We start from the raw sequence: 576,716 nt of genomic DNA on the forward strand, positions 1-576,716 counted from the left end.
CGGAGGAGCCCGGAGCAGTTATGTTTATCATCTACACCATTCAAAGCTAAGTTGTTGTTAAATTTATTATTTTATTTTATTTAAGTTTGATTTGCTGTTATTTAGTCTTTGTTTGGTGGAGGAGACTGTGAACAACTATGATGGTCTCCTTAACAGCTGCTCCGTGATTTTTTTCACCGGACCTCAGCTGCGGGTCTGAGTGTTCACTTAACCACATCAGCTTTGTGTTGAAATTAGTGCTTGAAGTAAAGAAAGGTGATTAGTAAAAGAATATTGTACTTTGCCAGCTATATTTTGCCACCCCCATACCCAAAAATTTAATGCTGGAGCTTGGACATTGTCTGGCATTGAATTTCTGTGGATAATACCCACAGGATAAGACCTAAAATTACTGAAAACACAGATACACATGGTCTAATGATATACAGTAGAATCAACATGGATTTAACCAAGGAACTCTTGTCTCACCCATGTGCTATATTTTTTGATTGCGTGAATAAACATATGCTTAATGGGAAGACAGCTGATGCAGTGTTATCTAGATTTACAGAAAGCTTTCGACAAAGTCCCTTATGAGAGACTCCCAAGGAAATTTTAAAAGACATTGGATAGAAGATAATGTTTTGTTGTGAATAGGGCAGTAGTTAAAAGTTAGAAAACAGAAAGTAGGATTAAATGGACAATTCTCTCATGAAGGAGGGTGAACAATGGAATGCAACAGAGTCCTATACTGAGACCAATGCTTTTCAACATATTTATAAATGATTTGGAAATGGGAACAATGAATGAAGTGATCAAATTTGCAGATGATACAAATTTATTCAAAACTGTTAAATCACACACAGACTGAGAAATTGCAGGATGACCTTACAAAACTGGGCATTCAAATGGCAGAAGAAAATTTAATGTATACAAGTGAAAAATCCAGCACATTGGAAATAATAAATCATATTATAGCTACATGATGCTTGGTTTCACATTAGAAATTCACCACCCAAGGAAAAGATCTCAGTGTAATTGTGGACAATAAGTTGAAATATTCTGCTTAGTGTGTCATGGCAGCCCAAAAAACCAAACAGAATGTTAGGTTTTATTAGAAAAGAAATAGAGACAAAAACTCCCAAAGAATATTATGCCTCTGTAGTGTAGCCATACTTTGAGTTCTGTGCACAATTCTGATCATCCCATCTCAAAAATGGTACAGCAGAATTAAGAAAGGTATAGAGAGGGACAACCAGAATGTTCAATAGGATGGAATGATTCTCATATGAGGAAAGGCTAAGGTGATTAAGGCTCTTCCTCTCAATGAAAACACAGCTAAGTGGAGTGGAGTGGGTATGATGGAGATCTACAAAATCCTGAGTGGAGTGGAATGAGTAAACGCAGACTTGAGTGTTTAATCTTTCAAAAAGTATAAAGATTAGGTGACACTCCATGAAGTTATATAGTCATACTTTTAAAACAAATAGAAGAAAACATTTTTTACTCAATGGATATTAAAGCTTTGGAGCTCATTGCCAGAGGATATGGTAAAAGCTAGAGCACCTGGGTTTAAACAAAGGTTGAACGAATTCCTGGAGGTAAAATCCGTAAGTCCATTACCCTAGGGCAGGGGTAGGCAATTCCGGTCCTCGAGAGCCAGATCAGGTTTTCAGTATACCCACAATGAATATGTATGAGATGGATTTGCATGCACTGCCTCCTTGAGATGCAAATCTATCTCATGCATATTTATTGTGGATATCCTGAAAACCTGACCTGGCTCCGGTTCTCGAGGACCGGAATTGCCTACCCCTGCCCTAGGGGTAAGTAGCATGTAATCTTGCTACTATTTGGGAGACTGCCAGGTATTTGTGATCTGGATTGGCTACTATTGCAAGCAGGATATGCGCTAGATCAGGGGTGTCAAAGTCCCTCCTCGAGGGCCGGAATCCAGTCGGGTTTTCAGGATTTCCCCAATGAATATGCATTGAAAGCAGTGCATGCAAATAGATCTCATGCAGATTCATTGGGGAAATCCTGAAAACCCGACTGGATTCTGGCCCTCGAGGACCGACTTTGACACCTGTGCGCTAGATGAACCAAGTATGGCAGTTCTTTTTTCTTGTGTCTGTGGTTCAGCTTCTAAGAACTGTCAAGAATAAATGCAGTAGTTTGAAAATTTTTTATACTATTTCCTCTGGGATACAATGATTTTTCTATAAACTTTATCATGAGGTTTACTTTCTTGGCTTTCGTACAAGCACTGAGGACAAATATGATTTCACACCACTAAAATTGTGCAAAGTTGATATAAAACAATATAAAATATTTTGGAATGCTAATAAATAAATCAAAGAATTCCAGTTTTAAATACAAAAACCTTCCAATACCAAACTAAGATTGCTTTCATTTTAACTCACATTTTCATCATGTTTCAAAATAAATAAATTAGTATATCTTTGGAAGGTGGGCCCTAAACAGACATTACTCAAAGCCACCTTACTGTGGACCAGGAGGTCTATTTCAGGGCATCTTATCCCCTCTTTTACAAAGGCGTGTTAGCCGTTTTAGCGTGCGCTAAATGCTAACGTTCCAGAGACTTATAATGGGCGCGTTTATCGTTTAGCGCAAGTGCGCTAAAACGCATAATGCACCTTAGTAAAAGGAGCCCTTAGTGTCTTTGAGCAGGTCGCTTTTTTAGGATGTCCACAATAAATATTATTCAGACTTTCCCAGGAATCCAGTTGACCTATTTTGGTTTTTCCTAAAGCCAATACTTGTGTAGCTCTTGAGGACTGAATTGGCCAATCCATGCTCTGTGATTCTGAATTTCCACAGAGCATTTTGGGATTTTTGGTGTTAATAGGAAGAAAATGACTGCAAGTCCTTAAAAGCTTTTGGAAGGGACATAAAATACAGATGTTAATCTTCATGTGAATCCATAAATATATATGCTAACTTAAAGAATGATTCTTAATTTTTTTTTCTGTTCTGTACCTTGATTGCAAAAGAAATAAAGTGGGTTCCTCAATGTCTTTTTTTCCCTGTTCTATACCAGAAACCAAAGTACATTCACACCAGTAGGATGTCACAGAGGAATACAACATAGAGAACCACAACTGACAAATCAAATAAGATCTATTCTCGCCGTGTACCGAAAACATCAAGACAGAGGTGCTGGAACTTTAAAAATGCTTTTAAAAGACATTTGTGAAAAGTTCTCTCTTTCTGGTCCCATCATTTTACAACACTTAGAGTTACCCTCATTAAATATGGGTATGAGTGTCACCCTAAGAGACCTGTTTCCTCCCCTTGGCTGCTGAAGTCACTACAGTTTGTTTCCATAAATTAAAGGAATAACATAGACAGAAATGTCGTCTCCAGAGCCTAATCTGTCGTTGGATATTCTCCACCCCCGGTCTTTCAGCACTCCTCTAGCCCGCATCACCAGATCCTGAGCTGATAATGTGTACCTATAGGAAAAAAAGAAGTCAATATGTAAACAGGCCATATATCAAACACCTTATATACTTTGACACAACATCCTTTAGATTACTGGTGCAGACGCTAATCCTATCTATCCTAGACTACTGCAACATCGTCTACCTGGGTATCCCACAAAAAACAGTACAAAAACTAAGACTGGTGCAAAACACTGCAGTTCGCTTGATCTTCAGACTGAGAAAAAAAGACCACATTAGCCCCTACTACAAAAAATTGCACTGGCTTCCAGTGGAGGCGCGAATACTTTTCAAATTTGCATGTCTCTGTTTCAAACAAGTCTGGGGCCTAGCACCTTCCTACCTGCAAACACACTTCACTCTACACAACCCCACACGAACAACCAGAAACAAAAACATCTTTGCATACCCAAAGATCACAGGCTACAAATACAAATCCTTCCTAGACAGAACCTTCATGTTCCAAGCAAACAGACAGCAATCCTGGCTGGGAAACTACTTAAATAAAGCCGGACAGCGCATTCCGAAAATCAATTAAAACCTCTCTATTTGACAAATTCTTTGCCTAAGCAATTGACCTTCTCCCACTTTATTACTGCTCCGCTGCGATCCCTGATGTGTTTCTCAGGTAACCCCAATCTCTCATGTATTCTCTCCCCATATATCTCCAATCTCTCCCTCATGTATCTTCAATCTCTGTCCTTCTTCTCCCCATGTACCTACAATCTATTATGTATTCTCTCCAATCTATTATGTATTCTCTCCCCATGTATCTCCAATCTATTATGTAATTTTCTCTTCAAGCACTGTGTAATTCGCTGATTGTCCAGCCTTCTTTCAATGTGAACCGCCTAGAAGTCTTTTGACTATGACGGTATAGAAAAATAAAGTTATTATTATTATATCTTACCCTTAACCTAATACTGAATACTGCTGGCAAATTTTGCCATATAGCAAACTTAGAATTTAAAACTGTTTGCAAGTTGGATAAAAAAGTAAATGGGGCTGGTTATCCAAGTACACCCAAGTTTGGGAAAATTAGCTATAATGCTTTAATGCAATGTGAATGTTTCTGCAACTATTTTTGGAAAAGAAACAGTGTTTTCTAGGCTGGGGCAGTTTGCACTGCACAGCACTGGCAGTGGTCTTTTGGTATGTTTTTTTTTCTTTTTGACTGGATTGTAGGTCCTATGGGGAGGTACCACAACCAATGGTCGCTGTGGGAGAAGGTCCCTTCTGCCCTGAGCTCTGCTTTCAGAAGAGCTCAGAGGCAAGATCCAGTCTGACGCTGCCAGTAACAATTCTGAATAGAAACTGTGTGAAAGCATTTTTGGGAACCAGTTGAATATAGTACTGGGAGTTGTAAGCAGTCCCTGGTGTCAGAAGTTTGAGTGGATCAGGAGGGACACGGGCCAAGGGAGGCCATTTTGGAATCTATTTTTGAAAGCCCTGTTTTCCTTTTGAACCATGAATGTTATTTTGGTTTTTTCTGAAAATTGAAGTTCCTGAAGGAATAAAGTACTTTAAGTTGGAATCAATCCAGGTGTTTTTATTACTTGATCCACCACTCTGATTGGGAACTGATTAGCTACTCGGTAAACGCCGTGTGCTCTCTCAGCCATACCCGCTTGGGCCTGGCTCGGCCTGGTGATGTACGATGATAATATCTATATATCAATCTAAATAAATAGTTTAGCAAATATTGCAGTTTAGTTTGTATTTATCTGCATATAAAAGCCAAATTTCAATCTATCCATGGTTTAAAATTATTTAACAGTGGCATTAAAATCACAAACCTGTTGGGGTCATCGGGATCGCAATTAGCTAGAAAATTAGTAACAGCTTCTGCAACTTCTTCATTTGATAAAACATCCCAGAGTCCATCAGTGGCTAAAATCAGCACATCATCTGCTCCATGCTCATACTGTAAGAGATTGTAGACTTTCACCTGAAACAGCAACAAAATATTGAATTCCATAAGAATCTACTACATGGTAAGTTTTGCTCTGCATTCCCATATGTAGCTTTCATATAAGATCTAGAATGATGTGAACAGAATTGTGATACAATTTAGTGAAATGTTTCGCCATCGAGCTAGTGGTGTTGTGGATGGCCATCATGTTTTTCAGCATGTTTCTAACAATCCATGTGGTGGTAACTGTAGGCTTCAACTCTAGCAGACAAAACAGTTTGGATTTATACGTTTGAAACTGTCACCCCTAAGAGCCTTAATGTGGCCATTGACTGGTTCTATTATTATCAAACACTGGCCCTTTAAATTTTTGAACTAGATTGCCTGTGATGTCATCATGTGGAAGTTACTCCCCACGGTAATGAAAATGCCAAAACACCATATTTGTTTGCTCACATTGCACTAAAGATAAGTAGAGGTGATATAATAGGTATGTGTTTTTGCTCAATGCTCTTACTTTTAGAAAAAAGCTCTGTGCCATTGATATTATTTTTGATTTTCTGATAGAAAATCCATTTGCCCTGATGCAGTGATATTTATCGTTTGTTCAGCCAATTTTTACTACTATTACCAATGATAGGAGGCTTTTTTTGCCAATGATTGGAATTATATAAGCTGTAAGAATTTTATAAGCAGGGAATCCTCTGAGGTTTTTTTCTCCCTAAAATATGGCATTTGGATCATTTCATTATTAGTGTATATTGATATAATCATTGCTGTTCAATGAGCATCTTATATAGGAGAGTACATTACTTATAAAAATACAAACATAAATGTCAATTCTAACTGGCACATAATTGCATAAAGCTACTTCTTTAGAGCAGGTTCAACTTTGTGCAAGAGCTTTTGAGGAGGTAATTTTAAGAACAGCAGACCAAACAGACATATGAAGCAAAACGGTTGAATTTCAATAAAGCATGTGCCTGATGTGGCCACATTTCGCCTGAAGTTTGTGTCAGAGGCAAGAACTAGAGAGGCCGAAAAACACAAAACAGATGGGGACATTTGTGGAGAATTGCTGCAGGACTGCAGCTACTGATCTATTCTAGAGAGAAGTGTGTTTTGTGTTTGGCCTCTCTTGAAATGCTGTTCTTGCATCGCAAATCATTTGCCTCCTTTAAGTCCCTGGTAATTTTATAAAGGCACATATGAGGTCCACAATGTCTCTTTTATAAAAACATTTTATTGTGTTATGTAGCAGTTTGAAAGGAGCTGAAAAAAGTCTGGAGGAAATCTGTAAGGAATTATGATAAATTAAAATTATAAAAGAGAACTTGTATAAACTGAATTATTTTGAACTCTGATTATACCTGTACAAAAGGAAATAGTCACAAAGCAAATCTAAGTGACATGTCTACTCTCTTTACAATGTCAAATAACTCTATGAATGTTGGGGAAAGTAAATTTTGTAGAGAATTTTATTTGATCTAATATAACCTTTATTAAAAAAGATACAACAAATGAACATGTTTATTCGCTCATGGTCTAATCACCCTGTTATAAAATTAGCTCAAATTGTTGAGGGTTTTTGTTGCAATTGTGATTTTTGCTGTATCATTACACATGAGACTCTTTCCTTTCCAATAATTCATCATTTAAGGATAATAATCTCTCTTTTTTTCAGATTGAAAACATAGGAAGTGGATGTAGCTATAATATATATATATATTAGCAAAAATGTACTTGCTGTGTTAGTCCTCTTGAAATTGAAAACAGAATTAACTATTATATTTAATGTACAGTGCTGTGTATGTCTAGCAACACTATAGAAAAAAATTATTTTCTAGTTTTATTCCAAAATAATTAAGATAGAAGTATATGCATCGTAAATGCTAAAGAAGGGAATGGGACTTGTATACTGTTTTTTTGTGGTTACACAGTCAAAGTGGTTTACATATATACAGGTACTTATTTTGTACCTGGAGCAAAGGAGGATTAAGTGATTTGTCCAGGTTCACAAAGAGCATAGAAACATGAAGGCAGATTAAGGCCAAATGGACCATCTAGTCTACCCATCCGCAGTAACTATTATCTCTTTTTCTCTCTGAGAGATCCCACGTGCCTATCCCACGCCTTCTTGAATTCAGACAGTCTCTGTCTCCACCACTTCTTTCGGGAGACTACCACCCTCTCTGTAAAAAAAAGTATTTCTTTTGATTACTCTGGAGCCTATCATCTCTTAACTTCATCCTATGCCACTTTTCCTGTTTGTAAGCACTAAGTCCAGCATGACCCAATCCCACATGGGTTCATTATCAACTGCTAGAACAGTTCTTCTTGTGGAGAATCCAGGATCTCCCTACTTCTAGACAACCCTACAATAGGGATAGCCCAATCAACATCTGGTATGTTAAAATCATCTATTAGTTCCCACAGAATTAGGTATAGAGTTCCCACAGAATTAGGTATACAGTTCCCACAGAATTAGGTATAGATCAGTTGGAACAAATTGATTTTGACTTAACTGGTTTTTTAGAAGACTCACAGGATATAATTCAAACTAGATCTACACTTCTTATAACTTGTTCTAGAGAGATAGATAAATCCTTGATAATGAAAGCTTATTTTCAAAATAAGCAGACAAAATTTTGCGGAGATAATGTATTGATTTTTCCAGATGTGGCCCAAGCAACACAATTGAGAAGAAAATCATTTTTGGCTTTGAAATCTAGGGTGTTGGCTTTAGGAGCCACATTTTATTTAAAATTTCCTTGTAAATGCTTAATTAAATTCAAGGAAAATGATTATGTTTATTGGGACTCAACTCAATTAGAACAATTTTTGCAACATCAAGAATCCATTACTATTTCTTCTGTTACCACATAATTAATTATTTGGAGTTTGAATTTCTAAACACTAATCTGTTTGGTCTATATGATCATGTTTATTTGACTTTTGTTATCAATATATAGTACTTGCCCTCCCATAGTTATGAGGACTAGAGGAATTTCTGTGATAGCCCTTTGGTTGTAATAATGTATTAATTTTATTTATGTTCCTTACCTTATTATTATGTAAATGTAATAATGTTATAAAACTCGAATAAATAAAAAAAAAAAAAAAAATCATCTATTAGTAAAACTTCCCCTTTTTTAGATATATTCTGAATGTCTACTATTAAATTTAGATATATTCTGAATGTCCATTTCTTCCGTCTGTGAAGGAGGATTGTAAATCACACCAATCTATAATAATAAAACGCGAAGCGCGCATACGCACTCTTAACGCCGTGTTGCCTGATCTGTAGTTCCGTGGCCGGCAGAGTGCGCCTGCGCGCATACCATGCATCTCTCTGTCTCGCAGCGGGCTTGCCGGCTCCGGCCAGACAAAGTTCATTTTTTTGTTCAAAGCCCCCGCCGCGGCTCCTCTATCGAACCTCACCAGAGTCGGAGAAGACTTCCGACTCTGGCGGGGATCAAGAGAGAAGACGCAGCGTCGGCTTTGAACTAAAAAATGAACTTTGTCTGGCCAGAGCCGGCAAGCCCGCTGCGAGACAGAGAGATGGCATCTGAATATTAATAGCGACTCGGCAACGGGGGAGGGGGAAGAAACCTAAAGTAAGCCATGCTAGGGGTGGCTGCACATTTTTGTTTTTTGGCAGAACGGATGATTTTCAATAGACAAAGCCGCGGTGGAGGCTCTCTCTCGAGCCGCACCTGCGTCGGAGAAGGCTTCCGATGCAGGTGGGGATCTAGAGAGGAGCCGTGAAGGCGGCTTTTAAAACAAAAATAATCTTCTCAAAGGGAGCCGTTAGCCTAAGGGTAGTCTAAAAACAAAGTTGCCAAAATTCAGTTGTAGGAGTCAAGCTTACGTCTGACCGGCTCCCTTACTGACCCCCCCTTCCCTTCCCGCGGTTCCGACTACAAACTGCCGATTCCAGCAGCGTGTGCAGCACTCTACACACGCATTGACCTATGATACTATGATACTATAATATTTGGCATGTCAATGAGGGCAAAGAGTCAGATATCTTCGAACAATAATAAGCTTTTGCTTATAATGACAGGGGTTGCCATACAACAAATTACTTATAACTGGAATAGACTGAATTATAATTTTTGGTGGAACTCATTGTGTCATATATATAAAATGGAAAGAGTAATAGCTACACAGCAGGGGTATTTAAGGAAATTTCAAGATGTGTGGGAGCCGTTAACAAAATATTGTAAGGAATAGATGACATTTTTCCCTTAAATTTATAAGTTCAATATTCAAGGGGGGAGGGGAATTTTAGTATATCATCTTCTATATAGGATATTAAATATTTGTTATGAAAGGGTGGGAAGGGAGGGAGATAAGGTTATATGATTTGTATTATTGCTGAATATTAAGTGATATATTTAATGTTAAAATGTTTTAACTTGTTGTCACACTTATTGTAAGTTTGAAAATGAATAAAGATTTTATTTAAAAAAATGGTCTTACACCTAGTGGTACAGCTGCTGACTCAACACCCTGAGGTCATGGGATCAAATCCCAATGCTGCTCTTTGTGACCCTTGGCAAGTCACTTAATCCTTCATTGCCCCAGGTACATAATAAGTACCTATATATGTAAACTGCTTTGAATGTGTAACTACAGAAATGCAGGATACAAGTCCTATTCCCTTTCTGATGGTCATGCAAGGATACACAGAGCTTATTTTTGAGCTCAGCTTTGTGGAACCCCCCCCCCCCCTCTTATTTATGTCTGATAGCAAAATGTGAATAATAAATATTACCAAATTATGAAGGGGCAGGAATGAAGATTCCAGAAATAAACAAAAAAAGAAAAAGGGAATGTAATACAAAATAATTTTTGGTCATTTATCTATGTGGCCGTGGTTTGTCTTAAATCAATGTGTTCATCTGTTTGTGACATTTTCTACATAATTAACAGCAATTGGCATTGATATCACTGGCCCTGTGAGACACAATGCAATTGTTATATTTTGGATGAACAGTATCAATCCCTGCAGAGAGATCTTTCCTGTACCTCACAGAGAGACACTGAATTTGATTTAATCAAATTCACCACAGAAGCACTGTTCGGAAGCATCTCAAATACATTTTTTGATGTTGGGCTGCATATTTCTGAGATTAAGCTGTTTTGCTTCATACTTAAAGGGTTTTATTTTATATAAGGCGTCTTTATAAGGTTTCACTTTTTCACTTAGAAGATACATGATTATGGCCCCCATTTATAAACCCTATTTGTATTTGATATGTGCATAACCTGGCTCTTAAATTGTTATCCTACATAAATATCTAAGAGTGACGTTATCAATGAGGGCTGTTAAGATAGGTTATTTTACCACAAATCATTCTATTTTAGTACAAGGTCCCATGTTATACAATGAGACTCTGTGCTAACATAGCATGTCTTGTAGTAAAATAATCCATCTTAACGGTAGCTCATATGATAATTTCCTTTCTAAGTCCCCGTTTTACAAAGCCAGGATATATACATATCAAACCTAAGTATGTGGAAATATTCAGGGGGCGTAGTCTGCGTGTGTTTTGTGTGGGAGAAAAGCATGGCAAGTTCATAGATGTTTAATTCCCAATTTCAGAAGGGAACTAAGGGCCTGATTCTGTAGAGGACGCCCGGCCTCAGCAATTACCTAAGCAGCTTTTGAGAATCGCACACGGGGGTCCTGTATAGAATCACATAGGAGTGGCTTTAGGCACCTGGGCCACCAAAGTCTTAGGCCTCTTTCCCAGTGCATTCTCGGATGCACTGGGAATGGCCTGAGACTATGGTCAGATATTATGGGAGTGGCCTTAGGAATCTGGCCAACTTGATGCACTAGGAAGGAGGTCTAAGACTCCGGTTGGCCCAGGTGCCTAAAGCCTCTCCTATGGGAGGGGCCTTAGGTGCCTGTGCCATTCAGGGCCTTAGGCCCCTCCCTGGTACATCCCAGGATGCACCGGGAAGGGGAAGGCCCGTCATTCTGAAGAGGCAGGCCTGCTCGCCAGAGGGAGTAGGCATCCCTCTGGCCTGCCTTAATTTTAAAGGTACGGGGAGGGGTGGGTAAACCTGGGGGTTTGGGGGAGTCATGCGTTGAAGGGGGTGCCGGCATGAGAGAATGGGCATCCCTCCTACTGCGAATGTTGTGGGGGGATGGGTGTGCCAGCAGGAGGGAGTGGGCATCCCTCCTGCCGGGGATTGTTTCGCAGTTTGCAGCAGGAGGAAATGGGCATTCTTCCTGCCAGGGATTGTTTCACGGTATGCGGCAGGAGGGAGTGGGCATTTCTCCTGACGTAGACAATGTGGGGAGATTTGTGGGTGTCAGCAGGAGGGAGTAGGCATTCCTCCTACCAGCCAACTTGTGGTGGAGTTTGGAGGTACCCTGCCGCGGCTGCGAATTTGCTCTCTAAGGCATGTTAAATATTTTATAACGTTACTCATGCCCCTTTCTTCAGTATGTCATGTGTCACTCTCTAATTTGACTCCATTCCTAATTTTGGCATTTTATTAATTTGGTTTTAATTCTGTTTTTAAGCATTTTTATTGTTAATGTTTCATGTATACATCTTTATTTATATTTATGTTTTAGTGTCCCCTGATGAAGGCATCTTTTGATGCCAAAACCTGGATCCTTGTTGGGACTATTTTACAATAAAGATTATTCATTGGTTGATTAGGATATCTCTCTTATCTTTATCCCATTCGCTTTTATGCTTTGAAGACAAGTTCCCTCTCGCTTTGCTGGTTTTCTCTAGCAATTTTACTGGCCAGGAGCTGTTTCTATTCAGTTAAATCATTTTGAATATCAACCCTATCTGCATTGCAATCCTATCCCACAAATAGCTTACCATACTAAGGGACTCATTTTCAAAAGACAAACATTCAAAAAACCCCAGCATAAAGCGTTACTTAGATGTTTTAAATCGCTAAAAAAAAAAAAATCAAAATTTCTAAACAGTTTTCTTTGGTATTTGTCAGTAGTTTGTCTAAATTTCAAAAGGGCATTGTATTTTGGGTAGGACTCAGGCAGGCTTTTGATAGGGACGTTTTGCAGCGATAAACATTTTACAAAACATCCAGGACACAATTTGGACATTTGGGGCTAGAGCTGTTTTAATAACGAGGAAGAGTCAAAGAGGTGCCCAAAGGTGATCACCGCAGTAGGGATGAAGGCATTGACCACTCCTCCAGTGGTCAAGGACCCCATACCACCCCCAAAGATGTGAATGAAACAGTACATATCTGTCTATATGACAGCAGCATAAGTTATGGCCAGTCCTAGTAGAGCAGCAAGGAGGTGTCTGGAGTAGCCTTGTGGTCAGTGCAGTGGACTCCAGAAAAGGGTCCCCAGGCCGATATCCCACTCTATTACACTTGTGGTGGAGTATGTGGACCCACCAAAACCCTACTGTATGGACGTGGATTTCCCTAAGTCTGCCTTAATAACAATTTATGGACTTTTCCTCCAGGATCTTGTCCAAATATTTTTTATGTCCAGCTATGCTAACTGCAACTAATGTATCCTCTAGCCACAAATTCTAGTGCTTAATTATGAACTGAGTGAAAACAATATTTCCTCAATTTGTTTTAAATGTTGTGACAAATCTAGCTCTCTTTCTATCTTTGGCACAGGGTTAGATAGGAAGAGCAGGAGAGCTGACCAGGTTGGCCCTGCCAATTATGAAAGCGCTGACTTTCCTTGTACCGACATTGAGCCAGATACTGACAGCCAGGGAGAGTTCAGTCCAGTTGCAGGTTACTCTCCCAAGCCTCCTTAGATCTCAAAGGAACTCAGGAGCTGGAAACTACAGCTCCCAGAAGGCCAGAGTCATAGTAGGAAGCTGTCACAGCTGCAGAGGGAGCTTTCTCCCTTCCCCCTCTTCAGAGCAGGGAGGGGCGAATTGAAGCCTGTTAAAACAAGGCAGCTGAGACCCAGAGAGGGGGAGGAGCAGAGGAATTGGAAGCGTGTTCCAGAGAGGCAGCAGGATTTCTCTCCCAGGCTGAATGCTGAGGAGTTGGGAGAAGAATGTGAAATAGTGGATCTTTCAGAAGAGTCTGAACCCACCATTAGGAACCAGTTGGAAGTTTGTGAACTGATGGTTTGAGCAGTGAACCTTGTGAGAGGTTAGAGATTATGGACACAAACTGAGAGGTGGGAAGAATTTTGCTACTGTTTCTTACCTGTTTATTTTTGCTTGGTGAAATCCTGAGACTAAGCTTTATGTATGTACAGCAGAACTTTCTGATTTTGAAAACAAACCTCTGAAGCATTTTTGTTATATTGTTTTTTTGCTCCAAACTGCTTGAACCATTTAAATACAGAGCCCTGCTCCTTAAGCTCCACACAGCTGGAACATAATTAACCACTCTGCAGGGAACGTCAGCTACGGAGGAGCTCCGTTTGCATAATTCCCTAGCTGCAGTCAGCCTGCACCAGAGGGTCAGTTTGGTTAATATACTTTGTGGGTTTGGAAAGTCTTTTTGTAATGAACTTTGTATTTTGTTCTTTAATGCTGCACCATTGAAATGAACATTACTAAACTTACCACTATCCTTGAATGCTGGTGAAGAGGACTATGTTACTGAGACTGAAGTCCAGCAATAATTCTGATTTTGTGATTTCTTTATTTTTTTTTTCCTGATTTTTGATAGCTCATTCATTCTAGGGCTGGTAAAGCCAGTATGGCCAGATTGGCCCTGTTTTGCATACTTTTGAGTTCTGAACGAATGTACTGTAGAATGTTACAATCTACTGATAAATACCAGAACCTTCTGACCCAGGGTCAGAAATAAAAGTACATCTTTATTTTTGAACCTGCTGAGTGTGTGTGGTTTCCTTGCCTGTCTTCACTATGAACATTTGACCTATAGTTTTTACCCTAGACGGTTGCCTAGATAGCCTGAAGGATTCCCTAGTTGGAGGGAACGCGCTAGGAGCGGTAACGGTCGCTGTGAACCGGCTCGCTGCGGTGATCAGGAGCCCGCAGGTTGCGACAATATACAACTAATGTGTATTAGGTGCTATTCTATTAAGGTAGCACCTAAATGCAATAGTGCCTATCTGCAAGACGGGACGCACACATGGGTAGAGTATAGGCAGTTGTGTACTTAGTTTATAGAACATTTAAATTATGTATATAATTTGATGCACTTACGCATGCTAATTTATACCTGCCATTGACATGGCATAAGATGACATGCTTAAACATTGCAGACATAAGCTACTATAAATGGTATCTTGGTGCCAAGATGCCATTACAGAATTGGCGCTATGCATACGGTATTGGGGCACCCATGTTTAGGTGTGTCCTCTAATGCCATGTCAATTTATGCCTAAGTGCACCAAGCTATGCGCATAATTTAACGGAAGTGCCAATTTATAGAATCACCCTCTTAGTAACTTCACAGCATGTCCCCAAATCTTTGTACTTTTTGAATGAGTAAACAATTGATTCACATTTATCCATTTCATTTTACTTATGAGTTTACAGACTTCTAGGCTATCTTCCCTTGGCCATCGTTTTTCCAAGTTAAACAGCTCTAACCTCTGCAGCCTTTCCTCATATAGAAGTCATTTCCTCCCCTTTATCATTTTGGTCACTCTCTGTACCTAATTTAACTGAAGTGCCAATTTATAGAATCACCCTCTTAAGTAACTTCACAGCATGTCCCCAAATCATTGTACTTTTTGAATGAGTAAACAATTGATTCACAAGAAAGAGACCTGGGGGTGATGGTGGACTTGACAATGAAGCCGTCGGCACAGTGTGCAGCGGCTGCTAAGAAGGCAAATAGAATGCTAGGCATCATCAAAAAGGGTATTACAACCAGAACGAAAGAAGTTATCTTGCCATTGTATTGAGCAATGGTGCGTCCGCATCTGGAGTACTGCATCCAATATTGGTCGCCGTACCTTAAGAAGGATATGGCGATACTCGAGAGGGTTCAGAGGAGAGCGACACGTCTGATAAAAGGGATGGAAAACCTTTCATACGCTGAGAGATTGGAAAAACTGGGACTTTTTTCCCTGGAGAAGAGAAGACTTAGAGGAGATATGATAGAGACTTACAAGATCATGAAGGGCATAGAGAGAGTACAGAGGGACAGATTCTTCACACTTTCAGAAAATAAAAGAACAAGAGGGCATTCAGAAAAGTTGAAAGGGGACAGATTCAGAACGAATGCTAGGAAGTTCTTCTTTACCCAGCGTGTGGTGGACACCTGGAATGCGCTTCCAGAGGGCGTGATAGGGCAGAGTACGGTACTGGGGTTCAAGAGGGAATTGGACAACTTTCTGCTGGAAAAGGGAATAGAGGGGTATAGATAGAGGATTACTGCACAGGTCCTGGACCTGTTGGGCCGCCGCGTGAGCGGACTGCTGGGCACGATGGACCTCAGGTCTGACCCAGTAGAGGCATTTCTTATGTTCTTATCCATTTCATTTTACTTATGAGTTTACAGACTTCTAGGCTATCTTCCCTTGGCCATCGTTTTTCCAAGTTAAACCGCTCTAACCTCTACAGCCTTTCCTCATATAGAAGTCATTTCCTCCCCTTTATCATTTTGGTCACTCTCTGTACCTAATTTAACTGAAGTGCCAATTTATAGAATCACCCTCTTAGTAACTTCACAGCATGTCCCCAAATCATTGTACTTTTTGAATGAGTAAACAATTGATTCACATTTATCCATTTCATTTTACTTATGAGTTTACAGACTTCTAGGCTATCTTCCCTTGGCCATCGTTTTTCCAAGTTAAACCGCTCTAACCTCTACAGCCTTTCCTCATATAGAAGTCATTCCCTCCCCTTTATCATTTTGGTCACTCTCTGTACCTTTTCTATCTCTGTTATATAGCTGAGAAGTGGTGATCAGAATTGCTCATAATTGTCAAGGTATGAACACATCATGAAATAATACAGAAGTTTATGATTCTCTGTTTTATTCAACACTATGCAAGGGAATTCAAACTATTAAAGGTGATATCTTATATCAACACTATCATTGGTCACCTTATAGTTCCAAACACATTAACTTAAATTCATAAACTGCTACAGTCAGCTGGAGCACCTAGTGAACACTCAAACCCACAACTTTATCCCAGTGAAATCACGGGGTAGCTGTGTAGAGAGACCATCATAGTGGTTCACAGTCTCACCCACCTTAACAACAAAACTTGTGCTGCATTACTGTAAATACAGGAACAAAACAAGGAATGATATTGATTATTACCCACCATTACAAGATAAGTTATTCCTTGTTTTGTTCCTGTGTTTACAGTGATGCAGCACAAATTTTGTTCTTAAGGTGGGCGAGACTGTGAACCACTATGATGGTCTCTCTACACAGCTACCCCGTGATTTCACTGGGATAAAGTTGTGGGTCTGAGTGTTCACTAGGTGCTCCAGCTGACTGTAGCAGTTTATGAATTTAAGTTAATATGTTTGGAAATATAAGGTGATCTCTGTTTTATTCTCCAGTCCTTTTCTAATAATTCCTAACTTCCTGTTTTGTGTTTTGGTCATTGTCATACATTGGGCGGTAACTCTTAATATGCAACTCAGCATCCAATTGCTATTGTTTTGGTTATTCTTCTCTGTATAATGATGTCTGAGGAAAGGACTTCAGTAGTTCAGAAATTTTATAACTTCAAATTGGCTAACTTATCACTTTCTTTATACTTTTTTAAATCAGGGAACAGATAGGCAAGTATGAAATATACCTCTGGAATAGCAGACAGGAAAGGTTTGATATATATGCTAGAGTCATGGACCTTCAAATCGTGATCTCCAAGCCCCCGGGTTACTCCAATGGTTGCCATCACACGAGCCTGGGAAGAACATGCAAGACTTTATGACATTTCATCAGATGCTCCACCACAGATACATATAGAAAACATTTAGTGCCACATTGATGTTGCACAGTTTGCAAACTAGATTTCATTTCAAAGTCTCTCCTTTTATACTTCTGAAATCTACATGTGGGTGATGACCCACCTATCTTTATTTCTTCTGCTTCTGATTGTTCATCCATTTGCAACTCTCTCTACAGGGTCTTAAGGTAACTCATATTTAAATACCTCAAGAAATAACCAACTCTCATGGGCACAAGCTGGGAAATTTGACATCTTACCACAGCTGGTTTGTAGCCCTGTACATTAAGGTGGCTGCTTTAGAAGTTCTATTCGTAATTATACATGCAAATACTGCCACTTAAACGTGCCTCTCTCCTAATTCTGAGATTTACACCTGTGAATTGCAATTATGTGCATGTGGCAAGTGTGTGTAGTCTGGGCGTGTTTTGGATTGACTAGGGTGGAACCAAAAATTCCCCTTTTCAGAAGGGAAGTACTCATACAAACCTTTGGTCTCTGACATCAATGGCAGGATTTGCATTTGCTCCCTGGAATGATTATGGGCTCCTTTTACAAAGCCGCGCTAGGCCTTAATGTGTGGAATAGCGCATGCTAAATTGCTGCACGTGCTAGCCGCTACCGCCTCCTTTTGAGCAGGCGGTAGATTTCCAGCTAGCGAGCACTAATCCGTTGCTTGCGTTAAAACTGCTAGCGCGGCTTTGTAAAAGGAGCCCTATGTTTTATAAAAAGGTATTCATTTTGGGAATGCTGTACCCAGGGCCGGTATTAGACATGATGGGGCACCTCCCCCTATTTCCTGACTCACCACTATTACCACACATAAAACATTTAAAATTACTTCTTCACATACAAAACACAGACAGATCTTCACCAAATACAGAAGAAGGTATCATATCAAGAAGTTAAACTTAGAAAGTACTACAATCAGTAGCATAACCACAAAAAGGGGACTCACCAGCTGATGACTACTTTCTTTTTTACTTTATTTAGTTTTTAATGCCAACAAAAAGTGCAATACAATTTACATACTGATGACTACTTTCTCTCCCACCTCAGCTAGCAACAGTATTTCAGAGCTGCAGCAGCTCCCACCCTATGCCTGCTCGGCTTTCACACATGCGTGAAAATTGAACATGCATGGTGGAAGAGGAGCGGCAATGGCAACTCGGGGATGCTGCCACCAGCTGCAGAGCTTGGAGATTTCTGGCTGCTAGTCTGGAAGAGGTGGTCTTCAGGTGGCGGGGCTTGATGATCCCTGCTAGCTCCAGTATTTATATATTATTTTGCATTCGGTAGTGGCAAAAACTTGGTGACCACCTATTTTGGATTTAAGCCTTCATTCCCACCAAATCAGACATCTGGCTATGCCACTAAATGCAATACAAAACCAAAAACCATCTGTAATGCACATATTCCAAAGCTTCAAACATTGGAGAACTGCTTACAGATTCAAAACAGTAACCTCTATGTTTCTCACTGAAACTCTCCACACATCAATTTTATGGTTCTCAGCTTTACGTGTCAGCTCCTCATCAAACCCAGTTTCAAAACTATTTTATTTCTTATTTTATATTATACTTTAAAAAGTACTTAGCTTTGTGGTCAGGATGTAGGGATATTAAGCCAACATTTTGACCATAGCCATCATCCAAAGCTAACATATTCCAGTTAATAAATTGAAAATAAAACACCTTTTTCTACCTTTGTTGTCTGGCCATTTTGCTTTTCCATCATCTTGGTCCCAGTTTTTTCTGCTTTTTTGATTGTTTTCTGCTAATTTTCTTTCCAGTGTCTGCTGTCTGTTTTCCTTTTCTCTTGTTCCAGTCCCTCACAACAACTAAGATAATGATTTTTCCCTTTCAGTTATTTCCTCCCTATCTTCTTTTCTGCCTCTGCCCATCCAAATTTCACCCTGTCTCAAAATCTCCTCATTTTTACTTTTGAGTTACCTATCAATTTTCTATCTCCTCTCAGTCCCAAGCTCTCATTTCCTATCCCAATCCTTCCATAGCCTCTTATTTCCTTCTATCTAATCCCCATGACCACATTTCTATATCTGTACTCATTATTCTCCTCTTAATGCTACTACCTTTTGACCTCTCCCACATGGTTTTACTATTTTCAGGATTTCCTCTCCCTCTCTCCTTTCTTGTAACCTACCCCAATTTCATTGCCCGACATCATCCTGTCCCTCTACCCCCTAGCACAGTGCATCTCAAACTGTGTGCCTCTTGAGATTCCAAGTTTACCGCGGCACACTGAGGAGGATGAGAGGTGCCTGCCAGCTGACTTCCCTACACGGTACAGTGCCAGCGCTGCCCAATTTGCCGAAGGCCCACATGTTTACCCCTTCTCTCTAGCGTCCTCTGGCTTCCCCCATGGCCTCCCAGTCTCACTTTAAAGCTAATTACAGCAGCCTGCAGAGGATTTTATTTTCAATATAGTGACTGAAATGTGTCAGTTTTGAGAATTTATATCTGCTGTGTATATTCTGTGTGCATATGGAAAAAATTGCATTACAATTAGTAAAGGGGATAGGATCTGGGGCAGAGCTTGGTTGGGCCTAGGGAGGTCTATAGAGTACTCAGTTGATATTTGTTAGACTTAGAGGGTACTTAGCTTACTGCTGTAGGCAATCAGTTGGCGCAAGCGCCTCTCCTTCTCTCCGGCCCTCTTCCCTGCTAGCACCCCCTACTGGCATCTCAGGGCCTATCTAGAGGGCCTCTGCACATGTGTGGACATCGACATGATGATTTCACGCATATGCCTCAGGCCATGGCCACTACCTTTAGTATGCCCTGGCTCGAGAAAGTTTGAGAGATACTGGCCTAGCATCTTCCTACCTCACCTCTCTTCCTTCCTGCTCCTCCTTCTTCCCTCTCTCCTTGATGCAGCATCTGTTTTCTCCCTCCAAACCACTTTTCAGCATCTATCCCTCCCTTCCACTCCCAGATCCAACATTTCTTCCTCTCTTCCTCCTTCTCTCTCATCCCCAGGTACATACTTTCTTCCAGACTTCCCTCTCATCCAGGTTCTCTCCTTCCCCCCTCACCACCCCCAGAACTACAATCTCTCCTTTTCTCTTCTCAACTACCCTCTCATCCAGCATCTCTCCTTCCCTCCTCACCACCCCAGGGTCCATCATCTCTTCCTTTCTCTTCCCAACTGCATGAGGAAGTCTTCCTCATTGCTTTCACACCAGCCTGCCGAGTCAGTGAACTCCAGGTACTGGTAGCGGATCCAACTTATACTACATTTTATCCTGACAAGGTGGTTCTTTAAACTCATCTGAAATTCCTCCCAAAAGTTGCTTTGGAGTTTCATCTCAACCATTCCATCAACCTTCCAGTATTTTAACCAGAGCTGCATGCTCATCCTGATGAGGAAGTGTTTCACACTTTGGACTACAAATGTGCTCTAGCTTGCTACTTGGATAGAATCTAATCTAATTCTTAATCATATATACCAAATAGGAGCTCGATTTGGTTTACATAATTAGATCACAAAGAAAGATCCATTAACGTTCATTGGAGCTATAGCCTAAAAAACGATGAAACATAATAGTTTTTAAGGTTTTGCGAAAGATCAAGAAATAAACATGATCTAATTTGAGGAGGTAGTCCATTCCATATCGCAGTTAGTAAGTATGGAAAGGAGTGTGAAATTTTACTAATGGACTTGATGCTTCTTAATGATGGAAAAGAGAACTTATACATATAAGTTGTTCTCATGCCCAAAGATCTCATGGTGTTTAGAGATAAAGACATCAAAGGAACAAATAATCCATGTGAAATTTTAAAGATTATACAGGCACATTTAAATTGAGTTCTCAATTGAAACAGAAGCCAATGTAATTTCCTCAACAGAGGTGACATGTGATCAAATTTTTTCTTTCCAAAAATAAGTCTGGCTGCAGCATTTTGAATCAATTGCAGCCGTTTCTCGTTTCCTTTGCTTAATCCCACATAAATGGAATTACAGTAATCCATCTGTGCTAAAATAATGTTTTGAACCAATATTGCAACAGAATCAAGCTTCACAGAGCTTCTATTCAGCTGACCTTCTTAATGGACCCAAACAAACTGGGAACTCTTGTAACCAAGAGAACTATCTCTATATGGATGGCAGACTGTATCTCATTCTGCTATACCCAAACTGGTCTGACACTAGGGGGCTGTGTTATTGCACATAAAGTGCGAGCCATGATGACTTCAGTAGACCATCTATGCTCTATTCCTATTAAGGACATCTGTAAAGCAGCTACCTGGTCCTCAGTTTATACATTCATGACCCACTACTATTTGGAAAATCTTACCACGCAGGATAATCAGTTTGGCCACAAAGTTCTCCAAAGTTTAATCTCTAATTAGAAGCCAATTTCCCTCCAACCCTATGTGTTAGCTAGGGAGTCCCCACATATGAGAATATACTACTTGCTTGTCCTGGGATAAAGCATAGGTGTCATCCAGAGACAGAAGCAGATATTCTCACAAGCCGCCCACCTCCCTCTTCTTGGCTTCTTAGCTTTATTACAGAACTGATTGTTCTGTAAGCTGACTGCAGATGAGAAGGCACCCAAGTATGCAGGGTTCGGACAGTCTTTTGATTTCTTAAAGTGACAGTTCACTTTGGACGGCCTGTACCGGGTTCTGTGGAAGGCACCATCCACAAGTGAGAATATCTGCCTGCTGTCCCTAGATCACACCTGTTTCAGGTAAGTAACTGCTATACCTGAGGCTGTCATAGGGCTTGATTTTCCTTTCACTTTCAGGGGAGAAGGAAGGAGATAGTAATCACTGAGAATTACAGAGGAGTCATGCCGTAATCCCTGCAATGGTCAGCTGCTCAAACAAAGCACCTTTTTTGTCTTGACATGACGGAAACAGGTCTAGCTTAGGACTCCTAAATCTAAGATTTGGATGTTTCTTTCTGTTTGATTATCGCTGTTGGATGTCCTGTTTTGGATCCTTCCTAGTCCTGCCAAATACATATCTCCAATACGCCCCCTTGCTATTTGGACAAATGTAGCATTGGACTTTTTTTTCTGCTTTTCCAAAATTGCTATTTGGATGTTTTGGGGAGATAGAGCTTTTGGGGGGCATTTTGAGACATTTATGTGCTCTGAAAATGAGCACTTAAGACTCTTATGCTTGGCTGAAAACAAGGGACAAATTTAGGTACCTAACTTTTACCAAGGTACACTAATGGCTTTAGCGAGCACTAAAAGCCAAGAAGACTGTTTTATTCCTACAGGCATTTTAGCATTTAGCAATATGTGCTGCCGTTAGCACATCTTTGTAAAAGGACCCCTTAGGATCTTAATTTATGAATAGAGGTTCTTCCTAATAGCAGGCCTTGCAATTCAGCTTCAATGCCAAAAAATGCAAAGTCATGCACCTGGGCAGCCAAAATCCATGCAAGACTTACACCCTTAATGGCGAGATCCTAACAAGAACTGAAGCAGAACGAGACTTAGGGGTGATCGTCAGTGAGAACATGAAGACTGCCAATCAAGTGGAGCAAGCTTCATCCAAGGCAAGGCAAATCATAGGTTGCATACGCAGGAGTTTCGTCAGCCGTAAGCCTGAAGTCATTATGCCATTGTATAGATCCATGGTGAGGCCCCACCTGGAATACTGTGTGCAATTCTGGAGGCCGCATTACCGTAAGGATGTGCTGAGACTGGAGTCGGTCCAGAGAATGGCCACCCGGATGGTCTCGGGACTCAAGGATCTCCCGTACGAGGAACGACTGGATAAGTTGCAGCTGTACTCACTCGAGGAATGCAGAGACAGGGGTGACATAATCGAGACATTCAAGTATCTCACGGGCCGCATCGAGGTGGAAGAAGATATCTTCTTTTTCAAGGGTCCCGCGGCCACAAGGGGGCATCCGTGGAAAATCAGGGGCGGGAAACTGCATGGGGACACCAGGAAATTCTTTTTCACTGAAAGGGTGGTTGATCGCTGGAATAGTATTCCACTTCAGGTTATTGAGGCCAGCAGCGTGCCTGATTTTAAGGCCAAATGGGATAGACACGTGGGACCTATTCACAGAGAAAGGTAAGGGAGGGTCATTGGGGTGGGCAGACCAGATGGGCCGTGGCCCTTATCAGCCGTCTATTTCTATGTTTCTATGTTTACTATAATATGTAAGAAGGGAAATGATTATCCCTCTATTCCAGGAATAAAATGAAAAGAATATCTCATTATTGTACTTTGAAAATAAACAGGACCATGGAGTCTTTTCCTATGCCACCAGTAGACAGATTTATATTGCTACTTTGGGCTCCTTTTACTAAGCTGCGTTATGGCATTAACGCGCGGAATAGCGCGCGTTAGACGCTAATGGCAGCATTGAGCTGGCATTAGTTCTAGCCACATAGTGTGGGGTTAGTGCGCGCTAATCTGTTGCGTGCGCTAAAAACGCTAGCGCATCTTAGTAAAAGGAGCCCTTTGTGTTTTATGTGACTATATTATTCACAAAAGTGAGATACCAATTCAGAAATGAGTATTTGCTTACATAGAAATATTAGGAGGTCAATATTTGACCATAGTAGCCAATGTTTTTGGGGTTTTTTTTTTTTTTTTTTTTACTAATCACCCTTTTTTTAAACAATGGCCACAGCATTTAAATAAACATACCGGTATATTCGGCACCACTATGAGTTAAATCAGTGGTGCTAAATAATTGTAGAGACTGCTATTGGTAGTGGTTATACTTTTAATGTTGATATTTAGCTTTTTCTCTGTTCTAAATTAAATTCCTTAGCTGTATGGATACAGGCTAAATATTGCTTATACATAAAGCTAGGCTAAACGCCTTCAGTCAAACCTGGCACACTCCCCTAGATTTTATATAGTGTTCTGAGATGCACACTCAAATTTGGACATGCACCCAATTTGCATGTGAAACTTAATTGAATAACAAGCCAATCAGTGCTGATAATTGGGCAATAACAATTATTGGCGCTAATAAGCAATAAAGAAAAATTAGGTTCTTATCTCGATAATCTTCTTTCTTGTCCTGAACCATAGGGTTTTACATCTGAAACTGCAAATTGCATGCAGAAAACTGTCAATCATCTTTTCAACTCCACCTCCTTCCCAGGGTGCTGCTCCTGTCCCCTCAGTTCATACAAAAGCAATCAAGTAGCACTGAAATGAGGCTTAACCAAAAGGAGGGAAATGGGGGAAGAATCCCCAACAGTACAATTCTGTTCTGCTCTGTAACAAACATTACCAATAAACATTGTAACATTCAAACAGCGGCTATAAAACAGATAGAAAAACTTGTGCTCATAGCTACTCGCATACCCTGCTTTCAAGCAAAGACTTGAAGCAGGCTATAAATTCTCAAAGGTGTTCCTCTTTTTTTTTCCAGCTCACCTGAAGACAGAGATCTGTTCAGCTCCAAACTGATTCCAAGGCAGAAGGCAAGTGAAGCCCTCGTACAGAGCAGGGCTTCAGGACCCATCTACAAGAAACAAGATTATCGAGATAAGAACCTAATATTTCTTTCTAATGCAATGTGTCTAGTGGTCCTGAACTGTAGTGATGTACCAAAGCAGTCCTTAGAGTCTAGGGTGGGCCTGCTGAACTTGCCTTCAGAATGGAAGATCCAAAATCTGTGTCTTTCCTGTCTGCCACATCCACTCTATAGAACCTGGTAAAGTTATGGACCACGTAACCATGCTACAGATCTTCTCGGGCGAGACAGCTCTAGTCTCTGCCCTTGAGGTAGCAACTCCTCTGGTGGAGTGAGCTTTCATTGCAATTGACAGCTGCTTACCACAGCCCACATATACAAAGGAAATGACCATCTTAATCCATCTGGAAATCAAGGCTGTAGGCGCTGACATCACTTTCTTGGTATGACTGGTCAGAACAAACAAGGTTATCTGATACATGAAACTCATTGGTAACTTCAAAGTACTGGAGGAGAGTCCGTTTGACATCTAGCATATACAACACCCTGTATTTTTTCTTAGACCCTATAGGATGGAAGCAGGCAAGAGAATTTCCTGATTAACGTGGAAGTCTGAGGCAATTTTCAGTAAGAAGGATGGAACCATGCGTGAGGACAGCCCTGCTTCTGTAATTTTAAGGAATGGCTCCCTGTAGGAAAGAGCTTGCAACTTGGAGACTCATCTTGCTGACGTAATCACCACCAGGACCACCGTCTTGACCATAAGATCCAGATGGGAAGTCTCCCTTAAGGGCTCATAAGGAGGTCCACTGACAACTTGCAATAAGATATTAAGATTCCCTATAGGCTATAATGGCCTTACTCACTGGGCCAAGTGGTACCTGCCTGCTTCAGCACAGGAATTCAGCTGGAATAAATGGAGAAGAACACTGCCTCACAGATTTGCTGGATGAAATTAGTCTTCAGGCTGCCAGTCAGACTGAACCTCAACCCCCAGAAAACCTCATCATGAAGGGGGGTGGGGGGACCACGCAGCTGGCCCACTATTAATCCCGGCTGAGCCGAGAAGAAGCCAAACAGCTTGCACTCAATCTCCTATATAAATCAAGGATGTGAGCAGTTACACAGGAGATGGACCCAGAGCTTCAAAAATGCAACAGCAGGCTAGCTAACTACAGAATAGGTGTCCTCGAGGATTGATCCTGCTAGCAGTAGACTTCTACAACGCAAGTCTTCTCCCAGGCAGAGGTCCCAAGTAGGAATCTCTGGGCACTGAGCCTCTAATTGAACACTTAGAAATATACACCAAAATAATAAAAATGCAGAACAGAGCAGAAACACTTCTGAGCAACTTGCTTGAAGAAAACAAACTGAAGGGGCAGGAGCAGCTCCGTGGGAAGGAGGTGGAGTTGAAAAGATGATTGATGAGATTTCTGTAAGCAATTTGTGGGTTCATATGCAAAACCCTATGGTTCAGGACCACTAGACACATTGCACTAGAATTAGAATTTATGCACCCATCTTTTTAAGTGTATTCTAAAAAGAGGTACATGTAAATTCTAGTGTGTGGATCTGAAGTGGCATGGCCATGGGAAGGGCATGGACAGGTCGTGGGTGTTCCAATGATTTGTGTGCATTGTTTCAGAATACACCTGATCTGTGCCAAATTTAGGCATGGGGAATTACACTAGGTTTCAGTTGGTGTAAATCCCCATACCTAAAATTTTGCCGTAGTTTCCATTATTAAGCGTATTCTATAAACAGCAGTCAACTTGGAATCCTGTTTATAGAATAGCACTTAGCACACATTTTTTAGGCCAATTTTTCAGCTCCATATATAGAATTTACCCCTATCTGGATAGTGCTGGAGTGTACAGAGGCAATTTATGGAAGTACTATCTATATAGGGCCAGTGAAAATTCACAGATAATGCATTTGTATGTAACATAGTAGATAACGGCAGATAAAAACCCGAATGATCCATCCAGTCTGCCCAACCTGATTCAATTTAAATTTTTTCTTCTTAGCTATTTCTGGGCAAAAATCCAAAGCTCTACCCTGTACTGTGCTTGGGTTCCAACAGCCAAAATCTCCGTCAAAACCTACTCCATAATTCTATAAACTTGCGTGTCCAAATTTATCCTTAGCACACAAATTTGTGCACACAATTTTTAAACAAAAGGTCAGTTGCACATGTACCTTAACTCCAATTAACAGCCGGTTATTAATGGTCTTAACAGGAGCTAATTGATACCAACTCGCAACTGTATGCCCAACTGTCCTTAGTTGCTATTCTAAAAACTGTGCATAAACTTCTATCATATGCAACTTCTCAGGGGCGTGGGAAGATCAGGGACATGCGTAGGAGTTAAGTGCACATGTTATAGAATACTAGCTGCTACATGCCTAACTACTAACAGATACAGAGCACTTATACCATCCTTTGACATAGCATAAGTACTTACCCTTAAAGTTAGAAGCAAAACTGCAGCAAATGACCAATTCCATGGTGTTGCTATGACTGCAGAATTGTGGAAAATAATGAACTTTATATAGAGTATTGAAGAATATCTAAAAACAGTACAACAGCACTTGAACTTTACAAGGATGATTTTCCAAGCAATTGAACTTGGTAAGCTAGCTCGGCTAAAAACTGCCCTTTTCTACCTGACTAAATCTAAGTGCTAGCTTCCACAGCACACATGCTCATCAAGGGAAATATTTCTGGGGGCCAGCGAGAAGGTAGAGTGAGGAAAGCAGCATGCATAGATTTGATATTAAATTTACCCTGTGGTGTTAAAGTTATAAATTTTCCTGCCTGCAGACTCAGTTTTATGTGCTTATAAAAGCTTTCAGTAAATTATCCCATGACAAGACTGCACATATTTATACATTATCCATGTGGATTCATGTTCTGTGGCAGTTTGGGTGGCATCCAGGCAGATTTGCAAAGTATGTATGTACTTTATAAAAAAAACAATACACTGTAGGTAATGTAGATTCACTCAATGAAAATATTTCTCTGTATCACAAAAGTGGAGGAAAAGACTGCATTCTGCGATGACCCCCTCTCTCCCCAATTCTGTACAACCTATTCATGAGTTCCCTGGGCCATATTGGCTTCAACAACAATGAATGTCTACTATCTTATGCAGATGACATACTTCTCATCCTTATCAAATGCTGCTCCAGTGATACTCCCAGAGAATATCCAATGGTATTGACAAGATACACACGTGGGACACACTCAATAAACTCAACACAGCAAAACCCAAAATATTATGGTTTCATAACTCCTTGCAAACAGTCCCCTACTACCATCACCTTGCCCTCAGGAGCAATGCTGGATATTAATAAAACCTCCAAAATTCTGGGAGTCATACTGGACTCCACCCTCTCCTAGGAACCCCAAGTCTCCAACTAATGAAAAAAAACAACAACCTACCAGAACATGAGACTACTAAGACTAATCATGACTTTCTTCCATGACTGGCACTTCGCCGTTCTGGTACTAATACTTTCTCAATTACATTATTGCAACTCTCTCTATGCAGGCTTAAATGCTATACTCATCTGGAAACTGTAGATAATACAAAATATGACGAAAAGACTAATTTTCAAACTAAATAAATTTGAGCCCATCTCTCCTACATTGGCTACCCATCAATGCACATGTCACCTTTAAACAATCATGCATAATGTTTCATATCTTATATGCTAATTTTGCTGAGCCCCCCATAAATCTTTTCTCCAACTTCTGGTCAATCTCAATTAGAAATCTCAAGAAACTTTTACTGATCCTTCTTTCACCCAATGAAGTTAAATATAAGCACATATTTAACATGCTACTTACTTATCTTAAACTAAACCTTAAGCTTATATACCACATCCTTTCTATAGAGATAGAGTTCAGCACGGTTTACAAGAGTTTTAGAGAAAGGAAAATATAATAAGAATTAGTGATTATATAGAGAGCAGCGGAATTAATTTTTGAGAATAGCCATGTTTTCAGATGTTTTCGAAATAATTGGAAGGAGCCCAGGTTACGCAGCTGGACAGGAAAATTATTCCAAAGCTCAGTGATTTTAAAGAAAAGAGATTTCCCTAATTTTCCAGTATAGATAACGCCTTTTAATGAGGGGAGAGATAATTTAAGCTTTTGGATAGATCTGGTAATAGGTCTCGCAGAATTCCAAGATAGAGGAATTAAAGGAGGAAGAGTGCCATGCAAGATCTTAAAGTAAACCCTAGAGATTACTGGTAGCCAGTGAAGTTTTAACAAAAGCGGGGAAACATGATTAAATTTGCTTTTTGCAAAGATCAACCTAGCCGCAGTATTCTGGATTTGTTGAAGTCTTTGAAGACTTTTCTTGGTTAGACTTAAATAGACCGAATTACAATAATCCAACCTCAAAAGAATGATAGATTGTACCAGGACAGCAAAATGTTGTTGGTGGAAACAGGATCTCACTTTCCTCAGCATATGGAGACTAAAGAAACTTTTTTTTTTTTAACCAGAGAATTAAGATGGCCATTAAATGAAAGTGTTAAGTCTATAATGACACCCTGAAAAAAGCTTAATACCACGAGTACCTTTTCTTCTTCCCATCTTCTCCCTAACTCACCAATACTACCTGATCTACTCTTTACCTTCACAAGAAATGACCTGTGATCTTACTTTGTAACCCTCCTATATAACTCTTTTGCAATCCGCCTTGAACTGCAAGGTAATGGCGGAATAGAAATCTCTAATGTAATGTAATTCAATCTGCAGTGAAGATCCAGAAGGCAATGAAATGGATGAAGGTAGTTGATCTAGTTTTGGGGCAAGCCAAAGTAGTTTTGTTTTGGACTCATTTAGCTTCATTTGCACAGTAAGGGCCCAAGATTGAAGTTTCATTATACATGCTATTATATTCTCAGCAAGGTTTGTGAGATTCGAATCTATCTCAAGAAGGACATCTGCATATGTATATAATGTTTCAAAGGGAGATAGGTGGAAAAGTTTTAAAGTAAACATATAGATGTTGAAAAGAATAGGGGACAGAGATGATCCCTGCGGGACTCTGCATAACAGCTTCCAAGAAGATGACATGGTGCCATTCATATTAACAGTATATGAGCGAGATCGTAAGAATTTTGAGAACTAGTCTAAGACTGTAGAATCAATGCCTATTTCAGAAAGTTGGTAGATCAAGATATATTGGTGAACGGTGTCAAAAGCCACAGATAGATTGAATTGTAATAGGATTGCAAACTATGAAGATTCGGTACTGAAGTTGGGTCTGAAACCATATTAGCAATGTAGAAGAATGGAAAATCTCTCTAAGTATGATGAAAGCTGAGCAGATATGATAGACTCTAACATTTTGGTCAGGAGAGGAATATTCGCTATAGGTCGATAATTGGATGGTGAAAATTGGTCTAGATCAGCTTTTTTCAATAGTGGGGTCAGAGCAATGTGACCCATCTCTGCAGAAAATAGACCTGATAGTAAGCCATAATTTATAAGTCTGATAAAAGATTAGATAGCCTGGATGGGAATTTTCTCATATAGGTATGAAGGAAACGGATCCAAGGCACATTTACAGGATCTGAGTTTGTGACACAATTTTGAAACCTGAGCCTCAGATACATACTCAAAGACTGTCCAGGTTCTGTCTCCTGGGATAAGATTAGTGTCGCTGGTCACCAGAGAATTGTAAGAGTTTCTTATAACAGCAACCTTTTCATTAAAATATTTTGCTAGATCATCCACTGCTGGAGAGGAAGGATGTATATAGTTTCATAGTTTATTTAAAATTTGATTACACGCCTATCAAAATTCTAGGCGAAAGTACAATATTAATTAAAAAAAAAAAAAAAAGGGGGTACAACTGTTTAAAACACAAATATCTTCAAACTAAGGACAAACCATACAGATTATACATGGAAAGAGGGGAGGAACTACAATAGAGTTATGAAAGGAAACATATAAGGAACAAACACAAGGAATGGGAAAACACGTGTAATGCTGCTGAATTTCTGTTAAAAGAAAGAAAAGAGACAGGACGAGATGAGTAGCTAATACGTCAAGAGTACCTGGCGTCCCTAGATATCTTTAGACAGAAAGACGTATCTAGAGTTCAAAGGCATCTTTGAATAAATAACATTTTAAGGCGCCTTTGAATTTTTCTAAATTGGTTTCGGATCTAATGTGTAAAGGTAAAGAATTCTAGATTGTGGGAGCTGTTACAGAAAATATTGTTGTACGGCAAGTGCTGATTATTTTTAACGAGGGTACAAAAAGATGTTGGTTTGAGGATCTAAGTGTCCTAGATAGTTCAAGAGGGATAATCAATTTATCTATAAATGCTGGTTCGTTCGTTTTATGTGTTTTAAATATTATCAGGATGAGTTTATATGTGATTCTATGGGGGATGGGGAGCCAGTGTGCCTTTATCAACAATGGAGTAATGTGGTCATATTTTTTAGATCCTGTAATAACCTTAATAGCGACATTTTGAATAAGTTGAAGACGTCAAATCTCTTTCTGTAATATACCCTTATATGATGACTCATTAGAAATTAAAGTGCGCCAGAGGTTAAACAGAGTACTGCTTTGATTATTGGATCTGATGATTATATCACCGTAAAAATTTTTTCTAGCTTTTTTTAATGTTGTATTATAGAACCTAATACTGTCCATCCAAAGGAGATTTAGATTTTTTCCATTTACACTCCAAAACTCGGCATTTCTGCTTCAGTTCTCTATGATAAGGAAGATACCAGGGGTTCTTACGGGAGTAGGAAACAGTCTTAGTAGATAGAGGAGCAATATTTAGTCTCTGAAAAGTTTACCCAATTATGCTAGTTGACTTCTGAGGCATCAGGCTTAGGACAGAAAGTGAGCTGATTAAGAAATTGGGTCCAGAACTGTTCACTCACAATTTTCTTGCGGAAGGTAATAGATTTTGAGGCACGGGATTGAACCCCAAGGTGAGACATGAAGACAGGAAGACAGAAGGCACCTAAAAAGTAATCGGACCAAGGGACTTGTTCCCAGCGAACATCTTCGACTAGAGTATTATAATCGGAAAGGTCAAGAAAACTAATGATATCGAGAGAGTGCCCCTTTTCATGGGTTGGAGAGGTCTTAAGAGAGGGAAAACCCAGAGAGGTGAAAGAACTGCTGAATTCAGTCATGTCCTTGCTAGTGTTATCATCTAGATGGAGATTGATATCACCAATAATCAGTAATCATTGAAATTTTAGGAATGTACTTGTTATGATCTCAAAAACAAGTTCAGAGGATTTGTTCGAGGGAATTGGCACATCAAGACTGAACCCAACCAGCTCACATTTCGGAAAAAGCTAAAAACTCTACTCTGAGACAACAAACACCATCGACACATAAGAATGATGCTTGAAAACAAAGAACTTCATACCATCTCATAGCAAAATACAGTATGACTCAATCATTAGACAAACATTTTTCTCAATTCTCCATTTTCTTATTGAATATTCTGAAAACAAACCAATTATTATAAAGTGTGCCAATTGTTTCTGTTATAATCCCCTCTATAGCAGTCTTAATTCCACCTTTGTCTGTAAACCATGTTGACTTTTGCCTCACGATCTTGTATATCTCCTAAACACTTTGTGACCCTCCTGAATTGTAAGTCGCCTTGAACCTTGTTAGACATAGTGCGAACCAGAAATACCAGATTAGATAAAATATCATGAGTGACCCCCATGCTTTATTAAGATTAAAACACAATTGTAAGCACATTAAAGATTTTCTCTCCCCAACCACTTGATCTTCGCCTCCCATGGCTCCTAAAGTAACGAAAACCTTCTCTCAACCAACCTTCCCAATCCCCTGAGAAGCCTAGGACTTACCAGAGGCCATCCCTAGTGGTATAGTTGGATAGAGCTGTCTGGCTTTGAGCACAAAATGTCACCCCCTGACCTCTGGTGGTAATCTTGTTGTACTATCACTAGGGGTCAGTCTCGAATATAAGAGAACATAAATAGAGATTGATATTCAGAGCGATTTAACCAGGAAGGAGATACTCCTGCCTTGTTAAATTGCTCTGCCCTGTCCAAATGCTAAAATTCAGCAACCAAAAAGTTGCATTTGAATTTTTTTTTTAGTTTAAGCCTAGTTTGTTTTGCTTTCAGCCTGTTTTATTATTCCATCCTATCAGAATGCTGGCAATCTTTTCCATTATTTTAATTTCGTATGTGGACTGCCTTGTGCATTTATACTTTTAGACCATATATTTACCAAAATTTAAACAAAAAACAGACAATATTTAGCTCTCAATGCTGTGGCTCTGCGCAATAAATGATGGGTTGGTCCATAAAAACTTGAATATTTAGTGCCAGTAGCTGACCGCCTTAGGCTGATTATTGCCCCCCCCAAATTCAAATAAGGCCGTGAATTTTAAAATGTGATCAGGTAGTGACCAGAGGCATAGCTAGAAGTCCATTTTGGGGGATTCCTAAAGGTGGACTGAGGGGGATACGTTTCCTCTCCTCCCTCCACTGCTGTCATTGCCATATTACAATATACCTATGCTACTGGGGTTGCCACATCCTACCAACCAAAGACATCTCCTGCAGAAGTCTTGCTTGTGCTGCCAGAACAGTGCTCAAGTTGGTGACTCACTACAGCCATCGGTATTGGCACTCCCATGTATGCTCAGTTACAAAACTGAGCATGTGTGATAGAGCCAGCACAGGCAGCATACATCTTTGGCCGGTGGAGCTTGGAATCCCTGCCGGTCATTAAAGGAGAGGGAGCTCAAGCCAAAGGTGAGGAGGTCCAGGCCCCAAGCCCCCCCAAGCCAAAGGCGAGGAGGTCCAGGCCCCAAGCCCCCCCTACCCTGTGACTATGCAACTGGCAGTGACAAAACTGATTTATTTCCAATTTGATCTTCATGAAGGTGTTAAAATAAGCAATATAAGTAAATATTCTATGGAAAATATTTTGCTTTTCACAATGTAACACAAATTGTAATTAATTGTAGCACCAAATCCCATCCCTGGTTCCGACCGAGTTGGAACACAGAAGGGCAAGAGACTATTGCTAGGTGAAAAAGAACACAAATCAAACCAAAAATTTTTTAAATTAGATTTAGATCATACTTTTTCAGATGGGCTTGGTATTGCTTTCTTTGTGTTGCTTAGACACTTGCTTCAACATTTCATTTCTGGACAGCACAAATACCCACCTTTTTACCTTCTCCATATATTAGGGGAAACTTCAAGTCATCATCCTCGATGGTCTTGTATGCCCTGAGAGGCAGAAACAACATTATTAAAGCTTGCACCTAATCATTAATCCCTGAAGGTCTAATTTTTTATTTTATTTTATTGAAGACTTCACTAAAGGTTAGAAAAATGTATTCGTTCATTCAGTTGTAATGATTTTTCGTCTGACAGGCTCTGTTTGTACAGATGTACAAATGCAAGAAAATAAACAACACAGATAAACAAAATATATTATGCATCTAAAGATGAGCCTGTCTCTGCTCCCAAGATGCAGCAACTGACTAGTTATCAACAACACTGGTGATATATTACCATCTAAGATAACGTGAGCTCTATATTACAGTAGTATTATTGCATCATAGGTAGCGAGTGAATTTGTGTAACTGCTAGAACTTCAAATGAATACTGCAATGCTCATGAAGACAGATTCAGAATCTCTCTGTTATATATATATATATATATATATATATATATATATATATATATTTAATTTAATTCTTATATACCGCTAATAACCGTGAGGTTTCTAAGCGGTTTACAAAAATGATGCATTAAAAGATACAATAAATAAGATAGGTACTTGGAAATTCCCTAACTGTCCCAAAGGCTCACAATCTAACTAAAGTACCTGAAGAAACAATTTATGAAAAGTAAAGATAAAAATATAAAGACAGAGGTAGAGATAGAGATAAAAATGAATATTCCAACAAGATGGCGGCCAGTTAGGTCATCTTCTGTGCTGTCTCCCTTGTCCTGCTTTTATTTTTGTTTTATTTTGCCTTTGATTTTTCTTTTAAATTTCTTTTTTGTTGGTTTTTTGTTCTGTCTCTGCTGTTTTCATTTGGGACTTCCAGTCTCGTTGGTGTTTGCTTATTTTGAGCTCACCTACCTATATAAACTGAATAAGGTATATACACGCAAACACACATATACAAATATCTCTTCAACACATATTTATTACCATAGCATATTGTTTTTATGCTTGATCTCTGTTAGAGAATGACACGGGGAGCGATCCCCGCAGGGAGCTGCGGCGTGGCTGCGGTTTGGCTGCGGGTTATGGAGACTCCAAAGCCAAATCGCCGCAGACACGGGGACAAAAGTTTTCACCGCCCGCAAAAACGGTGAAAAGATTTGTCCCCGCAGGCCAATGTACCCCCTTCTAGGAACCGCTATTTACCTGTGTTTCACCGTGTTCGTGACCGGGTGTTTGATGTCTCCGCCATGTTGTCTGTCTCCTCCAACTCTCGATCCAACTTGCACGTTGCCGCATTGACTCCGCCCCCCAATATACTGGCTCCTCATTTGTCAGATCAACCCTTCCTGCCAATAGAACCCGCCCCCCCCCCCGACGATCGCCGGCAGGAAGGTGCTCAGCCCTTCATGCCGACAGAACCAGCCCTCCCCAACGATCGCGGCAGGAGGGTACCCATCCCCTCCTGCCTACCCCAACAGCCCCCCCGATGATCGCAGCAGGAGGATATCCAACCCCTCCTGCCAGCTCCCCAACAGCCCCCCTATGATCACTGGTAGGAGGGTGCCCAACCCCTCCTGCCGGCCTCCCCAACGGCCCCCTATATCGCCAATAGGAGTGTGCCCAACCCCTCCTGCCGGACCCTCCCCCAACAAACCCCGCCATCCCGAAACACCACCCTTAGTCTTACTTTCCAAGTTGGACCGGACAGCTCCTCGCTCGTCTGGCCAGCAGGCCTGCCTCCGTCCAAATGAGGCGTGCCCGCCCCTCCCCTCCCCTGCCTAACCCACAGGATCCTAGGGCCTGATTGGCCCAAGCACCTAAGGCCCCTCCTATAGCGGGAGTGGCTTTAGGTGCCTAGACCAATCAGGCCCTAGGATCCTGTGGGTTGGGCAGGGTAGGGGCGGGCCCGCCTCATTTGGACGGAGGCAAGCCTGCTGGCCATACGTGTGAGGAGCCGTCCGGTCCAACTTGGAAAGTAAGACTAAGGGGGTTCCGGGATGGGAGGGTTCGTTGGGGGGGGGTCCAGCAGGAGGGGTTGGGTACCCTCCTGCCGGCGATCTTAGGGGAGGCCATTGGGAGGACCGGCAGGAGGGGTTGGGTACCCTTCTGCTGCGATTGTCGGGAGGGCCGTTGGGGGGGGTCTACAGGAGGGGTTGGGTGCCCTCCTGCCGTGATCGCTGGGGGGAGGGGAGACTTGCAGCCGTAGCCGCGGTCACTATGCTAATCACGGCAGGGAGATCTTTGCCGTGATCAGGTACAGTGGCCGCGTCTACTTACCATGTAGGCTAACATTGTAAGCATTAAAAGTACATGTCGTGTTTGTTTTTGTATAGTTATTAACTAATATTTAACTAAGTTTTAAAGTTTTAAAGAATGTTTCCTTTATACGTAAATAAAGAAAAGTATTTAAAATCGTACCCGTTTGAGGCTTTTATGTATGCAGCGGTGGCGGTGACGGGGCGGTGAATGGGGTTGCAGTGGCGGTGACGGGGCGGTGAATGGGGTGGCAGTGGCGGTGACGGGGCGGTGAAGGGAATGGCGGTGACGGGGCGGTGCAGAGGATGGTGAGATGGGGACGGGGCGGTGACGGGGACCAATTTTTTCACCGTGTCATTCTCTAATCTCTGTTTCAAGTGATGTATTCACATAGTAGGTGACTTTGACTTGACAATGATTGCATATTTAATTTATAATATTTAAGCTAATCCAAAATATTTAAGCACTTACAGAAGGTAATTTTATAAACCTTTATCATATGTATAACTTCCCTGGTAGTCAGAGCAGGATTAACCCTCTTTAGTGGGCCTAAGCAAATAAGCACTTTGGGCTCTCATTTCAATAGACATATACTTTAAAACTTGCATAAAAATGGCATTGTTTGATTCTGACAGAGGAAAAAAGAAGTTAAGATACACTGCTCACTATCTCCTTCTGCCAATTTGAAAGTAATGCACTGGGAGTCGGGAGAATAGACACATATTTGCAGGGCAATGGCAGCTTTAGTCTCCCTCAACTCCATTCTTCTTTCTGCCAATTCCTCATAGTTGATTTAAAGCAAAAATCTGCCCTGAGAGCCTTCTAATTAGTACTGCTGAGAGGGACCTGCTAAATATCTGGTTCCCAGGCGTGTGCCAAGTTTACTTATATCTTAATCTGCAATACAAACGTGTTTTCCACTCCATACTCACCTTTCTAGGTGTAAAAACTTGGAATGACCTTACTGAAATGACCAGGACGGAACCTAACTACACCATATTCCGGAAGAAACTGAAAACTCATCTATTTGACCCTTAATCACCTGTATCCTGTATCCTCTCCCTACCCCCTCCTACCTTCTCCCACCCCTCCTCCTCCTTCTCCTTCCTCGCCCCTTCTTTAAGTCGCCTTGAGCCTACCAAGGTGACGCAGAAATAGAAGATTAGATTAGATTAATCCTGCCCTGTAGATAGGTGAGAATGAACAATCATATCAGGAGTGTCCTGAGCTGAAATCACATTTTGTGCCTCCTGCCCACAGAAAAGCAGGAGATACAATTGATAGGGAGTGATTTTTGTGTCCTGTCTCCCACACTCTGTACAGCGGCACTGCTCACACAGCCCTTAGTATGGTCTTAAATTGTAGCACCAAATCCCATCCCTGGTTCCGACAGAGTTGGAACACAGAAGGGCAAGAGACTATTGCTAGGTGAAAAATAACACAAATCAAACCAAAAATTTTTTAAATTTGATTTAGATCATACTTTTTCAGATGGGCTTGGTATTGCTTTCTTTGTGTTGCTTAGACATTTGCTTTAGAAATCTCTTAGGACTCAGCAGTATACAGGAGGGATCTGTGCAAAATCAAGAAATCCAGAGCCAGTGGCAAGTCTAACAAAGAAATATTTGGGGTGCCATCAGGAAGTCAAAGGGCGGGGGTGGGGTGGGGGGGTGGAGCCAAAGTGACATTTCCATACATCAGAATTATCTCTTACACCTTTAAGTAAGCTATAAAATACAAAATAAAAGCAATTCTATAAACTGGGACCTAAAGACAGATGTCAGTTCTGTCCTTTACATATAGAATAATAGCACAAAGGCGCTTGACTGGTACCACTATTTGGCAATTATGCACATAACTGCTAGTTGCTATTCTATAACATGCATGTCAAAATCACTTACGCCACAATATTCAAAGCTATTTAACTGGCTAGACCAGTGTCTCTCAAACTTTCTCGAGCCGGGGCACCCGGAAGTGTGCAGATGTTGCCTTAATGATATCACATGCATGCGTGACATCATTACGTCAACATCCACTCATGTGCAGAGACCTTCCAGATGGGCCCTGAGACCCCATTAGGAGGTGCCATCAGGGAAGAGGGTGGGAAAGAAGAGGTGCTAGCGCCAGCTGCTTGCCTACAGCAGTGTTTCTCAACTAGCTAAGTACCCCCAACTATAGACCTCCCAAGCTCTGCCCCAGCTCTGACCCACGCACTGCCCCAGATCCTGCCCCCTTTACTAATTGTAATGCAATTTTTTTCCTTTCATTTTTCATAAACACAACAGATATAAATTCTCAAAACTGACACATTTCAATCACTATATTGAAAAAAAAATAATTTTTCCTACCTTTGTTGTCTGGTGACTTTATTTTTCTTTGCTTTTAACTATGTTTCCAGGGCCTTCTTGTCCTTTGACTGTTTTCCTCTCCTTCTTCACTTTCTGCCCTGCATCCATCTTTGGCATTAACTTAACATTCAATTTTTCCATTTTTCTGCTTTCTTCTCAAAATCTACTTTTCCATGTCTTACCTTCCCTTCCTATCTCTCGCTCCTTCCCTCCCCATTTCCATGGTCTGACAGCTCTCTCCTTCCTTTACCCCCTTCCCAGTATGGTATCTCTCTCCTGTCCTTCCCATAATCTGGCATCCCTCTCTACTACTACTATTATTATTTCTATAGCGCTACCAGACTTCTCTTCTTCCCTTCCATTCCATTTCTTGGTCTGGTATCTCACCCTTCCTTTAGTCATCTCTCCTTCCCCCTAGTGTAATATTTCTCTCTCCTTTCTTTTCTGCCCCCTGCAGTCCATCTCCCTTCCCTTCTTCCTTTCTGGCCCCCCTCCCAGACCAGCATTTCTCCCTCCTTTCCACCAGTCCAACATTTCTTTCTCTCTTCCTCCTCTGCTTCACCTCTGGTCCTCCTTCCCTCCCCTAACCAACATCTCTCTCTCTCTCTTTCACTCTCTGCCCTCTCCCCCTTCCCTCGAGTGTGCCATTTCTACTTCCCTCCTTTCTGTACTCCCTATCCATCTCGTCCTCTCCATGAGTCCAACATTTCTGCCTCCTGCATGCTTTCTCTTTCTGTCCTTGCCTCTTCCCTCGAATGGCATCCCTCCTTCTCATCCCCCAACCCAACATGCTCTCTCCCCATGCACCATCTCAACCTCCCCTCCAGTGTGTAGCACTTTTCCTTTCCCTCCCTTTCTGGCACATCCAGCAGCACCTCTTCTCCCTTCCTTTTCCCTTGTCCAGCAGTACCCCTTCTCCCTTCCCTCCCCCTTGTCCAGCAGTACCCCTTCTCCCTTCCCTGCTCCCCCTGTCCACAGTAACTATCCTCCCCTCCTTTTCCTCCTCCCCTGTCCAGCAGTACCCCTTCACCCTTCCCTCCTCCCCTCTCCAGCAATACCTCTCCTCTCTCTAGCCTAACAAGAAATTTAATTATGAAATAGGACCACATCAATAGCTGTCCTATCCTTAACTGCTAAAAAGTTAACTGGCTAGTACTGAATATCAGCAGAACCAGTTTAATGGTTAAAAAAAACCCTTAGATATTAATGCTGGTTGCCTGCTGCCAGCTGAATTTCAATCAGTCCCTTAGTATATAAGTGGGCAGAATATGGTCAAATCATAGGTGTGTGAGGATAATGAAAGATTTGGTTCTTACCTGGATAATCTACTTTCTGTTAATATACACGGAAGTCTGTACGTTAGGTGATCAATCTGTTCTTGCTAACTGCTTGCAGAAGGACGTAAATCACATCTTTCAGCTCCTCCTCCTGTACATTTGGAGTATAGCGCCCTCTTCAGTTTGTTTCAAAACAATCAATCTACATTATAACAGAAGAAAAGAGAAGGAGGGGCAGGGGAACTTCCCCGGAAATAATATACATTTCTGTTCTGCTCTGTAACTCGTGAAAAAGAACAATGATTAGCATAAATTTGCAACATAGATGTATCAAATGTGTCCAACTAGCTCTAACACGTAAGGAGCTTCAATGCTCAACAAACTCAGTACTTTATTAGTAATTATTCATAGGTGTTCATCCAACTGACAGGAGAAGAACTCCAGTTCTGGAGTATAGAACTGTAAGAGACCAAAAGCAGGCGAATTATAAAACAGACTGTGGGATGTATAGATTCCTGTGTGTATTAACAGAAAAATCCATGTAAGAATCTAATTTTTCACTCTGCTACATAAATGCAGGAGTCTATATATTAGGTGACATATCAAAGCAGCGTCAGACATCTGGGGTGGGACAGATGAGCCTGCCCATAAAACCGAGGACTCAAAAGCGGCATCCTCTCGAGCCTCCAGGTCTGCTCTATAGAACCTTGTAAAGGTATGGAGAATAGACCAAGTGGCTGCTTTACAGAACTCTTTGGGTGGAATTGCCTGGGACTCCACCTATGAGGATACCATACTTCTGGTTGAATGAGCTTTGAGAGAAATAGGCGGTTGTTTGCCACAGCCATGCAAATCCATTTGGCGATAGAAGCCTTGAAGACTGGTCTGCTTCCTTGTGACTGACTGGTTAGAACAAAAGATGATCAGAAAGCCAAGAATCATTGGTCCTTTCCAGGTAGTGGAGTAAAATTCTTCATACATCCAACCTCTGCAATATCTTATCTTGCTTAGTTACTCACGTAGGATGAAAAGCGGGCAAACAAACTTCTTGGTTGATGTGAAAAGCAGACATTACCTTCGGTAGAAAGGAGAAAAGGCATTACTAGGTAGCAGTGAGTCCCAGCTAGATAACTCTGCCTTATGTCTCTTGAGATTTGTGGTCTCCACGCTCTTGCGCTTAGGTATGTTGCTGTTCTGTGGCTCTGGAAGGGATTTTCTTCTAGCAGATATGCCCTCCAATGGTTCCTCAGCCCTAGAGACCAAAGGGGAGACTAAGCCAGATGCTCCCACCTTCCTTTCATGTGCTGCATGGCACATGACGCAAGGGTGCTCTTCAAGTGACCACCTATGCAATTCTAGCATGAATTAGGGGTAAAAGGGCTTAAGGACTCTATCCTTGCCAGTTTTGAGGCAAAACAAGGTGATTTGAAGGCTTTGGAGAATTTTGAAAAAAAAAAAAATAAATGTTTTAAAAATTAGGAAATCAAAGATGGCCACCACAGCAGCATTTTAGTGCCAATAAATGGTGATTTATCCAAAAGTAAACCCCCCTGAAAACAAGATTTTAGAGGTAGGGACACTATAGGAAGTGGCAGAAACCCTTAAAAACAGGATTTTCAGGAACCCCCCTCCCCCCCCCCCCCCCGATATTGCCCATAGGTTGTAATATCTTTGCTCACTGACATGTGTACTGAAGGTGCTGCAGCCTACATCAGCTCTAAGAAGTATCTGGGTAAGGGAAAAGAAACTCTGCCTCAATCAGCAATTCCTCCAACACTGAGATCTTCAGGTTTACAGTCGGACCAAGGTTGGACTGATCCTCAACCCCTGTGGAATCATGCATGTGAAGGGGAAGGGGAAGTGATATCAAACTTGACACCCTGAAGAGCCACGCTTGAGCTCCCTGCGGATGCCTAGCAGCCTGAGCTCAAGCCCCTGCGATTCAGTAGGTGAGCTAAATTGCTACGGATATGGATCCCAAACTCCACAAAGTTTTCTGCAGGCTGGCCAAACAGGTCTCCAAGGGATTAACCTGCTAGCTGCAGACCCAAGTCTGATTCTCTATGCAGGTAGAGTTCTCCCCCGAACTGGGGAGCTCTGGTGTACCAATAGCTGCAAAAAACGTGAAAAATACTGAAAATAATAAAGAAATATGCAGAGCAGATCAGAAAGACACCTTCCGACTCATAAGCAGAAGGAAAAACTGAAGGGGCAGCAAAGCCCTCGGGAAGAGGAGGAGTTGAAAACATGGAGTGGATTCCTTCTGCACAGTTTGTGAGCATATGGAGAATACCCTACTGTCCAGAATGACATACCTATTGCACTAGAATAGGTGCTATAGGAGGTTTTTATGACTGATGATAGTGTACTCTTAAAATAGATAAACCTGAGGTTGTCTATGAGCTCTTGAAGTTTTTTCCTCCTAATCAGAACTGAAATAAGTCTGGAAGTCTAAAAGTATAATTTTATGTTGGACGCTAATATTTAGTCTTGGACCATTATTTGTTTGATTAAATTATACACATGCAATTTATCCTGTTATATTAGCAAGACTACATAGGCCTTTCACATGCTTTTATGAGCTAGTCAACTAGATCAGCTAATTTCTCCAACTGATGCAGCACTGGCATCCCTGTTAAAGGTATTTTGCTCGATATTCAGACTTCAGGAGATAGCACCTTATTTTGCGACTGGCATTGAATTTACATTTGTTTGAGCTGGCGGAGACATAGCCAGCTAAGTTAGTAATAATAACAATTTATTTATATACCACAAAGCCGTGAAGGTTTATGTGGTTTACATCATTTAAAAATACATCATTTAAAATACAATAAAAGTTGAAGAAAATTAGAAAATTAAAACATTAAAACCAATGGCTAAAAACCCTAAAAGATCTGATTGTTGCATAATAGAAATTTTTTTTTACAAATTAACTACCTAAATCAGGGGTGCCCAATACGTCGATTGCGATCGACCAGTAGCTCAGGAAGGCAATGCGAGTCGATCGCGGAGCCCATCCCGGACTCCGTGATAGACTCGTGTTGCCCTCCTGATCTACGGGCCGATCAGCTTTCCTCTCCAGTGTTCTCCCTAGGGCCTTTTAGCTGGGCGGTCCGCCCAGCTGTCATCTGCCGCTGCTGGACATTAAAAAAACCTAAAAAAAACTGGCTTGGAGATTTCAGCCCGTAGCGAACTTATGGTCCGGGCTCTAATGTGTGCGTGCCGGCTTCTCTTCTCTTCCCTCCGAAACCGGAAGTTATGTCCGGTGGGGGGGGGGGGGGGGGAAGGGAAGCCAGCACGCACATGTTGAGAGCCCTGAAGCAAGCGATCGCTACGGGCTAATGCGGGAGACAAGTTAGTGAAGCATTTGTTCTTCTTCCTGCCGGGTCCTGCCTACTTTCTGTTTCCGCGAAGGCAGGACCCGGCAGCATTTCCCCCAATAGGTTGATCACGATCTTGGGCTGATCAGCCTTCCTCTTCCCGACGGCAGAATTGACATCGGGGAGAGGAATGCTGGTTGGCCGAAGCAGGGAGAGCTTGGGGCCTGTTATTGGTGACGTTTGGGTCCTGGTCCCCGATGGCAATGGCAGTGGCAGTGGCTTGGGGGAGGGCAGGGAGAAAGAAAGAAAAAGGGCAGGCAGGAATACAGAAGGAAAGAAGAGAAACAGAAAAAAAAGAAAGGAAGGCAGAGAGAAAAAAGGGCAGGGAAGAGGAAGGAAAAGTTGGGGGAAGGAATGAGGTCTGGAGGAGAGGAAGCATACAGGCTAAAAGAAGGGAAGAAAGATTGTATGCACAGTCAGAAGAAGAAAGTGCAGAGACTCATGAAATCACCAGACAAGGTAGGAAAAATTATTTTATTTTAAATTTAGTGATCAAAATGTGTCTGAATTTATATCTGTTGTCTATATTTTACACTAAGGTCCCCTTTTACTAAACCGCAATAGAGGTTTTTAGCGCAGGGAGCCTATGAGTGTCGAGAGCAGCGCTGGGCATTCAGCGCAGCTCCCTGCGCTAAAAACTGCTATCGTGGTTTAGTAAAAAGGGAGGGGGCTATATTTGTCTATTTTTGTATGGTTGTTGCTGAGGTGATAGTGCATAGAGTCATCTGCTTTGACCTCTTTGAAAAACCCTGGAATAGGAATGATAATTAACATTTTCTATGCGTACAGTGTGCTTTGTGTTTTTTTTAATTTTATTGTTGGTAGATCATTTTGACTTGGTCATTTAAAAAGTAGCTCGCAAGCCCAAAAAGTGTGGGCACCCCTGACCTAAATACTTCAGAAACAGATGTGTTTTTAGGTGTTTTCTAAATTCCCCATAAATTTCGGTATGAAGAAGTAGTTGATCTAAATATTTGCCCCTTGCTGCTGCCTGATATGAAAGAAGATGGTGGTGATGTTTTTTAAGTTTGCATCCTTTGACAGGCGGAAAAACAAAATTCAAATGTGAGCTTCTCTTATGTCTATTAGTTGTAAAAGAAAAAAGTTTATTTATATATTTAGGAGTCAAACCAAATAGAACCTTAAAACAAAAGCCAGCTAGCTGGCTAAGTCATAGTGGCCAAAGATAGAACTGCTTTTTAGAGAGTGGTTGACACCTGGAATGCCCTCCCAGAGGAGATTATGACGGAATCGACCGTCCTAGGCTTCAAGAGCAAACTAGATGCATATCTCCTTAAGAGAGGCATATAAGGATATGGTGGACTATAAATTAAGCCAGGTGTACACCTGGCAGGGCCTCCGCGTGTGCGGATCGCCGGACTTGATGGACCGAAGGTCTGATCCGGAGAAGGCAGTTCTTATGTTCTTATGTTCTTAGGTCTATTTGGCTGCTAAACTTAGCTGGCCAGCCACTGAATATTGGCAGTGACTGGCTATATTGCACGACATAGCCAGTCACCAGAAATCTCCTGCTGATTAATCTCATGTGCTATTTAGCTAGCCAGGAGTCATTCTCGGTTGGCTACATAATGCTGAATTTCGGACACATTATTTTTAACACAATACTGAGGGGGGGGAAGAATATTCATGGCATCCTCCAGTCCATCTCTGGTCTTCAACAAAATGGACTTCTGGCTATATCCCTACTCTACACATGTTTCAAACAAATGAATCCTGTCATTGTATTTGGGTTTATCATATTGTAAGCCCTCTCAGGACAGAAAAATACCTACAAGTTGCCTTTAACTACTGAAAAAGGTATGAACCAAAATCCCCTGTTATTTTTGATCCCAAAGACCTGCTTCTGTTCTTGAGTTATATGCAGAGAAAGGAAAAGAATAATCCATTGTTAAGAGCTATGCTGCAAATAATAAGTCAGGTTTCATCCTCATTATTACTTTAGTCAGAGCAGCAGATCTTTGCAGTATGCACATTCTGCATCTTTCAAGCACCTATTTATCATTACGGAACCATGCATTTAACACTCAGCTAAAACTGAAGGAGCTGACCTTAGTCTTTGCTCACACATGAAACAAAGGCTTTAATTCCTCTTCCACTGCTACTCCTCAGGTTCTTTTAACCTTGAAAAAACCTTCTTATTGCTTTCTCAAACTAATGCCATCATAATAATTATTATTAATATTGTTTATGGTTTATAGGGTGGCAGGGTATACATTATGGCCCGGATTCTATAAACGGCATCCCAACTATAGGCAGCAGTAGGCGTCCCACTGCTGTCTAACCAGCCAATCGGGACACATGTTTAAAAAAAAAAAAAAAAATCTCCCGAGGCAGGCCCCCTACATTAGAGGCTCCTCCGTGAGCATAGGAAGGTGCACAAGCCCGCCTAAGGCTAAGCGTGGGCGTGGTTTGCCCAGTAACTAGTCTTAGGCGAACCTAGGCAGCCGTACGTGTCTCCCTAGTCCAGTGAGAGACGCGTACAATGTAAGCCAGCAAAATGCTGGCCTACATTATAAGTAGACACAGCCTCTATGCTTATCACAGCAAGGGATCTCCAGTAACCCCCCCCAAAAAAAATGCAGCAGGAGGGATGCCCAATTCCTCCTGCCCAGAACACCTGTCCCAAACAAATGCAGCAGGAGGGATGCCCAATCCCTCATGCCCAGAACACCCCCCTGCCCGCCCCGAATTAACATGGCAGGAGGGATGCCCAATCTCTCCTGCCCGGAACACCCCCATCCCCCCTTAAAGATCGCCGGCAGGAGTGTGCCCAATCCCTCCTACCAGAACACCCCCACCTCCCCTTGAAGATCGCTGGAAGGGTGCCCAATCCCTCCTGCTGGAAATCCCTCACCGTAGATAACCCGACAACCCCCCAATGTAGATAATACATCAACCACACTTCAAGCCCTTCCCGCTAACCTTTAATGATGACCAGCTGGCTGGGTCTTCCCACCGTCCAGCCAGCATGCCCGCCTCCATCGAAATGATTATGTGCGATGCACCGGGGAGGGGCTTTGTGTGATGCACCGGGGAGGGGCCTAAGGCCTGATTGGCCCATGTGCCTATGGCCCCGCCCATCATTAAAGGTTAGCAGGGGGTCCGGGGAGGGTGGGGGTCTAAGCATGGGAGTGATCATTGGTGGTGAGGTGGGGGGGGGGGGGGGTCCGCATGTGTGTGTGGGTCGTCGGGTTATCTACGGTGAGGGGTGGGTTGTTTCTGGCAGGAGGGATTGAGCACCCTCCTGCCGTCAATCTTTAGGGGAGGGGTGGGGGGTGTTCCAGGAGTAAGAATTGTGCACCCTCCTGCCAGTGATCTTCAAGGGTGAGGGGTGTTCTGGGCAAGAGGGATTGGGCATTCCTCTTGCTGCATTTGTTTGGGGCAGGTGTGGGGTGTTCTGGGCAGGAGGGACTGTGTATCCCTCCTGCCGCATTCGTTCGGGGGGGAGGGGGGGAACTGGCGGCCGCAGCTGGTAAACTTATCATGGCAGGGAGATCCCTTGCCGCGATAAGCTTAGCGGCTGTGTCTACAATAACCCAATTCTCTAACCAGCGTCTGTAACATGGACATTGGTTAGAGAATAGGGTTTACCTTAGGCGGCAGCTACTTCTTCATATTTACGCGTAAGACAGACTCTTGCCCACCATGCAGGAAAAGAAAGAACTGTACTATTTTTCCATTCTGATAAAACTTGCTGAATTGATAGACCCATAAGAACATGAAATAATTTAGCCTTATATTTTTTAACTAAATGCGATAAGATACAGGAACGCAAAATGACAATTTCATAAGTCAGCTCTATACAGAATCCAAATATTTCCTGCACTCATTGCCAGACTTCATCCCCAAACATTTTAACAGTATGGCATCCAAACAACATCTGATAAAATGTGCCTACATCAGTTTTACAACTCCAGCATAAATTAGATCTATGTGCTGACAGTCTGGAGACTCTATAAGGTGTCCAATATGCTCTGTGAGCAACATAGAATAAAGATTGTGTTAATGATGTTGACAGAGTAGGTTGACATACCTTTCTCCAGAAAACTGTCCCTATAACATCATCGATTTCCATTCGGAAATCATGTTCCTACAATTGCTGCAGAGTAAAACATGCATTTAATCTCTTAAATTTAACTTTTCGATAAACTGAAGAGGCTCTTTTTGATTGCCTAATGAGACCTACACACAAATTCTGTAAGTCCATATCCCTCGTATTTATCAGATCTTTGTAACATGACTTTGCCAAACAATGTTTTAAGTGCAATCATTTTAAAAAATTGTGTAGCAGGTAAATGACCATACTGATTAACAACTATATCTAAATAACTACTTAGTTCTTTGGGATCTTCAAATGTTTTCGTAATAGTAAACAGGGTAATCCTTATACATGATGGATAGAGAAGCCCAAATTGCACCCCCAGAGTTGACAGTCTTTCTCGCATTGCTAAAAACTGATTTTTTCTTTGCACATTTTCCTTAGTTAGATAAGGAAAGATCATTACCTTCTGTCCTTCAAATTGCAGGGGTGCCTTAAGCTTCGCACGTCACAACACCTCCATTACTGGGGAAGGCGGAGCACTTTTACCACTATTGGTCTACTCTAAGGTATTTAGAAGCAAATGATCTAGAAGCAGGAACTCGGCGAGCAAACTCCAAATCAAAGGGTCTGCCTGTTTACATCTCCACTAGCTGGGGCACAAGGTTTCCACAAACTGCATTAAATCAGGGCCCTCTGCCCCCTCTTGGATACCCAGAACATGTAGATTATTCTTACAGGCCTGATTTGACTGACTCTAGCTCCTTTTGAAGTGACTCTATCAGCCGTTATTTCCTTTGCAGCTTAGCCATAGTATCAGCGTTAGCAGAGCATCGCTGCTTTATTTCCTCTTGTGCCTTCCCCATCTACGCTTGCACACTACACATTTTGGATCGCAAATCAGCCAGTGTCGCAGAGTAGTCCCAGAGGATAGCCTTAATATTTAAAAGCTCCTCCATAATGTGCTGCAGTGTTACTGCATCATTTGAGGCAGGATCAGACCTAGATCTTTTGTTAGCAGACATAGAACCGGCGTCAGACTTGTGCACTTTCGAGGAAGACATAGGAAGTCAGCAATGTCTACAATAAAGTAGATTTTTTACAAAGGCTGTGATTTAAATGTAAGTAGGGATCAAGTATTTAGAAATTAAGCCGGAGCCTCTCGCATAGGCAGCCATCCATGCCAACGTTCTCTAATTCTAGACATCTAGAACTTTTGCCAGGTAAATGTATGTTTATGAGAGAGAGAGACTTTAAATACCATTTTGCGATCTATGTAAAGCTAACGATGAGCATAATTTAAAACTGTTTTATTAAATGACTATCTCCAGAATAGAGTCTAAGGCTTGTTAATGGGGCTTTTTTGTGTATGATTCAATAAACTGGCTTGTAATAAATGTGGGTACAGGCTCTGGCGTTGTTTTCTGTAATATTTCTCCTACTGTCCGCTCCCCTCCTCCCTGCTCAAGTTGTCTGATTGTGCTGTCAAAGGTCTTTGAAAAGAGCAGCATAATATTTGGTAGAAATGAATTTACTTTGCCAGAAATTAAAATGTACTTGATGACCATTATTTTTTTCTCCATTATCTGAAGAGATTACTAAGAGCCTTTTTTTTTTGTGAGTGAGAGTCATATTCACTGTCCAAAGCTGGCTGCACATCAAAATGACATAGATTTAAAGTGCTGTTGCTTTCAATCACATCTTCAGAGACTAAAAGATCTCTGTAAGAAAAGGAAAAACTGAGCTCTTAAGTTAAATAGGTTGTCAGCATTCCTGAAGGTAGACAATGCTCCAGTCTTTGAAAAGTACCCTTTGCCTAGCACTAGCCCCAGGGTACTCATTTCCATTTTCCTGATTTGGATTAAAAACATTCTCTTACTTACAGAAATGTAGCAGCCACTGGCTATTAGCCTAAAAAGAAATCTTTCTAGACAGATGATTTTATTAATAGTTGCTATTGGGAATCCAGAATATTGGGTCAGCATTTTGTGATCCTGTTTTAAAAGTAACGAGTGCAGTTAACCATGCTTTATCACAACCAGCTCCAAAAGTGTGTAAATGCCAACAAACACATTTATAATGCCCTTAATTTGGTGTAAATATAAGTATGCATTCTATACGTACATGTGTTTGTTTTATAAAATACCAGAATGTGGCTAGTTGTTAGCTCAAACTTCCCTAGCTGTACTTTTCACTCTGAATCTCCTAACAGGGACAAAAAATAATTCAAGTGCTCACAGGTGCTGGATGTTAGAGCAATCTTGTCCAGACACCCGAAAGTGAGCAGACTATGGACTTTTTCTCCAGGGACTTATCCAAACCTTTTCTAAAACCAGCTACATTAACCACTCTTACCAAATCCTCTGGCAATGCGTTCCAGAGCTTAACTATTCTCTGACTGAAAAAAATGTTTCTTCCTATTGGTTTTTTTAAGTATTTCCTTATAACTTCATTGAGTGCACCCTAGTCTTTGTCATTTTTGATGGCGTGGAAGGTCGATCCACTTGTTCCCATTCTACACTATTCAGGATTTTGTAGACTTCAATTATATCTCCCCTCAGCCCTCTCTTTTCCAAAATGAAGAGCTCTACACTCTTTAGTCTTTCCTCATACGAGAGGAGTGCCACCCCCTTTATCATCTTGGTTGCTCTTCTTTGAACCTTTTCTAGTTCCATTATATCTTTTCTTGAGATAAAGTGACCAGAATTGAATTCAATATTCAAGATGAGTTGCACCATGGAGTGATACAAGAGGAGTGGCCTAGTGATAAGGGCTACAGCCTCAGCACCCTGAGGTTGCAGGTTCAAGCCCAGTGCTACTCCTTGTGACTCTGGACAAGTTACTTAACACTCCATTGTCCCAGGTATGTATGTTAGTCACATTGTGAGCCCGCTGGGACAGACAGAGAGAAATAATTGAGTACCAACTTGGAACCGCTTAGGTTATAAGTGGTATATGAATAATAAATTAATAGATTTAAATAAATAAACTACTTCTGTTTATAGAATATTTGCCTATACATATGTGCATTGATAAGAAATTTTGCTATCTGGTGTAGTTAGTGCAGATGTACCTTACACCTCTTATTTAAAGTGACAGTAAGTACATCTGTGCTGTCTGTACGTGGTGGTAATAACCAGGCACCTAGGCTAAAGCATCAAAAATTGCATCTATTTCAAACTGATTTATACTTTTCAATGTAAAACACTAACTTAAGTGGGCAAAAATCTGCCTTCATTTAAGGTGTGATGATTTACACGAGTCCTAGAGCTAGTGTAGATGACCATACCTACAAGAAGCAAGAAAGTGCATAAATTATATTAAGCTATCAAACGCTCATAATATCCATGCTCCACCAAAACTCCACCCATGTGCCTGCTCACAGTGAAATTATGTACCATGCAAATGATATATGTACTTTCACACTGAAGAGGCCATTTACATGCATAAGTTGCCACTTATGCACATAAATGACTAAAATATGGACATTAAAGGTGCATTGTGTGTATCTAAAATTAGGCACAATCTCAAGCATGGTGTAAAGTACTTTCTCTGTGTTAATTGGTTAGAAACATACTGGGAACAGTCTTTACACTTACCACATACTAATTTATGCATGTAATGTGTTTTAGTGCAAAATTTACTGCATTTTAGAAAAAGGGCCCCTATGGATAGTGATAAATGCAGATCAATCTGAGGAAAGGGAAGTTACCAGTGGTGTACCCAGGGCCGGATTAATCAATAGGCACGTGCCTAGGGCCTGAAACTATGAAGGGGGCCCGCTGAAGGAGGACGACTCACCTTGCCGGCAATGGGCCCCCCTCCCAGCATCAACCGCAACAGGCCCCCCCTCCCGGCAGCAACCGCAACGGGACCCCCTCCCGGCAGCAACCGCAATACAGCCTTACAGCAATACAATGTTACTGGAAGGTCCCGCGATGACTGTTTCTGACGGTCCATCCCCCTCCGACGTCACTTACTTGCTCCGGAAGAAGTCGGAGTGACCCGTCAGCTGTTATAATGCTATTTTCAGGCAAAGGAGCTCAGAGGGCATAGCCAGCAACAATGTTTGGAGGGGGAGAAAGGAGCATGGAAGGGTGGTGGAGGAAGAGAAAGGGGGCAGGATGGTGGGGCAGCGTGGTATGGAAGGGTGGTAAAGGGAGAGAAAGGGGGCAGGGTGGTATGGAAGGGTTGTGAGAAGGATGGTATGGAAGGGTGGTGGAGGAAGAGAAAGGGGGCAGGGTGGTATGGAACGGTGGTGGGAAGGATGGTGGGGCAGCGTGGTATGGAAGGGTGGTGGAGGGAGAGAAAGGGGGCAGATGCTGATGGAATTGTGTGCAGGGAAAGGGAAGGATACTGGATGGAATTGGGTTGGAGGGAAAGAAAGGGGGCTGATGGTGATGGAAGTGGGGGGAAGGGAGAGGAGAGAGTGAAATGCTAGACCTTGGGGGTGTGGGAGAGGGAAGGGAAGAAGAGAGGAGAGAGATGCCAGACCATTGGAGGAGGGAATGGAAGAAGATGGATGCCAGACCAATGAGGGTGAAGGGAAAGATGGAAGGGGGAGGCATACAGTTCTGGAAGTGGCACAGAAGGACAAAAGTTGAAAGGAAGATATTGACAAGAAGATGAGGAGAGCAGAAACCAGACAAGACAAAGGTAGAAAAAAAATTTCTATTTATTTATTTTTTTTGCTTTAGGGGACATGCATCGCTGTTTCTGTGGTGTTGCATTGTATGCACAGTCCAGCTTCTTGGTGGTTTTATTTAACCTTTGTCTATTTTATCCCCCCTTTTACAAAACTGTAGAGCATTTTTTTAGCATGGCTAAAAACCATACTACAGTTTTGTAAAAGGGGGGAGAGGTTAGTTTGTAATTACATATTCCATACTAGGTGAAGGTGTTTTCTGTGACCTGTTTGTATGAAAGACATGGTATTTTGTTAGCGTTGACTAGCCTTGTTTGGCGAAATGCATCAGGCATGGTTCTTGGGAGCACCTTGAATTAACCTGATTTGAATCTCCTTATTTTCTGCCAATCTTCTTTTGTTTCATGTTGGATTCTTTGGTAGACTGCTTGCCTTGTTGTTTCGTTGCAAGTTAACATAAATGGAGTAGAACATACTAGAGGAGTTACAGATTTGGTTGTTTTTGCATACATATGGGTTACAGTTGGTTGATGTAGAATGAGGCAGTTGAGAGGCGTTGTAAACTTGGTTATTAATATAGACTTATATTTTGGATAGTATTACTGCTTTACAAATATTTGAACACTCTTATATATGCATGGAAAGGGTTCAGAGTTAAAGTCCTGGGTAAGTAGGTGGGAGGGGAAGGAAGGGGGATTTGTTCAGAGATGTTTGGGGGTTACATAGAAGAAAAACTGTGCACTGGTATGCTAATCTTTGTTTGTTTTGAATTTAAAAATAAAAGAAATACAAGTGGAAATAAAGAAGTAAATAAGAAAACAGATAAATTGGGTGGGACATGTGTGGGTTAGGGGCGGGGCAGGGCCAGGGGGGCCCAGTGTACTTGTGTGCCTATGGGCCCAGGAAGATTTAATCCTGCTTTGGGTGTACCTCAAGGTTCTGTTCTTGGGCCTTTTTCTTTTTAACATTTTTATAAACGATATTGCTGAAGGGCTGTCGGGTAAGATTTGCCTCTTTGTGGATGATACCAAAATCTGCAATAGAGTAGACACCCCGGATGGTGTGAATAACATGAAGAAAGACCTAGCGAAGCTTGAAGAATGGTTTGAAATTTGGCAGCTAAAATTTAATGCTAAGAAATGCAAGGTCGTGCATTTGGGTTGCAAAAACCCGAGGGAACGGTACAGTTTAGGGGGTGAAGAACTTATGTGCACGACAGAAGAGCGGGACTTGGGTATGATTGTATGGGTATGATTGTATGTGATGATCTTAAGGTGGCCAAATAGGTTGAAAAGGTGACGGCAAAAGCTAGAAGGATGCTAGAGTGCATAAGAAGAGGTATTAGGAAAAATGATGGTATTGATGCCCTTGTATAAGACTTTGGTGAGACCTCATTTAGAATATTGTGTACAATTCTGGAGGCAGAACCTTCAAAAAGATATAAAAAGGATAGAGTTAGTCCAGAGGAAGGCTACTAAAATGGTGCGTGGTCTTTGTCATAAGGTTTATGGGGACAGTCTTAAAGATCTCAATCTGTATACTTTGGAGGAAAGGCGGGAGTTGGGAGATATAATAGAGACTAAATACCTACATGATGCAAATGAGCATGTCGAGTCTCTTTCATTTGAAAGGAAACTGTGGAATGAGGGGGCATAGATTGAAGTTAAGCAGTAATAGGCTCAGGAGTAATGTAAGGAAATATTTTTTTTACAGAAAGGGTGGTAGAGGCGTGGAACAGTCTCCCGGAAGAGATGATGGAGACAGAGACTAGGTCTGAATTTAAGAAAGCCCGGGATAGGCACATGGGATCTTTTAGAGAGAAAGGAAAAGATAATGGTTACTGCGGATGGGCAAACTGGATTGGTCATTTGCCCTTTATCTGCCATCATGCTTCTATGTAAAGTAAGAAATGGGGGTAGAAACTAATGGGCAAGGTTGAGAGTGGAATTTGAGCATGTACTGTTTTTTAATCATTTCCAAAACAAATTATTGAGATTTGAAGTTCTGGACATTGGAGAAATTTTAACAAGTCATGAATGTGACTTAGATGAACTGCTTAAACAATGAGAAGAAAAGCAGACTGTTCAAACAGCAATGGGTTTCAGGAAATGGATTTGTTGATATTTTATGAGGATTATTACAAGGCTTATTATGGTTGGTAATCCTAAGAGTTACAAAAATACAATTAAACTGCTTGACTATTTAAATATTTTAAGTTGGGCATAATGTAATTATCAAAGATTTTTGAGTACTACTAAGGCCAGGGTTGGATTAAAACTATCTTGGGCCCTAGGCAAACCTACATTTGTGGGTCCCCCCCACCACGATTTCCCCTTCCCCCTCCCAATTTACTTCATTTTTCACCCTTGCCTTACGTGGGAAAGATGCGCTAAGCTACTTTTTGCCACAGTTTAGTAAAAGAACTCCTAAACTTCCTTCGGATCACTGAACATTGGACCTTATTTTGGGTGCCTAAATGTAGCCATGGGTGGGGATGAGGCAACACAAATCCCAAGCTTCCCATGCTTTCTTGAATTCCAATACAACTTTTGTCCCTTCCATCAATTAGGGGTATTCAGTTCAAATATGTTTGTGTTTCGCAACTTTGGAGATGTCTTTGATTCTGACCTCCCATTTTCTACACACATCCAATATACTGCTATGGCCTGACACTTCTCCAAACTTTGCCCTTTACTCTCTGAGTACACTACCCGGATCCTTGTCCACACTCATGTAACTTCACACTTAGATTACTGCGATCTACTTCTAACCCGTCTCTCACAGTGCCGCCTCTCCCCCCTGCAATCCGTGAAAAACTCTGCTGCACGACTCTTCTACCAACCTCTCTATCTATACTCATGTCACCCCCCTCTCTTTAAATCACTTCACTGGCTCCCTATCTGCCTTTGCATACAATTCAAGCTCCTATTACTGACCTACAAGTGTGTTCATTCTGCTGCCCCTCAATATCTCTCCTCTCTTCTCTCTCCTTAAACACTTGCCAGAGAACTCCGTTCCTTAGATCAGCTGTTCTTAGCTGTACCCATCTCCTACACTACCAATTCCAGACTTCGTTCCTTTCATCTAGCAGCCCCCTGTGTCTGGAATAAACCACCTGAGTTTGTCCACCATGCCCCTTCCCTTGTTTAAAAGCAGACCGAAAACTTATCTTTTTAATATAGACTTCAATCCATAACCCCATTCCCCACTGCCCACAAATCTAGCCAGCGATTAACTATTCCCCTTAACTGTATCCATGGCATCCTATTTGTTTGTTTAGATTGTAAGCTCCTTCGAGCGGGGACTGTCTTCTTCGTGACTCTCTACAATGCTGTAGAAATAATTAGTAGTTTAAAGGAATATTTGTTTTGTTCTGGTTTTTTTAAATTATGGAAGCAATGTTGGTACACTCTTTCAAATGAATGAACATTTTAGAATGCACATTATTTACAGAGAGGGTGCACTATTTGTCAAGAAGGCATTCTATTTCAGAGTGCACACTCTTTCCCAATGGTGCATACATGTACACTTCTCTTCCACTAGAGTAGACACTCTGCAAATAATGCATTTTATTTCCTATTATTTTTGTTTGAAACCGACATGCAACGACATGGAAAATATCAATATTTCCCTCGTCTTTCAAACAAATGCACATCCTTACCATCTGTACTGTATGTAAAGAAAAACTTTCTTAAGTCACTCATATCTAACTGTCCCCAGCACCATGTGATAACTCTATTTCTGTGATGAAAGATGCATTACACAAGAACAATTAGTTTCTCATATATGAGAATATGCACTACAATACCCTTTTGTTTCAAATTCAGAGTTCTAGTATTGAAAAGGGCACAGTATATGCTTACCAGCCTGTCATGTTGAAGTCCCTGAAGAGCATCCTTTTTCCAATTTCCTTGCGTTGTATCCTCCTCGGAAACTCTAAATGCGTGAATTCATTTCCTAATAAGTGCGGCTGCATGAATGCCTAAAGGCGAGACAAAACACACCATCACAATGTCACCACAGCCAGTGTTAGGGGTGGGTGGGCAAACAGGGCAGTTGACCTAGGCTCCATGTTTTTAGAGGGACCCCTTAGCCTGGCATGTCTTTCCCTTGTCTCTATCCCTGTCCGGTGTTCCCCTCGTCTTCCTGATTTAACTTTAAAATGCACTTATGCTTCATAGAGGATCACTGGCACTTCAGAAATTCTAACAGGCTGCCCGCAGCCTCCACTGCACTTTACCTCTGCCATGGTCCACCCCAGGCAGATACAAGAAGTTGCATGAGAGGAGGGGTAGACTGCGGCAGAGGGAAAGTGTAGTGGAGTCCGTGGGCAGCCTGTCAGAATTGCTGGAGTGCTGGAAATCCTCTGTGAAGGATAAGTACATTTTAAAGTTAGACCAGGAAGGTGAGGGGATGTCTGATGGGGGTGGAGAAAAGGGGAAAACTTGGACCTCCTGGAGAACCTGTTTTTGAAGTAGATGGAGGGAAGGGGCAACTTCAAAGAGAGGAGGAAATGCCGGACTGAGGGTAGGGGAGGAGAAGAAATAATGGGCGTGGAAACAGAGAACAGGGAGAGAGATAGTGGACAATGGGATGGAAGGACAGAAAAGAAAGGTAGAGAAGTTGAACCCAAGGGGTGGTGTGAAGGGAGGGGGGATAGAGATACTTGATGTGATGTCAGCTGGAAAGAGAAAGGGACATAGTGGAACCAGGAGTGGTGAGGGGGAGGAGGGAGGGAGGGAAGGAAAAATATGGGTTGGGAAGGCAGTTGGAAAGAGAAAGGGAGAGATGGAGGACCCTAGTATGATGGGAAGGGATGGAGAGATGCTGGATGAGAGGGTAATTAAGATAAAAGGAGAGGTGATGAGTTTGGGGGTGGTGGGGAAGGAAGAAGAGATACAGGATGAAAGGGTAGTCTGCAAGAAAGAGAACAAAGTATGGACCTAGAGATAAGAGGGAGGAGGGAATATACATGTTGGATCTGGGGGTGGAAGGGACATGTTGGATCTGGAGGTGGAAGGGAAGGAGAGATGCTGAATAATGGGATAGAGGGAAGAAATAGATGATGTATCAATGGAGAGGGAAGAAGAACAGAAAAGAGGAAGTAATGTTGACCAAGTGGGAGAAGGATGGAAGAGAGATAGGACAGAAAGATATAGGGGGTAGAGGGAAAAGGATTGGGAGATGCTGGACAATGAGACTGGGATAGGCTACAAGAGAGGAAATTCTGGAAATAATGGAACCATGAGGGAGAGGTCAAAAGGGGGTAGCAAGAAGACAAGTGAGATGAGAATAGTGAGTACAGAGGTAGAAAGGTGCTCATGAGGATTAGATGGAAGGAAATGGAAGGCTGTGAAAGAAGTGAGATGGGAAATGGAAGAGCTAGGGATTAAAAGGAGATGGAAATTGATAGCTGAAAATTAAAATGGAGAAGGGTATGATAGAGGGTGAAATTTGGATGGAGAGAGGCAGAAAATAAAATAAGGAGGAAATAACTGAAAGTGAAAAATCAATATCTTAGACAGTTGTGTGAGCAAATGGAACAAAAGAGAAGAGAGGAGAAAAGCAAAATGGACAGCAGATACTGAAAAGAAAATTAGTAGAAGAAAGACAAGAAAGCAGACAAGAGAAACTGTGACCAAGATGATTGAAAATTAAAATGCCCAGACAACAAAGGTAGAAAAAGGTATTTTATTTTGAATTTATTAACTGGAATATGTTAGCTTTGGAAGATGGTTTTTTATTGTATTTAGTGGCATAGCGAGGTGTCTGATTTGGGGAAGGGGGCTTGAGCCCAAAATAGGTGGGCACCAAATTGTCTCCCCACCTGAATTCAATGTACTATATAATAGAGTTGGAAAGGATCCCCAAGTCCCGCCAACTGAAGATCACCTTCTCCAGTCCAGCAGCCTGAAATTTCCAAGCTCTACAGATGGTAGCAGTGTCTCCAAGTTGTCACTACAACCCCTCCCCCACCATGCATGTTCAGTTTTCATGCATGTATGAAAGCTGAGAAGGCACGGGGTAGGGGTGAGGGCTGGTGATAGCGATCAGCACATGCACAAAATAGTCCACAGAAAGAGGAGTAAATGTGCGCATGTGCCGGGAAAAGCTACGCCTTAGGAACGCATATCATGAGCGTGCCTTATTGGAGCGCATAAGACACATCTTTAATGCACACATCCCACGACGCGTGCTTTTGAGATTTTTCCCCCAAAACTACTACTATATTTTATGTGACTTGTCTATTTTTTAAAATTGTTATCATGAGCCACAGCCAGAAAAACACATGCCTGAGACGTGCTTTTCACAGTACTGGTAGCCCCAGACCAGCTGGTAATTTTTGGTCATAAAAGCTGGCGCCGTGCTTGGAGAATCACCCAGTGATGATAGAGAATCACCCAGAATGCTCGTTTAAATATTAAAGAGCCTATTTTACTACCATTTTAATAGTAATGACCTCATTGTAATGCCACGCTAAACCAGCCCTGATTGTGTTCGGAACAAAATGAAGTGCATTTCTGGTTTTATTTCTCCAGTGTTGTAGTACTTTCCCAGTTTAACTTCTTGAAGTTCCCAGTTTAACTTTGGTGTTCATATTTCTAATTTGTGATACCTGGTTCTGTATCTGGTGAATATCTGTTTGTGTTTTGTGTGTGAAAAGTCATTTAAAATTGTTTTATGTGGGGTAGCAGTGGTGAGTCAGAAAATAAGGGGAGGGGGCTAAGAGGAGAGGGGATTAGGGGCCCCTCCTTAATTTTTGCCCTGGGTCTCAGCAGGTCTAACACTGACCCTGAGTGTCACAGAAAATAAGCATACTGATCCTTTGATTTTATGAATTAGCCTACAAATCGAAGACAAGAAAAAGGAAATCCAACAAGTCTGCATAAAAACGCAAAGAACCAAAGACAAAGGAAAGTACTGCAGTCAAGGTTTATTTTGAACAAACAGATTGTTGCGTACAACTAGACCACTTTATACAAAATATGAGACCCAACACGGTCCGTGTTTCGATCAAAACGTCTTTTTCAGGGGCCCATAAAATGGTGGATTCAAAGGACACGCAACAATAATGTCTGATCTGTACGCTGTTTATTTAAGCGATGAAAATGTACTGCTGAAGGGACTAGAGCAGAAATCTTTCATGGAGGTACTTTATCAAATGCCATTTGAAAATTAAAATGCAGACTATCAATCAGCTCACCTTTATCCACATGTTAATTTGCCCCTTCTTTGATGACAATTTATTTGATGCAATTTTGATGCCTTTATATTACTGCTTTACTTAGTCACCCATCCACAATCTACAAATCTCTTTATATATAAAATGACCACACAGTATAATATGTGCTTAATAGTGAATGCTCAGACCCACAACTATATCCCAGTGAAATATCACGGAAAAACGGGGATCAGTGAACATGCATTTTGTGCAGTTCTGGTGATGAAGGATGTACCCGGAGTAGCTGTTAAGACCACAGTACCACCTTACTAAGATAAGTAGTCTTTGTTCCTACTTTAAGAGCTGTGGATGTTGTTAAGAACTAATGTTATTTAGTAATGGTGGGAGAGACTGTGAACTAGCAATGATGGTCTCTTTACACAGCTTCTCCGTGATATTTCACTGGGATATAGTTGTAGGTCTGAGCATTCACTATTAAGCACATATTATACTGTGTGGTCATTTTATATATAAAGAGATTTGTAGATTGTGGATGGGTGACTAAGTAAAGCAGTGTTATCATTATCACCCCTTTTGCTAGTATAATTCCCTTTTATAATAAGCCTTTATATTACTGTAAACTTTCTGAGGCTGATATAATCAAAGTTACTTATAAACGCAGAAACATGATGGCAGATAAAGGCCAAATGACCCATCCAGTCTGCCCATCTGAGATAACCATTATCTCTTCCTCTTTCTAAGAGATCCCATGTGCCTATCCCATGCTTTCTTGAATTCAGCACAGTCTCTGTCTCCACCACACTTTCCGGGAGACTGTTCCACTCATCTACCACCCTTTCTGTAAAAAAGTATTTCCTTAGATTACTCCTGAGCCTATTACCGATTAACTTCATCCTATAATTTCTCATTCCAGAGCTTCCTTTCAAGTGAAAGATATTCGACTCATGCGCATTTACGCCACATAGGTATTTACTCTCTATCATATCTCCCCTCTCCCTCCTTTCTTCCAAAGTATACATATTGAGATCTTCAAGTCTGTCCCCATATACCTCATGATAAAGACCACGCACTATTTTAGTAACTTTCCTTTGGACTGACTCCATCCTTTTTATATCTTTTTGAAAGCACGGCCTCCAGAATTGTACACAATATTCTAAATGAGGTCTCACCAAAGTCTTATACAGGGGCATCAATACCTCCTTTTTCCTACTGGCCATACCTCTCCCTATGCACCCTAGCATCCTTATAGTTTTCACTGTCACCTTTTCAACCTGTTTGGCCACATTAAGATCATCACATACAATCACACCCAAGTCCCGCTCTTCTGTCCCTAAACTGTACCATTTCCTTGGGTTTTTGCAGCCCAAATGCATGACCTTACATTTCTTAGCATTAAATTTTAGCTGCCAAATTTCAAACCATTCTTCAAGCTTCGCTAGGTCTTTCTTCATGTTATTCACACCATCCGGGGTGTCTACTCTATTGCAGATTTTGGTATCATCTGCATAGAGGCAAATCTTACCTGACAGCCTTTCAGCAATATCGCTTATAAAAATGTTAAAAAGAACAGGCCCAAAAACAGAATTTTGAGGCACACTACTGGTAACATCCCTTTCTTCAGAGTGATGTCCATTGATCACTACCCTCTGTCATCTTCAGTCAACCAGTTCCTGACCCAGCCTGTCACTTTGGGGCCCATCCCGAGGGCACTCAGTTTATTTATTAGACATCTGTGTGGAACACTATCAAAGTCTTTGCTAAAATCTAAACACACCACATCTAGCACACTCCTCAATCCAATTCTTTGGTCACCCAGTCAAAGAAATTTGATTTGTCTAAGACCTACCTCTACTGAGCTCTTAAATTTAGGAATCTATGTCTCCAGTTTTTAGCTGAAGTTAAGCGTCTACTGAAAATTCAGTTAAATTTAGGATCACCTGACTTATGCCTCTAAATTTATATTCACCATTCATTTACCTAGATTTAAAGCTTAATTTAGCAGCCAAGTGGTAGTTATTCCAAGCTTCAAACTTTATCTCTGATCTTACCTTTAGGAGTCTAGTTTAACTGGGAGCATAAATATCAAGCACCCAGCCCTAGCACATTTTTAGACAGACTAATTTAGGAACCTAACTCTTAAGGTTAGAAGTAGAGGCTCTTTGATTACTGACCCCTAAATTTATAGTATATGAGTATGTACGCTCTTATGTGTACATTAATGCACATAAACGGCAATAGTGTGACCAACTGTTATTCTATAATTATGCACTAAAATGACTTAGCAGAGGCACTCATTACTTTTCGATCAGCCCTCGTAATTGAAAGGGGCAGGGCAGAGGTGGAACTAACATTTATGCGCTTAAGTTACAGAATACTGTAAATGCTGCATTTCGCTAACATGTAAGCCAGCCATAGAACTGAAATAAATGCCGATATCTAAATGTAGATGTGTTGATGTTAACTTATGCCTGTTTTCTATTATGGTAATTATGTAAATACATTACATTACATTAGTGATTTCTATTCTGCCAATGCCTTGCGGTTCAAGGCGGATTACAAAGTTATCAAGAATTACATTAAAAGTTTGCAGGAATAGCATAAGCGATGTCATAATATTTACTTAAGAAGTACTAAAAAAAAATAAATAAAAAAAAAGAAGTACCAAAGAGTTGTCGAGATCTTAAGGTGATAAATGTTGGGTAAAAAGAATTACCAAAGAGAAGTCGAGATCTTAAAGTGATGTAAATTAGAAGCATTTTAGACTTTGTTGGGTAGTTAGAAGCACATGAGCTTTAACATAGAGAAATGCAAGGTTATGCATTTAGGGAAAAAGAACCCGATGTTCAGCTACAAAATGGGGGATCACTGCTAGGGGTAAGTAACCTTGAAAGAGACCTGGGGGTGATGGTAGACACAACATTGAAGGCGTCGGCACAATGCGCGACGGCCTCAAGGAAAGCAAACCAAATGTTAGGTATCATTAAGAAGGGTATCATGGCCAGGACGAAGGAAGTCATCTTGCCACTGTATCGTGCAATGGTGCACCCGCATCTGGAGTACTGTGTCCAGTACTGGTCATCGTACCTCAAGAAGGACATGGCAGTACTTGAGGGAGTCCAGAGAAGAGCGACTAAACTGATAAGGGGTATGGAAAACTTCTCATATGCTGACAGGTTGAAAAAGCTGGGGGTATTCTCCCTGGAAAAGCGGAGACTTAGAGGAGACATGATAGAAACCTTCAAAATCCTGAAGGGCATAGAAAAGATAGACAGGGACAGATTCTTCACACTGTAGGGAACCACAAGTACAAGGGGGCACTCGGAGAAATTAAAAGGGGGCAGGTTTAGAACAAATGCTAGGAAGTTCTTTTTTACCCAGAGGGTGGTAGACACATGGAATGCGCTTCCGGAGGCCGTGATAGGCCAGAGCACATTACAGGGCTTCAAAGCAGGTTTGGATAGGTTCCTAGAGGATAAGGGGATTGAGGGGTACAGATAGGAGTTGAGGTAGGTTATAGGAATAGTCAGGGACCATTGCACAGGTGATGGGCCTGGAGGGCCGCCGCGGGAGTGTATTAAGGGTATAGAGAGGGTTGGAGGGGATTGGGTAGGGACTGGTCGTGCTAGATGGGTTTTATGTATTTTTTGAAGAATATGGTTTTAATATCTTTCTTGAAGGTTTTGTAGTCTGTGGTCGATGATAACAGAATGGTGATTTGTGCCATTATACTCGTAGAATAGCTCACAGCTCGCATAAAGTGTGTACCTAAATTATGCAGTCCAGTTATAGAATTGCTCCAGAAGAGGGTCATTTGAATGTGTACATGGCATAAAAGTCTGTGCCATGACATAATTGCACATAGTGATGGTAGGTATGTACAGGTGCAACTGTCTGCATGATAATCTCAATTCTGTCACTTATACTAGATTTTATAAAGATACACATGGGCCTACTTGCCCTCTTAAGCCAAGTATCCTGTTAAATAGTAAACTTTATGAAGCTAAATTCTTTGAATATCAGTCTCTGGATGGGCAGACTAGATGGGCCTTTGGCCTTTATCTGCCATCATGTTTCTATGTTTATTCCCATTAGGGAAGAGGAAAGAAAAGATTTTGGATGTAACTCACCTTTCCCAGTTGTAGCTTAAGGTCCCCAAAGGGCTTACAATCTAAGTTTGAACCTGAGGTAATGGAGAGATAAATGATTTCCTAAAATCACAAGAAGCCACTGTGGGATTTGAATCAGATTTCCTTAGTTTACTGCCTTTTACAGAATTTATACTACTATTATTACTGCTATTTAACCTTTCAAATAGTATACTAAGATAAGGCAAACTAATAGGTAGCACACCTAAATAGAAGAAAGCATTTTGTTCCTCAGTGTACAATTAAGCTGTGGAATTTTGCAAGAAGAGTTGCTTTAAAAATGATTTAGAGAAGCTCCTGGAGGAGAGGTCCTTTACCCATTTGCACCTAAGGAGTCTTTAGGAACCATCACTTATCTCTGGATCTACTCATTGTGACTTCACTGAGTCCTTGAAATCTGGCTTGGCCACTGTTGGAGACAGGATGTTGGATTTCATGGATCTTTGTTTTGAACCAGAATGCAGAGAAAGTCCTATCTCTGTGGTGCTTAGAATTTATCTGAGAATTTCACTGATTAAAAAAGATATTAGACTTAACAAGGCTATGATCAAGAGAAACAGGGCTTAAGCTTTGAAAGGAGTCTCAAAAAGGTGATCATTTAGATTGGATTTGAATAAAGCCAGGAAGAAGGATGATACACTATCTATCTAAGAAGTTCATGGAGGAGGAGACCAGCATATATTAGGATAACTTGCCTTATATATAGAGTTGATGAGGTGGGCAATGAGAAATTTAAGGGGGCAGGTAATAATGACCTGTAGAATAAATCCACTGGTAGGTAAGAGAAACTTAAATTGTACAGTAAAACCTTGGTTTGCGAGCATAATTTGTTCCAGAAACATGCTTGTAATCCAAAACATTTGTATATCAAAGCAAATTTCCTCATAAGAAATAATGGAAACTCAGACGATTCGTTCCATATCCCAAAACCTTTAATACAAAAGAACCATCAGCTTAGTTGTGATGACATGACGTGACTGTACATACTTGTTTTGCAAGATATCGCTCATTTAGAACAGACACTACACTTCCGCAGCATCAGAGAGAGAACCATTGGCTCAGTTGTGATGATGTGACACGCATATACTGTATATACTTGTATTGCAAGACTTTGCTCGTTTATCAAGTTAAAATGTAATAAAACGTTTTGCTCGTCTTGCAAAACACTCGCACACCAAGTTACTCGCAATCCAAGGTTTTACTGTATATGGAAGCAGATAGTGAGTCAAGTAGTGTCTTGAAAAGAGATGTTACATGGGTATAGTAACACTGATGTAAGATATATCATGCAACTGAAGTTTGAATAGATGGTAATGAAGAGAGATGGTTCAATAGTATAAGTTCAGGGTGATAGAAGAATAAATTAGCTTCATATCATAAAAAATGTTCTGAAAGAAAGTTGGATTTTGGTGATGTTCAGGAAAGAAGGATATAAACTACTGTTGGTGTGGAGGGGCATAATCAAAAGGAACTTCTAAGTCAATTTTCATCTAAGTCGCAAGTCGTCCAAAGTAAAAAAACAGCCTAGGACACATTTTCAAAAAATACGTCCAAAATTATTTTTGCTTTGAAAATCTATGCGTCCTGCCGATCTGATCGTCCAAGTCGCTAAATCGTTCATCTTTATACCACATTTTCATCCAAGTCAAAAATGCCTAGAACAAGCCCTGCTGGATGTGGGAGAGGTATGCAAAGTGATGGACTGAACACCCAGACATGGCACCTAAATAATGGGGTACCTTACAGGGCACTGCTGTGAACTTCACAAAAAGGGTGCCATATCTACACTATCACTACAGCTCCCTTATAAGTCATGGTGAGCCCCCCAAACCACCTCCAGAATTCCCTAGACCCACTTATCTACCACCCCAATAGCCCTCATTGCTGCAGGAGCCACTTATATGCCAGTACAAAAGGGTTTTGGGGTGTATAGGGGAGTGCACATGTTTAAATATCAATGCAGTGATTACAGGGGCTTATGGGCATGGGTCCTCCTCTCCATGGGTCCCTAACCCACCCCCAAGACGGCTTAAGCCGTGTCTATGCTGGGCAACTGGCTTTCCTATGCCAGGCTGCCAGGTGATGATGGTCTGGAGGCTGAATTTTAAAGGTGTGATTATAATTTTTATGGGGGGGGGGGGGTCGGTGATTACTGAGGTAGTGTATTATGTGTTTGCAGTGCTTATCTGGTGACTTTAGGTGGGTTTTTGTGACTTAGACCATGTTTTAAATGGTCTAAGTCACATCATCCAAGTTTCGTCTATCCTGGGCTGTATAACTTTCAGTTATACATGCTGTACGACCAAGTCTAAGCTGGCCCAAGTCACACCCAATTCTCGCCCTCGACACTCCTCCTGAAACGCCCCGTTTAGCTTTGGTCGTTCAGCGGCACTATGAAGGCCTAAGTCGTTTAGAAATACGTCCAAAACCCGTTTTCATTATCAGCATTTGGACATATTTTGACAATATTCGAACAAGTGCCAACTTAGGCCGGATTTTGGACATTTTTCTCTTTTGATTATGAGCCCCATAGAGGATGTAAGACTACTGTTTTATGTTTTCTACGTGACTGAATCATTATTAAATATAATTTTTAATATATCTTATGTTTCATTGGAATCTGTAAATGACTGTAAGAAGACTAATGGAATATAAGACATAAAAAAATAAATTACCCTTTGATACACTGAAGTATATACACTATTTTCTGCTTAGTGATGTTTTCTCATTTTTAAGTCGGAGCCACTCTGAAAGCAAATAAGCTGAAGGAGAGCCACCAAATATCTTCCCGTGTAAGGCCACAACTCTGCTGACCAGTGTGTTTGTCAATAACATTCATTCTGCTACCTTCAAACTATTTATTGGGTGCATCCTCAAGGAGGTAGGTATTTCCAAATGGATTCTCTACATCTATTGAGAAATGACCTGTCCTTCAAGTATGCAGCTTGTCCCCCTTTCTGGACAAACTTGAATACAGAGATGCAGAGTATCAGAGAAAAAAGCCAGAATGATGATGAGGGCCACCCTAGAAGTCTCCAGGGGCTATCATTGCACTGAAGAATACTGGCTTAGACACAGCTTGAGGCTTTGATGAGATTTTGCTTGTTGTTTTGTGTTTGTTTTTAATTTAGCTTTTTCCCCCTCCTGATGAAGCACAGTGAAACCCGGGTCACAAGGGTTTGTTACAAAGTAGCAGCAATTTGAGAGACTGCCGAATGTTACAAAGTTTCAGCTTTTGCCACACTAATCCCCTCTTCTACAAAGCCGCGCGGCAACAGCCCCGAAGCCCTTTATATCTCTATGGGCTTTGGGGCCATTACCGCGCGGCTTTGTAGAAGAGGGGGTAAGCTAAGTATAAAACATTTTCTTTGATATTTTTTGGTGGTACAGGACTTACAAAATGCTACCTTTGCTCGAACTTATTGAGCACATGGGTAAGGTCTAAGTAATTTATGCACAAAATTTTTTTATTATGTAGTTCAAGTATTATTGTTTATAGGTTCTGTGATTTAGAGTGCAAGTATAATAAAATATGCCAGGCTTTTGCTTCAATTGAGTTCCTTCAGGAACTCTGCACAACTCCTCTTAGCATGGTTATCTATCTTTGTGTATCATATATACATAAGAAATTGTTTTACATTTCAAAGTAGCTATGAATGAACAGAATAGTGAAAACTTCATGTTAACAATGACAGAAGAATATCTTTAGGTTTGAAAATCTAAACCCAATCAGCCACTGTTTCTCTACTTTACAGAATTCAGTCTGATTATAGCCATCTGAATTAGTTTTTTTAAGAACCAATAGAGAGCTGGTATTTTCTAACTCAGGTTTCATATCATTTGTTCTGAAAATGTGTTTAACATTTTTAATGCAATACAACTAACTCCTAGATTGGCCAAGGGAACTTTTTTTGTAATTTATTTCATTTAATTTTTGTGACTAGATATTCAAATCTTGTTATTCTTCATTCATGGGTTCTTAAGGGAGCAAGGTTCATGTAGATGTCTGGTTGCATGATTTCACACAAAAATGCAATGTTTTCTAATGTGTTGCAGTTCAATGGAGGGCTGCGGAATGCAAATGACTACAGATGAAAGTTGTTATTCATCTGTGAAATAAGAATTTTGTTTAGTTTCTTAAAAAAATGTGCTTAGCTGTAAGATTCACAGCAGACACAGGAGTGGATCATACAGTGAACTAATTCTTTTGAACAGACAATATTTGTACAGTATAGTAATCTACCTCAGGTTAGGTGTCCTTAAGCTATATAAAATGAGGATATCAGGAATATAAGACTATAATACCCTCAGAAAGATATGAGAGCATAAAGATAAATGGATAAGTTATTCATAAATCTTTATGTGCATTTTTAAAGAAATATCTGAATATTTTGCTGCTGCTTAAAATACAAACTAAAGATAAATAAACACAGTTAGCTAGGATAAAGAAAATTGTAGGTGTTATTTTATATATAAAAGTTCACCATATGCAGCACCTGAGTATGAAAGGACAATTATGTGCCAATGTGTGGGGAGCGTGTGGCACAGTGGTTAGAGCTTCAGCCTTGGCCCTGAGGTGGTGGGTTCAAATCCAGTGGTGTTCCTTGTGACCCCTGGGCAAGTCACTTAATCCCCCAATTGTCCCAGATACGATAGATAGAGTATGAGCATGCCAAGACAGATAGGGAAAACTGCTTGAGTACTTGAATGTAGACCACTTATGCTATATGTGGTATATAAATGCTAAAATAAATAAATGTGTCTTTCTAGAACTACCCCAGACAAAGTAAGTATATATATTTATATCTGCTCTGAGGCCACTTCAGGTGTTACAGAGGCGCAATTCTGATGCCAATTTCTGGGGTGCTAGTAGGCGCCGTGAAAATCGATGAAAAACATCACTTAAATGGTGTTTTTTTTACTGAGCTTGGGCATCTACGATGCCTAAAAACCCGATACCATTTAGAAAATCTGGGTTAAGTAAATAAGAGGAAATTCTATAAGGAGCTGCCTAAATTTAGACTGCAAATGCTAGTATTTAGTCAGATAAGCAGGTATGTATGCATATGTGTGTGTGAATGATTAGCATTCCATCTAAGCACAGTTCTGTAACATGAGTGCATGTGCCATTAATATGTAGTTTTAAGGTGGGCAGCAACCAAAGAAAACCCAACAGGTTCCACAGTAAGTATGGTAAAACCCAGAAACAAAAAAATACTGTGGAACGTGCTCCTCTTCAAATGTCTTAGCACTGGGTGAAGCCCGCTCCCGGCCACACCATCGGGGGAGGCTCGATGTCACCGCAATCGCCCATTTTAATGGGTAGTGTCGGGGGAGGCTCAATGTCGCCACGATCGCCCAACAAACGGGGTAGCTGTTGGCTAAAGATGGAGCCTCAGCACTTGGCTGCCATCTTCAGCGGTGACGTCACTCCTTCCCGACATCCGGGTTTTACTTCCATTGCTTTCAACAGAAGTAAAGCCTAGGTGTTTTCTATCTGTCCTCCTTACTTCCATTGCTTTCAGTAAAAGGAAAACCCAGATATCTCAATCCGTCCTTCTTTTTCTCGAGCCAAATGGTAACCCTTCTCCAGACAGAAAATAAAGCCCTTTAAATCTGATTTAAAACAACCTCAGTTCCCTAACTGTTATTTGCAGTCCGGCCAAAGGCGGAGCCAGAGAGAGACTTGGCCAGTTCCTATACCACATAGGCTGGGGTGGGGCTTTCCCCAATATAAACCAGAGACTCAGTCAGATTGGGGAAGTGGAAGGAGGCACAAAGGTATTCTGTGTCATAGGTCAGACTCTAGTGGGCTCTGGGAGAGTGACAAGATACACGTTGTGACAAATCTAGCTCTCCTCCTAGCTTTGTCTCAGGTCTAACTAAGAAGAGCAGGAAGCCCCTATGCAGGAGAACTGACCAGGTTGGCTCTGTTGAGTATGAGTGCACTGACCTCCCTTGCACCGAGATTGGTGAGTCAGACAGTGACTGCCAGGGAGAGTACAGACCAGTTGCAGGTTACTCTTCCAAGCCGGCTGTTAGAGCTCAGGGAACAGGAAAATACATCTCCCAGAAAGGCAGAGACCTAGTATGAAGCTGTCATGTGACCAGTCACAGCTGCAGAGGGAGGGAGCTTTCTCCCTTCCCCCTCTTTAGAGCAGGGAGGTGTGATTTGGAGCCTATTAAAATGAGGCAGCTGAGACCCAGAGAGGGGGAGGAGCAGAGGAACTGGGAACGTGATCCAGAGAGGCAGCATGATTTCTCTGCCTGGCTGAATGCTGATGAGCTGGGGGAAGAGTGGGAGATGGTGGACCTTTCTGAAGAGTCTGAAGGAACCCACCGTTGAGAAGCAGTTTGAAAGCTATGAACCTATGGATATTGGTTTGTCCAGTGAGCCCAGTGAGAGGCTAGAAGTCATGGACACAAGCTGAAAAGGTGGGAAGTGTTTGATACTTTTTCTTACCTGTTTCTTTTGGTGAAATCCTGAGACTGAGTTATTTTTGGTGTACAGCAGAATTGTCTCACTTTTCAGAGCTAGGTTGTGAAAAATGCTGTTACATTGTTTATAACTTTAAACTGCTTGAACAATTCACTACAGAGCTTTTTGCTTACCTCCTCTCCACACAGCTGGAGACTAATTGCTGCTGATAAGCTACTGCAGGGAACGTCATCCATTTGAATAAGTTCCTTGACTGCAGTCAGCCAGTGTCAGAGCCCTCCAGCTTTAACAGTTTACTTTTGGCTTATGAAAAGTTTATTGTCATGCAACAAGAACTGTGTGTATGTTTCCTTATTGCTGAACTTACCTTTACCTATTTAGGCTGTTGAAGACAACTGAGCTGTAGAAATTGAAGCCCAGCCATAGTTTTGGTTTTTGTGTTTCTTTTTCCCTTTTTGATTTTGGAAATAAGGATCATTCTGACGGTGGTGAAACCAGCGTGGCCAGGTTGGCCTAGCATTGTATGTTTTGGCTTTTTGCACCAATGTATTGGAAAATACTATAGCCTGCTAAGAATCTCAGAGCAACCTGGTAAGGAATAAAAGTCTAACTTTATTTCTGAACCTCTTTGAGTGTGTGTGGATTCCTTGCTTGCTTGCACTGTGGACATTTTACTTGCTGTTTTACCCTAGGCTGTTGCCTAGGGGGCCTGAAGGATTCCCTAGTTGGAGGGAACACGCTGGGAGCAGTAACGGTCGTGGTGAACCCGGCTCGCTGCGGTGATCAGGAGCCCGGGGGTTGCGACAACGTCTACATATTAAAGAAGACATGTATAAAGGGATGATTACCACACAAGATCTTAAACATTAAGGGCTCCTTTTACAAAGCTGTGTTAGGCTTTTTAAAATCTCTAGCTGTGGTGGTATTAGCTCTGACGCTCATAGAATTCCTATAAGCATCAGAGCTAATACCGCCGTGGCTGGTGATAAAAAAAGCCTTACATGGCTTTGTGAAAGTGTGTGTGTGTGTGGGAGGGGGGTAGGTAAACTACTAAGCTTGAAAATAATACAGGCCTCAATTGTGAGCCAGTATAGCAATATACATTAAGGTGTAATATGATCAGAAATTCCCAATGCAAAAATCAGATGAATAAACTTTAGACTGGCACTGTCGTGATGCCTAAAAGTAGGCAACCCTTTACATAATTGTTTTTATAGGGTAATTCTATAACAGAGTGCCACAATGATGCTTACTTGCAGCCTATTCTGTACAACATATGCTACAGGTCAGCCTTCCATATATAAGCTATCTGCCACTGCATGTAACGTGGTTCCTGTGCAGTAAAATCAGGGCAGATGCTGGATACATCCCTTGCATTTACCACACAGGCTTTGCACTACTTATTACTCCTAAAGGTTGATAAGTGCAACAACTTACTACACTTTAGTAAAAATGCCCCTTAGACTTTTTCAAGAATCATTTACTATGGCTTTTCCATCATAAATGGAGAATGGACAGACACTAGGCCTCTGAAAATGTTCCCCTTAATATTTTACAAAACTTGCTTAAAAATCATTTGAAAATGTCAGAATGATTTATTTCCCTGCTCTAACTGTGCTCGGTCCTTCTCCTTTGAAAAAGACAACCATGACATTGTGTATTTAAAAAGGTACATGCAAAAAATGAAACAAGCAATAGTAAGAAATATTCTGGAGGAAATCAGATCAAGCACTATTCTAATCCATTGTTGTTCTCAAATACACTGTATATACTCGAATATAAGTCGAGCCACCCCTTTCTCCCCAAAAAGGAGGAAAAAATAAAAATAAATGGTTGACTCGAATATAAGTCGGGCGGCTTAATATTCAAGTGTCCTGCCCCGTCAGGCTCTGCACCCAGCCCCCCTTCCTTCCTCCCCTCCCCTGTCAGGCTCTGCGCCCAGCACCCTTCCATCCTCCCCTCCCCTGTCAGGCTCTGTTCCAGCCCCCTTCCTTCCCCTTCCCCTGTCAGGCATTGCACCAGCCCCCTTCCTTCCTTCCTCCCCTGTCACTCTGCACCCAGCACCCTTTCTTCCTTTTCCCATCAGACTCTGCACCCTCCCTCCCAGGTTCTGCCCCCACCTTCCTCCCTTCCCTAGCCTCATACAGTACCTCATCTTGGCGATCCATGGTGGAGGTGCAGCGGAAAGGAGCGAACTTTCCAAGTTCCTGCCCTGCTGCTAACTGGCTGCCGTGAGTTCCTTCGGCTGCTAAGCGACACAAGCAGGAGCGCGATTTGGCTCTGCTGCTCGGTACTGAGAGGCAGCCTTACTGGCTCCTGTGAATCATTCTCACGAGAATTTGCGGGAGCCAGTAAGGATGCCTCTCAGTACCGAGCAGCAGGGCCAAATCGCGCTCCTGTTCATGTTGCTCAGCAGCCAAAGGAACTCGCAGCAGCCGATTAGCAGCAGGGCAGGAACTTGGAAAGTTCACTCCTGCCCGCTACATCTCCACCGTGGATCGCCAAGATGAGGTACCGTATGAGGCTAGGGCAGGGAAGGAGGTGGGGGCAGAGCCTGGCAGTGGCGGCCTTAAAAAAATTCTGGGAGGTGGCATTGACCCGAATATAAACCGGGACCCCCATTTTTGGCCCAAAAATCCCGGTTTATATTTGAGTATATACGGTAAACTAGAAACAAAACATTAAATATAAGCCTTCCAGGTAGCACTGAAAATAAATACATCAAGTAATATGGAAAAAAATAACGTCATTGCCTTGTGCCTAATGCAGCATAAAATGGCATACCATGGGACATGCTCAGTTTTCCTGTATTAACTCCAAATTAGCATACACTAATCCATGCACTAAAAATATTTTTGGGAGGAAGAGGACATTTCTGGTAGAAGACTGTGGTTGTTCCACTTCTAAAGAATTAGTGCAACCACTTTGGTGCATGCTAGCTGGTTAGCATAGGAATACCAGGTGAGTCCTTTGACCCTGCTGTTAGGTCCTTAGATTGGAACAACTAGCTGCTATGGTGACCCGTCAAATGCCCGCACGACAAATGCACACACTGAATGGAAGGTGACCCGTCAAATGTGCACATGATAAATAAAGAGTCACATAATTGGTATTCTTTTGAAGGGGATACAATTTTAATTGGTGCTCTTTACAGAAGAATTAACATGTACATTGGATTTCATAATGGTAAATTGAAGCCCACTCCCTCACAAAAATTGTATAGACAAATCAATTACTAAGATACAGCTGCGATCACAATTCACAGCAGCTAATTAGTTAGTAAAGAGAGTCATGCAGTTTAGTGGATACTATTTTGTCTTTTTGAGGGTTACAAAGTAACCCTCTTTTTAGAGGGGGGACCCCCCCCCACTACACTTAAAAGATTCACTTGGAATCCAGTGTTAGGGTAAGGTTTAGTTGATGATTATGGGCACTTTTTACATAAGTGGATAGCTGGAAGGCCCTGATTGGCTCAGACCCCTCAGGCCCATTCCCTTGGGAGGGGTCTGAGGCGCCTGAGCCAATCAGGGCCTTAGACCCTTCCCTGTGCATCTCTTCTTTCAAACGTTCCCTCTTTGGTGTGCACATTTGACGGGGCGCAATTGTCATGCATGCACTTGTCGGTGCGCGCAATTGACAGGGTGCAATTGTCGTGCACGTGCTTGTCAGTGCACTAGCTGTTATAGGTACCTAACAAATTTTTTAAAATGGTTCAATCAGTGCTGTTAATTGAACAGCACCATTAAAAACAAATTAAAAACAATTTTTAAAAATTTAATTTTCGGGTATGCACCTATTTTGATAGGCGCCTACCTAAAAAGTAGGCATGTTTAGGGGCAGAGTTTGGGCGTAGAAAGAGTTAGGTGCTGGTATTTTAGGCCAAGGAAATTCTGGCCTAATATACTGGCACCTAAGTTAGAGATGCCTAGTGGCACCTAACTTGATGACACGGTGACAAAATTCATCACTGTTCCTGTCCCCGCGGATAACCGCGGGAAATAATCCCTTGTCATTTTCTAGTGTCTATTTCAACCTCAGTCTTTCTACACCAGCATTCTTCAAAGCAAAGCTTGAGGGTCAGTGGTTGTGGTCATTCATACTCTGATTCTTCCTTCTCTCCTTAAAGAATGACATGAAGATAACTAAAGGGGAGGTCACATACAACAGTATTAAATTACAGTCTCACTGATACCATAAACCAAAGGAAAGCCACAAACCTGTCAAGAGATCCTCAATGAACATACATACAAACAATGCAAACAAATGTATCTCATACATAGTTATTAAGGATATCCTAAAAAATCTGACTGGTTTATAGCTCAGCATTTAGCTAATAAAAGTGTGTGTGTGTGTGTGTATTGAATCTGCAATGTCATGTTCTAATTCTTATACACTTCAGAATTTGCAACACCAACTTACAGCCAATAGAACCAACCAGTGGCTCCAATGTCTTTCGCCTCTATGGGACCCTTTAACTAAAACTTAGCACATGCTAATGGACATTAGCATGCGTGAAGTACCGTGGGGTATAAAAATAGGATGTGCTGCATTTCACACATGCTAAGCTTTAGGCATATTAGAATCAACATTTCTTTGTTAAGGTTACATGTCTTACCAGATATTGCAGCCGCTGACGCTCAGTTTCAGGAGTGAACTCTGAAGACATTGGAATAATTTCCCCATTTCTAATTATTATGGCCCTGAAATTGTTAGAAAATACAGTGAGCAAAAATTCAAAAATTGCATAGATTTCTAGAAGGAATTTACATTTATTTGCATCCTTTTTCTAGGATCTAATTCTAGTTGATTAGGTAGACATAAGCCCACTGACAAAGGAAGCATAAATTTTAGTGCATTCTCTGATTTCATGGCTTAAAAAACAACAAAGCATATACATAAATTTAGGCAGGAATTTCTCCAAGTGGGGAGTGCGGTGGGGTGGGGGGTGGAGGAGGGCTATTGCACTGACTGATTCCTAAGGCCACAGGAGCAGACCTAACCAAGACAGAACTTTAAGGCCAATGGCTGGAATACCATGGCCTGAAAAATGCTGGAGTTTTATATCAGCTTCCAACTACCTGACTTCTTATACAAGGTAGATGGATTCCATAAGTTGCAACATGGTTTCAGATCCATGTATAAGTACAGAAACATTAATGCTAGAACTGACATCAAAGGCCAAATCTTACCTAAGCAGGGGTACACAATCTGTATTTCTACAGTTCGACATCTCGGCTGCATTGAGCAAAAAGTAAACAACAACAAAAATCACGGCTGGGCTAGGGATTCTCCCAGCCCCCTGAAGGCCTTGATGACACTACTCTGAATCTGATTGGTTGAGCAGCTAGCAGGCAGCTCTGCCTGCTCACAAATCAAACTGCATGAAAAGTGGCATATCCTCAGAGTATTCAAGGGCGTGTCTGAACTTCCTGAAAGCCTTGTCGGAGAGGGACTTGGTGTAGGACAGCAAATCCCCAGATTCTTCAGTTTATAAATTCTGTTTTGATGGGGAAAAGAAAAGGAGGTGTTAGAGGTAAAATTGGATCTAATGATCTTAAGGGTCCAATGGACAAACATCTGACTCCAGTAGGTGTTGTTCTTCCGGTAAGCCCCCTCAACCTCCTAGAAACATTCTTATCATTAGGGAAGCGTACCTCTCCCCCCAACCCTTGAATGATAGGAGTGGACTTTCAAGTTTAAGTTTAAATTTGGATGTTTCTTCTGAAATTGGTAAAGTCCAATTAGTTGGAGATTTAGCCCAGTCGTCTCAGGCCATAGAATCTCAAGTTTCTGTAATCCCTCCCCCAATTGCAGTTTCGACTTTTTCAATTCAGGATTCATTTACTGAAACCAGGTGATACCTTTGAAAGATATAATGTTAGCCATTAAAAAAATGGATAAAACATTGCATGAAAATTTACAAAATTTCAGCAAGTTTACTGAAAAAAACTTAAGTCAAGCTTGCTGAACAAGATATAAGATTAATGGCTTTGGAAAATTCAATAGGTAAGATGGAAAAGCAGATTCAGATCTGCCAGTCAACACAGGCTTTGGCCATTAAATACAATCTAAACTGGAGACCCTTGAAACTATTTCTAAATCAGCTAACTTAAGACTATTAAATTTTCCACAGATACATTTTCTTTCTCCTAGGGCATTCTTTAAATTATATCTAAAAGATGTCTTGCAAATTAATATGGAAGATAGAGATCCTCAATGTGTATTACGTACCCCAGGCAATTAAAGAAACAAAGGAGAGTTAGATGTTTTGAGTTCCCCTTATAGTTTGGATCTTACAAATTTTTCAGAAAATATGCAAAAATTATATAAAAAAGATCCACTTTATTAGTGGCAATGTCATCTATGGATGAAAAGAGGAAAATTATGAAGGCATACTTTCCCAAAAAAGCTGGTCATACTGTGTCGGTTTTCCCAGATGTGTCAAGACAAACACAATATCATCGAAAGGCCTTTCTCCAGTTGAGACCTAAGGTCTTAGCCGGAGGTGGCACATTTTTCTTGAAATATCCCTGCAAATGTCTTGTCATCTGGGAAACCAAATCATATGTATTTTTGGAATCTATTCAAGATATCTAGTGGTAAATGTACCATCAGTTGGACTCACAGTGACAACGACTTTGCATTGTCTACTGACACTCCTACTTGAGTATTACCTGAAGAAGAAACAGCTGATGAGGCAAAGTTTATTTTATTTTGTTGTATGTTCTCTGGAGGTCATGTCTGCTACTCTCTGCTTTTTTAATTTTATTTTTTATTAAGTTTCAATTTAGATATTCAAGAAAAATTTAGAAACAGAAAAAGAAATGGTATTTATGAAATTACAAAAAAAAAAAAAGGCCATTAAATTACATAAAGCATTGACAATTTTACAATTTTTAACTAAATCTACAAGATTTTGGTGGTGGGGAGGAGGAGGGGGTGGGGACAAGAGAGCCAACCATCCTAAAGGAACAAAAAAAGACAAAAGTCTTCCATAAAACAAAGCAAGAAAAACCCCCTAGAATACAGAAATATTCTCCATCAGAGAAGAGTTTATCAATCCTGAGCCCTCTGTTCCACAGACATTTTGTTCTCTGTCTCATGACCCTAATCCACCATTTTATTACTCAGAAACATCACCAATTGAGAGAGATCATAGAAAATAAAATTTTCATTCTTATATTTAAATAGGGGGTGGCTTAAGGGATCTGGCCAATTGGAGTCTTAGAGTACTCCTAGCGCATCCCATAATGCACTGGGAGAAAGGTTAAGATTCTGGTTGGCCCAGGTGCCTAAGGCCCCTCCTATGGGAGAGGCCTTAAGCGCCTGGGCCAATCAGGGCCTAGGACCCCCCCCAAGTGTATCCCACAATGCACTGGGAAGGGGCAGGCCTGCCATTCAGTGGAAGCGGGCCTGCTGGCCAGAGGGAAGAAGCTTCCCTCCAGCCAGCCAACTTAAAAAAGGTACTGTGAGATCCAGGTGGGCTTGGGGAGCATGCCCTTCAGTGTGTGTGTGTGTGTGTGTGTGGGGGGGGGGTTCAGCAGGACGCAGTGTTCCCTCTAAGGTGAGCGCATGAGCGATCGCTCACTATTTTCAGTGGCGTCGCTCATACGCTTTCCCCTGTCGCTCACTCGAGGGCAGAGGTGAGAAGAAGAGGCGGCGGCCTGTAGTTTAAAGTTAAAAGATGCAGCGGCGGCTCCTCTCAAGATCCCCGACTGCATCGGACGTCCCGACGGGTGGGGATTCGTGAGAGGAGCCGCTGCCACGTCTTCAGTGTCCTCCAAGGGCGGAGGGGCGGTCCGCCCCGGCTGTGCACCGCCCTAAGGCTGCAGTCGGAGAGGAAGTTCGGGCCAGCCAATCGCTGCCTGGCTGGGCAGAACTTCCTCTCCGACGGCAGAATTGACGTCGGGGGAAGCTGGTCGGCCCGGTGTGAAGCAGAGAGAGCTTCGGACAGCCGCGGCGGTGGCTTTGGGGCCTGTTTCCCCCGATGGTGGAAGCAGTGGCTTTGTGGAGGATAGGAAGAAAGAAAGGGGGCAGGGAGAGAGAAAAAAGAAAGAAAGGGCAGGGAGAGAGGAAGAAAAAGGGGAGGGAATGAGGTCTGGAGGAGAGGAAGCATACAGGCTGAAAGAAGGGAAGAAAGATTGGATGCACAGTCAGAAGATGAAAGTGCAACCAGAGACTCATGAAATCACCAGACAAGGTAGGAAAAATGATTTTATTTTAAATTTAGTGATCAAAATGTGTCTGAATTTATATATGCTGTCTATATTTTGCACTATGGCTCCCTTTTACTAAACCACAATAGTGTTTTTTAGCGAAGGGAGCCTCTGAGCGTCGAGAGCAGCGCTGGGTATTTAGCGCAGTTCCCTGTGCTAAAAACTGCTATTGTGGTTTAATAAAAAGGAAGGGGGTATATTTGTCTATTTTTGTATGGTTGTTACTGAGGTGACAATGCATAGAGTCATCTGCCTTGACCTCTTTGAAAAAAAACCAGAATAGGAATGATAATTAACATTTTCTCAGCGTATAGTGTGCTTTGTGTTTTTTTATTTTATTGTTGGTAGATCATTTTGACTTGGTCATTTTAAAGTAGCTCGCAAGCCCAAAAAGTTTGGGCACCCTGAGCTAGAGGGTTGAAGCTCTGTATTTCTATTTTATCCCCCCTTTTACAAAACTGTGGAGCGTTTTTTAGCGCCAGCCGTGGTGGTAGCAGCTCTGATGCTCAGAATTCTATAAGGGTCAGAGCTGTTACCACCGTGGCTAAAATCCACACTACAGTTTTGTAAAAGGGGGAAGGGTTAGTTTGTGATGACATATTCCATACCAGGCGAAGGTGTTTTCTGTGTTCTGTGTGTTCGAAAAACATGGTTTTCTGTTAGGGTTGACGGTGTAGGATTGATCTGTACTAGTCTGGCTTGTTTAGTTTTACAATGGGTGTATTGATGTACTGCTCACTGCAATATGGTAAGATGCTGCCTTTTCCTAGGTACTCATGTGTGACGTGTGGCTTGTTACTAAAAATCATGTTTTTCGTACAGATGGGGGGGGTGCCAAAAAATGATGGGCCCTGGGTGTTACATATGCTAGGTATGGCACTGTATGTAAAGATACCAGAAAGCTGGCGAAGCAAAAACTTTAAGTAAATTGTTATTCTTCTAAGTTTTGAGTATTTAACTCTCCCACAATCTCATGGGCACTCGTTTCAAGTTTATTGAGATTTTAATTTAAATGCAATATCAAATATTTTCAATGCGTATAACAAAAATAAATTTGGGGAAATAAATAAAACCATTTGAACAATAAACATACAAACATATCCATGGATGATTAAAAATACATAAGGAGTACAAGGATAAACTACATTTGTTTAAAAATGCATCCTCCGCGCCTGCTCATAAATTTGTGGAGTATGCAATTTGTCGCTCATGCATATTTTTTTTTTGCACACACCTCATCAATCCTTAGAGGGAACATTGGGAGGGACTGGGCATCCTTCCTGCCAATGATCTAGGGGAGGTTCCAGCAGGAGAGACTGGGTATCCCTCCAGCTGTGGATGTCTTGGCAAGGTGGTGGCAGGAGGAATTGTGCACTCCTCCTGCTGCAGAAATTCAGGGGTGGGGGTGAGTCGGCTTTGGGGGTACTGGCAGGAGGGGCTGGGCATTCCTCTTGCCGGAGGATGTCTTGAAGGGAACTGGGCATCCCTCCTGCTGGTAGTCTTCATGGGGAGAATGGATTCCCTGCCATGGCCGCTAAACTGATCACAGCAGGGAGATTCCTTTGCTGCGATCAGCTCTGTGGCAACCCGATTCTCTAACCGGTGCTTATGACATAGACCAGTGTTTCTCAAGTCAGTCCTGGATTATCCCCTTGCCAGTCAGGTTTTCAGGATAACCACAATGAATATGCATGAAAGAAATTTGCATATAATGGAGGCAGTGCATGCAAATCAGGTTTATGCATATTCATTGTGGATATCCTGAAAACCTGACTGGCAAGGGGGTACTCCAGGACCGACGTGAGAAACACTGACATAGATGCTGGTTAGAGAATCGTGGTGTTAGGTGATTCTATATAGGACGCCCATGTGTGAATCTCAAAAGCTGCTTAGGCAGCTTCTGAGACTGGGTGTCTTATACAGAATCTGGCCATCAGACCTGGTTTTACATTGTCTAAGTCAAACATATAAGTTCTGCCCAGGCAGCCTCATAAAACTTTCGATTATCCCTGCAGTATGACTAAGTGTAGGTCGCTCTAGCTCTCAGATGCCTGTGATGGATATGCATAAGGTAAAGCAGGGAAAGGATATCTTTCATCGAGCTGAGAATATTTAAGAGTTTTTTTTTAATCTATAAAGTGTACTGTGTTTAAATTAAATCCAAAAATACTTGAAAAACTCTAAACAGCACTTATCTTTTTAGTTATTCGGCTGTAATCTTTGAGTGGCCGATGTAGCTGGTACAGCTGATAGTTGGCATCCCTCCTGCCGTTTGGTTTTTGGTTGATTGGTGAGTGGGTGGGAAGTCGGGAGGCATTGGCGCAGGAAGGATTGAGTACCCTTCCTGCTCCGTTAAAGGTATGGGGGGCAAGAGGGCAGGGCATCCCTTGGGTGGCAGGAGGGAGTTGGCGGCGACGGCAGCAGGCATCGGCACGCGGTGGAGGGGGGCATCGTCACGTGGGAGCATCGTCGCGGGTTAAAGGTTTTTTCAGAATATGTAAAAAAGGAAGAATTCCTTTTTTATGTATTCTTCAAAAGCGCATTTCCAGCCCGTGGTTTTAAAGGGTAGGTTAAAACACGGGCTTGCACTGCGGGGAAGAGCAGGAGATGGGGCAGAGAGCAGGCGATCAGAGCTGAGAGCAGGGTGTTTGCACAAGCGACTGGTCCACACCAATCGCTTGTTTTTTGATCGGCCAGCCAGTCGGTATGTGTTGTGAATCGCGTCCTTCCTGCTTTGCATGCTATTTCCCCTCATTTGCATGCACAGATCAGAATCGGATTGCAGGAGAGGTTACTGAATTGGATCAGAGGAAAATCAGGTCGCAAAGGAGTCCAAACCGATCAGTACATGATTGGTTTGCTTAGTGAATCTAGCTCTTAGTTTTATTTACCATCCCTTTTTTTGCTGTAGCTGCATACAGGGCAGAGGATTTCAATACAGTATCTACAATGACATCCAGATCTTTATCTTGGGTGCTGACTCCTAAGGTAGACCCTAGCATAAGGTAATTATGATTCCCAATGTGCATCACTTTGCATTTGTCTATATTTAATTTCATCTGTCATTTGGATGCCCAGTTTTCCAATTTCCTAAGGACTGCCTGCAATTTTTCAGTCCTCATGTGTTTAGACAACTTTGAATAGGTTTTTGTTATCTGCAAATTTAATTACCTCACTTGCCATCCCAATTTCCAGATCTTTTACTGCATAAATATGTTAAATATTACTGGTCCCAGCATAGATCCCTGCAGCACTCCACTGTTTACCCTCTTTCGTTGAAGAAAATGGCCATTTAACCCTACCCTCTGTTTCTGTCCAATAACCAATTCCTAATCCACAGAACATTGCCTCCTATCAATGACTCTTTAATTTTCTCAGGAATCTCTCATGAAGAACTTTGTGAAAAGCTTTCTGAAAATCTAGATACACCACATCAACCGGCTCACCTTTATCAGAGATCCTACCAGTACCAAGGGCAGATGTGAAAAGGCAGGAAGAACTACAATCAATAAATGCATGGATGAGGAGATGGTGTGAGGAAGAAGGGTTCCACTTCGTGAGGAACTGGACAACGTTCTGGGGCAAGAGCAAGCTCTACAGGAGAGATGGACTGCACCTGAGCGTGGCGGGAACAAGACTTCTAGCAAACAACGTCAAGAGAGGAATAGAACAGGCTTTAAACTAAGAGAAAGGGGAAAGCCGACAGTCGACCTAGCGTCGATGATTCGGAAGAAGGTATCCCATGAAGATACTAAGGGGAAAAAAGGCAGGGAAGAAACAAGAGACAAATTACAGGAGTCAACTAACCCAGAAGAGGAGGTTAGAAAGATTGTAGCAAAAGAGAAGACACCAAAGACTGAAGCACAGGGAAAAGAAATGAAGACGACAAAATGCCAGGATCTAAACTGCATATATACTAATGCAAGGAGTTTAAGAAACAAAATGGGGGAGCTAGAAGCCATGGCCAATGCAGAGGACATAGACATCATTGGAATCTCTGAAACGTGGTAGAATGAGGAAAACAAATGGGATACAGCACTGCCGGGGTACAAGCTCTATCGCCGGGATAGGTCAGGTCAGAAAGGAGGAGGAATAGCCCTATACGTAAAAGAAAGCATACAATCGACAAGAATGGACACAGCGGAGATGATCAACAAACTGGAATCGCTATGGGTTAAAATACCGGGTAGGAAAGGGCATGAAATAAAGATGGGCCTATACTATCGTCCACCCGGGCAAACCGGAGATAGCGATAAAGAAATGGATGTCGAGATGAAGCGAGAATGCAAAAGTGGTTACACAGTTGTTATGGGAGACTTCAACTATCCTGGGATAGACTGGAGTCTTGGAAGCTCAAGATGCGCTAGGGAGACAGAATTCCTGGAGGCTATACAAGATTGCTTCATGGAGCAGCTTGTTAGAGAACCGACGAGAGGAAATGCCACTCTGGATTTAATCCTAAATGGACTAAGGGGACCTGCAAAGGAAGTGGAAGTAGTGGGACCGTTGGGAAACAGTGATCATAATATGATCAAGTTCAAGGTTGAAGTAGGCATACCGAACGGAAAGAGAACCATAGCGACATCTTTCAACTTCAGGAAAGGAAACTATGAAGCAATGAGGGAAATGGTAAGGAAGAAACTTAGGAACACTTCCAAAAAATGGCAAACAGTAGAACATGCCTGGTCTTTTTTCAAAGACACAGTGAGCGAGGCACAAAATCTGCCTTTTTTCAAAGACACAGTGAGCGAGGCACAAAATCTGCACATCCCCAGATTCAGAAAGGGGTGCAAAAAGGGTCGAACAAAAGACCCAGTATGGATGACTAAAATAGTGAAGGAAGCGATAGGCAATAAGAAAAATTCATTCAGGGAATGGAAAAAGGACAAAACTGAAGGGAACCAGAAGGAGCACAGGAAGTATCAAAAAGAATGTCACCGTGTGGTAGGGAGGCACGAAATTTCAAACCGTTCTTCAGATATGTTAAAGGGAAACAGCCAGCTAGGGAGGAGGTAGGACCGCTGGACGAAGGAGACAGGAAGGGAGCGGTGAAGGAGGAGAAAGAAGTCGCAGAAAGACTCAACATGTTCTTCTCGTCTGTATTTACAAACGAAGACACAACCAACATACCGGAACCTGAACAAATATTCAATGGAAATCAAGCAGAAAAATTAACATCCATGGAAGTGAGCCTTGATGATGTACACAGGCAGATAGAAAAACTTAAAACTGACAAATCCCCGGGTCCGGACGGAATCCATCCCAGGGTTCTGAAGGAATTAAAGGAGGAGATAGCGGAACTACTGCAGCAAATTTGCAACCTATCCTTGAAAACAGGCATGATCCCGGAGGATTGGAAGATAGCCAATGTCACGCCCATCTTTAAAAAGGGATCAAGAGGTGACCCGGGAAACTACAGACCAGTGAGTTTGACCTCGGTTCCGGGGAAACTGACGGAAGCACTGATTAAAGAACACATCGATGAACATCTGGAAAGAAACGAACTTTTGAAAACAACCCAACATGGTTTCTGCAGGGGGAGATCGTGCCTAACGAACTTATTGCACTTCTTCGAAGGAATTAACAAACGGATGGACAGAGGAGACCCCATAGACATCATATACCTTGATTTCCAAAAAGCCTTTGACAAGGTGCCTCACGAACGTCTACTCCGGAAACTGAAGAACCATGGAGTGGACGGAGACGTACATAGATGGATCAGAAACTGGTTGGCGGGTAGGAAACAGAGGGTAGGGGTGAAGGGCCACTACTCGGACTGGATGGGGGTCACGAGTGGTGTTCCGCAGGGCTCAGTGCTCGGGCCGCTGCTATTTAATATATTCATAAATGATCTAGAAACAGGCACGAGGTGTGAGATAATAAAATTTGCGGACGATACAAAACTATTTAGTGGAGCTGGGACTAAAGAGGAATGCGAAGAATTGCAAAGGGACTTGAACAAATTGGGGGAATGGGCGGCGAGATGGCAGATGAAGTTCAACGTTGAGAAATGTAAAGTATTGCATGTTGGAAACAGAAACCCGAGGTACAACTATACGATGGGAGGGATATTATTGAATGAGAGCAACCAAGAAAGGGACTTGGGGGTAATGGTGGACATGACAATGAAGCCGACGGCACAGTGCGCAACAGCCGCTAAGAAAGCAAATAGAATGCTAGGCATAATCAAGAAGGGTATTACAACAAGGACAAAAGAAGTTATCCTGCCATTGTATCGGGCGATGGTGCGCCCGCATCTGGAATACTGCGTCCAATATTGGTCTCCGTACCTTAGGAAGGATATGGCGTTACTCGAGAGGGTTCAGAGGAGAGCGACACGCTTGATAAAAGGGATGGAAAACCTCTCAAACGCTGAGAGATTGGAGAAACTGGGTCTCTTTTCCCTGGAGAAGAGGAGACTTAGAGGGGATATGATAGAGACTTATAAGATCATGAAGGGCATAGAGAGAGTAGAGAAGGACAGATTCTTCAAACTTTCGAAAAATAAAAGAACAAGAGGACACTTGGAAAAGTTGAAAGGGGACAGATTTAAAACGAATGCTAGGAAGTTCTTCTTTACCCAACGAGTGGTGGACACCTGGAATGCGCTTCCAGAGGGAGTAATAGGGCAGAGTACAGTACAGGGGTTTAAGAAAGGATTGGACAATTTCCTGCTGGAAAAGGGGATAGAGGGGTATAAATAGAGGATTAATGCACAGGTCCTGGACCTGTTGGGCCGCCGCGTGAGCGGACTGCTGGGCATGATGGACCTCAGGTCTGACCCAGCAGAGGCATTGCTTATGTTCTTATGTTCTTATTTATTCACACTTTCAAAGAAATGAAGCAGATTGGTGAGGCAAGACCTCACTTGGTTGAACCCATGCTGGCTCTGCCTCATTAAAACATGTTTGTATACTTGTTCTATAATTATATTTTTTAAATAATAGTTTCCACTATTTTGACTGGCACTGAAGTAAGGCTCACTGATCTGTAATTTTCCAGATCACCGCTGGAAGCCTTTTTAAAAATCAGCATTAACACTGGCCACCTTCCAATCTTCAGAACAATTTTAACAGCATTTGACAGATCACTAACAGCAGATTAGCAATTTCATGTTTGAGATTTTTCAGTATCCTGGGATGTATACCATCCTTTCCAGGTGATTTATCACTGTTTAACTTGTCGATTTGACTCAGTACGTCTTCCAGGTTCACTGAGATTTCTTTCAGTTCTTCCACATCGTCACCATTGAAAACCATTTCTGGTTCAGGTAGATCTCTTACATCTACTTCTGTAAAGTCTGAAGCAAATAATTCATTCAGTCTTTCTATTATGGCCTTATCCTCCCTAAGTGCCCCTATTACTCCTTGATGATCGAATGGTCCCACAGATTCCCTCACAGGATTTCTGCTTTTGATGTACCCGAAAAATCTGTTGTTATGATTTTTGCCTCTTTGGCAAGTACTGATGGTTGTAAAGGAAACCAAATTTTTTTGTGATGCACATCCCATCTCTTGGGGACACACTTGTTAAGAACCACTGGACTTTGCAATTCCCAGGACAGATTTTGGACATCTCCGAACATTTTACCATCAGAGGCTGCAAAGTTCATTCTTACCATCACTTGTCTTGTGCTTTTGGTGTTGAGAATAACAAGATATCTGCCACTGTCTTTCATTCCATTACACACTTTCTTCAGCTGGAAATAATTCGCAATGGAACATTAAACTCATATTTATAGAATGAAGGGTAAAATGTAAGGGGAGCAAATGATGAGAAGTCATACGGAAAAGCTTTTCTGACAGTGAATAACAATTTAAAGCTGCAGGGAGAATAGATCCATGTTGTCAAAAAAAAGAAAAAAATGACTGAGTGTTATGAATGCACTGCAGATAAAAGAGAATTGACCACAGAAATATTGAAAATATGCTAATGCTGAAAAAAGGAAGGATCAGGCTGACGTGTAGTATATGGCAAAGCTTTTATTCCATTGAAAAAGAAGGGCAACAATACTTTCTAATTAGACTGAACAAGACCAAATATATGTATGTATGTATGTATATATGATGAAAGAAAAAGAGAGGTAACCTAATTCTTACAGCTTTGGACTTTTTTTTTTCTTTATGCAAAATCATAACAACAGTCATGACATTTGTACACAAAAGTAAAAAGATATCATGCATATCATGATAATTGAGATAAAGAAATATAAACCAAATATGCTAAAGCTCATAATTTGGGTCCCAAGATTGAACAATGAGAGAGGCAAGGAAATTAAATCCAAAAAGAAGCTAGAATCATTGATGGCAAAATGACAGCTTCACTTTCAATTTACAATTGCACAAAAGAATCTAAATGATCATTCTGTCGGAGTAGCCAGTACCTAAGTTAGAGCTTGTTTAGAGGAAATAAAGGCCTCCTTTTATCAAGCTACGAGAAATGCTCAGACGTTCATTCAATTCCTATGAGCACAGGAGCATTTACTGCACTGGCCCATTTAAAAGGTGTGATAAAAGGGAGCCAAAATTAGAAGGATGAGAAGGCTCAAAAAAAGACACACTTGATCGAATTCAACTTTAAACATTTACATAGCAACTTAACTTAAAAAAATATGCTCCCAACTGCAATACTCTAGGGTTCTTTGAGTACTCTGGGCCATTTCCTTTGATGGTCATGAAGATCAGACATAGAGGAGCATAATCATAAAACAAGTCTAAGTCGGTTTTGGGCCTAAGTCGCTAGTCGTCCAAAGTTGGCAGTGTCCAAAGTCCATTCCCGAAAAATAGGTCCAAAATATATATATATATTTTTTTTTTTTCGAAAATAGTCTAATTATACGTCCAGCCGATTGATCATCCAGACAGAAAGGGTGGTGGATCACTGGAATAAACTACCGGTGCAGGTGATCAAGGCCACTAGCGTGCTCGACTTTAAGAATAAATGGGACATCCACGTGGGATCTCTACGTGGGTCGAGCAGCACTCTGACTTAATGGGGTGGGACAGTAGAGTGGGCAGACTTGATGGGCTATAACCCTTTTCTGCCGTCATCTTTCTATGTTTCTATGACTGCTAAGTCGTCTATCATTATACCCCATTCTCATCCAAAAATTAATCCAAGTCAAAAACGCCTAGAACAAGACCTTTTGGACATGGGAGGAGCCAGCAAAGTGATGGATTGGACACCTAGACATGGCAACACAGTAGTGAGGCACCTTACAGGGCACTGCTGTGAACTTCACAAAAAGGGTGCCTTCCTATCTTTCCCTTCTCCTCTATAGCCAACTCCAGACTCCATCCCTACTACCTTGCTGCAATGTATGTATGGAACCAATTGCCTGACTTGCTATGTCAACCTCCATTTCTAGTAGGATTCAAATCTAAACTCACGGCCCACTTCTTTGAAGATGATTTCAATTCTAAACTCCAAACCACCTTCTAAGCACCATCCCACCATCCCTCTAAGCACCTTCTATCTTATCATTCCCTCTGTAATTCCCCCACCTGAGCACAGTGCATTGGTACACCTTTTTGCCCAGTTTGTCTGTCTTGACTAGATTGTAAGTTCTTTTGAATAGGGGTATTCTCTTCTGTGTTTTGATGTACAATGTTGCGTATGTCTAGTAGCACTGTAGAAATGATTAGTAATAGTAGTAAAGTATTCCCCCAAAATTCGCGGGGGTTACGTTCCAGGAGCACCCACAAATAAAAAAACCTGTGATAATTGGATGCGGTTTAGGAGCGGGGATCAGAGGCAAGAGAGGGCTGCACGGGCGGCTGCTGTGAGTGCTGATGCGGGCGGTGGCGCTTGCGGCTTTGACCCGGGCCGGGATCGCTGCTCTGAAAAAGTGGATCGGGGCCAGAGGATGTGCATGGCGGTGTCCCGGGTCACAGAAGAGGCGGGCGGAGGATATTTTTACGGAGGGAAAAAAACCGTGAATGATTAGGAGCACGAACACTGAACCGTGACTTGACGGGGGAGTACTATACTTCAAATGGACTTGTTTTGGATGTTTAGCATTTGGATGTTTTGATTTTCGAAAATGGCCAAAAAAGGTATGTCCTAAGGGCCAGAATGTCTAAACAGATCACTTTTGGAAAAAAAAAAAAAAAAAGATGTTTTGCAGTTTTGAAAATGGTCATTTTCCAGACCTGACTTTTAGATGTCCTTGCGGAAACATCCAAAGTCAGAATTAGACATCCTATCAATAATCCCCCTGTATGCATTTTTACCTTATGAGCACTTTTACAGAGCAGTGCTTAAGCATTCTGCTAGCAGTTTTGTAAGTAGTAATATTCTGTGAACATGGGCACTCGGTTATATACTTGCCCTTCATGTGTCTTTATAAAACAGATCCAAAATAAGCAACTGGCTATAAAATTATCTTCCATGTGGAAGCAGAATTTCAAATTGAATGTATGGCTTGGAAAAATTATGTTAGAAGTCTCTTCCTATCTTGATTTTAGAAAATTGTTAAAGACTCAACACTTTGATAGGCTGGTATCTTAATGCATTCTGCTTCATTTTTTCAATCAAGTTCCTTATATTCAACTTGATGTATTTTATCTGTTCTTTCCCTGCCATGCCGGTATTTTCTGCATTATATTGTAAATGCTTTCTGTCTTTATCTGTTTTTAAACCCATTATTCTAATTTGTATTTTATCTGTATCCCGTGTATTAGCTCACCTTGTTGTGAACCACCTAGAACTTTTTCGGTATGGCGGTATATAAGAATAAAAAAATTTATTAGGAATAAATTATTAAATTGAAGGACTTATTGGGTAAAAAACAGAGGTTATGCACATTAGTCCCTTAGAATATCACTCACATTTTTTTTATTTTCTATGATCTAAAAGTTACCTCAAAAATATTGAAAATATAGTCTCAAGTCTCTTACCTGCTGTCTCCAGCATTTGCTACATATAGTTTCCCCAACAGATAAACAATAATAAGAGCTGTGCAGCCACCCGATATATTGTACATGCTTCTTTCCTGTTCAATTTGTAAATCCTGAGAAAGAAGGAGCAAAACAATAAATAGGCCTTGGTATCAAATTATAGTATGCTTAGCTTAGACTTTTCCAAATCATTCAGGAACGTGCACAGGTTTGGAAAGGGCAAAAAGAATTTAGCAGTATGACTCTATTGTCCTCTTAATCCTAACAATTTAGAGTAGCACACCCCTGCAGCGAAAGAACTCTGGATAAAAGAAGTTGACCACAAATGACAGAAAAGTGGAGCTTTTAATTCCAGACAGACTGCTGGAAGAAGAAGAGCAAGAGGGTTAATTGTGGGAGAAGAACTCAAGGGCAGATGCAGAAAGACACATGGTAGAGCTGGCTCAGTGCACCAGTTCTACCGCACAATTAACGAAGAAAAATCCTGTTCGTATGCTATAAGCAATGAGCATTACTGCTGCATTAAAAACATGACAGTAATCTGCAGCTCTTTGCAGAATGTACCCTTCTTGACATTAAAAAAACAAAAGTATCAGAATTCTGCATTGGTCCCAATTTCCTCCCTCATGCCCAACCTGACCTGGCCTAACACACCTCCATCTAAATTTTTAAAAACAAAACAAAAACAAGGTAGACTAGCGACTCTCCCTAAACCAACATACCTCTGCTTCTAAATTTAAAAAAACAACAAACAAACCTCTTATTACTTTAGTGATCCCCTTGAAAAATGGCAGTGCCCATGGTGCATCCTGGAAAGAACCAAGTATGCAATATGATGGAAAAATTCCTTATTCAAGATGCTGGTGCCAGAGGCAGGAGTGAGTGGGCATTGCCCTTGCCTCTTTTGAGCTACATGTCTTGAGGTGCCTCTTTTAAGCTACATGTCTTGAGGGGGGTGGGGGTGGCTGAGAAGAGGTTCAGGGGGTTGCTAGTAGATACCAGGAGGGTCAGGTCAAGGGGCTACTACACTACCAGGGATATTTAGGTTGGGAGGGGGGGGAAGTTGTCAGGGAGCTTTGTATGGCAGATTGACCCTGCCATTTTTCAAAATGGTGGCCACAGAGGCAGAAGCAAAACTGGCATCACTCTTGCTTCTTTCACGTATTCATGGAGGGATCTGAGGTGGGGGTTGCCACCAGACATCAGGGATTTCATTTTTAAAATCAGGGCTAGGGGTTGGGGAGAAGGACAGAAGACACTAGATTATCAAGGTTCTTTGGTTATGTTGTGGTCAGATCAGTTTGGGGGTAGAAGGAGAGGGTTGCTAGTCTACCAAGAAACAAAACAGAAAGCTACCGGGTACAGGGATTTCAGGTGGGGGCTTCCCCCTAACTCTTTTATGTCGCCTTAAATCTGGCAGTAGATTTCTTGTGCTGAAGCGTTATAGAATAAACTTGTAAGCCTATATTAACATGGAAAGCATGCATACACTGGGAGGACTCGTGGCTAAAAGATAACCTAGGGAAGCACTGAATGTCCCACCAGTCTCTCTTTCTTCCCAACCCCAATTCATCCCCATCATTTTACACCATCTCATTTTTCTTTTCCTCCTCTCCCCTTCCATGCACAGCTCATCTATATCACAGTCATAACCCTTCCAGTCCAGCCTAGCCTATCCATACCATCCACAATCAGGTAGGATGATTTTCCTTTTTCACAAAAATAAAACATAAGAACATAAGAAATTCCGCTGCTGGGTCAGACCAGTGGTTCATTGTGCCCACCAGTCTGCTCACTAAACTAAACTAAACTAAACCTTAAATTTATATATCGCATCATCTCCACGGAAGTGGAGCTCGACACGGTTTACAAAGCTTAAAAATATAAGAAGAGAGAGGAGAAAGATTTACAAGGGCATATATAAAGAGGGGACAGCCCTTAGGTCAAAGACCAGTGCCCCAACTGAGACTAGCCTTATCTGCATACGTTCTGGTTCAGCAGGAACTTATCTAACTTTGTCTTGAATCTCTGGAGGGTGTTTCCCCTATAACAGCCTCCAGAAGAGCGTTCCAGTTTTCTACCACTCTCTGGGTGAAGAAGAACTTCCTTACATTTGTACGGAATCTATCCCCTTTTAACTTTAGAGAGTGCCCTCTCGTTCTCTTCACCTTGGAGAGGGTGAACAACCTGTCTTTATCTACTAAGTCTATTCCCTTCATTATCTTGAATGTTTCGATAATGTCCCCTCTTTTCAAAGGAGAAGAGGCCCAGTTTCTCCAATCTCTCACTGTACGGCAACTCCTCCAGCCCCTTAATCATTTTAGTCGCTCTTCTCTGGACCCATTTGAGTAGTACTGTGTCCTTCTTCATATATGGTGACCAGTGCTGGATGCAGTATTCTAGGTGAGGGCGTACCATGGCCTGGTACAGTGGCATGATAACCTTCACGATCTGTTCGTGATCCCCTTCTTAATCATTCCTAGCATTCTGTTTGCTCTTTGCACGGACGGCTTCATTGACTTGTCGACCAGTGCTCCCAAGTCTCTTTCCTGGGGGGTCAATCATGTTCTTCTCCATTTCTCTTTCGATTTGAAACTTGACTATAGATCTTTTCCATTATAGAACTTTTTCAGAATTTTGGTATCACATACTGCCAAAACTCCCTCTATTTCCCCGTGACCCTTCAATAAAATAACTGAAGGGCTGGAAAATGACAAAATCCCACCTACTCCATTCTTAACCCAGTCCAGCTATCACAGACATTTTTACTAAACTTAAACATTCAAACCTTTCAAGTCTCTAGTTTGTCTTAAACTGTATCTACTGTCTCTGCTTATTCTTGATCTTCTCTTGTGCTTTCTTTCTGCCTTCATGTTCTTCACCTTTTAATTCTTTTCCAGTCTTCTTTAATTTCTCTTTCCTCCATGTTTCCTACTTAATAGCTTCTCTCTCTCTACATTCTCGTATCTCCCTTCTATTGTTACCCCCTCATGCTACTTCTCTCACCTTCATGTATCTTCCCTACACTATGACTTCTCCTCTCACCTTTTTCAGCCCTATTCCTAGTCCCACACAGCTACATTCCATCTCTTACAAGCTCCTCTTTCTTCTACAGTTTGTATCACCTTTGTCTGCTCTTTTTCCTTGTTCCTAAATTGTCTCATTCTCCTAGCTCCCTTCCCTCATCACATCCCATTATCCCTCTGAGTTCTCTTAACCTCACAGCCTGTTTCTTTTCCATTCACATACCAATTGCTGTCTTCATCATTCAACCTTGCTTCCCTTTAGAGCAGCAGTGGTCTCAAACTCGTGGCCCAGGGGCCACATGGAAAACTTGTGCCTTAAGTGTCCAGCGGTCATGTTCTGGGACGTTGTCCACCTCACTGCTGTAACCTCACGCAAGTGTTTTCCTGCATCGGTACACGATTGTCCTCTCCACTGCACCTCACAATCACATACTGACGCAGGAAAGCGCTTGTGTGAAGTTACAGCAGTGAGGAGGGCAACATTCCAGAACATATGGTAACTATTGGAAGCAGTGCAGATTGTGCGTGAGTCCTGTGCTGGAGGAGGTGAGAGCTGTATGCTGGAGGTGAGCGTTGAAGGCAGTTGCGGATGCGACCACCGGACACTTAAGGCACAAGTTTTCCATAAAGAATCATTCTTTATAATACTGAGGGCCTCAAAATAGTTGGTCTAAAATAGCTGGTCCAAAATCTTGTCTCTTGCAGTTGATACTTTGATAGTTTTTCACTTTCTGCATTTTCACTGCTTTCAGTTTCAAGTTTCAAGTTTATTAAATGATTTTTTATACCACCTATTCAAATTTCTAAGCGGTTTACAATATAAAATTACATAAAAGCAAATTATAAAATTACATAAGGACACGTAAAAATGGGGGATTTGTAGGTACTTACCTCATACAAAGTTGTCATTTCTTTAATAAGACATTAACTATTTTTTCTGAGACCCTCCAAGTACCTACAAATCCAAAATGTGGCCCTGCAAAGGGATTGAGTATGAAATCACTGCTTTAGAGCTTTCAGATACTTTCAGCTCTTCATAGCAACATTCTCTCTCCCATCTAATAATGGCTTTCAATTTCCTTCATCCCTTTATAGCCCTCTCCATTGTTTCCCACAACTCCACTCCCAGCCTCTATCCTCATTACCCTGCCCCTCTTCCCCTTACAATTACTTTCTGCCTCTTTCAGTCCTTCACAGCGGAATTTCGTCTCCCTGCCAAGAAACCCTTTTAGTTCCCCTGACTCCTTCTTAGACCTTTCTATTCATCTCCCATTGGTCCACTCCTTATCTCTACCACCCAGCTCCTCTCCCCCTTACACTTCCTTTGTTTTTCCCCAGCCTTTCAGAGCAAAATTCTTTCCTAGCAGTAACTCATTTCAGTTCACTTACCCCTTCCTATTCTTCTCCCTGCAGCTCCACTCTCAGCTTGCCCCATCATCCAGCCTCTCTTCCCCTTATAGCTTCAAAGCAGAATCCCCCCCAAAAAACTAGTAACCCTGTTCCATTCCCTTCATCTCTTCTTAGCCCCTCTATTCCTCTACCCACAACTCTACTTCAAATGTATGTCCCCATCACCCAGCATCCCTCCCCTTACATGTGCTTTCTGCTAATTCCAGCTCTTCATAGTTGCAGGCTGTCTCCCATTCAGTAGTTACTTTCAACCTCTTTCACACCTTCTTAGCCCCTCTTTTCCTTTCCCAGTATTTCTCTGCCTTTTTTTACCTGAATTGCTAGACATATTGCACATACTGTGGTGTGTGTTAGGTGCCATTGACTCCTGTTCAAGTCCTAGTGACTTGATGAACAACATCAAGTTTTTGTGGCAGAATACAGAAGTAGATTGCGAGCCTTTCTTCTGCACAGTATAAATTTGATGTTGTCGCCATTGTTGCATCAAATGCAATCCTCTGCCTCCAATACGGTGCCCATCTACTGCTGCCCAGATGAGTGGAACATCATTAGTTTGACATCTCGTTAGACTGACATCTCTGATAAAACCTGTCCGCCTTGGGAGGCCCTGCTGGTAGTGAAACTACCGACATAACATAACATAAAAATTTGTTTCTATACCGCAATACCATTAAGTTCTATGCAGTTTACAAAATATAATTAAAAACAAAAACCCTGCACATATACAGTTGAATGTAATACATTAATTTCCTAAGAATCTTATAAACAAATACGTTTTCAATTGTCTCCTAAAATGCTGATATGAGCAAGAGGTTGCTATTAGAGAATTCAGATCTTTATCTCATATTGCAGCTTGAAACGACAGAAGACGTTGATGATATTTTCTATAGTGACAACCTTTGACAGAAGGAAAAGTAAATACAGCATGCGTACATCAAGAGTGCTTTGAATTAACAAATGTGAACAAATCCAGAAGATAATTAAGTGCAAGGCTGAACAATACCTTATAACAAATGCAACCAAATTTAAATTTCATACGAGTCTCAACTGGCAACAAATGCAATTCATGAAAAAAAAGGGGCGACATGATCAAACTTTTTCAGATTAAAGATCAGTCGAATGGGAGCATTCTGAATAATACACAATCTACATAGATATTTTTGGTAACCAGCAAAGTAGACCATATTACAATAATCCAACTGGCTTAGAACCAATGACTAAACTAATAATCTAAAAGATGAGACGTCAAAATATGCTTTAATGGTGCGTAATTTCCACAATGTGTGGAAATCCTTCTGTACCAAAGTGTCCACCTGATCTTTCATGGTTAAATTCTGATCCAGAATCACTCCCAATATTTTAATGGTAGAGTAAATAGGATAAATTATTGCATTCAAAGTCAAAGAAGTTTCAGTGCAATTTTGATGTGCAGTTGCAAAAAAAAAAAAAAAAAAAAAAAAGAACCTAGTTTTCTCAGAGTTAAGTTTTAATTTAAATTCAATCATCCATTGTACAATTATTAGAAATACCTCAGCAATTATAAGCCTTGAATGGGAAATTGAAACTGTAATAGGAATCAGGATAGTTATATCATTAGCATAGCTGAATATCTTAATTCCTAACTTAGATAATTTTAAACATAACGAAGATAGGTAAACATTATAAAGCAGAGGAGAGCGTGGAGAACCCTAAGGCACACCACACGGATTACTCCAACTATCAGAGTAGTCATTATTGAAACGAACCTTATGAGATGAAAGAAAGCCTTGGAACCAATCATAAACTTTATCTTGGATACCTATGGCATCCAATCAGTCTAATAGATTTTTATGATCTACTAAATCAAAAGCATTACTCATATCAAACTGCATTAACAAGGCACTAATACCGTTACTGAACAGATTATTCAGACAATCCAGAATAGAAGCTAGAACTGTCTCTGTGATATATAAAAGACGAAAGCCTGACTGACACATGCAAAAGAGAGTAATGCTTTCAGCTTCTCAGATGCACGCAAGACCCAGTAGCACGACAAGCCCATGTATGTTTCAAGTTTCAAGTTTTATTTCACATTTGATGAATCGCCTATTTCGAAATTCTAGGCGATGTACATAATAATATAATATAGAAACTTTAACCTAATTACAATAAAATCAATTAAGACTCACATGAAAGATAGGGAAGGAGGGTAAAGTTACAATGTGGGAGAAGAAAAAAACAAAAAACCAGGAAAGAACGAAAGGTAGGGTAAAATTTTCAAAGTTTTTCTTGCATAAAAATTGATTAAAGGCGTCCTTTAGTTAAATTATAAATCAAAGGCGTCCTTAAATAAATAAGATTTTAAAAGCTTTTTAAATGTTAGGATATCACTTTCAATTCTGATGTAATGGGGAAGGGAGTTCCACCATTGTGGCCCTGCAACAGTAAACATTTCAGCTCTTCTTGTTCCGATGACTTTTAATGATGGCACAGTTAATAAGTTTTGATTAGATGAGCGCAAAGATCTTTGGGGTTTGTATGGGATAAGTGATTTTAAAATAAATTGTGGTTCGCTGAATGTGAGGGTCTTAAAAATTAGGAACATCAGCTTGTAGAGGATCCTATGGTTAACTGGTAACCAATGTGCGTCAATTAATAATGGGGAGACGTGATCGAATTTTTTTGCATTGTAGATTAACTTTATGGCCGTGTTCTGAATGATTTGCAGTCTTCTTTTTTCTTTTTGGCTGATATTTAGAAAAAGGGCGTTACAGTAGTCGATTTTAGTTATGATGAATGAATGGATTAAAATCTTTAAAGATGAAGGATAGAGAAATTTGGAGATTGATCTTATCTGTCGAAGTTTGTAGAAACAATGTTTAACAATGGAAGAGATATGTTCATGATAGGATAAGTTATTATCGAATATCACTCCAAGAATTTTAACCGTAGGTTCCGTGCTGATAGGTATATTATTAATAAGAAAAGGTTTTATGAGTGAAATATCTTTTTTCCATTTAAATAGAATGGATTTTGTTTTGTTAATATTCAGAGCTAGTTTGTTTGAGTTCAACCAGTTATGTATTAACTCTAATTTTTGATTAATAGAGAAGATGTCAGTGTCGCTTTCGGGATCTACAGGGTGAATCAATTGGATATCATCCGCGTATGAAAAAGGGATGAAACCTGTTGCCTGACAAATTTCTAGGAGTGGTGATAAAAAAATGTTAAATAGTAGGGGAGACAGAATGGATCCTTGAGGGATTCCAAAAGTTGAGGTAAAAATAGAAGATTCCTCATTGTTAAATCTAACGGATGAAGTTCGGTTGTTGAAATAGGATTTGAACCAATTTAAGACATTCCCGGTTATTCCTTTTTCTTCAAGTCGATGTAGAAGTAGTTCGTGGTCAATTGTATCAAAGGCGGCCGAGATATCTAAGGAGAATAAGACGACAGATCTGTGGTGGTCTAAATAGTATTGAATATTGGATGTTAAACCTATCAGGGAGTATTCTGTGTTATGAAACTTTCTAAATCCAGTTTGATGTGGATGTAACGCGTTTGTTTTTTTCAAAAAAATCCGAAAGCTGGTTGAATACTAGTTTTTCTGTAATTTTGGCAAGAAATGGTATGTTGGATATCGGACGGTAGTTAGATAACTCATTGATACTGATTTTGTAATTTTTAACAATAGGAGTAATAGATGTATACTTCCATTGAGATGGGACTGTAGACGTAATTAAACTGTTTTGGATGATAGATAGTATAAAAGGACCGAAATGTGAGAAGAATTTTTTCAAAAAAAATGGTGGAATTAATTCTAATCGAGAACTTTTTAGATTCATTTGAGGAAACAGAGATTCAATCTCTTGTAATACTGGAATTTTAAAGTTTGAACATTTTGCTGTTGGAATGTGGTTTGGTTGATCAGAATTAATGATATTTGTGGATGTGTTTTGAATGAAAGCATTGCGTATATTGTTTATCTTGTTAGTGAAAGCGTGGAGACATACTGTGGCAACATATGTAAAATTGCCCTGTCAATAAAGTTATATAACTCAGCCTTATTTCTTTTTCTTACAGAATGATCTTGAGACACTAGAGACGGACACTAAAAGAGAGCTTAAATTTAACAGGAAGAAGCGTAGTGATGCATACAGGCAAAAATAATACCAATTGTATGTGTAGGTACAAAATGCTGGATTCTGAGCTAGGAGTAATCATTTAAGAAAAAAAAATCTTGAAGTCACTGTGGATAATATGTTGACATTTTTGACCCAGTATATCTACAAACATAAGAATAGCCTTACTGGGTCAGACCAATGGTCCATCAAGCCCAGTAGCCCGTTCTCATGGTGGCCAATCCAGGTCACTAGAACCTGGCCAAAACCCAAGGAGTAGCAAGCAGTGGCTTTTCCCATGTCTTTCTCAATAACAGACTATGGACTTTTCCTCCAGGAAATTGTCCAAACCTTTCTTAAAACGAGCTATGCTATCTGCTCTTACCACAACCTCTGGCAGTGCATTCTAGAACTTAACTATTCTCTGAGTGAAAAAAAATTTTCCTCCTATTGGTTTTAAAAGTATTTCCTTGTAACTTCATCGAGTGTCCCCTAGTCTTTGTAATTTTTGATGGAGTGAAAAATCGATCCATTTCCACCTGTTCTACTCCACTCAGGATTTTGTAGACGTCAATCATATCTCCCTTCAGCCGTCACTTTTCCAAGCTGAAGAGCCCTAACTGTTTTAGTCTTTCCTCATACGAGAGGGTTTCCATTCCCTTTATCATCTTGGTCGCTCTTCTTTGAATCTTTTCTAGCACCACTATATCTTTCTTGAGATAAGGAGACCAGAATTGAACGCAATACTCCAGAGGAGGTCACACCATGGAGCGATACAGGGGCATTATTACATTCTTAGTCTTGGTAATCATCCCTTTTTAAATAATTCCTAGCATACTGTTTGCTTTTTTGGCCGCCACCGCACATTGGGTGGAAGGTTTTATTGTACTGTCTACGATGATACCCAGGATCCTTTTCTTGGGTGCTAATCCCCAAGGTGGACCCTAGATAATGGTAAGGATTATTCAACAGGAATAAAGAATAAAACTGGCAATTATCATTATGTTGCTGTAAAGGTCCATGGTTGATTATTATGTACAGTACTGGCCACACCATCAGACAAAGAATAAGGTTATGAGAAGGGCAACAAAAATGATAATGGGGAAGGAATGGCTCCCTTATGAAGAAAGGTTACACAGGTTTGGATTCGTTACATCTTTAAAGAAACACGTGAGGGGGATATGATGATGTTTATAAAAACAAGAGTGGGGTAGATGCTTGTTTAACCTTTAAACTTAAAATAAAGAGGACACTCCATAAAACTAACAATCCTGCCGAACCAGGAAAGTGGGGGTTTAAATCTTATTGACACTCCTTGTGACCTTCGGCAAATCACTTAACTATCCATTTCCTCAGGTACAAACTTATATTTTAAGCCCTCCAAGGAATAGGGAAATACTTTGTGTACCTGAATATACCACACTTTAGCTACTATTGAAAAGCAATGAATTACAATAAGATTGCACAAAAAAATCCAATACAACAGTACTTAACTTTAAAAAAGGAGACTATGATAACATGAGGGGAATGGTAAAAAAGAAACTTAGAGGTGCAGCTGCAAAGATCAAAAATATACCTCAGGTATGGATGTTATTAAAAAAATACCACCCAGGAAACCCAGGCTATATATATTCCATGTATTAAAAAAGGAGGCAGGAAGCCCAAATGGCAGCCAAATGGGATCTAGCTAAGTACTTGAACCCTGAGTTGGTCACTGTTAGAAACAGGATACTGGGCTTGATGGATCTTCAGTCTGTCCCAGTATGGCAATTCTTATGTTCTCACAGTAAATTCAACCAAATAAATAAACTAGTATACTTGAAAACAAACTGTAGAATTTTTTTCACACTGCGTATAACTAAATAGTAGAATCAGCATGGATGTACTTTTGAAGGTGTGAAGATATGATAAAAACAATTAAAATACCTCCAAGGTTATAAATTCAGATAAGGTGGACCTCTTAGTTGAAAGGAAGCTCTGGAATGAGGGGAGGGGGGTCACAGGAAGAGATTGGAAAGAGATAGACTCAGGAGTAGTGTAATCAAGTATGCATGGAATAGGCTCACAGTGGAGCTGGCAAAGACAAAAAAGTAAGGGACATGCACAGATGCAGAAGGGGATTGTAGAGCCTAGTAGTTGGTGTGGATGGGCAAACTAGATAGGCTACAGCTGTTATTTTGTATGTTTAAGAAATTAAGTAAGTAGTGCTTTTTCTGAACGTAGCTTCATAGATTAAGATACACAGAAAACAAAGAACATGTGAATTCTTATGCTAATATTTTTCGTCATGAGTAAGATTCTGTTTAATTCACTAGGCCAAGGATTTACATTCCATCTGTAATCTAACCAGTACTGTATAACTGAAATTGTTCTAACCAATGGGGCCATCTATTGGCCATTAGCTGCAACTGTAACATTATCTCACTTTTAATCCTTATATATAGGCTCCACACAGGTTAATGTTACAAAAGAAAATTATTTTTTTCAGTTCTGATATAGCATCCTAGCCAAGGCACAATATTTCACATACATTAAAGGAAAAATTCTTACTGAGTGCAAATGTTGATATTTTAAGCCATTTATAAGCACAAATGAAAACGTACACATGTAAATGATCACTTAAAACATTGTTTGCATGGCATGAACTTTCAATATAGGCATGCACATGAGTAGAGTTTGGACGGATCATGGACAGTATGAGCAAGTAGGCACATGGATTATACAATACTGCAATTTAGATGCATTCATGAGGTCTTTTGCACCAGCAATAGAGCTGGTGTAAGTGTTTTTGTCTCAATGGCCACGAATTTGGTCTCGGAGAATGAAATGTACGGTGTCAGCATCTAAGGGACAAACTTGGTTTTTTCTGTTGCATAGAGCGTTGTGGACTCCTGTTAGGTTACAAAAATTAGATAGTTCTTTGTCTAATAGATGTTGGCATTGTCATTTGGAAGCAGGAACTTTAGATCATTTACTATTTCATTGCCCATTTATTATGAATTTTTGGAAATCAATTTGGGACCAAATTAATAATTTGTTAGATAATCCGGTGGCATTATCCTATGATACTGTGATATTTGGCATGGAAATGAGAGCAAAAAGTCAGATTTCTGCGAATAATAATAAGTTATTACTTATAATGACTGGTGTTGCCATTCAGCAAATCACATAATTGGAAGGATTGGAGAAGATTAAATTACAACTTTTGGTGGAACTCTCTATGCCATATATATAAAATAGAAAGATTTATTGCATTACAAAAGGGTTATTTCAAGAAATTTCAGGATGTATGGAAACCATTAACAAAATATTGCACGGAGTAGTTAGATTTGTTTCCCTTAATTTTATTAGTATTAATTGGGTAGGGAAGGGATATTTTATTAATACATATTATATTATACTGGATTATATGGTAGGGAAGGGGGAGTGATAAGATTTTAAGTAATGTGCAAATGATAGTCTGTAAGTGATATATGTATTGTTAATGTGATTGAATCTTTGTAACACTTAATGTAATTTTAAAAATGAATAAAGAACATTAAAAAAAAAAATGAAGGTTTGTTTTCAGCCACTCAGACTAGTATCTTATATATCCCCTTTTATTAAACTGCGCTAGCAGTTTTTAATGCGGGCAGCTGCACTGAATGCCCCTTGCTGTTCCTGATGCTCATAGAGCTCCTATGAGCGTCGGGAGCAGCACAAGGCATTCAGCGAAAATCCCAGCATTAAAACTGCTTGGGCAGTTTAATAAAAGGAGGCCATAGAGAGAAGTTGGCATCTACTATTCTTTAAACAATATACCAAACCAAAAAGTAGCACCTTGCAAACTATGAATGCATGAACAGGTCTGAGGAGTTTAAAATAGCAATAAAATTGTAAGATGTAAAATTTTAAGATTACCTGGATTTCTCCTTCAGATTTGCACATCAGCTGGGATGGCAGCAGTGAATAAGGAGACTTTTTCATTCTAGCGCCATTGTTTTAATTACTTTTGAATACATAGGTCTGTTGAGGGGCCACAACAGTAGCCCTAATTTATAATCAATTTTTGTCAGACCTACAATGTACTCAGCTCTTGGAATGTACAATCATCTCAGTAAACAAAGATTCTTAGGTTTTTATAGATTTTCTAGTGGAAAAGAAGACATTTTAAATTCATGCAACCTATTAGTTGTGGTTTTTCAGGAGCAGGTCTTTGATTTCAAAGCAGCAGGAAGTACAGGAATTACAAATTAATCAATGCCTTTGCCTCATACCTTATTTTATGCTGTTAAAGCACTTTTTCTTAATCAGGCTCGGTTTCTTATATTTTGCTGACCATTTGTTTCAATGACTTGCAATGGATTATCTTACTTTAATCTACTCATAGATATTTATATTGTGGTACATCTAATTGCACTATAACCTAGAAAGCTAAATATCAATTAGACCAATGGTCTCAAATTTGCGGCCCGCCAGGTACTATTTTGAGGCCCTCAGTATGTTTATCATAATCACAAAAGTAAAAAAATAACCAGTTTCTTGATCATATGTCTCTTTAGCTATAAATGACAAAATTATTATTAAGACTTAGCCAAAAGGAAAGATTTATAAACTATAAAGAGTTTTACCTCACACAAAATTGTCATTTCTTTAATAAGACATTAACTATTTTTTTCTGAGGCACTCCAAGTACCTACAAATCCAAAATGTGGCCCTGCAAAGGGTTTGAGTTTGAGACCACTGAATTAAACTCAGAAAAACCAAAATTTTTCTTAGTAACTCCATAGTAACATAGTAGATGACAGCAGATAAAGACCCGAATGGCCCATCCAGTCTGCCCAACCTGATTCAATTTAAATTTTTTAATTTTTTTCTTAGCTATTTCTGGGCAAGAATCCAAAGCTCTACCCGGTACTATGCTTGGGTTCCAACTGCCAAAATCTCTGTTAAAACCTACTCCAGCCCATCTACCCCCTCCCAGCCACTGAAACCCTCCCCAGCCCATCCCCCACCAAACGGCCATACAGAGACACAGACCATGCAAGTCTGCCCAGTATTGGCCTTAGTTCAATATTTAATATTATTTTCTGATTCTAGATCCTCTGTGTTCATCCCACACTTCTTTGAACTCAGTCACCGTTTTACTCTCCACCACTCCCAATGATAAAATCAAAGATACAATGATACATGTGAATGGGTTGGATTATAATATCGAAGAGTCCTTAAAAATATTGGGAGTAACGGAGGAAGCAAGATGGCCGCAGTGTAGTTAGGACGCTGACAACTCGTCTCCCTGCCAGGAAAATTTTCCTCTTTATCTGAGTCTATCCGAGATCATATTGATGCCTAAAAGGAGGGGGAGAGCGGCTGCTACAGCCCGGCAACCCGAACTCACCCCATGACGGCAAGGGATGATGGACGGCATCCTCACTTAAGAGGGTAGGTAAATAGTGTGGGCAGACTTGATGGGCTATAGCCCTTATCTGCCGTCATCTTTCTATGTTTATATGTTTCTCACATCTTCGCCTCGGGGCGAACCGGCATTGCCGAACCAAAGGGAGGTTTCGGCTTTCGGGAGCGAGGTATCACTTAGCCCAGCAGGACCACTCCCTCCCCAGCAGCCACAAGAAAGGGAAACTACGGTGGCTCAGAAGGGACAGGAAGCCACTTCCCTTACTGAGCTGGAGGGATCCCTGCATCCCTGAGCTGGAGGGATCTCCGGCATCCCAGGATTCTCAAGAGGCAACAGAAGTGAACGGGAAGAGGGCAGAATTGACCATACCAGAAGGAGGACAGATTCCAGTGGTCCCAATACTGGAAAGGCCAGCAGAGTTCATGCTGGAATCTATCTGGAAGGCATTAGACTCCTTGTACCAGTTATGTGCAGGAACGCTACCTCTAGTCAAAGAACAGGAGAAAAAAATTGAGTCTTTACAGGAAGGAATGACGAATCAGGAGATAAGAATGGATTCCTTGGACCAACAGGTTCAAGGGTTACAAAAATCTCAAGTTACCTTAATGCAAGATAGACAATTGCTAGTAAGGAAAGTTGAAAATATGGAAAATTATACTAAAATGCTAAATTTAAGAATACTCAACTTTCCTAAAGTACTGACAATGTCTCCTAGAGATTTATTTAATAAATTTCTTAAGGAAGTATTTAAATATCCTGATTCATGACTTCCACCTCTACATAAAATATATTTCCTTCCAGTATCAAAGAAGGTTTCACAACCTGATGGGTTACCTGACCCAGCGAGCTTAATGGACAACAAGAATATTGGAAACTTCAGTGGATGAAGCCATCTCGTACTCTACACTTCTGGTGACTTTTGTCTTTCAACAAGACAAAGAGGCACTTCTTAGGTTGTTTTTTAGGCTTAAAGAGGTGACCTTTATGGATTCTAAGATCTCCATGTTCCCAGATGTTTCAAAACTAACTCAGACTAGAAGGAAAGGGTTCCTGCAATTGAGACAATCCGTACTGTCTTTGGGTACTAAATTTCAGCTTAGGTACCCTTGTAAATATTTGATCCTTTTGGACCAACATTCATGTATCTTTTTTGACCCTGTTCAGTTACGGTTTTTCCTAGAGGAGAAAGGAGTTGTTCCTCCCAGTACCCCCACGTGGACTTAGTCCTTACATAATCTAGAAGATGTAACACCGCTTTGTTGTAGTAGTATTGTATATTTCCTTTTTTTAAAAAAATTATTTATTGGTTTTTAATCAAAAACAGTGTCATACAAATGAAATAACAAAAGATATTCCACATATTCCACTATTATCTATACAGGCAACATAAATATCATTCGATAATTTCATTTTCCTGCATATAATAATATCATAATATATTTCCTTGATATTCATCAATTCCCATGATGTAATGTGAATTGCTTTTCCTATATTGTGGACTTTATTTGAGAGATTGTTTAATTTATAAGGAATCTTACTTACTTATTATTTTTTTTTTTTAGATTTTGTTTCCTGTTTAATTATGTGTTAATCTCTCTTTTCTAGGGCATAATCATACCCTTCTTTCTCAATGGTTCTCGATGAAAGGGAGATGATGGTTGGAAACAACAACAGGTTAAACAATCTCTGGTTATACAACTGCACATCCTGTCACATATGGGGCCTGTAGGCCACTTGCTTCAGTGTTTTATAGGTAACATCTTTCCCTCTATATCCCAACAGGGTTAATCATGAGCGTGTTGTAACATGATACCTCAATAGGCACAAAGTACAACCCATGCTTACTCATCCGAGTATGAAGGTCCTGATGGATTGAGAATTTATCTCTGGAGGTGTAGAGCATCCTCAGTTCTTCTTTCTAACTACGATCTTCTTCAGACAAAGAATGCTCCTGAGGATTCTGGATGAATTTGTTAAACCTCCTAATAATTGGATCTTCTTTCTGAGCAGTCACAAGATCAAATGGTGAAACTTCACTGCCCCAGTGCAACACAAGAGTCTCGACAACCTGTTTTGCCTGTTGTCAGGTAACAGCATCCACAGGCAAGGGTGTAACCTCAGAGCATTGCCATAATTCTCCTGTCAAAGCACCTTCTTTGGCAAGTTGATCTACGAGATCATTCTCTACTTTGTCAGGATATTCGACCGTGGTGTGACTCTTTACCTTCTTCCATCAGATGGGCATGTCATTATCCTTTACAAGTTGATCTCTGGCTAAAATCAAATCTCTGTGATGGACTGGTTTACCTTTGGAATTTAACATAATGTTGTTCTTCCAGATTGGTAGGTGAGAAACAAAATTCTGTCTCACATAATCTGAATCTGTACAAATGGTCAGTTCCTGAATCCCTTTCTGGACCGCCGACTAAACAACAACCAAACCTGCAACAATCTCAGCACATTAATTGGTCTTGGAACCTAATTGATACTTCAAGGTCTCTGCAGGCATAGTTGGATTCCAGACCACACCCATTCCTGCAACCAAATCATGGCTTGATGCTTGATGGAAGGAGCAGCCATCCACGTAGACATTGGGAATATTGGCACAGATCTTCTCATCATATAAATGGTGACAATGAGGTTCCACCTCCACAGGTGGATAATCAGGTTCTGGGATACCTGCAAGAGAATCATGTTGGCACAGTTGTGTAGATCCATCATTCCTTGGGCCACAGCATTACAATGTTTCTGAGCATACTTTACCTCTAAAGGCCATCCTTGGTGAACCAAAGTCCAGGAGACTATCCAACCTGTAGAGACTCACCCAGTCTTAATCCAGTCACTACCCAGGAAACGGATGGGTTGATGACATGGCTCCTCAATCAGCTTCTCACCTTGGATGTAACTCCTGAAATGTTGGGCAATAATGCTTTTTTGCTGTCTGAATACTTCTTCTCGATGTTCGTGAAGCCGTTGCTAGCATAGACCATGACCTGCTTATCAGAATCATACTTCTGGTTTAAAACAGCACTCATAAATTGACTGAAAAATCCCAGGTCAATGAAAAATTCATGACCTCCTCCAGGGTACGTGAGACAAGGAACGTGGCTAAGCTGATTCTTCAGTTTCTGCATAGCAGTTTCCACATCTGTTCAGTACTCCACGTCCAAGGCATATCTTTGTACCAAGGGTCTGGTAATCTCCACATACTGATCTATGAACTGTCTAGAATAGTTACATATCCCCAAGAATGAATGGAGTTCAGGAAAATTGGTAGTTCTCTTCAGCTGTTGTGGTCACAACACTATGTAGAAATTTCATGCCCTAAATAATATAGGGATTTTCTCTAAAGTCACTGTGCATTTAATGATGGCGCTAAACCATCGTTAAATGTATGGATTTTACTGCCTGATTATTAAAACGACTCACCGTGGTTTTTTCCATGCTTTCTAGCAGCTTCTGATTGGTCTATGCAAATGTAGTACAATCAGGGCAGGATTAATTCTTCGAGGGCCCCTAGGCACACAAGTACACTGGACCTCCTAGCTCTGCCCCGCCCACATCCCACCCCCATTTATTTACCTGTTTTATTATTTACTTCTTTATTTCCACTCGTATTTCTTTTTTTTCTTTTATTATAAAATTCAAAACAAACAACAAAGATTACCATACCAGTGCCAGTGTACAGTTTTAGTTCTATGCAAGCCCCAAACATCTCTGAACAAATCCTCCCTTCCTTCCTTTCCCACCTACTTGCTCAGGACTTTAACTCTGAACCCTTTCCATCTAATATAATAAAACCCTAAGCGCGCCTGCGCACTTTTACCTGCGTGCTTCCGTGATCTCTGATCCATGATCAGTAGTTCCATGGCAGCAGGAGTGCGTATGCGCGCTTACCAGTGCCAGCGGCCGGAAGAGAAATTGCAAAGCGCCGGCCTCCCTGCTCTATAGGTCCTCCATCCAGTCCACCAAAGCGGTCCGAGCAAAATGGCCTGGCAGGACTGGAGCCGGCGCAGGATTTGAATTTCGTTTTGTCAGCCCATGTCGGCGCCTTCCCCCTCTGATTGCGGTTCCTGTTTCCAGTTTGGGGGAAGTGGGCGTGCGGCCGGTGGCCACGTGCCCTGAATGAAGAATTGTCGCCCTGGAGACTAGGTAGCTCACAAAAAAAAATTAAGAAAAAGCGCTGGTAATTCTGTACTTTTACAGAATCTATCCCCCCCTAATATACTCCAGCAGACCCTGCAAGCATTCAAGGCTGCCTATCTGTACAGCAGGAGCAGGAGAGAGAGAGATGGCCTTGGGGAAGGACGGAGGGGACAGGAAAGGGAAAGATGGCAAAAGAGGTGCAACGGGCTAAAACACTAGTATGTATATAAAAGTGTTCAAATGCATGTAAAGCAGTAATACTATCCAAAACATAAGTTTATATTAATAACCAAGTTTGCAACTTGTCTCAACTGTCATTCAACTTTAACCCATATGTATAAACAACCAAATCTGTAACTACTCTGGTACGTTCCACTCCATGTATGCTAATTTGTAACAAAACAACAAGGCAAGCGGTCCACCAAAGAATCCAACGTGGAACAAAAGAAGACTTATAAAATCATGAAAGGCATAGAGAAGGTGGAGAAGGACAGATTCTTCAGACTAACAGGGCCAACATAAACAAGAGGGCATTCAGAAAAATTGAAGAGAGACAGATTCAAAACGAATGCTAGGAAGTTCTTCTTCACTCAGAGGGTGGTGGACACCTGGAATGCGCTCCCAGTGGAGGTGATAGGGCAGAGTACAATATTGGGCTTCAAAAAGGGATTTGAAGACTTCCTGAAGGAGAAGGGGATTGAAGGGTACAGATAGAGGGTACAGATAGAGGCTATCTATACAGGTACTAATGAATAGGGAATAAAGAATTTAGGTAAGGATTTACAGGTCACGAACCTGGGGGCCACCGCGGGAGCGGACTGCTGAGCACGATGGACCCCTGGTCTGACCCGGCAGAGGCAATGCTTATGTTCTTATGCAGCAGACAATAAGAAGATTCAAATCACTTTACAAATTAACAAATAAAAAAAAAGGAAAATAAGATATAATTTTATTGGACTAATACATTTTTAAATTAGGTTTCAGAGGTCAAACCCTCTTTCCTTAGGTAAGTAAAGTATACTGCTGTTACAATATCCTGTCCTGACCTGAGGAAGGAGAATTTGGCCTCTAAAAGTTAGTCAAAAATATATTAAAATTAATCCAATAAAATGATCACTGTATTTCCATTTTCTGTTTATAAACATTTATCAACACAGCTACAATACTACTTTATCCTATAACAAAAAATAAAAAAAAATAGAAATTTTTTTTTCTACCTTTGTCATCTTGATTTTTATATAGGCTCTCTATCTGCTGAATTTGGGTATTCCTATTTGCACTAGAGTTCTCTATAGTTTATTGTAATCCACATAGCCAATAGTTTTGCTGTAGTCGATGAAGCAAAGGTATAGAGGGTTTTGGTGTTCTTTGCTATTCTCCAATATTCATCTAATAATGGACTAGGACTCGAGCACAAATTGATGGGACCTAAGCTTCTGCTTTCCTCATCTTGTCATTTTCTTCCTTCATCCACTGTCTGCCCACCTCCTTCCATCTTTCCATTTCTCCTCCTGCCCTCTCCCCTGCTCCCTTGGTCTGGCATCCATCTTCTTCCCTCTGTTCCCTCTCATGGTCTGGCATTTCTCTCTTTCCATTTCCCTCTCTCTTCTCATTTCTTCCACTCAGATCTGATATTTCTGTCTCCTTCCCCCTTTCCCCCCATGCTCTGGCATCTCTCTCTTCTCTATTTTCTTCTTCCGTCTACATTAAATTCTCTCTTACTATTCAGTCCTCAGTTTCCCTCTTTTCACTGTGCCTACCCACAGATTGCCACTCCTTTCCTTTACCCCTCCACTATCTCACTAACTCTATTCTTCCCCCCCCCATCCAGCATATGCCTTTTTCTTTCTCCTCTCCTTCCATCCAGTATGTGTTCTCTTTCTCCACTTCCATTCAGCATCTGCTCTCCCCTTTCAACTGACATCCGTCTGCCCTCTTCTCTCTCTCCCTTCTCCCCACTTCCATCATCTGCCCAACTGCCCCTTTCTCTCTCTCTCCCACTCTCCACCCCAGGCCCATCTCCCTCTCTTCCCCTCACCTTCGTGCTGGTCACCACTTACATTATTCATTATTCTTTGGAGGGTTTGCGGCCTGTAACCCTCCCCACCATCACCTTCTGTTCCTCCGAGGGTTTCCGATCTCTGCTCCTCCACTTCTCCCCCTCACCTCCTCGGGGTGCTTGCAGCCCACACTCCTCTCCACCTCCTCCTTCTTCCCCACTGCATCCAGGCCCTGCACCCCCTCTACGGACTTTTCAGAGGAGCTGCAATTTGAAGTACACTTCACACCACCAGCTACTCCTCTTCCTCCTTCCCCACTGCGCTCAACACCTGCAGCAAACACCCCCCCCCCCCACGGCGCTCATCTGCTGCAGAGGCTCCTGCTTCCATCCCATAGACGAAGAACGCTCGTACAGCTAGCAGGTAGCAAGATCAGCCACAGCACCTGCAAGCAGTGCTCAGCCCAACGCTTCCCACTGAAGCGAACTGCCCAGGCGGAAACATGAAGCTGCTTCAGAGGGGAACTTTAGGCTGAGCACTGCTTGCAGGTGCTGGGGCTGGTCTTGCTGTTGATGCCCTGGTGGGGCCTGATCTTGCTGTCATGGGGGGGGCCCCAATCTTGCTGTCACTGGGGGGGGGGGGCAATCTTGCTGTCATCGGAGTAGGGGTGAGGAGGCCCAATCTTGCTATCATCAGGGGGGAGGCCCGATCTTGCTGTCATCGGAGGGGGGCCTGATCTTGCTGTTATGGCCTTAAAAAAAAAAATTGGAAAAGTGATGGTGAGTGGGCCCCCCTCACAATTTCGGGCCCTAGGCACGTGCCCCCTGGGCCTATCCGTTAATCCGGCCCTGAGTACAATGAGAAACATAGAGTATGACGGCAGAAAAGGGCCGTTGGCCCAACAAGTCTGCCCACTCGAATAACCCACCCCCCTAAGCACTTCCTCGAAGTGAATCCACATGTTTATCCCATTTATTCTTAAAATCGAGCATGTTGTTGGCCTCTACAACCTGAAGTGGAAGATCATTCCAACGATCAACCACCCTTTCGGTGAAGAAATACTTCCTAATGTCACCATGAAATCTCCCAGAATGTCTCTATCATGTCTCCCCTCTCTCTGCGTTCCTCGAGAGAGTATAGTTGCAACTTACCTAGACGTTCTTCATATGGGAGATTCTTGAGTCCTGAGACCATCCTCGTGGCCAATCTCTGAACTAACTCTATTCTCAGCACATCCTTTTGATAATGTTGCCTCCAAAATTGGACACAGTATTCCAGATGTGGTCTCACCATGGACCTGTAAAGCGGCATTACCACTTCAGGCTTTCGGCTGACAAAACTTCTCCGGATGTGTAAATAGCAGCTTTCTAAAATAATTATGTACATGCATTGGTCACTTACATGTATAAATGCTGCTATTTATACATATAGCTGCATGAGTTTTCTTAAATGATCTCCTATATATCCCAAACTGTTTTGCTTTAGTAGTGTATGAAAAAAGTATAAACCAAGTGGAAAGCTAAAGTCTGAACGAGAGTGGTATTTGCCATTCAATCTTTAAAAAAAAAAAAAAAAGATATATTTTGCTGAAACACAAGCCACCACCTTTTCTTTTCGTGGCCCTGAAATATGGAATGAACTGTCTACTACCTATAGACAATGACTAAAACATCAAATTGTAAAAAAAACCCAACAAACATATATATTTAAAAACATATATTTTAAACAGGCCCTGGATGAAGATCTTTAAGAAGGCAGTGTGAGGCTGTCTAGAGCAGGTATACGGATTATGAACTGTTTAGAGAAAGTATTGGGACAAGCAAAATTACCAGCACACTTTATGGCTAATTATTTATGTGATGATTTTTTTGTCTATTTAATGGGATGTTCTATTTGATTATTTTACTTTTATCTTTGATATTTATCTGTGTTTTGGTTGTAATCTGCCTGAGTTAGGTAGAATAAATAATATAGTAGTTTAAAGAACAAAGTTCAAAATATTTGCACCTTCACAAAATCTTTTAAGTACATTTTACTTATGAACCTGGTACATGAATACATATTTTCATTTGCTGTAGGTATAGAGAACTCCAAACAAATGCATTTATTTGTTTTAATTCTTTCCCAGCTGGATTTTACCTGCACTGTCTGAACAGTGTGCAATTGTGCTCTTTCCTTATAGCTGAGCCAAGGCTGCAGTCAGTCATGGCAGAATGCCTTGGAGGACGTTCCACCTTCTGTTGCCACCAACTTCAGCAGCTGAATCGCTGGATCTAGCTGAGCCAAAGGAGCAGAGAGCCTTGTCAGAATGTCTTGGAGGAAGCTGTGCCCTCTATTACTGCCTATGTCTCTGTCTGCATCTCTGTGATATCAGTCATTTGGTTTCTTCTTTAAAAACTGTTGAATTATATCACACATCAGTTACTGAATTGTATGTTAATTGTGCTCTTTTCTTGGAACTGAGGGTGCAGAGAGCTTTGCTGAAGCACCATGGAGGAAGATCTGCCCTCCATTACTGTCTTTGTTTCTGCCTGCATCCGTGCTGTTTGGTGACTGCAATAGTTCTGCACTCCCTTAAAAAAATACTCAAGCATAACATGCATATCAGGTACATGTATTAGGAGCATAATATACTCCTTTGGGTGCCTCTAGAATGGGAGGTTTTTTTTGGTCATTTTTGGTATATTTCTTGTCACCAATAGTAACATAGTAACACAGTAGATGACGGCAGATAAAGACCCGAATGGTCCATCCAGTCTGCCCAACCTAATTCAATTTAAATATTTGTAATTTTTTCTTTTTTTTTCTTATTTCTGGGCAAGAATCCAAAGCTATACCCGGTACTGTGCTTGGGTTCCAACTGCCAAAATCTCCATCAAAACCTACTCCAGCACATCTACACCCTCACAGCCATTGAAGTCCTCTCCAGCCCATCCTCCCCCAAACGGCCATATACAGACACAGACCACGCAAGTCTGCCCAGTACTGGCCTTAATTCAATATTTAATTTTATTCCATCTGCTTATATCTCTGGAATCCTCCAGGCCACTTTTTTGATCCTGAATCATTGGGTTGTAGGTCCACAAACCCAAACCTGGGATGTTAAATGAATGCTGGTTGCATGATAGAAACATGATAGCAGATAAAGGTCCAATGGCCCATCCAGTCTGCCCATCCTCAGTAACCATTATTTCTTCCTCTAAGAGACCCCACATGCCTATCCCACGCTTTCTTGAATTCAGACACAGTCTCTGTCTTCACCACCTCTTCCGGAAGACTGTTCCACGCATCTACCACCCTTTCTGTAAAAAAAAGTATTTCCTTAGATTACTCCTGAGCCTATCACCTCTTAATTTCATCCTATGCCATCTCATTCTAAAGCTTCCTTTCAAATGAAAGCGACTCGACTCATGCACATTTACGCCATGTAGGTATTTAAACATTTCTATCATATCTCCCTTCTCCCGCCTTTCCTCCAAAGTATACATATTGAGATCTTTAAGTCTGTGCACCATTTTAGTAGCCTTCCTCTGGACTGACTCCATCCTTTTTATATCTTTTTAAAGGTGAGGTCTCCAGAATTGCACACAGTATTCTAAATGAGGTCTCACCAGAGTCTTATACAGGGGCATCAATACCTCCTTTTCCTATGCACCCTAGCATCCTTCTAGCTTTCACCATCATCTTTTCAACCTGTTGGACCATCTTAAATTCATCATATCTAATCACACCCAAGTCCCGCTCTTCTGTCGTGCAGATAAGTTCTTCACGCCCTAAACTGAACCGTTCATGACCTTGCATTTCTTACCATTAAATTTTAGCTGCCAAATTTCAGACCATTCTTCAAGCATCGTTAGGCCTTTCTTCATGTTATTCACACCATCCGAGGTGTCTACTCTATTGCAGATTTTGGTATCATCCGCAAAGAGGCAAATCTTACCTGACAGCCTTTCAGCAATATCGCTTATAAAAATGTTAAAAAGAACAGAGCTTTGAGGCACACCACTGGTAACATCCCTTTACTCAGAGGGATCTCCATTAACCACTACCCTCTTTCGTCTTCCACTCAAACCAGTTCTTGACCCAGCCCATCACTTTGGGGCCCATCCCGAGGGCACTCAGTTTATTTATTAAATATCTCTGTGGAACATTGTCAAAGGCTTTGCTAAAATCTAAATATACCACATCTGGTGTACTCCCTCTACCCAATTATCTGGTCACCCAGTCAAAAAAATTGATTAGATTTGTCTGACAAGAGCTACCTCTATTGAATCCATGTTGCGTCTGGTCCTGTAATCCACCAGATTCCAGAAACTTCACTATTCTCTGTTTTAAAAGTGTTTCCATTAATTTGCTTACCACAGAAGTCAGACTTACTAGCCTGTAATTCCTTACTTCTTCCATTTTTGTGCCCTTCTCCAGTCCCCTGGAACCACTCCCGACTCTAGAGAAGCACTGAAAAGGTCAGTTAGCGGAGCCACCAGAACTTCCCTAAGTTTCTTCTGCACCCCGTTTGTAAGCACAAAGTACAGTATGACATCATCTATATTGTATACCACTCTGTGCGTCAGTGTGGGCGGTATAAAAATTTCAAATAAACCACAAAGCATTTTTTAGGCTGTAAGGAAGTCTCTCTCAAATTTTTTGGGCACTAAATGGAGCAAATGTTTTTCGCGGCACATTGTAATTGAAATTATAAAACTACAAAACCACCAAAAATTAAATCTGAGCGTTATTTATTTAAAGTTCTTTAAGCTATGTATGGGTAATTGGAACTCAACTCTCAATAAGCAACTGGGACTGAGGGTTCCTCCCACCATTATAAATTAAATTTGAATTCAAGTTCTTAAACTTAGGGCTTTCAATCAGTTTATGGGAACTTCTTATAAATCAATAAAGAGTTCACCAGGGTGTATTCGCGCATAGTTGCACTCTAGAGTGTACCGCAGGAATAGCCCACAAACATTGTTCTGTTCAGCCCCAAGAATGTTTTTAAATCAAATGAAATCAAAACGGAACTTATAATTTATTTACACAAGTCTCTAGCACCGTTTTGATTTGTTCCAGTTACAAGTACGAAAGAATAAACGCTGAATTTTTGGGATATAGTAATGCATTTAAAATGGTGTGGAGCCCACTGACATCATTTATTGCGTCACATTAGCTGTCATGTACCTTTTCTTGATTTCCTTACGCATCCAGGGTGGGAGGGAGGGAGGGGGGGAAAGCATTATTATTTATTGAAATTATATGTGTTTCTACTTTTATTGGTGAAAGGAAGGGGGGGGGAGAAAATGCCTGTTTTCAAAATGTTTGTATATTTAAAGTGCTTTTCCTGATTTGTTTATGCTTAAACTCTTTGTAATGCCCTGTTAATATTTGAAAAATAATAAAGATTTTTAAAATGAGAGTTGAGAGCCAGTCTATTTCGATAGTATATTACATTTTGACCCCTCTCTTTGGAGTAGGCTAGATTTTTGTGGGTAATTGAAACAACAGTGAAACTAAAGTAGATAGAATAGAAATGCTGATCAATGTGATGGATGTGCTTGTTTTTGAGTACAAATTAACTCAAAAGGCAGCTTGATAATCGACAAGCAAACATGCATTTCATCATCCACCATTTGCAGTCATTCTCTTTTCTCGATTTAATTTCTGTCACAGCTTAAAATCCAAGTTCAGAAAGATAAGAAGATCCAAACAGTAACAAATCCTTGATTGCTTTGTTGTACAAGTTAGGACAACTATTGCATTAAAACTAAAACTAAAATTATTTGCCATTAGTTTTCAATGACCAATCACATCAAAGAATGATGCTTGTCTGGGTGTTTGTATCCTTACAAATACAGATGCTCATAACATTGCCAGACTCTTGCCTACGTGATGTACATGTCATCTATTTTAGTGTATACCTATGAAGGAAATTTTTAAAAATAAAGTAAAATTCTGGAATCTCTCTTGGCACACCTGGAATCTCTTCGGGGCACACCACTGTGCCTTGGCACACAGTTTGAGAGACACTGTTGTAAGGGCTCCTGTGCTAGTTAGCTAACAAGCATTAATGTAGATACACTAACTTCCAACAATATAATATTAAAAATTCAGAGCACACGCTATCTGAATGCATTCCACGGTAGGCCATTTTAAGCTGTGGTAGCGTTTACCATTGCTTAGTAAAAGGTCCTTTAAATAAATCATAAGCCCACTCCAGTAATGCTGTTGGAACTGCCACTTTTGTGCCAAGGTAAATTTATTCGTTATGAATCTAGGTGGGAAAATTTAACAAGACAAGAGGGGAACGTTTTGAGAAGCAGCAATTTGACCAGCTGACTCCTGGCATTTTCTTCTTAAACTTTTTGAAAATGAACCCCAAAAGGGGCATTAGTGATGTAAGAAGAGAAAATCATAGATCAAGACCTACCACAGTACAGAAATTCTAACGGGAAAAAAAAAAAGATTCTCAAGCTTAAATGTTGCAAAAATGTTATCTCCGTGTCAAAAAAAACAAATTAGTAAGAAAACCGAAACTGATTTTTGCAAGCATGGTAAATCTGAGAGCCAAAGCATAACTCTGTAAATCTACCTACCATTTCTCTGAAGGCATTTTCAATGGCTCCAATAACGAGGCACTCATGTGGAATCTTCTTCTCTGTAAAGAAGCGTGTTTGTGGAGTACTAGGTGAGCCTGGAGCCCCTGCTGCCCCTCGCAGGGAAGCAGCTCTGGTTAGAGTTCTGTTGTTATTGGCTGTTTCGGGTTCCTCTCCAAGGCAGGTGGGGGGAAGCACTGCTGAATTCTTCAGGATCTCCACAATACCCTGCAGTTGGTCTACAATATGATGCTGAAGTAATTTGGAAGCAACCACAGCAGCCCCAGCTCCAGCATGTCCATCAAACAGGGCCCAGTAAGAAAGCGTAATGCCATCTGCTTCCTAATAATAAAACGAGAAAGGAAATTGCAGTTTAACTTTATTCATTTGTCCTACTTTTATCATTTTATTATTCACAATGTAACTATACACTGCACTCATAGGTGTTGATTGGTGATGAGAAGGAGAGAGGAGGTGTGTCCCCATTCTAGATGCTGGTGCAGAACTGGCTCTCTTCCCACCACCCAAATGACCTCCCTCCTCTTTGCACCCCTAAACTAAGCAAATTGTACTTATGACTGCAGTTAAATTTAGTTTATTTACAGGATGATATCCAATTTTAGAAGGGATTTATAATCAGACATCAGATTGTGTCAGGCTTGAACCCAAGACACACATTTATAGCTCTAATTTTTTAAAATTCTTCTAGTGACAAGAAAAATAGAGGCAAAATAAAATGCAACAAATAAAAAAGCAGATATAAAGGCAATATTTTATTAGTAACAAGTTTATAGTTTATTATTTCTATTCCCCTTTATACAAGAACAACATTACATACATAATTTTAAAATACAATAATACACAAGACACTTAAATATATATACCACAAAACTGTCACTGTAACATACATCAACCAAGAAATTCATAACAATCGATTTTCCAAAAAAAAGATGAGCCAATTACCAGTCAAACCCACAAATGTCCGCAACATTAAGAGGCATATTTCATCTGGCAAAAAAAGATGTCGCTTCAACAGTTTCTTAAAATGGCACAACTCTTTCTTCTGTCGGAGATATACTGGAAGATTCTTCCACTACATCAGTTCATATAACCCCAGTCTCCATTATCCATCTGTTTTGGCATGCAAGTTTTGGGACCATATAACTAGAATTGCAGGTTACTCGATGTTCAGCACCTGTTCCCACTTTTAGATCTGCTGCACTTTAGCAACTCCACACTTACTGCATCACGTTTTCAAATGGATAAACACAAGGTTTATGCAACACCTTGCAGAACTACTCTGCCACTGGCTGGTGAAAGCCTTTCAGCAGAATCCACGTCGAGTACTTCTACCAGCAAATAAAATGGCCCAGGTAGCATTTCTCTGCTATCCACTTCGGATTCCAGTTTCACTTGCTGATATTATTACAATTCACATTTGTGCCTCATAATAGTGTGTCCACATAGTTCGAGTCCCATTAGGAAGGCAGTTTTAGCCGAAACATAGCCCATGTTGGGTCCGTACCATTGATTTCCTATGTGGATTTATGTGGATTGTTATGTATTTTCCATGTGTTGGACTGAATACATTCCTGCATCAAGAACATCTCTTCCACAGTACTTTCTTGGTAATTTTCCATTCAACATTTTTTAATATCCATCTACAAAGTTTTTATTGAATGTTTCAAAAACTGATCCAGAACTTGGAGACTTGGTGGATGGCTGGATAACTGTTAAGCTCCCTCCTCTGAGCATCATTTATTGGACTCCAGAGATATAATTTTTCTTCTATCTTACAGAAAACTCCCGCAAAATCTACAGGAAAGACAAAAATATTAAAAGAAGATCCACAGACTCTTAGTGGGATTCCTTTGCCATTGGTTGCTTTGGATGTGATAGAGGTAATGGAGGAACTCAGAAATATCAATTTAATGTTAATTGAGATGAGAAAAGAGATGAATATCATGAATAGCAAATTGAATTTGGTAAACAACAGAATGGATAAGATTGAAAATAGAATAGAAAAAAATTGAACATGTGCAAAATGGCCATAAAGAAGATCATAAGATCCTAAAAGAAATGGTTAAAAAAATGATGGATCTTGAGAACAGATCAAGAAGACAGAATTTAAGGATCCTTGGATTAAAGAAAGAGGCAGAAGGAAGAAATATGATTTCCTTTTTAGAAGAAATATTACTGAAATAAACTTCCTATCAAATTGAAAGTGCCAATTGAAATAGAGAGAGCACAGAGGATCCCAGGGAGAAAATGTCAAAATCAAGAAAATCCCAGGCCAGTAATAGTAAGATTACTGAGATTTCAACATGTTTTAGAGATTTTAAGTTGCAAAAGAAACAAAAAATTTGGCTTATAAAGATTCCAAGTTACTGTTTGTCCCAGATTTTGCCAAAGAGACTGTTCAGCTGAAAAAGCAATTTCTACAATTAAGACAACCATTAAAGGAAATTGGAGCTAAATATGGGTTATTTTATCCAGCATTGATGGGAGTTACATCTAAAGAAAAATTTCATCAATTTGAGGATCCAGAAAAACTTAAAGAGTTTCTGTCATCTCAAGAAACACCTATGAACTAAAGATTATTATATTGATGGAATATATGTATTTGTTATTTTTTACTTTTTATTTACCTTGATCTGAAAAAGTTTTGAGAAATACAGAAATAACTTAATATTTTTGTTACTGACTTTATTTGATATTAAAAATGGTTGCTGCAACTGATTTTAACTGTAGTGGAACTATTGGAATAATTATCATTTAAAACAGAAGTAGATTCTACACTTGAGTAGGAAAATCAGCTGATACATTAATATATTCATATAGTCACCTGACGTCAGAGGAAACGGATGATGAGTGGGGGGGGGAGGAAGGGGAGGAGAAACAGAAGAGGCTTTGAAGAATCTTCGTTCTGGTATGGAGCCGGGAGATCCGATGCTTTGGTAGAGAACAGCGGAGGTGCAGGAAGTGCTGTGAAGAATCTACATTAAAGGCTGCGATGGTGTAGTGGGGAGGAGAGCAACATTATATTCCCGCCAACACGCAGCTCCAGTCCATCCCAGCTCAGAGTCCTCCCAGAAGTGCCACCCTCGCCACCTAGATGAACTGCACTCAATCTTCCGGTTCCAGGTTAGACAAACACACCACCCAGTTTCAGCCAGTATCTGGGAAAATCGGCGATCTCCCATCACTAACTCTAACTGGAGTCGGTGGTGAGGAAGGAGATGTCCATGCTTCAGGACCGGCTGTTTATATCACTGGCTCCATCCCATAAAGAAAACCTGGACAAGAACCAGCGAGAAAGTGGACAGACCCTGGGGCCGGCAGCAGCTACCTCTCGAGAAGTCCATGTAATCGGCCATGCTGAACTCTCAGCTGCCCCAGATAGGGCATGAGTCTCAATACAGGTTTATTGCCAGAAAGAGGTCGCAGGCGAGGCCAAGAACAGAGTGACCCGGCGGCTGGTTTACATTGTGCAGTGTCCAGAGACAGGACATTATAAAGGAAGACATGACTGTTACAAAGTCTTTTACCAGAATAGAAAATGCTTATAAGCTGTTTTATTGTCAAAATTGAATGGCACGAATGAGATAAAGTTAAGTTTGCCTTATCAGTCATTTTGTTCATTTATAGGTATATGAATAAAAAAAAACAAACCTTCTTGTTGCATTTTACCATTTCTTTAAAAATGAATACACATTCCTAGTTTTACAGTAGTATAATCTCATAGACAGCACCTTAATAGAAACCTCTGCCCCCAAGATCAGAATTATGAGCTTCTCTGTCACAGGTTCCAATCCCAGCCCTACCAACACCAGCACCTATCTTATACGCTAGCATATCTGTGATAGGATAATAAGCGCAACAAGATATTTTGCTCTTGGAAGCTGCTTGATGTTGGAAATATGTTGTACAAGTATGCACCCAGGACATGGATATGTTTGTCATTGAAATTGAATTGCAAATCACTCTGAATGTTAAGTGCTGTGTACAACTATGATGGTTATATAAACAAACTATGGAGTATAAATCTATTTATTAGTGTCTCTGTCTGATCGAGGGTGCGTGGAGCACTTGATGCCTTATCTTCCATCATTCCATTAGTGTGAGAGGCTCTATCAATTGAATGAATTTATCTATATAATTTAATTATTTATTTTAGGAGGTTAACATACTTCAATATATATTTATTCTTCATGAAAAGGGAGTAATTGGTTTTTAGGTATAATTATTTTATACATGAATTAAGGTAAATTCTTATTTCAATTGGTTTTTAATGGATAGGAATATTGAAATGCGATGGAGGAAACGAGATCCAAGATGGTAAACAACCGGGACTTAAATTGCCTATACACAAATGCTAGGAGCCTAAGAGCCAAAATGGAGGAGATAGAAGTCATAGTCAGTAAAAAGGACATAGACATAATTGGAGTCACTGAAACATGGTGGTCCAAGGACAACAAATGGGATGTGGTCTTACCAGGGTACAAACTCTACAGGAGAGACAGGACATACAAGAAGGGTGGAGGAATAGCGCTATACATAAAGGACTCCATTCCTTCAACCAGGATGGAAACAGCAATAAGGGCGGACAACTTGGAATCACTATGGGTTAAGCTACCAGGAGGAAATGGAGCTGACATAAAATTGGGACTGTACTATCGCCCACCAGGACAACCGGAAGCAAACGACCAGGACCTGGAGGCTGAATTAAGGCAGGTATGCAAAAGCGGAAGTGTGGTGGTGATGGGGGACTTCAACTACCCTAGCATAGACTGGAGTATTGGACACTCAAACTCCACAAGGGAAACAAAATTCCTGGAAGCTATAAGGGACTGCTTCATGGAACAGCTGGTCATGGAACCAATAAGAGGAGAAGCCACTCTTGACCTAATCCTCAACGGGCTAGGGGGACCCATAAAGGAGGTGGTAGTACTAGCGCCACTAGGAAACAGCGATCACAACATGATCCATTGCAAGCTAGAAATAGGAACACCAAAAGTGAAGAAAACCACAACGACAGCACTAAATTACAGAAAAGGGAACTACGAGGCCATGAGGAAAATGGTAGGAAAGAAACTCAGCAACAGCTCAGGGAAGATGGAGACCGTAGAAAAAGCCTGGTCCCTGCTCAAGGGCACGGTACACGAAGCGCAGAACCTGTACGTCCCCAGGTTTAGGAAAGGATGCAAGAAGAATCGAACAAAAAACCCGGTGTAGATAACAAATGCAGTAAGAAAGGCGATAAGTGACAAGAAAGCATCGTTCAGAAAATGGAAAAAGGACCAAACCAAGGACAAACAAGATGAACACAAAAGGCACCAAAAGGAATGTCACCGAGTGGTACGGAAAGCAAAAAGAGAATATGAGGAGAGACTAGCAGAGAAAGCAGGAAACTTCAAACCATTCTTCAAGTATGTGAAGGGGAGACAACCGGCCAGGGAGGAAGTGGGACCATTGGATGATGGAGACAGGAAGGGAGTGGTAAAGGAAGAAACAGAGATAGCTGAAAGGTTAAACAAGTTCTTCTCGTCAGTCTTCACGAGAGAGGACACATCCAATATTCCAGAACCCGAGGAGATCTTACATGGAGACCAGGATGGGAAACTGGTCAAACTAGAAGTAAGCCGGGAGGAAGTCCTCCGTCAGATAGACAGACTAAAGAGCGACAAATCACCAGGTCCGGACGGCATCCACACAAGGGTACTAAAAGAGCTGAGAAACGAAATAGCAGAAACTTTTCGCAAAATATGTAACCTTTCCTTAGAAACTGGGGAGATCCCAGAGGACTGGAAAAGAGCAAATGTCACGCCCATCTTCAAGAAAGGATCAAGGGGAGACCCGGGAAACTACAGGCCGGTGAGTTTGACCTCGGTTCCGGGAAAGATGATGGAAGCACTGATTAAGGACACCATCTGTGGCCACATAGAAAACAATGGGCAGCTGAAGGCAAGCCAGCACGGCTTCTGCAAGGGAAGGTCATGCCTCATGAACTTGCTGTACTTCTTTGAGGGAATAAACAGACAGATGGATAAAGGGGAATCCATTGACATCATTTACCTTGACTTCCAAAAAGCCTTCGACAAGGTACCCCACGAACGGCTGCTTAAGAAGCTGTGGAACCACGGGGTGCAAGGGGATATCCACCGATGGATCAAACACTGGCTGGCAGGCAGGAAACAAAGGGTTGGAGTAAAGGGCCATTACTCAGAATGGCAATGGGTCACGAGTGGAGTCCCACAGGGGTTGGTGCTGGACCGCTCCTGTTCAATATATTTATTAACGACTTGGAGACAGGGACGAACTGTGAGGTCATTAAATTTGCGGACGACACCAAACTCTACAGCAGGGTTAGAACCAAGGAAGACTGTGAAAACCTGCAAAGGGACTTAACGAGATTGGAAGACTGGGCAAGAAAATGGCAAATGAGTTTTAACACTGAGAAATGCAAAGTCATGCATGTAGGGAAAAAGAACCCGATGTTCAATTATAAAATGGGGGGATCGTTGCTGGGGGTGAGCAAACTTGAAAGAGACCTGGGGGTGATGGTGGACACAACATTGAAAGCATCAGTAGAGTGTGCGACAGCCTCAAAGAAAGCGAACAGAATGCTGGGTATCATCAAAAAGGGTATCACGACCAGGACGAAGGAAATCATTTTGCAGCTGTATCGAGCGATGGTGCGCCCACATCTGGAGTACTGTGTCCAGTACTGGTCACCGTACCTCAAAAAGGACATGGCTGTACTTGAGGGAGTCCAGAGAAGAGCGACAAAGCTGATAAAAGGTATGGAAAACTTCTGGGGCTATTCTCCCTGGAAAAGCGGAGACTTAGAGGAGACATGATAGAAACCTTCAAAATCATGAAGGGCATAGAGAAGGTAAATAGGGACAAATTCTTCAGGCTGTGGGAAGCCACAAGGGGGCACTCGGAGAAATTGATAAAGTACAGGTTTAGAACAAATGCTAGGAAGTTCTTTTTCACTCAGAGGGTGGTGGACACATGGAACGCGCTCCCGGAGGCTGTGATAGGCCAGAGCACGCTACAGGGGTTCAAGGAGGGTCTAGATAGGTTCCTAAAAGAAAAGGGGATTGAGGGGTACAGATAGAAGTAGAGGTAGGTTATAGGATTAGACAGAAACCACTTCACAGGTCATGGACCTGATGGGTCGCCGCGGGAGCGGACCGCTGGACGCGATGGACCTCTGGTCTGACCCAGTGGAGGCAACTTCTTATGTTCTTATGGCCGCAGACCCATCTAACTGAGCAGTATGCCATCGAGTTTTTCCCCTTACAACTTTTGAATCGCTGTCTGAGATACCTGCCTTCTCTAATGCTTAGCAGAGAGGACGCAGTGCCGCTGGAGCCTCACGGCAGTCTGGAATAGTGGTCTTCGGCAACATCGGGAAACTTCAGCGTATCCAGGAAACACCCCCGGCGTCGGGAGACCCGCTGGAGATGCACCGGAGGAGCGGAATGGATGCAATCTCCTTGGGCTTGGAGACAACGCTAAGCCCCGACGCCAGAGCACCTCCCCCTCCTCCTCAGATTACCAGCTTCCCACGAGAGAAGGTGCTCCTGGAGCATGGGCAGTACTCTCCCTCAGAGGCCATAGAGAGCAGAGAGGGGAGAATGGAGACAAACTCCCATTTACAGGAGTTTGGAAGAGACTGAGAGACCAACAACTGCAGGGGTACATTTGAACCTGAGTAAAGCTGTTCAAGAGGGGACATCAACTGGTGAGACTTTTCACTTTACAAATGCTTCTTTTATTGGAAAACCCAGAGAGGTAACGCTGGATTCCCTTTGGGATCTGGTGGCAGACTTGGCAAAATCAGTTAAACCCCAACTAAATCAGTTGGAAGAAAGACTTAAAGTTCAAGAGACTGTGGTGGGAAATTTGAAAGTTGAAATTGATGATACAAAAAGCTCTCTAGAAAATATCCATCAAGAACTGAAAGTTTCTAAACAGATTTGAGAAGTATTAATTAAGGATAACATCAATTTGAGAAGGAAGCTGGAATCCTTAGAAAATTTCTCCAGAAATAATAAGCTTAGATTAATAAATTTTCCCAGGGTTGCAACAATATTTCTAAGAGATATGGTGAAACGTTATATGATGGAAATTTTGGAAATTTCCGAAGATATGTTGCCATCACTTACTCAAATCTACTATTTACCTAATAAAAGAGATGAAGAAAAACAACAATTACAAGAAAGGAACCAGCAACCATTTGACGTTACAGTAATACTGGAACTTTCCGATATAGAAATGACCACCCCAGCGACACTTTTGATTACTGTTGCGTTAGCACCAGATAAAAACTGGTTGCTCAGTCTTTTCTTTAAAAATAGACCAAAAAAATTTATGGGACTTAAAATATTGATTTTCTCAGATCTGGCTCGAGATACTCAAAAAAGGAGATGTGAATTTCTTCTTTAAAAACCAGGGGCTATAGCTTTGGGGGCGATCTTTTTCCTTTGACATCCATGTAAATGTGTGATACAATATCATATGAAAAAATATGTTTTCTTTGAGCCAAGCCAGCTGACAATATTCTTGTCTACAGCGCCTCAGGCTTAAGGGGGATTTATGAGGGCAATTGATTATTAGTTTCCTGTCTCAGCTTAAAGGGTCTGTTCTTCTTTAAATAGCAATTTAGTTTGTTAATGTTTCTTCAATTTTCCACTATATATACCTTGAATCTCCATAAGTGGACTTGAGTTGAAGTCAAGCCATAATGATTTTCTTATTATTCATGTTTGAGATATTAGAATGAATACTTTATTACCTTATTGGCTTTTCTTTATCTTTCTGTACAAGTGATACTTGGTTTGTAAACTTGAAAATGATAAATAAAAAAAAAAGGAATATTGAAATGCATATATAACTCAAAATTTAACTTAATAATCTCAAGGGGAAATTATAAAGGGAATTCTTATGTATTTTGTGAAAATACTGTAACATTTAATTATTCATGTTTTTTGAACACAATTTATGTAGATATTTATGTAATGTGTTCGGATTATAGGTTTGATTGACAATTTTTCATATTAAAGGGGATATTAAAAGGGTTTTACTTCTTTAATAGGATTATATATCTATTTTCTATTTATAAATCTTTTTATTTAACATGGGTTGATTAATTATAATAGGATAGAGGAAGTATTAAAGTAAGGTGCTTGGGGGAGGGTTATGGTTACCAGTCTGAATTTACGTTCTGGGCTCTTTTGGGAGGACGGGCTAAAAAATCGAATAAATAAATAAATAATCGTAAAATAAGGAGGGTAGGGATGTAGGAGGGAATAGGGAGGGGTTTTTGGGATCTTAGCAGTATATTTAATGAATCAAGGATGGGAAAAAGATTTGAGAAGGGGTGGACTGGGAGGGTCAGATATTATATTCCAAATATTAAATTGGGGGAAAGGAGGTATATACAGAAAAATCATAATAATTTAAAGTATTTGATGGAGATCATGTGTCTTGAAAGAAAATTTCATAATGGAGTTTAAATTATTTTCACTAAATGTTAATGGCCTCAACCATCCAATTAAAAGGAAGAAAACACTTTTATTTTTAAAACAATAAAATGTAGATATATGTTATATCCAGGAGACACATCTGTCAGCTTTAGATTCCAAGAAACTAGAAGGGGGTTGGGTAAAACATTGTTTTTTTGCCCCTGCTGTGGGAAAGAAGGCTGGTGTAGCAATTTTGGTGAATAAAAATGCACTGCTATGTTTAAGTTGATTGCTGATGATCCTTTAGGGAGATGGTTACATGTGGATATGAACATGGGACATACTAAGCTGGTGCTTTTTAATGTATATGCACCTAATTCGAATCAAATTGAATTTTTAAAATCTCTACAATTGATACTACCACTGGCTGCTTCTAAATTAGTTGTGGCAGGGGATTTTAATGCTATTATGGATCCTTTAATGGATAATAGACCTAGTAGAATTATGAAGTCATTAGGATTAGATAATTTGGTACAGAATTGTGTCTTGAAAGATGTATAGCGAATACTTCATTTTAATGATCGAGAATTTTCTTTTTGTTCCCATGTTCACAAATCATTTTCAAGAATAGATTATATATTTGTTTCAAATCAATTAGTTCAACAGGTAACACAAGCCTCCATAGATCCAATTATGTAAATTAATTTTTATTGGAACAGACAAAAAGAACAAGTTCCAAGATTCAGCCATACAAGCAGTGCTCTAAAGAAAGTTTTATACCAACCAATCAATCCCCCCTCCTCCTCCTATCCCCTCAACCCCCCCATAGACCAGAGTCCCCGAAATGTAACGCTGAAAACAACTACACAGGTAAAATAGCAGTAGACACAGTCAACAGTTCAAAACTCGACTGCGCGCCACAGAAGTCATGGTAATCCAAAAACGTTCCCAAGAAGCCATAAATCGCTCCCCCCATATAGTGGAAAGGTCAGGCACATTGTGGTGCTCTCAAGTCAGCAACAAAATCAATAGATCCAATAATTTTGTCTGATCATAGTGGGGTATGGGTTAATATTAAAGTAATTGATCAAGATAATAGTAGATCTATATGGAGATTTGATAATGCACTGCTTACGGAACCAAATTTCATTGAGGAAATTCAGTTAAAAATGAATGATTATTTTCAAATTAATAATACGGAAGATAGCTCCATGGAAACTTTATAGGATGCTTTCAAGGCAACCATGAGAGGTCAAATTATTTCATTTTCGGCATATATTAAGAAACAAGTTAAAAGACAATCTTCCAGTTTGGAACAAGACATTTAAGTTATTGGAATCAAAATTGGTTGATAAATGGAAATACTCTACACTACAGGCTCTCTTAAAAGTTAAAGGTAAATTTAATGAGATTTCTTCTAAATTGATAAGGAAAGACTTATTTTCTCAACAAGCTTTGTATTATGGAAATTCAAATAAGGTGGGAAGATTATTGGCAAATTATCTAAAAGCAAAAGAACAAAAAACAAAAATAATAGCAGTAAATGATGAGAAAGGCAATACCTGTTCTCAAATTGGACCGATTTTAAATCAATTTTTAAATTTTTATAAAGTCCTGTATTCTTCTGAGCCTTATTTAGATAAAGAAAAGGATGGTTTAGAATTTTTAAACTTAATTAAGGGACCAAAAATTCCTGAGCATATAAAAGAAAATTTAGAAAAGCCAATATCACTAGAAGAATTGCAAACAGCGTTGAAGTCCCTTAGAGTTGGATCCGCTCTAGGTGGAGATGGTTTCACAGTAGAGTTTTATAAATCATTTCAAATTACCCTATTACCATATTTGTTAAATTTTTATCAGGTTCAACTAACTAAAGATTGCATTACAGGTACTATGGCAGAATCATTAACTATAGTTTTACCAAAGCCAAATAAAGATCTCACATTGGTTTCAAATTACAGGCCCATTTCCTTAATCAATGTAGATGGAAAGCTTTTAGCTAAGATATTGGCTATACGCTTGGCTAAGGCTCTCCCCTTTATTATTAGAATGCACCAAAAAGGATTTGTTGCTCAGAGACATTCTTCTAATAACACCAGGTTGGCTTTACATATGTTAAATTTGTCAAAAGCCATAAATGATCTAGTCTTTTCTGTATCCTTGGATGCAGAGAAGGCCTTTGATCGAGTTGAGTGGCCCTTTATGTATCAAGCATTGGAATGGTTTGGTATAGGTTCAGGATTTATACAAATGATTCAAACATTGTATAGCTCCCCTGTTGCTAGATTGTATATTAATAATTTCTCAGAGCATTTTAGTCTGCAGAGGGGGGTTAGACAAGGTTGTCCCTTATCTCCTTTGCTTTTTGATATTGTATTAGAACCCTTGTTATTAGCTATTCAGCAAGCAAAGGAGATAAAGGGTATTCCTTATTCAGTTCAGGAATATAAGGTTTCTGCTTATGCAGACGATATACTGCTTCATTTGAGAAATCCGGAAACAACCATTCCAAGCTTACTAGAATTGATAGAGAAATTTGGATAATTTTCAGGGTACAAGATAAATTGGAGTAAATCAGAAGTTCTTCCACCCAATGTACATTGTCCAAAAGTTCTGTTTGATTCATTCCCCTTTCTATGGCAAGATGATGGAATAAAATATTTAGGTATTTGGATAAAAAATACGCTGGAAGACACAATGAAAGTGAATGAAAAATTTTTATTACAGAAGATTACAGAAATGTGTGAGCAATGGAATCCTTTACATCTTTCTTGGTGGGGGAGAGTCCAAACTATTAAAATGATGATTTTGCCTGTGGTTTGTTATCAAATGGGTATGTTGCCGTTTTTTTTTCAAGGGTCATTTTTTAAAAAATTAAATAGTGTTCTTACAAAATTTATTTGGCTGGGTAAAACTCCTAGAATTGCTTTAGTATCTCTGCAAAAGCCGATTCCAGAGGAAGGGGTAAATTTTCCCAATTTTTATAGGTATCATCAATCCTATATTATGCGCTAGGGTATGTATTGGGTCCTCCCAGAGCTCATTGAAAATATCCCAGATTGGTTATGGTTGGAATGGCGCCTTATGTTTTCTCTGCGATTATGCCATGTTCTCAGTATCAAAATGCCTAGATTATATAAAGAAAATAGAATATTAGTAGATACATGGAAAACATTAAGATATATGAGTAATTTAACACCTATTCCAATTCACAAATCAATAAATCAAACTATATGGCTGAACTCCAAGATTCAAATTGACGGATTTAAGGTCATCTGGAAGTATTGGATGATAGCAGGCATACGTGTATTAGATGATGTTATTTCTAATGGTAAGCTGCTTGATTTTTCACAGTTGCAACAAAAATATGGCCTCAATAAATCACAAAGTTTCCCTAAATGGAAAAATCTTAATAATCAATATAGCTTGGAGTTCTTATGCTTTCAGGTAGACTTCCTGGGGCACCAGGCCGCCCAGTGGTATAAATTGTTAACTGGATTTATTAAAAAGAAACCAAAGAATGGTCTGAGAGACATTTGGAGCATTAAGATTAAGCATCAAATTTCTGCATTTCAATGGCCACGAATTTGGACTTGGAGGATGAGATGTACAGTGTCTGCATCTATGAGACAAACTTGATTTTTTTCAGTTACATAGAGCATAATGGACCCCTGTTCAGTTATAAAAGTTGGATAGCTCTAAGTCTAATAGATGTTGGCATTGTCATCTTGAAGCAGGGACTTTAGACTATTTATTGTTCTATTGTCCATTTATTAGGGCTTTTTGGAATTCAATTTGGGGCCAAATTCATTGTTTATTAGAAAACCAGGTGGCATTGACCTATGATACTATATTATTTGGCATGTCAATGAGGGCAAAGAGCCAGATATCTTCAAATAATAATAAGCTTTTGCTTATAATTACAGAGGTTGCAATACAACAAATTACTTGTAATTGGAAGAACTGGAATAGAGTGAATTATAATCTTTGGTGGAACTCATTGTGCCACATGTATAAAATAGAAAGAGTAATTGCTACACAGCAGGGGTATTTAAGGAAATTTCAAGATGTGTGGGAGTTGTTAACAAAATTTTGTAATGAACAGATACCTTTTTTCCCTTAAATTTATAAGTTCAATATTCAGAGAGGGGGTGGGGTAATTTTTAGTATATCATCTAACTATATAGGAATGATATGTAAAAAAAAGTTTTATCATATGGTATTTTTATTTTATATTTAATATGAAAGGGGGAAGGAAGGGAGATAATATTATATGATTTGATTTATTGCTGAATATTAAGTGATATATTTATTGTTAAAATGTTTTAACTTACTGTCACACTTACTGTAAGTTTTAAAATGAATAAAGATTTTATAAAAATAAAAGAATGTTTCAAAAACTTTGTAAATGAACATTAAAAAATGTTGAATGGAAAAATTACCAAAATACCCTCAGTATGATAATGTGTACTATGGGGCAAAACCCATAGTAGTAATAGAGTTTGGGGGAATACAGCTAATCTCTCTTATTCACCTGCCCTTTTTAGTACAGTGAATTTTTAGAGGTATAGAGAAGACTGTGATAGAAAATAATATCGTAATATCTTAGCTATTTGTTTTTTGGTTTTAGGACAGTTTACTTGCTTTTCTTTTTTTTTAGTTTGGAAATGGCATAATCATATCCTATTAAATCTCAGTGATTATTTCAGGCTTCTGAACAGGAGAGATAATCAGCTTCTGGCTTTCCCACTGCTGCTGGATTCAGCCAGGAAGCAATGCCAGTTCCCAATCTGTGCTGCACTAATATTGGCCTTCCGAAGTCTTGGAAGGATGACAGAGAATAAAGCACATAATCAGAAAAATATAGGATTATATAAATCTGTATACTGAGAACGTAACGCAGTGATAAAAACATACAATGCCCCATATAGTTTAATGTTAGAGATGATGCAATTAATTCCAGGCCAATAACGAAAATGGTTGCCTAATCTAGTCTTACTCATAAAATAAATAAACCAATCCTATTATAATATAGGATTGTGAAAATGGCCAGTTGCCCATGTTTCCCATTAGACAGAAAAATTGATTACTCCCTTAGGTGCCCCGTATAAAAGGCCTAAGGATGCTGTTTCCCCAGCCCCAACTACAACCTTTTCTGCCTGCCGAACCCACTGCCACTCCCCTCTCATCTAGTCTAACCCTTTCTCTCTTCCTCCCCACCCATCCCCTACAACCCTTTTTCTGTCTTTTTCTTCCCAAAAAGAAAATAGGGTAAGTCAATGGAAAACCTACATAGACCCAAAAGGGAGATCCAAAGCAAGAGGTTTATTGATAAAGCACCACAAATGAACAGACCCAACACGGAGCCATGTTTCAGTGAAGGTTGTCTGCCTCAGGAGTCACAGAATCTTATAGAGTGTTGCATGCTAAGAAGAGAGAGACACAAGACAGGCAAAGCTAGATGATAGAGGAGGGTGTGTGAGGAGAATAGAGACAGAGGAGATGATAGATGGGAGAAAGAGAGAGGAGATGCTGGATGGTGGGGGGTGAGGAGGGGTGGGAGACAGGGACAATACTACATGGGAAGAGAAAGACAGATAGGGCAATTCTGGATGTAGGGAAGACAGAGAAAGAGACAAGGAAAATGATGAATTGTACAGGGGAGGAAAGAGAGACAGGGCAGTACTGCATGCAGGGACAGAGAGACAGACAGAGGCAATGTTGGATGATAGGCAGGGAACAGAGAGTCTGAGAACGGAATGGAATGATTCACCATGGCCATTTCATTGCGTGATGTTTCAACACAGCTGCAATAAATCATCCTCTCCCCGATAAACTGTGATGTGACCCGGTGCCTCTCAATTGCTCTTTTCTTCTCTGGTCCCCCATCCCCCACTGGTACCTCTTCTCCTCTCCGCCCCCCCCCAAGTGCCTTTCATCCTCCCCTCCCGCTGATACCTCTTCTCCTCTCCGCCTCCTCCTGCCGGCATACCACTTCAAAAGTTCACCGGTGCATCTTCCACTCCCTGCTCAGCTGGCCTTGATTCCCTTCTCATGTCACTTCCTAATCCATAAAAACATGAATAATCCCCCGGGCCGCCCTATTGTTTCAAGCAAAGGTTCCATTTTGGAATCCCTGTCATCTTTTGTCGATGTTTTTCTCCGTCCCATAGTAGCTAAAGGGTTCTCTTATCTACAGGACTCTTCTCAATTTCTTATAAAACTTTCGGAAATTACAAATTCAAACCTCATAACTTTTTTTGTCACGTTTGATGTAAAATCATTATACACCATTATCCCTCAAGATGAAGCCATTGCTATTGTGGAAGAATTTCTCCAAAACAACATGAGCAATCATAGAATTCCTATCCATTTCATAATACAACTTTTGTCTTTAGCCATGAAAAGAAATTATTTCAGATTTGAAGATAAATTTTTCCAACAGATCTCGGGGGTAGCCATGGGGGCGACCATGGCACCCTCAATAGCTAACCTTTTCATGCAGAAATTTGAGAACAAGTGGATCATGAACAACCCTTTTTCTGAGAAAATCCTTACGTGGCTACACTTCATCGATGACGTTTTTGTCATTTGGATAGGCTCTAAAGAAGAACTTGACCATTTTTACATTTGGCTTAATTCGAGGCATCAGAATGTAGAATTCAGCATGGCATGTCATCCTGACCATATTTCTTTTCTGGATGTCAGTGTCTTTAGAGAAAATGATTCCATCAGAACGACAGTTCACAGGAAAAGCACCGATAGGAACACTTTTCTCAGCTTTTCCAGTAACCATCCAACTGCCTTGAAACGTAGCCTACCTACATCTCAGTTTTTTCGGTACCGACGTTTGTGCTCAGACACTGCAGACTACAAATTAAAGAGCAAACAATTATATACTCGTCTGAAACACAGAGGGTATCATAAGAACATAAGAAGTTGCCACCACTGGGTCAGACCATTGGTCCATCGCGCCCAGTGGTCCGCTCTCACGGCGGCCCATCAGGTCTAAGGCCTGTAATGTGGTTCCTGTCCGTTTCTGTAACCTACCTCTTCTTTTTTATCTGTAACCCTCAATCCCCTTTTCGTTTAGGAACTTGTCTAAACCTTCCTTGAAACCCTGCAATGTGTTCTGGGCTATCACAACCTCCGGAAGCGCGTTCCATGTGTTCACCACCCTCTGGGTAAAAAAGAACCTCCTAGCATTTGTTCTAAACCTGTCCCCTCTCAATTTTTCCGAGTGACCCCTTGTGTTAGTGGTTCCCCACAGTCTGAAAAATCTGTCCCTGTCCACTTTCTCTATGCCCCTCAGGATTTTGAAGGTTTCTATCATGTCTCCTCTAAGTCTCCGCTTTTCCAGGGAGAAGAGCCCCAGCATCTTCAACCTGTCAGCATACGAATAGTTTTCCATACCTTTTATCAATTTAGTTGCTCTCCTCTGGACCCCCTCGAGTACTGCCATGTCCTTCTTGAGGTACGGCGACCAGTATTGGACACAGTACTCCAGATGTGGGCGCACCATTGCACGATACAGCGGCATGATGACTTCCTTTGTCCTGGTCGAGATATCCTTCAACAGTACTGAAAAAAGCTTACAAAAGGGCTAAGTTCCTAAATAGAGATCTTCTATTTCTGCCCAGAGAAAAAAAAAGACAATGAAAACAGTGGATAACATTGTCACGTGTGTACTTGAATATTCCCCTAACATTAAGAGTATCACAAGGATTCTAAGACGCCATTGGGAAATAATGGAATTGCATCCAACCTTCAGTAACACTCATTTAAGGATGGCTTACTCTCGTCAAAAAAATTTCAAAGAACTATTAAGTCCATCCGATATTATGGATTCATACCCAATCACTGCCCAACCAGCAGGCCACTTTAAATGTGGAAGTTGTTCTATTTGTATTGTCACACGGGAACTTACTGACTTTTTTATTCACCCAAATACAGGTCAAATGTTCAAGTTAAAACATGCCACTACATGCACTTCCACTTTTGTGGTCTACATTTTCATTTGCCCTTGCCCCATGATCTACGTGAGTCAAACAACCCGCCCTTTCAAAACACGGGCTATCGAGCATAAAAGCTGTATCCGCAACAATAGACTTCAGGCCCCTATGGTCACTCATTGTCTAGAGCACAATCATTTATTTACGGACCTACAGTGTTGTGCCATTGACCACATAGATGCAAGCTATACGGACCGACAGCAGTGACTGTTAAGGGCAGAACAAATATGGATCCACAAATTGAACAGTGAAGAACCCAACGGGTTGAATTCGAGACTTGAATGGAGTATATTTTTGTAACTCCAGTCGTTTACATATTTCTCTTCTCCTCTCCTTTTCGTCATTCTGGGATTGTTAGTCCAGTTGCCACATTCTGCGTTGCCTGTGAGCACTAATTAGAATGTGTGATTCATTTTGACATACACACTTAGACAATTTGGAATAGTTCTTTAACGGTTTTATTAACATAATTGAAAAACACAAGAAACATCACAAAAATTAAGAGAAAGACAAAAAAAATAAATACTAAATAAATAAATAAAAAGAAAAAGAAAAAGAAAAATTTTCAAAGAAAAATTTTTCAAAGAAAAAATTTTTCAAGTAAACTATTAGGATCAGATATAGATTCTCAACTGAATGTATATTTCTAAGTCAATGTAATGTCATTTTTGGAAGACAACACAGTCTTTGACAGCCTTTGTAGTCCCTCGAGAACCACGGCTGCATTTAGTTTTCCTCCCTTTGATAATCACAGTGATCAGCAACGTAGTAACACCGATCCCCTGCGAGTCAGTAGCTTGATCAGCATTTTTACTTAACAACCACTTCTGGGTTTTGACGTCATCTCCCGGGAGCTTTTAACCCCGTACAGTCGTGATGTGGCCATCTTTTTGATCAGAGGAGACGTTCTTCACGTCCCGGTTAAAAGGTACGTCAAAGTGGCTTCTTTAAACTTGTTTGAAGTTATGCATAAGTCCAGTTTTGATTTAATTTTCTTTTCTGGCCCTAGCTTGATCGGATTCTGTTACACCCTGAGGCAGCAAGTTGGTGAAACGCTGGCCATCGTCGGTGTACCGATCATAGATAAGTTGAAAGTTTTTTTCATCTATCAATTGCATAGACAGCCCTGCTTATAGTTTATTTAACAGGGAGTGCAATGGAGGTTTTCTGCCAATGAGGTTACCACCCAACCACCTTTATCCACCATTGTGGTGGTGAGAGGGCATTTGTCTGAGGCTTTTTCCTCCGTTTTTTGAAACATACATTCCCTTAAACTAAAGCAGCACTGCCTACACTTATTTGTGACATCAATATATATCTTGTGAAAGTGTGGCACATTATACTTCCTAGTTGCAGGACCAGGATTTGACATCAGAGGGGAGACGAGGCTGGCACGAGCAGGGGGTTGAAGATGCTGCTCGCACCAGCAAACTTTTGAAGAGGGAGGGAGGGTGCAGGGAATAAGTGCAGGGAGGGTGCTCCTACTTTGGGGAGGTGTGGGGGACGTTCCTTCTTTGGGGGAATGGAGAGGGCCTGGCCCTCTACAAGAGATCAGGTATGGGGGCTGTGGGGGGCATTGTGGGGGGGGGGTCATTCTACTTTGGGGGGGCTCAGCCCTTCCACAAGAAGTCACAATGATTCTTCATGGTCAATTCAGCGATGAAACGGCCGCTCTGAATTGGTCACAATGAATCATCTGTGATGAATCATCCTAGACCCAACTGAGAGGAGATACTGGATGGCAGAGCAAGGAGAGAGAAAAAGACAAGAGAGGGGATGCTAGCTGGTAGGGAGGGGTAAGAGAGAGAGATAAGAGAAGAGATGCTGAATGGCGGGGGTGAGAGAGGAAAAGATAATAGAAGATATGCTGAATGGAAGGGGGGAGAGAGAGAGAAAAGGAGAGGAGATGCTGAATTGTAGTGAGGGAGGGAGGGAGAGACAGACAGAAGATGCTAGATAGCAGGTGTCAGAGAAATCCAAGAAAACAACACAGCAAATGATGTGCTAGATCCTACATGGGTATCAAGAAAAAAAGCGGATATGTGAAATTTGCAGGTTTGCAGCTCCCAGGTTTATAAATACATGCCAAACATGGCCATTTTTCACCAAAGGAGCTGCTTCAGGGGTGAATGGATACTATGAACATACTGTACGTGTATAAAGTGTTAGTACTGAAAAGAAATAACTCAATTCAAATTATATTGAAATCATATTAACCAAAGGTTTACCATCTATATTTTAAAACATTTATAAAGAAGCCTTTAATATATATAAAACATTTACAAAAGGTAATGAATAACTCATACTGAAACCATATTTAAATCATATCAAATATTAAAAGTTTAAAAAGATCTGTATTAAAACACTCAAAATGAAATCATCTAAAATAATAAAACGCAAGCCGCGCATGCGCACTTAGACCTTCGTGATCTGTAATCCCTGTTCCGTGAGATGTAGGTCCGTGGCTTTGCAGGACTGCGCATGCGCAGGTCCCCAGCCACTCCCCTCCTCCCACCCTCACTCACCATGGAAGCCAGGCAAGCTCTCTCCCTGCCCGCGTCCTCAGCAGGGAAAATACCTCCCGCCCTAACTCGCCGCTGCTGCCGCCACTGCTGCTGCTGATCCTCCTGTAAAGAGCAGCCTGCGATGGTGTCTGGCTTTTGCGAACCTCGCAGGCCGCTCTCCAACCTCGGTAGCACGTTCCCTCTGACGCACGGGATCGCGTCAGAGGGAACGTGCTACCGAGTTGGAGAGCGGCCTGCGAGGTTCGCTAAAGCCGGACACCATCGCAGGCTGCTCTTTACAGGAGGATCAGCCACCACGGGAAAAGCCGCCGAAAAAAAAAACTTCAGTCGCAGCAGGCCAGCCCGCGGGAAGGGAAGGAGGAGGGGCCGAACGGAGCAGGGCAGCTCACGGTAAGAGAAGGGAATGGGGGATGGGGGAAAATGCTGCTACTGCTTCAGAAGGGACCTGGAGGGGAAGGGAAATACCGCTGCTGCTTCTGCAAAGGAAAGTGGATGGGGGGGGGGAGAGAAGGGAATGGGGGGTGGGTGGGGGAAAATGCTGCTACTACTTCACAGGGATCTGGAGGGGAAGGGAAATATCACTGCTGCTTCTGCAAAGGAAAGTGGTGGGGGAATGCTGCTACTACTTCACAGGGACCTGGAGGGGAAGGGAAATATCACTGCTGCTTCTGCAAAGGAAAGTGGGGGGGGGGGGGGGGGGGAGAGAAGGGAATGGGGGGGGGGGGGGGGGAAAATGCTGCTACTACTCTCGGCTGCGGAAATCCATGCAGAACTTACTCCTTGAATGGAGAAACACTAGCTAGGACTTCAGAAGAACGGGACTTGAGAGTAATCGTCAGTGCAGACATGAAGGCTGCCAAACAAGTGAAGCAGGTCTCATCCAAGGCAAGGCAAATGTTGAGATGTATCAATAGAGGCTTCATCAGACGCAAACCTGAAGTCATAATGCCGCTTTACAGAACCATGGTGAGACCTCACCTGGAATACTGTGTGCAATTTTGGAGACCACACTACCAAAAAGATGTGCTTCGAGCTGAATAGGTCCAGCGAAAGGCCACTAGAATGGTCTCCGGACTCAAGAGTCTCTCATACGAAGAAAGACTAGGCAAACTACAGCTCTACACTCTTGAGAAAGGGGAGACATGATTGAGACATTTACCGTATTTTCTCGCATATAACGCGTGCGTTATACGTAGTTTTTACGTACCGCGCATATCCTTGCACGTTATACGAGTGAGCGCGTTGTACAAAATTTTTTTTACATAGTTCCCCCCGACGTCCGATTCACCCCCCCCCCGCAGGACCGCTCGCACCCCCACCCCGAAGGACCGCTCGTATGCACCCGCACCCCCAGCCCGAAGGACCGCTTGCACGCACTCCCACCCGCACCCCCACCCTGAAGGACCGCTCACACCCCCACAGCTTCCCGACCCCCCCCCCATCATGTAGAAGCTCCTACCGGTGTCCTGCTGCTTCCTCTTGGCGGTCCCGACACCCGACACAATCGGGGCAAGAGGGAGCTCAAGCCCTCTTGCCCCAGCCAACTGCGGCACCCCCGACACGATCGGGGCAAGAGGGAGCTCAAGCCCTCTTGCCCCCCCGACTCCCCGACACGATCGGGGCAAAAGGGAGCCCAAGCCAAGCCCTCTTGCCCCCCCGACTTCCCGACACGATCGGGGCAAAAGGGAGCCCAAACCCTCTTGCCCCGCTGACTCCCCGACAATATCGGACCAGGAGGGAGCCCAAGTCCTCCTGGCCCTGGCGACCCCCCCCCCCCGCCCCCAGGAGGGACCTAAGGCTCCCGGGCCTATTCTGATTGGCCCAGGCGCTTTAGGCCCCACCAGTAGGTGGAGCTTTGGGACGGATGGGCCAATCCGGCCTCATTCCGTCGTTGGCTGCCTGCCGGACAGGCGGGTTTGGCTCCCGTCTGTCCGGCCAACTACACAAAGGTACGGGGAAGGGGGGTGGGGGTGTCGTGGGGGTCGGCCAGGGGGGTCGCGGGTCAGCTGGGGGGGCAGTCGGAGGTTCTTGGGGGGGGCGGTCGTTGGGGGGAGGGGGGTTTGCGTCGAGGGCAGGAGGGCCTGGGATCCCTCTTGCCCGTAATGTAGTGCGGGGTGGGGGTAGGGGGTCGCCGTGGCCAGGAGGGTTTGGGCTCCCTCCTGGCCCGAACAACTAGCGAGGAGGGGGGGGGGTCGCCAGGGCCAGGAGGACTTGGGCTCCCTCCTGGCCCGATATTGTCGGGGAGTTGGGGAGTCAGCGGGGCAAGAGGGCTTGGGCTCCCTTTTGCCCCGATCGTGTCGGGGAGTCGGGGGAGCAAGAGGGCTTGAGCTCCCTCTTGCCCTGATCGTGTCGGGGGTGCCGTGGTTGGCTAGGGCAAGAGGGCTTGAGCTACCTCTTGCCCCGATCGTGTCGGGGGTGCCGCGGTTGGCTGGGGCAAGAGGGCTTGAGCTCCCTCTTGCCCCGATCGTGTCGAGGAGTCGGAACCGCCAAGAGGAAGCAGCAGGACACCGGTAGGAGCTTCTACATGAGGGGGGGGTCGGGAGGCTGTGGGGGTGCGAGCGGTCCTTCAGGGTGGGGGTGCGGGTGGGAGTGCGTGCGAGCAGTCCTTCGGGGTGGGGGTGCGAGCGGTCCTGCGGGGGAAGGGAGGGTGAATCGGACGTCGGGGGGGCATCAGGCTTTCAGGGTGGGGACAGGACTTAAAGGGGGAGAGGAGAGTCGGGGCGGGCGAAAGGAGAGTCGGGGTGGCCAGAGGAGAGTTGGGGCGGGCGAAAGGAGAGTCGGGCAGCATGCGCGGTATACGGGTGTGCGTGGTATATAAAAATTTCTGTACATAAATTTGTGTTTTTCGCGTGCTATACTCGTGAGCGCGTTTTACATGAGTGCGCGTTATCTACATGAAAATACGGTAAGTACATCACAGGTCAAGTCGAGGCGGAAAGCGATATATTCTTCCCCAGGGGACCCTCGGTCACAAGGGGGCACCCGCTCAAACTCAGAGGAGGGAAATTTAATGGTGACACCAGGAAGTATTTCTGCACAGAAAGGGTAGTAGATCACTGGAACAAACTTCCGGTGCAGGTGGTCAAGGCCACCAGCGTGCTCGACTTTAAGAATAAATGGGACATCCACAGTGGGATCCCTATGGGGGTCAAGCTAAGGAACTGGGTCATTAGCACTCAAACTTGATGGGGTGGGTCAGAAGAGTGGGCAGACTTGATGGGCTGTAGCCCTTTTCTGCCGTCATCTTTCTATGTTTCTATGTTACTTCACAGGGATCTGGAGGGGAAGGGAAATATCACTGCTGCTTCTGCAAAGGAAAGTGGGAGGGGGAGAGAAGGGAATGGGGGGTGGGGGGAAATGCTGCTACTACTTCACAGGGACCTGGAGGGGAAGGGAAATATCACTGCTGCTTCTGCAAAGGAAAGTGGGGTGCGGGGAGACAGACAGAAAGAAAGACAGACAGACAAAGGGTGCCAGGGAGAGAGAGAGAAAAATAGCAGGAGGGAGAGAGACAGAAAGAAAGGAAGAAAGAGACAGGAGCAGGGAGAGAGACATAAATAAAGAAAGACAGACAGGTATATATTCTAGCACCCGTTAATGTAACGGGCTTAAACACTAGTTACTTAATAATAAGAACACACAAAACTATGCAGGAACTAATGAACTATCGTTAGACACAAGTGAGCTTTCTTAAATAAAAGTGGCTCTCAAGGCTCACTTATTTAAAGCTGCATTTGAAGATGTATGTTAAGTTTCTGGCACTGGGCATCTGCAGACTATGTTCCGTTTTAGATGATTCTTGGCAATGTGTGCTTTAATTTAATGTAGTTTTCTTGATATGAGTGATACTGTTTTATTTCTCCATCCCGTTTATTACTGGAGTTCTTTTCCTCTGAATTAAAATCTTTAATTCATAAAACACCATGCTGTATTTTTTTTATGAATGGCTGTATATGAAACAAACTTAAACCATACACCATAGATATAATAGTCCAGACTTCACCAAAATGGTAAAAAATGATTAAAAAATTACATGCACACAGGTTGGCAACATTGGGGAGTGGATGATGCAATTGCAGTAAACCTTGTTTCACTTTCACTTCAGAGTTTGAAGCAGCAGGATGTGTGCTTAGGAGCACTGAAGTGCAGATAAGCTATATTTACTAAGCAAACCGATCGTGTACCAATCGTTTGCGACCCCTTAATGAGCAAATTTCCCTCCGGCCTGATTCACTTACCTCTCCTGCGATTCGCTTTGAATCCGTGCATGCAAATGAGGAGAAAAGCATGCAAATTGGACAGCAACCCGATTCACTCTATGTGGCAAAAACCCAACAGAAATCCACAATGCGTTATGTGAAGTTTGTGGTGAATTAACAGTAGACCGTAGTACAGTTTCTTGGTGGGCAACTCGTTTTCGCAGTGGTTGTGTGAGCATAGATGATGATGCGAGACCAGGAAGGCCGAAATCAACAACTGATGAACGATGTGTGAAACTCGTGCTTATGATCTTGAAGGCATCATCATCATCACAGACAAAGTTCCATGTGAAAATGTGCAGAAAAATGCACAAAACCCGACCTCAGTTGCTCTTGGCTGTGCCACTCATTCTTCACGACAACGCTCGCCTACACATAGGGAATGTCGTCATTGAAAAACTATGTGAACATGGCTAGGAGGTATTATCTCATGCTCCCTACAGTCCAGACATGAGGCCACCAGACTTCGACCTTGTTCCAATGTTGAAACAACCTATGCTTGGACATCATTTTGCATCTCTGGAAGAGCTTTCTTCTGCTGTTACCCGGGCCATTCGGCAACTGAACCAAAACGGTGTCTTGGATAGAATAATGAAGATTCCCGGACGTTGGGACTCGGTCATTGCAAAGCAGGGAGACTATATTGAAGGCTTGTAAAGAAATACTTGGAAAAAAAAATAAACATGTAAATAAAAAAAAAAATAGTGTGCATTATTTATGAAATGACCCTCATACAACACAATATGATAAAGATTTTAAAAAGGTGATAGTTGTCTGCACTCACCTGTCCCCATCCCCAAGCTCTGCTTCTCTTGCATTGCATTTGACTTTAAAAAGGCAATTTTAAAATGAATTTCCATGCGTAAAACAACATTTTATGTTCAGAATTGGCTTTCACTATAATATATATACATTTAGGCCCGGATTCTATAAATGGCGCCAATATTGGCAGCTGACTAATATGTGAATCACTCATTGGCGCTGTTTACAGAATCATGCATGTGGGAAAGATAGGCACTGGAAATGTAGTATTTTCTAGGCCCATATTTCCAGCACCTATCTTTGCGTGAAACATGCCTATGTATGTGATTTAGGCCACCTAACGCCACTTCCAGCATTGACCATACCTACAGTGGCATTTGGTGACCTAAAGCACCTACCGTATTTTTCGTTCCATAAGACGCACTTTTTTTTCCATCCAAAAGTGGGTGGAAATGTTGCTGTGTCTTATGCAGCGAAGATACCTTTTTTAAAACGCCCCTCTACCCTCACCCCATCGTACCTTTTAAAATGTCCCTTATAGCTGGTGGTCCAGTGGAGTATCGGCTGGCAGGAGCAAACTTTCCTGCCTGGGCCCACTCTGCTTTCTAAATGGCTGTTGTCAGTTCTTGCGGGACTCACGAGAACTGACATTAGCCAGTCAGAAAGCAATGCGGGTCTAGGCAGGAACGAGCTTCCAATCTCTGCCGCCGCTGCTCGACTCCCGCTGTCACCCACCCGCCGCTACTTTCAACTTCATGCTGCATGTCCTGCTGCCCTGCCTTTGCTAGGGGGACGCAAAGCGTGCTGGCAGAAAACATAGTGCGGAGTGAGTGAGGCTGTGAGGTTCTGCAGAGATGTGGGGGTCTGTGATGCGATCCAGGGGGCTTTTATCTGGAGAAGGGAAAGGTTACAGCTGCTGGGGGTGGGAAGAGAAGGGTCTTTTAATGCCGCTACAAGAAACGCATTGTTTCTTGTACTGGCATCCTCCTTGCTTTAAAACATCTTGGTATTGCAAGCCTCGCTGCTCTAGCCACCACCCCTTATTATTTGGGTTAATATGGTAAGGCTGGAAGGGATAAAAACACCACAGCCCCTACACTCCCCAAGAAAGATTTGGATTCAGGTATTTGCCTTGGTTTTCTCTAAACCTTGGAAGGGAATGGAGGGTGGTGGTCCAGGTCCCTGATGGGGCTAATAGAGTTTTTGCATATTTGGGGTATATGGGGGTTTGGGAGGGTGGGGGGGATAGCCTGGCAGGGAGGGGGGACAGGGTGCAGAGCCTGGAAAGGAGTGTGGGGTTGGGTGCAGAGCCTGGCAGGGAGGGGAGACAGAGTGCAGAGCCTGGCAAGGAGTGTGGGGTTAGGTGCAGATTCTGGCAAGGAGTGTGGAGTTGGGTTCAGAGCATGGTAGGGAGTGAGGGGGACTGGGTGCAGAGCCTGGCATATATTAGTACACAATTTGGTTCAGAATGTTTTTTTTCTTGATTTCCTTCTCTAAATCTAGGGTGCTTTTTATGGCCAGGTGCGTCTTATGGAGCAAAAAATACGATATGTAGGCGTGATTCTGGCATGATAGGTGCCTTGAAACTCAGTTAAAAACGTCATTTGAACGGTGTTTTTAACTAAGATTGGGCACCTAAAAATCAGCTCCAGTTCAAGAATCCAGACCTTAGGGCCTGATTCTGTAAATGTCACCATAAATTAGGCAGTAGTAGGTGCTCTACCCCACTTATCTTAATTGTTTTAATTGGCTTTAATTGGCACAGTAATTGACTGTGCCATTAAAAAACTAATTTAAAAAAGTAGGCATCGTAATCACGTCTTCACAAAGCCACCTAACGGTGACTAAGGTCAAATTAGGCATGGTTAGGGGCTGAAATGACCTTAAGCTCTGTAGATAAGATTCTTCAAATAACTTAGGCGTCTATAATGTAAGACAGTAAAACCCTGGCCTACATTCCAGACACCTACATTTTGTGGTAGGCACCATTAGCTGTGATCCTTTAAACAGTGCTGTGAGAACGTCTATAGCATGCTGCCACTTCCCCTGCAAGATCCTTCCTCACAAGGTCAGATGCACACTATGGAAAAGGGTGCATTTTCCCTGCTAGACACTTCTTCCCCAGAGCACAGGACAACCCAGAAATATAATGCTACTCTAGGAAGCAAGGAGGGGAAAAGAGGAGACCAGGAAGCAGCTGTAAGGAACATAAAGGGTAGGGCTAGGGAGAGAGAGAGAAAGCCCCAAGGAGGAGAGGAGAATGAAAGTTTGCTAAAGTGACTCCCCCTGTTTCTTCCAGAGCTGAATTGAAAAGCTGGACTGAAGGTAAACTACGCTAATACTATAGTGTAGAAAGTGAGGCCAGTTTTCACATATTTGTGAAATCAATAAAAGAATTTCCAGCCAAGAATAGGATGCTAATAAAAATATACTAACCAATACATCAAAAATCAAAGACGAAAGGAAAATACGCAAAAGATGCTAATATAGATCATGCCAAAGAGAACACTGTATTATAGCACAAACAGCAAAAATCAAATTATAATTTAACTTTTGAAACAATAAACTATTCTCTATAAAGTAAAATTCTAATACATACCCCCTGTTTTACTAAGGTGCGCTATGTATTTTAGCACATGCTAAATAAACACATGCTAACGCATCCATAGATTAACATGCACACGTTAGCGTTTAGAGTGTGGTTAGTGCACGCTAATATTTAGCGTGTGTTAAAATGCTTAGCGCACCTTTGTAAAAGGAGCCCTTAGTAACATGGTAAATGATAGCAGATGAAGACCTGAATGCTCCATCCAGTCTGCCCAACAGTCACACTCAAACCCAATAGCTTAAAAAAAGCCTAAAACAGTGAATAAATCAACTTCCAATTTTGTATTTTTCTTTTTAAAAACATATATAAAAGACTTACCTTGCAAGGAAATAAACATCACAAAACTAAAAACTGCCGATGGAATGAGGCTGTACATTCCTTCCACTAAACATAATGCAGAAGAGCCACTGCTTTTCTAAAACACCTTAATTCTTATTTTTATACACATGCAGGACGGGGTGGGGGGGATTTTTTTTTTTCTGGTTTATTTTTTGATTAAATTGGTGGAAGGGAGGGGAGGAATATTTTTCTTCTGTATTGTTATTGATGGAATTTAAGTGCTTACTTGATTATTAATGTTTATATAATTCATGGCACTTTGTGTTAGTTTTGAAAATTAATAAAGATTATTTTTTTAAAAAACCAAAAAACACCTTAATTCTGAGATGATATGAACCTCCCTTGGAAGCAAATTTCAACAGACCAGTTCAAGAAATGTAATATAACATTTTGGCTATATTTTATTTCCTTTAAGATCTAAGGGCTGAGGCCAATATATATTTTATTAAGTTCCTTTTCAAATAATCAGGACTCAGATCATACGAGTGGCTGCTTCGCTAAAGCATGGTAATCTGTGCTACCTTTACCAAAGGTTACCACTTGAGTTAACTGCTGCCAGTCCCATTATTTTCAATGGAGCTAATTCACTAAAAGGTATTTGGTGACCCATAGCAATGGCAGCATGGATTGCAATACTGTATCAAATCAGCTTATAAGTGCCTTAAATGTCAACAGAGCTATATTAAATTGATACCTAGATAGCTAATGTAATTCCTTTAGTATAGGGGTAATATAATCTCTCCTTTTGTCCCCCATTAATCATCCAAGCTGCCATATTTTGAATTAGTTAAAGCTTTTGAAGGTATCTAATCAGCAGATCTTTATACAGTGCATTACAATATTCCAGTTGTGCAATTATATAGGAATGGACAACTGAACTCAGATCCTGAATAAAAATCATCAGAACTGTCATGTAGGGTAGAGATGGAGAAGGTAAGATATAGTGAAAGCCATAGTTTGGTTGCCCTTTTGACAGTAAAGGATCACTGATCGCTCCTGAACTTCTAACCTACATACTAATGACCTGATTCATCCATCTGAAGCTAACAGCAAAAGCAAAGGAGCGGGAAAACGTTCCTTTTAGCTAATAATCTCCGTTTACACTAGACTGTGCTTTTAATTTATTTGCCTTTTCCATTGTGAGGTTCTCTCCAGGCAGCAATTCAAATTGTGCACACCTTGGAGGTAATCTATAATTATACACCTAAAATAGGCACCCAGAAGGCATCTGGTAGGAGCCTATTCTATAATTTTCCTTTATAGAATCCTACAGTAAAAGCAAAGATGTGTACTTATAAGTTACAGGTATAACAACGGTGTTAGATGCCATAAGTGAGGGATGGGCATGCTGTGCAGGACTCCAGGGAACATGCTTATTTCTAGCAATTGAAAACACAATATTAAAGCACAACCCCCTCACTAGCAGCAATGCAGTTGGAGCTATTTTTTTCCCAAGTGAGTATATTTTGAGGGCGCCTTACTGCAGAACTTCTGAAGAGGGCAGAGACTGCCAAAACACAGATCACGTTGAGTCCCTCTTTGTTTACCCTCCACTTCATTTAGGACTGCTGAAGTGTTTTCTGAATAAATTTGTTTTTAACCACATCTTTAGTCACACATTTGTTGTTTGTGTCAAATGGGAGTCCTGCCCATGCTCCATTTAGACTTCACCTATGTGTATGCCTCACTGTTCCCTCTAAGCCAGTGGTCTCAAACTCAAACCCTTTGCAGGGCCACATTTTGGATTTGTAGGTTTGCAGAAAAAATAGTTAATATCTTATTAAAGAAATGACAACTTTGCATGAGGTAAAACTCATTATACAGTCAAACCTCGGTTTGCGAGTGTTTTGCAAGAAGAGCAAAACATTCTCGCAAAATTTGTCTCGCAAACCGAGTGTTGACTCGATTTGCGAGCACCCACCCCGAGAACTGACATCGCTCCCCCCCGCTCGCAAAGCCCCCCCTCGCTTGAACCGGCACCCACCCCACGCGAATCGGCACCCCCCGCCCGAACAACTTGAACTTACCCTCCCATCTGGCACCAGCACGCAGCCCACAGGATGTGCCGGTGCCGCTTGAAGATCTTCTTGCCTCTGCCAGGCCTTGAGCATGCATCTGCGCATGCTCAAGGCCTTCTAATTCTCCCTCTCGCCGAGAATCTCAGTGAGAGGGAGAATTAGAAGGCCTTGAGCATGCGCAGATGCATGCTCAAGGCCCGACAGAGGCAGGAAGATCTTCAAGCGGCACCGGCACGTCCTGTGGGCTGCGTGCCGGTGCCAGACCGGGGGGGGGGGAGGAGGGTAAGTTCAAGCTGGTGGGGGGGGGGGTGCCGATTCGCGCGGGGAGGGCCTTTGCGAGCAGGGGGGGAGCAGCGTCCCTGGCCTCGGTGGGGGGGGAAAGTATCAAAGCGAGTTTCCATTATTTCCTATGAGGAAACTCGCTTTGATATACAGTGGTACCTTGGATTATGAGCATAATCCGTTCCAGGAGCATGCTTGTAATCCAAAATGCTCGTTTATCAAAGCGAGTTTCCCCATAGGAAATAATGGAAACTCGCTTTGATGCGTTTCCCCCCCCCCCCCCCCGAGAACCGGCATTGCTCCCCTCGAAGGCCCCCCCTGCGATCCGGCACCCCCTATGCCTCGAACCGGCACCTCCCGCCACGATCCGACCCCCCCTGACACGATTGGGCACCCCCCCCCCCGACATGATCCTACATCCCCCCCGACACAATTGGACACCCCCCCGCCGCTTCTTACCCTCATCTGGGCACTCTAGAAGATCGGACTCCTCGTCTGCTGGGCCTTGAGCATCTGAGCATGCTCAAGGCCTGCGAGTTCACGTTCACGTTCACAACGTGAACTCGCAGGCCTTGAGCATGCTCAGATGCTCAAGGCACAGCAGACAAGGGCCGATCATCAAGAGTGCCCAGATGAGGGTAAGAAGCGGCAGGGAGGGTGCCCAATTGTGCCCGGGGGGGGGGGGTCGGATCGTGTCGGGGGGTGCCCAATCGTGTCGGGAGGGGTCGGATCGTGGCAGGGGGGTGCCCAATCGTGGCGGGGGGGGGGGTGCCGGATTGCGAGGGGATGCTCGTAAATCGAGCCATGCTCGGTTTCTGAGGCACCGATTTTGCAAATGTTTTGCTCGTCTTGCAAAACACTCGCAAACCGGTGCACTCGTAAACCGAGGTACCACTGTACAAATATTTTGGTCTATGAGCATGCTTCTGGAACGAATTATGCTCGTAAACCAAGATTCTACCGTAATTTATAAATCTTTCCTTAATTGCTTCTGATAATTTCAGCTATACACAGCTGAAAGCAGTGCAACATGCAGAAAGTGAAGTTTAGATAGTTTTTCACTTTCTGCATGTTGCACTGCTTTCAGCTGTGTATAGCAATTAAGGAAAGTTTTTTAAACTATAAAGCAATTAAGGAAAGATTTATAAACTATAAAAAGTTTTATCTCATGCAAAATTGTGATTTAGATTCTAAAGTATCAACTACAAGAGACAAGATTTTGGTGTAGTCCTCTAGGCTTTTTTGTAGAGGGGAAAATCAATATGTGATTTGTGCCTGGAAAACTTGTGCCTTAAGTGTCCGGTGGTTGCGTCCACAACGGCTTTTAGCTCTCACCTCCTCCAGCACCAGACACAACTGCCATCTTACATCAAGCACTCACTGCGAGGAGAGGTGCTAAATTTTGCGAGAGTTCACGAGATTACATACACATGCACAAGCTGCACTGCCTCCAATGTTTACCTTACGTTCTGGAACGTTACCCGCCTCACTGCTGTAACCTCATGCAACACTTTCCTGCATCTTGTCACCAGCGGGGTCAGGGCAATGGGTCCCGAGCCGCTGGGACACAGAAGTTTTGGCTCCTGTGAGCTGCGGCTAGCAACACAGGGATAAATAAGTCAGGGATTCGCCAAACAGAAAAGAAAAAAAACCACACTGCAAAGTTGGTAAATCAGAAAATAAAAAAAAACTGGACTGGATTTAATTGTGCAATTTCCACAAACAAAAATGGTTGCTTTACATATCAACTCGCCACCAGTCTTCAACATAAAGTAATCAAAGAAACTAAACTTGTCAGGTAATAGCCACCAATAGGTAAGTCCTTGAATATCAGGATTAAATAAACTTAACAGTTCTAGTGCAGTGTAATATTCCTCAAAAAGAAAAGAGGTTTCAAAACTCCAAAACTAGAAACCTTAAATCTCAGCAAAAAGGATTCTTTTTCTTTGTAGCAAGACTTCCAAACAAGAAAGGTTCTCTGTACATTCAAAATATAGTCTCAGCCTAAGTCCATAGTCTTTACCAAAAAGACTTCTGTTTCAACCAGTGCCACGGCACTGATTCTTCCAGCCGCAGTAGTGCTGGGGAAGGTGGTGTGCTCCATGTGCTGGAATATTGCCAAGATACGGCCCTCTATCCCTCCACATTTAACGTGGGCAAACCCCACCATCTTCAAACAAACACAGGCAGACTTGCTCAAAAATAGGCTTTAAAACAAAAACTTGTACATTTGTAATCCATAGTTATAGTATTAGTCACTTGCCTTTGGCTAGCAGACTTCCATGGGCTGTGTGCTGGCAGGTACCTCAGTGAAAGACTCTGGTTCAAAATCCAGTTCCATATCTTGGAACTCTTCGCAAGAATTTTCAGGTGCCTCTGCCCCAGCCTCTACCAGCTCCATCTGCTCAGGAACAGCATAGTTTTGCAGAGCTCTCAGCCCTGAGCTTTGCGACTGCTTGCTTTCGCTGCCTGCTTGCTTCCTCCTTCCAGCCATGCAGACCTGAGGTTTAGGAGCTGGGGACCACGCCCCAAACGCTCAGGTGTGCCGGATATCCTGACTTCCTTTCCCTTCCTAGCTGGGGGAAGGTAAATCTGCCTTCTGGCACTTGCACTCCCTCTGCTGGACACAGGAGTAATAGTAGGCAAAAGGATATCTTGTAGATTACATAGAGCAGCTTGAGCACCATCCGCTCTAACAGTGGGATTTCTATTAGGAACAGCCCTAGCAGGCATACCTTGCATATCACATACCCCCCCTTAAATGGCTGCTAGGGGTGGACCTATGCTTATGTGAATGTTTCCCTTTTTTTTTTTTTTTTTTTTTTAAACTTCATGGTCAACAATCAATCCTGAAGATTAATAATTTTTACTACGGTTGTCCTTCCTTCCTACAGAAGGACCAGGGTCTGGGGTACAGAACTCTCTCTGCTGTAGCTCATGTGCTTGAGCTATTGCCTCCGGGTCAGTTAGAAGGATGAACCCTTGTTCTAATGATTTCACTCGAGCTCCAAAACCTGAGAGAAGTTCCCTCATTTTTTTGAGTTCCCCCTCTCCCATCTGTGTTACTTGCAATTGAACCTTCCCTACCTCTTCCCGTATCAGTCCTACCGCACATGCAATGTCTTTAACAGCCGGGGTTGGATCCGGTTGCTCTCCCACCCGGCATTCAATATGCCCCATCTGCTCTTTTAAACCCTGACTCTTTTCCAACAGAGTCTGTAGATCCTCCTGACACTGTTGGAAATTTTCCTCCAGGGTTGTTCTTAACAGTTGGTCCTGGAGTAAAAGAGCCTTCCGTACTTTATCCCCTAGACTGTCTTCTACCTCCTGGATAGCATGTTGCCATTGCTGCTTCTGACCCTCCTGACCGTGGGCTAACTTCTGCTGTAGCTCGCTGAATTGCTGTTTGACAGCCCTTTTTATGACTGCCAACGAGTCAGGGTCAGATGGTGGGACTACCGGGCCGGGAGATATGATATCCCCTTCTACAGGAGCCTCAGAGGAACCAAACCCCTTGGACCCTCTACGTGTTGGTAACAGTTGCTTCCATTGCTCGAGTTTAGGGCGCCAAATTCGCTCGCAAATCACTTGAGCAATGCAATCCCCTTTCTTGACGTAAAACTCCTCCTCTGCATTATTTATGAGGAGAACATTTATATTCCCCCGATAGTCGGGGTCAATTACTCCCGCCCCTACATCGATAGCCTGACGGGAGGCTAGTCCTGAACTTGGGGCTACTCTCAAGTAGGCCCCTGATGGGGGTGACATCTGAATGTCAGTTGGTATCAACAACCTACTTCTAGCCTCTATCACTGCACCCTGCGCTGCATACACGTCACACCCCGCAGCTTTGTCGTAGGCATACTTAGGGGTTTGTGCATGTTCTGACAAGGGTGCCCACCTAATTGTGGGACACCAGTGAGAACGGGCCCTATCTCTCTGCGGAGGATACCCTTTACGGGACCTCTTTCTCCAAGGTCTTTCCTTAGGACCTTCCCTAGTCATAAGGGTACACATGGGTCTCTCCTTCTCCTTCTGGGTATCAGAGATGTTCCCCTGCTCCAAGTTTTTTTCCAGACCTGCCCAATCACGGCCTAGAATCAAAGCAGCAGGAGCTTTAGGAATAACGGCTACCCCCAATGTTTGCACCTTCCCCTGATATCGTACTGGGATCAGATATTTGGGGTAGGCCTTTTTCACCCCGTGAGCACAAACCACTGTCACCTTGTTTGGCACTTTGCTAAAGGGACCTCTTTTCCTTCCCAGATCCCAGCAAGTCCTAGACATTACATTACATTACATTCGGGATTTCTATTCCGCCATTACCTTGCGGTTCAAGGCGGATTACAAAAGGTTAGTTTAAAAAGACAGAGTTACAATGATTAGCTAGAGAGGTAAGTTGTAGGTCTTGTAAACATTTAGCAGGTTGTTGAGGGTGAGGTGGTTTGTCAAAGAGTTAATAGGTGGTCATAGTGGAAGTTCTTTTGTTATTGTTAGTGCAGTAGTGGGTAGATCAAATGTCAGTTTTAGAGTTACTAAACGGTCGTGATGTTATTGCTGCTTCAGGAATTTCTTGAAAAGTTTGGTTTTTATTTCTTTTCTGAACGTCCTATAGTCTGGGGTGGTCATCAAGAGGTTGGAGATCTGGTTGTCCAGTCTTGCGGCTTGGGTGGCTAGGAGGCCGTCGTGTAGTTTTGTTCTTTTTACTTCCTTGATTGGGGGGGGTATGAATGGGGCGTGCGTTTTTCTTTGTCTTGTAGTGGGTGCTTGGATGAGGCGATTGTTCAAGTATGATGGACTGTCTCCGTGTAGGGTTTTGAATAATATGCAGTAGAATTTGAATTGGATTCTTTCTTGGATTGGAAGCCAATGTGAGTTGATGAAGGCTTCAGTGATGTGGTCATGTTTTTTTAATGAGTAGATGAGTCTTAAAGCTGTATTTTGGATTGTTTGGAGTTGTCTAATCGTAGTTGCAGAGCAAGGAAGGAATAGGATGTTGCAGTAGTCCAGTATCCCTAGTATTAGGGATTGTACTATAAGTTGGAATTGTGTTCTTTCAAAGAATTTTCGGACTTGTCTCAGATTTCTCATGATTGCGAATGATTTCTGAATTGTTTTATTTATTTGCGGTTGCATAGTGCAGCATCTGTCTATGGTCATGCCAAGTAGTTTTATGGTGGTTTGGATGGGATATTTGATTGCGTTTATGTCTAAGTTGGTTGTGGTTTGGATCTTGTCATTTTCGAGAAGGATGAATTTGGTTTTGTCTTGGTTGAGTTTAAGTTTGTGATTTTTCATCCAGGTTGAGACTGTTTCAAGTGTTTGGTGAAGTTTGTCTGTCATGTTAGGTTTAGAATGATCGTATGGGATGAGGATGGTGATGTCATCTGCATAACTATAGGTGGTTATGCCCATATTGTCCAGATGCGTTCCTAGAGAAGCAGTGTAGAGATTGAAGAGGGTGGGGGATAGTGGAGATCCTTGTGGTACGCCGCAGGGGTTTGACCAGGATTCTGACTTTTCTTTGTTTGATTTTACACTGTAGGTTCTGAGTTTTAGGAATCCTTCAAACCAAGAGTATACTTTATCTGAGATGCCTATTGCGTCTAAGATCTGTAGAAGGATGTTGTGATCCACTAAGTCGAATGCCGCAGTTAAGTCCAGTTGTATGAGAAGCATTTTTTTTCCCTGTGCTAAGGTGTTGTCTGACGGTATCCATAAGGGAGCCTAGTAGTGTCTCTGTACTGAAGTTTGTTCTGAAGCCTGATTGCATGGGGTGGAGTAGGTTGTGGTCATCTATGTAATTGGTGAGGAGTTTGGCTACTAGGCCTTCTATAATTTTGACATATAGCGGAATTGAGGCTATAGGTCTAAAGTTAGATGGGTGGTTTTGTGGTGCTTTTGGATCTTTTTGGATTGGGGTGATGACGATTTCGCTGAGGTCAGCAGGGAATGTGCCTTCTGTGAGCGTGAATTGAATCCATTGAAGAATTGTGGTGCGGAATTTTACACTAGAGGTGGTAAGGAGATATGAGGGGCAATGGTTGAGGTCACAGGAGGCATGGCTGTATTTTTTGTAGAATTTGTTGAATTCTGACCATTGTATGTTGGGGAATTGAGTCCAAATTCTGTCTGCTGCCGTTGCCTCTTTTCCTGGAGGGTGGATTGTGATTGGGCTTTGATGGGATGGGTTAAGGATGAGAGTGGTTCTGGTGTTGGTAATTTTGTTCTTGAAGTGTTCTGCTAGGAGGGTGGGTGATGGTGGAGGAGTATTCGTGGTGGTTGTGTATGGTTTGGTGTCTGTTAATTCTTTCAGGATTTGGAATATTTTTTTGGAGTCTTGGGTTTCCGTGCCTATGAGGTTAGTATAGTAGCTTTTCCTCTTATCCCTTAGTTGATTTTTGTATTGTTTGTTGATTTTTTTCCATTCGGTTTTTGTTTGATCTTGGTTCTTTTTTCTCCATTTTCTTTCTAATCTTCTACACTGTCTTTTGAGTTGGAGTAATTCGTTATCAAACCATTGGTCTGATTTCCTGCTGGTTCTGGTTTTGGTTTGTAGGGGGGCCAGATCATCAAGGATGTTGGTGGACACATTTTTCCAGTGGGAGATGAAGTTTTTTGGGTCGTAGTCTTGTATAGTTTCGTCTACCTTTGACCAAAAGATGGTTGGGTCGATATGTTTGCGTGTGGTATATGTGGGTTTTTTTGATTGGGGTGTGTGTTTGGTCATGGTCCAGTTGATGTTGAAGTTGTATGTGTAGTGGTCTGACCATAGGGATGGGGACCATGTTCCGTTAGGAGTTTGGATTGCTGGATTGGATGGTTGGTGAGTCATGAATGCAGCAATGTCCAGTTGATGACCTTTTTCATGGGTGGTTTGTGGGTTTAGGATCTGGAAGGATAAGGCTTTGAGGAAGGATAGACAGTTATTTGCTGGTGTGGAGGTTGTGTCTTCTAGGTGTAGGTTTAGGTCTCCTAGGATGAGGTTATATTCTGCTGTTAATGAGTTTTGGTAGATGAAGTTTTCAAATTCATGTCTCACTGTGGTCCAGTTTCCTGGTGTTATGTAGCAGAGCAAGCAGTTTAGTGAGTTTTTTAGTGTTGGGTTTGTGAGATGACACGCTAGGAGATCCATTTGCGGGGTGGATGTTTTTTCAAGTATGTTTAGAGTTAGGGAATTCTTGATTATTATTGCTAGTCCTCCTCCTCTTTTTTTTTCTCTGCAGGTTACTGTTATTTTGTATCCTGGCGGGCATACTTCTTTTATTCTTGGGTCTGTGTCTGTTCAGCCCCTGTGTCTAGTAGAGCTTTAACCTTCAGCCCATTTATGTGGACCTGTATTTCATAGGGGTTAGAATAATTTTCTGCCTTATTACCAGCAGTTACGAGTGTTAATTTTACCCTACATTGCTTTTGCATGTGCCCGGGTTTACCACACCTAAAACAAGTAAAGGATTTTTTCTCCGGTGTAACAGGATCGGGAACCTTCTTTAAGGTTTGGGGAATACTTTCCTGGGGCCTACCATAGGGTCTCGCCGGAGTTTCTCGGCCCCTATTGGGCCACCCATTCCCCTGTCTGTCTCCTGTGGGTATGTTCGTGGTCTGGGAGTCTAAATAGGCTTCTGCCAGGTCTATTACTTGGGCTAACGAGCGACTACCCTGTCTTTGGATCCAGGACTTCAGATTTCTGGGCACAGCTTCCAAAAACTGCTCATGTAACACCTCCATGAGCAAAGCCTGGGCATCCCCAAGACAGGGTTGTAGCCATCTTTCGGCCAACTTCCTGAGCCGATGCAAGAGTGCTTTAGGTCTTTCCTTGTCCCCCATGTGGGCACCCCTAAACTCTTGCCTATAATGTTCTCTCGTAAAGCCTAGGTAGTCCAGAATGTGTTTTTTTATCGCCCTATAGTTGTTGGCAAGCTCAGGGCTGAGAGTCTGATACGCCGTGAGTGCTGTTCCTGCGAGGCACGGGATCAGTCTCGTCGCCCATTGTTGCTCTGGCCAACCGGCTGCTACCGCCATTATCTTAAAGGCCACAAGAAAGTCATCTGGAGCATCATTGGGACCCATCTTACACACTTGCATGTTACTGATTAAAGATGGTCCTACCAGAGCTCCCATGGGTGATGTTGACCCGGCGCCGGCTCCACTAGTCCCCTGGAATAGTTGGGCTAATGTCCGCGTCTGGTCTCCCATAGCTTGGACCAACTCCGCATGCCTGCGTCCAGTTTCTGCCTGACTGGCACGCCAAAGATCCTGGTTGCTTTGCAGCACCGCCTTAAGGTCCTCAGTTTGCTTCTGCCTTTCAGAGGCCAGAAGAGTAAACAGCTGCTGTACATCCATCCTGAAGCCTGGAAAAAAAAAACAAGAGAAAGGAAACCCAAGTGCAGCCTTTTTTTTTTTTTCTGGCCCACTCCCGCAAGTTACCCAACCACCGCTATCCCAAAGCCTTTTATCAAACCCAAATCCTCTATCAGCCGTCCCCAGGGTACTCTTACTCGACTGATGAGTCTCAGCCTTTGGGTTTGTATATCTCGACTTTGCGTCCAGGAATACTGCTGGGCTCACTCCGGTCTGGTTCCTCAGTCACTCTCCCACGACTTCACAGGTCTGGTCACACTCCCACAGCTGCTTCTCTTCCTCCGCTGCCGTCCCGGTCACGGTCCACTCCAACGGATGAAGTCTCCTCCAACAAACTTTGGCTTTTCAAAAAAACAAAACTTTAATTCTGTCCTAATTTTTTTTTTTTTTAAATCAGTCTCCCATGTGGCAATGTATATTCAATCCCATGAATGATACCACGTTATGTCACCAGCGGGGTCAGGGCAATGGGTCCTGAGCCGCTGGGACACAGAAGTTTTGGCTCCTGTGAGCTGCGGCTAGCAACACAGGGATAAATAAGTCAGGGATTCGCCAAACAGAAAAGAAAAAAAACCACACTGCAAAGTTGGTAAATCAGAAAATAAAAAAAAAACTGGACTGGATTTAATTGTGCAATTTCCACAAACAAAAATGGTTGCTTTACATATCAACTCGCCACCAGTCTTCAACATAAAGTAATCAAAGAAACTAAACTTGTCAGGTAATAGCCACCAATAGGTAAGTCCTTGAATATCAGGATTAAATAAACTTAACAGTTCTAGTGCAGTGTAATATTCCTCAAAAAGAAAAGAGGTTTCAAAACTCCAAAACTAGAAACCTTAAATCTCAGCAAAAAGGATTCTTTTTCTTTGTAGCAAGACTTCCAAACAAGAAAGGTTCTCTGTACATTCAAAATATAGTCTCAGCCTAAGTCTTTACCAAAAAGACTTCTGTTTCAACCAGTGCCCGCACGAATGCCTCCTCTTCCCCCTCATCTGCTTCAAAGACCCCTCTACCTGCCTGTTCCCTAGATCTACCTTTATACCTGGTGGTCCAGTGGGGATCTTTTGGGCAGGGGCATGACTCCTTCAAGGCGATCTTTTAAAATGGGTATTACAAGGGGGAAGGGAGGCGGCATAAGTGGGGGGTGTAGTAGGAGGAGGATATTCAGCCTGGGCTTGCATAAGATGAGCATATGGATTTTTTACAACTTTTGAACTGTCCTAAATTCACACGCTAATCTTATGCGGGCCCTGGCTAAATATCGCTGGGGGCCTACATAAGTGCAGGCTCATCCCCAGCACTGCCCCTCTGGCCCGCACCTGACCGGTCCCTTTTTTGGGGGGACCAGTCAAAGCTGATATTCAGCGACACTGCCAGGCTTAATGCCACTGAATATCAGTGTATGGGCAGAGATAGGCATCTCTTGCTCACTTAAATTGCTCTGAATATTGTCCCTAAGATGTTTTTTCAAAGGGATTTTACAGCTGCTTCTGGCAGTTGTAGTCCAATTCAGTCACCTTTTTCAATTCCTTCTACAGTTATCATCTTTCAAGAATATCTAGTCTCCGAAAGAAGTCCCTCTATACCCTGAGACAACAAAGGCTAATCAGACCGTACTTTCACCAACACCACTTTGCCTTAATCATACAGCAGATGATCCTACCACAACTGGACTACTGCAACTCCATCTACATGGGAATCAACACTACTCTAATTCACAAAATGCAACTCATCAAAAATACTGCCATAAGACTCATCTTCAACCTGAGAAAATATGACTCAGTCACAACCTTCATCAAACAACTGCACTGGCTACCCATCCCATCACAAATAACATTCAAAATATCTTGCATCATTCACCGCATACTTTATGGAAACTCTGCGGCCCACTCATCCAGCTCTTCTCAATAGCATGTTCTACTTCTTGCAGAACCCTAAACCAGATGCTATTGAATCTCCCATCCACAAAAGATCTTCACTACAAACAAGTTTTCCACTCCATGCTTACCTTTCTAGGAGTAAAAACTTGGAATGGCCTTACAGAAAGGACCAGAACTGAACCTTGCCACAACATCTTCTGAAGAAAACTGAAAACCCATCTGTTTGACACTTAATCTCCTTTACCCTTTCCTCTCTCCTACCTACCTACCCATCTCCCCTCTCTCCCTCCTCTCCTCCTTTCCCATCTTGCCTCTCTTTACAGTCACCTTGAGTGACACACAAATAGATTAGATTAGATTAGTACTGTTTGATTCCTGATGCAGACATACATGCTGAAACACAGCCCGAGTCTGGTCTTGCAATAAAGATTTATTTGCTGTCCCAATCCTAAAGGCTTTTGGTGCTTTCTTCTTTGCCTCCTACAGATATACCTTTCTTATCTATGAGGAAAATTGTGTAAGTGTGCACTGGTGATTAGAAAGGGAGCATGTGAAAAATTATGGTAAATTAATGGGGAGTTTGTGTTCATACATTCAATTTTTTTCTGTTTTTTTATGTCATTGAAGATATATAAATTTTCTTTGAGCAATGGATTAATGAATTGGCAAACATGAAACTCTTTTTTCATAAAAGACTTGGCACAGGGTTAGAGAGAGGGGGAGGGAGTGTGTATGTGTTCTTTGTGTCTATACATACAGATGGACAAACAAGACAGACAGATGGAGACTCCAAAGTACGCACTTGTGCGAAACATACCTAAAAAATTGCTTCAGCTGAGATCTTAAACAATTACCCTCAAAAAGTATCAGCTGTATCTTAAGTATTCCAGCTGACATTAAGTTAAGTTAAGTATTCCAGCTGACATTAATCTGTATCTCAAAGAATCACCGTGCCTTCGTGCTGTACCTAAGGAAAGCATGGTTAATTGGATTCAGGCCAGAAGCAGATCACTTTAGCTATACTAATGAACGCTACTTATCACTAGTACCCCATAAAGGAAAAAAGACCAATCAAAATACTCTTTCCCAAAGATTTATGTAGTTTCACTAATACAATCTCCTATAGTGGCTTACTACTTTCTCCACAGAGAGATGTATACATCATCTCTCTGTAGAGCAGTACATTTCTTTCAAATTTCACACAGTGAGATGATGGATGATCGGAGCCCTTTTGATGTTACTATGGACAAAGGCTGGACCTCAGATGAAAAAACAGGAGGCCAGTACAGTTTTAGAAGGATGAAACGAGTAAATGGCAGGTGGAGTGGGTACTTGAGTATAGCAGCCTTGCATGCAGTTTATGGAAGAATCCTGAACATATGAGGATAGAAGAAAGAGGAGGCAAGATTCTATCTATTAGTCTTTCCAAGATTCAGATTCATTTTGTCTCTTCTTCAGCCTTCAAAGGAGAAGTGTTAATACAAGAAATAATTCCCAAAGGAAAGATTAGGTTCTTATTTCAGTAATCTTCTTTCTAGTAGACAGACACATTATTCCTAAACCTAAGGGTAGTCAACCCATTCTTATGAGAATTTTTGTACAGAGCCTCATTAGCATTCTTTGGCTCTGCCTCCCATCCCTCTGGGCTGTCCTCCAATTCCTCAGTTCATACCAAAGCAGAAGGGCAGCCCTGGAGAGGAAATAGAATAGGGAGGGGTATGGGTATTATCACCGAGAAACACGTCTGTTCTGCTCATATCACTAACATATAACAGATGAAACAAAACTTAACCATTTGCAATACATAACAAGGTGAAAACAAACAAGTCACCAACCTGAGCACAATCTGTATTAAGAGTGTGAGAGATTCTACAGATACCCTCTAGATTCTTCAACATGGCAGTCACATTCTCTATTCTTGTTATGGCTGGATAAGGGAAAGAAAGCAAGATGTCCAGATTCCCCAGCACCTTCGAGGAGTCCATTTTGGCCACCACTTCCACTGTGTAAAACTTCATGAACAAATGGAGAGAGATTCTGCCCATAAGTAAACCATACTTTTAGTTGAGTGCGCCTTTACAGATATAGGCAAATGCTTTCTACTTCCACTCCCATATGGATCCATCTTGAAATGGTCAGTTTTGAGGCTGGTCGGCCTTTATGGGCAGCACCTGCCAGAACGAAAAGATGATCTGACAGTTAAAATTTGTTCATAACCTCCAGATACTGAAGAAATACTCTGCACACATCTACCTTATCACTCCTCTTCAATCCCGAGGTTATGAAGGCAGGCAATCACATTTCTTGATTAATATGAAAGCTGGAAAGCACTTTTAGTAAAAAAGATTGGACTGTGCACAAGACCATATTTGTACCAGAAATTCTGAAGAAGGGATCTCTGCATGACAATGCCTGCAGTTCTGACACTCAGTTGGCCAAGGTAATTGCCACAAAAAAACACAGTTTTGATTGTAAGATCCACCAGAGAAGCTTGCTCTAGAGGTTTGTGGGGCACTCTAGCTAGTGCCCATAGTAACAGATTAAGATTCAATGACGGAAAAGGCTGTTGCATCGGAAGATGAAAGTGCAAAGTACTCTTCAAAAACAAGGCCACATCTGGATATGTAGCTACAGTGATCTTGTTAACCTTTGGCCGACAACATGAGAGCCCCGCAATCTGAACTTTTAGGGAGTCAACTGCTAGGTAGGCCTTTTTCCAGTCCTTTCTGCAGGAAGGCACTACAGAGATCAGTGCTGAGATCAGATTCTCACTCCTCTGAGAACACCAAGCTTGGAAACACTTCTAGGCTTATGCATATGCAGCTCGAGCCATTTTTTTCCTACATTTTAGAAGGGTGGACGCCACTTCATCTGAATAGCCTTTGTGTGCTAGTGCTGTGTGCTCAAGAGCCCTGCTGCAAGACCAAAGCATTCTGGATCCTGCAGGGCAACTGGGACCTGCATAAGCAATCAAGAATGACATGGAAGTCTGAGACCTTGTTCCCTTTACAGAAGTACCAGGTCTGCATACCACTGTTGCCTCGGCCAGTCTGGTGCTACTAAAATCACCAGCCCTTGGTGCGTCATGATCCTGTGCAGAAGGCTGTTTATCATGGGCCACAGAGGGAAGACATAAAGAAGTCCTGCCTTTGGCCAAGGTTGCACCAGGGTATTCAGGCCTTCACTTTCTGACTCATATTTTTGAATGACGAACCATGCCATCTTCTTGTCGGCCACCGATGCCATCAGATCAAATGTCTGTCACCCTCGACTCACAGTGCAGGTGAAGGCTTCCTGAGACAGTGATCACTTCCTGGGATCTAGGGTCTTCCAGTTGAGGAAATCTATTTGCACACTGTCCACTCCTGACACATGTGTCGCCAAGAGTTGGGCTTCCATCCATCAAAATAGCATCTAGGCTTCCAAGCGTAAATGAGCACTCTTGATGCCTCCTGGCGACTGACATAGGCTGCTGCCATTGTGTTGTCTGAGAAAACTCATACTGCTTTGCTCTGCAGCATGCTCCCGAACGCCTGAAGCACCAGGTGGATGGCTCAAAGTTCCAAGCAGTTGATTGATCATTTCCTCCAAGAAGGTGACCAGTGTCCCTCCACCACTTGCCCTTCTCAATGTACACCTCAGCCGTAGAGGCTGGCATCCATGGTCAGGATCACCCAGGCAGAAATGTGAAGGGGAACTCCTCTGGTTAGAACTCCAACCACCAGGCTAGACTGCGCAGTGCTTCTGCTGTCCAAGGCAGCTGCTGCTAGAGCACATCCATCTGTGGGCACCAGCAATCTGGAGTGGATGCAAATGCGACCTTGCCCAAAGAACCTTGTCCATGGTTGAAACCATTGATCCCAGCAATTATCAACCTCATTATCTCCATCCAGAAATGGGATTTCCTGAGGGTCGCATTTACTACATTGAGGTCTAGAATCGACCTCCAGTCTTCTGAGCCTCTCTTAGGCATTATGAAGTATATCAAGTATCTGCCAGAGCCCGAGTCTTCCACTAGTATGGGCTCTATGGCTTCCAGATCCAGCAGCCTTAGCACTGTTGCATGGACTTTGATTCCTTTGTCCGGCTTTCCAACAGGCGAGTCCAGAAAAAGGTCCAGGAGGGGACAAAAGAACTCGAGCTTGTACCCCCTTTTGTATAATATCCACCATGCAGCGGTCTGTAGTGACCTCTGTCCACACTTTCCAATAGGCCGATAACCTCCCTTCGATGTGTGAAGGCTCGGCTAACATCATAACTGCTTCTTGGGAACAGTTGCTGAAGGAATTCCCCACCAACTGATGGATCTATAGCAGGGATCTCAAAGTCCCTCCTTGAGGGCCGCAATCCAGTCAGATTTTCAGGATTTCCCCAATGAATATGCATTGAAAGCAGGCATGCACATAGATCTCATGCATATTCATTGGGGAAATCCTGAAAACCCGACTGAATTGCGGCCCTCAAGGAGGGACTTTCGAGACCCTTGATCTATAGCAACCTGCGGATGGAAATGGAATAAGCAACCATTTTGCTCACAACTCTGAAAGTATCATACAGAGCATCAGTTACATATTCAACTGCCAACATTAAAAATTGGCGATCCCTCAGCTATTGCCTCTGGATCACGATGCAACTTGGAGTGGCATGACCGAGTGACAAAAGATGCCACTGAAGCTGCTTTTAAACCTGAGGCCACAGCTTCGAAGAGTTTCTTATGAACAAAATCCAGCCTGCGGTCCTGGAATCCTTTAATACCACACTGCCTTCACTGGGACGAGAGGTATGCTTGGTAACATGCGCCACCAGGGAATCCATATTCGGTTGAACAAAGAACTGATTAAATACAGCATCCATTTAATAGAGCTTTGCCCTGGCTTTGGCCACCCAAAGGGGTCCCTCTGGGACCTCCCACTGGTCCGTGAGCATTTTTGTAATGTCTTGATGAGAGGGGAAACAGGTTGTCTGTGCTTTAGTGCTGCTCATAAGCGAGCACTGTGAGGCCGAGGACTGTGGAGTCTCTATCTTTAATTCCTGGAAGGAGTCTGTGAACACCTCCAAAAGTACTGAGGGCTCAAACAGCTTGTGCACAGTTGGGTCCTCTCCAAGATCAAGGACCACCACCAGATCTGCATCTGGTCCCCCTAGAGATGAAGCAGCATCTCCTTCTACAGAGGATCATGACTGGGACAGCAATGGCATTGATATAGAACCCTCTTCATCCCAGTCCTCCTCAGACTGTACCTCCCCATCTTGCTCATGACATTGTTTCTAGGGAATTGTGCTCTTAGGGAGGGACCCCCGGTGTCAGCATGGCCACAATCCTCAGTGATTCCTTGCGGCCCTTGTTAATCATGTAAGCTTTAAACATCACATTGATGAATACAGGGGGAAATATCTGTTCAGGATGTCCAGGCAGCCCCTGAGGACACTCATGAGCTCCTTTCTGGGATTTTGTGGCAACAGCATGGCTGTTCTTTACCAAGGATGCTCTTGAATTGCTCCCCAACTTGAACCTGGACTTTTTCTGGCTCTCGCTCCATCTCGGCACTAACACCCCTGAGGGACTTGAAGAGCCTAAGCCAGCAGCTCCCCCCCCCAATGCGCCCCACTGCACGTGGGACACAGATGATTCTCAGATGGCCATCTAGCACAAATCTGGCATGAATCCAAAGTATCTTGGCCTGAGGAGTCCATCACATCTGTTTTTGAAAAAACTGAGATGTTTTCAGGCCGATAGAAGCTTTTAATTTCAAATTGGGAAAATCAAGATGCCACCACAGCAGCGATTTCAGCGTCCAAAACAGCCTGGAAGAACTACATTGGGGTCCAAGCAATTTTGAGATTTTAGAGAAGGGGTCCTTGGTTCCAACCACAGAATCCAAAAAACACTGTTTTTAAAGACCTCAATTTGGTTTTTAAGGCTATCAGCCTGTTACTCACTGTGCAATGCTATGTGCTGGGAGCTGCTTGTGTTGAAGACGCAGACAGCTTACAAGGAGAACTTCTGCCTCAACAAGCCTGGAATCTGAACTGCTTGGCTCTTCAGACTGCCTTTCTGCCCCAACGAACCAGCTGGAGACCTCAACCCTCACTAGAACTTAATGCATGCAGACAGGGGAGGAAAGCAAATCCTATTAAAAAAAAAATCCCCACCACAGAGCCACTTAGCCTGGACTCAAGCCCACTGCGGACAGAACCTGAGGTGAGCCTTGCTCTCAAGGGATCAGTTCCTGAGTCCCTGAACTGTAAGTATAGTCTGTCCTCTGGAGGCAGACCCTCAACCTTAGAGTCTGTGCTCTTCTGCAGTCAGAGATGCCCCAAGACTAGGATCTTCTGCAGCACCAAAAAAACCTCACAAATGGTAAGCAAAACTAGAATTTAACTGAAAAATAAATACGAGCAGAAAAGACCGGCTCCTACCATCTCGCTTGTAGAGAAACAACTGAGGAATTGGAGAACAGCCCAGAGGGATGGGAGGCAGAGCAAAAGAATGCTAATGAGAATCTCTATAAGAACTCTCGCGAGAATGGGTTGACAACCTGAAGATTCAGGAAAAATGTGTCCGTCGCACTATAATTTCTAAAATGTCAGAGGACAGGATTAAAGTGCTGCTTACTGGGCTTTCCTTCACTTGCATTCCTTCTCCATTTGGCAGGGATGACCTCCTTTTTGTTGAGTTTTTGCTTGGTGTGGCATGGATACCAGGCTTTTTCTTCACAAATATCACTTCACAGCTTGCTTGGTCTTCATTATGTGTGCTCTTCCCTGCATTAATGACTCTGGAAAAGAAGAGCAAGGGGAATGATATAAGTATAAACCAGTGTAAGAACTCGCAACAAGATGCCAATTAAATACAGGCAGTCCCCAGGGTAAGAACGGGTTCCATTTTTTAAAATTATTCTTAAGTTGAATTTTTATGTAACTCAGATCCTAGTATTCTTCCACCTTCTCCACCTCCTTGAGGCCCCTCTTGCATCCCTTTCCATCCATCCCACTGTTCCCTCTCCACTACCACATCCAACATTACTCCCTCTCATCTCTCTCTTCGCCATTCATCTCTACTTCACTCCTCTCTCACCACCATGTCCAATAATTCTCTCTTACTCCCTATGCCCAATTCTCCTCTTTCTTCATCTCCCCCATGTACACCACCTCTTTTCCCCTCTCTCTGACACCCAATTCACCCTTCCTATTCTCTCCCCCACCTCAGCATCTCTTTCCTTCACTCCCTCCATTCTTCTATCCTATGGCTCATGCTCGCCTCCATCCCTCCATTCTGTGTCCCAAGTTCATGCCCCCTCCCTCCTTCCTTCCACCCTTTGTCTTAAGTTTGTGCTCCCTTCCTCCTGTGTCCCAACACACTCCTCTTTCTCCCTCCCTCCATTCTGTGCCCCCAAGTGCTACCCTTTGGCGGATGTTTATCTTTTGGCCGGCTCCCTCCCAGCCACGGTCGTTTCTCTGCACAAAGCCACTGGCAGCTGGTAGCATGCTGGAAGCCACAGCCCAACCTGCGGCTGAACCGGAAGTCTTCCCTCTGACGTCGGAGAAAGCTCCTCCCACATCAGAGGGAAGGCTTCCGGCTCAGCCACAGGACATGCATATGAGCTGCTGCCTGTGACTTTGTGCAGAGAAATGACTGTGGCTGGAAGGAGGAGGGAGCCAGCCAGAAGGTAAACACCCACTGGAGGCAGGCACGTATTTGGGTCACAGAATGGAGGGAGGGAGGGAGGGAAGAGAGAGGAGTGTGTTGAAACTAGGGAGGCAGAGGGGCGTGCTGGGACTCGGGAGGGAGGGGCACACTGGGACTTGGGAGGGAGGGAGAAGGGCACGCTGGGACACCAAAGGTAGTGCAGGGCCTCTATTTGTAAGTACGATGTAAGTCAGATGTTCATAAAACTGGGACTGGCAGTAATCAACATTTAAAAGAGCAAGGATTTATTTTAGAGTTGGCTCATACCATCTCAGAAAACAATTGAAGACACATCTGTTTGACAAGTTTCAATCTTAAATCATGTCTATGGCCATAACTTATTTTAATTTCTATGGCCTTAACTTACTATGATTTTATCAGTGGCCCTTCTTTAATTACCACTGTTTCATTTAAACTATGTTATTATCTTAACTTTTGATTTTAAAAGATGTATTTTTGTAGACTTTATTACACTTAAGATTGTAAACTTCTCTTCAGTTTGTATTTTAAATTGACTGTATGTACTTTTGTTGTAAACCGCTTCGAACCTCTGGTATAGCGGTATATAAGAAATAAATTATTATTATCTCAGTAGCAGTTCAAGGTGAGTTACATTCAAGTATAGTAAAGTCTCAATAGTACCTTAGGCAAGTGAAGACTAAAGGGGAGTTCTGCATGCAGTAGAAGTGTATTCTGTAAGGGAACCAAGGCACCTAGGTTCCTTTATAGAAAACCAGCATAACCTGGTATTGGCACCTAACATGCAGACAACTTGTAATAATGCCACCTAAAGTATAGTTGGCTAAATGTGGCAAGGATGCACTTAACTTACAGTCCGCCCTCCAGCATTGAATATATGGGTTAGTGCAGCAACAAAGAAATAACAGGGCACCAGCTGATATTTGGAATGGTGCCCTGTTAAAGCAGTGGATAAAATTAGAACAGCAAATTTTCTGTCTTAACTACATTTGCTTACTTAGCTGATTATTGCCACTAACTGGTTAAGTAATGGCTATTCCCAAACTCATTCCTCACCTAGTTAGGGAAGGGCTGATTAATGCCAATATTTATTGGCATTACCTGGTTGGCAGTCAGCCAGCTCAGTGAGGATTAACCAGACAGGAGTCTAAGGGGAAGATTCTTAAATGTAGGCAGTAAAATCCGACGGGCCAATGTCGCAGAGTTCACGGAGAGTCGCGGAGGGTCACTGAATTTGCATGTGCAGAATAAACACACACACAAAAAAAACCTGAAGCTCGGCAGGAGGGATGCCCACGCCCTCCCGCCATCGTCAAGCAACCCCCACCACCGGCAGGTATGCCCACTCCCTCCTGCAGCCAACGTCAAGCAACCCCCACCCCCGGCAGTGGAGGGATGCCCATTCCTTCCCACTGCCAAGCAATAGCCCCCCAACACCCCCACCAGCAGCAGGAGGGATGCCCATTCTAACCACCAAGCAACAGTCCCTGATACTCTCCCGGGCCTCTGATGACCCTCGCCCCCCCCCCTTACCTTCTTTACGAAGGCCAGCCAGAAGGATGCCTACTCCCTCCAGCCAGTAGGTCTGCCTCTTCAAAATGGTGGGATGCACCAGGGGAGGAGCCTAAGGCTCTGACTGGCCCAGGTTACTTAGCAACAGGAAGGAGTGAGCATCCCTCCCACTGCAAGGGAGGTGTTGGCGGTTGTTGCTTGGCAGCGGGAGGAAGTGAGTATTCCTCCCGTTGCTGGGATGTAATAAGATACTATTAAGGAGATTACAACTGTTATAAAACACAGCAGCAAGACAGGAGGTTTGACCTAGTGGTTAGAACTGCTGCCTCAGCACCTTGATGTTGTGATTTTGATGCAAGCCTGTTCCTTGTGACTCTGGGCAAGTCACTTAATCTCTCCATTGCCCCAGGTACCACAGTTAGATATGAGCCTGCTGGGAAAGATAGGGAAAATACTTAAGAGTACCTAATTACTATTCAGTGTATTGTAAACCGCTTTGGGTGAATCTCTTCATGAAAAAGGTGGTTCATAAATCCCAATAAATAAATATCTAGATTCAAAAGTATAACATCTTTTTTTTTTTTTTTTTTTAAATAAAACTGCACAGGTTGCCAACAGAGAGTAAGTTTTAAAATGTGTTTAATGGTCTTTTTGATTATCTACTGTCAAGCAACTAGGTGCATGATGGATCTACAGTAATTAACATTCTGGATAAGAATCTTGTGCCTTTTAAAAAACATTTTCTAACCCTTAACTACCTGTTTATTGAACGTTAAATATACGATATTCATTCAACTCCTTTTCCTTATCAGGCTGCTAGAATTTAGAATATGTTACCTACATCAGTTAGAAGTACAGTATTCCTCAAAATGGTCAGTTTCAAAAATCTTTAAAACATTTTGGGTTACAAGTTTACATACATAATAAAATATAACAGAGTACATAATAAAACGTAACAGGGTATAGTAATGTATAGCATGACAGTACATTTTAGATCATGACATGATAGGATAATACATAGGGGAGCATGAGAGTACTCAAAAAGCATGGCAATTCTTAATAGGATATGACAGGACAAGTCCTCATACAGCATGGGGTGGTGATGTTATATGACACTGCGGTAACTAATAGAGCTTGATGGTACATTAAAGTGCATTACAGTATGAAGTATGGTGAGGCAGTACATAACAAACTATGGCAATGCATTACGATGCATGGCAGTACATGGTATGGAAGACAGTACATACAAGAGCATGAAAGGAACATGACAGTGCATGGCATGGCAGGACAATACATAACTATGAATGAAAATATATGCTAGGTATGGTATAGTATGGAATGCCTGGCAAAGTCTGGAAGTATTAGCAATGACAGTGCATGACAGTAAATAGCATGATAATATGTGGTAGGTATGATATAGTATAGAATGTATGGCAGGGTAGTATCAGTGGTAGGTAATATGTGGTAGGTATGATATGGTATGGAAAGTATGGCAGGTAGTATCAGTGATGGTTGATCTTGTTACGTAGACAGTGGTATTTATGCTAGAGTTACTTCATACAAGGTTAAAGGAAGAGATGGGTTTTTACTGCCTTCCTGAAGTTCAGCAGTCTTAGTAATCTGATGTGAGGTGGCAACTGGTTCCAGAGGCATGGCTGGTAGTATGAGTAGGATCTTTTCCAGGCATTCTCAAGGCGGAGGGAGTGTTCCAAAGTTGTGCGTAGTCTTTTTTCTTCTTAAGAACATAAGAATAGCCTTACTGGGTCAGACCAATGGTCCATCAAGCCCAATAGCCCGTTCTCAAGTTGGCCAATCCAGGTCACTAGTACCTGGCCAAAACCCAAGGTGTAGCAATATTCCATACTACCGATACAGGGCAAGCAGTGACTTCCCCCGTGTCTTTCTCAATAACAGACTATGGACTTTTCCTCCAGAAACTTCTCCAAACCTTTCTTAAAACCAGCTACACTATCCGTTCTTACCACATCCTCTGGCAACGCATTCCAGAGCTTAACTATTCTCTGAGTGAAAAAAAATGTCCTCCCATTGGTTTTAAGAGTATTTCCCTGTAACTTCGAGTGTCCTCTAGTCTTTGTAATTTTTGACGGAGTGAAAAATTGATCCACTTGTACCCGTTCTACTCCACTCAGGATTTTGTAGACTTCAATCATATCTCCCCTCAGCTGTCTCTTTTCCAAGCTGAAGAGCCCTAACCGTTTTAGTCTTTCCTCATACGAGAGGAGTTCCATCCCCTTTACCATCTTGGTCGCTCTTCTTTAAACCTCTCCAGCACTATATCTTTCTTGAGATAAGGAGACCAGAATTGAAAGCAATACTCCAGATGAAGTCGCACCATGGAGTGATACAGGGGCATTATAACATTCTTAGTCTTGTTAACCATCCCTTTTCTAATAATTCCTAGCATCCTATTTGCTTTTTTGGCCGCCGCACAAATCACAGCCCCAAATGAGAAAGGACGCTCAAACGGAGCTCCTTTAGAACCCTTGAAAAAGCCTTTATGTGGTGAAACGGGTCCCGTTGGGGCAGGCTAGTGATTCTGCATATTAAAAGATAAGTGAAAACACTTTCTGTTGTTATGTTTCATTTTAAATGGTCTATATAATCATGAAACAACAGTAAGCAATACACTAAGGAGGTGATGACAAGGGTCAAGAATTGTCACCATTACCCATTAAGTTGTGGCAGCACATAATTAGTGTTTAATCAAGTGGGTTTGGAGACCCTTTAGTCTTCCTCCTTAAACTGGACCCTCTGAAGTGGGGTGTTTTGCCATTGTGGATATTTCCAATTTACCTTACTTCATCATCTTCTATATCCTGTTAATTATCTTTCATATCCAAAGGAACTCAGTTTTTGTGGTATTTAATTGGAGCTTGTTTTGAGTCATCCAGCTCTTTATTTCCATAAGGCAGTTGTGTAGTTTGGATATTTGGGTGTATTGGTTTGAACCTAGTGGCAGGTATAGTTATATGTCATCCGCAAAATGAGTGAATCTTTATCTGCTATTTTAAGGCAATATCTATTACAGGTCTGATATAGAGGTTGAAGAGTTAAGAGGGTAGAAGGGCACCCTGTGGTACTCCATATTTTATTGGTTTCAGTTATAATAAAACAGATCTTAGCAGAACGCTTTGGTTTATTTGGCTTAGGAATGATGAGACCCAATAGAGTGCAATTTCACAGATTCCAATATCTGCGAGTCTGGAAAGGAGGTGGGGACAATCGATGATATCAAATGTGGTGCTGAGGTCTAGAAGAACCAATAGTACACTGTTTCCTTTGTCTAGCGTGCTCCAGCAGTCGTTGATTATGTCTTCCAGGACAGTTTCTGTGCTATGGAATTTCCTGAAGCCAGACTGTTAGGAGGAGAGGACGTCTTGTTTGTCAATGAAGGTATGGAGTTGCGATAGTAAAGTCTTTTCTAGGATCTTGGAGAATAATGGAAGGTTGGAGACTTGTCCATAGTTACTGAGATCATTTGGGCCCAAGGTGGGTACTTCTTGTGATTCATTGATCTCTGCTTGTTGTAAACTACCTTAATCTGTTCTCTGCTTAGAAGGCCCTCTATTCCCTGGAGGCTACAGAAGATGCATTAAAGGTTTAGAAATATCCTCCCCCTGTTCAATATCTATCACTGTTTAATATCCTGTACATATCACTCCAGTAGTACCCTCAATTGAGCTGCTTGATAATGTTTTGATGTTAGGAACTACCAAACACAATATATGAGTATTTTACAACTCTAGGGAAGCGTTGGGGAGGGGAGGGTCTTTGGGGTGGGCAGACTAGATGGACCGTGGCCCTTATCTGCCGTCTATTTCTATGTTGAGCCCAAATAAACCTAAAGATGAGCTGTTGGAGATGTGCAACCACAAAGGAGAAAGTCGCCTCAGCACACTAAGTGGCAAAATCCAAACAAAAGAGCAGAGCATGCCTGGTCTTCAAACCCCTCTTTATTAATAGTAAATAAATTATATGTGCAAATAAACTAAAACAGTCACATAAACATAAGACAAATGATAGATTCAAGTCATGGACTCAACACGGTCCATGTTTTGGCTATGGTGCCTGCATCAGGAGTCCCAAATGATAAAAACAAACCATTAATGAAATCTGAGTGCAGGATGACAGCTGCTATCTCACACTGGAGTTGACTTCTGGGACTCCTGATGCAGGCACCATAGCCAAAACATGGGCCTTGTTGAATCCATGACTTGAATCTATCATTTGCAAAAACACTCTAAAAATGCAAATTATGCGCAATCCTGGAAAGAATCCACATGAATAGAGCCCAAGGACTCCATTCCAACAAGTTTCTAGGCAAATTTTGCAGTTTTGGAGAAGCAGGGAGCTTTAGAAAAAAAGATCACTAAAAATCCAAGATGGCCACCGTCATGAAATTCACACCAAAATCATGATATTTTTCACATTTCTCAAAAGCAAAAAATGGCGATTTTAGGATTTTTCAGGAGGTGCAACACAGGGAAACATGCAGAAACACTTAAAATACCAGCCTGTACTCATTGTGATCTCTCTGAAGATCTGTGCTGTAGCTTGCCTCAGCTCTTTCAGTAGCTGGATGAGAAATTCACTGCCTCAATGTTGGGAAAGCTTTTGCAAAGCTGATCTTCAGACTGCCAGTCAGACCACATGCCTGACTGCACCTCCACCTCAGTGGATCAACGGATGCACACCAAGACAGGTGGAAGTGAAAGGTTGCAGCTGACACCCTGCGAGTCTCCTAAGGGCGCTCAACATACTTCTTTACTTACACCCTATGATGTCTATTAAAATGTTTTATTGCACATTGTGTTGACATTGTAATGCAACATACGAGTACAATGCCATACTTTGTATCGTAATCTTAATATTTTTTTTACTACTGTCATTTTTGTGAATGATGTTGCTGAAGGGCTATTGGGTAAGATTTGCCTCTTTGCGGATGATACCAAAATCTGCAATAGAGTGGACACCCTGGATGGTGTGAATAACATGAAGAAAACTGGTGAAGCTTGAAGAATGGTCTGAAATTTGGTAGCTAAGATTTAATGCTAAGAAATGCAAGGTCATGCATTTGGGCTACAAAAACCCAAAGGAACGGGACAGTTTAGGGGGTGAAAAACTTATCTGCATAACAGAAAAGCATGGCTTGTGTGTGATTCTTTGTGATGAAACAGGATGGCGATAGCTAGAAGGATGCTAGGGTGCATAGAAAGAGGTATGGCCAGTAGGAAAAAGGAGGCATGGATGCCCCTGTATAAGACTCTGGTGAGAGCTCTTTAGATTATTGAGTGCAATTCTGGAAACTGCACCTTTAAAAAGATATAAAAAGGATGGAGTCGAGAAGGGGACGCTGTTGAGCCCGACTAAGATGGTCGCCTGATTGTTCTGCTCCAGCAACCCTTTACATTATTTTCATCTTCCGACCTACTCACTGCAACTGAAATCTACTTCACTTTGCTTCATCATCTCTCTAATCAATGACTTCGAATTAAACCAGTAAAAGACACAAGCCTGAGCCTCAATCTCCTGCCAAATCTTCCACGGAGAAACCTGAGAAGCCTGAGACTCCCTCCATGATGGATTTATGGGAAGCAATAAAATCTCTACAAGACATCATGACTGACAGAAAAGAAACCATGACGGAAATCAGAGATGAATTGATTACACTACATGCTGATTTAACAACTTTCAAAGCGAAAGTGTCAGATTTGGAGATTAAGACAGCAATGGCAGAAGCCAACATCAAAGCATGTGAAACGTACCTAAGCCATCGAACGAGAACTGGAAGATGCCAGTAACAGGTCCCATAGAAGTAACATCCGTTTACTTGGTGTACCGGAAGTCAGGGAAGGAAATAATATGATTGCCTTCCTAGAAACTTTATCCTGACTTTACTGAACCTGCAGCTCACCAAGGACTTTAAAATCGAACAAGCGCATAGGACTCCATCTTCCTGCCAACCATGTGACAAGAGGACTCGACCCATCATACTTAAAGTCCTCCGATATCCACAGGTTCTTGCACCCCTTACTTATGAAGGCAGCTCGATTTTGATTCTTCCAGATCTTCATAAAAATACAGTGCGCTCCTGACAACAACTTTTGGCTTTTTGACCTCAGCTGAAGAAATTGGGTGCATGCTTTGGAATCTTCTATCCAGCCAGGATGCGAGTAACATACCTGAATCAAACCAAAGATTTCACCGATCCAGAGTTCCTTGCCTCTTACATTGAAGAAAAGCTGCCGACACCAATTGACTCTGGTTACTCCTTTACATGTGATTTCTTTTTGTCTGCCTAATCGCTTAATTGTTTATCTTTGCTCTTCTATTTAGAAAGGCTACACCCAGTATTGTTCTACTGATCAATCTCACCTTTTTCCTTATAGCGCTTCATGCTATTGTTTGTAATCCTTTTATCCTGCTTGTATTGCTTGTTTGTATTCATTACTTGTTTACCTTATTGATTTAATTGTTTCAGCTCCTTCACACATGAATGTTATCTGCCTAATTGTTTAAGTGATTGACTTGACCTTTTATTTAGAAGGGCTACACCCAGTATTGATTTACAGATAGCTCAGCTGTTTTTGTTTTTTTCTTCCTTCCCTTACAACTTTCACACTGCTGCTTGCTGTCTTTTTATCCTACTTGCATGGCTTGTTTATATTCCTTACTTGTTTACCTTAACATCTCAGAAGTTACAACATCTTCACACTTGAAGGAAAGGGGTAAAACGCGGACCTGACAGACCTCGCGGATCTAAACCTGCATGGCCTTAAAAATCTGAGATCCATGTCCGTACCACTTGTAGTTTCTGTCTCTGACAGACCTCGATGAGATTTTAGCGCTGACGGATCCTAATACTTTTCCCTCCTTAAGCTGAGACGGATCCGTCAGCGCTAAAATCTCATCGAGGTTTTGAGGCCCGCGTTTTACTCCTTCTCCAAGAAAGGCAGAGCAGAGGGGTACATCGAGCAATTCAGAGGAAGGAAAGCAGCCGAGGCTCTGCCTCATGCCTACGATCCTCAGACTGAACCCCGGCAGCACCCAGCAACGTTTGGAGACTTCTTTTCCATAACGCATGTCCAAAACCTATGTCCCTGCTCTCTTGGCTTCTGCTCTGCCGCTCCAGCATTAGTCTCTGTCAGACCTCGATGAGATTTTAGCGCTGATGAATCCTAATACTTTTCCCTCCCTATGCTGAGACGGATCCGTCAGCGCTAAAATCTCATCGAGGTCTGTCAGAGATAGAAACTACAAATGGCACAGACACGGACCTCAGATTTTTAATGCCATGCGGGTTTAGATCCGCAAGGTCCGTCAGGTCCGTGAGGTCCGCGTTTTACCCCTTCCCACACTTGAATGCTGTATGCCTACTTGTTTAATTACTTGGCTCTGATCTCCTATCTAACATGACTGCATCCAGTATTGAATTACAGATTACTTCGCTGTATTTACTCACAACGCTTCACACTACTGTTTTTTGTATTTTATCCTGCTTGTATTGCTTGATTATATTCTTTACTTGTTTACTCTCACAATTCAGTTGCTTCATTACTGCATATTATGCTTATCAGATGGAAGTTACTTGTTTTTTTTCACTCCTCATTGGATTGTTGGTATGCTCACTTTCTACCAACTGCCTGGTCGTTGTCTCTCCAGACACCCAATGTTACTTGTGTGCTGCTATTTTGCAGTGCGCCACTTTCACTTGCCTCATAGTATATTTTATTGCTTATTGCTATCATTAATGTCATTGATGCACCTTACTACCTCTTTGATTTTTTTTTGTGCTGTTCTTCTTTACGCACCTAACTGCCAGTATCATACCCTCTATATTAATCAATAATGATATGCTACCACTACTACAGAATCAAATTAATGCACACTCATGTCTCTCTCATTAATCTCTTTAACGTCAAAGGCCTAAACAATGCTATTACGAAAAAGAAAATTTTATCTTACTTAGATGACCTTAACTCTGATATCATTCTCCTCCAGGAAACACACCTTAATTTTGCTAACTCTTCCAAATTTGTTAAAAAAGGATTTTTAGCTCCCTTATTTTCACCTGCCATAAATGGTAAAAATGGTGTTCTTATACTCATTAAACAAAATACTTCACTTTCAGTGCTACATAGCTCCCATGATACATATGGTCACTCGATTAGCATTAAACTTACCATTTCTGACCAAGCCCTCAGAATTATAAACATTTATGCTCCTAATATGGACCAGATTTCTTTCATGGTCTGGCTAATCATATTCTTCAGGATCCAGACACACCTTATATCCTAGGATAGGGGTAGGGAACTCCGGTCCTCGAGAGCCGTATTCCAGTCGGGTTTTCAGGATTTCCCCAATGAATATGCATGAGATCTATTTGCATGCACTGCTTTCAATGCATATTCATTGGGGAAATCCTGAAAACCCAACTGGAATACGGCTCTCGAGGTCCGGAGTTCCCTACCCTTGTCCTAGGAGGAGATTTTAATCTCATCCTTGACCCCCTGCTCGATAGGAAATCACATGTTCCATATAAAAAGACAAAATCTTGGTATACACTACGTGACATCATAACTCAATTAAATCTCACAGACATCCAAATGTGGATCAATACACATTTTTCTCAACCCCAGATTCTACTTACACTAGGATTGACTATTTTCTCATTAGCGCTTCATTACTGGACCATATATATACTACTGATATTAAAGATATAACAATATCAGAGCATGCCACCATTATTCTAAAGTGCAAAAATTTCACTCTGGAACCCCATATGAAACATTGGAGATTCAATGCCTCTCTTCTCAGTGAAGATAATTTTAGAGACACAATAAATACTGCTATAGCAGAATTCTTCGAATACAATCTCCCCAATCACACTAACTGGATTAATATCTGGGATACCTTTAAGGCATTCATTAGAGGGGTTATCATTCAATTCGCGAGCCACCTACGTTCTTCCAAAAAAACACTTCAAACTGATTTAGAAAAACTTGTACATGAACTGGAATTGATACACCTATCTAACTTAAATGATATGCCAACCCTCACTAAATTACGTAATCTTCGCCTCCAATACAATTCTCTCCTCAGCGCTTCTGCTGCTCGATCCACCTTTATCCAAGCTTCCAATTATTATGCTGGCAATAATAAATCTGGACTTCTTCTAGCAAACTATTTAAAGAAATCAACGGAAAAAAATTTAATAACTGCATTAAAGATCACTTTGGAAATTTAATTACTAATACATCTGACATATCTTCAAACTTTCTCTCATTCTATCGACTCGCAGGCCTTGAGCATGCGCAGATGCTCAAGGCCCAGCAGATGAGGAGGCCGATCTTCGGGGTGCCCAGATGAGGGTAAGAAGCAGCGGGGGGTGCCCGATCGTGGCGGGGGGGGAGTGCCCAATCACGTCAGGGGGGGGGGTGCCGGATCTTGGCAGGCGGGGTGCCAGATCGCGTAAGGGAGGGTGCCGGATAGAAGGGGGGGCCTTCGAGGGGAGCAATGCTGGTTCTCGGAGGGGGGGGGGAACGCATCAAAGCGAGTTTCCATTATTTCCTATGGGGAAACTTGCTTTGATAAACGAGCATTTTGGATTACGAGCATGCTCCTGGAACGGATTATGCTCGTAATCCAAGGTACTCTGTACTGTACTCTGTAGCCTCTGGTTATAAATTAAACATCACAAAATCAGAAATCATGCCCTTAAACTGCATTGATTCACAAATTGCAACCAACCCACATGACTTTATTTGGTCCCCTCATAAAATTAAATACCTTGGAATTTATTTTGGATCTTCCATTGACTCTACATTACAATTTAATACTGAATTCCTACTCTCCATTGTTCAAACCTGTATGAGAAGATGGTGCCCTCTCAACCTTTCCTGGTGGGGCAGAATTTCAACCATCTGAATGATGATTACTCCAAAAATCAATTACGTTCTCAGCATGCTTCCCATATTATTTCCGCATTCTGTATACACTCACTTAGAAAAACTCCTTGTGGAATTTCTTTGGCAGGGGAAACAACCCAGAATTGCGCTCAAAAAATTGAAATGTCTTTGAGATCAAGGGGAAGTCAACTTTCCCAGCTTCTGAGAGTATCACCTTGCCTTCCTGATGAAACAAGGCACTCTATGGTTGGTTAATAATCCTTCTATTATAACTCCCAAATGGTTACACCTAGAACGTACCTTACTTAACCCGCTGATTTTGAAATATGCTCCAGCTACAACTCTTTCCACAACCGTTAAGACAAATCCAATCTTACTTAGCACATGGCAGGCCATTTCCTTTCTTGAATCCCTATCTGAAAAAAAATGGGCTCCGGTCTGGTACAATTCCAGAGTGAAAATTAATAATGAAATAGTTGCTTGGAAGGCATGGCAACAAAGAGGTATATGGACTATAGGTCACCTAATTATGGAAGATAAATGGATATCCTTTTCAGATATTATGGCCAAATTGCAAATACCTCCATCACAATACTTCAATTGGATACAGCTACAGATACTATACGATCTAGCCCCTAAATACATAACTGACCTTTTCTCCTTCTCAGCCAACAGACATAAGAGAAGCTCACAATTGAACTTCATTTCCCCCCCAGTTAGAGGATGTAAACTCAAAAGACACCATTAACACCTTTTCTCACATCAGGTAGCATTATGGGGGTAAAGATCTAGAACAATTGCTTACGCCTATTACTTATGAGGAATTCAGGAAACGCCTAAAAACATATCTGTTCCTGAAGTATCTAGACAGCTGACCCATACAACTCTTTCTCTTCAATAACTGTTCCCTTGAGCTGTTAACCACTATCTTTCACCTCTGTTAAGTTCAATCAATTTATACCATCTTTTAATCTTTGTAAACCGCATAGAACTTCACGGTCCGGCGGTATATAAACTGTTATTATTATTATTATTACATCATTGCCTTAAATCTAATTTCCTAGATTCCTCCTCCTTACATAAATCTCCTGATCTACTTTCTCTGTTATTGTTATATAGTTTCACTAAAGGACAAACGTCCAAATGGTATAAATTCATACAATCCAAATGCTTTCCTACCCTACCAGACTCCATTGACAAATGGAACACAGTTTTACAAATCTCTTTTACTGAAGACACTTGGCTTGCTATTTGGCCTCGTATCTTAAAATCTTTAAGATCGGCCTCCCATATGCAAGCTGCCTTTTTTCTTTATCATAGGGCTATTTGGACACCTAGAAAATCAGCAAAACTTTCCAGATCTAATTATGGCTGTTGTTGGACATGTAAATCACTGGATGGTTTCCTGTACCATATGCTTTTTTCCTGCCCTCTTATACAAACTTTTTGGTCAGCAATTTGGTCTATGATATCTAAGATTTTTCATATATCTGAACCTTTTACTTTTGACATTTTAATCACAGGCTCTATTGCTATGACCAATCCTTTATCTGTACATCATGACCGCCTTTTGATAACATTGCTGTTTATAGCTGTCAAGATAATTCTTCAGAACTGGAAAGACTCCTCGAAACTTCAATTTAATCATTGGTGGAACTCTGTTTGCTTACATGTTAAATTTAAAAGACATATAGCTGAAAGACATAATTTGATAATTACTTACACTAAAACCTGGGCCTTAATTCTGGAACATTGTAATTCTGACATTTGATGCTTTGTCTTAAAATATCTCATCCTTTTCCTTTTTCTTATTTCACTAGCTATCTCATTTACCTGGCATATCTGTTATTTCTTATAACACTATTATACTGATTACATGTGCATATGATGTTGTATTGCAGTATTGGTATTACCCCTAATGTATTATTGTCATGCAATCATCCTACTGCACTTTAATATACTTGGCATGTGTTCGTTTTTTCTTCATTTATGCTTCACTTTTTGAAGCATTGACAACATTTGTAATGTTTTCTTTATACATATAAAAATCAATAAAATTGTTGAACTGAAAAAAAAAAGAGGATGGAGTCGTTCTAGAGGAAGGCTACTAAAATGGTGCATGGTCTTCGTCATAAAGGATAAGGGGACAGACTTATAAAATATCAATATGTATATGTTGGAGGAAAGGGGGGTGGGAAAGATATGATAGAGATGTTTAAATATCCATGTGGTGTAAATGTGTATGAGTCTTTCATTTGAAAGAATGACAAAGCATAGGATCAAGTTAAGAGGTGATAGGCCCAGGAGTAATCTAAGTAAATACTTTTTCATAGAAAGGGTGGTAGATGCGTGAGATAGTTTCCCGGAAGAGGTGGTGGAGACAGAGACTGTGTCTGAATTCAAGAAAGCCTAGAGAGAAGAAGAGATAATGGTTACTGTGGATGGGCAGACTGGATGGGCCATTTGGACTTTATCTGCAATCATGTATCTATCTATCTGTCTAATACTTCGATAAGCTCTCCTTTCACTCACTTATCCTAGCTTTACTGATAAAAGGATTAGACTGCTGTAATACAGTATTTTTGGGTACAAATAAGTCCATTATTAAGAAAGTATAGACGTTACAAAATACTTCCTCTTAACTTAGTCACAATCCTAAGAATGTTACAGCTTTACTGAAACAGCACCGTTGGCTCCTAGGTAAGTTGGGGGAGGATACCCACTTACGTACTGGCGTGAGTAACCAACCTGGCGAGGTAAGTTACCAATCTATTTCTGAGTCTGAGGTAAGTGCACACTACATTTCTGAGTCTGAGGTAAGTACACACATTGCAAACAGTACTATAGGAGTTGAATTAACTCAAGCGGGAAAATCTCCACAGAGACATAGCAAACATAAGGTATGGAGGGCTATGTACGTTAATGCCCACAGTTTGGGCAATAAAATTCTGGAATTGGAGACGGAAATGAGGAATGCCGACCTAGATGTGGTGGCGAAATCCAAGACTTGGTTCACGGACTCCCATGGGTAGGATATGGCTATACCAGGATACAACTTACTCCATCGAGGCAGAGAGAGCAAAATGGGAGGAGGGGTAGCACTATACACTAAAGAGGACATCAAAGTTACCAAAATCGCAGATGTCAAGTACACCGGGGAATCCCTCTGGGTAAATTTGGCTAGGAGGAGAGACAAATGCCTATATCTTGGCGTAGTATACAGACCTCCAAGACAACAGGATGACATGGATATAGAATTAATCGAAGACATATCACGTGGAGACACAGTATTGTTAGGCGACTTCAATATGCCTGATATGGATTGGAACAGACTTTCCACTACGACCAGCGGCAGCAGGAAGCTATTAACCTCTATAAAGGGAGCAAGACTCAGACAAATGGTATTAGAGCCCACTAGAGATCAGGCGATACTGGACCTGATACTAACCAACGGAGAAAGTGTCACAGAGGTCTCGGTAGGCGATACGTTGGCCTCCAGTGACCACAACATGGTATGGTTCAACCTCAGGAGAGGTTTCACTAAATCAAACACATCAACCAAGGTCCTCAACTTTAAGGGCACCAACTTCAAAAGCATGGGAGATTTCATCCATCGGGCACTGCAAAACCAAGCCAAAACAGACAATGTAGAGGTAATGTGGTCAACTCTGAAATCAATCATACATGAAGCAACCGACTGCTACATAAAATCAGTAAGTAAACGGCAAAGAAACAACAAACCCCAGTGGTTCTCAATTGAGATCTCAGGCCTCATAAAAAAGAAGAAAAGAGCATTCATCTCCTGCAAACAATCAGGAAAGCAGGAATCTAAGGAGCACTATCTGGCCAAGTTAAAGGCAGTAAAAACAGCAGTCAGAGAGGCCAAACTCCGTATGGAGGAGAATCTAGCGAAAAATATCAAGAAGGGCGATAAATCCTTCTTCAGGTATATTAGTGACATAAAAAGAAACACAGATGGAATAGTACTCCTTGGGAAACCCGACGGGAACTATGTAGAATAGGATTCTGATAAAGCCAAACTTTTAAATGAATACTTCTCAGTCTTCATTTGCGAGGCGTCAGGATCTGGCACTCAGCTGCAAATAAGGAAAAGCTCGGAAGACCCATTTCAAAATTTCGAGTTTACGTCCAGCAGTGTCTACTATGAGCTATGAAGACTCAAGGTGAACAAAGCCATGGGACCAGACAAACTACACCCCAGGGTGCTCAGGGAGTTGAGGGACATCCTGGCAGAACCGTTATCCGTGCTCTTCAATCTTTCCCTAAGTACAGGAAGAGTCCTGTTGGAATGGAAAACAGCTAACTTCATTCCACTCCACAAAAAGGGATGCAGGACGGAGGCTGCGAATTACAGACCGGTGAGTCTCACATCGATAGTGAGTAAACTTATGGAAACACTAATCAAACGCCAATTAGATACGATCTTGAACAAGGAGAATCTACGAGGTCCCCATCAACAAGGATTTACAAAGGGAAGGTCCTGCCAATCAAATCTGTTCAGCTTCTTTGACTGGGTAACAAGAAAGCTTGATATAGGGGAGTCCCTGGACGTCGTGTACTTGGACTTCAGCAAGGCATTTGACAGCATCCCACACCGCAGGTTATTGAGCAAGATGAGTTTGATGGGATTAGGTGAAACATTAACTGCATGGGTTAAGGACTGGCTTAGAGGTAGACTTCAGAGGGTAGTGGTAAACGACGGAGGTGATCAGCGGAGTGCCACAGGGCTCGGTCTTGAGCCCGATCCTATTTAACATCTTCGTAAGAGACGTGGCAGAGGGGCTTCGAGGTAAAATTACATTATTCACCGATGACGCCAAACTATGCAACATAGTAGGCAAAAGCACAGTGCCCGACAGTATGTCGAAGGACCTACTCCTACTGGAGAATTGGTCAAAGACTTGGCAACTAAGTTTCAATGCCAAGAAATGTAAGGTCATGCACCTTGGCAGCAAAAATCCATGCAGGATCTACACCCTAAATGGTGAGACCCTAGCAAGGATTGCAGCAGAACAAGACTTGGGAGTGATCATTAGTGAAGACATGAAGCCTGCCAACCAAGTGGAGAAAGCTTCATCCAAGGCTAGACAAATCATGGGTTGTATCCGTAGAAGCTTCGTCAGCCCGAGGTCATAATGCCATTGTACAGATCCATGGTGAGACCCCATTTGGAATACTGTGTACAATTCTGGAGGCCACATTACCAGAAAGATGTGCTGAGAGTTAAGTCGGTTCAGTGAATGGCCACCAGGATGGTCTTGGGATTTAAGGATCTCTCATATGAGGAATGGCTGGGTAAGTTGCAGCTATACTCACTCGAGGAACGCAGAGAGAGGGGAGACACGATTGAGACGTTCAAATATGTCACGGGCCATATCGAGGTGGAAGAAGATATCTTTTTTCTTAAAGGGCCCACGGCAACAAGAGGGCATCCATTGAAAATCAGGGGGGGGGGGGAAATATTTCTTCACCGAAAGGGTGGTTGATCGCTGGAATAATCTTCCACTACAGGTAATTGAGGCTAGCAGCATGCCAGATTTTAAGAAAAAATGGGATAGGCATGTGGGATCACTTCATGGAGGAAGTTAGGGGGTGGGTCATCAGAGTGGGCAGACTAGATAGGCCGTGGCCCTTTTCTGCCGTCATTTTCTATGTTTCTAGTAGCTTATCAGGTTCAATATAAAGTCCTAATTTTGGCATTTAAAGCCTTTAAATAAAACACCCCAGATTACTTGTCATCTCTGACCATCCTTTATTCTTTGGCCTGTATTCTTAAATCTTTAAACAACCACCAACTCGTAAAACTTGAAATTACCCTATCAGTGCCTTCTGCAGCCCCCCTCCCCCTTCCCTCTGGGATAACCTGCCACTTACTATTCAAACGGAAGGATCATTCAAAAGCTTTAAGGTCCTTTTGAAAACCCGGCTCTTTGAACAAGCCTACTCTTCCTAAGTATATCTTGGGCTGTTGCATGATGCTCACCTGTTCTCCAATGGGGGTGACAATTTTCTAACTTGGCATAAATGTGATTTCTGTCCTATACACATGGACTGTCCTCCAATTCTTTTCCCTACTTGATTCTCATGAGATTCTCGGAGAAGACTGGAGCCAGAAAGCCTTGAGCATGCGCAGATGCTCAAGGCCCTGCAGTAACCCAGTGTAGAACACTGGTGGCAGGCTCTTTCAGCAGTGGCACATGTATGGTAAGCACAGTACCATTCAGTGGGGGGAGGATGTAGACAGCGCTGCCGATTAACTTGAGTGTGAAAGGAGGATAGTAGCACCAGTGGCCTTGGGGAGGGGGCAGGGGGGAACTTGGCATGGGAGGACAGCAGTGACAGTGGTCTTCAGGGGGAGGGGGCTTGAATATATGGTACTTAGGCCTATTTTTAAATAACTTTCAAGCAACTGGAAATTAAATTTATCCAGCATATACCAATCCCCATGGGTGCTGGTTAACTGAGAGTCTACTTGTATATTGTTTCATTATGTTTATGTTTTATTAACATTTGATATACCATTTAAGCATATTACAGGTCTAAGTGGTTTACAATAAAATAGAGACCTGTACTTAAGACTTCTCTATCTGTCCCGAAGGCTCACAATCTAGCTAAAGTACCTGAGTAAACAATTATTAAAATAGAAAATATATAACAAGGGAAAGGTACAATTCAAATAATAAAAAAATAAAAAGATAAAAGAAATAAAAAGAATAAGTTTAAGAGATTGGAGATTATGAGCTGCTTAGGAATGTAATGATGCACAGAATAGAAATATCTTTTAAACAAATAAAATAAATCTCTGGAACTAACCCCCTCTTCTACAAAGCCGTGCTAGCGGCTGCTGCACGGCAACAGCCCCGAAGCCCTTTAAATCCCTATGGGCTTCAGGGCTGTTACTGCGCGGCAGCCGCTAGCACAGCTTTGTAGAAGAAGGGGTATGTTTTCAGCAGCAATTAAAAAAAAAAAAAAAAAAAAAGTTAAAAGTAGAAACAGGAATCAATGCACTTGAAAAAATATAAGAAGAAATGCAGTCAAATAAGTCTCCCATTATCTGCAATGCAGTTACAGTAATGCCTGGAATTTGAACTCTGAGCAAATGGCACTAATATTATTCTATAACGGGCACTCAAAAATGGGTACCCAGATTACAGAATTGCTTTATAGGTTTGGTACCTAGTAAGACGAGTGCTATAATCCAAATTTTTTTCTTTACCATAACTTCTGAATCAGTAGCTACCCAATTTTAAGACAACTGAATTTATTTATTCATTTGGATTTTGTTCACACCTTTTTCAGTAAGTAGCTCAAGGTGCATTATGTTCAGGTACACTAGGGGCTCCTTTTACGAAGCCGCGTTAGCGGCTTTATCGCATGCACATTTTTAGCGCGCGCTAACCCCCGCGCTAGCCAAAAAACTACCGCCTGCTCAAGAGGAGGCGGTAGTGGCTAGCGTGGCCAGCAAGTTAGCACGCACTATTACGCGCGTTAAACTGCTAACGTGGCTTCGTAAAAGGAGCCCTAGGTATTTAGTCATTTAACCTAATCAATTTTCAAAGAGGATGAATTAGGAGCCTAAAACCCATAATTAAGTATCTAGACACTTCAAAAACCGACCTTTATGTGCCTAATTTATTTTCATGTTTGAAGAAAAATGCACTTTGAAATGCCTTTTATCTATGAATGAGTCTGTAAATATTTGTGTCAGCCGTAATAGCTTCTATAATTTATTTACATGCCTACAGACATCTTTTTGGGAACTATAGTGAATAATGCTTGTATTAGGTTTGCCCATGAAGGCTTTCTTTGTCTAGGCTTTCTAAGCAGTTCAGACAGGATATGAACATTAATCTGACCGGAAAGCACCAGTGCATGGAAATACAGAATCTAAGATGCTTGTGTAAAATGCCAAGTAAAGCCCGAGGCTGGTCTAACCTTTAAAAGGATTTATGCTCTTACATAACTGCACTTGCTGCCACCCACTTTACCAGTCACTAGAGTCACCTGAGGAACATTGCTAGCAATGAAAGCTGAAAGCAAAAGAAGTGGACATTAAAAGAAAACTAATACAAAAGACTTTTGTGGGGATATCAAATCATATCAACTCAAATTGAATTTTCAGTTACGTCTCTCCTGAGCTGGTATTTTTGAAGAAGTGATGTTTGTTAATTACAGCAAACATAGGGTCCCTTTCAAAGCTGTGCTAAAAAGTGGCATATGGTATCAGTTGCATAGGGCTTTCCCACATACTGACTGAGGCCACTTTTAGCATGGCTGTAAAATGGCCGCATTTCTTATTTCTCCCATTAATGGCCATACGTTAATTTCCCAATTAGCACACGGCCATTAGAGTGACAGCCCTTACTGACTCTTATTTACTAGGCTGTATGGCTTGAATTCTCTGTCACCATTGTCAGCAGCCGCCAATCATGTAATGGCACCATTTAGAGAATCGCACCTCCGGCAAAGATAGGCGCCTATCTTTGTCGTGGATCACACCTCCAGAGGTGTCTACTGATGCCTAATACTACTTCCGGCTTTAGCCATGCCTGTAGTGATGTTAGGCATCAGTAGGCACCTCTGGAGGCACAATTCTGGCATCGGTAGGCGCTTTGAATTTTTACTTAAGGACCATTTAAAACAGTATTTAGGCACTGGTAGGGCACCTACCGGCATCTGTTAAAGCACTGTTTAGAGAATTTTCCCCTAAGGGTTACCACACGTTAATCAGTTAGCACATGGATTAATCCTGGGCCCACCTACTCTCCATTCCCAAACATGCCCCCAATATTAAGAAATATTTTCTATTTTTTAGCGCATGGGTAGTACGTGCCAAATACAAAAGAACTGCGGGATGCCTGAGTATACCCTGTACTACTTGCCGCAGCTTTGTAAAAGGGCCCCTTAATGTTTATCTGGGTAATCAAGAACAATCCCTCTCTACCACTGAGAGAAAAACTTAACTATATTTCTTTTTATAATTTTTAAATTTTTACTGCTTTAGCTTCTGTTCCTACTTTAACATTTCTTTTAGTACTGCTGAAAACACATTTACAGAGATTCTTTTCATTTACTGCAGCAAGCATTCCTTTATTACGTCCAGTCAATTTTAATAACGTCTGCAATAGGAGGCATGGCTTTTGTTATTTCAAACTGGTGTTTTGGCACTATTAAATCAAACATTAGTGCTGTTACCAACAAGTAGGCAGCTCGGTTCTTTAGTTGAAGATATGAGCCTGGAAGGGAGGGCCTAGATGCCCTGGTGCAACTTTGGCCAAAGGAAGGTCTTCTTTACCCCTTCCCTCTGTAGCGCATGATAGGCAAATCTCTGTGCAGAAGTATGACGTACCAGGGCTGGTGATTCTAGTAGCACCAGACTGGTCAAGTCAACCTTGGTATGTAGACCTAGTCCGTCTAGAAAGGGATCAGGGTCTCAACCTTCAATGTCATCCCTGGCTACTTACGTAGGGCCCAACTGCCCTGCAGGATCCAGAATGTTTTTAGTCTTACAGAATGCTTTTTGAGTGTGCAGCGCTAATGCATAAAGGCTATTCAGATTGATAGGTCTCCACCCTTTTAAGATGTAGGAAGAAGGCAACTGTAGTAGCATATGTGAAAGTCTGGAGGTGCTTCCAAGCTTGGTGCATTCAGAGGAGTGAGGACCTGAGCTTGGCACTAATCTCTGTGATGCTCGCTTCCCTGCTGGAAGGTGTGGAAAAAGGTCTAGTGGTTGGCTACTTGAAAGTTAAGATTGCAGGGCTCCTTAGCCGCACATCTAGATGTGACCAGGTTTTGAAGGGTGTGTAGCACCTCCGTCCTCCGATGCATCAGCCTTTTCTGGCAGGGAACACTAGCTAGCGTCCTTTGAACCTATGGAACAAGCTTCTCTGATGGGCCTCATCAAGAGGATGGTGTTTTTGATGGTGATTACTTCCACCCGATGAATGTTGTAACTTCACATGCAGAGATCCATTCCTCTGAATTTCAGATTCATTTATGGTCTTGCGGAGGCTCTTATTGAGGTATCTAGAGTTTACTAACGAATTTAAGTTATCAGATCATCTATTCATATTGGCGGGGGCTGCCTGTACAAGTTGACTAGCCTTAAAAGCAACCAGTTCCAGATGGTTTTGAATAGTCATTTTCTCAACTTATATTGGAAGTAGAAAACATCTGCCTATATCCGTGGAGATGTACTCCACTAGAAGCATAGCCTTCTCATGGGCGGAATCTTTGGCATTGTCCCTGGAAGAAATCTGCAGAGCTGCCACTTGGTCTCTCCATATGTTCACAAAATTTTACATGTTCACAAAGTTTTACAGGGTGGCCAAACAATTTCCGCATTTGGATCTTCAGTTCTGACAACAGGCTCATCTGTCCCACCCTAAGCTCGGGGGACTGCATTGATAAGTCCCACACGTTCAGGAATGGAGTTGTCTGTTTCACTAGAAGGAAAAATTAGGTTCTTACCTCAATAATCTTCTTTTTAGTAGACAGACACTCCATTCCTGAAGACTGCCCTGTCAGATGTTCATTCGCCTGCTTACTACCTCAAAGGTGCTTTGGGGTCTGGACATCTTGTTTCTTTCCTTTGTCCAGCCTTGGCAAGGATAGAAGACACAACTTCTGCATAGAAGAAGCTAGGGGTATCTATAAAATTTCTCACACTCAGTTCAGATTGTGCTCCAGTTGGTGACTTGTTTTTTACCTTGTTATATATTGCAAATGGTCAAGTTTTGTTTAACTGTTATATGATTAATGATATGAGCAGAAAGACATGCTTTTTGGGGAGTATCCCTGTACCTCTCTGTATTCTATTTCCTCTCCAGGGCTGACCATCTGCTTTGGTACAGACTTAGGAATTGGAGGACAGCCCAGAAGGATGGGAGACAGAGCAACAGAATGATAATGAAGCTCCCTTCAAGAATTCTCGTAAGAAGGAATCAACTACCTAAATGTTAAGGAATGGAATGTCTATGTACTAGAAAGAAGATTATGGAGGTAAGAATCTAAATCATTCTATATTTACTGTGAATATTGCAATTGTGATTTTATGGGACAAGGACAAACTCCTCCACCTTTAAGTTAACTAATGCAGACTCTTATGGCATAGATATTGGGAAGGATGGCAACAAAAAAGATCACAGTAATCAGGCAGGGTAAAAGTAACAACCATGTGCTCCCTCTCTGTGTCTACCATTCTGTCCTTAGAAATCAAATCAGGACCCCAAATATCTGAATATCTGCTACATAGGTGCAATCGGGCTCCCATGTCATACTCCAAAAGGTGCTGTATTTCTGAACTAATAACTTTAATGTCAGTTGCTATATTTCAGTGCACAGGACACAAAGAAGTTTTTATAGAAGTCTAGAGAAATGAAAAAGGATTACTGCATCTAGATTGCCCTGTATGAAAACTGTTCTCAGTCTGCCTAAATGTATGCAAAGACCTCTACAGTGCATGTACTTTCATGCTGTACGGGACTCCCCTACCTATGTTCCTGGGTTAGGGGCTACAGTAGTGCTTCAATATTGTGTTTTCAATAACAAGACACAGGCAAGTTCTACCTGTACCTCCTGACTGAAACCTCAGAATTGAAGCACTAACTCCTAGCACAGGGGTGTCCAACCTGCGCCCGGCCCGAGGGCAGTATGTGGCCCCTTGAAGTATTTTGTGTGGTCCCGGTCGAGGGCAATACAGTGTTTTCCTCTGCTGCCCCCGGGTGTTTACCGTGTTGCCGGCTCCCTCCTCTGTCTTACTGCAGCGTTTGCACGTTTGTGTGGCCCCAGAAACATTTTTTTCGGCCAATTTGGTCCAGGAAAGCCACAAGGTTGGACATCCCTGCTCTAGCAGGAATACTAGCAGAGGACTTCCACATAGCTCGGTGAGATAGGCATTCCTAAGGGCATAATTATAGTAGGTCCAGAAGGAAAACAGCATTCAGATATAACATTTTTAAAATCATAATACTAATTTCCCCTTCTCAGCCACCTATCCAAAACAGTATATGAAAAGTAAGCAGGTGCTTTTAAGGAGCATATTTCATGCTAATTATAAAATCAATCAGCATAAAATAGTGTCATTCAAAGTGCCCTTGTGCTTAACAATTACATAGACTATTTGAAAATTGGCCCCCTCCCCCTTGCTTGCCAATCTAAGTAACTGAATATGTTTTAATAGTACAATTTATCATAGCTGTTAGAATGTGCTTTAATGCATAGTCTGTCTCTGGTTTAATACACAAGTCTCACTGTCTGAAAATTAGTTGCATACATGTCAAAAAATATTCCACTATATTAACAGCTAGTAAGTAAACAGATATGGTTAAATACTCTAATTACAATAGGTAAATCTACTTGATTTGCTGTCAGCTGCTAATAAAACAATTGCTGTATGTGATTTTAGTTGCTATTATATTACTCTCAGCAGAAGCACCAGCAAGGAGTAGTCAAAATAAAATATGTATCAATGAAGGCTCTTTTTTATTATTATTTATATTAAACCCTGAATGGTAGCTGGAAAGCAATGATAAATGTTCAAAATCTAAGCAACAAAGTTGATGACCTGCAGGCCCTGATGTTAGAGGCAGACTTAGATATTGTTGCTATCACCGAGACATGGTTGACTGATTCCCATGTTAACATATTGGGCTATAATCTTTTTAGGAAGGACAGGGATGGCCGAAAAGGTGGAGGAGTAGCTCTCTAAGTGAAGAACAATAACCAAGAGACTGAAATGCATGGGACCCAGGGAAAGGAGGAATCAATATGGATTTCTTTGAAAAGAGAAGATGGAACTTCTATCTATGTGGAAGTTGGCTACAGACCTTAGACACAATCTGAGCAACTTGATAAAGATGTGGTTGCAGATATTCAGAAGTTAGGAAAGAAAGGGGAGGTGATACTGCTGGGTGATTTCAACCTGTCGGATGTGAATTGGAAAGTTCCATTAGTGGAATCAGAAAGAAGTAGAGAGATCGTCGATGCCTTTCAAAATGCTCTTCTGAGGTAAATGGTGACGGAACCCACGAGGGAAGAAGCGATGCTGGATCTAGTGCTCACAAATGGGGAAAGTGTATCTAGTGTCCAAGTTGGTGCCCACTTGGGTGGTAGTGATCATCATACAGTTTGATTTGATATAACAGCTAAAGTGGGAGGTAGCCATACAAAACTCAATGTCTCAACAGAGCCCTGAAGGGGAAGTAAAGAACCACATCGTGGACATGGACTTGCGACCAGTGAGGAAGCTAAAGAAAGGGAGATCTGCAATCATAGTAGGAGACTCAATCCTGAGAGAAGTGGACAGTCACGTAGCAGGAGGGAGAGAAGACTGACTAGTGACTTGTCTCCCAGGAGCAAGAACAAAAGACATCACTGATAGAATTGAGAAGATCCTGGAAGGAGCGGAGTCGGAAGAGACGGCAGTGATAATCCACGTTGGGACAAATGATGTCAACAGAGGCAACTACAGCAGGACTGCGCTAACTGAACAATTCAAGACCCTGGGAAGGAAATTGAAGCTGAGGACACAGAAGATAGTGTTCTCAGAGATCCTGCCAGTACCAAGGGCAGACGTGAAGAGGCAGATGGAACTACAAGCAATAAACGCATGGCTGCGAAGATGGTGCGAAGAAGAGGGATTCCACTTCGTGAGAAATTGGACAACTTTTTTGGAGAAGAACAAGCTCTTCAGGAGGGATGGACTTCTAGCAAGCAACGTAAAGAGAGGAATAGAACAGGCTTTAAACTGAAAGGAAGGGGAAAGCCGACAGTCGACCGGACGTCGATGGTTCGGGTGAGAGTATCCAAAGAAGATACTGGGCAGGAAAAATGCTGGATAGAAACCAAAGGCAAACAACAGGAGTTCAGGGAACAAGAGAAGTTGGTGAACAAAGGCAAGGGAAATCAGCAAGGGCTGGAGGAACAGGCGGAATTGAGGAAACGAGTTGGGGAAGAAAAAGATGTGACAAAAAAGGAGGAAGAAATGAACAGAACTCAGGGTCTGGCAACTCAAAAAGGGGACAACAGGAAGAACATAACACAGGGAAAAATAACAGAGAAAGGAAGTAACTGGGACCTAAATTGCTTGTAGGCAAATGCAAGGAGCCTAAAGAACAAAATGGGAAAACTAGAAATCACGGCCACAAAAGAGGCCCTGGATGTCATCGGAATCACGGAAACTTGGTGGAACGAGGAAAACAAGTGGTACATAGTATTGCCAGGGTACAAACTCTATCGAAGAGACAGGACACAAAAGAAGGGTGGAGGAATAGCACTGTATATAAAGGACACCATTCACTCGACCAAAGTGGATACGGCAACAGAGACAGATGGATTAAAATCATTATGGGTTAAGTTACCAGGATGAAATGGACCTGACATAAAATTGGGACTGTACTATCGTCCACCTGGACAAACAGAGGCAAAAGACAAAGAACTGGAAGCAGATCTAAGGCGAGAATGCAAGAACGGAATTGTTACGGTAATGGGGGACTTTAACTACCCCGGGATAGACTGGAGTATTGGAAGCTCAAAGAATGCAAGGGAAATGGAATTCCTAGACTGTGTGGGACTGCTTCATGGACCAGCTCGTCAAGGAACCAACGAAAGGGAATGCAACTCTCGACCTACTACTCAATGGGCTGGGGGGACCTGCAAAGGAAGTGGAAGTAATAGGACCACTAGGAAACAGTGATCACAACATGATCCAGTACAAACTACAAGTGGGAGCATCAAAAGGGAAGAGAACCACAGCGACAATGCTCAACTTCAAGAAGGGGAAATATGACGCTATGAGAGCAATGGTGAGAAGGAAACTCAGGAAAGGCTTGGGAAAAAACAAAGACCGTGGAGCAAGCTTGTCCTTATTCAGGGACAGGTTGAAAATCGACAAATCCCCAGGCCTGGAAGGGATCCACCCAAGGGTACTAAAGGAACTGAAAACCGAAATAGCAGAGACACTCCAAAAAGTTTGCAACCTGTCCTTGAAAACAGGGGTGATTCTGGAGGATTGGAAAATAGCAAATGTCACACCTATCTTCAAAAAGGGCTCGAGAGGTGATTCAGGAAACTACAGACCGGTGAGTTTGACTTCAGTGCCAGGCAAGATGGTAGAAGCACTGATAAAAGACAGTATCTGTGAGCATATAGAAAGAAATAGACTAATCAAAATGAGCCAGCATGGCTTCTGAAAAGGAAGATCATGCCAAATGAACTAGAAACGGATCTTGTTCGTTAACAGAACTTACTACACTTCTTTGAAGGGATAAACAGCCAGATGGACAAAGAGGACCCCATAGACATCATATATCTCGACTTTCAAAAAGCCTTTGACAAGGTACCTCATGAGCGGCTACTTAGGAAACTGTGGAACCACGGGGTGGAAGGGGACGTACATAAATGGGTTAAACACTGGTTGGCAGACAGAAAGCAAAGGGTTGCAGTGAAGAGCCACTACTCGGGCTGGAGAAGGGTAACAAGCGGTGTCCCACAGGGGTCTGTGCTCGGGCCGCTGCTGTTCAATATATTTATAAATGACCTGGAAGCGGGGACAAAGTGTGAAGTTATAAAATTCGCAGATGACACTAAACTCTGTAGCAGGGTTAAAACTATAGGGGAATGTGATGACCTACAAAGAGACCTGACAACATTGGAGGAGTGGGCGAACAAATGGCAGATGAGCTTCAATATAGAGAAATGCAAGGTCATGCATATAGGCAAAAAGAACCCGATGTTCAGCTACAAAATGGGGGGGCTGGTACTGGGGGAAAGTAACCTTGAAAAGGACTTGGGAGTGTTGGTGGCTACAACAATGAAACCAACGGCGCAATGCGCAGCAGCCTCGAAGAAAGCAAACAGAATGTTGGGTATTATCAAGAAGGGTATTGCAACAAGAACAAAGGAAGTCATCCTACCGCTGAATCGGGCGATGGTGCGCCCGCACCTGGAGTACTGTGTCCAATATTGGTCGCCAAATCTTAAGAAGGATATGGCGATACTTGAGAGGGTCCAGAGGAGAGCGAAGCGAATGATTAAGGATATGGAGAACCTTTCATACGTTGAGAGGTTAGAGAGGCTGGGGCTCTTCACCCTGGAGAAGCGGAGACTCAGAGGTGACATGATAGCGACTTACAAGATTATGAAAGGTATAAAGAGGGTGGAGAGGGACAGGTTCTTCAGCATACTAGGAACTACAAAAACAAGAGGGCACTCAGAGAAATTGAAAGGGGACAGATTTAGAACCAATGCCAGAAAATTCTTCTTCACTCAGAGGGTGGTGGATACCTGGAATGCACTCCCGGAAGATGTAATAGGACAGATTACATTAAGGGGTTTCAAAGAGAGACTAGATAAATTCCTGAAAGATAAGGGGATTGAGGGCTACAGATAAAGGAGGATATAGGAGCAAAAAGGGCAAAGATAAGAGGGAAGAAGAGGGTTTTCAGGATATAAGGAAGTAGGAATCCAAGGGTTAGACAAAAGATCACTTACAGGTCATGGACCTGATGGGCCGCCGCGGGAGCGGACCGCTGGGCTCGATGGACCCTTGGTCTGACCCAGCGGAGGCAAATTCTTATGTTCTTGGATGTCAAACATGTGGACTTTAGTAAAATGAGGGAGTACCTGAAGAAAGAGCTGGTGGAATGGGAGAATATAAGAGAAGTGGAAAAACAATGGTCCAAGCTGAAAGGAGCAATAAAATTGGCTACCGACCTTTATGTGAGGAAAATAAACAAAGAGAAAAAGGAAACTGATATGATTTTCTAAAGAAGCAATGGAGAAAAAAAAGGACTGTCTATTGTATGTTAAAATGTACAGCACTGCATATACCTTTCAGCGCTATAGAAATAATAAATAGTAGTAGTAGTAGTAGTAGTAGTAGTAGTAAAATAAAGGCCAAAAACCCTCAAGAAAAGAAGCACAGAACAGAACACCAGATGAAATTGAAAGAAGCCAAGAGAGAGATATGTCTGGTGAAAGTGCAAGCGGAAGAACAAATGACTAGAAACAAAAAAGGGTGCCAAAATTTTTTTCAGGTGAATTAGTAAAAGGAAAAAGGCAAAAAAAATGGAAATGTGAGACTGGTAGAAGCTTCAAACTGCTATGTGGAGACTGATAAGGAAAAAGCTAACTTGCTAAACAAATACTTCTGCTCCTCTGTGTTCACAGAAGAAAATCCTGGAAAAGGACCACGATTGGCTGGCAAAATGAGAATGGAGTGGACACCACAATTCATGCAAGAAAGTGTTTATGAACAACTTGAAAAATTGAAGGTTGACAAAGCCATGGGACTGAGTGACATCCATCCCAGGATATTGAGGGAGCACAGAGAGGTTCTGGTGGGTCCTCTAATAGATTTGTTCAATAACTCATTAAGAGTCAGGAGAGGTTCTGCAGGATTGAAAAAGAGCGAATGTGGTCCCTCTTCACAAAAGTGGTTGCAAAGTTGAAGAAGGAAATTACAGGCCAGTAAGCCTCACTTTGGTTGTTGGAAAAATAAAGGAAGTAAGAACATAAGAATTGCCGCTGCTGGGTCAGGCCCGGGTCCATCGTGCCCAGCAGTCCACACATGTGGCGGCCCTCTGGTCAAAGACCAGCACCCTAGCTGAGACTAGCCCTACCTGCGTACGTTCTGGTTCAGCAGAAACTTGTTTAACTTTGTCTTGAATCCCTGGAGGGTGTTTTCCCCTATGACAGACTCCGGTAGAGTGTTCCAGTTTTCTACCACTTCTCTGGGTGAAGAAGAAATTCATTATGTTCGTACGGAATCTATCCCCTTTCAATTTTAGAGGATGCCCTCTCATTCTCCCTACCTTGGAGAGGGTGAACAACCTGCCCTTATCTACTAAGTCTATTCCCTTCAGTATCTTGAATGTTTCGATCATTTCCCCTCTGTTCGAGGGAGAAGAGGCCCAGTTTCTCTAATCTTTTGCTGTATGGCAACTCCTCCAGCCCCTTAACCATCTTAGTCGCTCTTCTCTGGACCCTTTCGAGTAGTACCGTGTCCTTCTTCATGTACAGCGACCAGTGCTGAACGCAGTACTCCAGGTGAGAGCGCACCATGGCCCGGTACAGCGGCATGATAACCCTCTCCGATTTGTTTGTGATCCCCTCCTTTATCATTCCTAGCATTCTGTTCGTCCTTTTCACCGCCACTGCACATTGCGCAGACAGCTTCATCGACTTGTCGATCAGAACTCCCAAGTCTCTTTCCTGGGAGGTCTCTCCAAGTACCATCTCAGACATCCTGTATTCGTGCATGAGATTTTTGTTACCTACATGCATCACTTTACACTTATCCACGTTGAACCTCATCTGCCATGTTGATGCAAATTCCTTGAGCATGATTATGTCACATTGCAGATCTTCGCAATCCCCCTGCGTCTTCACTACTCTGAATAACTTTGTATCGTCTGCAAATTTAATCACCTCATTCGTCGTACCAATGTCCAGATCGTTTATAAAGATGTTGAAGAGCACGGGTCCAAGCACCGAGCCCTGCGGCACCCCACAGGTGATGCTCTTCCAGTCCGAGTATTGTCCATTTACCCCCACTCGCTGTTTCCTATGCACCAACCAGTTTTTAATCCAAGTAAGTATTTCACCCTCGATTCCATGGCTCACAATTTTCTGAAGTGTTTCTGAAGGAAAGGATAGTGAATTTCCTGGAATCCAATGGGTTATGAAAAAAGGCATCTTCCTCAATTACGAAAGGTAAATTGTGTCATACAAACCTGATTGAATTCTTTGACTGGGCGACCAGAGAATTGGATTAAGGGTGTGCACTAGATGTAATTTACTTAGATTTCAGCAAAGCCTTTGACACGGTTCTTCATAGCAGGCTCTTGAACAAACTTGAAGGTCTGAAGTCAGGACCCAAAGTGGTGAACTGGATTAGAAACTGGTTGACGGACAGAAGCCAGATGTGGTGGTTAATGGAATTTGCTCAGGATCTGTGTTGGGTCCAATTCTGTTCAATATATTTGTGAACGACTTTGCTGAAGGGTTAAAGGGTTACCTTTTTGCGAATGATACAAGATTTGTAACAGAGTAGATACCCCGGAGAGAGTGGAAAACATGAAAAAGGATCTGAAAATAATAGAAGAGTGGTCTAATGTTTGGCAACTAAAATTCAATGCGACGAAGTGTACTTGGGGAATAGAAATCCAAGGGAACCATATGTGCTGAGAGGTGAGAGGCTAGTATGCACATATGGAGAGAGGGACTTGGGGTAATAGTGTCTGAGGATCTGAAGGCTACAAAACAGTGCGACAAAGCGGTGGCTGTAGCCAGAAGGATGCTGGGCTGTAAACAAAGAGCCATAGCCAGCAGAAGAAAGGATTTGATGCCCCTGTACAGGTCATTGGTGAGACTCTACTTGGAATACTGTGTTCAGATTTGGAGGCCATATCTGGTTAAGGATGTAAAACGACTTGAAGCGGTCCAGAGAAAAGCGAAAAAATAGCATGGGATTTGTGCCAAAAGACATACAAGACATTGGAAGACCTGATTATGTATACTCAAGAGGAGGAACAGGGGACATATGATACAGACATTCAAATAAAAGCACAAACAACATCAAAACAAGTGTCATAAGGTGGTAAGAGGGGCCAAAAGAGACTATGAGGAAAAATAGCCAAGGAGGCAAAACATTTTAAGCCGTTCTTTCGATACATTAAGGGGAAATGACCCACGAAGGAAGCAGTGGGGCCGTTAGATGACCATGGAGTAAAGGGAGTACTAAAGGACAAAGCAATGGCTGACAAACTGAACACATTTTTTGTGTCTGTATTTACCGAAGAGGATATATCCAGTATACCAGAAGCCGAAAGGCTATACATAGGAAATGAAGACGGGAAACTGACGGGGTCGACAGTCAGTCTAGAAGAGGTATGCAGGCAGATTGCAAGGCTTAAAAATGATAAATTTCCGGGACCGGACGGCATCCAGCAACTGAAAGGGGTTATAGCTGAACTGCTTCAACTAATAGCCAATCTGTCAATCAAATCAGGAAGGATTCCGGAAGACTGGAAAGTTGCGAATGTTACGCCAATCTTCAAGAATGGTTTGAGGGGAGATCCGGGAAACTACAGACCAGCGAGTCTGACGTCAGCACCGGGAAAGATGGTAGAGGTGCTGATAAAGGATCGCATCATTTATCACCTTGACGGACACAATTTGATGAGGACAAGCCAGCAAGGCTTCAGCAAAGGAAGATCTTGCTTGACCAACTTACTGCACTTCTTCAAGGGAGTAAACAGGCAGATAGACAAGGGTGACTCGGTCGATATTGTATATCTAGATTTTCAGAAGGCATTCGACAAGGTTCCACATGAATGACTTCTTTGGAAAATTGAGAGTCATGGAATAGAGGGTGAAATACTCACGTGAATTAAAAACTGGCTAGCAGATAGGAAACAGAGAGTTGGGGTAAATGGACAACACTTGGACTTTTGGCAGGAGGGGTTGGACATCCTCCTGTCTCTTTTGTTTAGGGGATGGGAGGGAGGGAAGACTGGTGGCCATAGCAGCGGCTGCTATACTAATCGCGGCAGGGAGATCCCTTGCCGCGATTACGTATACCAGCCGCATCTACTTACAATGTGTAGGGCTGCCTAGGTTTGCCTAAGGCTACCGCTTAGCCTTAGGCGAACTTAGGTGAGCCTCCCTAGGCCCCTTCAATATAGGCCGCCTGCCTGGAGAGCATTTTTTTAAGAAAACATGCCTCCCGATTGGCTGATTAGACAGCTGTAGGATGCCTACAGCTGCCTACAATCGGTTCGCAGTTTACAAAATCTGGGCTTATATGTCTTCTTCTTGAAAACTGAGGCCTACATTCTCAAAAAAAGCATTAAAAAATGATGGGCTGCTATCGCAGTCATTCTAGTATTGAATTTAAAAAAGAGTCATTCTCCCAAAAAATGCTTATGTAAATGAGGTTGGCAGAGTGTAGCGAAGACTCACTAAATTTGCATGTGCTCATCGCTGATGATAGCGATGGGCACATGCGCAGTACAAATGCAAAAAAAAAAAAAAAATCAAAACACAACAGCAGCAGGAGAGATGTTCAGTCTCTCCCACTGCCAACCAACACTCCCCCTCCCCAGCAGCGGGAGAGTTACCCACTCTCTCTCGTTGCCAAGCGAACCACCCCCCAGAAGCAGGAGAGATGCGAACACCCCCTACAGCAGTGGGAGAGATGTCCATTCTCTCCCGCTGCCACACAACACACCTCTCTACCACCGACCCCTCTCCCCTGTACCTTGAATTAGATGGCTTACCGGAGGGATGCCTACTACCTCCGGCCAGCTGGTCCACCACTTCAAAATAGGCCTTCCCCTCCCTGATGCATCCTGGGATGCACCGGGGAAGGGCCTGAGGCTCTGATTGGCCCAGGTTGTTTAAGGTCCCTCTCATAGGGCCCAGGTTGCTTAAGGCCCCCTTCCCCTCCTATGGGAAGGGCCTTAAACAACTGGGCCAATCAGAGCCTCAGGCCCTTCTCCAGATGAACTGGGAAGGGGCCTAAGGCTCTGACTGGCCCGGATGCCTGGCCAGAGGGAGTGGGCATCGTTATGGTCAGCCATCTTATTCAAGGTATGGGGGAGAGGGGTCGGAGTTAGTAGTGGTGGTGGGGGTGGGTGGGGGGGTTGTGTGGCAGTGGGAGAGAATGCTTATCTTTAAAACAGTGCTGCCAGGGTTTTAAACAGTGTTGTCACTGTACTGGCACCCCTGGACCAGTTGCTGATTTTTGTCACCAAAAGCCGATGCCACTCTTAGAAAATAGCTCAGCGATTTTCAATAATCCACCGAAGAGCCCATGTGAATGGCAGTGTTGGAGACTGCTAGAAAACTTGCTAAAGATAGACATAAGCCATTTTGATAACCCGCCGCTAAAATGCGTATAGGCTAAATTGAAGGAAACCAGTTTAGCGACCACGTTAAAGTTTTGAGAATCATTAGTCAGCCACCTGCCTTCTCTCTCACACACATCCTGCCCTCTTCTCTTTCTCAGACACACACACACCTCACCTACCCTTGTTTGCCTTCTCTGTCTCTCTCACACACATATACACACAAAACCCACTTGCCCTCAGCCAGTTTTGCCTCTACTCTCACACACACGCATACCCTGCCTTGCCCTCAGCCAATCTGCCTTCTCTTACTCTCTGTTTCACACATACCCCCACCCTCAGCCAGTCTGTCTCCTTCTCTCACTCATACTCCACCTGCCCTCAGCCAGTCTGCCTCCTCTCGAAAGAGAGCTAGTTGATTTTGCTGTCTTATGTGATTGGGAACTGTAAGATCAACAAGACCTTTCTGCGCCTCAATACATATCAGTTACTGTAGAGCAGTGTATTGTCCACTGTCCACTGTCCACTCTCATCTCTCTTGCCCCAACTTATCAATCCTTCAGGAAATCTCTAAAAACACACCTCTTCGATAAATTCCTCTAACCCCCGCCCCCCCGACCAAACTAATAATCCCTTGCCTCCCTCCCTACCCTTCCCCTCCCCCCATGCAACAATTATTAGATCATTTTGTAATAGTCACTGGTTTATACCATATAATTGTTAACTAATTCTCTCCACCTACATTGTATAAATCGCTCTGAACTGTTTTTCGATTTGCTGTAACCTCGATGTAACTTCGCTAGAACTAAGCTGTAACTTCGCTGTAAATGTACAGTCTCTTATCCTGTAAACCGCTCTGAACTGTTTTGTGGTATTGCGGTATAGAAAAATAAAGTTATTATTATTATTATTATTATTATTATTGCAAACTGTGTGCCTCCTGAGATTCCAAGTGTGCCGCAGCTCACAGAGGAGGAAGAGAAGCGCTGGCCAGCAGACTTGCCTCTTGTCGCTTATCTCCCTGGACTCCTGCCTTCCACATCTTCTCTTCACCCCCTGAACAGCAGCGGCAGCTCAGTGTGCTTTTAATTTGGCCACAGAGCTGCTGCTAGGATTAATTTAGATGCGGTTTCATCAACAGTCCCGGGGCCTTTGCCAGGCCGGCCCATTTCAATGATGTGACTTCCTCTTTCGAAAAAGGAAGTTGCATCATTGTAATGGGCCGGCCTAGCAATGGCCCTAAGGCTGCTGATGAAAACCGCATCTAAATTAATCCTCGCGGCAGCTCTGTGGCCAAGTTAAAAGCACACTGAGCTGCCGCTAGCAGAAGTACTGCTTGGCAGGGGAGGAGGGAAAGGGAAGGGAGAAAGGGTACTGCTGGACAGGAGGCGAGGGAAAGGGAAGGGAGAAGGGGTACTGCTGAACTGGCTGAAGGGGAGGGTAAGATGGTGGATGGGGAGAGAGCATATTAGCTGTGAGTGGGGTTGGGGGGAGGGAAGGAAGGAAGGAAAATTGTTACAAGAGGAGTGACAGTGAGAGAGAGCGGGATAAATGGACATAGGGTGGAGAAGAGGGAGAAATGGTGAATGGGGAGAGAAAATGGGTTGGGGAGTGGGAAGGAAGGATGTCACTCAAGGGAAGTGTGAAGGAAAGAGAGAGAAAGTGTGGAGAAGGCAGAAAGGGTTGGACTCATGGAGAGGGCGAGATGGATGGGGAGGATAGAAAGGAGGGAAGGAGAAATGTCACACTCGGGGGGGAAGAAGGAGAGGGCAGAGAGTGAAAAGTTGGACTCATGGAGGGAGAGAGAGATGTTGATTAGGGGAGGGAATGAGGACCAGAGAGAAAAAAATAATGTTAGACTGGTGGAAAGGAGGGGGGAAATGTTGGATTGGGAGGGGGGGTGGGAGCAGGAGGAAGAGATATCAGACCAGGGAATGGAAGGGAAGGAGGAGAGTCTGGTAGTGCTATAGAAATAGTAGTAGTAGTAGTAGTAGTAGTAGAGAAAGATGCTAGATTATGGGAAGGAGAGGAGAGAGATGCCAGACTGAGAAGGGGGGAAAGGAAGGAGAGAGATGTCGAACTAAGAACATAACATAAGAACATAAGAATTGCTGCTGCTGGGTCAGACCAGTGGTCCATCGTGCCCAGCAGTCCACTCACACGGTGGCCCTTAGGTCACAGACCAGTGCTCTAATTGAGTCCAGCCTCACCTGCGTATGTTCCAGTTTAGCAGGAACTTGTCCAACTTTGTCTTGAATTCCATAAGAACATACTAGGGGGGAGGGGGGAAGGAGAGAGATGTCAGACCATGGAAATAGGGAGGGAAGGATAGAGAGATAGGAAGGGAAGGGAAGACATGGAAGAGTAGTTTTTGAGAAGAAAGCAGACAAATTGAAAAATTGAATGTTAACTTAATGCCAAAGATGGATGCAAGGCAGAAAGTGAAGACGAAGAGAAAAACAGTCAATGGATAAGAAGGCACTGGAAGCATTGGGCTCCTTTCATCAAGCCGCGCTAGCGGTTTAATGTGCATTAAACCGCTGGCCGTGTTAGCGTAGTTTTTGGCCAGCGCGGGGGTTAGCGCGTGATGAAACATCACATGTGTTAACCCCGCTACCGTAGCTTAATAAAAGGAGCTCATAGTTAAAAGCACAGAAAAATGAAGTCACCAGACAACAAAGGTAGGGAAAATGATTTTATTTTCAATTGAAATGTATCAGTTTTGAGAATTTATATCTGCTGTGTATATTGTGTGTATATGAAAAATGAATGGAAAAAATTGCATTACAATTAGTAACGAGGGCGGGATCTGGAGAAGAGCTTAGGTGGGTCTAGGGTGGAGTTGGGAGGTCTGTGGTTGGGGGTACTCAGTTGATATTTATTACACTTCCCTGCTGGCACACCCTACTGGCATTTCAGGGCCTGTCTGGAGGGCCTCTGCGCATGAGTGGATGTCAACGTGATGATGTCATGCATGCATTTCTGGGTACCATGAGCCGTGGCCACTACCTTTAGTGTGCCCCAGCTTAAGAAAGTCTGAGAAACACTGCTGTAGAGTGTCTGATGTTAAGACAAGCTAACATTATATTAAAGTTTTGATATCACCTCAGTAAGGTCAACATTCCTTCACTGCAAAATACTATGCACAAACTTGTGCAAAAATAGTAGTAATTCTCAGAATTCAAACAGCAACAACCTTATATGTGAAAAAATAGCACTGTAATTATTATACCAGGCCCTATAATACTAATACACCACTAGTGGGAAAACAGGGTACATGGGACTGCTACAAGATCTTTACATAGAAAGTACATGCTAGCAGAATACCACATCCTGGTAACACAAGCAAGACAGAATTAGACCCTCAATAAATAACAAACAAGGGACCAAAGATCAGTAATAACGATAGGAAGGTAAAAAACTGAGATGGAAACCTCAAGTCGTCACTTAGGCCCCGATTCACTATAATCAGCGATCGTTGCTAAACCTAAAATAAACTAAAACTAGGCACAGTTGTTGTTGATGATTAGGGTCCAATGATGTTGATAATGAGTCAGACAACCCTTGATGGGATGAGGAGGAGGGTGGAATGGCAGAACTGTGGCTAGACTCTGGATATGGGAGTAATAGAAGAATTGGTAGTTCAGTGGTCAATTGGATTGCTGAAGGTGACGACGTCTTTGTCAACCAGACTTTCAAGTAGGGGAACAGATTAACTGTAAGAGTGGAGTGGTATAGGCATGACAACTAAATACTGTGCAACAGTTTTGATTCTGATTCCAGGCCAAAAAGTAGTTCACTATATAGAAGGTGAGATGACCTATTTAAAAATCACAGGTACTGCTTGTGGCTTCCATGAGACCTCGAGAACACTGCCACTGGTTCAGCTCCTAGAGGGGTACTTTTTTTTTTTTTAATTGAATAAGTATATGTTAAGAGCACAGAGATTGAGAATTAGCAGATGACCTCCCATCTGGTTTGATATGAGAATGGAACCCCTCAATAGTGTTGATGTCATAAATTGATAGAGAACTCTCTTTGCTGAATGTCTGAATGGAGTTCTGGCAAAGGAAACGGATGCCATGACTTTTACATGTGTAGGGGTTAAGTTGTGGAATAGTCTGGTTGGTCAAATCTGAAAATGTAGAGATAAGAGCTCATTTAGGAAAATGCTGAAAACACAATTATTTGTAGATGCATTTCATTGAGAAATTGATTTTATGTAAGGATTGAATCTGTTTGTTTTGTTCTAACCTTGTTCTGAATTTTATAATATTTTATGTATGTAACTATTTGTAAACCGTTTTGGAATAAAATGGTATATAAATTTTAAAAATAAATATTCTTATTTTACCCCAGTTGAGCTGATCAGCATTAGTGGATGTGGATGGAAGTTATAGGGCACTGACTAGGCGTTTCAAAGTGTGCCAAGAGGGTTGGACAAGGATGATGCTCTGGAAGTTACATCAAAAGCATCAAAGACTGATCTTCAGTAAAGGAAGATCTTGCTTGACAAACTTACTGCACTTCTTCAAGGGAGTAAACAGGAAGATAGACAAGGGAGACCCGGTCGACATCGTATATCTAGATTTTAAGAAGGCATTCAACAAGGTCCCGCATTAACGTCTACTTCAAAAAATTGCAAGCCATGGAATAGAGGGTGATATACTCACATGGATTAAAAATTGGTTGGTGGACAGGAAACAGAGAATGGAGGTAAATGGACAATACTCAGACTGGAAAAGCATCACAAGTGGAGTGCCGCATGGTTTGGTGCTTGGGCCCGTGCTCTTCAACATATTTATAAATGACATGGAAATTGGTATGACGAGTGAGGTGATTAAATTTGCGGACGATATAAAGTTATTCAGAGTAGTGAGGACAGAGAAGGATTGCGAAGACCTACAACGAGACATAAGTGCACTCAAGGAATGGGACGCAAAATGGCAAATGAGGTTCAACGTGGATAAGTGCAAGATGATGCATATTGGTAACAGAAATCATATGCACGAATACAGGATGTCCGGTGCTGTACTCGGAGAGAGCCCCAAGGAAAGAGACTTGGGAGTACTTGTAGACAAGTCAATGAAGCTGTCTGCGCAATGCACAGCGGTGGTGAAAAGAATGCTAGGAATGATTAAGAAGGGGATCACAAACAGATCAGAGAAGATTATCATGCCGCTGTACTGGGCCATGGTGCACCCCCACCTGGAATACTGCATCCAACACTGGTCGCCGTACATGAAAAAGGACAAAGTACTTCTTGAAAGGGTCCAGAGAAGAGCGACAAAAATGGTTAAGGGACTGTAGGAATTGCCGTACAATGAGAGGCTAGAGAAACTGGGCCTCTTCTCCCTTAAAAAGAGGAGACTGAGAGGGGGCTTGATCGAAACATTCAAGATATTGAAGGGAATAGACTTAGTAGAGAAAGAAAGATTGCTCACCCTCTCCAAGGTGGAGAGAACGAGAGGGCACTCTTTAAAGCTAAAAGGGGATAGATTCTGTACAAACGTAAGGAAGTTCTTCTTCACCCAGAGAATAGTAGAAATCTGGAACGCTCTTCAAGAGGCTGTTATAGGGGAAAGCACCCTCCAGGGATTCAAGAAAAGGTTTGGCTTAGGTCTGACTATAGAAGCAAATGATTTTTCATGGTCAGATAATTTCTTGGTAGCTGCCTCGATGGATTCATCAAAGAGGTAGTTGCCCTCACAAGGAATGTTAGCCAAGCGGTCTTGAAGGTTAAAGTTCATGTCAATGATACGAAGCCAGGCAAGACGACGCATAGCTACAGAGCAAGCAGCCGCTCGGGCAGATAACTCGAAGGCATCATAAGATGATTGGAGGAGATGCAGACGTAATTGAGATAAAAAAGCAATGACTTCCTGAAACTCAAAATGCATTTGGGTATCCAAATAATTCAAAAACTTTGGTAGAAGAGAAATAAGGAATTCAAAGTAAGTGATGAATTGAAAATTATAATTGAGGACTTTAGTGGACATCATAGCATTCTGGTAGATGCGACGTTCAAATTTGTCCATAGTTTTCCCTTCCATTCCAGGAGGGACGGTGGCGTAAACCTTGGAAGGATGGGACCTTTTCAAGGAGGACTCGATGAGAAGGGATTGATGAGATAACTGAGAGTTGTCAAACCCTTTGTGATGCACAGTCTTATATCTAGAGTCCAATTTTCCTGGAACAGCCGGTATGGAAAAAGGTGTTTCCATGCAACGACCAAAAGTCTGATTCAAAAGCTTATGAAGTGGCAGCATAAGAGACTCTGCCGGAGGTTGAGGAAGATGCATGACTTCGAGATACTCCTTAGAATATTTGGAGCCAGTATCTAATTGAATATCCAAGTTTACAGCCATCTGTCGCAGGAAAGACGAGAAAGATAGCTGATCTGCCAATGCTTTGCCTCGAGAAGGACTCGAGGACTTCAAGGCAGCCTGTGTCGAAGATGAAGCTTCGGCAGGGAAAAGGCATCAAAGGAACCTGGTGACTTGGACGAGGCAATCGAGACCGGAACATCCTCGAGGTCCGGCATCGGAGACCTCGAGCGAGAAGTCGGTGGTCTGGTCGAGGTTGGAGTAGATTGAGGCTTCGAGGAAGATGGTCTGTCGTGAGAAGAAGAACTATGCCTGGAAGGATGCCTCGATGAAGGCCTCGAATGTCAGTTAGAAATGTCTCTGGAACCAGATCTCGAGGATCGAGGAGACTTCGCCTCGGAGACGTGGGCAGCTGATGCCGATGTATGAATAGGACTAGAGGCTGTAGATCGAAGCTCCAGAGGCTTGGTGGAGGAACCTCGATGCACTCTCAAAGACTCTTCTCCTTGTATAGAGTATGAGGATTCTCATCGAGGCACTCGCAAAGAATCTGTTCCTTGCTTTACGTGCTTGGATGCCAGACCAGACACGACACTCGCAGAGACTCTGCTCCCTGCAAAGAGTGTGTAAGTTCAGACTGGGGCAAAGGAAGCGGCTTGACCTCGCGGGAGTCTGCTGAATGCCCAGGCTGGATAAGAGGAAGCAGTTTGGGTCCCATGTTAGTAAGGAACTAAATAAACTGCTTCTCTAACATGGTCTGGAAAGAAGCCGGCAAGGATGGATCCGCGTCTAAAACCGGACCACCTGCTTTAGCTGGAGGTTCCTTCGAGGTAGTGTGAGTATGCTTCGACCTGGGAGTCTTAGACACTTTAATCACCACCGGTGGAACCGACTGCTGAGCTATCTGACCTGAGGAAACAGGGGAAGATACAGCAGATGACGTCGAAGCAAGAGCCGCTGCAAACGACGAAGGTCTGATGAGGCTCGAGGTGGAAGCAGTAGGCGCAGAAGGAGCCTCGGTGGGAGTCGAGGCCGAAGACGCCTTCGAAGTCGAGGGATCCGTAGAAGACTCCATCTTGAAGAGCTTGTCCACCAAACTGCAACGAAGCTTAAAAGCACGAGGTTGAAGTGTTTGGCAAGGCAGGCACGACCTAGGATGATGTTTCGGCCCAAGGCACTTGAAGCAGCGTCCGTGAGGGTCCGTAAGAGAGATCGCATGCTGACACTTTCTACACCTCTTGAAGCCCGTGGCAGGAAAAATAGCCACTGCAAAATCGAAGCCTTCGGGCTGTGGCCGAGCGGCCTGTCCCGGAAAACAAACGGAAGAAGAAAAAATTTTTTAAAAAAAAATTAAAATAAAAGAAATAAACTAAAAACAGCGATTCGTGAGGAAAAAAACACAAACCACGGTTGAGAGAAGGCACAAAGGAACAAAGTTAAATGCAGAGAGTCAAAGACGGACTTCTTGGCTCCGCGGAAAATTGAGAACTGAGGAGACGCGCCCTGCGCTGGGCGGGAAGCCACTCATGCATGCGCGGTGCGGGCGTCTCGAAACTTCGAGTTTCTTCAAGCAAGTCTGCTTGTGAGGCGTCCGCATCCGGGCTCCGTCGATGACGTCACCCATAAGTGAGAATACCTTCCTGCTTGTCCTGGGATAATTCTTCCTTACTTCCGCTTTTGTGGAGAGGGACCACATCCGCCCTTCGTCAGTCCTCTTGTACCACTCCTGACTCTGGAAACTCATTGAAAAGGTCAGTCAGCAGAGCTATCAGAACTTCCCTAAGTTCCTTCAGCACTCTAGGATGTACACCATCTGGCCCCATCGCTTTGTCTACCTTTATTTTAGCTAGCTTCTCACGAACACAACCCTCTGAAAATCGATCAGGGTCCTCCATCCCTATTTACATTTGTCTTCTACAGTCACACTCCTGGCGCTTCAGCCGTGACACAGAACAGAAATAGCTATTAAGCAATTCGGCCTTTTCTTTATCAGCTTCTACATATTCCTCCCCTTCACCTTTGAGTCTCAAAATGCCACTTTTGCACTTCTTCCTATCACTAATATATCTAAAAAATGTCTTGTCTCCCCGTTTTACCGTGTAGCTATTTTTTCTTCCATTTGCAACTTTGCTTTCCTGACTACAAGACCAGCCTCTCTTAACTTTTCTAGATTTTTTTGCCTGTCTTCCTCTTTCTGCAATCTTTTGTAGTTTATGAAAGCTAACCTCTTATTCCTTACCTTCTCAGCTACTACTTTTGAGAACCAAAATGGCCTTCTTTTCCTCTTACTTTTACTTACTTGTCTCACAAAAAGGTTTTTCACCCTTACAATCGCTCCTTTCAGTTTTGCCCACCGCATTTCCAATCCTTCCAGACGCCCCCATCCAGACAATAATTCCTTGACGTAAACCCCCATCCGAACAAAGTTAGTTTTTTTAAAGTCTAGAACCTTTGCTAATGAATGAGCCCTCTCTATACCCATCTTAGTATTAAACTGTACCATGATCACTGGATGCCAGATGATCACCCACTGTAACATCAGAAACACTTTCCCCGTTTGTAAGCACTAAGGCCCTGATTCTGCAAAGTGCGTCCCAATTTTAGGCAGCTGTAGGCGTCTTACAGCTGTCTAATCAGCCAATCGGGATGCACGTTTAAAAAAAAAAAAATGCTCCCTAGGCAGGCCGCTTATATTGAAGGCGCCTCTGGGAGCCTAGGGAGGCCCGCAAGACCGCCTAAGCTCGCCTTAGGGCCTTAGGCGAACCTAGGCGGCCCTATGCGTCTCCCTAGTAGAGGAAGAGACGTTTACAATGTAGGCCAGCAAAATGCAGGCCTACATTGTAAGTAGACGTGGCCGCTATACTTATCGCGGCAAGGGATCTCCCTGACGCAATAAGTTTAGTGGCCGCGGCCGCCTGTCCGATTGCCAGCAGGAGGGTGCCCAAACAGGCCTTAGGCTTAGTGGGGATGGGTGGACCCACTATGCCTAAGGCCTGATTGGTCCAGACTTCTAGAGCCTGGGCCAATCAGGCCTTAGGCTTTGCAGGATGGTCTGGGAAGGGGCAGGCCCACCTCATTTCGATGAGGTGGGGTCTGCCGGCTGGACGGTAGCAAGACCCGGCCGGCCGGCCGGCCAACAATTAGAGGTTAGTTTGGGGGGGGGGGAGATTAGTTGGGAGGAAGGTTAGAGGTGGTCATCGGTGGGTGTTAGCTTGGGGGAGGGGTGTTAACGTGGGGGGTCCAGAGAGGGGGATGTCCTCCGGCAGGAGGAATTGGGCACCCTCCTGCCGGCGATCGGTTGTGTCGGAAGGGGGGTGGCATTCCAGCAGGAGGGGTTGGGCACCCTCCTGCCGGCAATCAGTAGTGTTGGGGGGGCATCTTCCAGCAGGAGTGGTTGGGCACCCTCCTGCTGGCAATCAGACAGGCGGCCGCTATACTTATCGCAGCAGGAAGATCCCTTGCCATGATAAATGTAGCAACCGCATCTACTCTAACCCAATTTTGTAACCGGCGTCTGTAACACGGATGCCGGTTACAGAATCAGGGTTAGTGTAGGTTCGATTCTGTATAGGATGCCACTCCTGGGCGTCCTATACAGAATCCGGGCCTTAGTCCAGTATGATCCCATGTGGAGTGGGTTCCATTACCAATTGCTGGAACAGTTCTCCTTGTAGAGAATCCAAAATCTCTCCACTTCTAGAAGACTTCTAAAAGTTTAACCAGCTCCATTGGTACATGGGAATTCCCTGCACCATCTGAGGCTTTTTCCTTCTTATATCCCTAGATATATATTGTATTAGTGGAGTGTTTCATTTTGGTGTAATAAAGCTAATTTTTAGGTCTACTCATTTTAATGACTTTACCAGTGAATTTCACAAAGCAAATTATGCAGTAGAGAGTGTCCCTAAGTTCAACTAAACCCTGCAGATGGTTAATGTTTCAATATGAAGTGCTTATTAATAATGACATATTTACTGTATCACTCCACAAGTTAAAATAGAATGGATATGAGGGAGAAATATTCACTTTCTAATGGAAAAAGTCAGTGCAAAGCTTCTCATTCAAAGCTTGTTTACCTTATCTACTTAAACTATTACATTGGCAACATGTATCAAATGCCAGTACAATTATCTGAATTATTTATCAAAATTAAACAGCTACATAACAATGAACGCTTTATTCTGAATTATGAAAGCTGATTTAAAATTACCAGTTCAATGTGATTGCAAATTAAATTGTATATAAGTGAACTGGTCTGGAGCATACACAAACTATTTGACTTAAGGGTGGAAAGATGGAGGATGACTGGAATGTATCTAACAAATTTGAATTCAACTCCGATTACCGTATTTTCATGAATATACCGTGCACCCGTGTAAAACGTGCACACGGGTATAGTGCGCGGGAAACCGAAATTTATGTAAAGAAATTAATATATAGCGCGCACACGCGTATACCGCGCATGCTGCTCCATGAATTAAAACCTCCTTCTGCCGTCCCGACTCTCCTCTCGCCGCCCTGCCCTCTGCCCCGACTCTCCTCTCGTCCCGACTCTCCTCTCGCCGCCCTGCCCTCTGCCCAGACTCTCCTCTCGTCCCGACTCTCCTTTCCCCGCCCTGCCCTCTGCCCCGACTCTCCTCTCCTCTCGTCCCGACTCTCTTTTCGCTGCCCTGCCCTGCTCCCAGCTCTGTAAGCATGCGCAGACCATCTACAGACAAAGAAGATGGTCTGAGCATGCTTGCCCCCCACCCTGAAGGACCGCTCGCACCCCCACCCCGAAGGACCGCTCGCACCCCCACCCTGAAGGACCGCTTGCACACCCCCCCCGACGTCCGATTCAACCCCCAGCCCCCCCCCCCCCGCACGGAGAAGCAGCCTACCGTTGGTTCCCAATGCCAGTGAGCCCTGCTGCTTCCTCTGCCAGCGGTCCCGCCCCTTCTCTGAGCCCTGCGTTGCTTCCTCTGCCGGCGGTCCCGCCCTTTCTCTGACATCAGAAGGGGCGGGACCGCGGCAGAGGAAGCAGCGCAGGGCTCAGAGAAGGGGCGGGACCGCTGGCAGAGGAAGCAGCAGGGCTCACTGGCATCGAGAACCAACGGTAGGCTGCTTCTCTGTGCGGGGGAGGGGGGCTGGGGGATGAATTGGACGTCGGGGGGGGGTGCAAGCGGTCCTTCAGGGTGGGGGTGCGAGCGGTCCTTCAGGGTGGGGGTGCGAGCGGTCCTTCGGGGTGGGGCATCAGGCTTTCAGGGCTGGGGGATGAATCGGACGTCGGGGGGAACTATGTAAAAAACAAATTGTACAACGCGCTCACGCATATAACACGCATGGTTATGCTCGGTTTGTAAAATCGTGTATAACGCGCGCATTATATGCGTGAAAATACGGTACATGAGCAGCATATCTTATAAAAGTCATAGTGATACCTGCATCTGAAAAACTAGTGGTGCTAAAATGATTAAGCAGGGGGGGGGGGGGGCAGAACAAGATGCTATTAGAAGGATCGGGTAATGTATACCCTGAAAGGCTTGTTTTTGAACTGAAAGACAAATTTTAATATAATGGTTAAATGGAAGAAAATAGTGTTAATTACAATTAGAACATAAGAATAGCCTTACTGGGTCAAACCAATGGTTCATCAAGCCCAGTAGCCCATTCTCATGGTGGCCAATCCAGGTCACTAGTACCTGGCCAAAACCCAAGGTGTAGAAATATTCCATGCTACCGATTCAGCTTAGGCAAAAGAATTAGGCCCAATTTTACATATGTCACCTTAAAAATTAATACTGACTAGTGCAGCACTAAGGGTGATTCTATAAAAGTTATGCACACTGAACATTTATTTTAAAAAATTTATATACCGTTTAAGACTAAACAGCTTACATAATTTACACACACAATATTAAAATGAAGACAAAATAAAAGCAAATACATGATAAAATACACATATAATAAAATGAATATACATACAATCCTCAGGAAAATACCATAATGTGGATGATAGAGGTCATAGATAATTCATTAATTTTAGCTGAAGTAACTAAAAAAAATAGCATCTACGAATAGCTGCGTATTTAGGCATTTTCTGAACCTATCCTTTTCACATCAATTTTGTATCTGAGCCTAAAAGGAGTTCCATAACTTAACTCCTGCACAACAGAAAGTCCTTTTACCAGTCTCAACGAGTCTTGGATTCACTTAGCACCACCCATGTACTGCTATGCATAGCTAGGCATTCTAACATTTAGGCGCACTCTATTTAGGAAAGTAAAACAGAAGCAAGACCTTTATTATTACAGAAGTAGTCTTTATTATTATATAGAATGTCCCAGGGATTAAAAACTGATGCCCAGCATGACCATGTTTCAATATACACAAGCTGCGTCAGGGGCAATGAAACCAGCTGATGTAAAACACAAGCTTCACCAAACTGGCAATAAAAGATCCTTCTCCTGGGTCAGTCTGTGAAGATGCTCAGACCTATTTAAGCCAGGGCTTTTTGGGCCTACATACTTGTGCCTAATTTGCGTGCACAACTGCGCCTAAGTTAAAACACACGTCTAACTCAAAAACACGTCTTTGATCCGCCCCAACCACACCCACTTTTAGGTACACACTTTGGACATGATGCACACTTTTTATAGACTCATGCTTTCCATATTGTGTGCACAACTTTTAATTAGTCCAAATTAGTGCTAATTACAATGGTTTAATTGTCAATTATCAGCACCGATTAGGCCAATTAATCAATTAAATTGTGCATGTACATCAGCTACGCATACTGATGTACACACATAACTTTAGGTGCATTATACAGAATCTGGGGCTCAGTGGGTCATATTTCAGCTTTCCAACTGCTCAAAGAATCATTTAGCAGTCATAATAGGGAGTGAAGAGGGAATGCTCACACTGATGATGGCATGGTCCTCGATAGAGAATGACACGGGGAAAAAATCTGTCCCCGTCACCGCCCCGTCACCGGCCCACCATCCTCTGCACCGCCCCGTCACCGCCGTTCCCTTCACCGCCCCGTCACCGTCACCGCCATCCCTTTCACCGCCCCGTCACCGCCACTGCCATCCCATTCACCGCCCCGTCACCGTCCCCGCTGCATCCATATAAGCCTTAGTACTGTAATATTTAGCTTATTCCTTTCTTATAAATCAAAGTTCCTGCTGCTGAACTAGAGAAAGAGATGTTCAGCTGGCAGGGCTTTGTTTATAAATTTTTATCAACACAACTAATATACTATTTTATCCTAAAGCAAAAAATAAATAAATAAATATAATTTTTTTTCTACCTTTGTTGTCTGGTTTCTGCTTTCCACATCTTCTCATTGAATTCCTTCCATCCACTGTGTGTCTTCTCTCTGCGTCTTCCATTTGCTGTTACTGTGCCTCTCCCTTAACCCCCCCCCCACACCCCAATTGGTCTAGCACCCATCTTCTTCCCTCCGCTCCCGCATAGTCTGGCATCTGTCTTCTTCCCACTCTGTCTTCCACATTTCCCTTGGGGGTCTGTTCCTCTCCACCCTCCTTCAATGTCTGTTCTATTCCTTTCCACCACCACCCTTCCCTCCCTCCTTTACCATCTGTTCCTTTCTACTACCCTTCAGCTCCTCTCGCGTGGCCTATCTACCTTCCTTCCTCTTATTTTCATGGCACGTTACAATGTAATTTGTGCAAGCCACTGGAGCCTGCAAGCTCGGTCCCTGTCCCATCCCCACAAACCATCTCGCTTCTGTGCTCCTATTTTCTCCATTTCTAATATCTCCCCTATGTATCTGTCATTGCCCCCCCTGTGTCCATATACCATCCCCATGGCATGTCCCCTTTATGTCTCTGTCCCTATGCCCCATGCACATAATTTCCCCTCTTTCTGTTACCTTCCTGTGTCCAGATTTCCCCTATCTTCCTCTTCCATACCAGTGTGTCTCTTCTTTTCAACCCCATCTAGCTTTTTTCCCCCCCCCCTGCTTCTAGCATCTGGCTCACCTGCCAGTCCTTCCCTTTCTTTCCTGCTGTGGGTTTTTCTTTCCGACTTCATCCCCTTGGCCCAGAATCCTTTTCCCTTTCACTCCCTCCTTCCAATTTGAGCCGGGAACACTAGCGATCGCACGGTCCCCGCAGCCACTACCTGCCTGCCCAATCGATCCTAGTGTTTAGCCAGCTCTCTCCCTTCTCCTCACCTTAGTTTATAGGTTTTCTTTTTCGGCGACCTGCACGCTTTCCCAAAGAGCCGCGCACGCGCGGCTGCTCAGTGTTCAATCTTCTGCTCTGCTGCAACTTCCTGTTTCCGGTTGCGTCAGAGCAGAAGATCGAAACTGAGCAGCAGCGGGTGCGCGGCTCTCTGATAGCCGAAAAAGAAAATCTACAAACTAAGGTGAGGAGAAGGGAGAGAGCTGGCTAAACACTAGAATCGATTGGGCAGGCGGGTGTGAGCTGCGGGGACCGCGCAATCCTTCATGCCTCACTGCGGGGACAAGACCATTCACCGCCCCGCGGGCGGTGAATGGCCTTGTCCCCGTCGCTGCAGCGACTGCTAGTTTTCTTCCCCGTTTTCGGCGGGTGACCCGCGGCTAAAATGCGGTGGCCGCGGGTAAACCGCCACCGTGTCATTCTCTAGTCCTCGACACCTACTGGCCCAAAAAGAGGCTTGTGTAGTAAAAGAACCCAGTACCCAAAGTATTCCCAAGCTCCGCCAGTACAAGAAGCAGCAGTGTAATGGCAAGGTGAGAATAAAGGGAAGGAAAAAGACGAGTAGAGATGGAACTGAGAGGGAAGGAAGTGGAAGAGACAGAAAGAATCTGAGAGTGGATGGGAGGGGAAAAATAGGAGGTGATTGATGCAATGCATTTCCACTCAAAAATACCACATCAAGTTACCCACTCACTACCTGTTATGGCATTGTTTCTACTACATTACATAATGAAGTTACATTACAGATTTCTGCTAGCTAAAGATATTGGGCCAGATATTCAAAGCGATTTAGCTGGCTGCTGACCAGATAAATCGTTTGGTCAGGGCTAGCCTCTAATGTTTAGCAGCACTTAACTAGTTAAGTCCTACTGAATACTGCCGTTAGCGCCAAACTCAAAGACAGCTATGCTGGGGCCATTCTAAGGGCAGAATCAGCTTTTACCAATTAAGAGCTGATATTCAGCTTTTAAGTTACCAGGTTTACTGTATAAATGGGACCGCATAAAAGTCTGTTCTATTTTTGTGCTTAAGAGATGAATATCCAGATATAATCTAAAGTAATAAATAGCCTACTCTATAAAATAGGGGTCATAAATAATGCCATTGGCAGTGAGTAAAACTCTCACCATTCAACGGCTGAATACTGACCCCATGGTTTCCATCTACTATATGGAGGTGTGAACAAAATATACGGTGAATGCTGCTTCCGAGCGCCATCCAACGAAAAGGCAGGGATCTTCAATATGGGAAGCAGTGCGTCAAACCTTACTAACAGTGTGTGACAAGTTTCAACTTGTTCGGTGCAATCAGTCAGTTGTAAGCTACAGTTGTGAGGTGTTTTTAAAGTGTGCTGTAAATCATGGATCACGAACAACATGAAATTTTGTTTCAAACTGCAAAAAAGTGCTAAAGAAAAACATGAAATGTTAAAATTAGTTTATAGTGATGCTGCAGTGACCATGAAGAAGATTTACAAGTGTTTCGAGCAATTTCATAATGGTTATAAATTGGTTGAAAACAGGAAAGATCAGGACATCCTTCAACATCAAAAACCCAAGAGAATGTTGAAAGAATAAGCAAAATGATTTGATCAAACAGATGACTGACCATTAGGGAAATTTCTGAGGATCTGAACATCTTTTATGTGTTTCCATTCAAAACATTTTAATAACAGATCTGAATATGAGGTGAGTGAGGGCGACCTGAGAAACAGGCAAACGGGCCAGTCCTTAGAGGAAGTATTGATGGGAACCCATCACACTTCAGGTGTTTCCAACATTGCTGATACAGAATGAAGGCTCTCTTCTACATCCCAATCTGCGCTCATTAGAACTCAAAACACGGTATCCCTCTTCCAGCAGCTAGATGCTTTTGTACTATCTGCACCAGTGTCAGGTATCATTGAAGCTTCTAGAAAACCTTCCACACAGTGATGCTATTGTTTCAAGTGACACTTTATTATATGGTGTAATTTCCACTCACTAAATCCAATCACTTGTTCCCTTCCACCAGTTCTGGATTAGCATCTTCACCTTTCCAATTCTGGACTCAAAAGCTTTTATACGAGTTCATTTAAGTACTATGAGTGCCTTTCATTTATCATTGAACAAGAAGCCACTATCTGTACATCCCAAGGTTTCTAGATTCATGAAAGGCTTGTACCATACAGAACCTCCTTCTGTTGCCTGGGACCTCAATATTGTGCTTTCCATTCTGATGAAGTCTCCCTTTGAGTCACTCTTGATTTCTTCCCTCAAGCATCTCACTTGGAAAGTTGTCATCCTCATAGCTCTTATGTCTGCACACCGGGTCAGTGAACTTCAAGCATTCGTATCAGACCCACTCTATACAACATTCTATTATGACAAGGTGGTTCCTCGCACACAACCCAAGTTCCCCCCAAAAGTTGTCTCTGAATTTCATCTGAACCAGTCCATAGTTCAACCTGTCTTCTTCCTATAACCACTTTCTCACCTTGGTGAAGCAGCTCCATATATCTTAGATTATAAATGTGCTCTAGTTTACTACTTGGATCTAACCAAGCCTCACAGAACTATCACTCAACTTTTCCTGTTGTTCGATCCTAACAGAAAACGGTTAGGGGGCCCAGCAGGAGACTCCATCAGCGGCTCTTAACCGTATAATGATGGCAGAGTAGGAATATCCTGATGGTTCACTTAGAGGGACCAGGGTACTGGATCACCTTTATACCTTGCACTCACCCTTTCTTCCCTGCTCCCCTCCTTTCAGTCAACTTTCCATCTTTGAAATTCTCTCTATTCCCAGTCCTTTATTCTACCACCAAATGTTTCTTTCACCAGCAACACTCAACAAACATGTGGCTTTTTCTGTATTCCTCTGTTGCCAGGGGGTGGATCCTAACATGCCGTCCACAACCATATTTACTACCATTAAAAATATCTCTTTCTCTACTACTAAGGGTTGGGTCCTTTCTTCCTCTGTTCTTTTGTTGCTGTGCCGCCATACTTTTCCACCTTTTTGAGCTGTAAGGATAGGGTTTCTTATAATACCCACTTTTACATGCTGGACAGCACCTCTTTTGGTGGCAAGGCTTGAATTCTCCATCACCCAATCGCCTTCTATCTTTGGTTCCAAGCACAGACAGTTGAACCCTTCCCAAGAGGCTGATCTTAATACCCCTAAAAAGCATTGATAATAAACAAGATTTTGTGAGACAACGATAACATACTAATATTTGTACTCTTAAGAAAAAAAGCTTTTAGTATTTTTATGTCACAAGCCATTAATGTACCCCTAATTTCAGATTTCAAAAACAAAATTTTCCCTAAAGGCAGAAAATGGGAGAAATCCTTTGATAATTCAAGTCTAATGCTGCAAGCACCTGATCCATGTACCGGATGGAATGATATAATTAGCAAAACAAGCTTCTCACTGCTTTATAGAAAAGAGCAACAAAGTTGAATCATGCCTAAAATAGCTCTTTTGCATATGTAGAAGGAAGACGTGTTATTATCAGACTGAGAATGCATCACTGATTAGCATTTACTAAAGAAATTTCTCTTTTTGGAGCAGTAATATATTTCTAATATGTTTATATTTTTCTTGTGGTGTTATTTATTCAGTCAACCACTGCCAAAATATCTTTATAATCAGATTTTTTGGTAGTTCACTCTGGATTTTTTTTAGGCCTGCAGCATTTGGACTACTACCATAATCAGAACTGAAGTTGGAAGACAGCTCCATGAATATTCATTCACAACTTCTCAATGATAATAAATCTGGGAAAAATTCCCCTCCCAACTCATCTACCCTAGACATTACAACAATGAACCTCAACTAAGGGAACATGAACCACGATTTCTTCCAGCACCTAAGTCCAGCCATTAGTTTGCTAACACAAACATTGCTAGTTACAAAAAATATGAATATATGCTTAGCTTATATTAAAATATAAAAAAACTATACTCTAGCCCCTGGATTCTATATGGCATCCAGATTTTCATATTTTGTAATGGTTATGCTAAGTCAGAAAAAGACAGACCATAAGATTGCCTGCAAACTTTTTTACTCATAAAGCATTCTATAAAATTTAAAACACAAACATGTTCAAAACAATGCTTAACGCTCGCCATCACAGATCAGCCAACCATATGCAGATGGCACTGGAGCAATACCTGCAAATATAAATGAAGTTTAACATGCATCATCTTTAGTCTGCAGTTGGCTATCTGATGATTGTAGTACAGAAACAGTGTCCGCTAGTTCTGCAGTACAATGAAAGGCAACTTTTTAAAAGACTTCTTTAAAGTCATCTGTCTAATTACAGTGGTTCCCAACCCTGTTCTGGTTCCCAACCATGTTCTGTACCAGCCAGTTGTGTTTTTGGGATAGCCCTAATCAATATGCATGAGAGAGATCTGCATATTCATTAGGGCTATCCTGAAAACCTGACTGGCTGGTGGTCAAAGGTTTCTGTTTAAGCAGTCTCTCTTTGATCAAGTAGACTGTTATAATCTCATGCTCACTGATAAATGCAGATTGTTCCATGCCAGCAATTAAATGGTCACTCATTTTCTCCATATCTTCTATAGCAGGTCTGCCTCAGTCTGGTCCTCGACATCTACTGGCAGGCCAGGTTTTCTGGATATCCACAATGAATATGCATGAGAGAGATTTGCCTGCACTGCCTTCTTGGTATGCAAATCTCTCTCATGCATGTTCATTGTGGATATCCAGAAAACCTGGCCTGCCAGTAGATCTCGAGGACCGGACTTGGGCAGCCCTGATCTATAGGGATTTTTTTTCTCTAGTGTTCACAATGTCGTCATCATCACTACTATCCTCAAGCTTTTCTTTATTTTACACCTTTTCAGCAATCTCAACATCACTAAAGGAATGCACAACAGGTATAATATACATGTCAATATTCAGTACTTCATTAATATCAGCGGCCTCTAAGTTTTTAACACTTTCAGATGATAGACTTCTGGCGTAAACAATGAGATTTGATATCATCAATTTCTAATGAGTAATTCTATAAAGTATGCACTGAATATGTGCATAAATCATTAGAATAATAGCATATAGTGTACAGTGCATGCATATGTATAAACATGTACACAAATATGACACAATTCTGTCTAAACCAGTGTCCTGCAAACTTTCTCGAGCCGCGGCACACTAAAACATAGTGACTGTGGCTCGAGGCATCTGGAAGTGTGCAGATGTCGCCGTGATGAACATCATGCCGATGTCCCTGCATGCGTGAAGGCCCCCCAGACGGGCCCTGAGATGCCAGAAGGGGGTGCCAGCAGGGAAGAGGGCCAGAAAGGAGAGGCGCTGGTGCCGGCCGACTGTCTACAGGATGTGCCTTTCGCCACCAGAAGCATGTCCTATAGGCAGTTAGCTGGCACCGGTGCCTCTCCTCCTCCTCCCCAGTGTGCTGTGGCACGCCTGAAATCTCAGGAGGCGCACTAGTGTGCCATGGCACACAGTTTGCAATACACTGGTCTAAACTCTATTCTATAAAGACGTGCATATCTAACATAGCATACAGTTTACAAGTAGAAATATATATAAGGGGAGAGTGGGCCGACCATGGGCAGGACTCACACATTCATAACCTGTTATTAGTTAGAATACTATAAGGTACACACATATCTCTGACATTTAGGTACATATTTATTCCAGTATGCCTGGCATAAATACTCTCATCTAAATGACAAGCGCATAGTTTTGCTGTCACTTCCTAGCCCCACAACTAAGAAATGATTTCAGAGAGGAGCCAGGTTGGTGCTCATGCTGGCAAAGATTTAAAGGACGAGGGTAAAGGAGAGCGCGAGTGTGGCAAGGTGGGGGGAGGGGGGCACAGAGGTGCCGATGCCTCTACCAAGACGGTGCCTGGGACAGTCTGACCCCTCACTCCCCCCCTTACTACACCACTGGTCTAATGGATGCCTATTCATAGGTACACAGCTAAAAAATTGCCTCTTAAAACTATGTCTTCAACTTTTTTTTCCCATTTAGTATTGGTTTCTAAGCAAGTAGAAAAACAAAAAAACCTATGGATAAGATGTTCGATAAATGATTTATTACTTTTCACAATAAAATCAACAAAGTCCAAATACAAATGTAATAGTCCAATCGGACCCCTACACGGTCCATGTTTCGGCGAACACGCCTTCCTCAGCGGTCCAATTGATGTAAAAACACAAAAATAAAAATGATAATAATAATAAAAAGTCTCTGCTTGTCTCCAGTTAATCTCGGCTTATTGCTCAAGACAAGTCTTTTGCCTTAAGTCCTTTTTATTATTATTATCATTTTTATTTTTGTGCTTTTACAACAATTGGACCCGAGGAAGGCGTGTTCGCCGAAACACGGACCATGTAGTGTCCAGTTTGACTATTATATTTGTATTATTTGGACTTTGTTGATTTTATTGTGCAAAGTAATAAATCATTTACAGAACATCTTATCCACAGTTGTTGGGGGGGGTTTTTCTAAGCAAGTAGGCCTCATATTCTGCTAAAGCTATCACTTAAGGGTTTGAGCTATTGTGCCAAGAAAGGGGCAAAAACAATGCCTTCCTGCTGTGTAAACATGGTGTAGATATTTATCTAAATGACTCATGGCTGTTACTGCTTCCACCAAGCACCAAGTCTCTCAGCACATCTGATAGATGTGATACCCTTTTGAATCTATCTCTACCATCCATTATAATCAGTGTATCGCAAACTGTGTGCTGCAGTGAGATTCTGGGTGTGCCGCGAGACGCCATCAAAGAGAAAAGGCACTGACGCTGACTGACTGCTTACAGGATGTGCCTCTTGTGGCGAGAGGCACGTCATGTAGGCAGTCAGCCGGCGCCAGCACCTCTCCTCCTCCAGCCCCCCTCCCCCCTCCCCTGGCATAGTAATAGCAGGCTCTGTAGAAGCATGGACAATGATGTGATGACATCCCATCAATGACATCAATGTGCGCGCACTTCTAGATGCTCTCCAGCAGCGGCACCCAGTTCAGTGTGCCGCGGCTTTAGAAAGTCTGCGGGACACTGTATCATTAGTGAGGAAAACAAGGAGAGAATAACAGACCGGTAGAAAGGCGAAGAGAATGATAAAGAAACTTTTCAAATACTGACTGCCTCTGCCATATTTGTTCTCTGCTGTTGTGCTGTCGTCCCAGTTAATTGTCCAATTGACTTTCAAGTAAACTAGTTAGTTCAGAAAACCAAATTTGAAAAGGAGAATGCAGTGTATGTGTAGAATTACTGTTTATAGCCTCCCAGTTTCTGCTGGTCTCTGCCCTGGTGCCAAACCATTAAATTCTTCATGTCAGTGGATCCCAATATACTCTCCAGGCATATATCAAGAACCTGCCTTACATCAACCATAAAAATTCAAAGATAATGTGCTCTATTTCTAACCACATTTTCTTTCTAGTCGCAACTCAAGTTAATATTACAAATCATGTGCTAACATTTTAGTGGCATCCAAGAATGATGAATGTTTGGTTTATCTCACAAGTGAATCACTGTGGGGGTGTAAAAAGCATTTGAAATAGATGGGTATATGGTTGGAAATGAGTCATATTTAAATTATAGTCCCAATACAAAATGATATGCAGTATTTGGAAATGCATAGTACATTTAATTTCTTTTAATTTTCTTTTTTCCCCATTGTTGAAGAGCAAACATGAAGGAAATATGTAAGCAAAGACTGAAACCAGTTATTTATACATTTTTTTGTAAAGGGTGGTATAGGTCTTTCAGCAAGCACATAATAAGACTACAGAGCATGAGAGGGCAAGTCTGATCAAGTGGGTAACTGAATGCAGACGTGTTTGAGCAGGAAAGAAACTTAATCTACTTCAAGTAATGGAGGAGTAGCCTAGTGGTTATAACAATCTCGTAGGCCACAGTTCAGATCCCACTAATAATCCATGGGACTTTGCTCAAGTCACTTCATCCTTTGTTACCGAAGGTAGAAACTTAGGAGTCAGTTTACTAAGGTGTGTTAAAATAGTGTATTTGTAAATATTGCATGTTCCTGGATATAATATTGTTGTCTAACAGATCCTATATATCCCAGCTTGGAGCCACTAGCCTATAAAAGAACCAGCTTGGTCAAATAGAAACCTGCCTCCACAAAAGCCTATTTACTTAGTGGCCTGGTTGTGAGGCATGTCTCACCTCCCCCCCCCACCTTACCCAGTCCTCTAGTCACTCCTACCCCAATGATACCACTATCCCCTACTAAGAATCTCATGTTGGGAAGGAAAGAGGAGGTTCTGCTGTTGAGAGATTTCAACCTGCCAAATGAGGACTGGAATGTTCCGTCAGCGGAATCAGAAAGAAGTAGGGAGATTATGGATGCCTTTCAAGAGGCTCTGCTCAGACAAATGGTGACGTAACCCACAAGGGAAAAAGCGATATTGGATCTGGTCCTCACAAATGGAGAGAGAACATAAGAACATAAGAACATAAGAAGTTGCCTCCACCGGGATCAGACCAGAGGTCCATCGCACCCAGCGGTCCGCACCCGCGGCGGCCCATCAGGTCCATGACCTGTCAAGTGTTCCCTGCCCTAAAAAAACCTATCCTTACTTCTATCTGTATCCCTCAATCCCCTTTTCCTTCAAGAATTTATCCAAACCTTCTTTGAATCCCTGTAGTGTCTTCTGCCCCACCACTACCTCCGGGAGTGCGTTCCATGTGTCCACCACTCTCTGGGTGAAGAAGAACTTCCTGGCATTGGTTCTAAACCTATCCCCTTTCAGTTTCTCCGAGTGCCCCCTTGTACTTGTTGTTCCCCACAGTCTGAAGAATCTGTCCCTGTCTACCTTATCTATGCCTTTCAGGATCTTGAAAGTTTGTATCATGTCTCCTCTAAGTCTCCTCTTTTCCAGGGAGAACAGCCCCAGCTGTTCTAGCCTGTCGGCATATGAAAGGTTTTCCATACCTCTTACCATTTTCGTCGCTCACCTAGGAAGTAGCGATCATCAAATGGTTTGATTTGATATAATGGCTAAAGTGGAGAGCGGCCGCATGTTACTTAAAATCCTAGATTTCAAACGTATGGACTTTAATGCAATAGTAGAGTACCTGAAGAAAGAGCTGTTAGGATGGGAGGACATAAGAGAAGTGGAAAGACAGTGGTCTATGCTGAAAGGAGCGATAAAAATGGCTATGGACCTTGTTCCGCCACTTATTTCTGCCAAGTGGGATGATCAGTGACACTCAGAAAAGCACACAGACAATATAAAGCATAAATAATAACACTTTATTATACAAATATAAGAATTAAATATAAAATAGCATCACCTTGACCCCATATAATGACCATCTTCACCATTGGGAATCCCTGCAATAGATAGATGGGTGGACCAAAGGACTGTCCCTTGAGACGTGGATTCTCCCTCCAAACGTCATGGATTCTCAGGTTAGAGGCAAGTAAATAACTTCACCGTAATTCCAGGCATCGACCTCCTTCACAATTGGGAACCCCTGCAGCAATTGATAGGTGGGAAGAAATACGGGAGACTGTCCCTTTTAGACGTCGTGGCTTCTCTCTTCAAACGTCATGTCTTCTGATTTCAGGAGCAGAATTCCATCCTTATAAGCTGCTGAGTTCAAAAGCATAAACAGCTGGTCCTGCAGTAAACAGCGTCCTTTGATTCAGGCACACCCTGGTCGGTCCCTTTGAAGTTGTTTGGACAACATTCAGGTCAAAGAGGTCAAGATAGAAGATACTTGTTTGGTTTCTCAGTCCTTTTGATGTTACTGGCCTCTTAGTAAGACAGCTGGTGGTCTTTTGTTATCTGTTTTGACGACACCCAGGTCAAAAGAGGTCAAGATAGCAGATACTTATTCTGTTTCCCTTTCCTTTTGATGTAACCCAGGAGTCCCATCTGTCTTTACTGATGTCATTTGAGCAACACGTAGACAAAGGAAGTCAGGATAGGTGTTGCACTGTCTCTTTGATGCTATCAAGAAGGTGTTACAGAGGCCATCTGTCTTTACTATCCCTTTTGGTGTGGTCAAGATAACACTCAGGACAAAGAGGTCAGATAAGCAGACTTGAGGAGACATGTCACGTATTATACTGAGTCCATTTACCCCCTGGGCATAACAGACCTTTATGTGAAGAAAATCAATAAAAACAAGAGAAAAAGGAAGCCGATATGGTTTTCCAAACTAGTGGCGGAGAAAATAAAGGCAAAAGAGTTGGCATTCGTGAAATATAAAAAAAAAACAAGAAGAGGAGTGCAGAAAGGACTACAGGGTGAAACTGAAAGAAGCCAAGAGAGGGATATGTCTGGCGAAAGCACAGGCGGAAGAACAAATGGCTAAAAATGTAAAAAAGGGAGACAAAATTTTTTTCAGATATATTAGTGAAAGGAGGAAGATGAAAAATGGAATTGCTAAACTAAAAGATGCTGGGAACCGATATGTGGAGAGTGATGAGGAAAAAGCAAATGTGCTAAACAAATACTTCTGTTCTGTGTTCACAGAAGAAAATCCTGGAGAAGAACCGAGATTTTCTGGCAAAGTTACACGAGAAAATGGAGTAGATTCTGTGCCGTTCACAGAGGAGAGTGTTTATGAGCAACTTGAAAAACTGATGGTGGACAAAGCGATGGGACCAGACGGGATCCATCCCAGGATACTAAGGGAGCTCAGAAAGGTTCTGGTGAGTCCTATTAAAGACTTGTTCAACAAATCTCTGGAGACGGGAGTGATTCCTGGGGATTGGAGGAGAGCGGATGTGGTCCCTATTCATAAAAGTGGTCACAGGGATGAAGCAGGAAACTACAGGTAGGTGAGCTTCACTTCAGTTGTTGGAAAAATAATGGAAGTGTTGCTGAAAGAAAGGATAGTGTACTTCCTTGAATCTAATGGGTTACAGGATCCGAGGCAACATGGCTTTACAAAAGGTAAATCGTGCCAAACCAATCTGATTGAATTTTTTGATTGGGTGACCAGAGAGCTGGATCGAGGACATATGCTAGATGTAATTTACTTAGATTTCAGCAAAGCCTTTGATACAGTTCCTCATAGGAGGCTCTTGAACAAACTTGAAGGGCTGAAGTTAGGACCCAAAGTGGTGAACTGGGTTAGAAACTGGCTGTCGGACAGACGCCAGAGGATGGTGGTTAATGGAAGTCACTTGGAGGAAGGAAAGGTGAGTATTGGAATCTCTCAGGGTTCGGTGCTGGGGCCAATCCTGTTCAATATGTTTGTGAGTGATATTGCTGAAGGGTTAGAAGGAAAAGTGTGCCTTTTTGCAAATAATACCAAGATTTGTGATAGAGTAGACACCAAAGAGGGAGTGGAAAATATGAAAAAGGATCTGCAAAAATTAGAGGAATGGTCTAATGCCTGGCAACTAAAATTCAATGCAAAGAAATGCAGAGTAATGCATTTGGGGATTAATAATCGGAAGGAACCGTATATGCTAGGAGGAGAGAAGCTGATATGCACGGACGGGGAGAGGGACCTTGGGGTGATAGTGTCCGAAGATCTAAAGGCAAAAAAAACAGTGTGACAAGGCAGTGGCTGCTGCCAGAAGGATGCTGGGCTGTATAAAGAGAGGCGTAGCCAGTAGAAGGAAGAAGGTGTTGATGCCCCTGTACAGGTCATTGGTGAGGACCCACTTGGAGTATTGTGTTCAGTTTTGGAGACCTTATCTGGTGAAGGACATAAAAAGACTTGAAGCAGTCCAGAGGAGGGCGACAAAAATGATAGGAGGCTTGCGCTAGAAGACATATGAGGAGAGACTGGAAGCCCTGAATATGTATACCCTAGAGGAAAGGAGAGACAGGGGAGATATGATTCAGACGTTCAAATACTTGAAGGATATTAACGTAGAACATAATCTTTTCCATAGAAAGGAAAATGGTAAAACCAGAGGACATAATTTGAGGTTGAGGGGTGGTAGATTCAAAGGCAATGTTAGGAAATTCTACTTTACGGAGAGGGTGGTGGATGCCTGGAATGAGCTCCTGAGAGAGGTGGTGGAGAGTAAAACTGTGACTGAGTTCAAAGAAGCGTGGGATGAACACAGAGGATCTAGAATCAGAAAATAATATTAAAAATTGAACTAAGGCCAGTACTGGGCAGACTTGCACGGTCTGTGTCTGTATATGGCCATTTGGTGGAGGATGGGCTGGGGAGGGTTTCAATGGTTGGGATGGTGTAGATGGGCTGGAGTAAGTTTTAACGGAGATTTCGGCAGTTGGAACCCAAGCACAGTACCGGGTAGAACTTTGGATTCTTGCCCAGAAATAGCTAAGAAGAAAAAATTAAAAAAATTTAAATTGAATCAGGTTGGGCAGACTGGATGGACCATTCAGGTCTTTATCTGCCGTCATCTACTATGTTCATAGTACTACCACTAGGGATCAATTTTACTTCACAGGTAGAATCAAAGTATTGCGAGTCACCTTGGATACCCACTTGACTATGCAACTAAAAGTGAATTTATTGATTCAAAAAGCATTTTTCACTAACCAGAATCTTAGGTATATTTGTAGTTTTTTCAAGGAGGATCAATTGGTTCTAAGTTTATTGGATTATTGTAATATGATTTATCTGGGCTGTGCACATCTCGTGAGCCAGCTGCAAGCAGTCTAGAATACAGCATTATGCTTGATCTTCTATTTGAGGAACATAAGAACTGCCGCTGCTGGATCAGACCAGTGGTCCATCGTGCCCAGCAGTCCGCTCACGCAGCGGCCCTTAGGTCAAAGACCAGTGCTCTAACTGAGTCTAGTCTTACCTGTGTATGTTCTGGTTCAGCAGGAATTCATCTAACTTTGTCTTGAATCCCTGGAGAGTGTTTTCCCCTATAACAGCCTCTGGAAGAGCGTTCCAGTTTTCTACCACTCTCTGGGTGAAGAACTTCCTTACGTTTGTACGGAATCTATCCCCTTTTAACTTTAGAGAGTACCCTCTCGTTCTCTCTACCTTGGAGAGGGTGAGCAACCTGTCTTTATCTACTAAGTCTATTCCCTTCATTATCTTGAACATTTCGATCATGTTCCCTTTCAATCTCCTCTTTTCAAGGGAGAAGAGGCCTAGTTTCTCTAATCTCTCACTGTACGGCAACTCCTCTAGCCCCTTAACTATTTTAGTCGCTCTTCTCTGGACCCTTTCGAGTAGTACTGTGTCCTTCTTCGTGTACGGCGACCAGTGCTACATGCAGTATTCCAGGTGGGGAGTGTACCATGGCCCGGTACAGCGGCTCCTGAAGATAAAATAGGTACGAGGAGAGTTGACCTTGGCACAATAATATTTTACCATGGGAGCAAGGCTTTTTGCCACTCCTGCAGAGCGGTAAAGGCCTTGCTTTCATTCCCATGGTAAACCGGCTGCAATTTTTTCCCATTCATGTGGATTTGCCATGGATTACCATAGGAATTTGTCCCTGTGTCATTCTCTATTTGAAAGGAAGCTCCAGAATGAGGGGGCATAGGATGAAGTTAGGAGGTGATAGGTTCAGGAGTAATCCAAGGAAATACTTTTTTATAGAAAGGGTTGTAAATGCGTGGAATAGTCTCCCAGTAGAGGTGGAGGAGACAAAGACCGTGTCTGAATTCAAGAAAGAATGGGATAAGCACATAGGATCTTTTAGGGAGAGAAGGTTGTGGATGCTACGGATGAGAAGACTGGATAGCCATTTGGCTTTTATCTGCCATTATGTTTTTATGTTTCTAGAAATCCATAAGCTATTATTAAGATGTATTTAAGAAAATCCACTCCTTATTCCTAAAATAAGCAGCATAAAATCTGTTTTACTCCTTGGGATCTTGCTAGGTATTTGGGACCTGGGTTGGTCTCTGTTGGAAACAGGATACCGGGCTTGATGGACCTTCTGTCTGTCCCTGTATGGAAACTCTTAAGTTCTTATGTCAGCATATCCTTCTACCAAGAAAACCTTAAGATATGAATTCCATTTCCCTGAGGAACTAGAAGGCACAGTCAAATGACCCACTTGAAAAACATGTGGTGGCTGCTCTATGATCCAAATAGCTACCAGACTCAAACCAAGCCAGTTTTCCTGAAACAGGCTCCATTACACCAAATATCAGCTCAACTCTGACTTGAAGGCTATGAATTGAAAGGAGGAAGAAGCAAGGATCTAGCCCTTCTTCCTGGGGATCTACCCCAATCAAAACAGAAATGGCTTATCCATTAATCCTCCCAGACTTCTAATCACCAGACTGCGGATCATAGAGAAGAGGGATGTAAGGAGTTGGACTCTACTCCATGCTGCAGGAAAGGGCTTCCTCTTGTCTAAAAGACATGTGGAAGACCCATCTATAAAATGGCTGCTTCTTCAATCAGCAGGTAATCACAGTGGCAATGAAACTCAAGGAACCCCATCCCTACATCCAACCCATCCCATGCCTGCTTAACTAGTTCCCCTCTAAGTCCCATCACTGATCTGCAGCCACAGGGGAAGCAGAACTTCAGGCTCATCACAATTAAACAGCCAGAGGTTTTTCCTGCCTCTCTTTCTTACTGCTGTAGCTGTTAGCTTTTGCTACTTTCACTGTCAGAGAGGCTCCCCCAACAGTGGCCTTTGATGAGCCTGCAGGCTGGAGGGTTATACTCCAAGCACAGGCCTCCATGGCCTCACCGTTCCTTTTTTCTCAACTTCAATATTCAGCCACTGGAACAAGCCTCTGAGAGAGGGGAAGAGGAGAGAGAATAAAGAGAGAGCTAATTAATCAGCAGACCTCCTAAGGGCTTTTACTCATCATTCTCACTGCAGGGTCCATGGGATCATCCTGCTCCAGGTGACACAGACCCTTTAGGACAGGGAACCTGTAAGCTGGAGTCCTGGTACTAGGCATTCTCCTAGCTTCATTAGGGCAAAGGCTTGTATGATAATCCCTATGAGCACCAACAGGGCACTGGGACTCAAGCTCAGGGCTACCAACTGCACTCCATGCCCCACGGAAACAGTCCACCCAAAAGAGATTCTACTGCACCAGTCCAAATTGCAACCATCTGCTGGAGGCATAACATACTGGCAACTTCCATGATTGCACTTCTCCTTATATTGGTGATGATGTCACTGAAAGTTCAGTGTACTCTGCCTCCATCTCCTATTTGGGGAATATTAAGGAAACTATCTTTTCATAGTGTTTTCTCTGCCAGGAACTTTGAGCCCATTAGGTAACTGTGACCTGGACAGGTCACTGTTGGAGACAAGATGCTGAACTTAATGGGTTTTTGATCTAATCAAGTATGGCATTTCTTATGCTCTTAATCTTTATTTTTTCTGTATGATGAAAATGTTTTTCTCTGATTGAAAACGAAAGGACTGCATTAGCTAGCATATGTAAGCTGATGCCAAAATACTGCTATATAAGGAATAATTAAACAAGAACAATCATACTGGAAATCAGACATGTTTATTTCCTTCTGGACAAACTGCAAGCTCATCCAATTTGAAGGAAAAATGAGCTTGATGATAACCTTGTGTAATTAACAGATGTATTTCAACTAAAGACTATTTTATTTTCAACTCCATCAAATAAAATATTATAGGTTCAATATTGCATGATCTGTTAAGCTGGGAAAACTCATGAGCCAATGCTTCTTTTGAAAACACTACCATTAAATACTTTTCTGGGGGACATGGTCATGATGATGGCATTAATTCTGGTGGTGGCTTTTCCTGTCCAGTGTTTTTGCTGATGTTTCTACCTCGTTTCCTTCATTGCAAAATGCCACACACATAGTTTGCAAGACTGTACCCCCCCCCCCCCCACCAGCCAAGATTTCTTCCTCCGTGCAGTAAAGATGGACTAGTATGTTTCCAGAGCCCCACTGTTGAAATCTGGAGATACAATATGAATAAGTTACACTTCTTCATGATTAAACATCATAAACAGGACAGTTGGCAATGTACTACTCGCCATCATGTAGGCGGCAGTTATATGATGCAATCTTGGAACACAATAAATACAAAACCATTGCTTTCAACCCTAAGATTGTCGTTTGCTCTCCCACTGCTGACTAGCATCATTTCTTCTCTATTATCTACTTTATAATTCTACCCTTCCCCCCTATAGAGATATGTAGCACCTTCAAATATAACATATGCTCTGAATGTAACATATGAATACTTAAATTTTTAACTCTCCCCACCAATTTTGGGGTGCAGACCATAGAAGTCAGCCCAATACCGGCAATACTTCTTAACTACTGGAGTTGCTGTCAAAGCCCACTACAGCCTTGATCCCCATCCATCTTCGCCATTTATGGAACCCAAACCGTAGAAGTCTGCCTGGCATTGGTCTTACTTCCCAAACTTGAGAGTTACTGTCAAAGCTCACTCCAGCTGTGAGGTCATTTAAATTTTCTTTTAATTTGGTTCCATCCTTTTTCTATATAGGGATCTTCTGTTTCATTCTTGAATTCTGTCACAGTTTTAGTTTTCACAACCTCGCACAGAAGGACATCAATCTCCCTTTTCTGTGAAAAGTATTTTTTGATGTTGCTCCTAAGTCTACCACCCTGCAATCTCATCTCATGACCTCTAGTTCTAATGCTTTCCCATCCTGGAAAAAGTTTAGTCTGCCTATTTTTTAAGGATTGAAATGTCTATATCATATCCTACCTCTCTCTCCTTTCCTCTAGGGTACAAGCTTTCAAATGTCTCTTCTCATATGTATTTTGGCTTAAATCACCATCAAAGATATCAGGGGACTCAGAAAGACAATAAACAAGAGAGAAGAGAATGCTGAGCCCTAAAGGACACCACAAATCACTGGAGTTTCCTCTGAAACATCTTCACCTTGATGTACTGTAACAGGGTGGAGTACCTGTCACTGGCCAGCAGAGGGAGCCCAAGCAGTGGAGCTCATTGAGCCCGAGAGGAAAGCTGATTTGCATAAGAGCTGCAAGTGTTGCTGGAAGCTGTCCACTCACCTTGAGTGGATTTTGTGCTGAAAAGAACAGCTCCCAGCACAGAGAGCTCAGAAGGCAAGGAGCTCCTTTGGGAGATGGGTGACCCTCGGGAGGAAGAATGCCCGATAAGCCCTGAAGGCCATGGCAGACTGGCACTGACAGGGGGCCCAGTGCAGCAGAGCAGAGTGGCCTGGCTGACCAGTCCTGACAGGGGGGACTAGTGCAGAAGTAGAAACTCAGTGGTGGGAAGGTCCACAGAGACCTATACACCGACAGAGAGAGATCTGGCCCTGATGTGGAAGCCTAGTGGTGGGAGGGTCCACGGGGGATTTATTCACCAACAGAAAAGAGCTAATAGCCAGAGGGCTCGGTAGAGCCTGGAGTCAAGAAGTGGCTCAGGCTTGATGATCGGCAGTGGGACCAGTGAAGAAGGATTCAGATGGTGGGGACCCAAGAGGCCAGGGAGTGAGGAACCTGTAGTGGCTGCACAAGAGGCAGCTGGAAGAGCTGGTAGAGTCCAAGGCTAAAGGGGTCAGGCCGGTGGTGACCAGAAGAGAGACTGGTGATGGCACTGAGAGCCGTTAGAGAAGACCCCAGGTGAAGCAGGTTGAGAGATCGTAGGAACATTGGCCAAGATCTAAGGAGCATTTGGTGGAGGGACCGGCTGGGATGGTGACAACTGGTGGATTGACCAGTGAATGGCGACCTGATGGGCCAATACAGAGTCGGAAGAAGGACTTGGGAGAGGCCTGGAGAAGACAGAGTCCAGGGAGTACCCAGGAGAGCAAGTCCAGGGAGGACCTCAGGATGACCAGGTATCGGGAAAGTCCTGGTTACATGTTTATGAGTGTGTTGGAATAACTGTTTACCCTGTTGTGTTATGTTTAACAGAAACCTGGAGACTGGGAGAACAGAGTACCTGGGATTGTGGCTATGTGACGGGTTACCGCTCGGCCCAGTCAAGATCACATGTACCCTGAAAGTCCTGCCAGTCAAGAATGATCTGAACCACGCTAACGCAGTTCCAATAACTCCTATAGAATGAAGTCTGGTTAATAAGTCATGACCCACAAGATCAAATGCTGCCAATAGATCTAGTGAGACCGCTAGCATTAACTGACCCCTATCAAGAGTTTCCCAGTCACTGAGAACCAAAGTCAAAATAGTCTCAGTGCTGTGTCCTTTCCTAAAACCAGACTGTCTGGGATAAACTATATTAGACTTCCCTATGAAATCAGACTACTACTTATCATTTCTATAGCACTGCCAGACACAACAGCGCTGAATATTAAATGTGTAAGAGACAATCCCTGCTCAATAGAGCTTACAATCTAATCAAAAGAGACAAATAGGGGTTGGGAACTTCTCAGAGGGAATGATAAAACATATTGGAAAGGAGTTAGGAGTTAAAAGCAGTCTGCGCAGATGGTATATATTTCAGAATACTGATATAATTGAAACATAAACTTGCAGAGCTATTGTTAGAAATTTATAATTTATCTTTAAAATCTAGCATGATACCAGAAGACTAGATGATGGCTAATGTAATGGCAATTTTTTTTAAAAAAGGTTCCAGAGGTGATCCGGGAAATCACAGAATGAAGAATCTGACAACAGTGCCAAGCATAATAGTGAGTATTATAATGATCAAAATTATAGAGAATGTCTATAAGCATGGATTAATGAGACAAAGATAACATGGATTTACTTACAGGAAATCTTGCCTCACCAATCTACTACATTTCTTTGAGGGGGTGAATAAACATGTGGATAAAGGTGAGTATGTTGATATTGTATATCTGAATTTTCAAAAGGCATTTGACAAACTACCTCCTGAAATACTCCTGAGGAAATCAGAAAGTCATGGGACTGGAGGTAATGTCCTACTATGGATTACGAACTTATTAAAAGACAGAAAATAGAGATAGGGTTAAATGGTCAATATTTTTATACATGTGGGAAAAAGAAACTTGAACTATAGTTACACGATGTAAGGTTTCACATTAGGAGTCACCACCCAGGAAAAGGATCTAGGTATCATTACTGATATGTTGAAACCTTCTACTCAGTGTTTAGTGGCAAAAGCAAGTAAAATGTTATCAGGAAAGGAATGGAAAACAAAAATTAGAATGTTATAATGCCTTTGCATTGCTCAATGGGGAAGCCACACCTTGATTACTGTCTGCAATTCTAGCCACACTGCATCTCAAGAGAGATATAGCATAATTAGAAAAGGTACAGAGAAGGGCAACAAAAATTATCAACAGGATGGGATAACCTCTCTATGAGGAAAGGCTAAAGCGACTAGAACTCTTCAGCTTGGAGAACAGATGGCTTGGGGGAGATATGATAGAGGTCTATAAAATAATGAGTCGAGTAGAAAGGGTAGAAGTGAATCGCCTCTTAACTCTTTCCAAAAATACTAGGACTAGGGGGGCAAGCGATAAAGCAGTAGTAGATTTAAAACAAACCAGAGAAAATATTTCTTCAAACAACATGTACGGTAATTAAACTCTGGAATTTGTTGCTGGAGAATGTGGTGAAATCAGTTAGATTAGCAGGGTTTAAAAGAGATTTGGATAATTTCCTAAAAGAGAAGTCTATAGGCTATTATTGAGATGGCTTGGGGTAATCCACTGATTATTCCTAGGATAAGCAGTATAAAATCTGTTTTACTACTTGGAATATAGCTAGTTACTTGTGATCTGAGTTATCAACTGTTGGAAACTGGGCTTGATGGACCTTCGGTCTTTCCCAGAATGGCAATTTTTATGTCCTTATGTGGGAAGCTACTGTTTGCCCTGAATCATTAGCATGGAATGTTGCTACCATTTGGGGTTTTGCCAGGTACTAGTGACCTGGATTGGTCACTATTAAGACAAGCCACTGGGCTAGATGGGACATTGGTCTGACCCAGTAAGGCTATTCTTATGTTCTTAAGACTAGTCAATGAACACCTTTAAGTTTCTGAAAAAATTTTTTGCAAAATATCTAGGGCAAGTGAAACTGAAAATCTGTTTCACTAGTAAAATCCTGATTCATCTCTAGTTTCTTGGTGTTGGTTTTATTCATGTGTGGAGTCTTAGGATGTGCAATGAATAAACCACAAGATGTGCTTTTTCTAAAGCCTTCTTGTATTCATAACAAATGTTTGAAGATATTTGATCAGGCTTGAAGCCAGAATTTTCATCTTTCTTAGCCATGGCTATTTATAACCATAAGAAAGAGCAGGTTTTGTTTAACAATTTCCTTTAGAGAGCTGCCTTTATAGCTCATTACAGTTGTAACTTGCAGTCTTAGTGCGATAACCTCCATTATATGCAAAGCTACAAGTGAGACCTTGGCTTGGTGGTTCATTCCTCCAAATTAAAATTGAAACCTCTATTAGAACACAACCTCTTTGATTTTCTTATGAAAGTAAATTCACATCCAATGATTTATTACTTTTTAAATGCTTCCCTTACTTGCATTTACTTCTAATATTAATTTTCTGTTTTATTTCAAACCAGGAATAAATATATATAGACTGTGTTCCCTAAAAATAAGACAGTGTCTTATTTTAATTTTGGGCCCAAAAAATGCACTAGGTCTTATTTTTTCCATGTACATGATCATCTCTCCCTTCCTCTCCTTCATCCCAATTCTCCCTCGTCCTTTCTCTCCCCCACATGTGCAGCATCTTTCCTACACTCACCCATCCCCTTGTGCCTTCCCTCTGCAGCATCTTTCTATCCCTCCCTCCCATCCCCCTGTGCAGCAGAACCCCTGCACTGTGCACAGCATCTTTCTAGCCCTCTCTCCTTCCCATCCCTCGTGCAGAGCCCTTGCACAACTTCTATCCTTTCCTCCCTTCCATCCCTCGTGCAGCAGAACCCTTGCACAGCTTCTATCCCTCCTTTCCGTGCAGCTGAACCCTTGAGTAGACCCCTGCCCCCGCTGCGCAGCCAAACCCCTGCTGACTCTCCCATCCTTTCATCTCTCCCTTCCATCTGAACCCCGCTGGCTGCGAGACTTACATACCTCCCTCCAAAGAGCAATGTCGGCAGCACTCTAAACAGGTTGCTTCACGGCCTTCTCCCACTGGGGCCATCCATGCGCCACGTTACTGATGACATCTTCAGTGATGCAGCAGAGGGAATGCCCTGGTGGGAATAGGCCGCGAACCAGCCTGTTTAGAGTGCTGCTGATGCTGCTCTTTGTAGGGCTTGTGGTCAGAGGGTTGGCGGAGTTCATACAGGAGGGAGAAATGGGTCAATGAGGTTTGGCTGTGTGGCGGGATGAAGCGCTGCTGCCAGTGAATCCAGGGACATTTGGGTTAGGATTCTAGGGACTAGGGCTTATTTTGGGGGTAGGGCTTATTTTCGGGGAAACACAGTGTGTGTGTGTGTGTATAGATAAATAGATAGATAGATAGAGATATACTAGTGTTTAAGCCCGTTACATTAACGGGTGCTAGAATATATGCCTGTTTGTCTTTCTTTCTTTATGTCTTTCTCCCTGCTCCTGTCTCTTTCTTCCTTTCTTTCTGTCTCTCTCTCTCCTGCTATTTTTCTGTCTCTCTCCCTGGCACCCTTTGTCTATCTGTCTTTCTTTCTGTCTGTCTCTCTGGTCCCCTGTCTGTCTCTCTCCCTGGCCTCCTTTGTCTGTCTGTATTTCTTTCTGTCTCTCTCCCCCCCCCCCCCCCCCACTTTCCTTTGCAGAAGCAGCAGTGGTATTTCCCTTCCCCTCCAGGTCCCTGCTGAAGCAGTAGCAGCATTTTCCCCCACCCCCCATTTCCTTCTCTCCCCCCCCCACTTTCCTTTGCAGAAGCAGCAGTGATATTTCCCTTCCCTTCCAGATCCCTGTGAAGTAGCAGCAGCATTTCCCCCCCATTCCCTTCTCTCTCCCCCACACTTTCCTTTGCAGAAGCAGCAATGGTATTTCCCTTCCCCTCCAGGTCCCTGCTGAAGCAGTAGCAGCATTTTCCCCCAGCCCCCATTTCCTTCTCTCCCCCCCACTTTCTTTTGCAGAAGCAGCAGTGATATTTCCCTTCCCCTCCAGATCCCTGTGAAATAGTAGCAGCATTTTCCCCTACCCCCCATTCCCTTCTCTCCCCCCCACTTTCTTTTGCAGAAGCAGCAGTGGTATTTCCCTTCCCCTCCAGGTCCCTGCTGAAACAGTAGTAGCATTTTCCCCCACCCCCCATTCCCTTCTATCCCCCCCCGCACTTTCCTTTGCAGAAGCAGCAATGATATTTCCCTTCCCCTCCAGATCCCTGTGAAGTAGTAGCAGCATTTTCCCATATCCCCCATTCCCTTCTCTTACCGTGAGCTGTCCTGCTCCGTTCAGCCCCTCCCCCTTCCCTTCCCGCAGGCTGGCCTGCAAGTTTCAAAGTACCGGCGGCTCTTCTCACGATCCCCTTTGGTGGCTGATCCTCCTGTAAAGAGCAGCCTGCGATGGTGTCCGGCTTTAGCGAACCTCGCAGGCCGCTCTCCAACTCGGTAGCACGTTCCCTCTGACGCGATCCCGTGCGTCAGAGGGAACGTGCTACCGAGGGTGGAGAGCGGCCTGCGAGGTTCGCTAAAGCCAGCCACCATCGCAGGCTGCTCTTTAGAGGAGGATCAGCAGCAGCAGCAGTGGTGGCGGTGGCAGCGGCGAGTTAGGGCGGGAAGTGTGTTCCCTGCTGAGAACGCGGCAGGGAGAGAGCTTGCCTGGCTTCCATGGTGAGTGAGGGCGGGAGGAGGGGACTGGCCAAAATGTTCCCTGCCGCCGGATTGGCTGCCACGGATCAAAAATCACAGCGGCAGGGATCACGAAATTTCAAGAGCGCATACACGCTCTAGGGTTTTATTATATAGGATATATATATATATGTTACTAAATCCTATTAAGTATTTCAAAGACTCTTTGTAGAGAAAAAAAAGATAGTGTCAGCATTAATTAATAAACAGAAAAAATAAAGAAAAAGTTCTTCTAGTATCCAAAAATAAACACAGTTGCTGAGGATCAAAAAAGTAACATAGCTCTTATATTTATAACACATTTACATGGAAAACAAAGCTGAAATCTGGCTCTCACAGCAATTATCACTTGGCGCACAGCCAGGCATTTTATTCCTTCTTTCATGGGTGTAACAAGACATCTGGAAAGATTTGTATTTTCTCTCCCAAAAAAGTTAACATACGTCAATCGAAAATATAATTGAAGCAACTCTTCTTTACCTTGCAAGAAAACAAAGGAGATAGAAAAATATTGTCTATCATAATATTTTTCAGCTCATCTTTCCAGAGCTGCGGAAATATCCAAGCTATCACAAGATACTTTATAACCCCTTATTTCCTGTACACTTCTTGATACTTGAGGTATATAGTACAGTTTCTGGAGTCGTGGAGGGGCATAATCAAAAGATACGTCTAAGTCCGTTTTGGCCTAAATCGCTAGTCGCCCAAAGTAAGCAGTGTCTAAAGTCCATTCCCAAAAAATACATCCAAAATATTTCTATTTTTCGGAAAATCGGCTAATTATACATCCAGCCATTTGACCAGCCAACCACTAAGTCATCTCTTTATACCCCATTCTAGTCCAAAAATTTGTCCAAGTCAAAAACGCCTAGAACAAGACCTTTTGGACATAGGAGGGGCCAGCAAAGTGATGGACTGGACACCCAAACATGGCAACACAGTAGTGGGGCACCTTACAGAGCCCTGCTGCGAACTTCACAAAAAGGGTGTCATATAAACATCTCACCAGAACTTCCTTATAGGTCATGGTGAGCTCCCCAAAATACCCCCAAAACCTACTAGACCCACCTTTCTACAATCCCAATAGCCCCAGACTACTTAAGCCACCTCTGTGCTGCTTTCCTATCCCAGATGCTGATGTTCTGGAGGCAGCTATGTACATAAGAACATAAGAATTGCTGCTGCTGGGTCAGACCAGTGGTCCATCGTGCCCAGCAGTCCGCTCCTGCGGCAACCCTTAGATCAAAGTCCAGTGACCTAACTGAGTCTAGTCTTACCTGAGTACGTTCTGGTTCAGCAGAAAGTTGTCTAACTTTGTCTTGAATCCCTGGAGGGTGTTTCCCCCTATAACAGCCTCCGTAAGAGCATTCCAGTTTTCCACCACTCTCTGGGTTAAAAAGAACTTCCTTACGTTTGTACGGAATCTATCCCCTTTTAACTTAGAGAGGGTGAACAACCTGTCTTTATCTACTAAGTCTATTCCCTTCATTATTTTGAATGTTTTGATCATGTCCCCTCTCAGTCTCCTCTTTTCAAGGGAGAAGAGGCCCAGTTTCTCTAATCCCTCACTGTACGACAACTCCTCCAGCCCCTTAACCATTTTAGTCGCTCTTCTCTGGACCCTTTTGAGTAGTACTGTGTCCTTCAAGTACGGCGACCAGTGCTGGATGCAGTATTCCAAGTACCATGGCCGGTGATGGGACAAAAGCGTGCTGGACAAAGACGTGCCGACATTTCGGCTCAGATAATTGTGCGCAAGACTCCAGCGAGTCGCTGTAAAAGTTAATTTTAAAGAGCTCCGACAGGGGGTGTGTGTGGGGTAACCCCCCCACTTTACTTAATACTGTTCGCACTGCTGTTGGGGGGGTGCAACCCCCCACATTATACAGAAAACTTTTCTTAATAAATCGGGAAAAAGTTAAGTTTCCTCTATAATGGGAGGTTCCAACCTCCCAACCCTTCCCCAAAGGCAGCGCAAACACTATTAAGTAAAAGGAGGGGGGTTCCCCAATCACACCCTCCGTCGTAACTCTTTAAAATTAACTTTTCCGACGGCGCCCTGAAGTCTTGCGCCCAATTGTCTGGGCTCAAATGTTGGCACGGTTTTGTTCTGCACGCGAATGACTGTGAAGCTCAATGGCCCGATACAGCAGCATGATAACCTTCCCCGATCTGTTTGTGATCCCCTTCTTAATCATTCCAAGCATTCTGTTCGCCTTTTTCGCCACCGCCACACATTGCGCGGATGGCATAATCGACTTGTCAACCAGTACTCCCAAGTCTCTTTCTTGGGGTCTCTCTCCGAGTACCTCACCAGACATTCTGTATTCGTGTTGTGACCAGTCAGACACAAGGCCTGCCAAGGTCCCAGTTAAGCCAGGGGAAAAAGTAAAAGTAAAAACACGGAAGGGAAATTCCAAGATCTCCCAGGGTTATGATTCTGGAAATAATGCCAGTGACCACCAGAGGGAGGAAGTAGGTGAGCTTTACCCGAGTCACCACCGGGGGAGCCCAAGAGGTCCCTGGAACACTGCTGACTCACTCAGAATAGGGCACGCCCCTAGAGTATGTAAGCCAACAGTGGCATTCAAACAAGCAGGCTGGTTAGAGAGGAAGTTCAGGCCTTGCCTCCCTGAAGATCCATCTGGGCCAAACAGGAGCAACAGACCTATGCCTATGGAGCTGACTGAGGCTGGACAAGCGGAAGACTTGCCATTCCTGAATGGAGAGCCCATGGACTGTCAAGAAGCTTGTGCAGGCTGTGAATCTAATTATCCTGAACCTATGCAGGTGGACTTGGCCTCAAGCTGCAAACAGTGAGTGTGGATTATTTGGAACTGTTTGTTTGCTGTGTTTTGTTTTTTCTTGGATGTTGGTTTTTTTGAGAAAGCTAGGAGTGTGTGGGGAGAGGTTTTGTTGTCACCCTGGGTGGGATTTTGAAGGCCATATCTGTGGCTGTATTTTTGACAAAACCTGTGACACTCTCCTTTCCTGGCAGTCATATAATATTGCCAGAGGCTTTCCTCATTTTCTTTAATGACTGAGAATTGTGGAAACAAGTATCCTGAACTTTATTTTTGATTTGTTGAACTACCTGCTTAGGAGAGGCAGTGCTAGCTCTGTGGAGAGCTGAAGTCTCAGGAGCAATTGGGACTTAAGTAGGATTGAAAGAAAGTTTGGACTTTATTGTGGACTGTTTTATTTTCTTGCCTTTTTTGGCAGTTTTGCTTTGCTATTTGGAATCCTGACCAATGTTGTGAATGTTTGATGAATTACTTACCTGCTTGAAGAAAATAGTAAACTGAACTATTTCTCTAAACAACCTCAATTGTTGGGACTTTATTTTGTTTTGTTTTAATTTTGATTACTGCTGAGAGTCCAGTCCTGCAGGGTGACTCCATGTCGGGTCACACGCTGGTGTGCTGTTTATTGTAACCACCGGGATTGCTATAGAGCCCTGTCCTGGGCTACAGTGGTGGTCACAGTGTATAAGATTTTTGTTACCGACATGCATCACCTTACACTTATCCACGTTAAACCTCATTTGCCATGTCGTGGCCCATTTCTCAAGTGTGTTTATGTCACGTCGCAGGTCTTCACAATCCTTCTGTGTCTTCACTACTCTGAATAACTTCGTATTGTCTGCAAATTTTATCATGTTGCTCGTCCTACCAATTTTCAGGTCGTTTATAAATATGTTGAAGAGCATGGGTCCAAACATCAAACCCTGTGGCACTCCACTGGTGACGCTTTTCTAGTCCGAGTATTGCCCATTTACTCCCAATCTGTTTCCTATTCGCCAACCAGATTTTAATCCACGTGAGTATGTCACTCTCAATTCCATGGCTCGCAATTTTTCAAAGTAGTCGTTCATGGGGGACCTTGTTGAACGCCTTCTGAAAATTCAGATATATAACGTCGATCGGGTCACCCTTGTCTATCTGCCTGTTAACTCCCTTGAAGAAGTGCAGCTAGTTCGTCAAGCAAGATCTTCCTTTGCTGAAGCCGTGCTTGCTGGTCCTCAACAGATTGTGTCCTTCAAGGTGGTCAATGATGCGGTCCTTTATCAGCAACTCTACCATCTTTCTCCGTACCTAGGTCAGACTCACAGGTCTGTAGTTTCCCGGATCTCCCCTCAAACCTTTCTTGAAGATCGGCATAACATTTGCCACTTTCCAGTTTTCCGGAATACTTCCCGATTTGATCAACAGATTGGTTATTAGTTGAAGCAGTTCAGCTATAACCCCTTTCAGTTCCTTGATTACCCTCTTATGGATGCCATCCGGTCCAGGAGATTTATCGTTTTTAAGCCTATCAGTCTGCCTGCAAATCTCTTCTAGACTGACCATCAACCCAGTCAGTTTCCCGTCATAATTTCCTGTTTACAGCCTGTCGGCTTTTGGTATGTTGTGTATAATCTCTTTGGTAAATACAGATGCAAAAACTGTGTTCAGTTTGTCGATGATGGCTTTGTCCCTCTTTTAGCACTCCCTTTATTCCATGGTCATCCAACGGCCCTACCGCTTCCTTTGTGGGCCATTTCCCCTTAATATATTGAAAGAACGGCTTGCAGTTTTTCATCTCCTTGGCTATTTTTTCCCTCCCACCGCCTTATGGCACCTTCTTTGATGTTGTTTGTGCTTTTTCCAGTTTTTGTCCATTTTTGACCTTTTCCATTCCTTAAAAAAAGTCTTCTTATCTCTGATCACTTCTTTCACTGCTACAGTGAGCCACACCAGCTCCTTGTTCTTTTTCCTCTTGGATCCCTTGTTGATATGCGGTATATGCCAGATGAGATTAAATGCAACTGCAAAGGAGGCAATGCAGTTATCCTGAGCGACTTCAATTATCCGGGGATAGACTGGAGCCTAGGCACCTCCGGCTGCGGTAGGGAGACAAAGTTCCTGGATGCTGTAAGCGATTGCTTCCTAGAACAACTTGTGAAGGAAAATACGAGAGGAAATGTAATTCTGTACTTAATTCTAAATGGACTACAAGGACTGGCGCAAGGTGTAGAAGTAGAAGGGACGCTGGGAAGCAGTGATCACAATATGATCCGCTTCAACCTGGACACGGAGGCAAAACATAGATCTAGAATGATGGCCACGGCACTGAATTTCTGAAAAGGGAATTATGAAGGGATTAAACTCATGGTGGGGAAGAAAATAAAGAAGATGATAAGCACTGTTAAAACGCTAGAGCAGGCATGGTCCCTTTTTAGGCACACAGTCACCAAGGCGCAGAAGCTATATTTCTCCATCAATTTCTTCGGACTGCCCTGGGGGGCGGTAGTAGATATTGATCTTCGTTTCCGTTCCATTTGTTCACGGAATTTTGGCCCATAGAGACTCTACCTTATTTTTTGTTTCCAGTGTTTTGTCTCTGGTAGACTCAATTCCCTTTTTGATGTATAGGGCAATAACCCCACCTTTTTGACCCACTGTCTCTGCGGTATAGCTTGTATCCTGGTAGCACAGTGTCCCAGACGTTTTCCTCATTCCACCATGTTTCCATGATGCCGATGATGTCAAGGTTATGTTTTCATGCCGTAGCTTCTAATTCCCCCATCTTATTCCTTAGGCTCCTTGCGTTCGGGTACATGCACTTGAGTTTGTGGCCTGTTACTTTCTTGCATTTCCTCCCCTCTTGTGTTCCTTTCGATCAGTCAGGATTTCTGCCTTGCCTATGATCTGGTGAGCCTTCCCCGCAATCTTCCTGCACGGTATCCTCTTGGTATACCGGTTCCCGAACCATCAATTCTTGGTTGACTGTTGGCTTTCTGATTTTTATGGTGTTGTGTGTGTGTATGGGGGGGGGGGGTGTCAGTGATCACTGGGGGAGTGTGTGGTGGTTTGTACTTTGTGTCTGCAGTGGTTATCTGGTCACTTTGGATAACTTCTGGGCACTTAGACCTGCTTTTACATCACCTAAGTCACAATGTACAAGTTCTGTCTAGGCAGCCTCATTACACTTTCGGTTATACTTGCAGTACAACTAAGTCTAGGTCAGCCCACATCCCGCCTAGATCCCACCCTGACCACTCCTCCTAAAATGCCCCTTTCAGCTCTGGGCGTACAGCAGCACTGAAGAGGCCTAAGCTGTTTTTATATACATCTAAAACCCATTTTGGTTATCGGCAATTGGACAACTTGTCTTATTAATTTTCTTGTGGAAGGAATTATAAGATTTTGTTGGAGGGAGTGAAGTGTACGAGAAGGTTAATAGGTATTAAACATTTGTCAAGATATGGTGGAGACCAATTAGAATGTATCTTGAAAAACCCGAAGTAGAATCTTATATATTAAACGATGTTTCATCGGTAACCAATGTGCTGATTTCAATAATGGAGTGACATGATCAAATTTCTTTTTTCCTGTAATCAATTTTATTGAAGTATTTTGAACTAATTGAAGATGACGTAAGTCCTTTTGTCTGATACCATAATATAATGAATTGCAATAATTCAGTGTACTTATTTCTAAAGAATGGATGAGAATATTAATGGCAGGAGGAAGTAAAAGATGAGAAATTGAATGAATATGGCGCAGTTTATTATAACTACTTTGTAGTACAGTAGAAATTTGTGTTTGGAAAGTTAACATTGAACCAAAAGTAACACCTAGAATTTTCAATGTTGTTGAAAGTTGAATTGGAGTATTGCAAAGTATCAATGTGGAAGAAAGTAATTGATTGTCCCTTGTAGTGAAAAGTAAAGCTTTAGATTTTTGAGGGTTCAACGAAAGGTGATTTCTATATAACCATGAAGAAATCAGATCAAGTTTTTGATTAATTTCCTGTACTTCTTCAGTTTCAGGCTTGGCAGGAGGGTGAACACAGTTAAGCTTTCCTTTCTATTTAGGCATACTCCAGTAAGCAAGTAATGATTTCTTAAAAGAAAAAGAGACAAGCAATATGGAGCTCTCTCTTGTACTTCCTATCATGTCTCCATCTTGGTCCTGAAATATTTTTTTAAATGCTTGTTTGCACATTGTTGTTCAGAAGATTTGTGTTAAGATCTTTTTTACTTTTCTTTCAGACAAAAGCACTTACGTATAGCACCCTCTTGTGAGCATAGCTGGGTCCAGAACCAACTTGGCATAAGTGAAACCATGGGTAGGTTCCATCATTTTCTGAATGATTGGTGCCTTCACCTCAGAAAGAGCAGCCTGTTCCCAAAGAAGTCATTGTCATATAGACAAAAAATCCTGATAGAATAAGGTTTTAGCATACTAAATGAAGACTATAAAATCATCTCCTGGAAAATTAGTGGTCACGATCTGATACAATACATAAAATGTTATTATTTAGAAAACATTTATTTCATTGGATCATCATGAAATATTGATTTACTGGATCAACTTTCAGTTTCATCTCTAAGAGCCCTGTAGCTTTGTCTTCTTGTCTGGAACAAATTCCTGACTGCCTTAAACTGTATCAGATCAATGGGATGACCTTAATAATAAAGACATGAAAGAGATATACATAAACAAAAGTCAGTGGATTTCCAGTAAATTACATTTTTAAATCTAAGATGTGCACAACAGCCTGTGCTATGAAACCTCGCTAGAGTAAAAGAAATCAATCACATGGGTTCTATAAATCTTATCTGTTTAAGTTATATACAGTATCACACCCTATCAAACCAAAAATACAAAAACACAAAACAGAGAGAGATAGCATCTGTGCTATCAAAACACAGTATGAGAGGGTGCTGAAATGTTCTCAATCCAACCAAGAAGGGAATGCTGTGGAGCCAAGAAACTTACAAGTTATTCCACATATTTACCTCTAAGTTCAACACATTTGGCACATCGTGTCTAAAGTTGCCAACCCTTAACCCTTCCAAAAATACTCTGATGTCTGGTCACTAAAATACTGCTTCACTGCTGCAATCACTTCTGAATTATTCAAAAATTGTCGCCCTTTCAAGCTCTTTTTAAGGCTTGGAAATAGAAAATAGTCAGATGGAGTAGGGTGGATGGTCTATGCACTGAAGCCTCAACTATGTCAAAACATCAATCATTTTGACAGCCTTGTGAGCAGGTGAATTGTCTTGCAAAAAATTCTGCAGCTTCTCTCTCCTTTTTTCTTTCAATGCCTCCTTTAATCAGCACAGCAAGTTACAGTAGTCTGATTTAACTGTTTGGGCCCTTGGAAGATATTAAGTCATTACAACACCTTCCTGATCCCAAAACACTGTGGCCATGACCTTTCTTGCTGACATTTGGGTCTTTAATTTCCTTGGCTTTGGAGAACCTGAGTGCTGCTATTGCATGGGCTGTTACATTGTCTCAGGATCATAAAGGTGCTTCATCAACAGTAACTAAATGTTCCAAAAAGTTGGCACCAGCTCGCTGAAAATGCCGCAATATCAACCTGGAAGTTTTTTTATCAGCATTCACACATTTGGGCACCCACTTGGCTGACAGTTTCTGCATATCCAGCTGCTCAATTATACAACCAACATGGTCCCTGGATATCTGTAGTGTCTAAACAATTATTTTAGCCAATATTTGCCCATCTGCCAAAATCAGGTCATAGACATGGTCAACAATTTCGGGAGTTGACAACATTTGAGGCCTTCCAATCTTTCCTGCATCTTTGGTCTTGAAACCTCCATGTTGAAAGTTTGAACACCACTTCTTCACTGTGAAGTATGATGGGCATTTGTCACTCAATACTTGTAGCATACATTCATGGAGTTCCTAGAGTTTTCTTCAGCAGGAATAGGAAAGGCGGGGGACAAGGTGCAGAGCCTGGCATGGCAGGGCACTTGAATATAACCCCCCCCCCACCCCGGGTTTATATTTTAGCCAAACGCTTTTTCCTCTTTTGGGGGAAAAAGGTTACCTCGGTTTATATTTGAGTATATAAGTATCATAATTCAATTTATGTTTGAATTATTAATTATGAACTGAAGAAATTTCTAACTTTGCAAAACATGACTGTCCATGTTCTGTGCCATGGTAAATAGTGCAATCATGCCATGCCATTGCTTCTCCAGTTACATTGGTTAACTGTTGAGTTCGGAATTAAGTTCAATATACTAACACTCACAGAGTATTGCATACTGGTATCACCACCACCATCTTCTCTTACCATTCCATATGTTCCTACATGTTTTCTTTGTTACATAAATGTCTATAGGTTGGTTTTTCCTTGCTCAATTTTGGAATGGGACTGGGACAGCGACAAAACCCATGGGGATGGGATGGGGAAATTGGAGTCTTACGGGGAAAAAATTTGTCCCTGTGTCATTCTCTATTGAATACCTTGTATTCATGGTTGTAACTAAACAATTCTTCTTGATTTATAAATCACCTTTAACCTTGTTAGGCATAGTGAGACTGAGATTGCAAAATTATCTCTTACCTGGTTATTTCCTTTCTCTTAATCACAGCAGACGAATCCATATGCATAGGTTAAGACCATCCATCAGCAGGCAGAGACAGAGAACACCAAAGCTGTGAGACATTACCTCAGATGGCATGCTTCTTACATCTCCAGTATCATTCTATCAAAGCAGCCAAGGAGCGTTCAGGTCAAGACTCCCTCCTCACTTGCAAACCTGCACTATGCCTCCTGCAATATATAGGCTGTCCTACAAAAACAATAAGAAAATAGAAGGAGACAGAGATTGGCATCACCTCACCACACAAAGGACAGGGCTCTAGATTCATCTGCTGTGACTAAGGGAAAAAAAATTACCAAGTAAGACATAATTTTACCTTCCCTGTCATCATCAGCAAATGAATCCAGAGTGACACATGGGTTGTAGAAAAACTGTCCTTAACAAGGGTGGGCAGATGCAGCATTAAGGACAGATGACCCAAAGGAAGAATCCGCCCTCACCGCAACATCCACTCTAATGCCGTACAAAAGAATGAACTGACAACCAAGTGGCCTTGCGGCAAATGTCACCCAAGGAGTAGGACCACAACTCAGCCCAGGATGTCGCTAACGCATTGGTAGAATGTGCCCTCAAAGACAATGGTGACAGCTTGCCTGCCAACAAGTAGGCCACCGAGACCACTTCCCTATTTCCCTAATCCATCGAGCCACCATGGCTTTCGAAGCCATGGCATCTTTTGTGAGATCCATCGAACAGTACAACAAACAAATGATCAGAACGACAAAACTCATTTGTGAATTATAAGTAGTGTAGCAACATCCTTTTCACATCCAGGAGACATAGCTGACGAAAAAGAGTCTGGGTAGTCCACTTTCCGAAAAGATGGAAGGAATGAAGACTGGTTCATATAAAATGCAGTTACTACTTTGGGCAAAAAGGATGGAACCGTAAGAACTGAGACACCTCTCTCCGTGAAACACAGAAATAGGTCCTGATAGGAAAGGGCTTGCAGCTTGGAGACTCTTCATGCTGAAGAAATGGTGACCACAAAGACATTTTTCTGCGTAATGTCCTTAAGAGTAGCTTGCCAAAGAGGCTCAAAGGGAGCCTTCTGCAGGACCCCTAGGACAAGGTTCAGCCTCCACAAAGGAAAACGGAGGTAACTGGCCCCTCTAAGGAATCAGATAATATTGGGATGAGCTACTAGTGAAGAATGTTGCACTTGCCCTCGAAAGCACACCAACACTGCGACTTGAACCTGCAAGGAACTGGCCAAAAATCCCTTCTGACATCCTTCTTGAAAGGAGGACAAGATCTGCAGCAACATGGCTCTAAATGGGGAAATAGCAGACTGGGAACACCAGGTCTCGCACAAGTGCCATACCCTGGCGTAAGCAGTAAACGTGAATCACTTACAAGCCTGGAGCAAAGTGGAAATTTATTTATGTATCTATTTATTTATTTATTCAAATTTATATCCCATCTTCCCCAAAAATCCCTTTTTCTCTACCTCACCTGCTCAAAAGCCAGACCAAAGTGGGATGGATTTTCCATGTGAACCGGCTCTGATGAAGCAGGTCCAGAGTCACTGGGAACCATTAAGAGCTCATCCACCAATAAGCGAATCAGGTCTGCGAACCATGGTCCTTAGCCAATCCAGTGCCACCACAACTGTGTGACTCCCGATGCTTCTCAATCCAAGAAAGTGCTCTGATAATCAACAGCCAAGGTGGGAACATGTAAAGAAGAATCACTGAGGGCCAGGGGGAAGAGAGAGAGAAAGCGCATCTATCCCCTATGACCCCCATTCCTGCTTCCTGCTGAAGAATCGAGGAACACTGGAGCTACAGTAAGATGCCATCAGGTCCAACTGCGGAAGACCCCATTTCTGGAATATGAGCCAAACATCGCTCCCAGATACTCTGTCACAGGTCTCAAACTCAAGACCTGCGGGCCAAATTCAGCTCACCTGGCCATTTTATGTGGTCCGCGGTGCAATGCGTGTTTTCATTGCCACCCCCAGTGTTATCTTCTGGCCGGCTCCCTCCTCCTCACTGCCGCAGTGCATAAAACCGCAGCTGGCGGCTCTTACGTGCGTCCTGCACCTGAACCGGAAGCCTTCTCTCTGATGTCGCAACGTAAGAGGGAAGGCTTCTGGATGAGGCGCGGGACACGCCATGGGAGCTGTTTCCCATGGCTTTGTGCACACTGCAGCAGTGAGGAAGAGGGAGCCGGCCAGAAGATAACACTGCAGGCCGCATAAAATGGCCAGGCGGGAACCAGCCAGAAGACCTAGTTGAGGAATAGCATGGAGGGAGGGAGACAACAAAGGTAGGGGGAATGATTTTATTTTCAATTTAGTGACTGAATTGTGTCAATTTTGAGAATTTTCATCTGCTATCTATATTTTGCACTGTTCAGGAAGAACTGCATTTATTTCTTTTTCTCTGGGGTTGTACTGCTTGCAGAGTCTTGAATCTTAGGGTTTTGTTTGTATATATTAGTACTTTTAGTTTTTGGTCCCGCATTTGCATAGGGGTTATCTGTGTTCTGGTAGGAATGAATGTTGAGAAGCATACAGTGTGCTTTGTGTAGTTTAATTTTGTGGTTAACCATTATGTGTTAATAAGATTATATTGTGTATATATGAAAAATGAATGGAAAAAATGGTGTTAATTAGTACTATTATGGGGGCGGGGTTTGGGGCGGAGACGGGCAGGGTCTGGCCCACGACTTAGCCTGTGTTTTGGATTTCGGCCCCTTAATGTGATTGAGTTTGACACCCCTGCTCTAAATGCTGGGTCGACTCCAGGTGGAAATTGGCTGGGTTGACCACCAAGCCAAGAGACTGCAAGACTACAACTACACAGTCAGAAGCTTTCCTCACCTCCAGAGCCGAATTGACCTAAAACAGCCATTGTCTAGAAACAGATGTACTCTGTAGAGAGTCTTTCCTGGTGGAGGAATGCTGCCGCCACCACCATTATCTTGGAAAATGTCCTGGATGAGGTGGACAACCCAAAAGGCAAGGCCATGAACTGTACATGCTGCACCATGACTGCAAACCGAAAAAAAGCAGAAATGAGGAGGCCAGATGGGAATGTGCAAGTAGGCCTCCATGAGATCCAGGGAGGTGAGGAATTCCCCCAGTTGCACCGCTGCAATCACGGACCTCAGGGTTTCCATCCAGAAATGCTGTACCTTGTAAAAATTAGTTGACTTGTTTGAAGTCGAGTACAGGCCAGAAGAAGCCTCCCTTCTTTGGCACAGTACCTGCCTGTTCCATGTTCTGACTGTAACACTGGGGACACTGCTCCAATGTCCCTTAACACTTTGAGAGTGACAGAAACTGCTTTCCGCTTGGCAGCTATCTGGCAAGGGACTCCACAGAGGAATCTAGGACTAGGGAAGCAAACTCAAGCTTGTAACTGTTGCGTATGATATCGAGTGCCAACCAATCTGTCGTCACCTTGTAAAAGGAGGGACAAACATCCTCCGATATGTATAATTGGCAGGGAGCAGGTTAACAGCCTGTCATTGGGCTGGACGGGTCCTTGAGAATTAGCCCCCAGGCTTCCAGTTGGACCGAAAGGGCTGTCGAGGCTGGAACCTGGACTTGTGGAAGGATTGAGATTGGCATGGATGGTATCTCCAAGTGTCCCAAAGCTTAGCTCTCGTCTGTCCCTGGTGTGACTGGTTCCATGAGCAGTTTTCAAGCAAATGCTAAGGCTTGATTTTGCTGAGATCCCCCTACCCGCCGAGGAAGAATTGTGGTCCAACGCGCCTCAGGAGAGTGGTAGCAGGGAAATAAAGCCGCCAGCAAAGACTAACAAGCTCTCTCTCCTGTTAGCAGGGAACACCCAGTACTCACTGTCCAAGCACTACAATCAACAGAAGAGGCTCAGCTCATTTCTGCCATCGCTTGTGAGAAAGATGCCATCAGGGATTCGCCTTCCTTCTTTCTGTTTTTTTTTCTTTTTTTTTTTTAAAGGTTAATGTTCACTGATGTTTTGCTTTTTTGGGGGGAGGAAGCCACGAGACAGAAAAGGCAGGGGGAGAAGGAGAGTGGGGGTATATTGACCGGGATCCCCTAGGTATATCACCTAGGCACCCAGAAAGCCTAAACTCCTCAAGCTACAACCAGAGCAGAAAACTACAATGGAAGTCTATTTTCAGCAGAAAATCCAGGCGAAGGGATAAAGGCATTCATCCGCCTGATGGAGACAGAGTATACTAGAGATGTAAGGAGCATGCCATCTGAGGTGATGGTTCACAGCTTTGGTGTTCTCTATATCCGCCTGCTAGTGAATGGACTTAGTCCATGTGTCTGGATTTGTCTGCTGCAGATGGCAAGAAATGTACATTAGATTAATGCAATCCATAGTAAATACTCAAAAATGAATGAAAAGCCCAAAATTAGAAAAGAAGTACCACTTCTTTTCTTCCCAAAAATAAGCAATAAACAAGTACAATCTTAGAAATCATAAGAACAGTACAATGGAAGTATAGTTGGTTATTTTATACTGTATATAAATTCATGTATCAAAGGTTTCTTTATTTTTTATACACACCACCACTTCTAAATGGAACTGCTGTGTTACATAAAGAACTCCTTGTAGTCCAGGCCTCTTGCTTCCTGTAGCAGCTCTAAGTTAGATTTTTTGGGCAGTGTTTGAGATTCAATGATGATTCTGTGGAAAACTTGAATATATCTGTACTTTATTTAACATGCATAAAGCTATTTATTTTCTGAATATCTTCCTAATATGAAATAATTTACTTTTTAAAATAGTCATCATTTTTTGCCTAGGCACAAACTTACAGATCTATTTATTCAGTTGCATTAAGACTATAATGTACTTGATCATAAAGCATATTAATAAGCTAAGAAGTAAACAAATACATGAAAAGCAGCTCATTGTTATGCAAAATGATTAAAACTATGCTAAATCTCTCAAACTGCATTGTTCATTGAAAGATCACACCAGCTCAAGAGCATCACCAAAATCTCTCACACTTCATTATTCTTTGAAAGATCATACCAGCTCAAGAACATCAGACACTACTCCCAGTGCTCCCAGTGAACAACTTAAAAGGGCTAGTGCTTATTTACAAATAACCCCCAACCCTACAATCCCTCAGCCCTGATTCCCTTTCAAAATACTCCACCCCAAGCTTTCCAAGTCTCCATCTCCCACAACCTGGTACCTACCAGGGGTCTCCCTGCTGGGTACTGGGTGACTGGAGCAATTCCTGAGCATTCCTGCCATAGCAAGTCCCGGAACCAAATGTGTGTTCCCTTATTGGGCAGCCTACTGTATATACTCAAATATAAAAAATTTATATATAAACCAGTCTGAATATAAACTGAGGTAACTGTTTTCCCTCCCAAAAGGCGGGTGGGGGGAATGGTGATAATAGTATGGCCTCAATGTCCTGACAGCTATAGACAAACCTGCCCTACTTTTGACTCCTGCATAGTAACATAGTAGATAACGGCAGATAAAGACCTGAATGGTCCATCCAGTCTGCCCAACCTGATTCAATTTAAATTTTTTTTTTTTTTTTCTTCTTAGCTATTTCTGGGCAAGAATCCAAAGTTCTACTCGGTACTGTGCTTGGGTTCCAACTGCCGAAATCTCCGTCAAAACCTACTCCAGCCCATCTACACCCTCCAGCCATTGAAGCCCTCTCTAGTCCATCCTCCCCCAAATGGCCATATACAGACACAGACCGTGCAAGTCTGCCCAGTACTGGCCTTAGTTCAATATTTAATATTATTTTCTGATTCTATATCCTTTTGATCACCTTAACATTACCCAAGTCCTACTCTTCTGTCGTGCACATAAGTTCTTCACCTCCTAAACTGTACCATTCCTTCAGGTTTTCAGAGCCCAAATGCATGACCTTGCATTTCTGAGCATTAAATTTTAGCTTCCAAATTTTAGACCATTCTTCAAGCTTCGCTAGGTCTTTCTTCATGTTATTCACACCATCCAGGGTGTCTACTCTATTGCAGATTTTGGTATCATCTGCAAAGAGGCAAATCTTACCTGACAGACCTCGAGCAATATCATTTATAAAAATATTAAAAAGAAAAGGCCCAAGAACAGAACCTTGAGGCACATCACTGGTAACATCCCTTTCCTCAGAGTGATCTCCACTGACTACTACCCTCTGTCACCTTCCACTTAACCAGTTCCTGACCCAGCCCATCACTTTCGAGCCCATCCCAAGGGCACTCAGTTTATTTATAAGATGCCTGTTTGAAAGATTGTCATAGGCTTTGCTAAAATCTAAATACACAACTAGCACACTCCCTCTATTCAATTCTCTGGTCATGCAGTCAAAGAAATTGATCAATTTGTCTGACAAAACCTACCTCTAGTAAATCCATGTTGCCTCCAGTTCTGGATTCAAGTCCTAGATTCCAAAAACTTGACCATTCTCTGTTTTAAAAAGCATTTCCATTAATTTTCTTACCACAGAAGTCAGACTTAATGGCCTGTAATTCCCTACTTCCACTTTTGTGGAGAGGAACCAAATCCACCCTTCTCCGGTCCTCCGGTACCACTCCTGACTCTAGAGAAGCATTGAAAAGGTCAGGGGAGCCACCAGAACTTCCTTAAGTTCCTTCAGCACCCTCGGATGTATACCATCTGGCCCCATTGCTTTGCCTACCTTTAATTTAGCTCCTCACAAACACAATCTTCTGAAAATCGATCAGGGTCTACTACTCCTCCATTCCTATTTGCGTTTGTCTTTTGTAGTCCCACTCAGCGCTACAGCCATGAACACAGAACTTTATATATAAATTTTGCCAGAAAGGGACAAAATAAAAAGAGAATCAAACTATAACCATAGTCCATAATATTAAGAGGACAAGGTCTAAGTCAGGGATAGGCAATTCCGGTCCTCGAGAGCCGGAGCCAGGTCAGGTTTTCAGGATATCTACAATAAATATGCATGAGATAGATTTGCCCCCTCAGGAAATCAACAAGTGAAAATCATGGCAACAAAATGAAGCATATTACAAAAACCCTTTAGTTGAATGTCCAACACAATTGACATTTTGAAGTACCAGAAAATCCCCAGACAAACATACGCACACCCCAAACACTCAGCCACTTGGCTCCCTTGAACAATTGCACAGGTGTGTGTGTTTGGTTGGTTGGGGGGTATGATTGTGGGGTGCTTGATGTATGCTTGTTGTGATTTGTAACTAGATTATTATATATGGCTGACTGACTGTAGGCTAACTCAACCTGACTACAGTGGTGCCTCGCATAACGGACGCCTCGCACAGCGAACGCTGCGCACAACGAACTTTATGTCTTGATCCGTACAACGAACTTCGTTTCACACAACGAAGTCGCCCGAGCTGCATCCTTCCGCGCAGGCACTGCGCTTAACTGCCCTCTCTCCGCCTGGTTCCCTCTTGCCCCCCCGACTCCCCGACACGATCGGGGCAAGAGGGAGCTCAAGCCCTCTTGCCCCCCCGCCTCCCCGACACGATCGGGGCAAGAGGGAGCTCAAGCCCTCTTGCCCCGCCGATTCCCCGACACGATCGGGGCAAAAGGGAGCCCAAGCCCTCTTGCCCCCGCCGATTCCCCAACTCCCCGACAATATCGGGCCAGGAGGGAGCCCAAGTCCTCCTGGCCACGGCGACCCCCTAACCCCACCCTGCACTACATTACGGGCAGGAGGGATCCCAGGCCCTCCTGCCCTCGACGCAAACCCCCCCTCCCCCCAACGACCGCCCCCCCCCCAAGAACCTCCGACCGACCCCCAGCCGACCCGCGACCCCCCTGGCCGACCCCCACGACACCCCCAACCCCCTTCCCCGTACCTTTCTGTAGTTGGCCGGACAGACGGGAGCCAAACCCGCCTGTCCGGCAGGCAGCCATCGACGGAATGAGGCCGGATTGGCCCATCCGTCCCAAAGCTCCGCCTACTGGTGGGGCCTAAGGCGCCTGGGCCAATCAGAATAGGCCCGGGAGCCTTAGGTCCCTCCTGGGGGCGGGGCCTGAGGCACATGGGCCCAACCCGACCATGTGCCTCAGGCCCTGCCCCCAGGAGGGACCTAAGGCTCCCGGGCCTATTCTGATTGGCCCAGGCGCCTTAGGCCCCACCAGTAGGCGGAGCTTTGGGACGGATGGGCCAATCCGGCCTCATTCCGTCGATGGCTGCCTGCCGGACAGGCGGGTTTGGCTCCCGTCTGTCCGGCCAACTACAGAAAGGTACGGGGAAGGGGGTTGGGGGTGTCGTGGGGGTCGGCCAGGGGGGTCGCGGGTCGGCTGGGGGTCGGTCGGAGGTTCTTGGGGGGGGCGGTCGTTGGGGGGAGGGGGGGTTTGCGTCGAGGGCAGGAGGGCCTGGGATCCCTCCTGCCCGTAATGTAGTGCAGGGTGGGGTTAGGGGGTCGCCGTGGCCAGGAGGACTTGGGCTCCCTCCTGGCCCGATATTGTCGGGGAGTTGGGGAATCGGCGGGGCAAGAGGGCTTGGGCTCCCTTTTGCCCCGATCGTGTCGGGGAATCGGCGGGGCAAGAGGGCTTGGGCTCCCTTTTGCCCCGATCGTGTCGGGGAGTCGGGGGGGCAAGAGGGCTTGAGCTCCCTCTTGCCCCGATCGTGTCGGGGAGTCGGGGGGGCAAGAGGGCTTGAGCTCCCTCTTGCCCCGATCGTGTCGGGGAGTCGGGGGGGCAAGAGGGCTTGAGCTCCCTCTTGCCCCGATCGTGTCGGGGAGTCGGGGGGGGGCAAGAGGGCTTGAGCTCCCTCTTGCCCCGATCGTGTCGGGGAGTCGGGGGGGCAAGAGGGCTTGAGCTCCCTCTTGCCCCGATCGTGTCGGGGGTGCCAGGGACTACACGGAGTCACCCACCGTACCACCCGATTCGGGTAAGCGCAGGTATCGGTGGGTGGCTTATTTGCGGGGGGGTGCCTTATTTTACATTTTTTTCTAAAAAGGGGGGGCTGTCTTATTTGATGGCCCTGCCTTATCATCGGGGAAACACGGTAGAAAAAAAAAAAAAATGAACAGTTAAGTCCCAGTTTTTGCCGCTGAGACTCTGCCCTCTCACTGTAAAATTAGACTCTACTTAGTCTGTCTTTAAATTTAAAAAATGTGTGTTGTTTTAAAAAACAATTATGTTTTTAGATGTATCTAAATAAAAATAATAACCAAAAATTTATCTTTTTTATGTCATCTTAGCATATTTTATGCTGCAGAACGAATTATTTTTTTTTACATGTATTCCTATGGGAAAACGCGTTTCACATAACGAACGTTTCACATAACAAACTTGCTCCTGGAACCAATTAAGTTCGTTGTGTGAGGCACCACTGTATATATTAATTTAAGCTATACACACTACAACAAAGATGAAGACTCAAACGCTTCCAAATAAATAATGCTAATTTAAGCTATACATACCACATACTACAACAAAAACACAGAACTCAGATAAGAAGGATTCACTACGACAATGCTTCCAAACAAATAATGTGTTTTGGGAAGAGCTCAGTAAGACCAACGCCAAAAGGGAGAAACACACAAAAAAGAAAAACTGGACAACCAATACACACCAACCAGCAAACCCAAAACCAAAATACACCATGGAGAGGAGGCCTACTAAACATGAGATACATGAACAAGAAGGGAATTCAGATCGCAGAACTAATAGAAGAGTACACACCAGACTTCCTAGTGATAACAGAATCCTGGCTCACAGGCAACAGTGGGGTCGTCATAACCTAAGCATACCCACCAGACTATCACATCATGCTCCAAAATAGAATAGGTGAGAGGAGGAGGTGTAACAATAAAGTACAGCTACTTACCTTAACAGTTGTTATCCAGGGACAGCAGGCAGATATTCTCAACATGTGGGTGACATCATCCACGGAGCCCCATAGTGGAGAGCCTCGCAAGCAACTTGCTTGTAGAACTTCAAAGTTTACGAGTGCCTCACCGCGCATGCGCGAGTGCCTTCCTGCCTGAGTCAGGGCGCGCGTCTTCTCAGCGTCTCCTCAGTTCAGATAGCTAGCTAAGAAGCCAACCAGGGGAGGTGGGTGGGTTGTGAAAATATCTGCCTGCTGTCCCTGGATAACAACTGTTATGGTAAGTAACTGTACTTTATCCCAAGACAAGCAGGCAGCATATTCTCAACATGTGGGTGACCTCCAAGTTAACCAGAATGGGATGGTGGGAAAGTTGACAATTTAGGAAAATAAATGTTGTAAAACTGCCTGACCAAAAAGGCCCTCCCGTCTGGAAAAAAATCCAGACAAGAATGAGAGGTGAATGTATGAACCGAGGACCAAATGGCAGGCTTGCATATTTTCCGAATAGAAGTTGATCTGAGGAAAGTCACAGACGCTGCCAGAGCTCTAACTGTAAGGCCCATGACTCTATCCTGCAGAGGGAGAGCAGTCTGAGCAGCGCAAAAAGAGATGCAAGCAGACATCGAGCTGGAGATGGTGAGCTTGGAAACAGGATGCTCCAACGTATATGGATCGAAGGAGAAAAAACGTGGAGGAGCAGATCTGTGAGGTGGAGTGCATTGCAAGTAGAAAGCCAAAGCACGCTTACAGTCCATAGTATGAAGAGCTGATTCTCCAGGATGAGAATGAGGCTTTGGAAAAAAAAAACACACTGGAAGAACAAGGAAATGATGGAGATAAAATTCTGAAACCACTTTAGGTAAGAATTTTGGATGATTACAGAGGACCACCTCGTTCATGATGGGAAATGTGAAAGGTGGATCAGCTACTAGAGCTTGCAGTTCACTGACTAGTGTAACAGAGGTGAGCGCAATGAGAAACATCAATTTCCAAATGAGGCATTTCAGATGAGCCGTATGCATTGATTCAAAAGGAGGCTTCATCAAGTGAGCTAGGACTGCATTGAGATCTCAAACCACTGGAGGCAATTTGAGCGATGGTTTGATATTGCAAAGCCCTTTCATAAATCTGAAAACCACAAGATGAGCCAAAAGAGGTTTTCCTTTAATAGGCTGATGAAAGGCAGCAATAGCACTTAGGTGGACTCCAATAGATGTGGATTTGAGGCCAGTGTGAGATAAGTGCAGCAGACAATGCAGAACGGAAGACAAAGAGGCAGACAGCAGCCCCTTGGGATGAGCAGTACACCAAGCAGAAAATCTAGCCCATTTCTGGGTGTAACACTGCCAAGTGGACGGCTTTCTGGAAGCCTCTAGGATGTTCTGTACAGATTGAGAAAACAGTAGAGTGACAGTTAGATTGAAAGGACCCAAGCTGTCAAGTGTAGAGACTGCAGGTTGAGATGAAGTAGAGACCTCTGACTCTGTGTAAACAGAGAGGGAAATACTGGTAGAAGTAGAGGCCCCTGGTGCTGAGTTGAAATAGAAGGGAGTAGTAGCATGGTTATCAAGTTTGATAAGAGTCTTGAGAATCAGAGGGAATGGAGGGAACCCATAGAGAAACTGATGCATCCATTCCAGAAGGAAAGCATCTGCCGAGAGGCAATGAGGAGAGATATCCTGGAGCAGAACAGGGGCGGGGGGGGGGGAGGGGGCGCAAAGAGATCTATCTGTGGAGTTCCCTACTGAGCAAACACTTGATGTAGAGGCAAGGAATTGAGTATCCATTCGTGAAGTTGCAGAAGACGACTCAAATTGTCCTCTAGACATTTTGCTGACCTTGAATGTAGACAGCTCTGAGGAAGATATTGTGAAGGACTGCCCAATTCCAAAGCTTCAGAACTTCTTGACATAGAGGGAAAGAGCCCGTGCCTCCCTGCTTGTTTAGATAGTACATGGCGACTTGGTTGTTCGTTTGAATGAGGACCACCTGGTCGTGAAGAAGACGTTAAAAAGCTTTGAGAGAATGGAAAATCACTCTGAGCTCCAACAGAGTGATGTGACTTAGACGATCCGTGCTGGACCAATGTCCTTGAGTACGGAGACCACCGAGATGAGCCCCGCAAGCATAAGTTGAAGAATCTGTTGTGAGCATCTTCTGATGGGGGGGCATGTGGATTAGCAAACCTCTGGAAAGATTGGAAGAGAGCATCCACCAGTGGATAGACGGTCTCAACGAAGGAATCACTGTAATGTGGAGACAGCAGATCGCAAACTTTCTGCCACTGAGATGCCAGGGTCCAATGAGAAATCCGGAGGTGAAGTCTGGCAAAAGAGTCACATGAACTGTAGAAGCCATGTGACCGAGCAGAACTATCATTTGTCTTGCCGAGACTGACATGAGAGAAGACACTTGGTGGCAAAGGTGAATGAAAGCATATTGACATGGTTGAGGCAGGAATGCTCTGAGATGCACAGTGTTCAGCAGGGCTCCGATAACTGTAGAGCTTAGGAGGGATGCAACTGGGACTTTGGAAAATTGACTTCGAACCCCAGACTTTGGAGGAATGCAATAGTCTGTTGGGTTGCTACAATAACCTACTAATGAAAGGAGGCTTTGATGAGCCAGTCGTCCAGTCATGGAAAAACTTGAAGACCCTGCTCGTCTTGCAAAACACTTGCAAACCACGTTACTTGCAAATCGAGGTTTGACTGTACAGGAAAAAAAAAAATATATATATATATAATATATATTTCATACTAAATCCTCTATTTTTTAGTACGAAGACTGCTTGCAAAAGCAGGTCTACTATTGAGCATGAGTTGGGCACAAGATAGGCTTCAATTAGGTGATGCGACTTAGGCATCACTTAGGCGTGCTTGAGGCGTCCACATATAGTTGAACAGGGCTTCTATTTTTTATGTTTAATAATGCATTACTTAAGCAAAACACATGAAAAAAAATATATAAATTGCATACTAAAGCTTCTATTTTGGGGGCTAAAGATGACTCCAGTTTGATATTAAGGTCAAAATATGTTTAATAATGCATTACTCAAGCAAAACACATGAAAAAAATGTGTATATTGGGTTCATAGACTAAACCGTGCGAGACAATCGCACGCAGAACATCAGCGCGCTGGATTAAAACAGTATTTTAAAGCGCTCCAAGGGTGTGTTGGCGCTCTCGTTGTAGAGGGTGTTTTAGGGAAAAATTAGTTTCCTCTGTAATGGGGGAGGGGGGCAACCCACCTCGGAGTGCTTTAAAATACTGTTTTAATCCAGCACGCTGACATCCTACACGCGATTATCTGCCCGGCATTGTCCATGCACAATTGTCTCGCGCATTTTTGACTCATCACCATATATTGCATACTAAACCTCATTTCCAAAAGGTTAAGAAATGAACAAGAGATACACTACTCACAATGGCTGTGCTTCAGAGCAAGTGGATGTGTCTGATGCACAATCTTGACATCAGTGTGACATCATCAATATGCACCTAGATGGCAGAATGCTACTAAAAAATAGGAATATGTGCTGGGGTATCTGACCATACTTGGGATTTGAACACATGACCTTTGAAAGATGGCAGCAGTGCCTTTAACCACTGAGCCACAGGCACTTTCTTTGAGGCAGGAGTTCCTACCAAGTGAAATGATACCTTAGAACATCATAACCATCCCAGGGTAAAAATAAGTTTCCCTCTGGACCTTGGAAAGGACAGAGTGCTAATGTAAATGGCAAAGTCCACAATCCATACTTTCTTTATGAGACCAAAATAAATTATTAAAGTACTTGGGAGGGGAAGGGGGGAGATTTGAGTCCATGATCTGTGGAAGATGGAAGAAGTGCCTTTAACCAATGAATCACAGGAGCTTTTGTTTAGGCAGGGGTTCCTATTATTTTTTTAGTGGAATTCTGTCATCTAGGTGCACATTGATGATGTCATAATGATGTCCCAATTGTGCATCAGACAAGTCCACTTGCTCTGAAGCACAGCCATCGTGAATAGTGTATCTCGTTTTCTTTTCTTAAACTTTTGGAAATGAAGTTTAGCATGTAACATACATTTTTTTTTTCATGTGCTTTGCTTGAGTAATGCATTATTAAACATCTGTTTCTATTATCAAATAGGAGTCCTCTTCAGCCCAAAAATAGCAGTTTAGTATGCAATATATAGTGGAGCCTTGGTTTTCGAGCATAATCCGTTCTAGAAGCATGCTCGTAAACCAAAGTGCTTGTATATCAAAGCGAGTTTCCCCATAGAAAGTAAGGAAAACTCGCTTGATTCGTTCCATATCCCCAAAAGACCCCCCCCCCCCGAGACCACTGGCACGCTTCCACCCCAACCCCGCGAACCAGCATCGCTCCCCCGTGAATCAACATTGCCCCCCCACTCAAACCCTTACCACGATGGGGCACTGGCACTCAGCACCAACCCACAGGACGTGCCGGTGCCCAAAGCGCTTGCCACTGCTTCTGCTGGGCCTTGAGCATTTGTGCATGCTCAAGGCCTTCTGGCTACAGCTCTCCCTGAGATTCTAATGAGGCCCAGCAGAAGCAGCGACAGGCTCTTTGAGCACCAGCACGTCCCGTGGGTTGGTGCTGCGTGCCGATGCCCCATCGCGGTAAGGGTTTGGGCAGGGGGAGGAGGGATACCGGTTCTCGGGGGTTGGGGCTCACAAATTGAGTCAATGCTCGGTTTGCGAGGCAAGATTTGCTAGAGTGTTTTGCTCATCTTGCAAAACACTCGCAAACCGCATTACTCGCAAACCAAGGTTTCACTGTATATATTTTTTTCATGTGCTTTGCTTAATTAATGCATTATTAAACATATTTTTACTTTAATATCAACCTAGAGTCCTCTATACTCCAAAAATAAAAGCCCCGTTCACCTATAAGCAGATGCCTACAGCACACCTAAGTGGCATCTACCTAACTTGTGCCTACCTAGCGCCCATCTCACACTCATAAGTAGACCTGGTTTTGCAACGACTTCATTTTAGGCATTAGGTAGCTGGGTTTGGGTGCTGAGTGGCATGCAATTCTGTAAATAGACGTCCAAATCAAAGCCACTCCCACACCTATTTTTTAGGCACAGCTTTTTCCGAAGGACATCTATTTGTAGAATCAAGTCCAGTGTTTGGACATCTAAGTTCCAAGTAATGCTCGTTAAAAGTCATTAATTTGACTTATTATCCACTTTATTTGGACGCCTAAGTCGATGGACATCCAGATTGTGAACACCTAAAGTTAGACATCCTTTACAGAATCTGGGCCAAACTGTCAAGAGAATAAGCCAGTTCTTGATAAACTGCTCAAAACAATCCACTACAGAGTTCCATTTAACATCTGATGGGAGAGTTAGCTTGGTTCCACACATTCTTTTCAAATGATTGTTAAGGAAGTATTTAGCAGTTTCAATGACATTCATCTTTTTTCTGGGACACTGAAGTCTTTGGCTAGGAGATGCAGCAAATGAGCACTGCAACCAAATCTCATTATCGTGATACTCTCTTCATGCTCTTTTCTAAATTTCTTCTCAACTTGGATACATTTACAGCATTGTCTGCGACTAAAAACTGCATACTAGCCATTTGAATTTTTGTTCACATTTTATTATAGCTTTTGCTGATACTTCCTCATGCTACATAATTAAAAACAAATCTGAAATTGATAAATAAACCTGGGCAACTCAAAACAAATCTGAAATTGATAAATAAACCTGGGCAACTCAAAAGCTTAAGCTCTGTTAAGGAGACACTGTGCAAACTGAAGATTGCAATCTGTTTGTATCGTGTTTACGTATACACTGTGGACATTTGATTCACTGTCACCACCCCCTTCTCCCCACTCCTTCCTAACCCCCCCCCCCCCACGCCATGCGCACCCCCCTTCCCTTCTCCCTGCAATTCTTCGAGGGAGTAAACAAACAGATAGACAAGGGCGAGCCGGTCGACATTGCATATCTGGATTTTCAAAGGGTGTTCAACAAGGTCCTGTATGAACGACTTACTTTAAAAAATTGCGAGCCATGGAATCGAGGGTGAAATACTCACGTGGATTAAAAACTGGTTGGCAGATAGGAAACAGAGTGGAATACTCTGACTGGAAAAGAGTCATGAGTGGAGTGTCGCAGGGTTCGGTGCTTGAACCCGTGCATGTCAACATATTTATAAATGACCTGGAAATTGGTACGTCGAGCGAGGTAATTAAATTTGCGGACGATACAAAGCTATTCAGAGTAGTGAAGAAGGATTGCGAAGACCTGCAACGTGACATAAACACACTCGAGAAATGGGCCATGACATGGCAAATGAGGTTTAACGTGGATAAGTGTAAGGTGATGCATGTTGGTAACAAAAATTTTATACACGAATACAGGATGTCTGGTGCGGAACTCAGAGAGACCCGCCAGGAAAGAGACTTGAGAGTACTGGTCGACAAGTCGATGAAGCCATCCGCGCAATGGATGGCAGCTACGAAAAGGGCAAATAGAATGCTAGGAATGATTAAGAAGGGGATCACGAACAGATCGGAGAAGGTTATCATGCCATTATACCGGGCCATGGTACGCCCCCACCTAGAATACTGCAACCAGCATTGGTCACCGTACATGAAGGAGGACACGGTACTACTCGAAAGGGTCCAGAGATGAGCAACTAAAATGGTTAAGGGGCTGGAGGAGTTGCTGTACAGTGAGAGATTAGAGAAACTGGGCCTCTTCTCCCTTGAAAAGAGGAGGCTGAGAGGGGACATGATCGAAACATTCAAGATACTGAAGGGAATAGACTTAGTAGATAAAGACAGATTGCTCATCCTCTCCAAGGTAGAGAGAACGAGAGGGCACTCTCTAAAGTTAAAAGGGGATAGATTCCATATAAACGTAAGGAAGTTCATGTTCACCCAGAAAGTGGTGGAAAACTGGAACGCTTTTTCGGAGTCTGTTATAGGGGAAAACGCCCTCCAGGGATTCAAGACGAAGTTAGACAAGTTCCTGCTGAACCAGAACGTACGCAGGTAGGGCTAGTCTCAGTTAGGACACTGGTCTTTGACCTAAGGGCCACCACGTGAGCGGACTGCTGGGCATGATGGACCACTGGTTTGATCCAGCAGCGACAATTCTTATGTACTGATGTTTTTAATTTTCCAGTCATGAGCAATACCACAAACTTGCTGCTCGCATCGTGTCAGCTATCCCCCTGACGTCACTTCCTAGACACAGGACCCAGAAGTGACATCAGAGAGAGGCGACACCGACGTGGGCAGCAAGTTTGTAATGCTGCTTGCACAGGGAACATTAAAGAGATCCAAGGGAAGGGGTGTACATGTATGGTAGGGGGGGGGTTTGGGAAAGAGAGGATGGATGCTTGCCCCCCCCTTACAATGACTGTGCCCGGAGCAGACCGCTCCCCCGCACCCCCCTTACTATGCCACTGACTGTCATAAAGTTCCTTCAGACTCCCAATGAAGGCAACTAAGTCGAAACACAGGCCCGTGTCAAGTCAATAAGAAGCTACAATAATAAATAATTGTTTTATGTGATCTTTTTTTTGTCATCTCCACTGTTGTTTTTTCTGTTGCTGTTTATTGTGGCGTTTTAATCTTCCTGTGCCTGCAATCTTCCTGTTTTTGGACCTGGTATGCAGACAGTGGCAGCAGGTATTTCCCTGTCTCTAAAGGGCTCACCATTCAAAATTACAGAGCTGCCATGGAAAATGAACTTGGGTGCCTTGGATAAAAGTATATTACACTCACCACTAGGCTGCCCCTCTGCTCTGCAGGGATGTCTGTGAGTAGGGTTACCATATGGCTCCAGAAAAAGGAGGACGGATTGAGACATCCGGGTGTCACTTCCATTGCTTTCAATGGAAGTGAGGAAGACAGATTGAGACATCTGGGTTTTACTTCCATTGAAAGCAATGGAAGTGAAGCCCGGATGTCTCAATCCGTCCGCCTTTTTCTGTAGGCATATGGTAACCCTATCTGTGCAGCCATTTTTGTACAAATGCTGCTAGATGCCCTTGTCCCTTTTTTGATATTCATAATTTGGATGTTTTATTTTAGAAAATGGCTGTTTCGTGTCTTTTCTAACAGGAAAACCCTGATGTTTTTCCTGTTTGAAAATGGCTGAGATGAATAGGGGGGTTTTGACATTATGAGTGGGATGTCCCAATTCTGAACTGGATGTTCTTTCGAAAATACCCCTCTAACCTGCATGTTGCACAGAAAAAAATGTTATCATCCAATTGCAGGCAGAGGAAGATGAAATTGTTCCCTGAGTCATACAAAGCCAATACTACAGGAAGGCAACACTGGAACCATGAGTACAACACCTTGTCTCAATGGTTTTCAGACCCCCCCCCCCAATTAGTTCAATTGAGTCTAGCTAACTTATTCCATTTAAAATCTCTCCTCTCCCAAGCCAACAGGGATACTACCTCTCTAGTTTTTATTTATGCTCAAATACTTTCAGTCTTTAAACAGAAAGGAGGAAAATCACCGCAGTTATGTTTTTAACCCCAGAAAACTCAATGTTGTACTCACAAAAGCAATTGTGTTAAAAGAATCAATCCCAGATAGTGCAAAAGACATTAATTACTGTGCAGAATAGTAATCAGAATCCATCAGCGTTCAATCCCGAAGCATCATAGAACTCAGATGATGACAATTTTAAAAGATGATGTAGCAATGTAGCAATGAACAATAGTAGATAAGTATGATACACTGTAAATTTACATTTTAGCTTCAAGGTAAAAGCTTAGCACCTGTCCTGTGTCCTTCCGTTCATCTACATAGACATACTTCATAGTAATCACACACACATATATTAGCTAGATAGTTTCAGGTTGCACAAAACTTGTATTTTAAAAAGAAAGTCAGTGCAACACATGCAAATTCCATATAGTACCCATTGGGGTACTACATTGTTCAGAGCGACACACCTGTATAAGCATGTGCCTAAAGGCCAAACATGCAGCCTTGCAACTGCCATAAACAAATAAAGCGCAGGTTGTTGTTTTTTCTAATCTTCCTGCTCTCCCTGGGAAGCAAAACCAGAGGAAGATTAATATGCATTCAAGTTTTCCCATAGAAACAGAGGGATTACACCGCTTAGTCTGAGCACCTGGCAGCTCTTCCCCCCTCAGATCTCACAGAGTAAGGGAGCTAAGTATTCAAATGTATTAATATTTGAATAAGCCTTGCGGGAAAAAAAAGGTTATAATGGCATAGGCCACCTGCCAAGCACTTCTGCTTCAGTGAAAACCATGGGATCGTGTTCTACAAATCCCAACCACCCACTAAATCAGAAACGTGACGTTGTTGTGGAAATGTAAACACAATCCCAGGCAGGACTAGGAAGAAAGACGTGTGCGGCGCGTCGTTTTCCAACTCCTTCAGCTCGGCTCAGGGTCTGGCGATCGCGCCAGGTACTCACTCTGCGTAGCCGGTGCTCCACGGCAACCTCTTCGTCTCCTTCAGGATCAAAATGGGTCTGGCGATATGATCGGCGGAGCACTCGATCTCGTCCTGAGACAGTCCCAGGAACTCCGGTCTCCCGTACGGGAACCTGACGGGCAGCTCGGAGCTGTTGGCAGGATCGGAGCCCGAGCTGCCAGCCATGATGCCGCCCATGAAATTGGCCACCGCAGATCTCACGCGCGTGAGCATATTACTAGCCGCGCCGCAGTGCGAGAAACATGAAGCACACAATCGCAAGCCTGCGCGAGGAGGCGATGCTGGGGCAGCACGCTGGAATCCTGCGATAGCTCTGCCTCTCGCGGCTGCACTTCCGGAAAAGCTGCATGGGAAGAAAAGACGGGCTCGGCGACGAGGGCAGAGTGCTGGGCGACGTGTACCACCGCGGAGCCAGGCGGCTGCCTGAGTCACGTGATGAGAGCTGGTCGGGACGTGGACTATTCTCTATGGTGTATATGCAGTCATCGCATATGAGAATAAATCGGTGGGCGAATCTGTTAGATAATTTAGGAGGTTGCACAGTGTTCTTTTAGATTTAGCTCACACTTTTCGCGTTCATAATTCAAAATGAGTTACATGTCTGGTACTCTAACTATTTCCTTTATAATCCAATAGTCCCATTTGCAAACCTGTGTCAAAATACATACAAGCCGCGTTAGTCTTGTTTGGGCCTATTTACTAACCAACAGTTAAACCGGTTTAGTAGCATTACCACATGGCTCCAGAAAAAAGTCGGATTGAAACATCCGGGTTTTACTTCCAATGGATGTCTCAATCTGGCCTTACTTGCATTGCTTTCACTGGAAGTAAAACTCGGATGTCCTTTTTCTGGAGCCATATGGTAACCCTAAAGCAGGGGTGTCCAATGTCGGTCCTCGAGGGCCGCAATCCAGTCGGGTTTTCAGGATTTCCCCAATGAATATGCATTGAAAGCAGTGCATGCAAATAGATCTCATGCATATTCATTGGGGAAATCCTGAAAACCCGACTGGACTGCGGCCCTCGAGGACCGACATTGGACACCCCTGCCCTAAAGGAAATCCTATGGTTACCAGAAGTCCTGGGAAAACGCAGATATGTCCTCTTTTTAGAGGACTGTCTGAGTGTCTGAATGGACTTTCCAAAACTTGATATTTGTCAGGGTTTTGGAAAACCCTGACCTTCGGCCACGTCTAGAGGGCCTCTGAGCATGCACAGATGATATCACACACATCTGCACATGCTTAGAGGCCCCCCAGACGTGGCCGGAGGTTGGAGAAGAAAGACAAGGCTTTGTAGGGGTGCGGCCAGCAGTGTAATGGGGCAGGGCTGGAGGCAGAACAAAGTTTGTACCTGAGGCAATGGAGGAAGATGTGGTTTGCCTAAGGTCACAAGGGCCCCAATGCTCAATGTTTGGAAATGATCTCGTAGATTTCTTTCCAACTAGAAAGACTGCCAGTGATGACAGTTAAACAATACAGTAACCAAGTCTTCCCAAGAAATATCTACACTTGTGAGTATAGTGAATAACCTGGGGAGGAAAGTAGAAGACACAAAGGAAGAATTACCTCTGAACTGAAAACTGTTAAAGAGAATATTGTCTTTGCAGGAGTTAACATCTGGGATTATTAAAGATAAGAATTTGCGGAATTGAAAGATTGAACAAATTTGAAAATTATAATCACAGACTGAATTTGCATTTGTTAAATTTTCTAAGTTCTCAGGGCATGGATCCCAATGGAAATCTTTTAAAAAATATCTTATTGGGGGTGCTAGTGAGCCGCGCAGCTAATGGCAGTGTAATCTTTCAGCTCCCAGAGCACACTCTTTACAATATCGAATAATATTGTATTTTCAGATATTTTTATTAGTTTTTTGCTCCCGACAAGTGCTATATATCATGGCTACCAGCAAAGCTGGTAAGAGAAGGAGCCTGGAGCCTATTTCACCTCAGAAACCGACCACTGAAAAAAATGATGATGATCGCCTACAGCAACTCATAGATGATGTTCGTGGCATGCGCGACCTGCTTGAAGAAACAAAACAAGATATTGAAGACATTAAAGCAGAAATTACTACTTTTAAAGAAGAACTAGCCTCCTTAACAACTAGAGTTGTCACTACTGAAAAGAAAATTGCTGTGGCTGAAACTAACATCACCAATCTTCTCCAACTAACTAAGAGAATCTCAACACTGGAAGCCGACCTTGAGGATTCTAGCAATCGCGCTCGCAGAAACAACTTCAGGCTTCTCGGTGTAGCTGAAGGCCGTGACATGATGGGGTTCCTATCTACTATGATTCCCAAAGTCTTAAATATTACTTTCAAACAGGACTTTGAAATCGATCGAGCTCACTGAGTGCCCACAAGAGATCCTGCGCCAGGAAACAAATACCCCAGACCAATTGTGGTCCGCTTACTGCGCTATAATCAAGTACAGGAAATTATGCAACAAGCTCGATCCTTAGCAGCACTGATATATGAAGGCTCCACCATCCTGTTTGTGCCTGATCTGTCTAAACAAATAGCCAAGGCACGTAAGATGTTATTGAAATACCGACTCAGGCTGAAGCAAATCGGGGCTAAATATGGGATGCTTTATCCAGCTAAACTCCGCATCACCTACAATAATGTGACCAAGGATTTTACCAACCCAGCAACTTTAGCTGAATATCTGGAAGAAATCTCTCCATCCACCATTAACAACGTGTGAACACTGTTCTTCATAACTTCAGAGGATTCCCGCCTCCACACCTCGTGGCACTCCATTGACACAGCTATACTCCATTTTCTTCCCTGTTCTGCTCTGGTTTGCTGAGGTCTATCTTTGCACTTGTTGACCTGAGACAAGTTGAGCTACCTACATCTCATTCCCGGAATACTTCTGTCTTTGATCTGCAAGTATACCACTACCTATTTGCCTGAGACATTAACTCGGAGTTTCTCTGCTTTTCAGATTGTGGTGTCTTTTCCATCTCCTTTCCACAGTATATTTCCTTTAAAGCCAAGCTACATAAAATTATACCATATTCTTAGTTTCCTTCTCTTTGCATGCGATATAATAAGGTTATGCTTATATGTGTGTGTTTCTACATTGGAAATTTTCATATGAATCTGGCTATGAGATACAATACTGTATATTCTTTAGTCTTTAGATGAAGATAACTGATTTTTTTTTCTATGGACAATTTGTCTCCATTGATTTCTACAAAAATATTGCTTACTGCAGTGCAATCCATGCTGATTATAATTACCTTTATTAATACACGACTCTGCATATGACGCCAGAATTGAGTCTAATCCCTATGACCTCAGATGTATTTATTGTAAGCTGCACACCTGTACTTAATAGTGTTTCAACTTTGCTTCTGAAATCTATTCCAGAGATAATGGATCCTCTCATAACCTTACACTACGATCACTTCCATCTTTAGTGTTGTTTTCAAAGACTCTGTTGGTTTCTTAACCAGACAGGGCTTCTTAATAACTATATTTATACATGTCTTAATTATTGCTGTTAAAGTTTTGCTTTCTGTGACATCATCTGTTATGCACTTGGAACTCCCTGTTATGCTCTATATACTGCGTTCTTACTTATTTGTAGTTATATTTAAGACCTAACTGCAGCTTCCTCTGAAATGTTATTTTGCATAATCTGCAGAATCCTATTGGTAGCCTTCCTTGTCTATTCTTTCTTGCTCTATAGGCAATGTTATATGCAGTTTTGCACACATGGTTTATCTAAGAGTGGCTCCGGGATCGGCTATACTGATCATTCCTGCGGACCCACTGACTCATGTTACTCTGTTGTGTTGTTGTGTTTCTACACTGTTTATTCATAGATATGACTTTCAAGCCTCATTATTACTTTCTCTTCAAGCAATATTGATTGCATGCTACTATTGGTATATATGGTACATAGATAAGATATCTCCTGTAATTATTTTATCTATTCCATGTCATTGAAATGTATATCCTTAAATGTTAAAGGATTTAACAACTCAATCAAACGAAAGAAAATTCTTGCATATGTTTCTAAATTACACCCTGATATTGTCTTATTCCAAGACGCATCTCTCAGCCACCGAAGCTTGCAAAATTACAACTCCATGGGCCCTACCACCTTTATTTTCTCCAGCTCTAGGTAAATGTAATGGTGTGATAACTTTGATCAGAAAGAGAGCTGATATTCAATTACTATCACATTCAATAGACTCCCAAGGTAGGTGGCTTAAGATACAATTAGAGATTAATGGCTTCCATATTGCAATAACCAACATTTATGGGCCAAATATAGATGAACCAGCCTTTTTTGAGGAATTAGCGGAATCCTTAAACTCTGATACGGGGAAGCAGAGTATAATTGGGGGGGGATTTCAACCTAATATTAGATCCTCTCCTAGAAAGGAAATCAACCACTCCATTTAAGGAAACTAAATCTTGGCTGAAACTCCAAGAATTAATCACTCATTTCAAATTAGTAGATCCATGGAGATTAATTCACCTGCAAGATAAAGATTATACTTTTTTCTCCCCTCCACACTCCTCATATTCAAGACTCGATTTCTTCCTCGTTAAGTAATACACTGGCTCCCCATATTACTTCTATCTAGAATATACTTTCACAAGAAAAATGTACAATGTCAGGTGGAAAATAAAGAGCACAGCTTAGGCTTAATTATAGTATGCAGTTAAAAAGATGGAGGAAAAAGCCTCAGACTGGGACACTCCCACCTCCACAAAGGTGGTTGACAGGTGGTTAGGCGTTGCACTTCAGGATATAAAAACCTTAAGCAGAGCTGTTAGTGCTGAACGATAGAAGAAATAACTTTCAACTTATCTTCTGTTGATCGGTACATCAACGGTGGCCAGCGTTTCACAAGTCTGCTGCCTCAGGGTGTAACGTATCCGATCAAACTAGAGCCAAAACAAAACAAACCTTTGTCATTAAACTGGACTCATGCACTTCTTCAAAAGGTTGAGTAAAACCAACATGACATACCTTCAATCAGGACGCCAAAACGCATCTCCTGCATCAAAAGATGGCTACAACGTGTCCGCACTGGGTTTAAGAACTCCTGGTATGATGTCGTCATAACTGGAAGTGACAGCGCAACATGATGAAGACGCTGCTGTGTACACATGATTCGATTTGCTGACTAGCTATAACTGACTAACATATCGTATAGATGGTATATCGATAGACCTAAATGTTATAAAACTATCCATGGGGTGCAATATTTAAAACTCACTTTTAAATATGTCTTATTTAATCATGTGAAAAATCGTTATTGCTATTATTTCACCACACATATACCTAAACCTTCTATTAACTTCTATTGTCTTTCATATCTTGTGTTTTTATTTTAATTCTGTATTTTATATTTTTTATATATATGTATTTATTTTATTTTTTGTTTTTGATTTTACATCATTGTTAAAAGTTTCTCATGTCCAGGTTATCACATATTCCCATCCTCTCACATCAGATCAATATCCTTCAATAAAATGCACTCCACTGTAGTTTCGAATTCAACCCCTCTGGTTCTTCACTGTTTAATTTATGAATCCATAATTGTTCAGCCCGTAGGAGCCGCTGCAGTCTATTCATGCAGTCCTCCCCAATATGATCAATCATGCAGCACCGTAAATCTGTAAATGTATGATCAAACTCTAAACAATGGGTAACTAGAGGGGCTTGCAGTCTATTATTACGTATGCAACTTTTGTGTTCAGTGACCCGTGTTTTAAAGAGGCGTGTGGTTTGGCCCACATAAATCTTAGGACATGGACATATAAAAACATAGATCATAATTTTAGACTAAAAATCTGGCCCGTGCCTGGGTGTGTGAAATAGTTCATTAATTCCAAGGTTACCGCACATATTGAGCACTTCCCACATTTATAGTGGCCTGTGGATCGAATTTCGGATTTACATGTGTCCCTAATGTCGGAGGGACTTAAAAGTTCTTTGAAATTCTTCTGTCTTGAAAAAGCTATCCTAAAGTGAATATCATAAATGTAGGGTGTAATTCCATAATTTCTCAGTGATGCCTCAATATTCTTGTAATGCTGTTAATACTAGGTGAATACTCGAGGATACAGGTGAGTGTATCGCCGCAGCCTCCTTCTCTCTCGGAATGAACAGATGAACTTTGCCCTTTTATAAGCTTTTTTCAATGTAGAAGTGGGATACCCTCTTTTTTTCAATCGAGTGTATAGTTGTTTACTCTTGGATTTATAGTCCATGGTATCTGAACACAAACGACGATAACGAAAAAATTGAGAGGTAGGTAAACTGTGTTTCAGAGGGTTAGGATGGTTACTTGAGAAACATATTCCTATCTGTGGCTTTCCTGAATACTGTAGTTCTGATGAATCCGTTCTCTTTGATGATTAGAACATCTAAAAAAGATATTTGATCTGGATGACAAGTCATGCTGAATTCTACATTTGGATGTCTTGAATTCAGCCACATGTGGAAAGAATCTAATTCATTTCTGGAGCCCTTCCAGATAACAAAAACGTCATCAATAAAACGTAGCCACGTAAGAATCTTATCAGAAAAAGGGTTGTTAACAATCCATGTGTTTTCAGATTTTTGCAAGAATAAATTGGCTATCAAATCTGAAATAGTTCCTTTTCATGGCAAGGGGCATCGGTTCTATTACAAGCTAAATAGGGATTCTACTGCTATTCATATTATTCTGGAGAAATTCTTCAGCAATAATGATGGCTTCATCCTCAGGAATAATCGTGTATAGCGATTTAACATCAAACATGACAAAAAAAGTTATTTCGTTTGAATTAGCGAATTCCAAAAGCTTCATTAAAAACTGAGAAGAATCCCATAAATACGAAAAACCTTTTGATACTATGGGACGGAGGAATACATTAACAAAAGAGGACAAAGGTTAAGAACATAAGAGTTGCCTCCGCTGAGGCAGACCATAGGTCCATCTTGCTCAGCGGTCCGCACCCGCGGCGGCCCATCAGGCCTATTGCCTGAAACAGTGGTCCCTGACTAATTTTATAACTTACCTCTACCTCCATTCTTATCTGTACCCTTCTATCCCTTTGTCCTCCAAGTACCTGTACCTATCCAAAGCTTCTTTGAAGCTCTGTAGCGTGCTCCTGCATACTACATCCTCTGGCAGCGCATTCCATGTATCCACCACCCTCTGTGTGAAGAAGAACTTCCTGGCGTTTGATTTAAACCTCTCCCCTTTCAATTTCTCTGAGTGTCCCCTTGTACGTGTGGTTCCCCTTAATTTGAAAAGTCTGTCCCTGTCTATTTTTTCTATACCCTTCATGATCTTGAAGGTTTCTATCATGTCTCCTCTAAGTCTCCGCTTTTCCAGGGAGAAAAGCCCCAACTTTTTCAGTCTGTCAGTATATGAGAGGTCCTCCATGCCCTTTATTAGTTTAGTTGCTCTTCTCTGGACTTTCTCAAGTACTGCCATGTCCTTCTTGAGGTGCGGCGACCAGTACTGAACACAGTACTCCAGGTGCGGTCGCACCATTGCACGATACAGTGGCAGGATAACTTCCTTCGTCCTGGTCGTGATACCCTTTTTAATGATACCCAACATTTTGTTTGCTTTCCTTGAGGCTGAGGCGCACTGCGCCGACGCCTTTAATGTTGTGTCCACCATCACTCCCAGGTCTCTTTCAAGGTTGCTTACCCCTAGCGGCGAACCCCCCATTTTGTAAGTGAACATCGGGTTCTTTTTCCCTATATGCATGACCTTGCATTTCCCTATGTTGAAGCTCATTTGCCACTTTTCGGCCCATTTTTCCAGTGTTGTCAGATCTTTTTGGAGATCTTCGCAGTCCTCCATGTTATTGACCTTGCTATATAGCTTGGTGTCATCCGCAAATTTAATAACCTCACATTTTGTTCCTGTCTCCAGGTCGTTAATAAATATATTGAACAGGAGCGGTCCCAGTACCGACCCCTGCGGAACTCCGCTCATGACCCATTGCCAGTCTGAGTAATGGCCCTTTACTCCAACCCTCTGCTTCCTGTCCGCCAGCCAGTTTTTGATCCATCGGTGGACCTCCCCTTGTATCCCGTGGTTCTAAAATGGATCCCTTGCTTGACACGATGGGTCATCCAGGAGGATTTACCAGGTCTTTATGAATCTTTGGTAGAGCATAAAATACAGGAACTCTCGGGTTTGGAGTGTTCAAATATTCACACTCCTTGTTAGTCAAAAAAACACATTCTAGTGCAGAGGAGGTTAAATGCTTTATTTCCAATACTAGTTGGGAAGTAGGGTCCTCATCTAGTTCTCTGTATTCTGTTGGTGCATTTAATAACCTAAACACTTCTGCCCTACACCGACAGAGAAAAATGTAGTAGGATGGTGTAGCAGGACACTATGTCCGAGTGGATAAGAATGTAAAGTTTTATTGAACCTGGTTGACACTCCTCCTGAAGAAGCCATTTGGGCGAAACTCAGGACTGAGGTGGGGAGATGGATGCCAAGAGATTTGCAAATATGATTGACATGAAGTGGAGGATTCCTGTGGAGCCATGCTATATAACTCACCACTGCTGGAAATTATAAGTTAAGTGCAATGGAGGGATGGACGGTCGACAACAAGATCGGGCCCCCCCCAGCATAGATAGCAAGATCGGGACTCCCCGGCATAGACAGAAAGGTCGGGCCCCCTGCTAACATAGACAGCAAGATCGGCAATGGCAACTGCAAGCGGTGCTCAGCTCAAAGCTTCCCCTCTGAAGCAGCTTTCTGTTAATGCCTGGGCGGTTCGTATCAGAGGGAAGCTTTGGGCTGAGCACCACTTGCAGTTGTCATTACCAATCTTGCGGCCATACTGGTGGGGGGCCCAATCTTGCTGTCTATGCCGGGGGAGGGGGCGATCTTGCTGTCTGTGCCGGGGGGCCCGATTTATGCTGTCTATGCTGGAGAGTCCCGATCTTGCTGTCTAGGCCAGGGGGGCTGATCTTGCTGTTGATGCTGAGGCCCATCATCGCCGTTTGAAAAAAATAAATCTGAAAGAATAAGGTAAGTGGTGACCCACGCAAAGGTGAGGGAAAGGTAGGGAGATGGGCCTGGGATGGAGGCTCAGAGTGGGAAAGAGGGAGAAAAGGAAGCAGTCGGGCAGATGATGGAAGTGGGGAGAAGGGAGAGAGAGAAGGGGCAGGGCAGGTGATGGAAGTGGGGAGAGAGAGAAGGCAGATGATGGAAGGGAGAAGGGGGCAGATGATGGAAATGGGGAGAAGGAAGAGAGAGAGAGAAGGCGGAAGAGCAGATGATGGAAGTGGGAGAACTTGTGCTGTCAATGTCAGGAGCATGTGTGATAGCAGCAGCAGCAGTGGGGAGGTGAGGGGGCAGGATAATGCGATGGAATAGGGGTGAAGGAAGAGAAGGAGAAAAAGGGCAGATGAAGGAAGTGGGGATAAGGGAGAGAGAAAAGAAGGCAGACATGTCAGTTGAGAGGGGAGAGCAGATACTGAATAGAAGTGGAGAAAGCGAACACATACTGGATGGAAGGAGGGGATAAAGAAAAAGGGCATATGCTGGATGGGGGGAAGAAGAGAGTTAGTGAGATAGTGGAGGGTTGAAGGAAAGAGGTGACAATCTGTGGGTAGACACAGTGAAAGGGAAACTGAGGCATAATGGTAAGAGAGAATTTAATTTAGACAAGCAGAAAATGGAGAAGAGATGTCAGAGCATGGGGGAAGGAGACAAAAATATCAGATCTGAGTGGAGGAAATGAGAAGAGAGAGGGGGAAAGAAGGAGAGATGGAAGGAGAGAGATGCCAGACCATGAGGGGAACAGAGAGAAAAAGATGGATGCTAAACCAAGGGGGCGGGGGAGGGTGGGAGGAGATATGGAAAGATGAAATGAGGTTGGCAGACGGTTTCTGGAAGGGGCAGACAGTGGATGGAAGGAAGAAAATGACAAGATGAGGAAAGCAGAAGCTGGGAGACAAAGGTTGTTAGGTCCCATCAACTCGTGCTTGAGTCCTAGTCCATTATTAGATGAATATTGGAGAATAGCAAAGAACACCAAAACCCTCTATACCTTTGCTTCATCGACTACAGCAAAGCTTTTGACTGTGTGGATTACAATAAACTATGGAGAACTCTAGTGCAAATGGGAATTCCTGCTGGTAGTCTTCACGGGGGGGGGGGGGGGGGGACAGGTTGCCACTAAAGTTATTGCGGCAGGGAGGTCCCTTGCTGTGATAAACTCAGCGGCAATCCGATTCTCTAACTGGCATCTGTAACATGGATGTTGGTTAGAGCAGTATTTCCTAACCCTTTCCTGTAGGATCACCAACCAGTCAGATGTTTGGGATAACTCTAATGAATATGCATGAGAGAAATTTGCATATAATGGAGGTGAAAGGCATGCATATCTGCTCCATGCATATTCATTGCGGCTATCCTGAAACTTGACTGGTTGGTGGTCCTCCAGGACAGGATTGGGAATCACTGGGTTAGATAATCAGGTTCTCAGGCGGGCTTAGGTGTGATTCTCTATGTGTGATTCTCAAAAGCCACTTAGGCAGCTTCTGAGACTTTGCATTCTATAGAGAATCTGGGCCTAAATCTCCAACTTGCCTGTAGGCCAGGTGGCAGATTGAATTTGACTTCGTTCTGCAATTGTTTTTTAGGTAATGGAAGTGAAAATTTATGGCTTGATGTTTCTTCAGCAAACAATAGTTTTAGGAAAAGCCAAGTAAATTTACATTCCATCTGAGTAAGAAAAGTCAGCTTCTTGACCGTGCATTCAGGCCCTGATTCTGAAAAGTGCCGTCCCAATTTTAGGCAGCTGTAGGTGTCCTACAGCTGTCTAATCCACCAATCGGGATGCACGTTTTAAAAAAAAAAAATGCTCCCCGGGCAGGCCGCCTATATTGAAGGCGCCTCTGGGAGCCTAGGGAGGCCCGCAAGATGCCTAAGCTCGCCTAAGGGTCTTAGGCGAACCTAGGCGGCCCTATGCGTCTCCCTAGTAGAGGAAGAGATGCTTAAAATGTAGGCCAGCAAAATGTATTGTATGTAGACGCGGCCGCTATACTTATTGGGGCTAGGGATCTCTCTTCCGCGATAAGTATAACGGCTGCCTGTCCGATTGCTAGCAGGAGGGTGCCCAACCCCTCCTGCCGGAAGATGCCCACCCCCCCTCAACACTACCGATTGCCAGCAGGAGGGTGCCCAACCCCTCCTGACGGAACGCCGCCCTCCCCCCGACACTACCGATCACCGGCAGGAGTGTGCCCAATCCCTCCTGCCGGAAGATGCCCCTCCCCCGACACTACCAATCACCAGCAGGAGGGTGCCCAATCTCTCCTGCCAGAAGACGCCCCCCTCCGAACCCCCCCCGCACTATCAGCCACCAATGACCACCCCTAACTTCCCCCCCAATTAACCTCCCCCAAACTAACCTTTAATTGTTGGCCGGCCGGCCAGGTCTTGGTACCATCCATCCGGCAAGCCCGCCTTATCGAAATGAGGCGGGCCCGCCCCTTCCCGGCTGGATGGTACCAAGACCCGTCCAGCTAGCCAACAATTAAAGGTTAGTTTGGGGGGGAGATTAGTTGGGGAGGAAGTTAAGGGTGGTCATTGGTGGCTGTTAGCGTGTGGGGGGGGGCGTCTTCCAGCAGGAGGGATTGGGCACCCTCCTGCCGGTGATCAGACAGGCGGCCACTATACTTATCGCGTCAGGGAGATCTCTTGCCGCGATAAGTGTAGTGGCTGTGTCTATTCTAACCCGATTCTGTAACCGGCGTCTGTAACATGGATGCCGGTTACAGAATCGGGGTTAGTGTAGGCCCCTCCTGGGCTGTCCTATACAGAATCTGGGCCTATGTGTGTAACGATCATCGCTAAACTAGTTTTAACAGGTTAACAATGAAGTAATGCATCTATCAATAAACAAAATGGAAAATCACAGTCTTTTCTGTAGCAGCTTCCGATAATCGTATGTAAATATATCATGAGCTCATCAATATTAACAAACAACATTCCACCATGCAATCTCAGATAATGCAGAATTATTTTCCACTCTGATAAGATATGTTGTTTTGCAAGACCCATTAATATATTAACAGCTTAGCTACAAGTTTGTCCAAAATTTTATGCAATCGTCGCTAAACCAGTCAATAACATCAAATGTAACTTAAATTCAGTGTTTAGGTCTACAAAGGATTTAAACTTGCCCTCATTCATAAGCTGATTAACATACCATATACCTTTGTCTTGCCAGTCGATTCAATTTACTGTATTCCCCTGAATTTTTATATCATTTACAGTAGATGTGAAATTTGCATCTGACCATGAAAAAGTATCAGCCAGAAATTTTAATACCCACGGCACTGCCTGTATGATCTGAGAAGATATCAGTCCCGAGATCTGCATATTACACACGCTTTTTAAGGGGAATGGGGATACTAAAACCTTTTCTAGCTGTAGCCATCTGGGTCCTTGTACAATCTCTTCCTTTAACTATGGTCTGACGAAGACACCAGCTTTGTCCTTTGCCTCACCAGATTAGAGAAGATGTCTTGAAGATGCTTGAAGGCTACTGTCTCCTTATCTAAAACTGACAAATTGTTTCATTAGACCCAATTTGAAGTGCAGTGGTGGCAGCACTTTCCAGAGGATCCACCAATGGTTCCTATTTGACGTTGTTTCTCCCACACAGAGGACTCAGTCCGCTGTAGCCAGTCCCACCTTTGATAGTGTGCCTTTATGTCCTTGCTGTCTCAAAGGCAGAGATAGCAGGGAAACTTGGTAAAACTGCCTTGGAGACCCATTAGGAATGCCAACATTTTGAAGTCTCTGATGACTTCCCAGCCGTACTCACCATACTTCAAAGCGTCTAGTAAGGTCTTGATGCTGTTGTAATCCTCTTTGAGGTGCACTGAGTCAGCCAGTGCATAAGAGGGGCACTTGTTCCCATTATGGAGTATCATTATTTTGATGCTCCTGGATAAGCTGTCAATGAAGATACGCCACTCTTTTGGGTTACAGGCGATTCCAATTGCCTCAAACAATCTGGTCACATTGTGGCAGAAGCAGAACCCATCTTGATGGGTGAGGAAGGTGGAAAAAGCTTGATGATGCTTCCTCTAATCTGTAGCTTACACACTTTCATCCAACAAGTTCCACTGCATTAGCTTAGGCATCAAAAGCTCAGCATTGATGAGATGGAGTGGAAAGGGTAGATATGAATCGCTTGTTCACTCTTTCCAAAACTACTAGGACTAGGGGACATGCGATGAAGCTAGTAGATTTAAAACAAACCGGAAAAAAATATTTCTTCACACAACGTGTAATTAAACTATGGAATTCGTTGTCAGAGAATGTGGTGAAAACAGTTAGCTTAGCGGGGTTTTAAAAAGGTTTGGATAATTTCCTAAAACAGAGGTCTGTAGGCCATTATTGAAATGGCTTGGGGAAATCCACTGCTTATTCCTAGGATAAGCATCATAGAATCTGTTTTGCTACTTGGGATCTAGCTAGGTGCATTGGACCTGGGTTGGCCACTGTTGGAAACAGGATACTGGGCTTGATGGACCTTCGGTCTGCCCCAATATGGCAGTTCTTATGTGCTTATGAATATCAAGAGAAGAAAAGAGTCAAGCAAGGAGAAGAACTGAAGAAATTCAAGCAAGTGGTAAAACTTCAGGGATAAAAGGTTTTTGAGACTGGTGTACTGAAAGACCTCAAAGGCAAATTTATATTAGATTGAAATGCTAAACAGCACTGACTAAAACATTAAAAAAAAAATAAATAGGCGTATCACTGCTTTGTTTCTTTTTACTAGACGAAACAATTTTTTTTAACTTTAGTTGTTACCATTTCTGGGAATAGCAACATTGTTCAAAATTCTGTACTTAGTTTGTTTGAGCTGACCAACAGGGATTTTAAGTTCCAAAATTGTTTGCTGACAAACATTTAAGTGTGTTAAGATGTGTTCATTTATAATCTGTTTTTAATTTATTTCTAAAGTGCAATAACACTTCCAGGAACACCCGCGAATTTCAAAAAAGCGCAAATACGGTTTTTCAGCTGATCGAAGGCAGGAGAGGGCAGCTGGGATGCCGGCAAGTTCTTAAATTGTACTTACAAAGCTGGGCACATTTTCCAACCTCCTCTTCCTGGTACTAAAGTCACGGTTACACCAATCAGGAGCGTGTCAAAGCAGCTCCTGATTGGTGTAACCATGACTTTAGTACTAGGAAGAGGTAGTTGGAAAATACCGCAAATTATTGGGTCCGCGATTTGCAAACCACAAATTCGCAGTGGTTTACTGTATTTGGGTGAAGTCTATTTTTGTTGACCTGTTCTCCTCTTACTGGGCAGTCTTCTCCGTTTTTCTATCACCTTATCTCTTTGGCAATCATAAGCTCATTTATGATCATTTCAGATCCCGGTCTTCTTTTGTGCACAGAAGACCTTCACCCCTATTTTGTATCGTTCCTTTGGTGATTTACAGTCCTCACATATGACCCCACATTTTCTAGAATCAAATCATAGCTGCCAAACTAGATCTCCTCAATGTTTACACACCTTCTTGGTGTCTGTCTTTTGGCAGTAGGAAAGAGGAGGAGTGGGAGATGCAGGCCAAAGAAACAACTCAGCATTTGGACTGTTTAGACTTCAGAGGCAGAAACAGAAACAAGTCATGGTACCCTAGCTGCAGGGAAAAGGTTACCAATTCCAAAAACTCAGCAGCAGGTTAGGGAAAGAGTGCCGAGAGTGGGGCTGAAGAGTTTCCTTGGCAGTTCAAACAATTTGTTAGAATTTAATAGGTTGGCAAGGAAGGAGAGTTGGCCCTTCCCTGAGGTACCTATTTTAAAGAATCCTGATGAGTTAGAGAAACTTCAGCTAAAGGAGGTTTTCCCCAAGGGGAAAAAGGAGAGGAAGGGATTAAGGCCCGGATTCTATAAATGGCGCCGTTGTCAGCAGCTGCCTTAATTAAAAGCAGTTGCCGATTGCGTGTCAATCATGCAATGATGCTGTTTATAGAATCGTGCCTTTGGGAAAGGTAAGTGCTGGAAATGTAGGCCAGGATTTTCAAGGCCTACATTTCTGGCACCTACCTTTGATGTGAATTGTGCCTATGTTGCAACGCCTAATATCACTTCCGGCGTTAGGCATCGTAAAGTGCCTCTGTAGGTGCGATTCCAGTGCCATTTTGTTAGGAGCTGGTAGGCACCTTGAAATTTGTTTTAGAAGTTCTTTTAAATGGTGTTTTGTACTTAACTTAGGCGCTGGTAGGGCACCTACCAGTGCCTAAGTTAAGGCACTGTTTATAGAATATGGGCCTAAGTTTATAGAATGTTGTATGATCGTGGCACCGAGGTACCCCCCCTCCCCGCTCTTCAAACCTAGCATGCACCCAAAAAAAGAGAGAAAAAGCCTCAGACTAATGTAGCAGTAAAGAACCAAAAGGGACAAATCAAAACTGCTTTTGATACTTTCACTGCCAAAAAACTCCCTCACAGAACAGCTCAGGTTTAAAAAAGGGCCAAGTCACCCGGAGGCACGTTCAAGGACTTGACTGACAAAAGACAATCACACAACATTTTGAATCATTATATGAACATATTATATGTTGTGCGTCCTCGTATAATTTGTTGACACCGAAGTTTATAGAGCAAAGTAAGGAGGTCACCTGTAATACCTACATAAAGGGAGGCCTATTAGTTGATAGTACCTTTTGCAGAGAGTGGAGAGGCCTCCATACCTCGTCTTTCCCAAGTGAGCAGAGGAAAAGAGAAAGACAAAGGGAAATCCCAGCTTTTGCTGATAAGGGATTTACATCAGGATCCTGAGGATATGAGAGTTGGGAAAGGCTTTTTTTGTTTGTTTTCTTTCTCCTTATAGGGGAGGGCCATGGCCCCGTGCTGGACACTTTATAAACACTGAACTTTCATTCCTTTCCATTCTAGGATCTAAAAGTCTGAAATGACATTCTCATCCCAAATTAGGCAAATTTAGGGCCCCTTTTATCAAGCTGCGCTAGAGGTGTTGTAGTGCAAGCCAGAGCGGTAAATGCTCTAATGCTCATAGAATTCCTATGAGCATTGGAGCACTTATCTCAGCGGCCCACACTAAAAACCTCTAGCACAGCTTGATAAAATGGGAGGGGGGTTATCTTATAACTGTTTTCTGATTTGACTATTAACTGATTGTTTTTATATCATTCTTGTTTAATATTATATCTCTACTGTTTAAAAGAAGGCTTATTGACTGTGCTCTGTCTTGAATTTATTAAGGAATTAGGCAGATTATAAGTCATAGAATAGATTGTAAGAGATGCATGAAAATGCTGACTTACTAAGAGTGGTCTGACCCAGAAACTGATTCTGGAACAAGCAACAGTGAAAGGAACTCGTTGCTCTTGAATGCAATTTAGTTCCATATTTATAATAGGAAATAAACATTGATAATGCATGGGACCAGCAGAGTACATGTTTATTTTTTTGCCTCTGAAGGAGAAGAAACTAGTGCCTTGCAGAGACTGCATTTCCAGGAACCGATATAACTCCTTTCTGCTGATTGAACTGGTGGGAGAGCACTTTCTACTGGTGACATGGCAGAAATGTAAACCTTTCTGAAACTGCAGTTCAGCAGTACTACTTGCAAAAATATTGTAAATTATTTTGTGCAGTGCTGCTGTTCCACAGTACACCAAGACTTCATAACCTATTTGTAACAGTCTTCAGATTCATGATGTGGGAACACATTGTTATACCAAAAAGGTTTCTGTAATTTAAATCTGATAATGAGACTAGACTAGAATAGGGTTTGTAGAAAGATTTATGGATGACTAATAAGTTACATAAACAAATACGTGCCTGATAGTTTTCTAGGGGAAACCATAATCTCATTACCCAAAGTTCATTATTTTGCCAGTTTATACTAAGAATAGAGACCAAGGCTAAGGGAAGAATTTTATTATGAAAATAGAAAAATATAAATCACAAGCCAGCAGCAATAACTAATTATTGTTCACATAATATCCAAATACATATATGAAACTCAGTACATAATTATCACACCACATTTGTTAGATAAATAAGTAAAACTAATTCTTACACTCTAAATAATTCCTTATAATAATAATTCCTGATTAGCAGCAATCTATTACAGTTTATCCTATACAACAAATGGAATACTTTTATCTAACCCCAGCTGATAAGATAGATAAGTTCCTTATTCTTACCATCCAATTAGGCCTTAGCCCGGGAGACGAAATTATTCTTCTCAGCACAAAAGATATGAATTCCCTTGGTACAGGAAAAAGAGTTCGTCAGCCACTGGTCCAACTGTAAATTAGGTTGGCAGCAAAGGTCGCATCGAGGTGGAAGATGATATCTTCTTTCTTAAAGGACCTTCAACCACAAGAGGTCATCCGCTGAAAATCAAAGGTGGGCAATTTCATGGCGACACCAGGAAGTATTCACTGAAAGGGTAGTCGATCATTGGAATGAACTTCCATTGCAGGTGATTAATGCCAGCAGCGTACTCGATTTCAAAAAGAAATGGGATATGTATGTGGGATTTCTAGCCGGGTGAAGTCTGGGGGTGGGTCATTAGCGTGGGCAGACTTGATGGGCTACAGCCCTTTTCTGCCGTCATATTCTATGTTTCTATGTTTCATATTCTATGTTTAAGGTTTCCTTTATGTGATGGAATCCAGATCTGTTTAAAGTCCGGTTCTCTCTCTCTCAGGCAGAGAGTCACAAGAGGTAACTTTTCAGGTCTTAATTATTATAGAAGATACACAGAGAAACCTATGATAAGATGCAAGTTCACTCACATTCCAGCATAGACTAAATTAATAATCAGCACGTTTCACTTGGATCTCGTCAAATGACCTCTCCAGACCAATCCAGAAACATAACTTAGTTGAATAGCCTTTCTGTATAGAGTCTCGCTCAGGCCGTGAAACAGAGGCGCCTTCGTTAGAAAAGACCAGCACATGAGCCATAACTCCCCCAAGATTCCCACAGGCTGAGCATGTAGGTATAGCTGGATGTCCTTGACTAGAATACAGTTCTGGTACATACCCAGAATGCATCAGGCAGAAACATCAAAGATGTATTCTTCTTTCTCTTCATACTAGGTTTAGGCTGGAATGATTTCTTGCAAACAATGGTTCAGGCTTGATGATATCAGAGAGGCCTAACCTTCAGGTGCAAATAAGGAAACACCCCTACAGGTTTTGGTCATTAGGCACATCAAAATGATTTACCATGCCTTTGATACTAACAGATTAATCAGAAATATTTATAAAATGCACACTCATCTCACCTGGGAAATTAAAGAGACACTGAAGGAAAAACAGCATGTTGCTATTTTTCATAACTGCTGACAAGTTTACAGTATTTTGAAACATTATTTACTACAGTGGTCTTTGAATATATAATGAGTCTTGTTCATTCCTAGTGAAAGCAGTAAGAGTGAATCTGGATAGTAGAGTTTTTACATGGAAACCAATAACTCATTATGGCCTATGGAGCTCATAATAAAAAAAAAACAAACGTCTAAAAAGTGGCTTAAATGGGTACTTGGACGATCAAAAAGCCTGATCGTCCAAGTACCCATAAACAAAGCTGGTTTTAGACATATCTAAATGCATAGAGCGAAAAGAGGTGTTTTTAGAGGAGGGGAAAGGGAGGGAGGTGGGCAGACCTAAACCTAGGCGTGCAGCAGGTATAACCAAAACTTTAGGCAGATTGCCTAGTCGGCACTTATACGTTTTAACTTAGATCAAGTCAAAACAGGTATAAGTGCCGAAAAGGGGCCACTGAGCTGATTGCGGCTGCCACAATCAGCTCAGCGGCCCGCCAACCTACACACTCCCCATCACAACCATCGCAGCAGGAGAGATGGCTCATCTCCCCTGCTGCGATAGCGATATCATCAAGTGTCGCCAAACGCGGCACTTGGCTATCGCTATTGCGGCAGGAGAGATGAGCCATCTCTCCTGCAATGATCCACCCCTCCCCCGTCCGACAATGATCAGGGCAGGAGGGAGCCCAAGCCCTCCTGGCCTGATGACTGCCCAACCCCCGACTAAGATTGGGGCAAGAGGGAGCCCAAGCCCTCTAGCCCCAGCAATTCCCTGAACCCCCGACTCGATCGGGGCAAAAGGAAGCCCAAGCCCTCTTGCCCCGGTGACCCCCTGAACACCTGACTAAGATCGGGGCAAGAGGGAGCCCAAGCCCAAGCCCAACTCGGCCCATGTGCCTCAGACCCTGCCCACAGGAGGGGCCTAAGGCTATTGGGCCTATTCCAGTTGGCCCAGGCTCCTCAGGCCCCACCTGTGGGTGGAGTTTGAGCCACCTGGGCCAATCAGACCCTAAGGCCAGCCATTCCTGGAATGGCTGGCCTGTCGGCCGGCCGGGCTTGGCATCCGTCCATCCGTCCAACGATTTGAAGGTACGGGGATGGGGATTGGGGGTGGGAGAGGGTCGTGGCGTCAGTGGGGGGTGTGTCGTGGGTCAGCGGGGGGCGATCGGGGGTTTGGGGAGTCGCTGGGGCAGGGGGATTTGGGCTCCCTCTTGCCCTGATCGAGTTGGGGGTTCGGGGTGCCGTGGGGCAAGAGGGCTTGGACTCCCTCTTGCCCTGAACTTAGTCGGGGGTTCAGGGTACTGTGGGGCAGGAGGGCTTGGGCTCTCTCCTGCCTAGATCGTTGTGTGTGTGTGGGGGGGTTATATTCTGTAACTGGTGTTCTTTTTGACAGACACCGGTTACAGAATCCAGCTTTTAGGCGAAGGACTGGCTCCTACTACCAGCAATTGCATTGGCTACCGATGGAAGCATGCGTAAAGTTTAAGTTCGCCTGCTTCTGTTTTAAAGTACTTGCCCCTAAATACATAACTGACCTTTTTTCCTTCTCAGCCAACAGACACAAGAGAAGCTCACATTCCAACTTCGTTTCCCCCACAGTTAGAGGTTGCAAACTGAAAAAAACACCATGAACACCTTTTCTCACATCAAGCAGCATTATGGGGTAAAGATCTAGAACAATTGCTTTTGCCTGCTACTTATGAGGAATTCAGGAAGCGTCTTAAAACATACTTGTTCCTAAAGTATCTAGACAACTGACCCTTTCAACTCTTTCTCCTCAATAATGATTTTCTTGTCCTATTAATCACTTTCTCCTCAATAATGGTTATCTTGTCCTATTAATTACTCTCTTCCACCTCTCTTTTGTTCAATCAACTTGTTCCTTTGTTTAATATTTTGTAAACTGCATAGAACTTCACGGTATTGCGGTATATAAACTGTTATTATTATTATGTTATTATTATTATTATACAAGTACACTGGGCCCCTGCCCCTCCATGGCCCTGTCCTCTCTCTCCATCTCCCTGCCCCGGCCCAGCCAGACATAACCCTTGTCCAGCTTCTCTTTCCTCCCATTCCTTGCACAGCAGAACCCTTGAGCCAGCACCTGCCCCCGCAGCCGAACTCCCATCATTCCCTCCCTCCCATCCGAACCCCGCCAACCATGAGCGAGCCCTACATACCTCTCTAAGCAGCTGCACTTTAAACAGGCTGCTTTGGCCTTGTCTGCTTGTGCCACTCTGCTGTGTTACTGAGTAATTTATTCCAGGCATGGAGGCAGCTAGATGAAAGCAATGAAGTCTGGAATTGGCAGTGGAGGAGAAGGGTTCTTTTGTGGCTTCCACAAAGTCTTGTATGTTTCCCTCCCCCCCGGCCGATGATAGCCAGAGTGTTGCATCACATTGTTCGCTACCCAGGGAGAGTACTCTTGGTGGCTCCGGATTGGGCACGCCAGCCGTGGTATGCGGATATCATGAGCATAACAATGGATAATCCATTACAGTTGTCGGTAGCACCAGGGCTACTCTTCCAGGGTACTGTGCAGATGGAGGACCCCTCCCGCTTTTGTCTTATGGCCTGGCTATTGAAAAATCGCAGCTGAGGCGGAAGGAGTATTCTGAGGAAGTCATTGCTACTCTTCTGCAAGCCAAGAAGAGATCTATATCCAAGGCTTATGCCCGGGTATGGAGGGTCTTCGATTCTTGGTGCAACCAACAGGGCATATCGCCATTTTGGACCTCTCTAGCTCAAATTCTTGCCTAAGTGTTAATCTATACATGGCATCTAAAGTTAGGCTTCTTCAAAAAAGAGAATTTAGAATATCAATTCAAATAAAACATTAAATATATATAACTGTGCTCAGTGAAAGCCAAACCAAGCTTTTGGTATACGAGCTCAGGACTCTACCAGCTCAGGCTTAAATACATCATAGCACCCCTCCTTAGCAGAACACCTTAGCTGTATAAGAAATAAGAAGGAAGAAACTCCTCTTGTAGAGCACTGGCTTGAAAAACGTCATCAAGAAATCGATCTGAAATTTGTAGTGCTAAAGCAGTTTCATGTAAAACGTGGTGGCAATATATCATGGCAGTTGATAAATTGTGAACAGAGATTCATCTTTACTTGGGACACTGTATCCCCTTGAGGGTTAAACAAAGCGATGGAATGGCCATTGGGCTGTTGATAAGGGTTTGCCCAATCTGTTTGAAGTACATCATGCTCTGAGACGTCATTTAACTAAAGCAGTATGGGACTGTGTTATGCTGAGTTGTAGATGTTTTTTAAGCGGTTATGCCGCCATGGAGTCCTGAGTGTGACGCTCATTCAATTTGAAGCTTTTCTTTGTTGAAAAGATGTGAGTGTTTAATGAATTTTTAAAGAACTTTTTTGATATGATGATTGTGAATTATTGTTTGAAGATGCCTGATACAATACTACTTTTCTTATAGTGCTGATTAACCTTCCTCTTGAAGAAGCCATCGGGGAAGCATGTACTGTGTTAAGAAGCCATCAGGGAAACACGTGTCGAGAAAGTTTGTGACTTTTGAATTGTGCGCATTGCTGATTCTTATATGGATTATGGTTTTGTATTTTTACTTTTTTGTTTTGTGGAATTTTAGTTTTTCGATTTCAATGGGGTGTACTGAGCACTTTGGACTTGGACGTAACGACTTCTCCAGCTTAATATAAGTACCCTTCATTTTTTGACATCTCGTTTTTTGTTTTTTTATAATTATATTTATTGATTTTCAAATCAAACAACCAAGAAAATCATGGGGTTATGATCCAAGATGGCGTCAGGCTAGATGCGCTGAGAAACCGCTCTGGGGACTTTTTCAATTTATTCAATTTCTGTTCTGAACTACTTATTCTTACCCGATGCCGAAACGGAGGAGCCGGAGCGCCGCTAGTGCCTCGTGGCACACCAGTATCCCCATAGCCGGCAACATCAAAGAGCTCCTCAGACAGATGCAAGGAGCACTTTCAGCGTTGGAGAGAAGCCCACAGAGGACCCATGGAATCAGCGAGACCGTGGTTGTTCCTCAGGGACTGGAAACAACATTGAACCCCGATGTTAGGGTACCGCCCCCGCAGCCTCACACTAGCAGTTCTCCAAGGGGCATGGAATCCCCGGAAGTCGGGGCTTTACCTTCCCCAGAGGCAAGTAGTCCATCGGAGAGCCTGCTGATAGGAGCTCACTTCAATATGAGCCCTATTGAAGAATCTGAGAGAAATACAACGTTGAAGGGACGAGTAAGCCTAATGGGACAGCGACAAGAAATTCAACAGACACAGAGCACTAAAACATAACTACACCTTTAATTTCCTTGGAAAAACCTTCAGAGGTAACTCTGGATTCACTGTGGGACCTTATGGCTAGCCTAGTGAAGACCATGAGCCCAAAACTTCAGCAAATTGATGGGAAATTGCTTCAACATACTACTGAATTGAAAGAATTGAAGACCGAAATGACTGCTTCTAATTCTTCTGTTCAGAAGCTTGAACAGGAAATTAAGATATTTAGACAACTGCAGGAAACTCTAATGAAAGATAACATCAGTCTTAGTAGAAAGATGGAAAACTTGGAAAATAACTCCAGATACAATAATTTAAGGTTAATTAATTTCCCTAAGTTAACGTTGGTAACACCTAGGGAAATGTTTAAGAGATATCTTCTTGAAGTTATGGGGTTTTTGGATGATTCGTTACCCCCTCTATCATGAGTTTATTACCTACCTAATAAAAATCAACCTCCAAAAAGATCTTCGGACCAAGGATTATTGAACGTATCGGAGTTATTGGAGAAATCTGATAAAGAGGCAGCAGAACCAAGTACTTTGATTATATCAGTAGCTCTTTCTATTGACAAAGTTTTTTTGTTAAAATTATTTTTTTAAAATAGGCAGAAAGAATTCATGAGATTTAAAATACAGATGTTCCCTGATCTATCACGGGAAACCCAAAAGCGTTGCCGTGAATTTCATTTGTTGAAACCAGGTGTTCTATCTTTAGGTGCTTCTTTTTATTTGCGACATCCTTGTAAATGTATAGTGCACCACTGTACAGTTAAATATGTTTTCTTTGAGCCTAATCAATTGACTTCTTTCATAGCGTTATCCCGTTTGGAGGCAGAAAAATCTTAAGCCCTAGGATTATTATAGAATAACTCCTGCATTCAGCCTTATAGTCATTTCTATGTATAAGGATGTACATTATGTTCAATTCTTTTTCTTTTGTTCTCACTAAAAGAATATCTTGGATCTTATAATTTGAGGATTTGAGCATATTAGCTATAAATTATCTTTGTGTTTGGTATGATTTTCTTGATGTACAAAATGCTAATTTTGCTTTCTGTACAAGGTTTTTTCTTGGTTGTTTGATTTGAAAATCAATAAATATAATTATAAAAAAAAAAGACATCTCGTTTTTTATCTTGTTCAGAAAATGTGAATATCTAGATTATTGGTCGATAAGGAGGGGTGTTATGATGTATTTAAGCCTGAGCTGCTAGAGGCCTGAGCTCGTATACCAAAGGCTTGGTTTGGTTTTCATTGAGCACAATTATATATATTTAATGTTATATTTGAATTGATATTCTAAATTCTCTTTTTTGAAGAAGTCTATAGAAATTTTTGAGAATTAGTGTGTTTAGTATTTTACTCCCAACTTCATTGAGTGTTTTGATCTAAAGTTAGGCACCATTTATTGATTGGCACTTACACCCAGGAGCCACATCTAACTTTAGGCATGACCATTTGTACCAACAAAAATGTGGTGCAAAGCCTTGTGCCTATAGTTAGGCATGAATGCCCTTTATTCTATAATTACAGTATATGTGTAACTATGAGGAATGCATCCAATCTACCCATGACTTTCCAATTACTGCGTCCCCTTTTTGATATTGTATGTAAATTTTAAGTGTGGCCTTTGTGCCTAAATTTACACACATAAACTGAATGAAATGGTATGGTGGTTGTGTTAGTTCACTTTTCAAGGTAATATTTAGAAATAAAACAAACACAAAGGAAATAAGGTAATACTTTTTTTTATTGGATGAACTCATCCCCCTCTTAAAAAGCCTGAGCTGGTAGAGGCCTGAGCTCGTATACCAAAGGCTTGGTTTGGTTTTCACTGAGCACAATTATATATATTCTCTGAGTGAAAAAAATATTTCCTTCTATTGCTTTTAAAAGTATTTCCCTGTAACTTCATCGAATGTCCCCTAATTCTTGACAAGAGTAAAAAAATTGATCCACTTGTACTCGTTCTACACCACTCAGGATTTTGTAGACTAATTGCTTGTTAAGAAGCTAATTATCAATACTAATTAGCTTGTTATTCAATTAAGTTGGGCACGCGACCAAATTTACACACTCAACTCAAAGTGCCATTTATAGAATTCATGGGCTATTGTGTGTGTTACAGTTGCCAACAGAGACTGAAAAATAAATGAACAGTTTCTATAGTAAGTACAAATGGATAGGAAATATTAATTCAAATACTTTAAATATGTTACTTTTCTTGTGGTAAGTGTAAGGAAGGAGAGAACCTAGAAAATAAAGTTTGTATTCTCACAGAGATATAAATATAAATATAATAAAACAAAAGAAATAAAAGTAATGCCATTTTTATTGGACAGTGTATTTATATGATGAGCTTTTGAAGGTAAGCTTCAGATCAGAAATAAGCAAATTTTGACAAATATCAGTATATATAAGTGAAACATAAAAGCATTCCAATGATAGTCTCACAGGAGGAGAGAGGGGTGGGCAAGATGAAAGACAAAGAGGGCTGGGTGGGTGAGACACAGAGAGATATAGATAGGTGATAAGGTGACAAAGCATTAATATTTCATGGTTTGTAATGCGATAAAAAACCGAGGTCTTTGTTGAGTCTTGTCTGGTGGATGTAAAAACTGTTTATCATTTTGATTTCAAAGGTCCTATGTTCCTGGATTGTCTTACAATTTTCTTTTATGGTACTATTCTGATGCAGTGTTCTCACACAGAGGTGATATTCTGGTTGGCATTGCAATTTTTAATATGATATCTTTGTAAATTACAGGTAATCCTAGTTTTTAGCATCTGGCTTCTTTGGTTTTTTTTATTTTTGTTTTTTGATTTCAATGGGGAACACTGAGCATTTTTCTTTACACTTTTTGCACTGAATGATATATACCACATTAGAAGATAAGCATGGGAAGGACTCCCTTATGCTGAATGTTTTTCACATGTGAGTGACTGTGGGGTCCTGTAAATCGTGTTTGCAGCTTGGTATATTACAGGGATGTGTGTGCCTTTCTCTGCCTTGTGAGTTTGTGTAGGGAGTGTGTTTTTCACCAGTTTTTATTTTTGGTGGCTTTTGGAAGGCTAGCATGAGTAGAGCTGGGATTATTTCTTTCAGTAATTCATCCTCCTGGAATAGTGGCTGTAGTAGATCTTTTATAATTTTTTCAGTTTTTCCAGCTCTGGGTTGTATGTCACCACCAGGGGGATTCTCTCTGTGGTTTTCTTATTTTTATACAGCAATATGTTTTCTCTGGGTATTTCAAGGGAGGAGGCAATATTCTTGGAGGTAATTCTGGAATTCTATCTTTTTCGTTTAAAAGATTCAGTCAGGGTTTTGAGGTATTTATCTCTGTCTCTTGGGTCAGAGCAGATGTGGTGGTATCATGTGGCATGACTGTATACAATGTTTTTTATTTTTTTATATGTGAGGGGTGGAAGCTGGAGTTGTGGCGATAGTTGCATCTTGCTGTAGGTTTCATGTATATCGTTTGTGTACAGTTATTATTGACTAGTCTTTAAGCCCGTTACATTAACGGGTGCTAGAATAGATGTGTCTTTCTCTCTCTCTCCTTGGCTGCTTTCTGCCTGCCTTTCTTTCTTTCTTTCTGTCTCTTTTTCCTCCGCTGTCCACCACCACCCCTTGCCAGCTCCCCCTGTCTAGCAGTAGCCCTTCTTCCTTCCTTTTATGTCCCCCGTGTCCAGCAGCACCTCTTCTGTGCTCCCCCTGTCCCTCTTCCCTGCTCCCCAGTCCATCAGCACCTCTTCCGTGCTCCCCCGTCCCTCTTCCCTGCTTCCCAGTCCATCAGCACCTCTTCCATGCTCCCCCTGTCCCTCTTCCCTGCTCCCCGGCCCATCAGCACATCTTTCGTGCTCCCCCTGTCACTCTTTCCTGTTCCCCCATCCATCAGCACCTCTTCCGTGCTCCCCCTTTTCCTCTTCCCTGCTCCCCGGCCCATCAGCACCCCTTACCTGCTCTCCCTGTCCAGCATGTTCGTTTGCAGCCTGGTGAGGATAGCGGCCAGCTATGCACCTCAGTAGCAAGTTCCTTCTGACGTGATTGCGTCAGAGGAAACGTGCTACTGAGGTGCTGAGTGGCCTGCGAAGTTTGTTACAGGCGGCCGCTATTCTCACCAGGCTCCTTTGAAGAGGGCGTCGGCAGTGGTACTGGGCAGCGATGATGCGACTCTGACACCGCTGGGAGAGAGCTTGCCTGCAGCTTCCTCCAGCAGCAGCGGTTGGTGAGGGAGGGAGGGAGGAGGGGAGTGGCCAGAGTGTTCCCTGCTGCCGGGTTCTAAAATGGAACACGCCACGGATCACACACCACGGCGGCAGGGAACACGAAACCCTTAGGGTTTTATTATATAGGATAGAAACTGTGGTGTTAAGAAAGTAGGCTTTTCCTGAGGAGTAATCAATTTTGAATTTGATTGTAAGATGATGTGTATTGAAAGAATTGTAAAATTGTTTGAGAGTCTCTTTTCCCTCAGTGCAAATCATCAAAATGTCATCAATGTGTATCGGTAGTATTCTAAGGGTTTTGTCTGATGTTTTCAGAAATATCTCTTCCAGTTTTGCCATGAAGAGGTTTGCTTATTGTGGTGCCATCCTAGTGCCCATAGCAATGCCTATGATTTGTAGATAGATATAATTGTTAAAGTGGCACTAATTGTGAGTTAGAATTAATTTATTTAATGTTTTAATAGCTTCTGGTGAGTATTGGTGATCTAGGGTGGATGTTTTTAGGAATTTTTCACTTGCAGGAAGAAATTGTTTGAGAGTCTCTTCTCCTTGCATGGGCACCAGGATGGCACCATAGTATACAAACCATGACAGAACTGAAAGATATATATCAGACAAAAACCCTAAAATATGACTAAATTGTTTCAATACACGCCATCCTACAAACAAATTCAAAACTGACTACTCAGAAAAAGCCAACTTAATTTACATAGATATCATATTAAAAATTTTATGGTGAGAATACTAATGCCATAAAGTATTACACCCCCCCCCAAAAAAAAAACAACAAACAAACACTGATCCATTTTGAGTGTTCACACTAACATCAGGGAAATTCCCAAATTTGCATTTAAACATTCTCAAAATCTGGGGGAGAAGTTAAAATACACTGGCACCCGGGAAGAAGGGGCTGTCAGGAGTCATCAATCTTGTGGCCAATGTGTGTACTGTGAACATGTTATTAGAGTAAATTACATTAATATTCTTAATTGCAGAAATTGAAGGTATTACCTCTGGACTAACACTGACTGCATTTCAAAGCAGTCATATACTGTATTATCTGCCCTTGTTCATTGTACTACATTGGCCACACAAAATGAATGGTGAAGGTGAGGATCACGGAGCATTTATATAACATCTGTACAGGATGTGTCCAGGCCCCCATAGTGTCTCATTGGCAGGAGAAAGGACCCAGGGCAAGTGATCTGAAATACACTATTTTGGTTCAAATTAGTCTCCCATTGGGGGGGGTTGGGGTTCCCAGGTATTACTTAACTAGGGAGCAGAAATTTATTTACTTCCGGCAGACTATCCAACCCCCGAGGTCTAAATACTGAAATAGAATGGTTTCATGCATAACAGATTAGAATTTTGGGGTTTCCCGATTGGCTGAGTGAAGCAGTGGGTCATGGGATGGAGAGCCAGGTCTCGCTGTCAAATTGAGGCTTGAAAGTGAAAGGTTTACGGTAAATAGCTGGGCGGAAGTTTGGGTGTGTTTCATGTTGGCATCTTTTGATCGTTGGGATAAGCAGCCCTGTAACTGGTGAGGCTTGGACTAATATTGATTACAGTATGTTAACAGTTTGAAGAGTATGAGAGGTTGAATAAGAGATTTATTATGTTATTTGTATTGACTTGAGTGTTTGGGCTTTGGCGCGGTAGTGATTGTGTTTATTTTTTGTTGCAGTTATATTCCTCTTGAAGAAGCGTTACTTGAGTGAAACTGGAGTCGAGGGCTCACAGTTCCACTGTTTTCTGGGATTTTATGGATATTATCACACAGAGGTGCATGAGAAGAGTAGCCAACTCCAAACAGCAGCTAAGTGAAAATTAATGTTACGAATACAGTTGTGTCAGATCATACAATGGGAATGGAATGGGACCGATTAAGTGCTTTGATGGTCCCGGGAGCAACCTCTACTTAAGTACATTATTAAAACACAAAGGTTGAGGGTCTGAGCACTTATCACATTATATTATTTATTGTTTTGGGTGTGTTTTAGTGATACAAAGTTGATTAAGTGAATCCTGTGTTGACTAGTGGGTTCAATTTGTTCACAGGAGAGTTCAATATTTGTACTCCAAGTTTTTAGTGTTTTGAGAATACTAAAAGGAAATTTTAAGGCAATCCTGTTATACAATAGGAAAGAAAACAATGATATAATATAATGTGAAAAGAGAGAAAACAACAAAATCCTTACTTTGCTTTAGTGGAAGCAAAAGAAATGAGACTTCTCTGTTCTTGCTGATGGCAGTATGTGTACAGCCAAAATATTCTGAATCAAAAGGTACAAAAAGTGAATAAAAATAGTTAATCTGCACAATACTCCAGAGATGAAAAGAAAAAGTATGAAACAAAAGAGACAAAACTGAAAATCTAAACAGCAGAGACAGTGCGAATGGACACAAGTGCTAGCAACACCACTTTATGCCATTTTTTAAAAATGTTTTGTATATGAACCCCTAAGTCTTCAAGCCATCCAGAACATCATGAGCAGTCTTCTCTACTGTTTCAACATCACTGGCTTTTAGTGCAGTTCAGAATTCAATTAAAAACTCTGATGCTAGTTTGCAAAGTTCTTTACTCTGATAAACTTGTATTCGAAAATGGTCACCTCTTAACCTTTCTTGGTTAGGTAGATTTTCCACTATCCGTATGATGATCACCCCTAAAATCACATATGTTCTTTGTATGCTACCCATCTTCCTTCCTCACTCAGTCTATACTCATTTAGAAAAACTTCTTGTTGATTTCTTATGGCAAGAAAAACAACCCAGAATTGCACTTAAACAATTGAAATGTCCTCGGGATCAAGGAGGTATTAATTTCCCTAGTTTTAGAGATTACCACTTTGCTTTTCTAATGACGCAAGGATCTATTTGGATGGATCTTAATCCTCCTTCAATGCCTCCCACTTGGTTACATCTTGAACACACCATTGTTGACTCGTTCTTTCTCAAATATGCTCCTTCTACTACTACTCCGCAATCTGTGAGATTGAATCCAATCATAATGAGCACCTGGAAGGCTGTCTGTCATTTAGACTCCATTTCCGATAAAAAATGGGCATCATCTGTCTCTGCTCCTATTTGGAACAATCCGAAAATCAAAATCAATAAAGAAGTAGTTTTATGGAAACGTTGGCAACAACAGGGCCTCTGGACTTTGGAACACTTACTTGTAAATGATAAACTGAAGAGCAACAGATTGGGATGAATGTTGCCAGGTCCTGGCAGAGCTCGAACATGTCCCTAACCTATCGTTAGCATATTTTGTAAAGATCTGGTGATGTGTTTTGTTTTTGACCATTAGTCTTGTATTTTGGCTATACATTATAATTTAAAAAAGTACAGTGATTTGCTACATTTAGGGCTCCTTTTACGAAGCCGTGTTAGCGGTTTAACACGTGCAATAGCGTGCGCTAATTTGTCAGCTGCGCTAGCCACTACTGCCTCCTCTTGAGTAGGCGGTAGTTTTTCGGCTAGTGCGCTAAAAAGTTGCGTGCGATAAAGTCACTAATGTGGCTTTGCAAAAGGAGCCCTTGGTTACTATACAACAATGATAATTACTAATGCATGCATAAAACTTTGGCTCTTCTGAGCCAAAATGTTTTGCAATGAATTTTTTCATAGTTGCCAACTGAGTTTCATAGTTGCCAACAGAGTCAAAATATCATCTCTGTGATTTAACATGATTTCTTCAGCCTCTTCACATGCCAGAAACATTTTCACCCCAGGGAAAACGATCTCATGTGGTCTAATAAATGTGTGGTACAGGAAGACATTCTGCTCTGAGCCAATTTCTTTGCATCAGCTTATATGAAGTGAATGACTTGCATGCCATTAGATAACATCCTTCAAAATTTTAGACAGTGTTTTAGAGGCAAGAACATGTCTAATCTAATCTAATCTAAACTTTAAGGTTATATACTGCATCATCTCCATGAATATGGAGCTCAACACGGTTTACAAGAACTTAAATAATAGGTAGAGAAGGGTAAAGGTTTACATGGAACTTATGTGTAGAAGGGAGAAGGAAAAGGGGGGAGGATAGAGTTACAATTTGGTAAAAAGCCAAGTTTTCAGTTGTTTGCGGAATAATTGGAGGGAGCCCAGGTTCCGCACTTTAGGATGCAATGAATGATAGCGAGGTGAAGAATTTCTTTCATCATGCTCTCATATGCAGACTTATTCCAAAGCATTGGTGGTAACCCATCAGTACAAATTGATTACAACTGAGGGGCAAAGGAGGAAAAGATTGGTGATGTACAGTATATGTAAATGCAAAATTCAAGGGGGTTAAGCAGAAAAAACAAGACTCACTTTCACTGCAGAAATAGAAAGCTCTGATGGCCTACTACAGAACCCAGATTTAGGCAGCATGTGCAAGCCTACATGCTGGTATTAAATTCATGTACTGGCATAAATGACAATCTGTCTACATGCTATTCTGTAAGAATGTACTATTTTTTATGGTGCATACTTTGCAGGTGGGTGTTCATAAAGGTGGAGTTTGGGGAGAATATGGCTAAGATACACACATAAAGTAAATTATAGAATATTATTATTTATATGCATACTTTCCCTAATGAGCCGCATATTAGACTTAACTGGCTATGTTTCACCAACAAAGAAAAATGGGGAGACCCAATGATCCACAGTGAAAACAATCCACCGATGAAAACAAAAACTGTGGATACAGATGTTCTGGAGATAATTTATTAAACAGTGACATATAAAACCATGAAAATTCAATTAAAAAAGGTGGGCCTTAGGCACCTGGGCCAATCAGACCTTATGCCTCTCTCCAGTGCATCCCACAATGAACCAGGAAGGGGCAGGCCCACCTCATTTCGACAGAGGTGGGCCTGCTGAACGGACGATGGAAAGACCCATCCGTCTATCATTAAAGGTTAGCAGGGAGGGGGGATAGCAGGGGTGGCGGGGTGGCGTCATGATTTCTATGGTGAGGGGGTGGGGTTTTCTAGCAGGAGGGATTGGGCACCCTCCTACCGCTTTCGTTCAAGGTGGGGGGGGGGAGTTTGGGGGTGTTCCAGTAGGAGAGATTGAGCATCCTCCTGGCAGCAATCTTCGGGGGTGGGGGGTGGGGGAATGTTTCGGCAGGAAGGATTGGGCACCCTCCTGCCAGCGATCTTCAGGGGGTAGTGTTCCTGAAGGAGGGTTTGGGCACCCTTCTTCCGATGATTTTCAGGGAGGAAGGGTTTCCAGCAAGAGGGATTGGGCACTCTCCTGCCTGTGATCTTCAAGGGGAGGTGTTCCGGCAGGAGGAATTGGGCACCCTCCTGCCGGCGGTCTTCGGGGGGGGGGGGGGAGTTAGGGGGTGTTCCAGGCAGTAGGGATTGGGCATCCCTCTGCTGCGTTCGTTCTTGGCGGGTAGGGGTTGTTCCAGCAGGAAGGATTGGGCATCCCTCCTTCTTCGTTCATTTTGGGGGGGACTGGCAGCCGCAACTGTGGCTGCTAAACATATCGCAGCAGGGAGATCCCTTGCCGCGATAAGCTTAGTGGCTGCATCTACTTACATTTTGCTGGCTTACATTGTATGTGTCTTTCCCTGGACTAGGGAGACACGTATGGCCACCTAGGTTCGCCTAAGGCTAGTCCCAGAGCAAACCACGCCCACGCCTAGGCTTAGGGGTGCTTAGACCGGCATGTGGGCCTCCCTAGGCTCCTGGAGGTGCCACCAATGTAGGTGGCCTGCCTCAGGAGATTTTTTTTTAAAAACGTGCATCCTGATTGGCTGGTTAGACAGTGGTAGGACACCTAATGTTGCCTAGAATTGGGATGTTGTTTGCAGAATCTAGGCCTATGTGCCTATATTTATGCACTCACACTTATACCAGCCACAGAGCTAATGTAAGTGACAGTACCTAAGTGTGGCAGAGGCACACATAACTTACAGAAGTGGTAGCCCTGCCTATGTCCTGCCCATCAAGTTATCAAGTTTATCAAGTTTATTATTTTTTCTTGATTAATCGCTTTCTCTAATTCAAAGCGATGTACAAATCAAATTTAGTTAAAAGAAAACAAACAAACATACAAAACAAACTGTTGGGAATCACAATGCTTACAAAGGTTAAAACTTATTATACAACATTGGGTAAAAATAGGGTTAAGAAATACATTCGTCAAATAAAAGATTAAACATAGGAAAACACATTAGGAGAAACAATAAGTAAAAATCAAGAGTTAAAAGCGTCATTAAAAAGAAATGTTTTTAATAATGATTTAAATTTTACCAAATCTTGATCGTTCCGTATAAAAATTGGAAGAGCATTCCAGGTTTGAGGGGCTGTTACGGAAAATATAAATTGCCGCCTGGTATTAATCAATTTCAATGAAGGTACTGTTAATAGGTTTTGATCAATTGATCTTAATGTTCTAATTGGATGGTAAGGTATCCATCCCTGTGTATGCCTCCCTTGCAAATACTGTATGCAATACGAAAGATAAGTAGATATTTGCAGAATAATACTTAGGTGGAATGCTGGCATAGCCATGAATATATGCTAATGTTCTAAACATTTATGGCCATAACATATATATAAATACTAGCATCTAGTTTATAGAATTGCCTCTTAATGAAATATATTGTGATACACTAAAATTGACTATATCTTCTAACACAATCTTGTAATTGTCTGAATATATTGGACAAATAACCTTATGTCATAATCTAGTTTATTGAAATTGTAAATTATACTACTAATAACAGAAGGAGAGTTATAATAATAAAAGATTTCTTGTGTTCTGGAATTTTTTAAGATGTCTGCATTTTTAATGACTACAATAGTTTTTTTCATTAGATCAGCATAGTGGCTCCCATATGTTCAAGCAATTTTCAGGTCCTGTAGAGTTAATTGTGATTTTATTAAAGTTGCCTGTATAACTGATTGCATAGAAATAGATCTTGGTTGTTTCTAATCCTGTGTGCTTTAAATTGAATTTTAGATGTTTATTTTTCAAGCAATAAGGTGCTTTAAGAGGGTAAGAAAGAAAGATTTTTCTGGCGTTTTTCTATTATAGAACAAAATTCTAGGTACATTTATGTTAATTTGATATTGAAATGCATACTTTGTTTATTAGGGAGGGGTTAGTGAGAGCTAGTCTAAGTTGTTAATGATTTTTTAAAAATCTCTAATAAATTCATGCATTTTAAAAAAAGAGAAAAACACGGTTTTAAACTTCACTTCACAGTCGTTATGTTGCAGAGGTTAAGCAATCATTGCCACACAAGAGTAATTTTTGCAATCATTACCTAGGTTGAAAAAGCCCAGTCTAGTGGTCTCCAATCTTTTTCACGTAATGGGCCACAGGGTGAATATGAAAACGCTCTGAGGACCACCAAAAGATTTCAAGCTTACAAATAAAACTAATTTTTGTAAACTGCTTTGACCTGTTGGTTCAGACTGGGTAGTAAACATTTAAAAATAATGCTAATATTGATTCTACAATACCTCAAGGATATATTTTAAAACTCACTTTAGTTAGGATTCCATAAATGAGATACCTATGTAACATGCTTAAGAAATTGTTTGCAGTTACTATGAGGGGCTGCTGAAAAGTTCTCAGCCCAGCCCAAATGTTGGGGCAGTCTCCATCTAGGGCCATATATCCAGTAATTTTCCACTTTTTTTTCATTCTGTAGGAAAAATACAGAATGAAAATAATTTAAAAAATCACTGGACTAATTTATCCCTTTACTAAGCTACGTTAGGGCATTAACGCATGGAATAGCGCGCTAGATGCTAATGCCAGTATTGAGCTGGTGTCAGTTCTAGCCACGTAGCGTGGGGTTAGTGTGCGCTAATCTGCTGCATGTGCTAAAAACGCTAGCGCACCTTAGTAAAAGGAGACCTAATTGTATAGCCCTTGATAGATACTTCCCCAACTTTGTTGGTTAGGCTGAGAACTTTTCTACAGCTTCCCTACTATATTAAGTAGGCAAGTCTTAACCAATCGCTCTTTTTTGGATCGGTGAACCCGATTGCTATTTCTTGTGTTGGCAGAAGCCATTTTCTGCATCAATCGCTTGCCTAGTTTGCATGGCATTTCAATATTAATCCACTCATTTGCATGCTTGGATCAGAGAATGAGTGATCGCTCGGAGAAATGCATGGTCAGCAGTTTGGTGCATCAGGTCGGGAAATACGATCGCAAAACCAGTCAAACTAGTTTAGCAATGATTGGTAAATGATTGGTAAGTTTAGTGCATCCCCTAGTTAGTCAACTGATAATCCTTTGCCCAATCACCATGCTCTATCCTTATATCAGCGTCATATAAAAGATGCTCCCAAAGCTTGGACTCTAGGCCTATAAGTCAAAAAGTCCTACCTTCGTCTCTGTGTCACTTGAGATATATCAGGAAACAAATAACTGAGTTGTTTTTCTTTATTTCCTCCCTCCCACCCAATCACTCTCCATTTAAAGTCCATGGCTCTATGTGCTTTGTCCATCCAGTGTTGAACCAGTGGAGCTTGAAGGTTTGCCATTGTGATATGTGATTTATGTTCATTCAATTTCAGGTTAACTGGTCGACTACAATGCCCAACATAAATCATCTCACATGGGCATGTAATGATGTGCAGTGCACTACATTTTTGCTGACACAAGAAGTATTTGTTTTTGCAAGATAAACTTTGTTTGACGATCTGTCCATGATGGCCCCAGTCAGGCTTCATGGGACCCAGTCCGCTCATCCTTCTTCAAAAATCTATACCGTTGTATGGCAAAATATTCACCAAATGTTTTGCCCCTCTGATATACAATTAGAGGGAAATATGTATTATCTCATAATTCTAACCAAACAATGAACCATCTCTGAAAATAGAAGCACACACACTATTCGATCTTCCTGAGTTTCAGATTCTCTCAGCAATAATTCTCTCTGTGTGTAACAAACTCTCAGAAAAGCTTGCCTAATTGCTTTTTTGGGGTAACCCCTCAACTGGAATCTCTCACATAAATCCTTTGATTCCTTCATAAAGTCCTCCATTGATGTATACAGTTTCCTCAATCTCAGAAATTGACTAATCGGTAGCTTGAATTTTAACCAATATGGATGATGACTTGAAAAATGAAACAGATTGTTCCATTCTACTTTTCCAACTCCATTGCCCCATTAGATTGCAAGCCAGCCAGGACAGATAGGGAGAAGTACCTGAATATAAACTGCTATAAGCAGTATATAAATACCAAAAATAAATTTAGTTTCGCAGTTTATGATGTCACCACCAGATGTCACTAAACAACCATTTAGGTTTATCAGCTTGTTAAATGAGTAGGAATCGAAAAGAAAAAGTATAGTACTTCCCTTATGAGAACTAAATATGCTATAAAATATAATATCAAGTTAATTTGGTCCTTTTTAGGGTATTGTACCTTCTCTTTCCTTTTTTAATGAGGTTGATGCTATCAATTTAGTAATAGCTAGGGATGTGCATTCAGTTGGGTATTGTATTTGTTTAATTCAATGTATGCAAAATAATGCATCCAAAATAAGAGAAACATAGAAAAATGAAGGCAGATAAAGACTTTATCCCAGGACAAGCAGGCAGCATATTCTCACTGATGGAGTGACATCACCTTCGGAGCTCTGGTACAGACCACTTCAAAAGTGCATCGCCACTTTAAGTGTTTAGAAAGCTTGCTATAGCCTACACCGTGCATGCGCGAGTGCCTTCCCACCCGATGTAGGTGTGCGGTCCCTTCAGTTTCTTAGTTTCCGCGGAGCTAAGAAGTCTCGTTTCAACAACCGTTGAAATTTTTTGCTTTTTTGCTGCCTTCCTGCTCTCGCGGTTTGTGACTTTTCAGTCATTTTTTTCATTTTACTTTCTTTCTTTCATTAAAAAAAAAAAAAATTTAACAATTTTTGGTTTTTCTCTTTTGCGGGTTTGGCGTGGCGAAGCCTGTTCTACCACCTTGGCCTTTGCCAGGGAGGTCTTCCCGTCGATATCCTGCCCGCAGATGGGATTTAAGAAGTGCGGTCGTTGTGCTCGGTGCATATCGGTAACTGACCTGCATCGCTGGTGCCTCTAGTATTTAGGGTCTGAGCACCGCCCGGAGACTGAAATACCGCCTTCTTCAACAGAAGTTTATTTTTGGTGCTGCTATGGAGGGGGAGCTGACATCACTACTGACTTCGGCACCAACCAAGACGACACCGCATCCTTCGACACCAATGGAAACATCTCTGATATCGCAACCTTCTGTGGGTAAGCCGGCTAAGAAGCCATCCCCTAACCTATCTGGGACTCAGAGTCAAAAATGCATTGAGCCAAATCATGCCGACCTCGAAGAAGTCATGTAAGTGCCCGGTCCCGATCTCGGTGAGTACCTCAACATCGGCCTCCTCATCGTGGGGCCGAAGTGCAGCACCAGTGGTACCAGCTAGAAAGCAAACAGTACCGGTGCTTTCATTTGAAGCAAAAACCTAACAATTTACTTTGGGAGGAATTGGGTGAGCATTTACAAATGCTGGTACCGACCCAACTTATGTCTATGTCGACACCGGTTGCCCAAGCTGCGTCGACACCGACTCTCCAGGTGACGGTTCAGTCAGAGCGAACGGCACCGTCTGATACTTCCAGGCGTCTTATACACAGACATCTGGAGAAGTGCGGTCTCAGAAGGCTTCTCATAAGGTGAAACATCTTGAGCCTTTGTCACTCCATTCAGGACTTGGACTTGTTTGGAGACTTGGAGCAGGAACCACTCTCGCCTGATGATAAGGACTCAGCCAGTTCAGATTCACCTCGTTCTTCTCAACTTGCTGTTTTTTGTTTTTTTTGAGAGATCCTCTTTTTCCATATTTCTTAGGAAGATGTCTGAGGATCTATCTATTCCACTGGAGGTGGACTCCAAATATAGTAAGCAGTTTCTGGAGACTCTAGACCAGTGGTTCCCAAACCCTGTCCTGGGGGACCCCCAACCAGTCGGGTTTTCAAGATATCCCTAATAAATATGCATGAGAGAGATTTGCATACCTGTCGCTTCCATTATATGCAAATCTATCTCATGCATATTCATTAGGGATATCTTGAAAACCCGACTGGCTGGGGGTCCCCCAGGACAGGGTTTGGGAACCACTGCTCTAGACTATGACCAGCCACCAAAGGAGCTGCTGAAACTTCACCTCCATGACATTCTACGAGAAACTTTCTATAAAAATCTGGAGACTCTGCTTTCCATTCCTGTGATTCCTAGAAAGCTCTTTAACAAAAAATCTTTATTAATGTTCAATTCGAGAACCGTGCATTAAAATATACATACAATTAACTTCATAGACAGCACATACAACCGATCAAAGAATACTACAAAATATTTTTCCTCCCCTCCCTCCCTCCCACCCTAATTCGAGAACAAAAGCAAAGTGCTTTAAATTATGCATATAATCAATATCATAAACAGCACTTGCAATCAATACATCAAAATATATTACCCCCCTCCCTTCCTCCCTGGATGTGCAAACAAATAAGAAAAAAAAAGCATAATCCAACTAATCAGAGTTAACAAAATTCATCAATAAGAACACTAGAACTTAAGAAGTTGCCTCCGCTTGGTCAGATCAGAGGTCCATCGCGCCCAGCAGTCTGCTCTCGCGGCGGCCCATCAGGTCCCTTCAATCCTCTTTATCCTTCTATCTATACCCTTTCATAATCCTATCTCTACCTCTGTCTGTATCCCTCAATCCCCGTATCCTTCAGGAATTTATCCAATCCTTCTTTGAAACCCCGTAATGTACTCTGTCCTATCACAACCTCTGGAAGTGCATTCAGGTGCCCACCACCCTCTGAGTGAAAAAGAATTTCCTAGCATTGGTTCTAAACCTGTCCCCTTTCTCCGAGTGCCCCCTTGTTTTTGTGGTTCCCAATAGGCTGAAGAATCTGTCTCTCTCCACCTTCTCTATGCCCTTCATGATCTTGTAAGTCTCTATCATGTCTCCTCTGAGTCTCCGTTTCTCCAGGGAGAAGAACCCCAGCCTTTCTAACCTGTCTGCATATGTAAAGTTTTTCATACCTTTTATCATTCTTGTTGCTCTTCTCTGAACCCTCTCAAGTATCGCCATGTCTTTCTTAAGGTACGGTGACCAATATTGGACATAGTACTCCAGATACAGGCGCACCATCGCACGATACAGCGGCATGATGATTTCCTTCGTTCTGGATGTAATGCCCTTCTTAATAATACCCAACATTCTGTTTGCTTTCTTTGAGGTTGCTGCATATTGTGCCGTTGACTTCATTGTTGTATCCACCAGCAAACCCAAGTCTTTTTCAAGGTTACTTTTCCCTAGTACTAATCCCCCCATTTTGTAGCTGAACATCGGGTTCTTTTTCCCTATATGCATGACCTTGCATTTCTCTACATTGAAGTTCATCTGCCATTTATTCGCCCACTCCTCCAGTTTGTTCAGATCCCTTTGTAGGTCTTCACATTCCTCCGCAGTTCTAACCCTGCTACAGAGTTTAGTGTCATCCACAAATTTTATAACTTCACACTTCGTCCCTGTTTCTAGGCCATTAATAAATATATTGAACAGCAGCAGTCCGAGTACCAACCCCTGCGGAACACTGCTCATGACCCTCCTCCAGTCCGAGTAGTGGCCCTTCACTCCAACCCTTTGCTTTCTGCCTGCCAACCAGTGTTTAACCCATCTGTATACGTCCCCTTCCACCCCTTGGCTCCACAGCTTCCTAAGTAGCCGCTCATGGGGTACCTTGTCAGAGGCTTTTTGGAAGTCGAGATAAATGATGCCTATGGGTTCCCCTTTGTCCATTTGGCTGTTTATCCCTTCAAAGAAGTGCAGTAAGTTCGTTTGGCATGATCTTCCTTTGCAGAAGGCATGTTGGCTCGCTTTCATTAGTCCATTTTTTTCTATGTGCTCACAGATGCTGTCTTTTATCAGTGCTTCTACCATCTTGCCCGGAACTGAAGTCAAGCTTACCGGCCTGTAGTTCTCCGGGTCACCTCTCGATCCCTTTTTAAAGATAGGTGTAACATTTGCTATTTTTCAGTCCTCCGGGATCTCCCCAGTTTTCAAGGATAGGTTGCAAACTCGTTGGAGTATTTCCGCTATTTCGTTTCTTAGTTCTTTTAATACCCTTGGGTGGATTCCGTCCAGGCCTGGTGATTTGTTTCATTTCAATCTATCTATCTGTTGGAGGACATCCTCATGGCTTACCTCTATTGTCGACAGTTTTTCTTCTTGGTCTCCATTTAAGATCTCTTCAGGTTCTGGTACATTGGATGTGTCCTCCCTTGTGAAGACTGACAAGAAGAACTTGTTTAACCTATCAGCTACCTCTTTTTCCTCCTTTACCTTTCCTTTTCTGTCTCCATCATCCAACGGTCCTACTTCCTCCCTCTCCAGTTGCTTCCCTTTAACGTATCTGAAGAACGATTTGAAATTTCTTGTTTCCCCGGCCAGTCTCTCTTCGTATTCTCTTTTTGCTCTCTTAACCACTTGGTGACATTCTTTTTAGTGTTTCCTGTGTTCCTTCCAGTTTTCCCTGGTTTGGTCCTTTTTCCATTTTCGGAACGAGTTTTTCTTGTCTCCTATCGCTTTCTTCACTTCATTGGTTATCCATATCGGGTCTTTTGTTTGATTTTTTTTGCACCCTTTTCTAAACCTGGGGATGTACAGATTTTGTGCTTCTTGCGCTGCGTCCTTGAATAGGGACCAGGCTTTCTCCACGGTCTCTGTATTTCTTGAGCTGTTTCTGAGTTTCTTTCTCACCATTGCTCTCATAGGTTCGTAGTTCCCTTTCTTGAAGTTGAGCGTTGTTGTTGTGGTTCTCTTCACTTTTGATGTTCCTACTTCTAATTTATACTGGATCATGTTGTGATCGCTGTTTCCTAGTGGTCCTACTATTTCCACTGCCTTTGCAGGTCCCCCTAGCCCGTTGAGGATTAGGTCAAGAGTCATTCCCTCTCGTTAGTTCCTTGATGAGCTGTTCCATGAACCATGGATCCCATGTTAATTTAAATAGTTTATTATGACACGATATTTCTGAATTCTGAATTTTTTCATATTTATAACATAAACATAAAGTTTCCCACCAAAAGGGAAAATTAAGTCTGTCCCAATTTTTCCAGTTCTTGGTAATCATTTGTATGGCTATCCTAGTCATAATGATAAAGAGCCTGCATTTATACCTATCTAATGGAAGTTTAGTTGATAACAATGTCTCACAGATTACCACCTCATTGGACAACGGAATCGAAGACTCCAGTATCAAATTAATTTGTCCCCATATTGATCCCCAAAGTTGAGGATCAAAGGACAATAGAACAACAAATGATCCTAGAATGCTCTTGTCATGGAATTGACCTTGAAGAAGTCTGCAGGCGCTAGTGTCTTTGCTTCTGTACCACCTAGCAGAGAAGGTAAAGCGATGGACAAATTCGGTAAACGCCTTTACCAAAATGCAATGTTGGCAAACCGAGCTGGTAGCTATAATTTACATTTTTCATTCTACCTGAAACATTTGATTAAGCAGTTTTCATCTTTTCAAAAATATTCCCTCACGAAAAACTCCAGCTTTTCAAAATCTCATTGCTACAGTTTTTCAATTGAGGAAATATATGGTTCGCTCTACCTATGACACATTCGAGCTTACATCACGAGCAGCAACCATGTCAGTGGCTATGAGATGTCTTGCCTGGCTCTGTGTCTCCGAACTTGATGTCAACCATCAAGATCGTTTAGCTAATGCTCCGTGTCTTGGAGATGAACTTTTTGGACCATCCATGGATACTGCTACCCAAAAATTGTCTGCCCATGAAACCAGGAGGAATACTTTGGTCAAACCTAAGAAAAGCCTCCGCCACTTTGTGCCTTCAGGCCTACACTTTCTTATCAATGCAGATTTGCTGCTAAGCCTGCTCCTCCTGTTCCTTCTCAGCCTAGGAAGCAAAAGCAACAATAACGTCAACAATCTAAGCAACAGGCTGCTCAGCAAAAAAACACCTAGCCTTTTTGACGTGTTCCTCAAAAGCATATCCACAGTTCCCATTCTCCAACAGTTACCTCAGCCGATTGGAGGACGTCTTCAGCATTATGTAACTCATTGGGAGCTCATCACTACAGATCTCTGGTGTTGACCATCATTGGTCAGGGTTACACTCTCCATTTTCACACCCTGCCTCCAGATCATCCTCCCTGAGAGTCTATTTCAGACCCTGCGCAGTCCTCTCCTCTTCTTCAGGAGGTTCAATCCCTTTTTCTGCTAAATGCCATTGAAGAAGGTCCTCTCTCTCAGCGGACTCAGGGATTCTACTCCCATTACTTCTTAGTACCCAAGAAGATGCGAGGAGTGCGACCCATTCTGGATCTCAGAGATCTCAACAAATTTCTAGTCAAGGAGAAATTCTGGATGCTCTCCCTTACCCTTCTTTATCCTCTTCTGGATCAGAACGACTGGCTATGCTCTCTGGATCTCAAGGAAACCTATACCCACATACCAATCCATATGGAAGACTGGTTGATCAAAGCTGTCTCCTATTAGGAAGTGCTCCTCAACACATCTCGGACCATCTCCTTCCTACAGGTTCCGGGATTCGAAATCAACTTCCCCAAATCACATCTTATTCTGACTCAACTTCTACAATTCATAGGGGCAATCCTGGACACCATTCTAATGAGAGCGTTTCTTCCTCCAAATCGCAAGAACACACTACCTCACCTCTGTCAGCAGATGTTTCAAATTCAGTCTATCTCAGTGAGACACACGATGGTTCTTCAAGGCCACATGGCATCCACAGTTCATGTGATGCCCTTAGCAAGGCTATATCTTCACACTACTCAATGGGTCCTTGCTTCTCAATGGTCTCAAGCGACAGATCATCTCTCCAAACACATTTCTGTGACATCATCTCTTCTGCAGTCGCTTCAATGGTGGTTGACATCTTCCAATCTCTCCAGAGGTCTCTTATTTCATTTGCCCCATCAACAGGTACTAACGACAGATGCATTCCCTTATGCATGGGGGCGCACCTGGACGGTCTTCAGACCCAGGGCTTTTGGTCTGCCATGGAGAAGAAGTTTCACATCAATCTCCTCAAACTCAGAGCGATGTATTATGCCCTCAAGGTTTTTTAGCATCGTCTTTGCCCTCAAGTCTTCCTCCTTCACACGGACAATCAAGTAGCAATCTACTACATAAACAAGTAAGGAGGCACAGGTTCTCTCCTGCTATGCAAGGAAACCCAAAAAATTTGGACTTGGACAACTGCTCGCAACCTTTTCTTGAAGGCTGTCTACATTCAAGGGAGAAGAATTCCCTAGCAGACAACCTCAACAGAATACTTTAGCCTCACGAATGGACTCTCAGCTCGACAGCTGTCTGTCTCATCTTTGCTCAATGGGACACTCCACAAGTGGACTTATTTGCAGCTCCCCACAATCACAAGTTGCCCCAGTTTTGCTCCAGACTCTCCTCTCCTCACCGTCTGTTGGATTGGATGGGCCTGTTTCTGTATGCATTCCCTCCAACTCCTCTCATGTTGAAGACTCTTTTCAAACTCATAACGAGAATCAGCCACCATGATTCTCATTGCTCCTCAGTGGCCCAAGCAACATTGGTTCTCCCTTCTACTTCAACTCAGCACTAGGGTTAGGGAGCCAATTCCTCTGCCAATCTTTCCTACTCTGCTTACTCAGAATCAAGGATCTCTTCTCTATCCCAATCTGCAATCGTTACACCTGACAGCTTGGTTTCTCTTGGGCTGAATCCATCTTCTTTTCACTTTTTTCAGCCTGTACGCAATATTATTGATGCCTCCAGGAAACCAGCCACTCAACAATGTTATCAACAAAAGTGGGCTAGGTTTTCTTCCTAGTGTCTCCTTCATCATCACGATCCAACTTCCTTGTCAGTAGAGTTGGTTTTGGATTATCTACTTTCTCTGTTTGACTATGGGCTCAAATCCACATCCATGAGAGTTCATTTCAGTGCTATTACAGCTTTTCACATGCCAGTTGGAGGAAAACCTCTTACTGCTCATCCTTTGGTCTCCAGATTCATGAAAGGGCTTTTTAATGTGAAACCACCTCTCAAACCTCTTCCTGTAGTCTGGAACCTTAATGTAGTTCTCTTCAGGTTGATGAAATCACTGTTTGAACTAATAGCCACAACTCATCTCAAGTTTCTTACCTGGAAAGTGGTCTTTCTCATCACCCTTACTTCTGCAAGGAGGGTCAGTGATTCTGCGTACTTACCTAAAGTTTCTTCTGAAAGTTGTCATGGAGTTTCATCTCAGTCAGTCGATTGTTCTGCCAGTGTGTTTCCTAAGCCTCATTCTCATGCAGGAGAAACTGCATTGCACACTCTGGACTGTAAATGTGCTTTGGCCTATTACATCGACAGGACAAAGCCTCATCGTACTTCTCCCCAACTCTTCGTCTCCTTTGATCCAAACAAGGTGGGACATCCTGTTTCCAAGAGAACAATTTCCAACTGGCTGGCTGCCTGTATCTCATTCTGTTATGCTCAGACTGGACTGGCACTGAAGAGTCGTGCCACAGCCCACAAAATCAGAGCTATGGCAGCTTCTGTTGCTTTCCTTATATATAAACTAAGCTTGTGTTACTTTCCTTATATATAAACTAAGGAAGGCCTAGAGGTACATACAGCTGTAAGACACAATAAACCACACTGCTCTAATCATCATTGATCCTTTCTTTGCTTCATTTTAACCTAATCTTTTAAATAAATATCATTTTGTATTTTTTACTTTTTAAATACTTTAAATACTTTTTTCTGTAAAATCGCCTGTAAAGCAGGCACTTACCTTTCAATGAAGTTCTACAGACTTGGGATCTGCCGACATGTTTCACCTTTTCGGCTGTGTCAAGACTGTCCCATTTCTACTATTAGCTCCGCCATCAAGCCCGCTGTTTGCTCTGGACAAGATCCAGCACCCAGAAGTGACATCAGTGGGAGAGAAGTCACGAGGAGCATGTTGAAGTTGTTGTTCGCGGAAATAAACAGCTAGAGGTACAGAGGAAGGGAAGGGGCGTATGCGTGGTGAGGGGAGGAGTGGGAAGAGGTGAGGGAGTGGAGAGGAGGAGGAGTGCTGGCACCCCACCAACATGGCGCCCCACCGCCCTCCCAGTAGTTTGAAGTATAATACAGTTGAGTTAGATACAAATACTGTAGATTGGTGCGATTATGTTATGGGAAGAGAACTCTTGTAGTTTCTGGAAGGGTAAAATTAGGGTTACCTTGATAAGTAAAAAAAAACTTTATAAATAAAACGATACAAGTAAGTACAAAACTGTTTACTTTTCTAGTCGATGGAAAAGTAGAAATCTTGAAATCTTGAAAAAATTTTAAATGTGAAGGAACAAAAGTGGTTCTATAAATTTAAAACAGTGGAATTGAGGGATTTAAACAGCGAACTGGAGTGGATGTCTCTGTTCTGAGCCAGGGTACCTGATTGGGTGATGGTAGGAGTCAGCTGTTTCAGTCCTTTTCAAGGAAAGAAAAAAAATGCCGCTGCCATCTTGACTCGATAAGATTTGTGTGGTCGGATGGTATGGGATGGTTCTGGTATGGGTTTTATACAAATCTTGAATTATCTATTCATAATTCAATAGTAGTTGCATAAAATTAAAAGGCTGTTTTTGATTTCTAGGGGGAGGATCCTTGAAAAAGCTGTATAGCGAAACATCCAGCCTTCCCAGATCGTGAACTTAAAAAGATAAGTAAAAACTGTTTATTTTTCTAGTCGATGGGAAAATAGAAATGTGAATTATAGTAAGAAGCCAAAAATGTTTAAAAGAATAAAAGGAAAGGGTGGAAATTAAATACCCATTATAGAAGGACCAATGACAATATGACATATGAAGCTTTACCACTATGAGAGTAAGTGGTGTTGCTGAGGTCCGGGAGAATACTATGAGAATTGTTGCTAAATATGAGTTTGTAACTTGGGAAAGAGAGTGTATATTTTTAGAAGTGGGGATCACAGATTCTAGATAGAACAGGAGAGAGATAGGGTAGATATTGGGAGTGATACAGAGAGGAAGGAGATGATGGAAGGGGGGATGTGAAAGGGGAGATGCTGGAAACCAGAAACTGGTACCAACACAATTGAAAAAAGTAAATAGCCAGACAAAAAAAGGTAGAAAAAGAATTTTATTTTTAGTTTATGATAAAGTAGTGTGGTAGCTGTATTAATAAACATTAATAAGTAATAACATTAATAACAAGAGAAGCTCCCACTCGCACTTCGTTTTTCCCCCGGTTAGAGGATGCAAACTAAAAAAACACCATGAGCATCTTCTCTCACATCAGGCTGCTCTATGGGGTAAAGACCTAGAACAACTCCTATTGCCCACCACTTATGAGGTATTCAGGAAACGCCTCAAAACTCACCTATTCCTGAAATACCTAGACAGCTGACCCACTTCCCTCCTTCCCCTCTCTTGCCCTTTCTCCCCATTGTTCCCACATCCCTTAAGTTAACTCAACTTGTACGTCAACTCAACTTGTACTCCACTAATCTTCTGTAAACCGCATAGAATTTAACGGTATTGCGGTATATAAACTGTTATTATTGTTATTATTATTATTAAAACAGAAAATGGAAATAAGGTGCTATCTTTGTATTGGATTAATTTTAATACCTTTTTGACTAACTTTACTACTACTAAGTACTTCTACTACTATTAATTATTTCTATAGTGCTACCAGACGCATGCAGCGCTGCACAGAATCACAAAGAATAAGAACTTTAAAGAACAAAACCTTCAGTCATAGTACATGGGCTTGTTGTGCCACTGGACTTGCGTGCATCTGAAAAGCTGAAAGCTATGCCATCTGTAGTTTTACTACCAGCAGGGTCTCCTATCTCGGTGGAGATGTCAGACTAATGATGTACCACCCATCTGGACAACAGCAGATGGGCAGTGCTGGAGGTGGAGGATTGCGTTTTAGGCAAAATGATGACAACATCAAATTTACATTGTACAGAAGAAAGGCCCAGCAATCTACTACTGTATTTCTGCCAAGAAAATTTGATGATGATGAGACATAAAGAATTGACGTGATCAACTTATTGGATCTGTAATTTATCAAGACATCAGGACTTGAACTCAAGTCAATAGCACCTAACACACAGAGAACAAAACATCCTTCCTCAGATCTGGACAGAATACCATAATAGCAGTATACTATCCTGACCTGAGGAAGGAGGTTTTGGCCTCTTAAAGCTAATTGAAAAATACATTTGGTCCAATAAAATGGCATCAATTTCCATTTTTGTTTTATTTGCATTTGCTAATCTCTCTATATAAAACCCTAAGCGCGCATGCGCTATTGAAACTACGTGATTCCTAGTGCCATGAGGTGTGCTTCTGTGGCAGTCCTCACGACGCCTGCGCTAGTTGGAGGCGCATGTGCCAGCGACTCCTCCCTCCCGCTGCCGCTCCTCTTCAAAGCGGCCTGCTGAGGTTCACCAGCCGCTGTAGTGAACCTTGCAGGCCGCTCTCCACCTTCCCGACGGTGAGCAGTACCGGGGCAGGACGCCAGGCCTGCTGCACGACGATCTGGGCCGAGAGGACCAGCTCCAGTTGGAGGTATGGAGGGAGGGTAAGAATGGGAGGTGGGGTGGAAACCGAAGGGGGCCATGGAGTAGGCAGGCATTCCACAACAGAGGACCAGGGGGAGAGGGAAAGGGGGCTGCTTTGGGGGGAAGGGGGCCACGGAGCATGCAGGCATGGTAGAACAGGGGACCAGGGGAGAGGGAAAGGGGGTTGCTTTGGGGGGAGGGGTGTGCTGGGGGCAGACAGCAATCATTGGGGGGGGAACAGAAGGGGGCCACGGAGCACGCAGGCATGGCACAACAAGGGGAGAGGGAAAGGGGGCTGCTGGGGGAGGGGTGTGCTGGGGGGCACAAAACAATCATGCTTTGCTCTGGGAAGGGGGACACACAGAAGGGGGCCATGGAGATACAGGCAGGCATGGCGCAACAGAGAAATACAGGTAGGCAGGGGGCCAGGGAGAGACACAGACAGAATGAATGACAGACAGACAGCGTCCAAGGAGAGAGAGACAAAGAAAAAACCCCAGACAGACAGACACTTCTAGCACCCGTTAATGTAACGGGCTTAAAGACTAGTTTGTAATATAGTGGTTGGAATATGTCATTCTTTCTCTGGTGTTGCACTGTATGAAGACTCTAGTTTCTTTGGGGTTCAGTTTTAATTTTAATTTCTATTTTATATTGTGGTTACTTCTAAATTGGGTGAAGATCTGTGTTCTGCATGTTTGAAAGAGACATGGGTTTCTGTTAGCACTGATTGCTTGATTGATCAAGTTTCAAGTTTATTAGGAGACTTGATCAATCGCTTAATCAAATATTCTAAGCGATGTACACTTTAAAATTTACAATTATTAAATATAAAAAAATAAAACAAACAATACAGTACATCTGTTTTAATCTGGTTTGTTTAGTTTTCCAATAGGCTTATTGATGCTCTAGTGCAGTGTTCTTCAACCTTTTTACACCTATGGACCGGCGGAAATAAAATAATTATTTTGTGGACCGGCAAACTACTAAGACTGAAATTTTTTTTAAAAAACCATCGCCGCTCCGTCCCCGCAAGGTCGGTCTCACAAACCATCTGATCCCATCCGCACAAGCCTCAAATAGTTATGATTTTATATTGATCATATTTTATTAAAGTATAAAAAGAAACAATATTCTATGCAATTGTCATTTTATAAATACAAATAATACAGGGCAAAGATCAACAAAACCCCTGTCTCCCCTCCCCTTCACATATATCCCCTCTACTATCAAGAAAACTGAATAAGCCAAATTATTACAGAATGCTACACAAATATCATTTAACAGAATACCACAGTCACACATGACAGGAATGGTGTTAGGGGAGTGGAACTATGCCCTAGTTCCACTCTCCTAACACCATTCCTGTCCTGTTAGGAGAGAGCCCTAAGCCAGCTGGAAGCTAAAGAAGCACTGCCTGGGCTTTGCACTCCCCAGTTATGTCTAGCAAGATACATATTTCAAATCTGATATATTTGAATCACAAGATAGAAATAAAATTATTTTTTTCTACCTTTTGTCGTCTCTGGTTTCTGCTTTCATTGCCTTTTCACTCTCTTCCAGCCAGTGTTTGCCCTAAGAACATAAGAATTGCCACTGCTGGGTCAGACCAGAGGTCCATCATGACCAGCAGTCCGCTCATGCGGCGGCCCTCTGGTCTAAGACCAGCACCCTAACTGAGACTAGCCCTACCAGCGCACGTTCTTGTTCAGCAGGAACTTGTCTAACTTTGTTTTGAATCCTTGGAGGGTGTTTTCCCCTATAACAGCCTCTGGAAGAGCGTTCCAGCTTTCTACCACAGAACTTCCTTATGTTTGTACAGAATCTATCCCCTTTCAACTTTAGAGAGTGCCCTCTCGTTTTCCCTGCCTTGCAGAGGGTGAACAACCTGTCCTTAGCTACTAAGTCTATTCCTTTCAGTACCTTGAATGTTTCTATCATGTCCCCTTTCAATCTCCTCTGCTCAAGGGAGAAGAGGCCCAGTTTCTCTAATCTTTCACTGTACGGCAACTCCTCCAGCCCCTTAACCATTTTAGTCGCTCTTCTCTGGACCCTTTTGAGTAGTACTGTGTCCTTCTTCATGTACGGTGACCAGTGCTGGACGCAGTACTCCAGGTGAAGGCGTACCATGGCCCAGTACAGCGGCATGATAACCTTCCCTGTCTCTTCAGTCCAGCATCTGCCCCTTCCATTCACTGTCTGTCTTTCCCTGCCATCTCTCCTCCTGCCCCCCCCCCCCAATTTGGTCTGGCATCCATCATCTTCCTTCTGTTCCCCTCATGGTCTGGCATCTCTGTCCTTCCCTCCCCCCTGTGGTTTTTAGCATCTCTCTCTTCTCATTTCCTCCACTCAGATCTGATATCATTCTCTGCTCTCTCTTCCCTTTTCTTCTCTGGTCTTCCTTCTCTATTTTCTGCCTCCATCTAAATTAAATTCTTTCTTACTATTTAGTCCCGTTTCCCTCTTTTCACTGTGTCTACCCACAGCTTGTCACCCCTTTCCCTCACCCCTCCATTATCTTACTATTTTCTTCCCCCTTTATTTATCTCCTCCTTCCATCCAGTATGTGTTCTTTCCCCACTTCCATTCAGCATCTGCTCTCCCCTCTCAACTGACATCCATCTGCCTTCTGCTCTCTCTCCCTTCTTCCCACTTCCATCATCTGTCCCCTTCTCTCTCTCATCTCCTCCATTCCATCATCTGCCCCTTTTCTCTCTATCCCCCCCCCCCCCAACTTCCATCATCTGCCCCCTTCCCCTCACCTTTGCAGGTCACTTTCTTTCCCCTGAGGGTGGCTCGTGTCAGAGGGGAAGCTTTGGCTGAGCAGAACAGCTTGCAAGGAACAGTTGAACTTACTTGATTGTTGCCGTTTGAAGGAAAAAAAAAAGGGACCTGCAAAGGCGAGAGGAAGGGAAACCTCCAGGACAACTGCTCTTTGCCCTCCTTCAGCGGCCCAAGAGTCCAGACCACCAGCGGCAGCTCTGTGTGCTTTTAACTTCGGCACAGAGCTGCCCCTAAGCAGTAGTTTAGCGCAGTTTCATGAGGCAGCCTCGGGGCCTTTGCTAGGCCGGCCCGCTTCGATGATGCGATGTGGGCCGGCCTTGCAAAGGCCCTGAGGCTGCCTCATGAAACCGCGCTAAACTACTGTTTAGGGGCAGCTCTGTGCCGAAGTTAAAAGCACACAGAGCTGCCGCTGGTGGTCTGGAGGTGCGGAGACAAGGCAGGAGGCAAACACGGTGGAAGGCAGGAGTCCGGCGAAGGCAGGAGTCCCGGCACAGCGACTGTCTGGAGGGCCTGGAGCATGCGCGGATGTGTGTGATGTCATCCTCATAAGCTCAGATGCGTCCAGAGCTCTTCGGGGCTTTCCAAAAGAGGACATGTTCGGGTTTTCCAGACATCTGATAACCCTAGTAATGTAGAGTAGTGTTTCTCAACTCGGTCCTGGAGTACCCATACTGTTTGGTTGAAATAACCATCTACTCAGGCTGTCTACCTGCCTCCTAATACTTCCATATATTCCTCAGTTCTTAATTCTATATCTGGGGAGTTCAGGAAAGAAATCTCTCACACAAGTGTGGTTAAAAATAGTCAAAGCTTTGAGCAGCATTTCTGCATCCTCTAAAATAATGGGACATCAGAAAGGCTTACCTAATACAGGTGACTGGTCATTTTATTGGAAATAATGACAGGAATTAATTCATTATTAAACATACGTAGTTGGTGCATTGCCAATTACAATCCATTTACAAATTGCAATATTTTATTGGTTACTTCGTTCCTTAGCAACAATGACTTAACTCATCACATGCAATTGTCTCACCTCTGTCAGCCATAGAAGGAAGTAGACTGAGGTCACGCTGACCCTTGCTCTCTATTGCAAATATCTCGTTTACAGAAACAATCACATGATTTTCTATAATTACCAGCTCATCAATATTTGCCCTTACTATGTAAGTGGAAGAAGACTATGTTCTCATACACAGATGTGCTTTTCTCTCTAAACCGTCTAAACAACCACTGGAAGAAAAATATGTTCACCAGAAACTGTCTCATTTGCAACCACATGGCTATAGTTACATGGCCTCCCCCAACTCCTCAAACGGCAAATATGTCAGCATGACTTTTAGCTTCTTTGCAGGGGCCTGCTATGTTATAAGAACATAACATAAGAACATAAGCAGTGCCTCTGCCGGGTCAGACCATAGGTCCATCCTGCCCGGCAGTCCGCTCCTGCGGCGGCCCAAATAGGTCACGACCTGTCTGAATCACCAGAAGGGGCTCCCTTGCCACCTTGGTTTCTCATTGAAGTCCTATCTTTCCATCGAAGTCCTAACCCTCCGGTCTTGCACATGCATGACCTGTTGGGTTTCTATACTTATTACCTGGTTAGCTTTCTATACTTGTGTTACATCCCAGCTCCTCCCTCAGTATCCCACGATCCCTTTATCCCTCAGGAATCCGTCCAATCCCTGTTTGAATCCCTGTACCGTACTCTGTCTGATCACTTCCTCCGGTAGCGCATTCCAAGTGTCCACGACCCTTTGGGTGAAAAAAAACTTCCTTGCATTTGTTTTGAACCTATCTCCCTTCAGTTTCTCCGAATGCCCCCTCGTACTTGTTGTCCCCTTCAGTCTGAAGAATCTGTCCCTATCCACCCTCTCTATGCCCCTCATTATCTTGAAGGTCTCTATCATATCTTCCCTGAGCCTCCTTTTTTCCAGAGAGAAGAGCCCCAGCCTATCCAACCTCTCGGCGTATGGGCAGTGTTCCAGCCCTTTTACCAGTTTCGTTGCTCTCCTTTGGACTCTCTCAAGTACCGCCATGTCCTTCTTGAGGTGCGGCGACCAATACTGAATGCAGTATTCCAGATGTGGACGCACCATCGCTCGATACAATGGCATGATGACTTCCCGCGTCCTGGTTGTTATGCCCCTCTTTATGATGCCCAGTATCCTGTTGGCTTTTTTCGAGGCTGCTGCGCACTGTGCAGATGGCTTCAGTGATGCATCCACCAGCACACCCAAGTTTCTCTCAAGTCTGCTGTCTCCCAACAATGCCCCCCCAATTTGTAGTTGAACAACGGGTTCTTTTTCCCTATATGCATGACCTTGCATTTTTCCACGTTAAAGCGCATTTGCCATTTGTTTGCCCAGTCTTCCAGCTTGTCCAGGTCCCTTTGCAGGTCCTCACACTCCTCCCTGGACCTAACTCTGCCACACAGTTTGGTATCGTCTGCAAATTTTATAACCTCGCACTTTGCCTCCTTTTCCAGGTCATTGATAAATATGTTGAAGAGTAACGGCCCCAGCACCGATCCCTGTGGCACACCGCTTGTGACTCCCCGCCAGTCAGAATATTGGCCCTTCACTCCGACCCTCTGCAGTCTACCCGACAACCAGTGCTTGATCCATCTGTGCACATCCCCTCCCACCCCGTGGTTCCACAGCTTCCTAAGCAGCCTTTCATGTGGCACCTTGTCGAAAGCCTTTTGAAAATCGAGGTAAATGATGTCTATGGGTTCCCCATTGTCCACCCGACTGCTTATTCCCTCAAAGAAGTACAGAAGGTTCGTTAGGCACGACCTTCCCTTACAGAATCCGTGCTGGCTTGTTCTCAGTAGGCCATTCCTCTCGATGTGCTCGCAAATGCCGTCCTTGATCATAGCTTCCACCATCTTCCCTATAATTGAAGTCAGGCTCACCGGCCTGTAGTTCCCGGGGTAACCCCTCGATCCCTTCTTGAAGATAGGTGTGACATTCGCCAATTTCCAGTCCTCTGGTACCTCACCAGTTTTCAAGGATAGGTTGCAAACATGCTGGATTGTGCCCGCTATTTCTTGTCTTAGTTCCTTCAGAACCTTTGGGTGGATCCCGTCCGGGCCCGGTGATTTACCGCATTTTAACCTGTCTATCTGTTTGAGGAAATCCTCCTTACTTACCTCTATGTGCTCCAATTTTTCGGCCTGTTCCCCACTCATGAGCTCCTTTGAGTCCGGTATATTAGATGTGTCTTCGCTCGTGAAAACCGACGAGAAGAACGTGTTCAACCTCTCAGCTACCTCTTTATCCTCCTTAATCACTCCCTTCCTATCCCCATCGTCCAACGGCCCCACCTCCTCTCTCGCTGGTCGCTTCCCCTTGAAGTTTTTCGCCTCCCTGGCCAGCCCCTCTTCGTATTCCCCTTTTGCTTTTCTAACCTCTCGGTGGCATTCCTTTTGGCATTTCCTGTGCGCCTGGTGATTCTCCTCCGTTGGGTCCTTTTTCCATCTCCAGAAGGATACTTTTTTGTCATTTATTGCCCTCTTTACTTCAGTTGACATCCAAACCGGGTCCTTTGATCGCTTGTTCTTGCAGCCTTTCCTGAAACTAGGGACGTACATTCTTTGTGCTTCCTGCAGGGTGTCCCTGAATAGGGTCCAGGCGCTTCCCACAGTCTCCATCCTAAAGATGTTTCTGAGCTTCCTCCCCACCATTTCCCTCATAGCAACATAGTTCCTTTTCTTGAAGTTGAACGCAGTTGTTGCAGTCCTTCTTACTATGGGTGTCCCCCTTTCTAATGTGAATCTGATCGCGTTGTGATCACTGTTGCCTAGTGGTCCTCCCACTTCTACCCCTCTTGCAGGCCCCCCTAATCCGTTTAGGATGAGGTCAAGAGTAGCACCCCCTCGCGTCGGTTCTTTGACTAGTTGCTCCATGAAGCAGTCCCTCACAGCTTCTACAAATCCTGTTTCCCTAGTGCAGTTGGAGTGACCCGTACTCCAGTCTATTCCCGGGTAGTTGAAGTCCCCCATCACTGTTACACTTCCAGTCCTGCATTCCTGTCTCAGTTCCGCTTCCAAGTCATGTCCGACTCCTTCTGGCGTACCAGGTGGGCGATAGTACAGCCCCAGTTTTATGCCTGCACCCTTGTTTCCCGGCAATTTGACCCATAGCGATTCCAGCCCCTCTGCCTTCGTTGCCATATCCATCCCGACCGAGTGGATAGAGTCCTTTATATATAGTGCTATGCCTCCCCCCTTCTTGTGGGTCCTGTCCCTCCTGTAGAGCTTGTACCCCGGCAGCGCCACATACCATTGATTTTCCTCTGTCCACCAGGTTTCTGCAATTCCAATTATATCTAGGTCCTCCCCCTTGGCCACGACTTCTAATTCACCCATCTTGGCCATGAGGCTTCTTGCATTTGCGTATAAGCACCTCAGGTCCCGTAGGTCCCGTCGTTTTTCCTCCACCTCTGCATTTACCTGGGCCGCCTGCCCTTGGATTTCGGGCAGTTCTCCCGTTCCCTGTGCTTCTGCTTTGCCCTCAGCCTTTATCCTCTTAGCTTTCAGCTTCCCCACATTCCCGCCACCCCACTTCCCCGCTTTTCCTCTGGGTTTTCTAGCCCTACCGGCCCCCTCCTGGGCTATCATCCCTTGAGCCTCTGTTTGATCCCCCTCGCCTTGTGGTACCTCTATATTGCCCTTAGCTTTCGCCCTCGTGCCACCCAGTCCCCCTGTGTCTCCATGCCCCTTAGTCTTCTCCCAGCAAGCTCCCTTTACCTGATGTTTCCCTCGCTGTCTGATCATAAGATCCTCTGGTCCCTCTGCTTCCTCCCTGCAGTCAGCCCGTTCAGCATCTGTTCTGGATACTGTTGTCCGAAGCGTCAACATCAGATCAGCTGTCGGCTTTCCCCCTCTCCTCAGTTTAAAGCCCTCTCGATCTCCTTCCTCACATTGGCTGCCAGTAGTCTAGTTCCCGCTGTGCTCAGGTGCAGGCCGACCCACCGGTAGAGCTTTCTCTTTCCCCAGAAGGACGTCCAGTTCCTCACAAAGTGGAAGCCCTCCTCCTGGCACCATCTCCTCAACCATGCATTCACAGCCTGGAGGTCTGCCTGCCTCTTTGCATCTGCTCTCGGTACAGGCAGGATCTCCGAGATTGCTATCCTCCGTGAGCTCCGCTTCAGCTTTCGTCCCAGGACCCTGAACTGGTCAGTCAGTGTGGCCATGCTGAAGTTCCTCCGGCTCACATCATTCGTTCTGACATGGATTATTACCGCAGTCTCCTCTGTCTCTGCTCCGTCCAGGATCCTCTCGATCCTATCAGTGATGTCTCGTGTCTTGGCCCCTGGGAGACAAGTCACTAGCCGGTCCTCCCTTCCTCCAGCTACGTGACTGTCTACCTCTCTCAAGATCGAGTCTCCCACCACAATAGCAGACTTCCCTTTCCTCAGCAACCTCCTCTGCCTCAGGTCTGTGTCCTTGGTGTAGTGCGGTGTCTCTCCTTCGGGGTCCCGGTGAGTCGCAGTCTCCTCCTCTTGCATGGTTCCTCCGCTAGGTCCTTCCCCGGTGTCGCCTTGTGGATCCTGGGTCTTGTCTGCTGACATCCGTCTGTGCAGCTGCTGGTCCCGTTCCTCCACCTTCCTATAGGCCTCCTCGATGAATCTCTCGAGGTCCCTCACCTGGTCCACAATGGGGCCTGCTCCGTCTGTGTTCTGGGTTGACCAGCTTGTCTCCTCTGTGGTGCGCAGTCCCTCCAGTCCCTCCAGTTCCTGGACCCTGACCCTCAATCTGCCGACCTCCATCCTCAGGCTTTCCAGTTCCTGACACCGACTGCATATGTACTCCCGCCTTCCCAAGGGGAGGTAGTCGTAAATATTGCACTCTGTGCAGTATACCGGAAAGTACCTCTGGGATCCTGGGTCCTCCATCGCTCTCGTAAAGTGCTGGTGTGCTCCTGCTGATTGGAGCCTGTTATTTTGTTAGCTTCAGAATCCAACTGTCGTCACTGCAGGTTATGGGCTCCAGCATCTTGTTTTAGACATTAAACCGTAATATTTTGTTCTATGAAGGAAAAATATGTACTCTGCAAATTCTGTTGTTTACACTTTGCTGTGTGTGAAGGATTTCTATTATTCAGTTACATTTTCATATAATATTAGTGTCTTTCAAACCCTTAACTAAAAGTGTATCTAATAGATATTAGTTATGGGAGCCATATTAGTTATGCGCCCCCTTATATTCTGCACAATACAATTATCACCATCAATACCAGTCAGGTTTTTAGGATATCCATAATGAATATGCAAAAACTTGATTTGCATACACTGCTTCCATTATATGCAAATGTCTTTCATGCATATTCATTATGGATATCCTAAAAACCTGCCTGGCAAGGGGGTACTCCAGGACCAAGTTGAGAAACACTTATGTAGAGCATGATAGTACATTTTTGGTTATGACATGATAGGACAATACATAGGTGAACATGATTGCAGTCAAAAAGCATGGCAATACTTAATAGGATATGACAAGACAAAACCTCAGTTACTAATATCACAGCTCTAATTTGATTTTAAACTTCGTTTAAAATATTTTAAAATTGATAGTGAAGTGCTCAGACCTTATAACCAGTGATTTAGTGATATCACTAAATTGAGGTTAACAAGGGGACCATCAATGCCTTCACTGTCCCCTAACCACCCATATTTATGAAGATACTATGTGCTATAATATAAATGATAATAGTAAGCTGCACTTATATGAAAAGGGTGGTGTGATGAATATCGTTAATCTTCAATAGTGATCATGTGCTGGTGAATAAAAACAATATTTTCTAATCGATTCTTCCTATGATCCCTGTCCCCCCGACTCGAGTTTAATCTCTTCATCAGGGAGGGACGCTGTTACAAGAAAATTATATAAAAACAATTATTTATTAAATTATCTATCAGGAAAAGCCTGAATCCTATATTCTTTATCTATATCATCATTGTACAACTTCTATCGTGTATTAAGTTATTAAACTCTCATACCTGTTGCTGGCTCAATAGGACAGGGCTAAACCGAAGCCTTGGCTAGCTAGAATCAAGTGTCTCAGACAACTCTTTTTTATGGGTTAGACTAACAGGAGGGGCTTAACAGCACTTGTCCGGAAATGAGGTCAAAAAAGGACCTTCCTCAATTACTCTAAAGCGATAACCACTCAATATCATGATTTAAACCTTCTGGGATTAGAGTGCGCCAATTGTAAATAAAGCGCTGTTCTTTTTGGATCAAAAATTTAGAGATGTCTCCTTTAAATAGTTTAATGTGTATTAAAACCGTATATTGTAAAGCCTCTATTGGATGAGATTCATTCATCCAATGGGTTACCACAAATGAAGTCAAACAAAGGATAGATGCGATATTACAAGTAGCGAAGGTAGAAGAAGTCATATCATTGAAAGAATTCAGGTTTCTCACTAATGATTTTCCCAGCATGGGGTGGTGATGTTATGAGTTAACCTGCCATATGCTGACTCCACCCTTGGAACACCACCAAGATAATCAGTTTTGTCATAGGCGCTAACTGGGCATTATTAGTGGCACTAACCAGTTAAATGGTGCTGAAAATAACCAGATATCATTAAACAGGCAAGTTAACTAGCCAGAAGCCATTTCTGGCTGGTTAAATCTTATTTATTTTGAATTGAAACTCAATAAATATTTATTTTTCCTGAGGTTTTCACAGAATACTTGGCAATTTCATTTTCCAGGGGATATCAATCACTGGGGGATTAAGTGGTGATAATTCCTTCTGTTTTATCCTGTAGGAGGCAATAGTGGCAGGTCTGGCTGCAACATTGAGCTAATCAAACGAGCCACAGATATTCAAGCAGGACATCAAAGTCCTTGCTAAGTTATAAACAGCCCAAAAGGCTTAAAGTCTGGTAATCATTGGCTCCTCATGCATTCGGGGGAGCACAGTAAAAAAATTCAAAACAATTTGAGAAAAACCTGTGCTCCTAACCCGAAGGCAGAGAAAATAAACACAGTATTCAAAGCAGACAACAGTGAACTGGCTTTTTGGGTGTATATAATTTAGCAAGGACTTTGATGTACTGCTTGAATGTCTGAGGCTCATTTGATTAATATTTGTGAAAGTCTGCTTTTAAGTGCAGTGTTTGCCATGTTAGTGTCTACCAAACATATATATACTCGTATATTGTATCAGTGCTGGGAGGGCAAGTTTTATTGAGTAAAGCATCCCCAGTCATTCTGAAAAGTTGGCACCTATGCTTTAGCAAAGCAAGGGATGGGCGGTGGGAGTGGTCCACTCTAAGAGCAGGCAGTGTGTGTGTGTGTGTGGGGGGGGGGGGTGGGGTGCGTGGAGTGGTTACAAATCCATGGTCCCTTGTACGCAGCCATTGGCTCCGCTGACACCGTTCCCTCTGACATAAATTTCCTGTTCAGGAGTAGGGGACCAGCAGAGCCGACAGCCATGCAACTGCTCCATGTACCCTCCCACAGCCTAGAGAAGGAGGATGCTCTAGCTGGAAGAGGGGTTGCCCTACGCTAGGTAGCTGTCACGCTAGGTACGCTGCTACCCCTATGGTTCATGTTATACATGTAGAGTCACTTTCCAGTCCTTCCCAACCTTCTAGAATGTGTTTTCTCTGTGCCAAGGAAAGGCAGACAATACAATTTTCACAGTGGGTACTGAGTAACACAGTGACTGAGTAAGTGCTTTTACCCACATGGAGACCTCGATGCAGTAAGCTCCAGAACAAAACATTCTAATGCAAATGCTAAGGCAAGTTTTCACTCATAAAACAGTAAACTAATGCTATGCAAACTTCCACAGCATTTTCAAAAAAACTGCACTATCAGACAAAACAGCACACACCTTTGGGAGTGAGTGAGGATTGGTTCACACACTGACACGAAGGAAGATATATATATAAAAAAGACCAGATTGAAGTCCCTGGATTTCCCCTTCCAACCCACTCTGCAAAAATTCCCTGATGACCCAATGGGGCTCGAACCATAACCCTCCCAACACTCCTGATCCTTCCTTCCTATGTTATTGCCCCTTTTCTCCAAGCCAATAAAAAATCCTTAGTGTTTCCTAGCTCCTCGTTCTTGACTAGGTATCCCCATCCTAAAGATGTCGGTAGCATGTGGCCTGTGGGTCCTACCCCAACCCCTTATCCAACCACCGAAAATAGGCTAGGGGCTCAAGTTGATCACCCAACACCCTCCTCATAACTTCCCAAGCCCACATCTAGAGTAGGGAAGCATGTGTGATGCCAACTTGATCCTGTCTCCTTGCTGCTAGCTTGGAAAATGATAGCATTTTATCCAATGCAATGTGATGTACCATGCAAGATCAGCCTTCCAACTAAAGGAGTCATTGCCTTATTTTGTAGACTGATCATGAAGTCTGCCAAACATGCAATGATTTTTTATGTTTCAGACTGATCTTGCACGATAAATTTTGATGCATGGGGGCAGGAGTGAATGGGCATTGATCCTGCCTCCCAACACTGGAGGTGGGTTTGGGGAGTTTTGGGAGCATTGAAGAGATTCTGGAGAGAGGGTTGGCACCCACTTGTGCTTCCAGAGAATTTTTGTTGCAGTATGGCCATTAGGGATATCGTTAGATGAAGTGGTTGTGGTTGCAGAGGCCACATGAGCCACGAGAGTTCTTGGGAAATCCTGAAATAATGCACATCACCTCAGATGATCCCTTTGGTCCTATGTTGTAGGTTTAATCTAATCTGAGATACTGTAAATCAGCACTCCAGCACTGGGAGTAGTATTAGCATGAGAAAATCAGGAGTTAACCACAGCACAACTTACTGCATCAGACCCAGAGATTGCACAATTTTCAGAAACCCATTGAACACATGCCTACATGAAGGCAGTAATTCTAAAAACTAGTATCTGCTTGTATGTGGCCACATACTCACATAGAAAAACCCTATATAAACTCTGTCAAGCAGAGATTGTCTTTTATGTATTTTGTATACAGCATTGCATACGAACTTCCTGTAGCCCTATAATAAATACCGACTACTTAAAAGTATGCACTTCAAGTACTTTGCTGGCGGCTGTGCTTATGGGTGGCATGTGGGTGACATATGGGTGATATACATAGGGCTCAATATTTGGCTGGTGGCGGACAGTTCTTTGACTGCCTGTCACCAGTATTCAATGCACGACCATTTCCGGCAACCAGCATAGAATATGCAGTTTCACTTTTGACCATGGCAACTTAAGTGCTTTAGCTGATATATCAGTGCTAATTGATTAAGTGCTTAGTGGTTAAAAGATAGGCCTGCTATTTATGCGGCCTATTTTAACCTCTAAACATAGTGGTGATGAATATCTGCTTCTAACTGGCTATGTCGCACGATGTAACTGGTTAGTGGCTAGCTGCTGACCTCAAATATTCAGGAGCCATTTCTGTCTGGTTAAATAGTTTTGAATATCAGCCAGTTTGATTATAAAATGGTGTAATTAATTTGCAAAATATAGGCATGGAATTTACACTAGCTCTGGGGCTGGTGTAAGTGTCTGCATCTGCAGTGTAGGCATGAATTAGGTAAGGTTTTCAGGATATCCACAATGAAGATGCATAAGATGCGTTTGCATATTTTACCCCCATGGTTACCCACATGACCATACAAATGCCCACTTCATGCAGGAGTTCTTCTAGGAGGCAGAATTCTATGTTGGGCCTCCCAGTATTTCTTAAAATCAATAACCAGGCAGCACAAATATGGCATGGTTCTCACAGGAAAATACTTGTGAGGTAAAGCAGGTAATTTACATCTTTTAGCTGGCTTCTTCAACTTGCATTCCAACATAACTATTTACAGTCTTAAATATCAGTATCCACATCTCACTCTAGCCTTCCTTAGTAATGATTCATATAGCTGTGCATGAAATTTGGTACAGGGCTTTTGACCCTTCCGTTTTCCCTAGGGAATCCAATGAACTGATTTACTCATGACCTCAGAAAGGAAGTTGAGGTTCCTCCAACTCTTCTAAGTTCCCTCCTTCTTCAATTGATGTCTCACTCCCTAATTCCCCAGTCATCTTGGAAACAAAAAAATATTCTGCGACACAGGAGACCTTTACTTCACCCCTAGACAGGAAACTTCAGTTGTCCCAATTTAATCTATGGTTTGTTTTTTGTTTTTACTTTTCCCACTCCCTTCAAGGAACAGCAAGAATACTTATAATAAGTTGTCTTCTACATTGTGAAACTAAGTAGGTGCCTATTTTGAATCTCTTCCATAAAAACAGATACACGTCTCCCTCTGTATTCGCGGTTTCAGCATTTGTGGTTTCGATTATTCAAGGTTTTTAACTTGCTGGCTCCTCCCCCCAATTATGTCAGCTTGCATAGAGAAATCACTGATTCCAAGCATTTACAGAGAAAATCGCTGATTGCAGCACTTTCTTCACTGTGTTTTGCCTCTCCTTCAGGAACTGGCCAGGTCTCCCACCATGTTATTTGCGGTTTCACCATATTCACAATGGTTTTTAATAGAAAACATTTAATAACATATGAAAAAGTTATTCACAGTTTTTCTGTATTTGCGGTTCAGTTAATCCCCTATCACAGCGAATACGGAGGGAGAAGTGTAGATGCTGTGGCATAAAGGAGGATGGTGCCTGGGGCAGAGGGAAGATGGCCTCCAACATCCCCCCCCTGGTGATGTGGGGTCTCAACTGTACTCCTCACCCTCAGTTCCTTTTAATTCCTTCTGTTCTTCACTGTTAGCAAGCAGGGACTCCTACCCGCTGTTCGCATCTGCTCAAGCCTTCCCTCTGATGTAACTTCCTGATTCTGTGAACAGGAAATTACATCAGAGGGAGGCTTCGAACTGGCCTAGACCTGTTAATACCTCAAGGGTAGTTCTTGATGTTTGAACTGGCATAGATCTGTTAATATCTCAGGGGTAGTTCTTGAGGTTTTGGTTAGGAAGTTTAAATATTTTTGCTTCTTCAAGACAATATATTTTCTTATTTTGTTGTTTTCCTGTTGACCCTCTCTCTGGGGCTATCACTTGGAATGTGGTTTAGGATTTTCATTGGTGGATTGAGTTTATAATTTCTTTATTTTCTTAATACCTGATTTGGAAAATTTCTATATCAAAAATGTATTTTCTTGGTTGCATATTGCAAAAGTGCATAAATAAAATCCTATTTGATAGAATGAGTTTTTGAATCTGCACAGAAGGTAAGTAAGAGACAGGCACAGAAGGAACAAACCCACACAAGCAAAAGCAAGGTAAGGTAGAGTGAAGACAGCACACACAAGAAAAGCAGAAAGGCAAGCAAGGCAAGGAAGCGGCAGGCACAGAAGGTAGGGGGGAGGCAGGCACAGTACCACACACCTAGAAGGGAAACAAGCACACAAAGGTCCCAACACAGCAACACCAGCAGACTCACTACAAACAGGAAAACAGCAGACAGGAAGTCAGAAAACACCCAGTCAACAGAGACAGAAGGTTCACAACAAATCACTCAGACAACTCAGAAGGGAAGCAAGAAATGGAAGCCCAAGGAAGTCAGAAGATGAGCTTTCCAGTCTTTTGTACCGGCTGCAATATATAAGACTACCTCCTTTCGGGGATCCGGGCATCCATTTGCAGTCGGTGCATGGAGCTGGATAGCATGAAACGGCAAGTATGGCTACTAGAGGAGACAGTGACGGAACTAAAAGAACTCCTCACCTTTGAAGACAGAATCCGTGAACAGGAGAAGTTTCTAGTGGAGTTCAGTGCAAACAAAGAGATCAAGGAGCTAGAAAGATTCATCGAGGAAGCTCACCAGCAACATGTGGAGATCCCAGGGCTGGAAAAGTGTACCCAAGCAACCCAGGAAGATGGCCTGGATGAGAGGAGAGAAGACACCCCTGCAAATCCAGAAGAGACTGAAGCTGAGATAGGGGCGGACGACTCCACCCACTTCTCCCTACCGGTAGCACCTCCTATATATTTCCCTGCCTTGCGGCGCACGCCGCAAAGGAGCGCACCTAAGGAGCAAGTCCTGCTCCTTTATGTGCTCCTTCATGCAGCTCCTTCTAACTCTGACTTCTTCTCCTCACTACCTACCTTCGATTAAACCATTTTCAAACCTTCTTTCATCCCACAGACTCCTACTTCTCACATGCTACTTACTAATTTCTTCTCTTGTAATTCATCACTTTCCCTACATTCTTCCTTCTGCCTCTTCATTTTCCCCTCCCAATACAATGTCCTCTATCCCCACCATTTGGGGTCATCGACCTCACAAATACACATCCCATTTAACATCTACCTTCCTCCGACCTAGGCATTATATCACCATACCAATACATCCCACTAATACTTCCAATCCTAAACAACATAACTCCCCTTCTAAACTCAACTCAGGTCTGATTAACGTACGTTCCATAAAAAACAAATACCATTTAATCCACGATATTATCACACAACATAATCTTCAAATATTATGTCTTACTGAAATCTGGTTATCACAGGGAGAAGAAGCTTATATCACCCAAGCCTGCCCCCCCAACTATAAAGCTATCTTTCAACCCCGCCCAAACAAAAAAGGAGGCGGTTTAGCTGTCATCTATCATACTTCGATCCTTCTTCAGTCTAATACTACCAACCTATCCCCCAATCCTCTAATTGAAACTCTCCATTTCTCCATTAAACACTCTTCCTCTCTTAATTTCCTTTTGATCTATTTACCCCCACCTATATCTAAACTCTCACTTTCTTCCCTGACCTCCACTTTATCTGATTTTAATATCGCCTATCCCGATTCTATAATCCTCGGAGATTTCAATATACACTTCAACTCTCCTAATCATTATAATACCTCTGAACTATTAACCTTGCTTTCCGATCTATCACTTTCTCCACTCATCCACATGCCTACACACTCCGCCGGAAACACTCTCGATATGATTCTAAGTCCAAATTCTATCAATCATCTTTTCAAAAATTTCCATTTTCATTCAGTACCATGGTCAGACCACACTCTGATTACCTGGCAATTAGAACTTCTAATATATCCCCACCACGATCAACAAACAACTAATATCCCTATCACTTGAGACATTAACAAAATAACACTTCAGACTATTCAGTCCTCCTTTGACTTAAATCTTAAAGACTTTTCTTCCCTTTCAGTCATTGAACAATTCCCTCTCTGGGAAACTTCTACAACTTCCTTACTAGATTCCCTAGCACCCAAATCTGAACATAAATCCACCTCCAATCAATCCTCCAAAAAACACCACCCCTGGTATAACGAAAAACTAGCTCTTCTCCGCCGACAACTTCGATCTGCCGAAAATAAATGGCGTAAGACACGCCTTAACTATTACCTCATTCAGTTCAAAGAAAAAGCATCCCATTATAAAAAAACTATCCAACAAACTAAAAAAGATTATTACGCTAAGCTCATCTCATCTACCCGCAATTCTTCTACTTACCAAACAGGTGAAGGAAGCCATAAAAGAAAAGAAGGACTCTTTCAAAAAATGGAAATACATAAAGACAACCGAAGCCTGGAACAAACATAAAGATGATCAGAAGAAATGTCACAAGGCGGTGAGGGATGCAAAACAGGAATATGAGGAAAAAATAGCCCAGGAGGCCAAAAACTTCAAGCCCTTCTTTAGATACGTGAAAGGGAAAAAACCTGCAAAAGAGGCAGTCGGACCCTTGGATGACCAGGGAAGAAAAGGGTACATCAAGGAAGATAAACAAATCGCAGACAAACTAAATTCTTTCTTTGCGTCCGTCTTTACGAAGGAGGACACCTCAACAATACCTGAAGCGGAGAAAGTGTTTGCAGGAGAAATAGAAGACAGCCTCACCACAGTTGAAGTGGACTTAGACCAGATATACTATCAGATCGACAAACTTAAAAGTGACAAATCCCCTGGACCGGATGGAATTCACCCGAGAGTCTTAAAGGAATTGAAGGTTGAAATTGGAGAGTTATTGCAAAAACTTGCAAACCTGACAATCAGAACTGGACAGATACCGGATGACTGGAGGATAGCGAACGTCACCCCAATTTTCAAAAAAGGATCGAGAGGGGAACCGGGCAACTATAGACCTGTGAGTCTTACGTCTGTCCCCGGCAAGATGGTTGAAGCACTGATCAAGGATAGCATGGTCCGGCACTTGGACGCACACGACTTGATGAAACCCAGTCAACATGGATTCAGGAAAGGGAAATCATGTTTGACGAATTTACTCCAATTTTTTGAGACCGTGAACGAGCAAATTGATAGTGGGAAGCCGGTGGACATAATATACTTGGACTTCCAGAAAGCGTTCGACAAAGTTCCACACGAAAGACTTCTCAGGAAACTACAAAGCCATGGCATAGAGGGGGATATACAAAGATGGATAGGCAAATGGCTGGAAAACCGAAAGCAGAGAGTGGGCATAAATGGGAAGTTCTCCGACTGGGAGAAAGTGACTAGTGGTGTACCCCAGGGCTCGGTACTTGGGCCGATCCTTTTTAATATTTATATCAATGACCTGGAGGAAGGAACATCCAGTGAGATCATCAAGTTTGCAGACGATACAAAACTATGCCGGGCGATCAGATCGCAGGAGGATAGAGAGAAACTCCAGAGCGACTTGTGTCGGTTAGAAACATGGGCAGAGAAATGGCAGATGAAGTTCAATGTGGAGAAATGCAAGGTAATGCATTTAGGCAATAAGAATAAGGAATACGAGTATACAATGTCAGGTGCAACTCTGGGGAAGAGTGAACAAGAAAAGGACCTGGGTGTAATGATAGATAGGACCCTGAAGCCGTCGGCACAATGCGCGGCAGCGGCAAAGAAGGCAAATAGATTGTTGGGCATGATAAAGAAAGGAATCTCGAGTAGATCGGAGAAAGTTATAATGCCGCTTTATAGGGCAATGGTCAGACCACACTTGGAATACTGCGTCCAACATTGGTCTCCCTACCTAAAGAAGGATATAAAACTGCTGGAGAGGGTGCAGAGACGAGCAACAAAACTGGTGAAGGGTATGGAGAAACTGGAATACGAGGACAGACTTATAACACTAGGATTGTTCTCCCTTGAGAAAAGGAGACTGCGTGGGGATATGATCGAGACCTTCAAAATACTGAAAGGAATCGACAAAATAGAGCAGAGAAGATTATTTACATTGTCCAATTTGACACGGACTAGAGGACATGAAATGAAGCTAAGGGGGGACAGGTTCAGGACTAATGTCAGGAAGTTCTGCTTCACTCAGAGAGTGGTTGACACCTGGAATGCCCTCCCAGATGAGATTATTGCGGAATCGACCGTCCTAGGCTTCAAGAGCAAACTAGATGCATATCTCCTTAAGAGAGGCATGTAAGGATATGGTGGACTATAAATTACGCCAGGTGTACACCTGGCGGGGCCTCCGCGTGTGCGGATCGCCGGACTTGATGGACCGAAGGTCTGATCCGGAGATGGCATTTCTTATGTTCTTATGTTCTTATGTACTCTCTTCAGTCTTGCACAGTCGCTTTCAAAATATTCTAAAAAAAAACAAAACCCACCTATCTCAACTTTACCTTCAGCAGCGGAACTTTCACAATTCTTTGACACTAAAATCAAAGATATCAGATCACTATTAGGTTCTTCATTACCTACTCTCTCTGCTCAAACTTCTGTCGACTCGACTCAACTACCCTTTAGCTCCTTTACTAGCTTCAAAATGCCCTCATTATCTCATCTATTTCTCATTTTACAATCTCTTAATCCCTCTAATAACCCCTTGGAAAGTATCCCTCCATTACTTCTTAAAAAATTCTACTCTTTCTTCGGCTCATACCTTTGGGAAATGATTTCCAAATCTCTTTCCGACAGCTCGGTTCCAATCGCTTGGAAAACAGCTCTCATCTTTCCTAAACTCAAACAATACAATACAGATCCTACTTCACCTAAAAACTATCGTCCTATTGCCAATCTACCCTTAGTCTCTAAACTTACGGAAAAAATTATCCACTCACAACTAACAGATTTTTTCGAGAAAACCCATGTTCTTCATCCATGTCAAACCGGTTTTCGCTCTTCACACTCCACAGAACTATCTCTACTAGGACTTATCTCAACCATACACTACTACCATGATCATCAGAAATCTATTATTCTAATCTCTCTCGATCTGTCTGCAGCCTTTGACACTATCGATCATTCCCTTCTTCTCTCCAGATTAAAAGACTGCGGTATTACAGGTTGTGCCCTTTCTTGGTTCATATCCTATTTTCACGAACGATGCTCCAAAGTTCAAGCAAAAAATGAAACTGCTTAAACCATACCACAAACATTCGGAATCCCACAAGGTTCAATGTTATCTCCTTTACTCTTCAACATATTTCTTTCTCCGCTTCTTACTTTGGCGCAATCTATAGGATTTACAATCTACGCTTATGCCGACGACATACAACTCCTTCACCCAATCAATACTACTAACATTTTAGACATAACAGAAATAAATAATAAATTAAACATCATAAGTGACTGGTTATATTTAAACAAACTCTCACTTAATATAGATAAATCTTGCGGGCTTCTTCTTCCTATCAAAACATCTGAATCATTATTAGGAACAATCTCAATCAAATCTCTACCATTACAAATGCTAACCAAAATAAAACTCCTTGGTGTTATCTTCGATAGAGAGCTTTCTTTTCACGACCACATAAGTTCGATCGTAAAAACCTGCTTTTTTAAACTTCGTATTATTCGATCACTCTGTCCTATCCTAGATACTGACTCAATCAACATCTTGACTCATTCCCTAGTCATTTCCCACCTAGACTACTGTAACTCCCTCCTTAACGGACTCCCTCAAAAAGAACTACGACGACTGCAATTAATACAAAATTCTGCAATAAAATTAATATACAAAAAAGGTAAATTTGAACATGTTACTCCTCTTCTTAAAGAGGCCCATTGGCTCCCCATCACTCATCGTATCACCTACAAAATCATCTTACTTTCCTTTAAAATTAAACTTTTCCATCAACCACTATTCCTTGATAAACTACTAATTCCACAATGTTCCACTCGTACTTTAAGATCCACTGACCAAAAACTCCTTTTTATTCCTTCTTTAAAAGAATTCTATTACACCCGAAAAACCAATTTTGCAGTAACTGCACCCACACTATGGAACTCTCTCCCACAATATTTACGGGACGAACAAAATCTAATCAAATTCAAGACTGGCTTAAAGACTTTCTTATTTCAAGATGCTTTCGATTGAACCTAAATCGCTCTCTTTCATCTCTCAAGTCTTTCTCTTCTTTGTTTCTCTCTCTCCCTTTTTCTACCTCTTACTGCAAGTAAGTACTTGCCTCAACAATGCTACCCTATCCCTCACGTTCTACCCCCTCCCCACTTTCTCCTTCTTTACTAAATTATGTAATTTCTCCCCTCCTTCCCTTATTTTCCTCAACTTCCAGTTTGTCTAGTCTATGTCATTTACGTTCACTTTATTTTATAACATTTTTAGCCTCTACAAAACATTGTTAACCGGCCAGACATTTGCTTGATGGTCGGGATATTAAAAACTAATAAACTTGGAAACTTGGGTCGACCGCACATCAGGAGAAAAAGAGAGAAAGCATGAAGACGTCCCCCCACACAAAGAGCCGAAAACAACTTCAAGCGTATCGCAGGAGGAAGAAGATTGGCCCTACACCATGGACGTGGACTTACGACCCCCAAGGAACCCCTAAATAAAGAAGATGGGGGATCATCGTGGAAGACTCCATTATACGTCATGTGGACAGCCACACCGCAGGAGGGAGAGAGGATAGAATTGTCACCTGCCTGCCAGGAGCAAGAGTGAAGGATGTGGCCAACAGGATCTCCAGGATCATAGACAGCGCAGGGGGAGAGTACACTGTTGTGCTTATCCACGTGGGAACTAACGATGTGAGCAGACGGAAGTATGACAGGGAAGAGATGAAGAGCCAGCTCCGCTCACTAGGAAGAAAATTGAAGATCAGGGAGGTGAAGGTGGCTTTCTCCGAGATCCTCCCAGTACCAAAAGCGGATGGAAAGAGACAAGGGGAATTGCAAGTGATCAACGCCTGGATGAGACGATGGTGTGAAGAGGAAGGCTTTGACTTCATGCGCAACTGGACGGCATTCTAGGGAAAAAGCAAGTACTACAGAAAGGACGGACTACACCTCAACAAGGAAGGAGCTAGAGTATTGGCAGGCAACATGAAGATTGCCATCGAGAAGGCTTTAAACTAAAGGATAGGGGAAATCCGACAGTTGACCACCAGTCGATGGCCTGGGCGACAGGATGCCCCGAAGAAGGAACTACAGGCAACTACTCAGACACAGGTGGGGGACGACCACACAGCAAATAAGGGAGACAACGCAGGAGGGGATGACTCAGACACAGGAGGGGATGACCACACAGCAAATAAGGGAGACAATGCAGGAGCAGACACAGAAGGGGACGACACAGGAGGGAACGACCACGCAGCAAATCAGGGAGACAACACAGGAGCAGAAAAGGATACCGTCAAAGAAATAGTAGAGACAGCTAAGCTTAGAAAAGAGAAGCTAGAGTCATTTTGGATCAAGATTCCTAGACACAATGATGTGGACACAAAAATTGGCCTTTACTATCAACCCCCAGGACAGACGGAGGAAACAGACTCAGAAATGTTAGAGGAAATTAAACAAGAATGTAAGACAGGCAGTGTAATAATCATGGGAGACTTCAATTTCCCGGGGATAAACTGGAACCTGGATATCTCCAACTGTGGCAAGGAGGCCAAGTTCCTGGAGGTGCTAGGGGATTGCTTCCTGGAACAAATGGTAAGAGAGCCGACAAGAGGAAATGCCACCTTGGACTTGGTCCTAAATGGCCTTACGGGACCGATAAAAGAAGTAGAAGCCATGGTCCCACTGGGGACAAGCGATAACAACATGATCAACTTTAAACTTGACATCGGGAAAGGAAAACGTACCAAAACCTTAACCACGACCTTAAACTTTAAAAAGGGTAAATACAATAGCATGAGAGCCATGGTGAAACAACGGCTCAAAAATAAGGTGGACAAAGTTAAAACGGTAGATCAGGCATGGTCCCTACTGAAAAATGCTATCACGGAAGCACAAAATCTCTACATTCCGTGGATTTCCAAAGAAAGGAAAACTAAAGGCAAAGGAAAACTGGCATGGCTTACTAGACAGGTGAAGGAAGCCATAAAAGAAAAGAAGGACTCTTAAAAAATGGAAATGCACGAAAACAACCAAAGCTTGGAACAAACATAAAGAGATGAGAAGAAATGTCATAAGGCGGTGAGGGATGCCAAAAAGGACTATGAGGAGAAAATAGCGCAAGAGGCCAAAAACTTCAAGCCCTTCTTTAGATATGTAAAAAGGAAAAACCCCGCAAAAGAGGAGGTGGGACCACTGGACGACCAGGGAAGAAAAGGGTACATTAAGGAAGACAAACAAATTGCAGACAGACTAAATTCCTTCTTTGTGTTTGTCTTTACAAAGGAGGACACCGCAACAATGCCAGAAGCAGTGGAAGTGTTCAAAGGACAGCCTCACCACAGTAGAAGTGGACTTGGACCAGATATACTACCAGATCGACAAACTTAAAAGTGACAAATCCTCTGGACCAGATGGAATTCATCTGAGAGTCTTAAAAGAACTGAAGGTTGAAATCTTAGAACTACTTCAAAAACTTGCCAATTAGAACTGGACAGATACCAGATGACTGGAAGATAGCGAATGTTACACCAATTTTCAAAAAAGGATCAAGAGGAGAACAGGGCAACTACAGACCTGTGAGTCTTATGTCTGTTCCTGGAAAGATGGTTGAAGCACTGATTAAAGATAGCATAGTCCGGCACTTGGATACACACGACCTGATGAGAGCCAGTCAACATGGTTTCAGGAAAGGGAAATCATGTTTGATGAATTTACTTCAATTTTTTGAGACCGTGAACAAACAAATTGATCGTGGAGAACCGGTGGACATAATATACTTGAACTTCCAGAAAGCATTCGACAAGGTTCCACATGAAAGACTTCTCAGGAAACTACAAATCCATGGAATAGAGGGGGATATACAAAGATGGATAGTCAACTGGCTGGAGAACAGAAAGCAGAGAGTGGGCATAAATGGGAATTTCTCAGACTGGGAGAAAGTGACTAGTGGTGTATCCCAGGGCTCAGTACTTGGGCAATCTTATTTAATATTTTCATCAATGACCTAGAGGAAGGAACATCCAGTGAGATCATCAAGTTTGCAGACGACACAAAGCTATGCCGGGCAATCAGATCATAGAAGGATAGTGAGGAACTCCAGAGAGACTTGTGTCAGTTAGAGAAATGGGCAGAGAAATGGCAGATGAAGTTTAATGTGGAAAAGTGCAAAGTAATGCATTTAGGCAGAAAGAACAAGGAACACGAGTAAAGAATGTCAGGAGCAACTCTGGGTAAGAGCGAACAAGAAAAGGACCTGGGCGTACTGATAGATAGGACCCTGAAACCGTCGGCACAATGCGAGGCGGCGGCAAAGAAAGCAAATAGAATGTTAGGCATGATAAAGAAAGGAATCACAAGTAGAGCAATGGTCAGACTACACTTGGAATACTGTGTCCAACATTGGTCTCCCAACCTAAAGAAGGATACAAAACTGCTGGAGAGAGTGCAGAGACGAGCAACAAAGCTATTAAAAGGTATGGAGAAATTGGAATACAAGGAACGACTTAAGAGACTGGGATTATTCTCCCTTGAGAAAAGGAGACTGCGAGGGGATATGATCGAGACCTTCAAAATACTGAAAGGAATTGACAAAATAGAGCAAAAAAAAATTATTTACAATGTCCAATTTGACACGAACAAGAGGACACGGAATGAAGCTAAAGGGGGACAAGGCCAGGACAAACATCAGGAAGTTCTGCTTTATGCAAAGAGTGGTTGACACCTGGAATGCTTTCCCAGAGAAGGTTATAGCAGAAGCAACCGTTCTAGGATTTAAAAGCCAACTAGATGCACATCTCCTTACGAGAGGCATAGAGGGATATGGGTGACTAAAATTACGCCAGGTGTACACCTGGCTGGGCCTCCACGTGTGCAAAGGTCTGATCCGGAGATGGCGCTTCTTATGTTCTTATGTTGTTATTCATTTTACGGTATTTACTGTATAAAGTTATTTTGTTATTTATATCTTATATTTCATTTGTTTGTCAATTTTATTATGTATGCAATATTGGAAACCATCCTGGGTGTTGTCAGAAGGACAGTCTAAATAATTACCCCATTCCCTTTTACAAAACTGTAGCACAATTTTTAGGGACAGTAACAGCTCTGACATTCATAAAATTCTATGTGCTGTTACTGCCATGGCCGGCACTAAAAAATGCACTATGGTTTTGTATAAGAGGGATAATAAATTATAAATGAAGGATTTGGGGGAGGAGGAATTAAATGATACATACAGTGGTCCTTTTACTAAGGCATGCTAACTGATTTAGCTCGCTGATCGATTTAACGCATGCTAAAGATTAGCGCGCACTAAATGCTAATGTGTCCATAGAATATAATGGGCGCGTGCTAATCGTTTAGTGCATGCTAAATAAGCATGCCTTAGTAAAAGATGGGGACAGTAAATTGTTGATTGTGGTAAACTGGATTTAGGGATGTGCTCAGGAAAACCTTTTCAATTTGTTTTCAGTTTGTATGGGGTTTTCCCCAATTTTTGGACTTTTCCAGTTTGTTTCGCACATTTGTTTTTGTAAACATTTTTAACATGCATTAAAACTTTTGAGCATGCCCTAATCCTTTAACATATGTAAATTCATAGGTCAACAGAGGTGAAATCAATTTAGCATGCACTGAATTTTTTAAAGCATGTGTACTAATAAATGCACATCCCTTATGGTATACTAGCAGAAGTCAGCAATGGCTTGAGCATATTTAGGTGCCCTTTTTATGCCATGTCAGGTATAAGTTGGCACACGTAAATGTGCTAAGTAACATGCACAATTTATAGTATTTAGACTATGGGGAAAATTCTATAAATGGTGCCCTGATTGAGAATGCCTAGCAATGCCTAACTGAATTCCGTGCAAAATTTAATTGTTTTTAATTAATTTAATTGGCTTGGTAATTGACCATGCCAATAAAACATGTTTTTTTAAAAAAAATCAAAGTCTCGTGCAGAATACTGCAAAGTGCATGTCGACACCTTGGTCAAGGCACCTACCGATGCCTAATGATGCCTACTTGAAAAGTAGATGTGGTTAGGAGAGAATGGGCGTAGTTGACTTAGGCGTCACTAGGCATCTCTGTTAGGCACCGGATGACTAGCTTAGATGCTGATAGGCGTGATTCTATAAATGGTGTCATGTGGCTGATTGACAACCACGCCAACTAGAGCCTACAGTTGGGATGCCATTAGGCACCATTTATAGAATCAGGCCCTTATATACATAACTGAGAGACATACACATGGCCAACCCATACTTCATATTATAGCATTTAAATATTATGAAATTCATAAAACATCAATCATAAACTACAAGCACTAATAGACATACGCATACGGCAGGAAAAACATAATATATTGTTCAGAACATCCATGCCTGAAGTGGTGAATCAAAAGCTTTGAAGTCCAAATGTTACCATCCCGGTTCATGAAAGATTAGTCCATAAAGTGCAAGTGCAAGTGCTTCATAAAATGTTTCAAGATAACCAGTTCAAAATCCACAAGAGCAAATCCAACTCCAAGGGCAAGCAGCAGCAATTCCAATATGAATACAGCTCCCTCGACACGAGCTGTGTTTCGATAGTATCTTTTTCAAGAGGAAGAACAGTACTAAATGAGAAGGACACACAGACAAAAACACAAACAAAGTACATCAAACAAGTTATAAACTTTTTTAACGGAGCTCTGTGGAGCCTTTTTATGTCATCACGTCTGATATTTTTTAACGGAGCTCTGCGGAGTTCTGTTTATTCTGCTAACTTCCCGCTGTTTGGCGGTTTGTGACGTTGCTCATGGTCTATCCAGTTACTCTCTATTTTCCGGTAAGAGTGCCTTGAATTAGTTGATGAATTTAGTGATTTATGAATTTGTTTATTACTTGTTTGATGTAACCTTTGTTTGTGTTTTTGTCTGTGTGCCCTTCTCATTCAGTACTGCTCTTCCTCTTGAAAAAGATACTATCGAAACACGGCTCGTAAGCAGCAGCTGAGAGAGAAACCAACAACTGAAGGAGAGCGAGAGCAGACTGGTAGCCTGGAGTGAGGAAGAACAGACATGCTCTGTTTGTGCTATATTTGGAAGAAAGCCCTTGGGAAAGAGAAGACACTCCGCAGGATTGATTAGCACAGGCTCCGAGAGCAATGGACGAGCTGGTTGGGTTGGCTCAGACAGTTCAAATGCCCTCAGGAATCAACAGAAGAGAATAGCCAGCTTAAAGAAATTTTCTAGCTGAAATCTCAGCACGGCCAAACCACTTGTGAGACTGCTTAACCCAATCGCTGCTTATATTTTATTGGTATTTCAAGTTGGTTTTAGAGACCTTATGGTATTCCATATTGGCTCTTCAAGTTGTATGGCTCCCCTGAGGCAGGCGTCTTTATGCCAAAATATGGACCATGTCGTATCCAAGAATAAAGTTTTTCTAGATTCCGGATGGCCCTTTCTGCTTTTTTGTGCATATCTATGATAAGACATACACCATGAAATATGAAGGACAGAAGTCTAAAACTGTGACACTTTCCTACCACTATCATTTTGGGCCCAAAATTCAAAGCGATTTAACCAGTTGACAATGACTGCTGACCGGTTAAATTGCACATAACCAGCTATCCGTGAATATTCAGTGGGAGATCACCTGTTATCCCTGCTGAATGTTGGCAGTTAGCACATAACCGGGAGCCAGCCATCTTGGGTACTTTCTGGAGGTGGGTCACACTTAGGACTCGGGCAAGGTTAGTGCATAAATAGGACCGTATATCTTTAACTGCTAGCCTATGGTTGGTTAGTGCTGAATACCCCTTAACCAGTTATCAGCTGGCGACCCAAAATGAAATTGGATATTCAGTGCTAGTTGCCAGAAATGGCCTGACATTTAATATCCAGGTTCAGCGCCACTGGCAGACAGCACGGTTAAAGTCCCTGCCAGCTGTAAACTGGACTGATGCTTTATAACCATTGATTTTAAACAAAAATATTTGTTAAGCAACCCAAGCACAAAGTAAAATGCATAGCCATCACCATGTGGAAACATGAACATGTTGCAAGCAGTGGAGAAGAGTGTGGTGTAGTGGTTAGAGCTACAGCCACAGCACCCTGAGGTTGTGGGTTCAAATTCTGCCATGTTCCTTGTGACCCTGAGTAACTTTCCCTATCTGTCCTGGTGGGCTTACAGTCTACCTAATGTACCTGGGGTAGTGAAGGATTCTTCACTGCCCCAGGTACATTAGATAGACTGTAAGCCTGTCAGGACAGATAGGAAGAGTGCTTAATACACCTTGTTCAAACAGTATATCAAATCCCAGTCCCTTTCCCAGTAAAGATAAACTGGCCTGTGTCTGTAGTAATTAGTTTGAAAACAAACATCAATGCAATGTGCCACATCACCCTTTCCTCTTCATGTTATACAAACAGGAATCAGGCTCAGGTGAGGCAAGTATGTCAAACTCTCTGCATTACTGCAGCTTGACATGTGTAGAAAACTTCTTAATGTATTTTTTATTTGATCCTTAATCTCTTTTTTTTTTTATTTTTTTTTAATTTATAATTTTTCACAAATTGTTTAACAACAATCTAAAGAAATTAACAATTGAAAAAGAAAATAATTATATTAAATTATATATAATAATTCCACATATATGACTAATCAGAGTCCACATATTGAAGAGAGAGTCCATCACCTCCAAGGGAAGTTGGATCTAAAAGAAAAGAAAAATTCATACAAATTTACAGAGTGCGGTTGGATTTAACCATCTGCCTGGATAGAGGACTGTATGGAAGGATCTGGAGCTCTAGACTCCATCTTACCCTCTAAAAAGAAATTTAATTGGTCAGGGTCATAAAATATATATCTAACATTCTGGTAGGTAAGACAGCATTTACAGGGAAAGCGTAACTGAAAGGTTGCTTCCATATTCAAAGTTAACTGTCGATAGGCCAGGAATTTCTTCCGTCTGGCATGCGTCAATTTTGATACATCAGGGAATATTGAAACTTTGGAACCGTGAAATTCCACATTCTCAGTCCTATAGAATAAATGGAGAACTGCCTCTTTATCCTGAAGAAAAACAAAGGTTACCAGTAAAGTTGCTCTAACAGTTATTTCTTCTTGAATTGATGTTTCCAGCATACCAGTGAGATCCAAGTCTCCTGATACAGTCCCTTTGCTTTTCTCTTCTTTGGGAATATTCAAATAGTATAGTTTTTGGAGCGGTGGCATATTATTTTCAGGAAATTTCAACACTGATTGTAAGAAGGAATTAAATAAGTCTCTTGGAGTTTGAAATTTGGATACCGGAAAGTTCAACAGTCTAAGATTTAAATTTCTATTTGCATTTTCCAAATTTTCCATTTTTCTAACCAACAAAGATTTTTCCTTCAAATGTAAATTCATAGAAGCCTTTATTTCTGAGACTAATTTTTCCAAATTGACCGTTCTATTGGACTGCTTTTGAAGTTTCTCTTCCAAAGTTTTAACTTGTAAATTAGTATTCTGTGTTGAAGAAAAAAGTTGAGAGCATACCTTATGTATTGATTCAAGTCTACTCCAGATTGCTTCCATATCGATGACTTCAGGTCTTACTAGAGGAGGGGGCAAAGATATTCCGGGGATTACCCCATTAGCTCGCTGCTCCTCTGTCCCTGCTTCCTCACCAGCAACTGCTCCTCCGTTCTCCATTGTCGACTGCAAGAGAGTCGGCAAGCCGTGGAATACTTCCGGGGTCAGGGGTGAGTTCAGCAGCGTCAACGGAGAACTCGTCTCCGGCGCCTCCTGCGCTGCCGACGGCATCCCCGACATCCTCCCGGGCCGCGGAGGAGCTCCAGGACCCAGAGGGCTAAGCGAAATTTCGCTCTCCAAGACCGAGGCCTGCCCCCCTCGGTCAGCGGATGTGCCCGATCCAGCCGGTGTGGCATACGCTGTAATTGCCACCTGTCTCGCCGTTGAAGTACCAGATGAGGCTGGAAGAACGCCTCTCTGTTTGCCTCTGCGCTTAGGCATAGTTAAGGTAAAAAATTTTAAATGAAATAGAAATCGCCAAGCCAAGCAGGAGCAGCTTTCAAGGGTGACTCACTCCATCGCCATCTTGGATCTCTCTTGATCCTTAATCTCTTAATCCCCTCTCCTTTCCTCCCATGTCCTCCCTCCTCCCCTTGTTGTATAAAATACTAATTTTCCATCCAGCTCTATCATATAATTCCTCTACAAAATATCTTTGATTTATTCCTTTGTCTATCCTACTAAAATTGCTGTCATCTGCAGTAAATATTGATTTGGCAGTTGCTGAGCCCTGAGGATTCCTTTGATTCCACATCTGCCAAGTCCACTTTTATTGTAGAGTGAAAATACTGTGATACATAGGATGGGGACATTTACATTCTTGTTAACTCACATCTAGCCAGCTGTGTTGATATTTTTGATATAAATCAAAGAAAGTCTATTGCTCCCACTTGTCTAATCAGCATTTGTACTATTTGGCTAATCATTAACCTAGAGTTTTTGATTTTTGACTGTTTGTTAGCCTCAAAAGTTCAAGGTCTTTTTAGCTGACAACTATAAGGCAACATTTGAAGTGAGAACCATGGTAAGCATATAAGAATAGTCATACTGGGTCAGACCAATGGTCCATCTTTCTAGCCCATTGTCATGTTTCCACAATGGCCAATCCAAGTCACAAGAACCTAGCAGAAACCCAAATAGTAGTGGCTTTGTTTTTAAGCTCCAGGAAAAGACAGCATTCTATAGTTAGTTAAGATGTGTGTCTTTTTGTTGGTCATAAATCTGATATTTTTCCTAGCATCCTGGACTATTTCTTCCTTCAATCCCACCCCCAAAACTAGTTGCAGTTGCAAGACGTTCTCTCAAATTTTGAAAAGAAAACTAAGATACAAGGTTTGTTCAAAAAGTTCCATAACTGATTTTATAAAAATGTATTAAACAATCTTACAACTTATTCCATTGAGTACCCTTCAAAGTACTCCCCTTCTCTATGGACACACTTTTCCCCAACGTCGTTTCCACTTCTGGAAACAGTTAATCGCATCTTCAGGAATCACCAAAAGTTGCTGTGTAAAATTTTGCTTTATGCCTTCAATGCTGTTGAATCACTTTCCTTTCAGTGTGGATTTAAGTTTAGGAAACAAGAAGTTAGCAGGGGTCAAGTCAGGAGAGTAAGGTGGCTGGCGTTTTTTGCTTTTGTTCTTCTGGTCTTCAGTCATTAACCGTGGAACAAACTTTGCCTCCCCACGAGACATCCCCAACTTCTCTATTTGAATGTTGTGGCATGAACCAATGGAGATGTTGCAATCATCTGCCAATTCTCTAACAGTTAATCACTGATTAGTGCACATAAAAACCCTCACTTGATCAATATGATCATCAACAGTTGGCATTGATGGTCTTCCAGTTCACAAATCATCTTCCACTGATTCACGACCACTTTTGAAGTGTGAATACCATTCAAAACACCATCCACAACTCATGACATGTTTTCCATAAGCCACTTTCAATATTTCACAAGTTTCTATAGTGGTCTTACTCAATTTAAGACAAGATGGCGTCTTGGTAGCAGGACGCAGTGACTGCAGCTCCTGTTCGATATTGAATTTCTTCAAATAGCTCTTCTGAGCTTAAAACCATGCCTAAAAGAAGAGGTAGAGCGGCAGTAACCCGACCGCCAAAGCCTACCTTATTGCGACAGGGAGCGATCACCAGCTTCTTCTCGTCTTCGCCTCGGGGCGTTCCTGCAAAGCCAGACACGAGGGAAGTGTCGGTGTTAGGGAGCGAAATCTCACTCAGCCCCTTTGGACCAGCGCCTCCTACGCAGCTGGGTAAAAGGGGAATGCTGGCTGCAACGCAAACAGCGGAAGCAACACTGTCTGTAGAGCTATTGGGCTTGCTGGCTCCCCAGGATTCTACGGCTGGACTATCTACACCAAAGGAGGCTACAGAAACCTCTCGAGAGACCTGCTGAAATTACTTTGGAATCTATCTGGACTGCATTGAACTCTCTCCACAAGGTATGTCTGGGAATCTCACCACTTGTCCAAAATCAAACAGTGAAAATGCAAAAGTTTGAAGAGGATTTGAAAGTTCAAGGAGTTCAGTTTTCTTGTACCTCAATTATCTAGGACAAATTGGTGCTTTTGAGGAAAATGGAAAATATGGAGAACTATACCAAACAGTTGAACTTAAGAATTTTGAATTTCCCAAAAACAATTACAATGTCCCCAAAAGAATTGTTTTATAAATTTTTGAAAAAAGTCTTTAAATACCCTGAAGATGGGCTTCTACCTCTACATAAAATATATTTTATACCTGTTTCTTTTAAATAAAACTTCCCCTTCAGAAGTTGTTCAATCTAATGTTGATTTGTTAAGTCCTATAGATTTATTTTGAATTTTGGAGACCTCAGAAGAAGAAGTTGTAGTTCGAACAATGCTTCTAGTGACATTTGTATTTCTGTTTCAATTGTGCTATCCTTGTAAATGTGTGATTTACTTGGATCAGAATACTTATGTTTTTTAATGAACCCTCCCAATTGCAGTTTTTTTTGGAAGGGAAAGGGGTGACAATGCAGAGTTCCAAATGATTCCAGTTTACTGGTCTGATTTAAAAATGTAGACGAGCTACTAAATTGATTTCTGTTAATTTCTAAATCCTTTAATTTTCTATTCCCAATGGTATGTGAATTGTTTCTTCCCCTAATGTAGACTACTCAAAAGTGTGTATGTACTAATAATTTGAAATGAGTATCTTTTTCTTTATATATTGTAAATTGGGAAAACTTTTGTCTATTCAATAAGTTTATTTTGTTGAAATTATGATAAATGAATAAATAAATAAATTTTTTTAAAAAAGGAAATCCTTAAACCCATCCCATAAGTCTGTAGGGAGTGGCATGTATCTGAAAGTCATGACAGAACAGCGATTTTCATAGGGCTCCTTTTACAAAGTCGCAGTAGCAGCTGCTGCGATGGTAATCGCTCTGACATCCATAGGGATTAAAAGGATGTCAGAGCATTTGTCATATGGCAGTTGCTACCATGGCTTTGTTAAAGGGTGGGATAGTTTTTTCTATGTGAATGTGCTTATATATAGGTAGAGTTACCCAACTGTGTGGCAGCGGCCAAAAAAGCAAACAAGATGCTAGGAATTATTACAAAAGGGATGGTTAACAAGACTAAGAATATTATAATGCCTCTGTATCGCTCCATGGTACAACCTCACCTGGAGTATTGCATTCAATTCTGGTCTCCTTATCTTAAGAAAAATATAGCGGCACTAGAAAAGGTTCAAAGAAGAGCGAGCAAGATGATAAAGGGGATGGAATGCCTCTCATATGAGGAAAGGCTAAAAAGGTTAGGGATCTTCAGCTTGGAAAACGATGGCTGAGGGGAGATATGATTGAAGTCTACAATATTGTGAGTGGAGTAGAACGGGTACAAGTGGATTGAGTATTTGAGTATATATGATATCTTAATGTGATCTACTTATTTTAATGTACCACTTATTTGATTTTTTTGTGCAGAGATGAAAATTCTATATAAATAAGTCAAAGTATTTTAATATGGGGTTGAAGCCCAATACTATGGGGCAGTTTCTACAAACTACCGTTGCCTAATTTAATTGTTTTAAGCTGCACATTAATTGACTGTGCTGATTAAAAAACAATTAAAATCTCATTAAAAACAATGTAGATGCTGGAATCACATCTACAAAGGTGCCTAAGGTCAAACTAGGCGTAGTTTAGGCCGGAAATGACCTTAGGCACCATTAGACATGATTCTCCATCAAAAGGCAGGCCTTTAAAACCCTGGCTACATTATCAGTGCCTACCTTTTACGGGAGCTACAATTCTGCAAATGGTGCCATAGTGTGACTGACACGCAAACAACGCTGTTTTTGTAGATGGTCATCGATTATGGTGCTGTTTGCAGAATCTGTCTCTATGTGATTCCAAACTGCAATACATGTTAACATCAGCATCACGTATAAATTTAATACCACCTTTTGAGTGGTAAATTACTATGGATGTGATAATTTCACTAATGTCTAATCCAAATGTAACCCAAGAGCCAGGAGACACCCCTGATGCTCCAGTGTTATAAAAAATACTGTATTTTCAAAGTCCATATGAGTGCTGCAGGATGTTTTGAAAGCCAGCTGACATAGGACTCCTTTTACTAAGCTGCGGTAGTGTTTTTACCGCGCGCTGCCCCCCACGCTATGTGAAAAACTAATGCCAGCTCAATGGAGGCGTTAGCGTCTAGCACGCGCGCTAAAACCACTAGCGCAACTTAGTAAAAGGAGCCCATAATCTCAGGAGTATCAGCCACCTCCTCATAGAGGACAGGGAGGATAGTGGGCACCACCTACACAAGGCCAATAGAACATCAAGAGGCAGAGGTGAAAGTATATCTTTAATTTTAGGACCACGCTGCTGGGACTTTCTGACAGTATGGTGTGCTTCAGATTCCAGCTAAGCTCATAGGCTATTTTGGACCTCTATTAAGTTTTTAAGGACAATTTGGAACCTTTCATTAGATGTTCTCACAGCATCCTACAAATTAGTGAAGTTATAGAGCAGTGGCATACCTAATGTGACACCCAGGGCTGATCATTTTTTAACAATCCCTTCCTCTATATGAAAAACATGATTTTTAGTAATAATCCACAAGTCGCACAACAAGAGTGTACCTAGGAAAAGTCAGTATCTTATATACAGCAGTGAGCACTACAACATCAATACACCCAATGTAAAACTAAGCAAGCCAGATTAGTACAGATCAATCCTGCACAGTCAATGATAACAGAAAACAATATCTTTCATACATTCAGAATATAGAAACACCCTCGTCCAGTATGGAATAAGTAATCACAAATTAAAAATAGAAAAAGTTAAACTGAACCACCAAGAAGCTAGTCTCTGCCTACAATGCACCACAGAAACAGTGATGCATTTCCCTTAATATTATACAAAATATAAAGATAGCAGATGTAAATTTGAAAAAAGAAAAATAAATATCAATTTACAAAATAAATAAAATAATACACTATTATTGGAATAATACATTTTTCAATTAGCTTTCAGAGATCAAAACCTCTTTCCTCAGGTCAATAAAGTATACCGCTGTTACAGTATCCTATTCTGACCTCAGGAAGGGGGATTTGGTCTCTGAAAGTTAGTCAAAAATGTATGTATTAAAATTAGTCCAATAAAAGGATCACCTTATTTTCATTTTATATTTATAAACATTTATCAACACAGCTACAATACTACTTTATCCTAAAACAAAATAAATAAAAATAATTTTTTACTACCTTTGCCATCTCTGGTTTCTGCTTTCCTCATCATCATTCTCTTCCTTCCATCCACTTTCTGCCCTTTCTCTGATTCTTACATATGGCATCTGCTGTTTTTCTATGCCCCTTCTAGAAACTGTCTGCCTCTCCCTTCCATCTCTCCCTTTCCCATTTGTCTGGCATCCTTCTTCCCTCCGTTTCCCACATGGTCTGGCATCTTTGTCTCCTTCCCTTCCATCTCTCCCTCCCTCCTGCCCATGGTTTATAGCATCTCTCTCTTCTCCTTTCCTCCCCTCAGATCTCATATCTCTATCTCCTTCCCCCTTTCCTTCTCCCAGATCTGGTTTCTCTATTTCCTTCTTCCCATGCTTTGGCATCTCTCTCATTTCCTCACCTTCCTTTCCTTCCTCTCCCCCATGGTTTAGCATATCTCTTCTGTCCCTTCTCTTTCCTTTTCTTTTCATCCTTGGTCTTCCTTCTCAATTTTTCTACCTCTGTCTAAATTAAATTCTTTCTTACTATCCAGTCATCAGTTCCCCTCTTTTTACTATGTCTACCTACAGATTGCCTCCTCAAAATACAAGAGGCAAAATACAAAAGAAGTAAAGGGAATCTTTAATGTAAGGCCTTATGTCTGAGATTTTTGAATAAGGAGAGCTAAGTATAGATCTCAAAAGCATCTCTGAAAAGAAATGGTTTTAGATTAGATTTAAAGTTGTTGAGATTCTTTTCTTGTCTCTCTTGTGTTTATGTGTTTGTGAACACACATATGTGCATTTTACAAAAAGCTCTGCATTTCATAGAGCTTGTTTCAAGTTTCAAGTTTTATTAATTCTTGATAAATCGCCTATTTAATTTCCTAAGCGATGTACAGTACAAATTTAAAATATAACAAGTACTACAATAATAAATAAATAACAAACTAGAAAAAAAAGACAATACACGAATAGGGAGGAGAGAAGGGAGAAGTTACAATTTCTTTTCAAGAGTTAAAGAACATGTAAAATACTTTGAGAACTTTCCATGATCCAGCTTATATGTCTGCATTCCCTTTTCATGTCCCTTCTAAAATAGGGCTCGCCTCTCTATGTTTCTCCTGTTTGAGCTGGGTCTGCTCGAGTGTTCTTCCTTCCTTCTATTACCGTATTTTTCACTCCATAAGATGCACTTTTTTTCCACCTAAAAGCGGGTGGAAATCTCGGCTTATGAAGCAAAGGTTACCCCTCCTCCATACCATTGTACAACCCACCCACCGTACCACCTTTCTAAACCCACCCACTCGCTGCTGCCGCACCTCCTTTTTAAACCCACCCACCTGCCCGCTGCTGCCGCACCTCCTTTTTAAATTTACCCGCCTGCTGCCGTCACACCACCTTTTTTTTAACCCCCGGTCCGTCCGTCTGCTGTCGCCGTTCCCCTTTTTTACCTGGTGGTCCAGCATCCAGCCAGCTCTTTATTTCCCGGCTAGCGGCAAAACAAATCAGCAGCGCGGCTGTCAGAAGCAAGCTTTATGCTCTCCTGCTCGGCCCCGTGCTGCTTTCCTAATGGCTGCCATAGGTTCTCATGGGACTTGCGTGAACTTATGGCAGCCATTTGGAAAGCAGCGTGGGGCCGAGCAGGAGAGCGTAAAGCTTGCTCCTGACGGCCGTGCTGCTGATTTATTTTGCCACTTTCCGGGAAATGAGGAGCCCGGAAGAGCAAAGGCTGCCATGGCAGGCAGGGAGGGAGCGAAGCTGGCTGATGGTAGAATTAAAAAAGGTATGGGGGCTTGCCTGGGGCTGGCTGGTTGGCCTGGAACTTGCTGGCTGGCTAGTCTGGGGCTGGCTGGCCTGGTCTGGCTGGTTGGCCTGGAGCTGGCTGGCTGGCTGGCTTGGGGCTGACTGACTTGGGGCTGGCTGACTGGCTGGGGGCAGGCTGGCTTGGGGCTGCCTACCATTAGACGTGCCCACCACTAGATGTGCCCTGTACCCTGTCCCGGCCTACCACTAGCCCACCAGAGGGGGAACAGGGTACAGGGTACACCATTTGGTTCAGAATTTTTTTTCTTGGTTTTTCCTCCTCTAGAGGTGGGTGCATCTTATGGTCAGGTGTACTAGGAGTATTAGGCCTTTCAGATTTATTTAAGCTAGAGGTGAGAATTTGTGTTAATCCAAACTTTCATGAAAGGATAAATAAGAGTTGTGATTTGCAGATAATGATGCATAAACCTAATTATATCAGATTCTTTTTATTTTTGTTTATAATCCACTCATTGAATTACAGTATATATATTATGTTGTGGCTTAAGGTTTTAAGGGGTTCTGAATAGTACAGAAAGATTTGACTACTAATACAATATGCAACATAATTAGTTATATTTTGAAATCATTTTAAAGCATTTTCTTTCACATACTTATTAGAAACGCTTTTAAAATGTTTGACACAAGGTTTCCAAGTAGAGAATGGATACTAGCCAGACTAAAAGCACACAGTGCAATAAATCTTTGAACTGATTTAAGATCTTTCAAATCTTTCCTGTTCTCATAACTAAATCTGAAGGAATGTATGCTTGAACTCCAAACATTTCATTTTAATGATTTTTTACATTATTTTGTTGAATTATTTCCAAATTTTAAGAGGCTTACCTTAATAGACTCCAATGCTTACTAGTCCCCATATTGATGAAGAATTCTTTTATTAAGATTTTATCCTATTGAAGGGAAACTATTTTGTAGTTGTTCTCCAGGCTTTACAGAAACTAAAAAAATTTACTACAGTTAATGTGCTCCAAAGGCACCATTGGGACTGTTCCTATTCATTCTGAACAACAGAGCAATAACTTGTGAAATAGCCGTTATTAAACATTTCCTCTTCCAATTTCCTCTGTGTGCAATAAACCTGACTACTACCTACTAATGTTGATAATTTTGCTGGATGAATCATAATTATATTTAATGCAAAGCAGTTAAGAAGCTTTTATGTAAGTAGAAATATGTTGCCTACATAGACTTCTGTAAAAATGTTTTGTATTTGAGAACATCTGAAGGGACAGCTCTTTAATCTGATCCTTATGTACAATAAGGTTAGCTGAAATAGTAATGTGCCTCAATGTCACCATACGGTGGTTAAAACGAATGGTGAGAAGATATCTCAGTTCTCAGAGTAATTTAGGGGGAAATTCTATAAACGGCGCCCTACTGGCACCTAGTTAGAGGGAAACACCATTTTAAATGGTATTTAAATAAAAATTCAAAGCACTTATCAGTACCTAAACAAATGGTACTAGATTCACGCCTGCTGAGGTGCCTAACGCCACTATAGGTGTGGCCAATGCCAGAAGTGGCATTAGGTGTCAGTAGGCGTGATTCACGTCAAAGGTAAGCACTGGTAATATAGGCCTAGAAACCCCTGGTCTACATTTCCGGTGCCTATCTTTGTTGGAGACGCGATTCTCTAAATGGCACTGTTGTGTAATTGACACACAATAAAAGCAGCTAGCACATAGGCGTGAGAACGAGGGGGGGGGGCACAGGGGCCATGGCCTCCCCAAAAATTGTCAATGGTTCAGCTCCCCCAACTTGCCTCCTCTTCTGGCTGCTATAATTTAAAATTTTCGGTATGCAGGTTATGTTCATTCTTTCTTTCTTTCTTTCTTCCTTCTTTCCTATTCCATTCCCCAGTAGGACCCAACAGCATGACCTCTTTAGCTCCAGAATCCCCCCACACTTGCCCCCACCCGGGTCTCTATTATTTTAAATGTTTTGGCAGCCTCAGTGTAGCATCTATGAGATGAGCATTCTGCTGTCTGCCTGCCCCAGATGTCTTGATTCAGCAGCGACTTCCTGTTCCCGCCTAGGCGGGCTGCCGCTGAATGAAGAGTTCCAGCCGGGGCAGGCCAATGGCAGAACGCTCATCTCATGGATGCTGCGCTGCGGCTGCCAGAAAATTAAAAATAACAGTGACCCGGGGGGGAGTGGAGGAGCTGGTGTGGGGGAGTCTGGAACTGAAGAGGTCGTGCCACAGGGTCCCACTGGAGGGGGAGGAAGGAAGGAAAGAAGAACATAGGCTACATGTCATGGGCTTGGCTTGAGAAGACAGGGAGGACATATGCTACACGGGCTGGGGATGGGTGGGAAGGCAAGGAAGAACAGATGTTGCTTGGGCTGGAGGAAGGCAGGGAAGGACAGATGTTGCACAGGCTGGGAGGGGGTTGGGAAGGACAGATGCTGCATGGGCTGGGGGAGGCAGGGAAGGAAGGGAAGGATAGATGTTGCACAGGCTGGGAGGGGTTGGGAAGGACAGATGTTACACAGGCTGCGGGGGAGGCAGGGAAGAATAGATTTTGCACGGGCTGGGAGGGGATTGAGAATTACAGATGCTGCAGAGGCTGAGGGATTTTAAAGGACAGATGCTGCATGTATGGGGTGCTAGGAAAGGAGGAAATTAGAGATGCTGCTAGTGGGGGAGGGAAGAGAAAAGAAAATTGTTGTACATAGGTGCATGGAGTGGGAGGGAAAGAGATGGTATACATGGGGAAAGGAAGAAGAGGAAGAATTGTTGGACATGATTGTGATGGAGAGGAGGGAAGGAGAAATATTACACTGGGAGGGAGAACAGATGACTCAAAGAAGGTAGAGATGTCAGATTCTGTAGAAGGGTGATGAAAGGAGAGAGAGAGTTGTCAGACTACTGGAAGGGGAAAGAGAGATGCCAGACCAGAAAAAGGAAGGAGAGGAGAAAGATACCAAACTGCGGGAAGGAGAGGAGAGAGATGTCAGACCATGGGAAGAGGGAGGGAAGGAGAGCGAGATGCCAGATCATATGAGGGGGTAAGGGGGAAGACAGCTGTCAGACCATGGGAGAGAGAGGAAGGAGATTGTGCACAGGGATGGAGGGGAAGGGGAGAGAGAGGGAGGAGATGGTGCACAACAATGGGTATGGATAGAAGAAATGCTTCTTATGGGATAGATGTGAATAGGGGAGAAGAAAGAGTGAGAAGATGGTACACATGGATAGATGGGAAGGGAAGGCGTGGAAAAGTAGATTTTGAGAAGAAAGCAGAAAAATGTAAGAAAGTTGAATGTTAAAAGTTAATGCCAAAGATGATTTATAGGGCAGAAAGTGAAGAAGGAGAGAAAAACAGCAAATGGATAAGAAGGCCCTGGAAACACAAGAGCGCAGACAGAAAGAAGTGCAACCAGAGACTGGGAAAAGATGAGTAGATCACCAGACAACAAAGGTAGGGAATATGAATTTAGTTTCAATTTACTGATTGAAATGTGTCAGTTTTGAGAATTTATATCTGCTGTCTATATTTTGCACTGTTCAGGAAGAAATTAATTTCTTTCTATTTCTCTGGTGTTATAATGCTTGTAGAGTCTTGCATCTTAGGGTTTTGTTTGTATATATTAGTACTTTTAGTTTGTGGTCCCGTATTTGAATATGGGTTATCTGTGTTCTGCATGTGTGACCAAGGCCAGGTGTTCTGATAGGAATGAATGTTGAGAAGCATACAGTGTGCTTTGTGTAATTTAATTTTGTGGTTAACCATTATGTGTTGTTAATAAGATTATATTGTGTGTGTATATATGAAAATGAATGGAAAAAATGGTCTTACAATTAATACTATCATTATTATGTGGTGGGGTCAGGGGCAGAGCTTGGGTGGAGTCTGGGTGGAGTTTTTGGGCCCCCCCCAAACAAAAAAGCATTCCGCTGGCAGTTAGTGTTTCTTCTAAGGCTAACAATAAGGGTTCCTCTTATAGTATCAGTAGTAATGTAGACAGTTGACTACTGACCCATTTTGCACATTTAGCCATAGAAAAAAAATAATACATATTGGATAGTAAATTCTGCACTGTAAAGAATTATAGTGTACAGTGTTTCCTCACAAATTCATGGTTCGTCGTGGTCTGCTCTGACCTCTTTTTCCTGTAGTAAAGTTGGGCTACACCAATCAGGAGCTGCATGTCAAAGCAGCTCCTGATTGGTGTAGCCCAATTTTACTACAAGGAAGAGGCGGTTGGAGCAGACTGCGAGTGATTTTCTTCACCCGCTGGCGCTCCATCTGCCCTCTCCTGCCTCTTTAGCTGCCCACTCCTGCCTCCCCTGCCTTCTGACAGGCGGTTTTTTGAAATTCGCAGGGGGTCCTGGAACAGATCCCCCACGAATTTCAGGGGAGTACTGTATATGAATAGGTATGATAACTAAGGGACCCTTTTCCTAAGCTGCAGTAAAAAGTGGCCTTAGCATGTCCTTATGCATGTATTTCCCACATGCCATGGCCATTTTTACTGCAGTAGCAAAATGGCTGATTTCTAATTATTTGAATTAATGGCTACACACTGATGTTGCTATTAGTTAGGGTTACCAGATGTCTGGGAAAACCTGGACATGTCCTCTTTTTAGAGGACTGTCTGGATGTCTGGATGGACTTTCCAAAACCTGGTAGTTTGTCCGGGTTTTGGAAAGCTCCGACCTCCCAGTTGCATCTGAAGGGCCTCTGAACATGCACGGATGACATCACAACCATCTGTGCATGCTTGGAGGCCCTCCAGATGCCTCCTGGAGGTCAGAAAAGAAAGATGAGGCTTTGTGGTGGCAGGGCTTGAGGTGGAATGGGGCGAGGCTGGGGGCATAACAAGGCGGGGCCATGTGTTTGGGTTTCTCTGTGGAAAAACCTAGTAACTCTACCATTACTGTATGAGCAATGTAGGAGAGGGTCGAAGTACAAAACTACCAAGAAACAACAAAAACGCCAAGGACCATCCGGAATCTGGAAAGAATACTTTATTCTTGGACCTGACACGGACCGTATTTCAGCATAAAGACGCCTGTCTCAGCGGGATCTAAAACAATGATAAATATTTATACCTTCAGCAAAGGAACAAAATAATCTTACATCATTAAAAACATGAATATCAAAAATATTAAAACAGCACAAATAAAACAAACTGTCATAAAACAACATTACATATAAACATCATTTGGACTTCAGTATACCAACAGTATTAAATATACATCGACAACTGGTGCAGAATCAACAATATGATTATATATAAAGAGATAAAAATAAAATATAAAAAAATAGTAATCAAATAATGAGAACAATGACCCATAAAACTTCAACCAATAAAGATTACCTTGAAGTTTCAAAATACAACTTGAGAACATAAAATACACCTGTATAAAAAATAGAAAAAAAGTAGCATATAAAATTGTCCAATAAGAAGTTTTGAAATAAATCATGTCAATAGTACACTAATAAGTACTATGACTAAACACTGCAAAACACATAATTAACTTGCAGCACATGTGGTATTATCGTGTAAATGAAAAGAGCACTGACCAACTAAAATGTGATTGAAATAGTACCACAATGCAAATCCAAGGAAAACCACAACTTAAGCAATAAGGCACAATTGATAAATCTCCAAAGTAAATACAAAAGCCGAGAACTGCTGTATCGAATAACAAAAACAGAGTCATTACATAGAACACACATAGGATTATAATAACTCATATTTATGTTCAGAGGTGATAAAAATGATTACACCACCACCAGTTACTATTAAAAGCTAAGTGTAAACAAACAAAGCAAAACTGTGCTTACAACTGACTCACCGGCAAGAAAAACTGGAGCTATTGAAGATTTATTGCATGAAAAATCCATAAAATGCAAATGACTATTTTCCTGTTAAGTACTGTAAATGTAAAGAAAGAAAGAACCAAAGAACGAGTGTATCAAACTGGCGTCGCTTCCCACTCAAAAGTGCCAGGAGCCGCAGCGTGAACGCTCTGAAACAGAAACGTGTCCCAGTGAAAAGAAACAGATCGAAGTTAAGACAAGGCAACCAGCCAATAATAAATGTGCTTACCAAAGTTTTTACTGCACTAGATCGCCGATCGAAGCCACTCAAGAGCACCAGAAATCAAAACGAGACTAAGGCAGAGACTCATTTAAAATACTTCTGAGCATGATGATGATGTCATGCTCCATAAATACAGGCCTGAATAGTGGAACGCCATTAGCTATATGAGCGCCCAGTAGGGGAACCCCAACAAAAGTGATCCCAATGCTAGGAGAAGAGTGTGGCATAATGGATAGAGTTACAGCCTCAGCACCCTGAGGTTGTGAGTTCAAACCCTGCGTTTCTCCCTGTGACCCTGGGCAAGTCACTTAATCCTCAACTGCTCCAGGTATGTTAGATAGATTGTGAGCCCACCAGGACAGATAGGGAAAATGCTTGAAGTACCTGTATGTAAACCACTTTGAGTGTGGTTGTATAACTACAAAAAGGCAGTATATAAATTCCAATCTCTTTCCCTAGGAGGCATGTTAAAATAACTTTCAGTAACCATAAAAAAAATATAAAAATGTGAAATAAAATCCTCAATACTGAATAAATGAATGTATGATGAACTGTAAAACAATAAAAATCATGGCAATTAAATAAAATTAGCACGTGAGCACTTACCAACATCTATTTTGTAGGCAATAAGGGCTCGTGCACTAAACCTGCGCTAATCAGTTAGCATGTAATTATGTAGATGCACTAACTGATTAGCACAGAATGCCCACGCCCTGCCCCCTCCCCCAACACAATCCCTCCAAGAAAAAAAATAAAAACATTTTTTAGTATGAATGCACAGGTTGGGATTTTACTGCAGAATACCTGAGTACATCCCATGGCAAACCCTTTTAAGGTGTGGTAAGCATTCCCTAGCACGTACCACAGATTAGTAAAAGGGTCCCTAAGAGCTCATTTCATTCAGATTTATTTTGACCTTGAATGTTGAACAGCAAGAAATATTGTAGAACTGCTGACAAACATCGATATAAAAGCAAAATATTGGAGGCTATTCCCATAAGGCTATTTCAGTGGCTGGGGTGGTTCTATGGAACCACCTGGTTTGTCAGTTGAGGATAGTAGAGAACATTCAATGTTTTAAATAGCTTATTAAAACATCCCTATTTGTAGAAGCTTTTTTTTAACATAGCTGTGAATTATTCAATAAGGAACAGATTATGCATAATGAATAATTTAAAATTATAATTATATGTTATTCTGTCATTGGTTTGATTGTATTTTATGTATGTATTTCTGTAACCTGTTTAGGTATAAGTGGGATGTAAGTTTGTTAAATAAGGTCCCCTTTGATCGAGCTGCGTTAGGGTTATTAAAATTTATTTATTTATTCATTCAATTTTCTATTCCATCCTCCTAGGGGAGATCAGAATGGTTTACTTGGATTTATTCAGGTACTCAAGCATTTTTCTGTTAAGTGCTAAACCTGTTCAGCAGAGATAGCTGGCTATCTCCCACTGAATATTAGTGCTTACCCAGCCAAATGCTATTTAATTGGCCAGCAGCCATTCCTGACCAGTTAAATAGCGTTGAATTTTGGGGGCTAGAATGAAATGCAGCAGGTGGAGAGGACAAGGCAGTCATAAAACAAGGTTTTAAGAGAAAACAAAACACAACATTCTTCTTCAGGCAAAATGTTTTATTCCCTAAGGTTTCAGTTCACAGTCTTAAGTGTTCCACCCCGGCAACTCTGGCAAAGGCATACCAAAAAGAAACAACTTTCCTCCGTGCAACAAAAAAGCAAACACTGCTGCACAAACTTAGACTTCAAACACTCTAACCTGCATTCCTCCTCCAGTTCTGGACAAGAATAATTCTCCCACTGCAAGTCTGGGTAACAACCTTCTGCCAGGGTTTCTTCCTCCGAGTTTAGTTCCTCTGTCATCTCCCAGTCACCGGAGTGGTACTGGTTTCCTTAGAGCTCCTTCCTACTCGCCCCCCTCTCACCTGAGAAGCTTCCTGGAATAAAGGGCTCTGCATTACCTTAGCAGCCTCAAGCAGATTCTTAAAGGGGCCATCACTCCATAACCTGGGATCTAAACTGGTGCTTCTTAAAGGAACAATAATAAACCTCTGGGTTTTAGGAAGTTGTGTCTTTCTCCTGTGGGGCACCTTCAGCATAGACCTGCACTCAGTGGAGGAGACCTGCACTCAGTGCAGGGACTAGGGCAGCGTCTTTCAAACTGTGTGTGCCCCAAAGAGATTCCAGATGTGCCATGAGAGATTCCAGAATTTTACTTTATTTAAAAAAATACCCTTGATAAGTATACACTAGAATAGATGATATGTAAGTTGCATATGCAAGTCTGTCAATTTTATGAGCGTCTTGCCTGCGTAAGGATACAACCAACCGCCAGACAAGCATCATTCTTTGACGTGATTGGTCCTTGAAAACTAACAGAAATTAATTTTATTTTTATGTAGTAGTTATCCTAAATTGAACAACAGGCTTGGGCAGGTAAGCAGGAGGCAGGAAAAGAGAAGGAGAGAAAAGCAGAGCAGAGTACAGGAGATGGGAAGAAGGAGCAAAAGAAGGCAGGAGAGAGCAAGGGGCATCGGCGAGAAGTAGCTCCGCCCACCCCCTGATATCATCCACTAGAGCTTCTCCTTAAAAGGGGAAGGGCCAACGGCGCTCAGCCGTTCGGTGCGCGTTGAAGGCGAGCGTTAAAGGTGCTCACCTTAGTGAGAGCGCCTTTGCGAAAGGGCCTTGAGAAGGTCCTTGAGAAGGGATGAGCCACTGCTAAAGGAGAGCAATAGGAGACCACAGCAGGTGCAAACACACAACCAGGCAGACACAGCAGGTACAGAGGACACACAACTAGGCAGGCGCAGAGGACACACAACCAGGCAGACACAGAGGACACAGCAGGCGCAGAGGACAGCCACAGCAGACACAGAAGAGATTCACAGCAGACCAGCAAGCGGGCAGCAACGGAAGCAGCAGACAGAAACAGGATGTTGAGCTACCCAGTTTTCTGCACCATCTGCCATATGTATGACTATCTCCCCTCTCGGAGGCGGTCTTATGTATGCGCTCGATGAGGAGAACTGGAGAGCCTGAAGAAACAAGTCAGACTCCTCGAAGGCAGAATACTGGAACTGGAGGCACTTCAAGCAGTGGAGGAGGAAGACAGAGATGCAGAGAACATCAAGACAGAGGATGCAGAGAACATCAAGACAGAGGACACCATCGAGGAGGAAGTCCAAGAGCTGGAGAAGTTCATAGAGGAGGCATACAGGGAGGCCATGGAAAATTAACAGCAACAGTGGAACTGCTGAGATACACCTATAGAGAGTGTAGACCACCTGACGGACAACCACCATGAAGAAATGGATGACACAGCAGCGAGATCTAGAAACAGTGGAGGGAACCTACAAGAAGACGAGTCCGCTGCAAGCCAACGCTATGATAAAAGAAAATGGATGGGAACAAAGGACATGGACCTATGGCTGGAGAGATGGACATACACCAGGGACACGGACCTGCGGCTAGAGAATCAAGAGAAAATAGAGAGGACAGCAATCATCGTGGGGGACTCCATCATCAGATAAGTCGACAGCCACATAGCGGGAGGAAGACTGGATTGGCTGGTGACCTGCCTACCGGGAGCCAAAGTAGAAGACATAGTGAGCCGCATTGACAGGATCATCGACAGTGTGGAAGAAGGTGATATGGTGGTGGTGATCCATGTGGGGACGAAAAACGTAAGCAACAGGAACTCTAACAGGGAAGTACTGAAGGACCAGTTCAGGATGCTAGGAAGAAAGATGAAGACCAGAACACAGAGGATAGCATTCTCAGAAATCGTGCCGGTACCCAGGGCCAACGTGAAGAGGCAGATGGAGCTGCAAGCAGACAACACGTGGATGTGGCGCTGGTGTGAGGAAGAAGGATTCCACTTCGTGTGCAACTGGACGATGTTCTGGGGGAAGAGCAAGCTATTCAGGAAGGACGGACTCCACCTCAGCAGAGACAGAACGAGGCTACTTGCAAGCAACATCAGAGAAGCTGAGAAGTTTTTAAACTAGGAAGAAGGGGAAAGCCGACAGTCGACCGAGAGAGTCGATGGTTCAGGAACTGGTATACCCGGAGGATTCTGTGCAGGAAGATAGAGGGGAAGACTCACTGGATCACAGGCAAGACAGATCGAAAGGGACACAAGAGGGATGGAAATGCAAGAAAGGAATAGGCCGCAAACTCAAGTGTATGTACACGAACGCAAGAAGCCTAAGGAATAAGATGGGTGAATTAGAAGTTATGGGACAAAAAGATAACGTGGACATCATCGGAATCACGGAAACATGGTGGACCGAGGAAAACGTCTGGGACACTGTGCTACCGGGATGCAAACTATACCGCAGAGACAGAGTGGCTCAAAAAGGTGGGGACATTGCCATATATGTCAAAGAGGGAATCGAATCTATTGGAGAGAACATGCCACAACAGACGGATAAGTTAAAGCCTCTATGGGTCAAAATTCCGGGAACAAATGGGCTGGAAACAAAGAACGGCATCTGCCCCCAGGGCAGTCCGAATAAATTGATAGAGAAATGACGGACGAGATTAAACGTAATTGCAAGGGAGGCAATGCAGTTATCATGGGTGACTTCAACTATCCGGGGATAGACTGGAACCTAGGCACCTCTGGCTGTGCTAGGGAGACCAAGTTCCTGGATGCTGCAGGCGATTGCTTCCTGGAACAACTTGTCAAGGAAAATACAAGAGGAAATGCAATTCTGGACTTAATTCTAAATGAACTGCGAGGACCGGCACAAGGTATGTAACTAGAAGGGATGCTGGGAAACAGTGATCACATTATGATCCGCTTCGACCTGGATGCAGAGGCGAAACATCGGTCCAGAACGACGGCCACGGCACTGAACTTCCGACTGGGAATTACGAAGGGATGAGACTCATGGTGAGGAAGAAGATTATGAAGAGGATAAGCACTGTAAAAACGCTAGAGCAAGCATGGTCCCTTTTTAAGGACATAGTCACTGAGATGCAAAATCTCTATATACTGCATATCAACAAGGGAACCAAGAGGAAAAAGAACAAGGAACCGGCGTGGCTCACTGTAGAGGTGAAGGAAGCGATCGGAGACAAGAAAACTTCATTTAAGGAATGGAAAAGGTCAAGAATGGACGAAACTGGAATAAGCACAAACAACATCAACGCAAGTGCCATAAGGCGGTAAAAGGGGCCAAAAGAGACTACGAGGAAAAAATAGCCAAGGAGGCGAAAAACCTCAAGCCATTCTTTCAATATATTAAGGGGAAACGACTCACGAAAGAAGCGGTGGGACCATTGGATGACCATGGAATAAAGGGAGTGCTAAAGGAGGACAAAGCAATCGCCGACAAACTGAACACATTTTTTGCGTCTGTATTTACCGAAGAGGATATACACAACATACCGGAACCCAAATGAAGATGGGAAACTGACAGGGTTGATATGAGTCTAGAAGAGGTATGCAGGCAGATCGATGGGCTTAAGAGCGATACATCCCCAGGACCGGTTGGCATCCATCCGAGGGTCATCAAGGAACTGAAAGGGACTATAGCTGAACTGCTTCAACTAATAGTAAATCTGTCGATCAAATTGGGAAAGATTCCGGAAGACTGGACGGTGGTGAATGTTACGCCGATCTTCAAAAAAGGTTCGAGGGAAGATCCGGAAAACTACAGACCGGTGAGTCCGACCTCTGTACCGAGAAAGATGGTAAAGGCGCTGATAAAGGACCGCATCATTGATCACCTTGATGGACACAGTCTGATGAGGACCAGCCAGCATGGTTTCAGGAAAGGCAGATCTTGTTTGATGAACTTGCTGCACTTCTTTGAGGGAGTAAACAGGCAGATAGACAAGGGCAATCCGGTTGACATTGTATATCTGGATTTTCAGAAGGCGTTAAACAAGGTTCCACATGAACGACTACTTCGGAATATTGCGAGCCATGGAATCTAAGGTCAAATTCTCACGTGGACTAAAAACTGGCTGGAGCATAGGAAACAGAGAATGGGGGTAAATGGACAAAACTCGGACTGGAAGAGCATCACCAGTGGGGTGCCGCAGGGCTCGGTGCTTGGACCCGTGCCCTTCGACATCTTTATAAACGATCTGGTACGACGAGTGAGTTATTCAGAGTAGTGAAGACACAGGGGGATTGCAAAGTTCTGCAACGTGACATAATCAAGCTCGAGAAATAGTCATCGACATGGCAAATGAGGTTCAATATGGATAAGTGTAAAGTGATGCATGTCGGTAACAAAAATCTCATGCACGAATACAGGATGTCTGGGGCGGTATTTGGAGAGACCTCCCAGGAAAGAGACTTGGGAGTTCTGATTGACAAGTCGATGAAGCCATCCGTGCAATGTGCGGCGGTGGTAAAAAGGGCGAACAGAATGCTAGGAATGATAAAGAAGGGGGATCCCGAACAGATCAGAGAAGGTTATCATGCCGCCGTACCGGGCCATGGTGCACCCTCACCTGGAGTACTGCGTCCAGCACTGGTCGCCACACATGAAGTAGGACACGGTACTACTCGAAAGGGTTCAGAGAAGAGCGACTAAAATGGTTAAGGGGCTGGTGGAGTTTCCGTAGAGTGAGAGATTGGAGAAACTGGGTCTCTTCTCCCTTGAAAAGAGGAGACTGAGAGGGGACATGATCGAAACATTTATAATACTGAAGGGAATAGATTTAGCAGATAAAGTCAGATTGTTCTCCCTCTCCAAGGTAGGGAGAATGAGAGGGCACTCCCTAAAATTGAAAGGGGATAGATTCCGTACAAACGTAAGGAAGTTCTTCTTCACCCAGAGAGTGGTAAAAAACTGGAATGCTCTTCCGGAGTCTGTTATATTGGAAAACACCCTCCAGGGATTCAAGACAAAGTTGGACAAGTTCCTGCTAAACTGGAACATAAGCAGGTGAGGCTGGACTCATTTAGAGCACTGGTCTTTGACCTGGGGGCCACTGCGTGAATAGACTGCTGGGCACGATGGACCACTGGTCTGACCAGCAGCGGCAATTCTTATGTTCTTTTGTAACAACACAATCAAGGCTTTACCTTTTGGATCTTCTTATCTTTGCAAACTTGGATTTTCAGTTTTGATAGAAATTAAATTGAAAAAAAAGAGAGCGACTGCAGATAGTGGATGAGGAAATTCGTGTTTGCTTGTTGACTAACAAGCCGAGTTTTCAGTTAATTTGCACTCAAAAACAAGCACATCCATCGCATAGATTAACAATTCTATTCTATCTAATTGATTAACAATTCTATTCTATCTACTTTAGTTTCACCGTTGTTAGAATTACCTATACATAGCTTAAAGAACTTTAAATAAATACCTCTCAAATCCTCCCCCCTTTATGAAGCCGCAGTAAAAGTTCCAATGCTCAAAGGAATTCTATGAGCGTTAAAGTTTTTACTGCTGAGGTTGGCGATAAAAAACCCTAACGCGGCTTTATAAAAAAGGGGGAGAGGGTGTAATTTTTTTTTGGTTTTGCAATTTTATAATTTCAGTTATAATGTGCCATGAAAAACATTTGCTGTATTTAGTATGCCATGAAAAACATTTGCTCAGTTTAGTGTGCCCGAGCTAAAAAAAGTTTGAGAGACACTGAACTAGGGGCTTATTGGACACATGACTCACGATCATCGTTGCGCTGTGCAGAGTCCCTGTTACAATATGTATAAAGATGAGAGAAAGGGGATATGAAAGAGATGTTTAAATATCTCCATGGCAGTAATGTACAGGAGGTAAATCTTTTTCAAATGAAGGAAAACACCAGAAGGAGAGGGCATAAGATGAAGTTAAGAAAAGATAGGCTCAAGAACAATTTAAAAAAATATTTTTTACAGAAAGGGTGGCAGATGTGTGGAACAGTTGTGGAGGTGGTGAATTTGAAGATTGTATCTGAATTCAAGATAGCATAAGATGGATTATGTGTGAATGGATTATGGTTGTATGTTAGATATGAATGAGTTTAGGTCTTTTCTTTATATTATGGAGTCCTTTTTAGTTTCTTTTGTATATTATGTAATTTGCTTTTTAGTTGTAACTTTGTACTTTGTATTTTTATGTAATCTACTTAGAACTTTTGCAAGATTTTAATAAACATAAACATATGGGGTCTTTTAGGGAGCAGAAGAACATAAGAACAGCCGCTGCGGGGTCAGACCAGCAGTCCGCTCACGCCGTGGCCCTTTGGTCAAAGACCAGTGCTCTAAATGAGTCCAGCCTTACCTGTGTACATTCCGGTTTAGCAGGAACTTGTCCAACTTTGTCTTGAATCCCTGGAGGGTGTTTTCCCCTATAACAGCCTCTGGAAGAGCGTTCCAGTTTTCTACCACTCTTTGGGTGAAGAAGAACTTCCTTACATTTGTACGGAATCTATCCCCTTTTAACTTTAGAGAGTGCCCTCTTCTTCTCCCGACCTTGGAGAGGGTGAACAACCTGTCTTTATCTACTAAGTCTATTCCCTTCAGTATTTTGAATGTTTTGATCATGTCCCCTCTCAGTCTCCTCTTTTCAAGGGAGAAGAGACCCAGTTTCTCCAATCTCTCACTGTACAGCAACTCCTCCAGCCCCTTAACCATTTTAGTCGCTTCCTCTGGACTCTTTTGAGTAGTACTGTGTCCTTCTTCATGTGTGGCGACCAGTGCTGGACGCAGTATTGCAGGTGAGGGTGCACCATGGCCTTGTACAGTGGCATGATAACCTTCTCCGAGCTGTTCGTGATCCACTTCTTAATCATTCCTAGCATTCTGTTCATCCTTTTCGCCGCCGCCGCCGCACATTGCGCAGATGGCTTCATCGACTTGTCGATCAGAACTCCCAAGTCTTTTCCTGGGAGGTCTCTCCAAGTACTGTCCCATACATCCTGTATTCGTGCATGAGATTTTTGTTACCGACATGCATCACTTTACACTTATCCACGTTGAACCTCATTTTCCGCGTCGCTGCTTATTTCTCGAGCTTGATTATGTCACGTTGCAGACCTTCGCAATCCCCCTTTGTCTTCACTACTCTGAATAACTTTGTATCGTCCGCAAATTTAATCACCTCACTCATCGGACCAATGTGTAGATCATTTATAAAGATGTTGAAGAGCATGGGTCCAAGCACCGAGCTCTGCGGCACCCCATTGGTGACGCTCTTCCAGTCCGAGTATTGTCCATTTACCCCCACTGTCTGTTTCCTATGCTCCAGCCAGTTTTTAATCCACATGAGTACTTCACCCTCGATTCCATGGCTCACAATTTTTAGAAGTAGTCATTCATGTGAAACCTTGTCGAAGACCTTCTGAAAATCCAGATATACAATGTCGACTGGGTCACCCTTGTCTGTCTGCCTATTTACTCCCTCGAAGAAGTGCATCAAGTTCTTCAAACAGGATCTGCCTTTGAGATAGTAGATGCTGTAGAGGGGCAGACTGGATGGGCCATTCGGCCTTTATCTGCCATCATGTTTCTGTTTCTAAATAATGGTCCCCACTCTTGAGGTCACCAATCTGCTCACCCCCACTACCCTTTCATCCTGCAAACTATCCCACATCCACAAATGGCCTACCCACAACTGATGCACCACCCCACAAACAGCCTCCAACTGTAAAAACTTCCCCTGAAACTGCTCTACTATTCCACAAATTGCTTCACCCCCAAAATTAGTCCTCCTCAACTACTCTACATCCTCTAAACTGCCCTGCTCCCTTTGCTCTTTAATTGTACTATGGGAACTTTTTCAAGAATCATATGGTGTCCTTATTTGTTATGTGTATTGCCAAATAATATCTGTTGCCATGGGCAGTTTCACTTAATTAATCTAATCTAATTCGTAGTTTTATATACCGAATCATCTTCTAAAAACAAGAGCTCAATTCAGTTTACATAATTAGATCACAAAGAAAGATCCATTAACATTCATTGGAGCTATAGTTTAAAAAGTGATGAAACATAGTGATTTTTAAAGTTTTGCAAAAGATCTGAAGAGATAAACACGATCTAATTTGAGGAGGTAGTCCATTCCATATCACAGATAGTAAGTATGTAAAGGAGTGTGAAATTGTACTACTGGGCTTGATTCCTCTTAATGATAGAAAAGAGAGCTTATACATATGAATTGTTCTCATGCCCGAAGATCTCATGGTGTTTAGAGATAAAGACATCAAAGGAACAAATAGTACATGTAAAAATTTAAAGACTATACAGGCACATTTAAATTGAACTCTCAGTTGAAACAGAAGCCAATGTAATTTCCTCAACAGAGGTGACACGTGATCAAATTTTTTCTTTCCAAAAATCAATCTGGCTGCAGTGTTTTGAATCAATTGCAGTCATTTCTTGTTTCCTTTGCTTAATCCCAAATAAATGGAATTACAGTAATCCAGCTGTGCTAAGATGATGGTTTGAATCAATAGTGCAAAATGATCTTGATGGAACAGAAGACAAACTTTTTCATTTTTTCTACTACTACTTATCATTTCTATAGTGCTGCCAGAGATACGTAGCACTGCATATTAAACACATAAGAGACAGTCCCTTCTGAACAGAGCTTACAATGAAATCAAAACAGACAAACAGGAGAAATAGAAGATTAGAGAATTGCTTATGGTAGGAATGATTAAAACATATGTGGGTACTGTACAAGTGAGTAGGAGTTAGGAGTTAAAAGCAGCCTCATAAAAGCTGGCTTTTAGCCTAGATTTGAACACAGCCAGAGATGAAACTTGATGTACTCATTCAGGAAATCTATTTCAGGCATACAGTGCAGCAAGATCGAAGAGACAGAGTCTGGAGTTGGCAACAGATAAGAACGATACAGATAAGAGAGATTTACCTGATGAACAGGAGTTCCTGGGGAAGAGTGTAGGCAGAGATAAGAAAGGAGAAATACTGAGGAACCGCAGAGTGAATTAACTACTTCAGTCTGTCTCTTACAGCAATAAGTCCATGATCAGGTTCACCCTGACCTATTGCTATACCGGGTGTTATCTTTACTTGAAAGCTCTGTATTTTGTTAGCGCTTTTACTAGCACTAATGCTGAAGCTAAAGATAGGTATCATTTTGCCCTAGGATGCAGCAGTTGCCTGGCTGAGATTTGGTCTAGATCAGGCTTGTACAACTTTTTTTCTATCTGGAGCCACATTTTATATTTTGCAACATTCAGAGGGCCAAAACATGCACCGTTGTGTTTTGCCATATGCTTCATCAAATAGTGGCAAAATACAACAGTGTATCATCCTCTCCCAGTCAATTTCTCTGTGGCTCATCTACCTGCAGCCTTCATCCAGTCTATTTTCTCTTTCTCTCATGTACCCCCCTACTCCCCGGGCTTTACCTGGTCTCTTTCCCCTAACCTGGCTTCAGTTGCAGAGTAAACATTGGACTTCATACTTCCCTATGTGACTTGGGTCTCTGCAAGTCTGAGTGCCAGAAGTTCAGGTTGGTCTCATGGTTTCAAGTCTCACAAGAATTGAAACTGCAAGACTAATCCAAACTTATGGCACTGCATGCCTCAAACTTACAGAGATCTGAGTCATGGCAGGGAAGCAGGAATTTTGACATAGGTGCGAGCTTTGTGGGTGCTAGAGCATCCCCAATATTCTTTCTAGCACTGCCCACACATCAGAACTGAAATCTTCTCAAGGTGGAACTGCAGGGGAATGCAGGAAGAAATGCAGTATTTCTGTAGCTATTGCTTCTGCCTCCCCCTGAAACCTATTGGTCAGACATTCCTTAGCTAGCCAATAAGCTACAAAGGAAGAAGGATGAGTAGTTTAGGAGACACCATTGGTCAGACATTCCTTAGCCAATAGGCCACAGGGAAAAGTAGGACGGAAGGTTGGTGTCTCCTAAGCTACTGGTCCCACATTTCCCTGCAGCCTATTGGTTGGCTAAGGAGTATATGACCAATGGGCTAATAGAAGGGAATAGAGAAGAGCTGTAGTATAGATCAGACAGGCTTCCTATCTTAGGTAAACCATAGAGAGGAGGAGAAGTGCTGAGAGAGGCTCTGGGAAAGGAATGAAGAAGTAGAGATTAACACAGGTACTGACAGCTAATAAAAGATATGTTGTGAGGGGAAGAGAGGCTGAGGGAAGACACATGAACTATGAAAGAGAACAGAACTGAAGTGAATGCAAGCTGAGGGACATGGGCTATGGTACAAAGATAAGTAGGTGAGGGTTGGACTGAAGAAAGAAAAACAGAGATGAGGACAGGGAGAGGAACTGTGTGGGGTTCAATGAGGATGGGGCTGAGAAAAGGGCTCTGAGAAGAGAGAGGATCAGGTTGGAGGGATGGAAGTGGCAAGACAGGTGAAACTAGGAAGAAAAAAAAATCAAGAACAAGTAAAGAAAAAGTTCATTTTCAGATTTTTTTAAGGCATGATTTGAATCTTTCAGCTGCTCTCCACAAGGATCACTGGGTAGGAATGTATTGGTAACTGAGCTGGGTCAGTTTTGAGCTTCTGTTCTTTTCTTCCAACCTTGCAGTAACAAGGATAAATAAGGTATTTCATTAGAAAGATGGAGAAAGGGAACGAGGTTGAAGAAGCATGGAATTTCACGAACTGGAAATCTCCCCTTTAAAGATTACTTTCTCTTGGCAGCTCTGGTATTGAGAAGGGCTATATTAAACTTAAAGGGAATGGAGAGTAGCACTGTTCTAATTTCTCACAATTCCCCAATACTGTATATCCCACAGGAGGCAGAAATGGGCATTGAGCTATGTGAGCCTATAAAAAGTAGCACAGCAGTAGGAAGAGGTGGCAGGAGATCATTGACAAAGCTGGAAAGAAGGGGAAGAAGGAACATATATTGTCTCACAAACTGTATTTCTTGGTTTGACTTCCTTGCGTTCTTTATGTTTAATTGCTAAATCCTTGTACTTGGCTCTTAATAAAACTCTGCAACCATCTCCCAGATCTCAACTCGGCTCCCTGAGCTGGTTGATTGTTCCTTGGCTACTGGAGCAATATCATGTAGGCTGCCCAAACATAGTGGCTTAGTATAAGTGCATACTTCTACACCCTGGGTTGCTGGATTATGCTTTCCCACTTGACATGTAATCTCTGAGGTTTCAAACAAGCAGAAGGTGGTCATTGGCCTGGAATCTGTGAGTACCAGGGGACATATTTCAGTGCAAAAGGGGATAGGGAAGCAGTCCCATAAAACAGGAATGTGCCTGGAGCCAGAGAGAACAGAGCATGGAGGGAAGCAGTCCCAGAAAACAGGAATGTGCCTGGAGCCAGAGAGAGCAGAGCAAGGAAATGATCCATAACTGTGGTCAATAGGGAGTTACAAATTGAAGATGAGCCAAACCTACCAAGGAAAGGAAGTCTCACCTATAGAGGAAAGTGAGAAATGGGAAGCAGTGAAATTGGCATCGAACAGAAACTGATTAGGGAAGAATGTATTGGAGTTTGCTGGGGAGTGTAAGAAAATAGAAGTTTAGGTCAAGGGGGAATGAGAAGCAGAACAGGCTAAAAAAGATTTAGGGAGTAGAGCAGGAAGAGAGCTATTAAACTCCCTGCACCAACTTATGTCTGTGCAAAATGAGAAAAAAATAAAAAGTGCAGAGGGAGTAGGGAGGGAAGGAAGTCAAAGAGGAGCAAGGAAGAACAAGAAATTAGGGGAAAGTGAAATAAATTGAAGAAAAAAAGTAGATGTAGAATGTTGATGGGCTGAGGGACTGGTAGGAGAAAAGTGGGGAGAGAGAAGGAGAGAGAGAGAGAAAATGATGCTGACAAGCTGCGAGAGGGAGGAGAGAGTGGCAGGACCCTAGCTTTTGATTTGTCCACATTACTGCTCGGATGTTGATATTTAGATACAGGCTGGTCATTCAATACCAGATGTACGTATTTTGTTTTTCTTTGCTGGGTGAGGGGAAATGTTTTGTGAGTTTTGAGTTCAGCACCTCCAATCATTTTCAAAAGTTAGATTCTATGAATCTTGCTATAAGCACCACATGAATTACCAAGCTTCCAAGGGCCAAAAAAGAGCACACACTCAATTAAACACATTGATTCAGCAAGAGACACCTGATATGCCATACTCCACAGACAGCAGTAAGTAGTTAGCAATAGATACCTACTGCTAGAACACTAGAAACCTTAGAAACACTAGAAATAACATACATGGCATACAAAAAGTTTGTGAACATAGGACTCACCCAGTTTAATGACCACCTGGAAAGGTATCAAGGGTGGAAATCTGATTTTAAAGACACCATAGCTGTTCACACCAAGGCAAGAGATGAAACTGATAAGAAGGTTGGAATCCTGAATCATCAGAGAAGATAATTTGAAAGATGCATTTCAGCATGATCTAATCTAATCTAGTCTTTGATTTATATACTGGGTCATATCCCAGCGGACCTCGACTCGGTCTACAAGAAATTAAAGACCAGCAAAAAAAAAAAAAGTGAAGAGCATAGAGAAAATAAGTGTTGTAGAGCAATCAATTCAGTGAAACTTTAGGTAAACTGTTCAAGTATTGTGTAAATAATAAAGTTTTTAGGACTTTACGAAATTGTTGTAACTGACCTATCAATCTGACAGAGTCAGGAAGCCCATTCCACATTTCTACCAATTTATAAGCAAAAGATTGACTGAGTTTCCAGGCCAATTTCATTCCTCTGAAGGAAGGGAACAGTAGTTCATATCTCTATGTATTCCTCGAATGGCAAGATCTAAGGGTATTCCAGTATAAAGGGACCAAAGGACCAAATATTCTATAGAGAAGCTTAAAAATGATGCAGGCGCATTTAAACTGGATCCTAAAATGGATTGAAAGTCAATGAAGCTTTTTCAACAGAGGGGAGACATGATCGTACTTTCTCTTCCCAAAGATGAATTTATCTGCCGTATTCTGAGGTCTGCAAAAAATGTGAGAGAGGCTCAAGCAGCAATATGGAAATCCAGAAGTCATCCAGCAAGCATTAATGAGGAGAACAGACAATTTTCCAAAAATCATCAGCAAAGATAATGACAAGCTACTGGATTTAGGAGATCTTCTCCAAAAACTGGAACCACTCAAATTTGGTCCAAGTCTTCCAGGTTTAAACAACCTAGATACATCCTGTGGCATAAAGTTTACAGCAAAGCTACTGTATGATGTCAAAGAAAAAGAGTCATCTGTAGGCATGTAATATAAAGAAGACAATCAAGGGAAGTTCCCTCCATTTACTGTCTTCGCGGATTTCATCAGAAAACTGGCAAAAAGAAGAAATGATACCATTTCCAGGATGATGCAACTTTATCAGGGAAGACAGGCCACTTCCAGAATGAGAAGCCAAATAAAAAGTATGGCGACCCTATCAGGAGGTCTGTAGCTGTGCACAAGACAGACGTGTTACCAAGAGCAACCCAACCAACTGACCGTCCTCCTGTTATCAGAAGTGGATCCAAAGTGATAATGTCCAATACATGTCGAAGGTTTAAGGAGAAACTCTTAAGAGTGTGAAAAAAAATGCTTTGGAAATACAGGAGTTGCTATAAATGTTGCTCTTAATCCAAGCATATGGCCAAGGACTGTAAAGTGGCCATTAAAAGCACAGTATGTGACAGTGACCAACACATAAGTGCATTACATCCTGACAAGAGCAGGCCAACATCTCCAAGAACCTCTGCAGGGAGGAGACAGAGCAAGTATCACCACTGAATGCCACTACAAACTGCACAGAGTTGTACAGAGAAGGCCTCAGTGGAAGGTCATGCACCAAGATTTGTGTGGCAAAAGTGTTTCCTACAGAGCAACCAGAAAAAGCAGTGAAAATGTATGTTGTCATCGACGAACAAAGTAATCAGTTCCTAGCAAGGGCAGAGAGTTCTCTGACTTATTTATAGGGCTGTACATTGATTAAATTTTTAATCGCACAATTAATCATGATTCTTTTTTTTTTTTTTGAAGACCTGGCAGGAGGGATGCTCACTCCCTCCTGCCGGTAGGCCCGCCTCATCAAAATGGCAGGCTTCCCCTTCTCAGTGCATCCTGGGATGCACTGAGAGAGGCCTAAGGTCCTGATTGGCTCAGACACCTAAGGCTGCACCCAGGATGCACCAGGCATGAGCCTAAGACCTTGATTGACTCAGGTGCCTAAGTTCCCTCCTTCCAAGTCTTCTAAAAAAAGGTTGTGTGATCAGATGGGAGGGGGGTCCTGAGGCTCAGGGTGGGAGAGAAGAATCGGAGGCTCTCCCTGCCAAATGAGCTGATCACAGCAGGACAATCTCCGATCAGCTGAGCCAGCAGGATTCCACCAAAGTCGCTGCCCTTGGGGAGTTATGTCAGCTTAGCTGATCAGGGCATCTCTGCTGCGATCAGCTCAGCTGGTAGGGAGAGCAGCAGCGGCAAGGCATGGTTTTTTTTTTTTTTGTAAGAAGGAAGGGGTGGGGGGAGGAGCTGTGCCTAGCAATTGCTCTTCTGAGCAAGCACCAGGCACAGTTTCTCCTCCCTTTTACTGGCGATTCTCTGTACAATAGCATGCATATAATTTGCATGCTATTGTGCTGAACATCACTAGTACAAAAAAAAATAATAATAATCGCTCCCACCACTTATTTTTTTACCTGTGGTGTAGGAGCTTCAAGCATGTAGGCCCGTATTAATCACCTAAAAAAATTTTAATGGTGTTTTTAACTAATTAATTGTGTTATTAACGCATTAATGTTCAACCCTACTTATTTATCATCCAGTGAAACCACTACCTCTACCAACTCAGAGCCTGCTCAGGGAGAACAAGGAAGATGGGGAGAAAAGCAAGTGGTTGCACAATAGAAATAATAAATGGCAACATCAAAATAGATCTACTAACTCAAATTGAGTGCAACCAAATACTGGATATAAGGGAAGAAATCCCCACCCCTGAGGTTGTGCAACAACATTCTCATTTGCAACCAATAGCAGAACACCTGTAGCCAGTGGATCTAAAGGCCAAGGTCCTACTCTTACTAGGAAGAGATATACCAGCCCTGGTTAGAGTTCTTGGAAGAAAAGCAGATCCAGCTGATGCTCCCTGGGAGGGTGATAGTAGGTGACACCTGCCTCATTGGGCTGAGGAAACCAAATGTAGATGTGTACAAGATGTGCATGTTGACCAATGGCTGCATCTCCTTGTTCAAGTTTTCAGAACCATATGCAAGTAAAAAAGGTTCACAGTTGGGAAGAACCAGAACCTAGCTCAATCAACTATCAGAGCAATTTATTATCAGAGCCAGAAGATCATCTAGACCAGGGGCGGGCAACTCCAGTACTTGAGGGCTGGAATCCAGTCGAGTTTTCAGGATTTCCCCAATGAATATGCATGAGATCTATTTGCATTCACTGCTTTCAATGCATATTCATTGGGGAAATCCTGAAAACCTGACTGGATTCCGGCCTTCAAGGACTGGAATTGCCCACCCCTGATCTAGGCAATAAGTGTTCCAAGCCACCAAAGATGACAAAATCAACCCTTTCAATTGAAGATAGAGTTCCTACAAGTCATGGACCAGGAATTCTCCAGAGACGAGTCCAACAGTTGGGTGGCTCCTCTGCCATTTCGGACACCCAGAACATGACTTGCCAACAGCAGGAAGCAAGCTCTATCTCATCTTACTTCACTATAGAAGACCCTACAAAAGAAACCAAAGACAAAACAGCACTTCATAACATTCATGTAGAACGTGCTGGATAATGACCATGCAGAACCAGCTCTACTGCTGAAAGATAATGAAGCATGCTGGTACTTACCTATCTTTGATGTATATCAACCACAAAAGCCAGGCCAGATCAGGATTGAGTTTGACTCCAGTGCTCAATTCCATAGAGTATCGCTTAACAATGTTTCAAGTTTATTAAAATTTTGATTAATAGCCTATCACAATTTCTAGACAATGCTTTCTAGGTATAATGTAATCAACAACTTACTAGTGTTTTCTCTGAATAGCTACATGAACAGGTTTCATACCCTCAAGTCTTTCTTCCATCTCTGGAGAAGGCCAAGGAAAAGACTACCAGATACAATTTGTAGTTTAAACATTCAAGGCCTTGGGAGTTCTTGGTATTCTACTAACTGATCGAATACCAACCAAGAATCTCCCCAAATTACAAGTGGCTGGCCATTTTATTAGGTTTATGATATCACTTAATTAATTAGCAAACATACATAGTTAGTGCATCTTCCAGTTGAATTACAATTGTTTCATTAAGATCCAATGATAAATTGCATACTTCAGCAATGTTCTATTGGTTAGTTTTGATCACATGATTTCTTGTCAACCTTATTTCACTAGTAATTTTCTTTAGCAGCAATAATGGCTATCACATGCCATTGGTTTCAAGTTTTAAGTTTATTCGAAATTTGATGAATCGCTTATACATAAAATACTAAGCGATGTACATTAAAATCCAAATTTGAATGTACAATAAAATACAAAATAATGATAACAAATAAAATACTAAGCGAATTACTATAAAATCCAAATTTGAACATATGTTAAGATACAAGGTAATAATAATAATAATAAATAAATAAAAAATAGGGGGTTTGACCTACAGACCAACAGACTCAACTGGATGGAAGGGAAGAGGGATTCAGGTTACAATATTAATCATTTTAAAAAGAGAGAAACATGAAAGGAGAAAACATTAGGAGGGGTAATTTTATTTATTTTTTTTTTGAAGGACTGCTGCACTGCAATTATTCCATATAGGAGGTAAACGCATCTTTAAACAGAAGGGTTTTTTAAATTAGTTTTGAAATGGCTAATATCTTTTTCGTCTCTAATATATTGGGGGAGAGAATTCCAGGTTTGAGGGGCAACTACTGAAAATATATCGTATCGTCTTGTGCCGATCACTTTCAAAGAAGGGACTACCAAAAGACATTGGCTTGATGAGCGAAGGGAGCGAGAAGAGTTGTATGGAATGAGTACCCTTGTTTATGAATTGCGGTTCGTTTGTGGATAGAGTTTTAAATACTAAAATTAAAATTTGAAGATGATGCGATGATTGATGGGAAGCCAATGTGAGGCAATCAGAAAGGGGGATACATGGTCATATTTTTTCCCATTGTGAATTAATTTAACGGCAAGATTTTGAATAATCTGCAGCCGTTTCTTTTCTTTTTGGGTAATGTTTAGTAGTAATGAATTACAATAGTCTAGCTTAGAGATGATAAGTGAGTGTATAAGTATATTAAGGGATTTTGGTTCCAAGAACTTAGAGATGGAACGGATTTGACGTATGCGATAAAAGCAGGATTTGACTATGCTACCTATGTGCTCATGATAAGAGAGATTATCATCAATAATGACTCCTAATAATTTTAATGATGAAACAATGTTAATAGGAGTGTTAATGATGTTGAAAGTAGAGCACAACTGTATTCCTTGTTTGTGTGAAAAGAGCATGGCTTTTGTTTTATTAATGTTTAATGATAATCTATTGGAATTCAACCAATTTTTGATTGTTTCTAATTTCTGATTAATCTGATGTATGTCTTCTGATTTTTCTGGATTTATAGGATGAGACAATTGAATATCATCCGCATATGTGTAAATTGTGAAACCTATGGATTGACATAGGCTCAGAAGGGGCGATAGAAAAATATTAAACAGTAATGGGGATAGTATGGAACCCCATGCCGTAATTTAGAGAGAAAGATTTGGAAGTAGTATTATTAAGGTGTACGGTATATTTACGATCTGACAAAAAGGAAGTAAACCATTGTAAAACTTGGTCGCAGACACCAATGGATTTTAGCCTATTAAGAAGTAAGATGTGATCGATGGTGTCGAATGCGGCTGATAAGTCTAAGGAAAAGAAGATAACTGAATTGTGATGGTCCAGATGATAGATTATGTTTGTGGTTAGCCCAATCAGTGAGTATTCTGTATTGTGATTTTTCCGAAATCCTGTCTGATTGGGATGCAACACATTTGTTGCTTTGATAAAGTCAGATAATTGGTCAAAAACTACTCGTTCCATTAGTTTTGCCAAGAAAGGGATATTTGTGATGGGGCGATAATTTGAGGCTTCCTCTGTACTTATCTTATGGTCTTTTAGAATAGGAAAAATTGCTGCAGATTTCCAGGGGGAAGGAACAAGGCCTGTGCTAATGCTGTTTAGTACAAAGTGATGTATGAATGGGCCAAAACAGGAAAAAAAATTTTTTAGAATTAGTGGAGGGATAATTTCTAAACTAGAACCCTTTAAGTTGACTTTGAGGAAAAGGCGTTCAATATCCTCTAAGGATGGGAGGAGCATTTTGAAAGTGGGAGAAGATTGTTATCTGGATTATCAGTTGGACTGTCAGATATAGGTTGATCGAAGGTTTTACGTATAATATTGATTTTTTCACAGAAGTGGTTAGCGAGATCTTGAGCTGTTAGATTATTTTTATTAGCACCTGTTAGTGCATTAGGTGATAAGGATTTTAGAATTGAATACAAAATAGAGGGGTTTCTTGCCTTCGAGATTTTTTTAGAATAATATTGTTTTTTTGTGGAATTGATTTTAGTCTTGTAAAAGTATGCGAGTTCTTTATATGATTTTCGGTTTTCGTCAGATTTATTTTTCCGCCATCTTCTTTCCAGGCACCTCAGTTGCCGTTTAATCAATAAGAGCTCATGAGAGAACCACGAGGAATCACTGATTTACCCCCAAGTGTGTCAATCTTAATCAACTGTGTACAGGATGTTATCACAGTTTGCTATATTATCAAATTCAGTTGTTGAGGGAGACAACCTTACAACATCGACATAAAATACTGTTCGTATACATTTGAATTTACCTTTTGGTTTCATCCTGTCAAGGGCTTACTGTACCTAAGGAAACATGTTAACAAAACTCTTCACTTCAAGCAAGACTGTTTCCTTGTCCTCCTAAGAAAGCAGTGACCAGTGCAGACTAGGTTACTCCAGATATTTCAGGTTGTACTCATAGATCAAGGTGTTAAAGTCTGGGTGACCACACTAGAATCTCTTATGCTTTCTTGTTCAGTATTGTACTCTCCAATTCAGACATCTCCACCTCTGGATCTGAAAAGTAGTTGAGTTTCAATCATGAGGCAGTATCTGTTGCCGCAGCCATGGCTCCCATTTCTTATCAGCCTATGATATCTTCATTCTGGGACCTAAAGAAAGACATTTTCACATTTCAAGGGTCTACCCCCAAAAAAACATACACATGATGTCTTATCAACATTTAAGATCCACTGGGGTTTGTAGCTCCAGCAACAATTCAAGGGAGATCCCTACTAAAAAAAAGTTTTCAAAGTACTACTAAGTGGGATGTTCCAATGCCACTAGAAATGCAACAAGAATGGGGGAAATGGAAAGATTTTCTAAAGACTCTAGAACATCTTCATATCCCATGTACTTATGTTCCTGCAGCACTCAGTTCTACCTATCACAGAGAAATCTGCATCTTCTCAGGTGCTTCTCAAAAAGCTTTAGCAATAGTGGCTTACTTGAAAGCTACAGATGCAGATTGAGTATCCTAAGTGGGATTCATCTTTGGCGAAGCCAAGTTATCTCAATCTAATCATATCATTCCATGCTTAGCACTGTGTAGAGTAATACTAGCTGTAGAAATAGCAGGAATGATACTCAAAGAACTTGATATTAAAGTGAATGCAGTCAACTTCTACACTAACAGCAAAGTCGTCTTGGGAAATATCTACAATCAAACCAGGATATTTTATGTGTACGTCAGCAACAGAGTTGAACATAGTGATATTTGGGTAACTTTATTCTTTATTTGTATTGTATATTAGGATATATTATGATAGTATTATATGCAGGAAAATGAAATTATTGAATGATATTTATGTTACCTGTATAGATAATAGCGTAATATGTGGAATATCTTTTGTTCTTTCATTTGTATGACACTGTTTTTGATTAAAAATCAATAAAGAATTAAAAAAAAAAAAAGAAAGAAAGTCTCCCAGGTATTTAGGCCTGGATTCTGTAAACTGCATCCCGATTATAGGCAGCTGTAGACACCCTACAGCTGTCTAATCAGCCAATCTAGACACACGTTAAAAAAAAAAAAAAAAAAGCTCCCCAGGCAGACTGCCTATATTGAAGGCGCCTATGGAAGCCTAGGCAGGCCTGCAAGCCTGCCTAAGCTCACCTAAGGCTAGTCGGTAGCCTTAGGCGAACCTAGGCGGCCCTACGCTTCTCGCTGGCCTACATTGTAAGTAGATGCGGCCGCCAGTCTACCCTCCTGAAAGAACGAGGCAGGAGGGTGCCCAACTCCTCCTGCCGGGAGAGCCCTCAGCCCCCCACTACGATCACTGGCAGGAGGATGCCCAAACCCTCTTGCTGGGAAAGCTCCCCCCCGCGGACCCCCCATGCACTAACCTCCCCACCCCCCCATTAACCGTGAAATGTTGGCCAGCCGCCTGGGTCTTCCCACCACCGTCGAAATGAGGCGGGCCTGCCCTCTCTGGCCCATCCCACAAGATCCTAAGACCCCCTAGGGAGAAATTTGGCTCCCTTCTCTTCACCATCACACACACTCACTCACACAGGTTCTCACACTCACAGACTCACTCTGGTGATCACACACTCTTCCTATCACATTCTTCCTCACTGCACAATCTTTCACTCTCACAATCACTCACACAGTCTCTTCTGTCTGTCACACTTACAGTCTCTCTCACTTTCTCTCACACTGCCACTCACAGAATCACTCTCCAATCAGTCAGAAATTGATCTAACTCTCCTACAACTAATTCCTAAAACCCTACTAGCTCCTCACACCACGACTACTACACCCACAAGGAGTCACACTTCCACGTGCAGGTTTATATATGGGCATGTAGTATGTTGTTGAGGACTGTGTGACAACATGCGACATCACTAGGACATGTGCTGGGACAACTAATGGATGGCCAAGCATATACGACTAGGGGGGCCATATGATCGTACAAAGAAAAATACTTTGGACGTCATTGTGAACTTTTTCCGATATTTGGTCGTATATCTATTCCGCTTGTGGACGTTTGTATGCAGGATGTACATCGACTGTATAATTGAACCAGTTGGACGTATTTTGATTATCGCTACTTTTTAAAAGATGTCCAGTGGCAGTGACGTACACACATACCCATATGTTCTATTGATTATGCCCCTCCATGAATATGATTTCATTAACAATTTTTGATAATATTATTTTAATTGGATTGGTTATACCAGCTAGCTGCTGAAAATTTTTTTCACATAATGGAACATATTTAATTAAAAATCCATTTTATAAACAGTTGCATGATTTTGTTCAAATATAGAAATCTATAACAGGGAAATGTTCCTTTACCTTGAGTTAAGGTAAAATGAGTTTTCATGAACCTGTGGAAATTAATTCTACAATGAGGAAAACCATTAATTTTATTTGTAACTATAGAAATCTCATTTTCTGAGCCCATTGGAAAAAACATTTTATTTTAGCCCTACCTAACTTCTAATTATCAAATATATGCAATATGGCACAATGTAAATTATTAAAACCCACAGTATAGGTTTACAAAAAACAGCTTGGAGAAACTGGGGGGGGGGGGGATGCTGTTGGGGTGGACTATACAAATGCAGATAGAGGTTTTACACTGAAACAAAGGGCTTCTTTTACTAAGCTGCGGTAGTGTTTTTAGCGCGCGCTAACCCCTGCGCTACATGGAAAAACTACGTGCTAAAACCGCTAGCACAGCTTAGTAAAAGGAGCCCAAAGTGTTTCACATTCATAACCCAATACCCATCTTCTACCTTCTCAACATTAATGCAATAAGCCAAACAATTCGTAATCCTAACCTCCTGAATCGTGAGCATATCTCAAAAGGCCCCTTAAACATGTGGACTCAAAGCATATGCAAAGTTTTCCCAATATCTTAATCTAGCCCAACCCATGTCAACAGATATTACATGCAGCACACATGGCAACCAATAAGTGTGTGATTCTTCATTTATTAAATATTTTTATTAAAATTTTAACAAGAAATTTACATGAATAACTTAAAATCAAGGAGATTTTACAATTAAAATGTTATTTACATACAAATCAAAGCTGCAATGAGGACTAAAAAGCATCTATGTTATCTAACCAACATACGTATGAAGTCATTTATTCAAATACAACTATAAATATTCCCATTTAGACCAGGGACTAGATTAATTTTGAATATAAGAGACCATTAAAATTACATTTATATATTATACTCAATAATACCAGTTGGATAGTATCTATAAATTAGGGTAAAGAAGAAATATTTGCTATCGGTGCACAAATTTTATTAGATTTAAAGCTTTTATTAGTAAGGGAATTGGCTTTTTACATTCATATTTATGAATCATTATAATCATTGCCCACCAGAATAATATGTTTAATAATTGAGTGTGTGATTCTTGATGTAGTATTCACAATAGAATGATGAGACAGTTGTGCAAGTTAGTTTTGGGGGATAAGGGTAGCAGTGGCATAGTAAGGGTGAGCGGTACCCAAGGTAGTGGCGGTGGCACCCCTCTCCGCTTCCCCCCCACCCCCCGCTGCGCACAGCCCCCTTCCATTTTCCTGTACCTTTTTAATTTCTCTGGCATGAGCAGCGTGCCCACATCAGTGCCCGTTTACCCTTTGACGTCACTTCCTAAGCATGGGTCCCAGAAGTGACATCAAAGAGAGCACAAACACTAAAGCGGGCAGCAACCTTGCACCGGAGAAGTAATAAAAGATATGGGGGAAGGCAAGTGGCGCGCGCACAGCAAGAAGAGGAGCGGGGTGGTGGTGGTGGTAGAGAGGAGAAGGGGTGTTGCGCCTTAGGAAGACTGTGCCTGGGGTGGACCACATCCCCTACACTCCCCTTACTACACCACTGAGTGGTATGGTAGATAGATGCAGAAGACGGGGTAAGGCATGGGAAATTTGAGGATGGTGTGGCAGTTGCAGAGGATATTTTTGGGATTGGTGGGGGGGACAGTTGCAGGGGATAGTATTTGGGAAAGGGTCTGTTGCAGTCCTTGCAGAGTGCTATTCCAATCACTAGGTTTGATTGCCAGTTATTACCGACACAGAGTATGGAACGTTATGAGGGGACTCGGAATTCGTGAACCAAAATCTGCTTTAAAGCAGTGATCAAACTAGGAAAAATAACTTACAGTTCAGATGTGCTGGACAAGAGTTATTGCCTTGCAACTGGGAGTCTGCTCTCAACCAGCTCTGCATGCATGAGAGGCTGGGAGCTTTAGCAACATGCTGAGACGTTATACGGTTTATACAATGGACACCAGGGTTCATGCAACCCTACTACAGCATGGAAGTTTCAGTTCACAAAAGAAACATGCTGCAGACTAGCTCTTACAGACTTTGTGGTTGTGGTGGTGGTGGGAAGGGGGAGAGGGTTATCAGATGTTCAGACATGTCCTCTTTTTGAGGACTATGTCGGGAGTCCAGGTGGCTTTTAAATTTTAGAACTTTTGTCTGGGGAAATCGGACATCTAATAACCCTACATTCGCGCACCTATCTGGAGTCCTCCTCATCCTCCCCTTCTCAGCACCCATTCGGAGTCCTCCTCCCTCCCACCCTCCGCGGGATCCTGTGCTTTCTCACTCAGCACTACTGTAACTCCTCACTCAGCACTACTGTAACGTCAGCAGCATGAGTGAACTATTCACGCTGCCTTCGGCGACCCAGAAGTCTTCTTCTCTGCAGAAGAAAAGCTTCCAGGTCGCCGAAGGCCACATATTGAGTTTACTCACAATGCTAACGGCATGAAGAGTTTACAGCAGCACCGAATAAGCAAGCACTAGATCCTGGGGGGTTAGGGGTAAGAAAGATGTTGGACTGCGGGGATAGGGAGGAAAGAGAAGGAAAGATGTCCTTGACCTGCAGGAGAAGAAAGGGAAGGGGCAGGTAAAAATACCAGACCACTGGATGAGGAAGGGGTGGGTGGGGAGGGAGAATATGAAGAGAGAGATGTCAGACCAGGGAAAAGAAGGAGGAGGGAGGGAATCCTGATTAAGTCAGGGGAAGGGGAAGATAGAGAGATGCCAGACCACAAAGGGGGGAAATGGGAAAGAGATACCAGAAATGGGGAGAGAGATGCCAGACTGTGGATAGGAGAAAGATCTCAGACCATAGGAGGGGGAACGGGGGAAGATAGATGTCAGATCATAAGAGAGGTAAAGAGAGGGAGGAGATGGTACAGAGGGATGGAGGGGAAGGCAGGGCAGGATTAATTCATCGAGGGCCCCTAGGCACACAAGTACACTGGGCCCCCTGCCCTGCCCCATCCCACCATGCGCCCAGGCGGAAACAGGAAGCTGCGTCAGAGGGAAACTTTGGGCAAGCAGCACCGCTTGCACAATTATAGTTCCCGTTGCCTTTCTTACCTGCGTTGCTTGCTTGTCTTAATTTCCGTTGTTGGGGGGCCACGTTGCCAATCTGGGTGGGAGCCCGTGTTGCTGATCGGGGGGAGGCCCGCATTGTCGATCGATGCTGGAGAGACCCATCGCGGTTTGGAATAAACAATGTTGATACCCTCCTTCATCAGGCCCCCCTGACCATTTCGGGCCCTAGGCACGTGCCTACTTGGCCTATTGGTTAATCCTGCTCTGGGGGAAGGGGAAAGAGTGGAAGGACATGGTGCACAGGTATTATGGGAGGGGTGGGGGAAGGAGAAGGGGAGAGCAAGGGAGGAGATGGTGCATAGAGATGGAAGGAGTGGGGAAGGTAAGAAAATGGAAGAAATGCTGTTTATGGATATATGGGAATAAGGGAGAAGAAAGAGGGAAAAGATGGTACACGGATAGATGTATCCTTTCGGATAAAACTGTCCTTTTCAGGACTAAACAATTGTCAGTCTTTCCCTTCCTACTGTTTTTTCCCTTTTAAATGTACTTTATTTTAAATATTGTAGTTCTTCCCTTTCCCCCTTTTGTGTGGAGTTTACTTTTTTGTCTTCAGTGGTCTTTCGTTTGGTGTAATTTTTAATGATTTCCCCTTATTTATACTATTATTGTACACCGCTTAGAAATTTGTATAAGCGGTATAACAAACTTTTTAATAAACTTGAAACTTGAAGGAAAGACATGGAAAAGTAGATAGATTTGAGGAAGAAGCAGAAAAATGGAAGAAAGTTGATGTAGGGCAGAAAATGAAGAAGGAAAGAAAAACAGCAAATGGATAAGACCCTGGAAACACAATTAAGAGCACAGACAGAAGGAAGTGCAACCAGAGATTGGGAAAAGATGAATAAAAAAATAAAATCACCAAACAACAAGGGTTTTGTTTGTGTATATTAGAACTTTTAGTTTGTGGTCCTGTATTTGCGTGGGGTTTGTCTGTGTTCTGTATGTGTGACCAAGGCCACGTGTTCTGGTAGGAATGAATGTCGTGAAGCGTTATTGGTGTCATGGTCCCAAGTAGGAAGATATTTGTTGGCAGTTTGCCACGTCTGGAGGGCTTCTGCACATGTGTGAATGTTGGCGTGATGATCTCGCACGCATGTATGCATGAGCGTAATGTCATCACATCGATGCCCATGCATGTGCAGAGGCCCTCTAGATGTGACCTGGAGCTTGGGGAAGGAAACATGAGGTTTGTGTGGGGGGTGGGACTGGGGCCGTGTCCTTTTTTTTTTTTTTTTTTTTAGAGGAAATCATGTAACCCTAAGGGAGGCAACTTGCCCAGCATACTTTGAGAACAAACAAACCAATAGAAAAAGTCCCATATGACACAGTAAGCTGTAAATGTGCTCAGAAAGAGCCTTTTATAGGGAATTACAAAATTACAGTGACTTGTAGTTCTATTACATTAACAAACTACCTTCCTCAATGCAAATAGGGCAAAACAGGGACAGTTTGTGGAATGTTGTAGCTGTTTTACAGAGGGGTAGTTTTTGGGAATAGGGATAATATGCAGGGTGGTGTGGCAGTTACAAGTGGGTACTTTATTGGTTATAGGGGCAAAGTTAGCAGACAGGGCATTGCAAAAGGGGGGTAGCTTTGGAGGAGATAAAGGCAACTTGTTGTTTGGAAGCGTAAGGAATTCCACCATTTAAACTTCCTTGCTCTGTTATCTAACTGCTATATTTCATGTTTCTGTGCTACTGAAGCTGGAACACCTTTTCCCACAGAAATGTATTGGACGATTTGGGGGGGGGGGGGGGGATCCTGTTCCTTTGCCATCCCCAGTCCTATTTGACTTATTTTTGAACTTGTGTCTTTTTACCGAGTTTTCACTCATCCCCAATTTCATCCCATTCTGTTACATTTTCTGGGAGTTATTGTGACTGATAAGCAGATGAATGGATATTCTTGATCCCTTTTGTATAATTTTTCCAACTTCCATTGGTTTGGAAAGAATAAAAATGTATATACTGCTGTGAAAATGGCACTTGTACCTTCATCTTCGTGTTATATGTGTTTGCTTCTGTTTTTTAAAATTGGTTTTCAATACAATGTCCGATTTTCTCTGCAGTTTAATTACACTAGATAAAGCAAAGATACCACTGGCAATTGCCTCCTATAGATGAGTTGTCAAGGAAGAAACAAAGTTATATATTAAGCACACAAACTATAATTAAAATATAAGCGAAAAATGTGTTCTGTGAAGTGTTCCAGACTAAGGGCGAAGGGTATGATCTTTCTCTTTTTATAAAGGCGCCTTCCACTTTGAAAAAGCACATACCATGTTATCAGTGGAGCAGATCATAAAGAGCTTCATTCACTTTGAATAAAGACAAGGAACAATTTATGGCCCAATGTTCCTTGCCAGCTTTGGTGAGTAAAAGTAATCACATCTTATGTTACGAGACTACAGCTCAGAAGCTAGGTATATCTCAGAGAAATCAAATATACACACATAAAAGTGGTCATTTTAGAAGAGCTATTTGTGTTTCAGATGTCCATAAACCAGAACTTAAATGTTTATCTTGTATAAACATCTAAACTCCCACTTTACAAAGCTAGGATATGCACATCATAAAATGCATGCAAGTGGCAACAGGTCATAGTCTGGACGTGTTTTGAGCAGTTCAAGGGCATGCCTAGAAGATACATATTTATTCGCCATATCAGATGGAGAATAAACATCAATATCCTTATAGATCAATGTCAGGATTTATGGTATACCTGCCACTAGCATGTTTAGTTTTGGCAAATTGCTCCAACTGCACAGCACTGAACTGGAGAGATTAGAGGAGATTATCCCCTTAATTCTTCAGTGTTTTTGTTTCTTCCCTCCCCCCCACCTCTAGCCTAACTGACAAGGGATGAAAGTGTCGGGAAAATGTGCGTTTACATTTCTAAAACGGGAAAGATAAATATATATGCTGCATGTATCCACTGTATAATTGTTCATTTTTCCTGTATTTTAGGCAGGTTCTGTTCTGAAATACTAGTGAAGCTTGAGACATCCTGACCTGGACATCTCAATTCTGACTTCTATATCAAAATGGGGCAAAAAATGCATTGTAGGCCAGTCATTACTAGTGATTGTATAATGCAATATGAATTCTGTTCAGAAGAGGAGGTGAGTGAGATCCAAATATTCTTCCCTGTCAGAGGATCCTGCCTGGTTTTCATTCATTTTGTTTTCTAGCTTGAGTTTAGAGACCTGTAATTTTCAGCTTTTTATGTAGTGACTGGGTGAATTAAGAATATTGGGCTTGGTATTCAAAGATTTAACAGGGCAGGGAGAGGTTCCTGTATAGTTAATAGGCACCTTAGAAGTAGATATTTGGCGTTTAACTGGGCAGTGCTGCTGAACATCCCCTCTGACCGCTGAGACATTGTTTGACAGAACCACGGTGGACAGGGGGCAGAGTCAGAGCAGTCCCAAAGGTTATGTATGTCAGTGGCAGCACAGCTAACTGGGCAAGACAAAGTTAGACAAGTTTCTGTGGAACTAGAACGTACGCAGGTAGGGCTGGTCTCAGTTAGGGCGCTGGTCTTTGACCTGGGGGCCACCATGGGAGCGGACTGCTGGGCACGATAGACCACTGGTCTGGCCCAGCAGCGGCAGTTCTTATGTTCTTAACTAGGACCTCTTAAACAGGAGTCCTAACTTTGCCTAGTTAGCTAGATGGATAGAGACCTGAGTATCAGCCATGCCTACATAACTTCCAGGTGTTGCAACTGACTTTAATATTCAATGCCAGTTCCCTGGCATTGAATATCTGGTTCTAACTTAGCTGGCAGTTGTTAATGTTTAAAAATCCCTCACTGCAGCTAGATGAATACCGACCTGGTTTCTTTCTTTTATGTTAAGGATGGTGGATGCCTGGAATCAGGGGTGGCCCTATAATGAGGCCAGCTGAGGCGATGGCCTCAGGAAGAAATCTTGAAGGAGCATCTTGCTGCTGGCCCTCTCTGCCGCTCCCCTTCCTGACCTCTAAAGCTTTCACCCTTCTCCCCACAATCGGCATTTTTCCCATTCTATCCCCCTCTGCCTCTGCATCTACCTTTAGTTTTTTGTAAAAGTTGCCGGGCAATGGACCATGAGCTGGAATTGTTTTCTGTTGAAGAATTTTTGGATTTGCCTTAAGTTTTGCATGATTGCGAATGATTTCTGTATTGTTTTGTTGATTTGTGGTTACATGGTACAGCCTCTTGTCTATTATCACTCCCAGAAGTCTTAGGGTGGGTTGAATGGGGTATGTGATTGAGTTTATTACCAAGTTTGTTATGGTTGGGGTTTTGTTTTTTTCGAGAAGTATAAATTTTGTTTTCTCTGGGTTCAGTTTTAGTTTGTGTTTTTTCATCCACGTAGCCACTGTTTCTAGTGTTCTATGTAGTGTGTAATGTAATGTAATGTAATGTAATTTATTTCTTATATACCGCTACATCCGTTAGGTTCTAAGCGGTTTACAGAAAATATACATTAAGATTAGAAATAAGAAAGGTACTTGGAAAATTCCCTTACTGTCCCGAAGGCTCACAATCTAACTAAAGTACCTGGAGGGTAATAGAGAAGTGAAAAGTAGAGTTAGAGGAAAAATAAAAATAAAATAAACATTTTAACAAGACAGCATTGATCTAAATACTTTGGAAGGTAGAAGAGAGGAGAGAAAGGAATAGATGTCATGTGTGTCATGGATGGTGTTGGTTGGTCAAAAGGAAGGAGGATGGTGATATCGTCTGCATAGCTATAAGAAGTTAAGCCTAATTTGTCTAGGCAGGTGCCGAGGAATGCAATGTAGAGATTGAAGAGTGTTGGGGATAAAGGCGACCCTTGGGGTATGCTGCAGTAGTTGGACCATGGCTCTGATGTTTCTTTGTTTGTCTTTACTCTGTAAGTCCTGGATTGTAGGAATCCTTGAAACCATGCGTGCACCTTTCCTGTGATTCCTTTTGTTTCTAGTATTTGTAGTAGAATGTCATGGTCTACCAGGTCAAATGCTGCGGTGAGATCTAATTGTATAACCAGCATTTTTTTTGCCTGTGCTGAGGTGTTGTCTAGGTGTGTCCAGGAGGGAACCTAGTAGTGTCTCTGTGCTGTAGTTTGTTCTGAAACCAGACTGTGTAGGATGGAGTAAGTTGTGGTTTTCTAGGTAGTTGGTGAGGTGTTTGGCTACAAGGCCTTCCATAATATAATGGTATTGAGGCTATGGGCCTGTAGTTGGATGGTAGATCTGTTTTGGGGTCTTTTATTATCAGGGTGATGATGATTTCACTGAAGTCTTGTGGGAAAAGGCCATCTGTGAGCAGGGATTGTATCCATTGTATGAGGAGAGTACGGAATTTGGGGCAGGAGGCTTTTAACAGGTATGGAGGGCAATGGTTGAGGTTGCAGACTGCATGGCTGTATTTTTTGTAGAGTCTGTTTAGATCGGACCATTGTATTGTGGTGAAGTTGGACCAGGTTCTGTCTGCTGCAGATGATTCTTTTTCTGTGGGGGCATTGAAATCTCATCAAGGTGGATTGGGGTTTCTGCGAAGGTTGTCCCAGCTGTTGTAATTTTGTTTCTAAAGTATTCAATTAGAAGGGTGGCTGAAAAGGGTGGAGTGTCATTATTGACTAGGTAGGGTTTAGTGTCTGTGAGTTCTTTTAGTAATTGGAATAGTTTTTTTGTGTCTTGAACTTCTATGCCAATTTGGTTGGTGTAGTGTATCCTTCTCTTTTCTTTCAGTTTTTGCTTGTATTGTTGGTTTAGTTTTCTCCATGATGTTTTTGTGTGTTCTTGATTACTTTTTCTCCATTTTTTTTTCTAGTTGTCTGCATTGTCTTTTGAGTAGGAGTAGTTTGTTGTCGAACCATTTGTCTGATCTTCTGTACTGAGGAAAGCTGAACTTAGTGTGCACCATTGTGAGATGAAATTTTTGGGGTTACTTTCTTGGATTGTTGCATCTGTTTTATTCCATAATATGGAGGCGTCAATGTATTTACGTGATTCATAGGTTAAGCTTTGAGATTTTGATTTGATTTTGCCTTTGGCCCAGTTTATATTGAACGTGTATGTGAAATGGTCTGACCAGAGGGATCAAGATTAATTTCCGTTTGAGGTGTGAATCTCTGGTAGAATGAAGGCTGCGATGTCGAGTTGGTGGCCTTTCTCATGTGTGGTTTGTGGGTCTAAGATCTTATAGGTTAAGGCTTCAAGGTAAGATAGTATGTTTTCTACTTGTTTAGAGGATTGATCTTCGAGATGGAGATTTAGATCTCCTAGGATTAGGTTGTATACTGCCGTTAGTGAGTTTCGGTATATAAAGTCTTCAAATTCTGGTCTTTGCTGTATTCCAGTTCCCTGGTGTTATGTAGCAGAGCATGCAGGTTATGGATCCTTTTAGTGTGGTGCCTGATAGTTGGCAAGCTAGTAGGTCCATGTATGGGGTGGATGTTTTGTCTAGTATGTTTAAGTTTAGGGAGTTTCTAACTAAGATGGCCAGACCTCCTCCTCTTTTTTTGTCTCTGCAGATGACCTTTATCTTGTATCCCTGCGGGCAAACTTCTGTTTATCCTGGGATCAGAGTCTGAGGTAAGCCAGGATTCGGTGAGGAAGAGGCAGTCTAGATTCTCGGTTTCTATCCAGTCTCTTATCCGTTCTATCTTTGGGCCTAGAGCTCTGATGTTTTTGTAGGCACCTGATAGTGTGGTATATTCTGTTTGAGCATTGTTTGTCATTTTTTGGGTGAATGAGTGATCTTGATTGTGGGTGTGGATTGGTCCTGGGTGGGTTTGTTGGTCTTCTCCCCCATCTTGGTGTAATGATGTGTTGCATGCAGGTCTGGCAGTTTGTTATTTTTCTGTGTACAATGATTCTCCTGGCTGGGTGGTGAACTCTGTTTACAGTTAAAATGACTGGTATTGGGGAGATGTTGTTTGCTGCTGCCTTCCAGCTTGTTAGGAGCAAGGTGATCAGTAAGATAGTTTGTAATTGTTTTTGTGGTATTGTTTTCATTGAGAAAGATAGGAGGCAAGAGGTTGGTTGGTGTGGGGTAGCAGATGGCTTTCTGGGGGTTAGGATGTAGCTTTTCTTTTTTGGTGGTTGTTAGTGGCAGATGATTGGATTTTAGTTTGATTGTGTGTATGAATGGAGCTGGAGAGGATCCGGGTGATCTGGAGTAGGCTTGGCCAGGCTTGATCTGCGTCACTGTAGAGCAAAGTCAGGCCAAGGAAGGAGGGAAAGAATGGAAGATTTCGTCCTCCTTCCTCTGCTTGCTGAAGCACTGGAATGGTGTTCGCTGGCCCTTAAATAGGGCTGAAGAGGAGCCGGATGATCTGGGATGTTGCTATGGAGTGGTGTCGGGCTGAGGAAGGAGAGACAAAATGGAAGACTTCTTCCTCCTTCCTCTGCCTGCTGAAGAGCTGGAATGGTGGTTGTTGACCCTGAAAACCGGGCAGAAGAGGAGTGAGCTGTAGTGGGCGGAGTCTGGCCCAAGTGGCGTCGCTGTGCAATCAGCAGTAGTGGTAGCAGCAGTTGAAATAGGCCATTCTGCTGCTGACCTCTGTGTCTTCTGCCTCAGAGTCTTCTCTGAGGAAACATGAAGTTACAGATGGGGTAAGTCACGGTACAGAGAAGACTCCCAAGGCCAGCTACATATATGAACTGCTTTTACTGTCAGTGACATTTAAAAGGTAAATACAGAGTCCGGGTCCTGGCAGGAAAAAGGAGAGCATATTGGAGTGAGGGCTTGTAATAGCCTAACAAGAGCAATCGGCGGTTTTAAGGTGGCAGTAAGGAGATCTGGAGGATCCTTTTTTTTTTTTTTAACAACCTTCAGCAAATGAAGGTATATGGGGAAGATGCCCTCTTATTTGACTCAGGCAGCAGATTGTCTTGGGCTGCCCCTGGTTACAGAGAAATATTTTCATAACCAATAGGAGGAAATATTTTTTCACTCACAGAATAGTTAAGCTCTGGAACATTTTGCCAAAGGTTGTGGTAAGAGCAGTTAACGTAGCTGCTTTTAAAAAAGGTTTGGACAATTTCCAGGAAGAAAAGTTCATGGTCTTGTTATTGAGACAGACATGGGGAAAGCCACTGGATCGGTAGCATGGAATGTTGCTACTATTTGGGTTTTTTGCCAAGTACTAGTGACCTGGATTGGCTACCGTGAAGACGGGCTATTGGGCTAGATGGACTATTAGTTTGACCCAGTAAGGCTGTTCTTATGTTCTGCTTTGTTCTTTGCGCATTGGTGCAGGATACAAGATGAGCTCATTTGAGTGCATTTACACGTGATGGGCAGCCATCTTTGGCGCGTGTGTTAAATCCCACACTAGTGCCCTTTGAACATTCTGCATACCCTAAAGCTGGTACTAGTCTGGTGTTAATTGCTACTAGTGTTGGCATTAGGTTCTGAGAATAAGCCACTTGTGCATCTGATGCTGTGTGAATTGTCACTCCTCCTGATAGCATGGGGGAGTAACTTACAAGTGCTGATACTGTATAATGCTTTATATGTTGACAAGTTTCACAAAGGAGTTACATAAAAAGTAATTCCCTTCTTGAAGTGGCAACAAATATGTGCATAGGTCTGATAGCACATGTACCCAGCGGTACCTCTGGGATGGCAACATGGAGGCAAGCTACGTATTAGAGGAAGAAGGCAATGCCAAATTGTCATATCTTGGAATTCCAAATCAGTTAATATATAGATTGCAAATTTTGCAGCATGAGGCAGCCAGGATTATATTGTTTAAGGCTAGAAATAACAAAGTTGTTTGTGAAAATGTCTATATTGGCTTCCATTCGGGTCTTTATCTGCCATCATCTACTATGTTATTTAAACTGCTGTGCTTTTCTTTCAAACGTCTGTACAGAGCATGCTGGTCTTAATGTGCATCCTACGTATAATTTACCGCATGGACATGTGATAACAGACCACATGAGTGGATGCACATGTGGTTTCATGTCTTAACGTGTAAGTGTTCCCCTTAGTGGGATGATTCAGATATTCACTAATTAAGAACTGTGGCCACTGCTCTTATCACTTTTTGCATAGTCAGAGGAAAACTGGGAAGAAACTAACCTGTCAGACAGTTTTTTTGCCTCGAGTACAGGTAATACACAGTCATTCTTGAAAAATGGGATGTAATTGCAAGATGTGCCAATATTGGTGTATGCTTTTAGCAATTGCCCGGGCTTGGGTAGAATAGGTGAGTTCACAAATGTGCTTAAAAGACTCTTCATGAGGTTTGTCTTGTAATAACAGATCTCTATTGGCAAACATAGATAGGAAGAGATAACAGTTACTGCAAATGGGCAGACTGGATGGGCCATTTGGCCTTAACCTGCCATCATTTTTCTGTTTCTATTATGCAGATTTTCTTTGGCCAAAAAACTTCCTTGTCAAAATTGCTGCTTCTCGTTTAAATTCTTCTATGGTGGTACAAATTCTGCAAATACTCAGAAATTGACCAATAGGAAGTGCTGCTCTCAAATGAGACAGATGACAACATCTCTACTCCAGGTAATTGCTTTTCTCTGTAATATAATGATGTACCACTGAGTCTAATGTTCTACCCTTTTTGAGTACCGTACCTCTGTATTGAAAAAGGACACCCTGTGAAGCTCATGAGTATCTGTAAAATGTAAATGAGGGTTAGCTAAATTAAACCATATTATGAATTCCTGACATTCCCTTTTTAAGGCTATCCACACCATGTTTAATGGGTTAAAAGTATGAACAAGAATATAAAGTTTGTTCTTCAAACTGTATCATAAATAAATGTACAATACTAGGGGCTGCTACTGAACCCATCACAACCCCTTGCCATTTCAAATAAAACTGCCTTTCAGGTTCAAAATAGTTTCTAATCAATACTAGATTGGCTAGGGTCATCAAAAAGGAAGTGGAAATCCATTCTATCGAGCTTCTCAAATTCAAAGTATGTTCTACAACTTTCAAGGCTTGATCTTGCAGGATGCTGGTGTAGAGGGCCACTACATCTAAGGTGACTAGTATATCAGAGAGCACCATGTCAATCAAGGTATGCAGTCTTCGCAAAAAGTGTATTGTGTCCTTACATAGGATTTTGCTCTGCTGACAAAACTTTGCAAAAAGTTATCTTAAAAGCATGAAAGCAGTTCTAAAATAGATCCCCTCAAAAAAAACAATGGGTCTACCAGGGGAAGCTTCCACTGATTTATGGAACTGTATAAAATCCAGGAATCTTTGGAAATTCACATCTTAAAAAATGGTTTTCTGCCTTGGTGATGATGCCTTTGTGTCTCACTTCCTCCACCAATAAACCAATTTCAACTTTAAGAGATAGAGTTGGATCCTCCAAAAGTAAATGAGTGTTTGTCATTTGACATAAAACTTCTACTTTATACCGATCCCAATTCATTATGACTATAGATCCTCCTTTGTCTTGTGGCTTTATGACCAAACAATGGTTCTGCCTTAGAGATTAGAGGGCTTTGAATTCTTGTCGAGACATATTCACAAATTGTTATGAGGGAATGACTTCTTCTAATTTTTCAATATCATGAAGGAGATCCTGAAATGTATGAGCTATACAGAGTCCATAAGACCCAAGGGAGTCCAGGAATAAGACGAACACAAGATCAAAACATCTTTATTATTAGGTGAAGTAGAACAGTACAATTTATTTGCAAGAATCGTATTATCCGAGCAATGTCAGAACGGGTTTGAAAAGGGATTATGTTGGACAGTCGGAACAAATGATAGACCTCTATTAAGAATTGCCAGTTGGTCTTCGCTCGGTTCTATGCCTGAAATGTTGGTCCCTAATGTATTTTTATGCTGATTGATCTCATCTGAAGTCAATTTCATCAATCTGACTAGCCTCATCTGTGTCCCCAGCATCTTTTTGAATGTTGTCCTTGTTTTGTTGTATATTGGTTACATTTCATGCATAGCCATTAATGAAAAAAAAAATGAAAAATAGAAAATTGACCATTTTACTGCTGCAATAAAAATGGCCTTAGAGCATAGGAAAAAATCTGCATAAGGACACAATAAGGTGGTCTATATTGCAGCTTAGTAAAAGGACCCCAAGTGATAATTTTATTTTGAATTCTATATTTTACATGTTGTGCTTATAATTTATTATTTTATTATTAATTTCTGTGTACAACACAACACATATGATGAACGGTATGGTTATGCATTGTGGCTATTGTGTAGTATAAGATCTTATTTTGACACTGCATCGTTTAAACTACTGGTTCAGTTATTGGTGTGGAGCCAACTGGACTATTGCAATATAGTATATTTGGCAGGTCTTCAAAAGAATCTATCTAGGCTCCGCATAGTCCAGAATACAATGGTTTGCCTAATCTACGGATTGAAAAAGTTCAATCATGTGAGTCCTTACTATCAAGAATTGCACTGGCTTCCTGTGGAGCTTGAATTAAATTTAAATTTGGTTGCGTTTGTTACAAAGTCCTCTTCGGCATGGTGCCCACTCACTTATCTGAATTATTTTCCTTTACTCAATCCAAGCATTCACGGAGTTCACACAGCCTTTTTACTTTTCCATCTGTCAAAGGCTGTTACACAAAATACCATCAATCTTTGCTTTCTTATCAGGCGGCTTTCTGGGACAAGGAGATGAAACCTTTGTTATTGAGTTTCATGTCTTACAATTATTTTCGAAAGCAACTGAAGACACATTTGTTCGCAAATTAATCAATTTTCTTTAGTTTGTATTATTTGTTAAATTTTGTAAACCGCATCGAACTTATCAGTTATGAGATATAGAAATGACTTGTTCTGTTCTGATGTGGCATCTTGCATGTCTTTAAGTGTATTTTACAAAAGACTGTATTTCGCAGAGCCTTCGTAAAATACAGGAGGAATCGCATGTCCGAGTTTCCCTCTTTATATCTTAAATAGGGCTCCATGGCTACAAACATCTGAAGCAGCATTGTAATTCCAGAATATAATAGCTACGAGATAGCAATTTTCCATGTTTCAACATCTACAAATTCATGGTATTCTTTTTTAAGCATGGTTTGGAGAGTTCATCTTCAATGCCCACATCAAGTACCTCTGTTCCAGGAAAGAATCAATTGTTTAAAATATGTGCTGGGCAGCCCACATCTGTTAAAGTACTTTTCTACATCAATTTCTTCAGCGTTGCAAAAATGTTCTTTCCTTTTTCTGGATGATGAAATGTACCAAATACAGTACTGTATTACAGTTGTTACCTGTAACTACCACATATTTCTCCAGCTTATGTTTCTTTGTTAGAGTTTCAGTGGCATCAAAAGGCAGTTCTATAAATAGTAGTTCTATAAAAGGCAGCTCATAAGTAGTGTGCCCAGTTTACAGAATAGCAGTGCTTATGTATGTGATTGGCTCTAATTGGCAGTTATGCGTGGAAAATCTAGGCACTATTTCTACAAACAGTACACTTAAGTCACTCAGTACACAACTGTCAGGGGTGAACATGTGGGCGGAACATGGGCATGTCACTGTCCGTTGCACACATTACATGATGCCCTTAGGAGCACCCACTTATGCCAGCCATTGACCAACCATAAGTGGGTGCTGTTGTCTTTTGGCACATCAATGTGACTGTTTGCTAGTATTTTATTATGTGTGCCTCTGTCATTATACAGTAGAACTGGTGCTAAGTGTGTTTCTTTGTGGCACCTAAAAAATGAGGCACCAGTTTATAGAATTGCTACCCTAGCCTGCAGTTTGTACCTGCAATCTTTTTGAGTGCTCCGGAGTTCAACCAGTTTGGTCTGCAAACCACTATTGGTCCAGTCTGAATATTGTATTATCAGTGGGAAAAGGTTTGATCATAGGCAAGACAGTGGGAAAAGGTTCGATCATAGGCAAGACAGGGACACAAGAGGGAAGGAAATGCAAGAAAGGAACAGGCTGCAAACTCAAGTGTATGTACACGAACGCAAGGAGCCTAAGGAATAAGATGGGTGAACTAGAAGCTATGGCACAAAAGGATAACTTTGACATCATCGGCATCACGGAAACATGGTGGACCAAGGAAAACGTCTGAGACACTGTGCTACCGGGATACAAACTATACCGCAGAGACAGAGTGGGTCGAAAAGGTGGGGGCGTTGCCTTATATATCAAAGAGGGAATCGAATTTACTGGAGAGAACATGCCTGAAATGATGAATAAGTTAGAGTCTCCGTGGGTAAAAATTCCGGGAACCAATGGATTGGAAATGAAGATCGGCATCTACTACCGACCCCCAGGGCAATCCGAAGAAATGGATGGAGAAATGATAGACGAGTTCAAACGTAAATGCAAGGGAGGCAATGCAGTTATTATGGTTGATTTCAACAATCCGGGAATAGACTGGAACCTAGGCATCTCCGGCTGCGGTAGGGAGACCAAGTTCCTGGATGCTGTAGGTGATTGCTTCCTGGAAAAACTTGTCAAGGAAAATACGAGAGGAAATGCAATTCTGGACTTAATTCTAAATGAACTACGAGGACCGGTACAAGATGTAGAAGTAGAGGGGATGCTGGGAACCAGTGATCACAATATGGTCCACTTCGACATGGATGCAGGGGTGAAACATCGATCCAGAATGATGGCCAAAACATTGAACTTCCGAAAAGGGAATTACGAAGGGATGAGACTCATGGTGGGGAAAAAAATCAAGAAGAGGATAAGCACTGTTAAAACGCTAGAGCAGGCATGGTCCCTTTTTAGGGACACAGTCACCAAGGCACAAAAACTATATATACCGCACATCAACAAGGGATGCAAGAGTAAAAAGAACACAGAACCGGTGTGGCTCACTGTAGAGGTGAAGGAAACGATCAGAGACAAGAAGACTTTGTTTAAGGAATGTAAAAGGTCAAAAACAGATGAAAACTGTAAAAAGCACAAACAGCATCAAAGCAGGTGCCATAAGGCAGTAACAAAATAGAACTGGTCTACAGAGAAAGAAAACGCGGTGGAGGTCTAGCCATCATACTCAAAAACAACATCAATTTAAAGACCCTAGACAAACACTCCACCCCCAACCTAGATCTTCTAGCCTGTCAACTATCCGACGATACTCTCATAGGAACACTAACATGCATCCTTTGTTACTCAACACCAGGAAAATGGAATGATAACAAACAAGCTCTCGAAGAATTCATTTACCAGAACTCCCTAACATCACCCCATAACCTACTCCTAGGAGACATAAACCTCCATCTAGAAGATCACAACTCTAAACAATTTACTATCATAACTCAAAGCACTGAACTACCAGATCCTCAACCCCCAAACCACACACGAAAAAGGCCACCAACTAGATGTCGCTGCTTACATGACCCAACACCCTTACAAACCCGAAATCCATATCTCAAATGGGACCTGGCACCCCTCCCTCTGGTTGGATCACTATAAATACACCTTTAACATCAACTGGCCTCAACGCAATAAAAAGCAATCAGCACCCAAAACCTCCTTCAAAGCACGCCAAAAAATCAAACCCTCCACATTCTGGGACAAAGCAGACCCCACTATCGCCACTATAGCCCCTTACGAATTCATATCCCAATGGCGAACCATAAGCGAAACCATCCTGAATGAGCTAGCCCCAGAAAAATCAAAATTTAAAATCTGCAGACCATCAGATAAATGGTTCGACTCCGAACTTCTCCAATCAAAAAAGCTCTGCAGACAACTAGAAAGAGAATGGAAAAAAAATAAGAGCTTAGAACACACCACAACTGCATGGAGAAATCAAATTAACCAATACAAGACCAAACTCAACGAAAAACGGAAAGCCTACTACTTCAAAATGATAGGCACAAAAATCCCAGACACAAAAAAGCTATTCAACCTAGTAAAGAACCTCACTGACACCAAACCTTACCTAGCTATGCAAGGAAACCACCCACCGACAGCCATCCAACTAGCAGACCATTTCAAAAACAAGATCACCAATATCAGAACTGCATTCATCAACACACACACCCATCTCAAAAAGATAAGAACAAACCCCACAACAGGTGAAGCCATCGTAGCAGACAGAAGCTAGTCCAACTTCCCAATCATACTTTGGTTGGATATGAACCAACTCTACAACAAATACAGCCATGCAACCAGCGACCTAAATAATTGCCCCACCTACCTCTTATCAAACGCCTCCACCACATTCAAAACCAACTTCATGCTATGGATTCAAACCACATTGACAGACGGCCAATTCCCACAGGACCTAGGAGAGATCTTAATCACCCCAATCATGAAAGATCACAAAGGCCCAATAGATAACCCCTCCAACTACAGACCTATCGCTTCAATACCAATATACATTAAAATAATATAAGGCCTAGTTGCACAATACCTCACCAACTACCTGGAAAACCATAACCTACTTCACCCCTCACAATCAGGATTTCGAACCAACCACAGTACAGAAACATTACTTGTCTCACTACTAGATACAGCCCGACAACACATCAGTAAAAGAAAAAGGATGATGTTAATACAACTTGACCTCTCCGCAGCATTTGACCTAGTTGACCACAAGCACGAATTCAATTCAAATTCTACTGCCTATTATTCAAAGCGTTAAACGGCTCTTCCCCCTCCTACCTAAATAACCGCTTAAACCAGATCTTCACCTCAAGACACAGAAGAACCCCGAACCCTTTTGCCTTCCCCCCACTCAAAGGCACACAGCGCAAGAAAATGTTTGACAACCTTCTGGCAACACAAGCAGCAAAACTCAACCATATCATCTCCAACCTACTGACGACAACGGACGACTTCAAAACATTCCGAAAAGAAATCAAAATCCTGCTCTTCAAAAAATTCATCCAAACATCTTAACCCCCCTTCACCTTACCTCCAGATAATTCTCCCCTAAAAAATCCTCCCCAAAACACCTACTAAGTAAACAGATCCCGGAAATGTTTTGTAACCTTACCTACTCAAACTGTAATCTATCTATCTATATCACACAGTCCTGCAATATCAATTCACTACCCAACTCGTAAGTTCCCCTCGGAATCTACCCAGCTATCTCTCCGCTGTTATAATAATAATAAAAAAAAATTGTATCTTCACTGGAAAATGTCCAGTCAAATCTTTTGTAATCCGCCTTGAACTGCAAGGTATAGGCGGAATAGAAATCTGTAATGTAATATAATGTAATGTAAAAGGGGCCAAAAGAGACTACGAGGAAAAAATAGCCAAGGAGGTGAAAAACTTCAAGCCATTCTTTCTATATATTAAGGAGAAATGACCTGCAAAAGAAGCGATGGGACTATTGGATGACCATGGAATAAAGGGAGTGCTAAAGGAGGACAAAGCCATCGCCGATAAGCTGAAAACATTTTTTTGCGTCTGTATTTACCGAAGAGGATATACACAACATACCGGAATCCGACAGGCTCTATGCTAGATGTGAACATGGGAAACTGACAGGGTTGACGGTCAGTCTAGATGAGGTATGCAGGAAGATTGATATGCTTAAGAGTGACAAATCCACGGGACCAGATGGCATCCATCCGAGGGTCATTAAGGAATTGAAAGGGACTATAGCTGAACTGCTTCAACTAATAGCAAATCTGTCGATCAAATCAGGAAAGATTCCAGAAGACTGGAAGGTGGCGAATGTTACGCTGATCTTCAAAAAGGGTTCGAGGGGAGATCTGGGAAACTACAGACCAGTGAGTCTGACCTCGGTACCAGGAAAGATGGTAGAGGCGCTGATAAAATGGACAATACTCGGACTGGAAGAATGACACCAGCGGGGTGCTGCAGGGCTCGGTGCTTGGACCCGAGCTCTTCAACTTATTTATAAACGATCTGGAAATTGGTACGACGAGTGAGGTGATTAAATTTGCAGACGATAACGCAGTTATTCGGAGTAGTGAAGACACAGGGGGATTGTGAAAAATCAGCAACGCGACATAACCATGCTCAAGAAATGGGCAGCGACATGGCAAATGAGGTTCAACGTGGATAATTGTAAGGTGATGCCTGTTGGTAACAAAAATCTCACACACGAATACAAGATGTCCGGGGCGGTAATTGGAGAGACCCCCCAGGAAAGAGACTTGGGATTACTAGTCGACAAGTCAATGAAGCCATCTGCATAATGTGTGGCGGTGGCGAAAAGGGTGAACAGAATGTTAGGAATGATTAAGAAGGGGATTATGAACAGATCGGAGAAGGTTATCATGCTGCTGTACTGGGCCATGGTACGCCCTCACCTGGAATACTGCATCCATCACTGGTCGCTGTACATGAAGAAAGACACAGTACTACTCAAAAGGGTCCAGAGAAGAGTGACTAAAATGGTTAAGGAGCTGAAGGAGCAGTACAATGAGAGATTAGAGGAACTGGGCCTCTTCTTCCTTGAAAAGAGGAGATTGAGAGGGGGCATGATTGAGACATTCAAGGTAATGAAGGGAATAGACTTAGTAGATAAGGACAGGTTGTTCACCCTCTCTAAGGTGGGGAGAATGAGAGGACACTCTCTAAAGTTAAAAGGAGATAGATTCCTTACAAACGTAAGGAAGTTCTTCTTCACCCAGAGAGTGGTGGAGAACTGGAATGCTCTTCTCGAGTTTGTTATAGGGGAAAACACCCTCCAGGGATTCAAGACAAGGCTAGACAATTTTCTGCTGAACCGGAATGTACGCAGGTGAGGCTGGTCTTGGTTAGGGCACTGGTCTTTGACCTGGGGGCCGCTGCATGAGCAGACTGTTGGCGCGATGGACCACTGGTCTGACCCAGCAGCGGCAATTCTTATGTTCTTATGGTACTATGAGTGCTGGCATCCATGACAACACTTTCCAGCACTTTTAGGACCCAGTCAACAGGATTTACTGTAAGCTCAGAGAATTAACAATTGCTTGTGTCATTGTCAAGAGGCTCATAATTATACCCGAAAATATACAAATTGGTTTACACCATCTTCAGCATGACAAAAGTTCAGTCCACTGACATATAACTGTAATAATATACTGTATAAGAAAATTTGAAGCAAAAACACTTTCAGCTGCAGATATTGTATATTGCATTTTGCTGCAAGGTTTGCATAAAAAAAAAAATCTTAATTTTAAATACAGTATGAATGTTCTCACCGAAAAGACTTCTTAGACTAATCTGAGTTTCTTTGAGCTTATAAATCACCAACGACTTTGTTTGCTACAGAGAAATAGGTGCCAGATCTGCAAACCAAAGCACACAGCTTCCTAGTCATTTTGTCCTTCCCAAAATCATGGAAATTTTGTTTTCATTTCCACACTACAGTGATGGATGCGTTTTGGCATTTTATTCTATTCTCTAGTGGGTCATAGATTAGTATGATGCTAAGTTCTCATTCTCCTCAGTTTCTTTCTTTCTTGAATGAAGGAATTGCTTTTAAACAACATGACCCATGTAGATTAGTTACTGTATAATCACATTCTGTCTTACCTAAACTCTTCTTGTTTCTCTTAACTGATGAAACAGGAGGGCAGATGTGGGTGAAGAGATCTCACCATAATAATAATAATTTTATTCTTATATAACACCATACTGAAAAAGTTCTAGGCGGTTCACAACAAGGTGAGCTAATACATGGGATACAGATAAAATACAAATTAGAATAATGGACTTAAAAACAGATAAAGACAGAAAGCATTTACAATATAATGCAGAAAATACCGGCATGGCAGGGAAAGATGTAATACATAGAATAGATAAAATACATTAAGTTGAATGTAAGGAACTTGATTGAAAAAATAAAGCAGAATGCATTAAGATACCAGCCTATCAAAGAGTTGAATCTTTAACAATTTTCTAAAATCAAGATAGGAAGAGACTTCTAACATAATTTTTTCAAGCCATACATTCAATTTAGCGGCTTGAAATGATAGCTCTATAGCAGTGGTCTCAAACTTGCAGCCCGCCAGGTACTATTTTGAGGCCCTCGGTATGTTTATCATAATCACAAAAGTAAAATAAAACAGTTTCTTGATCATATGTCTCTTTAGTTATAAATTACAATATTATTATTAAGACTTAGGGCTCCTTTTATTAAGCCACACTAGCGGGGTTAATGCGCGTGACTTTTCATCACGCGCTAACCCCCGTGTTGGCCTAAAACTACCACCTGCTCAAGAAGAGGCGGTAGCGGCTTACGCAGCTGGCGGTTTAGTGCGCAGTATTACACGCGTTAAACCGCTAGCACGCCTATGTAAAAGGAGCCCTTAGCCAAAAGGAAAGATTTATAAACTATAAAGAGTTTTACCTCATGCAAAATTGTCATTTCTTTAATAAGACATTAAATATTTTTTTCTGAGGCCCTCCAAGTGCCTACAAATCCAAAATGTGGCCCTGCAAAGGGTTTGAGTTTGAGACTACTGCTCTTTAGGGACCCAGAGCATATGCAATAGCCACAGAAAAGTCAGCAAGAGAGTAGTGATTGCAGGGGTGCCCACACTTTTTGGGCTTGCGAGCTACTTTTACATTAACCATGTCAAAATGATCTACCAACAATAAAATTTTAAAAAACACAAAGCACACTGTATCAAGTTTCAAGTTTATTAAAAGTTTGTTGTACAAGCAATATCAAATACTTCAATATGTATGCAGGGAAAATGTTTATTTATATTATGGGGTTTTTTCAAAGAGGTCAAGGCAGATGACTTTATGCAATGTCACCTCAGTAACAACTATACAAAAATAGACAAATATACCTCCTCCCTTTTTACTAAACTGCGATATCGGTTTTTAGCGCTGAATGCCCTGCGCTGCTCTCGATGTTCATGCTATTGCAGTTTAGTAAAAGGGGGCCATAGTGCAAAATATAGACAGCAGAAATAAATTCTCAAAACGAACACATTTTGATCACTAAATTGAAAATAAAATCATTTTTCCTACCTTTGTTATCTAGTGATTTCATGAGTCTCTGGTTGCACTTTCTTTTTCTGACTGTGCTTATTCCCTTCAGCTCCTGTATACTTCCTCTCCTCCAGACTTCATTCCCTCCCACATCTTTTTCTTCCTCTCTTCATGCCCCCTTCCCCTTTCTTTCTCACCCCATGCCCCCTTTCTTTCTTTCTGCTTGTCTTTCTCTCTGCATACCCCCTTTCTTTCTGTTCCCCCTTTTTTTCTGTCTCCCTGCCCTCCCCCAAACCACTGCCGCTGCCATCAGGGAACAGGCCACCGTCACCGAGTTCTGCTCTCCCTGCTTCCCGACGCTGTAAAGAGGATGAAGGAGCACCAGGTCGAGCAGCCTTCCCCACCCAACGTCAATTCTAACATTGGAGAGGAAGTTCCGGGCCAGCCAGGCAGCAATTGGCTGGCCTTGAACTTCCTCTCTGACATCAGAATTGACGTCGGGTAGGGACAGCTGCACCACCTCCTCTTTATGGTGTGGAAGCAGGTAGAACGCAAAGGCAACGTGAGTCTATCATGGAGCCTGGGATGGGCTCCGCAATCGACTCACATTGCCTTCGCGATCTACTGGTTGATCGTGATCGACCTATTGGGCACCCCTGCTCTAGAGAGAAATAGATCAGCTCTGCTGCCTCTCTCTCTCTCTCTCATCTCTCTTGCACCCCTCTATGTCCTTACTAATAGGCAGGAGGTGTTTTTCTCAATGTGAGGGGAAGCATGTTGTTCATGGCACATGAAAAGAGTCTACTACAATAGAAAGAGAAAATTTGGCTACCATCACTACTGACCGAATATCCTTGCTTCAAACCTAATTCCCCCAGCCAAGAGTGTGTGCTCATTCCAACCCACTCCCCACAACATTTGATGTAGACACCCAATGCTTTACCCTATACTGTAAATGCCCTCTGTCCTCTCCCTTCCCAGCAGTATACTGCATGATGTACAATTATCCATGTACCTCTAAAACATTATGATTGTATTGTTTCTACCCTACAATATAGAAGGTACTGCTACCCCTGTACATGTGCTACTGTGACCCGTTCTGAGCTCCTGGGTAGGACGGGATATAAAACTGAAATAAATAAAAATAGATTTGCTTTTGTGTAGAAATATAAACAAACTTGGAAAGCCTACCTGAAAGAGCTCTAAAGAGTAGACTGGTAGTAGCCATGTGCCTGGCAGTACATCTAGGCAACAACCTCAACAACAAGACATCTGCAGAGAAGTGTGCTCTAATTTTAGTGAGTTATAATTAGTTCCATCCTTAGCTATCAATTTATTTTCAGCTACCCAGACTAGTGGATGTGGGATCCGGACAGAGGGATAGCAGACTTAACTGGGCAGAGTCACAGGCAGCACTTCTGTTTCTTCTTCTCTCTAACTGACCTCAAAGATTGTCCAGAATTGAAATCTTTGTCTTAACAAGATTCTGATTGGCCATAACCCTCTCTGTGTTCTAACTGGCTGGCTAGTGTGATCAAGAACATAGCGCGGTCTCATGAGAAAATGACAAGTGACCGGTGACAAGAAGCTCCAATTAAAAAAAATATCCTTCCTGATTCCAAAAATACAAGGTAGAAGGGTACCATACTAATTTACAGATTCAGTTTTCATAATGGATATCAAGAAAAGACATACATGTTACCAAGCTGTTTATATTGAAGATATAATTTAGTAAAGTAATTGTTGAAATACCTTTCTGGAGTAGTGATTGCATAGTGGCACAAAGATATCAAAGGTTTCAATACAGAATTCAAAGTGATTTAAGTTGGCAGGAGAGGAGAGGAACCTGCTGGCTTAAATTACATTGTGCATGCTGCATATTGGCTTTGAATATTGTAAGTAGGCTGGAGAGGGATATTTCCGAGGCAGGATTGGGGAGGAGTATGTAGCTTTGGAGGAGCCAGCCAGTGCTGGTGCATGTGTGACTGAACCACCAAATAGGGCTTTATATTTCTTCTCATATATAAAATCAATAAAACTTTTTGAACATAAATAGCAGTCCTAACTTTTGGTTGTTTAGCTATTCAGGTCCCAGCACTGAATATGAGCCGGCATCTGCAAAATTTCTAGGTCCCAATCTAAGTGTGTCTATCAGCCCTCATACCCTGGAACATCCTAAAAAAAATCCCCCATCCCTCCCCCTGGAAACACATCAAGATGACCAGGATCCTCCTCCTTCCCTCCCTACGACAGCCCAGAAAAACATCAAGACCTTTCCCCAGGATTCCCTCTATCCCTCTTACACCCCCAGAGGAACATCAAAATCTCCCTCCTTCTTAGGGTTGCCAGATTTTCCTTTCGTACAAGCTGAACTCGCTAGCCCCGCCTCCAGGCCCGCCTAGTTCCACCCATCCTGCCATAATCCTGCCCCCAAGCACGCCCTAGCTCCTCCCCACTGCCTGCTCTTGTCGGGCAGGGAGGAAGTCTGTGCATGCATGGTCGTCATGCGATGCACGCGTGCGCGACATCATTGCGTGATGGCCGCGCATGCACGGACTTCCTGCCTGACACAGCTTTTCAAAATCCAGACAAAGTGCTGGGTTTTGAAAAGCCATTTACACTGTAAAACTAAACAAGCCAGATCCCACACAGTCAATTGATCCTGCAGTCAATACCAACTGAAAACTATGTTCTTTTCATACACACAGAATAGAGATACACCCTCGCCCAATATGGAATAATCACAAACTAAAAATAGAAATATGTAGACAAAAGTTAAACTGAACCGACAAGAAACCAGACTCTGCATACAATGCAACACCACAACACCACAAAAACAGTAACACATGTCCTCTAATACTGTGCAAAATATAAAGACAGTAGATGTAAATTTGATAAAACTGATACATAACAATCACCACTTTACAAATTAACAAATAAAAATAAAACAAATAATGAGAAATAAGAAAATACCATTTTATTTGACTAATCCCCGTAAGCTTGGTCCCCATTCCCACAAACCACCTGATTCCATCCACACTAACCTTGAATTGTTTTATATTGAACTTATTATATTAAAGTATAAAAAGAAACAATATTCTGTACAATTATCAATTTATAAATTGGCATCTTATCCCCATTCTCTTCCCCATTTCCCTTCAGCGTCCTCAGCCTACTCTCTCTCCACTTTCCTTCAGCGCACGCACATAAAAACAAGCAAGTAATTTTATATCATTTTCATTCTATTCATTCATAGAAATTAAAGTCTAAATAATGCCAGTCACATAACAAAACATGATTTTACAAAAATAATTCCTTGCACAGTCAAGCCTGCAAGGATTACTAGATGTCTTTCAGCAGCTCCCCTCCCTCCCGCCCCCTTAACTTTGTAGCCAAGTCAAAATGATCTACCAACAATAAAATTTTAAAACACAAAGCACACTGTACGCAGAGAAAATGTTAATTATCATTTATATTATGCGGGTTTTCAAAGAGGTCAAGCAGATGACTTTATGCAATGTCACCTCAGTAACAACTATACAAAAATAGACAAATATACCCCCTCCCTTTTTACTAAACCGCAATAGTGGTTTTTAGCGCAGGGAGCTGCGCTGAATGCCCCACGCTGCTCTCGACGCTCATAGGCTCCCTGCGCTAAAAAACGTTATTGCGGTTTAGTAAAAGGGGGCCATAGTGCAAAATATAGACAGCATATATAAATTCTCAAAACGGACACATTTTGATCACTAAATTGAAAATAAAATCATTTTTCCTACCTTTGTTTGGTAATTTCATCAGTCTCTGGTTGCACTTTATTCTTCTGACTGTGCATCCAATATTTCTTCCCTTCTTTCAGCCTCCTGTATGTAACATAGTAACATAGTAACATAGTAGATGACGGCAGATAAAGACCCGAATGGTCCATCCAGTCTGCCCAACCTGATTCAATTTAAATTTTTTTTTTTTTTCTTCTTAGCTATTTCTGGGCGAGAATCCAAAGCTTTACCCGGTACTGTGCTTGGGTTGCAACTGCCGAAATCTCTGTTAAGACTTACTCCAGCCTATCTACACCCTCCCAGCCATTGAAGCCCTCCCCTGCCCATCCTCCTCCAAACGGCCATACACAGACACAGACCGTACAAGTCTGCCCAGTAACTGGCCTTAGTTCAATATTTAATATTATTTTCTGATTCTAAATCTTCTGTGTTCATCCCACGCTTCTTTGAACTCAGTCACAGTTTTACTCTCCACCACCTCTCTCGGGAGCGCATTCCAGGCATCCACCACCCTCTCCGTAAAGTAGAATTTCCTAACATTGCCCCTGAATCTACCACCCCTCAACCTCAAATTATGTCCTCTGGTTTTACCATTTTCCTTTCTCTGGAAAAGATTTTGTTCTACGTTAATACCCTTTAAGTATTTGAACGTCTGAATCATATCTCCCCTGTCTCTCCTTTCCTCTAGGGTATACATATTCAGGGCTTCCAGTCTCTCCTCATACGTCTTCTGGCGCAAGCCTCCTATTATTTTCGTCGCCCTCCTCTGGACCGCCTCAAGTCTTCTTACGTCTTTCGCCAGATACGGTCTCCAAAACTGAACACAATACTCCAAGTGGGGCCTCACCAATGACCTGTACAGGGGCATCAACACCTTCTTCCTTCTACTGACTACGCCTCTCTTTATACAGCCCAGAATCCTTCTGGCAGCAGCCACTGCCTTGTCACACTGTTTTTTTGCCTTTAGATCTTCGGACACTATCACCCCAAGGTCCCTCTCCCCGTCCGTGCATATCAGCTTCTCTCCTCCCAGCATATACGGTTCCTTCCTATTATTAATCCCCAAATGCATTACTCTGCATTTCTTTGCATTGAATTTTAGTTGCCAGGCATTAGACCATTCCTCTAACTTTTGCAGATCCTTTTTCATATTTTCCACTCCCTCTTCGGTGTCTACTCTGTTACAAATCTTGGTATCATCTGCAAAAAGGCACACTTTTCCTTCTAACCCTTCAGCAATGTCACTTACATACATATTGAACAGGATTGGCCCCAGCACCGAACCCTGAGGGACTCCACTAGTCACCTTTCCTTCCTTCAAGCGACTTCCATTAACCACCACCCTCTGGCGTCTGTCCGACAGCCAGTTTCTGACCCAGTTCACCACTTTGGGTCCTAACTTCAGCCCTTCAAGTTTGTTCAACAGCCTCCTATGAGGAACTGTATCAAAGGCTTTGCTGAAATCCAAGTAAATTACATCTAGCATATGTCCTCGATCTAGCTCTCTGGTGACCCAATCAAAAAATTCAATCAGGTTCGTTTGGCACGATTTACCTTTTGTAAAGCTATGTTGCCTCGGATCCTGTAACCCATTAGATTCAAGGAAATACACTATCCTTTCTTTCAGCAATACTTCCATTATTTTTCCAACAACTGAAGTGAGGCTCACCGGCCTGTAGTTTCCTGCTTCATCCCTGTGACCACTTTTATGAATAGGGACCACATCCGCTCTCCTCCAATCCCCAGGAATCACTCCCGTCTCCAGAGATTTGTTGAACAAGTCTTTAATAAGACTCGCCAGAACCTCTCTGAGCTCCCTTAGTATCCTGGGATGGATCCCGTCTGGTCCCATCGCTTTGTCCACCTTCAGTTTTTCAAGTTGCTCATAAACACCCTCCTCCGTGAACGGCGCAGAATCTACTCCATTTTCTTGTGTAACTTTGCCAGACAATCTCGGTCCTTCTCCAGGATTTTCTTCTGTGAACACAGAACAGAAGTATTTGTTTAGCACATTTGCTTTCTCCTCATCACTCTCCACATATTTGTTCCCAGCATCTTTTAGCCTAGCAATTCCATTTTTTATCTTCCTCCTTTCACTAATATCAGAAAAAATTTTTATCTCCCTTTTTTACATTTTTAGCCATTTGTTCTTCCGCCTGTGCCTTCGCCAAACGTATCTCTCTCTTGGCTTCTTTCAGTTTCACCCTGTAGTCCTTTCTGCTCTCCTCTTCTTGGGTTTTTTTATATTTCATGAACGCCAACTCTTTCGCCTTTATTTTCTCAGCCACTAGGTTGGAGAACCATATCGGCTTTCTTTTTCTCTTGTTTTTATTGATTTTCTTCACATAAAGGTCCGTAGCCATTTTTATCGCTCCTTTCAGCATAGACCACTGTCTTTCCACTTCTCTTATGTCCTCCCATCCTAACAGCTCTTTATGCTTCCTCTCCTCCAGACCTCATTCCCTCCCTCAACTTTTTCTTTGTTTCATCCTGCCCCCTTCTTTCTTTCTCTCTCCATGCCCCCTTTCTTTCTGTATGTTTGTCTTTCTCTCTCTCTCCGTGCCCCATTTCTTTTTTTCTTTCACCCTGCCACTTTCTTTCTTTCTCTCTCCATGCCCCTTTTCTTTTTCTATGTCTGTCTTTCCCTTCTCTCCGTGCAAATCATTTGCATGCAAACTTGATAGTGAATCAATCGCTGTTTTAAAATCGGCTAACAGCGATTGACTCACTATCCTTTAGTGAATCTAGCCCTAAGTGATGAAAACTGAGTGCTCACAAAGTAGGTGTAAAACATTAATTAGACAGATTAGGAGATAATTTGCCTTAGTATCAGAAGCAGGAAGCCTATGAGGGGGATTGCCTGGATCATTTGATGACCAAGAGATAAAGGGGGCATTTAGGGAATCTAGAGCCATAGCAGAAAAAACAAACTAAGGGCTAGATTCACTAACCTGCCCGATTGTGACCAATCCGGGTCTGATCCGGGCAGGTCCGATGGATTCTGCAACCAAGAATATTCTAATGGGGGCGATTGGAGGCACGCCCCCATCTGGCAACACAGATCGCTAGGTAGCGATCCTGACACATGTGTACACCATCTACTATGCCTGTGTCTGCTGTCTGTTTTTGAGGTTTTTAAAAACTTTTTTGTACTGGTCCTGACTCTCCTGCTTTCTGCCGCCCGTCCCCAAAGTGCGAGCACGTGGTTTTAACCCGCGGGTTTAAAGCGGGATAAAACCACAGCTTATGCTGCAGGAAAGGGCGGCAGAGAGCAGGAAAGTTGGGGGAGGCAGAGAGCAGGTCGCGGCAGAGAGCAGGAGAGTCGGGAGAGCTAGAAAGAGTCAGGGTAGGCAGTACTCCAAGTGGAGCCTCACCAAAAAAATAGCAGAGCCAAGAACAGAGAAGCCTGATCGGGGAAGAGAGCAGGGCGGCCAGAGCAGGAGAATCGGGGCAGAGAGTCCTCACCAGTCGCTTGTTCTTGATCGGCCAGCCAGACGTTGTGTCAGGAAAAACATGTGAATCGCATCCTTCCTGCTTTGCATGCTGTTTCCCCTCATTTGCATACACGGATTGGGCTGTGGCTACACAGGTTAGTGAATCGGGTCAGAAGGAAATCAGGTCGCAAACTGATCAGTACACGATCAGTTTGCTTAGTGAATCTAGCCCTTACTCAGCTCCTTACTTCAGTCTTTTCTGAGGAGGCTGTTAAAGAAATAGCTATGATACAAAGTGCAGTGAATCTGGCAACCTACCAGAAACATTGCTAGGTAAATTATGGTTGTTAGTAACCTCATTTTCTGTTAAGAGTACTGCTGAACATTATTGATCATGTGGCCCAAGCTAAAGTACCTGCATATATTTCCAGAATACTGCAAATACTATTCTGTTCAATATGTTGTTTTTCTATACATTATTTTGATGATTTTAGCACATAATTCCCTGAAGTACAGTGTGCATAATGCCATCAGTAACAGAAGTACCGTGAGAGGCAGCTGGTAGACAATGAAGGGGGTTCTTTGTTGTATTCCAAAGAACTTCGACTGCCCCTTTTTAAAAAAAAAAAGTGGCGTTCATATGGGCAGGAATAGTATTCTTTTTAAACTGCACTAAACAAATTACAGGTGAATAAGTAGGGAGTGTGTGTAAAGACAAAGGTAAAACATTAACTGTAGACTGGTTTTAAATCTGTGCCTAGATTCAACATTTTTTCCATAAAAAATGAATACCTCTTTTTGCGGACCTGGGTAAACCAGAAACATTAAAAAACAACAACTTTTTTTGTTATTCTGACAAAACATTATACAGTTTTGTTCAGGTTCCAAAACAAAGATTGTTACTAAAATAACGGAAGAAATAGGAATTTGTATTAAGATTGTTTGAACTAATGTACAAGTATATACAAAAGGTGGGATAAGAAAACATAAGATATATAGTACATACTGTGGCCGGGCATGGCTGATTGGACGTGTCAAGGGGCTAATACCCTAGGTCACACAGACCTCAGCTGAGTGAAAGCGAGATATAGGTAGCTGGGAAGAACTGCAATAAAGTTCAAAAAACAGTGCACAATACTTGTCTGCCACAAAAGAAATCTTTATTTCATACCAGACTTGGGTACATGTTACCCAGGTTAGTATAAGGTGACCATACGTCCCATTTTGAATGAGACCGTCCCATTTTTAGATTCCCTGTCCCATTGTCCCCAAACACAGCTTCGGGATGCTGAAATGTCCCGTTTTCAGGGAGAGCATCCCGAAGCTGTGCACGGGGATAACGGGACAAGTGATCGCTTCTCCTCCCTCTCTGCTGCGCCAAAGCCAGCCTCCTTCCCTCCCTCCAGCGCTGATGCTTACAACCCGGAAGCACGTGTCTGAGACACGACACAAAACACAGGTGCACACCAGCTACTGGCTAAAACACTGCCCTCTTCTGTACTAGTGGGCGGGGCAAAGGCCTGGACCTACGTGGTGGCTGGTGGCAGCAGCAGCATAGGGAGCGAGTAGTGACATCACGTGGTTTCCCCACCTTCTTTCTGGAGGAGGGGACGAGGCTTAGTTTGGGTAGAGGAGGAGAAAGTAGTGGGATTGCCATCAGCTCGTGCTGGTTTTACAATAAGGAAATTAGGAACTAGGCGGGTTGGTGTATTTTCAAGGTGAAATTAAAAAAAGATGTAAAAGAGGAGCAAAATAATTAGGCTAAGTTTGATGGAGGTGCCCTGACGCAAGGCGAAGATGAGCATGGGCCGATGCCAGCATGCAGTTGGGGCTGGCGTGGTTAGTGGCTCGGGGTTGGGGAGGATTGCAGGAGTTAAGGCTGTGCTGAGGGAAGCAGAAGCAAACATTGGGTCCGGAGAGCAGGGCCGGCTTTTTTTTTTTTTTTTTTTTACTTTAAGGCAACATGAGACAAGGTACAAGCAAAAATAGTCCACTTTACTGACACAGCAGAAAATACTAAAAACTGAACCATACATCATGAAAGGGGAGATTTCCCAAAACAAGCAGCCCCAGCCTCAAACAAACCCAAGTTTTTACATTTTTCCACCCATGCCCGCTCCCATTCCCCCCACCTAGCAACTCCCCCCCCCAAAGCTGTAAAGGAAACATTGTAGAGAGACCTAAACCCCTCCCTCCCTGCCACACCAAAGCCAGCCTCCCTCCTTCCCTCCCTCCAGCGCCGATTCAAAACCCCCCCCGGCCGCCCAGAAGCCTTCTTCCTGATGTCAATTCTGACATCAGAGAGGAAGTTCTAGGCCAGCCAGGCAGTGATTGGCTGGGCCGGAACTTCCTCTCCAAAGTCAGAATTGATGTTGGGAAGAAGGTTTCTAGGCGGCAAGAAGCAGTGGCGGCAGTGGACCGGGGGGGGGGGGAGTTGAATTGGCACTGAAGGGAGGGAAGGAGGGAGGCTGGCAGGCATTAGCGGCGGACCAGGAGTGGGGGATTGAATCGGGTGCTGGAGGGAGGGAAAGAAGGAGGGAGTCTGGCTTTGGCGCAGCAGGGAGGTAGGCAGGCAGGCTTTGGTGCACCAGGAAGGGAGGGAGGTAAGCAGGCAGGCTGGCTTCGGGGGAGGGTTTGGGACAAAGGCTGGAAGGCAGTAAGGGGACATAGGAAGGAGGCACTGAGGACACTAAGGATATAGGAAGAGGCATTAAGGACATAGGAAGGAGGTACTGAGGGCACTAAGGACATAGGAAGGAGACACTGGGGGCACTGCGGATATGGGAAGGAGGCACTGGGGGCACTATGGACATGGGAAGGGGCACTAAGAACATAGAAAGGAGACACTGGGAGCACTAAGGACACAGGAATGGGTACTAAGGACATAGGAGGGAGGCACTGAAGGCACTAAAGACATAGGAAGGAAGGAGGGAGGGAATAGAAAGGGACAATTGTTGGGCCTGAGTGCAGAAAGAAATGAAAGAAAGGATGCACAGTTAGAAGGAAACACAACCAGAGACTCATGAAATCACCAGACAGCAAAGGTAGGAAAAATGATTTTATTTTCAATTTAGTGATCAAAATGTGTCAGTTTTGAGAATTTATATCTGCTGTCTATATTTTGCACTATATGTGTCTTATTTTTCTATAGTTACTGAGGTGACATTGCATATTTTAAAATCATCTGCCTTGACATCTTTGAACCCCCCCCCCCCCGCCAATATAAATGATAATTAACATTTTCTCTGTGTGTGGAGGGGCATAATCGAAAGAAACGTCTAAGTCCATTTTCGCCTAAGTCGCAAGTCGTCCAGTCAGACACAGCTTAGGACACATTTTCAAAAAATACACCCAAAATACATTTTTAAAAAAATCATCTAACTATAGATCCAGCTGTCTGATTGTCCAAGCTACTAAATCATCCATCTTTATACCACATTTTTGTCCAAATATTCATCCAAGTCAAAAACGCCTAGAATAAACCCTGTTGGACATGGGAGGGGTCAGCAAAGAGATGGACTGGACACCCAGACATGGCACCTGAATAGTGGGGTACCTTACAGGGCAGCCAGTGTTCCCTCTAAGCGGGCGGGTGTTGTGAGCAAACTTTTTTCACTGTGAGCTAAAAATATCGGGCGCCAGCAAGTTATGAGCCAAATAAATATGTTGCTTTCTACCACAGAACTTCCTTACGTTTGTATGGAATCTATCCCCTTTCAACTTTAGAGAGTGCCCTCTCGTTCTCCCTGCCTTAGCTACTAAGTCTATTCCCTTCAGTACCTTGAATGTTTCTATCATGTCCCCTCTCAATCTCCTCTGCTCAAGGGAGAAGAGGCCCAGTTTCTCTAATCTTTCGCTGTACGGCAACTCCTCCAGCCCCTTAACCATTTTAGTTGCTCTTCTCTGGATCCTTTCGAGTAGTACCGTGTCCTTCTTAAAGTACCAGTGCTGGACGCAGTACTCCAGGTGAGGGCGTACCATGGCCCGGTACAGCAGCATGATAACCTTCTCTGTCTCTTCAGTCCAGCATCTGCCCCTTCCATTCACTGTCTGTCTTTCCCTGCCATCTCTCCTCCTGCCCCCCCCCACCCCCCAATTTGGTCTAGCATCCATCATCTTCCTTCTGTTCCCCTCATGGTCTGGCATCTCTATCCTTCCCTCCCCCCTGTGGTTTTTAGCATATCTCTCTTCTCATTTCCTCCACTCAGATCTGATCATTCTCTGCTCTCTCTTCCCTTTTCTTCTCTGGTCTTCCTTCTCTATTTTCTGCCTCCATCTAAATTAAATTCTTTCTTACTATTTAGTCCCGTTTCCCTCTTTTCACTGTGTCTACATACAGCTTGTCACCCCTTTCCCTCACCCCTCCATTATCTTACTATTTTCTTCCCCCTTTATTTATCTCCTCCTTCCATCCAGTATGTGTTCTTTCCCCACTTCCATTCAGCATCTGCTCTCCCTTCTCAACTGACATCCATCTGCCTTCTGCTCTCTCTCCCTTCTTCTCACTTCCATCATCTGTCCCCTTCTCTCTCTCTCTCATCTCCTCCATTCCATCATCTGCCCCTTCTCTCTCTCTCTCTCTCTCCCCCACCCAACTTCCATCATCTGCCCCCCTTCCCCTCACCTTTGTGGGTCACTTTCTTTCCCCTGAGGGTGGCTCATGTCACAGGGGAAGCTTTGGCCGAGCAGAACCGCTTGATTGACAGTGGAACTTACTTGATTGATGTCGATGCTGGGGCCCGTTGCCGTTTGAAGGAAAAAAAAAAAGGTGGAAAAAAGGAACCTGTAAAGGCGAGAGGAAGGGAAACCTCCAGGACAGCTGCTTTTTGCCCTCCTTCAGCGGCCCAAGAGTTCAGACCAGCAGCGGCAGCTCTGTATGCTTTTAACTTCGGCACAGAGCTGCCCCTAATCAATAGTTTAGCGCGGTTTCATGAGGCAGCCTCGGGGCCTTTGATAGCCGGCCCGCTTTGATGATGCGATGTGGGCCGGCCTAGCAAAGGCCCCGAGGCTGCCTTATGAAACCGCGCTAAACTATTGATTAGGGGCAGCTCTGTGCCGAAGTTAAAAGCATACACAGCTGCCGCTGCTGGTCTGGAGGTGCGGAGACAAGGCAGGAGGCAAACGCGGTGGAAGGCAGGAGTCCCGGCGAAGGCAGGAGTCCCGGCACAGCGACTGCAACAGGAAGTTGCAAGTCAGCTGACGCCGGCCTTTCGTTGCGGCGGGGACCGAATCCTTCGCGGACCGGCAAGATTTTGTTGCCCTTATGGCTGCAGGAGCCACTTATATGGCAGTACAAAAGGGTTTTGGGGGAGTGCACATTTTTCACCATGAATGCAGTGATTACAGTGGCTTATGGGCCTGGGTCCTCCTCTTCAAGGGTTCCTAACCCACCCCCAAGATAACTTAAGACGCCTCTGTGCAGCTCTACTAGGCTTTCCTATGGGAGGCTGCCAGGTGCTGGAGGCAGATATTTAAAGTTGTGATTACAATTTTTATGGGGGGGGGTGATCACTGGGGTCTGTACTACATGTTTGCAGTGCTTATCTGGTCACTTTATATAGTTTTTTGTGACTTAGACCATGTTTTAAATGACCTAAGTCACAATGTCCAAGTTCCGTCTAGGCTGTGTTGTAAAACTTTCGGTTATATATTCAGTACGACTAAGTCTAGCACGGGCCATGTCCCGCCCAAATCCCACCCTCGACACTCCTCCTGAAACGCCCCGTTTAGCGCTATCATTCAGCGGCACTGGGAAGGCCTAGGTCGTTTGTAAACACGTCCAAAACCCATTTCGATTATCGGCACTTGGACGTCTTTCATTTATGATCGTCCAAGTGCTGACTTAGGCCGGTTTTTGGACGTTTTTCTCTTTCAATTGAGCTCCGTAGTGTGCTTTGTGGTTTTTTTTTAATTTTATGGTTACCATTATTAATTAATAAGATTATGTGTACATGAAAAATGAATGGAAGAAATTTGGGGCGGGATTGGGGGTGGGACTGACAATTAATAGATGTCCCGTTTTGATAAAAAAATAAATGGTTACATTAGGTTAGTAGCAATTCAAAATGAGTTCCAAAAATACCAGTAAACAATAGTCCTTGCACAAAATACAAACAAAAACAATCCATTTGTTTCCTTTATTGGGCTTGTTGCCATCCACTGGCTTCTATTTCATTCTTTTAATGGCCTTCTCTGAGGTTTTCATGCCTACACCTGCTACACTGGGCTAGGCCCTTCCCGACCCAGCCACTGTTTTCCACCTGGCCTGTTCAAACAGATTCTGCTATGACTTCTTGTAAGTCCTTTCACTGGGGGAAAATTCACCTTGGGGTTTTATTAACCAAAATACCCTCAGAAGTGTTGGGATCTGTACCCGCTCTGTAGATTTTGGTGTACAAAAATCCCAACCAATATCCCACTAGATTTTGAATAAAGAGTTTCCCAGTGTCCTGTGACCAGCAGTACCTTAAGTAATCAATATCCATGCACTGCCCTCAAACCCACAGAAAACCAAAGTCAGTCCTGCTTGGATTTAGGCTATGCAGTTTTCTGCAAGTTTCATACAAGTGTAAAAACAAAAAACTTTTTCAGCCTGGCTAGTCTGGAATCATTCACCAACAGTTTCCTCTTGATAAACTCCAAACTTTTCCTACTGTGCCTCAGCCCCACTCCATTAATTCAGTGTCAGTAGCGTATGAAAAATCCTCATTTGTTTCTTCCATACTCTGAGCTTCATTCATTTCTATATCATTTTCATTTAATAATGAGTCCTCAACAAAATCCTCCCAATCCTGAGGTACTATCTGCCCTTCTGGAGTATAAGGCTCTGGTACACTTCTGTTTCCTGGCAGAGACAGTCTGGTTCCCTTCTCTCTCCTGGCTGGGTTCCTCCTGTGTGGCTGCCTGCAACTAGGAACCCCACCCTTTTCTCTCTCAGTGGCTAATTGCCTATGCTGGAGTGCAGGTGTGCCCTTAGTTCTGGCTAACTCTGAGCTCAGGTGCTTGTTCAACTGACTCAAACCAGTTCTGGATTTGCTAGGCACTGGGACAGTTCCAATCCTGGCTTTAGAAATTCTCTGCCCTTGGCCTGATGGGATTAGTAGTTTTGTTACCTTGCTTTTTTACTTGCTGCTTAGTAAAAGGTAAACAGGCATGAGGAGTCTTTACCTCCTTCTGTGCACTGCTAGGCAAAGGCATTTTCTTTCTTGGCAGTGCCCTAGGAGGAATTTCAGGTTTATCTACTGTTTTCTCCTGGGGCAATTCTTTACTTTGGTTATTAGTTCTGGGGCACTGCAAGGATTCTTTTGCCTTCACAGGAGGTTTTCTGTGATAATACAAAGAAAGTGAAGCAGTTACAAAAAGAATTTAAAGTCTCAATGGATTAGAAACTCTTGGTCCCCTATGTGTGGTACTCTGTACTTCAAGCTCTACAGTGGACCATCTTTCAGATATGCTTACAGACTTGTAGCAATCCTTACTCTCCTATATGGTGCCTTTATGTTGGTCAGCAACCTCTTTCCTTTTCCACACACAATGATCTTTTTGGCAGTGATTAAACCCAGTATTTTACTTCTCTCTCTCTCCTTTCTCACTCCCTCCTGGCTCTAAGTTCTCTAGTGCTCATTTTCCTTTTAGATAGGTAAGTCAATAAGACCTTGTGTGAGTTTTATTTCCTATTTTATGAATTAGAACATCAGCACCAACAGTTCTATTGCTTCCTTCTTTCAGGTTCTTTCCCTGTCTTTTCATAGTACATAGATTCACTTTGCTTTATTCGGAAGATCAAGATCAGGTCCCTAATGACCAATCCCTTCTCCTTTAGGGTTTTCTGTACCTCAGGGAACAGCTATGAATCAGACTTGCAACCTCTGATTTGTTTACTCTTTTTGGGAGCAAGTCTCTCTTCCTCCAATATTTTTTATATTTCTTTTATATTGCCTGCAAGCCCAAAAGCTATCAAAGCAATGTGCATTCCGTTGCAGTGGTTACTTTTCTGTCCCTGAAGCGCTCACAATCTAAGTTTATAACCAAGGCAATGAAGAGTTAAGTGAAGAACTATCTAATTTTTGCAACCTAACAGGGGTCCATAACGCTCTATGTAACAGAAAAAAACAAGTTTGTCTCATAGATGCAGACACCGTACATTTCATCCTCCAAGACCAAATTCGTGGCCATTGAGATGCAGTAATTTCATGCTTAATCTCAATGCTCCAAATATCTCTTAAACCAGTTTTTAATTTCTTTTTAGTAAATCCACTTAATATTTTATACCACTGGGCGGCCTGGTGACCCAAGAAGTCTGTCTGAAAACAAAGAAACTCCATACTATAATGATTAGTAAGGTTTTTCCAATCAGGGAACCCCGCCTGAATGGCATGCTTCAGTTGCAACCATCTAAAATTTTCTGATTTATTAAGTCCAAACTTATGCTGCAACTGTGAAAATTCAAGCATAGTACCATTAGAAATAACATCATCCAATATACGTATTCCTGCTATCATCCAATGCTTCCAGACTAGCCTTTCTCCGCCAATTTGAATCTTGGAGTTTACCCATATAGATTGACTTGTAGATTTGTAAATTGGAATAGTTGTTAAATTGCTTACATACCGTAAAGTTTTCCATGTATCGGCTAGTATTCTGTTGTCCTTACTGTAGCTAGGCATTTTGATACTGAGCACATGGCACAGACGCAATGGAGACATGAGTTGCCATTCTATCCATAACCAGTCTGGGAGTTTTCCTATGAGTTCTGGGAATGCTGGCATTGTCATCTAGAAGTAGGAACTTTAGATCATCTATTGTTTCATTGCCCATATATTATGAATTTTTGGAAATCAATTTGGGACCAAATTAATAATTTATTAGATAACCCAGTGGCATTATCTTATGATACTGTGATATTTGGTATGGAAATGAGAGCAAAAAGTCAGATTTCTGCTAATAACAATAAATTACTACTAATAATGACTGGGGTTGCCATTCAGCAAATTACATATAATTGGAAGGATTGGAGGAGATTAAATTATAACCTTTGGTGGAATTCTTTATGCCATATCTATAAAATGGAAAGATTTATTGCTTTACAAAGGGGATACTTTAAGAAGTTTCAGGATGTGTGGAAACCATTACCAAAATATTGTAAGGATTAAGTAAAATTATTTCCCTTTTAATTATCAGTTCAGGATATAGGGAGGGGGGTATTTTTATTATTACATATATTATATAATAATGGAAGATATGGATGGGAGGGATGGGAAAAGGGAAGGGATAAAAATTTATATAATGTACAAATGATTGTTTATAAGTGATATATTTATTGTTACTGTGAATGAATATATTTTACACTTAATGTAATTTTGAAAATGAATAAAGAATATTAAAAAAAAAAGAAGAGTTAAGTGAATTGCCCAAGATCATAAGGAACTATAGCAAGATTTGAACTCTAGTATTTTGGTTCTAACTAACCATTAGACTACTTCTTACTTGGAGGCAAAATGAACCAGAGGAGATCTGTGTGCACGCACTGCTTTCAATGCATATTCATTGGGGAAATCCTGAAAACCCAACTGGATTGCGGCCCTCAAGGAGGGACTTTGAGATCCCTGCTATAGACCATCTTGGCAACCCCTATGCTAGTTTCTCTTTCTCCTTTACCTCTAGAGTAGAGGGCCAAGGCTCCTGTGGGCCCCAATGTGGTAACCAATGTACAGCTGTTCTACATTCTCCTTTCTGGACCACATCTTAGGGGGGAAGGGGCAGCTCTGAGTTTGATAGTTTTCTTCAAAAGCTTAAGCTTTAATACTATTGGGTTACTTTCTCAGAATAGACCACCCACTAGTCAGATTTAATTGGCACCTTTCTGGAGTAAAGCCCCAGAATGTTCTTTTTGCAACTATACAGAAAAGCACATTTTGGCAGTCTGCTACAGTAGGTTCAGAATTACATGGATTTGGGTCATTTCTATTTAATAGACTTCAGAATGTGATTACAGCAAAAATTATTCTAAAATGCTATTCTTTGTTATATTGGGTCCCCTAAGACTCTTATTTCTTTTTCTTTAAAATATTTTTGAGACATCTGGGAAACCTCAGCTTAAATATGGGATTTAAGTAACTTTGTATACAGATGACAATTTTCCACTGACAATGCAGATGTGAGCAAGCACTGGAGAGATTAAACAACTGAAGGAAAACATAACACTGATTAGTTATTAATAAAGGGGGTCTTTTACTAAGGCTCGCTAGCCGATTTATGCTTGCCAAATATTAGTGCACGCTAAATGCTAATGCATCCATAGAATATAATGGATGCGTTAGCATTTAGTGCACGCTAAATCTGCTAGTGCGCCTTAGTATAAGAGGGGGTCGTGAACACAGAAGGCTTTTTATTTTTTCTGTTCTCAAATATTTTATTGAAATTTTAAAGAAATCATTACAAATTGAAGCACAAAACAAAAATAATATTAATACTAATACAATCTAAACAAATAAATAAGTCAATAAGTCAGGGGAGTCATAACAGTGTACAAAACAGAAAAATTACAAACATTTACTCCTTCATGTTCAACAAACAGTCCCACACCTTTTTAAATTTCCTCACACTGCAACTGAAACAGTATTTAATTGCATATATTTTCTCATATTTACTATACAAACGTATCATATTCCACCATCCTATATAATAAAACCCTAGCCGCGCATGCGCACTCCTACCTGCATGTTCCATTTTCCCTGTTCCGTGAGATGTAGGTCCATGGTGGCAGGAGTGCGCATGCGCGAGTCCCCAGCCTTATAGCACCTAACTACACTCGCCGGCAGGACTGGTCGCCAGCGCTGGACTCCCTGCTCTGGTAAAAGTAAGTTCTTCGCCTTGCCGCCCCCCTTCCCTTCCTATGGTCCCGACTCCAAACCTGCCGACTCCAGCAGCATCTGCATTACTCTACACACGCTGCTTCGGGGCCATAGAAGGCCCCGAAGCAGCGTGTGTACAGTGCTGCAGACGCTGCTGGAGTCGGCAGGTTTGGAGTCGGGACCGCGGAAAGGGAAGAGGGGGCAGCGGCAAGGGACTACAAGAGCCGACCAGACTTCTAGCACCTGTTAATGTAACGGGCTAAAATACTAGTATATTATGATACAATTTAGAAAAATATTTCCAATTAGATAAAATTGTTTTAATTGTTATCAATATTAAGTTCTTTAGTAATTGAATTTTATTGTTATTTAGGGCTCCTTTTACTAAGGTGCGCTAGTGTTTTTAGTGCACGCACGAAATTGCCACGTGCAAAACCGCGCAGTACGCTTCTGTAATAATGCCAGCTCCATGCGCGTGTTAAGGCCCTAACGCACCTTAATAAAAGGAGCCCTTAATGTTGATTTAAAACCATACGCTTATCAAATAAGTTAATGGTTCTGTTATAGAAAGTAAATTTGACACTGTTGATTAAACCCTTACTCCAATAAGACGCAACATATGGACATTTAAATATCATATGTTCTAAAGTTCCAATTGCATCTTTACAGGTCCAGCAAAATTTCCCTTTAGAATTATCTATTTTGGATAGTTTAACTGGAGTCTAAAACACCTTATGCATTAGAAAGAAGGAAGATTACATTAGCCTTACTGAATATAATAAATGATGACATAACTGATAGCCAAACTGATTTCCACTGGGTTTCATCCAATTTTATATCTAAGTCAAATTCCCAAGTATCCTGCATCCCTGCATATTTAGCTTTTAACGTTTATACCGCTTAGCAGCTGTTCCTTTACAGTTCATTAAAGAAGAGCAGAGTGATATACAATCTGGTTGCACATCTTGGACCTTGTTTTGCAAATGAATGGATTTTATACAATGTAAAAGCTGAATCTACCTATAATGTTGTTGAATGGGCTTGATTTTACAATAGAATGCCTGTGTGAGAAATCCAAAAGGGTGCCTATTTTAATCCAGTTTTATAACAGATACCTATGTGCATTTGAGAAGCTCCCAGAATCAATCCCAAGAGTACAAACACTGATGCACAATGTGCACCTGCTTGAGAAAAGTGTACATTGTGTGCATTATCTTTGTGTATTGCATATTTTGTAAAATACGTGGGCACATTATAACTCCACCTCTCTTTTTAATGTTGTTGGTAGTTGCCCATTAGAAAGAGAGGACATCATAATATTAATGACCCCTTTTATAGGTCTCTGCTTGCCAATTGCACTTTTTGTTAAACATTATTTTTATTGATTCAGCTTCATAATATACAAGAACAAATAATGGAACATCTCCCCAGTAAGCATAGAAACCCCTCAGCACTTAATAATTTATTAAAAAATGTATATACCGCATAATAACTATGTGGTTTACAAAAATTACATGCATGCATATTTAAGAAATGTTAAACATGTTTCAACAAGACAAACACAAGAAGACATAAAATCATTTACAGGACAGGAAAGCATTAACAGAGAATAGCATTAGCATAATAATAATAATAATAACTTTATTTTTTTCTATACCGCCACAATTTTGTGACTTCTAGGGGGTTTACAGTGAAGAGAGCTGGACAATCAGCGAATTACAGAATACAAATAGGGAAGATGTCACTGAACAGTCAGTGATTACAGAGTACAATTAGTGAGAAACATAATATCAACATGTTACAGTGAAGAGGGCTGGACAACCAGCGAATTCCAGAATACAAATGGCGAACTGAACAGTCAGTGAATACAGAATACAATTAGTGAGAATACACAATATCAATATGTTGTTAATAGATTTAAGAGGGTATCTGACTAGGAGATAAATCTATCGAACAGAGCTGTCTTAATTTCTTTCCGAAATGCGCCATAGCTCGACCTGGCTCTGTTGATGTAATTGCCTAGCCAGGTCTGCTGTTTGCTAACTTGAAACTTAAAGGTTCTGTCCAGAAAGGACCTGTATTTGCAATCAGTGATCTTTGGATAGACAAAAAAATTGCAATTTCTAGTTGTCCTCGTGGGGATGTGTAGCTCGAAATGTGGTAAGAGATAGGTAGGGGCCATTCCCCACACCAGTTTAAAGCAAAAGCAAGAGAATTTGAATATTATTTGTGCCTCCATTGGCAACCAGTGTAGCAGTTTGTAGTAGGGACTAATGTGTTTGCTTTTCTTTAGTCTGAATATTAAGCGGACAGCTGTGTTTTGTACTATTCTTAATTTTCTCACAGTTTTTTGTAGGTATACCCACGTAAATGATGTTGCAGTAGTCCAGGGTGAATAGAATCAATGACTGTACCAGTAGTCTGAAAGATAGAGGGTCAAAATATTTTTTGATGGTTTTTAATTTCCATAGTGCAAAGAAGCACTTTTTTGCCACCAAGTTCGTGTGTTCGATCATGGTCAAGTGGGTGTCTAAAGTGACTCCTAATATTTTTATAGTTTTTGATATTGGGTGATCGTGATCGTTTAGGTGTAATGATATTATAGTGATTTTGTCCTTTGGGCTTGCCAAGAAAATTTTTGTTTTTTCTGTTTGATTTCAATGTAAAATTGATAGTCCATAGTTCAATTTCAGTCATGATATGGGAGATGTGTTTTAAAGTTTCGTTGGTCACGCTATTCAGAAGAATTAAAATAGAGATATCATCAGCATATATGTAGTATTTTAGGTTTAGCTTTTGTAATAGGTGTCCTAAACATGAAATGTAGGTATTAAATAAGGTGGGTGATAGTGGGGAACCTTGAGGTACTCCCGAAGAGATTTTCCAAGAATTGGAGTATTTCCCATCGCAGACCACTTGATATGATCTTTTGGTTAAAAAACCCTGAAACCAGTTCCAAACTCTTCCCGAAATCCCCATTGTGTCTAGGCAATGTAGCATTATTTCATGATCCATTAGGTCAAATGCACTGCTAAAATCTAGTTGGAAGATCAGAGCACTGGTACCTTTACTAAAAAGACCGTATAGATGGTTGAGGATTGAAACTAAGTTTCTGTGCTGAATCCTTTTCTGAAACCTGATTGGTGTTCGCTAAAGAGGTTAAATTTGTCTAGGTGATTCACTAGTTCCAGGTTGACCAATCCTTCCAGTAGTTTGGTGAATAAGGGGATACTCGCTATGGGTCTGTAATTGGACTTCAGTGCGATTGAGTTCTTTTGGTCTTTAAGGATGGGTGTGATCAGGATGTGTCCCATTTCCTCACGGTATGTCCCACTGAAGAGAGTAGTTGTTATCCAGTTAAACAAATCCCTTTTAAATTCAGGTACTACAACTTTCATGATCTTAGGAAAGCATTGAAAAATAATTGCATTTTCAACATTTTCTTAAAGTTCAATCTCCCATCACAGAATCGCAGAATACCAGGCAGCGCATTCCAGAGTTTGGCACCAGCTACAGACAGCATTGTTTACCCCCAATCTTAACATAAGAGACTAACATCTTACCCTCCAAACTCAGTTTCATACTGTTTTCAGATCTCAGACATTTTCTGGGTTGATAGATTTTAAAAAACCCTTTAGTACCATTGGAGAAACGTGATATAAAATTTGCTGTATGATTGAAAAAATCTTAAACTGTACTCTGCTGCATAGGTAACCAATGCAATTGTTTCAACACTGGAGTCATTCTTGAAACCCCAGTAATCAATCTTGCAGCAATGTTAATTAATATCTGCAGTGCCCTCATCTTCACTTTAGTAATTCCCAAATAAAGAGAATTGCAATAGTCCACTCTTCTTAGTATTAATGCTTGCACCACACTACGGGAATCATATGCTGGTAACATAGGTTTTAATCTATATAACAATTGCAATTGCATATAACCCATCCAAATCATTTTCAATATTTGTTTTTCCATGGTCAAACAGCTATCCAAACATACTCCCAATATTGCCATCTCTTTTTTGACTAACAGTTTCTCCCCCATCACATCAACACTTTCTCGAACTCAAAGTTATCTCTTTGGCTTTTCACCATCATCACCTCTGTTTTGTTAACATTTAATTTCAGATCATGTTCATCCATCCATCCCACAATCATTTCATATATCATTACAAACATTGCTCAGCAGTGAGTGAATCACTCACCAGAAAGAACAATAGAATATCATCGGTGTATATTCGGTATTGCACTCCCATCTCCTGAAACTTTGCCCCCAAAGTAGACATATAAATATTAAACAGAATTGCAGAAAGAGCAGAACCCTGAGGTACTCCCCTTTTAATCTTCACAATTCTGGAAACAGATTGCCCACTATTTACTGGCAAAGCTCTATCTTTTAAATATGATGCAAAACAATGCAGTGCAATGCAATGCAATGCAAACCTCTCCCGTTAATCCTAAAAGCTTCAATTTCAACAGCAACATTTCCAAGTTTACTGTGTGCATCCAAGTTTACTGTGTGATACATCAAGTGATATCATAAGATATTTCTTCCGTTTATCAATTCCCTCTCGTAAAACTTCCATCACAGAGAGCAGCAACAATTCTACATTGTGTGCCTGACGGAACCCAAATTGAAATGTATCAAAGTAATTATTTTGTAATATGTAGTCATTCAGTTGATTTACTACTGCTTTCTTAATCACCTTACCCAAGAAAGGTACAACAGAAATAGGACAAAAATTTTTAAAGTTCTCAACATCCAATCCTTTTTTCTTTAGTATTGGGGTAACTGTAGATTCCTTATACTTCATAGGAAGTTGTCTCCCCACCAAGGATTTATTAACAAATGAGGTAACAAAAGTACTTAAGAATGAAAGTATCTGCTGAAGTATACTAGAATTACATGAAATAATAACAGTATCACATTGTTGCAGTGGCGTACCTAGCATATGTAACACCCGGGGCCCATCATTTTTTGACACTCCCCCATCTATATGAAAAACATGATTTTTAGTAACAATCCACATATCACACAAGAGTGTACCTAGGAATAATAATAGTAACATTATTCTTCTATACCGCCATAGTCAGATGACTTCTAGGCGGTTCACATCGAAGAGAGCTGGACAATCAGCGAATTACAAAATGCAAATAGGGAAGTTATAACATATTACACAAGAAATAGACAGAAGGAAAATATAAATTTAGTGTGGTTTCTGTTAGGAGATAAATCTGTCAAACAGTACAGTTTTAATTACTCTCCGAAAGGAGCTGTAGGTCAGCCTGGCTCCACTGATGTAGTTACTCAGCCAGGCCTGCTGTTTGCTTGCTTGAAACATGAAAGACCTGTCCAAAAAGGATTTATATTTACAGCCGGTGATCCTTGGGTATGCAAATATGTTACAGTTTCTGGTTGACCGTGTGGGATTGTGTAGCATGAAATGTGGTAGAAGATAGGAAGGCTCTAGTCCCCAGGCCTGCTTGAAACAAATGCAAGCAAACTTGAACATTATTCGCGCCTCCATTCTGAACATGTCCAAAACTGAAGTACAGATGTTTTTTTTTTACCCAAAAGAACTGCTAGATAAAGAAATTTGGGGGTTGCTTGTGTAATTCCCTGATACAATAAAATTTGTGTATCTGGTTAGCTAGGTAGTTCCATTCCAACAACCTTTGTAAGGTAGCTTTCAAGCACATCAGATTCTCATTCCGTAAAGTCAATTGGGACGTTTTAGAAGGGTAAGTAACAGGGTACTCTTAGAGATGTAACATTTCATACAGTTATCATCAGTCCAAAGACCCATTTTTGCCCCTTTAACTCTAGAATGTATAATGTATAAAAGAGACTTATATTCCACCCTTCGCATAACCAGCAGGGTGGTTTACAAAAATCTATAGGCAGAAAAGGACTCCATTTTTAAAAGATAGTGAAGAACATAGGAAAGAAAAAAAAAAAATCTTAAAAGTGTAATTTAGAAACCACACCCACCGGGAAGTCCCAAAGCAGCTAAATAGTATCCTGACATGCCTGCTTAAATATGCAATATTTCACTAGAGCCTGGAACTTCAAATAAGAAGGCTCTGAACAAACTTCAAGAGGAAGAGAGTTCCAAAAGGTGGGAACATCAGCAAAGATGGCCAAATGTACAGTTAAAAAAAAAATTTTTTTGATATTGAATTTCCTGTAAGGAAGCATCCTTAATATTATCAAAAATATTCTGGAATATTATTAGGATATCTTCAGGGATGACAATTGTATTACAGGCATCAACTCAGGGGCCAGAGATGTTAAATGAATGACCCTAAGGAGTCTCTTCCCAATTTATACCATATGAAATAATTTATTAAGGGGTGGGGAAACAGGAAAGATTTATCTAGGGTTCCATGTTCCTATTTGTCTTGGTATTTAAACTATAGTAATAATGGCAAATCTATGAATATGCTATCCAGTGGGTGTTCAGCACTGCCCGTGCCTCTTGAAGTTATGAAAATGATGGAAATTGCCCGTCAGCTACCTAGAATTTTATCTTTTCAAGCTGGATCATGGGATAAACCCTTTTCTGTCCTGATAACAAACTCTAACTCCTATCTTTCCTTTAGAAAAATGCTAAAGATCTACTTATTTGACAAATTCTTCTGAATGTGCTTATAATACACTGTGCTTCTACAGTCTCTTGATTGTTGCTTACTGCATTGAACTGAGAGGTTACTGTGGTATGTAAGTGAATTTTTTTAAATGTTATCCCCAATATGGGAACATCCCTTTGTGTCCCCATAAGCAGAACACTCTTTTTCCCAGTGGGGCGATTTGCTCTCCCTATTTCCCCATCATTTCCATGCTCTTCTCAAAGGAAACAGCAAAGGTACACTCTAGATCCTTCAAGAATCCCTATTCTTCCTAACCTGTGCATGAAAGCAAAAATCAATAAGGGTGCAAAGCAGCTGTCAAGTAAACCTGTGGGGAATGCTGCCCATGATTGTAAGGGCTTCATGTATCCATCTAAAGAGAGCAGTAACATTGTAAAGCCACAATTCAGGCAGTTTAAGTCCCCCTTGGTCTTGGCCTGGATTAATTTGTGATATCTTATCCAAGCTGATTTTGAATTCCAAATAAATAACGTATAATGAATTGAAACTGAGTTCATCTCTGTTATTCATACTGGCATTGTTTCTAGTGGGCACAGAAGTTTAGGGAATGGTATCATCTTCACAAGAGCTATACAGTCCATAAAAAGAGAAGTGAAATTTTGTCATTTAATTCATAAGGATTATACTTGGATAGGGCTAGATATAGAGATTAAGGATTATTCCCAAGTACTTAAATTGGCCCATAACAATTCCCACCACTAGATTGTCCTGCTAGGATTCATATGTGCATGAGCCAAGTAGGAGGGGCCTCCATCATCATAACTGATTTTCAGACTTCTTAAGTTATCAAAAGAATCTATGATACTCATTATTTGCTTCATATTGCAGTATATGTGAGATACATAAATTAGCATATCATTTGTAAACATGCTAATACTGTATTCTTTAGTGCATACCCATAGTCCCTCATACCCCAATGTTAGGGTCACTCTGTATTTTAACAGTCAATGACTCCTCTGTCTCATTCCCCTTCTCATTTCAAAAGGGTCCTAACATACCCCAATGTTAGGGTCACTCTGTATTTTAACAGTCAATGACTCCTCTGTCTCATTCCCCTTCTCATTTCAAAAGGGTCTGTCAAACACCCATTCACTAAAGTTGTGCAGTCATTGTTGTGTAGAGGGCTTTCACCCAGTCCACAAAAGACCCTGTTATTCCAAACTTCTCCATCATCTAGAACAAATGCTTCCAAGACACCATATCAGAAGGCTTTTCAATGTCTAAACTAGTGATCAAGGCCTTCTCCTTAATATTTTCAGTCATTTGCATAGCCGTTAGCACTTTTAATAGATTAATGGAGGCATAATGGCCAGGTACAAACCACTTAATATTCATGAAGGAGAAGGAGGAAGCTATTCAATTGAACTGCCAGGGTATTTGCTTATAACTTAATATATTGCTTTACTAAAGACAGGTCGGTATGAGCCCAAGTGACCCATTGGTATACCAAGCTTTGGTAATATGTAACCGCTTGCCTTGACAGACTCATCAAGCCCCGAGACCACTTCCCCATGGTTCTAATCCACGTCGGAACCAACGACACCGCCAGGAGCACCCCGGACAGCATACCTGAAGACTTCAGAGCCCTGGGGGAGAAGCTGAGGAGGATGGATGCGCAGGTAGTCTTCTCCTCGATTCTCCCAGTGAGGGGCAAGGGCAGAGCCAGAGAGGATCGAATACAGAAGGCGAACGACTGGCTGCGAGGATGGTGCAAGGAGATGAACTTCGGGTTTCTGCACCATGGAGAAGCATTGCAAGGGCTACAGGGACATGACGGGCTACACCTGACCAGAAGAGGGAAGAATGTCCTTGGACACTGTCTAGCCCGCCTACTCCACAGGGCTTTAAACTAGGTAAGTCGGGGGAGGGTACAGGCACAAACAACATACCTGGTGAACAAAACTGCCAATACTTTTTTGAGGCTGAGGTAAGTAGTCACCAAAGTTCTAGGTCTGGGTCAGGGGTGAGTACACACACTTTCGAGTTGGGGGTAGGGTCACATCATATTTATGGATCACATTGTAATTCCAGGTCTAGGGGGAGTACACACTGTAATTCTGGGTATATGGGGAGTACACATTGTAGTTCTGGGTCTAAGGAGAGCACAAATAATGCAAATAATGCTAAAGGTGTTCAAGTAGCTCAAGCAGGAATATCCCCATTGAGATGTAACAAAAATACAACATGGTGGGCTATGTACGTCAATGCACACAGTTTAGGAAACAAGATCCTGGAATTGGAAACAGAAATAAGGAATGCTGACCTGGATGTGGTAGCGATATCCGAGACCTGGCTCACAGACTCCCACAGGTGGGACATGGTCATACCGGGTTACAACTTGCTTCGTCGGGACAGGGAGGGCAGAATGGGAGGAGGTGTAGCATTATATACTAAAGATGACATTAAGATCACAAGAATCTCAGATGTCCAGTATACTGGGGAATCCCTTTGGGTTAATTTGGCCAGAGGGAAGGACAAATGCTTGTATCTTGGCGTAATTTACAGACCCCCAAGACAACAGGATGACCTGGATATGGAAATAATCGGAGATATAGAAAATATCACCTTGCGTGGGGACACAGTACTGCTAGGTGACTTCAACATGCCTGATGTGGATTGGGATACACTTACCTCTGCTTCCGGCAGCAGCAGGAGGCTATTAAACTCTATGAAGGGAGCTGGTCTCAAGCAACTGGTGTTGGTCCCAACAAGGGATCAGGCAATACTAGACCTATTACTTACCAATGGAGAAAGTGTCACAGAGGTCTCGGTGGGCGACACATTGGCCTCCAGTGACCACAACATGGTATGGTTCGATCTTAGGAAAGGTTTCACTAAATCTACCACACTGACCAAGGTCCTCAATTTCAAGGACACAAACTTCCAAGACATGGGTTCCTTTGTTCACCAGGTGCTACAAAGCCAAGCAGAAACCAATAGCTTGGAAGAAATGTGGTCGACTTTGAAAGCCACCATGCAGGAAGCGACAAACCACTATATTAAATTAGTAAGTAAACGGCGAAGGAACAACAAGCCTCAGTGGTTTACTGCGGAGATCTCAGACCTCATCAAGGAGAAGAAAAAAGCATTCATCTCTTACAAACAATCGGGGAAACAGGACTCTAGAGCAGACTACGTGACCAAATCAAAAGCCGTCAAAACAGCAGTCAGGGAGGCTAAATTCCACATGGAGGAGTCTCTGGCAAAGAACATCCAGAAGGGAGATAAATCCTTCTTCAGGTATATCAGGCGGGATTGTACGTCTTAGGAATCCAGACGGAGACTATGTAGAAAAGGATTCGGAAAAAGCCCAACTATTAAATGAATACTTCTGCTCAGTCTTCACCCGAGAAGCGCCGGGGCTTGGCCCTCAGCTACAGACAAGGGTTGGCTCAGTTGACCCGTTTAGTAACTTTGAGTTTACGCCCAGCAGTGTCTACGGTGAGTTGTCAAACTCAAGGTTAACAAAGCAATGGGGCCGGACAACCAACACCCCAGGGTGCTTAGGGAGCTGAGTGAAGTCTTGGTGGAGCCACTGTCCACGCTCTTCAACCTCTCCCTTAGTACAGGCAGCGTCCCGTTGGACTGGAGGATGGCTAACGTCATTCCACTCCACAAGAAAGGCTCAAAGATGGAGACAGCAAACTACAGACCAGTGAGTCTAACATAGATAGTGAGCAAACTAATGGAAACTCTAATCAAACACCAATTGGATAAGATCCTGGATGAGGAGAATCTACGGGATCCCCGACAACATGGATTTACTAAGGGGAGATCATGCCAATCCAACCTGATCAGCTTCTTTGACTGGGTGACGGGGAAGCTGGATATTGGGGAGTCCCTGGACATCGTGTACCTGGACTTTAGCAAAGCATTCGATAGCGTACCACACCGCAGGTTGCTGAGCAAGCTGAGTTCTATAGGATTAGGTGACACATTGAAGAAATGGGTTGGGAACTGGCTTGGAGGTAGGCTTCAAAGAGTAGTGGTGAACGGCACCCCCTCCGAAATGACAGAGGTGATCAGTGGAGTGCCACAGGGCTCAGTCTTGAGCCCAATCCTATTCAACATCTTTATAAGGGACTTGGCAGAAGGGTTTCGAGGTAAAATAACATTATTCGCCGATGACGCCAAACTAAGTAATGTAGTGGGCAAATGCACAACGGACGAAGATTCAAAGCCCGACAACATGATGCACGACCCACTCCTACTGGAGCGCTGGTCTAGGACCTGGCAACTCAACTTCAATGCCAAAAAATGCAAAGTTATGCACCTGGGCAGCCAAAATCCATGCAAGTCTTATACCCTTAATGGCGAGATCCTAGCAAAAACGGTAGCAGAACGAGACTTGGGGGTAATCGTCAGTGAGTACATGAAGACTGCCAATCAAGTGGAGCAAGCTTCATCCAAGGCAAGACAAATCAGGAGTTGCATACGAAGGGGTTTCATCAGCCGTAAGGTGGAAATCATTATGCCATTGTATAGATCCATGGTGAGGCCCCACCTGGAATACTGTGTGCAATTCTGGAGGCCGCATTATCGCAAGGATGTGCTGAGACTGGAGTCGGTGCAGAGAATGGCTATCCGGATGGTCTCGGGACTCAAGGATCTCCCATACGATGAATGGCTTGACAAATTACAGCTATACTCGCTCGAGGAGCACAGAGAGAGGGGGGACATGATCGAGACGTTCAAGTATCTTATGGGCCGCATCGAGGCGGAGGAAGATATCTTCTTTTTCAAGGTTCCCACGACAACAAGAGGGCATCCGTGGAAAATCAGGGGCGGGAAACTACGAGGTGACACCCGGAAATTCTTTTTCACTGAAAGGGTGGATGATTGCTGGAATAGTCTTCCACTGCAGGTGATTGAGGCCAGCAGCGTGCCTGATTTTAAAGCCAAATGGGATCGGCACATGGGATCTATTCACAGGGCAAAGGTAGGGGAGGGACATTAGGGTGGGCAGACTAGATGGCCGTGGCCCTTATCTGCCGTCTATTTCTATGTTTCTATGTTTCTATTACCACATAGCTTGATTATGAATTGGCCCTAGGCAAGCCCCTGCAACATGGTGTACATGTCCTGCAATGAAAAAACTGTGCTATCAAAAAGTAGTTTATTAAACTCGGGGCCTAGTCCATCCAGGGCCAGATATTATCAACTTGTTGGTAGCCAATTATATTTCCCTTGCAAGATATAGATGCATTTTAAAGTTTTAGACTGATCACTGGTCGGGGATAGTAAGAGAAGGCTGCCAATAAAATTGTTCCTTGCCTTTTTGTTTCCAGTAGGTTTCTCATATAAGGTTTTATGGCATTTTACAAATTATGCTGAAATGACCTGGAGGGAGATAAACGCCCTCCCTGTTTTATCCTTTATACTAATAATGACATGTTTAGATTTATGAGGACAAATGATTCTAGCCATCAGTTTACCTGTTTTATTCCAACAGTTGAACTGATATTTTTGAAGGCATGTGCTACGTTCTGCTCTTTGATGCAATAGTGTACTACATTTTGCCTTAACCATCCCCATTTTCTTTTTCAAATCATCAGCCAACTGGGAAATGAGACAGGTGGTGTATTTTTTGCAACACTTTAGATAGCGAGAGTAACTTTTCATTGCGTCTCCTTTTTAGAGCAGCTGTGTGGCTATTATATGTTCATGGAAAGCCATGCCTTCCCCAAAATAACAGAATCTATATGAACTGTTTTATTGAGCGTTTCATAATCCTGACACTTGTCTTTAATGTATTTGTGCAATTCTACATCTTGATATAAATTAAGTGGCATTGTCCAAATTCTCTCACTATTTGAGGCTATAAATTGAAGTACTGTAGATACTGCAGCATGGTTAGAGAGCTCAGATGAAGTACTATCTGCTCTTCTCAGTTTGATAAAAATAGTGTCCGAAAGCACAGTGAACCTGTAATTTTCCGAACCTTGGTTATTTGGACTTTGGATATACTGGACCCCATAATCATCACAACGCACTTCCGGGCAAGAAGTCCGAGCATGCACACTGTCTCTCAAACAGCCCTTTCCGTTTCCAGCAGTGAATTAAGACAAAGCACAGTCATAGATAAAAAACAAAAATGCACAAACTTGAGTATAAAACAAAAGTTGGATCTCATCGAGAAAGTGGAATCAGATGTATCTGTGGCGCAAGTATGTGAGGAATATGGTATCAAAAAACAAACAGTATTGGACATTCGCCAAGCTAAAGAAAAGCTGAAAAAATTTGCTTTGTCTAGTGATGTGGATTCTAATACTTGGCCATGAAAAAAATCTTAAAATGGCATAAGAATCTTTGCTGGATGAGGCTGTAATAAAGTGGTACATTCAGCAACGTTCCTGTGGTGTAAATGTGCGGGGAGTTGAATTGCAATCTGCAGCAAAGACATTAGCTAAACACATGAACATTGAAATAAAAATTAGTGATGGGTGGTTGTGGAGATTTCGCAGTAGACATGGAATCATGAACAAACGGACTTACAGTGAAGCGTTGATTGCGCCAACAGAAGAGATCAAACTGTTTCATAAGAAATTATCCAATCTAATAGATGAGGAAAATTTATTCAAATGTCAGCTTCATAATGCAGATGAGACCAGTTTGTTCTGGTGGTCACTGCCAGAAAATACCCACGCTTCTAGGAGCCTGAGGGCCAAAATGGGAGAACTGGAAATCACTGCCAGCAATAAGGACCTAGACATAATTGGAATCACAGAAACGTGGTGGACCGAGGACAATCAATGGGATGTGGCCATACCAGGGTACAAACTATACAGGAGAGACAGGACACATAAAAAGGGTGGAGGAATAGCGCTGTACATAAAAGACTCCATACCATCAACCAGGATGGAAACAACAGTACGGGCGGATGGCTTGGAATCACTATGGGTTAAGCTACAGGGAGGAGCAGGAGCAGACATTAAATTGGGTCTGTACTACCGCCCACCTGGACAACCGGAAGAAATCGACCAGGAGCTGGAGGCTGAACTGAGGCAGGTATGCAGAAGCGGAAATGTGGTGGTGATGGGGGACTTCAACCATCCTGGGATAGACTGGAGTATTGGGCACTCAAACTGCGCAAGAGAGACCAAATTCATAGAGGTCACGAGGGACTGTTTCATGGAGCAACTGGTCACGGAACCAACACGGGGCGATGCCACTCTTGACCTAATTTTCAACGGACTAGGGGGGCCAGCAAAGGAGGTGGCGGTATTACCCCCGCTAGGTAACAGCGATCACAACACGATCCAGTGCAGGCTTGAATTTGGATCATCAAAGGGGAAAAGAATCACAACGACGGCACTCAACTTCAAAAAAGGAAATTATGATGCCATGAGGAAAATAGTGGGAAAGAAACTCAAAGGCAACATAGGGAAGACGGAATCCATAGAAAAAGCCTGGACCTTACTCAAGGAGACTGTGCACGAAGCGCAAAACATATGCATCCCCAAGTTCAGAAAAGGGTGCAAAAAAAATAGAACAAAAAACCCAGTGTGGATAACAAATGCGGTGAAGAAGGCGATAAGCGACAAGAAAGCATCGTTCAGAAAATGGAAAAAAGACCAAACAGAGGAGAACCAAAAAGTGCACAAAGAACACCAAAAGGAGTGTCACCGAGTGGTTAGAAAAGCAAAAAAAGAATACGAAGAGAGACTGGCAGAGGAAGCAACAAACTTCAAGTCGTTCTTCAGATACGTCAAGGGGAAGCAACCGGCGAGAGAAGAAGTGGGACCATTGGACGATGGAGACAGAAAGGGAGTAGTAAAAGAAGAGAAAGTGATAGCTGACAGGTTAAATGAGTTCTTCACGTCAGTCTTCACGATGGAGAATATAACCAACATTCCGGAACCCGAGAAGATCGTAATAGGAGACCAAGACGATAAGCTGGTAGATTTAGAGGTGAGCCAAGGGGATGCACTCAAGCAGATTGACAGACTAAAGAGCGACAAATCGCCAGGTCCGGACGGCATTCACCCAAGGGTACTCAAGGAACTAAAAGACGAAATAGCGGAGCCACTTCAACAGATATGCAACCTATCCTTAAAAACCGGAGAGATCCCGGAGGATTGGAAAATAGCAAATGTCACGCCCATCTTCAAGAAGGGCGCAAGGGGGGACCCGGGAAACTACAGGCTGGTGAGCCTGACCTCAGTCCCGGGAAAGATGATGGAGGCACTGATTAAAGACAGCATCTGTGAGCACATCGAAAAAAATGGGCAACTAAAACCGAGTCAACATGGCTTCTGTAAGGGTAGGTCATGCCTTACAAACTTATTGTACTTCTTTGAGGTGGATAAAGGGGAATCTATAGACATCATTTACCTTGACTTCCAAAAAGCCTTCGACAAGGTGCCACACGAGAGACTGCTTAAAAAGATATGGAACCACAGGGTACAAGGGGAGGTCCATCGATGGATCAAAAACTGGCTGGCAAACAGGAAGCAGAGGGTTGGCGTGAAGGGCCACTACTCAGACTGGAAAGGGGTCACGAGCGGAGTTCCGCAGGGGTCGGTGCTGGGACCGCTCCTGTTCAATATCTACATAAACGACCTAGAGGCGGGAACCAAGTGTGAAGTCATTAAATTTGCAGATGACACCAAACTATACAGCAGGGCCCAAACCAGGGAAGACTGCGAAGATCTCCAAAAGGATCTAACGCAGCTGGAAAAGTGGGCCGAAAAATGGCAGATGAGCTTCAACGTGGAGAAATGCAAGGTCATGCACGTGGGGAAAAAGAACCCGATGTTCACATACAAAATGGGGGGAACACCACTAGGGGTCAGTAACCTGGAGAGAGACCTGGGAGTGATGGTAGATGCATCACTGAAGGCATCGGCGCAATGCGCCACAGCCTCTAGGAAAGCAAACAGAATGTTGGGTATCATTAAGAAGGGTATTACGACCAGGACGAAGGAAGTCATCATGCCGTTGTATCGTGCAATGGTACGGCCGCATCTGGAGTACTGTGTCCAGTACTGGTCACCGTACCTCAAGAAAGACATGGCGGTACTTGAGGGAGTACAAAGAAGAGCAACTAAACTGATAAAGGGAATGGAAAATCTCCCATATACCGACAGATTGAAGCAGTTGGGACTTTTCTCCCTGGAGAAGCGAAGACTTAGAGGAGACATGATAGAAACCTTCAAGATCCTGAAGGGCATAGAAAAAGTAGACAGGGACAGATTTTTCAAATTAAGGGGCACCACGAGCACAAGGGGGCACTCGGAGAAATTGAAAGGGGACAGGTTTAGAACAAACGCTAGGAAGTTCTTTTTCACTCAGAGGGTGGTGGATACATGGAACGCGCTTCCAGAGGCTGTTGTAGACAAGAAAACCTTAAATGGTTTCAAAGAAGGTTTGGATAGATTCCTAGAAGAAAAAGGGATTGAGGGGTATAGATAGGTATAGACCATTGCTCAGGCAATGGGCCTGATGGGCCGCCGCGGGAGCGGACTGCTGAGCAGGATGGACCTATGGTCTGCCTCAGCGGAGGCAACTTCTTATGTTCTTATGTTCTTATGTTCTAAACCAGAAAGAACTGTTTTGGGCAGCAAATTAAGCAAATAATGAATCTCCGCCCTGCTTTGTGTGAATGCTGATGGTTCTCATAAATTAGACCAGTGATTATTGGCAAATTATGTTGACCAAGAGCGTTGAAAGACTGCATGAATAAATTACCCGCTATTTACTACAATTCTTAAAAAAGCTTGGTTTACATCATATATTTTTATGGCATGGTTTTTTTGAACATTTTATGCCAGAAGTTAGGAGGTTTCAAGTGGAAAAATTATCCATACCAGCAGAAAACATCAAAGCACTGTTAATAATTGACAATGCACCAGCACATCCATCTGAAAAAACTTTTGTGTGGTCAGGATGGGAAAATTAAATGCATGTTTCTTCCAAAAAATACATTACATTACATTAGGGATTTCTATTCTCCAGCCTATGGATCAGGGAGTTATTTTGGCAACCAAGAGGATATACAAGAAAAATGTTTTGCAAGAAATTATGGTGGTGTTGGAAGACAAAACCGAAGAAAGAGACGTCAGAGGGGAACGCACTTTGCAAAATCTTAAAAAATATAGCATCAAATCGGCTATATATAATTTTGCAGCCACTTGGAAAGTGGTGAAGTGTGAAACATTAGCGAATGGGTGGAATAAACTTCTAAATAACATAGAGAACAAAATGCAGTTCAATGGATTTGAAGTTGAAGATTTTTACACAATAATGAAAAATGCAGGAGAAAATAAAACAACAGAAGAAACTCTACTAGACTGGCTGGAAGAAGACAAGGGTGATCCTGGTTATCAAATTATGTCAGAGAGTGAGATAGCTGAAGAAGTTATGAACCACAAAATGACAGATGACGAGAATGATGAAGAAGAGCCTACAATAAAAAGAATGAAATTGAGTCAAATAAAAAGTCATCTAGATGACTCGTTTATTGACTTGTCGTCAGAACCTGAGTTGCAAGAATATTATTGTCATTTCCGAAATTTCAGAGAAGTTATAATTAATAAACAACAATGTTCCAAAAGGCAAGTGACATTAGAAACTTTTTTCGAGCAATACAAGAATAAACGGCCAAACCTGACTTATTGTGTGCTGCAATACAGTGGTTTTGATTTATTTTGATTTGTTTATAAATAAAAGTATACTTTTGCAACACTTATTGTCTTTGTCATAGTTTATTGTGTCTTTTTTGCTTCTATTTATCATGCATTTGGATTTTCTGAACACTCGCATATAATGGACACCCCCCTCCTTCTGAGCAGTCCAATAAATTGAGGGTTCACTGTAGAATGTGGTCGATCCTGGTATATGCTAAGTCCCCCAGGTGCATTGTCCTCCAGTGTCTCTAAGTCCTAGCTCCTTCATTAGAAAATTAACAGCTCTTTTGCATTAAAATCTACCACCACCTCCAAAAAAAAAAATAAAAAATCAAATAGTAATTTACAAAGGATGCCATGGTTGTCAATAATGAAGAAAAGAACAAGGCTTGCCGGTCCCTTTTAGATACATTAGCACCAATAATCACCCGAACTATTTCCCCCAAAAAACAACTTAACCCCTGGTTTAACTCCTCCTTACTTCTACTAAAACGACAATTGCGTTCTGCGGAACACAAATGGCGTTCTAAGCCTACCCAAAACAATCTCTTAACTTTTAAAACCACGCAAACTAATACCCCGGCATTCATAGATAGACTGCTGATCCCTTATGACCCTCCCAGAACTTTAAGATCAGCCTCACAGCATTCCCTTAACGTCCCATCCCTAAAGATAATTGGTACCCATCATACTCTCATTTTCTCAGTCACCGCCCCTTTAATTTGGAACTCTCTCCCTCTATACCTTAGAGCTGAACAAAACTTGCAGAAATTTAAAAGCAGCCTAAAATGCTTTCTCTTTAAAAATGCCTATAACTGATTTTTTCTACATAAGTATTTACTTCCGCACTTCTTAACTTTTCCCCCTTTCCTATTAGCCATTTTCTATACTTTTGTAACATAGGTAATTATGAAAGACAGAGGCCCAGATTCTAAAAATAGTACTGTAAGTTAGGCAGTGGTAAATACCCTACTGCTGCCTAGCTTAATTAGCAAAGCAATTAACTGCACCATTTAAAAATCCATTAAAAAGTAGGTGCCAGCAAGCACATACCATGATAGGCATCAAAATTTTGTCTATGGTCAAAGTAGGCATAGTTATAGCCAAACATGACCTTAAGCGCCATTAAGCATGTGTGCTAGGAAAGGTATCCCCTCATCAGGAACCCTGCATTCAAGGAAGACAACCTGGGTCTGAGGCTAGGTTGGAATTGGTCCCTTTTACTATCTGGGTGAGGGGTTCAATGCTCTGCTAGCGGGTGGAAGTAGCTAGTCAGGGAAGGCTGCATGGGAGGTGGCAGAAACGTCTCATCCTGCAAGTGCGACTTGAATTGATTCCCTGAGCCTGAGAGACGATTGGTCCTTTCATATGTGATTTGAATGCTGATTTGCATATTTGAATGCTGATTTGCATATGTTTGCAAAACGATGGAACTTTGAATTGAAAGACTATTTTTGTGCCCTTTTTGGAAGCTTTTTGGACTGAACATATTATGAAATAGTCTTGAGCCTGATACAAAAGACCAAGAGACAAAATTTCTAGTAATTTTCTCATCCTGAGAATAAAGAGGCCTCTGAGGAGCCTTTGAGACTGATCTCTGAGCATTCTCTTAGAGTTCTGACTCCTGCTGGTGATCCTCAAAGGGAGGAATGCTGGCAAGAGCCTAACCTTTGGGAAACCTAAAAGAGTAGACCAGCGGTGATTATAAGGATGAATGCCCAGAGGAATGAATGGACAAGACAGACTGGAGGAACCAGGCTGGATCACAGTATGATTCTAAGTCAAGTTTAGGCACCAGTTTTTAAAACCTTTGCCTATGTTAATGGAACTTAAGTTTGACAGAAACCACAATTCTGGTAACAATGTCTATGTGTGATTGACATGTGGCTGGTGCTGTTTCCAGAACCCAGCCCTTATTACCCAGGAACTAAAAACCCCAAAACATTTTGTTGCGTAGTATAATTGGGCACTATCAATCAATTATTGCCATTATGTGGCAACAATTTGGATTTACATGAACATCTTGCTAAGCACTATTCTATAAAGATGTACGTGTAAGATGTCTCCAGAACTTGCCAGCCATGAGAATATATCACCACTCTGACTCTTGTAAGTTAACTGGAATGCATTTATGGATTAATATAACAACTCCTCATTGTCTGAAATTATATAGGTAGAAAAGCCTAATTGGCCCATTGCATTTCTCCATAATTTAGAATGTTCCATCACAATCAGATGAGTCTCTTGTAAATAGGTTATATATATAATCCCTCCTTTTTCAAATAGGATAAAATTTTTGTTTACTTAGTGGGTGAATATATATTTCATCAACATTTAATATTTTCATATTTAAATTAGCCATTATCAAAGGGGAATATAAGGATATTATGCAGTAGTTGAAAAGTATTACCTTTGATAGAGAAGGATCTCCAGTACGACCTCTTCCATAGTAATCCCCTTCTTTCTTGCTATAAATCAGGTGTGTAAACAGAACTTTACATATAAGAAATATCCCAATGAATGTAGTGAATAAAATCCAATGAAATTTCACCATTCTCATATTCAACACACTCATTCAACACTCATGCACTATCACTTTCTCCTTAAGCTAATACAGTAGATGCCCGCGAATGCACGGTTCATGATTCACAGACTCAGTCATTTGTGGTATTTTCTGACCACCTCTTCCGGTCAGAAAATACAGGAAATGACTGATCAGCCAATCAGCCTTTAGCACAGCCAATTAGCCTTACTATGTAAGTTAGTGCCCCCTTCCAACGTCCCTGCCATGCCGAAGCCTGCCTATCCGCCGTCGATTCCTCCTCCTCTACCCCCCCAGTCAGCCTTATGCCTCCTGCCAGCCTAAATATTGATTTTTAGCAGCACCTGCTGCCACCCCTGCAGCCCTCTCCTGCCTCCGGTCTGCTCCTAAACCGCATTTACGGTTTTTTTTAAATTCGCAGGTGCTCCTGGAACAGAATCCCCATGAATTTCAGGGGAGTACTGTACTTCTACTACTATTCTCCTTCTTTCCCCCTCCCCAACAATGCAGTCTACCCAACATCCCTTAAGCCAGCTCCAAGGCACAGAAGGGATAAACCTACAGCTCATCCTTAGAAAACATTAACACAATAGAAAACATTACTATATTAGAATGAATGTGAGTAGAGCTATGTTATATATGCTGGAAGATTCAGCGATTCAACCTCTATGTAACTGTTAGAAATGCCACGGATCAGTAGGCTGACAGAAGTTTGTCCTCCTTCATGCATGGCCAGCAGGCTTGAAACATGTTTTTACCAGCATGTATTGTTGTTGCAGCTCCCAGCAAAAGCAAGGTAGTCTATCTCTCCTATACATCACTGGACTACTCTGTAGATCTTTCTGGAGGGGAAGCTAGTTCAAATGATTCCAATTCCACACAGTTTGCTCTCAGGGTGTACTAAAAGGCTCTCTCATAATCTACTTACATGTACCAGGCAAAACAGCCTGTAGTTTGTGAGCGTGGACTGTAAATATCCTAACAGCAGACAGAAAGATATAACGTCAACATTATTAAGATGATAGAACTCATATTGGAAGATGAGTTAGAATAACTGAAGCAAAGTAGCTGAAGCAGTACAGGGGCACAAATTTCACCCTGATTTTATGGCCTCCCCACATTCCCCATCTAAACCTAACCCATCCCTCCCCCCCACCCCGTACCTCCATATTATTTTCATTAGCGCAAGCAACTTCTGCCTGTTGCTCGCACTAGCCTGGTTCCCCTCTGAATCACTTCTGGGTCACAGTTCCAGGAAGTGACATCAGAGGGAAACTCAACACTGGTGTGAGGAGCATGCATGCAGAAGCCATTCATGCTGGCGACGGTTAAGAGGTACAGGGGAAGGGAGAGCACAAGTGTGGAATGGGGGTGGGAAGGAATGGGGTGGGAAGGAATGGGGTGCAGAGTGGACGGCACGGGGAGGGGGGGCTCCACTGCCCCAGGTGTCTCCTACCCTTACTACGCCACTGTGTGCATGTTCAGTGGTTATCTGTGTAATCAAGTCCTAATGCCTAAGGCCTCTGACAGCCATTGTTTGAGTGTAGCATATAGATCCAGGTCTTTGACAGAGTCTGACTATTTAAATAACACTTAGCTGGCTAAGCGCTAATAGCAGGCTATCTGCAAAATTTAAAGCACTAATCAGCTATGTGTAGTAGCCAAATTGAACCACGTAAATAGCTGGCCTATCTTTGATCGCTATAAACTTAGCTGGTCACCAGAAAAGGCCTAGCATTGAATATCTGGGCTCAGCACCAACTACGGAAGTCAGTCTGGCTAACTCTCATGGTCTGAATATCAGCCCCTATATGTGTATATATGGAGAAAGCAAGTTTACGCATAACTGACAAGAGATTGGGTGTGACTGTCTGCAGATTTTGGCGAGACTTTTAATTTTGTTAGTAAAGTATTCAGCAAAATCACTGCAATTCAGTTTTTGCTGGGCATTCTGGTTCTGATATGGGGGTTGTAGTGTGTTGTTTACTATGGTGCTTGGTCAGATTGGCAGCCTGTTCAATGCACGAAGAGAAATATTGTTTTTTGGCTGCTGTAAAAGCTTGGCAGTACATTGGATATTACAGTGCTTGGATGTACATTTTCATAACATATAGCCTGCTCCCATTCAGGCAAGATTTATGTAGTCTTATTTTTAGTTTCCATCCTTTGCACTTAAGTGTCCAGAGTTCTAGAGAGAACCAAGGTGTGCATTTGTGAGTGGAACATAAAACCATATTTAGTGATGTATTTTTTCTAGGGCCTTAGAAAATTGTGTATTCCAAATATCAATCTGCTTTGGCACTGTGGTTGTCTTTTAATCCATATGGGGATAGTTTAAATGAAAATCTGAAGTTCATGTTAAACTTTAAAATATATAGAAATAGAAATAAAACAAAAACATAAAGGAAATAAGGTGATAACTGTTTTATTGGACTAATAATGCAGTTTTTGATTAGCTTTCAAAGGTAATCTCCTTCAGATCAGAAATAAGCAAATGTTAACAAATATCAGTATATTGTGACAGGCAAGGGGCCTGTTTCGTAAGGCAGTGGCCACAGGAGGGAGCTCAGTGTCAATGGATGTCTGGTAAAAGGGTGTTGTATGGCATTTAGACACTAGGGGGAGCTCCATGGCACTGATCAGGTAGAAGGACCTGGGAAGACAAGGCCTACAAAAAGAAGAGTTGCGTGGAGTCAGAAATCAAGCCCATCCCTGCTGAAATCAAACCTGTCCCTGCTCGTCCTTGCTGGAATCGAATCCATCCCTGCCCATTCCCACTGGAATCAAATCCGTCCCTGCCCAACCCCATAAGGAATCTCTTCCATCCCCATAAACTTCAGAAGTAGTTATTACATTACATTACATTAGTAATGTATTGTAATGTATTGTAATTACAATACATTAGTAATGTATTGTAATAACTATTCTGCCATTACCTTGTGGTTCAAGGCAGATTACATAAGAAGTTATCTGGACATTTCCAGAGGTATTACAGAGTGGAGTGGGTTGCTACATGGAGTTGAGATGATTCTTGCGGTGTTAGTTAGTCTTTAAGGATTTCTTGAATAGCATGATTTTTATTTCTTTTCTGAAAGTTTTGTAGTCTGGGGTCGTGATCAGTAAATTGGAGAGTTGGTAGACTAGTTTTGCTGCTTGTGTGGCTAGAAGGCCATCGTACAGTTTTTTCGTTTGATGTCTCTGATTGGAGGGTGCGTGAATGGTGTGTGGGTTCTCCTATGTCTGGTAGTGGTAGTTTGGAAGAGGCGGTTGTTCAAGTAGGCTGGTCTGTCTCCATTAATGGTTTTAAATAGTAGACAGTAGAATTTGAATAGTATTATTGCTTGCTTGCTTGTTATTTCATTTAATTATGAATTAAAGGCTTTGATAGAGACCCATTTACAAATAAGCAAAGACACTTTATTAATTGGGAAATATTAATTGGGAAGAATACATACTTTGTAAATGCGTCTCTACTGAAGCCTCTATTGTAAACATAAAATATAAATACTCCAGCTGATGAGGACCTTTAAGCTATGTCAGCTGAGGACTTCCTTGCAAGCTTATCAGGCAGCAGTAGTGTCCCTGAGTCACAGATGTTGGCACCTCAGTGGCACAGGTATGATGCCAGCGACTTTTGCGCTTGATGAAGGGAAGTTCTGACTGTCTTTGGAGAAGGTCTGCAGCTGGTGGTGCTAGGGAATCCCCATCAGCCACAGCAAGGATCAGCAAGTACTTCAGCACTGGAGAAAGAAAACCAGAAATGCATTTCCTTTTCTTTTGAACACAATACAAAGACATCTGCTATGTACATTTCCCAAATCTAACATATTTCAGTCAAATTCCCTTTTTCCCTTTGTTGTCTGGAGATTTATTTTTCCATCAAGTTGATCCCAGTTTCTCTTTTTTCTGCTTTCCTGTCTTCTGCTAATTCTTCTTCAAATGGCTACTGTCCATCGATTTCTCCTACCATGGTCCAGCATTACTTTCTTCCCTCCCTCCCATTGTACAGCATCCTCACTCACTTCTATCCTGGATCATTCTTCCACTTTTCCCCTCCCCCTCCCCACTCCTGCACAGCATTCTTCTTCTCTCCTCCACCCCCATGTACAATATGTCTTCCTCTCCCTCTCTCACTGTGCATCATCTCTCTTTTTCTCATCCCCTCTCTTGCTGCAAATGGAGTGGGGAAAGAAAGAGAGGGATCCAGAGTGTATCTCTCCCATCCCCTCTACTGCCACATTCAACATTTTTTCCTGTCTTATCCCTTAGACCATGTGCAGCATCTTTCATCCCTACCCATCACCCCATGGCCAACATTTCTCCTTGTATCACCCCTCTTCAGCACCATGCCACATCTCTCCCCTCCACCACCATGTCCAACATTGCTCCCTCTTGCATTCCTTTCATTCTATCCCACTATTACCTCACCACCACCATATCTAACATTTCTCCCTCTCAACTTTCTCTTCCCCATGCATCTGTATCTCACTCCTATCCCTCCCTATGCCCCAAAATTCTCCTCTTTCTTCCATTCCAAATGTGCACCATCTCTCTTTCCCTCTCACTCACACACCCATGCCCGACAATTCTCCCTTTCTATTCCCTCCCCCACATCAACATCTCTTTCCCTCCCTCTCTTCTTCCCTGTATCCTATGTCCCAAGTTTGTGTCTCCTTCCTCTCTCCCTTCTCTGTCCCAAGTTCATGCGCCTTCCCTTCCTTCTGTGTCAAAACACGCTCCCTCCCTCCCTTCTGTGACCCAAGTTTGTGCCTCCTCCCTCCTTCTGATCTTTGTCCCAAGTTCGTGCCCCTCCCATGTCCTAAAGTGCTCCGTCCTTTATCCCAAGTTCATGCCCCCTCTCTCTCTCCCTTCCTTAGCCCAACAAGTTTGTTCCATCCCTCCTTTCTGTGGCCCAATTACTTCCATGCCCCCATCTCGCAAGACTGTACCAGAGTCATCCAGGTCGGTTATCTCCTTCCTGCCTTCCACTCGCATTTCTTCACATTGCTGACCCAGAAGCCTTCCCTCTGACGTCAGCTCTGATGTTGGCGGGAAGGCTTCCAGGTCAGCTGCAGATGGCATGCTGGGAGCGCTGTATGCTGCTTTGTGGAGGGGAGAGTGCGACTGGAGGGCAGGAAATGGAGGCGCACTACTGAGGTAATATTTAAGCCCCTCAAGGTGCCTCCAACCCCATGGGATCCCCACGACCGTGTGGGGGGTCCCCATGACTCCGGGGGTCCCCACAGCATCCCCACAACCCAGGGAAACCCCGCAGGTTCTGCGTGATTCCTGTCATCCCCGTTTCCGTGCAGTTCTCTACTACAAAATCAGTGGTTGATCCTTATTCATGCATAGAATTAGAGGAACGGTTGAATTGGTGAATCCGTTCCTAGCTAAAATTGTGAATGCTTATATGAGTGAAGGGTTTTTTTCTGAGATCTTGAAGGTAGCTATAGGGAAGCCTTTACTAAAGGCTGAAAAATTGGATCCATCACAACCTGGTAGCTGTCGGCCTATTTCTACTTTGCCTATGGCAGGTAAAGTAGGGTTACCAGATGTCCAGATTTACCCTGACTTGTCCTCTCTTTAGAAGACTATCTGGGTGTCCGACAGATTTTTAAAAAGCAACATTTCGTCCAGGTTTTCAAGTTCAGGTCCGTGTCTGAAGGGCTTCTGAGTATGCACGGGTGAGATGTGCATGCTTGGAGGCCCTCCAAACGTGGATACAAGCTTGAGGAGAGAGGAGAAGAGGTTTTGGTAGGCAAGGCTGGGGCGGGAAAGGGTGTGACTTGGGTGAAATGGGGCAGGGCTGGGGTGGAATGGGGTGGGGCCACATGTATGGGTTTTAGCATAACAAAATCTGGTAACCCTAAGATAAAGTGATAGAAAAAGTTGTGTTAATGCAACTGGATGAGTTTATAGAATTATTAGGAGGGTATAACCTTTCTAATATGGTTTCCAAAAAGGGCATAGAGTGGAAGCTTTGTTACTTTCTATGACTGATGAGAACAGAAAAGGAATGGATGGTGATTTGACTTACTATTTGGTCTCATTAGATGTGTTTTCAGCTTTTGATTCTGTTAATATAGAAACGCTTTTGATAAAGTTAGCCAATTTGGGTGTTATGGGGCTAGCATACGACTGGTTTAAGACCTTTTTGTTTGGCACATCATTTCAAGTGAAGGTGAATGGTATAACATCTGTAAAGAGGTCACTGTTAATTAATGTTCCTCAAAGATCAGCTCTTTCTGCCCTGTTGTTCAATCTTTATATGACTCCCATAGGCAAAGTGTTTGCAGAGTTGAAAGTTGCTTACTCTATGAATGCAAATGATGTACATTTTGTTTCTCTGTTGTTAAAAGGAAGGATATTACTGAGAGGGTGACTGAGCGCATGGATTGTGTTGGGAGGTGGATGTTTGAAAATAAATGTAATGTAATGTAATGTAATTTATTTCTTGTATACCGCTACATCCGTTAGGTTCTAAGCGGTTTTAAGAAAATATACATTTAAAATTAAAAATAAGAAGTAAGAAATTACAGTTGAATTTGACTAAAAAGGATATTTTGCTACTCAGTAGGAACATAACTGTCTCAGTTGAACTGTCAGTGAGTTTGTACTTGTTAATTGCTGTAAAGTAAGTAATAAAGAATTTGGGAGTTGTGATAGATGCTAGGGTTACTATACAAGACAAAATGCTCTTGAGTTATAGATCACTACAGGTCATTGACCTGGGGGGCCGCCGCGGGAGCGGACTGCTGGGCATGATGGACCTATGGTCTGACTCGGCAGAGGCAATGCTTATGTGCTTATGTCATTTCAGGACCCAATCAGTATAGTGGTGCTATCATATTTTTATTATTTGAGGTTGATTGTGAAGTTGAAACCCATGCTTGAAATCTTATGATTTTAGGATGGTGGTACAGTGCATGGTACCCTTAATTTAGGATTATTCAATGCTACATTCAGAATGCTACAATGCTACATTCTGAATGCTACAGTGTGTGTGATTGGTGGGATGGGTAAATTTGAATATCACCAATTTTTAAACAATAGCACTAGTTACCAGTGAAATTTTGAATTCAGTTTAAAGTTCTAAGTCTGACGTTTCTGAGCCTTTAATGTACTTCTCCTGCAAATTTTAAAGAGCTTATGAAGTTGTATAGTTCTAAACGATCATTAAGAGTGAATGATGAAAAGAAAGTGATTGCTTCTGACATGAGACGTATATGCCATTCTGCAACAAGTAACGGTGCTTTTTCACTTGCTAGATTTCAATTATGGAATGCTTTCTTGTGGCACTTCTGTTTTTTGTACATCGTTCCTGCAGTTTATAAAAGCTTTAAAAACATATCTTTTGGTGCAAGCTTTTATGGTTAACTGAAGGTGCTTTTACATGGATTTGCAGCATTTTATCTATAATTTGATAAATGAAGATGAGACTTGTAAGATTATTTCTTGTATGTCTTTTGTGATATTTTCTGTGGTGTTTTATTGTACATAAGAACATAAGAACATAAGAAGTTGCCTCCGCTGAGGCAGACCATAGGTCCATCCTGCTCAGCGGTCCGCTCCCGCGGCGGCCCATCAGGCCCATTGACTGAGCAATGGTCTATACCTATCTATACCCCCCAATCCCTTTTTCTTCTAGGAATCTATCCAAACCTTCTTTGAAACCATTTAGTGTTTTCTTGTCTACAACAGCCTCTGGGAGCGCGTTCCATGTATCTACCACCCTCTGAGTGAAAAAGTACTTCCTAGCGTTTGTTCTAAACCTGTCCCCTTTCAATTTCCCCCAATGCCCCCTTGTGCTTGTGGTGCCCCTTAATTTGAAAAATCTGTCCCTGTCTACTTTTTCTATGCCCTTCAGGATCTTGAAGGTTTCTATCATGTCTCCTCTAAGTCTTCGCTTCTCCAGGGAGAAAAGTCCCAACTGCTTCAATCTGTCGGTATATGGGAGATTTTCCATTCCCCTTATCAGTTTGGTTGCTCTTCTTTGTACTCCCTCAAGTACCGCCATGTCTTTCTTGAGGTACGGCGACCAGTACTGGACACAGTACTCCAGATGCGGCCGTACCATTGCACGATACAGCGGCATGATAACTTCCTTCGTCCTGGTTGTAATACCCTTCTTAATGATACCCAGCATTCTGTTTGCTTTCCTAGAGGCTGTGGCGCATTGCGCCGATGCCTTCAGTGTTGCGTCTACCATCACTCCCAGGTCTCTCTCCAGGTTACTAACCCCTAGTGGTGTTCCCCCCATTTTGTATGTGAACATCGGGTTCTTTTTCCCCACGTGCATGACCTTGCATTTCCCCACGTTGAAGCTCATCTGCCATTTTTCGGCCCACTTTTCCAGCTGCGTTAGATCCTTTTGGAGATCCTCGCAGTCTTCCTTGGTTTGAGCCCTGCTGTATAGTTTGGTGTCATCTGCAAATTTAATGACTTCACACTTAGTTCCCGCCTCTAGGTCATTTATGTAGATATTGAACAAGAGCGGTCCCAGCACCGACCCCTGCGGAACTCCGCTCGTGACCCCTTTCCAGTCTGAGTAGTGGCCCTTTACGCCAACCCTCTGCTTCCTGTTTGACAGCCAGTTTTTGATCCATCGGTGGACCTCCCCTTGTACCCCGTGGTTCCATATCTTTTTAAGCAGTCTCTCGTGTGGCACCTTGTCGAAGGCTTTTTGGAAGTCAAGGTAAATGATGTCTATAGATTCCCCTTTATCCACCTGGCTGTTCACTCCCTCAAAGAAGTACAATAAGTTTGTGAGGCATGACCTACCCTTACAGAAGCCATGTTGACTTGGTTTTAGCTGCCCATTTTTTTCGATGTGCTCACAGATGCCGTCTTTAATCAGTGCCTCCATCATCTTTCCCGGGACTGAGGTCAGGCTCACCGGCCTGTAGTTTCCCGGGTCCCCCCTTGCGCCCTTTTTGAAGATGGGCGTGACATTTGCTATTTTCCAATCCTCCGGGATCTCTCCGGTTTTTAAGGATAGGTTGCATATCTGTCGAAGTGGCTCCGCTATTACGTCTTTTAGTTCCTTGAGTACCCTTGGGTGAATGCCATCCGGACCCGGCGATTTGTCGCTCTTTAGTCTGTCAATCTGCTTGAGTACATCCTCTTGGCTTACCTCTAAATCGACCAGCTTATCTTCTTGGTCTCCTATTACGATCTCCTCGGGTTCTGGAATGTTGGTTATATTCTCCATCGTGAAGACTGACGTGAAGAACTCATTTAACCTGTCAGCTATCTCTTTCTCTTAGTTCTGAGTGGGTTATATATTTTATAAATAAATAAATAAATAATAGTGTGACTTCTGCCTTTATTCTGAGATGGCAGTGCTGGCCAGACTATGGGGCTCATTTTCAAAAACAAAAACCGTCCAAAAAGTGTTGTAAAGAGGTAGATGGATATTTTTCTCGCCAAACCCTGTCTAAATCTCAAGGGGCATGTTAGAAGCATGGTCTGGGTGGGACTAGGGCAGGCTTATGACATGGACATTTTTGTATAAAACAACAAAACCATTGAGGGAACAACCTAAATTGTAGAGAACATTTCTCTTGATTCTCTTAAACCAGATAATACTGACAGGAACAAGCCTGAGAAAACGGAGTAATTTATCTCATACTGGAATTTCTTCCAAGAGAAGAAAAAGTTTTTTTCTCTACTCCTGATGACATCACAGGCTTGAACCCATCCTTCCTACCATTATTTAGATTATCAATTACTTAATTAATTGCTTTATTAATAATTCATAAATTAATTAATTCCTTATTAATATCTTCTTATTTAATCTAATTAATCTTATTTAATCTAGATTAAATAAGAAGATATTAATAAGGAATCAATTTATTTATGAATTATTAATAAAGCAATTAAGTAATTGATAATCTAAATAATGGTAGGAAGGACAGGTTCAAGCCTGTGATGTCATCAGGAATAGAGAAAAAAAATCTTTTTCTTCTCTTGGAAGAAATTCCAGTATGAGATAAATTACTCCATTTTCTCAGGCTTGTTCCTGTCAGTATTATCTGGTTTAAGAAAGTCAAGAAAAATGTTCTCTACAATTTAGGTTGTTCCCTCAATGATTTTGTTGTTTTATATTTAACCATTTAATTAACCATTTAGTTTCGTAGATCTATTGTTGGACATTTTTGTGCCATAATCAAACATTTTAGAAAACATCCAGAGCATAATTTAGATGTTTGGGGCCCAGTTGTCATGATGTGATGTGTGTATACTGTATGTACTTGTATTGCAAGACCTTGCTTGTATATCAAGTTAAAATTTAATAAAAATGTTTCTTGTCTTGCAAAACACTTGCATACCAAGTTACTTGCAATCCAAGGTTTTACTGTATATGTATGTCAGACTCAAGAAATAACTGGTAATTGTTGCCCCTGACCCTTCCAGTTTGCTATTTTTGAAACCCATATTCTAGATGGATTTCTATGGTGGTTATCTACAGTGCATCTAAATCTGAAGGAGGCATATTAGACGGGGCGTTACTTGGAGAGACCCCCCAGGAAAGAGACTTGGGAGTGCTGGTCGACAGGTCGATGAAGCCATCCGTGCAATGTGCGGTGGCGGCAAAAAGGGCGAATAGGATGCTAGGAATGATTAAGAAGGGGATCATGAACAGATTGGAGAAGGTTATCATGCCACTGTACCAGGCCATGGTACGCCCTCACCTGGAATACTGCGACCAGTACTGGTCACCGTACATGAAGAAGGATACGATACTACTTGATAGGGTCCAGAGAAGAGCAACTAAAATGGTTAAGGGGCTGGAGGAGTTGCCGTACAGCAAGAGATTATAGAAACTGGACCTCTTCTCCCTTGAAAAGAGCAGACTGAGAGGGAACATGATCGAAACATTCAAGATACTGAAGGGAATAGACTTAGTAGATAAAGACAGTTTATTCACCCTCTCCAAGGTAAGGAAAACTTATTAATAACGGTAAAAAATATGACCATGTTACTCCTTTTCTGATCAAATCTCATTGGCTTCCCATTAATCACCACATTACTTTTACAATTTTATTACTAGTATTCAAAACCCTTGTTACTAACGAACTCCAATTTATCAATAAAGCACTTATTCCTTATAGTACATCGCATTCCCTTTGGTCTACTAACCAAAAACTCTTAGTGGTTCCCTCCCTGAAAGTTATTGGAACTCGACGACAAGATATGTTCTCGGTGATGGCTCCACAACTTTGGAACACTTTACCTCAGCAATTGAGAGAGGAAAATAATTTGAGTCATTTTAAAAGTAATTTAAAAAGCTTTCTTTTTAAAGACACTTTTAATCTATGAAATATGTTCAAAAATTACTTTCCAGGTTTCCTCCTTCCCCCTCCTAATGTTTTCTTCCATTTATAGTTCTCTTCTGTACCCTAAAAATATTGAATTGTAGTTCTGTCCTTCTTTTACCTAGTGTCTCGGTTGGTCTGTGTGTGTGTCGGTCTTAACTATTGTTAAAAAAATTTTTTAAACATTGTGTTAAAATAAATGTTATTTTATTTTATTTTTTTTCTATGTTGTAACTCGTTTAGTAAAAATTACATTAAGCGACTCATCAAATTAAAATAAAACTTGAAACTTCACCCAGAGAGTGGTGGAAAACTGGAATGCTCTTCTGGAGGCTGTTATAGGAGAAAACACCCTCCAGGGATTCAAGACAAAGTTAGACAAGTTCCTGCTGAACTCGAATGTATGCAGGTAGGGCTGGTCTCAGTTAGGGCACTGGTCTTTGGGAGCGGACTGCTGGGCACGATGGACCACTGGTCTGACCCAGCAGTGGCAATTCTTATGTTCTTTTGTAGGAGTTGTTTGGGTGGCCTTATGATCTAGATGTTTGGGGCTAGGGTGGGGTTTTTGTTTTTGATTTTTTTTTGTTTTTTTTTCAATATTTGAACATTTTAGAAAAACATTCAGGGCACAATTTGATGTTTGGGGCTAGACCTGTTTTAACCATGAATAAGTGCCAAAAAGTTGCCCAAACTGACCAGATGACTACTGGAGGGATGAAGGCATGACCCCCCCACACTCCCCCGGTGGTCACAGATCTCCTCCCCCCCTTCCCCTCCCCTCAAAGATGTGAATGACACTTGCAGGCATAAGAGCTATTGGTGTGGTGTACAGTTGGGTACAGTAGGTATATGGTAAGTTTTGGAGGCCTCACCATAGAATTCAAGGGGTTATGGCGAGATGTGCACATGAACCATTTTATGTGAAGTTCACTGCAGTGCCCTCTAGGGTACTCCACTGGTCTGCTGAGATGTCTGTGTTGCCAGTTTACTAAAACTGCTAGCGACTCATATATCCCAATATTTTGTTGTGTGCATTGTTCTTTTGGATGTGGTTTTCTTTTTCCCCCCAAAAAAATGGTTTGAAAAGATAGAGGCACTGAGTACAAGCATATCTGAGAAATAGCCATTTTCAAAACAATATTTTTTTTTCTTTTTTTCCTTTTCAAATATGGTCATAAGTGCCAAAAAGTTGCCCAAACTGACCAGATGACTACTGGAGGGATGAAGGCATGACCCCCCCACTCTCCCAGTGGTCACAGATCTCCTCCTCCCCTCAAAGATGTGAATGACACTGGAATTTTGTGCATTTCCAACAAACCATCCAAACTCAGATTTGGACATTGTGTCAAAAATGCCCTAACACATCAGGAAATGGCAGCAGAGATATTTAGACAATGTGGGAAAAATAATTATGATTACGTTTTGATCTTGGTCTAATAGTAGTCAAATGTTCTGTATTTCTATGTTGAATAAGTTTTTATTTCTTTTATATTTAATAATTTTCTCATGTGCACTAGCGTTTTTAGCGCACGCAGGAAATTACTGCGTGCTACGCTTCTAGAACTAATGCCAGCTACTGTGTTTCCCCGAAAATAAGACCTACCCCGAAAATAAGCCCTAGCATGATTTTCAGGGTAGGTCTTAATATATGCCCTACTTCCAAAAATAAACCCTATTTGCCGGTAGCAGCGTTTCCCCCCGTCGCGCAGCTGAACCCCCGCTGACCCTCCATCCTTCCCTCCCATCTGAACCCCACTGACCGTGAGCCATACCTCCTTCCAGAGCAGCATCAGGGTGGCATCACTCTAAACAGGCTGCTGTGCGGCCTTCTCTCATCGAGGCCTTCTGTGTGCCGCTTTACTGATGGCATCATCAGTGATGTGTCAGAGGGAATTCCCTGATGGAGTAGGCCGCGAAGCAGCCTGTTTAGAGTGATGCCAGTTTGACGCTGCTCTGGAGGGAGGTATGGCTTATGGTCGGTGGGGTTTGGATGGGAGGGAAGGATGGAAGGGTCAGCGAGGGTTAGGCGGCGCATGGGGTGCTCAAGGGTTCTGCTGCACAAGGGAGGGAAGAATAGAAGCTAGGCAAGGGTTCTGCTGCACAGGGGAATGGAAGGGAGGGATAGAAAGATGCTGCAGAGGGAAGGCACAAGGTGATGGGTGAGAGGAGAGGAAAGATGCTACACATGTAGGGGAGAGAAAGAAAAGAGGAAGAATTGGGGTGAAGTAGAGGGAGGGAGAGATGATCATGAACATGAAAAAAATAAGCCCTACCCCGAAAATAAAACCTAGTGTATTTTCTGGGCCCAAAATTAATATAAGACACTGTCTTATTTTTGAGAAAACATGGTACTTCAAAGTCATCAGATTAAAATTAGTAATGTTGTAGATCTCCATGTTTTAGGACAACAAAGATTCCTGTGGCACCCCACAATTTTGATACCATGGACTAGAACAGTAGTTCTTAAACCTGTCCTGGGGGAACCCCAGCAAGTCGGTTTTTCAAAATATCCCTAATGAATGTGCATGAGTGAGATTTGCCTATAAAATAGGTAGTAGACATGCAAATTCTCTCATGCATATTCATTAGTGATATCTTGAAAACCTGACTGGCTGTGGAACCCCCAGGACAGATTTAAGAGCCACTGGACTAAAACACTGTTTATTTAGAACTATGATCTGTGATCCATTCTTAACAAAAAAAAAAAAAAAGAGAGAATCAGTTTAATGCTATACCCACTATCCTAATATCAGCAGGCTTACTCAGCAAGATACTATAATTTAATGGGTTACAAAGTTGTTGGTCTCTTGGGTAAACAAGAAAGCAACTAGCAGTGAAGAAATATTCCATAAAATAGCAATTGGTTGCCCTTTAATGAAGGCTCTTCATAAAGTATTGAAAGACAAGGAAATAACAGTTAAAACGAAGATAAGACTTGTCCATGCACTTATTTTCTCATTGGTCAATTACGGATGTGAAAACTGGACATTACAGAATCAAGAGAGAAAGAGGACTGACTCATTTGAACTCTGGCGCTGGAGAAGGATTCTATGCATGCGGAAGAACCACCAGCAGAACTAACAAATCGATTTTGGAAGAGATCATGGAAACATAGAAAAATGACAGCAGATAAAGGTTGCATGTTCAATTCAGTCTGCCCATGCTAGCATCCATTATCCCCTCCTCTCTCTAAGAGATTCCTCATGCCTGTCCCATGCTTTCATGAATTCAGACAGTCTTTGATTCCACCACCTCTACTGGGAGACTATTTCACATATCTACCACCCTTTCAGTATAAAGATATTTCCTTAGATTACTCCTACACTATTCTCTGCTTTTAAAGCATTTTAATTAATTTACTTACCACAGATCAAACCGGATATGTCACTTGAAGCCCACGTGATGAAGTTACGACTATCTTGTTTTGGTTACATTGTCAGAAGAGAGAGATCACTGGAGAAGGACATCATGTTTGGGAAGATCGAAGAAACTAGGCGAAGAGGGCAGCCTGCAACTAGGTGATGGATACGTTGACAACTACTATGGGGATGTTGCTGGAGGACCTCGTTGGACTAGCACTCGACTGCTTTTTGAATCTTTATCTTATCAAGTTGCTAGGACTCGAACCCAAGTCAATGGCACCTAATACACACACTAGATTCTTACACTGACCTGATTCATGTGGAACCATTTTTGCCTAGGGAAATTTAGCCTATTTCCTAAGTTGTTTGATTTGAGTAACTTTGAGCATTATTCTCTTTGAACATTACTTGAACTTTGTCCTTTTGAACATTGATTTTTACAGTTCTCATAGTGCTTTTTTTACAAAAGTATACTTGTATTTTCTAATTTATGTATGACAGCTAAATTCTAATACACGGTACACAATTGAATTATTCATCTCTGTTTTAGTGGATGTCAGAATTTAGCATTATTTATTTAATTTTGTTGTACCCTGCCCTGTGGCCTATTGTAGAGTGGTGGTTTATCAAATGGAAAACAATAAAAGGTTTGTGCATTTTTTAATATCCATTTATCTCATGTAGAATTCTGCATACCATTTTCTCTCACTTTTTATGACAGAATATTCTCAAAAGCCATTTACCACCTAAATATCTGTGAACTACCTGCATACATTTGAAAACTGTAAAATTCAACTTACATTTTCAGCAAGCACTTGACAGAATCTTTTTCAGTATTTGTTTAATTCCCTTTCAATGATATATTTACATGGTAGGTTGGAAGAGAAAATAATTTAATTTGGTTTCACTCTTTTTCTCAAGATAGTGTTTTGCTTAAGACTAGCAAATCTATGCACAACTATTTTTGTAAGCTGTAAAGTTTAGACTTACAGTTCACATGAAATACATATTAATATACAGTAAAATAAACATTTTGAAATGGCAAAGAATCAAGGGAAAGGAGTAAAGCCAAATGACTAATGCATTTCTAATAAAAACAATAAAAAAGATAGCAATTTTAAGTTTCTATTTATTTTTCTAGATTAGAAAATGCACTTTACCTAGGTAGCATCTTAATTAAATGCATTACTTCTTTTCCCTCTGAGAAATCAGAATACTGTGTTTACAATTTCATGGGAAAAGTTATCCTGACCTGTACTTTAAATACTTTGACTTATGAATCTTATGTTCACATCGTTTATTCTCATGCTCTTGTCTCTGTGTTTTTATTTTAACTTTAGTCACAAAAGTCTTCAAATCATAACCATTCTGTAGTTCTTCCAGAATATTCCCAAATTACATATTTTTTTCCAAGGACCTTGATCTGTATATGGTGATAGGATTTTCTTCAGTGAATAATATGGATTTTGATGTGCATCATGCCGAAACTTTTATGATTTACTTAAGTGTTTGTTGTGGCAGCATGACAGCCTTCCAACTTCATGATAGATCTTCAAGTTTCTATAACTTAGATACATAAGCCACTTGCCATCGAACTAAAGATCCCAAGGAAAGTCATAACTGTACAGATAGGATATGCTGAGATCGACATCACACATGTAGAGCCCCATTTTACATAGAACATTGAGATAAAAATTGAGATGTCCAGGTTGGGAAATTCTAAATTCCTGTGGTATTTTAGAAAAGGTTCTTCTGACACAGAGGGGCAAATTCTATAAATGTCATCCTGATTGTAGGCAGCGGTAGGCGTCCTACCACTGTCTAACCAGTCAATTGGGATGCACATTTTCTAGACCCTCCCCCCGAGGCAGGCCGCCTACACTGAGCAGGGACACTTAGGGTTCCTTTTATCAAGCCGCACTAGCGGGGTTAGTGTGCGCGACTTTTAATCACGTGCTAACCCAGTGGCGTACCTAGCATATGTGACACCTGGGGCCCATCATTTTTTGACACCCCCCATCTATATAAAAAATATGATTTTTAATAACAATCCACATATCGCACAACAAGAGTGTACCTAGGAAAAGGCAGCATCTTAAACACTGTAGTGAGCACAAGAACACCAACACATACATTGTAAAACTAAACAAGCCAGATCCCGCACAGTCAATTGATCCTGCAGTCAATGCCAACTGAAAACTACGGTATGTCCTTTTCATACATACAGAACAGAGATACACCCTCGCCCAATATGGAATAATCACAAACTAAAAATAGCAATATGTAGACAAAAGTTAAACTGAACCACCAAGAAACCAGACTCTGCATACAATGCAATACCACACCACAAAAACAGTAACACATGTCCTCTAATACTGTACAAAATATAAAGACAGTAGATGTAAATTTGATAAAACTGATACATAACAATCACCACTTTACAAATTAACAAATAAAAATAAAACAAATAATGAGAAATAAGAAAATACCATTTTATTGGACTAATCCATTTTTCAATTAACTTTCAGAGGCCAAATCTTTCTTCAGAACAGTACAGTATACTGCTGTTATGCTATTCTGTCCTGAGGAAAGGGGTGTAGTCCAATAAATTGCCTTATTTCCATTTCCTATTTATAAACTTTTATCAATACAGTTACAATACTACTTGATTCTAAGTAAAGCAACAACAAAAAAATCTTTCTACCTTTTGTCGTTTCTGCTTTAATCATCTTCTCTTTGCTCTCTTCTTTCTATACAGCGCTTGTCCTCTTTCCCTTCCATGCAACATCTGCCCTCTCTTTGCCCCTTCCACCCAGCTTCTGCCCTCTCTCTCTACTCCTTCCATCTACTGTCCACCCTCTCTCTCTTCCATATGGCATCTTCCCTCTTTCTATGTCCCTTCAATAAACTGTATATCCGGGGTCCCTTCTCTCCTTTGCACATGATTCATTTCAACTTCACCCCTTCTCCATTTTTCTGTCTCCACCCCTCTCCCCTATGCTTTGGCATCTCTCTCTTTCTCTTCTCCTTTCCTTCCTTCCTTCCCATTCCACACCATGATGTGGTATCTCTATCTCTATCTCCTTCCCTTCTCTCCCCCCATGCCATGGCATCTCTTCCTCCCCCTCCATGGTCTGGTATCTCCTTTCCTTTACATCCCTCCCATGGACTTGGCATCTCTGGTTCCTCTCCCTTGTCTTTCTTCTCCCTTCTTCCCTCTCTCTCCCCAATTGGGTGCAGCAGCATTTCTCTCCCCCCCTTCCCTGTGCAGCAGTAGCATTTCTCCCCCCTTCCCTGTGCAGCAGTAGCATTTCTCCCCCCTTCCCTGTGCAACAGCAGCATTTCTCCTCCCCCCTTCCCTGTGCAGTAGCAGCATTTCTCCCCCCTTGCCTGTGCAGCATTTCTTCCCCCTCTTCCCTGTTGTAACCAGACAGACATCGTGCCTGACCTGGTTCCAGCTAAAGTTCCCACTAAGACACAGAGTAAAACCCGGAAGGGAATGGACAAGGGTTGTGCTAGGAAAAATAGGGATGATTTTCAAGTTAACCACCAGGGGGAGCCTGAAATCTCCCAGGATCTCATGGATGAGCACTATCTAGGTCACCACAGGAGGAGCCCAAGAGCCCCGGGCAGGTCTGCTGACTCAGGTAGAATAGGGCGTGCCCCTGCAGTACAAAAGCCAGCAGCTGAGAGCAAGCAGAGAGGCAGGCTAGGGAGAAGGTTCAGACCTCTCTTCCCTGAGAGTCTCCTCGGGCCAAGCAGGGACGATACAGCCTCACCCATGGAGGTACAGGAGGCTGGTGAAATGCTGGAAGAAGTTCTTTCTGATGCTGATCTTCCAATGGAACTTGACAACCTGCCTGAGGAAGTGAGTCCTTGTGAGGAAGCCATGGAGGTTGGTCTTTCCATCAGCTGCAAGTCCTAATTGGCAGAAGCAGTGAGTGAGTTTTCAGCTCCTTTTTGTCTGAAAGTGACTGTGTGCTGAAACTGGACTTTTTAGGATTTTTGCTTTTCTTTTTCTCTTCCTTGTATGAAGCTGAAAGTGTCAATATTTGGGAGAGGTTTGCTGTTACCTGGGAGGGCAATTTTGTAGGCTATATTATAGCTAAATGAAAGCAAACCTGCGACACTCTCCTTTGCCTGGCAGTTTAGTGTAGGGCTGCCAGAGGCTTCACTTTAGGAGCACTGTGTACAGTGAAGCCAGGGACTTGAACTCTATTTTTGGACTACACTGTATAGCCTGTTTAGGAGCAGGTTGCCTTGAGTTCTGAGGTGAGACCAAACCTCAGAGGGGTGAAATAAGGAAAGCAGTTGAGCCTTATTCTTGGAACTGTTTATTGCTCACTTTTTGAGTTTGGACTGCTCGAAGATTTATGGTTACTTACCTGTTTGTTTGGTTCATGATTTTCCTGATTTTTATGTTGGAAGAAATAAACCTGAGGTATTTTGATTTTCTACCTTTTTCTTGGAACTATGTGGTTTTTGTTTATGGTGTCAGTCCAAGCCTACAGGGTGACTCCAGTCCGGGTCACACGCAAGTGCTAGTATATATTGTAACCACTGAGGGGTGCTGTTGAGTCCCGATCCGACCACAGTATGGGTTACACTGTGCAGCAGGAACATCTCTTCCCTGCCCAGCATGTCTGGCTAGTTCCCCTGCTCAAAACAGCGGGCATCTACACCTCACACGATCCGCGGCTGCGTTGGAAGCCTTTTCTCTGACATCAGAGGGAATGCTTCCGACGCAGCCGCGGATTGCGTGAGGAGCCGACACCCGCGGGTTTGAGCAGGGGAGCCGGCCAGAAGTGACGCAACCACCAGAGGGAGCACAAGCTGGGAGGGATACCACTGTGCAAGGCCAGCCGAAGGGAGACTGTAGGAGCTGTGCCTAGTCCTGAGCACATGGTAGCAGAGTTCTGAGCACATGGCAGAACAGTGAGCGGAGAGTGTGCTAGCAGGAAGAAGCAGAGAGAGGAGCAGAGAAGGCGGTGCTAGCAGGGGAAGAGGCGAGAGCTAACTCCGCCCACCCCTGACATCACCAGCCAAACTCCCCCCATAAAAGGGGACGAGCCAACGGCGCGCAGCCGTTCGGCGCGCGGCGAAGGCGAGCGGCAAAGGCGCTCGCCTTAGCGAGAGCGCCTTTGCGAAGGGCCTCAAGAAGGGCATCAAGAAAGGGCTATCAACTATAGCCGGACTCCCAACTTATAAGACTAGCTAACTAATCAATTGTCTTCAGTCTTTCTTTAGCGTTCTACCAAGTCTTTAACTATCAATCTACAACTTTCTACCAAGTCTTTAACTCTCAGTCTTACAACTTTCTATCTCACCAACAAGCTACTAAATCTTTCTCACTAAACAGGCACACTAACAAACAGATGTTATTAACTGACAATTAACTAACTGTTAACTAACTAACTACTACTACTAACTAACTAACTAACTACTCCATCCCTCAGACCAAGAACTAACTAACTACCTCTATCCCTCCCTCAACACTTACTGACCAACACCTAACAGCCCCCACCCTAACAAACATCCTAAAAAAAAAAAAAATTTAAATTAAGAAATAATAACAATAAACCTTTGTAATGGCAGGTAGGACTAGAAGCAGCAAGACTTCAATCAAAACAGGCAGTTCAATCACCGAGAGCACCCAGGGGATGGCTATGGTCCGAGTACAGATGGAAGGAGAACCAGGACGGAGGGCAGAGGTCTCTGTACACACCGATGCCATCCCCTCAAAAATGTCTACAGTCTCAACGTAATGGTTCAACCGGACGAAAGCCTTTTGATGGAGCTAAAGAGCCTGAGAGAGGAGGTTCAGCGCTTAAGGAGCATCCGAGACGACGAGACCTTCATTGATGGAGTCATCCAGGAGCTGTCTCAGATCGTTGAACAGGAACCTGACAAGACCACCCTGGGAACACCCATAGCATCCAAAACGGCCACCTTGAGACAAACTACCGGAATGCAGGAAGTGGTTGGAGACGCTGACTCCTGGCAGTTGGTGACTTCCTCCACAAGAAAATGCAGAGGACCTAACTCTGTCTCTTTTTCCCCCATACAGGACAGCTCAACATCGACACCTCATATCGCCCTGAGGAACAGATATCAGCTGCTACAGGAAGGTCCGGAGAAAGAGCTACAAGTAGTTGTTCAGCAGACGGTTCCAACTCCGGAATCAACAGTACAGCCCACCCCTAAGAAGCGCAGAGTGGTGGTCATCGGAGATTCGCTGCTGAGGGGCACCGAGGGACCAATCTGCAGACCAGACCTACAATCAAGAGAGGTCTGCTGTTTGCCAGGGGCCAGGATCCGGGATGTCACTGCTTGCATTGACAGACTCATCAAGCCCCGAGACCACTTCCCCATGGTTCTAATCCACGTCGGAACCAACGACACCGCAAGGAGCAGCCCGGAGAGCATACCTGAAGACTTCAGGGCCCTGGGGGAGAAGCTGAGGAGGATGGATGCGCAGGTAGTCTTCTCCTCGATTCTCCCAGTGAGGGGCAAGGGCAGAGCCAGAGAGGAACGAATACAAAGGGCGAACGACTGGCTGCAAGGATGGTGCAAGGAGATGAACTTCGGGTTTCTGCACCATGGAGAAGCATTGCAAGGACTACAGGGACACGACGGGCTACACCTAACCAGAAGAGGGAAGAATGTCCTTGGACACCGCCTAGCCCGCCTACTCCACAGGGCTTTAAACTAGGTAAGTCGGGGGAGGGTACAGGCACAAACAACTTACCAGGCGAACTAAAATGCCAATACATTTATGAGGCTGAGGAAAGTAGACACCGAAATTCTGGGTCAGGGGTGAGTGCACACACTTTTGAGTCGGGAGTAGAGTCACATCATATTTATGGGTCACATTGTAATTCCGGGTCTAGGGGGAGTACACACTGTAGTTCTGGGTATATGGGGAGTACACATTGTGGTTCTGAGCCTCATGAAAGCACAAATAACACAAACAATGCTAAAGGTGTTCAAATAGCTCAAACATGAATATCCCCACTGAGACATAACAAAAATATAACATGGAGGGCTATGTACGTCAACGCACACAGTTTAGGAAACAAGATCCTGGAATTGGAAACAGAAATAAGGAATGCCGACCTGGATGTGGTGGCAATATCCGAAACCTGGCTCATAGACTCCCACAGGTGGGACATGGTCATACCGGGTTACAACTTGCTTCGCCGGGACAGAGAGGGTAGGAAGGGAGGGGGTGTAGCATTATATACTAAAGATGACATTAAGGTCACGAGAATCTCAGATGTCCAGTATATTGGGGAATCCCTTTGGGTTAATTTGGCCAGAGGGAAGGACAAATGCTTGTATCTTGGCGTAATTTACAGACCCCCAAGACAACAGGATGACCTGGATATGGAAATAATCGAAGATATAGAAAATATCACCTTGCGTGGGGACACAGTATTGCTAGGTGACTTCAATATGTCTGATGTGGATTGGGTTACACTTACCTCTGCTTCCGGCAGCAGCAGGAGGCTATTAAACTCTATGAAAGGAGCAAGCCTCAGGCAACTGGTGTTGGAACCGACAAGGGATCAGGCAATACTGGACCTGATACTTACCAATGGAGAAAGTGTCACAGAGGTCTCGGTGGGCGACACATTGGCCTCCAGTGACCACAACATGGTATGGTTCAATATCAGGAAAGGTTTCACTAAATCTACTACACTAACCAAAGTCCTCAAATTCAAGGACACAAATTTCAAAGAAATGGGAGACTTCGTTCACCAGGCGCTACAAAGCCAAGAAGAAACCGATAACGTGGAAGACATGTGGTCGACTTTGAAAGCAACCATACAAGAAGCAACAAACCGCTATGTAAAATCAGTAAGTAAACGGCGAAGGAACAATAAGCCACAGTGGTTTACTGCGGAGATCTCAGACCTGATCAAGGAGAAGAAAAAAGCATTCATCTCTTACAAACAATCAGGGAAGCAGGACTCTAGAGCAGACTACCTGGCCAAATCAAAAGCCATCAAAACAGCAGTCAGGGAGGCTAAATTCCTCATGGAGGAGTCTCTAGCAAAGAACATCCAGAAGGGAGATAAAACCTTCTTCAGGTATATCAGTGATAGAAGAAAAAACTCAGGCGGGATTGTACGTCTTAGGAAACCAGACGGAGACTATGTGGAAAAGGATTCGGAAACTATTAAATGAATACTTCTGCTCAGTCTTCACCCGAGAAGCGCCAGGGCTCGGCCCTCAGCTACAGACAAGGGTTGGCTCAGTTGACCCGTTTAGTAACTTTGAGTTTACGCCCAGCAGTGTCTACGGTGAGCTGTCAAAGCTCAAGGTTAACAAAGCAATGGGGCCGGACAACCTGCACCCCAGGGTGCTTAGGGAGCTGAGTGATGTCTTGTCGGAGCCACTGTCCGCGCTCTTCAACCTCTCCCTTAGTACAGGCAGCGTCCCGTTGGACTGGAGGACGGCTAACGTCATTCCACTCCACAAGAAAGGCTCAAAGATGGAGACAGCAAACTACAGACCAGTGAGTCTAACATCGATAGTGAGCAAACTAATGGAAACTCTAATCAAAAACCAATTAGATAAGATCCTGGATGAGGAGAATCTACAGGATCCCCGACAACATGGATTTACTAAGGGGAGATCCTGCCAATCCAACCTGATCAGCTTCTTTGACTGGGTAACGGGGAAGCTGGATATTGGGGAGTCCCTGGACATCGTGTACCTGGACTTTAGCAAAGCATTCGATAGCGTACCACACCGCAGGTTACTGAGCAAGATGAGTTCTATAGGATTAGGTAACACATTGACGAAATGGGTTGGGAGCTGGCTTGGAGGTAGGCTCCAAAGGGTGGTGGTGAACGGCACCTCCTCCGAAATGACGGAGGTGATTAGTGGAGTACCACAGGGCTCAGTCTTGGGCCCAATCCTATTCAACATCTTTATAAGAGACTTGGCAGAAGGGCTTCGAGGTAAAATAACATTATTCGCCGATGACGCCAAACTGAGTAATGTAGTGGGCAAATGCACAACAGACGAAGATTCAGTGCCCGACAACATGATGCACGACCTACTCCTACTGGAGCGATGGTCTAGGACATGGCAACTCAACTTCAATGCCAAAAAATGCAAAGTTATGCACCTGGGCAGCCAGAATCCATGCAAGTCTTATACCCTTAATGGCGAGATCCTAGCAAAAACGGTAGCAGAACGAGACTTGGGGGTAATCGTCAGTGAGGACATGAAGTCTGCCAATCAAGTGGAGCAGGCTTCGTCCAAGGCAAGACAAATCATGGGCTGCATACGAAGGGGTTTCGTCAGTCGTAAGGCGGAAATCATTATGCCATTGTATAGATCCATGGTGAGGCCCCACCTGGAATACTGTGTGCAATTCTGGAGGCCGCATTATCGCAAGGATGTGCTGAGACTGGAGTCGGTGCAAAGAATGGCCACCTGGATGGTCTCGGGACTCAAGGATCTACCATACGAAAAACGGCTTGACAAATTACAGCTATACTCGCTCGAGGAGCGCAGAGAGAGGGGGGACATGATCGAGACGTTCAAGTATCTTACGGGCCGCATCGAGGCGGAGGAAGATATCTTCTTTTTCAAGGGTACCACGACAACAAGAGGGCATCCGTTGAAAATCAGGGGCGGGAAACTACGAGGTGACACCAGGAAATTCTTTTTCACTGAAAGAGTGGTTGATCGCTGGAATAGTCTTCCACTACAGGTGATTGAGGCCAGCAGCGTGCCTGATTTTAAGGCCAAATGGGATCGGCACATGGGATCTATTCACAGGGCAAAGGTAGGGGAGGGACATTAAGGTGGGCAGACTAGATGGGCCGTGGGCCCTTATCTGCCGTCTATTTCTATGTTTCTATGTTTCTATGTTTACAGAAGGGATTCCCACACTTTTTGGGCTTGCGAGCTACTTTTAAAATGACCAAGTCAAAATGATCTACCAACAATAAAATTAAAAAAAAACACAAAGCACACTGTACGCAGAGAAAATGTTAATTATCATTTATATTCCGGGGTTTTTTCAAAGAGGTCAAGGCAGATCACTATGCAATGTCACCTCAGTAACAACTATACAAAAATAGACAAATACCCCTGCCCTTTTTACTAAACCGCGATAGTGATTTTTAGTGCAGGGAACTGTGCTGAATGCCCCGCGCTGCTCTCAATGCTCATAGGCTCCCTGTGCTAAAAACCGCTATTGTGGTTTAGTAAAAGGGGGCCATAGTGCAAAATATAGACAGCAGATATAAATTCTCAAAATGGACACATTTTGATCACTAAATTGAAAATAAAATCATTTTTCCTACATTTTTGTCTGGTGATTTCATGGGTCTCTGGTCCTTCTTCTTTCTCCTCCTGGCCCCCTCCTCTTTCTTTTTCTCTCCCCCTGGCCCCCCTCTTTCTTTCTCTCTCCCCCTGGCCCCCCTCTTTATTTCTGCCTTTCTTTCTCTCTCCCCCTGGCCCCCCTCTTTATTTCTGCCTTTCCTTCTCTCTCCCCATTGCCCCCCCTCTTTCTTTCTCTCTCCCCCTAGCCTCCACAAAGCCATCATGCCGATTTCTCCACTTCCACGATTCTTTCCTTACCCTCACCCCTAAGCCAGCAGCCGATTTCTCCTTGCTCCTTCCCCGAGCCAGGCCCGGCGCGTACAAGCACTTATCAAGGTAAACATATTCCTTTTCCCTTTATTTCTGCTGACTAGCTAACAATTGTACAATTCTGTATTCAAAAAAAGCCTCTTCACTTTTGAGACCAGTAATCAGATGCCAAATAGTAGGTGTGATTACAACAAACTACAGAATGAAAGCGGCAATGCCATGCCTCAACTGAATTATTTGATCTGGATAGATTATTCAAAATTCTTTCATAGTTCCAAACTCATAATGCAAAAATTCCTTCCCTGGGTCGATTCCGTTGTATTCTGCCTATATGTGTCCTCAAAATAATGTTCTACATCATCTACTTCAGTGGGAAAGTTCATCATCAGCAAATCAAAATATTCTAGGACTCTATCAAGAGATAAAGCAGGAAGCATTCAATTTTGTAAAGCAATTTCAGCATCGTCTGAATATTTCTATTGAAGACCTGCCACTTGTACTTTGATACGTGGAGGGGCATAATCGAAAGGGACGTCTAAGTCTGTTTGCGTCTATGTCGCAAGTCATCCAAAGTAAAAAAAAACAGTCTAGGACATATTTTCGAAAAATGCGTCCAAAATTTATTTTTTTTCGAAAATCATCTAATTATACATCCTGCCGATCTGATCATTCAAGCCTCTAAATCGTCCATCTTTATACCACATACCCTTCCAACTTTTCGTCCAAGTCAAAAATGCCTATAACAAGCCCTGTTGGATGTGGGAGGGGTCTGCAAAGTGATGGACTGAACACCGACATGCCACCTAAATAGTGGGGTACCTTACAGGCCACTGCTGTGAACTTCACAAAAAGGGTGCCATGTCATCATCTCACTACAGCTCCCTTATAGGTCATGGTGAGCCCCCCAAACCACCTCCAGAATCCCCTAGACTCACTTATCTACCACCCTAATAGCCCTTATGGCTGCAGGAGCCACTTATATGCCAGTACAAAAGGGTTTTGGGGTAGAGAGCTGCACGGGAACGGGGACGACGGGAATCTCACGGGACCCGCGGGGATTACATTACATTACATTACAGATTTCTATTCCACCATTACCTTTCGGTTCAAAGCGGATTACAAAAAGAGTTATGGAAGAAGGGTTACAACGTTAGATCAGAGAAGGTTTCCAAGAGAGGGAAAAGTAGGAACTGGGGTTAGGGAGGGGATGGTAAGAGGGGGGGTTAAGCTTTATCATGGTATTAAGCTTTATTAAGGGATTTCTTGAAGAGTATAGTTTTTATTTCCTTTCTGAACATCTTGTAGTCTGGGGTTGTTGTCAATAGGTTGGAGACTTGATTGTCTATCTTCGCTGCCTGAGTGGCCAGTAGTCCGTTGTATAGTTTTTTCCGTTTTACTTCTTTGATTGGGGGGTAAGTGAATGGGATGTGTGTTTTTCTATGCCTGGTAGAGGTGGTTTGGATGAGGCGGTCATTTAGGTAGGTTGGGCTGTCTCCATTTATAGTTTTAAATAGTATACAGTAGAATTTAAATTGTATTCTTTCCTGGATTGGAAGCCAATGAGAATTGATGAATGCCTCAGTAAAGTGATCATGTTTTTTCAAAGAATAAATGAGTCTCTGAGCTGTATTCTGAATTGTCTGTAGTTGTTTAATCATTATTGCAGGGCAGGGGAGGTAGAGGATGTTGCAATAGTCTAGGATACTTAGGATTAGAGATTGTACTAGGAGCTGAAATTGTATTTTTTCGAAGAATTTTTGGACTTGTCTAAGGTTTCTCATAACTGCAAAAGATTTCTGTATTGTTTTGTTAATTTGTGGTTGCATGGTGCAGCCTCTGTCAATAGTCATACCTAGAAGTTGCAAAGAGTAGTTGATAGAGTTGATTTCTAAGTTGGTTATGGTTGGGATTTTATTATTTTCTAGGAGGATGAATTTAGTTTTGTCATGGGGATCCCGTGGGGTCGCCCCCTAGGGTCACGAGGAACCCGTGGAGACGCCCCTCGTGCTCTCGGGGATCCCGCAGGGTTCAATGCCGCGAGGCTCATCTGATTTTCCTACCTAATGCGAGGCTCGTCTTCCATTTCCTGCCTGCCCTGCTGCAGCACACATAGCCAATCGGAAGTCTTCCCCGATGTCAGCGCTGACGTCGGAGGAAGGGAGGGCTTTGCTTAAGCCCTCCCTCCGACGTCAGCACTGACATCGGGAAGACTTCCGGTCGGCTGTGTGCAGCAGGGCAGGTAGGGAAAAGGCAGTGGCATACCAAAGGGGAGGGGGTCCGCCCCGGGTGCAGCCATGGGAGGGGAGTGTGCACAGCCGGTCAGGTCCCCTTACCTTTGTGGCGCTTCCCCCGACCGACCTAGAAACATAGAAACATAGAAACATAGAAATAGACGGCAGATAAGGGCCTACGGCCCATCTAGTCTGCCCACCTTAATGTCCCTCCCCTACCTTTGCCCTGTGAATAGATCCCATGTGCCGATCCCATTTGGCCTTAAAATCAGGCACGCTGCTGGCCTCAATCACCTGTAGTGGAAGACTATTCCAACGATCAACCACTCTTTCAGTGAAAAAGAATTTCCTGGTGTCACCTCGTAGTTTCCCGCCCCTGATTTTCAACGGATGCCCTCTTGTTGTCGTGGGACCCTTGAAAAAGAAGATATCTTCCTCCGCCTCGATGCGGCCCGTAAGATACTTGAACGTCTCAATCATGTCTCCCCTCTCTCTGCGCTCCTCGAGCGAGTATAGCTGTAATTTGTCAAGCCGTTTTTCGTATGGTAGATCCTTGAGTCCCGAGACCATCCGGGTGGCCATTCTTTGCACCGACTCCAGTCTCAGCACATCCTTGCGATAATGCGGCCTCCAGAATTGCACACAGTATTCCAGGTGGGGCCTCACCATGGATCTATACAATGGCATAATGACTTCCGCCTTACGACTGACGAAACCCCTTCGTATGCAGCCCATGATTTGTCTTGCCTTGGACGAAGCCTGCTCCACTTGATTGGCAGACTTCATGTCCTCACTGACGATTACCCCCAAGTCTCGTTCTGCTACCGTTTTTGCTAGGATCTCGCCATTAAGGGTATAAGACTTGCATGGATTCTGGCTGCCCAGGTGCATAACTTTGCATTTTTTGGCATTGAAGTTGAGTTGCCATGTCCTAGACCATCGCTCCAGTAGGAGTAGGTCGTGCATCATGTTGTCAGGCATTGAATCTTCGTCTGTTGTGCATTTGCCCACTACATTACTCAGTTTGGCGTCATCGGCGAATAATGTTATTTTACCTCAACAGACCTACAACAGGCCCGGCCGACAAACCTCCCTGCCCTGTAGCTGCGAATCTAAATTACTTTCTTACAGCAGCTTCAATACTCTAGCTGCTGTAAGAAGGTAATTTAGATTCGCAGCTACAGGGCAGGGAGGTTTGTCGGACCAGGCCTGTTCTGTTGTCGGTCGGGTGGGGAAACGCCACAAAGGTAAGGGGCAGGGAGGGAGAAAGGGAGGAAAGGTGGAATGGAGAAGAAAAGACGCTTAAGGGAAATGGGTAAAACTGAGGGGGGAGAAGGACGCTGAAAGCACTGGGGAAGACAAAGGGGTGGAGAAGGACGCTGAAAGGACATGGGGAAGACAGAGGGGGAGAAGGACGCTGAAAGGACATGGGGAAGACAGAGGGGGGAGAAGGACGCTGAAAGGACATGGGGAAGACAGAGGGGGGAGAAGGACAATGAAAGCACATGTGGAAGACAGAGGGGGAGAAGGATGCTGACAGGACATGGGGAAGATGGGAGGGAGAAGGACGCTGAAAGGAAATGGGGAAGAGAGAGTGGGGAAAAGACACTGGCAGGGAAGAAGACAGAGATGCCAGACTATGGGGAGAGTGGAGGGAAGAAGATGGGTGCCAGATAAATTGGAAGGGGGGAGAAAGGGAGAGGCACAGTAACAGAGCAAATGGAAGATGCAGAGAGAAGAGAGACAGTGGATGGAAGGAATTGAATGAGAACACGAGGAAAGCAGAAACCAGGCAACAAAGGTAGGAAAAAAATTCTTTTTTTTTTTTTGCTTCAGGATAAAGTAGTATATTAGTTGTGTTGATAAAAATTTATACAGCAAAACTGAAAAGGAAGAATTTGTAATGTGAACTTCATTTCAATATGTAAACTTTCAACCAGAGAGGTGCTCAGAACCTTGAAAAACAAGGTGGAATAAATGCTAACTGGGCGTTCCTCCACTAAGATTGACAGGTGTACCTGTATATGTTGTGGGAGTTTAGGAGGAAGTTACCTTACCAGGAAGTGATGTAATCAAGGGTGACGAGGAAGGTACTACCGGCAGCGATGAGAAGTTCAGTGAGTGTTATGTGTATACATTTTTTATAACAATGCATTATTGAAAGCATTCCCTGGTATTGGCAGGAAGAAGTTTTTACTCAGTTCCAGCTTGTTTGACGGCTCTCTGAAGAAGCCTCTAGCGAAACACATTAGAGCCCGTTGGAGTGAGACAGCTTCCCCAAGCACCTATGCAAGTTAAGTTCACATTTGAAAAGCGTTGAAGTTATTATTTTTTTACATGATTGATTTGGGACATTAGTAAAATATTTTTCACCATATTTCTTTCTATCACGGGAGAGGATGCAATGATAGAACACTGAAATGCTTATAGGGGCTTGTCCCCAGTTAGCATTTATTCCACCTTGTTTTTCAAGGTTCTGAGCACCCCTCTGGTTGAAAGTTTATATATTGAAGTGAAGTTCACATTACAAGTTCTTCCTTTTCAGTTTTGCTTTATGGTTCTGCTTTTTGGGAGACGCAGTTTAGAATTTGACCCAGTAGTTTTCATTGGGATAAAAATTTATAAACATTAGAGGCTCTGGTAGAAACCCGTTTACAAAGTATGTATTCTTCCCAATTAATATTTCCAAATTAATAAAGTCTTTTTGCTTATTTTTAAATGGGTTTCTACCAGAGCCTTTAATTCAGTAGCATAATTAACTGAAATAACTATTTCTGAAGTTTATAGGGACGGGCGGGGACGGAGGGGATTCCTCGCGGGGATGGGTGGGGACAGAGGGATTCCTTGCGGGGATGGGTGGGGATGGGTGGGACTTTGTCGGGGACGGGTGGGGACGGGTGGGATTTCTGTCCCTGTGCAAGTCTCTATTTTGGGGGTATAAAGGGGAGTGCACATGTTTAAGTATCAATGCAGTGATTACAGGGGCTTATGGGCATGGATCCACCTCTCCATGGGTCCCTAACCCACCCCCAAGATGGCTTAAGCTGCCTCTGTGTTGGACGACTAGGCTTTCCTATGCCAGGTGATGATGGTCTGGAGGTTGAATTTTAAAGGTGTGATTAATATTTTTATGGGGGTGGGGGGGTTGGTGATCACTGGGGTAGTGTGTGGGGGTCTGTTTTATGTGTTTGCAGTGCTTATCTGGTGACTTTAGGTGGGTTTATGTGACTTAGACTATGTTTTACATGGTCTAAGTCACAACGTCCAAGTTCCATCGATCCTGGGCTGTATAACATTCGGATATACATGCTGTACGACTAAGTCTAAGCCGGCCCACGTTCTGTCCAACTCCCGCCCTCGACACTCCTCCCAAAACGCCCCATTTAGCTTTGGTCATTCAGTGGCACTATGAAGGCCTTGGTCATTTAGAAATACGTCCAAAATCCATTTTTATTATCGGCACTTGGACGTATTTGGGAAATGTTCGTCCAAGTGCTGACTTAGACCAGTTTTTGGACGTTTTTCTCTTTTGATTATGAGCCCCATATGTATGAAATAAGCATCCATGGACATCTGTGTTTGGAAAAACAGATTCGAAAGCGTTCATAGCTGGTCTTTCAAAATCGCAAACAACTGATAATGGCTGAAATCTTAGGATAAAAGTTTCTAATGCCATTCAAAAATTCAACGCAAATTTCTTGACACTTATTTGGTAGCAGTACATAAACTAATGGAACACATTGATTCTCAACAAAAGTGTGCAAAATATAGTGTTGTGAAAAAAATATCTGGAGAAACCTTAAAGGTTCAGTCAGCATATGCATTTTGAGACTGTTCCAGTAAGCGTAGATTTTGCTGTGTTGAAACAATTAGAATTTAGTTATTTTCAGCACCTGAGTCAAAAAGTAAAAGATCTGACCATTTTCAGTTTGCTTAAATTCATCAGGAATTTGATTCAGTTTGCTTAAATTCATTAGAAATTTGAAGATCTCTTAAATCCTTCAGCTGACATGGTTCTGCTTCCTGGCACCTTCGCTGAATCATTCATTTCAAGCAATTAATGCATGGCAAACTAACTGATGCAGCTAAAGAAACTTGAATCATTAATTATAATTTGTGTTGATTCGTGAGTGTTTTCAGCTTGTTGTCAAATATTATGAACCAGTGGCGTACCAAGGGGAGGGCGGGGGGGGGGGGGGCGGTACGCCCTGGGTGCAGCCTTAGGGGGGTGCACAGCCAGCCCGGTCCCTATCGCGTCCCACCCTCCCAGCGAGAGCAGCAAACCTCCCTCCAGTAGCCTCGGCTGCTTCGCGGCTTTCTCCTCCCTCTGCTGCATCACTGATGACATCATCAGTGATGCTTCAATGGCAGTAGAAAGTCGCGAAGCAGCCGATGCTACTGAAAGGAGGTTTGCTGCTCTCGCTGGGAGGGTCGGAAAGGTTCACTGGGGGAGAGATAGGAGGGTCAGCGGAGGTTCGGCTGGGAGGGGGGAGAAGCGGTCTGCCTTGGTGCTCCATTACCTTCTTCGGGCAGCAGCAGCTTTTACAATTCGCTGCTGTTGCCGGCTTCAGGCCTTCCTCTCTGCCGGGTCCTGCCTACTTCCTCTTTTCATGAAGACAGGACCCGACAGAGAGGAAGGCCTGAAGCGGGCAACAGCAGTGAATTGGGAATGCTGCTGCTGCCCGCTGAAGTTCAAGACATCAGGTCTTGGGTGACAGAAGGAGGAAAGGGAGCAGAGGGGGAGAGAATTGGGGAGAGTGTGGCTGTACCCAACTAGAGGGAATGAAAGGAGATGCCAGGGCTTGGAGGGAAGAAGAGACGCCAGGGCCATAGAGGGAAGGAGGAAGGGAAAAGGAAGGGGGAAAGGAAGGAGGAGATGTCAGAGCATGGAGGGGGAGGGATAGATGGAAGAAAAGGAAAGGAGAGAGATGCCGGGAATCAGGGAAGGGATGTTGCCAGACCGTGAGGTGGGAAGGAAAGAAAGGAGAAGAGAGAGATGCCAGAGCATAGGGAAGGGGGTGGTGACAGAGAGAGAAAAACGGAGAGGTGACAGAGTTGAAATCAATCATGTACAAAGGAGAGAAGGGGCACGGGATAGATAGTTTATGGAAGGAGCATAGAAAGAGGGAAGATGCCATATGGAAGAGAGAGAGAGAGGGTGCACACTGGATAGAAAGAGCACAGAGGGCAGTGAATGGAAGGGGCGAGATAGAGGGTTAACAGAAGATGGAAGGGGTAGAGAGAGGGAAACAGACACTGAATGAAAGTGTGGGGGAGAGGATGGACAGCTGCTGAATGGAAGTGTGAGGAAAAGGGGGAGCAGATGCTGGAAGGAAGTGGGGAGGAGAAAGAAAAAAGGGCACATGTAGGATTGAGGGAAGAGGATAGTTATTGGAAGGGGTGAGGGAAAGAGGTGGCAAGCAATAGGTAGACACAGTGAAAGAGGGAAATTGAGGACTGAATAGTAAAAAAGAATTTAGACAGAGGCAGAAAATAAATTGAGAAGGAAGACCAGGGAAGAGCAGGAGGAAGGGAGCGGAGAGAGAGATGCCAGAGCAGGGGGGAAGGAGAGGAGACAGATACCAGACCAATGGGGGTGAAAGGAGAGATGGAAGGGGGAGGCATACAGTTTCTGGAAGGGGCACAGAAGGAGAGAAGATACCATATAGGGGCAGAGAAATGGCAGAGAGACAGTTGATGGAAGGAAGAGAGTAACAAGAAGATGAGGAAAGCAGAAACCAGAGAAGACTAAGGTAGAACAAAAATTTTCTATTAATTTATTGCTTTAGGAGACTTGTCACTGTTTCTGTGGTATTGCCTTTTACAAAACTGTGGAGCGTTTTTTAGCACCAGCTGTGGTGGTAGCAGCTCTGATGCTCAGAATTCTATGAATATCAGAGCTGTTACCACCGTGGCTAAAATCCACACTACAGTTTTGTAAAAGGGGGAGGGGTAAGTTTGTGATGACATTCCATACTAGGCGAATGTGTTTTCTGTGTTCTGTGTGTTTGAAAGACATGGTTTTTTGATAAGGATTGATTACAGGATTGATCTGTACTAGTCTGGCTTGTTTAGTTTTACAATGGGTTTATTGATGTTGTACTTCTCACTGCAGTATGTAAGATGCTGCCTTTTCCTAGGTACTCATGTGTGACGTGTGGCTTGTTACTAAAAATCATGTTTTTCATACAGATGGGGAAGTGGGGTGCCAAAAAATGATGGGCCCCGGGTGTCACACAAGCCAGGTACACCACTGTTATGAACTACTTTTAAAACATCTGAGAGAGTAGCATCAGGTGGTTGAGAATAATCTAGTGGTACCGCACGAAAGTCTGCTTAAAAAGCTGTGGAAACACGGGGTGCAAGGGGAGGTCCACCGATGGATCAAAAACTGGCTGGCAGGCAGGAAACAGAGGGTTGGAGTAAAGGGCCATTACTCGGACCGGCAATGGGTCACGAGCGGAGTTCCGCAGGGGTCGGTGCTGGGACCGCTCCTGTTCAATATATTTATTAATGACCTGGAGGCGGGAACAAATTGCGAAGTTATTAAATTTGCGGATGACACCAAACTCTACCGCAGGATTGAAACCATGGAAGATTGTGAAGATCTGCAAAGGGACCTAACGACACTAGAGGAATGGGCCAAAAAGTGGCAAATGAGCTTTAACGTAGGGAAATGCAAGGTCATGCATGTAGGGAAAAAGAACCCGATGTTCAGCTACAAAATGGGGGGGATCACTGCTAGGGGTAAGTAACCTTGAAAGAGACCTGGGAGTGATGGTAGACACAACTTTGAAGGCGTCGGCACAGTGCGCCACAGCCTCAAGAAAAGCCAACAAAATGTTGGGTATCATTAAGAAGGGTATCACGACCAGGACGAAGGAGGTCATCCTGCCACTGTATCATGCAATGGTGCGCCCGCATCTGGAATACTGTGTCCAGTACTGGTCGCCGTACCTCAAGAAGGACATGGCGGTACTTGAGGGAGTCCAGAGAAGAGCAACAAAACTGATAAGGGGTATGGAAAACCTCTCATATACTGACAGAATGAAAAAGCTGGGGTTGTTCTCCCTGGAAAAGTGGAGACTTAGAGGAGACATGATTGAAACCTTCAAGATCCTGAAGGGTATAGAAAAGGTAGACAGGGACAGATTTTTCAGATTATGGGGAACCACAAGTACAAGGGGGCACTCGGAGAAATTAAAAGGGGACAGGTTTAGAACAAATGCCAGGAAGTTCTTTTTCACCCAGAGGGTGGTGGATACATGGAACGCGCTTCCAGAGGCTGTGATAGGCCGGAGCACGTTACAAGGCTTCAAAGAAGGTTTGGATAGATTCCTAGAAGATAAAGGAATTGAGGGGTACAGATAGGAGTAGAGGTAGGTTATAGGGATAGTCTGGGACCACTGCTCAGGCAATGGGCCTGATGGGCCGCCGCGGGAGCGGACCGCTGGGCAAGATGGACCTCTGGTCTGCCTCAGCGGAGGCAACTTCTTATGTTCTTATGTACCTAGGGTATATGACACCCAGGGCCGATCTTTTTAAACTGTCCCCTCCCAATATAAAAAGGTATTAGAGACTGGGGGCTCCCCCCCTTGGTATGCCACTGCCTGAGGAAGGGATTTTGGTTTATGTCTCTTTATTTTATTTATATATCACTTATATCCTAAGTAGTTTTACATTCAGGTACTTTATCATATTTCTCTATCTGTTCCGGTCTCACTCGCACACAACAGTCCGCAGGCACCGGACAGCTCTCTGGGATGGGTACCCGTGACCGGGGCTCACAAAAATAAAAAAAGATGTAGCTAGTTTAAGCATTTGACTTCACAAGCAAGTTCAAGTAAAGATTACAGTTATCAATTGCACCTTGAATAGTGTGAGAACTGAGTGGTGTGATTGAACCCTGCGATTATGATCCTTCAGCCTACTGGATTTTGTCCAGCCCCAGCCTGCACCTAACTCAATAGATTGTAAGACTGCCCAAATTAAGAGTTTGTTTATTTTTGTGAGCCGCGGTCGCTGGTGCCCGCCACAGAAAGCTGGCCAGTGCCTGTGGACTTTGTGTATGAGTGAGACCGGGATTACACCTAGAAAAAAACAGAAAAACAAAGGCAGATAAAGACCATATGGCCCATCAAGTCTGAGATTCAAACAAAGTGGTCTACACTTGTATCTGTTGCCCTGTTTAGTTACAATATATGTTTCAGCTTTGATGAAAGGCGGTCTATCAAATACCAAATATAAAATTAAATAAAATATATAAATAGACACTCAAATTAGCCTCTATGATAGATGGAATGCAAGAACGAGGTAGATATTTTTAGCATTTGGAAGGATACAACTCTCAGAATGCTTATGGAGAATCGGAATAATACAAACCCCCATGCCCACATAAGGAAGTAAAATTCTTACAGTCTGATTGTGAGTCGAGGAATGGGTTTGCCACAGGAAACCTTCTGCACTGAAGGCAGAAAAGATGCTTCTCAGGACATAAATGTTGTTCAGAAGAGTCTTGCTCATTGTATGTAGGAGCTAAAGACAAATGGAGCAAAATGGTTAACGTATGAAGCAATTTTTGTATGCCATCAAAACAGTTATCAACCTGTGGTCATAAATCGGTGTACAATTGAAAACCTGTCAGAAACCAAACCATACTGGTTTGAATGCAAACACAGTGTCAGATCACAAACAATATCTGCATTCTCTGTACTATAGGAAATTAGGCAAAGACGAATCACAGATATAGAGCCTGAGAGTAGCTTATTTAAAGGGAAGCCTGAAAGTTGATAATTCTTGGTTAGCAGGCTGAGCGTGGTTGAAGCCTGAGTTGATTTAGGTCTATAAGTTTCCTTTATACAGCTGAAACTCTGAAGACTAAGACAGACAAAATTCCTGAGAGCCTGAACAAGGAGGAAAAAGCCAGCCAACCAACGCAAAGAAAAGGAACTTGAAGATAAGTTTTAATTTTTGTGCCTATAAATATGGAGCATTCAATTTAATTTTTTTAATTTATCAATTTTAAAACTGTATTTATCCCAGATATGTGAGCTGGATCCAGTTAGGGTTATTTTTTAGATAAAAATATAATTATAAAACCAAACTAAGGGCCTCTTCTATCAAACTGCGCTAGCAGTTTTTAGCACACAGAGCCGTGCTGAATGGCTCATGCTGCTCCTGACGCTCATAGGAACTCTAGCACAGTTTGCTAGAAGAGGTCCTAATTGTACTGTTATTTATTTATTATATATTATTTATTTTATATTAAAGTAAGATTTCATCATCTAACTTATTCTTACTAACTCATTGTTTAAAAACTTGCTGAATTTCCCATCCCCCTTCCCTATTTATTTGTGCCCACGCTCCTCAGAGTGAAGTACTGCCTGAGGTATGGGCCTGTGTAGCGACTACAACAATTAAAGGTAAAGTAAGGCAGGGCATCTGCTCTGAGGGGTGTGGTTACATTACCTTGATAATCTTCTTTCTAGTACATAGGCACATCATTCTTGAATCCTGCCCAGACAGATGTACATTAGCTTGCTTTCTGTCTCAGACATGTCCATTTTCTGGATATCTTGTTTCTTTTTTCTATCCAGCAAGGACAAGGATAGGGAAGACAAGTTCATTTTGAAGCGACCATGAAATATTTTATAGAACTCCAAGATGGTTAGTGCAGGTTGCACTCAGGTAGATGGCTTGTTTGTTCCACCTTGTTGTATGTTATAAATGGTTCATGATTTTTTTGTGTTAAACATTGTACTATGAGCAAAACAGACTTGTTTTTTGGGGAGAGTCCCCATACCCCTCCCTGTTATGTTGTCTTCTCTGAGGCTGCCAATCTGCTTTGATGCGAACTGAGGAATTGCAGGATAACCAGCGTGAGGGGAGGTGAAGCAGAAAAATGTAAATGAGGCTTAGACCAGATCTCGCTATTAGAGAAAGAAGATTATCAAGGTAAGTACCTAATCTTTCCATTCCCCTCCTGTATTTAGGAATTTGTATTTTTATAACATATGTTTTCTTTTATGTGATACTTATTCTGTCATTAGGCTAAAATCTGGAGTGAGCATTAGGGAAGGGGATTTGGATTTAGCTCATACCTTTTCCAGTTGTAACACAAGATGAATTATATTCAGGTACAATAGTTGTCTTGTCTTCAGAGGGTTTGTAATCTAAATTTGTACCTAAGGCAATGAAAGTCTAAGGGACTCACCCAAAATCAAAAGGAGCATCAGTGAAATTTGAACCCTCCTTTACTGGTTCATGAAGAAAGGGCTGGAAAGTGGATCCACTGCAGAGGAGTGCTGCCTGATTCAGGGAAAAAAAAATTTTGATTCGATTGGCCTATTGAATCAATTTTTTAATTTGATTTTCCTGCCCATTCGGGTGTTTTTTTCAAATGTCATTGCGGGTTTATTATGTTGCCTCTTCACCCATCCCACCCACTTTTGCCCTCTCCAACCCTACGCCAGTGCTGTGGTGTAAACAAAACAAACAAAAAAAGTATTTTCCTCTCTCTGTTAGGTCTTAGCTCAAGCTTGCTGTCTAACACCAGTTCTGGAAGGATACACATTTCAAATCTGACATATTGTAATCACAAAATAGGAAATATTTTTTACCTTTAGTTTTCTGGTCATTTTATTATTCAAATCATGTTGGTTCCAGGCTCTGGTTTCTGTTTGTCTTCTGTTAACTTGCTCACCAGTTTCTCCTGCCAATTTGACATTTTCTTCTTTCTCTGTACTCACCATCCATCTTCCATCTCTGTACCTTCCAAGTTTCAAGTTTTATTTTAATTTGATGAATCGCATATTTAGTTTTACTGCCATATCCAACATTTCTTTTTCTTTCCCACTGTCTAAGATCTCTCTATGGGTCTTTGTCTCTTCCTCCTTCTCTCTCCGTGGGTCTCTCTCTGTCTAATTCTCCCTCCTTTGTGGAGTCTTTTCTCTTCTACCTTCCCTTCCCTCAACTGTTGGTCTTTCTCTCCTCATTCCCTATCCCATGGCCCCTCCTTCTGCACTCCTACCTTCCCAGCTAGCAGTGCTTTGCCTTACAAGATAGCACTACCAGCTGGCTGGTTGGCTGGCCGATTCATCTCCTCTCTATGGCAGACTCGAACTGGCCAGCCAATCAGCAGCATTGCTAGCGTGTAAAGCAAAGCACTGCTGGCTGGAAAGGTAGGAGTGCGGAAAGGGGGCCGCGGGGGAGGGAATGAGGAGAAACTGAAGGACACAATTTGGAGGAAACCATGGTTCCCATGTCTCCCTGCTCCGACAACTATGTCTGCAGTTGCCAGACCCCTGCTGCTGTGCGTGTGTGGCTCTGCCCAGCCCCAAAAGAGATGCTTTGTAGTGCAGCTCATAGCTGCCTGCCTCAGATTGGTGGGAGATTAGCTGCAGGAGCCTGCTCCCGTGGCTCTGTAGCAGGAGGAAGCTCTGCTCTTACAGCTGCCTCCTCTGTACCATCATTCCGATCGTGGTTCTGTTGCTGCTGCAGGAGAGAAGGAGCTGTGATCGGACCATTGAATCGGTAAGGCCGATTAAAAAAACACTGAATTGATTCAGCCAGAATGAATCAGCGAATCAATTTGAACATAAGAACATAAGAAACGCCGCCACTGGGTCAGACCAGTGATCCATCCTGTCCAGCTCACGCAGCGGTCCTCAGGTCAAAGACCAGTGCTCTAAATGAGTCCAGCCTTACCTGCTTACGTTCCAGTTTAGCAGGAACTTGTCCAACTTTGTCTTGAAACCCTGGAGGGTGTTTTCCCATATAACAGACTCCGGAAGAACGTTCCAGCTTTGAATCGAGAATTGGGCAGCTTTGAATCGAGAATCGGGCAGTTCTACTGCAGACCAGCACACATACAATTGGGTGGCAAAACCTCCCAAAAATGACACAGTGTAAATACTGGCAGATTGAGGGCGATATCAGGCGACTGAACAGGAAAGGTAATACCAGTGGCGTACCTAGCATATATGACACCCGGGGCCCATCATTTTTTGACACCCCCCCATCTGTACGAAAAATATGATTTTTAGTAACAAGCCACATGTCACACATGAGTACCTAGGAAAAGGCAGCATCTTACATACTGCAGTGAGCAGTACAACATCAATGCACCCATTGTAAAACTAAACAAGCCAGACTAGTACAGATCAATCCTGCAGTCAACCGTAACAAAAAACCATGTCTTTCGAACACACAGAACACAGAAAACACCTTCGCCTAGTATGGAATATGTAATCACAAACTAACCCCTCCCTCTTTTACAAAACTGTAGTGTGGATTTTAGTCACGGTGGTAACAGCTCTGACGCTCATAGAATTCTGAGCTTCAGAGCTGCTACCACCACGGCAGGCGCTAAAAAACGCTCCACAGTTTTGTAAAAGGGGGGGATAAAATAGAAATACATAGACAAAGGTTAAATTGAACCAGTAAGAAGCTGGACTCTGCATACAGTGCACCACAGAAACAGTGACACATGTCTCCTAAAGCAATAAATAAATAGAAAATTTGTTTCTACCTTTGTCTTCTGTGGTTTCTGCTTTCCTCATCTTCTTGTAACTCTCTTCCTTCCATCCACTGTCTGTCGTCTCTCTTCCCCTATATGGCATCTTCTCTCCTTCTATGCCCCTTCCGGAAACTGTATGCCTCCCCCTTCCATCTCTCCTTTCACCCCCATTGGTCTGGCATCTCTCTCCACTCCTTCCCTCTTCCACACCTCTCCTCTACTATCCCTTTCCTTTTTTTCCCTCATTTTCTTTTTCAATTTATTTTCTGCATCTGTCTAGATTACGTTCTTACTGCCCTCTCATCAATGTCCTTTTTTACTGTCTACCTAAAGCTTGCCACCTCTTTCCCTCACCCCTCCAGTGTTTCCCTAACTCAATCCTTTTCTCCCCATCATGTGCTCTCCTTTTATTTATCCCCTCCTTCCATCATGTACCCTCTTTCTCCAACCCTTCCATCTAGTTCCTTCTCTCTCTGTCCACTTCCATCCAGCGTCTTCTCCCCTCTTTCTCTCCTCCCATTTCTTCCTGCATTTGCTTTCTTATCTCTCCCATCTGCACTTCCATTCAGCATAGTCTCCCCACTACCATCCAATGTCTGCCCTTTCTTTCGCCATCCACCCCTCTTCAATCAGCATCTGCCCCCTTTCTTTCCCTCCAATATTCTTCCTCCTTATGTCTCTCCCCTTTCTCTGTACATCAATTCTATCAGCACCACCCTTCCATACTACCCTGCCCTCTTTCCTTCCCTCCAACACTCTTCCATTCCAGCAATCTTGCTCCTTTCTTTCCCTTCATTCAGCAAGGTCCCACGATGACTGTAGCTGCCGGCTGCCAGTGCACCCCACTCCGATGTCCTAGCTCTAGAGTGGATTCAGCAGCCGGGATTCAGAAGATCCCATGATGACTCGTCTGCTGGCTCTGCTCCGGAAGAAGTAAGTTACGTTGGAGGGGGTGAACGAGGCAGAAGCAGGGAGTTGTTGCAAAGTCCCGCAATGACTGCGTCTGCCGGGTCCACCCCTTCCGATGTAACTTACTTCTTCCAGAGCAGAGCCTGCAGATGAGTCATTACGGGACCTTCCTGCACCTCAGCGCACCTGCCGACTCTGCTGCAGAAAAAGTAAGTCAGAGGTAACGTGACCATTTATTTTTTCATCAAAAGGGGACATCTATTAATTGACTGTGTATCCTTTCTTTCATTTCTTTCTTTCTGCACCCAGGCCCAGCAATTATCCCTTTCTATTCCCTCCCTCCTTCCTTCCCATGTCCTTAGTGCCCCCAGTGCCTCCTTCCTGTGTCTATAGTGCCCCCAGTGCCTCCTTCCTGTGTCCATGGTGCCCCCAGTGTCTCCTTCCCGTGTCCTTAGTGCCCCCAGTGCCTCCTTCCTGTGTCCATAGTGCCCCCAGTGCCTCCTTCCTGTGTCCATAGTGCCCCCAGTGCCCCATCCTGTATCCTTAGTGCCCCCAGTGCCTCCTTCCTGTGTCCATAGTGCCCCCAGTGTCTCCTTCTTGTGTCCATAGTGTCCCCAGTGCCCCGTCTTGTGTCCTTAGTGTCCCCAGTGCCTCCTTCCTGTGTCCATGGTGCCCCCAGTGCCTCCTTCCTGTGTCCATAGTGCCCCAATGCCTCCTTCTTGTGTCCATAGTGCCCCCAGTGCCCCGTCTTGTGTCCTTAGTGCCTTCAGTGACTCCTTCCCATGTCCATAGTGCCCCCAGTGACTCCTTCTGTGTCCATGGTGCCCCCAGTGCCTCCTTCCTGTGTCCATAGTGCCCCCCGGGGCCTCCTTCCTGTGTCCATAGTGTCCCCAGTGCCCCATCTTGTGTCCTTAGTGCCCCCAATGCCTCCTTCCCTTGTCCATAGTGCCCCAGTGCCTCCTTCCTGTGTCCATGGTGCCCCAGTGCCTCCTTCCTGTGTCCATGGTGCCCCCAATGCCTCCTTCCTGTGTCCTTAGTGCCCCCAGTGCCTATTTATGTCCCCCCTACTGCCTTCCAGATTTTCTCCACCCCCAAAGCCAGCCTGCCTCTCTGCCTACCTATCTCCCTCCCTTCCTGCTGCGCTAAATCCAGCCAGTTTGCATGCCTACATCCTGCACTACCTACTGTGGAAAAAAAAAAGCGCCTCTCCTCTTACTTTCCCTCGGTCCGCGCCTGCAATCTTACCTCCACCCACCCACAAGAAGTCTTTCCAACGTCAGAGAGAACATTCCGGGCCAGCCAATCACTGCCTGGATGGCCTGGAACGTCCTCTCTGACTTCTAAATTGACGTCGGAAAGACTTCTTGTGTCCATGGTGCCCCCAGTGCCTCCTTCCTGTGTCCATAGTGCCCCAGTGCCCCATCCTGTGTCCTTAGTGCCCCCAGTGCCTCCTTCCTGTGTCCATGGTGCCCCCAATACCTCCTTCCTGTGTCCATAGTTCCCCCAGTGCCTCCTTCTTGTGTCCATAGTGTCCCCAGTGCCCCGTCTTGTGTCCTTAGTGCCCCTTGTGCCTCCTTCCCGTGTCCATAGTGCCCCCAGTGCCTCCTTCCTGTGTCCATGGTGCCCCCAGTGGCTCCTTCCTGTGTCCTTAGTGCCCCCAGTGCCTACTTATGTCCCCCCTACTGCCTTCCAGATTTTCTCCACCCCCCAAAGTCAGCCTGCCTCTCTGCCTACCTATCTCCCTCTATTCCTGCTGTGCTAAAGCTAGCCTGCTTGCCTGCCTATATCCTGCACTATCTACTGTGGAAAAAAAAAAAAGCTCCTCTCCCCTTACTTTCCCCCGGTCCGCGCCTGCAATCTTACCTCCACCCGCCCACAAGAAGTCTTTCCGACATCAGAGAGGACATTCCGGGCAAGCCAATCACTGCCTGAATGGCCTGGAACGTCCTCTCTGACGTCTGAATTGATGTCGGAAAGACTTCTTGTCGGCGGGGGAGGTAGGATTGTAGCCGAGCAGCCAGGGGAAATGAAGGACTGGAGGACCTGGCCGGCTGTGCACCCCACCAAGCTGTGCACACGGGATGGACCGCCCCCCCCTTGGTACGCCACTGGTCCTTAGTGCCCCCAGTGCCTCCTTCCTGTGCCCATAGTGCCCTCAGTGCCCCATCCTGAGTCCTAAGTGCCCCCAGTGCCTCCTTCCTGTGTCCATAGTGCCCTCAGTGCCCCGTCTTGTGTCCTTAGTGCCCCCAGTGCCTCCATCCCATGTCCATAGTGCCCCCAGTGCCTCCTTTCTGTGTCCATGGTGCCCCCAGTGCCTCCTTCCTGTGTCCATGGTGCCCCCAGTGTCTCCTTCCCGTGTCCTTAGTGCCCCCAGTGCCTCCTTCCTGTGTCCATAGTGCCCTCAATGCCTCCTTCCTGTGTCCATGGTGCCCCCAGTGTCTCCTTCCCGTGTCCTTAGTGCCCCCAGTGCTTCCTTCCTGTGTCCATAGTGCCCCCAGTGCCTCCTTCCTGTGTCCATAGTGCCCCCAGTGCCCCATCCTGTGTCCTTAGTGCCTCCAGTGCCTCCTTCCTGTGTCCATAGTGCCCCCAGTACCTCCTTCTTGTGTCCATAGAGTCCCCAGTGCTCCGTCTTGTGTCCTTAGTGCCCCCATTGCCTCCTTCCCGTGTCCATAGTGCCCCCAGTGCCTCCTTCCTGTGTCCATAGTGCCCCCAGTGCCTCCTTCTTATGTCCATAGTGCCCCCAGTGCCCCGTCTTGTGTCCTTAGTGCCTTCAGTGACTCCTTCCCATGTCCATAGTGCCCCCAGTGCCTCCTTCTGTGTCCATGGTGCCCCCAGTGCTTCCTTCCTGTGTCCATAGTGCCCCCAGTGCCTCCTTCCTGTGTCCTTAGTGCCCCCAGTGCCTCCTTCCTGTGTCCATAGTGCCCCCAGTGCCTCCTTCCTGTGTCCTTAGTGCCCCCAATGCCAACTTATGTCCCCCCTACTGCCTTCCAGATTTTCTCCACCCCCAAAGCCAGCCTGCCTCTCTGCCTACCTATTTCCCTCCCTTCCTGCTGCGCTAAAGCCAGCCAGCTTGCCTGCCTACATCCTGCACTACCTACTGTGGAAAAAAAAAGCGCCTCTCCCCTTACTTTCCACCGGTCCGTGCCTGCAATCTTACCTCCACCTGCCAACAAGAAGTCTTTTCGACATCAGAGAGGACGTTCCGGGCCAACCAATCACTGCCTGGATGGCCTGGAACATCCTCTCTGACGTCGAAATTGACGTCGGAAAGACTTCTTGTCGGCGGGGGAGGTAGGATTGTAGCGGCGCGGCCGGGGGAAAGGAAGGGCTGGAGGACCTGGCCGGCTGTGCACCCCACCAAGCCGTGCACACGGGGCGGACCGCCCACCCCATGGTACGCCACTGGTCCTTAGTGCTCCCAGTGCCTCCTTCCTGTGCCCATAGTGCCCACAGTGCCCCATTCTGTGTCCTGTGCCCCCAGTGCCTCCTTCCTGTGTCCATAGTGCCCCCAGTGCTTCCTTCTTGTGTCCATAGTGCCCCCAGTACCCCGTCTTGTGTCCTTAGTGCCCCCAGTGCCTCCATCCCGTGTCCATAGTGCCCCCAGTGCCTCCTTCCTGTGTCCATAGTGCCCCCAGTGCCTCCTTCCTGTGTCCATGGTGCCCCCAATGTATCCTTCCCGTGTCCTTAGTGCCCCCAGTGCCTCCTTCCTGTGTCCATAGTGCCCCCAATGCCTCCTTCCTGTGTCCATGGTGCCCCCAGTGTCTCCTTCCCGTGTCCTTTTGCCCCCAGTGCTTCCTTCCCGTGTCCATAGTGCCCCAGTGCCTCCTTCCTGTGTCTATAGTGCCCCCAGTGCCCCATCCTGTGTCCTTAGTGCCCCCACTGCCTCCTTCCTGTGTTCATAGTGCCCCCAGTGCCTCCTTCTTGTGTCTATAGTGTCCCAGTGCCCCGTCTTGTGTCCTTAGTGCCCCCAGTGCCTCCTTCCCGTGTCCATAGTGCCCCCAGTGCTTCCATCCTATGTCCATGGTGCCCCCAGTGTCTCTTTCCCGTGTCCTTAGTACCCCCAGTGCTTCCTTCCCGTGTCCATAGTGCCCCAGTGCCTCCTTCCTGTGTCCATAGTGCCCCCAGTGCCCCGTCTTGTGTCCTTAGTGCCCCCAGTGCCTCCATCCCATGTCCATAGTGCCCCCAGTGCTTCCTTTCTGTGTCCATGGTGCCCCCAGTGCCTCCTTCCTGTGTCCATGGTGCCCCCAGTGTCTCCTTCCCGTGTCCTTAGTGCCCCCAGTGCCTCCTTTCTGTGTCCATAGTGCCCTCAATGCCTCCTTCCTGTGTCCATGGTGCCCCCAGTGTCTCCTTCCCGTGTCCTTAGTGCCCCAGTGCTTCCTTCCTGTGTCCATAGTGCCCCCAGTGCCTCTTTCCTGTGTCTATAGTGCCCCCAGTGCCCCATCCTGTGTCCTTAGTGCCTCCAGTGCCTCCTTCCTGTGTCCATAGTGCCCCCAGTGCCTCCTTCTTGTGTCCATAGTGTCCCCAGTGCCCCGTCTTGTGTCCTTAGTGCCCCCATTGCCTCCTTCCCGTGTCCATAGTGCCCCCAGTGCCTCCTTCCTGTGTCCATAGTGCCCCCAGTGCCTCCTTCTTGTGTCCATAGTGCCCCCAGTGCCCCGTCTTGTGTCCTTAGTTCCTTCAGTGACTCCTTCCCATGTCCATAGTGCCCCCAGTGCCTCCTTCTGTGTCCATGATGCCCCCAGTGCTTCCTTCCTGTGTCCTTAGTGCCCTCAGTGCCTCCTTTCTGTGTCCATAGTGCCCTCAATGCCTCCTTCCTGTGTCCATGGTGCCCCCAGTGTCTCCTTCCCGTGTCCTTAGTGCCCCCAGTGCTTCCTTCCTGTGTCCATAGTGCCCCCAGTGCCTCCTTCCTGTGTCTATAGTGACCCAGTGACCCATCCTGTGTCCTTAGTGCCTCCAGTGCCTCCTTCCTGTGTCCATAGTGCCCCCAGTGCCTCCTTCTTGTGTCCATAGTGTCCCCATTGCCCCGTCTTGTGTCCTTAGTGCCCCCATTGCCTCCTTCCCGTGTCCATAGTGCCCCCAGTGCCTCCTTCCTGTGTCCATAGTGCCCCCAGTGCCTCCTTCTTGTGTCCATAGTGCCCCCAGTGCCCCGTCTTGTGTCCTTAGTTCCTTCAGTGACTCCTTCCCATGTCCATAGTGCCCCCAGTGCCTCCTTCTGTGTCCATGATGCCCCCAGTGCTTCCTTCCTGTGTCCTTAGTGCCCCCAGTGCCTCCTTCCCATGTCCATAGTGCCCCCAGTGCCTCCTTCCTGTGTCCATAGTGCCCCCAGTGCCTCCTTCTTGTGTCCATAGTGCCCCCAGTGCCCCGTCTTGTGTCCTTACTGCCCCCAGTGCCACCATCCCTTGTCCATAGTGCCCCAGTGCCTCCTTCCTGTGTCCATAGTGCCCCCAGTGCCTCCTTCCTGTGTCCATGGTGCCCCCAGTGTCTCCTTCCCATGTCCTTAGTGCCCCCAGTGCCTCCTTCCTTTGTCCATAGTGCCCCCAATGCCTCCTTCCTGTGTCCATGGTGCCCCCAGTGTCTCTTTCCCGTGTCCTTAGTGCCCCCAGTGCTTCCTTCCCGTGTCCATAGTGCCCTAGTGCCTCCTTCCTGTGTCCATAGTGCCCCCAGTGCCCCATCCTGTGTCCTTAGTGCCCCCAGTGCCTCCTTCCTGTGTCCATAGTGCCCCCAGTGCCTCCTTCTTGTGTCTAAAGTGTCACCAGTGCCCCGTCTTGTGTCCTTAGTGCCCCCAGTGCCTCCTTCCTGTGTCCATAGTGCCCCCAGTGCCTCCTTCTTGTGTCTATAGTGTCCCCAGTGCTCCGTCTTGTGTCCTTAGTGCCTCCAGTGCCTCCTTCCCGTGTCCATAGTGCCCCCAGTGCCTCCTTCCTGTATCCATGGTGCCCCCAGTGCCTCCTTCCTGTGTCCATAGTGCCCCCAGTGCCTCCTTCTTGTGTCCATAGTGCCGCCAGTGCCCCGTCTTGTGTCCTTAGTGCCTTCAGTGACTCCTTCCCATGTCCATAGTGCCCCCAGTGCCTCCTTCTGTGTCCATGGTGCCCCCAGTGCTTCCTTCCTGTGTCCTTAGTGCCCCCAGTGCCTCCTTCCCATGTCCATAGTGCCCCCAGTGCCTCCTTCTTGTGTCCATAGTGCCGCCAGTGCCCCGTCTTGTGTCCTTAGTGCCTTCAGTGACTCCTTCCCATGTCCATAGTGCCCCCAGTGCCTCCTTCTGTGTCCATGGTGCCCCCAGTGCTTCCTTCCTGTGTCCTTAGTGCCCCCAGTGCCTCCTTCCCATGTCCATAGTGCCCCCAGTGCCTCCTTCCTGTGTCCATGGTGCCCTCAGTTCCTCCTTCCTGTGTCTATAGTGCCCCCAGTGCCTCCTTCCTGTTTCCTTAGTGCCCCCAGTGCCTCCTTATGTCCCCCCCACTATCTTCCAGATTTTCTCCACCCCCAAAGCCAGCCTGCCTGTCTCCCTACCTATTTCCCTCCCTTCCTGCTGCGTTAAAGCCAGCCAGCTTGCCTGCCTACATCCTGCACTACCTACCGCGGAAAAAAAAGCACCTCTCCCCTTACTTTCCCTCCGTCCGTGTCTGCAATCTTACCTCCACCCGCTGACAAAAAGTCTTTCCGACGTCAATTCCGACATCGCAGAGGATGTTCCGGGCCAGCCAATCACTGCCTGTCTGGCCCGGAATGTCCTCTCCGATATCGGAAAGACTTCTTGTCGGTGGGGGAGGTAGGATTGTAGCGGCCGTTGGGGAAAAGAAGGGCTGGAGGACCTGGCCGGCTGTGCACCCCCCCAAGCCATGCACCCAGGGCAGACTGCCCCCCCCCCGCCCCCCTTGGTACGCCACTGGGTAATACCAGAAAGAGGTTTGTTTATTAAAAGAAAAAAATAAACCTCTTAAAGGTTGAGAAAATGGCAGATTAGTCACTGTGATCAAAAGAATCAGAAAAGGAAAGGCCAAATATGAAGTAAGCAAAGTGCAGGAAAACTGACAGGCAAGTATGAACTTTAGAGACACACATCGAGATGCTCCAAAGGGAAAGCAACCAAACAGCAAACACTGTCATAACAGTATTTTCTGTTTGCTTTTCAATCCTGGTCTGTCTTGCCTTCTTCCTCTTTGGCCCACATGGAAGATGAAATAGCATATTAAGAACAAAACCTGCAAAACTAAGTTGAATTGTCGTAGGGGTCCTTTCACTATGCTGCAGCAAAGAGTGACCTTAGTGCATCCTTACATGCATCTCTAAGCAGGAATGAAAGGCGCTTGCAGAGAGAGGTAGAGGAAGAGAAGCCAAATGAGAGAAAAGGGGAGAAAAGCAGAGAGAGAAGTAGAAGCAGGAGGGGAACTGGCAAGAGTTAGCTCCGCCCACCTCCCGACATCAACCACTGATGCTCCCCCTTAAAAGGGCCAACAGCGCTCAGCCGTTCTACGTGTGTTGAAGGCGAGCATTAAAGGCGCTCGCCTTAGCAAGAGCGCTTTTGCGAAGGGCCTTGAGAAGGGATGAGCCACCGATAAAGGAGAGCAGAAGGAGATCACAGCAGGCGCAGAGGACAAAGCAGGTACAACAGGTACAGAGGACACACAACCAGGCATACACAGAGGACACAGTAGGTACAGAGAACACATAACCACACACCGCTAAAGGAGAGTAGAAGGAGGACACAGCAGGCGCAGAGGAAAGCCACAGCCAGACAGGCACAGAGGACACAGCAGGCACAGAGTACAGCCACAGCCAGGCAGGCACAGAGGACACAGAAGGCACAGAGGGCAGACACAGAAGACATCCACAGCAGACCGGCAAGCAGACAGCAATGGAAGTAACAGATAGAAGCAAGATATTGAGCTACCCAGTTTTCTGCACCGTCTGCCATATGTATGACTATCTCCCCTCTGGGAGGTGATCTTATGTATGCGCTCGATGCGGAGAACTGGAGAGCCTGAAGACACAAGTCAGACTCCTGGAGGGTAGAATCTGGAACTGGAGGCACTTCAAGCAGTGGAGGAGGAAGACAGAGATGCAGAGAACATCAAGAAAGAGGAAGCAGAGAACAAGACGGAGGACACCATAGAGGAAGAAGTCCGAGAGCTGGAGAAGTTCAAAGAGGAGGCATACAGGGAGGCCATGGAAAATCACCAGCAAAAGTGGAACTGCCGAATTACATCTACAGAGAGTGTGGACCGCCTCGAAGAAATGGATGACAGAGCAGCAAGAATGAAGGACACGGACCTGTGGCTGGATAGATGGACATACGCCAGGGACATGGACCTGCGGCTGGAGAATCAAGAGAGGATAGAGAGGACAGTAATCGTTGTGGGGGACTCCATCATCAGACAAGTCGACAGCCACATAGCAGGAGGAAGACTGGATCGGCTGGTGACCTGCCTATCGGGAGCCAAGGTAGAAGACATTCTGAGCCGCATCGACAGGATCATTGACAGTGTGGAAGAAAAAGAAACAGCGGTAGTGATCCATTTGGAGACGAGCAACGTGAGCAACAGGAATTACAACAGGGAAGGACTGAAGGACCAGTTCCAGATGCTAGGAAGGAAGCTGAAGACCAGAACACAGAGGATAGCATTCTCGAAGATCCTGCCGGTACCCAGGGCTGATGAGAAGAGGCAGATGGAGCTGCAAGCAGTCAATGTGTGGATGCTGCACTGGTGTGAGGAAGAAGGATTTCACTTCATGTGCAACTGGATGACGTTCTGGAGGAAGAGCAAGCTATACAGGAAGGATGGGCTCCACCTCAGCAGAGACGGAACAAGGCTATTTGCAAGCAACATCAAGAGAGAAGTGGAGAAGTTTTTAAACAAGGAAGAAGGGGAAAGCCGACAGTTGACCGAGAGAGAGTCGATGGTTCAGGAACTGGTATACCTGGAGGATACCGTGCAAGAAGATAGAGGGAAAGACTCACCAGATCACAGGAAAGATAGACGAAAAGGACACAAGAGGGAAGGAAATGCAAGAAAGGAACAGGCCGCAAACTCAAGTGTATGCACACGAACGCAAGGAGCCTTAGGAATAAGATGAGTGAATTAGAAGCCATGACGCAAAAAGATAACGTTGACATCATAGGCATCACGGAAACATGGTAGACTGAGGAAAACGTCTGGGACACAGTGCTACCAGGATACAAACTATACTGTAGAGACAGAGTGGCTCAAAAAGGTGGGGGCACTGCCATATACGTCAAAGATGGAATTGAATCTACTAGAGAGAACACGCCACAACTGACAGATAGGTTAGTCTCTATGGGTCAAAATTCCGGGAACAAATGGCCTGGAAATGAAGATTGGCATCTACTACCGACCCCCAGGGCAGTCCAAAGAAATTAACGGAGCAATGACGGACGAGATTAAATGCAACTGCAAGGGAGGCAACGCAGTTATCATGGGTGACTTCAACTATCCGGGAATAGACTGGAACCTAGGAATCTCTGGCTGCGTTAAGGAGACCAAGTTCTTGGATGCTGTAGGTGATTGCTTCCTGGAACAACTTGTCAAGGAAAATACTAGAGGAAATGCAATCCTGGACTTAATTCAAAATGGCATGCGAGGACTGGCACAAAATGTAGAAGTAGAAGGGACGCTGGGAAACAGTGATCACAATATGATCCGCTTCGATCTGGACGCAAGGGAGAATCATCGGTCCAAAATGACAGCCACGGCACTGAACTTCCGAAAAGGGAACTACGATGGGATGAGACTCACGGTAGGGAAGACGATTAAGAGGAGGATAAGCACTATAAAAACGCTAGAGCAAGCTTGGTTCCTTTTCAAGGACACGGTCATCGAGGCACAAAATCTATATACACCGCGTATCAACAAGGGATTCAAGAGGAAAAAGAACAAAGAACCGGCGTGGCTCACTGTAGAGGTGAAGGAAGCGATCAGAGACAAGAAATCTTTGTTTAAGGAATGGAAAAGGTCAAAAACAGACGAAAACTGGAACAAACACAAACAACATCAATACAGGTGCCATAGAGTGGTAAAAGGGGCCAAAAGAGACTATGAGGAAAAAATAGCCAAGGAGGCGAAAAACTTCAAGCCATTCTTTTGATATATCAAGGGGAAACGACCTGCGAAGGAAGCAGTGGGACCGTTAGATGACCATGGAATAAAGGGAGTGCTAAAAGAGGACAAAGCAATCGCCAACAAACTGAACACATTTTTTTGTGTCTATTTACCGAAGAAGATTTACACAGTATATACCCATCAGGCTATATGCTGGAAACCAAGATGGAAAAGCTAACAGGATCGACGGTCAGTCTAGAGGAGGTGTATAGGCAGATTGATAAGCTTAAGAGCGATAAATCCCTGGAACCGGATGGCATCCATCTGAGGGTCATCAAGGAACTGAAAGGGTGAACTAGCTTCATAGCTGAACTGCTTCAACTAATAGCCAATCTGTTGATCAAATCGGGAAAGATTCCAGAAGACTGGAAGTTGGCGAATGTTATATCGATCTTCAAGAAAGGTTCGAGGGGAGATCCAGGAAACTACAGACCAGTGAGTCTGACCTCAGTACCAGGTAAGATGGTAGAGGCGCTGATAAAGGGCCGCATCATTGATCACCTTGACGGACATGGGCTGATGAGGACCAGTCAGTAAGGTTTTAGCAAAGGCAGATCGTGTGTGACGAACTTGCTGCACTTCTTTGAAGGAGTAAACGGGCAGATAGACAAAGGCGACCTGGTCGACATTGTATATCTAGATTTTCAGAAGGCATTTGACAAGGTTCCACATGAACGACTACTTCGGAAAATTGCGAGCCATGGAATTGAGGGTGAAATACTTAAGTGGATTAAAAATTGGCTGGAGCATAGGAAGGGTGGGGTTAAATGGACAATACTCGGACTGGAAGAGCGTCACCACTGGGGTGCCGCAGGGCTCGGTGCTTGGACCCGTGCCCTTCAACATCTTTATAAACAATCTGGACATTGGTACGACGAGTGAGGTGATTAAATTTGCAGACGATACGAAGTTATTCCGAGTAGTGAAGACACAGGGGGATTGCGAAGATCTGCAATGTGACATAATCAGGCTCGAGGAATGGGCATCGACATGGCATATGAGGTTCAACATGGATATGTTTAAAGTGATGCATGTAGGTAACAAAAATCTCATGCATGAATACAAGATGTCTGGGGCGATACTTGGAGAGACCTCCCAGGAACGAGACTTCGGAGTTCTGATCGACAAGTCGATGAAGCCTTCCATGCAATGTACGGCGGCAGCAAAAAGGGTGAACAGAATGCTAGGATTGATAAAGAAGGGGATCACAAACAGATTGGAAAAGGTTATCATGCCGTTGTACCGGCTATGGTGTGCCCTCACCTGGAGTACTGCGTCCAGCATTGGTCGCCGTACATGAAGAAGGACACGGTACTACTCGAAAGGGTCCAGAGAAGAGTGACTAAGATGGTTAAGGGACTGGAGGAGTTGTAAGATTAGAGAAACTGGGCCTCTTCTCCCTCGAACAGAAGAGATTGAGAGGGGACATGATCAAAACATTCAAGGTATTGAAGGGAATAGACTTGTTAGATAAGGACAGGTTGTTCACTCTCTCCAGGGTAGGGAGAACGAGAGGGCACTCTCTAAAATTGAAAAGGGATAGATTCCGTACGAACATAAGAAAGTTCTTTTTCACCCAGAGAGTGATAGAAAACTGGAACGCTCTTCCGGAGTCTGTCATAGGGGAGAACAGCCTCCAGGGATTCAAGATAAAGTTAGACAAGTTCCTGCTGAACCAGAACGTACGCAGGTAATAATAATAATAATAATAATAATTTTATTCTTATATACCGCCAAAGCCATAGAAGTTCAAGGCAGTTTACAGCAAGAAGCGCTGGACAATCAAGGGAGAGGGACCTTGGGGTGATAGTGTCCGAAGATCTAAAGATGAAAAAACAGTGTGACAAGGCAGTGGCTGCTGCCAGAAGAATGCTGGGCTGTATAAAGAGAGGCGTAGTCAGTAGAAGGAAGAAGGTGTTGATGCCCCTGTACAGGTCATTGGTGAGGCCCCACTTGGAGTATTGTGTTCAGTTTTGGAGACCGTATCTGGCGAAAGACGTAAGAAGACTTGAGGCGGTCCAGAGGAGGGCGACGAAAATGATAGGAGGCTTGCGCCAGAAGATGTATGAGGAGCGACTGGAAGCCCTGAATATGTATACCCTAGAGGAAAGGAGACACAGGGGAGATATGATTCAGACGTTCAAATACTTGAAGGGTATTAACGTAGAACAAAATCTTTTCCAGAGAAAGGAAAATGGTAAAACCAGAGGACATAATTTGAGGTTGAGGGGTGGTAGATTCAGGGGCAATGTTAGGAAATTCTACTTTATGGAGAGGGTAGTGGATGCCTGGAATGCGCTCCCGAGAGAGGTGGTGGAGAGTAAAACTGTGACTGAGTTCAAAGAAGCGTGGGATGAACACAGAAGATTTAGAATCAGAAAATAATAGTAAATATTGAACTAGGCCAGTTACTGGGCAGACTTGCACGGTCTGTGTCTGTGTATGGCCGTTTGGTGGAGGATGGGCAGGGGAGGGCTTCAATGGCTGGGAGGGTGTAGATGGGCTGGAGTAAGTCTTAACAGAGATTTTGGCAGTTGGAACCCAAGCACAGTACCGGGTAAAGCTTTGGTTTCTTGCCCAGAAATAGCTAAGAAGAAAAAATAAAATAAAATAAAAAAAATTCAAATTGAATCAGGTTGGGCAGACTGGATGGACCATTCAGGTCTTTATCTGCCGTCATCTACTATGTTACTATGTTACTATGTTAAGAGGTTACAGTCAAAGTCAGTGAAGAGGTTACAATCAAAGACAGCATTACAATCTTACATAATGAAGGAATATGAAAGCTATATAGTTCATTAGGGTTACTGGTTGGGTAAGCAAAGCTGAGTAAATTCTTAGTTAACAAATTGATTGAACAAGCTCATTTTTACCAGTTTTCTAAAATTGAAGTAGGATGATGAGAGCGCAAAAACGTTACTAAGCCAATCGTTCCATTTGCCTGCCTGGAAGGCAAGAGTTCTGTCCAAGAATCTTTTGTAGTGGCAGACTTTTATAGTTGGATAGGAGAACAGATGTATTCTTCATGTGGGCCTAAGATAACTTGTTAGATTGAAGTGGGAAACCAGGTAAGTGGGGGCTAGGCCAAATATTGATTTGTAACACAGAAACTTAAACAGGATTCGTGCCTCTAGGGGCAGCCAATGGAGTTTTTGATAGTAGGGGCTTATGTGTTCCTATTTCTTCAGCCTAAAGATCAGCCGAACTGCCGAGTTTTGAATGACTCTGAGTCTTAGGTTGGTTTTTTTGTAGGATCCCAAGTAAATAATGTTGCAATAATCGAGCAGGCTCAGGATGGAAGATTGAACCAGTAAGCGGAAGGATGGAGCATCAAAGTATTTTCTGATGGTTCTGAGTTTCCATTGTACCGAAAAGCATTTTTTAACTAATAAATCTGTGTGAGCATTTAGAGTGAGGTGGCGGTCCAGGGTGACTCCCAGGATTTTAATGGAGTGGCCAATAGGGAAGTCCTGACCATTCAAGGAGATCAATGGGTCTCTGATTTTGTTATTGGGGCTTGCAAGGAAAAATTTAGTTTTGTCGGTGTTAAGCTTCAATTTGAAGTCGGTCATCCATAGTTCGATTTCCTTTAGAATGGATGATAGATGAATCTTAGTCTTGGAGGTCAAAGTAGTAAGGGGAATAACAATGGTGATATCGTCCGCATAGATATAGAATTTAACCTTTAGGTTTTATAGTAAGTTCCCCAATGAGGCAAGGTAGATGTTGAACAGAGTGGGGGAAAGGGGAGAGCCCTGCGAGACTCCGCACGAGTTAACCCAACTAAAGGAATTTTTATTGTCACTGTAGACTTGATATGACCGTTTGCTCAAAAACCCACAAAACCATTTTAACACATTACCTGAAAGACCAATTGACTCCAGACAGTCAATCAGAATAGCATGGTCAACTAGATCGAAGGCACTACTTAGGTCTAGTTGTAGAATAAGAGCACTGGTACCCTGACTGAATAAGGTGTGGAGGAAGTCCAGTAGTGATGCCATGACAGTTTCGGTGCTGAATCCAGAGCAGAAACCAGACTGATTGTCGTGCAGTATGCTAAATTTGTCCAGATACATTACTAGTTCCTGGTAGACCAGTCCTTCCATTAACTTAATGAAAAAGGGAGTGCTCGCAATTGGTCTGTAATTAGATGTCTGTTTGGTAGATTCTCTAGGGTTTTTTACGATTGGGGTGATTGAAATCTGGCCTAGATCCTCAGGGAAAGTATTTGTTAGTAAGAGAGAGGAGAGCCAGTTGTATAACTTGGCTTTGAAGGAGAGTGGTGCGACTTTCATAATGTTTGGGTGGCAGCAGTCTAATCTGCAGTAGGAGACAGCATATTTCGCGTAATATTTGGAGAATTGTTGCCAGGATGGTGTAGTGAAGTTATTCCAGGCCATATCTACTCTAGGGTCATCTTTGTGTTGGGCAACCAGGTAGTTTAAATGGTTGATTGAGGAGCCCGCTAGATTTGATCTCAAATTGATGATTTTGTTGTTGAAAAATTCTGCCAGTTCATCTGCGATGGTGGGGAATCAAGGGTAGAACGAGATAGGGCCTATATGTCATAGAGATTGTTGACTAATTCGAAGAGATTTCTACTGTTGGTGTTCGGCGATCTGATTTTTTGGGCATAGAAGTTGGAGCGCTTCTTTGTTATTAGTTTTTTGTATTCATTTAACTTTAGTCTCCAATTTGACCTCCCCACACTGTCCCCTGATTCAACCATTGTCTTTCGAGTTTCTGTAACTCCTGTTTCATATTTCCTAACTCGGTATCGTACCAGCCATCCAGATTCTTGTTTCTTATTTTTCTTAGTTTAGTGGGGGCCATTTTGTTTAATAACTGCGTACACTTGTTGGTCCAAGAGTCCGCCGAGAAGGAGACTGAGTCTGGGCTAGAAGTTAAGTCATAATGTGACCAGAATTCTGTTGGGTTCACCCTACCTCTGCTAGCTACCATTTTATTAGGTCTTTTTGTCACTTTTTGGTTTGGATGGGGAGTGTCTTACTTGCCAGCTGAATTGGAAACTGCATAAACGGTGGTCTGACCATAGAGAGTCGGTCCATATGGCTTGTTTCCAGTGAATCTTGGGATTGGCTGGTTCTTTGGTGGAAAAAGTGACTATATCTAGCTGGTGGCCTTTTTGATGGGTCTTTTCTGGGGGTTGGCACAAAGAAATCAAGTGAAGAAATGAAGGAAATTAGATCTTTGGAGTCACCCTATTCTGTCTGCTCTAGGTGAATATTTAGATCGCCTGTTAGTAGGTTGTGAGGGCCTAGTGTAGAGTTTGTGAGGAGGAATTCATAGAAAAAGTCTTTGGCAGCGGGCCATTTCTTAGGCAGAATGTAGAATAAGGTAATTATTAGCGCGTCTTCTAACTGATCTGTCCAGAGTTTACAGGACATGATTTCAAGGTCCGCTGAGGAATTTGAGGCTAGGATTGTGGACTTGAATGATTCTTTTAAGATGATGGCTAATCCTCCCCCTTTACCTCTGCTTCTAGGTAGAGATAAAATTTTGAACCCAGGAGGGAGACAGTCGCGTATAATAATGTCGTTATCTGAGACCAACCAAGTTTTTGTTAGAAGAACAAAATCGGGGTTGGCTTCTTCCAGCCAGTCTTTGACCAGCTGTGACTTGTTCCTAATAGAGCGTATGTTTAAATAGAAACCGTGAAGAATTTGATGGTAAGGAGCATCGGTGGTTACAGAGTAGGTAATCTTTCTCAGTTTCCGTTGCCTTTTACAGTATGGTCTGCTAGGTTTTTGTGAGGGGGGAAAGACCAGGATTTGGAAGGGACCCCATTCAGAGCAGTCGTATAGAGAAGGATTATCAGCTCTAAGGTAGTCTGAGTTAGCAGGGCGAGATCTGAATGTGGATAGGGATGTGGGATAGGGATAGCAAAAAAAATGCAGCAACTGACCTGCTTTTGTAGCAGATCCAATAGACCATAAGGACCCAAATCAAATAATTAGTTAAGAAAGCCATCTTATATAGAGTGGTCCAAGAGACTGAAAGGCTTAAGAGAGGTAAAGCTAGTAGATCAAATCATGCAGGGAATGGGTAGGAATTGAATGGAGTAATCATGCAGGTATTTTATGTGGAAAAGTCAAGCTAAAGGTTTAGCTGGAGTAGTCATGTAAATACTTATCAGAGTTTTTCCAGTCCGTGGGCCTACGGGGTTCTTCCAGGGCAGAAGCAGAGATCACAATCTGCTCTTAAATAGGTTACAAGAAATAGGCATAAATGAGAATGTTCTTTCTTGGTTTACCTCGTATCTTGCAAACCGTACTTCTTTGGTCAGGTTTAATAATGACGAATCCTCAACTTATTCTTCCTCATTCGGAATCCCTCAAGGATCTATTCTGTCTCCTTTACTTTTTAACATTTTTCTTTCTCCATTATTAGGTATCTGCCAGTCCATAGGCTTTATTCCATTTTCCTATGCTGATGACATTCAACTTATTCATCCCTTGGACCCGGAAAATAACACTGAAATTACATCTATCAACCACAAATTGGAAATAGTACAAAACTGGCTCAATACAAACAAATTAGTGCTAAACATAAATAAAACTAAATCAATGTTATTTTCTTGGAAAAAAGACTTAACTCTGTTAAATCCGTTCATCCTTAATAATATCCCACTTAATTTAGTCTCCTCTGTTAAAATCCTCGGAGTAACAATAGACGATAAATTGATCTATCATGAACACATTTCTCTTACTGTTAAAAACTGTTTTTATAAATTACGACTGATCCGCTCAATTGCTAAATTTCTCAGTCTAACTTCGATCAAGATAGACTACTGTAATGCACTTCTTCTCAATATTACCCAGAAAGAAAAAAGGAGACTTCAATTAATACAAAATACGGCCATCAAATTAATATATAACACGAGAAAGTATGACCATGTTACACCTTTACTAATAGACGCCCATTGGCTGCCAATCGGTTTTAGGATTATTTTCAAAATAATGTTGCTCATTTTCAAAACACTAGCATCTAATGAACCTCTATTTATATCAAGATATCTCATCCCACATAGTACTCAACGTCCACTTCGTTCATCTGGACAAAATCTGCTTTCAGTACCCTCTCTGAAAATTATTGGAACACGAAGACCAGATATGTTCACAGTGATGGGACCTCAATGGTGGAATGCCTTACCACAATACATTAGAACTGAAAATGATATCGCAACATTAAAAAAATTCTTAAGAACTTATTTATTTAACGATGCTTTTAATATTTGAAACTTTTATACTTTTTGGAGATGCTCTTAACAGTGTTATAGATTAATTACCCCTTACCTTTTGTATTTTCCTTTGTTTTTCTACCAAAAATTTAAGATTGTAACTTTTAACTTTCTCCCTCCCGACTCATGTTTGTATTATAAGTAACCATATTGTTAAATGTTAGCCTCTTTTTATTATTCTTTATTTGGATTTTGTACATCGCTTAGTAATTTTAATAGGCGATTTATCAAATGTACTAATAAAACTTGATAAAACTTGATCTCTCAAGCAGGCGCAAGTTGTTGAGAGGAACTTGTAGAGGTGTGTGGATGTTCTGTGTAGCAGTCCCCGAGTAGCTGGGGGGGAGGAGGTGGTGGCGGGATTAGTGTCTTTCGCCCATTGTATGGATGTGTCAGGCTACAGATGGTGGGGAGCTGGAGCAAGGGAGATTAGGTATGCTCCGCTCAGTCGCTTCGCAAAGGCGCACGCCTTTGCCGTGTGCCTTTGCCTGCGCGCCGAATGGCTAAGCGCTGTTCCCTCCTCAAACTTGAATGTCCTGGCAAGGGAGGGGCAGAGCAAGCTCGTATGCCCAGATGGGGGAAGGGGGCCGCCGCAAAGCTCCGTGCAGGAGCCGGCCCGATCGTCGGTGGACCCGGAGGGGGGGGCCGCTGCAAAGCTCCGTGCAGGAGCCGACTCCAAACGAGGAAGGATCCGTCGAGGAGGCCGTTCCCTCCTCAAACTTGAATGCTCCCAGCAAGGGAGGGGCGGAGCAAGCTTGCACGCCCAGATGGGGGAAGGGGGCCGCCGCAAAGCTCCGTGCAGGAGCCGGCACGATCGTTGGTGGACCCGGAGGGGGGCCGCTGCAAAGCTCCGTGCAGGAACTGACTCCATACGAGGTAGGGCTAGTCTCAGTTAGGGCGCTGGTCTTTGACCTAGGGGCCATCACGTGAGCGGACTACTGGGCACGATGGACCACCGGTCTGACCTAGCAGCGGCAATTCTTATGTTTTTCCTATGCACTAAGGTCATTTTTCATGCAACCAGCAAATGGCCAATTTTTTATTTTGTCTCTTAATAGCCTGCACTAATAATGCCATTAGCCATGTGATCATTAAAACCAGGTAGCATGCAGTAATGCAGATGTGCTTACTCATTAGCACAGGAATGCCTACTCTCCACACGCCAATTTGAAAGAAACTTACCACAGGATGCCTGATCATGTCCCACAGTAAGTCATTTTAAGCTGCAGCTAGTGTTCACTAGCAGTAGCACTTACTATAGCTTAGTAAAAGGACCTCTAAATGCCCTAATTCATAACATAGTATGAGCTCCTTTTACAAAGCCATGGTAGTGATCCATGGCACAAAAAAATACGAGGAAGCCCATAGAAACTGAATGGACTTCATTGCATTTGCCACATGGGAATCGCTACCACAACTATGTAAAAGGAGCCCTATGGCATTCAGAGAAAATAAATCTACCTATACAAGCAAACTGGCAGATGGCAACAGAAATATGCAGGCTCAGTATAAAGCAGAAAAATTTCAAATACAGTAATATACTAAAAAATGTGGAAAGGATGGATAGTCAACTTGACCACAGTATTAAAATAAACCACCCTCATTTGTCTTTTTTGGACTCTTTTATATTAATCACTTAAATTTGTATATTTGTCATACTTTTCCTATTTTTCTTATTCCTTTTCTTCTGCTTTTGGGAGGAATAAAACCTCAGAAAAATATCCTCTCAAATAAATGAGTGGAAGCTGCTACTATCAAACAGATTTTTAAATAGCTGTTAACTTCTTTTAATCATTGGTCGTAGGTGACATAAATAAAGGGTCCAATATTCAGACCACAGGAGTTAGCTGGGTTGACTCCTAAGGTCAGTTCTAAGCCTGGATATTCAATGTTGGGCCATTTCTGGTGACTGACATTGAATATGTGGTCTATATTTTGCCTCTGTTTTGGCATTGAATATCTGGTCTATATTTTGACCCTTTTATCAAGCTGCGCTAGAGGTTTTTAGCACAGGCTGGCATGGTAAATCCTCTGATGCTCATACAATTCCTATGAACTTTGGAGCACTTACCTTGATGGCCTGCACTACAAAAATCTAGCGCAGCTTGATAAAAGGGGGAGTAACCAGCTAAGTTGATATTCAGAGCAGGCCAGCTAAGTTTAGAGTGGTTAAAGATAGACCAGCTAAAAGGGCAAATCAAAAATTAAAGGCAATTGTTAAATTACCAGGAAAGAAAGAGGAGGTTCTGCTGTTGGGTGACTTCAATCTGCCAGATGCGGATTGGAATGTTCCGTCTGCAGAATCGGAAAGAGGTAGGAAGATTGTGGATGTTTTTCAAGAGGCTCTGTTCAGACAAATGGTGATAGAACCCATGAGGGAAAAAGCTATACTAGATCTGGTCCTCACAAATGGGGAGAGTATCTCTAATGCTTAAGTGGATGTCCACCTGGGAAATAGCGATCATTAAACGATTTGGTTTGATATAACAGCTAAAGTAGAGGGCAGCCACATAAAACTCAAAGTCCTAGATTTCAAACGTATGGACTTTAGTAAAATGGGAGCGTACCTGAAGAAAGAGCTGTTAGGATGGGACAACATAAGGGAAGTGGAAAAACAATGGTCTAAGCTGAAAGGAGCAATAAAAATGACTACTGACCTTTATGTGAGGAAAATAAATAAAAACAAGAGAAAAAGGAAACCAAAATGGTTCTCTAAACTTGTTGCAGAGAAAATAAAGGCAAAAGAGCTGGCCTTCGTGAAATATAAAAATAACCAAGAAGAGGAGTACAGAAAAGACTACCGGGTGAAACTGATAGAAGCCAAGATACAGATACGTCTGGTGAAAGAAGACACCTCCCCCGAAGCACTCTTCACCGGCAGGAGGGATGCCCAGTCCTTTCTACTGGACACCCCCCATACCCCTGCCAGACTGCCCAGCCCACCCCCTGAACCCCCCCCACCCGGACCCACGAACCCCCCTCCCAAGACCCCCTGTAATCATTTTTTGATGGCTGGCCAGATGGGTCCTAACTCCGTCCGTCCGTCCATCAAAAAAGGTTAAGAGGGTTCCGGGGGGTTGGGGAAATCTCTCTCCTATGGCTCCTTCCTTTCTCTCTCATGGCGACCTCCCTCCAATGATTCCCCTCTGTGGCAGATAAACACCTCCCTGCTGAACCCCGCTCCCTGAGTCATCAAGGTTACCTTGTTAAAGCAGCTCAGCACTCAGCTGTAAATCCCAGTGTGGTCTGAGACATATAGTCCACACAGTCTTGGGCTGGCAGCCCCTGCTGTATGGAGGTGGAATGGTAGCATTATGCTTACTCTTCCACATGCAATTACATGCATAAAGGCCAATTGTCTTGGCACTTATGAGCCCAAGGCATGCATAACTGCTGGTACCCAGTTACAAAATTGCAAAACTGCAAGGAGATTATATATGTGGCCAATGCATGTTTGGAACATGGCCATGTCTCCCACCTAATATAAATAACGTCCGGGATATTAAATTTTAATTTTATCTCATGGCCTCAGACCCACTACTTCACCGCTAAATGAAATCTTATAGCAGGAGGAATTACATGGCTCTTCATCATTGGCCACCTAATACTTTTCTTACAGCCTAGTTTTTACTCATCTTATTTTTTTATATATGTAATCAATAAATATCCCCCTTAGATATACAGTATAGTAAAATACTTTATAGTTTTTCTAACACTTAGCTTAACAAGTGTGACCCGGAAGAAGATGACCTGACATGTTTTGCACTGTTGTGCTTTATCAAGGGTCCCCCGCGGCCGCTGTTGTCATCCAGCTCACAAACTGCTTAAAGAGTGGTGGGTCTGAGGCCAAGAGGTAAAATTAAAATGTAATATCCAGAACGTTATTTATATTAGTATTAGTGGTTCTGGAACCATTTGAACTTGACATCAACATTTTGGAGCATGTCTCCCACCTATGCACATCACTTATAGAATACTGTAAACTACACATGTGGGCTTTAGTTACCTGGTGTAAATGCGCCTAAATATGCACACATTTGGGGGGCCTAATCCAGTATTCTGTAATAGCATTGAGCTCTCTCCAAGTTTTCCGCAAACATCTGAAAACCTGGCTTTTCTCAAAAAATGTAAGTCTCCCTCCAACTTAGGAATCAAGGAAACTCTTATATCTTGGCATCCCAAGTCCTCTAAATTTTCTTCACACTTCTACCTCTAACCCTCTGTTGTAGTTCCTTCCTAGTTCTCCTACTGTAAACCACGTTGAGCTCTACAAACGTGGAGATGATGCAGTATACAAACCTAAGGATTAGATTAGATTAGCATTGTAGCTCCTAACACATGGCACCCAGTTATAGAATTGTCCCCTTAGATTGTAAGCTGTTTCTGGATAGGGAACTATCTACTTTACCTGAATATAACTCACCTTGAATTACTTCTATAAATGCTATGAACATAATCTAAATCAGTGGCTGAGATTTCCAGATAATTTAGCAGGATAGCTAATGAATATCAGTGCTATCCAGCTGAAATGAAAACCTGTCTCTGCCATGCTTCTGACATCACCTATTTTTAAATAGGTATTTTCTGGCTGGATGTCAATATGCCTGGCCAAAAGTTATCTACTTAAAATTAGTTAGGCACTTTTAAGATCTTCTATGAAGGGCGCTCTGTACCCCATTGAATTGCACGTTATGAAATTTAGGCATGCATGTTAGATAGTAGAGCACAGGGCAGAGCTGCATGTAACACCAAATGAGTGCCAATTATTATTAATGCATCATTAATTAATTAGTTTAGACACACAATTGCTATCCATGCCCAAATTTAGGTGACCTAGTCAGAATCTGGGGGGTTACTGCTCCCCAAATTTTAAATAGAATATTTTATCAAGTATCTGTCAAACTAAGAGGCTCCACAGTTTTGTAGATGAGCTACACACCCTTTACTGCCAAAGCCTGTCTGGTTTGTTAAGGAACAAGAATTCCTTCTTATACACCATAGCATTCATATTTTGAAGCTTCATAAAATAAATTAAAGGTAAATTCATAGAAAGGAAAAAAACAAATTAGAAAACTTTAGGGAGAAGGAGAGGTTAAACCCATGCTACACTATTTATAGAAAAGTAGCAATTAGTTAAAAATCACAATAAAACCAGTGAAGTGTTTGTGCTATAATAAAAGCTATGCAAGCACTGCTTATCATTGCTGTAATCACAAAAAGCCCTGAAAGACAAAACCAAGTAAAAAAAAGAGATGGGGGGAGGGAGGATAATAGACTGTAATGGATGATACACAGAGAAAAGTACATTAATCAGCCATGGTGCAATCTGTAACACTGCTAACCTCAAGTCTAGAACAAGAAAGTACTCTTCTGTTTTAAAGCTTTTAAAACAAATATATTTGAGGCCATAACTTATTCAGAAAATTGAGCAGCAGTTAATCAAGTCAGCTGTCAAATAATTCTTTATAAGGGAGGTTACAATTCTAGGTCCTGAGAGCTGAGCTCTCTCAGGCATCAATAAGAAGGATTCACTTAGTGGCATGACAGCAGATGAAGGGCTCCTTTTACGAAGGTGCACTAGCGGTTTTAGTGCGCGCTAGACATTAACACCTCCATAGAGCTGGTGTTAGTATTTTCCGTGTAGCGCGAGGCTAGCGCGCGCTAAAAACGCTAGCACACCTTTGTAAAAGGAGCCCAAAGACGCTACTGGTTTTCTCCATTTTGTTGTCACCCCTGCTGCTACTCATGCAGATACTTACATGGTCCATCGACTCTGCCCAACAAGGTGGCCAGCGTTAAATCTGGCATTTTGCGCATGTTCCTCTTCTTCATGATTAAATACCGATCTACTTAATCTCTATCTCTCCCTACCAATTTTGGGATACAGACCATAGAAGTCTGCCTGGCACTGGTCTTACTTCCCAACTACTAGAGTTGCTATCGAAGCTCACTCCAGCCTCAATCCTGTTCTGTTTTTTGCCATTTATGGTATCCAGACTGCCAAAGTCTGCCCAGCATTGGTCTTACTTTCCAACCTCTGAAGCTGCTGTCATACCTCACTCCAGTTCTGAGGTCACTTATGTTTTGCTTTAATTGGATTCTATCCTTTTTCTATATAGTGATCCTCTGTGTTTAACCAGTGCATTCTTGAATTCCATTACAACAGGGGTAGGGAACTCCGGTCCTCGAGAGCCGTATTCCAGTTGGGTTTTCAGGATTTCCCCAATGAATATGCATTGAAAGCAGTGCATGCAAATAGATCTCATGCATATTCATTGGGGAAATCCTGATAACCCAACTGGAATACGGCTCTCGAGGACCGGAGTTCCCTACCCTTGCATTACAACCTCCAGTGGGAGGGCATTCTAGCCATCCACCACCCTTTCTGTGAAAAATGTATTTTTTCGCATTGCTCCTAAGTTTGCGACCCTGCAACCTGAACTCATGACCGCTAATTCTACTGCTTCCTCATTTCTGAAAAAGATTAGTTTGTATATTGATACCTTTTATACATAGTAACATAGTAACATAGTAGATGACGGCAGATAAAGACCCGAATGGTCCATCCAGTCTGCCCAACCTGATTCAATTTAAATTTTTTTTTTTTTTTTCTTCTTAGCTATTTCTGGGCAAGAATCCAAAGCTTTACCCGGTACTATGCTTGGGTTCCAACTGCCGAAATCTCTGCTCATCTACACCCTCCCAGCCATTGAAGCCCTCCCCAGCCATTGAAGCCCTCCCCTGCCCATCCTCCACCAAACGGCCATACACAGACACAGACCGTGCAAGTCTGCCCAGTAACTGGCCTTAGTTCAATATTTAATATTATTTTCTGATTCTAAATCTTCTGTGTTCATCCCACGCTTCTTTGAACTCAGTCACAGTTTTACTCTCCAACACCTCTCTCGGGAGCGCATTCCAGGCATCCACCTCCCTATCCGTAAAGTAGAATTTCCTAACATTGCCCCTGAATCTACCACCCCTCAACCTCAAATTATGTCCTCTGGTTTTACCATTTTCCTTTCTCAGGAAAAGATTTTGTTCTACGTTAATACCCTTTAAATATTTGAACGTCTGAATCATATCTCCCCTGTCTCTCCTTTCCGCTAGGGTATACATATTCAGGGCTTCCAGTCTCTCCTCATACGTCTTCTGGCGCAAGCCTCCTATCATTTTCGTCGCCCTCCTCTGGACCGCCTCAAGTCTTCTTACGTCTTTCGCCAGATACGGTCTCCAAAACTGAACACAATATTCCAAGTGGGGCCTCACCAATGACCTGTACAGGGGCATCGACACCTTCTTCCTTCTACTGACTACGCCTCTCTTTATACAGCCCAGCATCCTTCTGGCAGCAGCCACCGCCTTGTCACACTGTTTTTTCGCCTTTAGATCTTCGGACACTATCACCCCAAGGTCCCTCACCCCATCCGTGCATATCAGCTTCTCTCCTCCCAGCATATACGGTTCCTTCCTATTATTAATCCCCAAATGCATTACTCTGCATTTCTTTGGATTGAATTTTAGTTGCCAGGCATTAGACCATTCCTCTAACTTTTGCAGATCCTTTTTCATATTCTCCACTCCCTCTTCGGTGTCTACTCTGTTACAAATCTTGGTATCATCTGCAAAAAGGCACACTTTTCCTTCTAACCCTTCAGCAATGTCACTTACATACATATTGAACAGGATTGGCCCCAGCACCGAACCCTGAGGGACTCCACTAGTCACCTTTCCTTCCTTCGAGCGACTTCCATTAACCACCACCCTCTGGCGTCTGTCCGACAGCCAGTTTCTGACCCAGTTCACCACTTTGGGTCCTAACTTCAGCCCTTCAAGTTTGTTCAACAGCCTCCTATGAGGAACTGTATCAAAGGCTTTGCTGAAATCCAAGTAAATTACATCTAGCATATGTCCTCGATCCAGCTCTCTGGTTACCCAATCAAAAAATTCAATCAGGTTCGTTTTGCACGATTTACCTTTTGTAAAGCCATGTTGCCTCGGATCCTGTAACCCATTAGATTCAAGGAAATACACTATCCTTTCTTTCAGCAACACTTCCATTATTTTTCCAACAACTGAAGTGAGGCTCACCGGCCTGTAGTTTCCTGCTTCATCCCTGTGACCACTTTTATGAATAGGGACCACATCCGCTCTCCTCCAATCCCCAGGAATCACTCCCGTCTCCAGAGATTTGTTGAACAAGTCTTTAATAGGACTCGCCAGAACCTCTCTGAGCTCCCTTAGTATCCTGGGATGGATCCCGTCTGGTCCCATCGCTTTGTCCACCTTCAGTTTTTCAAGTTGCTCATAAACACCCTCCTCCGTGAACGGCGCAGAATCTACTCCATTTTCTTGTGTAACTTTGCCAGACAATCTCGGTCCTTCTCCAGGATTTTCTTCTGTGAACACAGAACAGAAGTATTTGTTTAGCACATTTGCTTTCTCCTCATCACTCTCCACATATTTGTTCCCAGCATCTTTTAGCCTAGCAATTCCATTTTTTATCTTCCTCCTTTCACTAATATATCTGAAAAAATTTTTATCTCCCTGTTTTACATTTTTAGCCATTTGTTCTTCCGCCTGTGCCTTCACCAAACGTATCTCTCTCTTGGCTTCTTTCAGTTTCACCCTGTAGTCCTTTCTGCTCTCCTCTTCTTGGGTTTTTTTATATTTCATGAACGCCAACTCTTTCGCCTTTATTTTCTCAGCCACTAGGTTGGAGAACCATATCGGCTTCCTTTTTCTCTTGTTTTTATTGATTTTCTTCACAATCAATAAAAACAAGAGATAAGTATCTAACTTCATTTTCATTTTCATTGGATGGGATATATTTTGTATTATTATTTGACTGAATGTAATGGGAGGGTGGTGGTGGGGAGGAATTTATTTTGTATTATTATTTGATTGGATGTAAGTGCTATTTATTGTATTTCTTGTTTGTAATTTTTTTTTTTTTTGCACTTTGTACTCGAATTAAAAATCAATAAAGAATTTAAAAAAAATTACCAATGTTTCAGCTGTCATTTTCTAGACACAGGAAATTGATGCATACGAGGTCTAGTGGTCCATGTGTATTAGAGGTGCAGCTCGAGTAGGCAATGACTCTCATAATACACTTCCCATATGTCTTAACATAGTATTCGATGTCATCAGAAAATCTGGGTCAGAAGAACCTGGCTTGATCAGCTCAGTGATGTGATCCACACCCATATGACCTGTCTCATCATGTAAACTTCTTAATACAGAACCACATAATTTCTGTGGCAGTACCAACTGTTTTGGGGGGCAGCCGATGGCATCTTGGGTGGTTCAATATAACAAATCAACTTACATAACCAGACAGTCCCATTTGTAAAGTAGAAGTATTTCTGGGTGATTTGACATTATAGACTCAATAGGTTTGCAACATTCTTTGCTTTCCACACTGGATCATTTCTCTGGGCCTTCTGCAGGTCAGATTTGCTTAAAGAAGGCTGGTGACACTGGTATAAGCCACAAGTAAGATGGTGGCAGACACTTCCAATGAAGTAACTGCTTCACCCTTATTAGTAGACTGGCACAAGACTCTGACCCCATCTTCTGGTACTTGCAACTATGGGCCAGGGATTCAAGACAAAGTTAGACAAGTTCCTGCTGAACCAGAACGTACGCAGGCAAGGCTAGACTCAGGGCACTGGTCTTTGACCTAAGGGCCGCACACATGAGCAGACTGCTGGGCATGATGTACCACTGGTCTGACCCAACAGCGGCAATTCTTATGTTCTTATGTTCTCCTTGACAGTTCATCAGCATCAGTGTTTACTTTTTCTGGGTGGTATTTCAAACTGAAATCATATGTAACTAGTGCAGCAAGCCACTTGTGACTAACAGCATTGAGCTTGGCTATAGTTAGCACATATGTAAGTGGCTTGTTGTCAGGTCATTTTGTGAATTTGGCACCATATAGATAATCATGGAATTTGTCTACTGCAGCCCACTTCAATGCCAGGAATTCCAACTGGTGAACTGGATACTTCTTTTCAGGTTCAGATAATTTTTGGCTGGAAAAGGCGGCAGGCTTCATATCCTCTGAATACTCCTGGTACAAAGCTGCACATTACCCTTCTTGGATAATATCTGTATGTAGAATGTAGGGCAGTCGACTGTCAGCAAAAGCCAACACTGGTTTCCCTTCCACTTTCATGGAAACAATTTGAAGTGTCTATAGGCAAATGCTAGAAGTCTACAAAATAAAGTAGGAGAGTTAGAGTATATAGCACTGAATGATAAGGTAGATATAATAGGCATCTCAGAGACCTGGTGAAAGGAGGACAATCAATGGACACTGTGTTATCTGGGTACAAATTATATTGCAAGGATAGAGTGGATCAAATTTGGGGGGGGGGGGGGGGGGTGCCCTATATGTTAAAAAGGGAATTGAATCAAATCAAACAAAATAAACATTCTGTATGACACAGATAGCAGTGTGGAATCCATGTAGATAGAAATTCCATGTGTGAAGGAAAGGAATATAAAGGTTGGGTTATACTACCGTCCCCCGGGACAAAATGAGCAGACAGATGAAGAAATGTTTTCAGAGATTAGGAAAGCTGGAGAAATGGGCAACAGTATAATAATGGATGCTGTAATGAAGTAATGCAGGCTGGTTTGGGGATTGGGCATAAGTAACACCAGCTTGGAAGAAGATTGCTACTGAGGGACAGGACGTGAGCAACTGGTCCCCAGCAGTTGCTTGGTTTGGATCGGCCAGCCCAGTCGGTGTTCCTCATTTTTTTCTAGTGAAACGCTGCCTGCCTACATTTGCATGCCATTCCCCCTAATTTGCATGCATGGACAGAATCGGCACAGAGGTTAGTGAATCAGATCAGAGGTAAATCGTGTTGCTTGATTTCTTTGAAGGTGTGAATAAACATGTGGATAAATGTGAGCCGGTTGATGTAGTGTATCTAGATTTTCAGAAAGCTTTTGATAAAGTTCCTCATGAGAGGCTCCTGAGAAAATTAAAGTGTCATGAGATAGGTGGCAAAGTTCAGCATGGATTACTTAGTGATTTCAATTACCCTAACATTGACTGGTTAAATGTTACATCGGGGAGTGCTAGGGAGGTAAAATTCCTAGATGTCATAAATGACTGCTTCTTGGAGCAACTGGTCTGGGAACCGAAAAGAAGGGGTGTTATTTTAGATTTGGTCCTTAGTGGAATGCAATACATAATACAGGAGTTAACTGTGTTGAGTCTGCTGGGAAACAGTGATCTACCGTGATCAAATTTGAGCTGATACTGGGAGTAATGTCGCAAAAGAAATCTACTGTAGGGGTGTTTAATTTTCGAAAGGGCGATTATGATAAAATGAAGAAAATGGTTTAAAAGAAGCTTAAAAGGATCAGTTACAATGGTTAGGACTGTAAACCAGGCGTGGATGTTATATAAAAATACCATTGTGGAAGCCCAGACCAGATGTATTCCATGTATCAGCAAAGGTGGAAAAAAGAGGAAATGAGAGCCGGCGTGGTTAAAAGGTGAAGTGAAAGAGGCTATTAGAGCCAAAAAAAATCCTTTAAAGAATGGAAAAAGGATCCGAATGAAGAAAATAAGAAGAAATACAACCTATTGTGTTTTCCTTTTTTTGTTTCAGTTCTCTTTTACGATTGAAGTTCTTCCCCTTTTTTCCTATTGTATGAAGTTGGTCTATATGTTTATTAGCGTTTTATTAAGACACCTAGATTTTATCTAGTATCCCCAGTTTTAATATGTTTTTATGTAAATTTTATATTGTATACTGCTTAGAAACCTGATTAAGCAGTTTAAAAAATCTTTTAATAAACTTGAAACTTGAATAAAGACAGCTAAGAAAGAATATGAAGAGAAACTTGCAAAAGAGGCAAAAACTCATAGCAATTTTTTTTAGGTACATCAGAAGCAGAAAACCTATGGGGGAATTTGTGGGATCGTTGGATGACCAAGGAGCGAAGGGGTACTCAGGGAGGATAAGGCCATAGCGGAAAGACTGAATGAATTCTTTGCTTCGCTCTTGAACCAGAAATGATTTTCAAGGATGATGAGGCGGAGGAATTGAAAGAAATCTTGGTGAATCTGGAAGATATACTGAGCCAAATCGACAAGTTAAAGAGTGATAAATCACCTGGACCAGATAGTATACATCCCAGGGTACTAAAAGAACTCAAACATGAAATTGCTAATCTGTTGTTAGTGATCTGTAACCTATCACTAAAATCATCTGTAGTACCTGAAGGTTGGAGGGTGGCCAATGTTATGCCAATTTTTTAAAAGGGTTCCAGGGGAGATCCAGGGAATTACAGACCTGGCAGGTGGTTCAGGGATTATCTTTGCCCCTACCAAAGCAAGATTTACTACCGCCTACTCCTCTTCCTCTCTGACCTCTTTGAGCAACTGTAAAAACCCAGGAGGTTTTGTTTTCTTCTCACGGAGCCTCAGGTGTATGATCATTCTATCTGTATGTCTCCTCTTACTAGTTCTTCTATAATGACAAAGTCTTTTCTTGAGGGTGCTAAGGCATCCATCCTGATTACTCTCTGCCTCAAGAAATAAACTGAAAGATTTTTTCCCTCTTTTTGACATGTGTTTCCAAACCGAAAATACAGGTCAGGCCCACTTTCTGCATTGCCAAATGTGCTTTCTAATGCTTCTAGGTACTCCTCAGCTGAGGTTTGGGGGTTTTCAGCTTATACAGTCTCAAAAATCTATAGACTTGGGCCCCTTAGGCTTTTACTTATTTGCCTTCTTTTTTCCATGGAAGGGCACTCCCATTCCTGCATCTTCTAGATAGCTTGCTCCATACAATTTTCATAATCATCTTTTCCAGGCACAGGAAGTCTGCCTAAAAAAGTTCTTAACCTCTTAGACAGTGTTTTCTCTTTGATTCTTTTGATTATTTTCTAGTAGTGGAATCCCTCAGGATTCGGTGCTGGGGACGGTCCTGTTCAATATGTTTGTGAGTGATATTGCTGAAGGGTTAGAAAGAAAGGTTTGCCTTTTTGCGGATGATACCAAGATATGTAACAGAGTTGACACCGAGGAGGGAGTGGAAAACATGAAAAAGGTATCTGCAAAAGTTAGAGGAATGGTCTATATCTGGCAACTAAAATTCAATGCAAAGAAATGCAGAGTAATGCATTTGGGGATTAATAATTGGAAGGAACCGTATGTGCTAGAAGGTGAGAGGCTGATATGCATGAATAGGGAGAGGGACCTTGGGATGGTAGTGTCCGAAGATCTAAAGGCAAAAAAACAGTGCGACAAGGTGGTGGCTGCTGCCAGAAGGATGATGGGCTGTATAAAGAGAGGTGTAACCAGTAGAAGAAAGAAAGTATTGATGCCCCTGTACAGGTCATTGGTGAGGCCCCTTGGAGTATTGTGTTCAGTTTTGGAGACCCTATCTGGCGAAGGACATATGAAGACTTGAAGCGGTCCAGAGAAGGGCAATGAAAATGATTGGAGGTTTGCGGCAAAAGACATATGAGGAGAGACTGGAAGCCCTGAATATGTATATCCTAGTGGAAAGGAGGGACAGGGGAGATATGATTCAGATGTTCACATACTTGAAAGGCATTAACATAGAATAAAATCTTTTTCAGAGAAAGGAAAATGGTAAAACCAAAGGGCATAATTTGAGGCTGAGGGGTGGTAGATTCAAGAGCAACGTAAGGAAATACTTCTTTACGGAGAAATAATAATAATAATCAGTTTATATACCGCAAGGCCGTAAAGTTATATGCAGTTTACAATAGTTTAAAAAAATCTCAAAAAACAATAAAAGAAGTTGATTAGAACTAAAAAGTTAAAAGCCAATAATTAGAGACACTAAAATGATCAAAATAGTTCATTTTAAAATTTTTACGAATTAGCTGCCTAAATACTTCAAAAACAGATATGTTTTTAGATGTCTCCTAAATTCGCCATAAGTGTCAATAAGCAATTGTTCTAAATCCTTACCCCATAACACTGCTTGATATGAAAAAAAGATTTTGATGATGTTTTTTAAGTTTACATCCTCTAACAGGCGGAAAAACAAAATTCAGATGTGAGTTTCTCTATGCCTGTTGGTTGCAAAAGAGAAAAGCTCAATTATATATTTGGGAGCTAAACCAAACAAAGCCTTAAAATAGAAGCAACCAAACTTAGAGCTCCTTTTACAAAGCTGTGCTAACGGTTTTAGCGTGCGCTAGACGCTAACGCCAGCATTGAGCTGGCTTTAGTTCTAGCCATGTAGCGCGGGTTTAGCGTGTGCTAAAATTCTGCGTGTGCTAAAAATGCTATTGCAGCTTTGTAAGAGGAGCCCTTAAACTTCACCCACGCCTCCATTGGCAGCCAATGCAGTACTTGATAGGAGGGTGTTATGCGATCATATTTCTTCAACCTAAAAATCATCCTGACCACCGCATTTTGTACTATTCGCAATTGTTGCATATTCTTCTGGGAAATTGCCAAATAGGCAATATTGCAGTAATCAAGCTGGCTTAGTATAAGAGACTGTACCAAAACTCTAAATGATGAAACATCAAAATACGCCCTAATGGACCAAAGCTTCCAAAGAGTAAAGAAACCCTTTCTGACCAAAGAGTCCACCTGGTTCTTCATAGTCAAGCCCTGATCCAGTATTATTCCCAAAACCTTAATGGTAGATTGAATAGAATAGCTGAATTTATTTATACGCAATGATGTTTTAGTATCAAACGGGCATGGTGAAGCTACAAACAACTTCATTTTTTCTGAGTTAAGCTTCAGTCTAAATTCAGTCATCCATTGCTCCATTAGACCTAATACTTCTGTTGCTTTAGGAATAACTTCAGAAAGAGAAATAGCAAATGGAATAATGATCGTAAAATAATCTGCATAACTAAACAGCTTTATCCCCAGCTGGGACAATTATGCACCCAATGATGACATATAAACGTTAAAGAGCAATGGGGACAATGATAAACCTTGCAGAACGCCAGATGAATTATTCCAAATACCTGAAAGATCATTATTGAAATGAACTTGATAGGTGCGAGACATGAGAAAGCCCCATATCCATTCTAACACCTCTCCTCCAATACCAATAGCATCCAAACATTGCAGTAATTTCCCATGGTCCACTAAATCAAATGCAGAACTCATATCAAATTGCATGATCAAGGCATTATGACCTTTACTAAACAAAGAACGTAAATTGTCTAAAATAGCCGCAATTACTGACCCGGTACTAAATAAAGGTCTCAAACCAGATTGAGATTCATGCAAGAGAGAAAATTGATCAAGATATTCCATTAGTTGAGAATAGACCAATCCTTCCATAATTTTATAAAAAACGGATTGGATGCTACTAGTCTATAATTAGTGATTAATGCTAATGATTGTTTTTGTTTTTGGGGGTGATTGGGGTTAGGGGGTGATTGGGGTTATTATAATATGACCATTATTAGTGAGGAATTTTCCATTCTTTAGATTATCAGTCAGATAATTCAACAAATTCAGTTTAAAATCTAATGGAGCTGATTTCATAATTTCCGGTGGACAAGTGTCTAAAACACAATATGATTTAGCATATTTGTTATATAATTTAATATAATTATTCCATTCTAAATCCTGAAAGGAGCTCCAAATCATATCCGCTTGTATTACATTTCCTTGCATATTAGGCATTTGATATTCATGAATATCATTTATTGAGCAATTATTTCTTAGATTTTTAATTTTTAAATCAAAATGCTGAGCTAAATCATTTGCTAAAGGTAACATAATGTTATATATAGCTTGAGTGTGGCGTGTGGTATCAAATAAATTTGTAACCAGATTGAACAATTCTTTTGTATTGATACTCACTGAACCCATATTAGATGAATCAATTTTAGATGAATGAAATGCTTTACATTTTTCTTTTATCAATTGTTTGTAAATTTTTATGTTGGATCTCAAATTATTCTGATCTAATAATTGTCCAGTTTTTTGCCAGATCCTTTCCAATTGTCTTACTAATTGTTTCATTTTTAGGAGTTAATTATCAAACCACTTATTATGTTTATTTGAACAACATTTACTTTTTCATTTAGGGGCAATTTTATCTAAAATAGATGTACTTGTTTCTATCCAATAGTCCCAAAAATCAACCCCTTCACCAAGCTCCGTTAACAACTCATATTGTGGCCAATATTCCTCTGGATTAATATGGCCCCTTATAAGATGTTCTTTTTTTTATTCTTGAATAATTTTTACATTTTAATTGATTCCAAACTAAATTAAAATAATAAGTGAAATTATCATACCAAATATCTTGACACCAGATATCATCAGTTAGAGAGATAGAAGGATCTAAAGTCTCTTTTAAGGACATAGCTACCACATCTAAATGATGACCTTTTTCATGTGTTTGTGTAGGTAAAGGAAGCCTATAATTAAGCAAAGATAAAAAGGTTTTAAAATCCTCAACATCAATATTATCCTTTTCATCTAAATGTAAATTTATGTCTCCTGCGATAATATTATAGAAATAAGTAATTGAGTTATATAGAACAAATTCACAGAAATCCTATCTAGTTTTTATCCAGCTTTTCGGTGGAACATAGAATAATATACAAGAAAGAGGATCCTCTAATTCCTTGCTACTAATTTTACAAGCTAAAATTTCCAAATGATTAGTCATTTTAGAATCCAATAGTTCAAATTCAAATCCTTCCTTAAGGGTGGTGGATGCCTGGAATGTGCTCCCGAGAGAGGTGGTGAAGAGGAAAACAAACAAGGGATGAACACAGAGGATCTAGAATCAGAAAATGATAGTAAATATTGAAGAACTAAGGCCAGTACTGGGCAGACTTGCACGGTCTGTGTCTGTATATGGCTGTTTGGTTGAGGATGGGCTGGGGAAGGCTTCAATGGCTAGGATGGTGTAGATGGGCTGGAGTGAGTTTTGACAGAGACTTCAGTAGTTGGAACCTAAGCACAGTACTAGGCAGAGGTTTGGATTCTTGCCCTGAAATAGCTAAGAAGAAAAAATTTTTAAAAATTGAATCAGGTTGGGCAGACTGGATGGACCATTCGGGTCATTATCTACTTCGTTACTATGTTACTATTGCTAGAATGATAGAAACAGTTTCTCTGAGACTGAGCATTGGTTTAATTTCAGCTAGTGTTCTATCTCACTGATTAAAGAATTCAGAGGAAGATTCTCAAAACTTACCATGCCTTTAACAATGTTCGCCAAACCAGCTCCATCCGGTTTAGCATGGCAGTACTTTACCAGCCGATTATCAAAATGGCTCAATGTGGTCTTTTCCAAGCTTTCTGGCAGACTCCGACTCTGCCATACAAATGTATTACAACAAGGTCATTAATATTAAAGTGGTAGTAAAATGAGCTCATCAATATTTAAATGAGCAATCTGGGTGATTCTCTATCATCGCTGGGTGAGTCTCCAAGCATGATGCCAGCTTTTGACAACCCAAAATTTCCAGTTGGTCTGGGGGTGCCGGTACTGTGCAAAGTGTGTCTCAGGCATGCGTTTCTGGCTGTGGCTCATCATAAAATCTTAAAAATAAATGCCATTCACATAAGTAGTTCACATATAGTAGTTTTGAGGAAAAAAAGATCTCAAAAGCATGCTTCTCAAGCATATGATGCGCACCCTTGATATGTGCATATACTGTGCTCCAAAAAGGCAGACACACAATATGTGTGCCTACAGTGTAACTTTTCTAGGCGCATGCATACATTTACACCTCTTTCCGTGGTCTGTTCTGCACATGTGCCGATCGCTATCGCCAGCAACTTATCTCATGTAAATTTGGTGACCCTACGTGAACTTTTGCATTGTGAGGCTTATCGAGAATCACTTGTCTTTTTGAAATCGTTACACTTACGGCCACGACAGTGGCCAGTTGGATTTTACCAGCAATTTTAGAGACTTTTCTCCTCAGTGAGTTCCTTCTGTAGAGTACTATCTTCTGTCTGTTCTGAGGGGCTACTAGTGTCATTCACTACTAGAATTTTCCAGGGTGTGGCCTCAGTGTCTGGCACAATCTCCCCTGGAAGTGTCCTTAGGTCTGTGTCATGAGGGCATACACATTCTTCCTCCACATTCGCGGTGATAGGGAAATGGCAAGGCAGCGAATAGAGAAAACCCGTGAATAACTTTTCGTATGCTATTCACGATTTTTCTGAAAACAAACAAACAAACAAAAAAAGACACAAAACCGCGAATAACCTGACCTGTTTCAGTGAAGAAAGTGCAGCTGGGAGGATCGATTTTCTCTGTGCATTGCCAGGAGCAGCGATTTTGCAATGGCAGGAGCAGCAATTTCCTGTGATGTAAATTTGGGGGCAGGGCCTTCGATCGAAAAACTGTGAATAACTGAAACTGCGGACCGCGAAACCGCGAATATGGAGGGGTAAGTGTAGTAATTTTTCCTGAGTGGAGTCCCTCATCCTACCTAGGATTTTTATTCTTTCCACTTTGTTGTTTCTCTTCAGTACAATCTGAATTTCCTGAGAACTAATTCCCAAAGGAACTTATTCCAACAGAAAGGCCCTTACAAAATCAGTTCCCTCTCCTGAATATGACCAGTTTAGTAAAATTGGCATTGCCATTTTCACAGTAATATTTTCAAATCTCTGCCACTCTGACACACTGGTACAACAACCACTGGGCTCTAAATGTAATGTAATTTATTTCTTATATACCGCTACATCCGTTAGGTTCTAAGCGGTTTGAAGAAAATATACATTAAGATTATAAATGAGAAGTAAGAAGGTACTTAAAAATTCCCTTACTGTCCCGAAGGCTCACAATCTAACTAAAGTACCTGGAAATTAATAAAGAAGAGAAAATAAAGATGGTTGAAAAAAGAAAAATTCTATGTGAACTTATAGGATGGAAATTAAACTGACAGTGAAGAACTGTATGAAAAATACATATGGAATGCAGTTAGAGAGGGTAGGTTACAATCTATTGATGGTATTTGTTTAACTAAAGTGGTTAGAATACAGCAAAATATACCAAAATTAAGGTAAGCTCTGTTAGGGTGCCATTTCTATAACCCCTGGCCTCCTATGGTATCCTGTGGCTGGTTATGTGCATAGGAAGCAAGACAGAAGGACACTAGCAGGTATAAAGAGGGTAAATAGGACAAATAGAAATTCTCCCTTTATATTCAGGGTTCTGGGACACCTTGAATCTCATGTACTGACATAATGTATCTTTATTGTAACCAGTGTTCCCTCTAAGCGGGCGGGTGTTGTGAGCAAACTTTTTTCACTGTGAGCTAAAAATATCGGGCGCCAGCAAGTTATGAGCCAAATAAATATGTTGCTTTCTACCACAGAACTTCCTTACGTTTGTATGGAATCTATCCCCTTTCAACTTTAGAGAGTGCCCTCTCGTTCTCCCTGCCTTAGCTACTAAGTCTATTCCCTTCAGTACCTTGAATGTTTCTATCATGTCCCCTCTCAATCTCCTCTGCTCAAGGGAGAAGAGGCCCAGTTTCTCTAATCTTTCGCTGTACGGCAACTCCTCCAGCCCCTTAACCATTTTAGTTGCTCTTCTCTGGATCCTTTCGAGTAGTACCGTGTCCTTCTTAAAGTACCAGTGCTGGACGCAGTACTCCAGGTGAGGGCATGATAACCTTCTCTGTCTCTTCAGTCCAGCATCTGCCCCTTCCATTCACTGTCTGTCTTTCCTTGCCATCTCTCCTCCTGCCCCCCCCACCCCCCAATTTGGTCTAGCATCCATCATCTTCCTTCTGTTCCCCTCATGGTCTGGCATCTCTATCCTTCCCTCCCCCCTGTGGTTTTTAGCATATCTCTCTTCTCATTTCCTCCACTCAGATCTGATCATTCTCTGCTCTCTCTTCCCTTTTCTTCTCTGGTCTTCCTTCTCTATTTTCTGCCTCCATCTAAATTAAATTCTTTCTTACTATTTAGTCCCGTTTCCCTCTTTTCACTGTGTCTACACACAGCTTGTCACCCCTTTCCCTCACCCCTCCATTATCTTACTATTTTCTTCCCCCTTTATTTATCTCCTCCTTCCATCCAGTATGTGTTCTTTCCCCACTTCCATTCAGCATCTGCTCTCCCTTTTCAACTGACATCCATCTGCCTTCTGCTCTCTCTCCCTTCTTCTCACTTCCATCATCTGTCCCCTTCTCTCTCTCTCTCATCTCCTCCATTCCATCATCTGCCCCTTCTCTCTCTCTCTCTCTCTCCCCCCCCCAACTTCCATCATCTGCCCCCCTTCCCCTCACCTTTGTGGGTCACTTTCTTTCCCTTGAGGGTGGCTCATGTCACAGGGGAAGCTTTGGCCGAGCAGAACCGCTTGATTGACAGTGGAACTTACTTGATTGATGTCGATGCTGGGGCCCGTTGCCGTTTGAAGGAAAAAAAAAAAGGTGGAAAAAAGGAACCTGTAAAGGCGAGAGGAAGGGAAACCTCCAGGACAGCTGCTTTTTGCCCTCCTTCAGCGGCCCAAGAGTTCAGACCAGCAGCGGCAGCTCTGTATGCTTTTAACTTCGGCACAGAGCTGCCCCTAATCAATAGTTTAGCGCGGTTTCATGAGGCAGCCTCGGGGCCTTTGATAGCCGGCCCGCTTCGATGATGCGATGTGGGCCGGCCTAGCAAAGGCCCCGAGGCTGCCTTATGAAACCGCGCTAAACTATTGATTAGGGGCAGCTCTGTGCCGAAGTTAAAAGCATACACAGCTGCCGCTGCTGGTCTGGAGGTGCGGAGACAAGGCAGGAGGCAAACGCGGTGGAAGGCAGGAGTCCCGGCGAAGGCAGGAGTCCCGGCACAGCGACTGCAACAGGAAGTTGCAAGTCAGCTGACGCCGGCCTTTCGTTGCGGCGGGGACCGAATCCTTCGCGGACCGGCAAGATTTTGTTTGCGGACCGGCGGTTGAAGAACTGTGCTCTACACTGTGTGCGCTGTGACGAGAAACTTGTGCGCTGCGAGGTAATATTTTGTGCGTCAACGCACCCCAGCGCAGCTTAGCGGGAACACTGTAAAAAACCCACCTGCACCCCATGTACTGACAAAACGTATCTTTATTGTAACCCATGTACTGACTAAATGTATCTTTATGGTAACCCACCTGTTTCCCTTACACTGACAAAATGCACCTTGATAGTAAACCACTTGTATTGTAACCCACTTGCATCCCATGTACTGACAAAATATATCTTTATTGTAATCCACTTGTATCCCATGTACTGACAAAATATATCTTTACTGTAACCCACTTGTATCCCATGTACTGACAAAATATATCTTTATTGTAATCCACTTGTATCCCATGTACTGACTAAATGTATCTTTATTGTAAACCGTTTCTATCCCATGTACTGTCAAATGTATCTTTATTGTAAACCGCTTCGAACTTCACGGTATAGCGGTATATAAGAAATAAATTATTATTATTATTATTATCTCCAGAGCTATATGTATAGAGGTAGCCAGCTGCTTAGAGAAATTTTCTGCCAGTAACAATTAACAAGAGCAAAACAGATTGCTTCGCTCTACTCCCAACTGCTCCCTTCCCCTTCTAACCCCAACTACTTTCTGTTTTTTCGCCACACTGTCAAGCTGGAAAAAAAACCCAAACCTCTGAATCTTTCCAAAATAGCCAATAATAACTCTCTGCTCTTGGCAGTGGCAGGAGTGTATATAATGTACAGACTGTTTCCCTGTTGCTATGAAATCACAGGCCTGTTTGCTGAATTTCTGCACTTTGAAAGATTCAGTGAACACAGAAATTCCCTTCTTCACATTCCCATGCAAGTGTGTCAATGACTTGTTACCCACCAATAGGGCTACCAGATTTTCCCGAAGGAAAATCTGGACCTATGGCCACACCCCCAGGGCCACCCAGTTCTATCCACATCACGCCCCATCTCGCTCCTATCCCATCCCCGCCCCCAGCCCCACCCCTTTAACCTGTTTGTGCGTCGGGACAGATTCCACGCATGCGTGATTGTGACATGATGTTGCGTGTGATGTCACTGCGTTGCATGCGTGGATGCTGTCCCAACGTTGGAAGACAAAGTGCCGGATTTTTGGAAAAGCTGCTGGACCCCCTGACATGTCCTCAAAAGGAGGAAATGTCTGGGTAAATCCAAACATCTGATAACCCTATCCACCAGCCCATCTTCAGAATTTTTATTGAGAATATCCTCAAGGAGGTAGGCATTTCCAAATGCATTCTCTGTCTGTTGAGACATGCCTTGTCCTTCATGCATGCAGCTTTTCCTCTCATCTACTTTCCCCTTCCAGTCACATAAAAACATAAGAATAGCCTTACTGGGTCAAACCAATGGTCCATCTAGCCCAGTATCTTGTCTTCGTCATCCTTGAGTAGAGAGGCAAACAGAAGCAGGAAATATGTCAGAATGATGAGGGCTACCCCAGAGGTCTCCAGGGGTTGCCATTGGCCATTGGGCCTTGTATTGGCACATACTGATATAGCATCTTTCATTCTACTGCAGTATTAAGGTGACTAAAAGAGAAATGATTCTTACAAAAAATTGTTTTATTTAACACCTGGAGAAATATCACCAAACAACTGACAATCAAATAAAATATTGGCTGTGTCACTGTAATGCAGAAGTGAAGAAAATTTGTTTTGTTTTGTGTAAAAATATAACAAGAATCATTTTCCACAAGTCACTGTTTGAAGTATTTAACACATCCGATAAAATTACTTATGAGTTCACTACAAAATATTTAAAAATGCAACATGTCTTTTTCTTCCATTTGGGGGGCAAAGAGATCCAGACATTTGAGTCTGGATTCTAAAAAACAATCATTTCTGTAATACAATCTTCTCTTAAAAGATAGGAACTGTAAAATTTATATTGGTTTTCTTTATGAGTCAACTGGAAACACTGTTCTCAGTGTGTCTCATAGGCATAAAAAATGATGAGTTGTTCACAGAGCTTTCTAAGTGCAGCTCTCAGGGCCAAATTCTGCACAGTGTGCCTAAATTTGGGCGTATTTCAGACATCCTCATTAGGCACACTTTGTAGAATCGTGCTTAAGAACACTGATGCTCAGCGTCAGAAGGATGTCCACCTTTTAAGATGTCCTTTACAGAATCGGTTTGATTTTTTTTTTATATGCAGGAGTTAGACATCCAACCAATGTCCTTAATGTTATAATTCTGATGTTATTAGAATGGTAAATTTATGCTATTTTTTATTTTAATTGTAAAATGTTGGCACCATACCATTTTTTTGTATCTGTTTAGCTTAATGTTTTCATTTATTTATTTTCTGTCAGAGTTAGATTTGATCTAGGAACATCAGTGTAGAAGGCTGTTGCTTTAACCAGTGTGCTACAGAGGAAACTAATAAGCTGCATCGCAATTGTAAAACTAGGTCTTATAGACATTGTAAGGAAATATACTTTTGAGCATGGTTTAGGCTTCAGATAGACATGAGTTCTGTGGATGGGACTTAGGCGGGCTTTGGACGTTCACGATGCGATCTTGTAAATAAGGTTTAGGGATTTATTTTTGCTTTATTAAGCTCAAAATACATTTAATAAACCACCACATAAACAGGGCACATCAGTACAAACGTATTGCATGCCAAACTTAGTTTTCTGGCCAAACAGCAATGCTATTTGCTAATTACAGCACATGAAAAATAGCTTTAGGCTTCTTGCTAAAAAGCAACCCTATTTTTCTCACTAAACAGTGTTCCAATCAGCTGATTCTTGAAACAGGTACATTCAGCAAGCAAACCACTTGAAAAGAATTTATATATTGCATAGATAACTTCATTTGCAAAAGGTTAAAAAGAGAAAAAAGAGATACAGACCTTAGCATGACTTCTAGTTCATTGCAAATGGAGGTGTGCAACTGCACAATGGTGACCTCATTGTGAGATCAAGGTGCACCTAGAAGGCAGAATGCCATAATTAAAATAGGAATATATAATTGGCTATACTTTATGATTGCAAAAATAATCCAAGGCAATAATACATCTACTATGTAATCATTGATAACTTCAGTATACTAATGATTTTTTTACTTATTTTCTTTTTCTTTTTGGGGGAGGATCTTCAGAATTGAGCGCAGCAATCTGTCATATTGTTTTAAGAGAGCTGCTTAGACCGTCATTGACCCCTGTTAATATATTTTTACTTCTTTAAATAAATAAATATAGTTTTTAAAATAATAATTCTGCAGGCAATAATATGCTTTTTCAATCATTAAATTCCTTTAGATTGTTTAAAATGCCCACAGGACACTTATTGCTGTTAGAGTTCTGTCATTGACATGTTTCGCCTTCTTGGCTGTATCAAGGCTGTCCCCTAGACATGAAAGATAAGTGAGATTACTACACTCAGTCTGCATTTAGTCCCAAAATTATTCTCGCTTCAATATAGGTATTAGTTAAGCTTTTATCATATGAATTACCTTAACAAATGTTCCTCCTCCATCTAGCCCGTTATATATTTTTTGGGACAAGATGGTGTCGGCATCAGTTCTGTTACTCTTATACAAACATACACTGTAACGTAAGACTGTACTAAACAGCTGATGGAGTCTTTTAATGACTCCTTAGATACTTTTTATTACAAATTCCACTAAGCAGGTAGCAAAAGTAGCCTACTTTTCTTCTTTGCTTATAATAGGGTCGTCCACTCGATTTCTAAATTTAGCCATTTGCAGGAGAAAAATCCATTTCTGTTCTTTATAGTTTAAATATTTTTCAATAGTTCCACCCTCTCACCCTTCTACTACTGAATCAATTATGCGCCATGTTATATCTTTCCAGGAATGGTTTTTTGTGATAAAAAGTATCTCTTAAGTGTCATTAAAAGACTCCATCAGATGTTTAGTACAGTCTTACATCACAGTGTACATTTTTATAAGAGTAAAAAAGCTGACACCGACGCTGTCATGTCCCAAAAATATATATAATGGGCTAGATGGTGGAGAAATATTTGATAAGGTAATTCATATGATAAAAGCTTTACTAATACCTATACTGAAGCGAAAATTACTGTATTTTGGGACTAAATGCAGGCTGAGTGTAGTAATCTCACTTATCTTTTGTGTCTAGGGGACAGCCTTGATACAGCCAAGAAGGCGAAACATGTTGGTGAGTCCCAACCCGACAGAACTCTAACAGCAATAAGATAAGTGCCCTGAGGGCATTTAAAACAATCTAAAGGAATTTAATGATTGAAAAAGCATATTATTGCCTAAAGAATGAATATTTTAAAAAAACTATATTTATTTATTTAAAGAAGTAAAAATATATTAACAGAGGTCGATGATGATCTGAGCAGCTCTCTTAAAACAATATGACAGATTGCTGTGCTCAATTCTGAAGATCCCTCCCAAAAGAAAAAGAAAATAAGTAAAAAAGATCATTAGTACAATTAAAATAGGAACATGTGCTGGGGAAGTTGTTGGGGATTTGAACCCACAACCTCTGGAAGATGAGCACAGGGCTGGTATCCATTGAGCCACAGCTGCTTCTTTTTAACTAGGGGTTTCCTATTATGAAAGCTTAGGATATCCTAGCCATGTGCTCGTACCTTAGCATATCACTAAGCTATGATATCACAGGACAGTCAGAGACACCTGACTAGAAGCTGCTGTGGCTCAATGGCTAAAAGCCCTGTGCTCATCTTCCAGAGGTCATGGGTTTGAATCCCAAACAGCTCCCTCAGCACATGTTCCTATTTTAACTGTGACATTCTACCTTGCAGGTGCACCATGATCTCACAATGAGGTCACCATTGTGCAGCTGCACACCTCCATTTGCAATGAACTAGAAGCCATGCTAAGGTCTGTATCTCTTTTTAACCTTTTATAAATGAACATAAGAACATAAGAATTGCCACTGCTGAGTCAGACCAGTGGTCCATCATGCCCAGCAGTCCGCTCACGCGGCGGCCCTCTGGTCTAAGACCAGCAGACTAACTGAGACTAGCCCTACCAGTGCACGTTCTTGTTCAGCAGAAACTTGTCTAACTTTGTCTTGAATCCTTGGAGGATGTTTTCCCCTATAACAGCTTCTGGAAGAGCGTTCCAGCTTTCCACTACTCTCTGGGTGGAAGTTATCTATGCAATATATAAATTATTTTCAAGTGGTTTGCTTGCTGAATGTACCTGTTTCAAGAATCAACTGATTCTTAGTGAGAAAAAAAGGGTTGCTTTTTAGCAAGAAGCCTAAAGCTATGTTTTTCATGTGCTGTAATTAGCAAATAACATTGCTGTTTGGCCAGAAAACTAGTAGGTTTGGCATGAAATATGTTTGTATTGATTTGCCTTGTTTATGTGGTGGCTTATTAAATGTATTTTGAGTGTAATAAAACAAAAATAAATCCCTAAACCTTATTTACAAGATCATATCGAGAACGTCCAAAGCCTTCCTAAGTCCCGTCCATAGAACTCATGTCTATCTAAAGCCCAAATCACTCTGAAAAGTAGACCTGATTTTCATTCGCCTACATTTTCTGCATTAGATGGACACACTATGGTGCCCAAATATATGTTAATGAGTGAAGATATGTCCACATCGAAGCCTCTCCTGCGCCACGACTATGTCACACTCATGCCTATATGGTTAGGCACAGTTTTTCCCAAAGAGTGCCTACTGAATTGTGGACATGTCTCTAAACCCGCATCAACATCCTGAGGACTTCCATCTGTCAATTATTGCTTGTTAAGACCCTTAAATCACTCATTAACCACTTAGTTTGGAAGCCTAACTCCCACTTAACTTTAGGCAGAAGTTAGGCGCCCTTTATAAATCAGGGTGTCAGTGTTCAGCAGCATTTCTCCCTTCTTCAAAAGCAGTGACTCACTGGCATCCAGGAAACCACACTACTTTCTGCTGCTGCCTCACTCACCGGAAGTTACATGAGAGGTGGCTGAGTGGCAACAAGAAGTATTGTGTTTTCCTGGATGCCTGTAGCTCACTGCTTTTGAGGACCATGAGCAGGAGCAAGATCAGGAGGGGTACCAGACATGTGGAAGGAGAGAAGAAAAACCCAGACCCATGGTGGGAAGGAGAGGGCAGAGGGAAAAATGAGAGAGATGTCAGACTAGGGTTTTTCTTTGGCAAAAAGTTAGCAACCCTAGAGCCATAGGTGCCTTGTTTACCTTTCAACTCACCCAGCAGCAGCATTTCAGAGAAAGTTGCCTTTGCTGACCCCAGAGTCTCCTTCTTGCCACACCCTGTTCCTGTGATATAACTTCCTCTTTCCACAGGGGCATGGCAGAGAGGAGATTCTGAGGCCAGCACAAGCAATTTTCTCTGAAATACTTGGAGATGCCAAGGGTGGCTCATCCCAATGCTGGAGATTTACCACCACAGTGCTGGAGACTGAAAGCCAATAAGTGAGGTTTTCTCACAAGCCCCAGCCATATCTAAAACCAGTTCTGTCAGACACACAATCCAAAAACTGACATATTCTAATCAATAAATAAAAATAAAATTATTTTTTAAGAATATAAGAAGTTGCCTCCACTGGGTCAGACCAGGGGGGTCTATCGCGCCCAGCGGTCCACTCCCGCGGCGGCCCATCAGGTCTGTGACCTGTGAAGTGGTTCCTGCCCATTTCTATAACCTACCTCTGCTTCTATCTGTACCCCTCAATCCCCTTATCCTTTAGGAACCTATCTAAATCTTCCTTGAACCCCTGTACTGTACTTTTTCTTTCTTTGTTGTCTGGTCATTTTATTTCTCTTATTGTGTTAGTCCCAGTCTCAGGTTTATGCTTTCATCTTTCTTCTATTAACTGTCTTGCCAGCCTCCTTAACCTTTTGGCATTTCTTTTCTCTTCATGTCCACCATACATCTTCTCTCTGCAACCCTGTCTATCTGACTCAGCATCACCCCGTCTTTCTGCCATGTTGATCATCTCCCATCTCTTTTTACCTATTCGTGCCCTGTGTAACATAACTCTTCTGTGTCTATATGCCCCCCCCCACCATTTACAGAATCTCTCACCCCCCTCCCTTTGATCCCCTACAGGGGTCCAGCAAGTGTTCCTCTCTCTTCCCTCATTCCTGTTCTGTCTCCCTTTTGCAGGCCCAGCACCTCTCTCTTCCTTCTTTCCCTTTAGGTCTTTCCCTCTCTCCTTTCTTGTCTTCCCCTCCTTTCAAGTCCAGCACCTCCTTCCCTCTTCACACTCCCTCTCTTCTCACTCATCCTTTTTCTTCCCTACCTGACCTCCCTGTCCGGCACCTCTCTTCTTCCTTGCCCTCCTCAATGCAGCACCTCTCTCCTTGTCCCCACTCTTGATGCCCATCTCTCTCCCTCCCTGCTCTGATGCACCTCTCTTCCTCTACCTTGCCCCCATGCAGTACCTGTCTCCTTTGTTGCCTCCCCCATGCAGCATCTCTCTTATTTCCCCATCTGATGCAGCACCTTTCTCCCTTCCTACCCCCTCCTAATGTATCACCTCTTTCCCTCATTACCCTTCCTCACAATGCAGCACCTCTCTCCCTCAAGCTGGAGGTGCTGGCACTGCATACAAAAAATGTATTGTGGTAAGAAGAGGTACTGAATTTCAGGGGGAGTACTATGAGGGGAAGAGGTACTGCACTCAAGGGGGTGGTATGGAGAGATGCTTGAACCACAGAGGAAAAATTTGCCACTGCTGCCATAATATCGGGCCTCCATAAGCGTATGAGCTGGAGAAGGGGTCCAACTCTGTGTGTCATGCTGAATGTCTGTAACTTGACGTGTTTGAACACTACTGTTGTGCGCAAGAAACAAGTTGAAAGGTAAACTGAGAGGGGGAGGAAGTTTACGAGATATTGAGAAGGAAATAGATCTTCAACCCAAGAGAGAAGTTGAACCGGGGGGGGGGGGGGTGGATGGCAGAGAGGAGTAAGGGATTTTGGACATAGAACCCTAAGGTGGAGGGGAGGGGGGAGAGAGGTATGAGGATATGCTGGACATTGGGAGCAAGGATGGTAAAAGGGGTGTTGCTACTGTAAGGGTGGAGCAATAGATAGTGATACTTCCCCTAAGGTAAAAAGCACTGGTTATTCAGAATCACAAAGGTCATGAGTGATATAGAAACCTCCCAAACTCACATATAAGGATTTCTTGCAAATCTTATTCCAATGTTTTAACTACTGAATCATCTATTAATGATTTAGCAGGGAAGTTATAAACAGTAGTTAAGTCAGGTTATTTTAACATGAGACCTCATTGCTAAAATACTCTTTGTTCCATTGCTTTCCGATGTACCTTTCCAATACAGATGGACACAATCTGATGAGGACCAGTCAGCACGGCTTCAGCAAAGGACGATCTTGCTTGAAGAACTTGCTGCACTTCTTCGAGGGAGTCAACAGGCAGATAGACAAGGGTGACTCAGTTGACATTATATATCTGGATTTTCAGAAGGCGTTCAACAAGGTTCCACATGAATGACTTCTTTGGAAAATTGAGAGTCATGGAATAGAGGGTGAAATACTCACGTGAATTAAAAACTGGCTAGCAGATAGGAAACAGAGAGTTGGGGTAAATGGACAATGCTCAGACTGGAAGAACGTCACCAGTGGGGTGTCACAGGGCTCGATGCTTGGACCCATGCTCTTCAACATATTCATAAATGATCTGGAAATAGGTACAAGTGAGGTGATCATATTTGCGGATGATACGAAGTTATTCAGAGCAGTGAAGATGCAGGGGGATTGTGAAGATCTGCAATGCGACATAACCATGCTTGAGAAATGGGCAGCGACATAGCAAATAAGGTAATGCATGTCGGTATCAAAAATCCCATACATGAATACAAGATGTCCGGGGCGGTACTTGGAGAGACCCCCCCAGGAAAGGGACTTGGGAGTACTGGTTGACAAATCGATGAAGCCGTCTGCACAATGCGCAGCGGCGGCGAAAAGGGCAAACAGAATGTTAGGAATGATTAAGAAAGGAATCACAAACAGATCAGAAAAGGTTATCATGCCGCTGTTCCGGGCCATGGCACACCCTCACCTGGAATACTGCATCCATCACTGGTCGCTGTACATGAAGAAAGACATAGTACTACTCAAAAGGGTCCAGAGAAGAGCGACTAAAATGATTAAGGGACTGAAGGAGTTGTCGTACAGCGAAAGATTAGAGAAACTGGGCCTCTTCTCCATTGAACAGAGGAGATTGAGAGGAGACATGATCAAAACATTCAAGGTACTGAAGGAAATAGACTTGGTAGATAAGGAGAGGTTGTTCACCCTCTCCAGGGTAGGGAGAATGAAAGGGCACTCTCTAAAGTTAAAAGGGAATAGATTCCGTACAAACATAAGGAAGTTCTTCTTCACCCAGAGAGTGGTAGAGAACTGGAATGCTCTTCCGGAGTCTGTTAAAGGGGAAAACACCTTCCAGGGATTCAAGACAAGGTTGGACAAGTTCCTGCTGAACCAGAACGAACGCAGGTAGGGCGGGTCTTGGTTAGGGCACAGGTCTTTGACCTGGGGACCGCCACGTGAGCGGACTGTTGGGCGCAATGGACCACTGGTCTGACCCAGCAGCGGCAATTCTTTTGTTCTTATTACTTATTTTGGCCCTTCCCAACAAGAGATTTTCCAATTGTCAGCAATACAAATTTGACTGCCTGGAGGTTGTCTTTATTATTTTCCTGCTCTTGCCCCAGTCTATAGCTAGTTGAATTAGAAGTCTGTTTGTTAATTACTTTTGAACATTTCAAAGGCACTCTCCAAGTCTTAATTAATTTAAAAACCAGCTTAAAAATTGAGAAATAAAACATTTTTCATTGCGTACTCCCTCTATAGGCATTCCAGCTACCACTTGGCTGCAAAAATTCTATTGGGGCAGTATTTTAGTTAATCTTGTCACACATCTTCAGGAGTCTAATGCAGCTATAGCATTATTTAATGCAAACCCGCCCGCCCCCCCCTCCCTTTTACAAATCTGTGCTAGCTCCTGCCACTGCAGTAACTGCCCCAAAGCCCATAGAGATTTAAAGGCCTTCAAGGCTTTTCCCATGTGACTGCTGCTAGCACAGCTTTGTAAAAGGTAAACCTTTTGGTCCTCTCTTATTCTAGCAAGTGGACATAGATATGTGTTTCCATTAGGCGTGGGCACCCATTAAAAATTTTGATTGTATGATTATTTGCACTTAATCATGGCATGTGAAGGTAAAATAGAATTTATGTTGGAGAGGGGCAGGATACAGCAGGAAGAAGGCTTCCGAATCAGCCACAAACAGCATATGGGAATTGCTGCCTCTGCCGGTGACCCTATGAAGAGCCAGGCCTGTTACAGTAAATTATTATAGTTATTATCTCTTTGATAAAGTTGTTATTATTATCTCTTTGACAAATTTATCTGACTCCTTCCTACCTCGTTGCATCTCTGAAATTCTTCCGGATATACCTAACTACTCTCGGCTTACCAATGTAATTTGAAACTTTTCTCTGTAACATCGCTGTCTGCGTACAGTCTCTTCCTCTGTAAAGCGCTCTGTACTGCTTGCGGTATACAAAAATAAAGTTATTATTATTATTAAATGCGGGAAGGTGAAAGAAGAGATGCCATACCACAGGATAGCCAAGAGGGGAGAAAGCAATGCTGGTCAACAGAAAGAAGTTAACCCCCCCCCCCTTTTATGAACCTGTGTTAGGCTTTTTTATTGCCAGCTGTGGCAGTAAAAGCTCCGACGCTCATAGAATTCCTATGAGCATCAGAGATTGCACTGCTGTGGCTGGTGATAAAAAATCCTAAACCAGCTTCATAAAAGGGAGCCTAATTGAATTAATAGTGCATTAAGGCCCTGATTCTATAAGAGATGCCTATAATTAGGTGTCTAGATCAGTGTATCTAATCAATCTAGGCACCTAACGTAATTTTTTAATTGACTTAATTGGCACTGATAATTGAAAATGCCATTAAAAACCAATTAAAAAAAATAATATGCCAATAGGCACCTAACTCGGTGGGTGCCTACCACTTTGACATAGGTATCTACACCAAGGCACCTACCGGCAAGTAGGTGTGGATAGGAGCAGATTTGAGGCAGAGTTTGGGTATGGATTAAGTTACACTGGAATTTTAGGCCAAGAAAACACTAGCTTAATATACCGGTGCCTAAGGTGTACAACCTTCTGGCGCCTAAATCAATTTAGGTGCTGCTAGGCATGATTCTACATATGGCACCTAACTATTGGTTTGACATTCCATAGGTGCTGATTTTCTAGGCACCTACTGAGTTAGGCGCTGTTTGTAGAATCTGGTCCTAATTGCCTAATACAGAGTTAACATGGAACCACTTACTGCCTTCCGAATAAGATTCGAAAGTGCTTCCACTTTAACTGGGAGCAGGTACCGCACATTAATCTGAATGACCTGGGAATGCGCCTTCCTGTGTGCTCCAATTCTGCATTATAGTGCATTAAGCCTAAAACAACACACTTTAGTAGAATGGCCCCATAATAAATAAAAGCCACAAATACGATATACATTTGACAATATATACATTTGACAGTAGCCACAAAAAGCAGCATATAAATGCAGCTAATACACAGGATAATAGAAATTGGGAGCCTAAGTCTTGCTTTATGGAAACTAGGAGTGGGCATTTACCTCTGGATTCTATATATGATGCTTAGATTTGTATGCCCAAATTTGTGTACACACCCAAGATGTGCTGGAATTTAACTGAGTAATGAGCCTTTAACTATCAATAATTGGGTGCCAACAACCAATTACAGTATTGAAGTTGACACTCATTAACATTTGTGAGTACATCTGACTATGCGCTATTCTATAAGGCATCGCGCCTAAATCTAGCATGAAACTGAAAAGGGGGTGTGGCCATGAGCATGTTGGGGGGCATTCTGAAAAGTTGCTTACATAGGTATAGAATATAGCCTCATGGCGCCTAACTTGAGTGATGGCATTTCCATCAGGTTTTAGCAGGCATTAGAATGGCATTTAAGCTTAGGCACAGGCATCAGTGCTAAAGTGCAATTCTATATAGGATGTGTCCCCTGTATAGAACACATTTAACTCTTATTTTTTCTGGTGCCGAAGTTTGTGCATCATTGATAGAATTTCCTTCCAAATGGAAAGGTGTGTGCTCAAATAAACTATTATGATGATGATGATGTTATCATGTATGACACATTACAGCCAGTGTTGACTGCTTTTAACTTCATTAATTTGGGTCCTACCCAAGGATTTGTGAAGCACAGCGAGAACTATGTATATATGTGTTCCAATTAGGTTAGTAGTTTTTAAAATTCTTTTAAATGCTAAATGTCCAAGGATTTAGGGAGTCCAATCAGCATTGGTGCAAGACTCAAATCACAATTTGCTGTTGTTATTTTTTATTATTGGGCCTGATATTCAAAAGTGTATAACCAGGCAGAAGGCTTCTGTCCAGTTAAACCACACTGAGCCTGCCTTCTGGAAATATTCAGTGGCACTTAAGTGGTTGGTGCCTCTGTATATTGTGTGACTGCCCAGGTACTATCTGGTTAGTGCCAGAGTGGTCCAGGGGTGGAATCTGAACCTTAACTGGTTAGCAACGATATTCAGTCTGCTAACTGGCTAAGTAAGCAGATAAAGTTAGGTCAGCCAAAAGGCTGTTCTAACTTTATCCACTAAGCTAACTGGGCATCCATTTGAATATTAGCCAGTGCCCAGTTAACTTTTGGGTGACTGCGCATACCCAGATTTTCAAAGCCAGAGCCTGGAATGACCTGTCATTGAATAGCTAGAGTTAATTCAGCTCACAGGCAGTCAGTTTTAAATGGCTTAAAAGCTGCTGACCATCTGTGAGCTGAATATCTACCCCCTTGTTTTATATTAGTATGGTAAATGGGCTACTTATAGTGCCACTAGGGCTTGCGCACAACTGAGAAGCTGAAAGCTATGCTGTCGATAGTTTCACTACCAGCAGGGCCTCTCAAGGTGGACAGGTTTCAGCAGAGATGGCAAACTAACGATGTACCACCCCATCTAGTCAGGAGCAGATGGTCAGTGTTGGAGGTGGAGGATTGCGTTTGATGTATCATCGGTGAGAATATTGAAAATAATAGTAAATATTGAACTAAGGCCAGTACTGGGCAGACTTGCACGGTCAGTGTCTGTATATGGCCGTTTGGGGGAGGATGGGCTGGGGAGAGCTTCAGTGGCTGGGAGGGGTTGATGGGCTGGAGTGAGTTTTGATGGAGATTTCAACAGTTAGAACCTAAGCACAGTACCGGGTAGAGCTTTGGATTCTTGCCCAGAAATAGCTAAGAAGAAAATTTTTTAAAACAATTTAAACTGAATCAGATTGGGCAGACTGGATGGACCATTCGGGTCTTTATCTGTTGTCATCTACTATGTTACTATACTGTACAGGCCTGTCAATCTACTCCTATATTCTGCCACAAAAACTTGATGATGTTCATCAAGTCACTAGGACTCGAACACGAGTTGATGTCACTTATCAATCAATTAGTATTATTATATTTCCCTTGCCCCTGCTCTTACTATCTGAAGCGTGCTCAAAGCTATTTGAAGCAGCTACCATCCTCTTAGTAAAGAAATATTTCTTCTGAGCCTCCCTCCCTCTCTATCATACCACAATCATTCTATCACTAATTTATTTTTCAATGGAAAATGAACAATTGTGATCCTTGTAGTTCATGACAGCCATGGAAGAATGAGTCAAGAGTTTATTCCTCTTAGGCAAGCAAATCGTACCACTGACTACCTAGAAGCTGGTTGAACTGTACATGTTTTGTATTGGATTTTTAGTAGATTTTTATTTACATAATTACTAGTGACTGTGACCTGTTAAAGTGCAAGGCTATCATTCAGAGTGGCAGAAAGTGCAATTGGATTGCACTGTAGCAACAGTCTTCTTGAAAGCCATTGCCTCAGGTTTGGATTGGGAGGAATTTCATGGATCTGATTGATTTGGGTGAATCCTTCCAAGCATCCAGACTGTTTGTTGGACTTCGGTTGTTGATCCTGGTGAAAGAAGTTTGTCTTCTGCTACTGCTATCAGAATCTTCTTTACTCAATGTTTGTTGTATTCTTCGACAACAAAGAAAACTTTGTACAAAGTCTTGAAGGAGGTGCCCACTAAAGAACATGTATATCCAAGGATTGCAGCAGCTATTCAGACAGGCTAATAGAGCAGTGACTGTTACCACAGTGTTTTCGGAATCTACAATAAAAAAAATTCCGAAAAATGATGTTACATTAGTTATAAATTGGAAAATCAAAATGCAACCACTCTTTAACTTATAGCCATAAAATAAGAAACAATACCCACACTTATTAAAGAGAAATGATATGAAGAGCTTTGATAGAAAACATGGATCTTTCCAGGTTTAAATATTTTGCTATTTTGCTTTTAAAATAAAGTGCATGTAAGCCTATCTTATGCATATTCATTGTGGATATCCTGAAAACCGTGGTTGGGAGTGCCTTTAGGACTGGGATGAAAATAAATGTCTCAATCTAGCAAGGATCATCTATTAAGGCAGGGGCTCTCAACCTAGTTCTTGGCACACTCCTAGCCAGGCAGGCTTTCAGGATATCCACAATGAATATATATGAGTTAAATTTGCATGTAATACCTCTATTGTATGCAAGTCTATCTCATGCATATTCTGAAAACCTGGACTGGCTAGATATGTTTTGAGTACTAAAATTTAAATACCTTTCTACAGTTTGAGGATGGTGCAATGATAGACTCTTTGAAAGCCCTTACAGGGGTTGTTGCCCCGGTTTGGTCACTTTCTTACCATATATTTTTCGTTTTTGTTAGTCTGAGAACTAAAGAAACAGTCCAGTAACTATATGATTGAAAGAGTGAAACCCTAACATGAGAAAAATCCAGACAGGCAGACATAATATTACATATTTTTGGAACGTTATTCCATGTTATAATATTATTGCTTAAATCTTAATATTTCTTCATTTTCTCACTATGTACTGTCTTGAAAATCTCAAAATGATGCCATGTATAGTTCTGCTGTGTTTAGTATTGATTAAGTTGCACTACCCAAAGCCCCCTGTTAAATTACAGTAGTTATCAACAACAAAGGGAGTTTTACCTACTGGAGCAGAACTAAAGTGAGCTTTGTGATCAGACATGGGTAGCCATTAGTGCCTTAATAACAATTTACTAAGCCATCATGGCACACAATGAAGACAAAATGAAAATGTGAAATCAAGAAGACACCATTTGAGTTTTACATGAATAGCTGCAAACACTACAGGAAAATAACCTAGCTTTACAAAAGCCCAGAGAGAACATTAACGAGTTATTTCTTAATTCTACATTTATGTCTTAATTTTGAATGATCACAGTGCAGATAATTCTCCAGGCTGCCTACAGTTTTCTGATTTATTCATGTGGGTGGTAGTGGAGAGAATCACCTTCCTTTATCCCCTTCAAAAGATAAACCACCAAGACAGATTTTCTATAGTCTCTCTTTGTTGGTCCCCTTTTAATCAACTTTGATTTCATATAAAACTTCCGTCCAAAAACCCATCAGTTTGACCAAATCTAATCCAGTATTTAATTACATCATTCAATGGAGAACTGGCAGAAATCATAATAATAAAGGTCCTCTTTTACAAAGCTGATTACCGTGGTGGTCCATGCTAATCACATCGAAGTCCATTGAGCTTCAGTGCCATTGCCGTGTGGCATTGTAAAACTGTGAATATTGGTTATTCACAATGATATTTTCAGTACAATTTGGAAAAAGCAACTGTTAATACACAATTGCAGAAAAAAGTAATAAAAAAAATCAAAGGTTTAGAAAAGAACTGGAGTATTTGTTTCATAGGACCAGCATATTCCCAAAGTGAAAAATCCATTTTTATACCTTCAGCGCACGTTATGCTATTAATGGAACCTTCAAAAGTTAAAAGAGAAACTATCAAAGACCAAAATATTAAGGAACCAGATATCTGTTCAGATAATTTAGTGACAACAAAGTTAGGTTTGATGGTCTAGTGAACTAAACTGATCTGATCTCATGTTCCCAATAATACCAGAATTCCCATCTTCACACAAATCCTACAAAACATAAAATACTAAGGAGGTTTATTTCATCCTTCCACGTTTCACTTACCGATCCAGTCCAGCTTCTCATCCCATACAGACCACATCTGGATGGTAAAATAAGGAGCCCAGCAAATGATATAGGCAGTAACGATGACAAAAGTCATTTTCACTGTCCGAATCTTGGCTCGGGAGATGGTCTTGATGCTGTTGACACTGGTGGAGAGCAGTCCTTTGTGGTAGCCCTTACGCCCTTGCTCTACTGCCTCCTCCTTCTTGGTTTTGCACTGGATGTTCTTCCAGATGTTGTAGCAGATAAAGCCATAGCAGATCATGAGGATGAGGACAGGAAGGATGAAGATGCCAGTGGTGATCCAGGTGACATATGCCCGGGGGCCCCAGGGCATGATGAAGGTGGCCCAGCAGTCATAGACCCCAGACCCCTCATGCACTTCACTGAGGGAGAAGATGAAGTATTGTGGGGTGCTGAGTAGGAAGCTCAGTAGCCAGGTGCCACCAATCATCACATAAGACCTCTTGGTAGGCTGTTGCAAGGTCTTTAGAGGGTGACAAATGGCAATGTAGCGATCGGCGGTCATCATCACCAGCATATATGCAGAGGCATACATGCCAAAGACCTGTAGGTGCTTCACTATCCGGCACAGGAAGTCTGGACCATGGAAGCGGTAAGTGATCTCCCAGCACATCTGTGGCAACACTTGGAAAAAAGCCACCACCAGGTCAGCCAGGCTAAGGTGTTTGATGAACAGGTGCATGCGGGACATCTTCTTCTTGGTCCGGTACAGTGCAAGTAACACAATGAAGTTGCCCAGTACTGCAGCCAGGAAGGTGACAGCCAGCACTGCTATCTCGATCTTAGCCAGCTCTTCATTCCTGAACAGGAGATCAGTGGTGTTGTACTGAGGGGGGGTGGTAACATCGACATTCTCTTTCCCAGGCTGTGGGGTCCCCCTTCTGCACCCGCTGCAGTTCCAGGAACCTGAGGCTCTACTGGAGTAGCTGGGATCCTCTGCAAAATGCATGCTGTATCCACTGGCTAAGAGCTCAGACCTACTGCCCCTTCCACTTAGTGCTGCAGCTATCCTCTCCCTGCAGCCCCTGATCTCCTTAGAGCTGACAGAAAAAGTAAATGTTCAGAGAGGAGGGCAAACAAATAAAAAGGCAAAGCCTCTCCAGTATTTGTCATGCTTTCTGTCTTTTCTTTTTTTTTTTTAACAAGCTCTCAAATTTCAATGGCTGATCCTTGCTTTGTGCCAAGCCCATTTTGACTACGTTCATGATGATTTTTTTGTTGTTGTTGCATCCCTGCCTGCTCTGTTGTCCCCTCCCCACGCTGTCTCTGAATCTCTCTAAGCTCAGGATCCAATTATTACTTATGCCACCTTTATTTCCGAAGGAGTTAAAATCAAACCTCTCCATACTCTTTTAAGGATGAGACTGGGATATGTGTGTGTATGTGTGTATCTGTCTGTTTGTATGTGTCTGTGGGCAACGGTGAGGATGTTCCACCAAGTCAACATTACAAATCTCATTTTAATCCATGGGGATAAGTAGTATAGAAGAGCAGGTGATTGCTTTGGGATAGTTTCTAGTGCCATAAAAGCAGCTTTGAGGATTTTTTTTTTAATGTCTGGTCTCTCTTCTCTTCAATTCTTTGTCTACATGCAATTCTGGAGCAAGGCAGCAGCCATTAAATACGCTTCTCTTTATCTACTACAAATTTAAAGAGGGTCTCATAGTTTCTGCACATTATAATGCTAATCCTGTACTGGACTCAGTTTGAAGAGCTTCATCAATTGGCAAAACAGCCTGTGTCTCTCTGGTGATGCTCAGCCATATGAAAGGGAAGTGCATGCATTTTGATTTGACACTCAGAGACCTGTAGTTAAAAGTGAATTAGAATATGGAGAATATTAAACTTAGAAACTATAGAATTTGAAATTGCCTTTTTGAGATAAGAATCACAATGGGACTACATGAGTGATAGAAAAAGATCATAGTTCTAAATATACAAACATTTGAGGAGTGGGCTAGTGGTAGAGCTACTGACCTTGCACCCTGAGATTGTGGGATCAAATCCCAGTGCTGCTCCGTGTGCCCTTGAGTAATCTAATCTTCCACTTGTGTGTTGCTCATATATTGTCAGGCTCTAGGCGACTTACAGAGTGAGAGGGTCAGAAGAGAGCCAGAGGGAGGCCTAGAAGGAAGGCCTAAATTGAGGGAGGGGAGAAGAGCGAAGCACATAGAATCAGTTGTTGAGAGGAAGATTTGTCAGCTTCTTCCGGAATAAGGTGTAGTTAGTTACTTAATCCTCCATTGCCCCAGGTACATAAGTACTGTATATTTCTAAACCACTTTGAATGTGTAACCACAAAAAAGTAGTATACAAGTCCCATTCCCTTTTTCTAAAAAAAAAAAAATAAAAAATGGTGCAGAAATCATCATTGCCCCTTACAGCAGTGGTTCTCAATGTACTGTAGTACTGAACACATACCCAACCAGTACAGTTTTCAGGATATGTACAGTGAATATCCATGAGAGAGATCTAGATACAAAGGAGGCAGTAAATGCAAATTTCTCTCATCCATATTCATTGTAGATATCCTGAATGAGTGCACCCCAAAAACTAGATGAGAAGTACTGTCTTACAGGGATTTGCGATTCCTCACCCAATCTACAGTATCTCTGCCATTATTTTCTGGGGTGGTTCAATAGAGACAGTAAAGCACTGAGGGCAGAATGCACAAAGCTCCAGCAACCCGGTAAAAAAATACCAGGTTATGAGCGATTTTAATTTTCCAGGGCATGCTCAGCACAAATAGCATACAAATCATCTGCATGCTATTTGTGCTGAGTATCCTGGAGAAATGGGGGAGGAATTGTGCCTGGCGCATGTGCACAAGAGCTAAGCCATAGGCACAGCTTTTCTGTGCAGGCTCAGTACAGTTCCCGATGATAAACTGCATTTTTAATGTGATTAATTAAAAATTATTATTTAAAATTCTTTTCACCTTGGGTAATAATAAATCATTTACACCCAAGTAATAACAAAATCAAATTCTCAATTCAAAGTTCACTAATATTAATAAATTGTGCTCAGAAAACAAACGTGACCAATACCAAACTTAACCTTTTTGGGCTACAAAGTCACTGTTATCTATCATTGGACAACAGTTCAATATGGTTCAGTGGACAATCTTTTTCAAACTTGTTAATTCCAAAAACAACTTATCTGTATATTTGCTTGTCTTGAAATCAATATCATCCACAAGTTTTCCGAGAAGTTTTGAGAGAAGAGGACATTTATCTGGGTAAGTGACGATTTTGTTCTGTGCTTTGGTGAATTAAACATATGGATAAAAGAGAGAGTATAGGTTTATGTGTCACAGCTAGAAGGTGCTGTAGCACTCCATTGCCTGGGCAACAAAGTCCCTCTATTGAAGCCAGCATCAGCCAGGAGGTGCTGTCCTGAAGAAGGAGCTCTGTCTATACCAGTGTTTCTCAACTTTTTCAAGCCAAGTACCCCCTAAACCTAACAAATACCAACCGAGTACCCCATCCAAACTCCACCCCTGACTCCACCCACATAATAATAATACTAATTGTAATGCAATTTCTTCCATCCATTTTTCATATACACACAATATAATCTTATTAATATATAATAGTAACCACAAAATTAAAAAAACACAAAGCACATTGTACGCAGAGAAAATGTTAAGGATATACTTGAATATAAGTCAATCTGAATATAAGTTGAGACTCCCTTTTCCCCCCAAAAGGAGGAAAAATGGTTGACTCGAATATAAGTCGGGCAGCTTAGTATTCAAGTGTCCTGCCCTGTCAAACTCTGCACCCAGCACCCTCCCTGCCAAGCTCTGCACCCAGCCCCCTTCTTTCCTTCCTTCCCCTGTCAGGCTCTGCACCCAGCACCCTTCCTTCCTTCCCTTGTCAGACTCTGCATTCTCCCTCCCAGGCTCTGCCCTCTGCCCCCCTGCCCCCCTTCTTCCAATCCCTGGTGGAGGTGCAGCGGGTCCTCTGCTGATCTCTGGTAGAGGTGCAGTGGGCAGGAGCAAGCTTTCTGAACTCCTGCCCTGCTGCTAACCGGCTGCGTGAATCCACTTTGTTCATCTCAGCGGCACGAGCAGCAGCATGATTTGGCGCTGCTTCTCAGCACTGGGCAGCTTCCTTACTGGCTCCTGCCCGCAGCCTGCCTGGCTTACTGGCTCCTGCCCACTGCACCTCCACCAGTGATCGGCAGAGGACCCTCTGCACCTCCACCACAGGTTGAGAAACACTGGTCTACACTGCACCCTGCCTACTTGAGTGGCAGGCCCTCTCTATTACAACAAAACAGTACAAATATGAGTTAAAGAAAAAGAACCAATGAAGTTTTCCAGTCATTGGTCTTTATTTCTTCACTTCATCAAAATATGCATGTGGCACATGATTTTGGTGTTTTACTTTTTATTTATCAAGCCATCCTGCTCATTAACACAATTCTTGAGAGATTAGACTCCTGAAGCAGGCATTATTTTGCTGAAACACGCAATATTTTTTATTTTTTTATTTATTTATTCAATTTTCTATACCGTTCTCCCAGGGGAGCTCAGAACGGTTTACATGCAATATTGTATCTTTATTTTTGTGCCACATGTATAATTTGATGAAGTGAAAAAATAAACAACCCTGACTGGAAGACTTCATTGGTTCTTTTCTTTATCTTATTTTGGACTGTTTTGCTCTATTGAACATGGGGTATTTCCCTCTTTTGGGGTTTTTGTTTTTTATCTTCCTCTTATAATACCAGCTACTATCCCTCTGGAAGCTTCCTTGACACGTAATAAGACCATGTGATCTTTGCGGTGATGTTTGGGGAGGGGCTTCCGGCAGGAGGGACTGGGCATCCCTCCTGCCGGTTGCATTCGCTGGAGGGGGGGGTACGGGTTGCCGCTAAACCTATCGTGGTAGGGAGATCCCTTGCCAGGATAAGTTCAGTGGCAACTCAGTTCTCTAACTGGCGCCTGTGACATGGATGGTGGAAACAATGATAAAAAAATAAGATTGTGGAACATGTAGACAAACATGATTTAATGAGGCAGAGTCAGCATGGGTTCAGCTGAGGGAGATCTTGCCTCACCAATTTGCTTGACTTCTTTGAAGCTGTGAATGAACATGTGGATAAAGGTGAGCTGGTTGATGTAGTGTATCTAGATTTTCAAAAAGCTTTTGATAAAGTTCCTCATGAGAGGCTCCTGAAAAAATTAAAGAGTCATGGGATGGGTGGAAAAGTTCAGTTGTGGATTAAGAATTGGTTATCGGATAGAAAACAGAGGTTAGGGTTAAGTAGTCATTTTTCTCATTGGAGGAGAGTAATCAGTGGAGTGCCTTGGGTCTGTACTGGGACCAGTGCTATTTAACTTATTTATAAATAATCTGGAAATTGGAATGATGAGTGAGGTGATTAAATTTGCAGATGACACTAAACTCTTCAAAGTTGTTAAAACGTATGCTGGTTTAAAAAATTGCAGGCAGACCTTAGGAAATTGGAAGACTGGGCATCCAAGTGGCAGATGAAATTTAATGTAGACAAATGCAAAGTGATGCACATTGAGAAGAATAACTCGAATCACAGTTACTGGATGATAGGGTCTACCTTGGGGATTAGCACCCAAGAAAAGGATTTGGGTGTCATCGTAGACAATATGATGAAACCTTCTGCTCAATGTGTGGTGGTGGCCAAAAAAGCAAACACTATGCTAGGAATTATTAAAAATGGAATAGTTAACAAGACTAAGAATGTTTTAATGAACCTGTATTGCTCCATGTTATGACCTCATCTGGAATATTATGTTCAATTCTGGTCTCCTTATCTCAAGAAAGATATAGTGGCACTAGAAAAAGTTCAAAGAAGAACGACCAAAATGGTAAAGGGGAGGAAACTCCTCTTGTATGAGGAAAGACTAAAACGGTTAGGGCTCTTCATCTTAGAAAAGAAACGGCTGAGGGGAGATATGATTGAAGTCTCCAAAATCCTGAGTGGTGTAGATTGGATACAAATGGATCAATTTTTCACTTCGTCAAAAATTACAAAGACTAGGGGAAATACTTTTAAAACCAGTAGGAGGAAATATCTTTTCACTCACAGAATAGTTGTGGTAAGAGCGGATAGAGTAGCTGGTTTTAATAAAGGTTTGGACAATTTTCTGGAGGAAAAGTACATAGTCTGTTATATAGAAAGACATGGGGCTACTGGGCTTCATGGACCATTGGTCTGACCCAGTAAGGCTATTCTTATGTTTTTATGAGAGAATTAGTGGAACTAGTGAGTGGTCTGGGGTGGGGATTGTAGCGAAGAATTAGGACTGAAAATGGGGGAAAATGTGAAAGGTTTGCTGTCAGCAGAGGAAAAGAATTGGTAGCAAATGCCAGAATTTACATGATGATGGACAGACCTGGTGGGGAGGGGGGCACTGCCTGAAGTAGCTTATGAGGACAGCACTAGAAAAGAGAGCTACAGATTGCATGCGCTTGTGTATATTTCTGTATGTGTCTCTGGAGAGAACAATCTCATATAAAGCTTCCCTTTGAAAATCTGGGCTGGAATAGAGAGGTTAATTGGTACCTGTTCACATACTAAATGGAGGGAAGTTTTCAGCCCAAGGAATTTACACTAATTATGAAATTACTTGGGCAAATTCCTTGAACACTATCCTAATACTGTCTCTACTCCGCCTATATCCTCTTGGAGACATTAATTGCTTATAAAACTGTAAATTTAAATCTTGTAGATATTGCCCTCAAATTTCACTTTGGAAATTCACCTTAGAAACTCTGGTTTGTACCAGGGGCAATGGAGAGTGAAGATGACTTGCTCAGTTTCCCACTGCTGAAGAGTTGCCAAGTTATCCAGCTCCTGGAGGGAGACTTTTTAATCAGTCCTGGTTTTTGAACTTATATCCCAATTTATTTGTGGCCCCTGTCTCCACCAATTGAAATCAGCACTTCATGTCCCATAATGTACCAGGATAGGGTTGCAAAAATCTAGGACTGTGTTTTGCTTTTGAACTGAATAACTTGGCTGCTCTCCAGCTCTATACATTTAGCTTCTCCATTCAAAGCATGTACTTGCATAGTCCCCATGCTCAGTCACAAACTATTACTGCTTTCACTTTTCCCTGAAAAATTAGTGGGGGAGGAAGTCCCTGGTAGGAGAGCCCACAATATACATTTGCCTAGGGCCAGATAAACGGATGCGCTAGCGGACATCGCGCGGCAACAGCCCCGAAGCCTTTTAAATCTCTATGGGCTTCGGGGCCATTAGCGCTGCGCAGCCGCTAGTGCGCTTTGTAAAAGAGGCCGATAATGTTAATCTGGCCCTGCTTCCCCTCTTAGCTAGTTTAGCTGCCATTTCTGCTCATCTAGGAGTTCACTGGGGCATGCAGTCTTCATTGGAAGGTAGAAGCATTTCACAACCATCATGTGACCTGTGTGAAAGGCCCATCAAGGTCTTCCTAAATGGTTACTTGATAGGGCAGTCTTTCCTTGGAGACAGGAATGAATGCTGAGGAATGCATGTTTAAGCTTAATAGAAGATAAATCTAATTGAATCTTAAGGTAGGTGGTTAATTGAGTGTAAGAATGTTTTACGAGTAGTTCAAATTATTTATTGAATTTTCAAGAAATATACAAGAAATAAAACATTCTAAGTCTTACTTCCAAGAAGGCATCTGAATACAAATACAGATGTATAAAATGCTAAAATGTGCAAGGAAGGCCCGGGCAGAGCAAGAGAATCGCTCCCATGCTGGCGACCTCTTTGTAGCTTTTGTGGTGAGGGGGGCTTCAGAACTAGGTAGAAGAACACTTGGTGGAACTAGGAAGGGAGAGAGAGGGAGGGAGGAAGGGAGGAAGGAAGAAGGGAGAGATGCTGAAGGGGCAGAGAGAAGAGGATTGGGATACATGGATGGAGGGAAGAGGAAGAAGATGGTGGAACATGGATGGAGAGAAGGGGAAGAGGAGGGAAGATAGATCTGAGATGGAGGCAGAAAAATAGAAGAAAACTGAATATGAAAATCCCTTCCACTTTCACCTGCACTCACACCCCCTGATCCGCGGCCCTTTTCGGTGACTCTGCAGCGGAAGCAATCAATACAGCCTATTCATGTCTGGGCATTCCCTCTGCGAGTCCCGCCTATTTGTTTCAACTTCCTATTCCACACAGGCATGTGTGGCTCATGCCAGATGTTCTGGTGGGGATAAAAGTCCAGAAACTTTGGTTGGTGTTGTGGCCTCAAGTAGGAAAATATTTGTCAACTCTCCTTCAGCTTTTTTGGACTTGAAACGGCCCCAACTGAGAAATTAGTGATTACTTATGGCATGATCCCTGACAAATGACACTCAAGTACCCAGATTTCTAACCTCGGTTTATATTTGAGTCTACCGTTTTTCCTCCTTTTGGGGGGAAAAGGGTTACCCCGGTTTCTATTTGAATCAATCTATTTTCAAGTATATACGGTATGTCAAAAGATATTTCAGTAGAATAATTAGTAATAGCTTTGAAAGTTAGCCAGATCAGGAGGAAGTGACGTCATCGCCACGGATGGGAGCTTGAACTGAGAGCTCTGTTCGGGCCGGCAAAATAACTATCATTTCGGTGTGTAAACGGCGCAAATTTTTTGTCCCCGGGGGCTGATGAGGTGTGCGAAGTCACAGTGACCACTATGGCAACGCGAAAAAAGTTGCCCGGCGACAAACCCGGCCAGCGCACGATGGAACAAGCGCTGAGCCGGGCTGCACGTGGCAGCATGGGCCCTGAGACGTGCAGCGGGGAGGCGGCGAAATTGAGCGGGACCCTGGCGGCTGTGGCTGACATGGTTGTGGACCCGGTACCAGAGAGTACACCGATGGACCCGCTTACTAAAGCGGATATGCAGCGATGGATTGCAGAGGTAAAATCTGAAATCTCTGCGGTGGCGGTGCAGGTTCGGGAGGCGGTGCAGGAGTTGCGCACTGACCTGGTGGAGGTGGGCACGAGGGTCGAGGTGGTGGAGATGCGTATGGATAGCTGTGAGGACAGTGTAACCGGAATGCAGAGATCACTGGAGACGGTGTCTGCGGATTACCAACTTCTTTTGGATAAGGTCGAGGACCTGGAGAACCGCACCCGGCGTAATAATTTGAGGGTGCGGGGCCTACCAGACCTGCCTGAGTTTAAGGATGTTCGTGCTACTACAATCAAGCTGATCAGGTGGCTCCTGCAAGATGACACATTGGAGCCAGGACTGGAGCGAGCTCATCGCGCGCTGGGACCCCGGACACTGGATCAACCAAAAGATATAGTGTTGTGTCTTCAGAGCTTTGTCCTTAAAGAGCGGATCTTCCGCAGAGCCCGGGAGATGGGCACGGTCACCTGGGAGGGTCACCGGCTGGAGTTTTATCAGGACCTAGCTGCTGGCACGCTCCAGAAACGGCAGGCGTTCAGGGAAGTGACCAAGGCTTTGCAGCGCAGCAATTTGCGCTATCGTTGGACTTACCCTTTTGGAGTTGTTATTATCATCAACGGAGTCCACACCAGAGTTACCACAGTTCGAGAGGCTCGTGGGCTGTTGCAACAAGCGGGTATTGAGATCCCTGAGGAGGCTGTTCCGGCGGGAGGTTTGGTGCCTGGCCAGGGTGGGCGTCCTGCCTACGCCCGCTGGCAACGAGTGGAAAATGGATCCCGGAGCGGGAGGGGTGGCCGAGGGGGTGGACCCTCTCTTCGGGCCACCGCTTCTTCCTCAAGTGCTCCCCCCTGAGAGCTGACTGACTGTACTTGTTCTTTTCCTGTTTCTACTGCCAGTTTCTTGTCTCGGCGGGGGGTCTTTGGACTCCCCCCCGAGGGAATGGACTGTTGAGTCTTGCCCCTTGGGAGAGTGTTTTGTGGGGGTTATTCACTACCTGGTTTGGGATGAGGGGGGAGGGGGAAGTTGAAGGTTTTGGGTTTGTGTTATATGGGGGGTAGTGCAGTGTGGGGGAGGGGAGAGTGTACATTATAACATGGGGGTTTGAGGGATTGATGGGTTGGGTGTGGGGGATCCTTGTACACACCGTTTTTGATAGTTGATGTTTGAGTGGGGGATGTGTGTAAGGGGCCATGGAGATGGTTCACTTCTTTGTATGTTGGTGGGAAATCTGAGGACTCTCACTATGGGGGAGGGGGTGGTGGGGAGGGATGGGGGGGTGAGGGGGGTAAAGTGGGGACATATCTGTTGGGATTGGGTTTGCATTGTCATTATTTTATTTGGAATATGGGGGCGTTTAAATTGGTCTCTTATAATATTAGGGGTCTCAATTCCCCCAACAAGAGAAGGGCCTTCTATAGGGAATTGCTCCGTTTGAGGGCTGATGTCTGCTTTGTCCAGGAAACACATTTACTGCAGTCCCATGAATCCTTGGTTGGGGATCACAGGTTCCCGCAGGCCTTCTGGGCTTCCCGGGTGGGCACTTCTAAGAGGGGTGGGGTGGGAATTCTTATTCGTAAGGGGATCCGTTGTGAGGTACGTAGGGTGGTGCGGGATCCTCAGGGCAGATACATTATGTTGGAGGCTCTGATTGAGGGGGTCTTGTACTCCCTGGTAAATGTATATGCCCCTAATGAGGGTCAGGGGACCTTCTTTCGTGAGTTGGTCCCTCGGATCCTCAAGTTTAAAGGGGGAGCCCTGGTTTTTGGTGGGGATTTCAATCTTACAGTGACCCCTCATTTGGATAACTCAGGGAGGGCGGATCATTATGGGAGAAGGGATCTTAAACTGTTGCGGGAGGCATTGGCCAATCTGAATGTGGTGGACTGCTGGAGGTGGCTTCATCCTTCGGTTAAGGACTATACTTACTTTTCGGGAATACACTCCTCATATTCTAGAATTGATTATGTTTTTGTGGAGCGGGGACTACTCCGGAGGAGTCCGCGGGGATTGAGTCCCTCACGTGGTCGGACCATGCCCCGGTGTGGTTGCGATTCCAGGGGGTGGGTGGAGGCTCGGGACGGAAATTTTGGCGTTTTAATGATAGTCTTTTAGATGACCCAGAGGTGGGAACACAGATCGAAGGGTGGATACAAGAATATCTAGATGTAAATGTGGAGTGTGGAGCTTCGTTGGAAGCGGTTTGGGAGGGGTTAAAGGCTACCCTTAGGGGCAGATTAATAGCCCTGTCGTCGGCCCGACAGCGTAAGCGGCGGGAGGATGCAGCGGGCCTGTTGACTGTGATTGGTAGGTTGGAGAGTTTGCATAAGCGTTCTCCTTGGGATGTGAAACTGCGGGAGCGCTTGTTTCAGGCCCGTCGGGATCTCCAGGCTTTAGACTTGGACAGATTGCACCATAACTTACAGCTCCTCCAACAGAGTTATTTTGAGTTTTCTAATAAAGCTAGTCGATTGGTTGCACATCGTCTTAAGGTGCGACAGACGCGCAACCAGATCTTTTCACTCCGGGCGGCTTCTGGGGAAGTGTTACAGACTGAGGATGCTATCCGTGCCCATTTTGTGGAATATTATTCCCAACTCTATACTCCGGAAGATCCAGGGCCCTCGCGGGACCAGGATGCTTATTTAACTTCAGCAGAGTTGCCCCGGATTGCACAGGCTGATGTGGCGCGGTTGGACCACCCTCTTACATTGCTTGAGGCTCGTAGCGCGCTGCGCTCTATGAAGCTTGGTAAGTCGCCTGGGTTGGACGGTTTTACCGTTCGGTACTACAAACATTTTCAAGATCTGCTACTGCCTCCTTTGTTGCGTTTTCTTAACTCTTTACAAGGGAATAGTACCCTCCCCTACTTCATGCGCTTGGCGGGAGTGACGGTGTTGGCTAAGGAGGGGAAGGATCCCCTCCAATGTGCTTCCTACAGGCCGATATCCTTTCTGGGGGTTGATACTAAGATCTTCACGCGAATTTTGGCGGACCGATTGATGAGTTGGATCCCTCGGCTGATCCATCCAGATCAGTCGGGCTTTGTGGTAGGCAGACAGGTGGGTGATAATACTCGTAGGGTCTATAACTTGTATGATCGGGCCGGGGGGGGAGGCGAGAAACGGTGTTTTTGTCTATCGATGCTGAGAAGGCATTTGATAGGGTAGCTTGGCCTTTTTTATTTCAGGTCCTGGAGTCTGTGGGTTTGGGTCCACGAATGCGGGACTGGATTCGGGTCCTATATAGTGGACCTTTGAGTTGCATCAAGGTGAATGGTGGTTATTCGGAGACTTTCTCTCTGGCAAGGGGAACACGTCAGGGGTGTCCGCTTTCCCCGCTCCTTTTCGCTTTGACGGTGGAACCCCTGGCGCAGCGAGTGCGGATGAATCAGGATATTAAGGGGGTTACGGTGCCGGGAGGGGATTTTAAGTTGGCCTTGTTTGCGGATGATATTTTGTTCACGGTGGAAGAACCTGCGACCTCCTTGCCGGCTATATTGCGGGAGTTGGATATTTATGGTGAGGTGTCGGGATTTCGGGTCAATGTTGGCAAATTGGAGCTCCTCAACATTAACTTGCCTGCTGACCGGGTGTCCTATCTCCGAGACCGGTATCCGTTTCGGTGGGTTCAGCGTTCTTTGCGATATCTCGGAGTTTATTTTGGACCGCCGGGAGTGGATTTATATGACCTTAACTTTCCTCCGCTCTTTCGTCGTATTCGCCAAGATTTGCTTAATTGGAAAGATCTGTATTTCTCTTGGTTGGGCCGGGTGGCCATCGTGAAGATGATGATTCTGCTTCGTTTGTTGTTCTTATTCCAAGTATTGCCTCTTTGGGTGGGTAGAAAAACGTTAGAGGGGGTTCAAAAGCATATCTTTAATTTTATTTGGGCTGGTCGGCGGCCAAGGGTGAGTAGGAAGGTCTTATGTATGGGGAGAGGGGATGGGGGTTGGGGGTCCCAGATGTGGTGAAATATTATCAGGCTGCTCAGCTGCGCGCCCTTTTAGAATGGCAGACGCAGACGCCGAAACCGTGGGTGGAAATTGAGCAAAATTTAAGTGATGGGGTGCCTTTGTTACATAGGCCGTGGGTGCCTGGTAGGGCGCGACTGGTAGGGGGGGTATCCTCAGTAGTGACTTCCTTGAGGGTATGGAATCAGACCTGAGCTTGTTTATTGGGGAGTAGGCGACATTCCTGGTATACTCCGTTGAGACACAACCCTGACTTTCCACTGGGAAGGGATGGGGGAGTGTTTGCAGACTGGGAGTCACGGGGTTTAGTTTGTGTGGGACAGTTGTGGGACCCGGTCCAGGGCGGTGTTAGACCCTTTACAGAACTCAGGGGTAAGTTTGGGTTTGGGATAAGGGATTTGTTCCCCTACCTACAGGTTTTCCATTATATTAGGACCTCGGGTCTTCTGGGAGACTTGAGGGGTGGTAAGATGCCCTTTGAGCTGCTATTGGGTCCAGTGCTTCGGAAGGGAGCTCTCTCTGCGGTATATAGGTGCCTTAATTGTCGGGGGGCTCCCCTTCCCTACATGAGGGCCTGGGAAGATGATTGTGGTTCGGCTATTTCCTGGGACACTTGGGGTGACATATGGTCGGAGATCTCCTCGGCGGGTATTGCTGCTTTGCTGATCGAGAATGGTTACAAGGTCCTCTTTCGGTGGTACTATACCCCTCAGGTTGTGGCTCGTTGGCAGGGAGGTGCGAGTGTTCTATGTTGGAGGGGCTGTGGGGAAGTGGGTACCTACTTTCATATGTGGTGGCAGTGTGGGCAGGTGCGTGGATTCTGGACTGAGGTCTTTGTTCGGGTGTCCCGGATCCTAGATGTCCAGATTCTGGCCGATTGGCGACACGCCTTGTTGTTTTGGCATCAATTGGATCTGGCTGGGGGTGACTCTTTGTTTTGTAAGTTGGCATTCACTGCTGCTCGATTGGCCATTGCCTCTTTGTGGAATCAGGCGCTCCCTCCCACGTGGGCCCTGGTGGAGCAACGTTTGCTTAATTGGCAGAACCTTTATCACTTAACGGCCTTGCGGCATGGTAAACTACATGGCTATGCTCATGTGTGGCGCAATTTTCAGGCTTCTGTGGGGGTTTGTGGTAGGGGTGGTCAGGGGCTTTGAGTTGGCCTTGGAGTTGGAATGGATGGGCGATGCTTGGGGGGATCCCATAACCATATTCCTTTCCAATTTTTGGTATCTGTTTGGAATTGACTATCTCTCAACCATATTGAGAGCTGTAGGTATTGTGTTTTGTCCCTGGGGGGTGGGAGGGGGGGTATTGGCTGTGTTTTGGTGGGCATTCTAGATTGTTCTTATTAGTTTGTAGGACTTGCACATGTCTATGTTGTTGATTTTAATTATGTGTGCTATTTTAGAGTGTGGTACTCGGCTCCATGTATTTTTGTTCTTGCATTTCATGTGCAATTGTTATGTACTGTTTGGAGTGTTTTTCAATAAAAGCTTTTCAATTAAAAAAAAAGAAAAGAAAGTTAGCCAGATCTCATTCCAGAATGGATGAACTTTCACACAATCAAAAAGCATGTGGCTCAAGGTACTAAATGAAGTAGAGCAATGCCAACATTTATCATCTTCTAATAGTTTAGCTTTCATCATTCTATGCGGTCTCCATATAGCATTCCACATTAGAAAATATAAAGATCGAAAAAGTCCAGCTGACAGGAGACTTACTGGTTTTAGACCAAAAACATTCCATTCTGATGTGATAATGAAATATTAAGTCTTTGTGCCCATTTAGATTGAGCCTCAGTAGTATATATATAATGGGACTCACATAATTGTTTGTATAAAGTGTAAGAAAGTTGTAATAAAATAATTTTAAGCAGCTGTGAGTTTCTTTGTTTTGAGTGTGACTGTAGTAAATAAAATTGAATTTTAAAAAAATTGATCACAGAGAAAAGATATAATAAGAAATAAATTACAAATTTTGGAGATTCTGTGACAAATTATAGCTGTTTGGCAAATTGGCAGAGTTTAAATAGGGGCAAACAGTGTAAACTGGCAATAAATGGCTCAAATAAGAATCTAAGGGACCTGTTTATTGACAAATGATGGGGATGTCCCTATAGGTACTGTCAAAATGAAACTGAACCCTGACAAATTGAAGGGAAAGTTCTGACAGAGAAAAAAAAAAGGAAAATGGTTTAACTGGTAGTTGTAAGTTAGATTGACAGTGCCTGGGCATTCTAAATCACCGTGTAAGCAATATGAATGATTCAACATTCCCAAGGAAAAAAAAGTCTTCCAATTTAAATAAAAAACCATACTGGTAGAATGGATTCAGACTTCAACTAAGTTAGTTTGGATCTGAGCAGGAGAGAGAAGGAAAAAAGCAGCTACATAGAGAAGCAGAGGAAAAGAGAAGCCAAAGGGAAAAAAGCAGATAAAACAGCAGGAGAGAGAAGCAGAGGCAGGAGACCAAGAGGGGAATCGGTGAGAGTTAGCTCCAACACCCCCCGACATCCACCACCGAAGCTCCGCCTTAAAAGGGGAGGGGCCAATGGAGCAGAGCTGATCTGAGCAGGAGAGAGCAGTAGAAAAGCAGCTACATAGAGAGGCAGAGGGAGAGAGAAGCCAAAGGGGGAAAAGCAGATAAAACAGCAGGAGAGAGAAGCAGAGGCAGGAGACCAAGAGGGGAATCGGTGAGAGAGCTCCACCCACCCCCCGACATCCACCACCGAAGCTCTGCCTTAAAAAGGGGAGGGGCCAACGGAGCAGAGTTGATCTGAGCAGGAAAGCAGGAGAAGCCGCGTGGTGGGCAGCACAAGCCGCGTGGTCGGCAGCACAAGCCGCGTGGTGGAGTTGGAGCAGGCAGCGGCGGAAGCTGAGAGGTAGCTGGGAGGAGGAAGGAGGGCAGAGATCGGAGGAAGAAGGGCAGAGATCGGAGATGGTAGCAGCGACGAGGGCGGGCAGTGGCGAGAGTAAGCTCCACCCTCCCGCACCGCGTCACCAGCAGAGTCAGCGGCCGGACTCCCCCTTAAGAGGAGGGGAGCCAATGGCGCGCAGCCGTTCGCCACGCGGCAAAGGCGAGCGGCAAAGGCGCTCACCTTAGCGAGAGCGCCTTTGCGAAGTAGCCTTGATAAGGAGCCAGGAGCCCCGGCCGCCCTGCAGATACATCTAAAACAGAGGCAGAGGGGAGAAAGCCGGGTCTGAAAGGAGAGTCAGAGGGGCAGTGAGCCAGAGGGCGGAAGTCAGCAAGGAGGGGCAGAAGCCTGATTGGGCTGCCCAGCAGCAAAGTCAATTCAAATTCAATTCAAACTACTAAAAAAAAAAAAGGTACTTTTCTTCTGTTCTCATTCATTCATTCATTCTTTTCTTCTCTCTCTTCTCTTTCAAACTAGCTGCACGCCGGGCACACTCCAACACACCGAGGAACTTTAGGTACGAGAAAAGAGAAATGGAGGCAGCAGAAACCCAACGAAGCTTCCCAGTATACTGCATCGAGTGTCATATGTATGACTACCTCCCCTCCGGGAGGCAGGCGTACATATGCGGTCGATGTCAGGAACTGGATAGCCTGAAGAAGGAGGTCGGGAGACTGCAGGTCAGGATCCAGGAGCTTGAGGGACTCTGCACCATGGAGGAACCGTGGGCAATTGCGGCAACTGATGATACCACCAGAGAGAGCCACATCAACGAGCAGGTTAGAGAGCTCGAGAGATTCATCGAGGAAGCCTGCAAGATGGTGGAGGTACAGGAGCACCAGCAATCCAGAAGGGAACCAACAGAGGGAGGACAGAATCCACCAGACCCCAGGGGGGAAGAACTGTGCGGAGGAACTGAGCGGGCAGAGGGGGCAGAGACCCATCTGAACCCGGAGGAAGGATTGGAGGATCGAGTCACTGATACGGACCTGAGACCCAAGAGGAAGCTGAGGAAAGGCAAATCTGCAATCATAGTGGGATACTCAATCCTGAGAGAAGTGGACAGTCACGTAGCAGGAGGCAGAGAGGACCAACTAGTGACATGTCTCCCGGGGGCGAGGACAAAGGACATCTCCGACAGAATTGAGAGAATCCTGGAGGGAGCTGAGACGGAGGAGACAGCAGTGATAATCCACGTTGGAACCAACGACGTCAGCAGAAGGAACTACAACAGGACTACACTGACCGAGCAGTTTAAGATCCTGGGGAGGAAACTGAAGCTGAGGACAAGGAAGATAACCTTCTCAGAGATCCTGCCAGCACCTAGGGCGATGCAAGGGGGCAGACCGAGCTGCAAGCAATAAACGGTTGGCTGAGGAGATGGTGCGATGAAAAGGGTTTCCACTTTGTACGGAATTGGACAACCTTCCTGGAGAAAAGCAAGCTCTACAGGAGAGACGGACTGCACCTGAGCACGGCTGGGACGAGGATGCTGGCACGCAATATCCAGAATGGCATAGACATGGCTTTAAACTGAGGACAAAGGGAAAACCGATAGTTGATCCGACATCGACACATCGGACTAGAGTATCAAACAAGGATACTGAATCGGGAAAAGGCGATAGAGGACTCGGGACGGAGTGGACATTTAAAAAAAACAAACCCAAAGACGCGATGCAGGGGCCCAAGGAACTAATGAAACTAAAGAGTGCAAAAAGGAGGAAACAGCCGGAGCCAGAGGGATGTCCAAAAATGGGGAAGCAGGCTGAGGACGAGATAGACGCACCACAGGAGGGGGATGAGGACGAAACAGACACACCGCAGGAGGAGGATAGACGGAATGAGACTCGGGGACTGGCAGCCCATGAAGGGGTTGGCAGGAGCACCAAACCACGAGGAAATCAAACAGAGAAGGTAAACAACAGGGACTTAAATTGCCTATACACTAATGCTAGGAGCCTAAGAACCAAAATGGGGGAGCTAGAAGTTATAGCCAGTAAGGAGGACCTAGACATAATTGGAGTCACAGAGACATGGTGGTCCGAGGACAATAAATGGGATGTGGTCCTACCAGGGTACAAACTCTATAGGAAGGACAGGACATATAAGAAGGGTGGAGGAATAGCGCTATATATAAAGGACTCCATTCCTTCAACCAGGATAGAAACAACAGTAAGGGCGGATGGCTTGGAATCACTATGGGTAAAGCTGACAGGAGGAAATGGAGCAGACATAAAATTGGGACTGTACAATCGCCCACCAGTACAACTGGAGGCAAACGACCAGGACCTGGAGGCTGAATTGAGGAAGGTATGTAAAAGCGGAAGTGTGGTGGTGATTGGGGATTTCAACTACCCTGGGATAGACTGGAGCATTGGACACTCAAATTGCACGAGAGAAACAAAGTTCCTGGAGGCAGTGAGGGACTGTTTCATGGAGCAGCTGGTCATGGAACCAACAAGAGGAGATGCCACCCTTGACCTAATCCTCAACGGGCTAGGGGGACCCGCAAAGGAGGTGGTAGTACTAGAGCCACTAGGAAACAGCGATCACAACATGATCCAGTGCAAGCTAGAAATGGAAACATCAAAAGTGAAAAGAACTACAACAACAGCACTCAATTTTAGAAAAGGGAATTACGAGGCCATGAGGAAAATGGTGGGAAAGAAACTCAGCAACAGCTCAGGGAAGATGGAGACCGTAGAGGAAGCCTGAGCCCTATTCAAGGGCACGGTGCACCAAGCACAAAACCTGTATGTCCCCAGGTTTAGGAAAGGGTGCAAAAAAAATCGAACCAAAAACCCGGCGTGGATAACAAATGCAGTGAAAAAGGCGATAAGTGACAAGAAAACATCATTTAGAAAATGGAAAAAGGACCAAACTAAGGACAACCAGAAGGAGCACAAAAGGCACCAAAAGGACTGTCACCGAGTGGTTAGGAAAGCAAAAAGAGAATATGAGGAGAGACTGGCGGGGGAAGCAAAAAACTTCAAACCATTCTTCAGGTATGTGAAGGGGAAACAACCAGCCAGGGAGGAAGTGAGACCTTTGGACAATGGAGACAGGAAGGGAGTGGTTAAGGAGGAAAAAGAGATAGCTGACAGGTTAAACAAGTTCTTCTCGTCAGTCTTCACGAGAGAGGACACATCCAATATCCCAGAACCCGAGGAGAACATAAACAGAGACCATGATTAAAAGCTGGTCCAACTAGAAGTAAGCAAAGAGGATGTTCTCAGACAGATAGACAGACTGAAGAGCGACAAATCACCAGGTCTGGATGGCATCCACCCAAGGGTATTAAAGGAACTGAGAAACGAAATAGCGGAAACACTACACCAAATTTGTAACCTATCCTTGAAAACTGGGGAGATCCCAGAGGACTGGAAAATAACCAATGTCACACCCATCTTTAAGAAGGGATCAAGAGGTGACTCGGGAAACTACAAGCCGGTGAGCTTGACCTCGGTTCCGGGAAAGATGATGGAAACACTGGTCAAGGACACAATCTACGAACACATAGAAAACAATGGACAACTGAAGGCGAGCCAGCACGGCTTCTGCAAGGGAAGGTCATGCCTCACGAACTTACTGTATTTCTTTGAACAGCCAGGTGGATAAAGGGGAATCCATAGACATCATTTACCTTGATTTCCAAAAGACCTTCGACAAGGTACCTCATGAAAGACTGCTTAGGAAGCTGTGGAGCCACGGGGTGCAGGGGGATGTCCACCGATGGATCAAACACTGGCTGGCAGGCAGGAAACAGAGGGTTGGAGTAAAGGGCCATTACTCAGACTGGCAATGGGTCACGAGCGGAATTCCACAGGGGTCAGTGCTGGGACCGCTCCTGTTCAATATATTTATCAACGACCTGGAGACAGGGACGAAATGTGAGGTTATTAAATTTGCTGATGACACCAAATTCTGCAGCAGGGTTAGAAACACAGAAGACTGCGAAGACCTGCAAAGAGACCTAATGAGACTGGAAGAGTGGGCAAAAAAGTGGCAGATGAGTTTTAACATAGAGAAATGCAAGGTCATGCATGTAGGGAAAAAGAACCCGATGTTCAGCTACAAAATGGGAGGATCACTACTAGGGGTGAGCAACCTTGAAAGAGACCTGGGGGTGATGGTGGACACAACATTGAAAGCATCAGCACAATGTGCGACAGCCTCAAAAAAAGCGAACAGAATGTTGGGTATCATTAAAAAGGGTATCACGACCAGGACGAAGGAAGTCATCATGCCGCTATATCGTGCAATGGTGCGCCCACATCTGGAGTACTGTGTTCAGTACTGGTCGCCGTACCTCAAGAAGGACATGGCAGTACTTGAGGGGGTCCGAGTGACCCCTTGTACTTGTGGATTCCCTGGTGGCACATCCCTTCCTAATGAGGTGGTGGTGGTGGTGGTGGTGGTGGTGGGGGGGGGGTAGTAGTGCTTAAGGATCAACAGGATCACAGACTGGTCATGTTGCTCAAGATGCAGTTTGAGGCCTTGTCTCTGGTGGTGAGGGCCGCTGCAGTAGCCTCCTTTGTGGTTCGAGCATGTCACTCTAGATTGTGTAAGTCAGGCTGTGTGCCTTCTGATCCTCCTTCCCAACTGTTGCTGGTAGGAGTGGACTATTTAGCTGATGCCCTATATGAGCTATTGAAGGTAATAGACTAAGTATCAGCTTATTCTGTGTGTGCGCAGAATCTTGGGCTGGGGATTACACATTCAAATTCACACTCAGTAGGCTTCCTTTTAGGACCAACATGCTATTTGGCCAGGGGCTGGTTGAAATCATGGCTAGTATCCAGGACCACTGTCCGAAGTCACTTCTGGACAGCAGGTCCAGGAATTCTAAAGGGCAGGCCCATGAGCTCTTTTGAGGTTTATGCCATTCATGACTTTTCTCTTTTAGGTCCCAGAGATCCTTTCAGGGTCCATGGTAGAGGTTCTTCAGGAATAGAAAATCCCAGGGCTCCATCACCCACCGGGTGGGAGGGGGGGGGGCAGCCCAAAAAGTTACAATGATGCAAGGCAGCCCGCCTCCCCGTGCAAGATAGGAGGCAGACTGAAGGACTTCCTAGAAGCATGAGAGGCTATCATGACCAACCAATGGGTTCTGGGAGTCACTTCCTTCGGTTTCATGTTCTGGAGCAGCATTATCAGTTCAAGGCTGTTCTATTCGGCCTGGCTACCTTCACCAAGGTGATGGTTATAGTGGTGGCTCACTTCAGCAAACTGGGTTGGCTTGTTCACTCTTACCTGGAAGACTGGCTCATCAGAGCACCCTCTTTTGAGGAAGTGGAGAGAGTGGTTCAGACTGTCTTAGAAGAGATTTTTCAAGATCTGGGATGGATTGTCAACCTGAAGAAGAGCCAGCTGTAGCCTGTTCAGTCCCTGAAGTATCTGGGGGGTCTGTTTCATCATGGAGCACAGCCAAGTGTTTCTTTCAGAGGCAAGCAGGCTGAAATTTGGGAGCCAAATCTTGGCTCCAGTGCCAGTGATTAACTATACAACAGTACTAGATAGGGAATTAACCTCATCGGCACTCTCCCCATCCTGCCTAATTTTAAGATGATGTATCAGTTTTTGAGAGTTTTTTGATATACATCATCTTAAAATTAGGCAGGAGGGGGAGAGTGCCGATGAGGTTAGTTCCCTATCTAGTGCTGTTGTATAGTTAATCACTGGCAACGCACGGGGATCTGAGGCCTCTCCTCTATAAAGAACTTTAAATGTGTGATTAGTGGAGATAAGTCTGATATGAGAAAACTTCATCACTGCTTAGATATTTCCCTTAGTTCAGCTTACCATCTATATTGCACTGGAAAAAGAGATTAGGTTCTTACCTTGATAATATCTTTTCCAGTAGATAGGGACATGGGCCTAGATTCACTAAGGGCACGGATCGGATCCAATCCATGAGGGATCCGGTCCGATCGGTGTCCAGGGGGCTGATTCACAAATCGCCCTCATTTGGAATCACACCCCCAACCGCCTGTCCAGATCACTCTATAGTGATCCCTACGCATGTGCAGACCATCTATAGATAATCAGCGCATGCACTGGCCCTCTGTGCCCGGCAGAGCTAAATTTTACTTTTTTTTACTTTTTCATGAGCTCGTGGTTTTAACCCACTTTAAACCTGCAGGTTAAAACCACGGGCTTGGCTGATTTGGGGGGGGGGGCAAGATGGCGATGGAGCAAGACATGTGAGTGCAGGCTCCAGCTCTTCTGGTATAATTTCCTGTATAAAGTGCTATCTACATATTTTTCGATGCCTAAAAGAAGAGGGAGATAGAGGAGTAACCTTCCACTCCTATCTGCAACATCAACACCACATCAAACTTTGATAATAACTTTCACAGTACCTTCAACGATGTCGGGCGAATCTGCTGCTGCGCCGCAGGGAGGACACAGCTTGGACAGCAATTTTTCGCTGAGCCCGAAGGGACCTGTTCCTCCCCCAGTTCCCAAAGAGTCAGCGGAGGCATACCTCTGGACGGAAGACTCACGCGTACTCGCGAGAGGGAAGGGAACGCCAGTAGCAGCAAACCCGAAAGGAGAGATCTCGATGCTGGTGAATTCGTCTCTGCTTAGCGGGGGGAGATAAACCAAGGAGAAGTGGTGGTGAGCTCAGTGGAGACTTGGGCCTAGGAGGCAACTTAAGGCCTGATCAAGAACAATCTAGTTTGCCTGACCTCAAGCCATTTTCCAAGCCCTCGGTGATAACACTGGATTCCCTGTGGGAAGCTATTGAAAATCTCCATACGGTATGCACTAACTCTATCTTATTAACTTTAAATATGCCAACAAAAATAGTTCAGCTTGAAACGGAAGTTCAGAAACAGGCTGAGAAGATAGGAGAAATTGAGAAAACTACTAATGAAATAAAAACTGTGACTAAACAACAAACTATGGACATAGCTTTACTTTTAAGGAAAATTGAGAATCTAGAAAATCAAAATAGGAGTTTATATTTGCCATTCCTGAACTTTCCATTTCTTAGACTTATGTCTCCGAAGGAAATTTTTAAAAATTTCCTGATTACTACTCTGAAGATTCCTGAGTCAAAATTGCCTCCAATACAAAAAATATATTTTTTGAAAAGGACTCTCAAGGACATGAATGAAGCCGGAGAAGAATTAGACGAAACAGCTTTATTAGAATCGTCAAATATTGAGTTAATTGGTCATGCAACATTGTTAGTTAATTTTGTCTTTCACCAAGATAAAGAATTGGTTCTGAAGTTATATTTCCTTTTTAGGTGAAAGAATATATATCTTCCCAGATGTTTCAAAATGGACCCAAGCCAGGAGAAAGTAATTTCTAGCTTATCGTGATAAAGTTCTTTCCTTATAAGCTATATTTCAGTTGAGATTTCCATGTAAATGCTTTATCTCTTATCAAGATGTTAGATACATATTGTATGATCCAGTTCAGCTTCATTTTTGTTTTTGTTTTTTGGAAGAAAAGGGGATTTCATTTGCAGCCCAAGGAAAACTAGCATAAGAAACAAGTCTGTTAAAAATAGAGTTGAAGGGTGTTGCTCAATCTCAGTTTATAGTATTTTTTTTCTTGTTGTGTTCTTCCTTTCCCTGGAGGATTAGCATCCTTGTCCCTCAGCCAGATTGAGGACTATATGGTGTACTTATTTTCTTTGATAGATATTTCAATATCCAATGTGGAAATTGGTTGTATTTTATTCTGTTTTTTTCAAAGTTTGTGCTTTGTATTTAATTTAAAGCTTAATAAAAAAACAAAAATAAAAACCATGGGCTTGCATAGCGGGGAAGTGCAGGAGAGTTGGGGAGAATTGGGGCAGGAGAATCGGGCAGGAGATTCGGGGAGAGCAGGGCAGCAGGAGAATCATGGCTTTCGGGCAGAGAACAGGAGATTCGGGGCAGTGCAGGGCGGCACCTCCACTTGTTCCAGTTGTTGATTTGCCTGCTCCTGATTTGGGGGATCTGGATGCTGATCCTGACCTCTCTGATCCCTTGTTTGACAGTGCAGCCCTTCCTGGATTGGGGAATCTGGGCTTGGGTGCTGGATCTGCGGATCCTTTGGGGGCTTCAGATCCTGGTGATGATCCTGCTGTCCTGCTCTTAATCATGTTTGCGGCTCTGCCTGTTCTTTCTGTTGCATCTTTGCAAGGATTGGCTTAGCCACTCAGCTGGCTTCATCCACTTCTTCTCCCTGGCTTTGTAGTAGGTGCTCGCAATCTGCAACCTTTCCCTGGCATCTAGAGCAGTTTGGCTCTCCGGAAGAGAGATGTGTGATGTCCTAGCGGAACCATTAGCCATACTCTTCAACCTCTCCCTGAATACGGGAAAAGTCCCTTTGGACTGGAAAACAGCTAACGTCGTTCCTCTGCACAAAAAAGGTTGCAGGGCAGAGGTTGAGAATTACAGACCGGTGAGTCTCACTTCAATTGTGAGTAAGCTCATGGAAACACTAATCAAACGTGAATTAGACACTATCCTGAAAGAGGAGAATCTACGCAACCCCCACCAACACGGTTTCACCAAGGGTAGGTCATGCCAATCCAATCTTATCAGCTTCTTTGACTGGGTAACTAGAAAGCTGGACCAGGGAGAGTCCCTGGACGTCGTGTATCTAGACTTCAGTAAAGCTTTCGACAGCGTCCCCAACCATAGATTATTGAACAAAATGAAATCGATGGGATTAGGTGCAACACTAACTCAATGGGTCACTGACTGGCTAAGTGGTAGACTTCAGAGAGTGTTGGTTAATGGTGCCCTCTCCAAAATGTCTAGGGTGTCCAGTGGAGTACCGCAGGGTTTGGTCCTGGGACCGATCCTTTTCAATATATTCATAGGAGACCTGACCCAAGGGCTTCAAGGTAAGATAGCATTGTTTGCCGACGACGCCAAACTATGTAACACTGTAAGTAAAAATGATTTGTCCGACAGCATGAAGCAAGACCTGCTTTTACTGGAACATTGGTCCACGACCTGGCAGCTGGGCTTCAATGCGAAAAAATGCAAGATCTTGCACCTTGGCAACAATAATCCGTGCAGAACATACACACTGAACGGCGAGACCTTGGCTAGGACGGCAGCAGAGCGGGACTTAGGGGTGGTCATTAGTAAAGACATGAAAACAGCCATCCAAGTGGAAAAGGCTACATCCAAGGCTAGACAAATGCTGGGTTGTATCCGTAGAAGCTTTGTTAGCTGGAAGCCGGAGGTCATAATGCCATTATACAGAACCATGGTGAGACCTCATCTAGAGTACTGTGTGCAATTCTGGAGGCCACACTACCATAAGGATGTACTGAGAGTTGAGTCGGTTCAGCGCATGGCCACTAGGATGATCTTATGGTTTAAGGATTTCTCATACGAGGACAGGCTGCACAGATTGCGGCTATACTCTCTCGAAGAGCATAGGGAGAGGGGAGACATGATTGAGACATTTAAGTACATCACTGGCCCCATAGAGGTGGAAGACAACATTTTCTCTTTCAAGGGTCCGTCAGCCACAAGAGGACATCCGCTGAGAATCAGGGGCGGGAAATTTCATGGGGATACCAGGAAGTACTTCTTCACAGAAAGAGTGGTAGACCATTGGAACAAACTCCCAGAGCAGGTGATCGCGGCCAGCAGCATACAAGATTTTAAGAATAAATGGGATGCCCACGTCGGATCTTTACGAGGGCAGTATAGAGGTGATACCACCTGTGAGCGACCCCTTAGGAGTTGTTAGGGGAGGGTTAATGGAGTGGGCAGACTTGATGGGCTATGGCCCTTTTCTGCCGTCATCTTCTATGTTTCTAAGGTACCTTGAAGAGTGTTAAGAGTTATGTCCTGCTTGTGTCCCCTGGCGCAAGAGTGTCAGCAGCTTTTGGGGCAGCTCAAGATGGATTCCTTGGTGCCACAAGTGACTCAGTGCACCTTTCTTCCCAGTGCAGGAGGTGTTGTGTTGACAGCTATGTAGGATCACCGTGTGGATGAGTTCCTCAGGAAACTTTTGAAACAGCCAATTTGGGCATCACAGCTGTGGTGGTGACGTCTTTTGTTACATATGCGTTTCGTCTGTGCATGCTAGAAACTATTGAGGTGGAGCCTCCTCCTCAACTGCTGATGGCTGGGTCGCATTATATAACGGATGCCTTATATGAACTTTTGACAGTGCTGGCAAAAGTGTCAGCGTACTCCATTTTGGCCCGCCGAATGCTCTGGGTCAGACAGTGGGCTGGTGTTTCCACTTACATGACGATTTTAGCGCAGTTGTATTTTAAGGGGCAGTTATTGTCTGGCATAGGCCTGGAGATCCTCCTGAATTTGGTAATGGACCATCACCCATAGACACTGCCTGATAGTAGACCCAGACCCTCCATGGGTTTTGGGCATTCTAATTTTCGTGGCTCCAGACAGTATGCACATTCCATGCCGCAGAGGTTATGGGTTCAAATCCCTAGTTTGGTCAGGTACCCCAGCACATATTTCTATTTCTATTTTGATGTCACAATGATGTCAAGATTGTGCATCAGACATGTCCACTTGCTCTGAACCAATGTGAGTATAGGGTTTCTCTTTTTATTTTCTTAACCTTTTGGAAATGAGGTTTAGTATGCTATATCTATCTATCTATCTACAATATATATATATATATATATATATATATTTCGTGTGCTTTGCTTGAGTAATAATAATAATAGCTTTATTTATATCCTGTCATACCATTTCAGTTCAAGACAGTGTACAGTGTAGCAGTGAACAAAGTGATTACAAGGTACAGGTATACAGTATTGCAGCGTGATTATAAGGTACAGGTATACAGTACAGTATTGCAGCAAACAAAGAGATTACAAGGTGCAGGTAGAGCTATAAATGCAGGTTTGTAGCTAGGGAGTATCAGGATATGATATGATATGATGAGTAATGCATTATTAAACTTCATTTTCCATTATTATCAAAGCTAAGTCCTCTTTACCCCTCCCCCACCCCGCCCCAATAGAAGGTTTGGTATGCAATATATGTATTTTTTCATGTGTTTTGTTTAAGTAATGCATTATTAAACCTCTTTTGACTTTAATATCAAACTGGAGTCCTCTTTGCCCCAAAAATAGAAGCCTCATCCACCTATGCCTCTGGCACGCCTAAGTGATGCTTGAGTTGTGTCCACCTAACTCACGCCCAACTAACACTCAAAAGTAGACATGCTTTTGCAATGCTTACATTTTAGGTGAGAATGTAGATTAGGCGAGAATGTAGATTCGTTTTATAAAAAATAAAAAAAAAACCCAATTACTTTTAGACCAAGTTTCACCAAAAATCTTTTAATACCCCTCCTGATGTTGTTCTTCCCTAAATGTTTTTCTTTTTGTTTTTTTCTAATTTTAAAGAAATGTAGTTTATCCTTGTATTCCTTATGTATCTTTAAATAATTGTGGATAAGATTGTACGTTAATTGTTTTAAATGGTTTTTATTTGTCCCCCAAAATTATTATTGTTATACGCATTGAAATTACTTGATATTGCGTTCAAATTAAAACTTTAATAAACTTAAAACTTGAAACTTGTTAGGATGTTGAGCAGCATGCGATTCTGTAAATGGACATCTATATCAAAGCCACGCCCATGCCTAACTCGTTAGGTGCAGCTTTTTCCGATGGGCGTGCACAAAATTGTGGATACCCATTTTGTGAATCGTGCACAGCCTTTGGATGTCTAACTTTCAATTATTGCTTGTTAAAGTTGTTAATTGGGCTTATTATCTAATTTTTTGGGGATGTCTAAGTTGCTGGACATTGTGGACATCTAACTTTAGGCGTCCTTTACAGAATTTGCCCCTTAGAGTTCAGCCATTTCAAGATGTTCCAAACTGAGTAGTGAGCTCTGTGAAAGAAACTGAAGCTACTGATCCTGTCTGCTGACTCACAGGCAATCATAGATGGCATGGAGTCCTCATGGGGACATTCACTTACACCAGGGGTGCCCAATACGTCGATCACGATCGACCGTAGCTCGGGAAGGCGACCCCAGTCGATCGCAGAGCGGGTTCCCTTCTTCCCTTCTCTTTTTTCCCCTCCTGACTGGCCCGCCTCTTGAAGAACGCTGGCCAATCAGAGTGCTGGCAGGGCGGGGTGAAGGTCGGTGGGGGATGGAGCTCAGCGCACCACAAGAAATAGAAGTGCCAGTTGATTGAGGTAAGAGCCGAGGCCTAGTGCTGCCCGATATACAATTTAAAAACCCCAAAAATCGGCCTCCCAATCTGTGGCATACTGGGGGGGAGGTCCGCCCCGGGTGCACGGCTTGGAGGGGTGCACAGCAGCCCGGGTCCTCCTGCCCTTCCTTTCCCCCGGTCCACGCTTGGGGCTCGCGCCTGCCTGGTCCTGTTGGTTATCGCGAGACTTGCAGGAGTTGACGGCACCATTCGAGCGGCGGCGCGGGACCAGGCAGGCGCGAGCCCCGAGCGCGGACCGGGGGAAAGGAAGGGCAGGATGACCCTGACTTAGCCAGCTATGCACCCCTCCAAGCCGTGCACCCGGGGCGGACCGCCACCCCCTTCTAAATCCATTGTGCTTGTCTAGGTTCCACTAGAACTTTTTTCCTTTTGGCCCCCTTCCCCTTGAACTATGGCCCATCTTCCCCTCTACACTGAAGTATCTTTTATTCGGTTCCACTAATGAGCATTGTGACACATGGGGCAGTTCTTGGAGGTATTTAACTTCTGTATTTAACTTCTCTCTGTATTTAACTTCCTTGTTCCTGCGGGGATCTCCAAAGGGGACAAATGGGAGATGGCCAGTGGCAGGTGGTACTTTAGCAATTCTTGCAGGTTGCCATAGGCCTCAGGAGCTGTCTTCCCTCTGCCGTGGTCCTGCCCCTCCTCTGAGTCAGAGACAGGATTGGGACAGAGGGAAGACAGCTCCTGAGGCCTATGGCAACCTGCAAGGATCGTTAAAGTACCAGCGATCCTCTCTGCAGACTGTTCCCTGCTGGAATTAGGTAAATGGATGTGGGGAGGGCAGGCCTTCGGGGGGGGGGGGGGGGGAGTATCTCTCCAGTTTCCTTTGGCTGGGAGTACCTTTGCATTTATCATGGGTTGCCATCGGTACTGTTAATCTTTTGAAAGGGGGGGTCCTGGGGGTTGGGTGGGTTGGTATGAGTAGGGGAGGTTGTCTTTTTCTCTGTGCTACTTGTGTTTGTTGGTTTGTATTCTGTATTTGCTGTATAATAAAAAACAGATTTGAACATAAATACAAAGTACACTCGGTGTATATATATATATATATATATATATATATATATATATATATATATATATATATATATATATATATATATCTTCTCTGGGAACTCCATTCATCGGGTACATCTCTCTCATTTATAAACTTCTCTTCTACTGCCATCCTTCGACTCTGTCCCTTCTACTGAACAAACTGCCTGATTTGGTACGTCAGGCTCCATCTCTGGTGGTATTCAAATCCATGCTGAAAGCTCACTTTTTTGTAGCTGCGTTTGTCCTAACCCCTTCCCACTTATAAATCACCCATTCTGTCATTCCCTCTATATTCCCCTTCCCTTTCTCCTCATCACTCCCTATGTCATTTTCTACCTCAGCAGCATGTATTTATTAACCCTTGTCCTGTTTGTCTGCCATAACTAGATTGAAGGCCCTTTCGAGCAGGGACTGTCTCTTGCATTTTTAATGTAAAGCGCTGCATGCATCTGGTAGCACTATAGAAATAATAAATAATTGTAGTAGCTTTTAATTCCCTTCTGAAAGATAGCTGAATGGGATCATATTTAATGGCATTACAGAAGGCAATTAAAAAGTACATTTGTCTATTGCTTTTATAGCCATAGGAAACATTTAATTCTAGATATTAAAATGCCTTTGTTTATATTGATCTCAAAATTTATTAGCTTAGTATTAAGATAATGGAGGGTGGATATAGTATATTTCTATTTGCTATGAGGCTCATAATCGAAATGGAAATATGTCTAAAATCCTGCCTAAATCGGCACATGGACGATCTTAAAGACAAGTCATCCAAGTGCCAATATTCAAAACAGGTTTTAGACGTATCTAAAAACAACTTAGGCCTTTTCAGTGCTGCTGTATGCCCAGAGCTGAAAGGCGCATTTTAGGAGGAATGGTGAGGGCGGGATTTGGGTGGGACGTGGGCTGATCTAAACTTAGTCGTACTGCAAGTATAACCGAAAGTTTAATGAGACTGCCTAGACAGAACTTGGACGTTGTGACTTAGGTTATGTAAAAACAGGTCTAAGTGCCCAGAAGGTATCCAAAGTGACCAGATAAGCACTGCAGGGACAAAGTACAGACCCCACACACATTGCCCCAGTCATCACTGACCCCTCCCACACCACCATAAAAATAGGAATAAAAACGTAAATACCTGCCTCCAGAATATCAGCACCTGGCATAGGAAAGCCTAGTAGAGCTGTACAGAAGTGGCTTAAGTAGTCGGGGGGGGGGGGGGGTGAGGGAGTTAATGAACCATAGAGAGGAGGACCCAGGCCCATAAGCCACTCTAAACCACTACATTTATGGTGTAACATGTGCACCCCCAAAACCCTACTGTATTGCCATTTAGGTGCCACCTGCAGCCAAAAGGGCTATTGGGGTTGTAGACAGGTGGATCCAGTAGATTTGGGGGGTGTTGGGGGGGGGTTTCACCATTACCTATAAGGGAGTTATGGTGAGATGTTTATGTGGCACCCTTTTTTGTGAAATTTGCAGCAGTGCCCTGTAAGGTGGCCCACTACTCTCTTTCATGTCTGGGTGTCCAGTCCATCACTTTGCTGGCCCCTCCCTCATGCAAAAGGGCTTGTTCTAGGCATTTTTGACTTGGATGTTTTTTTGGACGAGACTATGGTATAAAGATAGACAACTTAGTGGTCTGGTCAATCAAATTACTGGATGTACAGTTAGATGATTCTCGCAAAAAAAAAAAAAAAATTATATATATATTTTGGATGTATTTTTCGAAAATGGACTTTTTGCTTTGCATGTCCGACTTTGGGCACCTAGCGACTCAGGCCCAAAACGGACTTAGACGTTTCTTTTGATTATGCCCCTCTATGTATTTATTGTTGGAGTGTTCATATTGATTTTTTAATATTATATATTATCTTAGGGGCAGTGTCCCAAATGGGTTAGTTTTGTGCTTAATGTGTCAGTAATGAACATTATTCCTAAGCCAGGATACATGGAGTATGATCTCAGTCTCTCAAATTTACTCCTAACACTCATCATAATACTTGTATCATGCTGATGTTCATTTTTATCTTGAGCTATGATCTAGATTTTTGTTGTGTAAATGGCATTGAACTACTGTTGGAAGAATGATTAGTATAAATAATATAGAAACTTGCTGTTTCTTTAAATTCCTTTCTCAGACCATTCTGAATTTCTATTATGGAACAGTAGTACCAAGTTATTTAAAAGGTTAAGTAAAAATCTTTCAGGTCCCATACGAATTACCTGTCTTATCAGATGGTATAAATACCACATTATACACTTCATTCAGTTCCCTAAGAATGTCCCTTTTCATATGACTTAAATGGTCAGATGTGATAAAATGACAATCATTTAACTTACTTATCGTATCTTTGAAATCTCTTTCCATTATACTTCTGAAAATCTAGCAAAGTATTTTTTGAGGAAGACACAATAGATTTACATCTAAATGCAAATAATTATTCAGCTCTGTCAGTGATATTCTTACCATTTTCCTTGTCGAACAAACCTCCAGTACTTATGAACACCTTGTTTCTGCGTCAATAAAATAGCTATAGAAACATCATGAATATATATAATGGGGCCAATATTCTGACTGTGAGAGGCAGCCAGCTATCTCCCATGGTAGGCAGCAAAACCGGAAATTCAATGCCGATGCCATATCTGGAGACCAGCATTGAATTTCCAGGAGTTTTTGGTTGGCCAAGACATAGCTGGATATAGCTGGATAAGCTAATAGTCATCATCTGGCAACCAAAGTCCTAGCAAGCCAAAGATAGACCTCCTTTTTAAGTGGGATCTCTCTGGTCGCTGAACTTAACTGGCCAGCTGTTGAATATTGGCGATGACTGGCCATGTTGTGCAACATAGCCAGTCACTAGGCTAACTACTGACTGGGATATTCATTGGGAGATAGCTGGCTGTCTTCTACTAAATATTGGCAGACAGCCAAGCTATATGTTATGTGGCCAGCCAGGAGCTGTTTCTGGCCAACTAAACAGTACTGTATAATGAGCGGGATGTGTCTAGTCCCATCTGAATAATAGAGCAACCTGACAGCAATAAATTAAAAAATATGCTACATTGCATATGAAAAACCTTTCAAAAAGAGGTGTCTACAAAATCTAAATATTTACATAAAGTTCATAAAGATTATTATTAGATTTTTTTTTTGGCTTCCAGTTATTACACTCCCAATACTGTATAAAATAGGGGTATAATTCTATGGGTACCTCCATTTAGGTGCCCTTAGGCCATGTGATAGGAGCCTATTCTCAGATGGAACCTTATGGAATTCCATTTCTTTGGCCACACATCTTGGAAACCCTTTTTCAAAATTCAAAAACTAAAATTAAGATGTGGTTGTTTCAGCTTACTTTTGATTCACAGAAGAAAATCCTAGAGAAGGACCAAGATTGTTTGGCAAAGTTACACATGAGAATGGAGTAGATACTGCACTGTTCACGGAAGAAAGTGTTTATGAATAACTTTAAAAATTGAAAGTGGACAAAGCGATAGGACCGGACAGAATATTTAGGGTGCTCAGAAAGGTTCTGGTGGGTCCTATTAAAGATCTGTTCCTGAGGATTGGAGAAGAGCAGATGTGGTACCAATTCACAAAAGTGGTCGCAGAAATGAAGCAGGAAACTACTGGTAAGCCTCACTTCAGTTATTGGAAAAATAATGGAAGTGTTACTGAAAGAAAGGATAGTGAATTTCCTAGAATCTAATGGGTTACAGGATCCGAGGCAACATGGTTTTACTAAAGGTAAATTGTGCCAAATGAATCTGATTGAATTTTTTGATTGGATGACCAGAGAATAGGACCAAGGACATATGCTAGATGTAATTTACTTCAGCACAGCCTTTGACACGGTTCCTTATAGGAGGCTCTTGAACAAAGTGGTGAACTGGATTAGAAACTGGTTGATGAACAGACACCAGAGGTTGGAGGTTAATGGAATTCGCTTGAAGGAAGGAATGGTGAGTAGTGGGGTCCCTCAAAGATCGGTGCTGGGGCCGATCCTGTTCAATATATTTGTGAGTGACATTGCTGAAGGGTTAGAAAGAAATGTTTGCCTCTTTGCGGATGATACCAAGATTTGTAACAGAGTAGACACTAAGGAGGGAGTGGAAAACTTGATAAAGGATCTGCAAAAGTTAGAGGAATGGGTCTGATATCTGGCAACTAAAATTCAATGCAAAGAAGTGCAGAGTAATACATTTGGGGATTAGAAATAGGAAGGAGCCGTTTGTGCTGGGAGGCGAGAGGTTGATATGCACGGATGGGGAGAGGGACCTTGGGGTGATAGTGTCCGAAGATCTAAAGGCAAACAAACAGTGTGACAAGGTGGTGGCTGTTGCCAGAAGAATGCTAGGCTGTATAGAGAGAGGCATGACCAGTAGAAGAAAGAAGGTGTTGATGCCCCTGTACAGGTTGTTGGTGAGGCCCCACTTGGAGTATTATGTTCAATTTTGGAGACCATATCTGGCAAAGGACATAAGACGACTTGAAGAGGTCCAGTGAAAGGCGATGAAAATGGTAGGAGGTTTGCACTAAAAGATGTATGAGGAGAGACTGGTAGTCCTGAATATGTATACCCCAGAGGAAAGGAGAGGGGAGATATGATTCTGAAGTTCAAATACTTAAAAGGTATTATGTAGAATAAAATCATTTCCAGAGAAAGGAAAATGGTAAAACCACTTCTCGATTCATTTTCTCTTAATACATTAATTCACTCCTTAGTTATCGCAAAATTAGATTATTGTAACTCCTTATTAAAAGGGGTTTACCAAAAGGATATAAGACGTCTTCAACTCATTCAAAATATTGCAATAAAGATTATTTCAGGTTCTAAAAAGTTTGATCATGTCACACCTCTATTACAAAATGCTCACTGGCTGCCTATATCTTACAGGATTAATTATAAAATAGCTCTCCTAGTCTTTAATACATTAAAAACCAATACACCTGCTTTTATAGATAGGCTCCTGATTCCTTACAGTTCATCCAGAGTTCTCAGATCAGCCTCTCAATCTACCCTAAATGTTCCTTCTTTGAAAATTATCGGAACTCGCCGTGCTTTAATTTTCTCTGTTACTGCCCCAATGTTATGGAACTCTCTCCCTTTGTATTTAAGATTAGAACAAGATTTGCAAACTTTTAAAAAGAATTTAAAGTGTCTTCTTTTTAAAGAAGCCTTTAACTGACAGTTCTCTTTTATAATAACATCAGTTAATTTCTTGTATAATAATATCAGTTAACTTCTTTTCCCTTAAATATAAACCATTATATTTTTCTTATGACCTTTTTTTGGCCTTTTTATTTTCCTTCTTTATATCCCCAATGTGTTTTCCTTTTATGTATTCTTTTAACAAATATTGTATTTCTTCCCCATTTTCCCACTGTTTCTAGTTTTCTTCTTGTCCTAAAGATGTATCCCTTGTACGTTTAGTAGAATATTATGTATAAGTTAGTTTTTTTTTTTTTTTTTAATTCTGTTTTTATTTTTGTAAAACGCTTTGAACTTGGAAAAGCGTTTAATCAAACAATTTAATAAACTTGAAACTTGAAACTTGACATAATCTGAGGTTGAGGAGTGGTAGACTCAAGAGTAATGTTAGGAAATTCTTCTTTACAGAGAGGGTGGTTGATGCCTGGAATGCACTCCCAAGGGAGGTGTTGGAGAGGAAAACAGTGACGGAGTTCAAAAAAGCATAGGATGAACACAGAGGATCTCTAATTAGATAATAATGGTATATATTGAAAAACTAAGGCCAGTACTGGGCAGACTTACACGGTCTGTGTCCCGTATATGGCCATTCAGTTGAGGATGGGCTAGAATGATTTAGATAGGCTGGAGTGAGCCTTGACAGAAATCTATGCACAATACCGGGCAGAGCTTTGGGTTCCTGGCCCAGAAATATCTAAGAAAAAGAACAATTTAAATTAAATCATTAAATTATAGAGAGTGTCATGGGTATGGCCAAGATGGCGGCTGCATGAACCTGCTGTGAAGTACGACGGAAAGTTTGCTATTACTTTTTCCTTTAACAAAAGCTCTTCTGAGCTTTTTTCAAGCATTGCCACATACCAAAAGGAAGGGGATGGTGAGGACTATTCCAACACTGATCCTCGTGCAGCAGATGATCGATCGCTTTGTGGTGGTGAGCCCTTCACTAGTTCCTGCTGAGAAAAGGAGTGAAGGAGCGCCCCTCTTCCAAGGGCTTGAGATCTCTTTGTCGCCTCCGGATCCTAATGTCCCTCGTGTCCAGTGACTATTGAGGCACCGGTTAAGGATACACCCACACCTGGAAGTGGAGCAGGAGAATCTTCTAGCGTGGGCATGGTGTCACCAACAGTAACACTGAGGAACCAGATCAAGTTAGTCCTTCAACGTTTGGAAATTACAGTCACTAAATCGATTGAGGAGGTAACATTAATGGCAACTAAGGTAGAAATCATACTAAAACTGTAGAATCTGTTAAAGAAGTTCTTACTGGTCGGGTCAGACAAATGCAAGATGATATACAACATTTACAACAGTTTAAGCTCTCAGTGGTCAAAGAGAATCAGGTTTTTTACATTAAATTTGAACAAATGGAAAATTATAGCAGACAGTTGAATATATGTTTGCTAAATTTCCCTAAAACTCCTGGGGTAATGCCTATTGACATATTTAAACTGTTTCTAAAGGGAAATTTAAAAATTTCTTCAGACCATATTCCACTGATAAATAAGATATTTACCTCTAAAAAAAATCCCTAGAAGTTGCGGAAAAGAAAATAGAGAAACATAGCATAGTAACATAGTAGATGACCGCAGATAAAGACCTGAATGGTCCATCCAGTCTGCCCAACCTGATTCAATTTAATTTTATTTTTTCTTAGCTATTTCTGGGCAAGAATCCAAAGCTCTACTCGGTACTGTGCTTGGGCTCCAACTGCTGAAGTCTTTGTCAAAGCTCACTTCAGCCCATCCACACCCTCCCAGCCATTGAAGCCCTCCCCAGCCCATCCTCAACCAAAAGGCCATATATAGACACATACCGGGCAAGTCTGCCCAGTACAGGCCTTAGTTCTTCAATATTTATTATTATTTTCTGATTCTAGATCCTCTGTGTTCACCCCACGCTTCTTTGAACTCCGTCACCATTTTCCTCTCCACCACCTCTCTCAGGAGCGCATTCCAGGCATCCACCAACCTCTCCGTAAAGTAGAATTTCTTAACATTGCTCTTAAATCTATCACCCCTCAACCTCAAATTAGGTCCTCTGGTTTTACCATTTTACTTTCTCTGGAAAAGATTTTGTTCTACGTTAATACCTTTCAAGTATTTGAACGTCTGAATCATATCTCCCCTGTCCTTCCTTTCTTCTAGGGTATACATATTCAGGGCTTCCAGTCACTCCTCATACGTCTAATGGCTCAAACCTCCTATCATTTTCATCGCCCTCCTCTGGACAGATTTTTTTCTGTGGGGTGGGGGTGTGGTGGGACCGGGGAGGACATCAGAGTCCAGTCCTCCGTGGTTGTATGATGAAAAAGAATGCCATAGTTTCTATTGCTGTTGTATTTGCTATTGCTTAATAAAAAAGATTTGAACATAAACTGTGCTAGCATTTGTGTGTGCTCAAGGCCTGCTGGCTCCCACCCTCTCTGGGATTCTCGAAGGAAGTTCAGCAAGCCTTGAGCACGTATAGACGCTCATGGCCCTTCACCAGCACAGAGCGTCGGTGTCGGTTTCCTGAGTCCCGGAACTGTAAGTGTGATGTCAGTGTGGGGCAGGGGGGAGCAAGTAGTGAAGGACAAAAATGCCTAAGCCACTGTTCTTCAAATCTCCAGTGCTGCCATGACCTCCTCTGTAGTGTTCTTTGCTGCACTCCACCCCCTTTCGAAGCAACTTCCTGTTTCCGCTTGGGTGGACTGCAGCAAAGAAGGTGCAGAGGAGGCCGCAGGCAATGCAAGAGAATTGTTCCCAAGCCGGCAACCTTATAGTTTTCGTGGTGAGGGGAGCTTCAGAACCAGATGGGGAGATCATTTGGTGGAACCGGAGGGGTGGGGAGGGAGAAAAAATGGAGAGATGATGACTGGGAGGGGCAGAGAGGAGAGGAAGGAGATGGTGGCACATGAATGGAGGAAAGGGGAAGAGGAGGGAAGAGATGGTGCACATGGATGGAGGGAAGTGGGAGAGAAGAGAAAAGAAGAGGGCAGAGATGGTGTAAATGGATGAAGGAGAGGGGAGGAGCTGGAAGGAAAGATAGATTTGAAAATCAATATCAAAGATGGATGTGAAGGAGAGGAAAGAAACAGCAAATGCATAAGAAGGCCTTGCAAACAGAGTTAAGAGCAAAGAGGGAGCAAGATGATCAGAAAAATAAAATTGCCATATAAAAGGTAAGAAAAATGTTTTTTTATTTTCAATTTAGTGATTGAAATAGTCAATTTTGAAAATTTACATCAGTTTTTATAATTTGAACTGTTCAGGAAGAAATGCATTTCTTTTTTTTTATATATTTCTTTATTTAATTTTCAAATACATTTCTAAGCATAATCATCTTGTACAGAAAAATTGACAGAAATTTAGAAACAATAACACAAAGCATATAATTCCAAGGAATCAAAAAAACAAAAAAATTTCCTATCATTCTCAAGTCCTCAATTATAAGGATTCCAAGATTCATTAAGTGACTAAACATAATACAATCTTTCTATTTCTTTTGTGGTGCACACTGTGTGCAGAGTTTGGCATATTAGGGTTTCATTTGTGTACATTAATACTTTTAATTTGGAGGAAAGCGAACGTCACGCCAATTTTCAAAAAAGGATCGAGAGGAGAACCGGGCAACTATAGACCTGTGAGTCTTACGTCTGTCCCCGGCAAGATGATTGAATCACTGATCAAGGATAGCATAGTTCAGCACTTGGACACACACGACTTGATGAAACCCAGTCAACATGGATTCAGGAAAGGGAAATCGTGTTTGACGAATTTACTCCAATTCTTTGAGACCGTGAACAAGCAAATTGATAGTGGAAAGCCGGTGGACATAATATACTTAGACTTCCAGAAAGCATTTGACAAAGTTCCACACGAAAGACTTCTCAGGAAACTACAAAGCCATGGCATAGAGGGAGATATACAAAGATGGATAGGCAAATGGCTGGATAACAGGAAGCAGAGAGTGGGCATTAATGGGAAGTTCTCCGACTGGGAGAAAGTGACTAGTGGTGTACCCCAGGGCTCGGTACTTGGGCCGATCCTTTTTAATATTTATATCAATGACTTGGAAAGCGGAACATCCAGTGAGATCATCAAGTTTGCAGACGACACAAAACTCTGCCGGGCAATCAGATCGCAGGAGGATAGTGAGGAACTCCAGAGCGATTTGTGTCGGTTAGAAAAATGGGCGGAGAAATGGCAGATGAAGTTCAACGTGGAGAAATGCAAGGTAATGCATTTAGGCAGTAAAAATAAGGAATACGAGTACAGAATGTCAGGTGCAACTCTGGGAGAAAGTGAACTAGAAAGGGATCTGGGTGTACTGATAGATAGGACCCTGAAGCCGTCGGCACAATGCGCGGCAGCGGCAAATAAGGCAAATAGAATGTTGGGCATGATAAAGAAAGGAATCTCGAGTAGATCGGAGAAAGTTATAATGCCGCTTTATAGGGCAATGGTCAGACCCCACTTGGAATACTGCGTCCAACATTGGTCTCCCTACCTAAAGAAAGATATAAAACTGCTGGAGAGGGTGCAGAGACGAGCAACTAAACTAGTGAAGGGTATGGAGAAACTGGAATATGAAGATCGACTTAAAACACTGGGATTGTTCTCCCTTGAGAAAAGGAGACTGCGTGGGGATATGATCGAGACCTTCAAAATACTGAAAGGAATCGACAAAATAGAGCAGAGAAGATTATTTACATTGTCCAATTTGACACGGACAAGAGGACATGGAATGAAGCTAAGGGGGGACAAGTTCAGGACTAATATCAGGAAGTTCTGCTTCACACAGAGAGTGGTTGACATCTGGAATACTCTCCCAGGGGAGATTATTGCGGAATCGACAGTCCTAGGCTTCAAAAGCAAACTAGATGCATATCTCCTTGAGAGAGGCATATAAAGATATGGTTGGCTATAAAATAAGCCAGGTGTATACCTGGCAGGGCCTCCGCGTGTGCGGATCGCCGGACTTGATGGACCGAAGGTCTGATCCGGAGATGGCGCTTCTTATGTTCTTATGTTCTTAATTTAATTTAATTTATAATTGGGATGGGTGTGAAGATATCATTCAGAATAGATAGGATATTTATGATAATATATGTTTGTGTTATACGGAATGATAATTGTTTGGGTGGATGGGTGGGTAGGTGGGGGGGGGGAAATGGATGATTATGAATATGAGAAAGATGAATGTGAGTTTATTGTATTACTTTGAGTTGCATTGGTTGTATTGCACTGTTGTAGTTTTGAAAATTAATAAAGAATTATAAAAAAGAAAAAGGGTTTTCTGTTTTCTGCATGTGTTCAGGTGGGGATAGAAGTTCAGAAACTTTGGCTGGTGTTGTGGCCCCAAGTAGGAAGATATTTGCCTGCTCTCCTTCAGCTTTTTTGGACTCGAAACAGCCCCAACTGAAAAATTAGTGATTATTTATGGTATTACTTACGACACTACAGTACAAAAGGAAGTGAGAACGGACAATGAACACTCCACTGAAGATCATTGATATAAAACAAATTTATTTATTTCATAAAAAGACACAAGCAGAAGCTGTGGACCTGACACAGCACTGTGTTTCGGCATCTGAGGAACGCCTGTATCAGGGGTTGCTCGGTCCAACTAACATGCCCGAGTAACCAAAAACACTAAAAAGCTATGAAAGCTTTTATACCCGTGGGTTCTATGTCCTGTTGGACTTTTTAGTGATTACTTACAACACTCACATACCCTAATTTCTAATCTCAGTTTATATTTGTCAACCTTTTTTCCTCCTCCTTATGGAGGGGGGGAAGGTTATCTCAGTTTATCGGTTTATATTTGAGTATATACAGTACCTTAATTGGAGGCATGATCACTTACACCAGACTTAGAGCTGGTGTACATGAGCGCAACTACATCTAGTACGTAAATTATATTATAATCAACTAGTCTTTAGGCCCGTTACATTAACGGGTGCCAGAATAGATGTGTGTCTTTGTGTTTCTTTTTTTCATTTTCTCTCCTTGGCTTCTTTCTGTCTGTCTTTCTTTCTTTCTGTCTCTCTCCCTCCTGCTGTCTGTCTTTCTTTCTGTGTCTCTTTCCTTGACTGTCCAGCCCTTCTCCCTTCATTTTACCTCCCCCCTGCACAGCAGCACCTGTTCCCTGCTTCCCCTGTCCACAGTAGGGCTCCCTTCCTGTTACCCCCCCCCCCAGCCTGTTACATTAACGGGTGCTAGAGTAATCTCTGTCTGTCTGTTTTGTTTTTTTTATTTTTCTCTCTCTCCTTGGACGCTGTCTGTAATTCTTTCGGTCTTTCTCCCTGGCCCCCTGTCTGTCTATCTTTATTTCTAACTCTATCCTCTTCCCTCACATGTGCCCTTTTTTCTTTCTCCTCCCCACTTCTTTCCAAGTCTGCTCCCCCTATCCCTCAGACTTCCATTCAGCAGCTGTCCCTCCTCTCCCCCACACTTCCATTCATTGTCTGTCTCCCTCCCTCTCTCTCTACCCCTTCTATCTACTGTTCACCCTCTGTCTTGCCCCTTCCATTCACTGCCCTCTCTTCTCTTTCCATCCATTGTCTGCCCTCTCTCTCTCTCTCTGTTTCATATGGCATCTCCTCCTTCCTTTCCCCCTTCCTTTTCCCTTGGTCTGGCATACTTTCCTCCTTCCTTCCATGCCCTGCCATCTCTTTTTCCCTCCAAGCCATTCTTTCCCCCTCTGTTCCCTTAGAAGAGTAATAATCTTGTTTCATTGTGCTCTGGCTTGCCTCAGACCTACAATTACCTCAAGGTGACATCACACGCTGCCGGTTACTTCAACACCGATAGTGCAAGGTACTTGTTTGGATTAGTAATTCCTCCTAGTTCTCTCTCTCTCTGAACTCATACCCTTGGACAAACTATTTTTTTTTTTTTATATATCTTTTTCACTTCAGTATTCTCTTCACATATCTGCAAGCTCTGGCTTCAGCCCTTTCTCTCTGGCGGGTCCTGTGTTCATGAAAACAGGAAGTAGGTAGGACCCGTCAGAGAGGAAGGGCTGAAGCCGGCAACAGCAGCAAATTTTAAACGCTGCTCCTGCCCGAAGAAGCCAGGCCTTAACTGCAGCCGGCAATGCTGGTGGGGGTGGAGGGTTTTTAAAGGTTCAGCGGCGGCGGTGCTGGGGGGGGTTTGAAAAGCCATCGGTCGTGAAGTATGCCGCCTGCATACTTCATGGCCGACGGCTTTTCACGACTTTAAAAACTTAGCGGCGTAGTCTTTTGCCGCCCTACCCCCTTCTTGCGTTCTGGCCGTCTCCCGGCGGCTCCTCTCACAACCGCCGCCTTCGTCGGAAGCCTTCTCCGTCGCAGGTGCAGCTCACCCATACCGCGCTATCTGCCTGCCCTGGAAGTGTTATTTTTGGTTGTTTCCTTCCGCCTCCGGTTGGCCTGACCCTTCCCTTCATGCTGGGGTGGAGTTTGTTTCGGCAGCAGATCTTTGGCGCTTCAGTGGAGGCACGCTGGCCTGCTCCGGTGTCGGCCGGCCGGTGTAATTGCTGATGGAGTCTTCTGCTCATCCCTGGTGATGTAGTAAGAGCGCATGCGCACTCATGTGGCCACTTCCCAACAGATCAGGGAACACGGCTTACGAGTGCGCATACGCGCTTAGCGTTTTATTATTATAGATGCATGTAATTGCTCACATCATCCATACTCCAACCAAGCTCTGCCCATGTATAATCCATAGTGAAAATGTATTCCATTCTAACAGTGTGCTTACTTTGGTCAGTATTTTGTAACAAGTTATCTATGCACATACGTGGCTACTTACATGTATAAATCCTAACTATACCACCACTCTTACATGTTTCTGGTGCCTAAAACTAAGCAGCTTTTTATAAAATTACCCCCTTAGGAGCAATTCTATCCCTGGTGCATGGTAGAAGCCTATTCTATAAAAGAACCAAGATGCCTTGGTTCTGTTATAAAATACTAGTGTAACCAAGTATATATGCACCTGATATTTATCTTTAGTGTTTAGGTGCTTGCACTTATACCAGCTATAGAGCTTATGTTCTTAAATGTGAGCACCTAAGTGGTGCAAGGACCACATATCAGTATCTGGTAAGTTATGCATGTAAGTGAGAGTTCTACCCATTCTCCACTCCTATGCATGTCCCCCTTGCAAATATATGCTATGGAAGTTAATTGTGTAATTGCAGAATAACACTTAGGTAGCTACTTTTCTGTCCTAACTTTATGTAATTACTTAGCCTATTAGTGGACTGAATATCACCACTATGGCCCAGATTCTTTATACAGCACCAATATCAGCGGCTTTCTATAAAGCATCTGCTGATCATGTGTCAGTCATGTGATGGCACTGTATAGTGAATCGCGCCTCCATGAAAAGATAGGTACCGGAAATGTAGGCCAGGGTTTATAGGCCTATATTTCTGGTGCCTATCTTTGTTGTGAATCGTGCCTACATAGGTGCTTTAGGCCACCTAACACCACTTCCAGCATTAGCCACGCCTGCAGTGGCATTAGGCAGCCTAAAGCACCTATGTAGGGGTGATTCCATTGCCGTTTTTTTAGGTCTGGTAGACGCCTTGAAACTCAGTTTAAAACATCATTTAAACTGTGTTTTTTTAAACTGAACTTGAGCCCCAACTGGCGCCTAAAAATTCAGCACTGATTAGATAATCCGAGCCTAAATTCATAAGTTGGCATTCTACTCTAACTCTACCCTGCTTGTCCCAATCTAACTGGTTAGAGGATGACTGGTTAGCAGTGATATTTAATAGGGCTAATCAATTATGAATTGGCATCTGGCTTGCTCAATGGGGCTTAACTAGACAGGAGCCTTTCTTGCCCGGTTAAATTTTACATATTGTTCTCTAAAGATTCCGGAACTTAGAGACACAGCTGCATGGACGTGTAACTGCTGAGCTCCCACTCCTAGGCATCTGTATAGCATTTTTTTAACTGATTTAAAATTTTTCCCTCAGAAGCTGATACACTCAATTCTTCTTAACAATGACTTCTATCAAGCAAACCAAAATTGAGGCGGCTTCAAGCACTGGAGGAAAAGCTAAAAGGCAAAAGGCAGAACCAACCACACCTTCAAAGGCTATGTTACCTTTAGATGCCCTTGATATGATTGAGATGCTTGAGGAACTAAAAAGTATTAAAGCAATGATTGTAACAAATACTGAACAGCTGGCAAACCTATAAGAAAAGATGGATGTGGTAAGCAGCAGTGTGGGGCAACTAGAAACAAGAGTTGGGAAAATTGAAATGGAGCAGGTACAATTTAAAAATGATCATAAAAGTATTCAAAATTTGGAAAAAAGGATAGTGGATATGGAAAACAGATCAAAAAGAAATAATTTAAGAATTTGGAGTTTGGCTGAGGGAATTGAAGGGAAGAATGTGATAACCTTTTTGGAGGAGAATATACCAAAGATACTCCCCATTAAATTAGAAGAACCACTAGAGATTGAAAGAGCACACAGAATACCAGGTAGAAGAGCTAATGGATAATCAGGACCTAGACCACTAATTTTTTGTGTTCTGCGTTTTCAACATGTTTTGGAAATATTAAAAGTCGCAAAGGAAAATAGAAACTTAATTTATAAAGACTC

General features: G+C 42.8%; 2 protein-coding genes across 4 annotated transcripts; both read right to left on the reverse strand.

Moving 5' to 3' along the window:
- Nucleotides 1-1,957: 1,957 nt before the first annotated feature.
- Nucleotides 1,958-263,419, reverse strand: PPM1H (protein phosphatase, Mg2+/Mn2+ dependent 1H). Of its 3 annotated transcripts, none has more exons than XM_033958800.1 (10): nt 262,692-263,412; nt 162,555-162,717; nt 115,414-115,755; nt 88,750-88,862; nt 74,251-74,335; nt 55,732-55,850; nt 33,886-33,949; nt 17,087-17,194; nt 5,240-5,391; nt 1,958-3,455 (listed from the first exon to the last, which is right to left on the reverse strand). In XM_033958800.1, exons 1-10 carry the CDS (start codon nt 262,922-262,924, stop codon nt 3,311-3,313), a joined length of 1,524 nt encoding a protein of 507 aa, XP_033814691.1. In that variant the 5' UTR covers nt 262,925-263,412; the 3' UTR covers nt 1,958-3,310. The 3 variants fall into 3 exon arrangements, with proteins under 3 accessions (XP_033814691.1, XP_033814692.1, XP_033814693.1); XM_033958801.1 differs by lacking the exon at nt 262,692-263,412 and adding an exon at nt 262,198-262,287; XM_033958802.1 differs by lacking the exon at nt 1,958-3,455 and adding an exon at nt 24,628-24,715 and having other exon boundaries at nt 5,255-5,391; nt 262,692-263,419.
- Nucleotides 263,420-530,442: 267,023 nt separating this feature from the next.
- Nucleotides 530,443-533,968, reverse strand: AVPR1A (arginine vasopressin receptor 1A). The gene is made up of 2 exons (XM_033957792.1): nt 532,882-533,968; nt 530,443-530,957 (listed from the first exon to the last, which is right to left on the reverse strand). Exons 1-2 carry the CDS (start codon nt 533,852-533,854, stop codon nt 530,665-530,667), a joined length of 1,266 nt encoding a protein of 421 aa, XP_033813683.1. The 5' UTR covers nt 533,855-533,968; the 3' UTR covers nt 530,443-530,664.
- Nucleotides 533,969-576,716: the final 42,748 nt, after the last annotated feature.

The sequence above is a fragment of the Geotrypetes seraphini genome, chromosome 9, assembly GCF_902459505.1.
Source record: "Geotrypetes seraphini chromosome 9, aGeoSer1.1, whole genome shotgun sequence".
Classification (NCBI taxonomy): domain Eukaryota; kingdom Metazoa; phylum Chordata; class Amphibia; order Gymnophiona; family Dermophiidae; genus Geotrypetes; species Geotrypetes seraphini.

Bases quoted from the DNA above. Each gene is read 5' to 3' on its own strand.
- PPM1H (XM_033958800.1), bottom strand. From the start codon at position 262,924: ATGCTCACGCGCGTGAGATCTGCGGTGGCCAATTTCATGGGCGGCATC. The intron at 55,851-74,250 runs GTAAGACATGTA...TCTCGCCTTTAG, and splicing joins GTCAGCGGCTGCAATATCTG to GCATTCATGCAGCCGCACTT. The intron at 33,950-55,731 runs GTAAGCATATAC...TCTGCCTCTCAG, and splicing joins GACTTCAACATGACAGGCTG to GGCATACAAGACCATCGAGG.
- AVPR1A (XM_033957792.1), bottom strand. From the start codon at position 533,854: ATGCATTTTGCAGAGGATCCCAGCTACTCCAGTAGAGCCTCAGGTTCC. The intron at 530,958-532,881 runs GTAAGTGAAACG...TTTTTATTGTAG, and splicing joins TGAGAAGCTGGACTGGATCG to ATTCCGAAAACACTGTGGTA.